General features: G+C 43.8%; 3 protein-coding genes across 6 annotated transcripts in view; all 3 read left to right on the top strand.

Moving 5' to 3' along the window:
- The first annotated feature begins 81922 nt into the window (after positions 1-81922).
- Positions 81923-211235, top strand: POU2F3 (POU class 2 homeobox 3). Of its 2 annotated transcripts, none has more exons than XM_088458716.1 (13): positions 81923-81998; positions 96653-96721; positions 154311-154345; positions 170057-170158; positions 174050-174152; positions 180134-180210; positions 180765-180941; positions 193813-193954; positions 195642-195778; positions 195879-196040; positions 203346-203406; positions 205992-206124; positions 210535-211235. In XM_088458716.1, exons 1-13 carry the CDS (start codon positions 81932-81934, stop codon positions 210572-210574), a joined length of 1305 nt encoding a protein of 434 aa, XP_088314842.1. In that variant the 5' UTR covers positions 81923-81931; the 3' UTR covers positions 210575-211235. The 2 variants fall into 2 exon arrangements, with proteins under 2 accessions (XP_088314842.1, XP_088314843.1); XM_088458717.1 differs by lacking the exon at positions 81923-81998 and adding an exon at positions 95788-95864.
- Positions 211236-232026: 20791 nt separating this feature from the next.
- ARHGEF12 (Rho guanine nucleotide exchange factor 12) lies at positions 232027-479126 on the top strand. Of its 3 annotated transcripts, none has more exons than XM_088458720.1 (41): positions 232027-232369; positions 263165-263188; positions 267496-267602; positions 283495-283551; positions 308353-308451; positions 311681-311730; positions 320282-320339; positions 324940-325097; positions 339879-339956; positions 342892-343008; positions 345518-345607; positions 349578-349649; positions 350641-350733; positions 351672-351782; positions 352486-352584; positions 353079-353121; positions 355153-355258; positions 355366-355503; positions 361674-361706; positions 379014-379128; positions 404262-404364; positions 404836-405036; positions 405122-405254; positions 407494-407529; positions 415970-416124; positions 416949-417095; positions 418420-418505; positions 418600-418725; positions 427183-427297; positions 433083-433183; positions 433877-433954; positions 437635-437710; positions 440113-440277; positions 441791-441878; positions 446055-446120; positions 448013-448095; positions 459297-459461; positions 460672-461043; positions 461124-461365; positions 463358-463427; positions 477433-479126. In XM_088458720.1, the coding sequence occupies exons 1-41, from the start codon at positions 232338-232340 to the stop codon at positions 477462-477464; spliced, it is 4320 nt and encodes a 1439-aa protein (XP_088314846.1). In that variant the 5' UTR covers positions 232027-232337; the 3' UTR covers positions 477465-479126. The 3 variants fall into 3 exon arrangements, with proteins under 3 accessions (XP_088314846.1, XP_088314845.1, XP_088314847.1); XM_088458719.1 differs by having other exon boundaries at positions 232028-232369; positions 351669-351782; XM_088458721.1 differs by lacking the exon at positions 283495-283551 and having other exon boundaries at positions 232028-232369; positions 351669-351782.
- Positions 479127-505326: 26200 nt separating this feature from the next.
- The window catches only part of GRIK4 (glutamate ionotropic receptor kainate type subunit 4), a 314460-nt gene continuing 268369 nt past the window's right edge, over positions 505327-551417 (top strand). Inside the window, exon 1 of the mRNA XM_088458742.1 lies at positions 505327-505688. The gene's annotated coding sequence lies outside the window, so the exon portion shown is untranslated. The remainder of the gene's footprint in view (positions 505689-551417) is intronic.

Genomic DNA, 551417 nt, shown 5'->3' with positions numbered 1-551417 from the left:
CCGGTCGTTAGCGCCGATGCGCCCGGACCGGGTCGATGGCCCCCCACAGAGCATGCGCACGACGGCGCCGGCACCGTCGTGCGCATGCGTGAGACCCGCTACAACCGACAGCGCCAGTCGTAGCGGGTCTCGATCCAAAGGGGGCGAGCTGTCGATGTTGATTGACAGCTCGCCCCATTTGGAAGTCGGGCCGGGGGGGTGGCAGCCCAAACGGAGGCGTTCCCATGGGAACGCCTACCGTTTGGGGGCGGCCCCACTGACATCACTAGTGATGTCAGTGGAGAGCTTCCGGCTCTGACTGAGCCAGAAGCTCTCCGGGGCTTACGACAAGGGAGACCCTACCCTAGGGTCTCGTCGTAAGCCCCGATGGTCGCGATGGTCTTGACCATCGCGACCATCACCTTAGGCGGTCGTAAGGCTGTGGGTGTTAACCCACAGCCTTACCACCGCAAAGGAGGACGTCTTGAAAATTCAAGACATCCTCCCCTCATTCAGATCGACCGCACGCTCTGTGCAACCGGCTCTGAATGAGGTCCAGAATCCTCTGGCACCTGTCTGGTGCACTAAGCAGGCTAAAATAGGAATGGGGGCAGACCTGTTCGTACAGTTGACACCATGTTACCGAGGTCCTAAATGTTGGTTGCGATCAGGTTTAGCAGCCTTTATAATATGGATAACGACTACAAGGAAGCTGGGTGCCATCAAGGAGCCAACACACAGAAGAAGTGCCAAAGGGAGACAGTTTGTGGTTGGATTGGTTTATAAAACGCAACATTTATAATCATTTTAAATGAAAAAAAAAAAGACTAATACAATCTGTTAACAAAGAAAAATAAGGGGGAATCACCTCTTATACACAATTCAAAAAGTGCCTGTGGTGGGGTGCGGCTGCCGGCGCTGATGACAGAGCGCTGGGCCCCAATAAATGCACCTTGAAACTCCTAACTCGTTCTAACTTTATATTTGTCCTAATAGACAAAACTTGTGCAAATTTCAAGTTTAAGGTAATAAATTCTTTTCTCTATATGGGATACTCCACATCCGCAAGATATTATTCTAATTTATCAGGCACAGCTGCCTGGAACTATAGAGGCAGGAAAAGGTGAGACCGAGGCCCGCAAAAAGGAGCAGCGTTAAGGAGGCGTAAAGGCACAAAGAGGCGTTGCCAGACTGATGTACCAGAGCAGAGAGAGAGATGCCATTGAGAGCAAATAAGGGTATTCAATATGGGTGCGATAACATCGTTTTTTGCGTTAATATCGCACTTTTTAGCTTTTTTGCATTAATATCACTGGTTTTAGTTTTACACCGTATTCAATTTCAAAGACTTATCGCAGTTTTGAAAAGTCTTTGATAAAAAACGGTGATAACTTTTCACCATTGAATAGGTGTCGAAAAAAAGTGCAGAATTGGGGTTTAGGGGTGCAGGCTTAAAAAAAATAGCCTGCACCCCTGAGATTGACATTTAAAAAAGAACTGTTTCAAAAAAAGTTTTTAAAAAAAAATAGGGACACCCCAAAAAATTCATTTAAAAATTGGGGTGCAAAAAAAAAAAATGGGAAAAAATTGTTTAACAATAGAGAAATAGGTTCACGGCTATTCTGCAAGTATGCGGCAGGTGTTTTCTAGAATAGAATTATAGCGGCAGGTGCACAATTGCAGAATTTTTAAAAACTGACTTTAGGGACTTAAAAATATGCTAGTACCCATTTTCATGTACCCCAAATTTGATGGGACCACTTAAAAAAACAAAAAAAATAACCTAAGTGCTCTTCTGCATCACTTCTTCAATGTCGGAAAAAAACACCTGCTGCAGCTATTTAAATCCCCGACTTTCAATTAAAGGCTAAAACGGGGGTACCCATAGTGTTCCCCCATGTTTTTACAACTTTAGGGGGTCTTACAATTATTTTAAGGAAAAATTCGTAACTTTACGCAATCCAACTTTGGAGTTTCCCGTTTTTGTTAATTTTATTTTGAATACGGGGATAAGCGGGAGCGCGCACCATACTTTAACGCAGAAAAAAACTCCGATATGAAACGTTAACTTCGCCAGGGACGTTAACCTTTCATATTGAATACCCCTCAAAGAGTGTGTTTGACCACTAAAGATACTCTGTGAGCAGAACGTCTTGTAACAGTTTAGTACCCAGGGAGAAGACAGAGTGAGATTCCATTACCACAGGGGAGTCAGCAAGATGCAGTGAGCAGTTGGTATTGATTCAGGTTCTCGGAGACAGATTACCTGTGAGTCATTGCAGATGAGCCATCAGCCAGAGAAAGAGAGAGACAGACAGACTGCAGAATAATTCAGTGTGCTACACGTCTACAAGCACAGTAGTGTTGGGACCATTGGTGCTACATTGCAAGTGAGTTGGGAGTCCTAGTCAAACATGAGCAATGCCTATCTTGTGGAGGGGAAGCTGTATTCGGTACTTGGGTAAGATAATTTTGTTTGCATACAAGCATCTATCTGTAGAGAGACATTGCTAGCATAAAATTTCACATGCATAACAGCGCTGCAACAGATGCACCAAATTTGCACACTCAAATTTGCTCGCTCTGAATCAGGGCCCTCCTCCATTAAAATGGAGCATCCTCCTGGATGCTCGTATAGCTGTGGGTCACCACCCACAGCATATACGAGCGTACCTCCAGATGGTCGCGATGGTCTTGACCATCGCGACCATCGGACTTGCGAGTGAAACCCTGTGGTCGGGTTTCTCAACCACAAGCCCTGGAGTGATTTTGGCTCTATCAGAGCCAAAATCACTCCCACTGACATCACTAGTGATGTCAGTGGGGCCGGCTTCAGACGGTAGGCGTTCCCATGGGAACGCCTCCATCTGGCCGCCACGCCCCCGGCACGCCCACCAAAGGAGGCGTGCTGGCAATCAACATCGACAGCACGCCCCCTTTGGTGCAAGACCCGGAGCGATGGAAAGTCCATCGCTTGCCGGGTCTCGTGCATGCGCACGACGGAGCTCGCGAGTGGGTCTGAATGACCCCCAGAGACCACAAATGCAACCTGGGTTTGCCAACGTTCAAGTCATTAAGTAGAACAGAGTTATTATGTTATCATACAGTGTCCTGGACATTCCTAGTTAGAGTCAAGGTATCTCTATTTGATATTGAACAAACCTATAATATATATATTACTGTTTATTAGTATTTTAATTAGTCCAGTAACTGTTCATGTAAGATAATTGTATTAGGTCCGGAGGATTTAACAAGCTATATTCTAGTTAGAATTCTACTTTAAGCTTGTGAAAGTAACCAGTACCATGTGATAGACATTTAAATTAGAATTGTATATATTTGTCATTCAAACCTATATTTTTTTCCTTATCGCATACACTTATCCATTTACCCATTTAGGTAAAGTGGTACTGGTGGAGTCCTTAGCAATGATACAAAATCCTTATTACAGTATACAACTCTGGTCTGATTTAATGTCTGTATCTTGGTGAATAACCCTTGCCTCTCTGCTGTAGAGTGAAAGAAGGGGAAAGCAAAAGTGCTATAGGGGAGGAGAGCCGGAGCAGAAATGCAATCCTTGCTGACACACTACAAGAAAGTAACATCAGGGCCTGTGAGAATCCATCAAATAAGAGCATAGAGGTAAAACACCTGTACAACAACTCTTTATCCTTCACACATGTAGTCTGTTGCAGGCCACCTGGGCTACAGACAGCACAATCTCTTAATTAGTGATAATAATAGATTATATTCCTATTGTTAGCATTATAGTAAATTGATAGGCCATAAAAAGAAATAACAGTTAAAAAAACAGCTGTAGCTCAACAATAAAACAGTGTAACCACATGCCAGGGTCTAATGGTGAAAATATACAAGGTTGTTATGAATAAGATTTGATGCTTCTAAGTGGAGCATTAATGAGAATGAGGTTCCCTTTGGAGTAATTTGTTATTAAGAGGAAGCATTTGCATTTATTAATTACCACTCCATCTGGTGTCTCTTCCTTTGTTGGATACGATTGCAGACATTTATTACTAGCATGGTTTAGTATACATACATTTATTGATCAACACTAATTTGTATCTTTATGACATACAGGGTTGTATTGTGTGAGCTGGAAAATAGACGAGAGAGAGCAATGTTTCTGCAAATGAATATGACAAAAGTCATTTGAATGTGCAGCTATAATGGCTATCTACAAAGGATTTCAAGGCACAAATTTTCTGAATTGCAAATAGGATAAATGCAAGAGGAGAGAGAACAGAGCTCAATATAAGCAACCAGATATTAATGTGCAATCTGCAAGACAAAGGGGTTATAGTGCCATGAAAGCTTGCAGTGGTCCCAGTATTGGAGTTACACGTGTTCCTTATCAGCGTACCCTACAGTTGTCTTAACCATGGCCTATATAGGAAAGTCTGATGTGCCTGGAAAGTCATCCTGCCTCTTTGTGGCTTTGTAGGATATAAAATATGTAATTTTACGCATACGAGTCTGATTCAGAGATGGACGGAACTGCAGAGCCGCGCACAAGCGGCTCTGCTATTCCATCCATCTAAAATGCGAATGCAGCTAGAGGTACCTGTAGGTGGTTTATGCGATTCCAGCGCAGCGACCAAGGTCACCGCCTGGGATCACCATCGCAACTGCCATGGTTGCTCCTTTGGCCAGGTTGCGGAAGCTGAAGTTCTCCGCAGTCTGACCGGCTCCTTGTCACTTGCGAGTCCAGGAAATCTGTGTCGACCGATGTAGACCCTGTCTTCGTCATTCCCGTTTTCCAGGAATGGTGGGCAGGGCATGCCCCTGCTCTGACCCCCAAATGCTGCAGCGTGTCAATCGGAGGACCCGTTCTGTACATGCGCAGATGCCAATACATCGGAGATGTGCGCTAACCATAAGGCCCACACTAAGTAAATATCTGTGTTTAGATTTGTGTTTTTACAATATTATTCTGTAGGTACAGGGATTCCGCTATGTAAGTAATGTATTTAAAGAACCACATCCTTATTGTATTATGCTTACACAAAACTCACTTGACCTGTCAGCACAAGAGACTGCAAATGTCAGATACATGATAATGTCACAAGTTGCAACAATGATTGTGAGATACATAGTTACTTTACACAAATACACTTAAGGAAGAACCGAGGTACTTTCCACACAAACCGGGAAACTGTTATATAATTGCTCATCATACACCTTCCCTATTCACAATGCACTACTAGGAACACAATGCACCATATTCACAATGCACTACTAGGAACACAATGCACCATATTCACAATGCACTACTAGGAACACGATGCACCCTATTCACAATGCACTACTAGGAACACGATGCACCCTATTCACAATGCACTACTAGGAACACAATGTACCCTATTCACAATGCACTACTAGGAACACAATGCAGCCTATTCACAATGCACTACTAGGAACACGATGCACCCTATTCACAATGCACTACTAGGAACACAATGCACCCTATTCACAATGCACTATTAGGAACACAATGTACTCTATTCACAATGCACTACTAGGAACACAATGCACCATATTCACAATGCACTACTAGGAACACAATGCACCATATTCACAATGCACTACTAGGAACACGATGCACCCTATTCACAATGCACTACTAGGAACACGATGCACCCTATTCACAATGCACTACTAGGAACACGATGCACCCTATTCACAATGCACTACTAGGAACACGATGCACCCTATTCACAATACACTACTAGGAACACAATGCACCCTATTCACAATGCACTTCTAGGAACACAATGCACCCTATTCACAATGCACTACTAGGAACACGATGCACCCTATTCACAATGCACTACTAGGAACACAATGCACCCTATTCACAATGCACTACTAGGAACACAATGCACCTTATTCACAATGCACTACTAGGAACACGATGCACCCTATTCACAATACACTACTAGGAACTGTCATGGCCAAAACACTCTAGGGGGTATATTCACTAAAGTGCAGTTATTTTATAAGTGCAGATGTTGCCCACAGCAACTAATCAGATTCTTATCTTCTAGAAGGTGCTAGATAAACGTTAAATAGAATCTGATTGGTTGCTATGGGCAACATCTCCACTTCTAAAAACCCGCATTTTAGTAAATACACCACTGTGTCAATACTAGATGGTATTGTAAGATCCACTTGATATTTCATCACCTCCTATTGTCCAGGTACAGGTTTAGCAAAAGTACTCCAAACAGTATCCTCACATCCAGGTATCACTAGTCAAGAGCTACCTCATACTGACTGTGGGTAACAGGATTTCCCAGTTCTGCTACACATAGATACTCATACTGTTATTCGGAAACACACTTCTGACATACACTAATCTCTCTAGCAATAAAATGGTTACTCTTCTCTATTCATAATAATGGGGGCGGATTTGCCATAGCAAGGCTGGATTGAGGGCCACATCGGCCTGAAATTGATCAAGAGCCTATTGTGAGAAAGAGGCGTGACCGGTGCTGTGTGGGTGTGGTCAGCGCCATGTGGGCGTATACACTGCCTACACTATCAGCCCCAATGTCTCTGTGTAAAAGTAGAATATGTGCATAATTCTGTGAGGAAAATAGAAATGCAATTTTAATATTTATGTTTTATGGGCAACTGTGTGGCAGCTAGTGGCCGGTCATCATCCTGCTGTCATAATGATGGGCCTATCTTTATGTGGAAGTTACAATTTATTTGCTTTAAATATATATTTGTATCTACTCTGCATGCTCATCGGGGGCCAGCTCAGGATCGTGCATTCAGTATGGTCACTGGCAGCCGTAAGTATGCTTCCTGAGCCATGAACCAGTCCAAGGCAGCCCCCACTAAGGCAGCCATAAGTATGCTTCCTGAGCCATGAACCAGTCCAAGGCAGCCCCCACTAAGGCAGCCATAAGTATGCATTCTGAGCCGTGAATCAGTCCAGGGCAGCCCCCACTAAGGCAGCCATAAGTATGCTTCCTGAGCCGTGAATCAGTCCAGGCCAGCCCCCACTAAGGCAGCCATAAGTATGCTTCCTGAGCCATGAATCAGTCCAGGGCAGCCCCCACTAAGGCAGCCATAAGTATGCTTCCTGAGCCATGAATCAGTCCAGGGCAACCCCCACTAAGGCAGCCATAAGTATGCTTCCTGAGCCATGAATCAGTCCAGGGCAGCCCCCACTAAGGCAGCCATAAGTATGCTTCCTGAGCCATGAATCAGTCCAGGCCAGCCCCCACTAAGGCAGCCATAAGTATGCTTCCTGAGCCATGAATCAGTCCAGGCCAGCCCCCACTAAGGTAGCCGTAAGTATGCTTCCTGAGCCATGAATCAGTCCAGGGCAGCCACCACTTCCTCCTAATTGCTTCTCCCTTCTCTCCCCAAGATGAATGGAAGAGCTAAAAAATAAAATAAGAATTAGTATTATTATCACATTAGACTCTTGTCAAAACAAAACAAAACTGGTATGATAATTAGTATGATTATTAGTTGTCTTCACACTGTCACTGACATCATTGGTTATAACCTTGTACACTCATTTGTGTAATTAGGCTTCTGTAGTGTTGCAGAGTGGGACAAAAAAAGCTCCGTTCCCCCAATCAGCATTTGAAAGAAGACAAAGATAGTTTGGGATAAATTTAAAACTATTGTGAACTATTGTATTTGTAAAAAAACACTGGTATTTTTAAGCGATAGACAACAGGTAAATAAACCCTACAAATAAATTTGTTTTTCAACTTTATTATTTATATCAATGTTTTTTACTGCACATTTGAATTGTGCAACTACTGTATCAGAGCAGGAACTGCCATTTAGGTTACTCTGCCAATTTGTGATATAAAAATATAAAATATTCTCAGTCAATATAACCTCCTAGTGACCAAATGTAATGAGTATTAGGCTTGCTTTGCATTACCTAATTAAGGTCTTTATTTTTGCACATAATGTAATATATATAGGTTGTACTGGCCCACGGGGACACAGGGGAAATCCCCAGTAGACCCTACTGCATGAGGGTGGTACCCCTTCCTCTAATGTCAGGTTCCAGAACATGCATTAGAATTATACAGTGTTGCTCTACCAGTTCCCTGGTAGAATAGGAACATGGATGAACATGTGTTTGATTTGTTTCTATAGGGACTACATCAAGGTTTGTCCTCCTGCCAATCAAAATTAGCTATTGATTTAATGGATCTAATGTTTTATTGTGTGAAAATGATATTTAAAATATAGCATAGTGCAAACTACAATGTAGCTGTAAAAAAATAATAGCAAATTAACCAACGCTTAAGTCATCTCAGTGGTAATAACCAGTGGTGGTTGCAAAGCTGGGGCTACAGCACAGTCCAAAACTAAAAGAGGGGAGCCACACCAACTGCACCCCCAAACGCTGCCCGGCCACCCCAACATCAGGTCTTCAGCCTTTTGATAAAACCCCTGTGAGAGGGGAGAAACGCGTGATTCACAATGCACTACTAGGAACACGATGCACCCTATTCACAATGCACTATTAGGAACACAATGTACCCTATTCACAATGCACTACTAGGAACACAATGCACCATATTCACAATGCACTACTAGGAACACAATGCACCATATTCACAATGCACTACTAGGAACACGATGCACCCTATTCAGCACCGGCACCGGCAGCTGTGTGTTTGTTTTGATCAGCAGCCAATGAGAGTCTGTCAGACTCTCATTAGCTGCTGCTGCGCCCACTGCAGGAGCCGCTCCATCTTCCGGCTCCCGCAGTGGGCAATGGGAGAGGCGTCATAACGTCATATGACGTCTCTCCCATAATGCACAGCAGCCCGGCCCGGGAAGGACAGATGGAGGAGCAGATGGCGACGGCGGGAGCGGGGATTCAGGTAAGTGTTTTTTTTTTTTTTTTTACTATGTGTGTCTACTGGGGGGGAGGCTGGCACTACAAGGGGGAGACCACTACTGGGGGCACCACAAGGGGGGAACCACTACTGGAGGCACTGCAAGGCGGGGATTACTACTAATGGGGGCAATACAAGGGGGGGACTACTACTACTGGGGACACTACAAGGGGGGGACTACTGGGGGCACTACAATGGGGGAACCACTGCTGGGGGCACTACAAGAGGGAGGGACTACTACTGGGGGCACTACAAGAGGGAGACCACTACTGGGGGTACTACAGCGGGGAGATCACTACTGGGGGCACTACAAGGGGGGACCACTACTGGGGATTATAACTGGGGGCAATTCAAGGGGGGGACTACAACTGGGGGGACTACTACTGGGGGCACTACAAGGGGGGGACTACTACTACAAGGGGGGACTACTACTACTATGGGCACTACAAGGGGAGGGGACAACTACTAGGGGCACTGCATAAGGGCGAGGGGACTACTACTAGGGGCACTACATAGGGGGGAGGGGACTACCACTGGGGGCACTGAATCGAGGGACCACTGCTGGGGGCTCTATAAAAAGGGCAATACTGGGGGTACTGCATAGGGGGGAGATTACAACTGGGGCCACTATTTAAGGGGCACTGCATAAGGGTTACCACTATTGGGGGCACTGCATGGGGTGTGGACTGCTACTGGGGGCTCTATATAAGGAGCACTGCATAGGGGGTACCACTACTGGGGGCACTGTATAAGGGGCTTACTTCTGGGGGCACAAGGGTCACTGCACAGGGGGGACCACTACTGGGCGCACTGTATAAGGGGCACTGCATAGGGGGATCACTACTGGGGGCACTACTGGAGGCCTGCATAAGGGGGTCCTCTCCTGGGACATAGGGGGGCACTGCATATGGACACCATGACGGGGATGTCCCTAATCTTTATTTTTACTTTACATTAATCCCATATGGCCAGCCTCCTCCCTGGAACACTTGAGGGGGGGGCGCCGTAGCACGCACGTTCTTCGGGCACCCTGGCTACACGCTACTCCTCTGCCAGGGCCGCCTGCATGCATTTGCCCCCCAGGCTAAAAGTTGCCAGCCAGCCCCTGACTGGGGGGAGGCTACTATTGTGGGCTCTATTACTACTGGGGGCATTGCTGGGGGGAGGCTACTGGGGACACAACTACTACTGGGGGCACTTCTGGGGGGGCTACTACTGGGGGCACTGCACAGGGGGGGACTAGTACTGGGGGCACTATATAAGGGGCACTGAACAGGGGGGGACTACTACTGGGGGTATTATATAAGGGGCACTGCATAGGGGGACCATACCTGGGGCAATGCGTAGGTGGGACTACTACTGGGGGCATTATATAAGGGGCACTGCATAGGGGGACCACTACTGGGAGCACTGCATAGAGGGCCACTACTGGGGGCACTGTATAAGGGCTTGTGTAGCTATCCAAGGGTGGGGGGGCGCAAGGCTGAAGAAATGCCTAGGGTGCCAAGAAACCTTGCACCGGCCCTGACACTGAACCTGCAGTATAATTACTTTGAGGTGGTGATAAGAAATAACTTTACAAGGGGAATACATAAAGAGTGCAATACTAAATATTGAACAGAAAAACAAGATGTTATCACCTTTGATTTCTGATAAGATACTGAAGGACAAGATACCACTTAACAACTGCATGCTGGAACATTGAACTCTTTAATTCTGCTCCTGACTACTAATTATTAACAGTAACACAGATTTATCCTTCTACTAAACAAGACTTAAAATTCAGTATTACTGTAAATCAGCAAATTTATACTGTAAGCTCCAATGGGGCATAGCTGACTTCAAAGCAAAGGGACTAGGGAAGTAGGCATCCAGATGGGCAGTATGGGCCACAGCACCATGATCTACATTGTCTTCTGCTATACAATGGTGCCACTAAAGTAATTTACAGCGGTGGCAGAGCAGCAAAGAAGAGATTCAACGCGAATCCCTTCATCAAGTTCCCGGACTGCCCACTAATCAGGGAAACGGGGTGCATCCGGGGGACTAGCCCACTCTTTGGGAGTCTGGTGGACCACCAGGATCTGGGGTCTCCCAGACATTTTGTAAGAGTAGGTAAGTACGGCACAGACTGATGTAAATGATTACTTAGAAGAACAGCAACTGAGTGTGCCCAAGATGGGCTTCCTTACCCTCTGCAATAATATGAAAGGTGCTACTGTATATAAATAAATAATAAATAAAAATTATTTTTACATACCTATTTTTTTATCAATATAGGGTTTATCTGTATTGTATGTATATTTATTCACTTATACACCATTCCTATTCTTAGACTTTACAGTGACAATTTTAGCCATTACTTACACTGATTGGACATTACATTTGTACAATATATATTCCCATCTTCTCATGTTACACAAATTTGTGCATTGTAGTTTTGTATTCTATTTGTCCTTATCAAGAGCAATCCTATGGCATCCATAGTGCTTTGCTGCCATCTGCTGGTGAACTACTATTCAGTGATAGGATATTATTTCACCATAACCTGTCCCTGGCATTCAGGCCACTTCCTGCATGTTGCCATCCAAAAGTAAAGCTATGCATTTTTCATTTATTGAGTTGGCTGTCCATAAAGGGAGATGGAAAACTTGCTTTGACAGCACTGACCTCCTGCATATATTAGGAATTTTCTGGGCCTATGGGGACACAAAGGCTGATGAGGGCAGTCTGTAAAGGTAATGCTTTGTACGAGGATATGAATCATACTGGTTCCACAAAACAGATACCCAAAAAAGATTCATACACATAACTATGAATCAATTAAAAATCGGAGTAAGACAGACAGGACCAGTTCTGGGCATATGTTTGTCCTTGTAGGACCTAGCTCCAGAGGGGGCGCCATCCATCCAGGATTACACCGCACAGTCTGAAAATCTGCTAGGTTGTCTGGATGGATGGAGAGATGTGTGTGGCCGGTGCTGGGACGGGGCATCGAATCCCAGCTCCAAGGGAGGGATGCTTCTCAAATTTGGTGCCAACCAGGAATTTATCGCAGCTCGGAGACTCGCAGCCAATCAGGAATGGCTGCAGTGAGCCAGTCAAGACCCACCACTTCATCACTCCACCCACTCACTCCGGGTTTAGTAGCCGTCCTCAGGACCTGATTAAGGTCTGTGGGGGCCCCTGGGCAACAAACTTGACAGGGTGCCCTATCAGTGATCTGTATTTGCATCCTGAAGAAGGGGCGTGATGTTCTTACAATAAATGATTGCTATTTTTCTAACTTGATTGGAAGTCTTCTGAGTGCCGCCTCTGTGATCTATATATATGGTGGGGACGCTGTTCCCTGTGAAGAGGGCACCTAAGCAAGCATTTACACCTTAGCAATTGAGTGAGTACCGGATCACTGTTGCCTTTTATATACTGTATATATATATGTATATATATATATATATTAGGGATGTGTGCCGGACCATTTTTGCCGGATTTGGATTTGGTTCTAATTCGTCGTCCGGCTTTGGATTTGCCAAACTGCGGTGACTGGCTTTAGCTTTGGCTTTGGATTTGGATTTTTTGCCAAAATTGGCAAAAAAAGCTAAAATTACATAAATTGGGCTTTTTTTTTATTCCTAGAGTGTTATTTACCTCAATAACATTAATTTCCAGTCAATTTAGACCACCTCACAGCTTAAATTATTGTTTTCACCATTTTTGGCCAAAGGTTGCAGTGAGCTGACTGGTGACCAAGCGTCAGAGCAGCCGCGCAGTGGCACAGACACCACAGTTTAAAGCACATCTATGAAACTATGCCACACAGCAGTGGCAGAAATGAAAGGTAGTGCTAGATGGAATTGTCCTTGGGCCCTCCCACCCACCCTTTATGTTGGATCTTAAAAAGGTCATGCACACTTTAACAAACAAAGCATTTCAGCGACAGGTACTGCCACTTTGTGGCTGAAGTGCTTGGTTTGTTTGGGCCCCCACAAAAAAATCTTCCAATCTACTAAAGGCAACAGGTCTACAGTGGCATGATGTCACCATCATTGCCATCCTCACCCTCATCAGTGTTTACATCATCCGATTCTTCACACAATATCAGTTCATCCCCGCTGGAATCCACCATTACAGAAGTATCTGTACTGTGATGAGATGGGTGGGAAAGGTTTTCCTCGTGAAATTTCCAGTTCATTTTAATGAACATCATTTTTTCTACATTTTGTGGAAGTAGCCTCCTTCGTCGTTCGCTCACAAGGTTCCCGGCTGTACTGAAAACTCTCTCCGAGTACACACTGGAGGGTGGGCAGCTTAAATAATGCAAAGCCAGTTTATACAAGGGTCTCCAAATTGCCTTTTTTTTCTTCCAATATTCGAAGGGACTCTGTGACATGTCTACGTGTACGGTGTCCTGAAAATAATCCTCCACCATTCTTTGGATGGTAATCGTATTAGATGGAGTTGCGGTAGAGGTGTCACTGGTGTTGGGCAAATCTTTTAGACCCGACCAGATGTCAAAATGTTGACTTGACTTATCTGCATCACCACTGGGTCTTTTGGAAAAGGTGCATTTTTTTCTGGCTGCTGCTGGAGAAGCCGAAGGAGGAGACGTCATCGTAGTGCCATGTGTCACTTCAGCTGCCAACTTGCTCACCAGGAGCGCTTTGGTTCTTTTAAGGTCTGGGTCAGTTGTAAAGAAAGACACAGCATATGACTTGAACCTAGGATCAAGAATGGTTGCTAAAATATAATGATCAGATTTCAAGATCTTGGCCACCCGTGGATCCTGGCGAAGCGAACAAAGGACTTGATCTATCAGTCCAGCATACTTTGCGGAATCACTTTGTTTAATCTCATCCTTCAATTTCTCCAGCTGCTTTTCCAAAAGCGAAATCAGGGGAATCACCTTACTCAAGCTAGCAGTGTCAGCACTCACTTCACAAGTGGCAACTTCAAATGGTTTGAGCACCTTGCACAAGACAGAAAGTACTCTCCACTGTGCTGGGGTAAGGTACATTCCCCCTCCTCTCCCAATGTCATGGCTTGTCGTATAGCTATGGATGGCTTTTTGCTGCTCCTCCATCCGCTGAAGCATATACAGGGTTGAGTTCCACCTCGTTACCACTTCTTGCTTCAGTTGATGGCAGGGCAAATTAAACTGCTCTTGCAGGTGCTGCAATCTCCTGCACGCTGTTGCTGAATGCCGAAAATGTCCCGAAATTTTTCGGGCCACAGACAGCATCTCCTGCACGCCCCTGTCGTTTTTTAAAAAACCCTGCACCACTAAGTTTATTGTGTGAGCAAAACAGGGGATGTGTTGGAATTCACCCAGCTGTAATGCTTTCACTATATTTGTAGCATTGTCAGAAATCACAAATCCTGAGGAGAGTCCAAGTGGGTAAGCCATGTTTCTATGACAAGAGGTTGTCAGTGGTATGCCTCTTATTGAATCCGGTGATGCACAGAGTTGCCTGCCTCTGAATGAGCTGGTGTTGTTTGTTAGATACTGCTGCTGCTGAAGGCGATTCACCCACCCAGTGGGCTGTCACAGTCATGTAATCTTTAGTTTGTCCACTACCGCTTGTCCACATATCTGTGGTTAAGTGGACAGTGGGTACAATAGCATTTTGCAGACCAATAATTAGGTTCTGTTTAACGTCCTGGTACAGCCGAGGAATGGCTTTTCGGGTAAAATGAAACCGAGATGGAATTTGGTACCGGGGACACATGACCTCAATAAGCTGTGTAAATCCCACTGCATTAATTGAGGATATTGGACGCAGATCTAATATTAGCATAGCTGTCATGGCGTCAGTGATCCGCTGTGCGACAGGGTGAGAGCTGTCATACTTGCTTCCCCTTGCAAGAGATTCTTTAACAGTCAATTGTTTTTTTGGTATACTACTAGTAGTCTTCTTAGTCCACTTCTGGGATGAAGATCCAGCAGCAGCAGCAGCAGCAGCAGCAGCAGCAGGCCTAGCGCTCAAAGATTCAGTTTCTTCTGAGGTGTCCTGGAAATTGGTGGAGTCACCGTGACTTAGCACTAACAAATTCGATGTTGTACTACCACTGATCATTCCTGAGGATATTGAGGAGGAAGGTGTTGTCGGCGGAGATTGCAGGTGCTGGGATTTAGTAGAGAGAAGGCATCTAGCTAATGCTGGACTGCTTGTTGTTATTTTTTTCTGTTATCAAACACCTGTCATGAGCTCGCTGCAGATGACGTAATAGCGTAGAGGTTCCTAGATGCTTAACGTCCCTGCCTCTACTAACTGTGGTCTCACAGAGGCTACAAATGGCTTGACAAACGTTGTCAGGGTTTGGGTAAAAGTAATTCCACACCAAAGATGTGGATTTGTTGGTTCTATGCCCAGGCATGGCAATGGCCTTCTTATCTTGGCCAAGAGCTGCTTCCACTGGTGCCTGACTTATACAAATAATATCCTCATCCTCAACATCCTCATTAGTGCCAGCGTCAGCTGCACATATATTCCTCTCATCCTCTTGCAATTCCACGGTGGCATCCTCAATTTCTATGTCCTCGGCAATACTGCTCATCCCCACAACTACAGATGGAAAAGAAACTGTGGAGGGCGGCTTCTCTGAAAGGTCAGGCTTACACATAGAAATGCCACTCGAGGACCCACTTAGACTCTCCTCAGGGATTTCTGACATTTGTGTTTCAAAAAACACAGTTTGTTCTACTGCCTTATTGGTTTTAAATTTTTTCACACTTCTATAGTCTGATTGAAAAGGTCTTTTATCATCACGAGAGGCACAAGATGCCTCACTGACAGTTGCAGAACCACCACTCAGAAATAAAGGGCAAAGCCTGAGTCTTTCCTTGCCGCTACGTGTGGTGAATGGTATGTTGCCAATTTTTTGTTTCTCTGCAATAGTAGTAGTCTTTAGAGGATTTTTTTTGTCTTTACCCCTGTGAAATCTAAATTTTTTGATTTCAGGTTCCCTAAGTTTTTAAAGCCTCTATGCCCTTGAGCATCAGCTTTAGATGAAAGTGATGGACTTCCAGCTGCTGCAATGCTAGCATTTACATGTTGTTTCTGCTCTCCTCTCGGTTCATTCTCATGATCCATATTACTTTATCACTATGAACTGGAGTCACGGAGCTTGTATACACAAAGTGGGCTATGCCCTTTCACGGAGCTTGTATAATAGACACAGTGGGCTTATGCCCTGTCACGGAGCTTGTATAATAGACACAGTGGGCTATGCCCTGTCACGGAGCTTGTATAATAGACACAGTGGGCTTATGCCCTGTCACGGAGCTTGTATACACTCAGTGGGCTATGCCCTGTCACGGAGCTTGTATAATAGACACAGTGGGCTATGCCCTGTCACGGAGCTTGTATAATAGACACAGTGGGCTATGCCTGTCACGGAGCTTGTATAATAGACTCAGTAGGCTTATGCCCTGTCACGGAGCTTGTATAACAGACAGAGTGGGCTTATGCCCTGTCACGGAGCTTGTATAATAGACACAGTGGGCTATGCCCTGTCACGGAGCTTGTATAATAGACACAGTGGGCTTATGCCCTGTCACGGAGCTTGTATAATAGACACAGTGGGCTTATGCCCTGTCACGGAGCTTGTATACACTCAGTGGGCTATGCCCTGTCACGGAGCTTGTATAATAGACACAGTGGGCTTATGCCCTGTCACGGAGCTTGTATACACTCAGCGGGCTATGCCCTGTCACTGAGCTTGTATAATAGACACAGTGGGCTATGCCCTGTCACGGAGCTTGTATGATAGACACAGTGGGCTATGCCCTGTCACAGAGCTTGTATAATAGACTCAGTGGGCTTATGCCCTGTCACGGAGCTTGTATAATAGACACAGTGGGCTTATGCCCTGTCACGGAGCTTGTATACACTCAGTGGGCTATGCCCTGTCACGGAGCTTGTATAATAGACACAGTGGGCTATGCCCTGTCACGGAGCTTGTATAATAGACTCAGTGGGCTTATGCCCTGTCACGGAGCTTGTATAATAGACACAGTGGGCTTATGCCCTGTCACGGAGCTTGTATACACTCAGTGGGCTATGCCCTGTCACAGAGCTTGTATAATACACTCAGTGGGCTATGCCCTGTCACAGAGCTTGTATAATAGACACAGTGGGCTATGCCCTGTCACGGAGCTTGTATAATAGACACAGTGGGCTATGCCCTGTCACGGAGCTTGTATAATACTCAGTGGGCTTATGCCCTGTCACGGAGCTTGTATAATAGACACAGTGGGATTATGCCCTGTCACGGAGCTTGTATACACTCAGTGGGCTATGCCCTGTCATGGAGCTTGTATAATAGACACAGTGGGCTATGCCCTGTCACGGAGCTTGTATAATACTCAGTGGGCTTATGCCCTGTCACAGAGCTTGTATAATAGACACAGGGGGCTTATGCCCTGTCACGGAGCTTGTATAATACTCAGTGGGCTTATGCCCTGTCACAGAGCTTGTATAATAGACACAGTGGGCTTATGCCCTGTCACGGAGCTTGTGTAATACTCAGTGGGCTTATGCCCTGTCACGGAGCTTGTATAATACACTCAGTGGGCTATGCCCTGTCACGGAGCTTGTATAATAGACACAGTGGGCTATGCCCTGTCACGGAGCTTGTATAATACTCAGTGGGCTTATGCCCTGTCACGGAGCTTGTATAATACACTCAGTGGGCTATGCCCTGTCACGGAGCTTGTATAATAGACACAGTGGGCTATGCCCTGTCACGGAGCTTGTATAATACTCAGTGGGCTTATGCCCTGTCACGGAGCTTGTATAATAGACACAGTGGGCTTATGCCCTGTCACGGAGCTTGTATACACTCAGTGGGCTTATGCCCTGTCACGGAGCTTGTATAATAGACACAGTGGGCTATGCCCTGTCACGGAGCTTGTGTAATACTCAGTGGGCTTATGCCCTGTCACGGAGCTTGTACAATACACTCAGTGGGCTATGCCCTGTCACGGAGCTTGTATACACTCAGTGGGCTAAGCCCAGTCACGGAGCTTGTATAATAATACACTCAGTGGGCTATGCCCTGTCAGTTGTCACAGAGCTTGTATAATACAGTGAGTACACTACACATACACACAGTGGGCTTATTATGCCCAGTCACGGAGCACACACAAAGGGCTTATGCCCAGTAAAGTCACAGTGGCAAGAACACTGCCTACTCTAATCTATCTAACACTAGCACAGACAGCGCACTACCTAACTACCTAACTATGCGGCGTCACACGCGAAATGGCGCCGACTGCCGGGCGCCGCGCCTTTTTATAGAGGCCGAACGTCACCTGGCTCTCGCGAGAATCCGACGCCGGACGGGTGACGTTCGGCCTCGAGGTGGAATCCGAGTCAGGCGGGAACACCCGAACTTGCATTCGGGTGGACTCGGATTCCACCTGTTCGGAGCGGTTCGGATTCCTCAGAATCCGAACCGCTCATCACTAATATATATATATATGAGTGCCGTCTTTACATATCTGTATGTTGAATTCTTTGGAAAGGCACCGGAGTAGTTGCAGTTTATTTAGGAGTGCCGGTATTTTGGATCTATATATATATATATATATATATATATATATATATATACACACAACACATACACAGTGTGCGTATATATATATATATATATATATATATTTATATAAATATTTCATTTAATATTGTGCCCCCAACCCCACAACCAGCAGCACCACACATATAAAAAATAAAAAACATTAATTGACCCTCCAGGCTCCAGACCAAGGCAATCACACAGCAGCAGAACCGGGGCTGCTGCTGCAGCTCCTGTATTCTTTTCACCTCTGCGGTCTTCAGATGCGGCTGTTGAAGAAGTGGGCTGGCTTAAGGCTGCACAGCGTGACCTTTGATGTCACGCCTGCATTGCTGTACAGCCCCACCGCTCAGCCTGCTCGCTGGCCGGCGCAGCGCTGCGCTCTCAGCTCAAGTGCTCAGCGAGAAACTATGGTGACTGCCGAGGAAGACCACAGTGGAGACAGCTAAATGCTGTACTCCACCGGTCTTAGTAGGGGAAGGGCAGTAGTGGCAGGGGTCAAGGTGTGGGGGCCCCTGGATGACCGTCCCTGTCGCCCTGCTTATAAACCGGCCGTGGCCATCCTGAGCGGTGTGAAATAGTGTATGACTGCATAGAGTATGCACAGAAGAGCTCTTGAAGAGGCATGGAAGACGCACTCCGAAAGACAGAAGACTGGAATAGGCGGCAGAAGGATGATAGAAGACACCTGGTCAAGCCAAAAGACTCCAGGACACCTAAGCCCTGGCATCAAGTTGGCTGTTGCAAAAGAACTTATACTGGTGCCCTTGCTGTCCAGTTGAAGTCCGGCAAGAGTCAAAAAGCCAGCGGTGTCAAACCAGTGCCAAGAGGCAATGGAGGATCCAGAGCTTGGAATGTTGAAGAGCAGCACTAAACCCTGTGGGGAAGGGCCGACGCTTAGTTTACCTCTCCGTTCCTAGGAAGGTCAGCAGAGCGGGTAAGGTCCCAGTTTAAACACCCTTACTCATTACCACCCTAGACCACCAGGGTGTCAAGCGTTAAGTCCATGGCACGCAGTCAGGCTGTGGGCCCACGGGCATGGTAGGGGGGCACCCTTACAAAATCTTGCCTAGAGCATCAAATAGGGCAGGACCAGCCCTGAATACAGAATGTAGCACACTTAACAGGAAGCATACTAATGTAGTTTCCTCTTAACCCTGAGCAGCTGTGAGATATAAATATCTGTAACAGCAGGTTTTAGTTTACATTTTTAAGGGTTGGGTATGGGATGCGGGTGCTCAGGATCCCGACACTTAACCCTGACCCTCCCTTTAACCCCAATACTTACCATATCAGCGGTTGGGTTGCTGGCGCTGGGATGTCAACTACATCCTGTTTTTACCCCTATGTTTTACAATGTATGGCAAAGAGTAGGGGGTGCCACCACAGACTGGTTAGGTTTAATTCTGAGCAAGAGGAGAAAAGAGTCTGTATAGGGTGCACTGTAAAGAAATAAATTATAAGTTTTATTTTTGATGCAATAAAAAGATAATTGGATCATTATATTTCAAAACCACAGCAAAATAATGGATAAATAATGTGAGAGTGTCTGTAGCAGGAAACAATGTCAATAAAATAATATGCCAACTGTGTGTCACAAAATGTCTTCATAATTTATTATTGTATGTAGTGTGCTCGTTATTAGCCTAGTCATAAAGTGAATGTATACGGAGGATAGTCAGATAGAGATGTCACTCAATAGGGTTTCTCCCTTAATATACACACTTTTAATTGTAAAATAACAGTATCAGGTTGTTATGATAACAAAGTTATTCTTATATGTGAGCCAATTAGCCAACAAAAATTATGTCTCTCTGTTATAATTAGGTTGTTATTAACTCCACAGATTAATAGTAATACCAATATAGAGATTCCATGTGATTGAATTCAAAGGTGGAAAGATATAATATTATGGGGCCTATTCATCAACACTAAAATAACATTTTTAAGGACATTTTCCTTAAATAACGTTATTTTGGTATTAATGAACAGACTTAGCACAGGAGATATCACAGATATCTCCTTGCTAAGTTCCCCTGCGTTAGTTTCCACACTCCCCATACATTAGTATGGGGATGTGGAAATTGTGGTATTCATCAAACTCCAAAAATTATCAATTTTCGGAATTTGATGCAGTTACTATTTGCCACTGTGAGGTGGCGAATAGCAGAATCCACTTACCTGTATCAGCGTGTGCAGGTCCCCCGACGAGTCCCTCCGGTGCTCTGCTCCGTCCTCAGGCTCCGGAGGCTGGTCTGTCATGTGGTTCCCCAGCAGAGCACAAGAAAGTTTAGAAAAAGAAAAAATTTTTTTTTTTTTTCTAATCTGTCATGTGGTCTGCTGGGAAACCACATGACAGACCAGCAGGACGGAGCCGGAGGCTGCTGCGCGGACAGGTAAGTCGGGGGGGGGGATCGGGGGGGTACGAAACTTATCGCATCTGTAGGCAGTGCTGCGCATGCGCTGGTTTTACAGATGTAACAACGCATGCGCAGCACTATTTCCAGATGCGATAAGGTAGTGTAGGCAGGGAAAGTATCTATTTCCCGAAAAGCTGTCATCGCAAAAATGACAGCTTTTCGGAATAGATACTTATGGAGAGGTGGAATGATGAATTCCACCTATAATTAGCTAGAACTCCATGAGAGTTCTAGCTAATTATCTCCAGATAATTTTAATGTTTAATTAATAGGCCCCTATGGCTTTTACTCACTGGGAATATTCCCTCTATTAGAGGTCTATTCATTATTACTTAATTTCTAGAAAAGCAGGTGAAAATGAACATTAGTATTGGGGCCAATCATCATAAAGGTAATGTAGGAGATATCACGTATATGACTTCCTTACTTTTCTCTCCCGATCAGGCCCGCTGTCCCCATACACTAGTATGGGGACCTAAATTTATCACGCTCGGAAAATACAATATTTTCGGAACATGCCTTGGGAGCATTCGACAGGTTCAGATGGCGTTTGCTGCCGCACACCCGCTCTTTGGTAAGGAGCAGGGTTGGACTGGCCCACAGGGGTACAGGGGAAATCCCCGGGGGGCCCCACTGCCTGAGGTTCCCACCCCCTCATCTAAGCGTCATGTTCCAGACTGTGCACTGAATTGTACATTGTTTCTCTATTAGAGGGTCACTTACCTTGTAGAGCAGGACCACTGAAAAACATCAGTTCATAGTTTTCTTCTATAGAGACTACACCAATATTTGCCAAATGGTTAGCCAAGCAATTGTGGTGTCTGGCTACACCCCCTCTGGTGGATGACCACACCCCTTAGGCATGGGTCCCTACTACTGCATTCCCCCGATGGGCCCTTTACGCTCCAGTCCGTCACTGGTAAGGAGTCCCGGTTTGCGAAGAGGGATCATATCGGATCTATCCACCCCTGTCCGGCTCCTTCTGTCGGACACCGGGGCTTTGTGCACCTGCGTGAACTCTAGTTCATGCAGGTGCACTACCACTGCTGAGTCAGACTCGGCAGAACTAAGTTTCACTGTTAGTGAAAGTAGCAGTGAAAACATCGGAGAGACAGCTGATTTTCGGATCTATGATGAATTGCATCCGCGCTCGCCGCGAGTTAGAATGTTAATTATCGGGGTCCGGGGTGGCTTAGTGTGTCTTTAATCAATTTTATCCAAAATATTTGGCACAAATAGCGCTCACTGCTCACCAGTGTATGTCAGGAACTTGGGAAATTGTCCTCTATTAAAGTGTCTTTAATGGGTTGTTCATTAAGTGTGTATTGTCAAGTCGTTTATTACAGATCCTTGCTATATGGGTTTATTGGCTGAGCAGTAGGGTTCTCATTAAATATAAAAGAGTTGGGTAATAACAATCCTTTATTGCTTTCTGTTTATTATTATATTTCTAGACATGGAAGAATTCTCTCACTATTTATGTCTGTAAGGGTCGTATTTGTAACTCTTAATAATTGTGTGGTAGATTTATATAGTTTGCATAAAATAACTGTTGGTGTATACAACTTTAATTACTACAAGATCTGTGTTAATATATAACCTTAATCATTCACGGCATTCCTTTAATTTATTCACTTCATTGACAATATGAATATTTCACTCTGCTCTCATTCAAAGTAGGGGTGTGCACCGGCCACTTTTCGTGTTTTGTGTTTTGGTTTTGGATCTGGATCTTTCTTCGTGTTTTGGATCTGGATTGGTTTTGCCAAAACCACCCTTCCGTGTTTTGGGTTCTGGGTTTTGTGTTTTGGATCTGTATTTTTTTGAAAAAAAGCATAAAAACAGCTAAAATCACAGAATTTGTAGGTTTTTCTGCTCCTATGCTATTATTAACCTCAATAACCTTAATTTCCACTCATTTCCAGTCTATTCTGAACACCTCACAATAGTGTTTTTATGTCCAAAAGGTTGCACCGAGGTAGCTGGACTATGCTAAGCGACACGAGTGGGCGGCACAAACACGTGACCCATCTAGGCGTGATACTGCAGTGGCAGACAGGATGGCAGTTTGAAAAACTAGGCCCCAAACTGTACATAATGCAAAGAAAAAAAAGAGGTGCAAGATGGAATTGTCTTTGGGCCCTCCCACCCACCCTTATGTTGTATAAACAGGACATGCACACTTTAACAAACCAATCATTTCAGTGCCAGGGTCTGCCACACAACTGTGGCTGAAATGATTGGTTCGTTTGGGCCCTCACAAAACAAGCTGGCAATTAATGTGTCCCTGCACAAACTGGCTCTACGGAGGCAAGATGTCATCCTCATCCTCCTCATCCACCGATTCCTCACCCTCTTCAGTGTGTACATCCTCATCCTCACAAAGTATTAACTCGTCCCCACTTGAATCCACCACCACAGGTCCCTCTGTACGTTCTGGAGGCTGGTCTCCCTGGAAGAGCTGATAATTAATTTTGATGAACATCATCTTCTCCACATTCTGTGGAAGCAACCTCCTACGCCTTTCGCTGACAAGGTTCCCGGCTGCACTAAACACTCTTTCGGAGTACACACTGGAGGGGGGGCAACTCAGGTAAAATAGAGCCAGTTTGTACAGGGGCCTCCAAATTGCCTCTTTTTCCTGCCAGTACAGGTATGGACTGTCTGACATGCCTACTTGGATGCTGTCACCGATGTAATCCTCCACCATTCTGTCAATGGTGACAGTATCATACGCAGTGACAGTAGACATGTCAGAAATTGTTGCCAGGTCCTTCAGTCCGGACCAGATGTCCAAACTTGGTCCTGCCTTCCCTGCATCACCGCCAGCGGGTTGCTTAGGATACCTAAGTTTATTCCTGGCAGCCCCAGTTGCGGGAGAAAATGAAGAAGGAGCTGTTGACGTGTCACGTTCCGCTTCAGCTGACAGTGTGTTCACCAGCAGGTCTTTGCACCTCTGCAGGCTTGTGTCGGCCGGAAAGAGAGACACCACATAGGCTTTAAACCTAGGATCGAGCACGGTGGCCAAAATGTAGTGGTCTGATTTCAACAGATTGACCACCCTGGAATCCTGGCAAAGCGAATGAAGGGCTTCATCCACAAGTCCCACATGCCGAGCGGAATCGCTCCGTCTTAGCTCCTCCTTCACTTTCTCCAGCTGCTTCTGCAAAAGCCTGATGAGGGGAATGACCTGACTCAAGCTGGCAGTGTCTGAACTGACGTCACGTGTGGCAAGTTCGAAGGGCTGGAGAACCTTGCACAACACGGAAATCATTCTCCACTGTGCTTGAGTCAGGTGCATACCCCCCTCCTTTGCCTATGTCATAGGTGGATGTATAGGCTTGAATGGCCTTTTGCTGCTCCTCCATCCTCTGAAGCATATAGAGGGTTGAGTTCCACCGCGTCACAACCTCTTGCTTCAGGTGATGGCGGGGCAGGTTCAAGAGTGTTTGCTGGTGCTCCAGTCTTTGGCACGCAGTCGCTGAATGGCGAAAGTGGCCTGAAATTTTTTGGGCCACCCAAAGCGTCTCCTGCACGCCCCTGTCGCTTTTCAGAAAATTCTGCACCACCAAGTTTATTGTGTGAGCAAAACATGGGACGTGCTGGAATTTGCCCAGATGTAATGCCCGCACAATATTGGTGGCGTTGTCAGATATCACAAATTCCCAGGAGAGTCTAAGTGGGGTAAGCCACTAGGCGATGATTTCCCTCAGTTTCTCTAAGAGGTTGTCGGCGGTGTGCCTCTTACTGAAACCGGTGATACACAGCGTAGCCTGCCTTGGAACGAGCTGGCATTTCTGAGATGCTGCGACTGGTGACGCTGCTGCTGTTGCTGCGTAAGGTGATACATCTACCCAGTGGGCTGTCACAGTCATATAGTCCTTAGTCTGCCCTGTTCCACTTGTCCACATGTCCGTGGTTAAGTGGACATTGGGTACAACGGCATTTTTCAGGACACTGAGGACACTTTTTCTGACGTTTCTGTACAGTCTCGGTATCGCCTGCCTAGTGAAGTGGAATCTAGACGGGATTTGGAACCGGGGACACACTACCTCCAGCAATTGTCTAAATCCCACTGCACTAATGGCGGATACCGGATGCACGTCTAACACCAACATAGCAGTCAAGGCCTCAGTTATACGTTTTGCTTCAGGATGACTGCTGTCGTACTTCATCCTCCTCGCTAAGGACTGTTGGAGGGTCAATTGTTTAGTAAAAGTAGTGGTGTTCCTACTTCCTCTCTGGGATGATGAACGACTCCCAGCAGCAGCAACAGCAGCAGCGGCAGCAGGAGGCGTAGCAATGCAGGATCCTCCGGAGGAATCCGGGATAGGAGAGTCAGTCATGCCAGTGACATGGCCTGCAGGACTACTTCCGATCCTGACTAAGGAGGAAATTGACGAGGAGGGAGTTGACGGTGTGGTTTGCAGGCGCTTGGATACAACAGGACAACGGGATTTAGGTGTCCCTGGACTGCTTACGGTCTTAGCCAAAGTTTCTGAACTTGACAGTAACTTATTATGAACGCGCTGCAGGTGCCATATAAGGGAAGATGTTCCTAGGTGGTTAACGTCCCTACCCCTACTTATTCCACCTTTACATAAGGTACATATGGCAAGACAGTTGTTGTCCGCATTTGGATAGAAATATTGCCAGACCAAAGAGGTGGAATGTTTGGTCTTCTGCCCTGGCATGACCGTGATGGGCTTTTTCATCCCACGGACAACAACTGTCTCCCCCGTAGCCTGATTTAAACAAACCACATCACCATCAGAATCCTCCTCGCCAACTTCCTCCTCAGCGCCAGCTACACCAGTATCCTCATCCTGTTGTACTTCAACAGTGACATCTTCAATTTGCATATCAGCAAGTGGACTGTGGGTGCTCCTTTCAGCACTTGCAGGGGGCGTGCAAATGGTGGAAAGAGCCACCTCTTCCCGTCCAGTGCTGGGAAGGTCAGGCATCGCAACCACCACCACACTTGGACTCTCCTTGGGGATTTGTGATATCTTCTTAGAAAGCACAGTTCTTCGCTGTGCTTTTGCCAGCTTAACTCTTTTGATTTTTTTAGTGGGAGGAGGGCTTCCATCGTCATGTGAAGCTGAACCACTAGTCATGAACATACTAGGGATCGACCTTAGCCGTTCCTTGCCACTCCGTGTCGTAAATGGCATATTGGCAAGTTTACGTTTCTCTTCAGCTGATTTAAATGTTTTTTCAAGGTCATTTTCCTGAACATTGGGCATCGGCCTTGGCAAACGACGTTGATGGCATGTTATCGTCTATGTCATGACTAGTGGCAGCAGCTTCAGCACTAGGAGGAAGTGGTTCTTGATCTTTCTCTATTTTATTTTTATCGGAGAAAGTTTGGTCCTCCATTTATGTTATATCGATTTGATATATACGTGCGGCTAAACACAGAAAATATTTTTTTATTTTTGCTGGAGAGTAGTGCACTTTGTGGGTTACACCAGCCTTTAAGAAATGAGCCAGCCGGCTCTTTACTTATGGGACATAGGCGCACACTTGGCGCTGCTCCTTTGTTGATGCACGTGCGGCTACTGCGCACACAATTCACAAACACAGAAAATAATTTTTTTTTTGGTTTGGACTGGAGTGTACTTTCGGGGGTTACAGCACCCTTTAACGGTCAAGCCAGCCGGCCCTTTACTTATGGGACATAGGCGCACGCTTGGCGCTGCTCCTTTGTTGATGCACGTGCGGCTACTGCGCACACAATTCACAAACACAGAAAATAATTTTTTTTTTGGTTTGGACTGGAGTGTACTTTGGGGGTTACAGCACCCTTTAACGGTCAAGCCAGCCGGCCCTTTACTTATGACACAGGCGCACGCTTGGCACTACTTTGTTGATGCACGTGCGGCTACTGCGCACACAATTCACAAACACAGAAAATAATTTTTTTTTTGGTTTGGACTGGAGTGTACTTTGGGGTTTACAGCACCCTTTAACGGTCAAGCCAGCCGGCCCTTTACTTATGACACAGGCGCACGCTTGGCACTACTTTGTTGATGCACGTGCGGCTACTGCGCACACAATTCACAAACACAGAAAATATTTTTTTTTTGGTTTGGACTGGAGTGTACTTTGGGGGTTACAGCACCCTTTAACGGTCAAGCCAGCCGGCCCTTTACTTATGACACAGGCGCAGGTTTGGCACTACTTTGTTGATGCACGTGCGGCTACTGCGCACACAATTCACAAACACAGAAAATAATTTTTTTTTTGGTTTGGGCTGGAGTGTACTTTGGGGGTTACAGCACCCTTTAACGGTCAAGCCAGCTGGCCCTTTACTTATGACACAGGCGCACGCTTGGCACTACTTTGTTGATGCACGTGCGGCTACTGCGCACACAATTCACAAACACAGAAAATAATTTTTTTTTTGGTTTGGACTGGAGTGTACTTTCGGGGGTTACAGCACCCTTAAACGGTCAAGCCAGCCGGCCCTTTACTTATGACACAGGCGCACGCTTGGCACTACTTTGTTGATGCACGTGCGGCTACTGCGCACACAATTCACAAACACAGAAAATAATTTTTTTTTTAGTTTGGACTGGAGTGTACTTTGGGGGTTACAGCACCCTTTAACGGTCAAGCCAGCCGGCCCTTTACTTATGACACAGGCGCACGCTTGGCACTACTTTGTTGATGCACGTGCGGCTACTGCGCACACAATTCACAAACACAGAAAATATATTATTTTTTTAGCACTTGGGGGGAGCACCCCTGATGGACAGAGCACCCCCTGGACAACACTACAGCACCCCTTTAGGACTGGGACACTGCACAGGACTTTGGAGTGGACACAGCCCCTATGGAGAACTGACTGCACAACACAGTCCAGCCAGCCCCTATGGACTTTGAAGTAGTGGACACAGCCCCTATTAACAACAGCAGCACAGCACAACACAGCCAGCCCCTATGGACTTTGAAGTAGTGGACAACAGCAGCACTACACTACACTACACAGCCCAGCCAGCCCTAACTCCCACCCTCCCTCTTCACTGTCCACAGCCGAGTGAGAAAATGGCGCCGACGCGGGTACCTTATATAGGATCCAAAACCCGCGAGACTCGGAAGGCGGGATGATGACGTTTTGCCTCGATTTCAGATCCGAGTCAGGCGGGAAAAGTCGAGCCTGACTCGGATCGGACTCGGATCGGGGGGGCTCGGGGGGGTTCGGGTTTCAGAAATCCGAACCCGCTCACCCCTAATTCAAAGTAGTAAATATTTGCTATCCCTATCTATTACTTAAAAACTAGCACTTGTAAATGTGTAATGGGCCCATTAGTGATGATGAATAGGTCCCTTACCAGGGGTGTAACTAGACCTAGGGGGGCTCCATAGTAAAATTGTCACAGGCCCCCCTCCCCCTCAGCACACCCCCCCCCACACACACACACACACACACACACTCCCCCCTTCTCCCTCCCCAACTTACTTCCATGGTCGCATCCTCCTTCAGCAGTGTGCTGCGCAGGGCAGACATATTCTCCTGGTCGGTTCCATCTCTCCTCACTTACTGATGCTAGGAGAAGCCATGCTGAGCTTGCTGGGACATCCCTGGATCACGACCATACCTCCTCCCAGTATCAGTTAGTGAGGAGAGACGGAGGCGAAGCCGACCGGGAGGGCAGATGTGCCTGCCCTGAGCAACGCAGCACACTGCTGAAGGAGGACACGACCACGTCTGGCCTGGCACCGTAGGTTTAGGGGCAGGCCTCGGAGGTGGCCCGGGCCCCATAGAAACCGCACCCCCTGCACCTACGGTAGTTACGCCAGTGCCTCTTACTATTGTAATGTTTGTTAGGGGTATTAATAGAATATGTCTGTATGGTGAGGTATTAACTGTAATGTGTTTGGAGGGGAATTGTTGTAATGCATGGGGGGGGTATTAATGTTATGTTTGCCTGGTGGAAAATATGGATTTAATGTGAGGGCTATTAATATATGTGTAGTAGAGTATTAATGTAATGTGTGGAGGATGGTAATGTCCGTGGGGCTTGTGGAAACTATTGATTTAATGTGGGGACTAATGATGTATTATATGTGGAGGAGAGTATTGCATGACGGTTTATTAATATTATGTATATATTATGTATAAAGGCCATTAATGTAAAGCGTGTGGGGGTTAGTCATTCAAAGTTTTCATAATGTAATGTGTGAGGGATTAATGTAATATGGTTGCTGGTGAGGACTACTTATGTAATATGGAGGCTGATGGGGGCAATTAATAGAGTGTGTGAGGAATATTCATGTAATGTATCAGCAATTGGGGCTTTTATCACAAAATTGAAGGTAATCAATTATCTTACTGTGGCTACAAATGACATGATTAGGTCAAAAGAGGGAAAATCCTGCACACACTGTGATGTACATGACTTGTTTAAATTAATTGTCATAGCATATTAGCATATTAAAACATTGCATCAATGAGGGTGTGTAGCAAAACTATAGTAAAAAATAACCGAAAGGTGTCACAATCCTCTTTTCTAGCATAATGTTATTAGGTTTAATTTCATATTTTTTTAGTCTATTCCCTTCTTTATTCTCACGTGCTGACCAATTTTCATACTTCTTTTCATAACTTTTTTCTTTTAAGACTATTAGTGCTTTTTTAGTAGCATAGTGAAACATTTCTTTATTTTATATGCATTCTATAGTAATAAGGAAAAAAAATTATCATTCTGCTTTCAATAATTTTCACACTTTTACATAGTGGCGGATTGGCCATAGGGAGCACCGGGAAGATTCCTGGTGGGCCAACGTTCCTATGGGGGAAGTAGCTTCTTTTTTTTTTTTGACATGTGGCTCTGCCCCCACTTCTTGCGTGACAGGCATCCCGTCGGCACCTACAGAGCGATGAGGGGACAGGAGCCAGGAGTTAGTGATGCTGGAGAGGGACGGGGGAGCTGCTGCTGATCTCGGTGCTGCTGAAATGATGGAACTTATTATACCACACATCCTAATTTCCCGGACACATGACCATCATTATTAGCACTCATGTTTCATTAGCGCAGTCCAAAATTCAAATAGGGGAACCACACCAACTGCCACTGAGGGCCTAATTCAGACCCGCTCGCGAGTGCTGAGCGCTCGCAAGCGGGTCGATGGTGCCCTAATGCGCATGACGGAGGGAACTCCATCGTGCGCATGCGCGAGACCCGCATAGCGACAGCCAAGCTGTCGCTATGGGTCTCGCATCAAAGGGGGCGTGCTGTCGATGGTGAGTGACAGCACGCCCCCATTGGTGGGCGTGCCGGGGGCATTGATGCCCAGACGGAGGCGTTCCCATGGGAATGCCTACCGTCTGGGTCCGGCCCCACTGACATCACTGGTGTTGTCAGTGGGAGTGCTTTTGGCTCTGATAGAGCCAAAAGCACTCCTGGGCTTGCGGCAGCGAGACCCTACCGCAGGGTCTCGTCGCAAGCCCGATGGTCGTGATGGTCTTGACCATCGCGACCATCTTTTCGGCCGCTCGCATAAGCTGTGGGTGGTCACACACAGCTATGCGAGCGGCCAGGAGGCCGCTCCATTTTTAGGTAGGAGGGCCCTGATTCAGAGCGAGCTCTCTGGTCAGAGCATCCGGCTCTGAATCAGGCCCTGAGTCCCGTACGGCGATGTTTGGCAGCGTTCAGAAGGACAGTTGGTGTGGTTCCCCTATTTGAATTTTGGACTATGCCTCAGCCTCACCTCTGGAGCCGCCACTGGTCGTGACCTTAAACAGAACAGTGTAAGTCTGACGAGCATTAAAGGGTCTTTTTAGTTTTTTATTCAGTTGAAAGAACAGATAAAAGGTAAGACAACATGTTCCATTATATGCCTGGCAGAGAGAAGACCCATTAATATGTATGACTGTTGCAATGCCCAGGTGGATATGAGGTGGCTGAGCTCTTGCCAGCATGAATCTTCTCGTTCCTATCAAGAAAATCTTAATGGCAGAGAGGCAAGGACCCCACACCCACCTCTTTCTTCAGACTGTGGATGGGATGCTAACGCCGTATGCATGAAGATTTAGGCAAGTGACAGCTCTCCTGATAAGAGCTGTCCTTTGTGGTGAGGGGGCTTCCAGGTTTATGTATCCTCCTGCACATGCGACCCTGGGAGGTATTCTATTCAGGGGTCTATCTATAATGGGTGCAGGGTGTGCATTGTACACGGGCCCCCAGGTCTAGGGGGGGCCTGCACCGCACACCCTGCACTCATATTATCTAAGACTTACCTCTCCGAGGTCCCGCGTCGGGTCTCTCAGGGCTGCTCAAAACACTGAAAAATGGCCGCCGTGGCCATTTTTCCCGCGTTTTGCGCATGCGCTGTCAGTAAGTTGCCTAGAAAATGTCGGCCACACCATTTCCCCGGTGATGTGCGCATGCGCAGTAGACTGTGGGCGCACTCTAGTGCCCATAGTCTACTGATTCTGCGGTGGCTGGCCAACGGCATCAGTCGGCTGCCGGCCGCCAGGGTGAGAGGAGGGGGCCCGGGACGCCAGGGTGAGAGGCTGCCGGCCCGCCAGGGTGAGAGGAGGGGTTGCACACAAGCCCCCTCCTCTGTATAGATGCTCTTGATTCTATTGAATCCCTCTCGGGGGAAAACTCCAATGAGAGACTCACAGGCTTCTGTTAGGCATCTATAGATGGTGTTGGCTAACAGAAACAAGAAGCTTTCCGGAGCTTGGTGATTGCGGTCAAAGCTTCGAAAACCGCATTTTCGTAGGTTTAACCACATTTTTAGTGTTGATGCATTTTACGCTCAATAACCGACACGGACTAGTTTTACAGAGTTTATTTTACCGGAACTTTTTTCCTGAAAACCTAAGTAACCTGATTCTTTACTTAACCCAGCTGTACATGCATAACACAAATATTTAACATACTCGCCTTAATTACTTAAGTTCCACATAGTTATTACAAGAAAAGCAACACACAATAAATTAGGCAATTTAAACTAATAATTTCCGCTTACTCAGGTGTGAGTTATGTATTAGTGTTCAGGAATATTACCTTATGCAAAGAATTGTTCTATGCTGAACCACAACCCAATACCAATATCTGCGGAAACCTACTGAGTTTTTGGTGAAATATTATTTTTCGTACTTCAATTATACAAAATAAACTATGGTTATTCACAAATTCATGCACAAACATTTTGTTTATATTATACAGCTGTATAATATATGACACATATATCCTAACTTAGCAAAACACTTTAGCATATTTGAATAGGGTCATGGAATTAGTAGTTAACAGAAGTTTCTGTCTCTCTCCATTCCCAAGGTTATGGTCCGCTAGCTAAAAAATCTTGGCCTGACTCAGAGCCGGACGCTCTGACAGAGCGCTCGCTCTGAATCAGGGCCGGCCTTCTTGTTTTTTAGAGCGGCCTCCTGGCCGCTCGCATAGCTGTGAGCGGCCAGGAAGATGGTCGCGATGGTCAAGACCATCGCGACCATCGGGCTTGCGACGAGACCCTTGTGGTAGGGTCTCGTTGCTGCAAGCCCCATAGAGATTTCGGCTCTAACAGAGCCGAAATCTCTCCTACTGACATCACTTGTGATATCAGTGGGGCCGGCCCCAGACGGTAGGCGTTCCCATGGAAACGCCTCTGTCTGGGCAGCCACGCCCCCAGCCCACCCACCAAAGGGGGCGTGCTGTCACTCAACATCGACAGTACGCCCCCTTTGGTACGAGACCCGGAGCGACGGAGTGCCCGTCGCTATCCGGTTCTCGCGCATGCGCACGATGGAGCCGGCTCCGTCGTGTGCATGCGCAGTGGCCTACTATTGACCCGGTTGCGAGCACACAGCATTTGTAGAGGAAGATTTATGTGTGTGAACCAGTAGTGCAGGGGTGGGGAACCTTTTTTCTGCCGAGGGCCACAATGGTGCAGACCACGCCCCTCTCCATATGATGTCACAAGGGCGGGCCACAATCACCGGTGATTACAGCAATGCCCGGAGCATCCTGAGGATGATCCGGGGAGCTGTAAGGGCAGCAGTGTGACCATCTGAAGCATCCTAAGGACGCTATTAATGGCACTGCTGCATAGATTCTGGCTGCAGGGTGCCATTCAAAGCACCCTGCTAGCCAGATGAGGCTATCAGAAAAAAGCTCAGAGGGCCATACAAAATGATTCCAAGGCCCTTATACGGCCCCCGGGCCTGAGGTTCACCATCCCTGCATTAATGTATGACAAAAGGGCACCGAGCAGTGACAATTTTAGTGAAGCAAGTCAATGAAAAAAACGTCCGAGTGCTTTTTTGGCTTACGCTGCCTAAACCATTAAAGATGTATCACAACATTGGACTTTATTTTATACCATATAGAGATTAATACATATTATCCTGTTTCTCCAGAAAATAGATGTAAGCCCTGTTTATTGCTAAAAAAAAAATTAAGTTTTTCCTTTTAATACTGTTTGTTCCTATTTCATTTTTAGGATAACGATTCGTTAATTTCAAACGAGTTCAATTCCAGGTAAGCGTCTGCTTTGGCATGACGATAAATACAGCACAGGGACAGACACATAACGTGGCTGGAGTTGACCTAAGTGGAGACTGTTTATCTCATTGACAACTTTACGTGGCCCTTGTGCGTGTCACATCACAACTAAATCTTTTCGTGTTGACGTCAGGAGGAAAAACGACTAATGTCGCCTACAAGGCAATCTCACAGGACCTCAGTTAAAAGAAGACTATCGCCGTAGAGAAGACTATCGCCGTAAATTCAAAATTGCTCCAGTAACTGCTGATACCCAGTAGTAGCAAAACCAAGGGCAGAGGGGCATGAAAAAATTATTTACAAGTAGAAACAAAATACAGGGGACTAAAGTATAATGAGCTTGTGCGAAAGCTGGCAAAATGACTCCATAGTCGAAAACACAGAGGCAACCGAGATAGCTCTGGAAAGTTTGGGAGAACAACTAATAGACAAGAAAGCTTGCTCTTATCTCATGTGATCCCAACTTGCCATAAGCATAATTGTAAATTAATTTAGAGATCTGCTGTAAACCAGTCTTCCAACAGTGCAAAATATTACTAATAATAGGGTGGCAAGAGTTAAACACCATATAACAGCTTATACTGTAGAGGTAAACATTTCCTTGCAGGTAAAAACGGAAATGACAAAATTCTGAGAAGCGGATCCCAGGAAGAGATACTATAAACTAGCAGGTGTCCCTCCTAGCATGCAAATAGCCAACAAGCAGATGTAGAGAAGTCAGTGTGCAGCCAGACAATGATGTAGGATGTGCAGGGTAGAGAAGCCTCTCCTGTACCAAACAGTCAAACTCAAACTCCGTCCTCAGGACACCAAATAGTGCATGTTTTCCAGGTCACCTGTGGATCTTTAAAATGTGACAATTGGTAATATACCTGTGCCCCTGCTAGATGGTCTGTAAAATGTGAACAGTTAGGTGTCCTCAGGATTGGGATTAAGAAGCATTGTTCTAATCAGGGGCGTAGAGAGCGCTGCCGGGCCCCGGTAAAGAGGGGGCATGGCCTAATCACTGGAGGCATGGCCACGCCCCCGTGAAAAAAACAAAACAAAAAAAACATAATTTTGCAGCGCCGTGCGCCTGGGAAGGGGCGCTGTGAGCCCCTCAACCCGGCGCAAAGCCAGGGGGGGGTGCAATCAGTGTGATCGCTCTACCCCACAGGAATAGGAGACTGTTGTGTCACGAGTAATCTCCCACTGCATCCCAGCACACGCTGTGTGCTGGGCTGCTGCGAGGGAGGGAGGGAGGAAGGGGGGGCGGCGCCGGACCCGGCGCCCCCGCTAGGCCCCTCTGGAAGACCGGGCCCGGTTGAATTGTACCCGCTCCCCCCCTCTCGGCACCCCTGGTTCTAATTCCTGGGCATGGCAGTACCAGCTGGTGTCCGCTCCGCAGCTGTTCTGCCAATTGGTGTGGATATCCCAAATATTCGATAAGACACCTAGACAAGTTTCCATAAAACAGCAATGAGACTTTTATTATAATAACAACATTAAACTCACAAACATTGGCCAGATAACTTAAATAATAGGTATTATAGGCCCCATTTATTAACAAACCTAAACACCAGAGGCATATTTCGTTTAATATCATAGTGATACTATCGAATATGCCACTGGTATTCATCATTACCTACCTCTCCGACGAGGTCCAGCGATGTCCTCCTCGTTGATGGGGGTCTTCTGCTCAGCTACTGTCAGCCTATCACTGCAGTCATAGATTTCTATGAAATGCGCAATGATTAATCTGAGCATGTGCATGCGGGGACCTGGCAGTGCCTGAAAGATGGGAAGGTTGCCCATTGCCGGGACCGTATCGCTCTCGCCGTCTAAAGATGGCGAGAGTGATGCAGTGACATACAAGGGTAATCTTAGATTACAGCAGTTTGTTAACTATTAAAAAGATGACATAGCCCCTCTAGAGAGTGCTAAAGGGATTATGTATCGTTGTTAAATGGGGCCCTGAGGAAACAAAAAAACATTTGTAGAGTAAAATAATGAATGTGGCTTCTTCAATCTGCTTTCAAGTAAATTCTTGCTTTCTCTCCTACAGCTGGCACAGCAGCACCAGTGGTCCATGGTACCCACCAAGAAACAACTGCCACTCAGCAACTCTCCTCCCAACTGTTGATCTCCCCCTGCTGCCCAGTCAGGCCAGTACTGTCTGATATCTAACCCACCATCCCCCACATGAGTTTTCAGCAATAGATTATTGTAGTCACTAAATTCTATTGACACACATGGCTGTGCGGAAGAGGTACTGTACTCGGAAGTGCCACCAGCGGTCTTCCCTAAGATAGAGGAGAGTCCTCTGGACAACCTTTTATGATTTGTACCGAAGACCTGCGTCTCGTCACAGTGGCCAAGGGGAGTACAGGAAGTGGAGATAAGGGGATAAGAGGAGAAAAAAGACTGCAGGCAACAGGATCATTCTGGACTGAGGCTCAGGACAGAGCAAGACAACAACGCATTTCGCATCTTTCACCAATGATGGAGAAATTAGATGGGAGCTTCCGACGACCTGGCCATAGTAATCGGCTGCAAATATAATTCTCAGGCAGGGAAAAGATGCCAGGGGACAAAGAAATAAAGTTTTGCGGAGCAATCACTGTACATGAAGCATGACTGCATTCTACTGCCCTATAAATGAGAATACCTGCACTCTAAGTTGTGATAGGCGCTACACCAGGGGCGTAACTAGGTATTTGAAGGCCCTATTGCAGAGGTTCCCAAACTCCATCCTCAAGGCACCCCAACAGTTCAGATTTTAGAGATATCCATGGTTGAGCACAGGTGATTTAATTAGTACCTCAGTAAATTTGGTTTAACCACTTGTGCTCAACCATAAATATCTCATAAATTTTGGGGAGCCTTGAGGACCGCATTTGGGAACCTCTGCCCTATAGCATAAGTTTGTAAGAGCCCCTATGTACCACCCAATGGTGAAAAATGCACTACAGAAAAATGTTTCTACTCTAAGGGGTCAGTACAAATAGGTGCGAATTGGCTTGTGGAAGATGTTTTCACGTCGAACTCGCACTGTGAATTGCAGTTGCAATCCAATTTCAAACTCACATTGCTATTCTAGAGAAAATTAGCATTTGTGCGCACCCCCTGAGGGAAATGGCTGTGCAATACCGTCCAATTAAAATACAATTGCAGCAGGAGGTGTCTGTAGAAAATAGACACCATCCACATGAATCTGTGTTCCGAGTGTAGCTTCTATAGTGTCACAGTGCGCCGGATCCCAGCTACCACTTACCGGGTCCGGCAGCACTGGAATCTGTGGCGGGCAGCAGGCGGGGAGTTCCCGGTGCCCGCTGCCATGACGTCTGCTCCGGGTCCCCTGCCTGCCGGCTGGAAGTGCAAGCAGCCACGGCTCTCCTAGGAGCGCGTGTGCCGTCCTGCAAAGTAATTTAAAGGGACAGGCACGCCAAACGATGTCTTCACGTTTGGCGCGAGATTTGAACCTCCTCTATAAGAGGAAGTCTCTGGCACCAGACAGGTGCCAGAGTATAGGCTCCATTCCATACTCCAGCATTCCTAGTACTTACCTGTTGTCCTGATCTTGACCTGGGCTTGTTTGTGACTCCGATTTCGTCTGACCCCTTGTACTGCTCCTGATATCTGGTTCTGACCTCGGCTGCTTCCTGTGACCCGTTTACGTCTGCTCCCTGGTACCATCTCGTCTGTTTGGTTCTGACCCTTCCTGTCGACTACGTTTATTCTTCTGCACCTGATCCAGTGTCCACCAGTACCTGTATAGGGGAACCTAACCTGAGGGCCGCAACCTGTGTGTCGGACGCAGCCAAGTCCATACCTTCTTGCGAGGGTCCCTGGTGAATACCACCGGCACATTAGACTTTGCGCCTCAGGCATAGGTCTAGCCAATTCCCTAAATACGGGCCGCATCCGCAATCTGTCTGAGAGTTGTGACACATAGGTCATGATAGTTGCTGCTTTGGCCAAACCTACTCAGACTGGCTGTCGGAACTGGACAGCCGGGTCCAGGTAGTCTGCGTCAGGACGACGCAGACCCAGGGCTGGGCCCACCTCCAAAATGGGGGTAACAGCCCCATTTTTTGGAACAGTCATTTAGTCCACCTCCCAAATGCCGCAGCATGTCAATCAGTGGCGGTTCTACATTTTTATGTGGCCCCTTTGCAACCAGCAACAATAGGGCAACATCCAACAAGGTCCAAAGGGCCTTGCTGTCCTTCCAAGGAACTATAGGCCTAAATGGCGGAGATGTAGAAACCCCCCAGAAAGTGAGACACTGTAGATAGATAGATAGATAGATAGATAGATAGATAGATAGATAGATGTAGAAACCCCCTAGAGAGTGAGAGACTGTAGATAGAGAGATAGCTCTAGAAACCCCCAGAGAGTGAGGCACAGATAGATAGATAGATAGATAGATAGATAGATAGATAGATAGATAGATAGATAGATAGATAGATAGATATGGAAACCCCCCCAGAGAGTGAGAGACTGTAAATAGATAAAAAGATGTAGAAACCCCCAGAGAGAGAGAGATAGAGAGACTGTAGATAGACTCTGATAGCTAATGCCAAAATGCAAAGAGGGGTCTCACCAGATCTCTTTGCTCCCTCCGGCACTTTAGTGCACAGGCATAATTTAAGGTCACACATGGACAGAAACACTGCCGGGACAGAACCCAGCAATGTACACTTCTGCCACTGCCATCAGTGGCGACAATATTGCTTTTAACATTCGCTGGGTTCAGATGTTTATGGGAGTAGCTGTCCCTAGGTGAGCCCATTAATAAATATCCCTGAGAGAAAATAAATTTTTGATGTTAATTTTCAGGGCCAAAATTTTATTATTAATAAATTCCCATATTCTGCGGAGACACATATTTTATTTTGGTTTCCAAACCCTGTAGCTGCAGATACCATTATATGCTCTATTATAGATATCTGCCAATGCTTATTTTATTGTTTATTTACATTTACATTTTTATGCGTGGTATGAAATTAATTATATTAGTACTTACCACCTCTGCTTGGCATTGGCTTCCCGGAACACAAACTTCCTGTACATTCTTTATTTTCCTCTTGTTGCTCAAGTTGGGCAAATACAACCTTTGCAGAAGAACATTTTTCTCTACAATATATGTTTAGGAACTGGATATTGTGCACTTTCAGGGTCATTAAGGAACAAATATTTAAAGAAAAACTGTAGCTGTAAGGAAGACTTATTGGCACAAAGTTCTAGTGATTAATATTTATATTAAACTAGAAAAGATACTTTTTGTGTGTAAGTTGCTTAATGAGATTTTATAATTGTGCATTATTAATCACCCTTTCCTCATTCTGAAGGACATTTTAGCTTTGTACATGGTTCCACATTCTTATCTTATGGGGTTCCATAGCTAAAAGTTTAACTTAGGGAAACATTAATATGAGCTTGTGCTCCAGATAAGTTTAATACTGGCATTGGGGCTGGAATGCAGACAAAAAGGAGGAAAGGAGTACACTTAGGTGAGTGAAATAAACTCTGTTATATTAAATTAAAATTGAGCCTGTATTTCCCAAGAGTACTCTTTAATACAGAAACAGTATATAACAACTAGAGATGTGCACCGACCCCGTGTTTTGGTTTTGGATCTGGATTTGGTTTTGCCAAAACTGCCCCTTGCATGTTTTGGTTTGGGTCTGTAGTTTTTTTTAAAAATGTATAAAATCTGCTAAAAATCACATATTTTTTTTTCTTCCTACTGTATTATTAACCTCAATAACATTAATATCCACTAGTTTACAGTCAATTTTGATCACCTCACAGCTCACAATATTGTTTTCATCCAGTTTAGGCCCAAAATTTGCACCAAGCTAGCTGGCTGACTAAGCTAAGCAGCAGCATTGGGCGGCACAAATACCTGGCAGTTCAACTTCCAAAATGGCACATCAGGAAACAAATGTATTTATTATTAAAGAGGCCTGAGGGAGTTGGAGTATGTATGTAGTTGAAGGCAGGGACATGAAGGGTTGATTGGTAGTAAATTTAATTTAATTTTTTGATTCCAAAGCAAATTTATGAAGGAGGAGGGGAGGCATATACAAAAAATATTTTACTCATTCACATCAGTCCTTGCCCCAGAAGAATCCTTGAGTGCTATGCCTGCTGCTGTTGGGAGTGGAGTTTCATCCCAGAAGGGGACCAGGAAGACTACTAGTAGTGCTTTCAAAAACAATTGACTGTTAAACAATCCTTTGCAAAGAATCCACTTCACTAGAAAAGCATTTCCCAATCTGTACAGTGACATTAAAAAAAATCTTAATTAGTGGCCTCCAAACTGCCGTTGTATCCACTGTCTACTTAACCACAGATATGTGGACAAGCCGAACAGAGCAAATGCAAAATTTAAGATTTAAGGTTTAAGTCTTACGTTGTGTCTTCTTGAGAATCCTTGAGCGCTTTGCCTTCTGCTGCTGGGAGTGGATTTTCATCCCAGAAGGGATGAAGGTGTAGTGTCTTTCTTCCCAACAGACACAGATCTGAAGAGATGCAAAGAGCTGTTGGTAAGCAAATTGTCAGCTCAAGTGGCACATGATGCAGCGGTGGCTTCTCCTTCAGTTTCTCTAGCAAGTGCATCTGCCGAGAAAAAAACTAAACTTTCCCCCAAAAAAACTGGTGATGCAGATGCGTCTACACAGTCAAGTTTTTTTGTCTTGTGCCCAGACATGACAATGGGCTTTTCCTTATCATGGGCAACAACTGTTTCATCCACTGGTGCTTAATTTACACAAACAACTTCCTCATCAACAACATCCACATCATCAACATCCTTATCATTAACATCCTCATTAGCGTCAGCTACACAAATATCCTGCTCATCCTGGTGCACTTCCACAGAAGCATCTTCGATTTCTGTGTCAGAATGTTCACTTGTGCTTACATCATCATAAGTGGCAGAACCACCTGTCATAAATAAAGGCTTTAGCCTTACCTTGCCACTTCATGTGGTGAAACTGGCATATTGCCAATTTTGCCTTTCTGCAGCTAACTTTCCCTTTGATGTTTTCTTCTTTACCACTGTAAAAGATTATTTCTTGATTTTAGATGTCCTGACTTAAGCCTTGTATGCCCCTGGGCATCGGCTTTAGTAGATGATGTACCTGTAGATGGACTAGTATCATCATGACTGGTGGCACTGGCAGCAGCAAGTATGTGGTTCCTGCTTTCCTCTCAATTCTCAACTAATCATTCTCCATATCAACAAACACGAATTAAGTCATTTTGTACCAATTTTAAATATTACACTGCGGTATCAATAACCTACGGTGTCACATGATTTTTTATTAATAAGAAAAGAATAACACACTGTGCTGCCACTTACAGTGTCACAAGATTATTTATGAATAAGAATAAGACACTGCCCTACCACTTAGTGTCACAAGATTAATTAGTTATGAATAAGTTTAAACACACTGCGCTAACACTTATGGTGCATACACATGGTCAATTTTTTCTTCAGATCTGAACGATAACGATTTAAAAAATCATTCAATCGTTCATATCTGAAGGAAAATCTGACATATCTGACATGCCTGAACGATGAACGATGCGCGTTCCCGATGGTCAGATAACAATATCTGACATCTGATGTGTTTGCAGTCAAATTTGCATGATTCCATTCATGCAGTCAAAAATCGTTCATAGTTCAAATCGTTGGTCAAATCGTTCATCAAATCGTTCAAATCGTTCAATCATTCACCTGACAAATCTGACCGTGTGTATGCTCCATTTGTCGAAGCTGGATAATTGGCTGAGACAAGATCAGCTCAAAATAAGATTGAAATGACGCCATCTTGCGAATGGCCGCAAGACACCATTTTGGAAACGAGATCGGCAAGACGCCATTTTGCGAATGGCCGCTCAGCGCCATTTTAGCTAAACTCACACTTAAGTACATATGGCGATGCTATTATTAGCATTAAGCGATCGCGTCTTTTTCCATACCTCATACACACATTAATGCACATAGTTGCGCTGTTAACATGTTGCATAGTAGCGAATGCATAAGGCCCAGTATGAAAATGCTATTCATTAGCTTAGTGCGCACGCATCTGCCCGAAGTTAACTAGCATCTTTTCCCATATCCCTAATACTTACATAATGCACACTAACACAAAAGGTTCCATAGCTATAAAGTAAAAGATCCAAGTTTTATACATTTATTACAAATGCTGTGAAATAAAGACTATTTTGGTATCTAAGGTTTAATACGTGATAAGTAAGCCATGTTTGGTATTATACTGATCTGCACTTCCTCAACAGCTTTCCGGTATCATCGGTGAGAAGATCACAACATGCATTCACAACTTATGGACCGTAGAGACTTAAAGCACCAGAATGTACATTGTAAAACCAACAGCCAAGATTTGCATGAGGTGGGGAAATGGAGGCAGCAAGCTGTTAGAGGCTGTCTGTGTCCATTTGAATCAACCTGTTAAATGGCCTGTAACAAACGCACCACGATGGGGAACCAATGGGATCAGCAACAAACTTCTCTATTGTGTTGTCTATTTCTGTAAGGGTATAAATGTGTGTGTTGTGACCCCAGTCTGGAGTCTTCTTGCTGATTGCTGATTGACGGAGGTTTCTTGCTGATGCCGGTATCTGGTCCAGAGCGTGTGCGTATGTATGACTGTATCTTGGGTCTGTATAATTCTTTGCGCTAAATTGTACTTAGGTCACAGCGTGTAACTGACTGTACTTTACTTGAATAATACTTTGTGCTTTGGAAACACATGTTCAAGGTCTAAAGTCTTTATTTTACTGTATGGCTGCGTACGCAAATAGCGTAAATTTTAGAGGTTTATAGGCAGGTTTTAGAAGGTATAGGTAGGTGCGTATAGAGGTAGAAATCCACTATCCTTACATTAGTGTCACAAGATTAATTATTTATGAATAAGAATAACAAACTGCACTAATGGGGGGCATCCACTAGACGATTTTAGTAGGCGATTGAACGATAACGATATCGTTATCATTCAATTGTTTAAAAATCGTTTAATATCGTGCAGAAATTGTTTCTAACGATGTACAATGCGCGCTCCTGCTGATCATTTGATCATATCCTCCATCTCCATCGCTTGGAGATCGCTTACAAATCGTTTACACATCGTTTACACATCGTTCACATTGAACGATCAAACGATGAACCACTCCCTGACACTCCCAAACATCCATTTTGTTGATTCTGCCTTGACGGAGCGTGTGAAGCAGCAGTATTTGGAGGACCACGTGGATCACATTGAACCATCGGTAAGTATTTAATTGAAAACCACTGACCACCAATGTAGCACTCCCTGGGGACTGGCACGGTGAAGGGGTACAAGATGGGGCACACAATCGGGGTGTGGCACTTGGAGGGTGCAGAATCAAGGGACTTGGGGGGGGTGCAGCTTTAAAGAGCTCCTGGGGGTGCTGCATAAAGGGCATATTGTGTGGGTGCTGAATCAAGGCCATACTGAGGGGGTGCTGAATAATAGCATACTGTGGGGGTGCTGCATACAGGGCATAATGTGGGGTGCTGCATGGCCATATTGTGTGGGTGCTGCATAAGGCCCATACTGTGAGGGTGCTGCATGGCCATACTGTGTGGGTGCTGCATAAGGCCCATACTGTGTGGGTGCTGCATAAGGCCCATACTGTGTGGGTGCTGCATAAGGCCCATACTGTGGGGGTGCTGCATAAGGGCCATACTGTGTGGGTGTCGCATAGGGGCCATACTGTGTGGGTGCCGCATAAGGGCATACTGTGTGGGTGCCGTATAAGGGCCATACTGTGTGGGTGCCGCATAGGGGCCATACTGTGTGGGTGCCGCATACGGGCCATACTGTGTGGGTGCCGCATAAGGCCCATACAGTGGGGGTGCCGCATAAGGCCCATACTGTGTGGGTGCCGCATAAGGGCATACTGTGTGGGTGCCGCATAAGGGCCATACTGTGTGGGTGCCGCATAGGGGCCATACTGTGGGTGCCACATAAGGGCATACTGTGGGGGTGCTGCATAAGGCCCATACTGTGGGGGTGCTGCATAAGGGCATACTGTGGGGGTGCTGCATAAGGCCCATACTGTGTGGGTGCTGCATAAGGGCCATACTGTGTGGGTGCTGCATAAGGGCCATACTGTGTGGGTGCTGCATAAAGGGCATACTGTGTGGGTGCTGCATAAGGCCCATACTGTGTGGGTGCTGCATAAGGGCATACTGTGTGGGTGCTGCATAAGGGCCATACTGTGTGGGTGCTGGATAAGGGCCATACTGTGTGGGTGCTGCATAAGGCCCATACTGTGTGGGTGCTGCACAAGGGCATACTGTGTGGGTGCTGCATAAGGGCCATACTGTGTGGGTGCTGCATAAGGCCCATACTGTGGGGGTGCTGCATAAGGGGCCATACTGTGTGGGTGCTGCATAAGGGCCATACTGTGTGGGTGCTGCAAAAGGCCCATACTGTGTGGGTGCTGCACAAGGGCATACTGTGTGGGTGCTGCATAAAGGGCCATACTGTGTGGGTGCTGCATAAGGGGCCATACTGTGTGGGTGCCGCATAAGGGCATACTGTGTGGGTGCCGCATAAGGCCCATACTGTGTGGGTGCCGCATAAAGGGCATACTGTGTGGGTGCCGCATAAGGCCCATACTGTGTGGGTGCCGCATAAGGGCCATACTGTGTGGGTGCCGCATAAGGCCCATACTGTGTGGGTTTCGCATAAGGGCTATACTGTGTGGGTGCTGCATAAGGCCCATACTGTGTGGGTGCCGCATAGGGGCCATACTGTGGGTGCCGCATAAGGGCATACTGTGGGGGTGCTGCATAAGGCCCATACTGTGTGGGTGCCGCATAAAGGGCATACTGTGTGGGTGCCGCATAAGGCCCATACTGTGTGGGTGCCGCATAAGGGCCATACTGTGTGGGTGCCGCATAAGGCCCATACTGTGTGGGTTTCGCATAAGGGCTATACTGTGTGGGTGCCGCATAAGGGCCATACTGTGTGGGTGCCGCATAGGGGCCATACTGTGGGTGCCGCATAAGGGCATACTGTGGGGGTGCTGCATAAGGCCCATACTGTGTGGGTGCTGCATAAGGGCCATACTGTGTGGGTGCTGCATAAGGCCCATACTGTGGGGGTGCTGCATAAGGCCCATACGGTGGGGGTGTCGCATAGGGGCCATACTGTGTGGGTGCCGCATAAGGGCATACTGTGTGGGTGCCGCATAAGGGCCATACTGTGTGGGTGCTGCATAATGGCATACTGTGGGGGTGCTGCATAAGGCCCATACTGTGGGGGTGCTGCATAAGGCCCATACTGTGGGGGTGCTGCATAAGGGCATACTGTGTGGGTGCTGCATAAAGGGCATACTGTGGGGGTGCTGCATAAAGGGCATAATGTGGGGTGCTGCATGCCCATACTGTGGGGGTGCCGCATAAGGCCCATACTGTGGGGGTGCTGCATAAAGGGCATAATGTGGGTGCTGCATAAGGCCCATACTGTGGGGGTGCTGCATAAGGCCCATACTGTGTGGGTGCTGCATAAGGCCCATACTGTGGGAGTGTCGCATAGGGGCCATACTGTGTGGGTGCCGCATAAGGGCATACTGTGTGGGTGCCGCATAAGGCCCATACTGTGTGGGTGCCGCATAAAGGGCCATACTGTGTGGGTGCCGCATAAGGGGCCATACTGTGTGGGTGCCGCATAAGGGCATACTGTGTGGGTGCCGCATAAGGGCATACTGTGTGGGAGCCGCATAAAGGGCATACTGTGTGGGTGCCGCATAAGGCCCATACTGTGTGGGTGCCGCATAAGGCCCATACTGTGTGGGTGCCGCATAAGGGCCATACTGTGTGTGGGTGCCGCATAGGGCCATACTGTGGGTGCCACATAAGGGCATACTGTGGGGGTGCTGCATAAGGGGCCATACTGTGTGGGTGCTGCATAAGGGGCCATACCGTGGGAGTGCTGCATAAGGCCCATACTGTGGGGGTGCTGCATAAGAGCCATACTGTGTGGGTGCTGCATAAAGGGCATACTGTGTGGGTGCTGCATAAGGGCATACTGTGGGGGTGCTGCATAAGGCCCATACTGTGGGGGTGCTGCATAAGGCCCATACTGTGGGGGTGCTGCATAAGGGCATACTGTGTGGGTGCAGCATAAAGGGCATACTGTGGGGGTGCTGCATAAAGGGCATAATGTGGGGTGCTGCATGGCCATATTGTGTGGGTGCTGCATAAGGCCCATACTGTGGGGGTGCTGCATGGCCATACTGTGTGAGTGCTGCATAAGGCCCATACTGTGTGGGTGCTGCATAAGGCCCATACGGTGGGGGTGTCGCATAGGGGCCATACTGTGTGGGTGCCGCATAAGGGCATACTGTGTGGGTGCCGCATAAGGGCCATACTGTGTGGGTGCTGCATAAGGGCATACTGTGTGGGTGCTGCATAAGGCCCATACTGTGTGGGTGCTGCTTAAGGGCATACTGTGTGGGTGCTGCATAAGGGCATACTGTGTGGGTGCCGCATAAGGCCCATACTGTGTGGGTGCCGCATAAGGGCATACTGTGTGGGTGCCGCATAAGGGCATACTGTGGGGGTGCCGCATAAGGCCCATACTGTGGGGGTGCCGCATAAGGGCATAATGTGGGGGTGCCGCATAAGGGCATACTGTGTGGGTGCCGCATAAGGGCCATACTGTGTGGGTGCCGCATAAGGGCATACTGTGTGGGTGCCGCATAAGGCCCATACTGTGTGGGTGCCACATAAAGGGCATACTGTGTGGGTGCCGCATAAGGCCCATACTGTGTGGGTGCCGCATAAGGCCCATACTTGGGGGTGCCGCATAAGGGGCCATACTGTGTGGGTGCCGCATAAGGGCCATACTGTGTGGGTGCCGCATAAGGGCTTACTGTGTGGGTGCCGCATAAGGGCATACTGTGTGGGTGCCGCATAAGGGCATACTGTGTGGGTGCCGCATAAAGGGCCATGCTGTGTGGGTGCCGCATAAGGGCCATGCTGTGTGGGTGCCGCATAAGGGCATACTGTGTGGGTGCCGCATAAGGCCCATACTGTGTGGGTGCTGCATAAGGGGCCATACTGTGTGGGTGCCGCATAAGGGCATACTGTGGGGGTGCCGCATAAGGGCCATACTGTGGGGGTGCCGCATAAAGGACATACTGTGTGGGTGCCGCATAAGGCCCATACTGTGTGGGTGCCGCATAAGGGCATACTGTGTGGATGCTGCATAAGGCCCATACTGTGTGGGTGCCGCATAAGGGGCCATACTGTGTGGGTGCCGCATAAGGGCATACTGTGGGGGTGCCGCATAAGGGCCATACTGTGGGGTGCCGCATAAAGGCCCATACTGTGTGGGTGCCGCATAAGGGCATACTGTGTGGGTGCCGCATAAGGCCCATACTGTGTGGGTGCCGCATAAGGGCATACTGTGTGGGTGCCGCATAACGGCCATACTGTGTGGGTGCCGCACAAGGGCCATACTGTGTGGGTGCCGCATAAGGGCATACTGTGTGGGTGCCGCATAAGGCCCATACTGTGTGGGTGCCGCATAAGGGCCATACTGTGTGGGTGCCGCATAAGGCCCATACTGTGTCGGTTTCGCATAAGGGCTATACTGTGTGGGTGCCGCATAAGGCCCATACTGTGTGGGTGCCGCATAAGGGCCATACTGTGTGGGTGCCGCATAGGGGCCATACTGTGGGTGCCGCATAAGGGCATACTGTGGGGGTGCTGCATAAGGCCCATACTGTGTGGGTGCTGCATAAGAGCCATACTGTGTGGGTGCTGCATAAAGGGCATACTGTGTGGGTGCTGCATAATGGCATACTGTGGGGGTGCTGCATAAGGCCCATACTGTGGGGGTGCTGCATAAGGCCCATACTGTGGGGGTGCTGCATAAGGGCATACTGTGGGGGTGCTGCATAAAGGGCATACTGTGGGGGTGCTGCATAAAGGGCATAATGTGGGGTGCTGCATGGCCATATTGTGTGGGTGCTGCATAAGGCCCATACTGTGGGGGTGCTGCATAAGGCCCATACTGTGGGGGTGCTGCATAAGGCCCATACGGTGGGGGTGTCGCATAGGGGCCATACTGTGTGGGTGCCGCATAAGGGCATACTGTGTGGGTGCCGCATAAGGGCCATACTGTGTGGGTGCCGCATAGGGCCCATACTGTGGGGGTGTCTCATAAGGCCCATACTGTGGGGGTGCCGCATAAGGCCCATACTGTGGGGGTGCCGCATAAGGCCCATACTGTGTGGGTGCCGCATAAGGCCCATACTGTGTGGGTGCCGCATAAGGCCCATACTGTGTGGGTGCCGCATAAGGGCATACTGTGTGGGTGCCGCATAAGGGCATACTGTGGGGGTGCCGCATAAGGCCCATACTGTGGGGGTGCCGCATAAGGGCATAATGTGGGAGTGCCGCATAAGGGCATACTGTGTGGGTGCCGCATAAGGGCCATACTGTGTGGGTGCTGCATAAGGGCATACTGTGTGGGTGCCGCATTAGGCCCATACTGTGTGGGTGCCACATAAAGGGCATACTGTGTGGGTGCCGCATAAGGCCCATACTGTGTGGGTGCCGCATAAGGCCCATACTGTGTGGGTGCCGCATAAGGCCCATACTGTGGGGGTGCCGCATAAGGGGCCATACTGTGTGGGTGCCGCATAAGGGCCATACTGTGTGGGTGCCGCATAAGGGCATACTGTGTGGGTGCCGCATAAGGCCCATACTGTGTGGGTGCCGCATAAAGGGCCATGCTGTGTGGGTGCCGCATAAGGAGCCATACTGTGTGGGTGCCGCATAAGGGCCATACTGTGTGGGTGCCGTATAAGGGCATACTGTGTGGGTGCCGCATAAGGCCCATACTGTGTGGGTGCTGCATAAGGGGCCATACTGTGTGGGTGCTGCATAAGGGCATACTGTGGGGGTGCTGCATAAGGGCCATACTTTGTGGGTGCTGCATAAAGGGCATACTGTGTGGGTGCTGCATAAGGCCCATGCTGTGTGGGTGCCGCATAAGGGCATACTGTGTGGGTGCCGCATAAAGGGCCATACTGTGTGGGTGCCGCACAAGGGGCCATACTGTGTGGGTGCCGCATAAGGGCATACTGTGTGGGTGCCGCATAAGGGCATACTGTGTGGGTGCCGCATAAGGCCCATACTGTGTGGGTGCCGCATAAGGGCCATACTGTGTGGGTGCCGCATAGGGGCCATACTGTGGGGGTGCTGCATAAGGCCCATACTGTGGGGGTGCTGCATAAGGGCATAGTGTGGGGGTGCTGCATAAGGCCCATACTGTGTGGGTGCTGCACAAGGGCATACTGTGTGGGTGCTGCATAAAGGGCCATACTGTGTGGGTGCTGCATAAGGGGCCATACTGTGTGGGTGCCGCATAAGGGCATACTGTGTGGGTGCCGCATAAGGCCCATACTGTGTGGGTGCCGCATAAAGGGCATACTGTGTGGGTGCCGCATAAGGCCCATACTGTGTGGGTGCCGCATAAGGGCCATACTGTGTGGGTGCCGCATAAGGCCCATACTGTGTGGGTTTCGCATAAGGGCTATACTGTGTGGGTGCTGCATAAGGCCCATACTGTGTGGGTGCCGCATAGGGGCCATACTGTGGGTGCCGCATAAGGGCATACTGTGGGGGTGCTGCATAAGGCCCATACTGTGTGGGTGCCGCATAAAGGGCATACTGTGTGGGTGCCGCATAAGGCCCATACTGTGTGGGTGCCGCATAAGGGCCATACTGTGTGGGTGCCGCATAAGGCCCATACTGTGTGGGTTTCGCATAAGGGCTATACTGTGTGGGTGCCGCATAAGGGCCATACTGTGTGGGTGCCGCATAGGGGCCATACTGTGGGTGCCGCATAAGGGCATACTGTGGGGGTGCTGCATAAGGCCCATACTGTGTGGGTGCTGCATAAGGGCCATACTGTGTGGGTGCTGCATAAGGCCCATACTGTGGGGGTGCTGCATAAGGCCCATACGGTGGGGGTGTCGCATAGGGGCCATACTGTGTGGGTGCCGCATAAGGGCATACTGTGTGGGTGCCGCATAAGGGCCATACTGTGTGGGTGCTGCATAATGGCATACTGTGGGGGTGCTGCATAAGGCCCATACTGTGGGGGTGCTGCATAAGGCCCATACTGTGGGGGTGCTGCATAAGGGCATACTGTGTGGGTGCTGCATAAAGGGCATACTGTGGGGGTGCTGCATAAAGGGCATAATGTGGGGTGCTGCATGCCCATACTGTGGGGGTGCCGCATAAGGCCCATACTGTGGGGGTGCTGCATAAAGGGCATAATGTGGGTGCTGCATAAGGCCCATACTGTGGGGGTGCTGCATAAGGCCCATACTGTGTGGGTGCTGCATAAGGCCCATACTGTGGGAGTGTCGCATAGGGGCCATACTGTGTGGGTGCCGCATAAGGGCATACTGTGTGGGTGCCGCATAAGGCCCATACTGTGTGGGTGCCGCATAAAGGGCCATACTGTGTGGGTGCCGCATAAGGGGCCATACTGTGTGGGTGCCGCATAAGGGCATACTGTGTGGGTGCCGCATAAGGGCATACTGTGTGGGAGCCGCATAAAGGGCATACTGTGTGGGTGCCGCATAAGGCCCATACTGTGTGGGTGCCGCATAAGGCCCATACTGTGTGGGTGCCGCATAAGGGCCATACTGTGTGTGGGTGCCGCATAGGGCCATACTGTGGGTGCCACATAAGGGCATACTGTGGGGGTGCTGCATAAGGGGCCATACTGTGTGGGTGCTGCATAAGGGGCCATACCGTGGGAGTGCTGCATAAGGCCCATACTGTGGGGGTGCTGCATAAGAGCCATACTGTGTGGGTGCTGCATAAAGGGCATACTGTGTGGGTGCTGCATAAGGGCATACTGTGGGGGTGCTGCATAAGGCCCATACTGTGGGGGTGCTGCATAAGGCCCATACTGTGGGGGTGCTGCATAAGGGCATACTGTGTGGGTGCAGCATAAAGGGCATACTGTGGGGGTGCTGCATAAAGGGCATAATGTGGGGTGCTGCATGGCCATATTGTGTGGGTGCTGCATAAGGCCCATACTGTGGGGGTGCTGCATGGCCATACTGTGTGAGTGCTGCATAAGGCCCATACTGTGTGGGTGCTGCATAAGGCCCATACGGTGGGGGTGTCGCATAGGGGCCATACTGTGTGGGTGCCGCATAAGGGCATACTGTGTGGGTGCCGCATAAGGGCCATACTGTGTGGGTGCTGCATAAGGGCATACTGTGTGGGTGCTGCATAAGGCCCATACTGTGTGGGTGCTGCTTAAGGGCATACTGTGTGGGTGCTGCATAAGGGCATACTGTGTGGGTGCCGCATAAGGCCCATACTGTGTGGGTGCCGCATAAGGGCATACTGTGTGGGTGCCGCATAAGGGCATACTGTGGGGGTGCCGCATAAGGCCCATACTGTGGGGGTGCCGCATAAGGGCATAATGTGGGGGTGCCGCATAAGGGCATACTGTGTGGGTGCCGCATAAGGGCCATACTGTGTGGGTGCCGCATAAGGGCATACTGTGTGGGTGCCGCATAAGGCCCATACTGTGTGGGTGCCACATAAAGGGCATACTGTGTGGGTGCCGCATAAGGCCCATACTGTGTGGGTGCCGCATAAGGCCCATACTTGGGGGTGCCGCATAAGGGGCCATACTGTGTGGGTGCCGCATAAGGGCCATACTGTGTGGGTGCCGCATAAGGGCTTACTGTGTGGGTGCCGCATAAGGGCATACTGTGTGGGTGCCGCATAAGGGCATACTGTGTGGGTGCCGCATAAAGGGCCATGCTGTGTGGGTGCCGCATAAGGGCCATGCTGTGTGGGTGCCGCATAAGGGCATACTGTGTGGGTGCCGCATAAGGCCCATACTGTGTGGGTGCTGCATAAGGGGCCATACTGTGTGGGTGCCGCATAAGGGCATACTGTGGGGGTGCCGCATAAGGGCCATACTGTGGGGGTGCCGCATAAAGGACATACTGTGTGGGTGCCGCATAAGGCCCATACTGTGTGGGTGCCGCATAAGGGCATACTGTGTGGATGCTGCATAAGGCCCATACTGTGTGGGTGCCGCATAAGGGGCCATACTGTGTGGGTGCCGCATAAGGGCATACTGTGGGGGTGCCGCATAAGGGCCATACTGTGGGGTGCCGCATAAAGGCCCATACTGTGTGGGTGCCGCATAAGGGCATACTGTGTGGGTGCCGCATAAGGCCCATACTGTGTGGGTGCCGCATAAGGGCATACTGTGTGGGTGCCGCATAACGGCCATACTGTGTGGGTGCCGCACAAGGGCCATACTGTGTGGGTGCCGCATAAGGGCATACTGTGTGGGTGCCGCATAAGGCCCATACTGTGTGGGTGCCGCATAAGGGCCATACTGTGTGGGTGCCGCATAAGGCCCATACTGTGTCGGTTTCGCATAAGGGCTATACTGTGTGGGTGCCGCATAAGGCCCATACTGTGTGGGTGCCGCATAAGGGCCATACTGTGTGGGTGCCGCATAGGGGCCATACTGTGGGTGCCGCATAAGGGCATACTGTGGGGGTGCTGCATAAGGCCCATACTGTGTGGGTGCTGCATAAGAGCCATACTGTGTGGGTGCTGCATAAAGGGCATACTGTGTGGGTGCTGCATAATGGCATACTGTGGGGGTGCTGCATAAGGCCCATACTGTGGGGGTGCTGCATAAGGCCCATACTGTGGGGGTGCTGCATAAGGGCATACTGTGGGGGTGCTGCATAAAGGGCATACTGTGGGGGTGCTGCATAAAGGGCATAATGTGGGGTGCTGCATGGCCATATTGTGTGGGTGCTGCATAAGGCCCATACTGTGGGGGTGCTGCATAAGGCCCATACTGTGGGGGTGCTGCATAAGGCCCATACGGTGGGGGTGTCGCATAGGGGCCATACTGTGTGGGTGCCGCATAAGGGCATACTGTGTGGGTGCCGCATAAGGGCCATACTGTGTGGGTGCCGCATAGGGCCCATACTGTGGGGGTGTCTCATAAGGCCCATACTGTGGGGGTGCCGCATAAGGCCCATACTGTGGGGGTGCCGCATAAGGCCCATACTGTGTGGGTGCCGCATAAGGCCCATACTGTGTGGGTGCCGCATAAGGCCCATACTGTGTGGGTGCCGCATAAGGGCATACTGTGTGGGTGCCGCATAAGGGCATACTGTGGGGGTGCCGCATAAGGCCCATACTGTGGGGGTGCCGCATAAGGGCATAATGTGGGAGTGCCGCATAAGGGCATACTGTGTGGGTGCCGCATAAGGGCCATACTGTGTGGGTGCTGCATAAGGGCATACTGTGTGGGTGCCGCATTAGGCCCATACTGTGTGGGTGCCACATAAAGGGCATACTGTGTGGGTGCCGCATAAGGCCCATACTGTGTGGGTGCCGCATAAGGCCCATACTGTGTGGGTGCCGCATAAGGCCCATACTGTGGGGGTGCCGCATAAGGGGCCATACTGTGTGGGTGCCGCATAAGGGCCATACTGTGTGGGTGCCGCATAAGGGCATACTGTGTGGGTGCCGCATAAGGCCCATACTGTGTGGGTGCCGCATAAAGGGCCATGCTGTGTGGGTGCCGCATAAGGAGCCATACTGTGTGGGTGCCGCATAAGGGCCATACTGTGTGGGTGCCGTATAAGGGCATACTGTGTGGGTGCCGCATAAGGCCCATACTGTGTGGGTGCTGCATAAGGGGCCATACTGTGTGGGTGCTGCATAAGGGCATACTGTGGGGGTGCTGCATAAGGGCCATACTTTGTGGGTGCTGCATAAAGGGCATACTGTGTGGGTGCTGCATAAGGCCCATGCTGTGTGGGTGCCGCATAAGGGCATACTGTGTGGGTGCCGCATAAAGGGCCATACTGTGTGGGTGCCGCACAAGGGGCCATACTGTGTGGGTGCCGCATAAGGGCATACTGTGTGGGTGCCGCATAAGGGCATACTGTGTGGGTGCCGCATAAGGCCCATACTGTGTGGGTGCCGCATAAGGGCCATACTGTGTGGGTGCCGCATAGGGGCCATACTGTGGGGGTGCTGCATAAGGCCCATACTGTGGGGGTGCTGCATAAGGGCATAGTGTGGGGGTGCTGCATAAGGCCCATACTGTGTGGGTGCTGCATAAGGGCATACTGTGTGGGTGCTGCATAAAGGGCATACTGTGGGGGTGCTGCATAAAGGGCATAATGTGGGTGCTGCATAAGGCCCATACTGTGGGGGTGCTGCATAAGGCCCATACTGTGTGGGTGCTGCATAAGGCCCATACTGTGGGGGTGTCGCATAGGGGCCATACTGTGGGGGTGCCGCATAAGGGCATACTGTGTGGGTGCCGCATAAGGCCCATACTGTGTGGGTGCCGCATAAAGGGCCATACTGTGTGGGTGCCGCATAAAGGGCCATACTGTGTGGGTGCCGCATAAGGGCATACTGTGTGGGTGCCGCATAAGGGCATACTGTGTGGGAGCCGCATAAAGGGCATACTGTGTGGGTGCCGCATAAGGCCCATACTGTGTGGGTGCCGCATAAGGCCCATACTGTGTGGGTGCCGCATAAGGGCCATACTGTGTGTGGGTGCCGCATAGGGCCATACTGTGGGTGCCACATAAGGGCATACTGTGGGGGTGCTGCATAAAGCCCATACTGTGGGGGTGCTGCATAAGGGCATACTGTGGGGGTGCTGCATAAGGCCCATACTGTGTGGGTGCTGCATAAGGGCATACTGTGTGGGTGCTGCATAAGGCCCATACTGTGTGGGTGCTGCATAAGGGCCATACTGTGTGGGTGCTGCATAAGGCCCATACTGTGTGGGTGCTGCACAAGGGCATACTGTGTGGGTGCTGCATAAGGCCCATACTGTGGGGGTTCCGCATAAGGGGCATTCTTTGTGGGTGCCGCATAAGGGCCATACTGTGTGGGTGCCGCATAAAGCCCATACTGTGTGGGTGCCGCATAAAGGGCCATACTGTGTGGGTGCCGCATAAGGGGCCATACTGTGTGGGTGCCCCATAAGGGCATACTGTGTGGGTGCCGCATAAGGGCATACTGTGTGGGTGCCGCATAAGGCCCATACTGTGTGGGTGCCGCATAAAGGGCATACTGTGTGGGTGCCGCATAAGGCCCATACTGTGTGGGTGCCGCATAAGGCCCATACTGTGTGGGTGCCGCATAAGGGCCATACTGTGTGTGGGTGCCGCATAGGGGCCATACTGTGGGTGCCACATAAGGGCATACTGTGGGGGTGCTGCATAAGGCCCATACTGTGTGGGTGCTGCATAAGGGCATACTGTGGGGGTGCTGCATAAGGCCCATACTGTGTGGGTGCTGCATAAGGGCATACTGTGTGGGTGCTGCATAAGGCCCATACTGTGTGGGTGCTGCTTAAGGGCATACTGTGTGGGTGCTGCATAAGGGCCATACTGTGTGGGTGCTGCATAAGGGCCATACTGTGTGGGTGCTGCAAAAGGCCCATACTGTGTGGGTGCTGCACAAGGGCATACTGTGTGGGTGCCGCATAAAGGGCCATGCTGTGTGGGTGCCGCATAAGGGCCATGCTGTGTGGGTGCTGCATAAGGGCATACTGTGTGGGTGCCGCATAAGGCCCATACTGTGTGGGTGCTGCATAAGGGGCCATACTGTGTGGGTGCTGCATAAGGGCATACTGTGGGGGTGCCGCATAAGGGCCATACTGTGGGGGTGCCGCATAAAGGACATACTGTGTGGGTGCCGCATAAGGCCCATACTGTGTGGGTGCCGCATAAGGGCATACTGTGTGGGTGCCGCATAAGGCCCATACTGTGTGGGTGCCGCATAACGGCCATACTGTGTGGGTGCCGCACAAGGGCCATACTGTGTGGGTGCCGCACAAGGGCCATACTGTGTGGGTGCCGCATAAGGGCATACTGTGTGGGTGCCGCATAAGGCCCATACTGTGTGGGTGCCGCATAAGGGCCATACTGTGTGGGTGCCGCATAAGGCCCATACTGTGTCGGTTTCGCATAAGGGCTATACTGTGTGGGTGCCGCATAAGGCCCATACTGTGTGGGTGCCGCATAAGGGCCATACTGTGTGGGTGCCGCATAGGGGCCATACTGTGGGTGCCGCATAAGGGCATACTGTGGGGGTGCTGCATAAGGCCCATACTGTGTGGGTGCTGCATAAGAGCCATACTGTGTGGGTGCTGCATAAAGGGCATACTGTGTGGGTGCTGCATAATGGCATACTGTGGGGGTGCTGCATAAGGCCCATACTGTGGGGGTGCTGCATAAGGCCCATACTGTGGGGGTGCTGCATAAGGGCATACTGTGGGGGTGCTGCATAAAGGGCATACTGTGGGGGTGCTGCATAAAGGGCATAATGTGGGGTGCTGCATGGCCATATTGTGTGGGTGCTGCATAAGGCCCATAATGTGGGGGTGCTGCATAAGGCCCATACTGTGTGGGTGCTGCATAAGGCCCATACGGTGGGGGTGTCGCATAGGGGCCATACTGTGTGGGTGCCGCATAAGGGCATACTGTGTGGGTGCCGCATAAGGGCCATACTGTGTGGGTGCCGCATAGGGCCCATACTGTGGGGGTGTCTCATAAGGCCCATACTGTGGGGGTGCCGCATAAGGCCCATACTGTGGGGGTGCCGCATAAGGCCCATACTGTGTGGGTGCCGCATAAGGCCCATACTGTGTGGGTGCCGCATAAGGCCCATACTGTGTGGGTGCCGCATAAGGGCATACTGTGTGGGTGCCGCATAAGGGCATACTGTGGGGGTGCCGCATAAGGCCCATACTGTGGGGGGTGCCGCATAAGGGCATAATGTGGGAGTGCCGCATAAGGGCATACTGTGTGGGTGCCGCATAAGGGCCATACTGTGTGGGTGCTGCATAAGGGCATACTGTGTGGGTGCCGCATTAGGCCCATACTGTGTGGGTGCCACATAAAGGGCATACTGTGTGGGTGCCGCATAAGGCCCATACTGTGTGGGTGCCGCATAAGGCCCATACTGTGTGGGTGCCGCATAAGGCCCATACTGTGGGGGTGCCGCATAAGGGGCCATACTGTGTGGGTGCCGCATAAGGGCCATACTGTGTGGGTGCCGCATAAGGGCATACTGTGTGGGTGCCGCATAAGGCCCATACTGTGTGGGTGCCGCATAAAGGGCCATGCTGTGTGGGTGCCGCATAAGGAGCCATACTGTGTGGGTGCCGCATAAGGGCCATACTGTGTGGGTGCCGTATAAGGGCATACTGTGTGGGTGCCGCATAAGGCCCATACTGTGTGGGTGCTGCATAAGGGGCCATACTGTGTGGGTGCTGCATAAGGGCATACTGTGGGGGTGCTGCATAAGGGCCATACTTTGTGGGTGCTGCATAAAGGGCATACTGTGTGGGTGCTGCATAAGGCCCATGCTGTGTGGGTGCCGCATAAGGGCATACTGTGTGGGTGCCGCATAAAGGGCCATACTGTGTGGGTGCCGCACAAGGGGCCATACTGTGTGGGTGCCGCATAAGGGCATACTGTGTGGGTGCCGCATAAGGGCATACTGTGTGGGTGCCGCATAAGGCCCATACTGTGTGGGTGCCGCATAAGGGCCATACTGTGTGGGTGCCGCATAGGGGCCATACTGTGGGGGTGCTGCATAAGGCCCATACTGTGGGGGTGCTGCATAAGGGCATAGTGTGGGGGTGCTGCATAAGGCCCATACTGTGTGGGTGCTGCATAAGGGCATACTGTGTGGGTGCTGCATAAAGGGCATACTGTGGGGGTGCTGCATAAAGGGCATAATGTGGGTGCTGCATAAGGCCCATACTGTGGGGGTGCTGCATAAGGCCCATACTGTGTGGGTGCTGCATAAGGCCCATACTGTGGGGGTGTCGCATAGGGGCCATACTGTGTGGGTGCCGCATAAGGGCATACTGTGTGGGTGCCGCATAAGGCCCATACTGTGTGGGTGCCGCATAAAGGGCCATACTGTGTGGGTGCCGCATAAAGGGCCATACTGTGTGGGTGCCGCATAAGGGCATACTGTGTGGGTGCCGCATAAGGGCATACTGTGTGGGAGCCGCATAAAGGGCATACTGTGTGGGTGCCGCATAAGGCCCATACTGTGTGGGTGCCGCATAAGGCCCATACTGTGTGGGTGCCGCATAAGGGCCATACTGTGTGTGGGTGCCGCATAGGGCCATACTGTGGGTGCCACATAAGGGCATACTGTGGGGGTGCTGCATAAGGCCCATACTGTGGGGGTGCTGCATAAGGGCATACTGTGGGGGTGCTGCATAAGGCCCATACTGTGTGGGTGCTGCATAAGGGCATACTGTGTGGGTGCTGCATAAGGCCCATACTGTGTGGGTGCTGCATAAGGGCCATACTGTGTGGGTGCTGCATAAGGCCCATACTGTGTGGGTGCTGCACAAGGGCATACTGTGTGGGTGCTGCATAAGGCCCATACTGTGGGGGTTCCGCATAAGGGGCCATTCTTTGTGGGTGCCGCATAAGGGCCATACTGTGTGGGTGCCGCATAAAGCCCATACTGTGTGGGTGCCGCATAAAGGGCCATACTGTGTGGGTGCCGCATAAGGGGCCATACTGTGTGGGTGCCCCATAAGGGCATACTGTGTGGGTGCCGCATAAGGGCATACTGTGTGGGTGCCGCATAAGGCCCATACTGTGTGGGTGCCGCATAAAGGGCATACTGTGTGGGTGCCGCATAAGGCCCATACTGTGTGGGTGCCGCATAAGGCCCATACTGTGTGGGTGCCGCATAAGGGCCATACTGTGTGTGGGTGCCGCATAGGGGCCATACTGTGGGTGCCACATAAGGGCATACTGTGGGGGTGCTGCATAAGGCCCATACTGTGTGGGTGCTGCATAAGGGCATACTGTGGGGGTGCTGCATAAGGCCCATACTGTGTGGGTGCTGCATAAGGGCATACTGTGTAGGTGCTGCATAAGGCCCATACTGTGTGGGTGCTGCTTAAGGGCATACTGTGTGGGTGCTGCATAAGGGCCATACTGTGTGGGTGCTGCATAAGGGCCATACTGTGTGGGTGCTGCATAAGGGCTATACTGTGTGGGTGCTGCATAAGGGCCATACTGTGTGGGTGCTGCATAAGGGCCATACTGTGTGGGTGCTGCATAAGGCCCATACTGTGTGGGTGCTGCATAAGGGCATACTGTGTGGGTGCTGCATAGGGCCCATACTGTGTGGGTGCTGCATAAGGGCATACTGTGTGGGTGCTGCATAAGGCCCATACTGTGTGGGTGCTGCATAAGGGCATACTGTGTGGGTGCTGCATAAGGGCCATACTGTGTGGGTGCTGCATAAGGGCCATACTGTGTGGGTGCTGCATAAGGGCCATACTGTGTGGGTGCTGCATAAGGGCCATACTGTGTGGGTGCTGCATAAGGCCCATACTGTGTGGGTGCTGCATAAGGGCATACTGTGTGGGTGCTGCATAAGGGCCATACTGTGTGGGTGCTGCATAAGGCCCATACTGTGTGGGTGCTGCATAAAGGGCATACTGTGGGGTGCTGCATAAGGGGCCATACTGTGTGGGTGCTGCATAAGGCCCATACTGTGGGGGTGCTGCATAAGGGGCCATACTGTGTGGGTGCTGCATAAGGGGCCATACTGTGTGGGTGCTGCATAAGGGCATACTGTGTGGGAGCTGCATAAGGGCATACTGTGGGGGTGCTGCATAAGGCCCATATTGTGGGGGTGCTGCATAAGGCCCATACTGTGGGGGTGCTGCATAAGGGCATACTGTGGGGGTGCTGCATAAGGGCATACTGTGGGGGTGCTGCATAAGGGCCATACTGTGGGGGTGCTGCATAAAAGGCATACTGTGTGGGTGCTGCATAAGGGCCATACTGTGTGGGTGCTGCATAAGGGCCATACTGTGTGGGTGCTGCATAAGGGCTATACTGTGTGGGTGCTGCATAAGGGCCATACTGTGTGGGTGCTGCATAAGGGCATACTGTGTGGGTGCTGCATAATGGCCATACTGTGTGGGTGCTGCATAAAGGGCATACTGTGGGGGTGCTGCATAAGGGGCCATACTGTGTGGGTGCTGCATACGGCCCATACTGTGGGGGTGCTGCATAAGGGGCCATACTGTGGGGGTGCTGCATAAGGGGCCATACTGTGTGGGTGCTGCATAAGGGCATACTGTGTGGGTGCTGCATAAGGCCCATACTGTGTGGGTGCTGCATAAAGGGCATACTGTGGGGGTGCTGCATAAGGGGCCATACTGTGTGGGTGCTGCATAAGGCCCATACTGTGGGGGTGCTGCATAAGGGCCATACTGTGTGGGTGCTGCATAAGGGGCCATACTGTGTGGGTGCTGCATAAGGGCATACTGTGTGGGTGCTGCATAAGGGCATACTGTGTGGGTGCTGCATAAGGCCCATACTGTGTGGGTGCTGCATAAAGGGCATACTGTGGGGGTGCTGCATAAGGGCCATACCGTGTGGGTGCTGCATAAAGGGCATACTGTGTGGGTGCTGCATAAGGGCATACTGTGTGGGTGCTGCATAAGGCCCATACTGTGGGGGTGCTGCATAAGGCCCATACTGTGGGGGTGCTGCATAAGGGGCATACTGTGTGGGTGCTGCATAAGGGCCATACTGTGTGGGTGCTGCATAAGGCCCATACTGTGGGGGTGCTGCATAAGGGCATACTGTGGGGGTGCTGCATGGCCATACTGTGTGGGTGCTGCATAAGGGCATACTGTGGGGGTGTTGCATGGCCATACTGTGTGGGTGCTGTATAAGGCCCATACTGTGTGGGTGCTGCATAGGGGCCATACTGTGTGGGTGCTGCATAAAGGGCATACTGTGTGGGTGCTGTATAAGGGGCATAGGGGGGTGCTGCATAAGGGCAATACTGTGGGGGTGCTGCATGAAAGAGGACTACTGGGGTTGTTATATAAGGGAAACTTGGGGGGTAATTCATCTGTTTGTGAGTTTTTTTGATTGTTTATATTTATTTTGCACTTGTAGATATGACTGGAACTCAATCCAGAGCTTTTGTTTCCGGGTTCATTGAGATGTACCAGGCCAATGAGGGCCTCTGGAAGCACATAGATAGGGACTACTCTAACCATGATGTGAAGCTTAAGGCACTGAAGCAATTGTTGATATTCAGTCGGGAGTACGACAGTGATGTTGGCATAGACTGGGTGAAGACCAAGATCCAGGGTTTGAGAACAGTGTTCCTGAAGGAGCACAAGAAGTGTGAAGATTCGAAACGTTCGGGAACAGGTGCAGATGAAGTCATAAAGCCAAAGTTATGGTACTATGACCTGCTCAAATTTGTCCTTGACCAAGAGCCAAAGAAACGGGCGCGGTCTTCGCTGGTACTCGAGGTAGAAGAGACCCTTGTGGAGGGGCAGGACCAGGTATGCAATTAAACTATTGTATTTTTTATTGGACATAGTGTATTATTTTACTCTTGGATGGACAGGATGGTGATGCTCCAAATGCTGTACTTTTTTTAAAAAAAAAAGCACTTGTAAGCCATTATATGTATGTTTATTTTGTTAAAATCTAAATACTTTTAATTTTTGTTTCTCATTTTTCCAAGGAGGAAGTCCTGGATGTGAAACCCTGTCCCTTCAACCAGCGAGACCACAGAGGCTATGGAGTCGAGAATAGAGAGGCCATCAGTTGCAGCACCCGCCAAGAAGCAGAGGACGGCTTCCAAGACTCCATCTTCTGGCCCGTCAAGAAGTGACAGATTTTTGAGTCACGCGGAGGAGACTTTACATGCACCCCCCGGTCCAAATCAAACTTTTGTTGCTCACATCGGCAATAAAATGGACAGCATGGCTAAAGACCAGCTGGGACATTTCAAGCGCATAATATATAGCGCTATGACACTAGCTCAAGAAGGTAAACTTCAAGAGCATAGTAATATAGGGTGATATATTATGTCGCAGCCCATCCCATTGTCTTCTGACAATTTCCCTATTCCACCTCATAGATCGGCGTCCCAACTAATGCCAATTCCTCCTCAGTCACATCCCTCACCTATAATGCGTTGGACAGCCCACAGACACCAGTTCCCATTCCCAGCACATCCAGCAGTGACGTACGCTCATCATGGATGAGTGCACATGCCACGCTGGAGGCCGATGATGATGAGTATTGGAATTATTAGGTTTTTTTCATTAACGTTTTTTTTTCAGTGGTTCAAAAATTTGTCACTTCTTTTTCTTTGGCTCTTTGTCAAGGCTGAACTTGAGCATGTACATAGTGCCTTAACTTTGGCCAATGTACTTCATTTGCACCTGTTTTCCGAACGTTTTGACTTCTGCATACTTCTTGTGCTCCCATGGACACTGTTTTTGAACCCTATTTCCTGGTCTTTACCCTGCTTATGTTGACATCACTGTTTAGCTCCCGACTGTATATTACAATTTATTTCAGTGTCAGAAGCTTCACATTTTTGAGTAGTCCCTACTGAGGAGGCACTCATTGGTCTGGTAATATTCAATGAATCCGGAACACATATTCTTTTTACTTTTTTATATTTATAAATTTTACAAAGTTCAATACTCTGGTCTTGTGTCTTTCTTTATTGATGGTGCTTTCATGTAGAATAAACGGTGGGTTGTGGGAGTGTTTTTCATTAACCAATGTATGTGTCAGCAGGGCACAGTTCTCCGCTAAAACAACCTAGCAGGAACGCTACTGATCTCTGCCCGGACTGGCAGTCCCAGGATGAGGAAAGACCTCCCCCTGGGGCTGGCTGTCTTCACCATAAGTTGCATAGTGTTTATATATATAGAGAGAAATACATAAATTATATCTAGATCTAACAAAAATGTTAGTACATAAGTTTGAGGTGAGCGTAAGGAGTCCGTGGGGACCCCAGCTAGGACTGCATGGAGTGCAAAGTGATTAGGAAGAAATCATGTGCCCTCCATTCATCCTATATATACTGAACCTGAATCATTTGTGAACACAATTTTCACTCATAATCATAACTTAATACCCATATTATTTCCAGATGTTGGTCTAAAACCACCAAAAAACCGTTAAAAAAAAAAAACACTTTTAAAACAACAAACACTTTATAATATTTACCCCCCCCCCCAAAAAAAAGGAATAATTCAAAATGAATTTATCTAAAAGCATAACCAACTTTTAATTAAGAACATTTTTGTAAATAATCTAATGTCATTTTAGAAATTTTATTTCAAATAAGTATCCAACACTATTATCATTATTTTTACTAAAACAAAGTGAAAAAGGGTGTTTTCACACCCTTTTCACATTATTTTAGTTTCACCTAAAGATACTGAAGGGCAATTGGAGTAGAATTCGTAAAATTCTACTCCAACCCCTAATTATCACTTATTTTTAGTAATCAGATCGCATTTCCCATAATTGTAATGGAAAATGCGATCTGCCTGCAAGTTACTAAACATAAATTGTGAAATAAATACCGGGGGAAGCCCTTTGTTAATAACGCCACCTGGAGGTGGCGTTATCCAGGGTCTCCCCCGGTTACCAGACTCCTACTCGCTCTAACAGGCAGAGCAGAGCCCAGAGCCGGCCCCAGTGAGCAGCTGTGTGGTCTAAACAGACCGCACGCTGATACACTGCAAAAATAAATAAAAAAATAGTAAAAAAACAAATAACTTACCTGAGTCCAGGGACCGAAGATCGGTGCTCCAGTGATCTCCTCCCTCCGGTCAGTTGGCTTCCCATTCTGCACTATGACCCGGTCATCAGGCGAGGACATCACCAGAGCCCAATCACTGGAGGTGAGTGCAATTAAGTGAGAGGGGGTTGCGGGGGAAGTCACGATCGCGAGGGACGGGGCTTAGTGGCAGGGGACGGAGCTGAGCAGCGGCCAGTAGGCGCATGCGCAGGCACTTGTCACGGTATTTTTTTGCAAAAATATTTATTTATTTATTTATTTATTAACAGTTTCTTATATAGCGCAGCATATTCCGTTGCGCTTTACAATTGGAAACATTGATAGAACAAAACAGGGTAATAACAGACAGACATAGAGGTAAGAGGGCCCTGCTTGCAAGCTTACAATCTATAGGGAAACAGGCATTGATACACAAGGATAGGTGCTATATATATTGCAATTTGGTCTGGCCAGAATGCAGAGTTTCTTGGTGGGCTGCATGATCCAGTCACATAGGAATGTCGGCAAAATGTCAGGAGTATGTGAAAGAAAGACAATATGTGAGGTTATGTGTGGACTGTGAGAGGGGATGTGATAAGACATGGAAGCTATGAAGGTTATGTGGTCGGTTCTGGAATCTGATAAGCTTGTCTGAAGAGGTGAGTTTTCAGGGAACGCTTGAAGGATTGAAGAGTAGAGGTAAGTCTTATTGTGTGTGGTAAGGCATTCCATAGAGTGGGTGCAGCCCGAAGAAAGTCCTGTAACCGTAAATGGGAGCAAGTAATGCGTGGGGATGAGAGACGCAGTTCTTGTGCTGAGCGGAGAGGTCGGGTTGGGAGATATTTTGAGATGAGTGAAGAGATGTATGTTGGTGTAATTCGGTTAATGGCCTTATGTGTAAGTAACAGTATTTTGTATTGAATACGGTAGAAAACTGGCAACCAATGGAGGGACTGACAGAGCGGGGCAGCAGACGATGAACGTTTGGCAAGTAAGATAAGCCTCGCAGCTGCATTCATAATGGATTGTAATGGCGATAGCCTGTTTTTGGGAAGACCAGTAAGGAGACTATTGCAATAGTCAATGCGGGAAATAATGAGTGCATGGATTAGAGTTTTTGCAGTGTCTTGTGTGAGATATGGTCGAATTTTGTATATGTTTTTTAGATGTATGTAACATGATTTTGAGACAGATTGAATGTGGGGAACAAAGGACAATTCAGAATCAAGGATGACACCAAGGCAGCGAGCTTGTGGGGTGGGGTGGATTGTTGAGTTATCAACAGTGATAAAGAGATCAGATTGGTAACTGTTATTGGCCGGTGGAAATATAATTAATTCTGTTTTAAAAATATTAAGTTTCAGGTAGCGAGATGACATCCAAGATGAAATGGCAGAAATACATTCAGTGACACGGACCAATACAGATGGTGATAAATCTGGAGAGGATAGGTAGATTTGAGTATCATCCGCATACAGATGGTACTGAAATCCAAAAGAGCGGATTAGTTTGCCAAGAGAGGTAGTATAGATTGAGAATAGCAAAGGACCTAAGACAGAGCCTTGCGGTACTCCAACTGATAGAGGTAGCGAAGAGGAGGCAGAATCAGAAAAACGAACAGAAAAAGAGCGATCAGATAGGTAGGAAGAGAACCAAGAAAGGGCTGTGTCCTTAAGACCTAGGGATTGTAATGTTTGTACGAGAAGAGAGTGGTCAACAGTGTCAAAAGCAGCAGAGAGATCTAGAAGAATTAGAAGTGAGTAATGGCCTTTAGCCTTGGCAGTGACCAAATCATTTACTACCTTAGTCAGTGCTGTCTCTGTGGAGTGCTGGGAACGGAAGCCAGACTGAAGTGGGTCCAATAAGTTGTGGGTGTTAAGAAAGTGTGTGAGGCGGGTGTAGACAAGTCTCTCCAGTAGCTTGGAGGGGCATGGGAGCTGGGAGATAGGACGGTAATTAGAGAGAGTGTTAGGGTCAGAATTTTTTTTTTTCAGAATGGGAGTAATCACTGCATGCTTGAACAGTGATGGAAAGATGCCAGTAGAAAGAGAGAGATTACAGATTTTAGTTAGGGTTGGGATGAGCACAGGAGACAGAGCTTTACTAATTTGTGAGGGTATAGGATCTAGAGGAGAGGTAATAGAGTAGGAGGATGAGAAGAGTGTAGATACTTCATCTTCATTTGTGGGGTCAAATGAAGAGAATGTGCCAGAGGGTTCAGGTAGGGAATTGAGTAGGTCACTAGCTGAGGAAGAGAATAACATTTCATTTCGGATATTATCAATCTTGTCCTTGAAATAGGAAGCAAGATCTTGTGCACAGATAGTAGCAGGTGGCTTGGGTGAGGGAGGGGTAAGAAGCAGTTTAAATGTATTAAAAAGTCGCTTGGGGTTAGAGGCTTGAGCAGAGATTAGAGATTGGAAATATATTTGCTTGGCAGTGTCCAGAGCAGTACGATAAGAGTTGTAGATAGACTTATATGTGAGGAAGTCACTTGGAGTGCGAGACTTTCGCCACTGACGTTCTACTTTACGTGAGAGTTTTTGTAGATGCCTTGTTAAGTGAGAATGCCACGGTTGACGTCTGAGTCTACGCGGAGTGTGATGGGTAGCTGGAGCTACTTCATCGAGGGCTTTTACTAAAATCTGGTTTAGCTGTGATGCAGCAGTCTCAGGAGAAGTGAGTGCAGAAATTGGTGAGAGTTGTTGTTGTAGAGAGGTAGATAGTTGTTGAAAGTTAATCACATTAATATTTCTGCGGGTTTTAGGAGGTTTGGTTGATTTCACTGACATTAAGGTTGATGTAATGGAGGAAAGTGTGCAGGTGATAAGATTGTGATCTGAGAGAGGGAAAGGAGCATTAGTGAAATCAGAAACTGAGCATAGTCTGGTAAATACAAGATCAAGGCAGTGGCCCTCCTTATGAGTAGAGGAGTCAGTCCATTGGGAGAGGCCAAGAGAGGAGGTTAGAGAGAATAGTTTGGTGGCATGAGGAGATTGTGGACTGTCAATGGGGATATTGAAATCACCCATAATGATGGTGGAGATGTCTGAGGATAGGAAGTGAGGGAGCCAGGCTGAAAAATGTTCCAGAAATTGGTGCGGTGGCCCAGGCGGGCGATAGATAACAGCAATTCGCAGAGAGAAAGGGGTGAAAGTCCTGATAGAATGTACTTCAAATGATGTAAATGTGAGTGAAGGTACCTGTGGGAGAACTGTGAATGTGAAAGATTGGGAGAGTAATATTCCTACCCCACCGTGATAAGTGTGTGGAGGGGATTCACAGGGACAGAGCTTTATCGCAAGCTCTGTCCCTGCAAGGGATTTTTAGTAAATCCCTGTGATATTGGCTGAATTCGGTAATATCACACTACAATCTGCATTCAATATGCAGATTGTAGTAAATAGAGCCCTAAGTGTCACATGATTAATTATTTATGAATACCACTTACAGTGATGTCATTATGTTTTATATATAACGCATGTTATTTAGCATTTTGTTGTGGGCTTGTAGTCGGCGTGTAGAGTAATCATTTATTCACAATTGAGGAAAGAAGTGAAAAGTTGAATATTAGACTGTGCTACCACTTACAGTATCACAAGCTTAATTATTTATGAATAAGAATAACACACTGCGCTACAACTTATAGTGTCACAATACATGGACGATAAACTGCGGTCTGGCCGGCAGTGTCACCAAACAATAATAGCGTAGCTAACGCGCACACAAAAAAATATCCTTTTTTTTGTGGATTGATAAAGATATTATTCATTTCATTTCACTGGGGAAGAGCACCCCTGACTGAGGCAGCAGCCCCATGATGAACAACACAGACAGCACCCCTTTTTTGATGGACAACAAAGCACCCCTGCCGAGTGCAGACAGACCACCTGCAGAGTCACAAATACGTGGACAATAAACTGCGGCAGTGTCACGTACAATAATAGCGCAGCTAAGTTGCTAATGCACACACACAAAAAAAAAGAACTTTCCCCAGTTTTTTTTTAAACTGGGGAAGAGCACCCCTAATTGACAGAGCACCCAGTCTTATTTACATTACACCTCACATAGTGCCCCTGATTCACAGTACACCACATAGTAGTGTCACTTATTCATGTTGACACACAGTAATGCCCTTTTTACACAATGCCCACATTAGTGCTCCTTATACACAATGCCCACAGTAGTGGTGCCCCTAATACACCTAATGCCCACAGTAGTAGCACCCCTTATACAATGCCCACAGCAGTGGGGCCCCTTATGCAATGGCCCCTGTAGTGGTGTCCCTTATTCAATGCCAACAGTAGTGGTGCCCCTTATGCTCAGCCCACAGTAGTGGTGCCCCTTATGCAGTGCCCACAGTAGTGGTGCCCTTATGCAGTGCCCCCATTAGTAGTGTCCCTTATGCAGAGCCCACAGCAGTGGTGCCCCTTATGCAGAGCCATTTGCAGCTGTAAGGATGCATCTGGGCTATAACAGGGCATTTGCTAAGTTTAGTGTGGGTGTGTCAAGGCCATGTTGGCAGAATCGTATGAGTTGAGCATATGCCTATTATAAGACGCATCTTTTACACCTGACAGCAATGAAATCAATCATACGGATAGAGGAGGTCTGATTGCAGAGATACATACACACGGATATAGACATTTATTTCCATGCATATGTGTGCAATTGTGGCCAAATTGTGTTCCACTCCGATAGTTGCCCCAAAATGATATATTATTAATGGAATGTGCACCTTTTCTTTTCTCCCTGGTAAATAGCAAAACTTTTTTATTTTAAATCTGCCATTAGAAAGGGGCGTGGCCTGATTAGAACTCCTTGTACCCCTTTTCCACTGGTCAATATACCCAGGTTTTTGCTGTGTCCACCCGGGAAGTGGTTCAGTGGAAAAGGCTCCTAGGAAAAAATCCTGGATATCGAGCAGGGTCTTTAGCAGGTAAAACCCTGGTCAAGCTCAGTGGAAATGGGTTATCCGGGTCTTCTGACCCAAGACCCGTTTTCAGAATGGTGATTGGCTGGTATTCGGAAGCTGTCTGTGTGACAGCTGTCACTAGGGAGGGAGAGATTACAGCTTCCCCGTATGGTCCGGACCATTCCATTTTTTACCCCATCCCCGTTTCATATGGGGAGGCTGTAATCTCTCCGTGTCTGTCTCCCTGGTGACAGCTGTGACATCATAGCTCCGAAAGGACCCCCTCCCCGGTCGCTGGCGTTCAGGGGAGAGCTGGAGTTTTCTGCGCTTGGTGATGACATCATCTCCAAGCACCGGCACTGCACCTGTGTGCAGTGTGAACGGCGCTGTCCCGGGATATTCCCAGGTTGGTGCTGCAGTGGAAATGGGGTAAATTCCCGGTCTGACCCGGCTTGGAACCAGGTTCCAAATACCGGGTCAGTCCCGGGATTTTGGTGGAAAACGGGTATAAGTGACAAGTTTGTGACATAATAAAAATATTATGCAGTTTATAAGCACCCACCTAGTGGCTTGGAGCATCTGAAGTGCTCCGAGGAGCAAATGCCAATATTAATTTATATTTGATTTGATTAGATTTTTTGCCTCCTCTCCCCAAATGTGCATGAATCATCAGACTCCTCATCAGGGCCAAAACTAGGGGTGTGCAAACGATGCCCTTATCTGGCATCACTGCCCCTTCAAGCGCACCAGTATTGCTGCTGCAGTGCCACCCAGAGCGGTACTAACCCTGCAGCCTGTACAGTTGCTCAGAGCATCCTGAGGACACTCCAGGTAGTGCAGTACTTTCCAGGCGATGGTGGTCCGGCCCACCTACCCCCTTGGCACGACTTCATGATGTCAAGCGCTCACGAGGTGAGGGAACACTACCAACCTGTTACAGGACTGGCAGTCATCACTATCAGCTGTACACTTACACCAGGGTCAGAGCTGACGCAGTACAGACCCTTACAGAAGGCTGCATTTGAGATTTTATGGTGGCCATGCTAGTCTCAACTTCCGAGTAAGTGCCCACTGCAGTCGCCTTCACACCTGTTTCCCATGATTCCATGCCCATTCCAGTCTTTCTAGTCCCCGAGAGCCTCAAGTCAGAACGAGAAGCGTATGTAGTCAGGAAGCCGGCTTCCCGACTGTCAAATCCCTGCATGGGATTAATGATAGGCATCGAAATCCCGACGCCTATCATTATCCACCCGCCGAAATCCCGACACCCGGCATACCATGGTTAGCCATGCGGCAGGTGCGAACAGCCGCGGGGGGGGAGGGTTAGGTTAGGGACTCCCGGGGGGGACTTAGGGTTAGGCACCCCCCCGGAAGGGTTAGGGTCAGGCTAGGGGAAGGGGGTTTTGGGTTAGGGTTAGGCACCCCCGGGGAGGTTAGGGTTAGGCACACCCAACCTCCCCCCCCTCCCCCTGGAGGGTTAGGTTTAGGATGCGGGGAGGGCGGTTAGGTTTAGGCACTTACGGGGGGGTTAGGGTTAGCCACCCCTAAAGGAGGGTTAGGGGGGGAGAGGGTTAGGGATAGTGAAAAAACTTACTTGTCGGGATCTGCTGTTGCCGGTCTTTCAACGTCGGGATTTGGGTCACACATACTGATTCCCAGAAAAAGCCGCGGGCCGCGAAAGTACGCACACGTGCAGTTAATAAAATAAAAGTCTCATCTTACACTTGTGACTGACTGAATAGAGCCCAAAGCGAGAAGAAGTCGTCTGACATTTCTATAAATGTTATCTAGGGGGAAAGAACACATTTCTAAAATTAAAAAGAATAAAATATTCACAATTTCTTCACCAGCTTTTATTAAATGTCTCCCTTAGAAAATGTCACATCTGTGAAAGCCATGTGTTATTCTCACAGGTTGCTCTAATTCCAGCATTTGTGCATAAGAATATCCATCATTGTAATGGCATTGCTATTACAGCCTGTGCTAGACAGTGGTGCAGGAGACCTGACAACACAGGTGGGCAGGGGCAGAGCTGGCACGGACAGGTGTCGCCCTTACAGATGGGCTGCTGTCAGGGTGCCCCAACTGCCAGCTGCTCCCACCCACCCTCCTTCCTCCTCTCCTGGCACAGCCCTGACATGCAAATAGCTGATTTGCATTGGCACCTGGCCAAGGGCGCAGGATGTTGGCTGGTATGGGAGAGGTGTGGTGGCTTCTCCAAACTCTCCTAGTGCAAGCATCTGCTCCCTCTACAGCGGGAGCAGGGCACACAGTGGGCACTCGGCGGGCACACAGCGGCTGGTCGCTGACTGCAGCAGGATGGTTAATGTGGAGTACAGCCAGCCAGGTACGCACACTGCTTACACCCTGAGCACTAGTGGGCTAGGACTGTACCACCAGTCAGCCACGCTCCTTCTGATATATCAGGTTATTCTGACTAATGGGAAGTCGCTCACTAATCGCTGCGTCTAGCAGAAGACACACAGGCCATCTCCATTCTTCTCACTCCGTAATAAAAAGCGCAGGGCTGGCTTAACTATAAGGTTTTCTTAAGAAGTTTTATAAAGTGCTATAATGAGGTGATGGACGGTGATGGTATGATAAAAATACAGTACTATTACTACTAATAACAATGAGAATAGAGGGATAACACTGTGTGATAAGAAATTGAATTGAGTACATTTACAAGCAAGCACAGAACAATAAACATTCCAGTTTCTTCCGTCTACAATGTGCTTTGCCCACCAACATTACTACCAACTACTGTACTACTAGTTATATCCTACTGTGCTTATTACTGTATGGTACCACTTCCACGTGTGATAATTAGATGTGAATGTGTATATATATATATATATATATATATATATATATATATATACAGTATGTGAGTGTGTTCATATATATATATATATTTTTTATATATATATATATATATATATATATATATACAGTATGTGAGTGTGTTCATATATATATATATATATATATATATATATAAACACACACACACACACACACACACACACATATATATATATATATATATATATATATATATACACACACACACACACAGAGACTCACAGGACTTGTGAATACAACAGTGCCAGCCTACTGTATATATATATATATATATATATATATATATATATATATATGTTTGTGCATATGTCTATACCTATATTTTCACATACACAGTATGTAGATGGATTGATTGATTGATATGAGAGATCTGAAATTGAATGACTGACTGATATGATAGATAGATAGATAGATAGATAGATAGATAGATAGATAGATAGATAGATAGATAGATAGATAGATAGGAGACAGATTGATGGATAGATAGATAGATAGATAGATAGATAGATAGAAAAATAGACAGATAGATAGATATGAGATAGATAGATATGAGACAGATTGATAGATAGATAGATTAGATAGATAATAGATAGATAGAAAAATAGACAGCTAGATAGATATGAGATAGATAGATAGATAGATAGATAGATATTAGATTGATAGACAGACAGACAGCTAGATAGATTGATAGACAGACAGCTAGATAGATATATTAGATAGATAGATAGATAGATAGATAGATAGATAGATAGATAGATAGATAGATAGATAGATAGATAGATAGATAGATAGATAGATAGATCAGAGACTGTATGACAGGCCTCATAGTTGCAAAAATGCATGAGGCTAATTAGTAATGAACCAGTGATGTGCATGTTTGTGTGAGTGGCGGGGGAGTAATAAATGATTACATACAGTACAAGCAGCACAGCATTGGATAGACAGATCACATTTTATCCACGTACAGACAGATTTGTTTATTTGTTATGCTGGTCCATGAAAAGAAGTGCACAGCCTTCAATAGAAGATATGAAATAATTAGTAAAATAAAATCCCTTCAATTAGAAATCTTAGTATATTAGAAATCTTAGTATATTAGAAATCTTAGTATGAAAATTCTATGTCAGCACCAGCTAATCCTGACCACACAAAGACATATCTGCCTGGTTGACCTGTGTACCAAAACTCTGGTTCTATGTCCAATATTGCCACATGCAGCAGTTAGGCCTCTGGTGGGATTATGTGCGGTACTATTATACCCCTTTTCCACCTAAATTCAGGGTCTGACCCGGAGTTGGAACAAAGTCAGCGCCGTTCACACAGCAGTCGGGTCTGCATAGACCCAGCTTTTGCGGAGTGAAAGTGGTCGCTTGGAGATGACGTCATCTCCAAGCGCCACTGAAGCCGGACCAATCGGCCGGCTAGCAGCGCACTCCAGGTCATCGTGACCCGGAGTGCGCTGTTCTCACAGCGGGGTTTCACGGGCTACGCCCGTGTTAAACCCTGCTAGTTACCTGGGTTGGATTGCTGGGTCACTTGACCCGGCGATCCAACTCTCTCCCCTTTTACACCAGGGAGCTGCCCGGGTTAACCCTTCAAAAAAACAGGTTTTAGCTTCGGTGTAAAAGGGGTATTAGTGTGTCTAGATGATGGCCAACAGCTGCAGTCACCACCCTACCAGAGTTTCTCCCCCATCCTTGGACATCTTAATGATTTCATATAAGATCATCAGAGAATAACTTCTATGATCCACATCATATGACAGAGAGGACTCCTTCTTTACCTTTTGGTCTGTGGGTGCTAGGTTTGGGGAGAGAGCACTGGCATTTTACATTTGACTGCAATGTTTTTGGTGTGAGGAGTCAATGCCTAATGCATACTAATTTACTCTCCTAGAATATCCAGGAGACTCCCGATACTCGGGAGGCTCTCCTGGATGCCCAGAAAAATAGGTAAGTCTTCCGCAGGCCCCTTGCCTCCTCCCAATTCCTCAACAAAGTGGGTGGACCAGGCGCCTTGGTCATCATGGTCTCATCCCTCTGCTTTGCTTCACAATGCCAGGAATCACAGCTTGGATAGTGCCACCATGCCCCCAAATCACCCACCTGGATGCACTGTGCCTACTGCACCTATGACTTGGCTGCCCCTGTCTGGAGGGTACAGCGGGGATGTCGCCAAGTATGGCTTAATGATATAATTGCAGCCTCAGTGGTAGATAGCAGCCGTTGGGAGCCTCATACTTAAGGGTATATTTACTAAAGTGAGAGTTTTTGCAAATGGAGATGTTGCCCATAGCAACCAATCATGTAGAAGCACAATTTCTGTCTTTGTAGATTTCCGCCAATGCACATGGCTTTGCAGAGCAATATGGCAGCTTTTGCAGAGGATCTTACTTTTGTATTGGCTCAAGGGAGAAGTTAGGTAGAATGAAGACCTCTATTGACATGTCAGTGCAGGTAGTTATGAAGAGCAGAAATATGCTTGTGGCTGACTGACTAGGGCCCAAAGCGAGAAGTCATCTGACATTTCTATAAATGTTATCTAGGGATAAAGAACATCTTTCTAAAATTAATTTGTGGGTTTCTAAGTCCCAGCTTGATTCTGGGAGACTTGCAGAGCCGGCCCTAGGCATAGACAATCTAAGCAAATGCCTAGGGAATTTGGAATGCCTAGGGGCACCCAAGGCTGCATAGGGCCAGCAGAGGTTTGGGGCAGGCACACCCGGGGCACCTGCTGCTGGCTGGGCAGAGACTATGGCAGATGCTACTGTCACTGTGTAGTGTCCATGATCGGAGCTCAGTTGATAGCTCTGAGTAGGCCTGGCAGCAGCAAACAGTGAGCAGGCAGCGGCGGAACAGCCAGCGGTGGTTTGCAGGGACAGGGCTCCTGGATGGCTAGTGGTTAGCTTGGGTGCTGTGCTGGGAGAGGGGTGAAGGGTGCTGTGCTGGTAGAGGGGTGCTTTGTTGGGTGAGGGTTGCTGTGCTTACGTGAAGGGTGCTGTGCTCTGTGCTGTGCTGGGACAGGGTTGCTGGGTGAGGGGTACTGTGCTGGGAGAAGGTTACTGTGATGGGTGCTGTAATATCATCTGTGCTGGGTGAGGGGTGCTGGGAGCGCAGCACAATGGGGAAAGGGGCCACAGCACACCCCTTCTGTGAGGCCACATGTTTTTTTAGGATCCCATGGGGGGCACCACCCAAAATCTTGCCATGGGCACTAATTTGGTTAAGGTCGGCTCTGGAGTCTTGTTTCAAGTCAATTTGGCCAAGTATTTTGGAATAGCTGTGAGTTCAGACAGCAATACCTGGATGGGGAATGGTTGAAAGAAATGTAGGAGTTTCATAACAGTGATCCTGCCCAGGTATGAAAAAGTTAGGTAATGCCAGATAAATAGGCCTGATTTAATTTTGGCGAATATGCCTGGTTAGTTCTGCTGGTATAGGAAGTCAGAGGAGCTAGTAATGTATATACCAATGTATTTTGAGGTGAAACTTTGACCTTCATGGGGGAGAGGTTAAGCAGAACTTGAAATGCAAATTTTGTAACCTGAGAGGCTACCGTAGTGATCCATCATTGTAAACATTGGGGAGGGAAATCTTTGACTGCTGGAGACTAAAAGAATAACATCTGTATACAGATGTGTCCTCTTGTATCTTTGCTGCTGATGCGGCAAATCGCGCCATGTATGGAGCCAGACGCGGGTCCGCGACCCGGTGCGCTTTCGCATCCACGATACATAGGATTGCATGGTGCAAACGTTGCTGCGGCCTAGAGTTCCATGGTGCATGTGTGCGCGGTAAGTCACATGGTGCGATACGTGCGCACATTTGCTGTCAAAGAGGCAAAGATGGAAGAGAATGTATAGAGATAATTTGATTTCCAGGTCTTCCATATCCATGCTTTGTATATCCATAGAGGTCCTGATGATAGCCACGAGTGATCCTATAATAAGTCCAAAGAGGGGAGAAAGGGCAATCTTAGTGTGTATCATTTTTGTTAGGTAAAGTGTCAGAACTAGACCCATTGAGACCATCACCTTTGCCAAAGTATGGGAGTAAAGAGCTTAGATGCCCATGATATAGCTTCCGGACAGGCCAAAATGCTTTGAGGTTTGAAACACAAATTGCTAGGAGATCGTGTTGAAATCCTTCTCTGCATCCTGAGACAGAACAATTGAGTATTTTTTTCTAGTATTCTTTAGGGATAATGGTAAACCTGGTCTCCAGGGATTCACTAGACCAGGAATTGTCTTTGAGTATAGAATTAAAGAGACTACAAAGATCGGGATGAGACTGTCAGCAAAATTTATATTATAAGCAGCCAAGAAGCCATCAAGTACAAGGGTCTTCACAACCTGTTCAATCAAATTTTTAGAATATGCAGCCGAGAAGCCATCTTTATGGCTCTTCACCTGTTCAATCTCATCCATGGTTATATCAGCGCTGAGTTGGTTGGCAGATTGTGAAATTAGTTTGGGTAGTTCGGCTACTGCTAGGATGTCTTCTATTATCCTCTCCTGCCTCGACTTGTCCAAAGGGGTATATTTACTAAATTTCGGGTTTATAGAAGTGGAGATGTTGCCCATAGCAACCAATTTAAATTCTACTTATTCATTTATCTAGCACCTTCTAGAAGACAATAGATAGAATTGGTTGCTATAGGCACACTTTAGTAAATATTCCACAAAATGTCTAAAGTCTGGAAGATTTTGTAAAGCTTTAATTAGTACTGCTAAAATGTATAGATGTTTTGAGAGTTGTATGTAACAGTCCCACTGGAGTCTAAGGGGTAAATTTACTAAGATGGGAGTTCTATTAAGAAGTGATGTTGCCCATAGCAACCAATCAGATTCTAGGTATTAACTTCTAAAAGGTGCTAGATAAATGAGAAGCAGAATCTGATTGGTTGCTACGGGCAACATCACTTCTTAAATAAAACTCCCATTTTAGTACATTTACCCCTAATAGTGAGGAGATTAGAGACCGATATTTTAGTACAGAGTTTGGTGGCCAATAATATGTCAGCTTGATCACATATTTGATAATAACACTTATTCAGAATTGTCAACTTATTAGCCATTTGGTATGAATAAAAGTTTGCCCTGAACTGATTTTATTTTCTGGAGAAAAGTAGGATTAGAGCCAGGGTTGGACTGGCCCATAGGATACAGGGGAAATCCCCGGTGGGCCCCACTGCCTGTGAGCTCACACCCCTCCTCTAGGTTCCATACCTCAAATTATAGATTGTTACTCTATTAGATGGTCATTTACCTGGTGGAGCAGGACCACTGATGAGCATGGGGGCTTAGTTTCCTTCTATAGAAACTACACCAAGATTTGCCTAAAGGTTAGCCAAGCATCTGTGGTGGCTGGCCATACCCCTCTGGTGGAAGACCACTTCCCTTAAGCATTGGCCCCTACCACTGCATTCCCCCAGTGGGCCCTTCATGTCCGAGTTTGACACTGATCTGAGCTACAGCACATTTATGTTGTAGTTCTAGCTGTTGTAGTGAATTAGTCAGTCATATTGTTTTGGCAAGTCTCTCTTAATTGAATTTGGAGGCCAATACAATGTGGCGGCCTTTGATAACTGCTGTATGGACATACCAGAGTGTCACTGGAGATATGTTGGGAGTATTGTTTGTCTCAAAATATTTAAACAGGAGAGACTTGGGAGGTGTGGCAGTCTTGTTGTCTTGATTTAGGGACTCATTGATTCTCAAATTTGCCTTAAGAAGTCAGAGGGCTAAAGAAGAAAGGTCAGTGGGGATTGGGATGTGATCTGACCACATTATGGGATGAAGTTATTTTAGTGTAAGATCGTTGCTGAGCTAAATAGGTGTTGTGGGCACAAGAGTAGAATGTATCATCTCTGCCAAGTAAGTCAAAGACCCTCCAAAGAGTCATAAAGGGTAAGAACTAAATTAGAGATTACTATTTTTTATTTTTAAGAGATATTTTGATTTTTAATAATTTATTTTAATGAACAGTCATCATACATATTGCATTAAGACCTTGGTGAATGTGTTTGATTTGATACCACAGTACCTTCATTAGATTGTCCGCTAGGATCGATGCCTCAAATCCTGCATATCTCCTGCAGCTGTGAACGTTCCAATGCTCTGGTGAGCAGATGGTTGTTCCACCAGAGCAGTAAAGTACAAGTATAGGTAATAAAGTACTGGAGAGTGCATATACTGTAGCAAGCAATAGATGATAGCGATGCAACATTTCTTTTGTCTTACATGACATGTTCATGTGATAGAGTTGTAAGACTTTTTAATACCCCACTAAAGAAGTACATTTTAATCCTTACCTTTCACTTTATTTGAGTAATATGCAATTCATTCTTCCCTCTTCAAACCACCAGCCCTTTATTCCTAGCTAAACAGCCAGAGGATTAGCATGTGTTTAGCTGTTGTTGTGTGTGTATAACATGGCAGGGGCAGCTTGGGGCATTAGGGTATAGTTTTCCCAGGGCTGCAGGGTTACACATCAGTTGCTGGTTTTGCCAAATTCAACTGGATAATAATATTAGGCAGCTGAATATGTCTTCCACAGGTAAATGTGATTTGTGGTCTAATAGGAAGACGGTTACGGTGTCACACCACCCTTAGTTGTGCACACGACATCAGCAAAATCCCCCTGGCAGAAATAATGTTTTTAATCCATCCCTAATGCAAGGGGCATGATTACTGTGACATTCAATTCTGTAATAGATGATGTGATTTAATGATGTCACTCCATCAGGCGATCACAGGTTTTTAACACTGGTAGAATAGTGAGTGGGTGGTTATTCATACCTGATTAACTTGAGTGGGCTTACTCCACCACTCCTAGGGATTCCCTCTAACCATCAGTAACTCACTGCCACCACATGGCTCCTACACCAGCACCAGGAACTGCTCATTCCACACAGGCTCCTACCACCAGTGCCTGTAACTGCCTACTTCTGGGTATGCATGGACAAGTTGTGACACCTCCTGGGTAGTGTCTTCTAATTCCTACTGGTCCCTCACTATCTACCAGTCTGCACTGGGTAGCCGTCCAGGGGTTTCAGCATGGAAATACTGGGCTCAATCCAGAACAGCCGGAGAACGGAGTAGAGTTTGGCGCGACTCTGGTAGTCACAGGATACAAGCAGATGCAGGCATCTTAAGGCAAGATGTTCATTGCTCAGTGTCTTCAATGTCCCTTGCTAAAGGTGCTTGGGACAATCACAGCACACAGATGTCACAGAAGTACAATATTTTTTGTATGGTCAGAGGATACACACTCTCAGGGGTCACAGGCCCTCTTTTTTGTAGCAACAGGACACTATACAGCTAATTGTAATCCTGCCCATATACCTCTAAGACTTGTACACAAATCAGGAAACTGTATCCAAGCATATATAAATACAACTCACATTTTACAGGAACTTGTCAACTGCGTTCCTTCTTTGATATATCTATGACCCAAACCAGTTTGCCTTAAACAGAACTTGACTTGGCACATACCTGTCTCTATTCTTAGCACCTTCTTAGAAAACTCCACAAATCAGGTATACACCCTGGAGTTTATTGAATCTAAACAAAGGTTTGGTCAGTTAGCATTAAACATTTTGCTAGAGCCAGGATAATAACCATGTAATTTCTTATGTCAGAAAATAAGGTGAATCCCAAAAAAATGGCAATTCCTTATAAAATAAAATGCGAAATAAATCATATAAGTGTACAGTCTATACATTTAAACATACATTCTGAAAACAGCGTACTGTGCTAACACAGTGCTACAGTCCTGTCTGCAGAGCTGCACAATATTTTAAATGCATCAGTTTATATTGTAATACATAACACACACATTACTTCACTTTTTAAATACATCAGCCCCAGCTACCAGCACTGGTACTTGCCTTTGCCGTATCCCAGCACCATGCAATGGATAGTCTTACACTGCAGCACAAGTGATTCACCCCCTCAGTGCCATGAGCAGATATTATATAACAGTGGTATTTAATACAATACAATATGAAAAAAAAAGTGACATGGTAGATGCTGGGCCGAGTAGGTTAAGGTTAGGCACTAGGGGGAGGGTTATGTTAGGCTACAGGGAGATGAGAGCTAGGCACTAGAGGGAGTGTTGAGGTTAGGCACTAGAGCGAGGGTTAGGGTTAGGCACTAGAGGGAGGGTTAGGGTTAGGCTATGTGAAGGTTAGGGTTAGGCACTTGAAGGAGGGTTAGGGTTAGGCTATGGGGAGGTTAGGGTTAGGCACTAGAGGGAGGGCTAGGGTTAGGCACTAGAGGGAGGGTTAGGGTTAGGCACTAGGGGAGGGTTAGGCTATGGGGAGGTTAGGGTTAGGCACTAGAAGGAGGGTTAGGCTACAGGGAGGTGAGAGTCAGGCACTAGAGGGAGGGTTAGGGTTAGGCACTAGAGCAAGGGTTAGGGTTAGGCACTAGAGGGAGGGTTAGGGTTATGCTATGGGGAGCTTAGGGTTAGGCACTAGAAGGAGGGTTAGGCAATGGGGAGCTTAGGGTTAGGCACTAGAGGGAGGGTTAGGGTTAGGCTATGGGGAGGTTAGGGTTAGGCACTAGAGGGAGGGTTAGGCTACTGAGAGGTTAGGGTTAGGCACTAGAGGGAGGGTTAGGGTTAGGCACTAGAGCAAGGGTTAGGGTTAGGCACTAGAGGGAGGGTTAGGGTTATGCTATGGGGAGGTTAGGGTTAGGCACTAGAAGGAGGGTTAGGCAATGGGGAGCTTAGGGTTAGGCACTAGAAGGAGGGTTAGGCTACAGGGAGGTGAGAGTTAGGCACTAAAGGTTAGGGTTAGGCATTAGAGCGAGGGTTATGGTTAGGCACTAGAGGGAGGGTTAGGCTACTGAGAGGTTAGGGTTAGGCATTAGTGGGAAGGTAAGGGTTAGGCACTTGATGGAGGGTAAGGGTTAGGAATCAGCGTTAGAGATAGGGACAGTGTACTTCCCGGAACACCTCTCCCTCATATGACCATCAAAACTAAAAGTCACATGACCACTGGGACCCAGAAGAAACAGCTGGAGCCATTCCAGCCATCAGGAGCAGGTAACAATAGCATAATGTGCTCCTTTTGGACAGAGTTAGCCAACCCTGGGAACTTAGGGCCTGATTCAGACCCGCTTGCGAGCGCTGTGCGCCCGCAAGCGGGTCGATGTTCCCCCACTGCGCATGCGCCAACGAGCGATGGCAGCTCCGTCGCTCCGGGGCTCACTATAAGACGGGGTGGCTGTCGATGTTCAATGACAGCTCGCCCCGTTTTGTAGGCGGGGAGGGGGGGTGGCCCTACTGACATCACTCGTGATGCCAGTAGTGGACTTCCTTCTCTATTAGAGCAGGAAGTCCACTCGGGCTTGCGGGAGCCGAGACCCTCCCGCAGGGTCTCATCGCAAGCCCGATGATCGCGATAATCGTGACCATCGCCAGGCCACTCGCACTAGCTGTGGGTGGTCACCCACAGCTTTGCGAGCGGCCTGGAGGCTGAAACAAACAAACAAAAAAATGCCCTGATTCAGAGCGAGCACTCACAAATTAGCGAGCACCTCTGAATCAGGCCCTTATGCCACAAGTTTGGACTTGAGGATATTTGGTTAGAGTGGCATCCAATGGGTCAGCCCCTCTCCTGCTAAGCGTGGTGTTCCCCTCATATACCAACTCCTCTCTCACAGAGGAGACTATTTTGACACACTATTTTGACTACCCCTGCCTTAGGGTAAGTTTTAGGGGCTTTCATTCCTGGAGTCACATTCTGTCCGTTAGCTAGGCACAATTTTCAAAAACATTTCTGAAGCTCTTCAGGACCTGTAATGAAGCAAGTAGCACTACACAGCACAAGTCAATATGTCCTCTACACAACTGGAATCGGTATGCCGGCTGTCGGGAATCCGACAGGCGGCTTCCCGATTGTATACCAGTTTTAATATACCAGGTCTAGACAGCTACACACATTTGTATCAGTCTGGCGTCATCTACAGTGTTAATTTAGTGGCATGTAATTATATGCAAAATGTGTCTTTTTTGATTGGCTGATTGCAAATTCCCCTGTCTTCTTTGGTAATGCCTGAAGTATGTCAAATTGTGGGAATATTTGATAATGAGTTTTTGCTACTTTTATTCATACTCGAGAAGAAGATTATAGTTGTTGTATTATGGAGGCTATTTTATGTAAATCAAACTAATGACAAAGGCATTTTTTGCTATCAGAACGAACTTTAAAAACTTTTCTTGAGTTTATGACCTGGCTGAAAGTGTCTGGCATAAATCTGGCACATATGCAACCGGTGCAGGAAGAACTTATTTTTTGATGGATATGTGCCCAACTTCGCATGAGCTCCTGGATGTTTTCAGTCGAGACGTTACCAGCAAACAATAAATCCAAGCGCATTGTGCCAGCATTTATCTGGGAGAAATGTTTAAATATGGTTGATCTCAGTCTGAAAAGGAGGTAGAGAGCAGTGTGCTTGACCACAAGGAAAGAGACCGGTTTGACCCAAGAGAGAATTGAATGGTAAGTAGAGACCTAAAAACCTTACGAGTTATAATGAGAACACTAAACCAGTATTAAAGCATGAAGCCTAAATGTATTATTAGCTTCTTCAGATGTGGGGATGGGGGAGGGAGTCTGAGCAGAAGGAGAGGGGAACACCTATCTACAGGAGCTATGAGGTACTTTTAATGCCTTGCCATAAGGATATGAGAGCTGGACAGTCCCATCAGATATGCAGAAATGCGACTGTTGTAGGGAAAACTCTATCTGTCAGAGGGTTCTTCTATGTACTAAGCCTAGTAGTTAGATAAAGTGAGAAAGATAAAGTACCAACCAATCAGCTCCTAACTGTCAATTTTCAAACACAGACTGTAAAGTGAAAATGAGAATTGGTTGGTAATTTATCTCTCTGCACTTTATTAAAAGACCCCAGAGACATCCAGATAAGTCTTATTCAATCTCAGCAGAACCTAGTGCCACCTTTTCTACTTTACAGATGCAGAATGCTGTAGTGTTTTCTTGACTCTCATCCTAGTGATGAATATATGGCGTCTCCCCAGATCTGCCTCTCACACCAGCTTATGAGGATCATTTGGGGAGGGCCCCGATCTGGTAGGTTCTGCATATAGCATGGACAATAAAACCTTTGTTGAAGCCTTGGCAAACTCAGTTTGTGAATGGTCTGCAGCTATATGGGCTTTCATTGTACCGTGGAAGTATGTTATTTGTAAAAATCAGTAAAAGTTTCTATTTGTGATGCTGAATTGTGACAGGAGAGAAGGGAAGAAATGTGCAGGTTGTCATATGTTTCATAAACCTTATACCAGCTGCTACATTCAGAGGGTCTACATTTAATGAAGACAGACCAATATATGTCTCCCAAATGCCCCAATATAGACAGGATAGTCTGAAATCTAGAAGACTGTCCCACCAGCCTGACAGTCATGATTTTTGTTCAGGCTGCCAGGACCAGTTGTATGTGTCGTACACACCGGTAACTGGTGTGCATGGTTCCGGTAAGGGTAATTTTATGATACTGTAGGAGTGAGAGAGATTGTGGGGTCTATCGCTTTAGAAGTGCTGCACATTCACTTCCCCAATTCCCCATCTTTTAATGATGGGAGTCATTACTCTATTCATAATTCTACAGAATATATATTAGTATTAAGGGTAAGTATTGCAGAATCTGAGCAGCTACTAACGTGCGGATAATTGTTATTAGCTGGAATCTGTGTTGTTGCGCTCCATATGTTTAGCTATGTGGCTGCACATTTCAACATTATCAGTATAAATGAATAGTTGTCAATAATTAAAATAGGGAATCCAGGTAGACTTTGCTGCCAGGCAGGTGCATCTTAGTACATTGCACTCAGCAAGTTGAAGGTCAAATATTGTTCTCTATAGTTGCCATCATTATAAAAATAAGTAAGAATCTGCGCTAATAAAATTGGAAATGGCAGAAAATATATCATTCAGGAGACGGTGTAATGGTTAGCGTTACTGCCTCACAGTACTGAGGTCATGGGTTCGAATCCCACCACAGCCCTACTTGAGTGGAGTTTGTATATTCTCCCTGTGCTTGCGTGGGTTTCCTCTGGTTGCTCCGGTTTCCTCCCACACTCCAAAAATATACTGGCAGGTTAATTGGCTCCCAACTCAAATTAACTCTAGTGTGTATGTGTGTGTTCATGTGATAGGAATATAGATTGTAAGCTCCACTGGGGCAGGGACTGATGGCCAAATATTCTCTGTAAAGTGCTGCGGAATATGTGTGCGCTATATAAATAACTGGTAATAATAATAATAATAATATTTAATCTTTACAGTAGACATAATATTATAATAGAATAAAAAAAATACACAATTCAATAAGAAATATAAAACTACATCACATCTTAGTAACACGTGACAGAATGGCTACATTGGGCACATAATCTCTCTAATTTGGTGTTCTACACACAGAATATATTCAGGGACGGATTACCAATGGGGCGGGTGGAACTGAAGCTCCAGGCCTCTTATTTAAAATAGGCCCACTGCATTTGTTTATACAAGATTTTTTTTTTCCTCCCACCCCACTGACATCGGGCGCTGTCTGAAGCCCCGCCTACTGAAACCCTTGTGGGCCGCTCATCCCCTCTCCGGCCACCCGCAGCCAGTTCAGAAAACAGCATACAAATGGCAGCTTGCGCCACGGAAGGCTTCACTAGTCCTCCCTGTCTGCAGTGATGCGCCGAATAGTGTTGCTTCGGCGCCTCCTCCGCGCCGTGTAATGATGATGTCACATACGTCCTACCCCACAAGCTGCTGCAGGAGCTCAGCTCCGTGAAGGCTGGTTGGCTCGCCTGGCGAGTTGTGACTCTATCAGTGCTGCTGATGTTGTGCTGGCTGCTGCTCATGATCACTGAGACTCAGGTAGCGCTCCTGTATAATGTATTGTCTGCAAGCACCGTCAGAAATGATATTTATTTTAGCTATATTTGTTATTATTGTGGTTTGTAAAAGCAGTGTATAGAGAGAGAGAGAGAGAGACAGACACATGTTTATGATGTATGTATGTGTGTGTTATATATATATATATATATATATATATATATGAGTAATACTAGCTTAACCAGCAAGCTAGCTCAGTTTCCGCCTGGATCTGCCCCTTCTCTGGCTGCCCCCATTCTTTCAGCTGTCCTACCCCCATCTTGGCTCCGCCCTGCCCCCCTCCCCATCCCATCGCGGCTCTGCTCCCATACTTACTCCGGCGGCCAGTCCTCTCCTCCGAAGGCTATCCTGTCTCCCTTGCCAATCTGGACTTATGCATTAAGGAGACGTGACAGCCTTACACAAAATTTTATTATGTGAATAATATATGTGCATATGTGTGTGTGTTTATAAATAAATATATATATATATATATATATATATATATATACACACACATCAGGGTTTGCACATACGTGCCATAGCATGTATTTCATGCTATATAGGCAGGTTGAGACTTAGTTTTTCAAAATGAGCAGGTCTCATAGTAAGCGCTGCAGCCAATAAGATCTGGCTGTATCAGTCACCCCAAACCTTGGCTGTCTCCTCCCAGCTTCAGCCCTGTTTTACCATCACCCAGCTTCCGACGCCCACAACAGTAATCGCAAGGTGCAAGCGCTCCCAGAAAGGACGGTGCTGTGCCAGCAGGGTGACTCCCAATAAGCCCCACTGCCACAGAGCAGGAGTCGGCCTGTTGGACGAATAGTTGCCTATCCCTGCCATATTCAGTAGGGGTGGAAGACTCTCAAATCCCCGCCGCTTGCCCTAGACAGGGCTGATTTGTCCCCCTTTTTGCTCCTCACTTGCTCCCCAGTGGTAAACGTTCTTGAGCACTCTAAGTAAGTACAAGGAGTGTAGTACCCTCAGGGGCACATACTTGTGCAAGCTTTTAAATTTGTATCCTCCATAACCCCCCCTGTCTCCCCACACAAATACACACAGCTGTCAGTGACTGAGATGTGTTCCACATGCTAGAGGTTCTAACTTGGACTGATAAAGCAAATACCCTGATAAAGTGGCAGTGCGTATCACAGGCACTACAAAGTGGCATAATGTGTATTGAGGGCACTATAATGTGGCCTAATGTGTATTGGGGTACTAAAATGGGGCATAATGTGTATTGGCGTCACTACAATGTGGCATAATCTGTATCGGGGGACTATAATGTGGCATAATGTGTCAGGGAGCACTACAATGTGGTATAGTGTGTACCCTGGGCACAACAATATGGCAAACTGTGTTCAGGGGCACTACAAAGTGGCATAATGTGATTGGGGAACTACAAAATGGCATAGTGTGCGTCTATTAGCAGTCGCCAATATGGGACTTTATGCAAATGCCGCATCAAACATCTTCCCATGTGTATCGGTGCGGCCAAAAGTGCAAGGACTGAGACGCCCACTTTCAGCATCCATACACACTGTTATACCGAAAGGTGCATTTTTTATACGCCACCATCGGTCGCACCATAAAAACTTGCCAGCTCTATAGCAGGTACAGTGTCTCATTCTGGCTATGGCCTCCCTATGTCTGCAGCTGTGCGTCTCTGTATGTACTGGCTTTCATTGACAGGCCCCCAGCACTCCCATAACATGCCTGCTTAACAGACCATTTTTGCATGCATTTTAGCCACCTCCCTATCACCACCCAGGAATGTCCATCACTACATGAACATTGGCATTGCCTGTGGCTCTAATTCAGGTCCATGATGTGTACTGGGGGCACTATGATGTGGCACAGTGTGTATTGGGGGCACATAATATGCATCAGAACTATTATTTAAAAAAAACTGATGGTGATCATTCAGTGTGCTGTGAGTTGAATGGGGAAAAGTGAGTTTTGGTGGAGGCCGGACGGTTGTATGTACTGTGTATAGATTTGGTGCTTCTGTTTTGCCTTTAGAAGATTATATAGACAGAAATTTAAGCGCGGGTGTCTTAACTCTCAGTCAGGGCCATTTAATCTCCCCCCCCCCCCTAACTGTCCTATGCCCTCCAACTCTGATGCAGGCGGTCTGTGTATATAATTTTCTGCTCCCCTTGTGTCCTAAGCTGGAGTACACTGCAAACATTTAGGGAAAAGCTCCGGAATGTTTGTATAAAGTTTGTGTACTAATTAAATAAAGCTTAAGCTTTGTGCCCTACAGAAACATTGGTTACACTGTTGTTTCGTTATTTCTCTCAAACTGTTTTTAATTATTATGGAACCCTGAAACCGTGAGGTTTGGCCTCAAATTGTATACATTATGGGTCCCTGGGACTCACATACTGTAATGTTTGTGGAAGATCGATCACTGTCTGGAAAGAATGAATGAATGTGTTATAATTGTGACTAACCATTAATGTTAATAATATATCTTTTATATAAAATTATGTATATTACTTTAATTAAAAATGAGATATTGAGGTGGTAGATGGTAGGCATAGCTATGCCCTCAATGGTGCTAGCCACAACTCACTGCACAGACCACAACCCCTGTGTAGCCCAAACCTCCCACAACAGTAGCCAGACCCCTGCCGTGCTGGTCACACCCCCTGCGCAGGCCCACAATAGGCCCTTCATAAATTTCAGCTCCAGGCCCTTGTGGACCTTAATCTGACACTTAATATATTATATTACCTTTAGTCCAAATGTTATCAGCGTAAACCAGTATATGAGTCCACTCACAGAATGGCTACAGGCATAGTTGTTAATGCCTATATGTAAAAGGAATTTTGCTTATATTGTGGATACAATTTTCAGATAATTACCCAGCCTTGAGCTGACAATCAGCTGCCAATGCCGATCCTGCTGCAGCTGGGACCCAGCTGCTTTGTAGTGAGGTCTCCTCAGACTGCAATAATGAGAGTTGCTGCTGGCGCAGCAGTCAGTATCAGTGGAGACCACCTGGGATGAAGTGCCATCCATGCAGACAAGATGGCAATGTCCACAAATCTTTCTGTCCAATAGCCTAGTCATTTTACGTGTGGGGAACAACTGCTGGATGTCCGCTGATATGTTTCCCCCCTACAATATGTGGGACTTTCTCCACATAATGTAGGGGCGAAATGCGTCAGTGGCATCCAGCAGATCGGCAAAGGTCATACAATGTATTCTGTTTGCAGAACACCAAATTACAGAGACTACGTGCCCGATGTAGCCATTCTGTCACAAGTGTTACTAAGATGTGATGCAGTTTTATATTTCTTATTGAATTGTGTATTTTGTAGTTTTATATTTCTTATTGAATTGTGTATTTTGTAGTTTTATATTTCTTATTGAATTTTGTATTTTGGAGTTTTATATTTCTTATTATTGAATTGTGTAATTTTAGTTTTATATTTCTTATTGAATTGTGTAATTTTAGTTTTATATTTCTTATTGAATTGTGTATTTTGTAATTTTATATTTCTTATTGAATTGTGTATTTTGTAGTTTTATATTTCTTATTGAATTTGGTATTTTGGAGTTTTATATTTCTTATTGAATTGTGTATTTTGGAGTTTTATATTTCTTATTGAATTGTGTATTTTTTTATTCTATTAAGATAGTTATTTTTATAATGCTATGTGTACCGTAAAGATTAAATATTAATTTAAAATGTTTCCCGACTGATATATTTTTTACCATTTCCAATTTTTATTAGCGCAGCTTCTTACCTATTTACATGTCTGGGTTGCTAAGTGTTGTCTGTCTGTCCTATCTACTTTGCCTTTGTGTAGGAGGTTACATGTTAGTGTTTGTGTATATTGTACCTGCTCATCTGTTCCATTTCAGTGTGTGTCCCTGTTGCTGTTTTTGCTGTTTGTTTTCCTAGATCTACATACATTTTAATAATTTGTTTATTAGTTCTTAGTTTCAGATTTTGTAACAGATTTTGTCTTTTGCTTTGTTTTTTAATATGTTTGCAAAAAAAAAGATCTTAGACAGCAAACATGAAAAACAAATCATAGTTTGCATTTCATATACTTAAAATGTATTTGGCAAACTAACTATATAACAATGTAACAAATTGCAAAGCAAAGAACAAAAGTTTCCAAGCATCCCTAAAGACAGTTTCCTGGTTTGTTGTACCTATATATTTTCCAATGGACATTACCGCGGCTAGTGGTGCCACCTCTGAAAGCCAAGAGTCAGCATGATTGCTACCCCAGTGGCACCTGTGCCAAGCTTATGAGATGTCTGGAGAAGTGCCCGACTGCTTGTAGAAGATGTGCGTGGCACCCAGATCCCTGCTTTTGGCCTCCTTTTCTTTACAGCGCACATGGCATTATGTACACTAGAGTGGACGGCTAGCGCCTGCCCAAAGTACTAAAGTACCTTGGTACTGCACCGATTCTCCAATATCTCATCATGCCCATGCCATTCTGTGTGATTGATTATACTTTTGTTTTGTTTTGCAGCTTAGTACACTGTTGACGCTTTACATCCTGGAAGTGTGTCATCTGACTGCTGTAAGCAGCAAAGTTAGGCCATGTCACATGAATATGTTCCCACAATAAAGAACACACTGGGGCTGATGCACAGTGAGTCCTAATGTAAGCCAGTAAATGCTTAAAATGACTCTACACAAGCCGGGAGTACTGACCACACGCACATGTGACCTTGCAGATTTGCATAAGGAGTAGTCTCTAATGTTGGACGAGAGCAGTTAAAGCCTGATGCAGCAGAGAATGGGATTGCAAAGCTGCACACAAGCAGCTTTGCAATTCTGTCCTTGCTAAATTGCAAATGCAGACAGGTGGTGTTCTGTTGTATCTGCTATCCCAGTGCTGCAACTATCGGTCGCGATGTCAGAAGGTACCGGCTAGCTGAGTGAGCCTCAGCATATGCAGGCTGACCCAGCATGCAAGGTCAAGAATCTGCATCTATTTATGCAGATCCTGGCCTTGCCACTCCCAAAAAACGGGGGGGGCGACACCCCCCATTTCTGGGAATGCAGGCTGTCCCTGCTCCCGCACCGCCCAGTAAACGCCTATGCCTGTCAATCAAGCAGAGGCATGTGGGGGCCTGTGTGTGATTACGCAGGACCCGTTCCGCCCGCACAGATTTCGTTAATTGCAAATCTGCCATTAGCAGTGAACTTACATGCATTGCTGAATCATGCCCGTATAGCGTAGTGCAGGAAAACACAGAGATGCCTTTACACCTGCCCGAGCTATATTGTCTGCTGGTGCTGGGGGACAAGTGCAAACATACAATAATGATAATGACTTTGCTAGCTCTAGCGCACCTACTTGTGATTGGCTGGTTGAGAATACACCACTGAAGCTATTTTTTTTGTTTGTGCATATATTATGTTGTTGTGTGCATGTTTTAGCATGGTTTCAGACACATGATGGAGTGTTGTACCTAGTGTATTAGAGGGTCTCCAACTTTTATTAAAGCCTATTAGTGATGTGTATTTTGAAAGCAATACAAGTAGTTAAAAACATGGGTGTAAATGCATATGACGTATAGCTATCACAAACGTGGCGGATATGCTACTTGAGCCAATCGGCATGCATCTTGAACGTGATGCGTATTTTCAAAAATGACTGCATTTATTTATTAAACAATTTTATGCTTGCATTGTGCGATGTATTTACAGTCAATACATCATTAAGCTAACTCCATATTTATATTCATTATTATGTATCAGTGGTTTAGCAACTCAGCATTGTGTTTAAAAGCCTGCATTTGTGAATATTAATATCTCAGGACTTTTATGAATGTTGTGATGTTGTTTGTAGCAACAGATACATTTGTTGTTGTCATTTTGGAAGTGCAGTTTTGAAAATGAAACGTGTATAGTTGCTATTGGCAACACCACAGCTTCCCTGTGCACTGGTTTTCAAAGGTCTCCAGTTTTAATGCTAATTATTTTCCCAATCCAAGAATCTGATGTTAAAAATTCTTTGAGCATATATAAATAAATACATGGTACATACTACACTAGTGCATCTGTTTCAGAGATTAAGGGGGAGATGTATCAAAGCTTGGAGAGAGATAAAGTACCAACCAATCAGCTTCTGTCATTTTATAGGCTGTGGTTTGAAAAATTACAGGAGCTGATTGGATGGTACTTTATGTCTCTCCACTTTATCTCTCTTCAAGCTTTGATACACCTCCCCTAGGGGCCTAATGCAGTGGTTCCCAAACTGGGTGCCTCAGGTTGGGGGTCCAGTACCAAATAAAATTATTTTTAGTCAGTGTGATAGGCAAAACCAGTCCTAATGGCTGCCAATCCAAAAATATGTGGTCAAAATGAATCACAGCCCTGTCAACCACCACATAACTGCACCTAAGGATGATATATAAGCACAATTTACTTCATTTAATTTTTTCTGAAATTCTTAATAACAAACTTTTGGCCCAGGGGTGTCGTGGAAAAAATGCTGATACTCTGGGCGCCGTGATTTGAAAAAGTTTGGGAGCCACTCAGGGCCGGATTGAGTGCCACATGGGCCTGGAGCTGAAAATGACCAAGGGCCTATTATGAGAAGCAGAGGCGGCGTGACCAGTGCTGTGTGGGTGTGGCCAGTGCCATGTGGGCGTGTACCCCCTATACTCTCTGCTCCAATGTCTCCCTAAATATGTAAAAGAAAAAAATGCTTAATTTTGTGAGGTAAATAGAAATACAATTTTACTACTTATGATTTATGGCTGACCGTGTGGAGAGCAGATGGCCAGTCAAAATCATGTTGTCATGACAATGGGCCTATTTTTATGTGGAGGCCTGGAGCTGTAGCTCCATCCGCCCCATTGTTAATCTGGCCCTGGAGCCACTGGCCTAATGTAATAGCCCAGCAAGATAGTCACTAGATTTAAAACAGCAATTAGTTCTAAGGTAAAAAAATCTTCCTGTTTTTGTTTTTAAACTAATTGCAGCTTTAAATCTAGTGACTATATTGCCGGATTCGCGCCAGGTCCCACAAATGTGTAATTATCTGATTCTGTCTGAATATGTCCCATTAGAATGGCAGTAAACAAATGCTGATAATGATGACATATAATAATGTATTGGAAGCTCATGAAGGAAGCTTGAGACCACAAATAGTCCTGGAAGGTATTAACCAGCCCATGCTCTAGTCATGATCAGTATTATGAAGAAAAGCAGTATGGGAGTCCGTTTGAGCTAAACGCATTTTACATCAAAATCGCAGCTGCAAAATGCGTCAGTAAGATGCAATTCTCTGTGTATGTATGTACATCTCATGATGCGTCCAGCTCAGCGAAATTAGCCAGGATTACACCAGGAGAATACCGTATCATATGTTGTTGGTTTCCACCAGGACATGTGGCTAGTTTTTGTACACAATACTGTAATGTAGTGTCATATATGTAAAATAGTACATTGTAGGGACATTGTTACTAAATAGATGTGAAAGTTGCATTTACCATATACAGTAAAATACAATTAAATGCAGGCACAAATGCAAAATAAAAGTACAAATTAAATATACAGTAGTTATATACAGTACAAACACCCATTGTATTCCCTTTTAAAACCAACTTGGAATCTTATAACCTACTATGGTCTGCAGGCAAATATAAATGAAGTAATACACTAGATGGCCACAATTTCATATAATATAGCAAGCATGCTAATGCTTTATATACTGGGAGGTTTCCAGAACCCATCTGCCAATTAGAAGTGTATGGGTATTGTCATCATCATTACCACATTTCTGCATCAGGGGTTAAGCACCTGCTAGAAATACTCCTGCTGACAGGTGCATAGCTGCCTGTGTCCAGGTCTACCTCAGTTATATTATGTGAGTGCACATTCACAGTACTTGGCCTATGCTTGAACGCCCCTTCCTCCACCTGATTTGCCTATCTAAGGTGTCATAATAGTAAGATGCTAAGTAATCTGCATATGGACATATGAGTCAGCCTTTTTGCATGAATTCATGTTACAGAATTGCATATCTTATGCAAAAATTATTACCTACATCCAGCACTGCCAACCCAGCAATTTCTGACCAGTTTTGCCGGAAGAAATCGTCAGTTAAGCGTTTAATCCTAGGCTGGTAGCGGATAAGATCGGGGGACATAGGACTTGGTTGACATTGTATTGGAGCTTAGTAAATCAATGGTGTGCAATCTTGCCAGGAAAATGCCACAATATTGCCGCGGTTTCAACCCCGCTGCTTGGTAAATTTCCCTGTTTGTGTTAATGTATTTGATTTGCAGCGGTTGTGTTGGAAAAATGTACATTATATTTTATAGATTTTAATTCTGCAATATTTTTTGTGGGCTAAAACGGGCGCTTATGAGGGAGGGCAAAATTTTGCATTGTCTGATGGAAGGACTTTGGCAAGTCATAGGAGATTCTTGCTGACTGTGGATTAGGGAACATGAGTGCAACAATTTGTTTTCAACAACATGTAAAGAAAAATTTGAATGGGCTGAGTTAGGGGGTTAGTTCCCTCCTTTGGTGAAGGGCGCCCAGCCTTTTTCTCTCCTCAAGTCAAAATAATTTGATATTTCCACACTGCTGACCTGTCATATATAGGTCCTTACATTTGCCCATCTGCAGAAAAGCGCATTTCTGTGCCTACTTCAACTTATGTAATAAAAGCATTCAAACGTGCAAAAGTGCCCCATGTAACAAGAACGGTTCCAATGACCCCTCTCTTTCATCATTCATTTATGATATAAATGAAGCTAAACGAGGGAATGTTTTAGGAGACAAACTGAAAAATGTAAATTCATGAATCCAGTAGGGCTAGTACTTTGGATATTGTAGTGATGCATCATACTTTCCTCAATGAGGAGGTCAGAAGTAGTATCCACAAAGCTGTAAAAGCTAAAGTGCATCCGGAAAGTATTCACAACGCTTCACTTTTTCCACATTTTGTTATGTTACAGCCTTATTCCAAAATGGAATAAATTCATTTTTGTCCTCAAAATTCTACACACAATACCCCATAATGACAACGTGTAAAAAGTTTTTTTGAGATTTTTGTTAATTTAATAAATAAAAAAACACTAAGAAATCACATGTACATAAGTATTCACTGCCTTTACCATGAAGCTCAAAAATGAGCTCAGGTGCATCTTGTTTCCACTGATCATCCTTGAGATGTTCCTACAGCTTAATTGGAGTTCACCTGTGGTAAATTCAGTTGATTGGACATGATTTTGAAAGGCATACACCTGTCTATATATATATCTATATAAGGTCCCACACTTGACAGTGTATGTCAGAGCACAAACCAAGCATGAAGTCCAAGGAATTGTCTCTAGACAATTGTCTGTAGACCTCCGAGACAGGATTGTCTCGAGGCACAAATCTGGGGAAGGGTACAGAAAAATATCTGCTGCTTTGAAGCTCCCGACGAGCACAGTGGCCTCCATCATCCGTAAATGGAAGGAGTTCGGAACCAGCAGGACTCTTCCTAGAGTTGGCCGGCCGTCTAAACTGAGGGATCGTGGCAGAAGGGCCCTAGTCAGGGAGGTGACTAAGAACCCGATGATCACTCTGTCAGAGCTACAGCATTCCTCTGTGGAGAGAGGAAAACCTTCCAGAAGGACAACCATCTCTGCAGCAATCCACCAATCAGGCCTGTATGGTAGAGTGGCTAGACGGAAGCCACTCCTTAGTAAAAAGCACATGGCAGCCCACCTGGAGTTTGCCAAAATGCACCTGAAGAACTCTCAGACCATGAGAGACAAAGATTGAACTCTTTGGCGTGAATGTCAGGTGTTATGTTTGGAGGAAACCAGGCACCACTCATCACCAGGCCAATACCATCCCTACAGTGAAGCATGGTGGTGGCAGCATCATGCTGTGGGGATGTTTTTCAGTGGCAGGAACTGGGAGACTAGTCAGGGTAGAGGGAAAGATGAATGCAGCAATGTACAGAGACATCCTCGATGAAAACGTGCTCCAGAGCGCTCTTGACATCAGACTGGGGCGACGGTTCATCTTTCAGCAGGACAACGACCCTAAGCACACAGCCAAGATATCAAAGAAGCGGCTTCAGGACAACTCTGTGAATGTCCTTGAGTGGCCCAGCCAGAGCCCAGACTTGAATCCAACTGAACATCTCTGGAGAGATCTGAAAATGGCTGTGCACCAATGCTTCCCATCCAACCTTCGGGAGCTTGAGAGGTTCTGCAAAGAGGAATGGGCTAAACTGCCCAAAGATAGGTGTGCCAAGCTTGTGGCATCATATTCAAAAAGACTTGAGGCTATAATTGCTGCCAAAGGTGCATCAACAAAGTATTGAGCAAAGGGGGTGAATACTTATGTACATGTGATTTCTTAGTTTTTTGGGTTTTTTTAAATAAAATTTGCAAAAATTGCAAAAAAACTTTTTACACATTGTCATTATGGGGCATTGTGTGTAGAATTTTGAGGACAAAAATGAATTTATTCCATTTTGGAATAAGGCTGTAACATAACAAAATGTGAAAAAAGTGAAGCGTTGTGAATACTTTCCGGATGCACTGTAGCTGCAGATGGGATTTCCAGATCAGCTCCAAGTATTTTTAGTTAGAGAGCACCTCGAAATGCAATAAACGCACAGCAGAGCTTTTCAAAGTTAAAAAAATAGGGGTCAGAGTATAGTCCCCATTGATAATAATGGGGTCTCCGATCTGCATTGCTAATTAGCCATCTGCAAGAAATTTTTGTAATCTCCTATATTAGGCTATTAGTAGAACAACAATTCATAAAATTATGCAGAAAAAAAAGCTTGATAAATAGGACCCTAAGGGGCCTATTCATCAACACTAAAATAACGTTTTTAAGGACATTTTCCTTAAATAACGTTATTTTGGTATTCATATAGCCACTTAGCACAGGAAATATCACAGATATCTCCTTGCTAAGTTCCCCTGCGTTAATTTTCACACTCCCCATACATTAGTATGGGGATGTGGAAATTGTGGTATTCATCAAATTCCGAAAATTATAAATTTTCGGAATTTGATGCAGTTACTATTCGCCACTGTGAGGTGGCGAATAGCAGAATTGACTTACCTGTATCCGCGTGTGCAGGTCCCCCGACGAGTCCCCCCGGCGCTCTGCTCCGTCCTCAGGCCCCGGAGGCTGGTCGGACATGTGTGCTCCGCAGCAGAGCACAAGAAAGTTTAGAGAAAAAAAAAAGTTTTTTTTTTCTAATCTGTCATGTGGTCTGCTGGGAAACCACATGACAGACCAGCAGGACGGAGCCGGAGGCTGCTGCGCGGACAGGTAAGTCGGGGGGGGGGGGGTGGAGGTGAGCGGAGGGGGTCGGGGGGGTACACAAACTTAACGCATCTGTAGGCAGTGCTGCGCATGCGCTGGTTTTACAGATGTAACAGCGCATGCGCAGCACTGTTTCCAGATGCGATAAGGTAGTGTAGGCAGGGAAAAGTATCTATTTCCCGAAAAGCTGTCATCGCAAAAATGACAGCTTTTCGGAATAGATACTTATGGAGAGGTGGAATGATGAATTCCACCTATAATTAGCTAGAACTACATGCGAGTTCTAAAGCTAATTATCTCCAGAGAATTTTTAGGTTTAATGAACAGGCCCCTAAGTGACGATTTGGTGGACTGAGTCCTGGGCAGGAGAACCCGTATAGTACTGTACCCATAGATTTGTGATAAGTATCCTTTGAGATATATTACACTAATTTCATGTCTTTTCATTACGTTGTGTTTTCATTTTTGCTCCAGAGAAGTTTAAATGCCCTGACACTAGCACATTGTTATCTTATGCAAATTCTCACTGACTGCTGCAATGTGACTGGTTGCCTCAGGCCTATGCAAACTCTCTGCTTTATCTGTTTGGTTTACCTGTGTTCTAAGGGTTAAAGGGCTCATACAGGAGGGAGGGGGGTCAGTGTCATTTGTATAAAATATTCCATTTCTCCAACTGCCTTCTGCATCACCTGGAAAAGAGGAATAGTGCCCTGACAGAAGACGCAGCCACAGATCGCATCTGGAGCTGCTAACTTAGAGTAAAAGATTGTAAAGGATAAATTCAGGTGAGGAGAACAATCTTTACCCCAGGGGAACTGTGTGATAGAGAAGGGGAGCGAGAAGCAGCTTTATGCGGATAGGTGAGGAGCTGTCAAAGTGGATGAAATTGGTGTGTTCCCTTTAAGGGTAATCACCAACACAAAATGTCACCTGTGAGGACTGTATACATATAGTATTTTATCGTGACGACAAAACACTTTAATAAAAAGCAATCCAATTAATCTTAGAGGTCAGAGATTCCAAACAGGTTCTTTTGTTGTTTACTGAAAATATTTAAATAAAAAAATTGGCTGCTAAAATTTGCATAATAGCATGAAATCATGTAAAAATACAAATAACTAAAAAAATTAACAAATAGGTAATCAAGGGTGCTTATCCCAAATGTTATGACGACTCGCATACTGCTCAGCAATATGTCCATATTTGTAGTGACAGATGAGTATTTGCCATACACACGCAGTGCTGGCCATACTTAGTATAAAGTAGAGATGGTTTGAAGGAGAGAGTCCTCTCTCAAGAGCTGACATTCCAATTCCCTCCTGCTTGTGCGTTCATGTGCGGGCAATGTGGGCTCACCAGGCAGTGAGTGGTCTCTGCAGAGAGGTGCATACAACCTAGTACAGATGTAAAGAAATGCTGGTGGTTCTGACACTCCCCAACTGATGAATATTATAATACGATGTGTGCTCTGGAATTTGAAAGTCGAATTAAATTTATTGTAATACAATGATTTGTTTAGATAAACCATAAACATTATTGAAATCAGTTTTTTTTTCCTTCTAACTTCTCACAGGTATTAACATGAGCCGCGAAGCAGATTCCACTGAGGAGCAGCGAAACGGCGTTGGACATCTGCACAATGGTAAGAGGCCATATACAGTGTATATTACAGGTGATGAGCGAGCTAAACAGCGCTCTTTATCTAATAATGGATCTGCATCCTGCTGTCACTTTCTAATATCGCAAAGTATAGTCACAGAGTGACAGGGCGTTGTATGTTCACAAAATATTTATACGGAAATAAATTATATATCTACTGCTTTTATTATTTACTTGTGTTCTTTGTCCCATAAGGTTATGACTAGGAGTTTGTAATAGATATTTTGCAATCCTGGTCAATATTGTTTATTAAATACATATATATTACTTGTAAGGTGGCATTTAGTTTGCTCTGTGATTTTGTTTAAAGACGACATGTACATAGTGTGTGGCTGTCTACTAAATTATAATTTACATTTTTAAATTCAAGCGTCCCAGTGAAATATTGTAGAGACAAATGTATACTATATATATATATATATATATATATATATATATGTGTACAATGTATCATTATAAACTATTAATACATTGTTTTATATATATATATATTTCTTTTTATATAATATTTATATATACACATATATGTATGTGTGTATACACGCACACATATATATATACAAAATAAAAATCCTTATGCTCTTTGATCATTCTATACTTTAATATTATAAGGACATGACTGCAAACTGGAACATACTGTAGTTTGTAAATACAATGTTTACATTGAGGGTTCCCCTGCAGATGAGTGGGGTGTCAGTGGGCAGGAATTGCTAAACCCCCTCTCTAGATAGATAGATATAGATAAAACATACATGTATAACATACATATACATATATATATTATATTATACTATGTTACACAAACAGCACACATATTTATATAGATATTTTATATTACATTCGATGTTCCACTTTGCAATCATGTTCTCGTAATATAAAGGTATAGAATGATTAAAAGCACATAAGTATATTCCCTATTAAAGTTTACAATCTGTATAATAGTCTTATTTTATGATCCTTATGTAATTATTGTGTACCTTTTATATGTCCTTTACTCTTACATTTAAAATTGCCATCTACTTATTTCAGTCTAATTTAACATCATTTATTATTTAGTTACTAGATTTTAGTTTTACCATTAAACAATTATTATCATTTTACTATATATATATATTTAATTTTTTCTTTTTTTCAACTAATACCCAAATGTCTGCACTGCCCTTCCATAGATTGTATTGTTTCCACTTGTGATACTTATTATATAGATCTGAAAGCTTGTATCTCCAGTAGGGTCCTCTCTTTACTGCTGTTATTTTGTTATTGCCAACATTATTTTATTACTTATATTTGTATCTCTTATAAAACAGAGGTTTTGATATATTTTACATATCTTTTAGAATTTTCTTCAGTGTCTCATAAGTTTATGTTTGTGACCCAGCTGATAGTTATCCCCTACGATACCACCCATCTTCTCCCTAAAACACTACCACATAACACACTGTTCTAAGTTACAATGTTTTATATAGGAAAGTGCCTTGATATAAATGTAGCACTGAAATATATGCAATGAGAATCAAGACTTAATATATGACAACAACATTCTACAAAACTGTTTTATATTCTAGTATATGTAATAGCATTCCTGGAAGCATGACACTATGTAAAGTTGTCAGTAACTACGTCATATAGGCCCGCATTTACTAACGAGTTTTATCACCAAAACGAGTGATAAATGTCACTGTGTATGATAAATGGTGCTCCAGCCAATCAGCTCCCAACTGTCAACTGTATGATAAATGATGCTCCAGCCAATCAGCTCCCAACTGTCATTTTTCTAACAGTTGACAGTTGGGAGCTGATTGGTTGGAACACCATTTATCATACACAGTGACATTTATCACTCGTTTTGTTGATGAAACTCGTTAGTAAATTAGGCCCATAGTACCAGGAGCTTGAAGAACAGTAATTGTTGGAAGTTTGATTGTAAGGAGTCATGTGAATAAACATTGTCTATGATGGCGTATATCTGATAGACATTTCCTTTAGACAATCAAATGCAGGATTTCTAGAGGAGGATTTCTATCAGCAAATATAATATTATGGCAATGAATCTATAAAGTGTTACTTATTCCAATAGTGTAAAAACGGTAACTAACATTAACACGATTAAGACTGGCTATATATTTTTCTGTGAGCTATTGATTCAGACAATTCCAACCCATAATCGGTTGCACCCATAGGTTGGGTGAGGTGTCAGGGGACCTATGACACACCCCTGCGGCTATCACTATAACTGTCATTGTGTCCCACCAGCATTCAATCATGTTCACCTGAAAAACTCTGATGCCGGTCATGTGATGAAGCGAGATGGACACTGTACCACCCCTCCGCCGATACTCTGCCACTTAATTTAAGTGGAGATGCACTAAGCCTTGGAGGGTGATAAAGTGGAGAGAGATAGAGTACCAACCAATCAGCTCCTAACTTTCATTTTTCAAACACAGGGGTCTATTTACTAAGCAGTGTTAGGAGACAGAGTGAAAAGTGATAAGAAAGTGATAAAGTGCCAGCCAATCAACTACCTACTGTCATCTCACAGGCTGTGTTTGAAAAATGACAGTTGGGAGCTGATTGGCTGGCACCTTATCACTTTCTTATCCCTTTTCACTCTGTCTACTAACACTCCTTAGTATATAGACCCCTGTGTTTGAAAAATAATAGTTAGGAGCTGATTGGTTGGTACTTTTTCTCTCTCCAGTTTATCTCTTTCTCAGCTTTAATAAATCTCCCCCTATAAATTTGTATTTTACAGTAAATGTTACAGTATCAGCTAAAGTCTACAGCTGACCTTCTGACCTCCAGTAACTGGGGATACGCAGGATTTCCCATTTTATATATTCTGTCATTTATTTGCATTATTCACCCCAGAACATAATACAGTCATTAAATGACTAAGTAACATTTTTCAAATTCATTTCTCAAGGAGTTGAGTCCAAGATAAACATGTGCTGTGAGTCCCATAATCGTTATGAGTATATAGACGTTTATAGAGCTAGAGAAAGATACAGTAATATACATTGATGGTTTACTACCGATGGCTGATGGTTTTGCCATTGATGGCAGAGTGCCAATGGTTTTCCGCCATCGATGGCAAAGTGGAACCAATGGATTTATTTTCTGCTCCCGACACGGAGCTTAACCCCCCACTGGTGACCTGCTAAGCTCTGTCCCCATTTTTGATTGGCCCGTGGCCTGCCGTGCACCCGGCATTGGTGGCCAGTGACTATGGTTCACCATAGACTGTTATTGTACCATTGATGGTTATCACCTATGGCGCCATCATTGGTGACCATAGATGGAACACCACCAATGGCCATCCCTAAAGAGGGATGCTCTGCACGCACAGATGATGCGCTCTTGAAAAGGGGATGTGGTATTGGGGCGTGGCTTAGTGGTACAGTGGAGTAACTGTGTGGCACCAGCAATATGCATCTACTCACTGCTATGTTGTCTTCTGTTCTGTTCTCAGGAGTTTGTGCAGGTACCAGCAGCAAGTTCTAACGCACTGGAAATAAAGAGTTCATACAAGGTTCTCCTGCTCATGATCAGGGGTCTCCAGAGCCTGTAGGCAGGAATTGCTAGCAGAGCCTTAACTAGCTTTTTGGTGCCCTGTGCCAGGAGAGCATTGGTGCCTTTCCCCCCCCCCCAATTTTATAAATAGGGACACCTGTAAAAGGACCATGGCCTCTGGCCAGGGAAGAGATAGGGGAGGTCAGGAAATGCTGGGGATAAAAGAACAGGAAGCTACAAGTGAGAATGATAATAAACAGGAAAAAAACAGGCCCAAACAGCGCCCCCTGCCCCGCGGTGCCCTGTGACATGGCACTGGTGGCACCACCCTAGTTACGGCCCTGATTGCTAGGCCCCCTCTCTGCTTGGCTGTAGATAGAAAGATAAATAGATAGATAGATAGATAGATAGATAGTTAATAGAACAATTGACAGACTGACAGTGACAGATATGCATTACATGGGGGAATGGAGAGGGAACTTTCGGATCCCTCTCCCCAGGAATTCCTTCAAAAAGAAACCCATAAGATTCTATAAGCAACACCAACTACAGATGGTGTTGCCTATCGGGCACAAGCTCTGGAAACTTTTGCTGCAACATAATTTTCCCAATGTAATTACAATAGAAAGTCTCAGTGACAATTACAGTTACATTATGATGTAGCTGTGAGCCTGGTGTGGTTAATTTCAATTTAAATTATATCTAATTATTATATTACTGTTTTTGTTCAATTCCTCAATAAACAACACTTATCTTCGTGCAGCAGTGCGGAACACCACATCGCCTAGCCCCATAGCAGTATTTGCAAATTTTGCATAAATGTGGGTCGTTTTGTTATAATGCAGCCATTGTATTACTAAGAAATATAATGCATTTCGTTCTGCCTTGAAGACTATTACATGTACTCTATTTAATAACAATATTTGATTTCAGAAACCACATGCTTCCAATGTGTATTTTGGCTGCAGAATCCCAGAGTCACCTGCTTCCCGCTGCTTATGTTTCCCTGAAGGATGGCACTAATATAGCTATCTCATCCAGTCATTCTTATAACTGCTGGTTTAGAGTATGTTAATGTCACAAAATAGATGTAAAGGCTATAAGTATCTGTATGTGCTGCAGCTTAGAGTCATGTGACCAGCATATATATATCACATGACTGTCTCCTCTTATCTCATTTTGTGGCTGTTGCAAAGTTAAATTCAAGTAATTTTTTCTGATGTATCGTTCGTGTATTCGCACTGCGCGTGCTGTGGAGACTGGCGTAAGCTACTGGCAGGATTGTCCAGACATACTGCAGGCCCTGGTGATACTGAGGGGTTGTGGCCAAATTCAGGAGGGGTCGACACACACCCTCCGAAAAAATGAATGAAAACTGCTATGTGCTCCGCTGCAAAGGGGGACAATTGTCCTCCACAACAGGTGGCCTGGGCCCCCAAACAAGCCTGGGCCAGGGTAATTAGTACCTGGCCCAACTCTCTGCGCCCCTGACAGTGAGTCACACACAACCCAGTTGCATCTCCACTTTAGACTGAACGTACGACCTGGCAATCTTGCCGATGGTTGGGGAGAATTACATTTACCCTGGACCATGCAAGATTGCCGGTACACATTACCCGATGTAATGAACGACATAACAATACCTCGTTCTGGGGTCTATTTACTAAGCTCCCAACTGTCATCTCAAAGGCTGTGTTTGACAAATGACATTTGGGAGCTGATTGGCTGGTACCTTATCACTTTCTTATCACTTTTCACTCTGTCTCCTAACACTGCTTAGTAAATAGACCCCTCTGTCTTTCATCACCCTGCACAGCCCCGCATACGATATTGTGTGATTGGCCATGCAGCACGGTCAGTCACACAATTTTGCATGCAACCCAGGGGAGCGCGCAATCACGTTACACATTAGACGATGTGCCCGATATATCGTCCCGATCCGACTCAAATCGATATATCGGATGATAATGTGTACCCAGCCTAAGTTTTGAGGGGTAGAGCTGATGCCTTTCGGCGGAATTGCTATGCATAGATAGTTACATGTTATCAAACTGATTTATTGCGTGCTCTGAAAAGCTAAGCTTTCTGCTATCTGCAGGCGGCACTAGCTGCTCTAGACCAATGGGGGGAGCACTGCTGGAGGGGGATCTTATGAGCCCTCCCATGTACACTTCATTCACCTACCATCTACTGTATCGCACAATGACGGGGTGAAGAATGCGCAGTGTCAGAGCCGGCAATAAAGCGATAGCTATTACTTTACTGCTTACATTTCTCTGAGACAGGCTCCTATCAGAGCTGCTCTGCCAGCAAAGATTATTTGCTGAATGTAGAATAATTTCTAATTGCCATAATATGCGGCAACAATAAATTATACTTTTGGGGACTCACTGCCAGCAATGGGCTGGTCATATTCCATTACAATGACCAAGGGCCTATTGTAAGAAGAGGAGGAGGTGTGACCAGTGCTGTGTGGGTGTGGCCAGTGCCGTGTGGGCGTGTACACACCCTACGCTACCAGCCCCGATGTCTACCTTAATATGTGAAAATCAAACAATTGCATCAATTTGTGTGGAAAATAGAAATTACATTTTAATACTTGTGATTTATGGCTGTACGTCTGGCTAGCTGGGCCTATTTTTATGTGGGGGCCTGGGTCTGTTGTCCCATCCTCCCCATTGTTTATATGGCCTTGTGCAAAAGATGGATTCTACACCTGGATTTTCATTATACAGTCTGCATTTGCAATTTTTTTGGGGGGACAAACGAATTTACACAGATTAGAATGAAATGCATAAGATGTGTATGAAGAATAATATGGTAGCCCTACAATACTTGTCTGGAAAAAAAGACATCTTAAAGCTGCATACACACACAACGATTTTTTTAATGATTATCGTTAAACGATATCGTTTAACGATAATTGATGGCAAAAATCGTTCACTTTCTGAGTCAAACAATGAACGATTATCGTTCATGCGCGTTCACGTTTGTAGATTGTCGTTTGTAGTTTGTCGTTCAGGCAGACTTGTCAACTCAACGATTTTCATTAAGGGAATATGCAAAAATCGTTTGTAGTTCATAAAAATCGTTCATGACATTTAGTAAATGAACAACTTTAGTAAATGATTTTAGTAAATTTTTTCAAGGGAAAAAATCGTTTACTCAAATCGTTCATTAAAAAAATCGTTGTGTGTGTATGCAGCTTAACACATTAAATCAGAGTACCCTAAAATGTATTGAAGGCAAGATGGGGGGAATATTGGAATTATAAACCTCATACAACCCTCAACTCTTGACTTCCTAACGCTGTCTGTAGTACCTTTTGTGGTACAGTACTATGCAGGACGAATCCCTCTCCTTAGCACTGAAGGAGTTAATAAAAGGAGAGGAAGGTTGGCCTTTGTTTGATGTTTTTACTATTTCCGATATGCGTATTTATTTACCAAAGTGCCGCACACCTTTACACACTCTTGGAGGATAATTCGTTGCAAAAAGGGAAGCAGCACAGGTCCTCATTTTTCATGGTATAGTAAAATACCCCTTTTTGTTTTTTTGTTAAATGGTCTGTGTTAATAATAGTTCTATACTAGTGTTGTTTAACTTGTGGCTAAACATTACAATGTACATTGCTTGTATAGTCTTTGTTGCTTTGAATGTTTCAGAATTCACTGCATCCATAAACCTTTAAGCAACCCCTTCCCACATGTTACATTTTGTTGAAAAGTTATACTTATAGGGAAATCCAATTAGCCATGAGGGGTGCATTTTGCTGGCATTTGAATGCCGTGGCAACGGCAAAACGCACCCTATTCGCAGTCCTTGCGGCTAATTAGGTTGCCCCCTTTACGTGTATGCTACTGTTTATCTATGTGAATTTCAACACCAGTTCGCATTATTCTAGGCAATCTAGATTCAAGATCCATGTATCCTTCTTAAGCCGCATACAGTACACACTAGACGATGTGTGTATGTGGTGACATCGTCATCGGCGGGCCCGGTGGGGGTGCCGGCATCGGCAAGTGTGTATAGCGACCAGTGATGGACAACGGCGGGGGGTGAGCAGGGCCATGCTGAATTCAGCAGCATGGCATCGCTCGCGGTATCCCCAGATTGGGCTACTTGTACAGCCGACTGGGGATATCGTAAATGACCAGCGGGAACGCGCATCACTGGATGCTTTTAGCATACACACTTGCCGATATTGTGAACTATTGAACGATGACGATATCATTATCATTCAATTGTTCAAAATATCGGCACGTGTGTACGCGGTTTAAGTCTGTCGATTTTCTGGGAAGAGGATTCCCTTAATCTAGTTTTAGTTACGTTTTTTGCTTATATTTTCCTCAGTATACTTTTTCTATCCAACCGATCATAGCACTACAGTCTGTGTTGTTGTTGTTGTTTTTGTTTGTTTTTAGTTGTTGTTTTGTGTGTGTATGTGTGTGTGACTGACTAATAAACTAACCCATAATCAGCTAGAGCCTCAAGGGCGTAACTTCCCTGAGAGCAGTTGCTACAGGGCCTGCACCACCTCTAGGGCCCGTATTCCCCCCTGCACGAAGGTTTACATCAGACTGTGGCCACCGCTGCCCACACTCCGTCCTCCACCAAGCCACTCTGCAGCTTGCAAGAAGGCGACCCAGCTTGCCCAGCTCCCGGCCTCCTCCCAACCACCATCCAATCACGCAGCATAGTCCATCGCAGCTGCCTGCCCTGCTGGGATGGACTGACTGTGTAATCTCATAGCAGCTGGAGCCAGATTCGGCTAGAAAGCGAGCTCTGCTTTGGAGTTGCCGTGTGCTCTCTCAAGCAACAGTGGCTTTGAAAATTCAGGACTTTAGGGGTACTTTAACAATTTTTTGTGGGGCCCACTGGGTTCTAGTCACACCGCTGCCCAACGGGTCATGTTTTGAGGATTTCTGTCTGCTGAGGCAGGTGGGATAATTACTGACGAAGCAAAAAAGATTAATTCACCTGTGCATGCTTAAATAAATCCATAAAACCTGGCCTGATGGTGATGGGGTGGAGTTGAGAAACCTAAGTTAAATCATCTGCTGTTAGATCAACACCTACAGTAATTTAGGATTCTATAACATTAATTCTCAAACTGAAAATGTTTAAAAAAAAAAAAAAGTCAAATCAGTTGAGCTATGAATATTTGATTTATCATTTTCATCTGTTAACGCCAACACTGATGATACTAATAGAAGAGGTATATTGGCTGTACATATAGATCCGTGATCCTTGTTATATAGACCAGCAGTGTAACAGGGCTGCAGTGTGCCCTGTGCCAGCCCTGCCCCCTGAGTGCATGACATCATACAGTGGGGGCGGGGCTGCCAACCCAGAGCGTCCTAAGGACACACCGAGCAGCTGCACAGACTGCAGGATGCATGCCCGAAGCGATAGCTGCAGGGTGCCATTCCAGGCACCCAGCTAGACAGAAGGAAGGGCAGTAGAGCACCGACGGTGACACCCACAGGACCCTGAGCTCTTTGCGACGGCACCACTCGCACCCCCCTAGTTATGGCCCTACAATAGACTTCCATAGTGCCATCGCAGAAGTACCCTTTTAGTTTATTGGACAAAGTGAAAAAAATCCCTATCATCTACAGATACACCCATTTCCCCAGGCAATAAGGCTGTTCTCCATTTATCACAAAACAACACATGATTAATATGCTCCTCCTCCTCCTTCCTCCACTTCCCTCCCCATTGGCCGGGATGGCGACTTGCTCTGCAGCTTTCCTCTTCTGGGTCAGTTCTCATAGCTGCCTATTGCTGATCGCAGCTCTGCCTCTCCTCCAGCAGTGAGCCTAGTACAAACACACTTTCCTGCCCTTACACTATCACTGACATCACTGGTTATGTCCCTGTAAGTGATTACACTCATTTGTACAGAACATTTCTGATGACTATTAGGCTTCTGTAGTGTTGCAGAGTGGTACAAAACAGAAAAGCTCTAATTTCTAGCGTTATAAAGAAGACAAAGACGGTGTGGGATAAATTTGTAACTGTTGTAGGACAATCAGATTTATTTTTAAATGACTCTAGTAATTATAAACAACACACAATAGATATATACATCCTTCGAATAAATTTGTTTTTCCTATTTATTTTTTATGAACATTTTTTACTGCTCAGTGTAGATGACTCATTTACATAGTGGAATTTTCGGAGAGGGAGCTGACGTTTAGAGACGCTGCCACTAAGGTTTGCTTTTCATTTGCCATTTTGGGGTCTATTTCCTGCTATCTCCCACTTTCACAACCCATTGTACTGTTCTCACTATGATGCTCACTATACTGTATAGCGATCACTGGGAAACTCTTTGTACGGCGGTCATTAGGTTGCTATCTGTATTGTACTGTGGTCACTGGAATGCTTCTTGTATTGAGATCTGTTAGAATAGTAGACTGAGTGATTGTGATCTATGTTATTTTTTACACTACAAGGAAAAATACGAAGCCGGTGGGTGTTTAGCAAGTCCTCAGTTGGAATGATCTATTGATGGTGACCAGGCTTCATCCAACAGTCAGGACTTTTTCTATTAATACTCCAATGTTAATCTTTGGAACACTGTTGCTGCTGCCAGGTTAAGTGATAAACCTTACTTTATTAATGCATGTATACCTCCCCTTCAGACACCACTATTTCCCCTTCAGACACCACTTCCCCGCTGCACTCTTCTCTGGTGGCCTAACATTCTCTCTCACACCCCTGCACTGAGGTGCTGGCATGGTGGTCATGTAAGGTCCTTCTATCCTCCTGCTGCTCCTATCAACTATCAATTCATACCCTCATAACAGCCCCTTTCATTCCCTACATTTGAGGTTCATGCTATTTGCCTCTTCCAACCTGTTCACTTTCGAGTAGCTGTCATCTATCGTACCCCTGGCTCTATCTCCAAATTTCTTGACCCCTTTGTCGTCTGGCTCCTACACTTTCTCTCTTCAGATCTTCCGTCCTTCATCTTAGGTGACTTCAATATCCCTATCGATGTACCAACTGACCCCCTCTTTCCCACACGTCATCATTTGGTCTCTCTCAGTGGACTTCCTCACCCGCCTATGTGAGTGGACACTCACTTGATCTGGTCTTCACTTGCCGTTGTGATAGCTCTGATTTTACCAGTTCCATATACCCTCTCTGACTGTCATCTACTTTCTTTTAACTTATCCCTTATTCCTTCTCCACCTGTTCTTCCCAAGGCCACCATCACCAAGACCTGCGCATGTGCAGTAGTCCCTGGCACAGTGCCAGCGTCAGGACCTGTGCCAATGAAAGGGGAGCCCGCATGTAGTCTGCACATGGGCCGTCTCCTCCTCTTAATAGGCCCCTGCAGGAACAGCAGCCGTAAGAAGAACTTATCCAAAAACTAGCTATTAAAATGGCAAAAGTCTAAAAAATAAAAAAGTACATTCTTAAAGTGCAGGGATTGTAAAACAATCACATATGTTATGTGGATCTCCTGAATCCATATGTTTTGTTTTGTTGGAACATAGCACATTAACACAAATTACACAATGCTAAGTACTTCGTCATGTGGATTATGGCAAACCATATTTCTAAATTACAGGTGACTCAATATTCAAGCTGCCACTTGTACGTAATTTACATAATATTTAGTATCCAGTTTTATTAATTGTGACAGGTGTTGTTTTCAAAAGCAGAGCCGTCATAAAGGCTGTTTTATCTGCCCCTATGCCAGTATTGTGGAACCCTGTATTTCAACTGAAGACACTGGAAGGGAAAGTTAAATGACAGCTACCGTTTCGGCATAGAAGGTTTAATATGTGGAGTAAAAGTGAAAATGTAAATTGTGCAATATATTTCACTAACAATAGCAGAATAAGACTTGATGTAAGATACAGTAGGAAAATAATAATTGTACAGTGTAGTTCTGCAGCTCACTTATTAGATTAATGTATGCACTGTGGCCCTGATTCTGCAAGGATCGTAATTGCAAAGCTGCACGCAGGCTATAGATATATTAGGTATGCACGCAGGCTATAGTTATATGATGTATGCATGCAGGCTATAGATATATTAGGTATGCACGCAGGCTATAGTTATATGATGTATGCACGCAGGCTATAGATATATGATGTATGCACGCAGGCTATAGATATGATGTATGCACGCAGGCTATAGATATATGATGTATACTGTACATGCAGGCTATAGTTATATGATGTATGCACACAGGCTATAGATATATGATGTATGCACACAGGCTATAGATATATGATGTATGCACGCAGGCAGCTTTGCAATTGCGAACCTTGTATATATGGTAATGCAGCAGGAGGCATCACGCCCCCTGTGCATTACTTATCCCAGCTGCGTCGTCCAACGCAGCATCGGATAATCTGCGTACCATCGGCTGGCTGCAGGAACCATTAGGTCCCGCAGCCAGGCTGACGCAGTTTAGAGGAAGAGGCCAGGAAATCTCTGTCAGCGACGGAGATCCTGGCTTCTTCCCTCCCTCGCAACGGTGGTGACACACCTCCATTTCGGGAAACGGAGGGCATCGCTGCCCCTACCCTGCCCACAAACGGCAGCAGACTGTCAATCACTGCCAGTCTGCTGCCAGTCTATGAGCGAAGTTAGCAGGGCCCATTCTGCACACTCGCAGAATGGGTCCTGCGCCTGGGCAGATTCCCAAACATTGGGAATCTGCATTAAGCAGTGCACTAGCATGTACTGCTGAATCAGGCCTTGTGTGTGTTAGATGTGCTGTGATAATAATATTATATGATCTTGTAACACTCTCCACTCGGGGCACAATTAGGGGTTTTTCCTAGTGCCCAGAGACCCCCTTCTGGGTACGGAAAACAATCGTACAATTTGTCTGTCACTGGGTGCTGAAAACATGTGTACAGTTTATCTGTGCAGCACTTGGCTACTAGTAGAGGGAAGCAGTGGGACTAGTTCATGAGGTAACAGAACAGGCCAAGCAATATGCTGAATGTCTCATGTGACCCATCAGGAGGTGTGGATTGAAAGATCTACAGTAAAAAGGTAGACAATGTCTAGATAGACACCTCTTGTTAGACAGTCAATAGGTCGACAAGGACAAATGTCGACATGTAAGAAGGTCGACAGGTACAAATGGCGACAGGGTCAAAATGTTGAAAAGAAAATGGTCGAAACAAAAAAAATGGTCGACACAGTGTTGTTTTTTTCTAACCCTAACCCTCCCCTTGCTGCCTAACTCTAACCCTCTCTCCTGGTGCCCAAACCTAACCGTCGGGGTAGGTGCCTGACCCTAACTGTCCCTTCTAGTGCCTAACCCTAAACCTCCGGTAAGTGCCTAACCCTCCCTCCTGGTGCCTAACCATCGGGGTAAGTACCTAACCATAACCGTTGGTGTAAGTGCCTAACCCTAAAAAAACTAAATAATCATGTATCGACCATTTTTTGTGTCGACCATTCTCATGTCGACATTTTGACACTGTTGACCATTTGTACATGTCGACCTTCTTACATGTCGACCATTTGTCCCTGTCGCCTATTTACTGTCTAACATCTGGTGTCTATCTAGACACTGTCTATGTTTTAACTGTAGGGGCAAAATTTACTAAGCGTTGGGTTCTAAACCCCGGCGGTTTGGTGGCGGTTTGACGGCGGGTTCTAAACCACGAGTTTTAGTGGCGGTTTGGCGGAAGTTTCTAAATGACAGCCCTGTTCTATTCTATTCTAAAATTTGTTTTGACGGTGGTTTTGCAGGGGTTTTGGTCTTAGTAAATCTGAGGATAGCAAAACCGCCACCAAACCGCCGGGGTTTAGAACCCGCCGCTTACTATATTTTGCCCTAGATCTTTAGACCGGATCCTGTCATCAGGAGGCTCCCAGCACACAACTTAGGGAGGAGGAGAATCTGTAGCTGCTTGATCCACATGGGAAAGTGGGTGAAAACTGTTTATGTGTCTGTTAATCTGTCTCCCAACAGTCAGTATATCTGTCAGTCTGTCCTTTGAGCCTATTTCCCAGCACTGTCAGTGTATCTGTCAGTCTGTTCCCTGACCCTGTCGCCAAACACTGTCAGTGTGTCTGTGAGTCTGTCCTGTGAGCCTGTATTACAGCACTGTCAGTGTCTGTGAGTCTGTCCTGTGAGCCTGTATTACAGCACTGTCAGTGTGTCTGTGAGTCTGTCCTGTGAGCCTGTATTCCAGCACTGTCAGTGTGTCTGTGAGTCTGTCCTGTGAGCCTGTATTCCAGCACTGTCAGTGTGTCTGTGAGTCTGTCCTGTGAGCCTGCACTCCAGCAATGTCAGTGTGTCTGTTTGTCCTGTGAGCCTGTCTCCCAGTATAGTGTCAATGTATCTCTCTTTCTGACCTATGAGCCTGTCTTCCAGCACTGTCCATTTGTCTGTGCCTCAGTCCTGCTTGTGTACCAGTCTGTTCTTGTCCTTGAGTCTATGTCCTAGCCCTGTCTTTTTGCGATGCCAAGTGACAGCCTGTGTACAGGGGCGCCGAGAAGGGGGGAGCGGGTACTAATTACCCGGGCCCGGGCTTCACGAGAGGGGCCCATCGCCGCTCCCACCCTTCCCTCTTTCATTACAGCAGCCCAGCACGTGCTGGGCTTTACTGAGAGACTGCTCGCGGATGCTAGGTAGCAACTGCTGCAGTCTCCTATGTCTGTTAGGGGGAGCGATCACACTGATCGCACCCCCACTGGCTATGTGTCGGCTCTCAGGGGGCTCATAGCGCCCCCTCCCCAGCATGTAAAAATATAGTTTTTTGTATTTTTTTCCCCTAAGGGGGTGTGACCACACCTCCCGCGATTAGGCCACTCCCCCTTCCCCCGCACCCGGTGTCGCTCTTGGTGCACCTGCCTGTTGTAATACTGACTGTTTTTGTACATTTGTAAGTTTACAGTACTTGTTCTAAGGGTGAAACAATCTAGGTTACCATGACAGTGTAAAACCATAGCATATTAGTTGCAGTCCAGTAATTGGGTTTGACCACATGATGGACACGAACCACCGTCTCTATGATAAATGTGATTTGCTGCATGCTTACTGCAGTGCTGAAATGCACACTACATGGCAGGTGCAGCTAGCTTCACAGCATGTTAAATGTTATTTTATAATGTGTAAAAAAAAAATATTTTAGTTTTTCAAATATACTAGCAATTTTACTAGATAATCATTTGTGAATCAACAGTTTGGAACTAAACCGTACTTGTTATGTATTTACAACAATTTAACTACAAAACATTGTGTTTTAGGCTTATTGTAGCAGTTTTACTTTACTTTGTTCCGAAATCAAGCATTTGGAAACTCCCCTTGTATATCCCTGTGTCTCTATTCTACTTGTTGTTTCTACCTGGTTAAATAAACCTAAGACCTGGGTAAGCTGTACCAGGTGTGGACTAACCGCCACCAGCACCAACATACTTCGCAACGCACTTAACACCATAATACACTCTGGCCAGGTGCATTGTTTTCCAACTAGACAAATATAATAACACCCAAGGGTAAATTTAATAAGATGGGACTTTTATTTAAGAAGTGATGTTGCCCATAGCAACCAATCAGATTCTACTTTTTATTTATCTAGCACCTAGAACAGATGTGGGGAACCTTTTTTCTGCCGAGGGCCATTTTGATATACCGTATATACTCAAGTATAAGCCAAGTTTTTCAGCACAAAAAATGTGCTGAAAAAGTACCCCCTCGGCTTATACTCGAGTGAAGTGTAGCGCTGACCGGACGGAGCCGGCAGCTGTGTGTTTGCTGTAATCAGCGGCTGCTGCTGCTCCCACTGCGGGAGCCATCTTCCGGCTCCCGCAGTGGGTGATGAGAGACACGTCGTCATGACGACGTCTCTCCCATGCAAAGCGGCTGGAGGAGCGGACAGCGGCGGGACCAGGAGCGGGAGTTTCAGGTAAGTGTTTTGTTTTTTTTTATTCTTACCATGTCTCTCTCTACTAGGGGGGGGACGGACTACAGGGGGCACTACCAGGGGGCGATTACTACAGGGGGCACTACCAGGGGGCAATTACTACAGGGGGCATTATCAGGGGCGATTACTACAGGGGGCACTAAAAGGGGGGATTACCACTGGGGGAACTACCAGGGGGGGATTACTACAGGGGGCATTACCAGGGGGGGATTACTACAGGGGGGGATTACTACAGGGGGCACTAAAAGGGGGGATTACCACTGGGGGAACTACCAGGGGAGGATTACTACAGGGGGCACTACCAGTGGGGGATTACTACAGGGGGCACTAAAAGGGGGGATTACCACTGGGGGTACTACCAGGGGGGGATTACTACTGGAGGCACTGAAAGGGGGGATTACCACTGGGGGCACTACCAGGAGGGATTACTACTGGGGGCACAACCAGGGGGAATTACTACTGGGCGCACTACCAGCTGCTGCCATTTCCCACACTAGGCTTATACTCGAGTCAATAAGTTTTCCCAGTTTTTTGGGGTAAAAGTAGGTACCTCGGTTTATATTCGGGTCGGCTTATACTCGAGTATATACGGTATATAACATTATTTGCGGTCCCAGTACAGGTCACGCCCCCTCTGCATGATGTCACACAGGGGGTGGGGCCACAATCTCCAGTGATTACAGCAATGCCCAGAGAATCCTGAGGATGCTCCGGGGAGCTGTAAGGGCAGCGGTGTGACCGTCTGAAGCATCCTAAGGGCATTCCAAGCGGCATTGCTGCATAGATTCTAGCTGCAGAGTGCCGTTCTAGGCACCCTGCTAGCCAGATGAGGCTTGCAGAAAAAAGCTCAGAAGGCCAGACCAAATGATTCCAAGGGCCTCACACGGCCCCCGGGCAGGAGGTTCCCCTTCCCCAACCTAGAATCTGATTAGTTGCTATAGGCAACATCACTTCTTAATAGAACTCCCATCTTAGTAACCCCCCCCCCCCCAGTGTGCTGAACCTAAACACATCTTTTGCTGTGACAGACTGCTAACAGACTACAGACGCAGTCAAGTTAATAGGTTGCGGACAAGGCTGTTTCTAGACTATGTGGGGCTCAGGGCGTAAGTTTCGTTTGGCAATCAACCCCTGCCACCCACACCCACCCCTGTTTATACATTGTGTATTATATATTTTACTTCACAATAATAAAACTGTACAATATTATGTACATGAAATTATATCAAATTATTGTAAATTCATTTTGATTGTTCTTTCAGTAGTAAAAATGCTGCTTTATTCTTTTGTGTATATTAAATTAAAAGACAGGAATGCAGTTTGTATTTCTTTATTTACTTTATTCACAAAAAGGAGTGACGTAACAGTAAGTACAACATTGAAATCAATCAATACTTTAAAAAAAAAATAAGTATGATCTAATATTGGCCTATATCCAATATCTAATAGTTTTACACATACAGAATGGACCATGGTCATGCTGCAAAGCCAGCAAAGGCCAAGTTTGTCTACAAAACAGCACATCTAGCAAATGTGTCACCCAGTAATGCAAAAAACATCACATATATTACATCTACATACAATATCCAATTGTTTTACATATATAATGTACTGATTGGAACATTGCCAATCTGCAAAGTGAACAAAGGCCAAGTCTGTCTACAAAACACCACATCAGCAAATGTGTCATCCAGTAATGCATAAAACACAGTTATACATCATATAGCCAATATACACATACAGTATGGGGAATTTCTTGTACGACAGGTAAATGGTTTTTTCAGAATTCCTCATCGCTGCAATACCACCGTGACCACCTGTCCCCTGTATATTCTGCATGTGTATTTACTAAAACAACAAACGCACCATGCACTGTAAATGGCTTTCATTGTCCCCTCCCTTCTCTACTGCAGGAGTGACATAGGCCCTCATTCAGAGGCGGTCAGAGGATGCAAGCGGTCGCTCAGAAACTGGGCGGCCACGTGCACCCTGACCACCCGCCTCCTCTGTTTCGGTCGTTAGGCTGTGGGTTAACACCCACAGCTCTAACGACCGCTAGGGTGATGGTCGCGATGGTCAAGGACCATCGCGACCATCGGGGCTTACGACGAGACCCTAGGGTAGGGTCTCACTTGTCGTAAGCCCCGGAGAGCTTCCGGCTCTGTCAGAGCCGGAAGCTCTCCACTGACATCACTAGTGATGTCAGTGGGGCCTCCCCCAAACGGCAGGTGTTCCCATGGGAATGCCCCCGTTTGGGCTCCCACCCCCCCGGCCCGCCTTCCAAACGGGGCGAGCTGTCAATCAACATCGACAGCTCGCCCCCTTTGGAAAGAGACCCGCTACGACCGGCGCTGTCGGTCGTAGCGGGTCTCACGCATGCGCACGAAGGAGCCGGCTCCCTCGTGCGCATGCGCACCAGACAAACATTGAGGCGGTCGTAGACCGTACGGCCGCCTCTGAATAAAGCCCCTAGTGTACTGTGGGCCTGATTCATCGCGGATCGCAATTGCAGCAGCGTAAGCAGATTGGACGATGGTGCATACTGCCCATGTGTATGCACCGCAGTGCGCGTGTGCAAGCCAGGCTTGAGATAGCACTGCGATCATGCCCGCAGACAGAAAGCCATCGCACAGTGAGTGACGGGACGTCAGTGTTTGGGGGTGGTGACAAGAGAGTGGTCATAGAAATGCAGTCATGCCCGTCCTTTTCAACGCCTTTTCCTTGGCGTGCATAAATTAGCCACTGCGACGGCATACGCAGCTGGAGCACTCACTGCGTGCGACGAGAGACTTGCAATTTCGGAGACAGGTCAGACCTGCTGTAATTCTTACTAAGGGTCTGATGTTACTGGATGTTACCATTGTATACGCAGGACTGCGAGGCCTTACGGATATGAGATAGGGGTAGTGGGCATCTCTATGCTGGCTGAGCAGTTGCAATCATTAGCATATTTTCAACGCAAAACTGCGTGCGTACTCGCCGCTGTGATCGCAATAGCGATCCGTAATGAATCAGGCCCTGTATCCTTCAGGAACTCATTTTTTTTGTCCTCTTCCCCCCCCCACAGACACACCTGCACATTATCCCCTTAGATATCCATTATTAAAACAAACACACTGAAAATGAAGAAGAGCAAAACAATAAGATGAATGTTTATAGATGAATATAGGCTGGAAGCCCCTTGTCCTAATACTGCTCTCTTATCTGTCACTAAGCATCAAAATGAATAATACCAAGGGTGTCACTTTCTGCAGCTATGTATTATTCATTGTTCTGCTAAATGGCAGCTATAGACTGTGCGGCTACAGGCTCTTGATTAATTTTTATTACAAAAAACTCAGGCTCAGGCTGCATGGCACGGGTGTTTGAGTGCATGTAGTACCATGCCAACACCTGGATGCGCTGCTGGGGCCGGGGGCTGTCACAACAGGGAGGATGACTGTTTTCTAGACTCCTTCTCAGGCAAGAGCTCAGTCAGGGACAAGCAGGCTGACTGCAGCGCATGGGTGTTTGAGGGCCGGGCGAGTGCGTGTAGTACCACGCGTCGCGCTCAATGACCAAGATGCACTGCTTCTGCTCCTCTGTCCCCTCTCGGTTGCTGCTAGATCTTAGTTGGACAAGGGACCTCTCGGACGTTGCAACCACGTGACAGTTGCAGAAGGGTCGGTCTGCTCCAGTGTTACCATCCACGTGGGCATAGAAGGGGAATATATTTTTGTGGCGAGCGTAGAGAGCCACCGCACCCAAAGCGTGGCAGGCAAAGCGAGCATGCAAGGGGACACCTTTGGCTCCCCGTTCGGTACCTTGCCCCTCCCCCTTTGGTTGCGGGTCACATGGGTGTGACGGCAGAAGTCCCTTGCAGCACCCAAGTCTAGATCTAACCGTCCTCTCTCTCCTGCAGCCGCTCCCAGAATGCCATGCGCGACCGCATCACGCGGCGTGACATCGTCAAGCCTAGCACCGGCATTCTGGGAGACTGGGAGGGAACAACAACCGCACAGTTTGGAAATATGGCACCGCCGCAGCTTATAACTATAATGGTGGCTGGCAAGAGCGGACGGGCGCCGTCAAGTTAGACGGCGCCAGCAGGGTGACTGCAGCCACAGCCCTGCTTCCCCTCACCCTGGAACCGCCACTGGTTGCGGAAACCAGCATCTTACTCTGCTAGTCCATAAAACCCCACTAGATGCTACCATCAGTAACCCTACACTGCCCACTATTGCAAGAAATGTGACGGTCCATGGATCACTCTGTACTTATATCATATTATTTAGCATTACAGGGTCAAACAAAAGAGAGTATTTGGGGGATTGCAGTGATTAACGTGGTGGGATCCATTGTGCCCGATTGAGGCGACATGTGCTGTAGCTTCTTACTACACCTCTAGCATGTCCATTTAGTTTGATTTGGGTAATTAGTTTTTCAGATTAATCAGAAATTCAATTCCTTTGGGGCTCTCCAGCTATTGTAAAGAGAATCGGTATGAATTACCGCCGGACGCAAGTTCAAATCCCGACAGCGGATGCCCGACATGGGTGAAAATCCTGATCGTCCCCAGGTAAGTATTTACTAACCTAACCTCCCCCCCCCCCACTGTCCCTAACCCTCCTTAGGGGTGCCTATCCCTAACCTTCCCCCCCAGTGCCCAACCCTAATCCGCCCTCTAAGTGCCTAAACCTAACCCCCCCTTCGCCGCCGCCTAAACCTAAGTCCCCTGGGGGGGGTGCCTATCCCTAAGTCACCCCCCGGGGGTGCCTAACCCTAACCCTCCCTTCCCCTAGCCTAACTCTAAACTCCCAGGGAGGTGCCTAACTCTGTCCACCCCGGGGGTGCCTAACCCTAACCCTCCCTCCCCCTAGCCTAACCCTAACCTCCCGGGGGGTGCCTAACCCTAAGTCCCCCCCGGTAGCCCTAAACCTAACCCTCCCCCCCAGCTGTCTGCGCTCGGCGTCTGGCATCCCTTCCATCAGGATGGCGGGCGCCGGTCTCCCGTCGTCGGCAAAATGACAGGCGTCTAGATTTAGACACCTGTCATTTAACCCTCACCGGGATAAAGCAGTCGGGAAGTCGGCCGTCGGGATTACGTCCACCGGTTTCCCGACTGCATACTATTGTAAGGATACGAGTTCCAGGGTACTCTGGCTGTAAGAAATAACAGATTTGGTGTATTTTATTCATAAACCCATTATCCAGTAAGTTATAAATCCCAGGAAATAATTGCTGCTGCTCAGTAATATTGTAAGACCTGTTCCCCAACTGCCTCCTCCCAAGTGGTCAAAATAATAAATTCCATAACTGGATTGGTTTGTAAATATTATAGTAAGTAAAACATGGAAGACAATTATTTTATCACCTTTTACTATTCGCTGCTATACAGTGAGGGCATGGTGACACAAGGAAAAAACATATTGAGACATAAAGCAGAAGGTAAATATGACCGTGCCCAAATAAGCTTACAACCTAAGAGATCTGGGAAAAAAATATACATAAGGTGTTAATAACAACTATAGCTGTTTGCTCGGAATACTAGTTCATGGATACAGCCACTGTTCTTGTTCCTGGCTCATGCTTAGATGGTGGATACAGCTGCTGTGCTAGTGCCTGGCTCAGGGCAGTTGGTGGATACATGGACTGTGCTAGTTCCTGTCTCTGGGCAGTTTGTGGATACAACCACTGCACTAGTTCCTAGCTGTGGTCAGTTGGTGAATACATGGACTGTGCTAGTTCATGGCTCAGGGCAGTTGGTGGATACATGGACTGTGCTAGTTCCTGTCTCTGGGCAGTTTGTGGATACAACCACTGCACTAGTTCCTAGCTGTGGTCAGTTGGTGAATACATGGACTGTGCTAGTTCCTGGCTCTGGGCAGTTGATGGATACAGGTCCTGTGCTAGTTCCTGGCTCTGGTCAGTTGGTGGATATATAGGTCCTGTACTAGTTCATGGCTCTGGGCAGTTGGTTAGTACAGGTCCTGTACTAGTTCATGGCTATGGGCAGTTGGTTGGTACAGGTCCTGTACTAGTTCATGGCTCTGGGCAGTCAGTGGGTAAAGGTTCTGTACTAGTCCATGGGTCTGAGCAGTTGGTGGGTACAGGTCGTGTACTCGTTCATGGCTCTGGGCAGTTGGTGGATATTCCTTGCTCTGGGCAGTCAGTGGGTAAAGGTCCTGTACTAGTTCATGGCTCTGGGCAGTTGATGGATATAAGTACTGTACTAGTTAATGTCTCTGGGCAGTTGGTGGATATTGGTCCTGTGCTAGTTCCTGGCTCTGGGCAGTTGGTGGATATAGGTCCTATACTAGTTCCTTGCTCTGGGTAGTCAGCAGGTAAAGGTCCTGTACTAGTTCATGGCTCTGGGCAGTTGATGGATATAAGTACTGTACTAGTTAATGTCTCTAGGCAGTTGATGAGTTGATGGATATAGGTCCTGTGCTAGTTCTTGGCTCTGGGCAGGAGGTGAATATAGGGCCTGTGCTAGTTACTTGCTCTGGGCAGTTGGTGGATAGAGGTCCTGTAACAGTTCCTGGCTCTGAGCAGTTGATGGATATTGGTTATGTGCTAGTTCCTGGCCCTGGGCAGTTGGTGGATATAGGTCCTGTACAAGTTCCTGGCTCTGGGCAGTTGGTGGATATACAGTAGGTCATGTCCCAGTTCCTGGCTTGGGCAGCTGGTAACTGCAGATACAGTTAGATTGCCAGGATTAGTTTTTTGTATGACTTTTACATAAAAAAAAATATAGGCCCTCATTCAGAGCCACTCGCAAACAGCAGTACGCTCGTTGCGTTCCGATGTTGAATAACCGCGCATGCGTCGGTGTAACACTGCGCATGTGCGTACGGCAGATTGCGAGCTTTTTTGGTCTCGTTCATCAAATAGCGTACAGGAAGTGACATGTCAAATGTGATTGACAGAACAGGGCGTTTTTGGGTGTTGACGGGGGTGGAGATGGAAAAACGCAGGCGTGGCGAGGCGTTTTTGGGGCGTACATACATTAGCAGATGCGAGCGTAAAATGTGTTCGGACCGACTCATACGTCACTGGATGATCCTCTTTCCCTTCAAAATGCTCGCACAGCTTAGGGTCTGGATTACTCGACCACATTGGCGATGGCCTTCTCCTCCGTCCCGGGACTCCACGATGTTGTTGCGATTAATCGCGGGAGGGCTGAAAAGCAATTAGTGTTGGATTGAAAACCGGCTTGGTATGTGTTTTGAAATCAGTTTTTTGGGATAGCACAAAACCGTACGCAGGTGGAAATCAGAGCTGCTAATGTCAGGATGACACAATCAATTTGCGTACATTTGTGGGGGTTTATTTTGCCCTCAATTTGGTGGTTAGGGCCTATTGTAACAATAATGTCATCATATTTTAATTTTCTCACCATTTTATTTTTGCCTCTTGAATTTGCCTCGTTATATGAATTTTTAAACGTCCCTTAAAGAGCCCATTTTTTTTTTTTTTTTTGGCAAGTTTTTGCCTTTTGGTCCAGGATTAAATGTAACCCATTTGTACAATAATTTCACAATCCAATGTCAGATTTTTGGTGTCAATTTATTGGTCAAACAAAAAATAAATTAATAAAAAATTTGGGGACATCTTTTTTTGGCAAAGATCTGTCCCAAAATCAAACAAATTGGCCCAACATAACTGTTGACATAAACATACAACAAAAAATTAAAAACATTTCACAAGAAAGGAGAGGGAAGTTTTGACCAGAAAGGAATATGAGCCAAGCACAGAAGGATTGTGGGAAAAGTCGCCATTGCTGTCACCGTTTCTTCACCCGTTTGGATGGGGGAGGGAGGGCGCCAGACCGGGTCCGGGATGTCATCGGGCTGGCCTGTCCAGAGGCAGATGTTGTGGTCTCTGGACTAGGCACAGGGCTAGGCACATTTGGAGGATTGGCTGATGTTGTGCCAGAGGTGGAGGATCCTGATGTTCCGGCAGGAAGGAAGGTCGGCTCCACCATGTGCTGGCGAACGAGCTGCTCCAGGGCATTGGCGATGCGGATGTTGGCCCTGGTATTTTCCGCCAGGGCCTGACCAATGGTCACGTTGGCCACAGCATTTTGCTCCAGGGCCTCAGCCACCCGTAGCAGACTGGCGTCCATCCTCTGCAGAACCTCCGTATGGAAATCCGATTTGAAATTGAGTTCTGTGAGGAGGGACACTGCCTGCGAGGGGGATTGCCCTGGACTGGCTTCTGCAGGGTCCTCAGCCGGATGTACTGGTTCCTCCCCTGCCGAGCCAGCAGAAATTCGGCGGCCAAGGCTCCCCTCTGGAGCAGACTCATCCGCCTGTGTCTCTGTTAGGAAAAAAGAGAAAAGACTCACATTATAATCTACATATTGGCACAATAACATTTCAGAGTTGGTGACATCAAAAGATTTACCTGGGACAACATGAGGAGCCGCAAAGTCTGGCATGTCCGTATCCATGTTGGACACGCCAAACACCTCCACAGGCTGCACACACCCCTGTGCCAGCTCTTCTAAATCCGTCAACTCCAATGACACAGGGGTGGGACCCCCACCTGTCCCCCTTGCATGCCTAGCCCTGTCCGCGAGTTTTTGCTTTAGGCGATATTTGAAGTCGCCCCATCTGTGGGAAAAAATGGAAGCCATTATCCTTTTGTTTAAAATGGTGTTTGTTTTTAGGGGGGGCAAGTGTTTACTTACCGCCGTTTGACATCCCGGGCTAGACGGACATAATCACCCACCCTATTGACAGCAACGGCTACCTCTTCCCACATTCTCCCCTTCTGGCTTAGACTCATATTCCTGTCTGCCTGTGGCAGGATGTCCACACACTTCTGTATCAAAACCTCCATCTCCTTTCTTGTGAAATGTGGCTGCCTTTTTTTTTTTGGCAGCTTTGGCCGGAATACTGGGCCCAGCAGCCTCTTCCATGTCATCCTCCTCACCTATTTGTGTAAATATTCATATTTCACAAAATCACAACTTGCCCAATCTTATGTTTCAAATTAATCATTGATACAAAATGCATGAAAGACTTACCGCCTGACTCTTGGGCATTGTTTCCCTGGTCTGTCGCCATGTCTGAGGTCCAAACAAGAAATACACCAGAATTTTAATGTGTTTTCGTGACGTATTTATACATGCGTCCTTATTTTGCGGCCGCATCATTGATTGTGCGTTCCTATGATCCCTCCTTAATTTGTGCGGGAAACGAAACACTATTTATGGCTTGGTGTGTCTCGAGTCGAGGTGGCGTTTTTGGATTGTTGGAGGTTACCTTGGCTGGAGTTTCTTGTTTGCGGATAAAGGAGTTGGCGGTTGGAGTTTATTTTGTTTGGTAGATTTGCGTTTTTATTTTCCGTTCTCTTTTTTTGTTTTTTGTTTTTTGGCCTCGTTTCTTGATTTGGTAAGTTTTGTGAAGTCTAACTTTTGATCAATTGTTGTCTCATTGTGTTTCTTCTTGTTTTTAATTTTTGGATCCATAATTTCATATATTTTAGCTTTTTATTAATTTCGGACCCAAAGACCTTTTGATTTAGACTCTTATATATTTGCTCTTGGTAAGTTCATTTTTTATCTTGTATTTGTGAACTAATTAGCGCATTTTTCTCAGTTTGTATAGTGACTTGTATTTGCGAACTAATTAGCGCATTTTTACTACTTACTATTGTGACTTGTATTTGCGAACTAATTAGCGCATTATTACTACTTACTATTGTGACTTGTATTTGCGAACTAATTAGCGCATTTTTACTACTTACTATTGTGACTTGTATTTGCGAACTAATTAGCGCATTTTTACTACTTACTATTGTGACTTGTATTTGCGAACTAATTAGCGCATTTTTACTACTTACTATTGTGACATGTATTTGCGAACTAATTAGCGCATTTTTACTACTTACTATTGTGACTTGTATTTGCGAACTAATTAGCGCATTTTTAAATGCTTATTAATCCTGTAAAATTTTTTGTGGTTGCCCTTTTGCTTTTTTGGCAAACATTTCAACCCATTTTGATGTACTGTGTGCAATGTCGTTTTGCTCTTTTGCCAAATGTGTGTTTCGCATATTTTAAGTTTTGTCTACCACAAAATTTAGAAACAAAAATGCATAGAGTGAAATTTGGCAAATTATTTTTGTGATTAATTTCAGTTTGGACGTATCATGACAATACCCCGGCATGTAAGCAGCAATGGATGGTATCATCAAGCTAAGTTGTTTTTAATTTTCTTTTGGGTGGGTCCAAAGCCTTACATTCCAATCTTGCCATTTCAGGTTGATCTTGGGCGGATTGTTCTGGCCATGCTCCCGGAAGCCGACCAACCTCAATCTCGTCCCAGGCGTAGGCATCGTAGGCGTGCAAGGCCCCAGATATTTCGAACACGTGTCACCCTTTTTGGAATGCCCGATGATGAGGTTTTAAGATGCTACCGTCTTCCTCCCAAAATCATCATAGACACTCTCTCATTAATAGAGAGTGATCTTGAGCGGCTAATTGACAGTCCTACAGCAATACCACCACTTACGCAATTTATGGCGGTGTTACATTTCTGTGCCTCAGGATCGTTTCAAACAACGGTGGGAATAGTGGTGGGCATCTCACAATCCTCCTTTTCCCGGATCCTGAGGGCAGTGATGGAGGCACTTTTCAAGCACCTCCATCATTTTATTCAAATGCCTTTGGATATGGGTGCCCTTAGTGTGGCCAAGGCCAATTTTTACCAAATAGCTGGCTTCCCACACATCATAGGGGTTGTGGATGGTACTCACATACCACTTCAGCCTCCAGCACGGCTGGAGGCCATATTTCGAAACAGGAAACACTATCACTCCCTGAATGTAATGGTGGTATGTGATGCCTCCCTCCAGATCCTGTCCCTGAATGCAAAATTACCAGGAAGTGCACATGACTCCTTCGTCATCCGGCAATCAGGGATATGGCACAAATTAACCAACCTACAAGCTGGTGATGCGTGGCTTCTGGGTAAGTGGAGACCTTTAGTACATAACAATGTTAAGCTTGATACACAGTGATCCTGATGTTGTCTATTCTTTTTCACAGGAGACAGTGGATACCCTTGCATGCCCTGGCTGCTCACTCCTTATTTGGCTCCCACACCAGGTCCACAAAGTGAGTTTAATACCGCACTTACAGCCACCAGGCAAGTGGTGGAGTGCTGTATCGGCCTTTTAAAAGGCCGATTCAGATGCCTCCACCGCTCTGGTGGCGAGCTCATGTATTTGCCGGATATGGTTTCGAAAATTGTGGTCCTGTGTGGGATCTTTCACAACATCGCCATAAGGAGTGGTGTTCCAATGCAGCCAGAAGATACCTTACCTGAGGATGGCCCCCCCCAAGGTTGGTCGGAGGTCAGTATGTGGGGGGGCCATACGCGATGATGTGGTGGCCCGATATTTTAGGTAATTATTGATCAAACAACAGTGTGTATACCCAATGTGTTACGGTTTTTAACGTTCATCTTTTTTGATATTAATTCTTGTACCATCTTCTGTTTGTTTGCATAATCTTTGGCACTCCCACGATGACTACTTCCTGCTACCCTTCAAAAACCTTTCTGTTGAAACTTCGGGAATATATTCTGACACCAATATTGCAACGCCATATTTTTGAAATCATGTGGGCATGGACCTTCGTCAACCAGTTCTTGATTTGTTGTGTGTTTGTTTAGTGTTTTTGGTATGTGGTGTTTTTCTGATTATCACTGTGTGTTTTGTTTGTGAGTGACCACTTTGTATTTTGATTTCTGTTGTGAATAAATATTTGGAGAGTGTAATTTGTTTCCTTTTTGGGCACGTTAGAAGCAAGTGTAAACAAACTCCCAAACGTTAATTTTACCAAAGGGGTAACCCAGTAATGAAGCAAGTGGAGCTAAAATGTAATATGTTTTTGGGGTACTAACCAACACAACAAGGAATCGTGTACAATCAGTTGCCTTCGTAAGATTGTCCTAAGCAGTTTGGCCACCAAATAGGAACCTGAAAAATGGTGTAAACTATCATGTTGACCACCACAAAAAAGGAAAATGACATTGGTACTGGGAGGTGTTTCTTGTGCCTGTTTGCATTCAAAATACAACACACAATCTGTAGTGAGATTCTGTGGCAAACCTTGCTTGAAGAGTCTACTTATGTCAGTGTAAAGAATCTTGGATTTACTCCAAACGCATGAGACAGAGCTTGATTTAAAACAGATTTATTAAGAAACAATTTGTAAAAAAATAAAAAAATAAACTAATTCCTAAGGAAGACCAACAGATGGTCAAGGCCCTGCATAAGCCTGGTGACCTGCTCCCGCATACGGCCCACACAATTCACGATCTCTTCCCGACGCCTCTGTTCCTCTGTGGGTGACAAAAGTTTGGGGATTAATAAATCGATAATGAAGCAACATTGTAAAAAAACACAAAACAAGCAAACCAAAACTTACAAGCTTGTGGGCCAAAAAAACATTACACGGATAAAACCCAGCACCCCAAAATGTCTAAGGGCAAAAATACAAGGGCCCTAAAAAAAGGCACACAGGTGTGATATGTGTATGGTGACATCAGCAGGAACAGGTAAAGACAACCCCCAAAAATACCCTAAGGCGACAAAAAGACAAAAAAAATGGGGACGACACATGATTACATACAAACAGTTTGTGGTGTCCAAAATAAACTTTAAAAACATACCGTTCTCCAAAATGACAGAGCCAGAAGCCACTCCCTGGACCACCTCGGAGGTGGCTACATTCCCCAACCCGAGGGGCAAGGTGTTTTCGGGATCCTGGGAGGGGGTATTTGGAGGAGGGACGGATGGAGGAGAGGGGGAATTGGGCTGGAGGGGAAGTAGGCCTGAAATTTCGGCCACAGGGTCTGGGGAGGAGGGGGTAATAGAGGAATTGGGGGTTGGAGAGAGGGGCCGGGACCGGCGTCTTGTGTGGCGATGCCGCCGTAGTGTTTGCTGTGCCCCTAAAAAATGACAAAAATATTGTGGTTAGTTTCAACAGGAAACCAAAAAAAAACAAAAAAAAAAACACAATAGGACAGACATGAAAACATGCACATGCAGATATGACTACAATGACTCAATAGGACAGACATGAAAACATGCACATGCAGATATGACTACAATGACTCAATAGGACAGACATGAAAACATGCACATGCAGATATGACTACAATGACTCACTAGGACAGACATGAAAACATGCACATGCAGATATGACTACAATGACTCAATAGGACAGACATGAAAACATGCACACGCAGTTAGGGCCCACAAGATAAACTTGAAAACCACAGTCCAGAACACTTACTTTCCGCAATCTGCATGCGAAAGCATGCCAGCAAGCGGGGCGTCCGCCGGTGCAGGTCCGACCACCTGCGCTCCAGCTGGCCAATATGTCGGCGTGAGCCGAAGGAGCGCAGGCGTCGACGTACCTCCGCATATGCGGAACGCTTTCGCCTATTGGAGATGGGTGGAGGCTGACTGGTGATCCTCCTGTCCATCACCTCCGTCAGCACCAACAGTTCGCGCCTGGTGAATGCGGCGGATCTCATGATGGCAATGGTGTTTTTTTGACAAAATATTTTTAATAAAGCACCCCAAACAAATTTGATTGGCTAATGTATTTGGGAAATTAACAGGACAAATTCTATTGGTTAGTGTATGAGTCATGTGTTCGACAGGGCCAGAAATCTCTTGAGAGTTATGATAGGCTTGATGCAGTGACATGCGTAAGCAAATTTAAATAAAGAAATGAACCACAGAAAAATTGTGGGGAGACAAACAAATAGAACAATTGTTTAATTGGGGCTAACATGTCTTTTGAACAATAAAAGCGAAGGTTTCAGCCGTACGTATTCTGCGAGCAAATACAAACACGGACAAGATTAAAGTTTATTGCATTGTGTTGAAAAAAAACAAACAATTAAGCTAATTGATACATTGATTGGCATGATACGATTGAGGGAGGTAGGCCGAAAAAACGAGCAGGTAATCGGAATCTGACAGTCCCACTTCCGGTTTGTACTTGTGCGTGCGTTCCCTTCAAGCCATTTCGGGGATGTACGCTCGCTATTTGGCACGCTCGTTAGTCAGAGGAGGGGTCGCCTGAGTTTGGGGCGGATTTTTAGCTGCGTAGGAAAATACGAGCGAGTGCTTGAATTTAAATATTTTTTTACGTACGCCGAACGTGCGTACGCCCACTTACGAGTGGGTCTGAATCAGGGCCATAGTTTCTTAATATAGATGACTGAATGGGGTATTTGTGTTGCTATCCAGGACTATGCCATCTGGAATCATTAGCTTAGTGAATCGCAATGTGTGAGTGGAACATGAGGGCTGAAAAGGTCTTCAAGTGTTTTACTAGGCGATGTGTGACGGGCTACGTAAGTTATGTCAGTGAGGTTTTGTTTGCAGCAATAGTTAGTGATTGTCTTCGTATTATATATTTTTTTCTGTGTATCTTCTCTGGGTTTATATTTTCAGGAAATACCTTTTTTTGAATTTAATACAGTGATTCTAAAGCACAGTGAGGCTGTCACAGAGGATGTAATGTTTTTAGAGTACTCATTTTACTTGTGTTGGTTGTCACCTAGTTGACATTTTTTACTGCCTTTGTATTAGAACTTTTTTTGTGGAGGTTTGAGGTCAGTAAAAGAATGATGTTTCCTGCTAGTGCAGCGCTTGGAGTAATGTAAGAAATGAAACATTGTTTTATATATATACATATACACATTAATGTGCAGTCAGGTGGAGCCTTTCCTGTCATACTTAGGTATACTCCAGAGTTTTGACTATAAAAATTATAAGAAAAATGTAAAGAAAATACTATAAATATCTTCTTTATTATTATAATAATTTTTATAGTCAAAACTCTGGAGTAAAAAGTGTAAGGTAGGTGAGGCACTGCCTCCCCTGTCTACCTGTTCTGTACATCCCTGATCAAAACACACCAGATTTCCAGCACTATGGACCTCATTCAGAGGCGGTCGTTAGATGCAAGCGGTCGCACAGAATCAGAGCGGCCGCTTGCATCCTGAACGTCTGCCTCCTTGTCGATCGTTAAGTTGTGGGTTACCACCCACAGCTTAACGACCGACCAGGTTGATGGTCGCGATGGTGATCACCATCGCGACCATCGGGGCTTACGACCAGACCCTAGGGTAGGGTCTGGGCACTCGTAAGCCCCAGGGAGCTTTCTGCTCTGATGGAGCAGGAAGCTCCCCACTGACATCACTGATGATGTCAGTGCGGCCGCCCACAAAATGGCAAGCGTTCGGAAAGGAACGCCTCCATTTTGAAACCACGCCCCCCGGCCTACCTACCAAACGGGGGCAGCTTTCGATCAACATCGACAGCCGCCCCTTTGGTAACGAGCTCCGGAGCGACAGAGTTTCTCTGTCGCTCTGGGGCTTGCGCATGCGCAGTGCGGCCGCTGGCCGTGCGCAGGCCAAACCATTGAGTCGGTTACAAGCGCATCGGCGCTCACGACCGACTCTGAATGAGGTCCTATATACTGCTTCACCTTTGTATAATGCCCACATGAACCCTCGGGTTCATATATGTATCTGTAAATCTGGATCTTACCTTAAATGCAGTGAAGACAGCTCGCCAGCAGCACCCTTAGATCATCCGATTATGCCCCAATAGCAATCATAGTAATACGTAAACAAATCATTGCCAAGACAAAACACAATGTTATAAATTATACCACAACACTTATAAGAAGGAAAAAAACACAGAAGTAATTAATTTACATAAACCACAGAGGTTCTACAAATACAGATTGCGTGTTCACGAGGCTAGTGAAATGCTAAAAAAGAAATGTTGGATCATTGAATTGGTCAGTATTTCCTCGGGCATTCTTTATACATCACACTAAAGGGTACCAGGGCAAGGAGTATCAGTCTCTGTGGAGTGCAAGTTGCAATGGATATATTGTATGTATGTATGTTGCACCGGACAGTACTAAATTGAACAAGGCCAACCTCCGTCTTATTGAAATACGCTTTTAGGCTGTTGCTTTTAATTTACATTTATATGTTATTTTTTTTCAAGCAGGGGATGGGAGATTAAAATGAAGGAGTCTAATAAAAAGACCCCTGTGTCTGAAGACCGTTTAAGATGTCATGTCTGTGTTCCTCGAATCTCATCTTAAAGGAACGAGCTGTTCTCCCCACAACCGAATCCGCTCACCCCTAATTGTAACCCACAGTGGCTCCTTAGTACATAGGTCACATTGTATTTCAATTTATTAAATCATGTGTGGGTAATTCTTAAACATGCATCATAGAAACACTTGGATCCTTCTAGCTGGTTGCTATTACTAACACTTATCATTCATGTGTAATATCTGTACATATTAAGTTGCCACTGGGTTTTTTAGGTAAGATAGCTACAGACGTACAGCTCTGTCCTAATTTAATATACACATATTAAAACTCTTAAACACTACTGATATATCAACAAGGTGAATGCCATTAATTTATGCATTTGCACCAAAAAATTATTATTATTTTTTTAAAATTAAATGTACATGTCTTACTTGGAGTCCAAAATTTGGGCTTTAGGGCCTGATTCAGACCCACTCGTGAGCGCTGAGCGCTCGCAAGCGGGTCGATGTTGCCCAAGTGCGCATGCAAGAGGCGGCTCCGTCGTGCGTATGCGCGAGACCCGAATAACGACGGCCAAGCCGTCGTTATGGGTCTCGCACCAAAGGGGGCATGCTGTCAATGGTGATTGATAGAGGTAGGAAGTGGAGTTATGAATTCTGAAATTCAGTTACAATTTGTTTTAGGGACTAGGTTTAGGCAAAAAGAAATGGGGATGGGGATTTGCAAGTGGAATTAATGACCTTAGCTAAGCGGTTGGACTGAGGAATGCGTACAGAATTCATGGTGCCATGGGACCGCGATCGCAGTGACTGCGCAGACCCATTGCAGAGTGACTGACAGGCAGTGCCATTTGTGGGTGATGATGGGTGGTGGTCGGCGAACGCAGGCGTGCCAGTGCATTTGAACGCCATTGCAGGGGCGTGTATAAATTATCCACTGCAATGCCCTACGCAGCTCGAGTGCTCAGTGCTTGCGTTGAGGTGATCAATTCCTGAGTAAGGTCAGAGCTTGTGCAAGTGTGCGTGAGGCTGTGATGGTACTCGATTGTACCGATGGTTTCGCAGTCTTGCTAAGCATTACGGATGTGTGTAAGGTAAGGTGGGCGTCCTTATGTAGTGCTGCGATGGCATAGTGATTGCAATAGATTAGCATTCTGACTGCGTGTGTAATCACAGCCGCGATCGCAGTTGCGATCCATAGTGAATCAGGCCCAGGGCTCGCAGTGGATGTATCTGTCTTCAGGTCCATGATGTCAGTTGAGTCTCTATTTAATCCACTTTACCATTTTGACTAGTGTCTGAGTAACAGGTTTTCTACCTTGTTGTCTACACTTCTTGACTATGGGCCTGATTCAGAGCCGCTCGTAAGCGGCCGCTCGTTCGTTCCTACCGATGTTCGCACAACTGCGCATGCGTACGGATTTTAATACGCATGCGCGAACCAGTCAGTGCGGCCGAAAATCGTGTGCTCGCTAAATAACGAATGCCTGCTATTTTGAGTGACAGAATGAGGCCTTTGTGGGTGGTAACAGGGGAAGGTGCTTGAAAACGGGGAGTGGAGATCCGAACGCAGGCGTGCTTAAAGGTCAAAACGGGCGTTTTAAGGGTGTGCATAATTAACAAAGCAGCGTCATTGACCATGTCACTTGGTTGTTTTATAGTCAGAACTGCTCGCATGATTGTGGTAGGAAAAACCAACCACAAGAAGAGCGAGCAGTTCAGACGCCTTTCGATGTACTCGATTAATCTAATAAATAGCGGACATGACGTATGATGCGAGCGGCCAGGGGGCGTTTTTTTCAAAATTACGTTCGCATGTTTTGTTCGCTTGTTCAGACATAGAGGCGTGAACAGACCGCAAATAGCGTCCGGCTCTGAATCAGGCCCTATGTTACTGTCAACCGACCATGTTTCTTTGCTTGTGACACTGACCTTCAGTTTAGTTATCCATTTCTGTATTTGTGCGGCCTGCCCAGACCTTAGGCTAGTATTTTGGTTCTGTAGCTGTGCTGAAGACCCTGATCTCCTTCTTACCAGTCATCAGTTTTACTACAGCTACTTAGAGAGACTAATACTACCCAGAATGTTTCCACTTTAAGGCAGGGGCGTCTTAAGAGAGGAGGGGGGCCATGTGCATTCCCCGTCCAAAGCTCCCTCTTCTCTCCCTTGACTGACGCGGCTAGCTGGGCACCACAGCATCAGTAGACTCTGGGCACTGGGGTGCGTGGCCGCCATTTTCCCAGTGATTTCCTTACAGTGCATTCACAAAACGCCAGAAAAATGGCCGCAGCGGCCATTTTCCAGCGTTTTGTGCAGCACTGAGACAACCCAACGTGGGACCTTCGGAGAGAGAAGTTTTAGATAATATGGGTGCAGGGTGTGCGATGTGGGCCCCCCTGGACCCAGGGGCCTGTGTGCACCACACACCCTGCACCCATTATAGATACACCCCTGCATTCAGGCCAAGATATATGATTTGTGTAATATTTAATAAAGGGGACGGTTGCAATAATGCAGAATTCTGTGTTAATACTAAGATAGGCGATGATAATTCTGTACCCCGGTGTAATAGTGATAACGTAATCAGTATTTAATGTTGGACCATGAAATTGTATAAAAAATAAGTGCTAATGCTGAAATAATTTGCGATGCATTTGAAAACTGCAGTAATGTAAAAGTGTATGACAGTGCTGAAGCATCTTATATTTTGAGCAATGCTTGGAGGAGGATGCATATGAGAGTGAGAGAGTCATCTGTAACACTTCTGTGTCCTGCAATGTACTCTGTACTCGCTACTGATGTGGATCGTGTGCTAGTTAAACATGGTGAAGATTGCACAGCACTAGAATCCAATGTACAGATAATTCCTCTTTGTTTGATGGATTCACTCCACCACCCAATGCGTTTCGTCCGTTAGGACTTCATCAGGGGTATACAATTTTGAAGAAAAGATTCCAAAATAGAGACCTGGTAAATTGATGTATGTAGATAATTAAAACACTGGCAAATTGGGGTCACTATGGACAACTATTTGCTAGATACACCTCCCAAAACGTGCTGTGCTCTGTCAGAATCAGCTTGATTCTGACAGAGCACAGCACGTTTTGGGAAGTGTATATAGCAATTTGCCCCATATATACATGCACACAAACACATACTATATATACAATAACACACATATATACACAAACACATACATACACAGTATACACACACAAACACATACTGTATATACAATAACACATACACACACAAATATATGCACACACAGTATACAGACACATACTGTATAAACAATAACACATACACACACAAATATATGCACACACAGTATACAAACACATACTGTATAAACAATAACACACACATATATACACAAACACATACATACACATATATACACATAAACACACACATATATACACATAAACACACACATATATACACATATATACATACATACACATATATAAACAATAAAACAGTACACATACACTTACATTTTATACAGCTGCAGTTCCCTTCATTAGGCTCCGCACTCTCGCGCCGAAATCCAGCGGTCATACGGGGCGGGGCTTGTCGTATTGGCTTCGCCCCCACATCGGCCACGCTGCCTAGCAGAGGAAATTGTTCTGTCACTGTCAGCGTGCCGTGCTCTAGTGGTGGAGGCCCCTCTGTGTGTGAGGGCCCCGGGACGACCGCCCCTGTCACCCCCCCCCTTAATCCGGCCCTGATGGTCCGTATGGCAGAGGCATTGAAGGGGCTCCGTCTGATCACGTAGGACCCATTCTGCACACTTGCAAAATGGGTCCTGCGCACGTACAGATTCCCGATAATCAGCAATCTGAGTTCAGCATTGCACGCTGAGTCAGCCCCATAATGCCCTTTGACATGAAGAATTCCCCTGAAACTTTTCAGCGTTTAATGCAATCACTGCTCAGAGCAATGGAAGAATTTGCTGTAGCAGATCTGGATGACTTTACTTTGTTTAGCCAAACCTGGGAGGAACACATAGGTCACCTGAGTCAGGATCCAAACAGCTGGTCTGACCATTAAGCCAGGAAAATGTCAGGTAGGCATGGCCGAAGTGCAACACATGGGACACAGAGTGGTTGGGGGGACCCTAAAGTGAGAGCCAGGGAAGGTGGAGGTCATTTCTATGTGGCCCACTCCAAAAAAAACTAAGAAACAGGTGATGTCTTTCTTGGGCATGGCAGGGTACTATTGGAAGTTTGCACCTCCCTATAGTGCTTTTTCAAAGCCTCTGATAGACGATAAGAAAAATGGCCTCAAATAGTGAACTGGACCGCAGACTGTGAGAGGTACAAGGCAGCTCTGAAAGCTGCGAAGGCCAGCCCATTTGCAAACACCAGATTTTAAAAGGAAATTTGTGGTACAGACAGATGTCAGTACCTACGGCCTGGGCACTGTTCTCAGCCAGGTAAAGAAAAGGGGGGAGGAAAACCTAGTTATTTATTTTAGCAAGAAACTTCTACCAAGAGATGTGGCTTATGACACAGTGGAGAAGGAATGTCTGGACTTAGCAGAAATTGTAGCCATACCTCTATGGATGTCAGTTCACAGTCGTAACTGACCACAATTGCCTCAGATGATGCTACACAGGGTGGCAGGTGTCAACGGAAAGTTGCTAAGGTGGCGTTTAGCATTACAAGAATATGAATTCACTCTGTAGCATAAAACGGGCAGCGAACATGGAAATGTTGATGGGTTATCTCGCCAGGGAGGTGCTGGAGAGACACCTGGGGAATGACCTGTTGGGTTACCCTCCTAGTCTTCTAATAAGAGGGAGGTGTAGAGATTATGGGTATATTGTGGCATATTGCATATTGTGTTCTTTTGATATGCTGTGATAATTCTTCCCACGCAGATCAACAGAGGTTTAATCACTCAGGAAGTCTCAGATGGGACTGGTATAGTTTTATTAGTATGTAAATTCCAACATGGTATGAGCAGGAAAAAGCAACTACCTGGAGAAGGCTATGGGTAAACATAAGGCCTTTGTGTATGCATAATGAGTACTTGAAGATGCTCAGCTGCCACCTAAACGAGTAGATGATATTCAAACAGCCGTGTGTGACTAAACATAAGGATCAAAGGCATTAACATCTGTTTTTGACTCAAAATTGATACGTCTACCACAGCTAGATGTTTCCAAAATTATAGAAATATACCTGTAGTCTGTACGCAGGCCTTGAGTTATCTAATTAATCACATATTCCAAAACAGTCTAGCTTACAATAATTTTATATCTTACATAATAGAGATTAATGTGAACATACCATAATTTCATGTGGCTACTACACAGGGGAAATTATGTACAGTTATTTGTAGTTAGGTTAAAAGTTATGTGAGTGGTCCTGGCATATACCCTGAGTTAGTAACCAGCTAGCCAGTCATCAATGACTTGGTCAAGACATTACTATGGGGGAGGGAGCAGAAGAAAGGTATGGGAGCATTTTGAGTGTAATTCTGTTTAAGTTTTTCCTTTTTATTTTTAAATTGCAACACACTTTTATCCATGTCATCTGTAACCATTTTTATTCATATCATTTCTGTAAGCATTGTACTTCCTTTTTTAAATAAAGTGTTCCTTCATTAGTCTATTTTCATATATCCTCAACAACCCAGATTTTGAAGAAGCTATTAGATCGCTATAGTTACGATATAACTAATATTTAATTAATTATTGCTAGAAGCAGGGGGAGACCAACTGAGTGCTACTTTGTGTCATCAAGCCTGTGCAATTGTGATAGAGTTATAGGGGACCTGTGGTTGCTTTGTCTTTTCCTTGGGTTGTGGCATTAAGGAGAAGTGTATGGTATTGCAGGCAGAGTGATAGAATATTAATTGTGAGTATTATATTAGGCTCTGCCCTCACCACAACAGGACTTGTGCAGTCCTGACCCTAGTGTAGTACACAGGGTGATACATTGATTGGCTGGGACCTAGTCTGAGTCAAATCTGGGATACCTATTGGAGTCCTTGACATAAATTCAGTTTTGAATTACTAATAAATTATTTTTTTATTAATTTTCTGTTGGCTATAACTTACATTTTTTTTATTATCATTAACAGTTAGGAGATAAGATGTGAGTATAAAAAGCTATTAAAGTACAAGTAAACAACTCATAGTACACAATATATTTGGAAGAAAAATAAATGTCTGAGGAACTTTATAGATAGAAACACATGCTTAAAGAAAATAATATATTAATATTAATATAAAGGGTATACAGATTTGATTAAAAATATAATTAATACATGTTTGATATTTATGGTTTTTAGATATCTGGTGTTTGCTGTTCCCTTTATGCAGTTACTGTACTTGCCCATTTGGGTCATCTGTGGGCATGACTAACATCACAAAGAAAGTGAATTTAGGTTAATCTGCCTCTAATAAATAAATGTGACTGTAAATAAATTCATTGTGTAATTTTTAAAAATACATTATTTTTTTAGACTTTTAAGTTCAACTTACTTTTAGGATTAACGGGCATATTTATCAATTATTGGTTTTTGGTCTCGATAATTATAATTTCTCATCACAGTGTTTCACAGCAATAATAAATAACGTATCATGGTATTTAACAAAAACACTTGTGCGGTCATCATTCTTTACATGTGTGAACAGCCACTGCCGGAGATGGATCCTACAGATCCCTCTACCACTGCCGGGGATGGTTCCTACAAATCCTACACCCACTTCCAGGGATGGTTCCTACAGATCCCTCTACCACTGCCGGAGATGGATCCTACAGATCCCTCTACCACTGCCGGGGATGGTTCCTACAGATCCTACACCCACTGCCAGGGATGGTTCCTACAGATCCTTCTCCCACTGCCGGGGATGGTTCCTACAGATCCCTCTCCCACTGCCAGCGATGGATCCTACAGATCCTTCTCCCAATAAATGCTGTGAATTGTGGCCCATAAGCTATACCAATGCCATCATGTTAGCATCTCAGTGCTTGCTTAAGCCACTCAATTAATCCTCTGCATTCCCGAGCTTGGTAAACTCTGCATATTAGCAGCCCCCATAGAAATCTATGGGGGGTGTTTTTGCGAGTCAAAATGGGGAACCGCAGCAGATATCTCCAATACATACATCCATGGGATCCTTAGTACTTGTGGTCGTTTTTTAAGTCAAACACCTGGATATGACTGTGAGTGCGAACAGGTGGTTGTCATGATTACAGGTTTAACAGACAACTCTTCTTTATGATAACTTTGTCGGAGTGGACATAATGGACCTTATTTGAATTTCAAACACTTGTATGTTTAGTCATAAAAACTTTGAGGCTCGTATAGGGAAATCAGTCTTTCAGACCAAGCAGCAGTATGGAAATGAGCAGGTTATGCAAATATATTGAGCACAGTTGTCTTAGTAGGGGACAATACACCCACATTATACACTCCTAGAATTTATGTTATATACAGTATATTTATATATAAACACGTAAATCCTTCTCACATTGTTACACAGAAGTTCGTTACCACTTTTCCCATGTTTGTTCCAGTAGAAAAAAAAAAACCTTGGTGGAATGATATAAAATAGTGTTAGAAAATAAAATAAAATTCTATTATTCCACAGATGTGCCAAATGTAATAATCCCATTAAAACAAATAAAGAGGCATTCTAAAAGCCTATTAGCAGCATATCTGAAGCATCAGGTGCTATAGCCAGACCATCAACTATTTATGCCCACTCAAGTTTTTACAGTTGAAAAGCACAAAACCAAAGCTGGTTATTAAGAGCTCTTTTAGAGAAGAATGACAGAAATGTATTATATGAGAAACTCAGAATTTTCTTATGACCAGGGCTATTTTTCTAGACAAATAGATTCAAGAAATGTGGGTGGAGCTACTGGGGGTGGAGCTATAGAAAAACAATTATATATACACTATATGTACTTATATATTTTATTTATAAAATACATATATATATATATATATATATATATATACAGTATTTAGAAAAGAAGGCACTCACAAGGGCCTGTAAAATAAAACTTATGTTATGAACTGAGGGCCTGATTCAGACCCGCTCGCGAGCGCTCGCAAGCAGGTCGATGGTGGCCCAGTGCGCATGGGCACGACGGAGCCGGCTTCGTCGTGCGCATGCACGAGACCCGGATAGCGATGGGCAAACCGTCGCTCCGGGTCTCGTACCAAAGGGGGTGTGCTGTCGATGTTGAGTTGGTGGGCGTACCGGGGGTGTGGCTGCCCAGACGGAGGCGTTCCCATGGGAACGCCTACCGTCTGGGGCCGGCCCCACTGACATCACAAGTGATGTCAGTGGGAGTGCTTTCGGCTCTGTTTGAGCCGAAATCACTCCAGGACTTGCGGCAACGAGACCCTACCACAAGGGTCTCGTCGCAAGCCCGATGGTCGCGATGGTCTTGACCATCGCGACCATCTTCCTGGCCGCTCGCTATAGCTGTGGGTGGTCACCCACAGCTATACGAGCGGCCAGGACGCCGCTCTAAAAATCAAGAAGGACGGCCCTGATTCAGAGCGAGCGCTCTGTCAGAGCGTCTGGCTCTGAATCAGGGCCTGAGTACCTGCTTGTTCCTGCTGAAACATGGCACTGCTTATAACGTGTTACAAACAGAATGCAACATGAGCAACCTACTCTGAGAATAGTGCATGGCTTGGCATAATTGATCCTGGGATGCAATCATCATGCCTACATTCAAAATGTCGACAGTCATATTGTCGACACTAGAACAGTGGGGGGATGATCAGTGTGATGCCCCCATACACAGACGCTTCCCACTGGTCGCTATATAGCAGTGCAGCAGCACATCGGGCAGGGGGAGAGAGGAGAAAGTTTATTAAGAACCAACTGTTAATGTAATAAATGTATAGCGTTCCAAAAATGTAAACAGATACTTTGGTATCTGCCAAGAGTTGAATATGAAGTACTCCAAGGGGGGATTGCATAGAAGCAAAAAAATAAAAACTTTTGTTGGGGCACACTTATATTGAAGCAAAAAAATAAAAACTTTTGTTGGGGCACACTTATATACAAATTAAATGGTCAGGAAATATGATTATAATTCTAAAACTTAACTTTTAATATTCATCCTTAATATATTGAGTAGGCATAAACAGGGCAACAAAAACAATAAATTGTGACCCTGTAATATGTATATATATAGAGAGAGAGAGAGAGAGAGAGAGAGAGAGAGAGAGAGAGAGAGAGAGAGAGAGAGTGTAATGAACACATTAGTCAATATAAAAAATGGCTGTGAAAATAGAGCAAAAATAATTCTACGTAAATTCAGTCACTAATATTTGATCTAGTACATATGATGAATAGACATGTATAAATATATGTGCACAAAAGTAAATTATAGGTTGATCTAGCTTAAAGCATTGGGGTACAAGTGTAAACACAAATATTTGAAAATCGAAGACTGCTAAATTGCTAATTTCTATAATATAAAGATTGATCAGCCAGAGTCAAAGCAAAACTTTAAAAAAGCAATGTCAAAATTAACCAGTGTTGAAAAGTATTTATAAAAAGCATGTATATATACCTAAGTGATTCAAATATCATTCAGTTGGCTGCAAAACATAAATAGATGTTTATGGATTCATAGTATCAATTCAGTTCTGTGGTTACAGATATTCTTTTTTTAAAATATATATTTGCATATCATAAACCAAAAATTATTTTTCTTATTTGATCCGTAAATTTAGGAAGTAAACTGATATTCTTCACAGGTATTGAACTAAAGATTTCGTACAGTGATGTTCAGCTACAGTATTACTCAGTTGTTGATTTTTTTTGTTATCAGATATATTGGTAACAGAACTTCTGTACTACTGGGTTATATTTGGTTTATGATGTGTAAAAAGGCAACAGCATGTTATCTGCAAGCACAGAAAAGTTATGTTTTAGAATTATAATCATATTTTTTTACCATTTTTTGTCCCCCCAAAAAAAGAAATCTTTTTTTGCTTCTATACAATCCTGCCTCAGAGACATTTCACTCATTTCATCAGTGGCAACATGCTAATGTTGACATGGTCAATGTTGACTTGTCAGCATCTGGAAATTGGATCACTACATTTTGTCGACCGTGTTTGATGTTAGGTTTAAGTTCTACGTCATGTCTTTCTTTCCAACTGACACAGACCTTAAGAGATGCAAAGAGCTCCTGGTGAGCAAGTTGTCAGCTCAAGTGACACATGACACAAACAACGTCTCCTCCTTCAATTTCTCTGGTAACTGTGGCTACCAAGAAAAAACAGCTTTCCCAAGAGACCCACTGGTGATGCGGATAAGTCAACACAACATTTTGACATCTGGTCAGGTCTAAAGGAGTTGCTCAAAATTAGTGACACCTCTACTGTAACGGAATCTGATTTGGTAACCATCCATAGAATGGTGGAGGATTATCTTACGGACAGAGTACAAATAGACATGTGAGACAGTCCCTTTGACTACTGGGAGGAAAAAAAGGCAATTTGGACACCCTTGTACAAACTCACTTTGCATTACTTAAGCTGCCCACCCTCCAGTGTGTACTTGGAAAGAGTTTTCAGCACAGCCGGGATCCTTGTCAGTGATCAGTGTAGGGAGCTACTTCCTCAATATGTGGAAAAGATGATGTTCAGCAAAATGAACTATAAATACCATGAGAAAGACCTTTACTGCCAAATACCTCAAAGTACACAGATTTTCGTAATGATAGATTTCAACTGGGATGAGTTAATATTGTGTGAAGATGATGCTTACACTGATGAGGGTGAGGAGGAGGATGACAATGACAACATCTTGCTACTGTAGAGAAGAGATCATTGACAGCACTGCTAGGTGCCTTAAGCTGATCATTAACAACGTTGTTAGTTACCTTAACCCATTGCTATCTTGTTTTGTGGAGGCCTAAACAAACCAACCACATCAGCTACAAAAGTGTCAGTCCCTGTTGCTGAAGTGATTGGTTTGTTAAACTGTGCATATCCAGTTTAATATACAACATAAGGTGGGTGGGGGGAGCAAGTTCAATTCCATCTTGCACCCTTCTTTTTGCATTATGCGCTGTTTGGTGCATTGGTTTCTTTTTGCAAACGCGACTAACATTTTGTTTTATAGTTTGTTAAACTGCCATCCTGTCTGCCACTGCTGTTTGGCAATGTTTCCTAGATGTCCTATATAATTTTAAACTGCCATGCATTTGTGTCAATGCTCTGTCGCTTAGCTTAGCCAGCCAACTCGCTGCAGCGTTTGACCTATATTGATGAAAAGTTAAAACAGTATTGTACAGGAGCTCTGTGATGGTCAAAATTTACTGGAAATGACTGGAAATTAATGTTATTGAGGTTAATATTACAAAAATAAGCCCAAATTATGTGATTTGGGCTGTTTTGATAATTTAAAAAAAAATACAGATCCAAAACCAAAACAAGTGAGGGTGGTTTTGGCAAAACCAAAATATGGTGATGAATTAGAACCAAAACCAAAACACTGGGTTCGGCGCACATCTCTAATAAATAGTCATCCTGTAGAGTATTAGGTCAATATGCTAGCTCCTACATCTACACAGGAAAAGAAATTGCAGATGTACTATGCGATCATTACTGTTCAAATTTAAATCAATATTGTAATTATATTTCATATCAGAGGTAGTTAGCATATCGTTGGTCAATGATATGGGCCTGCCCACCAACGTCAAGGTCACCTTGTCGAGCAGGTCCCTATCACTCTGGGGTTTGCATCTGAGGTGCAGGGCACCCAAAAAAGACAGCCCAGCCAAAGACCTCCCCAAGGCATCATACAAAAAAAAGAGTGACATGGGAGTGTTCTAAAGTATCAGGTGTGTACACCTTTCAGTGGTTCCTCATATCATACAGTGAATCACTAAAATCATTCATTTCCATGGCTGGCCCAGTAACATATACGAGATCTTTAACACTGTAGGGGGTATATTTACGAAAATGCAGGTTTTTAGAAGTGGAGTTGTTGCCCATAGCAACCAATCAGATTCTACTTATCATTTATCTAGCACCTTCTAGAAGATCATAGCTAGTATCTGATTGGTTGCTGTGGGCAACATCTCCACTTCTAAAAACGCGCATTTTAGTAAATATATCCCTAGGTCTAAGGTTACTAATTCTAAGTCTGTTTTCAAATCTCAATTGGCAAGTGAGACATAATTGCTTTCTCTGACCCTCCACACATTTTCTAGTGTGGCTTCCTTCTGATAAAGGGCTCTATTTACTACAATCCGCATATTGAATGCGGATTGTAGTGTGATATTACCGAGTGAATTCGCATTGCGAAATCAGGCAATATCACAGGGATTTACTATAAATCCCTTGCAGGGACAGAGCTTGCGATAAAGCTCTGTCCCTGCGGATCCCATCCGCACTCTAGTCATGGTATTTTCGGAAAAAATACCGCGACTTAGAGCCCGCGCATGCGCGGACTCACCATCGCTGCTACCCCTCACCGACGCTAAGCCTCGCCCCCCGCGATCGCGGACCCCTGCGACCCCCCCCCTCCCTTCATTACACTTACCTGCATCCTACTGGCCTCCGGTGATCTTCTCCGGGCTTCCCGATCAGGTGATCTCCCATACTGCACTGGGGCCTGATCACCTGATGACCAGGCAGCAGTGCACTGTGGGAGACCAGCTGACCGGAGAGGAGCCATAACCGGAGGCCCGATCACCGGCCCCTGGAGTCAGGTAAGTAATTTTTTTTTTTACTATTTTTTTTTTTCTTTTTTTTACAGCAATCAGCTTGCGGTCTGTTTAGACCACACAGCTGATTACTGGTACTGGCTCCCGGCTCTGCTCTCCATGTTAGAGCAGAGTGGGAGCCCGGTAACCGGGGGAGACCCTGGATACCGCCACCTCCAGGTGGCGTTATTATCACAGGGCTTCCCCCGGTATTTTTTTTACAATTTATTTTTAGTAACTCTGGTCGGATCACATTTCCCATTACATTTATGGGAAATGCAATCTGCTTTACTAAAAATAAGTGATACTTAGGGGTTGGAGTAGAATTTTACTAATTCTACTCCAATTGCCCTGTAATCACTACAGGTGAAACAAATAATGTGAAAAGGGTGTGAAGAAAACACCCCTTTTCACTTTATTTTAGTAAAAATTATGTTAATAAATAGAGCCCATGGTGAGAGCTATGATTGCTTGATTGTAGTCACTCGTCCCTCTACAGGGACAAACGCAAGAGTTCTACAAGGGGAGAGGGGGTTTCCAACTGTTAAGAACAAAGCAAATAAAAATTGCCACAATAAGCCCTAGGGGTCTATTTACTAAGCAGTGTTAGGAGACAGAGTGAAAAGTCATAAGTCTGTGATAAGGTGCCAGCCAATCAGCTCCCAACTGCCATCTCAAAGGCTGTGTTTGAAAAATGACAGTTGGTAGCCGATTGGCTGGCACCTTATCACTTTTCACTCTGTCTCCTAACACTGCTTAGTAAATAGACCCTGTAAGCTGGGTACACACTAGACCATATGGATCGGATGACATATCATCCACATCGGCCAGTGTTTACTCGCTATGTCACTGACAAAGCGTGCTCCCATGCGTCGTTAGCGACATTGCCCCTTGGACCTGCACGCAGGTCCGACGGGTGATATCATTAGCGGGGGTCATGCTGTCGTTCTGTCAATGCCGGTATCGGCAAGTGTGTATGCACTTACCAATGCCATCACCCCTGCGGAGTCTCACTGCGAACTACATCGTGCTGGGTACACAGCATAGGAGACTTTTGTGTTGTTAAATTGTTTTACATAATTAACAAGTATGTTGGAGTCCCAAAGAATTGGCTATTCACACAGAATTATCTGATAAGATTGACAATAATATTATATTTAATAGATTCACACGTTTTCTTATTACACACTATAAAATCTAATTTTAACTAATGTGAAGTTAGCTGCATCCACCACACAGTGGGACTGATTCAGCGTTGTACGTAGGGGCGCATTTAGAGAGTTGTGAGCCCATGTTCACTCACCATCCAGGGGCCTCCTCCTCTCTCTCCAGCGGCTTCGGCGTACTGACAGGTTTAGTAGACACCGGGCACTAGTCTGTGCGCAGGACACCGGGAAAATGGCTCGGCAGCCATTTTCCCGGCGATTTCCCTACTGCGCATGCGCAGAACGCCAGGAAAGTGGCCTCTGCAGTTGTATGCTATTCCAAGGTTCACGGCATTGATGCAATTATCCTGGTCAGCACATGTGTCCCAGCCGCAATGCGCTTGTGCGCCAATTGAATTGCGATTACGGTTGCAGTAAGGATTCGATTGCAAAGTGAGTGACAGGAAGCAAATGCTTTGTAGCGGGTAACGGTAATGATGGCTAAAACACATGAATAGATGAATAGATCCCACAGTGTGTTTAAGCCCATAAAGCAAGTACTGTTAATTTACAAATTTACAATCACAGTTAGTATTGCACATACCCATGGTTGGTGGTGGATTGCACATAAAAACAACATTGTTTGTGCAGGTGCTACCAGTGGGAGAGGTGGACACATAAGGGCCTATTCATCATCACTTAGGACCCATTTACTAACGAGTTTTATCACCAAAACGAGTGATAAATGTCACTGTGTATGATAAATGATGCTCCAGCCAATCAGCTCCCAACTGTCATTTTTCTAACAGGCGACAGTTGGGAGCTGATTGGCTGGAGCACCGTTTATCATACACAGTGATATTTATCACTCGTTTTGGTTATACAACTCCTTAGCAAATGAGGCCCTTCATTTCTACAAAAGCAGGTAAAAATGAACATTTTCACCTGCAATTGTAGAAATTAAGGGCCTGAATCAAACCATCACGACCATCATCCTGGCCGCTCGCTATAGCTGTGGGTGGTCACCCACAGCTATGCGAGCGGCCGAGAGGCCGCTCCAAAAATAAAAAAGCCCGGCCCTGATTCAGAGCGAGCGCCTCTGAATTAGGCCTAGTTATCGGGCCATTCATTATGAAGGTAAAGCAGGAGATATCACAGATATCTCCTACTTACCTTCCTCTAGTGGAATGGCTCGTTGTTCCCATGCACTAGTATGGGGGCAGTATCTGGCGGGACTCTTGTGAGCATGCATGACCTGTAGTTCACGCATGCGCACTTGTGTCACTGCTCTTGCTCTGAAAGGAGCTGTGAAAAGTTCCCGTGGAGACAGCTGATTTTCGGATCAGCTGTCTCCGCGCCGGAGCAATGATTAATTGTTAATCATTGATTAACATAATGAATATACCCCATAAACAGAACTGGGACCCAGATTCACTGACAGGACAGAAATGCAAACAGAACTGAGTGATAGATACACAAACAGTGCTAGGAGACAGGCTCCCAGATTATACAGACAGACTGGCAGTGTTCACCCTTTTTCTCCTGTTGATCAGTCAGCTAAGGAAACCCTTTAAAAAAGTGTTAATAGTTTAATTTTATCAATTAACAAAATGCATAGTGAATGAACAGAAAATAAATCTAAATCAAATCGATATTTGATGTTAACACCCTTTGTCTTCAAAACAGCATCAATTCTTCTAGGTACACTTGCACAAGGTCAGACATTTTGTAGGATTATAGGGCCTGATTCAGAGCCGGACGCAATTAGCGCTCGCTCGTCCAGAAAATAGGGGTGGCTATTCAAATGAACCGTTCGCTCTTTGCGGTCTGTTCACGCCTCTAGGTCTGAACGAGCGAACAAAACTTGTGGTCGTTTTTTTAAAAAATACGCCCCCTGGCCGCTCGCCTCCTACGTCATGTCCGCTATTTATTAGATTAATCGAGTACATTGACGAGGGTAGGAACTGCTCGCTATTCTTGTGGTTGGTTTTTGCTACCACAATTTTGCGAGCAGTTCTGGCTATAAAATAACCCAGTGATGTGGTCAATGACGCTGCTGTTTTAATTATGCACACCCTTAAAACGCCCGTTTTGACCTTTAAGCACGCCTGCGTTCGGATCTCCACTCCCCGTTTTCAAGCACCTTCCCCCGTTACCACCCACATACGCCTCCTCCTGTCACTCAAATTATCAGGCATTCGCAATTTTGCGAGCACATGAATTTCGACCGCACTGACTGGTTCGCGCATGCGTATAATGATCCGTACGCATGCGCAGTTGGGCAAACATCGCTCGGAGTGAACGAGTGGCCGTCGGACAGAAGGGACTGACCTTCAGTCCCCCTGTGCTACAGCTGATCTCTGCAGAGATCACCATATCTGTGCTCGTAACAGGAAATGTGATCTGCTCTGATTTACTAAAAATGAATTGAAAAAAAAAACATCAGGGAAAGCACCGTGATCATAAAGCCACCTTCAGATGGTGTTATGCAGGCTTTCCCCCGTTTCACCGACTTCTGCTCTGCTGTAACAGGAGCTGGCCCCGTGATCAGCTGATCACTTGTTAAAAAAAAATTGTTAAAATAAACCCCAACATCCCTGCATCCAGGGACCAGTGATTGATGCTCTGGTGAGGTCCTCTGAGACTCCGGTCAGCTGGGCTATGGGCTCCTGCACTGTGACCCCAGTCAGCTGATCTATGCTGGCTTTTCAGTTTACAACATAGAGCTGCTGACCAGGGTCACAGTGCAGGACCCTGGAGACCAACTGACCAGGGTCCCAGAGGACCTCACCGGAGCACCGATCACCAGGAATGTAAGTGTAAGCTGAGCGGGGTTGGTGGGGGGTTGTGGGGTAGACAGGGGGTGGCAGTGGGTAACAGGGTGGGGGGGAGAGCCGACGGGACATGCATGGTCACACTGATAGGGTATTTTTCACAAAAATAGTGTAGAGATGAATTGCAGGGACAGAGCTTTCTCGCAAGCTCTGTCCCTGCATGCAATCATTGATACATTCTTGTGATGTATTCTAATATCGCAGTGTGAATTTGGGCGATATCATCCCATCAGCATCTGAGATACTCTGTTTACTACAATCCGCATTTTGAATGCAGATTGTAGTGTGATATTACAGGGATTTACTAAAACTCCCTCGCAGGGACAGAGCCTGCGATAAAGCTCTGTCCCTGCGAATCCCCTCCGCACACTTATAACGGTATTTTCGCAAAAAATGCGCTTACCGGCCACCGCTAAGCCCCACCCCCACTGCTAAGCCCCGCTCCCCATGATCGCGACCTCCCCCCCACGACTCCCCTCGCGACCCCCCCTCACTTAATTTCACTTACCTCCAGTGATCGGGCTCCGGTGATGTACTCCATGGCTCCAGTCAGCTGACATGCCATCCTGCACTGGGACCCGGTCACCTGATGACCGGGTCCCAGTGCAGGATGGGAGACCAGCTGACCTGAGGGAGGAGATTACCGGAGCCCCGATCTCCGGTCCTTGGTCTCAGGTAAGTTATTCTTTTTTTTACTCATTTTCTTTTTTTTTTTACAGTGTATCAGCATGTGGTCTGTTTAGACCACACAGCTGATCACTGGGGCCAGCTCCGGGCTCTGCTCTGCCTGTTAGAGCGGAGCAGGAGTCCGGTAACCGGGGAGACCCTGGATAACGCCACCTCCAGGTGGCGTTATTATCACAGGGCTTCCCCTGTTATTTTTTTCACAATTTATTTTTAGTGACTACCAGGCAGATCGCATTTCCCATCACAATTATGGGAAATGCTATCTCGTTACTAAAAATAAGTGATAATTAGGGGTTGGAGTTGAATTTTACGAATTCTACTCCAATTGCCCTTTAGTAACTTTAGGTGAAACTAAAATAATGTGAAAAGGGTGTGAAAACACCCTTTTTCACTTTATTTTAGTAAAAATAATGATAATAAATAGAGCTCTTAAAGAGAATTTGTGGCCAGTCTATGAAATGTAAAATATTTTGTAAGTCAAAAATATCTCTTAAAAGGACTTGTCCACCTGCAGATGGTGATGTGATGTTACTGTGCAGCGCCCAGCTCCCTAACACTGATTAGGAGCCAGCAGTGCGAGGAGAGTCTCTGGGGGCAGCCCAGCTTCACCGGAACCATAGAGCCAAAAGCACTCCAGGGCTTGCGGCAGACGAGACCCTACCACAAGGGTCTCGTCGCAAGCCCGATGGTCGCGATGGTCTTGACCATCGCGACCATCTTTTTGGCCGCTCGCTATAGCTGTGGGTGGTCACCCACAGCTATGCGAGCGGCCAGGAGGCCGCTCTAAAAAAAGAGAGGGAGGGCAGTGATTCAGAGCGAGCGCTCTGAAAGAGCGTCCGGCTCTGAATCAGGCCCTCAGTGTTATAGAGTTCCTGACCATAAAAGCAGTGAATGTGACAGGATTTATGCATAATTGCTGCTTGCTAGATTTCAAGAATTGCACATACAGACAGTATGTATGTATGTCCTGTAACTAAATGCACAGTACAATTCCTGCCATTCTGTACACTAAATGTAACTCACACTGTGGGCAAAATGTAATAGGTAACGGGTTTTTGAAAGTGCCAAGATTTTAGCGAGTTAGCAGTCAGATTTAAAGCGGCACTGTTTATTAAAAATTGCCATTTTAAATCTGAAAGCTAAATTGACAAAAACTCTGAACTTTCAAAAACCAGCTACAGCAATTATTACATCGTTTGACCCTATCTATTCATTTTCTCTGGGCTTTTAAAGTAACATTTTTTTGAGTTGAGTATTTAAAAGTAAAGACAAGTACACTATAACCGTATTCCATAAACATTGTAGTGCAGCAAGCTCCATATAGACCATGCATGGACAGCCTGATATAGTTAAAGGGCCACATGTGCAACCCTGCAACCTACAAAATGGCTGCACAATAACCTTTATTTTTAATAATGAAAACACAGCCCCAAAAAGACTCTTGCACATCCAGTTATTTATCCCAAAATGCCCCGCATGACCCTCACTTGCTCAAAAATCCTTAGGGGGAGATTTAATGAAGCTTGGAGAGAGAAAAAATTGGAGATAATAGCACCAACCAATCATGACAGCTCTCAGAATGTCAGGAGAGCCGCTGCCTTTGAGACAGGTCAGACTTAGTCAGAGGCTAGGTGGCTGCCCGATCTATGTTGAAGGTCCCAATGTTTATGCTGTTATACATCATCGGACAGATATGAGTAGTCAGCAGTGGGCGTCCCTATGCTAGGGTAAGCTTTGGAGACCTTAGCAATATCATATATTCCCTATTACGATCCGTGAGAGTTAGCAGATGTGATGGCATTAGCATGTGGATCAAAATCAGGCCCAGTGTACTGAAGTAATTGAGAAACTGTATTTTTCATTTTATAGCTTAAGAGGTGCTGCAGCAGTTAGGATAAAGAAGCCTATTGACTATTTACTACCATATTGCTAACTACTGTCTTATATTTGTATTTTTATTTGTGCTGAATTGACTGTCATTTGTATGGTGATCATTGTTTTCTCTGTCGTGACCACCTCTGGACTCACTTCTTCTTACACACCCTTCAATAAAATCTACAAAATGATTCTATTTATCAAGACTTTCCCATTATATAATTTTACTGTGTGTATGGGGCTAGCCTCTCTAGGCCTGCTGACAGCTCTGTGAGGGGGTGTGACCAACTCGGAGAGGTGTGGCCAGACCCCCTCCTTCGCGGCCGCATGTCCAGCACAGGGGGATGCCGGTGTCTGGGGAGAGGGTTCCGGTGTCCAGTAGGGGTGCCAGGGTCTAGGTGGGGGCACTGATGTCCACTGAGGTGAGTATGATTGCTCCCCCCCCCACTGACACCAGTCATATGTTGCTAAATGGATATAAACCCCAGCCATAGATGTCTAAGTTAAAATGATATATGCGGTATACATTGAGACTAATTGCTATTGCCTACGATTATTGAAAGCTATGATAAATATATGAGGCCTATGCGCCTGCTACTGATGTATAAAATGATACATATGCTATACGCAGTGCTGGGAAAGATTGCAATTTCCTAAAGGTTCAGCTGCATACCCAGAGCTGCAAAGGTTAACATTTTTACCGATAAAATCTTTTTTTTATGGTATGTGATTAACACACATGATATAATGGGAACTACTAATATATATCACATGTTGTGGAGACCCATTAATACTAGGGGGTAAATTTACTAAGCTGAGAGTTTGGGAGAGTTTGCAAACTCTGGAGAGTTTGGGCATTTTTTCCCACTCTCAAATTTACTAATGTCAAACTTGGGAGAGAGATCTCCATTGCTGCGGGAAAATACTGGAGAGTTAGCAAACTCTTCAATTCACCATCGGCAAAACTCGAGAACCTTTTCACTGGTGAAAATAGGATTCTGGAATTTACCAAGCAGAGAGTTTCTAAACTCTCATGGGATGGGAAAACTCTCCTGTAAAAACTTGTGAAAAAAATACACCTGCCCGTGATCTGAGAGTCTGGCAGAAACATACACCGATCGCTGTGATCCATGTATGTTTCTGCCTGTAAATATAGAAAATAAATTTAAATATCTGAAAAAAAATGACATAGGGTCCCCCCCCAAAAGCCTAACCAGCACCAGGCTTGCCAGTATGTCCTGGTTTCTAAAATTATGGGGAACAAAATGTGTAGGGTTCCACCGTAATTTAGAAACCAACACCAAAAAAAAAAATTGCGTAGGGTCCCAAAAAGGCCGGGCTGTAACGCCACAGCCCGGAGACCCTTTCACCAGGGCTCAGGGGCCAAAGCATTATCAGCCCAATCCGGTCAGGCCAAGCCGGGGATCTCAGGGGAGGTGAGGACCCCCAAAAAAGGGGTCCCCCCTCTCCCTTAACCCCAGGCTTGGTCTGAAGCCGGGGGCTCTTCCCCGCACTCCTGGAGTGTTGGGTACAGGGGTAATAAAGTGGGGAAATTTAAGTAAACTATTGTATTTTACAGTGGGACTACAGGTGCTGGCATGCCTGCCCTTTGGCACTTGTGGAACTACAAGTGCCAGCAGATGGGCGGCACCTGTACCCCCATTGTAAAATAAATAGTTCAATAAAGACAAAACACACACACCGTGATTAGTAAAACTTTATTACACACACCTACCCATTCACACATACTTACCTATACAAGATTGCATACTTAACTATATCCTGGTGCTGGTCTCCGCAGCATCCCCGGGACTTGGCAAAACAAAAAAACTACCCAGCCAAACGGACCCACTATCTGTATGTGTGTTGCCACACATACAGATAGCACATGAATACCTTATGACGGGACTGCACAGGGTTTGCACGTCCCTCCAGCCAATCAGCGGCCGCTAACTGTAGAGCAGCCGCTGATTATCTCCGGCTACTGACAGTTCCCACGTGTTTTGTCTTTATTTAATTATTTATTTTACAGTGGGGGTACAGGTGCCGCCCGTCTGCTGGCACTTGTAGTTCCACAAGTACCAAAGGGCAGGCATACCAACACCTGTAGTTCCACTGTAAAATACAATAGTTTACTTAAATTTCCCCACTTTATTACCCCCGTACCCAACGTTCAAGGGGTGCGGGGAAGAGCCCCCGGCTTCAGACCAAGCCTGGGGTTAAGGGAGAAGGGGGACCCCTTTTTTGGGGGGTCCCCACCTCCCTTGAGATCCCTGGCTTGGCCTGACCGGCTTGGGTTGATAATGCTTTGGCCACAGAGCCCCGGTGAAAGAGTCTCTGGGCTGTGGCGTTTTGGGTCTGGTGCTGGTTTTAAATATAGGGGGGACTCTACGCAAATGACAGGAGATGATTGGTTGGTACTTTATCTCTCTACGCTTTCTCTCTCTCCAAGACTTGATACATCCACCCCTCAATGTTTTACCGTCAGTGTCACATACTGAAGAACTATCCTGTCGTCTACTCAGCGGCAAATGAAAATCATGCCACAAAGTCTTCTTCCAGTCTCCAGTAGCCCGATTTGCATCACCATGATACTGCGTCCACATCTTCACGGCCAATTGCTGTAGTTAGCAGACATTGCACACGTATCACACATCAAGCAGCCATAATGAGACGGGTCTGAGAGCTTGGGAAGACTCCATGCATTTCTGGAACCTCCCAGATATTCAGAGAGTAGACAAGTACAGATGTGTCCTTATACATCTTTGCTGAAGTCGTGGTAAAAAGCCACTCGTGGTGCGCCAGGTCCTGTGAGACTCTATTAGTGCTGCACGTCTTCTTTGCGTCTTGCCAAAAGTGTCTCTATGTCGTGATGCGATGAGACTAGGACACACCAGCAGGAGGCTGGTTAATTTGATATGTGACACTTGCATACCTGTGTGCAACTGAGTCTCTGAATCTGTATAAAGTATATACAGGCCTGCTGAGAGCCGCGGCGGGCCCGGGTAATAGGGGGCGTGGCCTAATCGTGGGAGGCATGGCCACGCCTCCTTCCCGGCAAAAAAATAAATAAAAAGTTTTGCGCTGGGGAGGGAGAGTGCTCTGAGCCCCCTCAGCTCTGCTCAAAGCCAGGGGGGCGCGATCAATGTGATCGCTCCCCCCCACAGGCATAGGAGGCTGTCACCACTGCAGCTCAGCACACGCTTCCAGGCCCCTCAGGAAGCGGGTAATCTGTACCCGCCCCCCCCTTCTCGGCGCCCCTGAGTATATAGTGGGACCCTGAGTATATAGTGCTACAATGTAGCAGCCGCAGCTTTTTTCATTCCAAGTTCCATTGTGGTTCATATACAGACTCAGTCACACACAGATATACAAGTGTCACATATCACATTACTCAGCACAGTCTCCTGGTGCATCCTAGTCACATCGCATTGCCATTAAGACAAAGACGCCCAATGCTAGTAGAGTACCATGGGACCTGGTGTCAATTTGCGCTGCATGTAGAATTGATACTAGATGTATGAGGACACATCTGTATGCCTAAAATGCATTAATAGTCTTATATCGTCCTAATGCTAATAGCTTTGTTTTGTTTATTCCATGGAGTGGTTATATTAAAATGATATTTGATTGAACATGGCATGGTTGATAAATACTTTCTGTGAGTTTATGAACGTGTGCAGAACTGTAATGAATCGGTAATGAGTGCCATGAATCTGTAATGTGTGTTATGAGTCAGGTGTATATAGCAATGTGATGTTCCATTTGTATATTCTGGTGCTCCATACAAACAGATTCTAAAAGCTAATGATGCACAAAATATGATAGGCTTACGTGCATAGGACAATCGTTAACTGTTCCATGGCTGTTAGCTTAGTTTCTCAGCCAGGTTGTCCTGTCCTGCACAGTGGGCTGCTCATGTAATGAACTTCAGAAAATGAATAGAAGTATAAAATGTTATTTTTTTGTAGCATTGTTCAACATGTACAGTCAGCAAACTCAGGTCTTTGTGAACCACACCTGACTATCTGATATTGCCATTTGCAATTCATTTAGCCAAACTACAGTACAGAACATTTTTATTCTTCAAACTTTTTGGGTCTATATATGGTTCTTTCATGAACAGGAGTAACAACTCCCTCAAGTGCTGTTATTATGCCATGAGATCTATTTGTGGGATGTGTGCTTGTTTATCTGGAACTGCACACAGTTGTGGAAAAATTCGATCCCAAAATTGCAAAGCTATGAAATAGTTTTGCAGGATTATGTCCAGGCTTGGGTGGATTATCAACGTTTCTCTCTGCTGTGCTTTGATAGGGACAAAACATGTGCCTATGGGTCTGATTCGGGAACAGCAGCAGCAATATCGGATACAGTGGAGCCATGTTTTCTTGTCTGTGCATGCATCTGAATTGTACTGTGCATATTGCTCAATTTTGTGTGTACAGAGTCACAGTACTGATTTGGATGCACAACCCTCTCTTACAGGGCATGACCCTTTTACAGGGCATGACCCTCTCTCACAGGATACGACCCTCTCTCACAGGGTACGATCCCCACTCACAGGGCACGACCCCCTCTCACAGGACACAACCCCCTCTCACAGGCTACCACCCTCTTTCACAGGCTACCACCCTCACTCACAGGGCACGACCCTCTCTCACAGGGCACGACCCTCTCTCACAGGGCACTACCTTCTCTAACAGGTCACGACCCCCTCTCAAAGCGTATAATTTCAATCCTTTATAATCTGTAGGTGACCATGAAGCAATCTGCTAACCCAAAATATGGGCTCAGCAGGGAGGCATATTTGGGCATGTCTACCAGAGGAAGGCGCATGGTCTACAATAAGCAACAGGGTGCCAAAATAATCTCTCTACTCCCATCACAGAGAACTCCTATAAAATATATTACAGGTGGTACCAGGTTCCCCCAGGCTTGGGTGGATTATCAATGTTTCTCTCTGCTGTGCTTTGATAGGGACAAAACATGTGCCTATGGGTCTGATTCGGGAACAGCAGCAGCAATATCGGATACAGTGGAGCCATGTTTTCTTGTCTGTGCATGCATCTGAATTGTACTGTGCATATTGCTCGATTTTGTGTGTACAGAGTCACAGTACTGATTTGGATGCACAACCCTCTCTTACAGGGCATGACCCTTTTACAGGGCATGACCCTCTCTCACAGGATACGACCCTCTCTCACAGGGTACGATCCTCTCTCACAGGGCACGACCCCCTCTCACAGGGCACAACCCCCTCTCACAGGCTATCACCCTCTCTCACAGGCTACGACCCTCACTCACAGGGCACGACCCTCTCTCAAAGGGAACGACCCTCTCTCACAGGGCACGACCCTCTCTAACAGGTCACGACCCCCTCTCAAAGCGTATAATTTCAATCCTTTATAATCTGTAGGTGACCATGAAGCAATCTGCTAACCCAAAATATGGGCTCAGCAGGGAGGCATATTTGGGCATGTCTACCAGAGGAAGGCGCATGGTCTACAATAAGCAACAGGGTGCCAAAATAATCTCTCTACTCCCATCACAGAGAACTCCTATAAAATATATTACAGGTGGTACCAGGTTCCCCCAGGCTCTGGAGCATCTCTGACATAGCTTACTGGCAGCGATGGTTGAGGAGGATGCCAGGAGATAGGCTCTATTTGGTGGAATTCTTCTTGTTTTGTTCTACTTAACCTGAATAGACAACCTTTACCCACTTCTGTAGGTCTCTCCAAGGGGGGTCGGGTAATAAAAAAAAAAGACAGATTTAGGATAGGCGATACTTACAAATATATATATATATATATATATATATATATATATATATATATATTATTGACAATACAGTCATATAAAGTAAATTCATAAATTAAAAGTTCATCGTGGATTTATGATGTATCAGATTATTACTGATTTGGGGGTTTTGCGTCAACCTTCAAACTGATTCAGAGATGGAGGTTTTTCTGATGTTCTCGCAGCTGAGGGACGTTTTGCTAGTGCGCATGCGCAGAAAGTCCAGGAATCCCTTACCCAAGTGTCCTATTGCGTACGGCATGGCTAACACTTGATAAGGGGTTTGCGATTCCTGGGCGTATCAGGGTGCAGACTGGGAGGAGACCTAAGGTGGTGGCAATAAGTGGCCGTATCATGGGCTTGTTATCGGAGTGTCAGGGATGTGTCTAGGAACGCTGCTGCGTTCCCAATCACAGATCCAATGCATCAGAGGCCATGTTTAGTTAGATTAGAGAAGAGTAGCTAGAGCAGACCCTAAGCTGCCGCAAATGTTGATGGTGCGATCGATGTTGCATCGATGTTGGCGTGGTAACAATCGCCATCACAAATGCACAGCCTGAAAGTGGGCGTCTCACCGCATGTACACTTCATCGCGCCGTCTACCACAAAGGGAAGGCTGAGACTAGCATCTGTATATTCCCATAAGCGCTATTGCGAGAACGGCTGCGCCCATCACTACGTTACCAGCCATCTCTGGAATCAGGCCCTGAAGCGCCAGAAATACACATTTTCATTAAAATTCCTTTTCCGCTGTAATACAGGATTTGCAGATAATTTGTCAAGAGGAAAAAACTGTTGCTCTAATATCGAAAATCATTTGAGGAACTGAACTGGGATAGATGTGCTAATTGCTAGTACTCATTTAAACAGTGATCTACAATAGAATATCATTTAACACTGAGATGGGCAATTACAGCAAGATTATTCATTGAGAATTGAGTTTCTTTTCTGAGGTAACTTTTATTAATCTTTTGTCTGTATATTGATTTTAGGTGGCGAGAGAGACTCCCTGGACTTCAGCAGACAGGTAAATAGACACCTAATCTAATCAGCAAATCTGGGTCAGTTGTACATCTATCTATTATAGATACTGAGGGAATGGGTATGTGATTCCGGCTGTCGGGATGCCTACTGTCAGAATACCAACAGTGGCATCCCGATGGTTGGAATCCCGATAGGGGTCGGGTAAGTATACTTACCCTCCCCCTTCTCCCCTAACCATAACCCTAAATTATTGTAGCCAAACCATAACCCTCCCCACCCCGCACTCCCTAACCCTCCCCGTTAGTGCTTATACCTAAGTCTCCCCCCTTCGTGCCTAAACCTAACCCCCCACCCCAGTGGTGCCTAACCACAACCCTCCCCCGTAGGTGTACCTAACCCTAACCCCTTCAAAAACCTAACCCTAACCACGCTACGCTCCCTAAACCTAACCCTCCCCCACCACAGCTAACACTAAGGGCGCCCCGAAATTACCTCGTTCGGCTTTTCGTCCTTCTGCGTTCCGGCTTTGGGATTAAGATAGGCGTCGGCATTTTGACGCCTATTTTAAGTCCCTTGTCAGGATTCACCTGTTGGTATTGAGACCGGCAGCATCATAACTACATCCCATACTGAGACCGGCAGCAGTATATATTTGTGCTCCCAAGACACAACGTGGGCAGGTCACAGTAATAAATCAGAGGGCGCTTCCATAACAAAATCTAAATGAATGTAGTTACTTAGGTCAAGCAGAAGTTTGTTCCTAGTTTGTTCCAGGCTCTTACTTATATATGTTATCTATAATAAATAATCTACCAGAGATGAAGGTGCTCTCCAAATAATTGGGAATGAATCATGGAATAATAAGACCCTGATTTATATAGCACAGATACTTGTGATACAAGAGAAAATATATTCTATAAATCACATATAACTATCTAATTAATTTACTTCTATTCTTTTTAAATAAACAGTATACATTTTATATTTTGCCCTTGTCTTTTATGTTCAAAGTTTATGTATAACATTTTAGATTTTAATGCATTGTTAATAGAACACATCCAGTCACTTACCGTATCTTTAGTACTAATAGAATTATTCCATTCTCTTATATACAAGGAGATTATCTGATTTTAGAATCATTTATTGAAGAGAGAGGATTTGATATAGTTCTCTTATTTCTAGTATAGAGGGTTTTTCCCTTTCAGATAACACAGCCCAACAAAAAGAAAAATTATTTGTTTGCCAGGGATATTAGAACAAATTTAGGGTATTTGGGAGTTGCTGAATTCAAAGATGAAAGTCTTTTTTTCTTATTGGCTCTAGTTCTTGAGATAATGGAAACCCTCAAGTAATAGCGAACTTAGGACCTGATTCAGACCCGCTCGCTAGCAAGCGGCCACTCGTTGCAGATGATATTCGCTAATGCGCGCATGCGTGTAGTTTGCAGTGCGCATGCGCAAACTAGTACGAGCGGTCGGATTTTGCTCGCTCACCCTGCAAAGACAGCCCAGTGGAATGAGTGACAGGAGAGGCCGTTTGTGGGTGGTAACAGGGGCAGGCCAGTAGTAACGGGGGAGTGGAGTTGCGGACGCAGGAGTGTCAGAGTGTTTTCACGCCATTTCTGGGGCGTGCATAATTAACAGGCAGTGTCATAGTACACGTCACCTGGTTGAATTATACACTGAAGTGCTCGCAGTGCTTGTGGTAGGGTACAGTCAACCGTGAGCACTGCGTTCAGATTCGATGGAACAAGATGTACCGATGGTTGTATATACTTCCCGGAGATGACGTACGCTAGTGGGCGGCTAAAGACAGGATGGTGGGCGTCTATAAACACAAAGTGATCGCTCGCCAAGACATAGTGGGCGCCTGCCTTGACGTCACTTAGCTGAATTTCCATATATGCTGGGAGCGATCTTCCACATCTAGCGAGCGGGTCTGAATCAGGTCCTTAGCCATAACGCCATAACGCGTGCGTATGGGAATCATCAGAACATTCTATAAGGTCAGACACGCAACTATTTTACAGTAGGTATTCACTCCATCATCATTCTAGAGTATTCCCCCTCCGTATACAAGTGATTGGCCACCTAACCAGCAGTCATTTAAGAGCTGTCTACTGTGTTTTCCTTGTTTCTTGTCCATGCATCTCAAATATCTAGCAAAACCGATGTCATATTTGGAATCAGCACTACAAAGTTACCCCAAAATCACTCTGATATGATTGGCAATAAAATTAGTGTTGATCAGCGTTTTTTCCTTTCCTGTCATTATGTTTCTGTTTATTAAATGACAATAATAGATATACATCAAGAAACATAACTCATCGATTTAACTAATCACAGCTAGGAACGTACTATAAAGTCTTATTTTGGAAGGATGTGGGGTGGCAGGTAATGGGGGTGAAGCATGATCGGTGCAGGAGGCCATTTATTTTGTGTCGAATTATAGTTAAAGTAGGTTGTGGTATGTAAGGAAGGTTTGGTTTAGAGTATTCTAGATGGGGATGAAACTGAAAGAATACACATTTTCATCAGATTTTAATAAGGAAAGGACTGCTCCATCCTTCTCAGAAGAACCATGAGTGGAGAGATCTGGACTGTCATGGAGAAGTGATCTCTGCCATGCATGCAATATGACGGGCATGGTTCCCATTGAAGTAGGGTCTGCTCGTATCCAGAGATCTTTAATAACATAAGTTGTCTCTGCCAGTAAATGCAAGATCCATCTTATAGTGTTCAGATAAACTTCTGGGGAGGCAGGGGGAGGTGGTAGTGTAAGAAAGTAAAAAGGGCCAATGATCTTTTGGTATTGGGGCATCAAACAAGGAGGTTGAAAGCCTTCGGATCTTGTTCCAAAGTATAGATGTCCTTGAGCAGGCACACAATGTGTGGTGATTACAATTTCATCTTCAGGACAGGTCCAATGCTAAGCTCATTGGGGGCATAGAAGAATGCATCTGTAATATGACTTGCATTCTGCCTCCCTGAAGTGTATGATATTCTGTCCCTGATCTCCACCCAAAATCTCACCTCTGGTGGGGGTTCATGATAAGATGTCCATTTACGTTCGTGTCTCCACTGACATCCAACAGTGAGTCCAGTGTGCAAAGGGTCCCAAGGAGGAAGTCAGAGTGGACAACATCTTTACAAAAATAGAGAATTATAGTTCACTAATTACAATATTAAATAACTTTGTTGCTATCAGTAACCAATATGAACCAATGCAAAATACAAATTTCCTTTCAGGTATATAAGTTCTCTTTCATGTAATTTTTACAGTTATTATATTTATGTTGCCGATGTAGGGGTCTATTTACTAAGCAGTGTTAGGAGACAGAGTGAAAAGTGATAAGGTGCCAGCCAATCAGCTCCCAACTGTCATCTCACAGGCTGTGTTTGAAAAATGACAGTTGGGAGCTGATTGGCTGGCACCTTATCACTTTTCTCTCTGTCTCCTAACACTGCTTAGTAAATAGACCCCATAGTTACAAGTCGCTTTTACTACGGATCTGTGATAGTTATCTGTGATAGCAAATTGTGTTCCATTGTGGCTGCTTTTATGGACAAATATACAAATCACTGCATGTAGTCGTGTAGTACAACTTGCTGCACAGCACAATCAGTGTAGCTGGCCAGAGAGGGGAGAATTGAGGAGTGTACTATCAGCAATAATGTCCCTGATTTTACACACAAACACATAAAACTGGTAATGTATGTTATGAGTTGCATGGGGTGGATATCGCATGCATTTGGAGTCCACAGAGCATTTTTACAAGTTCACAATGGCCAGAATCGCCAATGCTAAGAAATTGGAGATAAATTCTCCCCAGCCAGTATAAGGGGTATATTTACTGAAGTGCGGGTTTTTAGAAGTGGAGTTGTTGCCCATAGCAACCAATCGGATTCTACTTATCATTTACCTAGCACCTTCTAGAAGATAATAGCTAGAATCTGATTGGTTGCTATGGGCAACATCTCCACTTCTAAAAACCCTGCACTTTAGTAAGTATACCCCTAAAGACTTTTGTCTTGGTGCATTTTAACCTGTAACCCCTGCCTGTCTGTGTATAGTGTGGTAGCAGGTCTTCCATGACACTACTGGTATCGCCCTTAAGTGGTCAACCTGTCTGTAGCTCAGTCTCTTTCTCCTCAGGAGAGGGTGGGTTAGAAGAGGAAAGCAGGGTCCCCACACATACAGGTATAGCTAGTAGCAGTATGAGGCAGGTGAATTGGGGCACACACACAGACGATAGGAATAATAGGCGCCATCAGAGATTCGTTGGACTCAATAATTAAGGGGGTGGTCTTAATATAAACGATACCCGATAATTATGTTTTTATTTTTGCCAGCATTTACATATCAGCCAAAGTCTAAAATCAGCAAAATTAAATATTCAGTTTCATACTAGCAAGTGTTGGCATTGCTGGTCTTCAGGAAATGTTACCATGGAATTTGAAGAGGGTATTTTTTTAAGGTTAATATATTTGTTTCCAACCCCACAAGCCAGTTTTTGTCTTTGTAAATCCCGCCACAGAATTCTCCAAAATCTGTGATATTTGACAAATTGCAAAGTAGGGGCAAACTGCAATGGGCAGGATTCTAGCTTGTAGTTAAATAAAGAAAATAAAAAAAAACTAAATATTACTAATACTGATTGGATAAGCAAAGGTTCATTGTGACAAGAAACATCTGAGAATATGATTTTCCGCCCTTGTTGAGACATATTTTCCTCCTTTAAAGCACTTTTCTATAGTCCTTTTCTATAGTCCATTTCTATAGTCCTTTTTCTGTAACCTATTCTTTCAGGGTTCTATTTCCTTTGTCATCTCTTGCCATGTGTATCACCTTTAGTACAGAGCACGCCCTGTTTACATGTTTTTGGATTGGTATTTATGTAGATCGATCACTGCCTTTGAATATGTACTTCATTTTTCTGGGAAAGTCATGGCAAGCATGAACATGTCAGGTGTACATTCACTTTCTATTGTCTTATAACTGAGACTGGTATAAGAGTATAACAGCAGACTAGTAGTATGTATATTGTATTTGATATTGACACCGGTTTGCAATTTACTTGTTTTGTTGCCATTGTGTTTTATACACAGAGTTATTAATGCTCATTTACCTCTGTGCAAAAGTGCAGATGGTATTATGTGATGTCTGACGTCAGTTTCCGAGAGAGGCCGTCTGTCCTGTTTTCTCACCATGGAAGGACTTGATATTTTTCACCATCTGAGAAGTTTGATATTGTGCATTATCTTTTACATTCAATGAGACGCATTTCGCAACCTTCCAATTTTAGAGAATATAATTTCGAGCAGTATATTTTGACCAGTGTAATAAAAACATACAAACACAAGAAAGTGACACATAACAACGACAGACCTGATGTTCCTTCAGTCTCATAATGAATTTAAGACAGCTAAGGAAGAGATTCAAATTTGATATTAATTCAGCTGTTGTTTCTAAAGCGGTAGTTGATTAGACTTTGAAGTGATATGTCACAGGCCCCCATTTATCGACGATGGTAAACACCAGAGCAATTTTTTCGTTTAGTATCACTGTGATACAAACAAAAAGTTTACTGGTATTTACCAATACTTACCCCTCCGGTGAGGTCCAAAGAAGTCCTTGTCCTCTGCGAGGTCCTCTGCTGGGCTGCTGGCAGCCTAATGCCAGTACAGTACAGTGTTGTCTGTAGTCTGGACATTATACTATATAGAGAAAGTACTAGAAAATATGTTCATATTATTCAGTCTAAAGCTGGGTATACACCTATATATACAGTGGCGTAAGTTCATCCCAGACGTCCGGAGGAAAGTTATCATTTGATGCCCTCCCCCCGAATATGTGATTATGGGCCTGACTCACTACCTATCGCAACTGCGATTGCAATAGCGATTACGCAAGCAGTTCAACTGCGATAGTATGCTAATCCATTGTGATCGCTATGCCGTAGCAGCACTACATATGGACGCTCACCTTACCTTACACACATCCGTAATGTTTAGCAAGACTACAAAAGCATCGGTACAATGGAGTACCATCGCAGCCTCACGCACACTTGCACAGGCTCTGACCTTACTCGGGAATTGCTAACTTCAGCTCATGCTATGAGTCCTCAATCTGCGTACGGCATCGCAGCGGATAATTTATGCACACCCATGCAACGGCATTCAAACGCAGTGGCACACTTGCGTTTCTCCACCCACCTCCCCCCATCACCACCCACAAATGGCACTATCTGTCAATCACTCTGCGATGGGTCTGCGTAGTCACTGCGATCACAGTCCCGATCGCAGTAGGCGGTTTGCGAATGGGCAATGCGATGCATACGCCTGCGCAGTACGCAAAAATCTGCCAGTTGCGATCAGTAGTGAATCAGGCCCTATGTTTCTGTTAGGCTTATTTACTAAAGTAAAGTTGCAGATATCTCCCAAAACACCCTTTTTTGGGAGATATCTGCAGATTTTTAGAATCCCTCGAATGCACTGTATCTGCATTCCGGAGACTGGCCCCAGTAGCTAATACTATAGAAAACCACCTAATGTGGGGGCTTTGAGGATTGAGTTTTAGTTAAGATACTATAAAACTGTCACTGTGGTGAGACTACAAATCACAAAATGCCCAGTCTATTGCCTATTGCTTCACATGCCGGAAAGTTGCTCCACTAAAGATCTTCCCCCATACTCAGTCGCTGGTGCACCAGTCCCCCCGCCCTTACCTGCAGCTCTGCCTGGTGCATCCTTGATGACATCCAGCTCCTGGAAGATCTGCAGTCATGCTTATGCTCGGGCCTGCCGCACAGGTCTGCAGCTAGAGCTTTTGCCAGGGAGTAGTGGGAAGGGGAGTTGTGGGTGAGGGGGGGCAAAGGGACTGCTGCATGGGTCCACGGCTAGGGCGCTGCCATAGAGTAGTGGGACGTGGAGTTGCGGGTGAGGGGGGGGGTGCCAGATGTGTCTCAATGGTAGAAGAAGCTGCTGAGGAGCAACGATACCAATGAGCAGGGACAGGCCTATATAGATAGATGGAAACGGCAGCCAATGGTCTGACATAGAGCCCTTCACTAGTATATGGTTGTGGTAGCTTCTCAGGTGCCTGGAAGAGGTGCCATGCATTCAGCGGCTGTGCCGGTACACTCCGGGTACATAATTACAGCCATAAGTGAGGTGAATATATTGTGGGTGATGGAGGAGGTGCCCCATCAGTGCTGGCACCCAGCGGCGGGTGCCTCTATTGTCTCCCATAGTTCTGCCCCTGTATCGATATGTCGTTTGTTCGATGAACTGTATATCACGAGTGCATCAGCGGATGTATACACATGATATGTCTATTAGCGATGTCGTTCACAGACATATCAGGTCGTCCCTGTGTACGGGCGCCCTACTAAATGTCCGTACACTTGCTGCAGGAACCGGACATCTCAACTGGGCAGCCAGTTATGATGTCAGGGCAGACATATTGAGCGGCCAATTGGTAAGTGTGAAAGTGTGAATAACAATCTGTTGACTGCAGGGCCGGCTCTAGGGTGTTCGACCAGTGCGGTTGAGCAGGGGCGCCACCCATAGAGGGCGCACCCCTCCCCAACATCCCGATTTTAGCGGGACAGTACTGTCACACTGTTCCACCCGTGGGCCGAAGTGGCCCGTGGGTGGTGAAATCGGGAGGTTGGGGACCCCCAGTGCCACAGCTGTGTGGCGGTGCCGGACCCCCGGAGTGTGAATGGATGCCGTGCGCATGCGCGCGGCATCCATTCCCAGATGAGAGAGGGCTGTGGGAAGCCCAGCCAAGGACGGAGGGCTGGGCTTTACCCACAGCCTGATGTTACTTGGAGGCGTGCCATGCGGGCACACCTCCAAATAACGTCATATAGGGGGCATGGCCTATGGTAATGAGGCCACGCCCCCCAATTTCACGCACGATTGCAGGGCACAGTGTACTGGGCCGGCACAGGGTGCTCAGACCCCTGGGGCCGGCCCTGGTTGACCGATCTGTTGTTAACGTGTGGACCCATTATATTGTGGCTGGTTCAATGGCATGGTCTAATGAGGCTTATTTGTGGGCAGCGTCAGAATTTTGGAACTGTTTCAGTGTGGGTTTGGCTGCCTCGGCTGAATTCATTGAGCCAGTTAATGTCAGTTCTTAATTAAACTTATTACTTATCCTGAAAACATATTGTTTGTATTAACACTACATCATTTCAGACGACCGCGTATAACTTCAGTATTTGCTTCTCTTGGCCCCAATTCTTTCCTGAATGTTCTAATACAAGGAAACGTAGTGGGCGAGGAGCTGTCCCTGGAGGGAATTCAGATCACCAAGCTGGGTCATGTCCTGTTTCCTTGGGGAAATGGGAGGGGACAGCTATTAAATTATCTATTTTGTTATATTGTAACTGTGTTCAGAAACCAGACTTAACGTCTTCAGTGCCAGGAGAAGCTATAGGCATTACTCCCACCAATGGTGAGTCACAAACATTATTATTTGGCTGTCATATAGTTACACGTACACTCTCCATAGACCACCTGTTTAGAACAAAATCCAAGGTTTGTTTAATAAAAGTGAGGTAAAAACACGATGTGAACGCATTAATTCCAACTACCGGTAAACATTTATATAGCAGTTTTGCAAACATTTGATATTATTATTTAATATATAATATATTAAGTGTAAGCGGTGTCAATCAGATTCCATTTAACTATAAAATTTATTTTCTCCAATAATACACAATATTTGGCCTCGGTACCAGGCATGCAGTCAATAATGGAAGATGTCGTTTTCTATAACTAAAATTGCATACAGAGGTCACCACAGGTTGCTCTACACCAGTGATTCCCAACCTCGGTCCTCAAGGCACACTAACAGTCCCTGTTTTAGTGATATCCATGCTTAAGCACAGATGGTTAAATCAAAATAACTATGGTACTAATTAAGTCACCTTTGCTCAGCTATGGTTATCCTTAAAACCTGGACTGTTAGTGTGCCTTGAGGACCGTGGTTGGGAACCCCTGCTCTACACCCTCTAGACCTGCACTCTAAAGCTGCATACACACATAAAGATTTTCTGTCCAACCATCCAACTAGTTGATTGGTTGGAATGAAAATCTGGTAAGGAATGGGAGTAACTGATGATCAGCAATTTGCTCCTAAATGCCAGAAAACAGATGAAAATGGTCGTCAGACAAGTTTGTTAAATGTTTGATCTAAACAATTTGTTCAAACAACAGTTTTTGTCCATTTTCCGGCATTTGGGAGCAAATTGCTGATTGTGATTTGCTTTCAAATCTTACCAGATTTTCATTCCAACCAATCAACTAGTTGGATGGTTGGACAGAAAATCTTTACGTGTGTACCCAGCTTTAGATTCAATATACTGTATATACAATGATGCAGTTCACCACAAATCTTGGAAAGTTGGTTGAAATGGGTATCTGGTGTCTGTCTCAGGAATCCAAGAGAGCTTCCCAAAATTTGTGAGGCTCCCAGATAATTCTGGATAGTAGGTAGTTATGCTATAAATTAGTATTTGCTGAGTGTAGGGCTACTGCACCCAATGCCCACAATTGGCAGAGCTAAAATCCAATGGCTCTCATTTAAAACTAGGAGCAAATTAATATAAAGGGTGCAAATTTGCACCTGGACAAGCTGTGTTGCAAGGCCAGGGGTACAAATGCATTACTTTTAACGCTGGCTGAGTGCTGCCTGATTTTGCAAGTCACACACAATCACTGGGTAACTTTATTTTCTGCTGTCATGTTGCTACGCGGTAGAATGCCGCAGTCTCACAACTCTAAATCTGCCCACATATTGGATCTGCCAAGAAAGAAATTTGTACCTTACACCTAGGGGTAAATTTACTAAAGGTCGATATTAGCCAATTAAATTGATCAACATCGATGTTGTGCTTCAGGGGCTAAAGTGCACATTTGCTAACACTTAAATATTAAAAAAAATATATGTTTTGGTTTTGGTTTTGGATTTGTATCTCCTCGTGTTTTGGATCTGGATTGGTTATGCCAAAACCGGCCTTGCGCGCTTTGTTTTTGGTTTTGGATCTGTATTTTTTTTTTTTTTAAATTTATAAAATCTGCTACAATTACTATTTTTTTTTTGTTCCTACAGTATTAACCTCAATAACGTTAATTTCCACTCATTTCCAGTCAATTTTGACCACCTCACAATATTGATTTCATCCAGTTTGCACCAAGCTAGCTGGCTGACCAAGCGGCAGCAGTGGGCGGCACAAACACGTGGCAGTTCAACTTCCAACATGGCACATCAGGAAACAAATGTTTTTATTATTCAAGAGGCCTGAGAGAGTTGGAGTATGTATGTTGAAGGCAGGGACAGGAAGGGTTGATTGGTAGTAAATTTAATTAAAGTTTTTTATTCCGAAGTAAATTTCTGAGGGAGGGGAGGAGGGGAGGCATTTACAAAAAATATTTTACTCATTCACATCAGTCCTTGCCCCAGAAGAGTCTTTGAGTGCCATGCCTGCTACTGCTGGGAGTGGATTTTCATCGCAGAAGGGGACCAGGAAGACTTCTAGTAGTGCTTTCCAAAACAATTGACGGTTAAATAATCCATTGCAAAGATTCCACTTGAAAAGCATTTCTTAACCTGTACAGGGACATTAAAAAAAACATAGTTAGTTAGTGGCCTCTAAACTGCCATTGTATCCACTGTCCATGTAACCAGCACAGATATTTGGACAAGCGTAACAGAGCAAATGCAAGATTTAAGATTTAAGGTTTGTCTTATGTTGTGTCTTTCTTGAGAATCATTGAGCACCATGCCTGCTTCTGCTGCTGGGAGTGGAAAATTTTTCATACCAAAGGGGGACCAGGAAGAGCGCTTTACAAAACAATTGACTGTTAAATAATCCTTTTGCAAAGATTCCACCTGAAACATTTCCAAACCTGTGCAGGGACATAGTTAGTGGCCTCCAAACTGCCGTTGTACCCACTGTCCACTTAACCAGCACAGATATGTGGACAAGCGGAACAGAGCAAATGCAAAATTTAAGATCTAAGGTTTATGTCTTACGTGCTGCTGGGAGTGGTTTTCATCCCAGAAGGGATGAAGACGTTGTTTCTTTCTTCCCAACGGACACAGATCTGAAGAGATGTAAAGAGCTGTTGATAAGCAAATTGTCAGCTCAAGTGGCACGTGATGCAGCGATAAGTTTCTCCAGAAAGTGCATCTGCCGAGAAAAAACTAAACTTTCAAAACACCCACTGGTGATGCAGATGAGTCAACACAATCAAGTTTTGACATCTGGTCGGGTCAGAGAATTGTCTACAATTAATGGTACCGTGACTCCATCTGATACGGTCACCATATAAAGAATGGTTGAGGACTATTTAAAACATTTTAATGATAGCATCCAAATAGGCATGTCAGACAGTCCGTTTGACTACTGGCAGGAAAAAAAAGGTAATTTGGAGGCCCTTGCACAAACTGGCTTTGCTTTACTTGAGCTGCCAACTCTCCAGTGTGTACTCAGAAAGAGTTTTCAGCACAGCCGGGAACCTTGTCAGTGATTGGCCTATGAGGCTACTTCCCCAAAATGTGGAAAAGATGATGTCCATCAAATTGAACTACAAATTCTACAAGAAAGACCTTCCCCAAGAATTACATGCAAAAATTACAGAGGCACCTGTAATGGTAGATTCCAGCGGGGACAAATTAATATTGTGTGCAGAATACGTATACACTGATAAGGGTGAGGAATCAGATGATGATGATGGTGACAACATCTTGCCTCTGTAAAGCCAGTTTGTGCACATAGAGATCATTGCCAGAAATGCAAGCTGCCCATTGGTAGCTTGTTTTGTGTGGGCCCAAACAAACCAAACGCTTCATGATTGAGGATATTGTTGATGAAGGTGTTGGTGGTGAAGATGGCAGGTGCTTGGATCTAGCAGAGAGAAGAGAGCTGGCTGACGCTGGACTGCTTGTTGTTACTTTTTTAGCCAAAGTTTCTGAATTTTGCAAAAACGTTTTTGATGGATGCGCTGCAGATGACGTAACAGGGTGGAGGTTACTAGATGGTTAAGGTCCCTATCTCTACTAATTTTGGCTTTACAAATGGTACAGATGCCTTCACAACTGTTGTCAGGATTTGGATTAAAATAATTCCACACCCAGATGTGGCTTTTCTGGTCTTATGCCCAGATGTCACCCCAGCCTATAACCCCAGTTTATATCATTACCCCAGCCTATGCCATCTCCCCAGATTATACCATCACCCAAGCCTATATCATCATCCCATCCTGTGTTGTTTATAAATTACAGCTGTGCTGTTAGATTGGGGATTCATTGTCCATTTTAGTGGATGTGAGCTCCATTTTAGTCCATATCATCACCACACCCCCTACACATCTTCTGACCTGGGTTACAGGAGTAGCAGCTGCACTCTGGAATACGGTTGCATGGAGTTGCACTACCACTTACAGTGTCACAAGATTTGTTATGAATAACGAAAGAATAAGTTAATAACACTGCGCTACCACTTAGTGTCACAAGATTTTTTTATGAATAAGAAAAGAATAACACACTGCGTTTTCCATTAACAGTGTCACAATATTTTTTACGAATACAATGCGTTTTCCATTAACAGTGTCATAATATTTTTTACGAATACAATGCGTTTTCCATTAACAGTGTCATAATATTTTTTACGAATACAATGCGTTTTCCACTAACAGTGTAAATATTTTTTACGAATACACTGCGTTTTCCACTTACAGTGTCACAATATTTATTATACACTGCGCTACCACTTACAGCGTCACAAACAATACGTGTATGAATATTACACTGTGGTCTGACAAGCAGCGTCACAGTAAAAAAAAAAATAATAATAATATACACTGGGGTACAGCACAAAAAAAAATATATTATTTTTTTATTAATTATATTTATTATTAGCTTTTATTTTTTTATACACTGGGCATCATTGGATAGACAGAGCACCTCTGGATGGACACAGCAGCCCCTGTCCTAGATGGACACAGCAACCACTGGATGGACACAGCAGCCCTTGTCCTAGATGGACACAACAACCCCTGGATGGACACAGCAGCCCCCGGATGGACACAGCAGCCCCTGGATGGGCACAGCCAGTGGCGGAACTCTCGGAGACAATGGAGTAATTCGCCGCCAGGCGTCAGCCCTGAAGGGGGCACCTGGCTCCATTGTCCCCGGGAGCTGCATGGAGAAGGAGCGCCGCTGATCGGCGCTCCACCTCCATTGGCGTAACTACGGAGGGTGCAAGGGGTGCGGTCGCATCCCCTGCACCCTCCATTTGCCGGGCGCCCGCTGAGTGTGTTACCAGCGGGCGCCCGGCTCCTATTCTCCTGGCGGTAGCCGGAGGACGGAGCTCCCTCGGTCTTCCGGGTCCCGCAGTGTACTATGGGAGTGACGTCATAACGTCACTCCCATAGTGCCGAGGAGCGGACGCCGGGGATGGAGCTCAGGAGTGAGCTCCGTCTTCCGGGTCCCGCAGTGCACTATGGGAGTGGCGTAATGACATCACTCCCATAGTGCCGAGGAGCGGACGCCGGGGATGGACGGCAACAGCACTGGAGCGGGGATAAAGGTAAGTGTTTGTTTTTTTTATGTGTGCGCGCGTGGTTGGGGCCATCACTACTGGGGGCAACTACAGGGGCCTACTACTGGGGGCAACTACAGGGGCTCACTACTGGGGGCAACTACTGGGGGCAACTACAGGGGCTCACTACTGGGGGCAACTACAGGGGCCTACTACTGGGGGCAACTACAGGGGCTCAATACTGGGGGCAACTACAGGGGCCTACTACTGGGGGCAACTACAGGGGCTCACTACTGGGGGTAACTACAGGGGCCTACTACTCTGGGCAACTACAGAGGCTCACTACTGGGGGCAACTACAGGGGCCTCACTACTGGGGGCAACTACAGGGGCCTACTACTGGGGGCAACTACAGGGGTTCACTACTGGGGGCAACTACAGGGGCCTCGCTACTGGGGGCAACTACAGGGGACTCACTACTGGGGGCAACTACAAGGTGCCTCACTACTGGGGGTAACTACCTGGGGCTCACTACTGGATGTACTGCATAGGGGGACCATTACTGGGGAGCACTACATAGGCGGACCACTACTGGGGGCATTATATAAAAGGAACTGCATAAGGGGGGCGGCGGCAGCTGGGGCTGGCATAGGTGCTGGGGGGTGGTACATTTTAGTTTGGGGGGGGCATCAACATTTATCTTGCCTCCGGGCACCTGGGATGAAGTTACGCCACTGGGCACAGCAGACCCTGGATAGACACAGAAGCCCATGCCCCTGGATGGACACAGAAACCCCTGGATGGACACAGCAACCCCTGCCCTAGATGGACACAACAGCCCCTGCCCTGGTTGGACACAGCAGCCCCTGGATGGACACAGCAGCCCCTGGATATACACAGCAGCCCCTCTTGGATGAAGCACAGCCCTGACAGCCCGAGACTCAGCAAGCAAATGGCGCCGATCACCTTGGGGAGGGACTTTTATGCAATCCAAAACCCGTGAGAATCCGACAGCGGGTTGATGATGTTTTGCCTCGCTTTGAGATCCGAGTCAGGCGCAAAAAACCCGAGCCGGACTCGGATCCCGCACATCTCTAGTTAAAATCGACCTTTAGTATATTTACCCCCTAGATTTAACCCTAACTAGGCCCAATAAATTCAGCTCTACACTGAAGTCACACATCATGTAGCATATACATAGGCCGCATAGATTGATAGATAGATAAATAGATAGATAGATAGATAGATAGATAGATAGATAGATAGATAGATAGATAGATATGAGATAGATAGATTGATAGATAGATAGATAGATAGATAGATATGAGATAGATAGATAGATAAATAGATAGATACATAGATAGATATGAGATAGATAGATATGAGATAGATAGATAGATAGATAGATAGATAGATATGAGATAGATAGATAGATAGATAGATAGATAGATAGATAGATAGATACATAGATACATAGATACATAGATAGATATGAGATAGATACATAGATAGATACATAGATAGATAGATAGATATGAGATAGATAGATAGATAGATAGATAGATAGATAGATAGATAGATAGATAGATAGATAGATAGTGATTGTCTCTCATAACAGCTGATTGCAAGGGGAATCCCCCAAAAATTCAGATCTATTAATTTGTAAATGACGTTATTGATTGCAATTTTTTTCTTTTCTTTAATAAAAAAACAGAAGTGCTAAACAAAAATAGCTTAATAATTTTGTGCATATGGTGTCTGCATAGTGTAATAATAACACTGACCTGGTGTCTGAAATATGAATTTTCCCTTTGTTTAGTACACAGAACAAGGGCACTGTGTTGCTTTGGGTTACAGCTACAAAGCGTTTTTTTCTCAGTATGAACTGCAAAAGCATTTTACTATTACTAAACAGCAGACTATTACAGTATCACCTATTATAACAGAGGGTAAAGTCACTATAGACCAGTCTCTGAGCAGAGATTGAGAAAACTTACACGTACTGTATGTATTTATTTATAAAGTACAAGCATGATTTGCAGCACTGTGCAAGTAGAGAAAGTGCAAATATATTCCAATCATAATTATGAATGTGCAACAAAAGGTATTGCTGTAACTGTGCTTAGGAGCTTACATTCATGAAGCTTACCACAGTTAGACTTTTGCAGCTTCTAACCCACATTTCCTTATGTTATAGATTAAAACTGAAGATTTCAGCGAGACTCTGCAGTCTGGAATACCTCATCGGCCATGTCATCTGCCCCAAGGGTCTCTAATGAGTGGAGGGCAAATGCCTGGGGTAAGACATTCTTGTATAGATAATCATTATATAATATGACGCAGCACTGGATCATCTGCGTGAACATCGGTCATCTGAGTAACCCTCAGCAATGGGTCCAGGGGGGCTCACACCGCACACACCCTGCACCCCAGCCCGGCGACAGGGGCGGACTAGGGACACAACCGTACCGGGCCCCGAGATTCTAGGCTCAGAGACAAACCAAGATGTAACTGATGCCTGTTTTGCATGTATGGGCCCCGTTACACTGCCGCGGGTCATAACAGAGCAGGAGGTGGCGGTCCGACCCTTCTCCTCCCCTTCCCTCCAGTCTCCTCCCCTTCTTTCCCTTCCCATCTCCTCCTCTCCCCTTCGGGCCTCTTACCTTCTCCTCTGTGACGCCGGTGTTGCCAGGGGCCTGACATCACAATCTAGTGACCGGCCCCAGCGCAAAATGCTGTTGAAAGGAGCCTGTGTTCCTAGGTTCACCATCCTGGCTAGATGAGACCTACAGTCAGTCATGCGAGTCCTGCGTCCTCCGTTACTCACAGGACTCTGGCTTTGCCTTGTCCTGCTGTGTCGGCCTGGGGAAGATGCCTGCTTGGTGACAGGTCAGTTCTTTCCTGATATATATATATATATATATATATATCTTCCTCTCCCTGTTTTTCACCCTCATCCTCTATCTGTTACCCTCTCCCTGTCACCTTCTGCTTTTTATATATATATTTGTCTCTCACTCTCCCTCTCCCTCTATCTCTCCCTCTATCTCTCCCTCTTCCTCTCCCTCTTCCTCTCCCTCTCCCTCTCCCTCTATCTCTCCCTCTATCTCTCCCTCTCTCGCTCTCTCTCTCTCTCTCCCTGTTTTTCATCCTCTTCCTCTACCTGTTACCCTCTCCCTGTCACCTTCTGGGCTTTATATATATATTTTTTTCTCTCTCTCTCGCTCTCTCTCTCTTTCTCTCCCTCTCTCTCTCCCTCTCCCTCTGTTTTTCACCCTCTCCCTCTACCTGTCACCCTCTCCCTGTCACCAGAGCCAGCCCTAGGCATAGACAAACTAAGCAAATGCCTAGGGCATTTGGAATGCCTAAGGGCACCCAAGCCTATCTAGGGCCAGCAGCGCTTTGGGGCATGAACAGCAGGGGCAACAGTTGTTGGCTGGGCAGAGACCTTGTAAAGCTGGGTACACACTGAGCGATGTGTACCCAGCCTGATATGTCAGCACGACGGGCCTGGTTACACATCTGAACAAGGTAATGAATGACGGAATAATACCTTGTTCCGTACTTCATTATCTGCAAGTGGGAGCGCGCATATTGGCCGTACACACTGAGCGATGCGTGCCAGTGAACATGATGCACGCTGATTCGTTGGCACTTTGGGGTCTTTATACTATGCTTTGGATGGAGATAAAGTGAACGTAGATAAAGTACCAGCCAATCAGCTCCTAACTGCCATGTCACAGGAGCTGATTGGTTGGTACTTTATCTATCTCCACTTTATCTCTCTCCAAGATTTGATACATCTCCCCCCATTTTAACACCCCCATGTGGAGCGACAGCTGCTGACATAAAGGAGAAGCAGCCAGTAGCTTCATACATAGCTCTTTGTCTGCTGCTGTTCCCATGTCAGAGCTGGGAACATGGCACTTGGCTATAATGGCGCTTGGCAGAGGCTCATACTGGACTATAGAAACCGGTAAGTGTAAGAATAGCTACTACCCCGGTTCACCTAAAACTTGATATATACTATAAGTTATAGTTCTACATATAACATAACAGATACCTATGTTATATCCTTGTAAGTTCTACTTTCTACTCACATATTCTGCGACTTTGTTTTGACCCTATATAAGTATATGTTACATTACTATCAACATTTATCCTTGTGTAATATGTGATTATACCTAGGAATCACCACAGTAATAATCCCTACAGTACGTCTCATCTAGCACACATGAAACACACTAATTTTTCTATTCCACATTTTCATTTGTATTTAATTATGTGTTATTATATTTGTATAGGCAGATTGCCTGACAGTACTTCCTTTAGTTTGTTTTCATTACTTATTCTTATCCTGGATGTGGATATTTATTGAAGATGAATATTTAAAATCCAATATAGATGCATTGTGATCATTTCCAGTGACCATATATTGACGGACAGTTGTAGGTTTTAATTACTTTCTTCCTTATTTGAATTCCCAGACTCCTCTTCCCCCACCACAACCATGACACTCGTGATCAAGCCCTGGAACTTTAGTTAGCGTCACTCATTCTGATTGGATTTAGTTAAAGCTGTTGCATATGATGGTGGATCAAACGACAGGGGGGGGGGGGCACCAATATGGCATCTGATGCAGTCATAGAAAATAGATTTTGCTATTCTGTACATGCAGGACTGTAACTGGTGATGTGAAACTGTTGCCATTGTTCAGAGTGCAGGGCCCTGGGGGTGGCATCGTCGCTGCCTCACAGCACCTGGATTTGGCTTCCGAGGTGCCTGGAGTCCTTGAACACTTCGAGTATGTACCCTGCAGCCTGTAGAGTGCAATAAGGACGCCCGGGGCAGTGATCTACGTCCTAGTGCCGGTGGCCCCGCACCTTTGGCATGACATCACATGTTTGGGGCTGAGGGTGGCACAGAGCCCCGCTATGGCACTGTGCACATGTGCTATATCAGGGGTTGAACTATTAGCCCTGCAGTTGACTTTGAGCCGTAATTATGGGGCCCACAGCCGGTGGCATTATCAGCAGTACTAATATTAAGTCAGACTGACTCATTATATCACGCTGTGGCCAACTGCAGAATGTACGAAGAAGGAAGAAGTACTCTGGCTGGAGGAAAGTAGGGGATAGTTAGGAGCTGATTGGTTGGTACTTTATCTCTCCACTTTATCTCTCCCCAAGGCTTAGTACATCTACCCTTTGGGTGCGGATTAACAGATAGACAGTAAAAAGGTAGACAATGTCTAGATAGACACCAGATGTTAGACAGTCAGTAGGTCGACTGTGACAAAAGATCGACAGGTACAAATGGTTGACAGTGTCAAAAGGTTGACATGAAAATGGACGACACATGATTATTTGTTTTTTTGTCCTAACCTTCACCCTTACATTATCCCTCCCCTTAAAAATCCTTAAAAAAAAAAAGTCGACCATTTTTTCGTGTCGACCATTTTTGTGTCAACCTTTTGACACTGTCAACCTTTTGTCCCAGTCGACCTATTGACTGTCTAACATCTGGTGTCTATCTAGACATTGTGCCTAAACCTAACCCTAAAACAAACAAAAAAATTAACGAGTCGACCATTTTTGTGTCGAACTTTTTTTATTGTCGACCATTTGTACATGTCGACCTTATTATATGTCGACCTTTAGTGTGTCGACCTTTTGTCCCGTCGACCTATTGACTGTCTAACATCTGGTGTCTATGTAGACATTGTCGACCTTTTTACTGTTTATCTATAGTCTGTCACCCCTGCCCTTTAGGTGCAAATGTATCAAACCTTCTAAAGAATGGAGAATTGAACAAGCTTATTTGTATTATATTAGAAGGTAGCTGATAAAATGCCAGATAGAAGCTGTTTGGTTGCTACGGGAACTGTGCTCTTTAAAAGGATTGATACATCTCCCCTTAAGACTTGGAAGCAATATTATTAAGATCACAATGCAGAGGCCTCCTTCTGTTATTGAAAATAAAAAAACCACTGCTCATATAACAGATAAAAAGAAATAAAAGAAAATGATGTAAAAAAAAATCTGTCAGTGAGGCAGTGATATGAGGTAGTCTGTGGGTTTACTGGTGGCTTGTATTGTTAGTGGTGCATATATACGTTTTGTAGAAATGAGACACCAAATTATAAAACTAAATGATGCTGATAGTGTCTGGTATTTTTATCGTCCTATAGGATATGTCATCTCTACATTCTCTCCAGCAACTAGTCCTGGTTCCCAGTCACTTGCAGTCTGCTTCCCAGTTCCTGCTCTCTCAGTCACAACCGGTCCAGCAAGGTAATATACAAGACTGGTTCTTCTTGGTGTACTATTTACTATCATTTCTTTCCTTGAATAATTATATTTGCTCTTTCCAGAGCCATAACTAGACTTTTTGGTGCCCTGTGCCAGAGCAGGCATTGGCGCCCCCCAACCCCATTTTTTAATTAGGGCCAGGGAAGAGATAGGGGAGGCCAGGAGATGCTGGGGATGAAATAAGAGGAAGCTACAAGTGACAATTATAATAAACAGAAAAACTGACAGGCCCAAAAAGCGCCCCCTGATCTGCGGTGCCCTGTGCCATGGCACTGGTCACACCACCCTAGTTACGGCTCTTTCTATACTGTGTGTTTTTAGATTTGCCAAGACACACAAAAAAAATGGAATTTACAGAAAAAAACACTGAAACTTATAGCTTTTGATACAAGAAATGTCATCTACAGTATAGGGCTCAATCCTATTAGGTGCTAGTTGGGTCCTGAGAGCCGTTCTCACAGTGCGAATTACAGGACTGGCAGTAAGTGAGCGTTTGGGGGTGTTGACGAAGGGTGGTCAGCAAAACGCAGACATGCCTGTCCGTTTGAACGCCGTTACAGGAGCGGGCATAAATTAGCCACTCCGACGGCATACGCAGATTGTGTAGTCACTGCGCAAGGTCAGATCTGTTGTAATTGCACGTGATGGGACGATGTTATTGATGTTTAAGAAGGTTTGCAAGGTATTACGGATGTGAGATAGCAGTATTGGAAGGCAGTGGATGTTTCTGTGCTGGCAGAGCGATGGCATTGCGATAGTATTTATTAGCGTATTTTCTCAGCAGATCTGTGAGCGATTACGGAGCTGCGATTGCAGTACCAACCCTTAATTAATCAGGCCCTACATTTGCAATCCAATTCCAAACTCGCTTTGATTTTCCAGAGGAAGTATATGTTTAATTTGTGCACACCTCCCTGAGCAGATGAAAAGGTAGGGACACAGGGCCTAAATCACTATGGATCGCTATTGCGATCGCAGTTGCGATTACGCACGCAGGTCTGTTGCAAAATATGCTAATGACTGCAATCGCAAAGCTATTATAGAGACACCGAAAGCCAGCACAGAGACGCCCACACACGCACATCCGTAATACATTGCAATCCTGTCTATACATCGGGAACATCGAGTAACATCGGCCCCTCACGCACAATTACAACTCGTCTGACCTTACTCAGAAATCGCTAACCTCGTCAAACGCAGTGATTACTCAGGCTGCGTATGCCATCGCAGTGGCTAATTTATGCACGCCCCTGTAATAGCATTCAAACGGCCAGGCACACCTGCTTTTCACTGATCCCCCTCCCCCCCCCCACGTCAACAAACACAAACGCTCACTTTCTGTCAATCACTCTGTGATGGGTCTGCGATGGGTCTGCATAGTACTCGCAGTGCCATCGCAGTGGTGCCTTCACGCACACGCACTGCGATGCATGCGCATGCGAGTACACAACAATCGGCCGTCTGTGCGCGTAATCACAATAGCGATCCGTAATGAATCAGGCCCACAGTGCAGAACCTCTGGCACACCCTTTCCAATGAATAACCATACACCTGGATGGGTGTAAATAACAATTTGCCCAATAACAACATGTCAGTTTTCTGGGGAATTTCTTTAAAAAGCTCAATAATCAGTTAAATAATGTAGGACAGGTATGTGGAGGTGTAAATGATGTGGGGACAGGTATGTGGAGGTGTAAATGATGTGGGACAGGTATGTGGAGGTGTAATGATGTGGGACAGGTATGTTGATGTGTAAATAATGTGGGACAGATATGTGGAGGTGTAAATTATGTGGGACAGGTATGTGGAGGTGTAAATGATGTGGGACAGGTATGTTGAGGTGTAAATAATGTAGGACAGGTATGTGGAGGTGAAAATGATGTGGGTACAGGTATGTGGAGGTGTAAAAGATGTGGGGCAGGTATGTGGAGGTGTAAATGATGTAGGACAGGTATGTGGAGGTGTAAATGATGTAGGACAGGTATGTGGAGGTGTAAGTGATGTGGGACAAGTAGGTGGAGATGGAAATGATGTGGGACAGGTATGTGGAGGTGTAAATGATGTGGGACAGGTATGTGTAGTTGTAAATGATGTGGGACAGGTATGTGGAGGTGTAAATGATGTGGGACAGGTATGTGGAGGTATAAATGATGTGGGACAGGTATGTGGAGTTGTAAATTATGTGGGACAGGTATGTGGAGGAGTAAATGATGTAGGGCAGGTATGTGGAGGTGTAAGTGATGTGGCACAGGTAGGTGGAGATGTAAATGATGTAGGGCAGGTATGTGGAGGTGTAAATGTGGGACAGGTATGTGGATGTGTAAATGATGTAGGACAAGTATGTGGAGTTGTAAATTATGTGGGACAGGTATGTGGAGGAGTAAATGATGTAGGGCAGGTATGTGGAGGTGTAAGTGATGTGGGACAAGTAGGTGGAGGTGTAAATGATGTGGGACAGGTATGTGGAGGTGTAAATGATGTGGGACAGGTATGTGTAGGTGTAAATGATCTGGGACAGGTATGTGGAGGTGTAAATGATGTGGGACAGGTATGTGGAGTTGTAAATTATGTGGGACAGGTATGTGGAGGAGTAAATGATGTAGGGCAGGTATGTGGAGGTGTAAGTAATGTGGCACAGGTAGGTGGAGATGTAAATGATGTAGGGCAGGTAGGTGGAGGTGTAAATGTGGGACAGGTATGTGGAGGTGTAAATGATGTGGGACAAGTAGGTGGATGTGTAAATGATGTAGGACAGGTATGTGGAGGTGTAAATGATGTGGGACAGGTATGTGGAGGTGTAAATGACGTAGGACAGGTATGTGGAGGTGTAAATGATGTGAGACAGGTATGTGGAGGTGTAAATGATGTGGGACAGGTATCTGGAGGTGTTAGTGAAGTGGGACAGGTATGTGGAGGTGTAAATTATGTGGTACAGGTATGTGGAGGTGTAAATGATGTGGACAGGTATGTGGAGGTGTAAATGATGTGGACAGGTATGTGGAGGTGTAAATGATGTGGGACAGGTATGTGGAGGTTTAAATGATGTGGGACAGGTAAGTGGAGGTGTAAATGATGTGGGACAGGTATGTGGAGGTGTAAATGATGTGGGGCAGGTATGTGGAGGTGTAAATGATGTGGACAGGTATGAGGAGGTGTAAATGAAGTGGACAGGTATGTGGAGGTGTAAAGATGTGGGACAGGTATGTGGAGGTGTAAATGATGTGGGACAGGTATGTGGAGGTGTAAATGATGTGGAGAGGTATGTGGAGGTGTAAATGATGTGGGACAGGTATGTGGAGGTGTAAATGATGTTGACAGGTATGTGGAGGTGTTTTATTGCTTGGAGGGGGGTTTTGAACTTGCAGATCAGAGGTAAAAGTATTTATTTCAACTTTTTACAAACTTGAATAAAACACTGCAAAATTACTATACATAAATTTTTTCTGTGCTCCAAAATCTGGAACGACTTTAATTAGAAGAAAAACATTTGCTTGCTATCAATTTCCAACCATTAAAGTGCAGCCATTATAAGGACATCCAGCGCTCTCCTTATTGCCTCTATCAGCCTTCTATATGGTCCTGCTACAGTACCTCATTTGTCACTTTTTTGGGGTCCAGGATGGTTTCCCCACTTTTTCATGCACTTCTCCCAGGTTAAATTCTGTAGAAAAGTCGCACACCCTCGCTGCGACTGCCACAAATTGCCATTTCTTGTTGGATCTCACATGTCTTGGATGTGCGCATTCGGGCAATGTATGTGAGTTTCATAAAACAAATTTGCATGAACAAACTTGTACCTAATATCATTGAGCCTCTAGTGTTTCATAGTGTACATCACATCCATCACAGTCCAATAAAAGGCTAAGCCTCCATTAGTAACCTAATAATATTAAGGAAAATGCTAAATTATCAGCCATACAAATGCCTTGGGTTTTATTAAGTCCTATGTGGTTTTTGTATTTATCATAAATAAATAATGGGCAGTATTAGAATAACATTTTTATTACTGTTTTTATGGTAGATGGTTAAAAGTTGATTATTTGATAATAGAACATGATCCAAGAAAACACCCAGTTAAGAATAATCTGTGATTGACAGAAAGTAACAAAGTGCACATTTTATAATACGGTTGCGTAAACAATGTACACACTCTCATTAAATATTTATTTAAACTATACAAACATTTCCAAGAATATGTTTATTTTTTGTTTCATCAAGGAAGCACAATGTGGTAGGGAAGACGCATGTCAGTTCCCAGTCACTATTTAAACATTAAACTAAAAAAAAGGGTGACAATAATTTAAGAAAATCTAAACTGTAATCTCAGAAAACTGCAGTAATTATAAATTATTGTACATTTGTGGAATAATAGAACGATATGTAATAAAAAAAAGAAGACATATGCAATTTAGTATTTTTATTGTAGTAAACAGGACAATTAGCATAAGGTACTCAAACGAAAGAAAAAGTCTCGAGTAAATCAGCAGCTAAATTATTGTACCATCTGAAAGAATTCTGCAGTAAAATATTAAACTGATTAAACACTAGGGGGAGCTCTGCTTTCAATGATGCTAGAGTAAATTCCTCACTAAAAAACTCATCCACCAGTAAATTGTATATATGTATAGTGTATGTATTTATGTGATTTGATACAAACTGCCACAGATAAACAACAAATAAAAAAAATAACACAAACAAAAGTATAATATAATGATAAAGAGCTCACCACTATAACAATGTATAATCGCATCCTAAATTATTGTCCAAAATATATTCTATTCTATTTTTATACCTGTTTATTTTATTTAAATCTTGCAATCTATTACTGTGTGTCTGTTTTTCTTTTCATCTGAAGCATTTGGATTACTTCATGTCATATTAAACACCCCTTAATAAATTCTGTTGTTTTATTTTTTTAACCATAAGTCACGCACTAGGCAACACTTGTGTATATTGTAACCCTACATTTTAAGGTAGATTTTGTCAGGATAACAGTAAATTTGATTAAAGACATTTGAGATAAGTGTGGGCGAACCGAAAACCGCCCGGGCAGGCATTTGCTTTGGGACAACCCATCTTAGTGGTCACACAATAGATTACGTATGGGTGAGTGTGAGTTATTATTATATTGACGACATTCATTATGTCGATAATAATGTCAAATGGTTCTGCATGTCAACGTTTATAATGTCAACATGTGGACATATTCAAAATGTTGATATTGTGCATGTATGTCTACATTACGAACATATCGGCATTAGGGTTAGGGTCGGGCTGCGGTTAAGGTTACTGTAGATAATGTAGTCAACATTCTCACCATCGACATGCATAATGTCAACACGTTGAACATAGTATACGTCGGCATGTCAAGTATTGACTTTTAGACCCTGACGACATTTGCAGTGTCGACATTCAGACCATGACGATATTCTCATGCTGACATTAGTTGTGACAGTCTATTGACTTAATTTGGTTTGGACCACAACGCCTGTTCTGCTCATGGATCTGAGCAATTATCCTTCAGTGGTCAGGATACTAACTGATAAAGGTGACACTGTTACTGACTAAATATTATTCTGTTGAGCAAATGAAAGCACATAAAAGAGATAATCTAATGTAGTAACTGGCCCTGTAGCCTAAGCTTCTGATTGGGGGAGTTGGAGAGACAGATTGCACAAGCATTTAATTTATGGTCTATTTCATTCGTATAATAAAAGAAATATGTTTCCATGATTTGGAGATTTATGAGGATTACGTCTGTCAGTGGTGCTGGTGCTGCACTAACTTGTCTCGTCATGTGATGTCTGTAATACTTTCTATTCTTCATCTAAGCATTGTCATTCTTAGGCTTATATACTAACCTCCGGGTATTCCACATCCTTGAGTGACGTCAGCCATGTGGAATGTACTGGGTAAGACTGTACGCTGAGCTATGATAAAGTGACTTCCCTTCACTCTTCTAGGTCTTCTGCAACCAAATCTCATTGCTCTGCCTCATCAGCAGGGTGGAGCTCAGTCAGCAATGGGACTGGCTTCCCAGGTAAGAAATCACACAACTATTCCATGCTACGGAATGAGTGTGTTAGTAGAAGACAGTGACTATATCTCATCAGGAGCACTAGTCACATCTAGGGCCTGATTCAGAGGTGGACGCATTGGCGATGTCGCTCGCAGTTGGGCGATGTTGAAGTCTGCGCATGTGTCCGAGTCAAACTGCACATGCGATGGGTACCACAGGGGAACGCAGAATGAATTTGGACAGAAGAGATATGGATCTCAGTGGGTATTCGTGGGAGGTAACAGGTGGGTGGCTAGGCAGACGAGACCGCACTGGGGCGAGTCACTGGCAGTGACTAGGTCCAAAGACACAGTAGCGCTGACACTAGGCACCATGTTCAGACAGAGAAACTGTGCCTACCATTAGCTCCGTTGCAAGTGGGCATTCAGTTCAGTATGATTATAATCAGCCATGACATTTGCATAAAGATGCCAGCAGCAGCCACCTCTGTATCAGCCCCCTAATACCATACAATAGATGTAGAAGAAGATTGGAGCTAGCAGTACACAAGCTATTTCACCTTTTTCTTTACACAGGCCGTGGGACGTCCCGGTCTCCCGGGTTCCTCTCTAGAAAGTCATCTGGAAATGGCACAACACATACATGGACCCAAACACTTAGCTGTGGCCCCGGATGAACCCAGTGATTTGGAAGAACTGGAAAAGTTTGCCAAAACATTCAAGCAGAGACGGATAAAGCTTGGATTTACCCAGGTGAGATGACATTCCTGCATCAACTGGCTGGTGTTCCAGACATATCAGGGGGGGGGGGGGAATTCAATCAGAAACAAGGGGATATAGTTCCAGGGATGAGCGTACGGAGCGACTCAATTGCCTCCACTGTATTCCTGCGACTAGTGGATTTAAGCTCACACTCCCCTGAGGTGCAAGCAGAAATCCATACTAGTGCCTCAGGACTGGTCGCGGTGTTGCCGTATGCTTTACCGGCGGGATGTAGTTGGTATCCTGGTGCACACAATGCCGGCAGTCGCAATACCTATGCTGGAATCCCAATAAGAGTCACAATCCCGGCTCGGCAATCCCAGCGGCTGCGATCCCAAAGGTAAGTAGTAGGGTTAGAGGTTAGGCACTAGGGGAATGGTTAGGATTAGGCTGCATGAGTGGAGGGTTAGGGTTAGGCTGCCGGAAAGGTGGGTTAGGGGAAGGTTTAGTTTATTTACCTGCAGGCGTTGGCATTTCAATTGACGGCATTCCGGCATCAATATTGCGCCCGCCGGCATTGTGTGCCCGGTGATCGCATACCCAACCCCACTTAAGTCGGAAAAAGTTGTTTACCGCGACTAAGCCCCGGGCATTAGTCATGGTAAACAGCATCTCCCGACTGAAGTGGGTTTACAATTGAATTGCTCTGGGCGCTCATCTTGGGAGCTACATTCCCTCACTGCTAACTGAATCTGAATTTAGTTGAAATTGTAACATATTGCAACACAGCCATGTTTTTATACCCTATACCGATAACCATTGGGTTGAACAAAGCAATACCTTTAATTTAGTAATTTGGTGTCTTTATTAATATTTGTCTGAATTTGGGTAGTTAGCTAGCTTTAGGGGTACACTGTAAAGTTTGTCCTATAGGGACTAATAGGATTGGAGAGAATATTGCGAAATAAATCTTTTGCGAAAAATAAAATGTATATTACTGGAGATAGCTAATTGATAAGCAACGTTGCGTTCATCCAGTGATCATGCTAATAGTTAATGGCACAGACATATCATTATTATTTTTACCAAACCAAAGGAATAACAATTACTAAGACAGTCACAGAGGATGTGAGGAAGAGTTAGAGTAGTGTTAAATTGGAGCCATTCTTGATGTACAGTAGGTTATAATACCAATGTATCTTTTTAATGGTAAAAACAGACTTTTTGCCCTCATTAAAAAAATAATAATAATAATGAAAAATACTTTTTTTTCGGATAAGTAATCCTAAAATATCCTATGTAATCCTACACTGACAAACATCATGGGAAATCAGTTGTGTACCTAGGATGTAAGAGTTCTGATGCTGAACATATATACTAGTTCTCCAAATAACATCCATAAACCGAAGTAATGCATATTACCAGCCATTAATGCTGGAACTATTGTACTTCAATGTTTCATTGCTAGATGCAGCGTCACGATGTCAAGTCAAGAAGGGGATGAAATTCTCTTTGCACAGTGAGCAGTCTTTAGTCTGTAATTGGACTCTAGGGGTAAACATATACAGCTCATTATCATGTCCGAATGATGATATTGTTCAGCACCAAAACGCTGATGTATAGTAAATTACTTTTGCATTGAACCCTGGAGGTGCAGCTTGCCTTTGTCATACACTTCTGCAGTGTTACCAGTCATATTTTATGCATTTATTTTCTACACATTTTTATTCCCAGATTTCAAATGGTGAATGTGCAAGACAATTTTAATAAGTAATTGTTTAGGTACAGGAATCCTGGTCCTTTCATCTTCATTACAGCTGTAAATCTGTTTTTTTGTTATACGTTACTGTAATTATTGACTAGAAAGTGAAAATATATAATAAAATACATATAACATTTCTCATTAATGTTCTCAAAAGGAAAGCCATAAGAATCCTACATCTAACTGATCTATTCTAGTTTTTCATTTGATTTATTAATACATTTATTCAACCCTACAAAACTATAAATGTTAATTTCCTTCCTTGTTACCTCTAGGCATGATTGAGCATGGTGTATTTTCTGGTGGGACTGTTGAAGACACTTCTGATGTACTATTCTCTTTCCATTTTGTTTTCATTTTTTTTACATATAGTTTCTATTTTGTTTTCTTTTTTTAACCTATAGTTTCTATTTTGTTTTCATTTTTTTACATATAGTTTCTATTTTGTTTTCATTTTTTTTACATATAGTTTATATTTTGTTTTCTTTTTTTTACATACAATCTTCTTGAATAAAAACTGCTTGCATTAGTCCTGCCAGATTAATAATTTTTTTTTTAAAAACCTTGATGATCCGGGTTATAGTTAAATTAATTGTGATTTACCTATGATCCAGATCATCTACTAAACTTTGGGAAAATGTATTTAAAAACTAGTTTTTCCCATCAGTTTTATATTGCCGCACATCTGTCAAGAGATGACAAAGAGCACAGCTGATTGGCTGTTCATCTATTACATATTATTAAATAATTTTGTTTTGTGAGCTCTGTTGAGCTGTCCATCATGTTAAGCATTTATCACACATCATTGTTTTTTTTTCTCCCAATGGATTACATTGGATCAAGACAAAAGGAAGAGTGTAGGTAAGTAATTGAGAAATAAATATAGAAAATAGAGGCGCTGATTGTCCAAACAAATTTATTTAAAACACAATTTTTAGATTGCAGCTATTAAAATATCATTGCCGGCCGGCACAAATCAGATCATATAATCCACATAAAATGACAAACATTATACAGTTACATAAATAATGCACATTTTATATTTTGAGTATAACACTAAGCCTCAATATATCATTTAATGAATCTCTGTTCATAAAACAGTTTAACAACACTATTGAAAACCTGATATCACTTATCAAACAGGTTCAGCCCTATATATGGCACTGGTGTTTTTTAGAATATAACTATATTATTGAGTATCACTTAGTAAATAGGCAGTTTGATCTCTACTTGGTATACTTTTTCATCAAGTTGTAATACTGACAGTAATGCATTTAATAGTAGAACTATTCAATTATGTATCCATTTGAAGAAATGCCTTTTCCCGTATGCCACAAACACTATTGCTCCGGCTGGTCAGTTCCTAATTCGGTTGTAACAAGAAATAGCAGAATTCCACAGTGTTACAGTTTAAATGTTATTTTGCAAGTTTGTAGCAAACAGTAGCAGAAAGATAATCCACAGTCCTGTATTTAGATGTTAATATGCATCCATATATAAGGTGATTTCCACATTTATCTATCAGCACTTATCTCCCAGTAATTCAGTCTTTTAACTGGAATGTACATAGAAAAAGACAATGATAAAGTTCCACTCTATTATATTCAATTGAGGTTAATCAGTATCCCAGCAACTTACTGCCCTTTAGTAATCTGTCCTCAGCATGTGGGTTCCAATGATCCAGTCCTCTATGTGTCTCTAAGTTATCGCAAATCCTTATCCTCCCAGCTGCTGGCAGTGTCCCCAGTATGCAGCTATATCCAGAGGGTCTCCTGACAGGTACAAACAGACCCCCACGATATAGGACAGTGTCCCGGCTCACGGCACTTGTGGTTTTGAGCTGGTATCCTTAACGCGTTTCCCCGCCTACTATCACGTCAGCGGCTTCCTCAGAAGGTATCAGCCTCTTTCCAATGCTGCCCTTTTAGCCTTCTCATTTATAGGACACACCTGACTAATACATTTCTAATCAATGTCTCTGTTTCTTTAGTGGACATACACATCATACATAGTGATTTTTATTCCCAAGGGATTATTTTCATATATATCTCCATCACAAACCTACATTCACATAGTTACTTTTAAAATATGTTTAGAAGCTATATGTTATATATATATATCAGTGTTTTATTTATTTTCTATTTTTATACACTGACCCTTTTTTCAAAGCTATACAGTCAGGCGCATAAATATTGGGACATTGACAGAATTTTCATATTTTGGCCTCTATTCACCACCACAATGGCTTTGAAATGAAACAAACAAGATGTGCTTTAACTGCAGACTTTCAGATTTAATTTGAGGGTAATTACATCCAAATCAGGTGAACGGTGTAGGAAATGGTTTCTATATGTGCCTCCCACTTTTTAAGAGGCCAAAAGTAATGGGACTATCAATTCAAAAGCTATTTCATGGACAGGTGTGGGCTATTCCCTCGTTATTTAATTATCAATTAAGCAGGTAAAAGGTCTGGAGTTGATTCTAGGAGTGACATTTGCATTTGGAATCAGTTGCTGTCGACTCTCAATATGAGATCCAAAGAGCTGTCACTATCAGTGAAGCAAGCCATCATTAGCCTGAAAAATCAAAACAAACCCATCAGAGAGATAGCAAAAACATTAGGTGTGGCCAAATCAACTGTTTGGAACATTCTTAAAAAGAAAGAACACAACGGAGAGCTCAGCAACACCAAAAGACCCGGAAGACCACGGAAAACAACTGTGGTGGATGACAGAAGAATTATTTCCCTGGTGAAGAAAAACCCCTTCACAACAGTTGGCCAAATCAAGAACACTCTAAAGGAGTTAGGTGCATATGTGTCAAAGTCAACAATCAAGAGAAGACTTCACAAGAGTGAATATAGAGGGTTCACCACAAGATGTAACCCATTGGTGATCCACAAAAACAGGAAGACCAGATTAGAGTTTGCCAAACAACATCTAAAAAAGCCATTACAGTTCTGGAACAACATCCTATGGACACATGAGACAAAGATCAACTTGTACCAGAGTGATGGGAAGAGAGAGTATGGAGAAGGAAAGGAACTGCTCATGATCCAAAACATACCACCTCATCAGTGAAGCATGGTGGTGGTAGTGTCATGGCGTGGGCATGTATGGCTGCCAATGGAACTGGTTCCCTTGTATTTATTGATGATGTGACTGCTGACAAAAGCAGCAGAATGAATTCTGAAGTGTTTCGGGAAATATTATATACTCATATTCAGTCAAATGCTTCAGAACTCATTGGACGGCGCTTCACAGTGCAGATGGACAATGACCCGAAGCATACTGCAAAAGCAACAAAAGAGTTTTTAAAGCTAAAAAGTGGAATGTTATGAAATGGCCAAGTCAATCCCCTGACCTGAATCCGATTGAGCATGCATTTCACTTGATGAAGACAAAACTGAAGGGAAAATGCCCCAAGAACAAGCAGGAATTGAAGACATTTGCAAGAGAGGCCTGGCAGAGCATCACCAGGGATGAAACCCAGCGTCTGGTGATGTCTATGCATTCCAGACTTCAGGCTGTTATTGCCTGCAAAGGATTTGCAACAAAGTATTAAAAAGTGAAAGTTAGATTTAGGATTGTTTAGTTTGTCCCATTACTTTTGGCCCCTTAAAAAGTGGGAGGCACATATAGAAACCGTTGTAATTCTTACACCGTTCACCTGATTTGGATGTAATTACCCTCAAATTAAATCTGAAAGTCTACAGTTAAAGCACATCTTGCTTGTTTAATTTCAAAGCCATTGTGGTGGTGAATAGAGGCCAAAATATGAAAATTCTGTGAATGTCCCAATATTTATGCACCTGACTGTATATATCCAATCTATTTATTCCACAAAAACATACACATATAAAATAACCGTATATAAAATTATTAGAATCTTTTATACTTTTTTGTACTGTCATCATCCAAATGCAATAAATATATTCAAGGTCAACATAGCATAAATCCTGCACATGTTTCTCTACATATATATATATATCTCACCCGCTTCCTTAAAGGTACAGTACATAATTTCCGGAGCTCAAATGGATATGTGCATATATTTCTACATTCATGTAACACACATATTCTCTATATATAGCACCATCTTCCTTAAAGGTACATTACACAATCTCCGGAATTTAGGTGAAAATATGTATACACATATTCATAGTACATAACAGCATAGGTTCCCTTATATATAACACACACGCAGCCCAATACATTTCCACTGTTGGTCTCTACTTCCACATCTCATATCAGATAACATAACTTATAATATTAATTGTTTCTAAATACTATGCCTATGCCTTTACCAGCTCTGTTCCATTTTATATATTATTTAGTTCAATTGTGTCATTAAGCCCATATGGTAGCATAGTATTTAGACAGTATATCCAATAGGCCTCCCTATGGCACAGCCTGCTAAATCTATCCCCCCCACGTATGGTAGATTTTATATGTTCAACCCCTTTAACTGAGACGTTAAGCATACAGACAGCTTAATAACATCGAATTCTATATGAAATTGGATGCCAATCCCTCCGCCCTGTTCCAGCAGAAATTGAAGGTCATGGTGGAGCTGGCGCTAGCCAAGGGTGCTAGAAACAAGGATATTGCTCACGTTTTATTTTATGCACACCCGGTTATTTCCACATTTTATTATTTACCTAAGATACACAAATCTCTCACGTCTCCACCGGGTAAACCTATTATTACGGGTATTGTGTCACTTGCAAATAATTTATACTTTTTTGTTGATTCACATTTACAAAATCACGTCAAAACACTTAAATCCTATGTACAGGACACAAAACACTTTTTAAATAAGATTGAACAGGTCAAACGACAAGAAGGATATTATTTGATTACATGCGATGTCGAATCCTTATATTCAAACATCCCACATGACCTGGGGGTTCAAACAGTGAATATTACCTGTTACAAGATATGAATATGTCGGATGCATTGAGGGATTTTGTGTTACGGTCAATCAAATTTATTTTACATCACAATCACTTTTATTTACAGACACAGGGGACTGCTATGGGGACCAGGTTTGCCCAGAGCTTCACCAACCTATACATGGGGAGATTTGGGAAGGAGCATGTGTGTGGGGTGGGGCTCAGGGGAGAACCTGGTCCTCTATGGCAGATTTATAGATGATTTGTGTTTTATTTGGAATGGGGATCTCACTTTGGTTATCGATTTCACAAATAGTTTAAATATTAATTCAAATGGTTTGAAATTTATGTGTAGACCAAAATAGATATCTCAATTATAAAAACTCGCATGCTAAAGGCTGGAAAGAAAACATTCCAGAAGGCCAACTTACTAGGATCAGGCAAAACTGCTCTAATGAAGAAGCACTTCAGAGACAATCACAATTATTGGTAGAGTAATTTACAGTACAGGGATATCCCAAAGACCAACTAGAGAAAACAATCATAGAGGTTAGTGGTATGGATAGGGGTCACTTATTAAAGAGGGAGAAGAGGGAAATTGAGGAAAAAGAAGATAGAACAGTAATATTTACTACCCAATATAATAGCTGTGCATATATGATAAAGAAAATCATATCCAAAAACTCCTCACGCGTTAAGGATACCAGCTGTGTATGTCCACTAAAGAAACAGATACATTGATAAGAAATGTATTAGACAGGTGTGTCCTATAAACGAGAAGGCTAAAAGGGCAGCATTGGAAAGAGGCTGATACCTTCTGAGGAAGCCGCTGACGTGATAGTAGGCGGGGAAACGCGTTAAGGATACCAGCTCAAAACCACAAGTGCCGTGAGCCGGGACACTGTCCTATATCGTGGGGGTCTGTTTGTACCTGTCAGGAGACCCTCTGGAGGAGGACTGGATGATTGGAACCCACATGCTGAGGACGGATTACTAAAGGGCAGTAAGTTGCTGGGATACTGATTAACCTCAATTGAATAGAGTGGAACTTTATCATTGTCTTTTTCTATGTATATTCCAGTTAAAAGACTGAATTACTGGGAGATATGTGCTGATAGATAAATGTGGAAATCGCCTGATATATGGATGCTTATTAACATCTAAATACAGGACTGTGGATTCTTTTCCTGCTACTGTTTGCTACAAACTTGCAAAATAACATTTAAACTGCAACACTGTGGAATTTTTTTCTGCTATTTCTTGTTACGACCGAATTAAGAACTGACCAGCTTGGGCAATAGTGTTTGTGGCATACAGGAAAAGGCATTTCTTCAAATGGATACATAATTGAATACTTCTGCTATTAAATGCATTACTGTCAGTATTACAACTTGATGAAAAAATATACCAAGTAGAGATCAAACTGCCTATTTTCTAAGTCATAGTCAATAATATAGTTATATTATACAGTTCTAAAAAACACCAGTGCCATATATAGGGCTGAACCTGTTTGATAAGTGATGTCAGGTTTTCAATAGTGTTGTTAAACTGTTTTATGAACAGAGATTAAATAAATGATATATTGAGGTTTAGTGTTATACTCAAAATATAAAATGTGCTTTATTTATGTAACCGTATAATGTTTGTAATTTTATGTGGATTATATGATCTGATTTGTGGCAGCCGGCAATGATATTTTAATAGCCACAATCTAAAAATTGTGTTTTAAATAAATTTGTTTGGACAATCAGCGCCTCTATTGTCTATATTTATTTGGTTCCTTTCTGGGGATTGGTAATTACCCCATTATAGAGGCTGCAGATTACCAAGGTAGATAATTAGTCCAACGCCAGCTGTTTACCTATTCTTGTTAAGTAATTGAGAATACTAGAACACTAACAGTACAGAAACATAGGAGCAATCAGTGCAACCAACAAAATAACAAAAAATTAAGACATTATTAATATTGTAAAAGAAAAAAGGTGGAAAAGAAAAAGAGATGGGTGTCCATGATAGTTGCAAAAGTATAGAGGACCATTATAACTATGAAAACAGTATGGGGACACTATAATTATTAATAATTTATAGGGGGATAATATTATTATATTTTTATAATAATGAGCCACACATTTTATTTTAATACAGTATTTTTTTTTACAAAGGCAAGATCATTTCAAACTAACTGTGGTTTCAGCTATTTAACCTCTCACACCACCATTATTATTAGCCTTTTTTATCAAGCAATTGTGCAAATTGCAGATTGACAAATTTAGCAATTTGCATTTTATAAAAAAATTATAATAAATAAAGAAAACTTGGGGCAGCAATTTTTAAAACAGCTCTTTGTAAAACAGTATTTTTTTCTGTGGCTTTTCCAGAAGTTTGGCCAAAAAAACCACTTACTTTTAAATGCAGGTAAAAAATAAATAATTGATTTAATTTATCATATTTGCTAAATGAATCCAAATCCAGGGAAATAGGGGTGATGGAAGCATCACTATTAGTATGAGGGAACTATTGTTCTAAAAAACACAGACAACGATACAAAGTCTGTGGTAGAGCTGGGGTAGATATGATATGCATATATATATATATATATATATATAATATATATATATATAAAAAGATTGCGGCAAATTAAAAAATATATTGTGCATATCTATATTCACCGTGGAACACTTATACAAATACAGCATTGGACCTACCTGATATTTTTTGGGTGTTTAGGGACTGATTCAAAGTGAATACAACACCTATCTGCATAGCGTGTCAAGTGTAAATTCACGCTATGCATACCTAGAACATGCATATGCTCCCATGCAGATTTGCATGATTTTGCCATTTACTGTATGTCTGGATCACACAGACCATGTACACAAGCGTATGTTAACACAATAGTTGTGACCAGATACTGACTGTGGGAAAGTTTCATATTTTCGCTTTAGAAAGAGTGTTATTTGCAGGTGGTCATGACCAGGTGTACTTAGCAGATAACGGTCGTAGCCGATAGAGAACCGCTTGTGATTGGTTATTAGTGAACACTCCAGTGACACTGATTGGTTCTATCTTCATTGTGCGGGCCTGAATTATCTAAGCATTTTTGAGAAGCATATTTTTATTGTGCACATAGAGAGTTGTTTATGCTGTATTACAGAATCTTTTGCAGTGCTCTTGATGCCTAACAGCAAATGTATTTGTTGCACCTAAAATGTTTTAAGTAGGACGTAAGTATCCAGTGTAAGTATCCTCTGCACCGCCCTGTGCCGGCCCCGCTCCCCCAAACACGTGATGTCATGATGTCACGCGGGGCAGAACTGGCAGCACCAGGAAGTAGAACACCATCCAGAACATCCTTAGGATGATCCAGGTGTCTCTATATACTGCAGGGTGAGCACCCAAAGCATCCGAAATTCTCTCTGCAGCAGCACTACAGCACCACTGGCTGCAGGATTTCGTTCCGGACGCCCTGCATGCCAAAGGCAGGTGCCATGAGGCAGTGACAGAGCTGCTCCAGGGCCCTGCACCCTGGGCAATGGCACTGCTCGCAAACCCCTACTTATGACCCTGTAAGTATATGTGACGTGTTCCTGGCATAAACCAGATGCCACTGTTGCCTACCACACTGTATCTTGAGCTCAGCATATGGGCAGAAATACACCAACTCTCCCCTAAGGAACCAATAAAGGCCAAATGAACAAGTAAAAGGTAATTTCTCACAAAATGCTGTATTCTGAGTGATACTTGTGCCAACCAGGTCCATCCTCTTTCTGCAGCTCCAGCAAGCTCAGCATTGACCTTGCTGACTGATGCCATTCCACTCTGCTGTAGGGGAGAGCGGAACTTCCCTGGCTTTATTTCTGAGGTCATGTGATCACTGTCGGCACAGCTGCAGGCTGTTCACATTGGGATTCCTTATTAAAGCACCACTGTCTGCAGTTGGCCTCCAGAGTATTAGGCTTACTACCTAGCTCCAACATCTTGTGATCACTGTTGTGTGTGCTCCTGTGTATGTCATGGCTAGTACATGACTCCTCCCTGCAATATCCCTGTGACTTACCCATGACCTCTCAGTGTTCTGACCTTGGCTTTGTACGTGACACCTCTCAGCATTATCCAAGTGACTTATGCGTGACCTCCCAGCATGCTGACCTTGGCTTTGTACGTGACTCTCCTTTGCCTAGTCCCTGTGGTCTATACAAGATCTCCACTGTATCAGATGCCGGCCTGCTGACCTCTCTTAGGGGAGATATATCAAACCGTAGAGACAGATAAAGAGGATAATTTGCCCATAGCAACCAATCAGCTTATACCTATCATTACAGAAGCTGTTTGGTTGTTATGGGCAACTTCTCCACTTTATCTCTCTCTATGGTTTGATACATCTTCCCCTAAGAGCTATCTGTCACCTAACTATCATGCTAGTAACCAGTACAAAGGGCCGTGATCTGCTTACTGGGCGCAGCAAAGCCCAAAGCTCCTTGCAGGGTCATCTGCCGAATACCAGCGGTGCATTAGACTCCGCACCCTTGATACTGAGAGTGGAAATACTGGCTGCTGGTTCTGGATACATCATTTCCTGTAGAACTGTGGAGGCAGGTGATCATTTCCTGTTGGACACTAAACGAACTGTAGCATATTACCAGTAGAAAAATGTAATGGGGAGGGGATGTCTAACTTTGCTGGGGGGTGAGGTTTATCTTTGGATCCTGTATTAATCTAGAGGACTATTACATACCTCAGAACTTAGTCCCGTTTTTCTGGGACTGTCCCGCTGTCCCACCCGCGGGTTGCAGTGTCCCACGGTGGGGGGAAGTTGGGAGAAGCATGCAGAGCATGCAGACAGCATCTATTCACAGTACAGGGGGAAGCGTGGGTGCAGCCCAGCATCTCGGAGATGCTGGGCACGCCCCTTAGTGATGTAAATGGGGGCGTGCCATTTGACCACGCCCCCTTTACCAACCGACCACGCCCCCTTTTTCGGGCACACACGCCTCCGGCTTGCGGAAGTCCCGAATGTCCTAGGCCAGAATAAGAGTTACATCATAACTGTATGTAATTTAGGAGGGAATTCAATTAGCTGTGGTAACCTGTTTTCCTGTGTAAAAGTGAATTTTAGGTGAAAATAAATGTTTTGCCCTATTCAATTAGCCGCCCAGTTAACGTGCGCTAATTCTGCATAGGGGTTAATGTCTCCTCTTTATCAGGACCCCCTCCTGAGCAGGTGAAAAATTTAGGAAAATCCCTATTTTAAGTTATAAATGTGGGGACTTGGATTAGAACCAATGGAACACCCTCCCTAATGATGAATTAGGCACTTAGAAGTTTTTAATTAGCTTAATTTGTCCAATAATATGTCATGTTTGGGGTGAAATTCTGCAAAGTGGGGGCTAAAAGATGTGGGACAGGTATTTGGGGGTGTTGAACGGTTGGGGCAGGTGTTTTAAACCTTGCAGGTACACAGACCCAAAAATAAGCTGACAGGCATTTTTATGCCCCCCTAATTATACTACAGCATTCAATTTGCTGAAAAACACTTGCTTTCTGTGATTGTTTTCCACTGTTATTGAACAATGCTTATAACAGACACTGGACACACTTTTAGAACCCCAAATAGTTTGCTTTGGGCCACTAACAGACTTCTATGCTGTTATCCTGTATTAGTTTGCATTTTGGGGGTACAGGCTGATCTCCCCATTTTCACCTATACTTCACCGCGTGTAACACTTGCAAGAATTATCGTCCGAACGCCGGAAGACAGCTTTTCGAATTGAACTGGGGCGTAATACGGGAGCTCGTATACAGGCGATAAGTGACATTTACGGGCGACAGGTGCGTTAAGTTAACACACGTTAACTTAAGGTTTTATCGTAGCTAATTGAGTTTCCCCTTCTTCTGCAATGTACTTTAGGTGTAAAACTTTGAGATTTTGTGGCTGATGAGTATACCGTCACTGTTTTAATACAAATTATAATTAATAACTAGAAAGGTACCAGTGAAGGATTGAGTTACTGGAGCTAAACTGGGGGTGTTACTGTATTTTTATCACAAATATGGTCTAATGTCTGAGAAAAGCTCAACTGGGCATTATTACGTTGCCACCTCCACTGATTACACAATATTCAATGAAATATTAATTAAAAATAGAATGTGAGATATAACATGGATAAGAATCGTGGCCTAATGTATAAGAAAACATGTTTTATGGAACATTAATAAAATGTCATGGGCACAAAATTGATGCTGGTGCTGTGTGTGTTTTTTCTCAGGGTGATGTCGGTCTGGCTATGGGGAAACTGTATGGGAATGATTTCAGCCAAACAACCATATCACGATTTGAAGCTCTTAACTTAAGCTTCAAAAACATGTGCAAGCTGAAACCCCTACTGGAGAAGTGGCTCAGTGATGCAGGTGAGGGTCATGCGGTGCAGATAAAATAAATGTACTGTAAGGGATATGTTCATCTTCTTGTCACCTACATAATAACATCATTCCTCTGCAGAACTTAAGAATCTCAAATGCAATGCAGTAAAAGAAAAGAGTAAGCAAAGAAAATATATATGTACTGTACTTGCCAGTGTCAAACACAGAATGTCTAGAGGGGGGTTCCAAATGCTTGATTTTAGAGGGCGTGTGGCCAGTCCATGAAGAGGGCATAATTAGTACTTATTCGGCTTTAATATGCGTCATACAAAGTGTATTGTGTCATAATTCCAGCACATACAGGACCAGCGATCACAATAAGCCATTAAATGCGGCAGTAGGGCCATCCTGCCTGAGCTGAATGTTTTTATTTCAGATGTGGGCACCATTCCTGAGCATTGGAGCTAGTCCGGGAGTCTGGAGGAGCAGCAGAGGAACCTTGCACTGCCCTGGGCATATATGTACATATCGGTCTCCTTATGTACTGGATAGTGTAGTCTTATACGGTATTAATAATTAACCCTATTGATGGTCTATAGCAGTGCACCCTTAACAGAACATGTCTTCCAGATCGCCTAGTTGGCGCACAGGTGTAGTGAAGTTGTATGGCTACAGTCACCGTGTGGTTACAATTCATGCACACATATGCCATACCCCCGCAAACAAAAACAAAAACATTGGCATTCTATTTCTGCAGGCCCTAAGGATAGAACGCCAGAACGTGCTTGTTTCTTGTTGGGTTACTGTGGAGCGCACCTCCATAGGAATCCCAATATCGGTGCAGCCTTGATAGGCTGCGATAGAGTCTGTTGGAGACAGCAGCATTGGTGACAAGTGGATTTTCTTTATGTCAATTGCCCCAGGCTGACTAAATAAAAAAATAATAATAATTTGGGGTAGAGTTCTATATAACTAACTAGAGAACTTGTAATTGCTAATTTCATAAATTCCTCAAATGGAATACTCCTACAATAATTAATATGTAAATGGTACTGTACATACAGACTCACTAATTTTTGTTTCATTTTGTATTTACTGTAAATATTGTTACATGAATGTGTAAACATTTTTAGATTGCAGTGGTTTATGGTTATTATTACATATCTACAAAAGGGTTTTTAGATGTTTCCATTAACTCAAGGCCTCTTTCCTGTAATGCCCTCATCTCTTACCAGCTACAGGTTGAGTCTCCCATATCCAAAATGCTTGGGACCAGGGGTATTTTGGATATCGGAATATTCCGTATTTTGGAATAATTGCATACCATATTGAAATGTCTTAGGTATAGGGCCCAAATCTAAACACAGAAAGCATTTATGATTTATATACACCTTATGCACACAGCCTGAAGGTCATTTTATACAATATTTTCAATAATTTTGTGCCTCAAACAAAGTGTGTGTACATACATGAAATTCATTTATGTGTCATATACACCTTATACACACAGCCTATAGGTCATTTTATACTTTAGTTTTAATACTTTTGTGCCTTAAACAAAGTTTGTGTGCGTTGAACCATCAAAAATCAAAGTTTTCACTATCTCAGTCATGCTAAAAATATTCCGTATTTCGGAATATTCCGTATTTCGGAATATTTGGATATGGGAGACTCAACCTGTATATGTTTTAGGACATGTAGATAGAGTAACACGTCTTGTTCTTACACTTTTTAGAGACTACCCCATCAGATTCTGCCCTAACACCCAATACTACTTATCCACAATTAAGCGAGTTGTTTGGGCGTAAAAGGAAGAAAAGGACAAGTATTGAAACTAACATACGTCTGACTTTGGAGAAGCGGTTCCAAGACGTAAGAGTGATGTTTTGTTCTGTCCCTATGACTGTGTATGTCATTGCTTGTTACTGAGTCTGGCTTCCACATACTGTACACGGTGTGTTACCTCTCACAGAACCCCAAGCCCAGCTCCGAGGAGATCAGCATGATAGCGGAGCAGCTCGCCATGGAAAAAGAAGTGGTGCGAGTGTGGTTTTGTAATAGACGCCAGAAAGAGAAACGAATTAACTGCCCAATTAACTTACCACTGAAGTCTCCAATCTACAACTCAAGAATGGTGAGAATCTATTTAGTCTAATCAGATACACTTGGAGCATGATGTTGAAAAAAAAGTAAAAAATAGTGTAAAAAATAAATAAAAAATAAATAAATAAATAAAAATAAATAAATAAAAAAAGATCTGTATGAATCAGCATATATACATAAAGTATATATGTACGCGTAATTAGGCATATATTCATGCTGTCGATATGCCAATCATTATGGTTTTAATTGTAATTTGAGAAAATAATAAAATGACATAAAAATGGAATGCCTACACAAGGATGTATCAAGGGGTCCGAGCGCCCCTGGCTAGGTAAGGGACTGCCTCCCCTCCCCCTCCTCATTTTTTTTTAGTCTCCCTAACCTAAATGATATATGATATAAAGTGGTATATAAGAAGGCTATGCTTTGTTAATAAGTATCAGAAGCTCCTTAGGACGGAGCTTCTGTTAGTGGGGAGAAATAGCAGAACAACCCACGTGCATACTGGACGCCCATTCCGGTGCCCAAAGGATGCCGCAATGGAAATGATATCAGCACCCTCCCCTGTTACCATAGTGACACATTACACAAAAAATTGCCGTAAAAAAAAAGGCATAATACATAAACAGTAAAGATCCCAATACAAAACACACTCAATACATACATCAGATGATAAAGTGCATAGAACAGCTGATATACTAAAACATGCTATACATATATACGTGTATGCCCATGCTGGCTTAATAAAAGGCACTGAAACGTTGCACCTTAAAGCTATGTGATTGCGCAGTTATTATTTATCCAGAGTGCCACCTGTGGATGAATATATTGCGGTGGGCCTCTTATTGTGGATGGCACCCGGTCCAGTCCCCTTCATGTACCACTTGAGTGCCGGATCGTGGAAGTGTATGTATTACTGAGTGATAGGCTATGTAAACTGTGGGACATGTTTCACTAGTCACTCGTTTTTTTTATCAAGGCACCTTGGACTGTTTAAGAACAAGCCATTTGCACGGCAGAGCGCCGTTGGTTACTATTTGACTATGAACTAAGCTGAATCCATTGAATGCTGCTTGTGTCTGCATTTCTATCGGAGGACTTTGTTTTGGTTGTGGCCATTTTGTTGCCTAGATACCAGTATTTGTGACACTAGCCGGATTATTTGCATTGCCTAGATGACAGCACATAATGTTGAAGGTTTACACCAACAGATTACCTTGGAGCAAGGTGCGGTGTTCAGTTTTTCTGAATCTGAGGCAGAGGCAATATTGTTAATGGAAGCTTTAACTGTTAATGTTTCGTTGCCTTCAACACAAGAATTATATAATGACCTATTACGGCTTAAGAAAAGAGAAAGATTTATTTTATCATGGACTGACTTTGTCCAATTACTATAAAGACAAAACAAAACTCTGTGGTTTCAGAATAAAGAACGTCCCCACGATCGGATGATATAATGTGGAATTCTGTAAGAAATTGACCTCTGTGCTCAACACATGTTCATTTGACCTCTTATTACTGGTAATAGAGGAGTCTTAAGGTGCGTACACACGTGTCGATTTTTTGGATGACTGAACGATAACGATGTCGTTCAGTCGTCCAAAAAAATCGTCCAGTTTCTGCCCCAAAACAATGAACGATAACTACCAATGCGTGCTCCCGTTTTCAGTTGGTGGTTGCCGTTCATCGCCCGAACCTCCTGTCCAACCTGATGATATTGTCAGGTTGGACATGTTCGGGGATGAGCGAGGGAGCCCGGTACTGAACGAAATTGTTATTGATTTTGTTCAGTGTTTGTGCTCAGTGTCGTTAACAACACTGAGCACACCCCTGCTGGGGACACACAGGACGATTTCGTTTGGGGAGAAAATCGTCCCGTGTGTACGCACCTTAAGAGAGAAATTAATACCACTAAAGATAAGGTCAAATCCTTCGAAGCTAGCCATCTCCCGACATTAACCGCTGACAAACAGTGTGATTGGAGTTCTAAATTAAACACACAGCTTGAAACATACAAAGCTGAATTGATTAGATTCAAGGGTGAGAAAAGAAAAAAGTGGACTTAGACTACGAACAACAACGTGTTTATAGCTGGTTAACGGGGGCTCATTCTAAAACGGATAGGCACCCTTTGTTTAGACACATCTTGAAAAAACCCTGATTTGATACCTCTGAGGATACAGGCACAACTGAAAGTAACACAGACTCGCTTACCAGACATAAACACAAAGGTCAGGGACAATCTCCAGTCGGGAATCGTACAAGGGCATGTTTTTTTAGATCTGGGCCCAAACGCACCCGCAGAGGTCAACAGACCCAGAGGCAGAAGAAGACCTCCCAGGGGACGCAGGGCTTAGTTATTAACCTTTCAGACAGCGTTCTGTCTGATACTGAGCCAGCTGTCTTAAGAAAGGGACTGTCTTTTGTTCCAACTGTGCCGTTTGACAATATGCAGTGGAAACTAGAGTCATATATGTTGAACAAAAGTATTACAATTAAACAGTTCTTCTTGGATAAAACTTCCTTGTCCTCTGATGTACCCCCACAGTTTCTTAAATTGCAACAGAGATTGGCTTTCGATCCTAGTAGTAGTAATGCATCCATCAAAACCTTTTCCTGGCTATTAGATAAGGCCATTTGTGAAGACCCCTTTATTAAAAAACCTAACTATTGGAATTTGAGTAAGGATGAACAAGTAGCTCTAAAAAATCTAACCACATATGAAGATGTAGTATTCAGACAGACCGATAAGTGGGGGAGCCATCGTGGTTTCAAACCTCCATGAGTATAAGAAGGAAGCTGAGAAACAACTTAAAGGGGTCTATTTACTAAGCAGTGTTAGGAGACAGAGTGAAAAGTGATATAGTGCCAGCCAATCAGCTCCTAACTGCAATCTCACAGGCTGTGTTTGAAAAATGACAGTTGGGAGCTGATTGGCTGGTACCTTATCACTCTTCACTCTGTCTCCTAACACTGCTTAGTAAATAGACCCCTTGCAGTGTTAGGAGACAGAGTGAAAAGTGATAAGAAAGTGATAAGGTGCCAGCCAATCAGCTCCCAACTGTCATTTCACAAGCTGTGTTTGAAAAATGACAGTTAGGAGCTGATTGGCTGGCACCTTATCATTTTCTTATCACTTTTCACTCTGTCTCCTAACACTGCTTACTAAATAGACCCCTTAGTGATTTATCCATCTATAAAAAACTATCGCAAGATCCGACTGTGGGTTTCAGAAAATAATTGGATTCTTTGATATCCATCGCTTGTAGTCAGGGGTTAATTTCTCCAGCTATTAATGTTATATTTGATCCCTAAGATCAATAAGGACCCCGTGAAGCCTGCTGGTAGGCCTATAATAGCTGCTCCTGGGTCTTTATACCAGCCTATTTCCACATACTTGGATGCTCTGTTACAACCGTGAGTACAGGCTCGCCCCACCTTTTTAAAGGACTCTAATGACTTACTATTGTCATTGTCTAAATTGCCTGATTTATCTTCTGATTGTGTGCTATGTTCAGTCGATGCTTGTAGCTTGTACACCTGCATACCACATACAGAGGGTATGCATGCTACAACATTGCTTATCACCAACAATCCATTGTACAAAGGACCATGTGTTGAATTGTTTTTGCAATTGCTTGAGTTGGTTCTAACGCGTAACTACTTTATGTACGATGGGTCATTCTATTTACAAATGTCAGGCTGTGCGATGGGGTCGAATGTGGCCCCATCGTACGCGGATGCCTACATGTTCAGCATTGAGCATGATGTATTTTTTTCAGATCTTAATATTGCTAAAGATGTGATTGCGTTTTATTGCTACATTGATGACTTGCTGATCATTTGGGGTGGTACGCCTCAATCCTTTGTTAATATTATTGATTCCTATAACGATCTAGGTAGACCGGTGACTTACACAGTGTCAATATTTTTAGATGTGACGCTTACCAAAGACAAGGGTAAGCTAATTCCTTCCTTATTCTCTGAAGCTACAGACAGGAACAATGTTCTGTTAGCCAGTAGCGCACATCCACCCCCCTTGAAACCTGCATTACCTTACAGTTGGATGTGATGTACGCTCATTTCATGCAGAGAGGATATAATAAGGTAATTTTAGAACAAGCTAAATCTGAAGCATTGGCTGAAGCACTGCCCCTGACAGATTGATATGTCCTATAATAAAAAGGAAAAGAGTATGAGGAACAAACACATCTGGGCTAACAAATACAATCATATGAGTTCCACCATCAATCGCCAAGCTAAGTCATCATTATGGCCCATCACCACCACTGACAAGGATTTAAAACCTCTTCATAATTCCACATTGATGTCCTGTTACCGCAGAGGCAAAAATCTGAGGGATTATCTTGTTCGCAATGATATTTCCCAGATGTGCAAAATTAAAAATACAAAATTTTTAGGTACACCTAAAGTAGGTTGTTTCAAGTGCCCTAACTGCACTACGTGCAGATTCTTACAGAACTGTATTCAGTCACCGATTTTCAGGTGTCATATACAATATACGTCATCATTTGACATGTACCAGTAAATTTATTGTATATACCATCACTTGCCCTTGCTCTAAGATGTACATTGGTAAAACTGAGTGCACTGAACGCATGGCCCAACACCGCTCAGCTATTCGGGCGGCCCTAGCCATGGGGAGTAGCGAACAGCCAGTAGCTAGGCATTTTGCCATGGCCAAACACAACATTTCGTCCCTTAGGTAAAGGATCATCGACCATGTACCCCACCTCATAACTAAGGAGAGGTGATAGTGTGGCACCCCACCAACACCCTGTGTTCCTACCCACACTGATGTGCCTCTATGTAAATGTAAAATATTAATGTGACTCCTGCCATTGTCTAATATAGGGCATGATTTAACTGGTTTCATTAAGGTTCAGGGACTATTTGCACTGCCTCCTCAGTGGTGGTGGACGTTAGGGGACCAGTGAGTACTGTAGCAGGCTCAAGGATTTGACCTAGAGAAAAATGGCAGTTGCTGTGTGCAGTTGGTGAGGTAGCTGGACAGGAGAAGGGGCTGCGCTGCCTTGATGCTTACCTGAGGTCTGCGGCCGTACTCCGGGACGAGCAGCGGAGGTCTCTGAGGCGGGGAACATCCAATGGGACTAAGCAGTGTTATCCGGGGAGGTTCTGAGAACAATCAGCATAAGAGAGGTGTGACAGATGACCCCTAAGGGAGTGCCTCAGGCGGAGCTGCGGAAATATAGAGAGACTGAGCTTGTAAAGGAGCCGGAGGTTGAGAGTTGATACCAGAGGGGTAAGAAGCTGCTGCAACCTCCCAAATAGACACTCAGTGACATTAGCGCTTATTAACTGGAGGCCTACAGCTGTCCACCATTACATATGCACAGCAGTCCCTGCAGAGATCAGCGTGGGGTCTATAGACTGCATTCATAATAGTAAGAGTAACCCCCTGATACCGCATATTGGAGGTTAGGTACAACAGGTACCAGCAGTGTTAGGGCGACACTTCAGTGCCAGCACCTGTAATACTATGAGTATGAACTAAGGTTGCTAAGCAGAGAAGAAACTGACTGTAATACCAACACCATCGCAGCAGGATCATTTACAGAGGATTACAGTATTGCATTAAATACAGACAAGTACTGTAGCTAGTTTAAGAACTATTCTTCATATCCCGGGCAACGAAGGGTGCACCCTATTAACTATTTCAGCGCTGAACTAGCAGTGTATGAGACATGTAAAGTGCAGTAGTGTGAGTGTATTCTTGATGTAAACTTATCCGTTTATCATACTCATGTGAGGTTTTTGTATATATTTTAGAGATATTAAGGGAATTGCAAAATCAGTCATTTGATAATTGCCACTAGAGAATACTTACCCATTTATAGTTTGCAGGTTCGAAGTCCAGAGTTCGCTAGTGATCTGCAGGTTCCTGAAAAATAAAATAAACAAGAGTGTTAATGTGTGTGTTACTGTCTACTGAAATGCATTGTTGATATATGCCAAGTGTTTCTTTGTTCTTGCAAAGTATAATAAACATAAGAAAGGATTCACTATTGCCATCTTTACTGCTATACTATATTGTATGATTACATTGTGAATAAATCCATAGTATAGGGTATCACAATAGATTGCGCAAGTTGTTGCAATGTGAAACTAATTGGATCATTAGGTTGGATACTTTGTCGCCCCGGGATTTGAATGAGTCATTAGGACTCCACTGCTTTATTTAGCCCTTTTGACGATGTTCTATGAGCCACCGATCAGGTAGGGTTAGAGTAACACATGTCTATTTACTTATTAAGGGGTCTATTTACTAAGCAGTGTTAGGAGACAGAGTGAAAAGTGATAAGGTGCCAGCCAATCAGCTCCCAACTGCCATCTCACAGGCTGTGATTGAAAAATGACAGTTGGGAGCTGATTGGCTGGCACCTTATAACTTTCTTATCACTTTTCACTCTGTCTCCTAACACTGTTTAGTAAATAGACCCCTCTGTCTCCTAACACTGCTTAGTAAATAGACCCCTAAGTGCCTATGTCACAGTACTAGCTGTTTAGGTAATTTGAGCACAGGGATCCCTTATTACTGCATCTGGTTTAGATCTCTGCTGCATCTTCATCTAGCCATGTATTCTGTTAATGGTCCGCAGATCAGCCATTGTCCTATTTTAGGTAATTTAAGCCTTGTCACATTGTTTGTTGGTTTATCTAGCATTCTGATGTTTCTGCATTTATATATGTTTGTAATTGTTAACTGTTATGTGTTTAACACTGGATTGCACGATATCCAGTGTTAGCCAGTTTGTTATTGGTGCCCCCGGGGATATTCGGCACGGGCATACATGTATATATGTAAAGCTTGTTTTTGTATATCAGCTGTTCTATGCAATTTATCATCTGATGTATGTATTGAGTTTGTTTTGTCTTATATGTATTGGGATCTTTACTGTTTATGTATTATGTATTTTTTTGTTTTGACTGTCATTTTTTGTGTAATGTGTCACTATGGTAATGGGGGAGGGTGCTGATGTCATTTCTGGTGCGGCACCCTTTGGGCGCCGGACAGCGGGATGGGCATTCAGTATGCACGTGGGCTGTTCTGCTATTTAATGTGGTGAGTTATGTACCATTTTTATATATTCTGGCTTGACAAAAGCGCTAATAAAAGGCGCTGAAACGTTGCACCTTAAGCTATGTGATTGTGCAGTCATTATTTATCCGGATTGCCGCCTGTGGATGAATATATATATATATATATATATATATATATATTTCCCATCTTGATAATTGCAGCCTTTTAAATAGAACACGCCGTTAACAGTTATCACTTTCCGTTCTATAAAAGGTGTCAACATCCAGTTCTTTGGGGTCTTTGGCTATTACTCCAGTGCACAGTACGATGACAGGTAATAAGTCTTAATCTTTTGTATTTTTCATGTGAACAATGGTTTGCTATCAGTCTTTCATCTTTCATGCTTTTTTTAATTAATGTTTTTAAAAGTATTCATGCATATGATGGTATTTGCCTACATTTCTTTTAATTGATGTAAAATGGCTCAGATGACTACATGAATATATATACTGTATCTAATATCCTTATTTTATTTTGTTTATATTAAATACTGTTACATACACAATCCATTCCATTGTTATAATTATTATTATTTAAATGTCACTATAGCGCTGTTTATTTTCTCATATATGTGTATTCATCTGCTTAAGGTTGACCAGCCTTAATTTTAACAGCTTCTTCGGAATTATGACCCCTCGCAGCGCCTGAGTAGAACCTTTCGGTTGTTCTCCTTTTTGCATGAAAATACTTACCCTTTGATGGGCAGCCTCAGAAGAGTGGCCGCACTGTCCTTTGCTAGTCAGGAAGTCAGTGTCCCTGGGGTGCACCGGCAGCTACAGTCTGTGTGTGCATCGAGTAACATCGGCCCCTCACGCACAATTACAACAGGTCTGACCTTGGGGCCTGATTCAGAGCCGCTCATAAGCGGCCGCTCGTTTGCTCCGAGCGATGTTTGCCCAACTGCGCATGCGTACGGATCGTAATACGCATGCGCGAACCAGTCAGTGCGGACGAAAATCGTTTGTTCGCTACATAGCGAATGCCTGCTATTTTGAGTGACAGGAGGAGGCATATGTGGGTGGTAACAGGGGAAGGTGCTTGAAAATGGGGAGTGGAGATCCGAACGCAGGCGTGCTTAAAGGTCAAAACGGGCGTTTTAAGGGTGTGCATAATTAATACAGCAGCGTCATTGACCACGTCACTGGGTTATTTTATAGCCAGAACTGCTCGCAAAATTGTGGTAGCAAAAACCAACCACAAGAATAGCGAGCAGTTCATACCCTGGTCGATGTACTCGATTAATCTAATAAATAGCGGACATGACGTAGGATGCGAGCGGCCAGGGGGCGTATTTTTTCAAAAAACGACCGCAAGTTTTGTTCGCTCGTTCAGACCGCAAAGAGCGAACGGTTCATTTGAATAGCCACCCCTATTTTCTGAACGAGCGAGCGCAAATAGCGTCCGGCTCTGAATGAGGCCCTTACTCAGGAATTGCTAACCTCGTCGCACGCAGTGGGCACACAGGCTGCGTATGCCGTCGTAGTGGCTAATTTATGCACGGCCATGCAACGGCGTTCAAACGGACAGGCACACTTGCGTTTCTCTGACCACTCCCCCGTCACCACCCCCAAACAATGAAATCCCGTCCCTCTGACTCCGATGGCTTTTTATCTGTGTAGGTGATCGCAGAGTGATCGCAATGCTAATTCGCGCACATGCACTGCGATGCTTACGCACCATCGACCGAATCTGCCAACGTGTTTGCTATTGCGATCCGTGATGAATCAGGCCCTATATCTCTAGATTAGTTTTAGACATTGTCATGGGACATAACTTTGCATCACCATCCTCCTTTATATAGTAGATTGCAGATGTTGAGGTTTGTAATATTTAGAAATGTGACAACTTCATGAGAAGGTCCATGATAGGCTCCAAATACTAGTGTTCTGCAAATGTGCCAGGAAAATCCTTTTTTGTAGTAACACACATGACATTACACTCTTTAAAACGGGGATATTCAACATTCAGCCCTCCAGCTGTAGTAGAACTACACATCCCAGCATGCCCTGCCACAATGTTAGATGCCCCCGATAGACTGCTTTAGAGGTTCCAAACAAACAAAATCAAATCCAAATTATAGGGTAAATTTACAGGGTGTGTTTTGCTTTGAGTAGTATTCCAAATGTCCTGCTTAAACCCATCAAGAAACTTCAGCTTGTACATAAACATACAATATACCTGTGTGTGTTATTTTATTAGCTTATGTTTGAGTTGAGTGTTTAGATGTGGTTTGTAATATTTACCTTCTGGTAATAGGACAGATGCACAGTGTAGAGGAACCAGCCATGGCAGTTTATTGCACTGTAGTGACCACATTTTTATTTTTCCTAAAGGAGCGCTGGCAAATTTTAATTCCCAGTTTCCGCCAAATGCAGAATGAAGGTGTGACAACTTACGTAATGCAGTACATTAATGTACTCATTATTATGTTGTGCTGCTATTTATATCTATTAATTATGTGCTGCATATATTTATTTATCGGCACCGATTAGGAACTTATCAGAAGCCGGAAATTCCTGTTCCATAATTGCTGGTGGAGAGTGTCCCAGAGTTCAAAAGCACAGACACAAGTGTACAGAAAGCCCTTATCAATGCTACTAGCATTAATCGCATTATGATTCATTCATAGAAAGGAAATCCTAATACACAACATCTAACCAGATTACCAGGTGTCTGATCATCACTAAGAGCAGCAGATGGGAACGTTGGTGGATGTTAGGAGACCTATTACAAAAGAGAGTTAATAGACTCTGAATAGTGTAATATATACAGTAACAGCCTACGGAAACTATGTTGGATTATGGTAGAATGGAAATTGTATGGATAGAATGTATGCATTAATTAGTTCTTTTGTTACAGTAACTTCCTCGTGCTCACCTGGGAGCTCCAGCAGACCAACCTCCCCGAGCTCGGGTCTCCACTCCAGCAGTCCTGGAATCTCCCTAAACAGTTCCAAGCCCAATGTCAATACCTCCAGCTACAGTTCATCTGGGTGAGTTTGTTTTCTCTTCTGTGGCTCATAAGTGGATAAGAGCCCACCCAGCATGTTCTTCAAAATGTAGTTAAGCACAGTTCTTCCTTAGCAAACCCTTATCAGATATGTGCATATGACTAGAGCGGCCAGTACACTGCAGAGAGAGCAGTGGTTGTGAGGATGGAGTCATATTTATTGTATGGTGGGCTAATGAACACTCACAGCCATGACTACTTTCTCTGAGCTGGTTCCATGATAGGGCTCACACTAGACATGATGGGGCTTATGCTGAGTTGGATGTATGCGTGATTGCTTAGCGACAAATATGCAAATTTGTACCGTGCACGCCCAGAAATTAACATATGCCTAGATCTGTATTCGGACCCTGTACTTGTGCCTCACTATGCATGGAGAGGAGGAACAGGGGAGGGAGAGGTTTTTGGAATGCTGGCTGAGTACAGTAAGGGGGTGTTTGCGTAATTGTAAACTGAGGCTGAGCTACACAGGGACATGTATGCACCACATCAATTGCATTTGGTACAAGAAGTGTGATAGAAATACGCACTGACGATGACAGTCACCTGCACTCAGTGTCAGACCCGGGGCATTAAGGGCCCACCAGGGAAATGCAGCAGCAGGGGCCCGCTGAAGGGGTGTGTCCAACCACTGGTAGGTGTGGTCACACTTCTTTAATCTAATGATAATATGTACACTGTGCCACTCACACACACTGACGCACACTCTGTGCCTCTCACACACACTGACACACACTCTGTGCCTCTCACACACACTGATACACATGCTGTGCCTCTCACCCACACTGACGCACACTCTGTGCCTCTCACACACACTGATACACATGCTGTGCCTCTCACACACACTGACGCACACTCTGTGCCTCTCACAAACACACTGACACACACTATGTGTCTCTCACACACACTGATGCACACTCTGTGCCTCTCACATACACTGACGCACACACACTCTGTGCCTCTCACACATACTGACGCAAACTCTGTGCCTCTCACACACAGTGACACACACACTGTGCCTCTCACATACACTAAAGCACACTCTGTGCCTCTCACATACACTGATGCACACACTCTGTGCCTCTCACACACACTGACGCATACTCAGGGAGTACATGCTGATGCACGCCCTGTGCCTCTCACATACACTGACGCACGCCTGGTGCCTCACACACACACTGACGAACTCTCTGTGCCTCTCACACATGCTGACACACCACTTGTGTCTCTCAAATACACTTACGCACATTCTGGTCCTCTCACATATGTGTCTCTCTCACACCCACCCTTGATACAAATGAATATCATTTATATTCAAAACTACAAAACACTCACATACTAGATAAAATATCCAGAAATATTGTGAAATACAGATTCCCCTTATGTTGCTACATTTCACATTTACATAGCTTTAGCTAATCAGATTATGTACATTTAACATCGACATTATGTACATCACAGAGTAGAAATGCTATTCTAGTTGTGTCACACCGAGGATCGTATTAACCACCTACTGTAATGACAGACAAAATTACACCGATAGGTATCATAAATCTAATGGATTGCAGGTTAAGCATTGTCAATAAAATTGTCAATGCTTTAAATCACCAAGAAGCATATTTATCACAATCCACATTTTTAATGTGGATGTGATAAATATATTTCACCCAAATTCATAATGTGAAAATTAATATGTTCTGTAAATATACTAAAATTCTCTTGCCAGGGATGGGTTCCAATAATAGCCCCTCCCTGCATAAAAGCTGGAAGAGGTGTCATAGTGTGACGCTATCACAGCGCTTCCTGCTCCGGGTCCCCGGCAGCTAATGTCTATGCGCGTCCATTTCCTGGTGCATGCCTCACCGGAGGCTGACTGAGAGGAGAAATGTGTGCATTAGTAGCCCGTAGGCTTCTATAGGGTAGCACCATCTGGAGATGGCGTTATCCTGTTGCGGCCAAGCACGGCGCTTGGTAATTCAGGCAGCACACCAGACCCCATAGAAACCTAAATGGAGGAACATCTGGAGGATACTATATATTTGCGGGTACTACCCGATAACATCTTTTTTCAGGAAATATCCTGCAAATATTTAATGCTAAATAGGTCCCCAAATATCTGTATATGCGATGTTATTCCACTACTTTGCTGATATTACTCCCCAGCTAGCTGTAAATCTGACTTTAACAAATAATCTTACTAGCACTACTGTGGCCATAGCATAATATACAATACATATGTGGGACTACAAATCCCAGCATGCCTTCTGGCATGGCAAACAGTGCCTAGTAGCTGCACAACATTGAGGAGCTAAATACAGTTACAAAAGTAAAAATGCCAGTCCTATTTATCTTGCTTACAGCTTGCCAGCTTGTAGGGTGTCTTGTATGGTGTGTACTGCAATGTGCCGCCCACAAGGTACGGGAGCTGCCTGGAGACAAATGTGACAGTTCGCCCATTGATGGGAGGATGCAGAAATTTAACACCAGAGAAGAGGACTGGAGAGATGCCACAGGTCATTGGTGGGCGTGGGCCAATCAAAATCAGGAAGTGACTGTATAGCTAGCAATCCCTGGGGCTGGAGAAATCAGAGACAGCCACAACCACACTCTGGACCTCATTCAGAGTCGGTCGAAGCGGCCGCACGGTCGTACGGGAAAAGGGGCCGGATATGCAAATGATTCCCTCGCAAGTTGCGTCCCTAAGTTCGGATCGGTAACTGGCCGACCAAGGGGAGGAAGCGGCTGGAATTCAAAAATATACGCCTCCTTCTCGTACGCATTGCACATCATCTCCGGGCATATAAGGATTAATCGAGACCATCGGGAACCATCGGAACTGGTCGTAGGGCTTAAGGTTGACCATACCCTCTCTTAAGCTCTACGATCATGTCAGTGTAAAAACCTCCCATGTCACATGTGCCATGACGCTACTTTGTTAATTATGCACTCCCATAAAACGCCGTTCGCATAATTAGGCACGCCTGCGTTCGGATCTCCACTCCCCCGTTTTCAAGCACCTTCCCCTGTTACCACCCACAAACGCCTCAATCTGTCACTCAAACTACCGACCTGGCTGTGTTCAAGGAGAGAGATATTTCTGATCGTAGCAGCTAGTTTGCGCACGCGCATTGCGAACTTTACGTATGCGCAGTATAGCGAACATCGGTGGCGTACGACCGTGCGGTCGCTTTGACCGACTCTGAATGAGGTCCTCTGTGCCCAGACTGCTACTGTCATGTTCTGACAGTGAGCCAGAACATGCTGAGCAGCATCCCCCCACCCCCACCAATCATGGCCTGCTAAGCCCCACCCCCCTCACCAAAAGGGCATGGCCTTGAAGCAGTGGGGCCCATCGAGGAATTACCCGGAACCCCGCTGGCCCAGTCCGAGCCTGCCTGCCCTACAACTAACCTCTTTTGATTAGGTGAAAGCGAATTTACTTCTGAAACTGATAGGTGCTTACTTCATTGTTCATGTTTATATTATTTGATATTTGCAAGTGTATTTTTTAAAATAATTATTTTCCTGGAAGGAATATTATATCTGCTTTATTATAGATGTTTTTTTCTACTTAAAGCTGACCTAAGAGCAATGCGTTTCTCACTATCAAAACGACCTAAGAGCAACGCGTTTCTCACTATCAAAACGACCTAAGAGCAACGCGTTTCTCACTATCAAAATGACATAAGAGCAACGCGTTTCTCACTATCAAAACAAATGTTGAAACACTTTACCTGTGCTTATAGCCAGTTTGGGTGAAAGTGTAAAGGCCCCCATACATCAGTGACAGATTGTCGCAATTCCCTGTTTCCCAGACACCAGGGTCGGGGCATTGGTGAAATACAACATGTTGGATTTCCTTGATATGTCAATCTCGACCAAAATATGATCGTGATCAGCAAATTAGAGATTTTTAAAATGAAGAATTTCACTGATTCCTAATCGGATCAGGGATCATCCATGGCCACCAATCTGCATTTCCGACCAGTCAGGGAATCGGGGAAATGGCCACCTGATGTATGGGGCTATATTTATGTGCTGTTATTTTGAATTTTTTATTATTGCATAAACAATTCAGGGGTAAACGTAATAGCCTGAGACTTGCAGGCATCGGTGTGTTCATGGTCAGTTTTAAAGGGGCAATAATTTAAAGGGCAAAACCAAGTCGGAATTTCCATTTAAAAGATTGCTCCTTTAAATAACATTGGGCAGACTCGCCTGGAATTTGCCATTGCATGTGTCGCAGGCTATTACATTTACCCCTCATTTCCAATGTGATTGTGTCAGTGCTATCTTAGAAAGTGCTCTGTTTGGGAGGGAAGAAAACATCTATATAATTAAAATGGTTTTTTTTTTTCTTTTCCTGAATTGTTTTTTGGCTTTCTGTGCCCAGACCATGGTATCGATGGAATCACCCAACATACCTGCACTGAGGAGTCCCTTCCAACTCAACTAGGATGATGGTTTGTTTAACCAGGTACTTAAAGAGCATTCCTTGACACAATGTCACTGCCACCAGTAGTTTGACATACTCCGAGGACTGAAAGCTACAGACTTTTGCTGCAAAACAATCAGTTGGGGGATATTTAAGCCCGTGAACACTAAAGCCCTACAGTTGATGAGCATCCTTCAAAAGGAGTGTCCATCTCAAGGTCCTTAATCCATCTCAAGTACCCGAAACTTTGATCTATATTTCATCCTTTGTGTTTTGAGACAACGTAGTACCACCACTCTAGTACCACCACTGCAAAATATTTTTCTGATGTTTAAAAAGTGAAATTTACATTATATGTTCTCATCCCAACATAGCAACTACCCATCCTCTTGACCATAGTCCAATATGTCTGTAGGAGCAGTTTTGCCCACTAAATTATTGAAACTTGTAAATAGTCTCATTGTTATTTTTACATGACCGTGTGATTTTTACCTTTTGCTTTGTAATTCAGAACACGAGTTCTGGACTTTTCTGAATGATGTGTTCAAACTATGTTAAAATATACATTATAAATGCTGCATTTGATTATGTAGATGCATCTTACAACATTGTACACACTGTGTTTGCCATTACTGTTGTGGAAGTGACGATGTCACATTACAGAGCCGATTTTGCCTTAATAAAGAAAATTGCTGATATGTGAAATTAGTGTTCCAAGTTCATAGGGAAATATGGAGATACAGGTTTTTAGGTCTTCACATGATTATAGTGATTTCGGTGATGCTCTTTGTGGATGCAGTTATACTCCTCTTGTTGGATGGAAATTTTTGTATACTTACTTTTCCCTATACTGTCTTTGTCTAACTGATGACTTGAATGCGCTACAATTTACATAGTCAACCACCTAACATGAAGACAACAAATAACCATCTCCATAAACCGATCAACCTGGCAATAATACCAGGACGGGGAACAGATATAAACTACAGTAAATAATAACTATTTCTCAGTGATTATATCATAATTATAGGCATGATTAGCAAGTGTCTCTCCCTACAGGTACTAGTAGGAGCACTTGCTATATAATTATAAAGTTTATAATTATTGCTATATAATTATAAAGTTTTGGAAATGCTAAAGGCAACATGGGGAAAGACAGGAGAAATGGTTTCATTTTATTCAGGTATTTTAAGCATTTTGCTCCAAATTACAAAAAAAAACAAAAACATTTTTTTTCCAGAAAAAAACCCCAGGCTGGAGCTTTTTATATAGTAGATCTAACACACCACCAATTGCCAAGAAATGTTGGTCCATTCACAATTTTCAGATGGTAAATGAATATTCCGATTCTTTAAATGAGCCAGAGGCAACTATGACCGTGATGTACTCTCACATACCTGGATATAGGGCCTGATTAAGAGATGGGCGCGAATGCCACCGCTACTGCGAATTTGTACACAGTTGCTATGCAAAAATATGCAAGTGTCGCAGCAGTCCGGGATTTGTATCGAGACGCCCAAAGATGGCATTGCAAATCCAAGCTACTGTGTGTACAAGGCCGCAGCAATGGTTGCAGATCAGTCAATTATTGGTGTTCTGAGTATCCATAGTAACCGCCAGAACGGAAACGCCTTAGCCATTTTATATATGCTCGCAGGATCGCAGTTGCAGGCGGAGTCACGCTTGCATTTGAATCACCATCCCCCCCCCAATACCATCCACAAATGGTCCATGCTTGTCAAACACTTTGCCAATAAATTCTTACTGCGAGCAACAAAGGTATTGAAACTTGACATATGCGCAGATCACGGATCATCGCTCGCCTGCATAAACATCAGCACTGCGTCCATACTCTCAATCAGGCCCATAGTGCATGACACACATAGAACCAGGATTAGATTATATAGACAGTTTTGCAACATAATAATGACCAATATTTATTTGCTATATTTTAAATGATGTTGCTTCTATATAATTGCCACACTCACGCAGAAAGAAAGCCCCCTCCTGTGGTCAGTATTTGTGCATTTCTTTCTGGTTACTGAACAATAAATGCTTTCTTTAAATTTCTGCAATATATATATATAATGTATATAGATATAGATGAACCAAGTCTCTTCTTACCATGAAGATCTGAATGCGGTAACAGATTTAAATAAATATAATATAATGAATATGAATATAAGGGATGTAGTTAAAATACCGACGCCCGGGAAGCCGTCTGATGGAATCCCGGTGTCGAAATCCTGATTTTGGACTAAAGAGAGGTATCTAAATCCCGACGCCTATCTTTAGCTTGATGACGAATTCCCGAACAAAGGAAAGCGGGGACAGAGATAGCCCCTCGGGGGGACTTAGGGTTAGGCACCCCTCGAGAAGGGTTAGGATAGGGGAAGGGGGGATTAGGGTTAGGCGCCACCAGGTGGAGGTTAGGGTTAGGCACCCCGCTGGGAGGGTTAGGTTTGGGTGCAAGAAGAGGGGTTTAGGATTAGGCACCCCTGGGGGGACTTATGGTTAGACACCCTTAAGGGAGGGTTATGATTAGGCATTAGGGGGGGGAGAGGAGTAGGGATAGGGTACTTACCTTAGCCATCAGGATTCTGCTTGTTCTGGCTTCCGGCGTTGGCATTTCAACCAGCGGCAATTCAGCTGCCGGGATTTCAAACCCATCCAGAATATAAATGTCCTTAATTGTGTGCTGTTTGTAGCTGCCACTGCTGTCAGACAAATATTTGCATTATTGATGAGCACATTAAAAAAAATCCATCTAGGCTAGTGTTGTATTTTCGCGCATACCTAGTGAGGTAAGACTCGTTACTACTAGATATGAGCGGTTCGGTTCTACTCTGGTATTTTCGGCAAATTAGGGCAAGTTTGGATTTATCTTATTGGCTATCCAAAACATGTAAGAGCCAGATAGCCAATAACATATTTTTCAGATCAGAACGTAATTGGGTAGAACCGAACCGCTCATCTCTAGTTACTACAGGTTCTCTTACCTCCAGCCTCTTCTTTATTTCATGTATGGGGAAGATCATTTTATGTTATTTTTCAATACAGGTTATAAGAAAACTAAGGGGTGTCTGCCACTTATTCTTAGCCTGCTCCATGTCAGCTGTTTTTCTCCCCGCTGTTTAGACCTGACCTCATCCCTTGCCGCTAGACCACGTCACCAAGCTGTTGTAGTGTTAGATGATTATTATTTTCTATTTGTATAGTGCAAATATATTTATAGATGTTTAATGATCCACAACAGTCCCTGCCTCATTAGAGCTTATGGAGCATGCACACGGTCAGATTTGTCAGATGTGCCAGATGAACGATTGAATGATCTGAATGATTTGATGAATGATTTGACCAACAATTTGAATGATTTGAACGATTTGAACTATGAACGATTTTTGACTGCATTAAAATGAATGGATTCGTCCAAATCTGACTGCAAACACATCAGATGTCAGATATCATTATCTGACCATCGGGAACGCGCATCGTTCATCATTGATCATTCAGACATGTCAGATATGTCAGATTTTACTTCAGATATGAACGATTGAATGATTTTTTAAATCATTATCGTTCAGATCTGAAGAAAAATCTGACCGTGTGTATGCACCATTAGAGTCTAATTTCTATGCACATATAGGGTCCATTTGTCAACAGCCAATTAGCCTACCAGTATGTGATACGGAACCCATGCCTAAACATACTTAAAAGATATAGGACCTCATTCAGAGTCGGTCGAAGCGACCGCACGGTCGTACGGGAAAAGGGGCCGGATATGCAAATGATTCCCTCGCAAATTGCATCCCTAAGTTCGGATTGGTAGCTGACCGACCAAGGGGAGGAAGCAGTCGGAAGACAAAAAAATACACCCCCTTCTCGTACGCATTACACGTCATCTCCGGGCATATAGGGATTAATCAAGACCATCGGGAACCATTGGAACTGGTCGTAGAGCTTAAGGTTGGCCATACCCTATCTTAAGCTCTATGATCATGTCAGTGTAAAAACCTCCCATGTCACATGTGCCATGACGCTACTTTGTTAATTATGCACTCCCATAATCCATATGCACTCCCATAAAACGCCATTCGCATAATGAGGCACGCCTGTGTTCGGATCTCCACTCCCCCGTTTTCAAGCACCTTCTCCTGTTACCACCCACAAACGCCTCCATCTGTCACTCAAACTACCGACCTGGCTGTGTTCAAGGAGAGAGAAATTTCTGATCGTATCGGCTAGTTTGCGCACGCGCATTGTGAACTTTACGCATGCGCAGTATAGCGAACATCGGTGGCGTACGACCATGCGGCCGCTTCGACAGACTCTGAATGAGGTCCATAGTGCCCTGGTTGGAATCAAACTCATTGACACATGTTCATTACACATGTACAGGGCCATAATTAGAAGTGTGTGAGTGGTACTACTGCCCAGGACACAGGGCCTAGGGGGTGCAATAGTTGCTCCCTCAAAGTGCCACCAGCACTTTGTTTGCACGGTGCCTGGAAAGCTACCCTGCAGCCTAGAGAACAGCTGGAGCATCCTTAGGATGCTCTGGTCACTGCTGCAGAGCTAGCAGGAGATGCTTCGGGCTTAGAATGCTCCAGGAGACCTGCTTCTTACTGGCCCTGCCCCAAACTTGTGACATCATGAAGTTATGGGGGAATATCAGCCTGATATGGTCCTGCACATAAATAAGGCACAAAAAGAAAATGGTGCCTATATATTATATCCATATTGGGAAGTATTGTATGCAGTTTTCATACATATCTAAAAAAATAACTTTATTCTTCCCAGGTGGAGGTTGGCATATATGGGGGCACACTTGGTCTCCATTGCCGTACCCCTTATCTGCAAGCATAACTAGGCTAGGGGAAGGCAAAATAGTCCTTCTTTAAAATAAATCTGAGCAAGTCCAAAACTACACCAGTAACATGATGCTAGTGTAGAGTGACATACATGTCACAAACCATACATCTTTGCTGACAGATATTCCATCAAGTCTCTTAAGGGCATCCAATGTGTTCTTTGTGATGGTAATGGAGTTATGTGTTTTATTCAGATGATTATGTATAAAGCTATTAGCCTTTTCAGTTAGAGTAATGATTCCTGATGGGAGTGGTCTCCACGGTGGTTGGTGGTAATTTTTATAGGGAGTAAATGGGAGGTGGCTATTTTTGGATATTCTGCCATTTGATGATAGTCCCGATTATATAGATAAAAATAAAAACTCCTTGGCGCAGGTGAACCAAGAAAAATAAAAAAAAATTTGTGTACACCTTATATAATATTGAATTTATAAATAAATGTCAATCAAGGGATGCGGTCTATACCCTGACCGCAGGATTCCTGCGCTCAGACTTCTGTCGCAGGAATCCCAACACTTGTCAGAATCCCAGCACCGGCATCCCGACCGCCGGAATCCCGAAAGTAATTAGCAGGGTTAAGGGAAGGGTTAGCATTTGGGTTAGGTACTAGGGGGAGGGTTACGGTTAGGCACTAAGGGAGGCAGGTTAGGTTTATGGTGCTTGGAGGGGGAGGTTAGGTTTTCTAGGTGTCAGTATTCTAACCCTGTCAGGATGCCGGCATCAGGATTCTGACCACCGGGATCCCGAGCGTAGGCATCCCGTACCCATCCCATCAATCAAATACTACTCACCTACATTGGTGAGAGTTTGAATTCTTTTCTTCTAGTGTAAATTCCTATTAATGAAAGCCAGCTGGGGTGTGAAAAAAATTTCTTCCAGCTTAGATGAATTGTTGATGTGTAGAAATGATCCTGTGCAGGAACTAAACTCAATGTAATCCTTCTGGTACAGTTGTGAAACACTTGTCTGGCACATTCCTACAAGACTCATAGTGGTCACCAATTTTATATGTTCTATACTCTAAAATTATTCTTATTGATCTGAGTATGTGTCTATCACACTTATCCATGTATGAGGATTCATTCTACCAGCTAAGATTGATGCAATCATACTGGCGGTAATCACCAGGTACCCCCACCACAATCGGTATGTAATGCCACCGGAATTAATGCCCTGAGAACTAAATACTGATGGTGGAAGCCAGAACCGCCAGGATCATGACTGGGGCTGGTAAGTACCCTAACCCTCCCCTCTCCTCCCCCCCTAACCCTCCCTTAGTGGTGCCTAACCCTAACCTCCCCCCATTGGTGCCTAACCTTACCCTAAAACCTAAGCCTCCCGGGGGCTGCCTAACCCTAACCTCCCCCCAGTGGCACCTAACTCTAACCCCCCTTCCCCTAGCCTAACCGTTAGTCCCCCCCGGTGGTGCCTAAAACTAACCCACCCCCCAGCGTCTAACCGCTAACAGTCCCCGCTTACCTTTGTTTGGATGCCGAGCATCAGGATTTCAGCATATGGCTAAAGATAGGTGTCTGTATTTACACGCCTATCTTTAGTAAAGAGTCGGGCTCCCAGCGTCAGGATTCCGATGTCCGCCATTCCAGATGCCGGTAAATAAACTGCTTCCCCCCCACCTGGAGGTATGAACTTAGCTGTAACCGCAGGTCGCAGCCCCCTGAGTTGGTTCTTAGCATGGCAAGCTGGAGACTGGTCAGATAACAGTATTTGGTACAGGGAACGGAGTACCAAGAGGATAAAGGAAAGTGAAGTGGTTTACAAGCCAAGGTCATACACAGGATTACAGCAGGAGTCATACACATGATGAGGAAGCAGCAGTAGTATCTGGACTTGGAGCAGTTAAAAGCGATTGTATGATGTTGCATAACCTAATTTTGGGCTGCCTCCTGATTACCTGTCCCAAGTGATAAGATAATGGAGCACATCTTTTGGTGATGAGTTACTAGCCAAATCCATTTTACTGGCCAGAGTATACTGATCGTTGGATTTTGAGCTATTAAATAGGATTTGCACTGCCTGGGACAAAGATTAACACACCAATGGTTTTCATCAGGGACCCCCTCAAAAAGGTTTAGACTTCGCTGTGCCTGGTACACAGGTCACAGTCCCCTGCCCAGGCTCCCAGTCCAATAGGCTGATGCACAAAGAATAGTCTGGGTACTGTAGTGGATCAGACAAAGGAATATTCATGAGTGTATTCAGGAAGCCACATGTCAAAACCAGCAGGTACTAGTATGGTACAGAATCAACAGGACAAGCCAGGTTACTCACAGAAGAGGCAGGGAACACACAGGAATGCTGGACTCAGGAAGACCTGACAGCGATTATTACTGTCCCATGACCGCAGCTACAAACTCTGGAGAGAGACACATGCCTGACCCTACAGTACAGAGCAGAAACGCCAGCTGAGCAGACAAAGAGACAACAACAACAAAATGGGGTACTTACATTGAAACTTGGGTGTTTCCACTCAATCCACTATTATGAAACTGTTTGAAACAACACCTTGGTATATTTATATACAACTCACATGATAGATGGGCTATTATGTACCATATAAACTCCCTAATATGTAGGGCGGGGGAGTCACCGAAGAATGGCACCCTAATCTCTAGAGCACTTCATTCTATGCTTATGATAAATTAGGAGAGCACCATATTTTGCTTTGTTTTATATTTCTCTTTAGTCTATGATATTTTATTTTATATTATTATTTTTTGTTTGCATTGTGAACCATGTAGCATATGATATTTTTACACCTTTCTATTTTTCCAGACTATCTGTGTTGATATTGTCTACCATTTCCCAATGACCTATTCTTCTCTATGCAATTACTTTGTATCTACTCAATATCTGTGGTTCATTACTTCATGCACTCCTAGAGCACATTGTTGTATGATTTTGCTTTTTACTATTTTAATAAAGGGAAAAAAACATTTAAATAAAAAAATATATATAGATGACATTGCTGAATAAACTATTGTACTGGTTCTGTTTAATTTTTATTTCATGGCAACAGAAATAAAACAAACTCTCAATGCCTCCTTCTTACCAGTCCATCCTCAATGCCTTGTGCTTCTCTTCTACCACCTGTCACTTCCCAGTGCTTACAGGGGCCATAACCTGACTGGTGTCAGCAGCGAAGCCCATACCTCCTTGGGGAATACCGGTGCCAACTTGGACATCACATCTCAGTAGTGAGTAGCGCCAGACTGGGCTGACTGTATTGGATCCGTTATACCATCGTGAGTTCATGATAGGTAGTTAGTGAATTTTCCTTGACTGAAATGTTTTCATTCAATAGCAATTGTAACAAAAATATAGATTTTTTTTTTTAATTCAAAATTAATTTCGAAGTGTCTACAATATAATTTCTACTACAAGTTATGAATTTATACAATCAGATACTATATTTTGGTGATCCAAGGATGTCATCTGCACTAAACTGAATGACAAATGGTAATCTTGGGAGCAGGTTAATAAACTTTATAATAGAGGACTGATGGGCAAAAGAAAAATGGATTAGGAATACAGATTTATGCATCCAAATTTCGAGGGAGCCTTCAGTCAAGCTTCTAAAAATGGTAAAAAATGGTTTAAAGGATATGTATAAAAAATATATATATATTTTATTTCTATTGCATTGAACAATGTCAATATGCAATCGGAACTAAAAGTACATAAAAAGTGGAAACAAGAAAAAAGCTAATATATAATTCTCTTCTCCAATATTGCTACGTTTCCAGAACACACTATTCTCTTTCTCGGACGCAAGTCAGTTAGGAAAGTTATTACCCTGACATAAAATATCAAGATAAATATTTGTATTTACTGGCTGGTATACTTCCATATTAATATATTTCAAAAGTACAGCCATACTGTAGAAGGAAGATTACTAAAAGGATAATGTCAATGCTATATAACTACTAAATAAATAATACTACTAATAATAACACTTATGGCAATATATATACCATGCCCAAAATGGGAAACTCTTCTTCATGACAATCTGGAAAATGAAAATTGGCAAGGTATTATACAAACACAACTTTTTTTTTTCTGATGGAGCAAGCTCTTACAGGCCTATTTATCAAACTCACTCTCCGGTGAAAACAGCAGTTTTAAACAAAGAAAGGATCATTTTAAGATCAGGGTTAAATATTAAACCCCTAACGTTAGAGAACTTATTGATTTCTCAGACGTCTTATCTCTATGGGGATGGCAAAATTACCCAATTTATCAAGATCAGAAAAGTTTAGCCTTTCAGAGCTTGGCCCAGGCAGCTAAAGCCATTGTCAGATGGCATCAGGTACCAGGTGCTCCAGCAATGGTCAGCTTTACCATTTGCAAATATAGAGCATGTGCAGGAGTGTCCGTCAGAAAGTGAAATCAAGTATTGTTAAAAACCTCTGATAAATTGGAGCTAAACAATGCAACATTATTTTTTTTTGAAATGATAACTTAAAGATAGGTCAATCAGAATGTTTCATTTGTAATATAGATCCTATGCTAATCTGAGTAGATGTACAGATACAGTATGTCTCAGATACTTGTTCCGAGTTTGCCCAGATGGTAGAGGTATGAACCACATTGTGCGGTCGTCTGCCAGAGGTAAAAACATTTGTGATCAGGTGATCAAAATGTTAAAGGTTATTCTTTATGTCTTTATTTAGATTATTAGACTAATTTTGATCGATTAAGATTAGTTTTATAAATTTAAAATGATATCGACGCCTTGGGAAATGAATGGTTTTGGTTCACACAAATTTGACCACAGAAGACAATCTCGCTTCTTCCTATTTCCGGTGACTTATACAAGATAGAGTATTAGAGTATTGTTGAAATATTGTTCTACGTATTATCTTCTGTTGGTAATTGTATTAGAAAAAAAAATAAATAAAAGGGACAGTCAGTTCCATATGGTGACTTATTAATTTCAATGACTTTTCTCTCTAACACATATCTGGTCCATATTTATTATACTCCTCTCATTTCGTTTTGTATATGTCTTCCAGTTTTGAATTATGTAGCTGGTATATGTTATATATTTACTGAGATTATTACATTTAGTTACAACCACTGTCTTGCCAATCTTGCAGAAGCATGTGTTTGTAAGTTTACAGTTTATTAAATAAGATAGGTATACACTGTGCCGATTGATCTGCCGACGGGCGGATCCACTGACACAGTGGCCAATGAGGTAAAATATACAGACTTATCGATCGGCCGCTTGATGTGTGTTCCCTGACATCACATTTGAATTTGCCCACCCAGTTGAGCTGTCAGTCACCGGTGGTCCCTGCAGCAAGTGTATGGGTTGGTCGGCTGACCTCCTGTACCCACAGCCAGATGCGCCAATATATCTGCAGATATAGCGGCCATCTACTGTGCTGCAGAGCAAATGTGATATGTCTGTGAACGACGTTGTTCACAGACATATCGTGGTACACACCCGCCAACGCACTCACAATATATTGGCTGTTCGACTGAACGGCCGATATATATCGCCCAGTGTGTGCCCAGCTTTAGGCATAGCACTGTCTAAATTTAAATATATTTTTGGGGTAAATTTTTATTTTTTAAATTGAGTAAATTTTTTATTTTAGTTTAAAAACATACCATACAAGCATAAAATTACATACATATTAAAATGTACATAACATGCATACATATCAAATAATATCAGTAGTAACAGGCATATACAAATAGTTAGAGTAGATATCTCATCCTACTGACTTGAGTGATTACAAAAAAGGAACAGAGTATAGATATGCATATAAACAGATATAATTTTCTTACACATACATACTAACTAATAACAGTTTACAACTGTGATGTACTTAGCACACTTAAAAAAAAAAAATAAAATAAACAGTGTTAATGTTGTTATTATTGATACTGACATTGCCGCATAATAGAAAACTTCCCAATAGAGCATTAGTTTTTGGGGTAAATTTACTAAAGGGAGAATTTTTAGAAGTGGAAATGTTGCCCATAGCAACCAAACAGATTCCATTATCCTCTAGAACAGAGATGGGGAACCTCAGGCCCGAGGGTCGTACAAGGCCCACGGGATCATTTGGTCTGGCCCTCGGAGCTTTTTTCTGCTAGCCTCATCTGGCTAGCAGGGTCCTAGAATTGCACCCTGTAGCCAGAATCTATGCAGCAGTGCCACCTTGAGTGTCCTTAGGACGCTTCAGACGGTCACACCACTGTCCTTACAGCTCCCCGGAGCATCCTCAGGATGCTCTGGGCATTGCTGTAATCAATGGCGATTGTGGCCCCGCCCCCTGTGTGACATCACATGCAGGGGGCGTGGCCTACAACTAATGTTATATATATCAAAATGGCCCTCAGCAGAAAAAAGGTTCCCCACCCCTGTTCTAGAAGGTGCTAGTTAAATGTTAAGTAGAATCTGATTGGTTGCTATGGGTAACATCTCCACTTCTAAAAACTCTCACTATAGTAAATGTTCCCCGTGGACTGTATGAGCAGAATTAGTAACCTTTAAAAATGACAGCTGCTTCAATTTGCACATTTTATTTAAATAATTTCTTACCCCATTTATTATTAGTGCCTGTATTTTATTGTTTTTTTTTTCTGCTTCAAAACCAAGTACAGCTAATGATGCAATCTTCTACAGACTGAATAGGGTTTCACATACCAAAGCCTGAAAATAACAGCATATATCAATCCTTAATATTTAGGCAGATTCAATTAGCCGCCGGTTGAGTCATGAGGTCTGTTCTCCCAGGAAAACTGCCTGAAGCTGGTCTATTACAGATTCACGATCAACCTGTAAGCAGCCCTGAGACAGCAGTTGACGCTCCTTTCCATGGGTTGATTGTGGGTCTGTAAGTGAATGTGTCTAACAATATGCCCCATATCAATAATAGGCAAATAAATAAAAAAAAGTGGGGAGAAATAGTGATTTATTCAGCAGTAATCTGGATGTATAGCCGCGCTCACAGTTACGCATGAAACAAAGAGCCTATGTTGGGCCCATGTTGGCCCAGCGGGTCGATGTTGGTCTAGTGTGCATGAGCACAAGGGTATGTGTCTCACTACAAAGGGGGCGTGCTGTTGATGGTGAGTGACAGCACGCCCCCTTTGGTGGGCATGCCGGAGGCGTGGCTGCCCAGACGGAGGCGTTCCCATGGGAACGCCTACCATCTGGGGCCGGCCCCACTGACATCACTAGTGATGTCAGTGGGAGTGCTCTCGGCTTTGATAGAGCCGAAAGCACTCCAGGGCTTGCGGCCACGAGACCCTACCACAAGGGCCTCGTCGCAAGCCCAATGGTCGCAATGGTCTTGACCATCGCGACCATCTTTTTGGCCGCTCGCTATAGCTGTGGGTGGTCACCCACAGCTATACGAGCGGCCAGGAGGCCGCTCTAAAAACTAAGAGGGACGGCCCTGATTCAGAGCGAGCACTCTGTCAGAGCGTCCGGCTCTGAATCAGGGCCAGACTCTCAGCATAGATCGGAGCTTGAGTGGAGCGAACAGACCACCAGCCTGTGACTGTATATTGGTAGCAGTGCAGGAACCTAGCGGTATCAGCAGTGTGGGGCAAGCGGTAAATTCCGGATCTCACACAGCTAAGTGGCACACGTCTGTGTTGCACTGTGGCGCTCTAACACATTGATAAGATGGCGCTGCACATGAGCAGAAGTACAGATAGTGGCCATCTTGGTTAGGGATTGAAGCCTTGCTAAAGGAACCAGTATGGAGACTGTGTAGTAGCGCTCTCATAATTTCAACAACAATTGCTCTGGTATACTTTTTGTATCAGCACCTTAAACAAATGACTAGCGAAGAAAAACTTTCAGGGTCAGGGCAAGTGGGTCAACTGCGTTCAAGAATAAGCCAAGGTTCTACCCAGAGAGTCCATTCAGATACCAAGATCAGAGATCATTAAGCAGGAACAAAGCTAAAAAAGGAAACTGAGGGTATAAAAACAGTGGCATGTTTTATGGCCAATGTCAGCCTAATGCTGTGACATAATGCCCCCAATCTGTCACCACAGCAATGTAAGCATGTACACTAGTATGACTGTAAACTGGGAGTAATGAGCGATTCACATTCCTCTAAGTCTGCACTGTTACTACCGGAGCAGACATTGATGCTTAAACATACCTCGCAAAGGGCAAAGACTAGGGTCATTCAATGAATGCCATCCAATACCTCTAATGCAATTTTGGGTTGAGGTAATTATGTTTTGCTAACCTACAGAGCTTTATTTACCTGTGTCTGGTGATGGCCCAATGTTTTAAGGCCCCAAATGCCTCTATCAGTCCAGCGCTGTTCTCGTCTATACGCCTAAGGTCTGGCCTGTTATAGATAAGCACAGATGCTGTAACTGCCCCTCTCCTGACAACTTTCATCTTGCATGAATGGAAAGTTAATGGGGATGTTCTCTTACAACACCACTTTAACATAATATAATGTTATGGTGCATACATGCGGTCAGATTTTTCTTCAGATCTGAACGATCACAATTTTAAAAATCGTTCAATCGTTCATATCTGAAAGAAAAATCTGACATGTGTGCAACAATGAACGATGAAAGATGCGCGGTCCCGTTTGTCAGATAACGATATCTGACATCTGATGTGTTTGCAGTAGGTTTTTTACGATTCCATCCATTTTAATGCAGGCTGAAATCGTTCAATCGTTTGCAAATCGTTCAATCATCCAATCGTTCATCTGACATATCTGATCATGTGTATGCACCATTAATATTAATCTATACAGCCTTGAATAAGACTAAAAGAGGCAATTTATAAGGAAAGGGTTCCAAGGGGATTTATATCTTAAGGTGCATACACACACAACGATGTTAGTAATGAACGATTTTCATGAACGATTTGCGTTCAGTTTTTCCCTTGAAAAAGTGAACGAAAATCATTTTACAAAGTAGTTGGTTTTACTTTACTTAATAAACGATTTTCTGTGTGTTGAAGGAAAAATGTTGCAACTTCTATTGAAAATTGTTCAGTTGGTCAGTCTGACTGAACTACAATCGACAAACGTGAACGCGCATGAACGATAATCGTTCATCGTTTTACACTGAACGATAACGACGTTGTTATAGTTAAATAATTCAAAAAATCGTTGTGTGTGTACGCACCTTAATATATAGACTATATGTGACTAATATGACACGATCATATTTGTGTTTTATCTTAAATACTCATATGTACTAAACCTCAACATATATATGTTAGAACAGGTATAGGCAACCCTCAGCACTAGTGCTACAAGGTGGCACTCTAGGATGTTTTACATAGCATGCATGGGAGTCAGTCCCTCTCAGACTACATGCACCTCTCCCCCTCCAACCCATACAGATGAGACCTTCTGTTGGCACGCTAAACATTCTCCAAACCCAAGCATAGCCTGTGTATTGGGCGAAGTCTGGGACTCTGGTGACTAGAGTTACTTTGCCCATACACTGCACTGATCGGACAGGAGGAGACAATGGCACAATAGTTGGAGTGCCTACATACACTATATGATGTATGGGGGTGATCTCCATTTACAGTCTGAAGTTGGCTGTACAACAGTTGGGGGTAGATCGGACAGATTTGCAACCCAAAGTGAAGATTCTACAGTTTTTCAGACATTTTCAGGCTGTTGACGATCACTGCTCAGGACCAGACACTGAACAATTTTCTAGATAGATACAATTGTATAAATATGTTGCAAGTTAATAACTTCTGATTGTTTGTTGACTGTTTACAGAACATTTCGAATTGACACATTTAATACAACCTGCTGCAGTATAAATACCATTTGTCACCTATATTTACAGCAGGGATGGGGAACATTTTTTCTGCCAAGGGCCATTTTGATATTTATAACATTATTCGCGGTCCGGTGCAGGCCACACCCCTTCCATGTGATGTCACACAGGGTGGGGCCACAAATCGCTGGTGATTACAGCAATGCCCGGAGCATCCTGAGGATGCTCCGGGGAGCTGTAAGGGCAGCGGTGTGACCATCTGAAGCATTGTTAGTACGCACCAGGCGGCACTGCTGAATAGATTCTGGCTGCAGTGTACCATTCTAGGCACCCTGCTAGCCAGATGAGGCTAGCAGAAAAATGCTCCGAGGGCCAGACAAAATTATTCCGGGGGCCTTATACGGCCCCCGGGCCTGAGGTTCCCCATCCCTGATTTACAGGTCTGAGATTATACCACTTTCAGACAGAAAATGGCAAAAAACCTGGCTTTTACTTGGTATTTGCATGCCAGGTTTTTTGCCATTTTCTGTCTGATACCCCTTTCAAACTGAAAATTAAATTACTGGGTTATACCTGTTTTCTGCCAAAAACCCAGGTCCGACCTGGGTTTTTGGACATGGTTCCAACACAGGTCAGACCCCGTTTACCCTACACCTTTGATCTGGATTACTCACAGGTCAGCCCTGTTCACACTGAACGCAGGTCTGCCCTGCTAAACTTGTGAGGTCATAAAAAGTGGGAGGTGACTGCTACACAACCACCAATCAGCTCATTTTAGGCATGACCCAAGTCGGATAACCTGGGTCACGCCATTTACACTGCACCATTACCCGGGTCCATCCCGGGTTCCGACCCTGGTAGTTACCTGGGTTGGATTCTTGGTTCACTTGACACGGGTTATTTTTCAGGGACCCTTTTACACTGAGCTGCGACCCAGAAAAAACCCAGATTTTTGCTCTGGTGTACAAGGGATATTATTCACCTTTACCCGGTAATTTGCAACTTTTACCTGGTAATTTCACGTGGGGAGGTGCTGGTAATAAAAGTGATTTTATTTGTATCCTGAAGATGGAGAATTAAATCTCCGAAATGTTGATTATACGTACCTGTCTCTTGGTGATTTCTTATTGACCTGAGTGCCGCCTCATCTGCTTGTGTATATATATATATATATACAGTATATATAAGCTGAAAAAAATCATGCTGTCGAATATTGGAAAATGGAGGTTTTTAATAAAAACACTGTATAGAGGAAATACCCCTAGTGTTTAATAGCACATGGACCCCTTAATTTTAAAGTAGTTTTGCATGAGGATTTATTTTTACTGATAGGAAATATATGGGCTTTTATAACCACCTAATTTAAGCAAATATCTCGTGTATATTGATACGAGGGTTGTTCAAAAAGTAATGCCTAAATGCTCACGAGTAAAATTTTATTATAGATACAGATTTGAAAATTTGCAGTAAAATACTTTGAAGTCTTAATAACAGAATTACTCTACTCAAAATATTCACCATCTGTCCTCAAACATTGTCTCCACCTCTCAACCCAAGCTGTGAATCCACTTTGGAAAAATTCCACTGGTTGGTGTTTGACCCAGGAACATATGACGATTTTAACAACCTCTATGTCTTCAAAATGTTAACCCGGAGACAGTATTTGAGAGGGCCAAACAGATGAAAGTCAGAAGGGGCCAAATCAGGACTCTATGGTGGATGTGGCATTATAGCCCACCCCATTTTGGCAATGGCCGCAGATGTTGCCATCGAAGTGTGAGGTCTGGCATTGTTGTGGTGTAAGATCACATTTGTCAGTGGAATTGTTGACCTTTTTTTGCGGATGGCTTCTTTCAGCTTAAGTGTAATAATGTATTGATCACTGTTGATTGATTGGTTTGGTTCCAAGTAATCAATGAGAATAACACCTCGGCAATCCCAGATGAAAAAGCCATAACTTTGTTTACGGATCGCTGTGATTTAAACTTTTTTGGCTTAGGTGAACTTGGGTGTTTCCATTGTTTTGATTGGGCCTTTGTTTCTGGGTCATAAAGGAATACCTAGGTCTCATCTCCTGTAATGATATTTTTCAAAAACATCTCAGGGTTGGCTTCAAAGTTGGTCAAAAGGTCATTGCACACTTCCTCCCTCTGGGCCTTATGATCCCTGGTTAATTGCTTTGGAACCCATTCAGCACACACTTTACGATATCCCAAATCATTGATTAGTGTCTCTACAGTGCCATGGCTACATTCAAGTTCATCACTGATATCTCTGATGGTCACACAATGGTCTTTCTGAATCATGGCATCGACTTTATGTTGGTTCTCTGCTGTCACTGCAGTTGATGGTCTGCCACCACGAGGTTTGTCGCACATGGACGATTCTCCCGATTGAAAAAACTTCATCCACTGCTATAGTCAATTGTACGCTCATCTTAAATTTTTTTCAGTCTTATGTGGATTTCTGTAGCACTGCAGACTTTTTTTCCAGAAATTCAATGATGGCTCTTTGTTTCATCTTGGATTCCATTGTATTTCTTGGACTACCTAAACAAAAATACATATATAGCTAGCAGACATATTAAACTACAAACTGACAAAGTTTCAAGTAAATGTTGCATTTTATTTTAGAGTTATGAGCATTTAGGTATTACTTTTTGGACAACCCTCGTATCTATTGATTAGTAGATCATGTCTGAGGTAGCTCTGCTCTTCATTATATTGGTCAGTTGAATCACAACAATATCAGGACATAATTATTCTATTACAAACATATAAAACATTGAAAAAGAAGGCACGAGACAGGCACACAGTTTACAAATATTTTGTCACCAATTTTTTTTCTACACACTTTCAATATTAATACAAATATTCTGCAGCTTATTTTTAAACATATAACACACATATTCAACTATTTTGATTTGTAATTTAATAAAAGTCATATTTGATTTGTTAGTGCACCATTTACAGACATTTTTTCTTTGTACATAATCTGAACGATCAATTTGAACATATAAATTCACAATATATTACTGATAAGAAAATTTATTCTGTACACACCCGCAAATGCGATATGTAATTTATTGGATGTACAACTAAAATATTGCATAGTGTGTACTCAGAATAACCAGAGAGACAGGGAAGCCAATAACATTTCTACTACCCATGTTGTATAGTGGTGGAGGCACTCTGAAATCTTTTTGGCTTATAATGTGAATGCCTGGATCTCAGAGGGAAAAAACATTACTTACTCCTGCATTAGAAGTCTAGAAGCCAAAACAAATACATTCTGTAACCACAACTAGTACTAAATAGTTTGTTAATGTTATGCAGTCAGGACATTGCTAGGGATAAAAACACATAGGCCCTGATTCAAAGCCTCTTGCAAAAAGCAAGCGCTCGCTCTGCATCAGGGCGGCCACTTTAAAAAAAAAAAAAACGGCCTCCTGGCCGCTCGCTAAGCTTTGGTTGACCACCCACAGCCAGGTGATGGTCACGACCATCAGGCTCGCGACGAGACCCTTGTGGTAGGGTCTCATCTGCCGCAAGCCCCAGTGAGCTTCCGACTCTAATAGAGCCGGAAGCTCACTACTGACATCACGTCTGATGTCAGTAGGGCTGCCCTCAAACGGCAGGTGTTCCTTCGGGAACGCCTGTTTGGCCAGCCACCCCCCCGACCCGCCTACAAAATGGGGCGAGCTGTCCATCAATATTGACAGCCGCCCCGTTTGTAGCGAGCCCCGGAGCGAGTGAATTTCTCACTCGCTCCGGGGCTCACGCACGCACATTGCGCACGCAGTGCCCCACCATCAACCCGCTTGTGAGCGCATAGCACTTGCGAACGGGTCTGAATGAGGCCCATAGTCCAGACCTGTCTATTATTAACATACACTGTATGGTGTAAACTTACAGGAATATAGCTACATGAACTAAGGAACTTCCGACTCATTTTTCCTAAACAGAACTAATATTAAATAAAAGATAACGCTGTGCAGTTTATACTATATAGCATAACAAAATATGGGATCAATTGAGCGAGGTGAGGTGCTGGAGATTTAGAACATTATTCAGAGTCGGTCGCGAGCGCTGAGCGCTCGCAACCGACTCGATGTTGGTCCACATGGCATGCGCATGACGGAGACTGCTCCGTCGTGTGCATGCACGAGCCCCCGCTAACGACGGATCACCCATCGTTAGCGGACTCGAAGCAGACTGAGCGAGCTGTCGATGTTGATTGACAGCTCGCTCCGTTTGCTGGGCGGGCAGGGGCGTGCCCGGCTAAACGGAGGCGTTCCCTTCGGTACGCTTGTCGTTTTGTGGGCGTCCCCACTGACATCATCAGTTGACAATGGTTGACAAGACCCTACCCTAGGGTCTCGTCGTAAGCCCCGATGGTCTTGACATCGCAACCATCTCCCTTAGCGGTCGTTAGAGCTGTGGGTGTTAACCCACAGCCTAACGACCGACATGGAGGCGGCCGTTCAGGATGCAAGCGGCCGCCCTGTTTCTGAGCGACCGCTTGCATCCTACAACCGCCTCTGAATGAGGACCTTAGAGCGCTCCTAAGCCGCATACAGCAGCCCATAAATCATGCATTTTAAAATGCACCCCTATAGGAGGGAGATTTAAAATGCACAATTTAGGGGAGAAATCAGGGCGAAATCTGCATGATTTAGGGTGCCGTTACCTACTTTCCACCGGTGCATCACCTGCCGTGCATCCCTGGATGAATTGACACCTATGTCTTTCAGATGAGTCCCACTTCCATTCATATTACAAACAGCCCCGTTTAGCACACCATGGACTCTGCTGCGCCAAGCTTCCCACCAGACTTTTTCCTCAAAACAGGGCCGGTACTAGGCTACTCGGCACCCAGCACCGTCCCATGCTGCCGTCGCCACTTCCCTCCCTTTGAGCTTATACTAATAACTTCGCCAGTTGGGTGGAGTGCAAGGTTCTTCCGGGGCCGGGCCCTGGTGCGGCCGCACGCTGGGAATAATCGAACTGGCCCTGCCTCAAAATATGCATCTTATTTGTATCACTAATGCGACAAAAGTACAATGATTACTCTTGCCTGCTTTTGACGTAGCTTCTGTGTATGATACGGGTAAAGAACAAGCAAATGACAGAGGTCCCATTACGAGTGACCGCGCCATGCCTCCTGATGTTATGCTTGCTATGAGACTTTGCACTAATTCCTTTGCGACAAAAAAAGTGATCCATGGCCTGATTCAGCAAGGAACGCAAGTGCGATTACGCACGCAGACGGACGATTGTTGCGTTCTGTACACATCACAGTGGCTACATAGACCCATCGCAGTGATTGACAGGAAGTACTGTTTGGGGGTGGTTGTCAGCGAAAGGCAGGTGTCCCAGTGCGTTTGAACGTTGTTGCAAAGGCGTCCATAAATTAGCCACTGCGATGCCATATGCAGCCTGCCCTCTCACTGCGTACTGGAAGGTGAGCAATTTCTGAGTAAGGTCTGAACCATGAACGATACCGACATCGTTCAACAATCCCGCATGAACGATATTGTCAACTTTGGGCCTGATTCAGACCCACTCGCAAGCGGCTGTCCGCTCGCAAGTGGGTCGATGTTGTGCTCTGCGAATGCGCACGACGGCGGGAGCTCCGTCGTGCGCATGCGCCAGACGCGACGAGCGAAGGACTTTCCTTCGCTCGTTGTGTCTGATCAAAGGAGGCGTGCTGTCGATGTTGATTGACAGCACGCCCTTTGGTGGGCGTGCCTCCCTGACGGGGGCGTTCCCACGGGAACGCCTCCCGTCAGAAGCCGGCCCACTGACATCACTAGTGATGTCAGTGGGAGTGATTTTGGCTCTTATAGAGCCAAAATCACTCCTGGGCTTGCGGTTGAAAACCTCAACCGCAGGCTCCGGCTCGCAGTTTCGATGGTCGCGATGGTCACGACCATCAAACTGCACGCTCGTATAGGCTGTGGGTGGTGACCCACAGCTATACGAGCGTCCATGAGGACGCTCCATTTTTATGGAGGGCGGTCCTCAGAGCGTGCGCTCTGCTCAGAGCGTACGGCTCTGAATGAGGGCCTTTGTCTGTTCAGAGATGTGGCAGGATGACTTCACTGAAAGATATCTTTCAAGTCATTGGTGGTACAGATCGTACCGTGTGTATGCAGCTTATGGATTACGGATGTGTGTAAGATAAGGCGGGCGTCTTTACGTTGTGCCGCTACAGCATAGCAATCGCAGTGGATTAGCATATCATCGCAGTGAGACTGCGTGCGTAATCGCAGTGTTGACCCGTACTGAATCAGGCCCAAATCGCTACCTGTGGCGGAGCGTCTGGCATATGACTGAAAAATGATAGGCGAACAATAACACATCTGTAATACAGATTATCTTTTTTTCCCTACCCTACCCCACCCCACACTCCATTCCTTGACTTCTATATTCTTCATTATAAGCTTTAAGTTGCTTTCCCAGCCTGTGCACCGTGAGGCAGCAGCAGCCCCAGCAGGACGACATAACATGCAGCAGACCTGCCCTGTTGCTCACTGTGCAGTACATGGGCCTGGAACAAGCCAGCACACAGGTCTCCTCTCTGCCATCGCAGACTTTTAATTATTATCATCATGAATGACTTTTTTTTTGTAACGCGAGACTTCGCCTGTAACTGCAGTAACAACCCTGGCTAGGAAACTCCACTATTGTAGCCGCTGGTGGTGGTGACCTGCCACCGGCCTGCGCATGCGCAGTCCACCCCCACAGCCCGGGAGCATTGCCACTTCCCATGAGCGCACGGCGCATGTGCCTGCCAAGTCTCGCGTTGCGATTCCAACGGGGACTGGCGACGTGAGTTCCGTGCGCCTGCGCGGTGGGCAGGATGCGTCCCGGAGAGGTGCTGGCACGGAGAGCCCCAGCAGCAGCAGCGGAGTGCCGGCAGGAGAAGGGAAGGAGCCTTGTTTTGCTGACCTGGAAAGTTTCGGTGCGCGGCCGCTGCGTGTGGCGGAGCCTATGAGCTGCTGTTTGGGGTGCAGACTTCCCTGGCGGGACGGGCAGCTTCCCTGTGAGGCTGCGGGACATCTAGCAGGAGTTACACTAACATGGTAGTTAGCTGAGGTGAGGACTATCCCGGAGGAGCCCAATGAGTGGCACACAGCCTGCGGCCTCGGACAGGTGAGTGTCAGCTCTGCAGCCCGGGTCTTTCCTAGTTATAAGGTCCTCTCCCTGCAGTGGCTGGGGTATGTCACAAGTTATGATATAATGGATGATGGGAGTAGTTGATCTCTCTCTTTCTGCAATGCTGCATGTCTCTGGCTGCTGTGGGATCACTGCTGATATAGGTCATTTCTCACATTTATTCCTGTAACCCTATTCCTGGCTATTGCAGGACAGGCCTGTCCCTTCTCACTAGTTGCTGCTCTGCACCCAAACTTTCTGCTGTAGTATGGGCTCAGGCTTCATGTATTGTGTCTTCTAGTTCCTACCAACCAGTACTTACAGTATAATTTGCTGCAGAAATGCAAACAAGTATCCCTGGCTGCTTACTGTGCCGCCCCTTACCTGGCACACAGTACTTACATAGCACCGCTGCTTACTGTGCCGCCCCTTACCTGGCACATGGTGCTTACATAGCACCGCTGCTTACTGTGCCGCCACTTACCTGGCACACAGTGCTTACATAGCACCGCTGCTTACTCTGCCACCCCTTACCTGGCACACAATGCTTACATAGCGCCGCTGCTTACTGTGCCGCCCCTTACCTGGCACACAGTGCTTACATAGCGCCGCTGCTTACTCTGCCGCCCCTTACCTGGCACACAGTGCTTACATAGCGCCGCTGCTTACTCTGCCGCCCCTTACCTGGCACATGGTGCTTACATAGCGCCGCTACTTACTCTGCCTACCCTTACCTGGCACACAGTACATACATAGCACCGTAGCACCGCTGCTTACTCTGCCGTTCCTTACCTGGCACACAGCGCTTACATAGCGCCGCTGCTTACTCTGCCGCCCCTTACCTGGCACACAGTGCTTACATAGCGCCGCTGCTTACTCTGCCGCCCCTTACCTGGCACACAGTGCTTACATAGCGCCGCTGCTTACTCTGCCGCCCCTTACCCTGCCGCCCCTTACCTGGCACACAGTGCTTACATAGCGCCGCTGCTTACTCTGCCGCCTCTTACCTGGCACACAGTGCTTACATAGCACCGCTGCTTACTCTGCCACCCCTTACTTGGCACACAGTGCTTACATAGCGCCGCTGCTTACTCTGCCACCCCTTACTTGGCACACAGTGCTTACATAGCGCCGCTGCTTACTCTGCCGCCCCTTACCTGGCACAAAGTGCTTACATAGCGCCGCTGCTTACTCTGCCGCCCCTTACCTGGCACACAGTGCTTACATAGCGTCGCTGCTTACTCTGCCGCCCCTTACCTGGCACACAGTGCTTACATAGCGCCGCTGCTTACTCTGCCGCCCCTTACCTGGCACACAGTGCTTACATAGCGCCGCTGCTTACTCTGCCACCCCTTACCTGGCACACAGTGCTTACATAGCGCCGCTGCTTACTCTGTCACCCCTTACCTGGCACACAGTGCTTACATAGCGCCGCTGCTTACTCTGCCACCCCTTACCTGGCACACAGTGCTTACATAGCGCCACTGCTTACTCTGCCGCCCCTTACCTGGCACACAGTACATACATAGCGCCGCTGCTTACTCTGCCGCCCCTTACCTGGCAGACAGTGCTTACATAGTGCCAGTGCTTACTCTGCCGCCCCTTACCTGGCAGACAGTGCTTACATAGTGCCAGTGCTTACTCTGCTGTCCCTTACCTGGCAGATGGTGCTTACATAGCGCCGCTGCTTACTCTGCTGCCCCTTACCTGGCAGACAGTGCTTTTATTCTGCTTATCTAGCATTGCTGCTTACACTGCCATCCCTTACCCGCACACACTGCTTGCATAGCAGCCCTGCTCTCTGTACCTCTTAGTGTTGCTGTGTACTCTGCACCTTACCTAGTCACCATGGCTACGTAGCGCCCCTGCTTGCAGCTACAGTGTGTCACATTTGGGTTTAATATATATGTAATATTTAGTTAGAAGCGTGTTTGTTTGTGTCATGAAGCTCACATACTTTGCATGAATGAGTGCACCCGAGCAAAGGGGGATTCAAATACAGTTGACAATTTGTGATACTCGCACAACTATTTTCCAAAATGTGACCTGGGAGAAGTGCATGATAATATAGGGAAACCATCCTGGACTTCAAAATAGTGACAACTGATGTAGCGGGACCATATAGAGGGCTGTTAGTGGCCCTAAGGAAAGTACTAGAGGTTCTTAAAAAGTGTCAAATGGCTGATGTTTGCACTTTTTAGTAATGGTTGAAAAATTATAGCAAGAAAGTGTTTTTCAGCAAATTAAAGTCTTTCCAGCATATTGATGTACAAAAATGGTCCCACATCATTTACTCCTCCACGTCCCGGTCCCACATCATTTACTCCTCCACGTCCCGGTCCCACATCATTTACTCCTCCACATCCAGGTCCCACATCATTTACTCCTCCACGTCCCGGTCCCACATCATTTACTCCTCCACGTCCCGGTCCCACATCATTTACTCCTCCACGTCCCGGTCCCACATCATTTACTCCTCCACGTCCCGGTCCCACATCATTTACACCTCCACGTAGCTGTCCCACATCATTTACACCTCCACGTAGCTGTCCCACATTATTTACTCCTCCACGTCCCTGCCCCACATTTACTCCTCCACGTCCCACATCATTTACACCTCCACGTAGCTGTCCCGCATCATTTACACCTCCACGTAGCTGTCCCGCATCATTTACACCTCCACGTCCCTGTCCCAAATCATTTACACCTCCACGTACCTGTCCCACATAATTTCCTCCTCCTCCTCCTTGTCCCACAGCATTTACACCTCCATGTCCCTGTCCCACATCATTTACACCTCCACGTCCCTGTCCCACATCAATTACTCCTCCACGTCCCTGTCCCACATCATTTAACCAATTATTAAGCTTTTTAGAGAAATTCACCTGAAAACTGGCATTGCTTTATTGGCCAAAATATACTATTTAAACCCCTCCAAGTGCATAATTATTCATAGGGAGGGGTGTACCAGAGGTTCTGTACTATGGGCCTGATTCAGACCCACTCGCGAGCGGCTGTCCGCTCGCAAGTGGGTCGATGTTCTGCACTGAGCATGCGCACGACGGAGGGAGCTCCGTCGTGCGCATGCGCCAGACGCGACGAGCGAAGGAAAGTCCTTCGCTCGTTGTGTCTGATCAAAGGGGGCGTGCTGTCGATGTTGATTGACAGCACGCCCCCTTTGGTAGGCGTGCCGGGGGCATGCCTCCCTGACGGGGGCGTTCACACGGGAACGCCCCCCGTCAGAAGCCGGCCTACTGACATCACTAGTGATGTCAGTGGGAGTGATTTTGGCTCTGATAGAGCCAAAATCACTCCGGAGCTTGCGGTTGAAAACCTCAACCGCAGGCTCCGGCTCGCAGTTTCGATGGTCGCGATGGTCACGGCCATCAAACTGCACGCTCGTGTAGGCTGTGTGACCCACAGCTATACGAGCGTCCAGTAGGACGCTCCATTTTCATGGAGGGCGGCCCCTCATACAGAGCGTGCGCTCTGCTCAGAGCCTATGTCTTGACATTTTTACCTTACTATAAAGATTTTTCCTCCATTTTCACCTGCTCCTGGGGGGGGGGGTACGCATAATAAAATGCGAATATCTTCTGAAAAAAATCACTGTGAGGTTGGAATTGGATTGCAAATGTAATTTTCATTGTGAGTTCGCCTTGTGAACAGCTTGCGGGATCTAATTGAATTGAGGGCCTGATTCAGAGCCGGACGCTCTGACCAGAGCGCTCGCTCTGAATCAGTGCCCTCCTACCTTAAAATGGAGCGGCCTCCTGGCCGCTAGCATAGCTGTGGGTGACCACCCACAGCATATGCGAGCGGCCAAAAAGATGGTCGCGATGGTCAAGACCATCGCGACCATCGGGCTTGCGACGAGACCCTTGTGGTAGGGTGTCGTTGCCGCAAGCCCTGGATTGATTTTGGCTCTATCAAAGCCAAAATCACTCCCACTGACATCATTACTGATGTCAGTGGGGCCGGACTCAGACGGTAGGCGTTCCCATGGGAACGCCTCCCGTCTGGCAGCCACGCCCCCGGCACGCCCACTAAAGGGGACGTGCTGTTAGTCACCATCGACCGCACGCCCCCTTTAGTGCGAGACCCATAACGACGGCTTGGCCGTCGTTATTCGGGTCTCGCGCATGCGCAAGACGGAGCTCCCTCAGTCGTGCGCATGCGCATTGGGGGAACATCAACCCGCTTGCGAGCGGGTCTGAATGAGCCCGTTGATACATGTTTCATTCACTGCATATCCTTTGGTCTCTGGGCTTAATTCAGACCCGCTCGCAAGCGCTGAGCGTTCGCAAGTGGGTCGATGTTGGCCCAGTGCGCATGCGCACGAGGGAGCGGCTCCATCGTGCGCATGCGCGAAACCCGGATAGCGACGGCCAAGCCGTCGCTCCGGGTCTCGCTACAAAGGGGGCGTGCTGTTGATGGTGAGTGACATGGGAACGCCTACCATCTGGGGCCGGTCCCACTGACCTCACAAGTGACGTCAGTGGGAGTGCTCTCGGCTCTGATAGAGCCGAAAGCACTCCAGGGCTTGTGGCAGATGAGACCCTACCACAAGGGTCTCGTCGCAAGCCCGATGGTCTTGACCATCGCGACCATCTTTTTGGCCGCTCGCTATAGCTGTGGGTGGGACAGAGGGAAGGCCCTGATTCAGAGCGAGCGCTCTGTCAGAGCGTCTGGCTCTGAATCAGGGCCTCTGGGCCTGATTCAGACCTGCTCGCGAGCGCAGGACGCTCACAAGCGGGTCGATGGTGCCCTACTGCGCATGCGCACGACGGAGGGCGCTCCGTCGTGTGCATGCGCGAGACCCGGCTAGCGACGGGATAGCCGTCGCTCCTGGTCTCGCACCAAAGGGGGCGTGCTGTCGATGTTGATTAACAGCACGCCCCCTTTGGTGGGCGTGCCAGGGGCGTGGCTGCCAAACGGAGGCGTTCCCATGGGAACACCTACCGTCTGAAGCCGGCCCCACTGACATCAGTAGTGATGTCAGTGGGAGTGATTTTGGCTCTCATAGAGGCAAAATCACTCCAGGGCTTGCGGCAGCGAGACCCTACCGCAGGGTCTTGACCATCGCGACCATCATCATGGACGCTCGCTATAGCTGTGGGTGGTCACCCACAGCTATGCGAGCGTCCAAGAGGCCGCTCCATTTTCATGTAGGAGGGCCCTGATTCAGAGCGAGCGCTCTGTCAGAGGGTCCGGCTCTGAATCAGGCCCTCTGTTTTCTCGGGAAGTCATTTAGAAGTTTCTGATTAGATACTGCCATATTTTGCAAACTCCTTTGGTCTCTAGCTTGGAAGGACTCACACCATTGTGCTTCTATTTAAAACATCTCAGTCTCGCATTTAGGGCCTCATTCAGAGATGTTCACAAACCCGATGGTTTGAGTACAACTCCAGTGTTAGAAGATCGGCGTGTGCACAGGATTCGTACTGCTCATGCGGCCGGTCTTCTACTGTGAGATCTCTCGCAGTTCCGCAAAGCTGCAACCTGGCCGTTTGGGGCCGGAGCGTGGGTGGAGCCAATCTGCTTTCCTGGAAATGGGGGCGTGTCGCCATACTCACAACAGCAATGCTAACTGTGGGCCTGAATTCAGAGCCTGACGCTCTGACCAGAGCGCTTGCTCTGAATCAGTGCCCTCCTACCTTAAAATGGAGCGGCCTCCTGGCCGCTCGCATAGCTGTGGGTGACCACCCACAGCATATGCGAGCGGCCAAAAAGATGGTCGCGATGGTCAAGACCATCGCGACCATCGGGCTTGCGGCGAGACCCTTGTGGTAGGGTCTCGTTGCCGCAAGCCCTGGAGTGATTTTGGCTCTATCAGAGCCAGAATCACTCCCACTGACATCACTAGTGATGTCAGTGGGGCCGGACTCAGGCGGTAGGCGTTCCCATGGAAACGCCTCCGTCTGGCAGCCACGCCCCCGGCACGCCTGCTAAAGGGGACGTGCTGTCACTCACCATCGACAGCACGCCCCCTTTAGTGCGAGACCCATAACGACTTGGCCGTCGTTATTCGGGTCTCGCGCATGCGCACGACGGAGCTCCCTCCGTCGTGCGCATGCGCATTGGGGGAACATCGACCCGCTTGCGAGCGTCCTGCATGACCCCCTGTGTCCATCTGTCAATTGGGCCCTTACTTGCTGTAGGAAGTAAGTGACCCTACTGAATTAGTGGACATATGAAGACAGACATACATAATATTTTTGACACATTTACTATGCATTGTCAGTTGAGAGAACTTCTAAATACAGTCCTGTAGCGAATACTGTAGGCTGCGTTGTTTATTTTAATGTATGTTTCACGTTTATTTGTCTCTGGTTTATTACATTTTATAAATATTTAATTTTCTGTTTTGGTCATGCTGAAATAAACGTGGGTATTCTTATGTCTGAGAGAAATAACAATATTATTGCATGCCAAAGCCAAACAATTATCTCAACATTTTCCATGTTAGTTTGAACACTTGAGCTCTGTTTCGTTGGAGTCTATGGATTATATTTTTTTGTGACTGCTGGAATGAGATATATATTGCTGAAATACATATTAAGTGAAAGTAAACCACTGTTAAAAATAGGGCATTATCCTTTTTTAAAAATGTTATGTGTTGAAAAACATAGGAAAGTTTCTGAAGCAGATTTGGAGAAATGGGAGTAAATTTAGTAAGCGTTTTCTTGCTTCTTGGCGAGTTTGACCCTGAAACTTAAAACTGCAATGATATCACAAGCAAAACGCGGCATGTTTCCCTTTTAATACCATTGCCACTTTAAATTTCAGGGTCAAACCCATTGTGAAGCAAGCCAACGCTTATTAAATCACTTACTCCGTAGTGTGGATTTCAATTCTAGGTGATGTGTGCAAAGAGCCATCTAACGGCGGCATCTTGACATCGCTGGTTTTCTCTCACACTCCGTAGAGGTGTGTAGGATAATTATAATTCTTTGGGATGTGCCCAGAAATTACATTTTCCCCCAAGAATTTGAATAATTTAACATTGCTAATTTCCCTCTAAGGGATGTGCAAGGGAAAATTGTTAGTTTTGGCACTTCAACCTTCCTGATGGAAATTATCCTTGAGCACCCAATCCAGAACTCCTAAGGGGCCTATTCAAATAGCCAAATTCGCTTCCGCGACCTTATATAATTAAAAACCCACGTTAAGTTGGGTCTCAATGGGATTTAACGTTGATTTTAGGGCACGATTCAGAGGTGTATGTTCATCAGATGATGAGTCTGCATGTCCAGAACAGGCCCTGCAGTCTTGCTTGCTTGCTCCTGCATAAGCCGCAGCATGATTAACATTTGGGGGGCGAAGCGGGGGCGTGTCTCCCCCCATTTTCTGGGATGGACGAGGCAAGGGTCTACATTGATAGATGCAGATTCCTGGCCTCTTATGTGACCAGCACCCGGTCAGGCTGTGGGAAGCTTCAGCTCCTGCAACCTGACCAAAGGCGCAACAGACGGTCGCAGTGCTGGGATCGCAAATGCAGCAAGGAGATGTCTGACACCTCCTCCTGCATGTGCATCAGAGACGGACGGATTTGCACAGCCATCTCTGAATTCAGGCCCTTAGTTTGCAGCTCTAGACTAGGTGACAAGTAGGGAAAACCCTTATTTTATTTTATTTTTTAAAGGAAAAAATGTTGGGACACTGTGTAGTACTCTTGCCATACCTTTATTGTCCATATGTTCTTGTTTATAAACCTCTAATGTATTTAGAGGTCTTTAAATAGGAAACAATGGGCAATAAAGTTGTAATTTTTTTAGAATTTCCTCTCTAAAAAGCAAAAAAGTGCGTTACATGATGTTGAACATGTATGTTGAGGTGTTGTAATGATGGGGAAGGGGTTACATGATGTGAGACATGTATGTTGTTAGTGTTCACTCTAGCTCCAGCGGCAGGCAGGGCGCTAGAGCTAGAGAGGGCACCTTAGTGTGCGCGCGTCCGAAAAGGGGGCGTGTCTATAAGACGCGTCCCCTTTTCTTCACTCTTAGGGCGTGGCCGGCACTTGCGGACACGCCGGGCCGCTCCCAAGCACGGCAGACAGGGAGAATAGATGCTAGGCGCATGACACTGCGACCCATGGGTGAACACGGCACCCGCAGGCTGAGAGAGCAGGGTGCTTTTTGCCCTCCAGAAGGAGGGCAGGGTGCCGCGCCCCGCTAACACAGCCTAGCGGGAACGCTATGTTGTAATGATGGGAAGGGGGTTACATGATGTGGGACATGAATGGTGTAATGATGGGAAAGGGGTTACATGATCTGGTACATGTATGTTGTAATGATGGGGAAGGTGCTGTAATGATAGGGAAGGAGTTACATGATGTGGGACATGTATGTTGAGGTGCTGTAAAGATGGGAAAGGGATTTTTGAACTTGCACATGAGAGTTGCAAGTGTTTTTTTCCAACTTTTTACAAGCTTGTATGTGTACAATTAAAAAAAAAAATCAATATAGAGACACTTTAATGTACTCCACATTTTTTTTATATTGCTGCAATACACTCGCTGACTATCCTGTTCCTATCATTTATAAAAGTTGCAAAACTCAACTATTTGACACCATGTAACTACCCCCAGTACTTTGCTTATGGTTGCTAACTACCTTCTACACTGTCCTGCTATTTTATTTTCCCCTCTTCTGGGGATACAGGATGATTCCCCCTCTCTTTCATGTACTTCACATGAGTTGCACATTGCAGCATTAGCCTTCTGCAACCGTGACTTGGGAGTGCAGTTAAAGAAAATATCCTGTAAAAAATGCGTAATGGTAACCCCCGAGCACAGGGCACAGAACCTGCGCATAATTGAATTGGCCGTCAAGACTCCCTGCAGACTATTCTACATAAAGTACCAAACCGCTAAATACATCTTCCTCTACTTCTTGTACTTTTACCTTTTATTATTATTGTACGAGTATTTAATGTGAGGCTTGATAATAGCAGACTGGTGCATGTAGTGTAGTCTGCACCTTTACCGTATTAATGTTTTAGACTCCGTGCGGATACATATCTGTTTATCTGAAACATACTTAAATTCCTTTTCTGATGTTTTCACTACTACACCTAGTGGGAGTTTTTTCCAAGCATATGCTACTTTTTCCTATGTCAGCATCTTACAAAACAAGTAGGCAAGTGTACCATAAACATTTACTATAGCATGAGTAAACGATTTGTAATGTATTTTATTTATTTATTTTTTTCATTTTATTATGAAGGGTACTGTGCTTTGCTGAATTTACAATCTAGAGAAAAACATCATAAACCGTTACGTTCCAAACATTTGCTATACAGTAAACATAATGCAGATTATTACAAATATATTGTACAATAGTGATATCCAGTACAATATATCTAGCATCACATTTATTGTTTGTATTTTCTAAATGATTTATTTGTCTTACATTATATTTGCAGAAAGTGATTGACACCAATAATTTGTGTGTTGTATTACACTTATGCCTTCTATTAACTTTGTGTTTGAAAACAAGCCGTTTATGGGTTCTCTGAAGCTGGTACTTTTAAATAATGTTAAATATTGTTTACAATATGCTTTATGATTGTGGGAGTTTGCAGCTGAGCTTTGTATTGTCAGCCACCAAGAGCAAATATTGTGAATTTTCCATTTAGTTTTATAAGGAGTCAGATCTGAAAGACCTGTGTAGCCTTGTTGAGAGGTGCTTAGTTCAACAATTATATCTTTGTAAAGGTGCGTACACACGGAGCAATTTAAATGCACAATCTGAACTATAAAGATATTAATCATATCGTTCATATCGTGCATTTTCCAGTGGCCAACGATTGCGATGCACGGGTACGCATGGACGATGGCAATATCGTCCATTGCCCGTGCATTTAGGCCAACCTGGTCGATATCGACCAGGTTGCTATAGGGATCGTTGATCACGGGTCGCTATAGTCATTGGTGGTGTGGTGGATTATCGATCATCCAGCACACCAGGATTGTGCAGGACGATCACACAGCGATGTCGGTATATCGCTGTCTGATCTCTCCGCGTGTATGCACCATAACGCCATACAGTTATGTACCATTGATTGTGGGGCGGCCACATGAAGTATTATTCCTTTAGGAGTATATGGGTGGTAGTTCTTAATTGTAGCCTCCACTTCCGTTGGTAAATAAAACTCTGCAGAGAACTATAAAGCTTCTATGGAGAATAAGTTAAGCACATTATTATATTTCATTGTCAAGATGACAGAAAAGTTCTGCAGCACTGTTCAAAGGGGATAAAGCTGACTAGAAGAAACAGAAGTCCAGAGAGTATATCAAATTCACATAGATATAAAATTAAAGTGCAGTTAGCATAATTATGTAGAGAAGATGTGTTGGGTACGGGATGCCGGCGTTTGGGATCCCAGCGGTTAGAATCCCGACGCCGGCATCTTGTCTGTCAGTATCCTAACCCTTCCTCTCTCCCTAACCCTCTCTCCCCGGGGCCTAAACTTAACCTCCCCCCCTCCCTCTCAGTGCCTAATCCTGACCCTCCCCCCTAACCCCGGTATTCACTGTCAGGTTGACGGCACCGGCATTAAGACAGGTGTCGGGATTCTGGCGCCGGTATTCTAAGCTCCGGCATCCTGATAGTCTGTACATTGATCGCATCCCGAGAAGTTAAAGGGTAGAGGGCCCTGCTCATTGGAACTTACAATCTACAGAACCATGGTTTGATGGGATTGAGGGGGTCATTCAGACCCGCTTGCGAGCGCTGGACGCTCGCAAGCGGGTTGATGGTGCCCTACTGCGCATGCGCACGACGGAGGGAGCTCCGTCGTGCGCATGCGCGAGACCCAGCTAGCGACGGGATAGCCGTCGCTCCGGGTCTCGCACCAAAGGGTGATTGACAGCATGCCCCCTTTGGTGGGCGTGCCGGGGGCGTGGCTGCCAGACGGAGGCATTCCCATGGGAATGCCTACCGTCTGAAGCCGGCCCCACTGACATCAGTAGTGATGTCAGTGGGAGTGATTTTGGCTCTATCCAGGGCTTGCGGCAGCAAGACCCTACCGCAGGGTCTTCGTCGCAAGCCCGATGGTCATGGACGCTCGCTATAGCTGTGAGTGGTCACCCACAGCTATGCGAGCGTCCAAGAGGCCGCTCCATTTTCATGTAGGAGGGCCCTGATTCAGAGCGAGCGGTCTGGTCAGAGCGTCCGGCTCTGAATCAGGCCCTGAATCCTCTCATTGGCTTCTGATTTAAAAAGGTTTATATGTACAAATATCTGGCAATGCTACCTCCTGATTATCAGTAAATTAAATTCATAATGTAGATGCTTACATTTTCACAGTATGTAGTCTTCATATTAGACTCCTAACATTTAAAACCATTATCTGTGCGTTCCCGACACTGCCATATCATCAGCTTTAGACTGAGTACATTTTAATTCACCCTACTGATGATGTGACCCAGAAATGTTTTTTTAGGTAGTAATAGACCCTTACCGTGACCCTGATTTGCACATTTAACCCTTTAGAAAGTAGGTTTGCTGACTTTTTCATGTATGGCACAGTGTTCTCGACCTCAACCTGAAGTACCCCCAACAGGTCATGTTTTCCATATTTCTTTCTGTGGAAGAAGCTGGGATAATGCTGACCCATCAAAATAGATTTATACATCTGTGTGTGATTTAAGCTGCATACACACACAACGATTTTTTGTACGACTATCGTTTAAAAAAATCGTTCACTTTCTAAGTCAAACGATGAACGATAATCGTTTATGCGCGTTCACGTTTGTAGTTCAGGCAGACTTGTCAACTCAACGATTTTCATTAAGGGAATATGCAAAAATCGTTTGTACATCAAAAAAATCGTTCATTACATTTTAAAAAATCTGACCGATGATCTGACAGATAATCTGTCAGAAAATCGTTAAAAAAATCGTTGTGTGTGTGTATGCAGCTTTAAAGTTATCCACAAAACATGCGCTGCTGGTGGTACTTGAGGACTGGAGTTGGGAACCACTGGTATAGTAAATTAAAAGGCTCCCCAAAACTTTTTTAACACTGGTTTATTAGGAGAGCCCGGGAAACCTTAACAGCTATGAAATCTCAAAACTTAATTTTTTTGATCCTTACTTATGCCTTGCTGAATATACTGCAGCTAGTCTTAGGTCATCTGTTTATAGGTTGTGTACAAGATCTGAGAACAGCCCCTCACTGTCTGCTCTGTCACATTTTCCTGACCTCCATCCGGGTCTGCCCCAATTGATGTCGTGCCTTGTGCACAAGCCAGGGTATTGTGGGAGGATGATCATACTTGAATTTGATTGACTGAGTGACTTTAAGGAGGGATAAAGCAATTGTATGGTCAGAGGCAAATCAGTGATGTACTATGTTAGTTTTTGCCACCAGTTTTAGTAACACATTGATCAAAATAGATAATCTATAACATGATTATTATACATATCAGTTTCTTGATATTTGCAGTACAGAGAAACAAAGGGTAAATATTATGATTAAAGTGCAAGAAATGGGTAAACACTATGGTCTTTCTAATTGTTACAGATAATTCTTATTACAGTGTGAAATGGCTGTTATTATTTCACTGTTGTAGAAAAGTGCATATGACAGAAAGCAAGGTCTTTTGGCCAAAATAAATGCTGTATATAAATTTGGAGGACGTTTCTTTTAATTAAATTTGCAAAAATCGGAAAAAAAAATAAAAAATCTTTTTTTTCACGTTGTCATTATGGGGTATTGTGTGTAGAATTTTGAGGACAAAAATCAATTTATTCCATTTTGGAATAAGGTTGAAACATAACAAAGTGTGGAAAAAGTGAAGCGCTGTGAATACTTTCCGGATGCACTGTAATTTATCTAATAGTGCACCTTACTGTCGGGACCGTTCCTGGTCAGTACGTGGTCACATCCTGTTGTAAATACCAGGACTCTCTTTACATGCTAAAGGGGGGGGTGTCCATGCCATCTTTTGGGGTATAGCTACATATTCCCTTAAAAATCCAAGTATCCGTGGTGGATGAAAAAAACCCTGGTCAGTCCCGGGGCTGGCCTCATGCAGCTTACTTTCCTGATGGCAGTCCTGCTAACATTGACTGTAGGATTATTAGTTTATTTGAGCTTGGAGCATATTTTGTCTAGCTGCAGAATTTGCATCAGAACAAACCAGGTTTTACTACAACAATGTTTTCCAAACCTGGACCTCATAGCCTGCTCACAGTCCAGGTACTATGGATATCCATTCATGAGCACATTGGATTAATTATTGCTACAGTCGGTTTGATTTACCCACCTGTGCTAAAGCAAGGATGTCCCTAATGTCTGGACTGTGAATTGGTCACTAGGACCAAGTTTGGGAGGCACTGTACTAGGAGTGCAAGGCAAATAGTGCACGTTGTTAGATGTTGCATGCCAGTGAGGACCAAGTCATATTTACATTGCATTTTAGAATCAAAACTCCAGTTGTGCACTTTGTATCCCTTCTAACTCTGTAACAGCCATTAATGTTATTCATAGGGGGTTTTCCTATTAACTACGATAACCCGTTTTTCCCCAAAAAGTTTTCACCGGTGAACACTTTTTCTGCAAAAAATGGTTATCTGGCTATCCTCTTAGCCGGGATTTTCACAGGTGCGAATTCTTGTATTGCAGTTATCGCAATTCTTTTTTCGGGACCCTGGAGCAGGTGATCAGTTGTCCAAAACCCCTATTTTTGGCTAAAAATGTCGGAGCTTGATGCAGAACCACTGGGACACCCTCCTCAATGACTAATTGGGCAAAATAAATAATTTTTTAATTCGCTTCATTTGGCCAATAATGACTAAATTTTTGCGGGTAAAAAGTGAATGAAAAGGTTTTAAAGTGTGGGACAGGTTTATTTGGGGGTGCTGTATTGCAAGTATTGTAAATTATGCAGGAGGCAGTGACGGGTGTATTTTTTTTTAAAGTGCCCTAAAATGACAAAAAAATATACTTCCACCCATTATAGCGTCGTCCTAATTTATATACAGCATTTATTTTGGCCAAAAAAGCTTGCTTTCTGTTATATGCATTTTTCTAAAACAGTGAAATAATAACAGCCATTTCACACAATTTAAGAACCCTAAACCCTGATTATGACCGCTAACAGACTTCTATACTATTACCCAATATTAGTTTACCATTTTTTTGGGGTACAGGCTCATTTCCCCATTTTCACCTGTACTTATTGTCTGTTATCCTATCAGAATTATCGTGCATATTAATTATCGTCGGTTTTGTAAGCCCAATAAACTGGCACACCCATAGCTACGATAAGTAACCCATTTGGGTGAAAGGTGCAAAAAGTTTTCAACAGCGAAAAACTTTTAGTTTTTTGCATCTAATTGGATATCCTTCATTAGCATTCCCGCTAGGCTGTATTAGCGGGGCGCTGCGCCCTGCCCGATTTCAAAATGACAGAATGCACCCTGTCCCTTTCGTGGTACCCCACTAAAACAACATGGTGGGTGCCGTCCCCAACCGCAGGCCGCAGTATCCTGTGGGTAGGAAAAATATTGGTGCAGCGATTACCGCTGTGAATAGATGCCATACGCATGGCATCTATTCATAGAGAGAGGAAAGCTTAAGGGCAGCCCGGCATGTCCGTAAATTCCGGGCACGCCTCCAAGAGGGATGAAAAGGGGGCGTGTTTTAAAAACATGCCTCCTTTTCCCCTGGGCACGTCCCCCTTTTCGGGCAACCCGCTGGCCGCTTGCACACTTGCTTCAGGAGCTGCTGGCAGTGACATCTGAACTAGGCAGGGAAATTTTAAATGCCCGCATAGTTGTGATGTCAGCCTAGGCATATAGAGCGGCCGAGTGGTAAGGGTGTGTATAGCTTACCCATCTGCTGTTCTGAAGACGGATCGGTCTGCTGACCGACAGTGGTTTCGGAGTATGTTAAGGTGGGTACACACTGAGACGACTGTTCGGTTCACATAATCTATGGGGACAGCTAGCATATAATTTAGGGCAGATATATATTTTAAAATCATGTTGATTTAACACCTTTGATGTGTACCCCCACAAAATGAACCACTCACACATAACTTGCCAGCACGGTCTACACTGATGGTTGTCTAGTCATGTGCCAAAGTGCATAATGCAGCAGCCTGTGCCCACAAAATTCCGTTATTGTTTTCCTACACCAAACTCCACTGCAATCTCCAACAGTATATGCACTAAAATGTGTCTTTTTAAAAAAAAAAACCCTCCACATTCACCATAGCAGTGGTCAGAGCCATTTGGAACAGGTTCCTGACCGTTATACCTCATGGGGAGTTGGGTACACGATCCTGGCGCTGATGATGTCGGAGGTCTGAATCCCGGCGCCGTAATTTTGACGTTGCAAATCCCGACGCATCCAGGTAAGTATTCTAACCCTTCCCCTAACCCACCTTTCCCACAGCCAAACCCCTTAACCCAACCCTAATACTCACCGTCGGGATCGCAACCGTTGGGCTTCTAGAACCAGGATTCTGATTGCGGTCGGGATTCCGGCGCCGGCATTGTGTGCGCCAGGATGCCAACTACGTCCCCGCATGGGTACCGCTTATTATAGTGCTGCACAGTTACAGTGCCAAGTACTACACAATGATGCTGGCAAATTATAGTTGTGCAGTTTTATTTCAGTGTAGCTCAAACTATTTTAAAGTGTGTTGTACATGTTGTCAAATAATCTTGTCAGAAGCCTTATTTTATTGCAATACTAATACGTACAGTGTTATTTTCTCTGCATGATGTAGAACATTATGCAACATCCTGATCTTATCCACTGTTTGTGTTGTGTGGACAAAACCTGTCTGGTGTGGTGTTGGTTTCTATGATCTCAAAACTATTAGGTTAACCCCAGGTGTTATAAATATGTCATCAGGAGTGACCGGAATTTTACACAAGATTTAGAACCTCATTGAGTTTTGATACATACCGTTTTAGAACACCTCCTTTTTTCCAGTTTATATTGAAATTTAAGCTATTCAAATAACCTGAATAACCTGAAATGGTACAAAGGTAAGTGGTAAATGGCTTAATTCCGAATTCAATTATTCTTGATATGTTGCTATGTGAGGAATAGGGTTGTAGCCTCGAGCTTTCTCGCCCGGAAGCTACTCAGAAGCCCTTTTCCTCGTGTGGTAAATCTGCGGTTGACGCATAAATTCAGTAGCACCCAGAGCTATGGGTTAACGCGATAAGGGCAGAAAGACCAACTTAACGTGGAATTTTGTTTTAGCAGGAGGAGGTGAACAGAAACCTGCGTTAAGTGCAGCCTGCGGGATGTAATTGAATAGCCCCAGGCACAGCATTGCGCCTAATCCTCACTTCGCGGATAGTTGAATTTAAAATTTTAAAACTTTGGGCCATCCAGCCGGGTTTTTTTTTTTTACGCCATCGAAAAGATGGCTCCTCAGTGTGACATCCCAACTGTCAAACATGGAGGATGAAGCATGCTGTTTTCCAATTTGGCGACTTCCACAGAGTGACTGGCACTTTGAACCAAAAGAGTTACAACAGGATTTTACGGCACCATGCAGTACCTAACCTAAGCCTAGTTGATCAAGGGTTCACCCTACTACAAGATATTGACCCAAAACTTACCTCCAGGGTATGTCAAAAATTCCTTTTAGGCAAAGAAAACTGTAATCTTCAAACCATGTCCTGGTTAGCACAGTCTTCAGACTTAAACCCCATCGAGCTGGTTTGGGATGAACTTGGACACAAGGATGAAAGTCAAAGCAACCTACAAGTGCAAAACATTTGGGGGAACCTCTGCAACAGTGTTCTGAGCTTTCCAAATAATATTTGTTTTCCATTGTAGAAAAAATGCCTCAACGTGGCCACTTTTGTGTAGAAATTTAGATTACATTGTTAAACAAAACAATTATATGGTTTCTTTATTTTTTTATCTCTGCGGTCGGAGAGTAGGCCACATGGTCAAGATTGCGGCCCCGGCAATGAGGGGTTAATCCCGTGTGCGGCAGCGTTATTTTCATATGAACTATTGGCGCTAGGCGCCATGCGCTGTAAATGTAATGTATGTAACACGTTTAATGCCCTGTGCGCAGTTTTAGAATTGTAGGAATGCATGTTTAAATGTATGTACTATGCACTTATAGGAAGGTTTCAAAACCAGTTGTTCATAGGACATTCTCATGTAGTAATGAGTGAAATGGCTAAACCTTTGTTTACAGCAAAGGCCCTCCAGGGAGTAGTGTGGAACTTCCTAAGAAGGTGTGAAGATTGTGATTAAGCAAAACTGGCTTAAGTCATAGATCTAGGACAGGAGGAATGCAATTGAAATGTGAGTTCAATTTGAGAGACGATTACAGTGCATCCGGAAAGTATTCACAACGCTTCACTTTTTCCACATTTTGTTATGTTACAGCCTTATTCCAAATGGAATAAATTAATTTTTGTCCTCCAAAATTCTACACCCAATACCCCATAATGACAACGTGTACAAAGTTTTTTTTTTTCAAATGTAATTAAAAATACAAACAAACAAAAAACTAAGATATCACATGTACATAAGTATTCACGGCCTTTCCTAAATACTTTGTTGATGCACCTTTGGCAGCAATTACAGCCTGAAGTCTTTTTGAATATGATGTCACAAGCTTGTTACACCTATCTTCAGGCAGTTTCGCCCATTCCTCTTTGCAGCAACTCTCAAGCTCCATCATGGGAAGTGTCAGTGCACATCCATTTTCAGATCTCTCCGGAGATGTTCAATCGGATTCAAGTCTGGGCTCTGGCTGGGCCACTCAAGGACATTCACAGAGTTGTCCTGAACCACTCCTTTGATATCTTGGCTGTGTACTTAGGGTCGTTGTCCTGCTGAAAGATGAACTGTCGCCCCAGTCTGAGGTCAAGAGCACTCTCGAGCAGGTTTTCATCCAGGATGTCTCTGTACATTGCTGCATTCATCTTTCCCTCTATCCTGACTAGTCTCCCAGTTCCTGCCGCTGAAAAACATCCCCACAGCATGATGCTGCCACCACCATGCTTTACTGTAGGGATGGTATTGGCCTGGTGATGAGCGGTGCCTGGTTTGCTTCAAACATAACGCCTGGCATTCACGCTAGAGTTCAATCTTTGTCTCATCAGACCAGAGAGTCTTTCAGGTGCATTTTGGCAAACTTCAGGTGAGCTGCAATGTGCTTTTTACTAAGGAGTGGCTTCCGTCTGACCACTCTAATATACAGGCCTGATTGGTGGATTCCTGCAGAGATGGTTGTCCTTCTGGAAGGTTCTCCTCTCTCCACAGAGGAATGCTGTAGCTCTGACAGAGTGACCATGGGGTTCTTGGTCACCTCCCTGACTAGGGCCCTTCTCCTCCGATTGCTCAGTTTAGACGGCGGGCCAACTCTAGGAAGTCCTGGTGGTTCCGAACTTGATGATGTAGGCCACTGTGCTCGTTGGGACCTTCATAGCAACAGATACATTTTCTGTACCCATCACCAGATTTGTGCCTCGAGACAATCCTGTCTCGGGGGTCTACGGACAATTCCTTTGACTTCATGCTTGGTTTGTGCTCTGACATGCACTGTCAAGTGTGGGACCTTATATAGATATATAGATATATATATTGACAGGTGTATGCCTTTCGAAATAATGTCCAATCAACTGAATTTACCACAGATGGACTCCAATTAAGCTGTAGGAACATCTCAAGGATGATCAGTGGAAAAAGGATGCACATGAGCTCAATAGTTCCAAAGCTTACCTGAGCATAGGGACACCCACCGCTGCCTTCTCATCTGCCTCTGACGTTGGGTACCAGCGTAAATATCGATAAAATAGACGCACGTCGACCAGCCACGCAGCCCTTGTGGTGGGTCTGACCTGTCAGAGAGAGAGCAGCTCTCCTGACACGCAGAGATCTCTCATGCGGTGTATGAGATTGCAATAACTCATTTATGCACGTCCATTTAGCGCCGTTTAAAGGGTAAGACACGCCTGCATTTTTCTAACCACCACCCCATTACCTCCCCCAAATGCTGACTACCTGTTACTTACTTTGCAAATTAATTCTCTGTGCCTGCGGGATGGCAAGACAGTCTATGCGCATACGCAAGACCAAATTCACAATAGCTAAAAGTCATTCGGTCTGTGATAAATGACCATTGCGTACATCTCTGAATCAGACCCTTAGTTTTTTAAAGACTATTGAGCAGTAAATATTTTGTTCTGGTTAAGCCTCCTTTTTTCAGCCATTAAAAAGTGATGCAAGTATGGTTGACTGCTTTCTGTCCATTGTATGATTTTACTAATAATTTTGCTGTAAACGAAAATGTTCCTTCTATACTGTATGGGGTCAATCTAATAATTTGCTAGTTTGCTTTATGAAATTCGCAAACATTACACAAATGTGTGCTCCCAAGAAATGCAAGATCCAATTAGAAATGATTATTCGCGCTCCTCACGGCGCGAGTGTGTGAATTTTCAATAGCATGCAACATGGGAGAAGGGCATGAAAAAGTGGGGAGACAGACTGTTAGTGGCCATAGGAAACGTACAGGAGGTTTTTAAACTGTGTGAAATGGCTGATTTATGCATAGTTTTAGAAGCTATTTAAAAAAATTATAAAAAGCAAACTTTTTTTATTTTCATTTAATCTCAATGGAATTAAACACAAAAAACGCAAAAAAAGTAGAAAAAAAGGTGATTGTGTTAATTTGAGGCCACTTTACATTTTTTAAATAAAATGCAAAAAACTATAAAAAGCTATTTTTTTTTTTTTTCATTTAAAAAATACATTTATTATATTTGGAGGTCTAAACTAACAAAAAAGCTAATTTTGGGGTAATTTGAGGCCATTTTGTTTTTAACACAAAAATGACATGTAATTATTGGGGCAATTAAGCTAATTGAAAACTTGTAAATGCCTAATTAGTCATTAGGGGTGTGCCCAAGGGGTTCTGCACTATGCCCTGACATTTTTACCTTACAATAAAGATTTTTCTCTACCTTATTCACATCCCCTGGAGGGGTGCGCACAAAATACTGTGATTTTCTTCGAAATAAAAAATAATGCGAGTTTGGAATTGGATTGCAAATGTAACTTGCAGTGCGAGTTCCCCCTGAGAGCGGCTCACAGGATTCAACTCGTACCTAATTTGATTGTCCCCTATATTTGCAAACCATGGGGTCAATCCAATTATTTGAGAAAGGTGCGAGTTGCCGTTTGCATGGCTTCAAAACGCCAACATTGGCAACGCATCTCGCACCCCTCACTGCCCGCTCCGAGCCTGAATTTGCACAATTTTGCTCGGAACCCAATGGCTGTGACACACGACGGATTTGTGGCAAAATAACAGACTCTCTTTTTTTCCGTTGTTTAATTTCAGTGGAAGTTACAAATACGTTAGGGTTTTCAACAGTGCACTAACACGGCACGGACGCCGTGTTACAGCCACTCACTAGGACGGCTGCCGTCCACGGTGTTCAGTTTTAAAGCTTGAAAAAAGATTGCAAACACAGCATTAACATTACACGTAGCACAAAACCGTTTGCTTGTGAACGTGACTGATCCACAGAAAAAATCCTGACCGTTTTTTTTCCAGATGGACAAAACCGTTCTGTGCTTGTGAGTACTTTTGTGAGAGTTCGGGCTGCCGTCAAGTGCAGCAGTTGTCGCGATGATTCGCACCCGCGAGATTGTCACAGGCAATTGGATTGAGCCCCATGTCTCTCTTTTTGTGGTACTTTGTGTTTATTATTTGTTTATGTAACAATGGGCACGATTCAATTCAGCGCGATAAATAGCGCCGGGAGATAGCTCTCGGAGCTATTCAATTCATCGCGCTGTTAGGTCAGGGAAGGCTCGTTATTGCGCCTTAAACAGGGTGTTTAGGCGTGATAACGGGCATTCCCCGACCTAACTTCCCAGCGCGAGGCTGTTTTCCCGGCGCTAAGGGCAGAAAACAGCCTCGCGCCGGGACTTTTGTCGGATTTCTTCTCTCATCCCCGGAGGGATGAGAGAAGAAATCATTAGTCGGACTTGTCAGCGCGGTGTATTGAATAGCTCCGGGAGCTAACTCCCGGAGCTATTTACATCGCGCTGAATAGAATCGAGCCCAATATGATGTATCTAATGTGTATTTGCAATGATGGATGCTTCAATAAAAATACTTTGTAAAGAAAAAAGTGAGATAAGATAATCAACGTGTGGACCAAAAATTTAGCACAAACTTTGTTGGGAACAAAGGTCCCAATGCCCTACCATCTCCCAGTCCTGAGAGATTTTTTATTTGTGCCATGATTTAAAGATGGATGGCATCTCTACAAGATAACGAGTAAAAGATAAATATTTGTGGTTTTGAATTATAGATATGTAGGAACTGACAAAAAAATTACTTAAAAAAAAAATAAAAATGGCCAAGCAACCACAAAATTCAAATATGGACATGTGATGAATTGACCCTTTACCATAATATAATAATCTCTTGACGGATATCCTTTCTAAATTGATAGATTGACAAAACAGATTGCTTCATAAGGTTTAATAAAAAGATTAAGGGGAAGATTTATCAAAACTTGGAGACCGATAAAATGGAAAGAGATAAATCACCAACCAATCATCTCCTCACTGTCCTTTTTCTAGCACAGCCTGTAATATTACAAAAGCTGATTGGTTGGTACTTTCTCTCTCTCTCCAAGGCTTGGTAAAGCTCTCCCTAAAACATGAAAAGAAAATACATAAAAATACAAGAGTACATAAAGCATATACACCTACAGATGTGTCCTTATACATATTTGTCGCAGTCACGCTTAAAAGTGCCTCCAGACGCGCCAGGTCCCCTGCGACACCGCTGGCGCCGGGCGTCTTTTATTGCTGAAAATGCCTGTAACTCGCAATGCGACTAGGACACACCAGCAAACTCTGCTGATACATTTTATATGCATCACTTGTATATCTGAGTGTGACTGAGGGGTCTATTTACTAAGCTGTGTTAGGATGAAGTGAAAAGCGATAAGGTGCCAGCCAATCAGCTCCCAACTGCCATCCAGGCTGTGTTTGAAAAATGACAGTTGGCTGGCACCTTATCACTTTTCACATCTCCTAACACTGCTTAGTAAATAGACCTCTGAGTCTCTGAATCTGTATACGAAGTGCTACAATGTAGCAGGCGCAGCTTTTTTTAATTCCAAGTCCCATTGTGCTTCATATACAGACTCAGTCGCACACAGATATACAAGTGTCACATATCACATTAATCAGCACTTTCTGCTTCTGCTGCCTAGTCGCATCGCATTGCCACTTAAACACATTTTCGGGAAAAAAAAAAAAAAGACACCCAACGCTAGCACTGGACCTGGCGGCTCCCTCACGCCAGGCAAATAGCGCTGGGTGACGCATTGAGGCTAGATGTATGAGGACACATCTGTATTAACATGTCTTAAGGGGTATTCGGTAAGAAGCATCAGTATTCACAGAATTGTATTTAAGATAAAACAATATATATCATATGTCAAAACTATGACTCTACCTAAGCAGCTATAATGGCCTAAAACCTCATTCAGATCCCTTAGCCATAACTGGTCTGATTCAGAGTTGGAGCAAATCGGCCACATTACTTGCACAGAAATAAATGGTGATTTTTGCAGAGTTGGACTCCTCTATGCACCTGCACTGCCCCTATCCATCTGATTGTGAAGGTAGCTGCCATGACTATTGGTGCGCTCTTACACCAACCCTGTACTTGGCTAGATCTCCGAGTACACTCAACACTCTGTATCCGGTAAATCTGTCTACAAGCCCACAACATGGCCTAAGAACACCAAACCCTGTTGCCACCTAGTTACCTATCCATCTGCAAGTGAATATGCCACTGAGATGTCCATGATCCTGAATTGTTTTGGGCGCCTATGGTTGTGTATGCCCAGCACAGGTGCGTGTGCAGTGTAAAATATCTGTCCGCAAAGCCGCTGTAAATTTATTTATTTATTACCAGTTATTTATATAGTGCAAACATATTCCGCAGCGCTGTACAGAGAGTTTCTTACCATTCATATCTGTCCCTGCCCCAGTGGAGCTTACATCTATATTCCCTACCACATGCTCACAAACATACACACTGGTCAATTTTTGTGGGGAGCCAATTAAACCGGAGTACCCGGTGGAAACCCACGCAAGCATAGGGAGACTATACAAACTCCACACAGTTAGGTCCATAGTGGGAACTGAACCCATGACCTCAGTGCTGTGAGGCAGTAACGCTAATCATTACACCGTCTGTACTGTCCTAAATGTGTCCAGTTTGAATAGCCAAATACACTTTTTTTTTTCTTAAATCCATCTTCACCCCAATAATTAATATTCCTTCTGCATTTCCATCACTGGTTTGGTAGAAATATGTTGAGACGACGTGGGCCAAATGTAATATCTTGCGGGATTTGGAAAGAGCTGAGATTTCAGTAATAAAACAGTGCGTTTTAACGTAGCAAATTTTTTTTCTTTTGGCAAGACCAAGTTGAAAAAGAAGGTGGCATCATTTTCGGAGGCTTAGTCAGTGTAGCCCCTTTTGTTTAAAATTCTGCAGCATACAGTATTTTCTGTCTCCTTCCTAACATAATTCTACTTAACACCATTCCACATAACCCTGCTTTTCTGGTTCCTTGGTATATGGTTAATCCGCGGTTGGGACTGTCCGCTAGTAAAGTAAAACTAATTATTTGCATACACAGGCTTGTTATGGTTAGATGAGACAAGTTTTCCATCATACACGGTTACTGTTATCCCCATGAAATTAACCGTATTAAAAGTATGACTAAATATTAATTTAAAGGTGTCGGTGTTAAGATAAGTGAGACGTTCTTGTGCTAGATCAAAACCCTCTCCAAATAATAACTAAACCATTTATGTACTGGCTATAGAGGATCAGGTTACCTCTGTGAGCCACTCCAAATGAGTTGATCATTAAAACAGCCCATGTTGAGGTTCCAAAACCTGGTCCCAAGAGCCAGTAAATAAAAAATAGATAAAAAATTGTTGGGGGTGCATGAGGATCGGATTTGGGAAATACTGGTCTAAGAGCCTCATCTGTGTAATGTACTCTATTCTGAATCACTACCCCACCAGTCTCTTGTGGGTTGGCTTGATAATTAGGGTCAGGTCATCATTTAGTTTGAGACATTATCTCTGATTTCATAATTTTGCCTACCACTACAAAGATTGGAATTCCTTCACAGTTGTTTCAAATCCTCTAAAGTTTTATTATAGAAGGCTGTTATTGCTGAACTATTCTAACGGCAAAAGTATAGACTTGTTCTTGAATAAAAACAATTAGTTTTGCTGCCTAAATGTTTCACCCTAATAACATCACACAATGGACATAACTCATTCCTCAGATGATCATGCACTATCTAGAACTAGCAAGTTTCGTATCCATATTTTCCATTAGGGTTGGTGCCACTGAGTTATTCTCACCATTTAATGCTTTAGATGCAGAGAATCCCCGACCACACAAGCAGCGCAGGTATTTACTAAGCTCCAGAAAGGGAGAAAATCATTGCGGTTCTCTATTTGAAGCAGAGCGGAGGCCATTTAGTTATATAAGTTGCATTAAAACCAGTTATAGAAATAATTAATATTGAAACATTTTAAAGTCCGTCGAGCACATTTTTTGCAATCCGTAATATCTGAAAAGGGAATCTCACCTATTGTCACTTTTAATGGGATGACCCTGCTTACATAACCGGCAGAGGTTCCCAAACACGGTCCTCAAGGCTCTCCAACAGGTCAGGTTTTAGAGAGATCCATGGTTGAACACAGGTGGTTACATCAAATTCACTCGGGTACTAATTAAGTCACCAGTGTTCAACCATGGATATCTCTGAAACCTGAACTGTTGGGGAGCCTTGAGGACCGTGTTTTTGGGAACCTCTGATATAGGGTATAAATAACAGCATGTCTTGCTGTTCTTTTTTGCATTATTAGACTAATGACGGTCTAATGATAATCCTCCTTGCACCTTTTTGGTACTGTATTTAAGGCTAGCTTTCTTTTTTTTATTTCATAACTTCCAGAATTGATGGTTTATTTCTGAGCCTACAATGTTGTTACCTTGTCAGCAGTGTGTTCTGGTCACTAGAGCATCTGAGCCCCACACAAGAACACTGATAGAAATAACTTTTATATCGATGACCTTTCCTTACATTGGAATGTTAAGCCTCTGGCGTAGTTAGGATCTTGGGAGATGTGGATGGTCGGGAAATATTGTGTAAGAGCAGATAATCCATAGTTTCCAGAAAGCTACAGGTACAGCAAAATAGGCTTAGTGGTCCTCCAGTTGTACATATTTTCTCTATTGCATTTGTCGCAGTATTGCACGTGAGGATAGCACACCGCCTCACTTTTTATATACATTAGTTATGGTCTTTTCACACATGACCTCTGCAGTGAGATTTACAGGCTATAAGGAGATACTACACAACCTACTCCTTTTTTTTCTATACTAACATTTGTATGAAGCAAGTAGCTTACGTTATCTGGCTCCTTCAGATAAATAAAATTGGGCGGATTCCAAGACGGGGGCACACCCTGCCAGCTCTGACTCTCCAGGAGCTGTTCTGTTGACATTACACTTCTGCAGTGATGTCTATTACGGCAAGCACACGTGGTCTAATCCTCCCATGCTAGAGCCGCAGAAACATTGTCTAGTTTGGAGTTTAGCCACACACCACTTTGTTTACCAGATCGGACAAGGTCTGGCCTAGGTGTGGTGCCAAGCATGCAGCTCTGTTGGGGTTGGGGGTTTACTGCACACTGGGGCTTAGGACCTCATTCAGACCCGCTCGCTAGATGCGATCGCTCGCATCCAGCGTATGCAAATTTGTCAAAGTGACGGCACGGGAAGCGATCGCTCGCCAAGGCATAAGCACACCCACTTTGGCTGTGCGAGCGATCGCTCTGTGTATGCGGACACCCACTAGCGTATGTAGAAACGCCCACTAGCGCACGTCATTAAAACATTGGGACATCGAGCACCATCGGAAGCGATCGCAGCGCTTGTGTTGCCTTACCCTGCCGCAAGCACTGCGAGGACTTCAGTGTAAAAATCAGGCATGTGATGTGTACTATGACGCTGCCTGTTAATTATGCACGCCTTAAAAACGGTGTTGAAACACCCAGGCACGCCTGCGTTCGCACCTCCACTCCCCCGTTACTAGTGTCCTGCCCGTTACCACCCATAAACGGCCTCTCCTATCACTCATTACCCTGGGCTGTCGTTGCTGGGCGAGCGAGCGGGCTGCGATCGCACAGAGTAGTTCACGCACCTGCAGAACGAAGCGTTCGCAAAGCATCGGGCCGCTTGCGAGCTGGTCTGAATGAAGTCCTTATTGTGGTGCTCTTGGCACTGCATTTACCAATATGCCCTAAAATCGGCTGAACGGGTGTCAGTTGATTATTGTCATCGTTGGCGTTGTGATATAGTGCAGTATCTCAGTATGTGCTGCAGTTTTGGGATAAGATCAGGTTACTGTGATGTACCTGCCTGTCCTCAGTCTTCCCCATTAATGTATGGATTTCAGAAATCCTTAGTGTGGCATACTGTGCCCTCCTCCCTCCATGCCCAGGTGAGATCTACTTTTCTAACTTTGTTTCTATGCCACAGTCACACCAAAACTCAGCAGCTAAGATCGCCTCTTCCTACAGAATTTCTACTGGCGTAAACTTTATTTAGGCCTATTTCACTTCTTCCCAATTTGCCATTGTACCTGAGAAGTCTGTATAGAGCACATTCCATAGCTGCACCTTCCTCCTTCTGTCTCTTAAATCATCATATACTCTACTTCAAGGCACTTCCTTTTCTGCAACACCCATTCTCCTACCTCTTTTACGTCCTGGCTGCCTGTTACGGCTTCATTCCGCTGAAACTCCATTTGTTTTGTTCTACATCCAACTCCTGTCACCGCATGTTTTCAAATCTAAACTGGATCACTGGAAGGGTCGCAAAGATTAACATTACTGCAAGGTTGCATGTTTTACGCTTTGACTTTTGTCTTTATCTGTGTTATGTCTTCATCTACCTAAATGCCTTTGTTTAGGCATATACAAATATCATATCTTGCTTTTTCATACAGGTGCAGTACTGGATTGTGCTGTAATCAGTCGCCACCACCACATGTATTTGGAATCTGGGAGTCGGACCTGAAAGTTGGGAACCAACAATTTTGTATTTTAAAATATGCAGAAAAGAATCTGTAATGAAAAGAGAGTAGTGATAGGGTGTAAAAATATAATTAGAGGGCACAAATGAACTGCACGGTCTGTTTTTGGCACGAAGCCAGCACAAGCATAGTGTCTGTGCCCTCCATATTAGGCTCTGCAGTATAGCATTCTGTACTCCAACATGCTAGCTAATGCTCTTGGAGTATACCTGGGATCCGGTCAAAATCCTGACAGTTGGGATGCCTATGCCGGTATCCCAACACCTGTCAGAATCCCGGTGACGGCATCCAGACGGTAAGTTATGGAGTTAGGGGGGAGGGTAAGGGTTAGGCACTAGGGGGAGGGTTAGGCACTAAGGAGGGTGGGTTAGGTTTAGGGTGCGAGGAGTGGTAGATTAGGTTTAGGCACAAGGGGGGAGATTAGGTTTAGGCACCAGAGAGGGAGTGTTAGGGAGGGTTAGGATACTGACCGACAAGTGTCTGTATCCTGACCCTGTCGGGATGCTGGCGTCGAGATTCTGACTGCCGGGATCTTGAGCGCTGACATCCCGTACCCAACCCGTATACATGTGCTCGCACATACCAACCAGTTCATATATTGCTGGTAACTTCATATACAATCCTGTGCCAGAGTAGCCTAACCATTGTCCTACAATCCATCCTATTCTCAAAGAGTATACCAGCACCAACCTGTTCTATCACAGTCTACTTGTGCTTCCATGGTGTAGTAACCAGTACTACAGCTGCGATTGCATTAGTGGACATTTCTGAATCAGGCCCCATGTCTTCCCCATGCTATATGCAAATGCAAAACGTTGGCTGGCAGATGGACTCTTTCTCCTACCTGACCTCTCTTCTGCCTTGTGGTCAAATTGGAGGCTGTCTGGGAGCAAGTAAAAAAAAATATATGGTGGTGAGATGTTACTTTGTGTGTATAAGTTGTAACTATCAAACATCATATAAGACCACTAGATACAGATGTGTTCTCATACATCTAGCCTCAATATGCCACACAGGGTGACTTGCCTGGCGCTGCCAGATCCCATGCTACTCTATCTAGCGTTGGGTGTCCTTTTGCTTTTGCCTAAAATGCATCTACAGTAAGTCACAATGCGATACGAATAGGATGCACCAGCAGACTGTGCTGATTAATGTGCTATGTGACACTGGTATATCTGAGTACACCTGAGTCTGTATATGACCCACAACGGAACTTGGAATGAAAAAAGCTGCGGCCGCTACAGTGTAGCACTTCGTATACAGATTCATAAACTCAGTTCAATTATTCAATTAGAGGCGAAAAGTCAGAAAAGTTTCGCCTGTCCGACTTTCCGCCTCCTTCACCTGCGAAAACAGAAAGCGGCAAATGTGGAACAGCGGAGAGTACTGTCAGAAGTGGGGAAATCAATCTGTATCCCCAAAAAAGATGCACTAACATAGGGAATCAATATAGATGTGTACTAATAGCACTAATAAGTGTTTGGGGTACTTAAGTAGTTTAAATTGCTTCTTATTAGTGTCTTTGCAAAAGTGGTGAAGAATGGCATAAAGCTGTATTTTTTGGTGAAAATAAGTAGTCCAGTCAATTTTGGGGTACTTGTAAATGGGTGATGGCATATTTTTATGTCTCTAAAGTGAACTTTTAAAATTTTTTGAAAACCATGCACCTGCAATCTCAAAAACACCTGACCCATGCTTACAGCACCCCAAGAAGTCTATTTTGCTAGTTTTTATAGCTCCCCCCCACTTTTTACTTTTTCGCCCCCAAAACGAAAGTTCTTTTTTTGGGGTGTTCTGAGGTAATTTATTTACATTTTTTTGGTTGATTTGTCCTTTTGGGGGCTGTCCCACGGGTTCTGAGTCATATCCCCATGTTTGCACCCCAAACTAATGATTTTGCACTTTTTGTCTCCTGCTATTCTTAGGAGATACTTTCCTCCTATTACAATGCATTGACTTCCTGCTTAGGTGAAATCGTCCTGTAATAGAATATGGAAAAACTTTGAGGCGGAAAGTCCGAATCCGCGGAAACTTTTCTCCAAACGGCACTTTTGGTTGCCTGGTTATTATTATAAAATACAGATGATATCTGATTATATCCTGGATGAAACCTATTTTTCATACAAAAATAATTATTTTATTTTACCAAACCTCTACTCCTCCATTAACTTTTCAACGCATGATATTGGGATGGTACACAAGCTTGCAAGACCAGCATAATAGTCAGAAGGTGTATTAGAGCCACAAAATGACTTTAGAATAGCAGAGCAATCTTTTTACACATCCATTGCAAATGTTTTTACGATACTAAATGCTGGTTAAAATGACCTAATACTGGGCATCTGAGTCAAAGGGTTCTTCCTTTTTGATATCCTTACAGGGCTCTTCTCTTATGGTGCTTACACATGTAGCGATTTAAATGATTGATTTGAACAATAACTATATCGTTCAAAACGGTCATTAAATGATCCCTACCAATTTACCATCGACCAGCGATGCGCGACCACATATGGACGATAGCGATATCGTCCATCGGCCGTGCTTGCCGGTCAACTTGCTCGATATCAAGCAGGTTACCATGGGGACCTGCGGTCGTTGATTGGGGATCGCTATAGTCGTCAGTAAGTAGGTGGTGTGCTGGATGATCGATATCTATCATCCAGCACACCAGGGAGGGTGCATGACGACCAGCCAGCGATATTTTGTTTCGCTGGCTGATCGCTATGTGTATATACACCATTAGTTTTCCTGTAAGGATCTCCCAGTTATATCTGATTACATTGCTGTTTACCTTGGAGAGCACCACCAACAATAGTTATTGTGCATTTGGGACCTTTGTCCGTACACTTAATTAATAGTTGGTTCTTTAAATTCTGACTACCTAGATATATATTTTTCGATGATAAATAATCTTTTCCTGTGCAGGATAACCTTTGTTTTCTTTGTCATCTGAGTCACATACCTGGTGCGCCAGGATGGAGCCTACATGGAAATCCATAGGCTTGTCTAGATTTCTTGGTGTAATGCTGGGAGGTACCCATCAATAGGTACCCAAATGTAGTAATGGTTGCAGCTCCTGTCGTCAGACTATACCCCAAGATGTATTGTGTGATAAAAACGACAGAAGGCCTTTGGATGATAAAAGTATATTATCAAATAGAGACTATAACCATGGCTTTCTAAGCACGCAAATAATACAAACAAACTTATAGAATCTAAATAAAGTTCTGTGCAGGAATATATTTTGTATTGTGCTATCAGTGTTTATTGGCAGTGACAAATATACAGACGCAATAAAATAATCAACAAGTACAATAATATTGTGAGTATTTTTCAACATAACAAGAGTAACAAATACTCACAAACAAGGAAAGGTATTAAGGAAAGAACACTTGGGGATAATTTTATACAATTGTATCATTTCTGGTTAAATAAATGCAAGAGGAAAATGAAGTGGCTGTAATCTTGTTTTGCGCCTGTAAGATTTATCTCGGTGACCAATTTTATGTAATATTATTGCAAATTGCTGGATTATACAGTTGCATGTGGGGCAAATAATTATAATGCTCTTTACCTCTTTATAAATGCTAACGTTACTGCACATTTATGTTTTTCAGGTTTCATTCAAGAAAACCAACCAGGTAATTAAAAAAAAAAAAAAAAAAATCAGTTTATTTGGTTGTTTCTAACTTTACCATTAACGTGTGTGCTAATCTTGACTATGCTATATGTAGACTAAAGCTAGCTACACACTATACAATTATTGGGCCGATTTGCCAATAATCGGGTGATCGGCCGGATTTATTGTATAGTGTGTGTATGAACGATAGTTTTAACGTTTTGTACACAAATGCATTTTTTAGATTATTTGATCGATCGGCCAAGAACGAATATCTCTGCCTCAACTTCCCGATATCAATCGGTGTGTGTGCATTTTCGATAATCTGATATTTCCTATGTTCCCCTGTCACTGTCATTCTCCTCGTGGGCGTATATACAAAATGAGTGCGGTGTGGTGGAAAATCGGTACCTTCTAATAAAAAATTGCATATTATGTAGCAAAGATATTGGGGCTTGCAATTTGCCGAAAAATCTGACGGTATGTAGCTAGCTTTAAGATGGTAACATTATCTGTCCAATCTGGCTGGTTGGAACGAAAATCTGGTAATGTATGGGAGTAAATGACAATCGACCATTTGTTCCCAAATGCAGGAAAATGGCCAAAAACTGCTGTTGGGACAAATTGGTTAAATCAAATGGATTTAATGAATTTGTCTGAACAACCATTTTTGTCTATTTTCCAGTGTTTGGGAACAAATGGGTGATACCATACATTACCAGATTTTCGTTGCAATCAGCCAGATTGGACAGATAATCTTATAGTGCGCACCTATTTACTAATTTTTTTTATAATGTGGGTGTTTGCATTGTTTTTTTTTTTTTTAAGTCGCTAATGCTAGAAACAAACGTATATGTTTAGTGTGTATAAGGAATGTGATTAATGTCCTGATTCAGCAAGGATCGCACTTGTTAATACGCACGCAATCGGCCGATTGTTTAGCACTGCACATGCATCGCAGTGCACGAACCAGCCGCTGCAATCACAGTGGCAACACAGACCCATCGCAGAGTGATTGACAGGAAGTGTCATTTGTGGGTGTGGTAACGGGGGTGTGGTCAGGGGCAAACGCAGGCGTGCCAGTGCGTTTCAACGGCATTGCAGGGTCGTACATAAATTAGTCGCTGCGATACCATACGCAGCCTGAGTCCTCATAGCGTGCGCTGAAGTTAGCAGTTCCTGAAGTCTGACCTGCCTTAACTGTGCGTATGGGTCCGATGTTACTCGATGTTACCAATTATTTTGCTATATTGTTAAAGTATACGGATGTAAGGGGGAGTGGGCGTCCTTATGTTAGGCTGCGATCGCAATGCGAATGCAATTATTTGCATATCACCGTTGATATTCGCAACTGCGTTTCGTGCGTATGAGCAGAATAGCGATCCTTGCTGATTCAGGCCCTAAGGCAGAATTGTTCTGCATTCTGGTTATGTGCAACACGCATCTTCTGTCCGCCATTTATTGTAGCCTCCAGCCTCCTCCTAAACCTTCATGCCATGTGTAGCAGAACGATGCCCAGATAGTTATAACAAAATGTGGCATCCAAATAAGAACCTTGAACAGCAGGTAGAGAATGATTTAGAAGAATTAAGCACAAAATCCCATTGTAATGTGTACACCCAGACTGGTTGAGCTAGAACTGTACGCCCTGGTTTTACAATTGATGTTTCCATTCTTCTATAGGCAATTCCAGTGCATGAGATATTGCTTTTTAGCACACTACAAAATCTGAAATGCAATTATTCAATGTGAAATAGTTACTAATAAGATTCATAGTTTAAAGGGGTTAAAAGACAAACAGAAGTCTATACGGTTCAGCATTTTCTAAATGATGTATTGACCCAGAGAAAGGCAGATATCAATGTAACCGTGTAAGTAGGAATACATTTCTTTCCTGGCTGCATTAGGTGTATGCACAGAAACTCCTTTTGACCATCTATATTTGCAAGGTTTTGTTCGTTCATTTTATATCAGCCCGATTGTCTATAATGGACAAAACATGGAAAATAAGTTTACCCTAAATAGTCAAAAATCTTAACTCTCCATCCGTACATTGGTTTCTTTTGTTTCTAGACAATCAAATGAACTTGCCGCACTGATTAATTGCAACACGCGTGCACATGTCGCTCTGGCTTGGAACGATTGCTTCCAAATGTTTTCATCACTGTTACATTTTCAGAATGACTTGGTCATAGCCAGATTTGGTCGTTGGTTATCGGTATAACCCAGATCATGGGGTAAATTTACTAAAGTGAGAGTTTTTTAGAAGTGAGTTTTAGAAGAGATGTTGCCCATAGCAACCAATCAGATTCTAGCCATTATCTTCTAGAAGGTGCTAGTTAAATGTTAAGTAGAATCTGATTGGTTGCTATGGGCAACATCACTTTTAAAACTCACTTCTAAAAACTCTCACTTTAGTAAATTTACCCCCTATGTCTCCACACAGGAGATGGAATGGACAGAATAATATAAACCTACAGTCAGGTGCATAAATATTGGGACATTGACAGAATTTTCATATTTTGGCCTCTATTCACCACTACATTGGCTTTGAAATGAAACAAACAAGATGGGCTTTAACTGCAGACTTTCAGATTTAATTTGAGGGTAATTACATCCAATTCAGGTGAACGGTGTAGGAATTACAACGGTTTCTATATGTGCCTCCCACTTTTTAAGGGGCCAAAAGTAATGGGACTATCAACTCAAAAGCTATTTGATGGACAGGTGTGGGCTATTCCCTCATTATTTCATTATCAATTAAGCAGGTAAAAGGTCTGGAGATGATTCTAAGTGTGACATTTGCATTTGGAATCAGTTGCTATCGACTCTCAATATGAGATCCAAAGAACTGTCACTATCAGTGAAGCAAGCCATCATTAGGTTGAAAAATCAAAACAAACCCATCAGAGATATAGCAAAAACATTAGGTGTGGCCAAATCAACTGTTTGGAACATTCTTAAAAAGAACGCACTTGAGAGCTCAGCAACACCAAAAGACCCGGAAGACCACGGAAAACAACTGTGGTGGATGACAGAAGAATTATTTCCCTGGTGAAGAAAAACCCCTTCACAACAGTTGGCCAAATCAAGAACACTCTCCAGGAGGTAGGTGTTGTATGTGTGTCAAAATCAACAATCAAGAGAAGACTTCACAAGAGTGGATATAAAGGGTTCACCACAAGATGTACACCATTGGTGAACCTCAAAAACAGAAAGACCAGATTAGAGTTTGCCAAGCAACATCTAAAAAAGCCATTACAGTTCTGGAACAACATCCTATGGACAGATGAGACAAAGATCAACTTGTACGAGAGAGATGGGAAGAGAAGAGTATGGAGAAGGAAAGGAACTGCTCATGATCCAAAACATATCACCTCATCAGTGAAGCATGGTGGTGGTAGTGTCATGGCGTGGGCATGTATGGCTGCCAATGGAACTGGTTCCCTTGTATTTATTGATGATGTGACTGCTGACAAAGGCAGCAGAATTAATTCTGAAGTGTTTCGGCCAATATTATATGCTCATATTCAGTCAAATGCTTCAGAACTCAATGGACGGCGCTTCACAGTGCAGATGGACAATGATCCGAAGCATACTGCAAAAGCAACCAAAGAGTTTTTAAGGCTAAAAAGTGGAATGTTATGCAATGGCCAAGTCAATCCCCTGACCTGAATCCGATTGAGCATGTATTTCACTTGATGAAGACAAAACTGAAGGGAAAATGCCCCAAGAACAAGCAGGAACTGAAGACATTTGCAGTAGAGGCCTGGCAGAGCATCGTCAGGGATGAAACCCAGCGTCTGGTGATGTCTATGCGTTCCAGACTTCAGGCTGTTATTGCCTGCAAAGGATTTGCAACAAAGTGTTAAAAAGTGAAAGTTAGATTTAGGATTGTTTAGTTTGTCCCATTACTTTTGGCCCCTTAAAAAGTGGGAGGCACATATAGAAACCGTTGTAATTCCTACACCGTTCACCTGATTTGGATGTAATTACCCTCAAATTAAATCTGAAAGTCTGCAGTTAAAGCACATCTTGTTTGTTTCATGTCAAAGCCATTGTGGTGGTGAATAGAGGCCAAAATATGAAAATTCTGTCAATGTCCCAATATTTATGCACCTGACTGTATTTCTCTCCCCCTCTCCCGCAAGATAGGATTTTCATTTCAGAAGTCCAAAACCTTGTGTAAACCAAGGCTGCAAATGGCATGTTTTATCATCGATAGCTGTACCCGTATAATAGAGGCAGTTGGGTGGAAAATGATTAGTATTGGCTTATTGCACCTTATTCTGCTTTTCCAGTGTGTTTATATGTAGTGGTCATTTTCAGGCACGGAAGTATTCTCACCGGTGACACATCTACAGACAAGAAGCAGAAAGTCGAGCAGAGCATCAGCTCATCCCATGACGTGTCGTCCCATGAGTTTGATCCTACAGGTAGGCCACTCTAAAGTTGCACAGTACCATAATATTTGTCTAATAAGAAAGTCTATGGATATTGTCCAAGCTGCCCCAAATCTAGAGCCAAGCACAATACCAGTCTCCGGTAACAAAACAAAACATGACAGGATGACACAGTAAAACTATTTCAAGCCTGTAAAGCTGAACGCATTCTCTAATCTAAAATCCCACATGTAATGCCGCATGCAGTTACTTTCAGTAGCATTTACTACCAGGTTTCATGTTAAGTTGTTTTGTATTACTGTATATGATATACTTGGGTCTATCATCGTGCTGTGTTTATTTTACACTCCAGTTCTATACATGCAGTATCCTTGTCTGTAACGATACAGTTGTCACGAGGCGGCTTACAGAAAGCTTGGCTCTTACAAGTCCCAAGGGGCTTATGTGATAGGTTGCGAGCTGCAGCCGCTGCAGGGATTTCGGCGAGTTTTCCCGTATTTTTAAAATGGCAGTCATTGCAGAGCTGGTTTTGCCTTTAAAATGATTGCCGCCTCAAAAATACGGGAAGCAGGGCCCAGATTAATGCTTGTGGGGGCCCCAGGGCAACTTAGTCGTGGGGACCCCCCTACAAGCCACACAGAGCCGAGCGCACCACTCGCCCCCCTGCTCAGGCTACATGAAGACAGGGGCAAACACTCACACATACACATAACAGTATACACACACTAACACATATATACACACTATCACATACATGCATACACACACACACAGTGGAGGGGGGGTGCGGGTTTATGCGCTATTGTAAAGCTGGCCCATCCCCCTTTAGAAAGCTGATGCAGCGGCACTGACTGTGCCGTTGTAATGCAATCTGTCGTACAGCCGCGGCTCCAGTGCCTCTACCTAGGTGCTCGGCAGGGTCACATCGACCCTGTGTGGGGGCCCGGGGAAGAACGCTCCTGTCGCTCCCCCCAATCCGGCCCTGACAGGAAGACTCGCATAAGTTCTGGCAGCCCATTTACATAAGCCCCCAAGAAGTCGTCATGTCTGGACTGTCTAAAGAGTAAGTACAAGTAACATCTAAACTGCTGTAAGAGCTTCCAGGTATTTTCTTCTGTTTTGTATATTTTTTTTTTATGTATTCTTATAGGTAAGGGAGGGGGTTTGATTATATTAAATATTCATATGGCAAACACATTGCTTACTAATTCCTGTAGTTTCAGTATGCAATAAAGAAAGTGGAGAGAGGCTGGAGCTCCTATTAGTGTGCAGATGACCGTAGTGTCCCAATATCCCATTGCTGCCACCTCCAAAGTGGTGTAAACCAGTGCAATTTTACATGGTTAAACAGGATCTGTGGACTACAGAGACATTGAGAACTTGGAAAAATCTGCACTCTCTGCCCTTTGAACTTCATTATATTGAATTTTACATTAGTGCGCGGCATTAGCTGCATCATCTGCTTCCATGTTTTAATTTCCTCATCATAAACACACATGTGCTTCTCTTTTACTTGATGCCATTTTTGTTGGGTAACCCTTCCTAGTGCCACTGAACGTCTCGGTCATCCTGGTCATCCCTGTTAGGCTGCAGTATTTACTTAGCACAACAATTGTTAGTGTCCTGGACAATGGGCCTCATTCAGAGACGGACGCTAATGCCACTGCAGCTGTGAATTCGTAGTCGGCGGTTTTGCGGAAATATGAAAATGCTGCAGCCACCTGGATTTGTATTGAGACGCCCACCGATGGCCTCGCAAATCCTAGCAACCGCGTAGAAAGAAGCAGCATCGGTCGCAGCACAGTCGATAATCCGCCTTCTGCGTATACCCTATGGTTGGTCAAAATGGGCATCAGAACAGAGACGCCGTAGCGTTTGTAACTGCATACGGGAACGCAGTCACAGGCTGAGACGCCCCGAAAAGGGCAACGACGCGCCTTTGTTTGAGTCACCAACCCCCCTTTTGCCGACCTTAAACAGACCCTGCCTGTCAATCACTTTGCGAATAAAGCCTCACTACGAGCGACATCGGTAATGAAACTTGAGGTATGCGCAGTACGACTCGGCAGCATGCGCGGATCACCGATAATCGCTCATCTGCACAACGCATTGCGTCCATACTCTGAATCTGGTCCAGTGTGTCCAAGCAATGGACGGTGCCAATATCCCAGCCAGAGGTTAGCAATGGAACCTTTACTGCTGTACTGCCCCAATCTACTGTAATTAGATCAATTGGCCTTTCTGTCAGTGCACCTACACCTCTCCTTACTATCTGCCATGTATCTATACAATTTAGCTTTTCTTTTCTCCTTCTTCACAGTGCTTCTCTCTCCTGTATCCTATTTGTCCCCCTCCCATCGCTATGTTCCCTCCTAACTTGTCTGCACCCATGGAATGTTTTGCTCTGTACGCTCGCTTCACTCACTGAAATGCACAAGCAGAATCAGACCACACACACACACACACACACACACACACACACCATGGAATCAGTACGATTTACCACCGGCCGCATTGGCCAACGGTTCAAATCCCGACAGCGGCAGCCCGACAAGGGTGAAAATCCTGATCGTAAATTAAGGTAAGTATCGCTAACCTTTCTAACCCCTCTAACCCTCCCTTAGGAGTGCCTAAACCTAACCCCCCCTTCCCCGCAGCCTAGCCCTAATCCTCCCGGGGGGTTGCCTAATCCTATTTCCCCCCTCGGGAGCCCCTAACCTAAACCTCCCCCACCCCTCATCCCCGCGGCTGTACGCGCCCGGCTTTCCTTCGATCGGGATGCCGGGCTCCCTGGTAGGTAAAATGACAGACTTCGGGATTTCGACGCCTGTCATTAGATCCTTGCCGGAAATTAGACAGTCAACATTGCCCTACTCTCTCTCATGGTCTCTGGCAACATCTCCCCCAAAAGCAAAAGTATAAGGTCGCACTAAAGTAGAAACATTAGCACAAGCCTATGCAATGTACCCCATATTAATGCATATACTCCTCAAAATTGTCTGTCCTATAAAAGTATTGCTTTGGGGTGCTGCTCCAGGATTTATAGCAATAATCTTCACAAACACAGAAATAGTAGTCCTTTATAATAGAGTGCACTTGTATTTGCATAAGCACAAACATATTATAAAACGTAACCTTTATTTGGTATTTCTTTAATAAACAGTTATGTTAAAATCAGCAAAATAAAATTATAGCTCAGTGGTGAAAGTTTAAAATAGAGGCTATGATTAGTGTCTGTGTCCCACTTTATTGTTACTGTGCTGCACTCATAGAACGTCTAATATTCAATGTAATATTCCTATTCACATACGACAGCTATCAGCAGGTAACAGCTATTAACGGCAATATGGGGATTATATATTTCCACAACATATTGATGAGGCAGTAGAGTGAATATTTAGTTGAGCTGAAGCATCTAAATCTACTTGAATATTTCATGGATTATATGCTGTCACTCTATACATCCAATTATCCTCCCAGATTCATCAATTCTTAGTGTGTACTTCAGCAGCGGTCCTATTGCTACACTATATATCTTATATTCAGCTCCACAGGAAGACTGCGGCACCGTTATAACAAGCAGGCAGATCCAGTGTGACACAGAGCCACTGATTAGGGTGAACGCATTGGCACCACCAGAATCACTAGGCAGAAGCGATGTTATACGGAGCTGGTGTCCATAAATAGCGGCATTGACATTTTTAAGTTCTACAGTTGGACTAATACAGAGTTATAACATTGGTCCCGATATTCAGTGGGAGACTTGTGTGAATAGTTGTTATATGATAACAACATAAGCACTACCAATATAAAGGAAGTGATACATTTTAGTCCCTAATCAATACTTATACACATTACATGTGTAGTGGGGATTACATGCTAAGTGAACACTGGAAGAAATCCATCTGACTCCAAAATTCAGTGAACATAGATTGAAGATCTATCTCATAACTGAATCACGATAATCCAGTGCACAGACAGGACATTAAGTACACTGTGCTTATTTGATTAAGAATGTGATAGTAGTTACTAAGAATAATTTGATCCCTGTAATGGACGCTGATTCCTATTTAGTGAAAAGATACATTTATTTCAGTCTTCCTGTGGAGCTGAATAAAAGATATTGTGTAGCAATAGGACCGCTTCTGAAGTACACACTAACAATTGATGAATCTGGGAGGATAATTGGATGTATAGAGTGACAGCATATAATCCCTGAAATATTCAGGTAGATTAAGGGGCATATTCAATTAGATGCGAAAAGTCGGAAAGGTTTCGCCTGCCGTAGTTTTAGCAGACTTCGCGTGTTTTGGAATCGAAAACTGTTTGCGCGCGGTCCTGCTATTCGCCTTATTCAATTCCAAAGGACGTGAAAACAGAATCCGGCGAAACTCAAACAGGCGAAAAGTGCTGTCAGATTTGGGGAAATCCGCGTGACAACCCCCAAAAGATAGACTAACATTGGGGATCATTGTAGATGCCCGCGAATAGCCCTTCTGAAGCTATTTTGGGTACTTAAATGCTCTCATTAGCTGCTAATTTGCGTATTTGCACAAGTGGTGAAGAATAGCATTTAGCGATTTTTTTCCGAGAAAATAACTAGTCCCAGCAAATTTGGGTTACATGAAAATGGGTGCAAGCATGGTTAAAAATCGCAAAAGTGGTGTTTTAAAAAACGGTAAAAATGCACCTGCAATCAAAAAACACCACTCCCATACCTGCAGACCCCCCAAAAGTCTCTTTTGCTACTTTTTAAGTTTATACCCTAACTTTTTTTTTTAGGATTTTTTTTAATGAAGTTAACCTTTGGGGGGCGGTCCAAAGGGTGCACAGTGGTTTTCTCACTTTTGCACCACAAAACCACAAATCTGCACTTTTTTCCGCCTACTTTCATTGGCAAATCTTTTTCGCCTATTCCATTGCATTGACTTTCTGCGTACGAGAAAAGTCTTTTGGAATTGAATACGGGAATAAGTTTTTGCCTAGCGAAGTGACGTCATCCGCGGATAACTGCTTTTCGCGTCTAATTGAATATGCCCCTTAGATGCTTCAGTTCAACTAAAATGTTCACTCTACTGCCTCAATATGTTATGGAAATATATAATATATAAATAATATAATCCCCATATTGCCTTTAATAGCTATTACCTGCTGATAGCTGTCATATGTGAATAGGAATATTAAATTGAATATTAGACGTTCTGTGACTGCAGCATAGTAACAATAAAGTGGGACACAGAGACTAATCATAGCCTTTATTTTAAACTTTCACCACTGATCTATAATTTTATTTTGCTGATTTTAACATAACTGTTAATTAACGAATGCCAAATAAAGGTTAAGTTTTTTAATATTTTTGTGCTTATGTAAATACAGGTGCACTGCATTATAAGGACTGCTATTTCTGTGTTTGTGAAGAACCTCTCCCAACCCTGGGCCCCGAGCATTCCACACTTTTTGCTCATGCTCCTTGTTCAACCCCAAAACTTCCCATCCATCGTCATTCTATCGTCTAATCTCATCCACATCTCTCCCCTACCCTCTGCCCCCTTTTCCCTTGGACTCTGGAATATGAGCTCTGTCTGTTACAAGCTTGTTTACATACATGAGCTATATTTCTGTAAATTCCGCAAATTCCTTGTCACTGCAATAACCTGACTTACCTAGTGATACTATGTCCCGGAATCTCACTGTGCCTTCTGAGTTCTATCACCAGAGCCATCCCACTCCAAACTCTTCCATAGAAATCTATTCCTTTTGTCTATTGTCTCCTCTCCACCTACTGTATGTGTTACTGTCAATTATCTCCACACCAGCTCCTGTCTCCCGGGTCCACGACAACTTTGCTTCCTATCCATATTTATTCTACTTCAACTTACCCCACTGTTTCTGCTGCCTCAAAATGTATTTTGCTTTCTTCTTCCTTTGGTCTCTCCAATGGACTTCATCTTCCTATGAGATTGACACACCTGGACTCCCCTTCTTTTGCTACTGCTACATCTCCAGGTTCTCCAGCTCTGCTTTCCCATTCCTACATCTCCTCCTTCCAGTCTCACCATAACGGGCCCCTCCCCCAGCGTGCAAATCAACACGCAGACAGAACCACTGACCTACACTCTACCTGATCCGCTTCTACACTGCACTGAGGGGTCTATTTACTAAGCAGTGTCGACAGAGTGAAAGGAGATAAGGTACCAGCCAATCCGCTCCTAACACTGCTTAGTAAATAGACCTCTTAAGCTGCTACCTGTCCTGTCGTTATCTGACATCTACAACAGTGCACCCACTGCTGAGCGCCTCTTCTAGGAAATCTTGGCCTAACTGGATTCCTTCAATCTCCATGCATTCTGTAATCCTACAACTCTACCCTTTCGCTTGTCAAGCAAACCACTTCTCTAATAATCACCCAGTCTTCCTACCCGGGCGATATGTTGCCTCTATTAAATTGCTTTTCTGCCCACCTGCTCCTCTTCCCCCTTCCTCTTGATAGAGCCGGCTCTCCTCTGCTGCTCCCATTAGGACACCCTCACTACAGTACTGTTCCTCTCTTGGACAGACATTTGATCCTCTTATTTTAGCTCCCCATTTTTATTTTACATCTACATTATTTGGTCTACCTAGTATGGCCCTCTTCTATGTATGCACAGTTATCCCTGTAGTCCAGTGCTGTTCCGCTTTTCAGATCAATGTCAATAATACTATTTGTTGATCCCCCAGAGTTTACTGCTAGAGAGCGAGGTTTTGGGTAGTGAGGCCGAGATACTCTCTTCACACAATGCTGTTAGTCTTTTAGCATTTGTTTTACATGTCTAACACAAGCCTTAGGTGTCCATGACATATGCGTACATTAAAATAAAACTGGGAAACAAACACATTTTGAATTTCCATAGAGAACGTATATTTGTGTCCCTGTAAGCGATAGAGGTAATAGAATAAATGACATGTAAGGTTGGCTGCTATGCTAGGAATCTTGAAAGATTAGTTTTTTGTTTGTTTGTTTTGTTAGATACCCAAAATGTAATATGTGGTTCATTATTTAGGAAGTTATTATCTTTCATTTATGAAGCCCTGTCCTATTATGCAGTGCTTTATACTGAGGGGATCTTAACACAAACATATGGCCTACAATGACTTGAAACTGAAGGTAAAGATGGCCCCATCCGAAAGAGCTTACAATCTAAGAGGTGCGAGATCTGTAGCCATTGTGTTGTAAATTTATTACCATTTTTAATTTTGTTTTAAACTCTGGAAAGCTGTAAAACAACTCATAATATCATATTAGTCTTAAGGGGCCCACATACATAGCGATGTGCACACGATCAGCTGATGTGTACGATTTGTGTACGATTTCCCTTGAAACTCTCCCCAGCAGCTCTGCACACGATCTCCACACGATCTGCACACGATTTGGTGTCCAATCTTCATATGATCTCTCCTGCAATCAGACTTTTTACAGTGCATCGCCTCCTAGATTGTCAGATCTGCCCTACTGCACAGCAGATCTGAAGATGCGATGTGCGACCAGCGGGGGACGCGCATCGCATCGTGATCGTGAGTGGGGACTCACGATTTAGTCACAATTTTGGCATATTTTACACGATCTGTTGTTCCAATGCGTCGGAATCGCCAGATCGGGTAAAATATCGCTATGTGTGTGGGCAGCTTCAGGCCTAGAAAAAGAGAAATGGACAGCGCCCATATTGTGAAGTATTGCTCACATTCATCACACCCATCACATTAAAACCGCCTGCCTAATATTGTGTAGGTTTCCCCCTCGTGCCGCCAAGAACAGCTCTGACCCATCAAGGCATGGACTGTACAAGACCTCTGACGGCGTCCTGTGGTGTCTGGCACCAAGACGTAAGCAGCAGATACAATAAGTCCTGTAAGTTGCTAGGTGGGGCCTCCATGGCTCGGACTTGTTTTTCCAGCGCATCCCAATCGGATCAGATCTAGGGAATTTGTCATGGTACCCAAACCATTCCTGAGCCATTTCTGCAGTGTGGCTGGGACGCATTATCCTGCTGAGATGCCACTGTCATCAGGAAATACCGTTGCCATGAATGGGTGCACTTGTTTATTTTGCTCTCTGCTTTTTTTTTTTCTTTTAAAATAGATTAGAGTGTATTAAGCTATTTTAGCTTAACCAAACTATGATTAAAAATATCTTTTTAGGCTGTTTAGCAGTTATTTAATGTTATACTTTACTATTATGACTAGCGTTAGGTAATTTTATATAAGTGGCACTAGAAGGCATTGAAGTGCTGCCTTATTGTGCGGATACCCTAGGTCTGAACCTGACCAGGGGTTTTATATGTGTGCAGTTTGTATGTTCTCTCTATATTGGCGTGCATTTTTGCAGTGTGTTCTGGTCCCTCCCCCCCCCTCCCCCACGGTCCAAAGCATACTGGTAGATTAATTGGCTTCTGACCTATTGTGTTGAGAAGGAATTCATCAGTATTCTCTGGGAATTGCTGTGTAATATTGTGATGCTATACAAATAAATGATCATGTACAATAAAACTTGATATGTTAATGAAATCAAGTATTAGCATTGGTAAACAAATCACAGAAGATCCATCCGCTTGCTGAAACATAGGTGTTATCAGGAGTAGAGCTGCTCAGTGCAATGGTCTGTAGAGTAGATAGGCCCATGTACTCTGCAGGAGAGTGCTGTATGCTCTGGAGAACATAATCTCTCCTCTGCGGTCCACTCTGCTAATATTCAAACTTCACAACTCAGAGCACAATCAGCTGTAAGGATGCAGACAGACATTTTGAACCAATAACCAATTCTTACCAATAACCAATTCTTACCAACCAGGTTTTGGAAGAAATTGCAGCGAAGACCGTTGTGTACCCAGCAATTATTTTTAGCAAACATATTATGAAAAGGGCCATTATTGGGAAGGTGGGTTTGCTATCCGAATTGTATTGTCTTAATTAGATAATTTAATATATATTATTAAATGTATTCTATAAGAAACAGTGTTTCATTGCTCCGATATCATGGCATGTGATATGTTAGCAAGTAAAGAGCACACACATGGTAACTCCATTCATAGCAGAAGTGCTTTCCCCGTTGTTCGCTATTCCTCCCAGTGGCTTATTTTGTGTGTGGACCATGTACTGCAGAAGCTAAATAATTGTGAATAAAACGTACAATTGTCACTAGTGGTTGTGACTTTTTTTTTTTTTGTCTTGGTCTTCATTACACCTATACACCTCCCACAGTATCTCATTGTACTTCCAAAAACTGTCATCAGTCATCGCTCAACTTGTCCGGTGCAGATTGCTGCCACTACCCACCTTTCTCTGTGCCATTATTCTACCACTAAGGGCCGTACTCAATTAGACGCAAAAAGCCATTATCTGCGGAAAAATATCGCCGATTTCGGCCTTTTGCACGATCGGAACCTATTTCCGGTTTCAATTCCAGCCGGGTTTTGCGTACGCGGAAAGTCAATACAATATAATAGGCGAAAAAGATTCGCTGGTGAAAAGAAGTGCAACATTTTTATTTTGGGGTGCAAAGGTGGGGTGCTTCTGCCTTCAAATCCCCAAGGACCCAGCCAAACCAGCTACGGTTCATGGTTGATGCTAAGGCGAGCTCAGGCAGGACAGAAACCTCCCGTGGAGCACTCAGAACCCTTGGGACAGCCCCCCCAAAGGACAACTGCCAAAAAATCCCTGGAAAAAACTTAACACCCCAAAAAAGTACTTTCATTTTGGGGGCTAAATAGCACAAAGTGGGTGGACAACTTAAAAAACTAGCGAAATAAGGTTCTGGGGGTGCTCTAAGAAGGGGCCAAGCGTTTTTGGGGATTGCAGGTGCTTTTATGCAGGAGGAAATTCACTTTTACTAAAACTACACTTTAGAGACATTAAAATATGCTAGCACCCATTTTCAGGTACCCCAAATTTGACTGGACTACTTATTCTCTCCAAAAAATACAGCTTAATGCCATTCTTCACCACTTGTGCAAATATGCTAATTAGAAGCTATTGAAACAACTTAAGTACCCCAAAAAGTATTATTAGGGCTACATTGATCCCCAATGTTTCTGCATCTGTTGGGGAGTTCAGGCTGATTTCCCCTATTCTGACACCACTTTCCGCCTCTTCTGACTTCCCAGCTTGCCATTTTGGAATTGAATATGGCGAATAGTGGGAATGCGCACGATAAGTTTCCGCATCCATAACAAGCGATGTAGGCGAAAAGTCCGGCAGGTAGAACTTTATTCCAGACGCAAAACTAATTGAATACGGCCCTATGATGTAATACCCTCAGCACTCGGGTGGGTTGTCTTGGTCCCATTTTTCAGCACTTGTATACAAGCTTGGAGTATGCTTTAGTTATAACACATTATAATAAACCATAATATAATGTGCACATATGGTATATTATTATTATTATCATCATTATTTTAAATGGAAGTGCTGTCCAATGCTGGAAGTCTACAATATTACGTTCAGAACCTCTGGAGGTGAATCTTGTGTTCAGAGGCAATTGTAAGGTCAGTGATAGACAGCAGAAGTAAATATAGGTGTTACCTGGTGAAACCAAGTTACTTGGGGGGTAAAAAGGGATGGAGTAGGTAAAATAAATAAATAAAAGAAAAAAAATTAAATGATTCTTTTTTAAGTGCACTTTAAAAAAAAAAATTTACCCAAATTTTACTGAGGTGCTGATTCCGATTGTTAGACCTCTCCATACAATATGCAGTTATATGTTGAAGGCAAGACTATTTCTTTCCCCTAAACAGGGGCTGATGGGTGGGTCGTAAGCAAGAGGGACCAATCAAAAGCCGCAGTCTCTTGTTTTCAGCTTCTTATTGGTCTTCCATCATTGACCCTGCCTTTGCAGTGTTGCACAGCTCTGGTTTTCTGCCAAGACTAAAGGTGCCCCAGGACTCCGCAGGATAGGAAACTGTAGGTGATGTGTGGTATTGTGACACCAGTATTTTAGTCTGATTTTACCTTCCACTGTGGTCATTGCTGGGATGTAAGCTTTGTTTTTTAGACAAACGAATGGGCTCTGATAGTGCCAGCACTTTAAGTGAAGCCAGTTACTTGTAGAGAATACACTATTTATCATACATATTGTGAATGACAGTCAATGTCAGCTTGCCCCCGGCCCATTTGCTGCTGACCATCTTTAGAGTGTTGTGCATCATCAACACAAGAAACCTTCTGTAATTGCAGTGGATGAGGAACGACACTTATGTTGCTACCGTATTAGATGAGAGAAGATCTTTCACACCAACAAATTGTGAGCATAGCATGCAGCAGTATATCTTCTGTCATCGGCTACTGTAGATCCTCGAACCTACCGAGCATCTCTGTGACGGGAAGAATATTCTCTGCTTGAGAGTCAGTGCCCAGACTATCATTGAGCTGAGAGGGTCTGTGGGATCGAAGAGATGCTGGCAGCACATTCACGTCCTGCCTGTTAAGCTGGGTACACACTATGCGATCCATCCAACGATATATCCTTTCAGACGCGGATATATCAGGCAGATCATATAGTGTGCACGCCCGATCGTGTGTCGCGGACGATGCGATGAATGACGCCATGCTGCTAAACGCAGCATGCAATGTCCCATGGTGCCCCTTCGCGTGCAGTGTGTACAGATGGCCCAATGTATCGTTACATTGCGTCTTCCCTTCGGCTGGGTACACAATCATATACTGTGTACCCAGGGCCGGATTAAGGCTTGTGGGGGCCCCAGGGCAACTAAGTTGCGGGGGGCCCCTTCAAGCCACACAGAGTCGAGCCCAGCCGTGCCCCCAGCAGCAGTCTACCCCAGCAGTGTCCCCAGTAGCAGTCCCCCCTCAACAGTAGTCCCCCCCCCCCCAGGAGTACACCTAGTAGTAATCCCCCTCTTTGCTGTGTCCCCCCAGAAATGGTCCCACCAGTGTGTAGTGCCCCCAGTAGTAGTCCTCCCAGCAGTGCCCCTAGTAGTCCCCCCAGTAATCCCCCCCCTGCAGTGCCCCTTGTAGTACCCCCTGCAGTGCCCGTAGTAGTGCTCCTAGTAGTAGTAGTACCCCCTGCAGTGCCCCTAGTAGTAGTACCCCCCCAGCAGTGCCCCTTGTAGTACCCCCTGCAGTGCCCCTAGTAACCCCCCCCCCCCTCCTCAGACACACGCACACAAAATAACCCAACTTCCACTTACCTCAATCCCCGCTCTGTCGTCTGCTCCTCCGTCCAGCGTCCTCCCTGGCCGGCCCTCTCTGCATGATGGAAGAGATGTCAAGGCGTCTCTCCCATCAGACACTGCGGGAGCCGGAAGACGGAGGCTCTGGCGGTGGGAGCAGCAACCGATGAGAGTCTGACTGACTCTCATCGGCTGCTAAAACAAACACATTGCTGCCAGCATCGGCGGCTGTGTGTTTGTGCTGTGTAGTGCGGATGGCATTTATGTGCCGTCCACACTACCACCCTGCCCCAAGCTGATGCAGCAGCACTGACTGTGCTGCTGCATGCAGTAGAATGGCCGCAGGTGCAGAGCGCCCTCCTCCTTTAACAGGTGCCGCCGGCACCTGTTCTCGGCAGGGTCACACCAACCCTGTGTGGGGGCCCTCTGTGTGTGGGGGCCCACAGACGACCGCCCCTGTCGCCCCCCCTTAATCCGGCCCTGTGTGTACCCAACTTTACATTGTATGAAATGTGAAGTCCGCTATTGTAGGAATCTTCCTCGCTGGTTATTTTTCTGGTAGCAGCCCCTGGTTCCTCCCATGATATATTGAAGACTAGGACTACTCCATAGAAATCTTATTGATGAGGAAGGATAGAGGTCCTGTGGGACTAAGGACCTGATTCAGGTTGGATCGCAAGGCTGCGGACGCACGTAACCGGTCGATGTTACCGTTCTGCATATGCATCGCAGTGTGCAAGCCGGGCACTGCGATCGGATATACACGCAGCGGCACAAATAATTTTACAGGAAGCGCAGTTTAGGGATGGAGAGGGGGGGTGGTGGAAGTTACACAGGCGCGCCTGTGCATTTGACCGCCATTACAGGGGCGTGCATAATTAAGCCCCTGCGATGGCATACGCAGCCCGAGGTCTAGAAGGCGACGGGAAGTTTTGCAGTCTGAGTGTCGGGGTCAGCTCAACCACAACTGCGTATGGGTCCGACGTTACCGATGTTTTCGCTGACTTGCGGATGTATGTAATGGGAAGTGAGCGGCTTTATAAGCTTTTGGGTGTCTGGGTATAGTGCTGCGATCGCATTCATTAGCATATTTTCGCGAGCGGGTGCGTGCGATTGCAGATTTGCGACTTGCAGATTTGCGATCCGTGCTGACAGCTTCCGTCATTTAATGGTGGTCATCGCCTGCTCTTCAGTACTTTATGGATTCTGTGGGAACAGGCACCATCAGAAGCTTTTTCCAAGAACTTCTAAAAAGTCTCCAGAGAATTCTGGATATTGCTGGTTATATTTAAGGATCTCCGGGCCAGTAGTTGCCCGTTAACTAGGCTTCGTAAGTTCATTGTTTGTCTCTGTTATAAGGACAGTGTTATAGTATGTATTTAGGGGGCTTGAGACGTGACTGTTGGAACCACAAGGCCGCTGCACATTACATTTGCTAACACACATCAGATCGCATTTGGAGTACAGAGCACCGACATGGACGGGTAGATACAGAGCTGCCCGTAAGTCTATGTGGACGGTTATTGCCATTTTTAGCACAGTACATGTTCTGTAGCCAAACTTACACCACTATGAGCTACTAATAGGGGCGCTTCAGAGTCTTACGCAAATCAGTCGCATCTCCACTAAAGAAGTGTAACTTGACGGCAACTGGGCTATCGCACATAGGCTTAGCTGAGAGAGCGCATGTTGGCGGAATTGCAGGCAATGCAGGACTGTGTGTGTGCTAGTATTGTCTGATTTCACACTGATCTCTTGCACCAGGCGTAGGGTTGGGACAATTGTGTGCGTACTGATAATAATGGCTGCTATTCCCACAAGCCTATAGCTCGGTGCGGTGCAGTCATGTAGATTAATACAATTTGGTTTACAGGCGAATATCTATATTTAGGTCCATGCAGGCATGGTGATAGTGGTCAACGTGCAGGCAACATGGAACCAGCCCCTAAGTATTCACTCCAAGGCCCAAGATGACAACCTATGGGTTAAATAGTCAAGCTGTTGAGAGCGCCTCACCATTGCAGAGTATTCCATTGGTACGCCTGCTACATAGGCACTGGCCTTACTCTGCGACGTCAGAATCAATAGAAGGAAATGGCTTAATGCAAATGGACTGTGTTTCCCATTTGTGTAACCATTGCATAGGCAGACCTAGAGGGCTTTTTGTTCGTGCACATTGATTTAGTCAGTCAATCATGATGCCCTAAGTATTTTTTAGTTAAAAAGAAATGAAAAGCCAATGTGGACACATATATAGGTAATGGGTAATTGACACATGGGGAAGTTGATTTGCTAATCATTCTTGTAATTTTGTCTTGTGGTAGGAAAAAAACGTGTTCCCCTAATTTACGGTCATCGCTGTTAGGGACGGATATTTGTTTGACCATGGGACACCAACACAGGTGAAATTGCTCAAAAACAGAGGATTCCTTGCCATAGATTCTTACCTTTGTACCAAAGGCACAATGTAAAAAAGGGATTTTATAAAAGGTCACGTGTTTTCCTAATGGCAATTTTAAAATTAACAAATCTGCTAGCACACTGATATGTAGATGGAATATTGTGCTCTTCCTTGCCACACTGCAGTGAGGATCCACTGGCACGTTTTTAAAGCTCTGGGTCTCTAACCCTAATTGAAAATATCCATTTGATATGGAGAGGATGTCAAATGAATGCTCCACAGCAGTGGTTTGGACGCGTATTCAAAGTACTCAATGAAAAGGGTCTCCTATTGAAATCCATGGACTATTAGCAGGCCCTGTCACTGAAAACGTGTAAAGCGTTCCTTATTACGCACGGGAGCTTTAAGGGCACCAGTTTCCAATGTATATAAAATTGTTTTTATAAACAACAGACCTCTACCGCCAAGTCCAGTTGTAAATATGAAAAGGAAAAGCCCAGGCTAGTGTGTGTTTAAACACTGCATACATTCTTTTGCAGACAAGTAGGTATGTTAAAATAATTGGAATATCTGTTTTAGTTTGTACAAAGCACATTAATAACAAATGCTTTGCAAACCCATCTGATCAGGTAGATTAGATATGACTCCAACTACATGCCAAAATTAAATAGAATTCTATTTATATAGGAAATACTTTCCCTATACATTTTTTTCTTTTCCAGCCGATTGTGTACTGTTTATAGTATTGTGAACGGTAATGAATTGAAGGTCTTTACAATAGTACCAGGCTCCAGGGCAGTCACTCTTTTTCTCAGGGGACAAAAAAATACGGGACCCCTCACATAGTGATAGAGTGTTGTCAGCTGTGGGTTTGGCACTATAATAGTGAGAACACCAGTAATTACATCTTGAGCCATAAACAGGGTCATTACCAGCATCACACGCGGGGAAACATCAGTTTGTTTGGTCTTTTCCTCCATTGCTTGTATAATTAAAACTTTAGGTTCAAAAACTCTTGTACTGCTTGAGATATTATTGTACTTCAGCTTTTTGGTATTGATAGTTTGATCTCAAAACCTCACTCAACATTTGTTGGTAATCTTATTAAAACAGTGTAAAGTTACAATTCTAAAAAATAATAAAGCTGTATTTCTATTTCGGATGTGTGTTTGACTTGGGTAGCTTTGAACGCACAGTCGTTAGTGGGAAGTTAGTAGCAATTTTTTTCCCAGTAGTGACACGTTTGTCGATTTGTGCCTAATATATGTTGAGCTTGCAGTCGTCTGTTTATTTATATTTTCGCTGTGAAGTTACCAATGTTGTCCCTGCAACTTCATTTCTCCTTCTCTCTCCCGCTATTGTGCAGAGAGTTCGTCCAGGAAGACAAAGTCTACTTGGGATGAGAGTAGACAGGAGACCTATGGTAAGACCAATCTGCCAGCGTGGCTCCCTGCCCACCATCGCTGTGTGTCTAACTCTCTGCTTTGCATGGCATTCTTTGCCTATGGGGCAGAGGCTGGGTGACTTTGTGTCCTGCAGCGTAAAGCTTTAAGCATGCACATCTTAATCTCCTTTGTGTGTGTGTGTGTGTGTCTGTGTCTGTGTTGGTTATAAGTTTCACTTTGCAGAGTACCCGCTGGTACAGTATTAAACCTTCTTCTTGTTTTTCTTGGGTTGTACAAGTCATGGGTAATGCATTTAATCTGGTGAAAATATATTTTCGATATTTCTGTCAATTTGAGAGCTATATATATTTTGTGTCAAGCTTGTGCTTTACTAAGTTGCACACTTTGTGGTATTAATTTTATTTATTAACAGTTTCTTATATAGCGCAGCATATTCTTTTGCGCTTTACAATTGGAACATTAATAGAACAAAACTGGGTGGTAACAGATAGATATATAGGTAGGAAGGCCCAGTTTGCAAGCTTACAATCTATAGGGAAATAGGCATTGATACACAAGGATAGGTGCTATATATTGCAATTTGGTCCAGCCAGACTGCAGAGTTGGTTTGGTTAATGGCCTTATGTGTAAGTAAAAGTATTTTGTATTGAATACGGTAGAAGACCGGCAACCAATGGAGGGACTGACGGAGCGGGGCAGCAGACGATGAACATTTGGCAAGGAAGATAAGCCTTGCAGCTGCATTCATAATGGATTGTAATGGCGATAGCCTGTTTTTGGGAAGACCAATAAGGAGACTATTGCAATAGTCAATGCGGGAAATAATATGGAAATATACATAGATTTAAGATGCTTCTTACTTATGCAGCACTTGGCAGGCAACCTGCTGCTGTGAGTGACTCCGGCTGTCCAATTTGGTCATCATTCAATATTTAGTTCAATTTATTTGATTAAATGTCGTTCTTTATTCATCCCTGTTTAAATATAGCTTAATGACATGTCTTGTTTTGTTTTGTAGTTTTTTGATGTCTGCTCTTTATCCATTCTTGTTTTTTACATGTCAATTACATTTAATCTGATTATATGTTTCGTCGGTCACGCCGGCAGCCGGTTATCACAGCTGCTGACAGTTTTTGATCTCTCCTATTTCATAGACGTATGAGGATTGGCAGAAGGTGGGTGGCAGAGATTTGTACTATATGTAACTGTAGGGATCTTGATTTGTACAACTGGTGTAGTCGAAGGGTGGTCGGGGGCTTGTCAGTGGTACTTCTAGGCCCACCTACACATTTCTGCCACAGTTTTAAAGTGGAGCCTTGGGGGAAAAAAAGTTAATGCGAGGGGACAAGAGAAACAAACAAAAACATTTATTTTGCTTTTAAGTATGCAAACTATCTACGTAAAAAATATTAATATATCAAAGGGTTAGATAGAGTTTAATAAAGCCTTGGAGACTACATCTGGCCTTCAAACTCTCCGATTTAGGTTTCCTTTATTATAATGTAGAATTCTGCCATTTGACATTACTCTCTTTGGGCTATATTAACAAAATGGTAGAAATAATTCTAAAAGCAATGGTCTAGCATTTAATATTGTTGCCGTGGGCAAAATCGCCTAGACTCTGCAGTTTTTTTTTTTTATAAACCTGCCCCATAGTGAATATAGGGCCTGATTCAGACCCGGTCGCTAAGCTGCGCTCGCTCGCTGCCAAAAGGGGCTTTGTATGCAAATCCCGCAATCGCACTGTCTGTCTTAAGGACACCCTCTATGTCTTAGAGGGCGACGGCAGCGAGCGTACGCAGGAGTATAAAGCCGCCCACCCCTCTTAGCACACGTCATCTCCAGGAAGTGTGTGATTAATCGGAAACATCAAGAGCCACCGGAGCTGCACGCAGCATTTGGTAGACCCTACCCCACCGCAAGCACTGCGATCAGTTCAGGCTAAAAGTCAACCACAACCAAGTGACATGTTCAATGACGCTACTTTGCTAATTATGCACACCCATTAAACTCCATTTTGACGCTCAGGCACGCCGGCTTTCGCACTTTCACTCCCCCGTTCACAAGCACCTTCCCCTGTCACCACCCACAAACTGCGCTATCTGTCACTCAAAGTAGCGTCCAGTCTGTGTACTCCGAGCGCACGATTCCCGGCCGCAGTGACTGGTTCGCGCACGCATACTTTGATGCCTGCCCAGATGTGCGATAATCTCCCCTAGCGAGCGTTCGCAGCTTAGCGACCGGGTCTGAATCAGGCCCATAGCCCCTTGTCGTTGCTTTGGTCTGTTAGCGTGGTTAGAAGCTGAATGCAGAATTATGTCTTTTTTTACATTGTTTTCCAACATACCTATAATATTCTGAGTTTGATTGGAAGATTACCTTGCTGATTATGGGGCAAATGGCCCAGTGTTCTCCTCTAATGTCGCATGTGGTCAGCTTAAGCTGAAACAAATGTCAGTATTTACAAATCTGCTGTTGGTAGGCTTGCAATTTGATTTTGTTTTTTTTTAATCCCTCCTCCTTCTCCAAGAACCCTTGTGAAATTGCCTGTTGGTTGGTATAAAGGATTAGAAACTGCTACAAGTAAAATAAAACCCGCACATCTCAAAACAGGTTTCTCCTTGTGCAGGTGATGAAGTTTGTGTGCAGACTAAATGTCAGGTGATGAAAGCAAGCCACGGCACTCTACGGATAAACGCTGGCTCTGGCTTTTGTCCAAAGGAAATCCCTAAATAAACAGGCATAAAGCAAGACTAAATCACAGCATTAAGCGCTAATAGTTCAGTCAATTGGTGCACAAAAGACTGTAATACTAAGTGCAAGATTCATATGTATAATTCTCTTATCGATCATTGTTGAATTGCAAACTCAAGGGAGTCGCGTTTGTCTAATGTGAATAGAGTAATGCTCAGCTGGTATCCCCCTGCGCTGTTTCCTGGTAAAGACCATACACCAACGCGCAGAGGCCACTTGTGTATAGTGATTACTTTTAATGGACAAAAAAAATAAAAAATCAAACCTTAAAAACTTGTTCATATATAATGTATTCAGTTACCTGATAGCTATTTATCTTTGCGCTTATATGTTTGTTAAAAGAGATTATTTATACACTATATGCTGCTAATTCAATTAGCCAGTACCAGCTGGCTTGATTTAACTACAAATAAAAAAAATACTCAAAAAAATGGGTTGCGTCTATACGTGGATTCTATGCATAAAATAGTATACTGTATTATGTTTCACGTGACTCAAATTCAATTCAACAAGGCTTCTCTCAAAAAACAAAAAAAAACAAAACATATGTTAAGTGTCTGTCTATGAAATATCTAAAACACACATCATATAGCAAGTATGCAAGTGTATTATAATATATATATATTTTTTTTTACATGAAAATAACTTGAAATAATACCACTTTGGCTGCAATATGCAATTTAGTAGTATTAGTAACTAGTTACCCATAAAAGTCCAATAGGGGTATTCAATATGGGAGCGAAAACATCGTTTTTTAATTAATATCGCACTTTTGACGTCATTATCGCAGGTTTGACTTTTACACCGTATTCAATTTCAAAGACTTATCGCAGGTTCGAAAAGTCTTTGATAAAAAACGGGGATAACTTTTCACCATTGAAAAGGTGTCAAAAAAAAGTGCAGAATTGGGGTTTAGGGGTGCAGGCTTAAAAAAAAATAGCCTGCACCCCTGGGAATGACATTTAAAAAAGAACTGTGTCAAAAAAAAGTTTAAAAAAAAATTGGGACACCCCAAAAAATTAATTTAAAAATTGGGGTGAAAAAAAAAAAATGGAAAAAAATTGTTTAACAATAGGGAAATAGGTTCAGGGCTATTCTACAAGTATACGGCAGGTGTTTTCTAGAATACAATTATAGCGGCAGGTGCACAATTGCAGAATTTTTAAAAACTTACTTTAGGGACATCAAAATATGCTAGTACCCATTTTCATGTACCCCAAATTTGATGGGACCACTTAAAAAAACGAAAAAAAAAACCCTAAGTGCTCTTCTGCATCACTTCTTCAATGTCGGGCTTCAATGTCGGGAAAAAACACCTTCTGCGGCTATTTAAATCCCCGACTTTCAATTGCAGGCTAAAACGGGGGTACCCATAGTGATCCCTCATGTTTTTACAACTTTAGGGGGGTCCTACAATTTTTTTAAGGTAAAATTCGTAACTTTACGCAAATCCAACTTCGGAGTCTCCCGTTTTCGTTAATTTCATATTGAATACGGGGATAAGCGGGCGCGCCCCCGATACTTTAACGCAGGTAAAAACTCCGATATGAAACGTAAACTTCGACAGCGAAGTTTACGTTTCATATTGAATACCCCTGAGTGTCTGTCGTCTCACAAATCAGTGAGGCTAATTACAGTCTCCTGCGTGTTTAAGAGATGGATACAATGTGCTCACCGGCAAGTTGAGCTAGTTACTTTGTTTCCTTAATCAGTCTGTATACATGGGTTCAGGTCACAAAGTTCCTAATGCGGTGTGTTAACTCAAGGTGCCTCCACAAACAGAGATGTGCTCACAATCCTCCGATGTGTATGATTTCCCCTGAACTCTCAACCGGCAGCTCCCCGGCAATCCTACACACGATTTGTAGTAAAAAAAATGTCCAATCTGACTTGAGATCTATAAATACATATAGTGCATTGTGTCCCAGATTGGCAAATCTTCCCTACAGCATGGCATCTCTGAAGATGAGATGTACGACGAGCGGGGACGCGCATTGGCTTCGGATTTGGCCATATTTTACACGATTTGTCGTCACGATTCATCGAAATCGGCCAAGTCGGGTAAAAAATCGCTATGTGTGTAGGCACCTTCAGTTTTTATATACAGACCGCGCTGGTACACCTGCTTGGTGTCTTTCCCCTGACTTTAGGAGAGACCACGGCATGTGTATTCCCAGCGGCCGTTGTGGTGTAGAACGCACCAATTATCACAGGGTCTTTCCTTCCTTGTCACATGCTTTAGGTGGTGGTATTCTCTCAGTTCAATGTTACAGGCTGATAATATGCTGCGGCAGGACAGGTATATCAGGACTTCCAGGAGCAGCCTTTAGGTATTATTAACCCTTCTGTTTGCTAGTTTTGCTCTGTACTTGGAGGTTTTTCAAGACATGGATGTTGTGCTCAAGACTCTCCTCAAGCTGCCCATACATCTGCGACGGATCATCGCGATGAAGCAATGCGAGGGAATAGCCCACACCTGTCCATGAAATAGCTTTTGAGTTGATAGTCCCATTACTTTTGGCCCCTTAAAAAGTGGGAGGCTCATATAGAAACCGTTGTAATTCCTACACCGTTCACCTGGTCTGGTTGTAATTACCCTCAAATTAAATCTGAAAGTCTGCAGTTAAAGCACATCTTGTTTGTTTCATTTCAAAGCCATTGTGGTGGTGAATAGAGGCCAAAATATGAAAATTCTGTCAATGTCCCAATATTTATGCACCTGACTGTATGTATGTATATGTGTGTGTGTGTGTATATATATATATGTATATATATATATATATATATATAATATATATATATATACACACACACGCATTTAGAACCTTGTGATCTGAACCCATGTGTACAGGCTGATCAAGGAAACAACTATCTAAAACTTGCCGGTCAGCACATTGTATCTATCTCTCAAAGACGTAGGAGACTGTAATTGGCCTCACTGATTTGTGGGATGACATATTGGACTTTTATGGGTAACTATTTACTAATACTACTAAATTGAATATTGCAGCCAAAGTGGTATTATTTCAAACTATTTTCATGTAAAAAAAATGTTTATTATATTACGTTTGCATACTTGCTACATGATGTGTGTTTAGATATGTTAACTGTCTGTGTCTATTACATTTATTTTTATTGAGAGAAGCCTTGTTGAATTGAATTTTGAGTCAAGTGAAACAATAGAGTATACTATTTTATACATAAATCCACATATAGGCGGGATCCATTTTTTTTTTTTTTTTTAGGTTTTTCATATATAGGGCCAAATTCAATTAGGCTGCGAAAAGCCGTTATCGCCGATGATGTCATTTTCGCCATTTTCACTTTCCCCATATTCAATTTCAAGGACTTTTCGCAGTTGCGAAAAGTCTTTGTCAAAAAACGGGGATAACTTTCACCATAGAATGGGTGGCGAAAAAAAAGTGCAGAGTTGGGGTTTTTGGGGTACAGACTTTATAAAAGTACCCTGCAGCCCTTGGAATGTCCCCTCAAAGTTATGTGTCAAAAAAAATTCTAAAAAGTAGCATAGGACACCCCAAAAAATGTGGTTTGTTTTGGAGCAGAAAAATAATAATTGGGTGACAAACTTAAAAACTAGTGAAATAGACTCGGGGGGGGGGGGGGGGGGGGGACTGTCCCCCGAGTATGCGGCAGGTGTTTTTTAGAATGCTGTTGGTTGCGGCAGGTGGATTTTTGAAGAATTTTTAAAGTTCACTTTAGGGATTTAGGGACTTCAAAATATGCTTACACCCATTTTCATGTACCCCAAATTTGATGGGATTAGCTTTCCCAAAAAGTTGCTATATGCTATTCTTCAGCACTTATTCAAAGACGCATAAAAGCACCTGCCAACACTGTTTAAAACCCCCAAATACCTTTAGCAGGCCAATTCAGGGGTAACCATAGTGATCCCCCATGTCAGATCATCTTTTGGAGGTTGACAGGTTGGTTTCCCCAAAGTGACAGGACTTTTCGATACTTGCCTTTTCGCCGGGTCCCATTTTCGCCGATTCCTAATTGAATACGCGGGCATGCGCCCGATACTTTATCCCCTGAAAACCTGTGATGATGGCGTAAAGTCCGACCTCTGACTTTTTGCCTCTGATTGAATAATATGCAACAAAAATGTAATAGTTTACCCTGCAGTTCCACAATTGAGTTGTGAACTGTTGCTAAGGTATCCTTATGGAAGATCTACAGTCAATGTCGACACCAGATGGTCGACATGGTCAAAAGGATGACGGGGACAAGGTCAACTGACAAATGGTCGACACAAAAGTGGTCAACGCATGTTTTTCGATGGTTTTTGAACATGTTTAAGGTGAGGGCTAGGGTTAGGCACGGGAGAGGATTAAGGTTAGGCTGCCGGAGGGGACAATTAGGGTTAGGCACTAGGGGGAGGGTTGGGTTTAGGTACTAGGGGGAGGGTTGGGTTTAGGTACTAGGGGGAGGGTTTGGATTAGGGTTCTATTTAAAAAAAAAAAAAAAAAAAAAAAGTTGACCATTTGAATCCTGTTGACCTTGTGTCCATGTCGACATCTGGTGACAACCTATTGACTGTCAATCTATTATACCACACCCGTAGAACCACACACAGTAGAACTCTGCCTAACACGAAGACCAACTGTCTAATTTTCATTCTATTTCATTGACAGTATTTGTATGATCACTAAACAAATTTACTCCAGGGAAACTAACAAATGGAGAAGGATGTCAATCATTTCTCTAAGCAGTGAGTATTACTGGGAAGTTTGGCATTTCCGTTCATCTCTCTCATGTCCTTGATGTTTTTGGTCAAAGGGTGTCCGTTAAAAAAAGAACTGGGTTTCCTTGTTTAGCTGCCAGTTGTATTCAGTCTCGCCAAGTATGTTACTGTTAATATCAACACTGACATAATGTCGACATTGTAAATGGCAACCGTTAGACTGACGAAACTGGGATTGTAAATGTAAACCTAATGCTGGGTACACACTAGACTATATGTCATCTGAGCCCGCGGCTCGGAGCCACATATCCGGTACATCTTCTTGTGTGCACCCATGACATGCGCGCTTCTGCGGGTCTCTAGCGACATTCCCCGTCAGCCCTACTGCAGGGCCGACGGGGGATGTCGCAAACGGTGCCATGCTGCAGAATGACACGGTCCTCTCCCCGGGATGCACTTGCCACACGCTGGGTACCGTCGCCGGCGATGTTGTGCTGGGTACTCATTGTGTAGTGTGTACCCAGCATCATTATTACCTTTACCCTAATTGTAGCCTAACCCGAAAAACCCTGTGTCGACGGAATATCGACATATTGACTGTCGACATTGTGCCGACGATATGATGACCGCATACCACACAGTATATACAATTGATGGACATGGTTTGTACCCATCATTGTACCTTTTTATTTAAGAAAAATGCAGTCACCAACAATTTTAAATAATTGAAGTGATTTGAATGATCTGTTTTGTTGTTTTAAAGAGTAAATACATTTAACTTACAAGAACAGCTCTTAATTACACCCTTCTTATTTCCTAGCTGATTGATTCCATGTAAATTAAGTTGTATTATGTAATCTAATCTATTATAGGAATAAAGAGGAGCTGGAATTAAAATCCTAGATTTTGTTTTTGTTAGTGGCACATAATATATTTACCTTCATTAAAGGCACCTTGATATTATGAAAATTAAACCTTTTCCTTCAACATTATTGTGAATAACAAAATGCAGGTTATGCAAATATAATTTAAATACATAAAATAAACACTGTTCACCCTGAGAGCTACCAAGTAAAATTCTACTAAAAAAAGGCTCCTGACAGCTTCATCAGAAGGAATGCCAAAAAGAAACAAAAAAAGAGCACTGCAGCAAGTTAGCTGTGTCATGCTCAATCAAGATCCTTATGGGGGGCATCCACTAGACGATTTTATCCCTGTCCAACCTCTTAACGATTTTCCCTTGTAGTTTCCCTTGAAATATGATCTTCCACTCTGAACAATTTGCAAAAGATCTAACAATAAACTGTTGTTTTAATCTGTGATTGAGAGCTTTCAGCTACAGTGGGCAGATAGTGGTTCATCGTTTGATCGTTTGATCGTTCAGCGTGAACGATGTGTAAACGATGTGTAAACGATTTGTAAGCAATCAAGTGAAATTGACCTGCATGTTCAGTCGATGGAGGAGACGATCAAACGACCAGCGGGAGCGCGCATCGTACATCGTTAGAAACAATTACTGCACGATTTGCAAACGATGTTTGAACGATTATCGAACGATTTTATCATTATCGTTCAATCGTTCAACTTTATCGTCTAGTGGATACCCCCCTATATAACGGAGACATAAGGGCAGGGCATCTGGCCGAGGTGGGGGAGGCGCTGGGATGTCTATAAAACAGTTAAATATATATATATATATATATATATATATATATATATATTTCTATTTTTTTTTTTTTAATGTCCAGTCTCCGCTCCACTGGTGGGTAGGGGATGGGCACTGTGGCTGGGCGCTGCAGCATCGGTTAAAGCGGGCAGGGCCGCTAGAGCTTTGAACATATTCAGAGAGCGACAGGGGTGGTTCCTGCAGCTCAGCCTCTCACCCACTACCTCTCAGTCAAACCTGTAAGAGAGTGTCCATACACCCTAGCCCTAAAGGGGCCTGGACCCTCCCTGCCCTGCGTCATTCCTTGCAGCCCTCATGTTGATATGATTTGTGTTGGCTTGTCCCTCCTGATCTGCCCATCTTCCCTCCCCGCAACCCGGCCACAGGACATGCCCCTTCATCTCCACCTGGTCAACGGCCTGACATGGCTCCCGCTCTTCGGCCACAGATTTAGCTCCATCACATACCAGGTCAGGAAGAGTACAGGGCAGAGGATAAGATCGGCTGCTTCTTGGCACTGCCCAGTCCTTATGTGCAGACCACAAATCCAGGTGAGAAGGGTGCAGAGGGATACAGGCACGGGAAGAGGACTGGAGTGTTCCTCACACTGACCTGTGGCAGCGCTGCATGACTGGGCGGAGGAGACATGCTTTAGTAAAATGTCAGGAAATTATTTGTTTCGGTCTGTCCCCTCTCCATCGAAGTGAGAGCTATTCAGCAGAGAGTAGGGGGTGCTGGGTGCTCCTCAAATGCATGCACACCCATGTTTATAATGCACATAGACCATTTCAGGGCATGCCAATCTCGAATATTACATAAAAAACATTATCTCTCTGGTTGGTGAAAAAAGGTTTTTTTTTCCCCACTTCTCCAGAAGGTATGAAAAGACAGACTATGGAGAGACCTTCAGTGGTGCCTTTGTCTTCTATTAGTAAGAATTATGGGCACTTACTAAGCATTGAAAAAGTTTGTTGCTTGCCCAGTAACACATATGAGGATAGTGCTATGTGTTACTTACCAGTCCCGCTGCCACCTCTCAATGTCTTTGCCCGTGTGCCATCGGTCTTGAGTGAGATCTTCAAAGAACTAGCACATGAGCAGTTTTCAAGAGTTGCCATTTTTTTAATTTGCCATGTTTGCCATCAACCCTAGTTACACATCTGTACATACGTAATAGATACAAAATATATAAAATACTCCAAACCAATTCTTAGATGTAAACTTACTAAAGCATATATATAATAGTCACATAAAAAACATACACTATAGTAAAATAAGATAAATTACAAACACATTCAGGGGTATTCAATATGGGTGCGATAACATCGGTTTTGCGTTAATATCGGAGGTATGACGTCATTATCGCAGGTTTTAATTTTACACCGTATTCAAGGACTTATCGCAGTTTTGAATAGTCTTTGACAAAAAACGGGGATAACTTTTCACCATTGAATAGGTGTCGAAAAAAAGTGCAGAATTGGGGTTTAGGAGTGCAGGCTTAAAAAAAATAGCCTGCACCCCTGGGAATGACATTTAAAAAAGAACTGTGTCAAAAAAAGTTTTTTTTTTAAAAATAGGGATACCTTAAAAATTGGGGTGAAAAAAAAATGGGAAAAAATTGTTTAACAATAGGGAAATAGGTTCAGGGCTATTCTGCAAGTATACGGCAGGTGTTTTCTAGAATAGAATTATAGCGGCAGGTGCACAAATGCAGAATTTTTAAAAACTTACTTTAGGGACTTAAAAATATGCTAGCACCCATTTTCATGTACCCCAAATTTGATGGGACCACTTAGAAAAACGAAAAAAATAACCTAAGTGCTCTTCTGCATCACTTCTTCAATGTCGGGAAAAAAACACCTGCTGTGGCTATTTAAATCCCCGACTTTCAATTAAAGGCTAAAAAGGGGGTACCTATAGTGTTCCCCCATGTTTTTACAACTTTAGGGGGGTCTTACAATTATTTTAAGGAAAAATTCGTAACTTTACGCAAATCCAACTTCGGAGTTTCCCGTTTTCTTTAATTTATATTGAATACGGGGATAAGCGGGAGCGGGCCCGATACTTTAACGCAGGAAAAAACTCCGATATGAAACGTTAACTTCGACAGTGAAGTTAACGTTTCATATTAAATACCCCTCATTGTGGACAATATTAATACTCTCTTTGAGGACAGCAAACATTAACAATCTGCAACATGTTGTACTACAGAATCATGAGTCCCGATATGCAGCAAAATTCTATGCATACTGATAGTAAATGAACCTAATGAATGGGAATGAGTACCGTGCCAGTTAGTGCAACGTAAAAGGCGTGCTGTCGTTCTGTGCATGCCTAGCAAAGTAGGCGCAGTAATACGCACACATGCAGATTTGTAGGCGGGATGGGAGCGTTCTAATTTAGGTGGAGCACAGTTTGCGCAAATGCAAACTGGAATAAAGATGCTTGTGCACCTTAGAAAACTGAATTTTTTGCGGATTGTTGGGGTCAGCAGCAAATAGCGGATGATTACATTCCCCAGCACTAGTGAGTCGCTGTTCTTTGGCTGTTTGCTGGCCCTGATTTTTTATTTCTTCATCATCTGGGCCTATATTTATGTGTTTGTTTTTTGTTTTTAAATATAATAACGCAACAAAATGTATTTATATATAATATATATTGGTTTTTTTTTTTTCAAACATTTTTATTTAGTCTTCCGCAATGTTGTCTAGTGGCTGGAATTCATGGAGAAAGGGCTGGAAATAATATTAATAAAGAAAATGTAAAGGGACAAAGAGTAAGGAAAGGAAGGGAATTGATTATAAGGGTACTTGAGACAATGTGGATTATCAGAACATGAAATAACAAATGATTCTTAGTTTTGTGGGCTCTCAATGTATGACAATAAGATTTTCAAAGTATATTGTGTGAGAAAAGTAATTTCATTGTACTAAATGAGAAGTATAGGAAAGTGTTTCCTTAAATTCTAATGGCGGTATCCAATTAGGGTATGCAGTCGGGATGATGATGGTCTAAATGCCAGCCGTCGGCATCCCGACTAATCCCGGTAAGGGTCTAAGGACAGGCGTCGAAATCTCGACGCCTGTCATTTTACCTACGGCGGAAGCCCGACGTCCGGCATCGCGATCGAAGATAAGCCGGGTGCGGACAGCCGTTGGGGGGGGGGGGACTTAGGGTTAGGCACCCCCCGGAGGGTTAGGGTTAGACTAGGGGAAGGGGGGGTTAGGTTTAGGCACTTACGGGGGGGGGGGGGGTTAAGGTTAGGCACCCCTAAGGGGAGGGTTAGGGGAGGGGGGGGGGTTAGGTTAGTGAATAGGAAAATGCTTGCCTGGCAGGATTAGACCTGCCAGTCTTCCAGCGTCGGGATCATACGGGTCCTCCAATTAGCCCCAAAGTGCCGCCCAATGCCGACACTTATCGTGGGGTTAATTTGGGACCTGATGTGTCCCAAGAAAAAAATCCACGAAAAGTGCAGTTCTTTTCACCGTCTCAAAGGCAAAAACACACAGGTCCGTAAACTTATCCGTTTGCAGCTAATTGGATACCCCCCTAACTATGGGAATTGGACAGGTGCAAATTCTTAGGATAAATTCTAACACGGTAGTTTTATCTATTACTGGGGAAAAAAATATCTGCGTTTGAACTAGGGATGTGCAGGCTCGGATAGGTTCGAGTTTGCACGTGGAGTTCGGATTTTTCCCTCCAAAAAAAACGGAACTCAGAAAGAGGCAAAACGTCATCTTGCACGGACGAACATCATCATTCCTGGACTTTTGTCCAGGAATAATGATGATCGTCCGTGCAAGATGACGTTTTGCCTCTTTCTGAGTTCCGTTTTTTTTGGAGGGAAAAATCCGAACTCCACGTGCAAACTCGAACCTATCCGAGCATGCACATCCCTAGTTTGAACCAATGTCTCAGCATTGGAACGAGTCGTTGATGGTAGGAGGAGAGTGGAGTCACCAGCGAGCTGGGATTAGAGATTAGTCGGGATTGTTTAAGGATGGATTTTTTTCATGTTTAGAAACCAAAATACTAGAGAATAGGAGAGAAGTCAGAAATTGGCATCACTGCATATGTCCTTATTTACTACCTCTTTTGAAAGGGTTATAGGTGTTTGCCAGAGTAAAGTACATTTTGGGCTTTCCTACAAGATGTGCATAATAATGTCTAACATGCCAGGTTGTCACCAGGGACCCCCGTAAGGGCATCTGGGCTTCGCTGCGCCCGACACGCAGATTGCGGTTCTTTGAGTGGGTACCTAGTGTGCCAGGTTAGTAACCAGAACCATTACATGAGAATAGTCAAGAAAACAGTGTGTCAGAACTGGAACTGTAGGAGCAAGTACCAGGGTAATGTCCAGGAGAGTCGTCAAATACTGGAATCTACAGGAGGGATCTAAAGATATCCACGCCACTTCTGACAGCTTAGGAAAATTACAATAGAAAAGAGATTTACATTTCCTCTGTAGCCTATACTGAATTTCTTACTGAGAAAATGATTTGGAGATATTATATAATTTGATTGCAAGACCTCTAAATCACCTTCTCAAGGTGTGGGGTGGGGTCTTACCATTCACATCCTTGAGGGAATAAATATCAGCATTCTTGGAGAAATCGCTAACCTCTTAAACTTTTTTTTTTTTGTTTTTTTTGTTTTGTTTTTTACAGAAGTTTTTGTTTTTATTTTTTAGGGGCAAAACGCTAGTTTTAATTTATCCTTCAATAGTTGAACAGGGCTCCCCATGTCTTTACCATGACGCAGTATCTTTGACTCGTTTCAAATGTTAAAATCTTCAAAACCAGGGCTTCGCTTTTGAGCTGATTTTTTGACTTTCGAGGAAGGCACCTAGCAGGATGAGTTTCCCCTTTGTCCTGCCTTTGTGTGCTTCTCATACAATGATGGTGACACTCCATTAACATTAAGCACAATAAAGACCGTAGGAGCCTCCTCCAGCTAGGTTTTTCAGTAATAATCAATAGTAATCTTGTAGCAGGAGTTCATTTGCAACGTCCAGTCTCTACCATAGGGATTAGTTATTGATAAAGTCCAATAAGGTCTTACCATGTAATTTTTAACGCTTTTTTGATCGATTTTGGCATCCTTAAGGCATCTATAAATAAACTGTTCTAGAGTGAGAATGGTAGAAAAAGTGTTATCGTTAACGTGATGTAAAAGCTGGTTGGTGGTTGCGTCACATGGTGGAGATCTGACTGTCCCCTGTTAAATATCCTGTAGTTCATTAAGAACCCAATTTAAATCTCCACCCATAAGTGCAATACGTTCCAGGTGTGAATTTTATTTCTTCCAGTGCTAAGAAATATATAGGAGTTGTACTTGGGTTTCAACGTTTGAACATCTGATTGTAAAAATTCCCCTTCCATCCCCCAAAGGGACAGTAGTCACAGAAGTGATGGGTAGATGTTTCATATATAGAATTAACAGCCCCTTTTGATTCTCTTAAGGAGTTATTGTTAGGGGCAATGGCGATGACCTAGGGCAGGGGCTACTGACTTTTAAAAGTGCATCTCTAACACAATATCTAAAGTCTAGATTTTTCCGGGATGTTTGACCTCTTTGCATTGGTTTGCAATAATAATGTGTTTGCTGCAAATAATATAAATGGTAAAACATGGGCAGAAGTGTTAGATGTAAGTGTATGTGATGTATCTATGACAGAGGTTCCGAAACGCGGCCCTCAAGGCTCCCGAACAGTTCAGTTGTTAGTGATATCCATGGTTGAGCACAGGTGACTCAATTAGTACCTAGATTAATTTGATTTAACCACCTGTGCGCTCAGCCATGGATATCTCTAAAATATGAACTGTTGGGGAGCCTTGAGTACCGCGGTTGGGAACCTTTGATCTATGAAATAAACTCTATGCATAGGTTACTGTTGCCAACCGGCATGCATCTTAAGATGGCAAGCCCATCAGCCTGCCAAACTCTTCTGCCTTTGCTACCACTTCTCCCTAATTAGTGCCCACAGTGTTTGTGCCTGCCCCTTCTCTCTTTTCCATAGCCCTAATAGGCATGGCCCACATTCCTTCCTTTACACTGTACCCTCCCAAGCACTGGCCTACCTCACGCAGCTGCTACTTATTATTGCTGCTTACTGTCCCGTCAGCTGAATCTGAATGATATGTTCTGTTGTTTGGCCATCGTCTAATATTGCATTATGGTATTATGTATTATTTGATGTGGTCTATGCAGTTGTGGTGCCTTAGAAATAAAAGATAATCATCATCATAATTGCACATTTATTTTTAATTAATGCAAATAGAGCCTGTAATTTGAAGCACAATTGTAGGCAGCTCTGCAAAAGCCAGAAAGCCTCAGTGGAGGACTTAATAATCCCCAGGTGAGAAACAATAACACCGTTCTTGGACTTAATGGCACTTCATTTAACCGCTATGTACAATAGTTCCAAAGATTCTTGCTGCTGATTAAAAAGAAACAAACCTCCATATTAGAAGCTTCAATGATATTTAAAGCTGTGCGGACTTTTAGCCAGATTTTAAGCAAGAGTAAGCAAACGTGCTTTGATTACACAAGCAGCCATAGTTCCAACAAAAGCAATCCTACCCACAAAAAGTGAACCGCCACTGTAGCCTTTGATCTCTGTGCGGTTGATGTACTTAGTCAGTACATTTATAGAGTGAGCAGGAAACCTTTCCCCCAATAGCAACACCTTGTATTTGTAGATGATGCGAGGGGCAAGTGACCACTTCAACAGAGAGATTAAACCACTGCCTATGATTTAGTGGAATGGTGGTTGTCAGCCTAAAGGTGGGTACACACCTGACCAATATATCTGCAAATTGACTGATCTGCAGATATATTGGGCATCGGCTGTGCAGCACAGAAATTAGCGGGGCGACACTGCCCGATTTCAAAAGGGCAGAATGCGCCCTGCCCCTTTTTGGCTGCGCACCACTAAAATAGCCTGAAGTGTCCCATGGGTGGGGAATACTAAGGTGTAGCAATCACCGGACATCTATTCACAGAGAAGGGAGAGCTTGGGGGCAGCCCTACATGTTGGTGAGTGCCGGACACGCCCACAAGAGTGATGAGAAGGGGCCCCCTTTTCTCGTGGTCACTCCCCCTTATCAGGTCGCGCCGTAGTGCCCTTTCTATAGGTCTGGCATCAGACCTGGAGTGAACACTAGACATATCGTCAGCACACACTGGCCGATGCGCACACGATATATCGGCCGTAACATTGAATGGCCGATATGTCGTCCAGTGTGTGCCCAGCACACACTGAATGAAGTCCCGGCGGCTAAATAGCCAGCGGTTCATATCCCGACGTCGGAAGCCCGAAGGATGAAGATGCCGACAGGGGCGTTAAGTATGCTAAAACCTACTCCACTCCCCCCTCTAAGTCTAACCCTCCCTTAGTGGTGCCTAACCCTAACTTCCCCCCAGGGGTGCCTAAACCTAACCTTCTCCATATGCCTATGTGTATGGTTGACCTACCGACGGACCCATCACGCACTGGTCCATAAACGCAGTAAAGAGGGAAATCAACATAGAAATAAAAGCTTCTCTTTTACAAAGGTGCTTAGAGGCCCATTTATAAACAAGTTTTATCATACACAATGAGTTTTAAAACTCGTTGCGTATGATAAATGGTGCTCCAGCCAATCAGCTCCTAAATGTCATTTTTCAAACAGATGACAGGAGCTGATTGGCTGGAGCGCCATTATCATACGCAACGAGTTTTAAAACTCATTGCGTATGATAAAACTTGTTGATAAATGGGCCCATTAGTAACAGGAAGATATTTCAGATTTATAATATTGAACAGGTTTCCATCATTGGTGGGGATTCAGGACCTCATTCAGAGTCGGTCGCACGGTCGTACGGGAAAAGGGGCCAGATATTCAGATGATTCCCTCGCAAGTTGCGTCCCTAAGTTCGGATCGGTAGCTGGCCGACCAAGGGGAGGAAGCGGTCGGAATTAAAAAAAAATACGCCCCCCTTCTTGTACGCATTGCACGTCATCTTCGGGCAGATAAGGATTAATCGAGACCATCGAAACTGGTCGTAGAGCTTAAGGTTGACCATACCCTCTCTTAAGCTCTACGATCATGTCAGTGTAAAAACCTCCCATGTCACATGTGCCATGACGCTACTTTGTTAATTATGCACTCCCATAAACCGTATGCACTCCCATAAACCGTATGCACTCCCATAAAACGCCGTTTGCATAATTAGGCACGCCTGCGTTCGGATCTCCACTCCCCTGTTTTCAAGCACCTTCCCCTGTTACCACCCACAAACGCCTCATTCTGTCACTCAAACTACCAACCTGGCTGTGCTCAAGGAAAGAGAAATTTCTGATCGTAGCGGCTAGTTTGCGCACGCGCATTGCGAACTTTACGCATGCGCAATATAGCGAACATCGGTGGCGTATGACCGTGCGGCCGCAACGACTGACTCTGAATGAGGTCCTCAGTTAGAAGTGAGGTGATGTAGGTCCCGGAATGATTGGCCGGTGCTATTCAATTACCCACACTGTAATCCTGTGACTAGTGGATTTTTGCTCGCACCCACCATAGTGAGCTTGGCAACAAAATATACCATACCCATCTTGTGTATTCATCTATTGTGTATACTTCGGTTTAATAGGTCTAATTCTTAAACCTTCTGCATAAAATCCTCAGGATATGCCCCTTGGGTATATTATTATTTTCATGACTTTAAATGAATGCTATGCTTTTTACAATCTGCTGCTTTTGTAAATGTCTCCGTAATAATTCTATCGTCACTGTCGGAATGCGTGATTTTCGGAAGTAGATTAGTGAAAAAGCGACAGTTGATCGTAAAGTTCAAATTAAGGCCATATTCAATTCGGAAAAGTTTTGCCTGTCCGACTTTCCGCTTCCTTCGCCTGCTTTAGAGGCGGAAACTTTACGCGCACGTCCCTGTTTTTCTCCCTATTCAATTCCTAAACAGGAGAAAACGGAAAGTACTGTCAGAATTGGGGAAATCAGTCTGTACCCCAAAAAAATGCACTTACATAGGGAATCAATGTAGATGTGTACTAATAGCCCTAATACAATTATTTGGGGTACTTAAGTAGTTTAAATTGCTTCTTATTAGCGTCTTTGCTTTATGCCATTCTTCACCACTTTTGCAGTTTTTTTGTGAAAATAAGTAGTCCAGTCAAATTTGGGGTACTTGAAAATGGGTGCTAGCATATTTTTATGTTTCTAAAGTGAACTTTTAAAAAAATTCAAAAATGTGGCATGCACCTGCAATCCTAACACACCTGACCCATCCTTGCAGATCCCCAAGAAGTCTATTTCGCTAGTTTTTATGCTTGTCCCCCCACTTTTTACTTTTTCGCCCCCAAAATGAAAGTACATTTTTGGGGTGTTCTGAGGTAATTATTTTGCTGATTTGTCCTTTGGGGGCTGTACCAAGGGTTCTGAGTCATTTCACCACGTTTGCACCCCAAAATAACGATTTTGCACTTTTTTTTTTCACCTGCTATTCATAGGAGATACTTTTCCGCCTATTACATTGCATTGAGTTACCGCTTAGGCAAAATCGTCCTGGAATTGAATTTGGAGATAATGTTCACTCTAGCTCCAGCGGCAGGCAGGGTGCCGGAGCTAGAGAGGGCACTTCCGTGCGTGCGCCCAAAAAGGGGGCGTGGCCATTGAAAAGGCGGCATGTCTATAAGATGAGTCCCCTTTTCGTCACTCTTGGGGGCGTGCCCGGCACTTAACAGACATGTCAGGCAGCCCCCAAGCGCTGCCGACAAGGAGAATAAATGCCGTGCGCATGCGCCCGACGTCTATTCTCCGGCGGTGACCGGGTCACCGCACATTTGCCCACCCACGGGACAGGTTGTGAGGGCAGGGTGCTTTTTGCCCTCCAGAAGGAGGGCAGGGCGCCGCGCCCCGCTAAAACAACCTAGCCGGAATGCTATGGAGATATTTTGAAAACAGGTGGAAAGTCCGAATCCGCGGAAACTTATCTCCAAATGGCAGTTTTCGCCTCTAGTTGAATCCGGCCCTTAATGTGATGCGACGAGGGTGAGCAACAAAAGAAGATATAGAAGGTCTCCTCCCAAACACAAAATAAATTGTAATTTGTATCAGCCAGTGCTAGATTTGTTCCAAATGTGCTATTCCAAATATAGTATATTACTACTCCATATATTTATATCTCAACATTAAATTATACAGTACCTTAAAAATAAATCATGATTGTCCCAGGACCAACTTGTGAGTTTTCTTCCCATACTTGTACGTAAAGATTCAGCAAATGTTTGTGGCGTGGTTAGACTTAGAGATTGGTTTTATACTGCACCTAAAGAGTAGCCATGTAAAATCCCTTCCCAGCCATAGGTGAATATGGTATAATTGAATCGTTCCTTACTGTCAATCCAAGCAGTGGCTTGTTTCGTTCTAATCACATCCTGTGTCACAGGGAGAATTATGTGAGAAATGTGGTATTTGTATTGGAAACATGAATGGCTGTAAGCCTCTGTAGCATTTTTGCATAGTTCACATTTGATCTTTTTGTAGCCTATGCTGACTTCTAAAATCCTGCTCTCTCATCAACGTTACAATTTAGTTTGTCCAGGAGGTTCCTTACCTGTCTGTAAAGTAGCAAACGCTATTAGTTTGCAGCAGTATCATGCTTTTACAATGTATGTAGAAGTGCAGTACATCGCAATGGACTACATACATTTTTGGATATGAAGAATGTTCCATCACATTCAGACCTCGTTGAGATCATTATCAGAGTTATTAAAGGTAATGTGCTTTAATCTTCGCCTTCACGTGTAAAAGATATAAAAGAAAATGACAATTGGTTGTTCCTGTAATTTGTTGTTTAACCATTCAAGGAAACACACATGATTGATCTATCATTCAGCCCATACGGCTTTTTTGGGGGAATAACTCAATTACAAAACCTGTAATATTGTGATAAATACAGTCAAGACAACATGAGTGATAAAGGTGCTGCATAGAGGTGTGTGGGTGGTAACCCACAGCTATTCGAGCGGCCAAGAGGCCGCAACTTAAAAACCAAGTGCCCGCCCTGATTCAGAGCGAGCGCTCGCTTTTTGCGAGCGCCTCTGTATCAGGCTCTCAATATCCAAATCACCAATGAAAATAGTATACTGTAGGCACAGTGCCTGCTCTATTGCTTCAGACTTGATGAATATTTTCATTGATGCCAGAAGTTCTGACTCTTAACATCACCTATAATGAAGTATTGCATCTGTAAAGACGTTCTGCTATAGATAAAATTATTCTCATTTGAGATGATTTTGATAAGATGAATAAATTCATTGATGTTCCCATTGTCACTATATCAGTGTTCGTACCCTGGTATATTAAGGAGGGAATTCAATTATTGATGCCCTGGAGCTATTTAAATAGCCCTGGAGTGCAGCACTTATCGGGGATTTTTTTCACCACTACGCAGGCAGTGAAAAAAAATCCCCAATAACTAGGTGGTTAACGGGTGCCGCGACCGTGTTAACGCCCGCTGAATTGATGGGTTAACCCATCAATTTAACAAGCATTAACAAAGGTATGTGGTAAAAAAGGGCATCTAATTGAATAGCCTCTGACAATAAAGCTCTAGGCTATGTCCTGTTTTCACCCTCTAAGTTATCGGGGGTAATTGAAGAGTGAAATGCTAAAAAGAGAACAGGCGATGATGAGAAAAACCAGCATAAGGGTGTCCGATTCCATTTATACTGGGTATTTTCTACACTGTGTATGAAAATGACTGGGGATAATCTATACTGAAGTTCTTGTTGTTGCTATACAGATAATATGCACAATATAATCTGGATCGTCAAAATGGATTACTGAGCAGTACACCGATTTATATCCAGCAATTCAGCTATAAACATGTGCTGACAGGACTGCTGTATACACTAGCGCAGATTGTACCACACAGTCTGTAATATCCGATCCCCTCGTTAAAACGCTTCCACATGTTTAAGGTTGAATCTATATTCATATACTTAATTATTGGTTCCTTTGATACCCTGGATTTAGGTGGCCCAGCTGATCTTCCACACTATTCTGACATGTGCAAACTTTGTAAGGGACGTTGATTGTTTATAAGAGTGATGGAAACTCCAAAGATACTTGATAATAAAGTCACAAAAGAAGAGATTTGTCAATCGCTATTTTTTTATTCCTCATTTTAATCACTTTGTGTTCTCACTTTTTATTATATTGCATTTTTTTTTTAATCATGCTAGTATGTGATCAATGATGACCCCTACATTTTAATGCATACCATTAAAACACAAATGTAATTTTAGAATGATCAGTGCACCTTGAAGAAAGTAACTCCTTGCCTTTTCCCAGAGCAGCAGGAGTTTCAGAGAATAGGCATACAACTATGTGGGCCTATTTATTGATGAATAGGCAACTAAATGTGGGCCTATTTATTGATGAATGCAGCGTGTTTGGGATAATTAACAATCCGTATCGCATTTTGTAAATTAATGTTAATATTTAATTTACCACATGAAAACACACGCTGTCCAGCCAAAGATTTACCTTGTGTTGTCCCTGTCTAATGCATACATATGAAGTAGGGATGTGCAGGCTCTGATAGGTTCGAATTTTCCAATCATCTTTCATGGACAAACATCATCTTCCATGGACTTTTGTCCAGGAATGATGATGATTGTCAATGAAAGATGACGCTTTGCCTCTTTCTGAGACCCGATTTTTGGCGGGAAAATGTAATTTAAACTCCATTTAATGTGCTTTATTGCACTTCTGAGGGAAAGGGGATGCCCTCAGTCTGGATTAGCACCTTTCCTTATTGGTTTAAAAGCATGGAGTCTGGTAATGTATATGCACACTGGTATTAGGCACAATTCTAGGTAAGTCCTACAAGTTATATACTGTAGTGCAACTTTGGTTCATTTTTGAGGCGTGGGTCCCCCTGGATTGCATTGGTTGATCTGTTTCAGGGCACCGCATTATAACACATTTTAACCCTTCACTGTGTTTAAAAATATGTACTTCACTTTTTTATTTTCATTCTTTATATGCAGCTGTAGCTGCTCTTAACTATCTCTTTTACACTGCACTTTTCTTAGTATGGTAGTGCCCTGGGGCAGCTTGGCTGGGCCAGTTTTGGAGTTGTGCACCTGATATTTTTTTCATTTGTCAAATAAATAAGAAAAACTATATGGTGAATAACAGCAAACGGTGTTGTACAGGGTCATCAGGAATGCAAGCATGGGCAGCCAGCCAAATCATGAGGCAAAGACTGTCCTTTGGCAATCTCTACAGTTATCCCTCTAAAACCCAATCTGCCACAACGAGGTTAGTTTTCTGCAGCGAAGGAAAGGAGACGATGAGCATTAGCCTCAGCGGGAACAGATCACAGCCCCACAGCGTCTCAGGATGATCAGGGCTGATAATACCATCCTGAGATGGAGCTTTTTACACAAACACATTTTGAAAACTTGGTGGTGTTTAAGAATGATAAAAGGGATATTTACAACGTCCCCATACACCGTAGGAGGAGGAAGTCGTTCATCAATTCATAAATGAGTGCAGGAATTAGTGGAGCGGTAACTCATTCATGAATAGTAACAATATTTTAAAATTGTGATAATCGTGCAGAATCTGTTTCCTCAGGCCCGAAGACCTTGATAAATCGTCTCCATGCTCTTTTTTGCCCTCTTAACCTTTAAAATGTTCCCCATTTCCAGAAGTGGGGGAAGATAGTCTCTATTAAATCACACATTAAGGGTAAAACATCCAGTCATCAGTGGTAAACCATTAACCATACTGCTACTCATTGTCAATGCATTTTGGAGATCGTGATACTAGGCCCATCCCATTCTTCCTGCTGCTTATATATGGACTAAGATGTGATGGGGTGGGCACATGGAAACTAATAATTGGAGGAGATTTTTGGTTGCAAGAGAAATTAATTACCAAGCATAGGTACCAGTGTTGGGAAAAGTAGTACAGATTAGGGTGGTTGGACAGGGGGTGGTATTGGGGTTAAGTTACGGTCCGTGGTGGCTCCAGCGCAGTCCAAAATTCAAATAGGGGAGCCACACCAACTGCCACCCCAAACACTGCCAAACATCGCCGTCCGGAACACAGTGGCAGTTGGTGTGGCTCCCCTATTTGAATTTTACTGGTTACGGTGTATATACATATGTTAATTTAAATGCTCATTTTCTATTTTATCTCTATATCTATCCATCTATCTATCTCCCTATCCCTTATTATGAACCAAATGTAATCTTGCCTGATACAACTGTGAGGCCGCCACGATACAGGAAGCATAAATAAGAAGCAGTATCTAAGCGTTTACTTTCAAATGCTAGGCTGAATTTTACATCTGTTGAATTAGATTACAGGAATTGTAATGTAATTAGCAAAATACAGCGCATTACTCCAATCCACACGCATAACAGACTTGCAGAATTTGACGTGTGAGACCAGATCATACTTTCCAGACTCCTTGACCAGCACAAGCGTGTGGTATTCCTCTCCCCAACAAAGGGGCATATAGTTGTGAAGAAATATATTTTATTCCCTAATGAATGTTTGTACGTGCAACTTGGCAGTGATTTAGTTTCTTGTACGTACAGTAGCTTTTACAATAAATGTAAATACGTTTACAATACATTGCACCAGATACGACTTTAAAGATTCCTCAATGTATGTATGTATGTATGTTTAGTCTTTCACAATTAAGTGACATGTATTTATTTTTTTTTGTGTGTGTGGGGGTTTGTTGTTTTTATTGTAATTTTACAATGTTCTTTTTTACCTTCAAATCACAGTTGTTTCCCTGTAAATCATATTTTGTATATTAGGTGTTTACTGAAATTATGTGCTAGTTTGACAAGTCAAAAATCAATGTTAGCAGCCCAAGATGCATATTTATTAAACTTAACTTTTTATCTCCCTTTAAATAAACTAAAGGGGGGGGGGGATGTTCTATTAGCGGTAATGGATCCCCCGGAGCTCTTCAATTAACCCCGAAGTGCAGCATTTATCAGGAAGTTTTTCCACCACTGCACAAGCAGTGAAAAAAAAAATCACTGATCTCTAGGGGTCAACGGGAGCCGCGACCCTGTTAACGCACCCTGTTGCCTATAGCAACCTGTCAGATTCTAGCTATTATCTTCTAGAAGGTGCTAGTTAAATGTTAAGCAGAATGTGATTGGTTGCTATGGGCAACATCTGCACTTCTAAAAACTCTCTCACTTTAGTAAATATACCCCAGTGTGTGTTAACGCCCATTTACACGTCAATTTAATGGGCGTTAAAGGTATTGGGTGAAAGAGGGAGCCTAATTGAATAGCCCGAGGCTACCTGCCTATTTCACCCCCGTTAAGTTATTGAAGCTAATTGAATAACGCCCTAAATATAAAAAAATAAAAATGCCTCTATAAATCCTGAGACAAAACTGACGGAAAACTGCAAAAATCGCTGATTTGTAAAAACGCTGTTTAGTAACTCTACAGTACCCCAAGAATCTGAAGCTCTGCCACAGAAAAACCTTATTTTCCAAACCATGAGGTACAGTTACGTTTTCATAATTTTGAAATGAATGTACCACTTTCTCTTTCATCTGGCTTCCTTTACATCTCTTGCTATGTTAATGTTTTATCTCCACCCTCTGTCTCCTGACTTCTGGATTCTCTTCTCGCTTCAGGTTTAGTTCAGCGCTGTGTGATAATTCAACGAGATGACAATGGCTTCGGGCTGACCGTCAGCGGGGATAACCCAGTCTTTGTTCAGTCTGTTAAAGAAGGTAATTCTGCATGTTTATTGGCTTCACTAAATTGGAGGCACAGCTAAAGTTACGCTCCAATATTTTTTTTTTAAACCCACTGCAGGCTTTCTGATTTGTCGAGTTATTGATGCATTATCTTTAAAGAGCACAGTTTTACTTACTTGTTTTTTGTTACTATAATTTTTTTTTTTGTGTATCTAGATATATAGCTTAAGGCGTATTCTAATACAGAGGTCATCAACCCCCAGAAATGGAACGCAGAACAGAGCAATATTTATTTACATGTAGCACAAAATACCAAGGGTAAACCGACCACCACCATCTGTCTGTTGGGCTCGTCGGTTGCCACTAACTATTTGATCCTACAGCTCTCACTAGTTCCCCCACTTCACAGTTGTGTGATTTGAAGTGTATTGCATTTATATATAGATATACATTTCACTCTATATATTAGTCTGAATCTAAAATGTAATCGAATGGGCGGAAGTTCTCTCTGCCCCCGTTGTGTCCTAGAGATGAGGGGGGAGGGTCGGTACTTCCTGTCAATCACTCTGCGATGGGTCTGCGTAGTCACTGCGATAGCAGTAATGATCGCAGTGGAGTGTTCGCAATGCATGCGCAGAACGCAATAATCGGCCGTCTGCGCGTGTAATCGCACTAGCGATCCTTGCTGAATCAGGCCCTAAGACATCAATGAAAAAAAAAAAAAACGGCTGGTTTTCCGCCCCCCCCCCCCCCTTTTTTTTATAGAAGCAAAGCAAGCTACCTATCAATAGTATATTACCAAGCACTGACCGCTGCAATGGGTTTAGTAAATTTAGTTATCACAAATCAGAATTGTTAATTGGGTATCATTATGCAGCATTATGCATTTCTGGATCTTAATTGCACATGGTAAAAATTCTGCAGGTGTAATATGTATATTTGCCATTTAAAATATTAACCTTCTGATCTGATTTCCATTATATCATGGCAGGTTGCATTAGTAGCTCATAGATTAGTGCTGACAGAAAGGAAAGCCCTATGCAGGAAGTGTTTTTATGGGAAGCCAAATCGTGCAAGCCACGGTGCGGACGTTCATAATGTATTCACACAGTGCTTGTTTTTTTGCTTCATATTTATTTTTTTAATGTAGATTCTCACCTTGCGCACCCCTGAGCTCTTACCTCCTCTATAAACTGTAATTAGTTTGAAAGATTGAGCAAGCTGGTGTTTTAACTAATCAAACCGGCAGAGATTTGGACTGACCATGGCTTTGCGTTGAGTGTTTTGAGCTCAGCACAAGCTTGGATAAGAGCAGTCGCGGAATATTGTGCGCCCACTCAGTAGTAGCTTCCCCCAGCAATGGTAGTGTGTGCAGTTAGCACTATCCAAAACTTCAATGAAATCTTGAAATGAATATGTTTGAGTTGTAATCTCTGGCAAAATGTGTAGATACTATGGGGCGTAATTAATTTGGAGCGAAAAGTCCGTTGCCGGACTTCTCGCCGTCATCGGAGGTTTAGCCGTCGAAAAGTTATCGTGCTCGTCCCTGCTTATCCCCATATTCAATTCCGAATCGGTGAAAAGTCCCGTCATTTTTGGGGAAATCAGCCTGACACCCCCAAAAGATGCTCTGACATGGGGGTTCAATGTTGGTACCCTGAATAGCCTTCAAAAGGTATTTGGGGTCTTTGGTCTCAATAGGTGCTATTTAGCATCTTTGGGGCAGTGGTGGAGAATAGCATTTAGTCACTTTTTTGGGGGGCGGAAAAGTCCCATCAAATTTGGGGTACTTGAAAATGGGTGGAAAAATCCACCTGCAATTTAACAAACACCTGGGGCATACTTGGGAACCCCACCTGAGTCTATTTTGCTAGTTTAGAAGTTTGTCTCCCAACTTTTGTTTTTTCGCCCCCAAACCGGAAATACTTGTTTGGGGTGTCCGAATGTACTTTTTTTTTTTTACACAGAATACATTTGGGGGCCTGCCCAAGGGGTGCAGGGTGGTTTTTGAAAATCTGCACCCCAAAACCCCAATTCTGCACTTTTTCTCGCCCACCTATTCATAGGTGATACTTTTTTGCTGGTCCCAATGCATAGATTATTCGCTTCGGCGAAGTGTTAGAAAAATTGAATACGGGAATAACTGAAATCGGCTAAAAAGTTTTGCGGAGAACAGCTTTTCGCAACCTAAGTGAATATGACCCTATATGCTAATATCGTGGGCCATCCCATATTGGGGTAAATGGGTAAGCTACCTAGAATCTCTACAACTGTTACAAATTCTAGGACAGTTCGTGTTTAAGGAAGGTTATACTACCAGTCGCACCTGCAATCGTGCCATTCGGCGATATCTCTTGTGAAGTGTTAGCATTTATTTATTTTTTTAATCACCGGTCCCCTATGTGACAGCCGGTGGTCAGTCATACTGATTCCCCTAGGTGACCAGCTGCACTCGTCTGATTGTCAGATGATTCTCTGACAGAATTGCAGCATTGTAACACAGGAGGATCAGTTGTGCCGTCATAGACTTATTTAAATATCTGCAAGTATAGCACTCTGTCCTTTCAAAGCTGTCAGTATCTGTGCTGGTTCACTTTGGTTAATATCATGAAGATGCTATCAGCATACAGTGATTTTAGCTATTGGTAGTGGACACTGTAGTACATTGGAACCCATGAATTTCTTCACCATTACCTTGCTGTAGATTGAACATCATACTTTTTTCAGTCTCTAATGTATATAGACAGAACAGAGGTCAGCTCAATTGAGGGGTGTGGGTTGTTGAAGATTATTAGAACTTGATGACTATCTCGTGCACTAATGCGCAACATAATGTTGGTAAAGGCCCTTGTTTGCTCAAGCAGGCTGCACTTTATGGTAAATCCCTGGGTGCTGTGCTACAGTTTAAATTCTCATCTCCTGCTACACTTCTATCCCATTTTGATTGCCAAGTTTCAGATCATCATCAGCAGGGTGATGAATGACTGGTATTACTGGTCAGTAAGAAAGCGCCACCGTCCAGCCGGTGTGAATTCACTATGCTGGCACTTCTGGTCTTTCTGTGTATTACCCACCACGGGTCTATAGTTCATATAAAGCTGGCTGAAAAGCAGTGTTACTATCCTTCAACTAACAAGCTTACAAAAAGGCTGATTCAGTAAAATCAAGCTGCATACTTGTGCAATGATTCAGAAGCAGCACTAGGATTGTGTGTTTGTAGGGATTTTTGTTTTCATTGTCTACTGATGTTTCTTTACTATAGATGGAGCTGCCATGCGAGCTGGTGTGCAGACCGGAGATCGGATCATCAAGGTAGAGAAGATTTTATCTGTATATAAGCAGCATAGGTGTTTTCTAGGGCATCCTATAGAATACGAATTTATTGGTGGTCATTCGTGTACAAACAAATACATTGAAATGCAAAAACTTTTGTTGTGATGACGTTCATGCACGGCTTTGCACGGCAAGGTGGTGGTGTTTGCGAAGATAGTTATTAAGAAATTTGCTCTAGGTGATGGATACCTCCACATGCTTTGTTATCACAACTGGCCAGACATCGTTAATCATTTTCATACTCAGTAGTATAATTATTGGGCTTGGTGGAGCACACTAATGGGCTGGACTGAAGATACGGAGGTTATCCAATTCAGCTGTCCACCTCCGTTGCGAAGCAACAATAATAATCCAAGGCACTGTGTGTGTGTCACGTAATGTACACAGGGGCAAGAGCACAAAAGAAGCTGTCCTCATATGGTGCAGATTGAGTATTCACTTTAAAGGCCCCCATACACGGTACGATTTGCAAACGTTCCAATCTCATTTGCGATTTCCCTTGAATTCCTGAACTCTCCCATTCAAACGATTGTACAAACGACCGAACGATATAGATGAGTCGTTAACGAATGCTGATCGTTAAGGATATATGGTTTGCAGCAAACAACCTCACGGTGTATCTGCTGGAACTTTTTAAAAATAGTGGAGGGGAGGGGCCAGGATCAGTGACGACATATCGCCCATCGCATCGTTCATCGTGGACAAACACATGACGACGTGTGTCAAATCGTGAATGATAGGTCGAAATCTTTCCGCAGGTTCAATTGAGCAGAGATGATGATGTACGACGTTGGGGGGCGCGCATCGGTATTGTGATCGTTCCCACGCACGGCACTTTTTACACGATTGGTCGTTCCAATCGATCGAAAATGGCCAAATCGAGTAAAAAAAAATCGCACTGTGTATGGGAGCCTTAAGGGGGAATTCAATTAGCCGCGATAAGCCGCTTTTCCGTGTAAAATGGCTTTTCTACTTCAGGGTCCATAGGGTATCCACAGGATACCTTGGGTATAGGTGTGACGTCAGTCGCAGGGCACCAAAGAGTTAAGCTTTCAGCCTCCCAGGATGCACTAGGTCCCCCTCCTATACCCCGCCCCCGGGCCAAGGCACCTCAGTTTAGTTTGGTGCCCGGCCGGAGTCGGGTGCACCTGTTGGAGTGGGGGCTAGAAGAGCCCCTGAAGCTTATTCTTCATGCAGCTGTGGCTGCACATCTGGATGAACAGCATGGACAGTCAGTCCTGACGTCCATGCTGTCTTCCCTACACCCCGCCGGTACCAGAACGCCGGTACTGATCCGGGGATGCTGGTGGGCGTCTGGGGTCACAGCTAGCGGTGACCCCAGATGCTCCGGACCATGGCCGGATTCAAGGGGGACAGAGGTAAGCAGCGGGGTCCCGCGGTGGGTCCCCGCTGATCACATGGTCCTAAGTCCCCAGGCAGGGGGCTCCCTGGGGACTGGCTGCAGCGTGGAGCCAGGCGACCAACCTGCGCTTCCACTACCCCCTGGGACAGCGGACCGCAGCAGAGCGGTAGCGCTGCGGCGTCCCAGGGGTTAAATGCATGCCAGGGGAGCGCGCCTTCCCTGTCTCACAGCCGGCGCCTCCCCCGCTGCACACAGCCCTCTCTGCATGCTGCCGACTGGTCCTGTGGCAGCGCTCCTCCCCCAGGCCAGCCTCCTCTCTGCTCCTCGGCGGCCATCTTCTCCAGAACGCATGGTGAACGCTGCTGGAAGCGCTGGACGGAAGCATCGTGGTCTGGGTCCCCCCGCATACCTCTCCTCCGCAGTGGTCAGGTCTGTGTATGCAGCGCTGTGTCTTACCAGGCCCTGTGTCTGTGTAGTTGAGTGATCAGCGCTGTTAGTGCAGGAATTGTTATTTCTCTGCATTGTATGTGACTGTGCTAGCGCTGCTGCCTGTAACTTTTCTTCTCTAAACTGTCAGCTTTATTACTGTCCCTGTTCTTTCTGCTAAAGCCCTTGCGGTGCGGTGCTGCAGGGTGGTCTCTCGCCTATTTAATACTTAATTGGTGAGAGAGGTCACATACGTGGTGCCATCATGTCTGAAAGTGATTTTCCCCTCCGGCTACAGTGTACCACGTGCAAAGTACCGTTAGCGGAGGGGGAGGGTAGCGCGGAGTTCCTTTGCCGGCAGTGTTTGTCCATGGCGCGGCCTATTACGGTTACAGCACCGGTACAGGAGCCGCCCTGGGCTTGTTTCGCTCAGGCGTTAACAGCTTTAGTGGGCCAGTTAGCTCCGCAGCCCGCGTTTACTCCGATGGGTTTGTCCCAGCAGTCTGTGGTGTCGTCACCCATACAGGGGTTCCCACGACAATTGGTGGTACCCCATAGTCTCCCTATTTCCCCGCTCCCGGGTTCTCAGGAGCCAGTGTGGGTTAACTCCCTGACGAGTTCTGTACAGCACTTGTCGGATGTGTTGCAAGGGGAGTCTGTGATGCGGTCTCATAAAAGGCCGGTGGCGTCTCTGTCCGCTCCTTATGAGGATGACGAAGGGACGTCTGATGATGGGGAGATTCTAGATCCTTACGATCAGGAACCTCTCCATACTAAGGACGCTGATGCTAAGTCCAAAGTATATATTCCTGGACTTATTCGGGCGGTCCGCACAGCCTTGGTGATTGAGGACGAAGTTCCCCCAGCGGCTAAATCTAAGTATGCCTTTTTCAAAGATGTGAAGGGCGATGCCACAGTCTTTCCTCTTTCGGGTCAGTTGGTGGACCATTTAGAGGAGGCGTGGAAACAACCTGGCAAAAGATACCAGCCGCAGAGACGCCTGGCGGTGGCTTATCCGTTCGCGGATAATTATTTTGCTAAGTGGGAATCCCCTCCACAGGTGGATTCTCACGTGACCCGTCTTGTCCGTAGTGCCACATTGCCGATGCCAACCATGTCCTCCCTTAAGGATGCTACGGACCGCAAGGTAGAAATCTGCCTGAAGTCCGCTTATTCCCTTGCAGGGGGGGCAGCACGGCCGGCTATGGCCATTTGCTGGGTTGCCAGAGCGATGGAGCGCTGGGCGGATTCATTAGAGGCTTCTTTTGAATCCGACTGTCCGGCCGATCAGGCGGAGTTGATTGGCAATCTCCGTGATTCGGCCACCTACATCAACGAGGCGGCTCTAGACATTAGTACTCTGGTGTCTAGAATTTCTTCAGCAGCGGTAGCTGCTCGTCGCACCTTGTGGCTGCGATCCTGGAAGGCGGACGCAGATTCCAAGAAAGGTCTGGAAGCGTTGCCGTTTACCGGAGAAGTTCTCTTCGGTCCGGATCTTGATAAGATTGTGGCCACGCTGGCGGCAGCCAAATCTGCCTGTCTCCCGTCGGCCGCTGCTCCTTCTGGTTCGGGACCATCGTCCTTTCGGTCATCTAGGGCCCAGGGCAGGCCCAAACCACAGTCGTTTCCTCGACAGGCTGGCCCTAAGAAATCGGTCAAGCCCCGGAAGCAGGCATGGAGTACCAGACGTCCGGCCCCCAAGCCAGATGACAAGCCTGCGGCCTGACGGTCCGGGCCTCCCTTTGGGGGATCCCAGGGTGGGAGGCCGCCTGCTACAGTTCGCCCAGTGTTGGTCGACCACTACGACAGACACTTGGGTTCTGGAGGTGGTTTCCCACGGATACGCCCTCTCCTTCCGGCACAGACCCCCGGCTCGCTTCTTCACCACGGGTCTCCCATCAGACCGGAACAAGGCTACGGAGCTGCGGAAGGTATTGCACACTATGCTCCAGGCTGGAGTTATAGTGGCGGTTCCATTCTCCCAGAGGGGCCAGGGTTTCTATTCAAATCTATTTTTGGTACAGAAACCCAATGGGTCATATCGTCCGATTCTCAACCTCAAAGCACTCAACAAGTCTTTGCAGGTCCCGAAGTTTCGGATGGAGACCCTACGGTCCATCATTCTGGCGCTGGAACCTGGGGACTACTTGGTGTCATTGGACATACAGGACGCTTACCTGCATGTCCCTATTCTTTGGCGCCATCAACAGTTCCTCAGGTTTGCAATCAGCAGCGACCACTTCCAGTTTCGGGCGTTACCTTTTGGCCTGGCAACAGCACCACGTGTTTTCACCAAGGTGATGGCGGTCATGGCGGCTTCTCTGCGGCTGCAGGGAGTCCGCATGTTGCCGTATTTGGACGACCTGTTATTGGTGGCAGGATCTCCAGGATCCAGAGCTCCTGTTACGCCACTTGGACCTGACCATTGCACTGCTGCAATGGCACGGCTGGCTAATCAACTGGCAGAAGTCCACTCTAATCCCGTCTCAGAGGATTCTGCATCTTGGAGCCTTATTGGACTCGGGACAGCAAAGGATCTTCGTGACGGAGGACAAGATCTCTGCTTTACAGTCAAGGGTGCGCAGTTGTCTGCACAGCCGCCGGGTGTCCTTACACTCGGCGATGAGGTTACTGGGCTCCATGGTGTCGGTGTTCGACATGGTGGAATACGCCCAGTTTCACTCCAGACCTCTGCAGCACCTGATCCTGTCCAAGTGGAACGGGCTGACAGTCTCTGAAGTCCCAGACGATTGTGCTCACCCAGGAGGTTCGCCTGTCCCTTACGTGGTGGTTACAGACGACCCACCTCAACAAGGGACGTCCGTTCTGGGTTCCAAATTGGGTCCTGTTGACAACGGACGCCAGTCTTCGGGGCTGGGGAGCAGTTTCGGGTCCACACTTGTTCCAGGGCAGGTGGACGCCGACAGAAGCGGAGCTTCCAATAAATATCTTGGAACTCCGTGCGGTCTTCAATGCTCTCCAGCAGGCACAGCGGTTTCTCCAGGGTCGCCCGGTGCAGGTCCAGTCGGACAACGCTACCACCGTGGCCTACATAAACAGGCAAGGAGGAACTCGCAGTCGGGCGGCTCTCGTAGAGGTCTCTCGGATCCTGGTTTGGGCGGAGCGCAATCTTCCGGCCATATCAGCGGTCTTCATCCCGGGAGTGCTCAATTGGGAGGCGGACTTTCTAAGTCGCCAGGACGTTCATCCGGGGGAATGGTCCCTGCACCCGGACGTTTTTCAACTACTGGTGGACAGGTGGGGTCTTCCAGAAATCGACCTCATGGCGTCCCGGCACAACAACAAGTTGCCGGTGTACGGGTCTCGCACAAGAGACGAAGGGGCGTCTCTGGTGGATGCTCTGTCCGTCCGGTGGACGTTCCGGTTCGCATACCTGTTCCCTCCGGTCTCCCTTCTTCCACGGGTAATCCGGAAATTCAAACAGGAAGGAGGGACGCTCCTGTTGATAGCTCCCGCGTGGCCCAGACGGCACTGGTTCTCAGACCTTCAGGGTCTGTCCGTGGACATTCCTCTGCGGTTGCCGCTACGACCGGACCTTCTGTCTCAGGGTCCTTGCCTTCACCCGGACCTGACTCGGCTGTCTTTGACGGCGTGGCTGTTGAGACGGCCATGCTGAGGTCCCGGGGGTTTTCCAGCTCTGTGGTGCGTACCATGTTACGAGCTCGGAAACAGTCTTCCGCGAGGATATACCATCGCGTGTGGCATACGTTCTTCCAGTGGTGTCGACCGAGAGGTTATGCACCGCGGGAGTTTCGTCTGTCTCGGATTCTCGCCTTCCTGCAAGCGGGACTAGATCATGGGCTTCGCCTTGCTTCTTTGAAGGTACAGGTTTCGGCCCTATCTGTCTGGTTTCACCGTAGAATTGCTACAATCCCGGATGTGCGCACCTTTATGCAGGGTGTTCTCCGCATTCAGCCGCCCTTTGTTCCACCTGTGGCGCCTTGGGATTTGGCTGTGGTCCTGAGGGCTCTCCAAGGACCGCCGTTTGAACCACTGGGCTCAGTGGATCTTAAATGGCTAACAGCTAAGACTGTTTTCCTTCTGGCCATTGCTTCGGCCAGACGTGTTTCTGAGTTAGGGGCTCTTTCTTGTAGACCCCCTTTCTTGGTTTTTTATGGGAACAGGGCAGTGCTCCGCACTCGGCCCGAGTTTCTTCCCAAAGTTGTTTCCCAGTTTCATATTAACGAGGAATTAGTTGTTCCGGCCTTTAACTCACCGGGTCTTTCCGTGGGTGAGGCCTCTTTGGATGTTGTGCGGGCCTTAAGGACTTATGTTGACCGCACTTCTTCGTTTAGGAAGTCGGACGCTTTGTTTGTCCTCTTTGGCTTCCGTAAAAAGGGTTGGCCTGCTTCAAAGCAAACTTTGGCAGCCTGGATCCGTATGGCTATTTCTGAAGCTTATCTTCATGAAGGCCTACCGGTCCCTCCTTCTCTGAAGGCTCATTCCACTAGGTCTGTGGGTCCTTCGTGGGCAGCTCGACGTGGTGCCTCGGCAGTTCAGATCTGCAAGGCTGCTACGTGGTCTTCTGTCCATACCTTCGTGAGGTATTACAGGTTTGACACCTTCGCCTCTCAGGATGCTTCCTTCGGGCGGCGGATTCTCCTTTCTGCACAGGAGCGTCCCCACCCTTAAAGGATACTGCTTTGGGACATCCCCAAGGTATCCTGTGGATACCCTATGGACCCTGAAGTAGAAAATATGAGATATGGTAAGAACTTACCCTTGTTATCTCTATTTCTACGAAGTCCATAGGGTTCCACAGGACTCCCGCCCTGTCGCACCTGTGCTGCAGATGGGCTTTGCTCTGGTCACCGGTTTTCCGTCTCCCTCTGGTGAGAATGTGATTCTTGTATGTGTCCAGATCTTTGTTCTCTCTCTTCCTTCTCCTCCTCCGGCCTATGGCTTGGTAACTAACTGAGGTGCCTTGGCCCGGGGGCGGGGTATAGGAGGGGGACCTAGTGCATCCTGGGAGGCTGAAAGCTTAACTCTTTGGTGCCCTGCGACTGACGTCACACCTATACCCAAGGTATCCTGTGGAACCCTATGGACTTCGTAGAAATAGAGATAACAAGGGTAAGTTCTTACCATATCTCATATTATTGTGCGAATTTGTACAGATGCATTCCTTTTTATGTAGTCCAATGGCACTGACCGAAAGGGAATTACATTTTTCCTATGCACTGTACTATCCCCACCAAATGTGCTGTATCCCTCTAAGGAGGGTATCTAATTAGCGGCGAATAGTGAAAAAACGGGGATTTTTCACCAATTATCCCTATCTTTCGCTGATGTTTTTTTTTCTCCCTATCCTATTATTTCATCCGAACAATGCAGCTAATTGGATACTGCTCTCAGGGCCGTATTCAATTAGTTTCGCACCCGCGATAAAGTTCCGCCTGCCAGACTTTTCACCTACATCGCGTCTTTTGGCTGCGGAAACTTATCATGCGAGCCCCCGCTATTCGCTATATTCATTCCAAAATATGCGAAAACTGCGAAACGCAAATTCAGAACAGGCGGAAAGTGGTGTCAGAGACAGGGAAATCAGCCTGAACCCCCCAAAAAGATGCAGAAACATTGGGGATCAGTGTAGTAGTGCCCGATTTAGTCCTCATAAAACTGATTGGTACAATTGCCTCTAATTAGCGTCTTTGCACAAGTGGTGAAGAATGGCATTAAGCAGTATTTTTTGGAGAAAATAAGTAGTCCTGCCAAATTTGGGGTACCTGAAAATGGGTGCTAGCATCTTTTAATGTCTCTAAAGTGAAGTTTTAATAAAAGTGAAATTCCTCCGTCATAAAAGCACATACAACCCCAAAAAAACTTGACCCCTTCTTAGAGCACCTCCAGAACCTTATTTCGCTAGTTTGCGAAGTTGTCCCCCTACTTAGTGCTTTTTCGCTCCCAAAATGAAAGTACTTTTTTGGGGTGTTAAGTTTTGGGTTTTTTTTAGGATTTTTTTGACACAGTTGTCCATTGGGGGGCTGTCCCAAGGGTTCTGACTGGTTTCCCCACCTTTGCACCCAAATATTTAAAAAAAATCGCTCTTCTCCTGCTATTCAGAGGCAAATTTTTTTCGCCTATTACATTGCATTGAGTTTCCGCGTACGCGAAAAGTATATGGAATTGAATATGGAGATAAGTTTCTGACTTGCAAAAAGTTGTAATCGGCGATACTTTTCCGCGGATCTCGGCTTTTTGATCTAATTGAATACGGCCCTCAATCGGGGAGTCATGTGACAGATGCTTCATCACGCCATTGGTCTAAAATCAATGCGCTCATTCTTTATTACCTATCCGAACATGAGAATTAATTACACGCCAGCACAACTGCACGGAACACCTCCAAAGTGCCCTGCTAATGGTATATAGAATCCATTGTGTATTTTTACTTGCTCAGTGCCCTAATTAATTACGGTTACATTACGGTATTAAGCACGCTGTATGAATCACGGTACACGTTGGGCCTCATTTCCAGTTTTGCGTTAAATATGTGAACAAAATTAGAGCTCATCTGTAGTTTGCACTTTCTACATAAAACCTTCCATTATGTGTATGCGTCATGCTAAAGTAGGCACTGCTTTTCCTTGTATGCATAAAAATTCAATTTACATTACCCCTTAGCTGGATTTGCTTTTAAATCTAAATGTGGCCCTCAGTGTGCGCATCTGCATTTATTTCTACATACAACTTATATTTCGCTGCTTCATTCTATTTCAGGTTAATGGAACGCTGGTCACACACTCCAATCACCTGGAAGTGGTAAAGCTTATTAAGTGTGAGTGTCTCCCATTTCCTAATTACTTTGCACGTTATAATTAAGGATTGAGTAGAAATAAGCTCACAGATATACTTTGGAAGTGAGATCTCTGGAAGCTAATACTGCACAGGTGGGAAATGTTATCCGAAGTGCTTGGGACGAAAAATGTACTAAATTACATTTATAACTTAATTGAAACTTTCTCCATCCTTGCCATGGCACCCTCTTGCCATTTACCTGTTCTCAGGTATCTATACAGGTATGGTGGCAGACACTTTTTTGGTGTGTTTAAGTAACGAGTGTTCGTCTAATATGATGGTTATAGCTCGTGAACCATATACCAGCAAGCTGTTGTCAGTGACAGCCTCGGGTTCCATTGATGTACCCAGAAATTGATTTTTTGAGTTCCTTGCTATCTGATCACGGTACACAGCGTTCCAACTGAACATTCGGTAAATCTTGTTGTGGAATCTTGTGCTTCCACATCATAAAGGGAAACCCTGATAAGTTCAAATCTTCAAGGCTTAGACAGTCTGTATACTGACATGTCAGCTGTCTGTTAGACTCAGGTTACACTGAATCTATCAATGCTGAGGAACAGTGACCGTGGTGTAAACACAAAATCTAGCTTTGCCTTTAGGTCTCATAATTGCATCCTACTGTATCTTACATGTTCTACATTTGATATTCCTGTGCTGGAGACAACTATTCCGTTTTCTGTATGGAGTACTGTATGCACTAATGTTAATAAAGATATTTATTACCATCAGTCACAGCCCCTCTCAACATTTCCCAACACCAAAAAAAAAAACAATAACAAAAGAAATAAAAAAAACAATGAATGCAATGTAGAAAAACAATAAATTTTTAAGCAATACCTACACATGAGCCGTTATACATCTATCCTCAATATGTCACGCCTGGCATGAGTGAGCCACCAGCTCCCGTGCAACTCTGCTAGAGCCTGGTGTCTTTTTTTTTGCCAAAAATGCGTATACAATGCTACTAGGACGCACCTGCAGACTGTGTTGATTAATTTGACATGTGACACCTGTTTGGCGCTACTGTAGCAAAGATATGCAAAGACACGTGCAGCAAAACTGTGAAATGTCTGGAGGGGGTATTTGGTCCTCCTGTGAACTTATATGATCACTCATTTCTAGTATTTACGGGAACACGAACTTCGGGGAAAATGAATGGAGCAGGCTTATTGGTGGAATAATGCCTTCTCATGGAACTACATTATCCTGTATTTACTGCTGCTAAATTAAGAATGGTACATTATGGAATGGAGCATCATAATGCAACATGCAAGCACGTCACATCACGGAGAATGTTGGGAGAACTGCCGAAATAGGTTTCTATATCGGCAGGAAGGCCAATAGTTGGCTGGCAGCTCAGTGTGTGTTACTCTATCAGTGATCGCAGTGGAGTCTTCAGAGGTGGCATTCTACAGCAGGCTCACTTGGACGATCTGCAACCTGAACATTGGTGGGGGAGAAATTGTACCCAAGAAGGACAGATTAAGCCCCAGGCAGCTTAGTATAGTGAATTGTTTTGGGTTAAGTTTCTGTTCGGTATTGCTGTATTTATTAATTGTGAGGCTAAAGAAAGGACTCACCTGAGATGACTGAAAGGTCTATTAAGAAGTTAAAAACCTTGAATCGTGCAGTTAGTGACCCGAAACTGCCTGAAGGATTGTGATGTAAGATCAGATTTGCAATAATTGTAGTTCCAATGAGCAGCGGCAGCCATCCACTCACATGGCTTCATTCATTTATTAAATGGATGAAGATGACATTTGCTGATAGTTTTGTTACCGATAGAGATTTGTATCCATTAAAATCCAGATACCTGAGAAAGTAATTAGTCAGTGTGGACGACTTTGAGGAATGTCAGTTAGCTGTGCAGCAGGTTAAATCTGATGCATCTGAATTGTTTGGTGACTTCTATGTTTCACCCTCAATTTCATTGTGTATTTAATAGACAATGTGCTAAAAACCTATTCAGACAGCATGTACAATATAAGGTAATGGCTATCGGAGAGTCTAGTGGAAGAAGCACTGTTTCAGGAGTCAAAGACGACCTGGCAATTTAACTTTAACAGAATTATTTACGGGACCGTTGCAGTAGAGTGGAAGCACCCAAATGACACTTTAGCAGGAACCAGCTTTCTATTCTGAGGAGAGACTGACAAAAGTGGACTCATCAATAGCCAGCATATCCAGGAGAGCAATGATTCTCCTTGAAGATTTGATACCTTTACCGATAGGAGTGAACTAAGGGGTGACAAGTTCAACAGATACAAGACGAGATTAAAAGGAATGATCTGAGTCAATTTGCTCACCTTGCACAATTTTGGGAAGGATACATTTGTAAAGCCTCTGTGGATGAGACTAGACGGTCTCCGACAATTATGGCATCTTCCATGGTAGTCAGAAGGACATTGTGAATATGTCCCTGGACTGCAGATACCCGGCCTAAGAATCCACTTGTCATTTCTCTTTGAGTTACAAGTTCTTTAGTCCGAGGTTGGATGCTTTAATTTCTAAGCTCTCAGGTGGCAGTTTCATATTGTTTTAATTAGGTAAACAATCTTCAGAGGTGAGCATGTGATGGAAGCCCACACAAAAAATGCCAGGGAGGTAAAGAGAGATATAGATATATATAGATATGTGCGTGTGCTTATACATATATGCATATATATGTATTCATATTCTGCATATTGTAGCCCCACAACCAGTTTCTGTTCACCTTTATTTAAACGTCTATATGAAGTTAACCATCTATTGGGCAGCTATGAATATTCATGAATACTAATAGGAGAATAATCTGCCGATGTACAGGGCAATATCTACCACTGATTGGGCTTCCGCTATGGGTGATGTGTGATGGTTCACATGCTGGGCAAAATTTGCTAAGCTGTTGGTTCTAAAACCTGGCGGTTTGGCGGCGGGTTCTAAACCCCGGTGGTCTGATGTCTGTTTGGCGGCGGGTTCTAAATGACACCAAAACCGCTGCTTAGTAATTTTAGCTCTAGCCCAGTTCAACCTTATTCTAAAATGTGTTTTGATGGCAGTCTTGGCCTTAGTAAATCGGTGGATAGCAAAACTGCCACCAAACCGTCGGGGTTTAGAACCAACAGCTTAGTAAATTTTGCCCGCTGACAGAGTAATAAAAATGAATACAGTATAATCATTACTGAAATTCTCACTACAGCCATGGCCAAAAGTTTTGAGAATGACACAAGTATTGGTTTTCACAAAGTTTGCTGCTTCAGTGTTTTTAGACCTTTTTGTCAGATGTTACTATGGTATATTGAAGAAAAATTACAAGCATTTCATTAGTGTCAAAGGCTTTTATTGACAATTACATTAAGTTTATGCAGAGAGTCAATATTTGCAGTTTTGACCCTTCTTTTTCAACACCTCTGAAATTCGCCCTGGCATGCTGTCAATCAACTTTTGGGCCACATACTGACTGACTGACTGACTGGCTGCCCATTATTGCCTAATCAATGCTTGGAGTTTGTCAGAATTTGTGGGTTTTTGTTTGTCCAACCGCCTCTTGAGGATTGACCACAAGTTCTCAATGGGATTAAGGTCTGGGGCGTTTCCTGGCATTGGATCACTTTTGCCTTATGGCAAGGTGCTCCATCATGCTGGAAAAGGAATTGTACGTCACCAAACTGTTCTTGGATGGTTGGGAGAAGTTGCTCTTGGAGGATGTTTTGGTTCCATTCTTTATTCATGGATGTGTTCTTAGGCAAAATTGTGAGGGAGCCTACTCCCTTGGCTGAGGAGCAACCCCACACATGAATGGTCTCTGGATGCTTTACTATTTTACATATGGCAGAACTGATGGTAGCGCTCACCTTTCCTTCTCCGGACAAGCGTTTTTCCAGATGCCCCAAACAATCTGAAAGGGGATTCATCAGAGAAAATAACTTTACCCCATTCCTTAGCAGTCCAATCCCTGTACCTTTTGCAGAATTATCAATCTGTCCATGCTGGACATTCTTGGGCTCCCTGAAGCCTTCTTCACAACTATTGAACCTCTCTCCTTGAATTTCTTGATTATTCGATTAATGGTTGCTTTAGGTGCAATCTTACTAGCATCAATATCCTTGCCTGTGAAACCCTTTTTGTGCAAAGCAATGATGACTGCACGTGTTTTCTTGCAGGTAATCATGGTTAACAGAGGAAGAACAATGATTTCATGCTCCACCGTCCTTTTAAAGCTTCCAGTCTGTTATTCTAACTCTATCAGCATGACAGAGTGATCTCCAGCCTTGTCCTCGTCAACACTCACCTGTGTTAACGAGAGAATCACTGATCAGCTGGTCTTTTGTGGCAGGGCTGAAATGCAGTGGAAATGTTGTTTTTTGCGATTAAGTTCATTGTCATGGCAAAGAGGGACTTTGCAATTAATTGCAAATCATCTGATCACTCTTCATGACATTCTGGAGTATATGCAAATTGCCTTTATAAAAACTGAAGCAGCAGACTTTGTGAAAACCAAAACTTGTGTCATTCTCAAAACTTTTGGCCATGGCTGTACTGGAAATCATTGAGGTGTTGTGACATTGTTCATGTGTGGTTTTATGTTCTTCATACAGCTGGCTCCTATGTTGCTCTCACAGTCCAAGGTCGGCCCCCTGGATCTCCCCACATCCCTCTATCTGAAGGAGATCCATTCTCTCCTGTGCACATACCGCCGTACTCCTCCGTAAACCATGGACACCTAGACAGAATAACGAGCCCTGTACTAATAGGCGTAAGTACTTTTTGATTCTTTTCGTTCAGTATCAGAGTTGGGAAAAAAAAGTTTTTTTTTTTTTTTTTTTTATAAACCAGGTTTTTTGTGCATTATTGTTTTAATGAAAAAAAAAAAATGGAATACTGCTAATTAATACTGTGAAACATTGTTATGTATTAGAAATCTTGATCAACCATGTTTTAATGCTTTCTAACATTAACAATCCAAAATTATTAGGATTATTTATCTCATCAAAAGGGAGCCAGACTAGGGTGTCTATGTATTAATAATCACGGAACAGCCGAGATTATTATGAAATCCATATATTGGGGGATATTTTAATTTTTAATTAAAATATCCCCGCTATGTACAAAGGGCAACTCCCAGGGACAGGTTGCTGTAACCACTATCCCGGCAAGTTATATCCCTGGCAAATTGTAGAAGTCATACCAGACTGGGCTTTACCTGACATGGTCGTATCTGATACGACCAGTCAAAAATGCCCACTGGGCGGCTGCGTGAAGCTAATCTTCATGCGGCTGCCAACATCAGAGAGGCCTGCTGGTCCCTCTGCACCCGCAGCTGCCCCTCCAGTGTGTTCCGATCAATGCTGGTTACAGTGATCGGGCATCCGGCATCACTCCCCTCTCACGTGGCTACAGGCTCCAGTGTCTCCCGATCACTGTGGCCAGCAGTGATCAGGCAGCCTGCGTGACATTTCCCCCTGGCAGTTGGCACCACTTTATCTACTCCCGGCGTGGCTGGGTCCCTTTCCCCCGGTGCTTCAGTGTCCCCCGGCCGGGCCACCCTCTTCTTCCGGCGCTGCACTGAGTCCACGAACCAGCCCATCCTCTCCTCTCCTCCCTGCGTGGCTGGGTCCAATTCCCCCAGCGCTGTAGTGTCCCCGGGCCTGCCCACCCTCTTCTTTTGGCGCTGAAGGGACTCCCCGATCCAGCCCACCGTCCACCCCCTCCTCCAGGCACGGCAGCTGCTGAAGTTAACTTGCCTCCTCTTCCCGTCCCGTCGGCAGCTACTGGGTGACCGGCGACAGCTGCCACTCTGTGTCCATCTCCTCCGGGCCAGGCGGCTGCTGCTGCTGATGTCTGCCCACCTTCTCTTTCCGGCCCAGCGGCGGATGCTGCTTTGAGCCCAGCGACCTCTCCCTTCTCCTCTCGGCGCAGCTGTCAGTGAGTGGGTGAGTGCTCCATGTCTCCCCCTCGGAACAATGATCGGGCAGTGGTAGTATATGTGTGTGTGTGTGTGCGCATGTATACAGTATGTGCATAGATTGTGTGCAGCCCCCCCAACCGATGTTAAGGAAACATCGGTGGCTGCGGTCTCAATCGATTGTTTATTGATTGTTGAACCCATCGGCCATCGATGGTACAGCTGTCAATGGCCATCACTACAGTATACCATGAAAAAAATTATTTTTATGATATATGGTGTTTTAAAAAAAAAAAAAAAAAAAAAAATTGCGTTGGAATAGTTTTAGATGTTCTTGACCTAATTCAATCATAAAAAAAAAATAAGATTTTCGGAGCGGGTTTTGGAAAAAAAAATTTGTCAGTTAAGTGGTTAAAGCAGTTTACACTATCTGGAGCCAAACTACGAAAAGCTTAACTTTTTGGAGTCTGATACAGATGTGGCCACATATATCTATCCTCCGTGTGCTACACAATGTGGGAGCTCCGTGTGACTCAGTAGCACCGAGCGTCTTTTGGTGCGACTTTTTATTTTCAAATACGTCTTATTCACAAAGAGATGCGAATATTTAACACAAGCAGCTTCTGATTAAAATGATATGCAGCATGCTTATGTTTTCTGTCCGAATGTGGGTGAATCTGCATACGAAATGCTACGTTACAGTGTAACAGCCGCTGACACTGTAACATAGCATTTCGTATGCAGATTCACCCCCACAGTCACTCAAAGAATATAGGCTGGCGCATTTGAAGGTAAAAGTCACACGAAAAGACACTCTGCGCTAACGAGTCACGCCACAGCATGGCACGACTAGAAGGGCTCTTTAGTGCGCAAGGAGGCTAGATGTATGAGGCCACATCTGTATATAGGGATCAGATCTAAGGATACTGGCTATATACCTTCCTACCTATACCTTCTAAAACCTGCCTATAACCTCTAAGATTTACGCTATTTGCGTGCCCAGTCATACAGTAAAATAAAGACCTTAGACCTTGAACATGTGTTTCCAAACCACAAAGTATTATTCAACCAAAGTACAGATAATACACGCTGTGATCTAAGTACAATTTAGCGCAAAGAAATTATACAGACCCAAGATACAGTCATACATACGCAAGCGCTCTGGGACCAGATTCCGGCATCAGCAAGAGACCTCCGTCAATCAGCAATCAGCAGAATAGACTAGAAACCCAGGGTCAGAGCACACATATTTATACCCCCCCAGAAATAAGCTGAACAAAAGAGAGGTCTTGTTGCGATTTGTTACAAGGCACTTAACAGGTTGATTCAAATGGCCACAGTCCAGCCTCCAACAGCTGGTTGCCTTCGTTTTCCCACCTCATGCAAATCTAGACTGTGGGTTTTACAAAGTACATTTTGGTTCTTTATGTCTTTACAGTCCATAAGTTGCGAACGCATGTTCCGATCTTCACACCGATGATACCAGAAAGCTGTGGATAAAGTGCAGATCAGTATAATACCAAACACGGTTTATTTATCATGTATTAAACCTTAGATACCAAATAGTCTTTATTCCACAGCATTTGTAATAAATGAATAAAACTTGGATCTTTTACTTTATAGCTATGGAACCTTTTGTGTAAGTGTGCATTATGTAAGCATTAGGGATATGAGAAAAGACGCTAGTTAGGTTTATCTGATTTGGGGCAGATGTGCACGCATGCAGCTAATAAACAGCGTTCGCATGCAGGATATTGTGCATTCGCTACTGTGCGTCATGTTAGCAGCGCAACTGTGCGTAATGTGCGGTGTTTATGCATGAGATTCTATTTATGATGGATTTAACATATATATATATATATATATATATATATATATATATATATATATATATACACACATATCTCATTCCTTACTAACAGTTTCAAACTGCAATGCAAATGTGTTCTGGGCAGTGAGCTTCACTTCTCAAACAAGGTGGAGACCCCCAGCTGTGAAGCTGAGGCCATTCTATCTGGGAGTGAGACTAAAACCTGTTTAGGATTCAGACAAATTCAATTGTGTAGATCAATGTCTGGGTTATATTATAATTACCACAACTATACTTGTCTATATGCAGGGATTCCCAATTTGTATGTAAAACACTCACAGTATTCTGGTGTATTGTCTATTCTATTTACTTTTCTCAGGAGGATGTTTTTCTAGTTGTTTTGGTATTTCTCTATGCAAGGTTGTCCCCAGAATGGGCCTGTCATGGCTTCTAAAAAGATTATCAAAAACATTGCCATCTGTACTCGTGAGTTGTAACTTAAAATGGCGCTGGTCGCAAAATGGCGTCTTGCAGATTCATGTTTCTAAAATGGAGTCTAGCTGCCATTCGCAAGATGGCGTCGCTCACGCTAATTTTTATGCTGATTCCGTCTCAGCCACTAATCCAGCTTCGACAGATCTCCTGTATTGTGCCATTAGTAAATAGCTACAATACATGAAACAGCAGTTTCTTCATAGTTTTTATATCATTTTAGTGTTCACTCTAGCTCCGGCGGCAGGCAGGGCACCGGAGCTAGAGAGGGCAACTTTGTGCGCGTGCCGAAGGCGCGCACCCGAAAAGGGGGCGTGGTCAAGAAAAGGGGCATGTCCTACAAGACGCGTCCCCTTTTCGTCATATTTAGGGGCGTGCCCGCACATACGGACACGCCGGGCAGCCCCCAAGCGCTGCAGACAGTGAGAATAGATGCCGGGCGTATGCGCCCGGCGTCTATTCTCCGGCGGTGACCGGGTCACCGCACATTTCTCCACCCGCTGGACACTGTGACCCGCGGGTGAAGATGGCACCCGCAAGCTGTGGGGGCAGGGCGCTTTTTGCCCTCCAGAAGGAGGGCAGGGCACCGCGCCCCGCTAAAACAGCCTAGCGGGAACACTATCATTTTATGTAAAAAAGACAGCTTGATACATAGGCCTCTAATGGTGCATACACACGGTCAGATGAACGATTTTTATAAAGATTTGAAGGGTTAGGATACTGACCAACAGGTGTCGGTATCCTAATCCTGTCGGGATGTGTGTGTGTGTGATTTATTACTCATGTAAAATATACTGTTACAGCTATCTGAACATATATACTCACACTAACTACTATGTGTGCCAACCTGGGCATGAGAAGCCCCCGGGAGGAAATGCAGTTTTAGGGGCCCATACCTAAGGGGTGTGGCCAGCCATCACAGAGGCTTGGCCAACCATTAGAGAAGGGGGAGGGGCATGTTAGTGTAGGAAAGAGGGTAAATCTCTGGCACTGGAATGTAAACCCACAAATAAAGACAGTGCCGGACTGGGGCATGAAGGAACCATCGGAGGACTGCAGTGGTAGGAGCCCATGGCTTGGCCAACCATTAGAGAGGTCATAGCCTACAGACAGTGTATGGTCTGGGTGCCCTTTATAATTATATATAGTAAGTAGTGATAGTTCCTGCAGTATAATCCCCCAGATCATGCACTGTGAGGAATGCACCATTGTCCTGGGAATGCAGTACAATATATGTATATATATCTATATATACAGTCAGGTGCATAAATATTGGGACTTTGACAGAATATTCATATTTTGGCCTCTATTCACCACCACAATGGCTTTGAAATGAAACAAACAAGATGTGCTGTAACTGCGGATTTTCAGATTTCATTTGAGGGTAATTACATCCAAATCAGGTGAACGGTGTAGGAATTACAACAGTTTCTATATGTGCCTCCCACTTTTTAAGGGGCCAAAAGTAATGGGACAAACTAAACAATCCTAAATCTAACTTTCACTTTTTAATACTTTGTTGCAAATCATTTGCAGGCAATTACAGCCTGAAGTCTGGAACGCATAGACATCACCAGACGCTGGGTTCCATCCCTGGTGATGCTCTGCCGGGCCTCTACTGCAAATGTCTTCAGTTCCTGCTTGTTCTTGGGGAATTTTCCCTTCAGTTTTGTCTTCATCAAGTGAAATGCATGCTCAATCGGATTCAGGTCAGGGGATTGACTTGGCCATTGCATAACATTCCACTTTTTAGCCTTAAAAACCTCTTTGGTTGCTTTTGCAGTATGCTTCGGGTCATTGTCCATCTGCATCTTTTTCTTTCTCTTTCTTTTTCTTTCTCTTTCTTTCTTTTTCTTTCTTTCTTTCTCTTTCTCTTTCTTTCTTTCTTTCTCTTTCTTTCTTTCACTTTCTTTCTCTTTCACTTTCTTTCTTTCTCTTTCACTTTCTTTCTTTCACTTTCTTTCTTTCTCTTTCTTTCTTTCTTTCTTTCTCTTTCTCTCTCTTTTTCTCTTTCTTTCTCTTTCTCTTTCTCTGTGCCTGTGGGAGGCACATATAGAAACCGTTGTAATTCCTACACCATTCACCTGATTTGGATGTAATTACCCTCAAATTAAATCTGAAAGTCTGCAGTTAAAGCACATCTTGTTTGTTTCATTTCAAAGCCTTTGTGGTGGTCAATAGAGGCCAAAATATGAAAATTCTGTCAATGTCCCAATATTTATGCAACTGACTGTATGTATAATAATAAAAACACATGTAGGTGATCTTGTCTATCTATCTATCTATCTATTCTCCTGATGAAAATGGTGATTCAGTGAAACGTTGACCACAGGAGTTAGTACATCGTGTATATTGAAACCTCTGAGTGCTGCAGTTGTTTCTCTCTTTCTCTCTCTCTTTCTTTCCTTCTTTCTTTCTTTCTCTTTCTCTTTCTCTTTCTTTCTTTTTCTTTCTCTTTCTTTCTCTTTCTTTCTCTTTCTCTCTTTCTCTTTCTTTCTCTTTCTTTCTCTCTTTCTTTCTCTTTCTTTCTCTTTCTTTCTTTCTCTTTCTTTCTCTTTCTTTTTCTTTCTCTTTCTCTTTCTTTCTCTTTCTCTTTCTCTTTCTTTCTCTTTCTCTCTCTCTCTCTCTCTCTCTGTGTGTGTGTGTGTATGTGTGTGTATATATATATATATATATATATATATATATATATATAAAATATATATATATATATATATATTTTTTTTATTATTATTATTTATTTCGATTATATTACAATACCTATATTGGGCTATTTATCTTAAAATGCAAATATAATAAACATATAGAGTACGATTCATTAAAAATTATTTTTAGTAGAATCTGCTTCCCCAAGTGTCTCTTGCCAGTATGGATTAGAAGGGTTCTTGGAATGGTGATCTTGGGGAGCGCCAAACTCCAATTTTGCAGGTTAACATTGATATTTTCTATTTTAGGGGATGAAGACGAAGAAGGGATCCACTTTTCAGTTTCTACAATGATACCTTCAAACAGAGTACACCCAATGGCAATCAGTTTCTATCTGCTTCGTTAACATTGGTTTTATTTAAAACAAATACATTTAAAATTAATAAAAAAAACTATATCACAAATATATATCGTGGCCATTGTGGGTTAGATGTTGTTAATAACTCGCTGTCACCCCTTAATGGGGCGAGCTCATTGACAGCTCGTTGAGCCCACTTTTTGGTCACAGAAACAAAATCAAATAATATGGGTCTCTCAATATACAATATAAAATTATTTTCAAAATGTATATAATTAACTAGTGTTGACAGGCATATACATATATCCCTAGTATCATTCCTGCCAAAATAGGATCCAAAAGCATTTGACCATATGCATATATCCCTGGTATAGAGGTTCATATTACTGGTATCATTAGACCAAAATGGGACTGCATAAAAACAATGTTGAAAATCATTAGTGTTAGTCTACTATAGGACTCCTATATAATAAATCAAACAGTTGAATAACTTAATTCAAAGTGTATGAACTTCCAGCCCAAACTTTAATCCTCAATCAGGATGGCACATAGTACGTCCTTTAAAAGGCACCTGTTATTAACATCATTAACCTTATTAGTTCACCATATTGTAGTTTATTTTTAAATCATACTTTTAGGTGAGTGATACTTACTTAAATTAAGGTAACTGGCCACTCCTATCACAATATATATTCAGTTTTCAGGTCAAATGATGAATGACCTATCCAGCCTAATGTTTATTATTGTCCCTATTTAAACAATGGCACCCTTAGTAAATTATCATCTTATCAATTTAATTCAAAACAATATAAGTAAGTTCAACCAATCAGTGTAACTGACCAAAATTGGCAATTTACCACTAACTCATTCGAGTATAGTGAATATTAAATGACTTATATTCGAGTTATGACACTCCAAGTAGTGTCTAGGAATGCTATGTGTCTTAACTTTTTTCTTAATATTTCTTAGGTGTTCTTGTATGCATAATTTTAGACTTTTTAGTATTTCCTACATAATGATGTCCACAGCCACAAGTTATTCTGTAGTTTACATAGTTGGAATTGCAGGATAACGCATCTATAAGTTTGAAATCTTTCTTATTTTCCTCATTTTGTACTACTTGTAACTTTTCCATGTGTTTGCAACAAATACACTTGTTGCTTGGATAGCAACCTGTTTTTTTAGTTAGAAAATTACCATACCATTGTTTTTGACTAGCTCCTACAGGACGTAGCATAGTAGGGACTAAAATATTCTACAGATTCATAACCTTTCTATAAGTTACCTTGGGTTTTTCTCGGAGGTGGGGGCCCAACAGTGGATCTCTAAGCAAAATGTTCCAATGTTTTTCTAAGGTGCTTTTTATCTTTTTATTCTTGTTATTAAATTGAGCTATGAAAGGTCTTCCTGTGTGTTTGTTTTCAGACACTGCTAAAGGTTTGATCTCCAACAGCTCAGTCCTATCTTTTGAGAAAGCTCGCTGTCTGGCATTTTCTATTTTCTTTTCTCGTAGCCCCCTTTCTAAAACCCTTTAAACCAATATTTGAGACTGAATCCAAAATTGATTTTCATCGCTACAATTTTTTATCATTCTGAGGAACTTGAGCGTACGGGACATTATTCTTCCAACTTGGCAGATTAACAACTTTTTGCAGGAATATAACTGTTGGCACCTGTTTCCTTAAAAAATTTAGAAGTGCCAATAATTCCTGAATCTTGTCCTAATTGAAGGTCTAAATAGTCTATGCAACTTTTCGTGATATTTATATGTAAACTTTAAATTATATTCATTCTTGTTAATATGAGATATAAAATGTTCTATGCTTGAGATATCCCCTGTCCATATAAGAATCAAGTTATCCATGTATCTACGATAACATTTTGCATTGTTGGTTTCAAACATTGTTCCATAGATGAATTCTTCTTCCCATTCACCCATTAGTAAGTTTGCGTAAGGTAGGGCAAACTTGGTGCCCATGGCAGTTCCCTAGCTCAGCAGGTCATTCACTATTTGACCTGTGAGCTGTACACTGTTGCAGGGAAGTTGCCCTCCATTGGATATCTCAAGCTGAGTAAATACTACTAATACCTCTTTCAGACAAATCGAGAATCCCGGGAATTTGGCCTGCCTAAGCCAAATTCCCGGGTTGCCGCGTATGTCTGAAAGGTACCTACCCGGGAACACATTCCCGGGTAGCCGACCCTTCAATCGACCAGGGAATTTCCCGGGACTTAAGTCCTGAGAAATTACCCTGCTTATGTCTGAATGGCACCAAGCAGCTTTTACATGGAGTTGGTGGCGCAGAGCGTCCTATAGGATGCTCAGCCCTGCCGCTCACCACCCCCCGCGCCGGTGGCTGTGTCGCTGTAGATCGTGACACAAAGAACCCCAGCCGGATGCCAGGGACACCCGCCAGCGCTGGAGACCGCCGATAGGTCTCTCGCACAGCGGGCCACCCCGCACTCCCGCTGGACCACCAGGGCAGTACATTAACGGAAGGGGTTCTATCTCTTCCCCATTGGGGGGGGGTTCTATCTCTTCCCCATTGGGGGGGACGGCAAATAGGGGATATTCAATAATATCTTATTAATAAAATAAAAAATGGCTGGACTGGGATTGCCTGTTGCATTTTGATGACCTCATCAGCGGCAGCCAGAGAGGGGATAAGCTAGGAGGGGCAGACAGCAGAGGAGAGGCAGGTAATCTAAAAAAAACCTGCTCTTGTCTGAAAGAGGTCTACCTGGGAGTTTCCCGGGTAGATGCTGTAGTGTAAAAGGGGGGTCTCAACCAAATACCCGGGATTTTGCACAGGAGAAATTCCCGGGTCTGAGCAGGACATTTCCCGGGTCGTATGTCTGAAAGTGGTGTAAGAGTATGTAGTACAATAATTGTTGTTAGTGGTAAATTGCTACATTTGGTTAGTTATGCTGATTGGTTGAATTGACTTAAATTGTTTTGAATTAAATTGATAATATGTTAGTTTACTAAGGGTGCCATTGTTTAAATAGGGACAATAAGAAACATTAGGTTGGATAGGTCATTCATCATTTGACCTGAAAACTGAATATATATTGTGATTGGCGTAGCCAGTTACCTTAGTCTAAGTATTACACACCTAAAAGTATGATTTAAAAATAAACCACAATATGGTGAACTAATAAGGTTAATGATGTTAATAACAGGTGCCTTTTAAAGGACCTACTATTGCCATCCTGATTGAGGATTAAAGTTTAGGCTGGAATTTTGAATGAAGTTACTCAATTGTTTGATTTATTATATAGGAGTCCTAATGGACTAATACTAATGATTTTCAATATTGTTTTTATGTGGTCCCATTTTGGTCTAATGATACCAGTAATATATACGGATATACCTTCCTATATTGTTAAATACATTATGACTCTATTCTGGTCTATGACCATACCTGGGATATATGCATATGGTCAAGTGCTTTTGGATCCTTTTTTGGTCTAAATGATACTAGGGATATATGTATATGCCTTTCAATACTCGTTTTATATATATATATATATATATATATATATATATATATACAGTATATTGAGAGACCCATTTTATTTTAATTTATTTAACACATTGGTTGACTTGTTTCTGTGACCAAAAAGTGGGCTCAACGAGCTGTCATTGAGTTCGCCCCATTAGGGGGTGACAGGGAGTTATTAACAACATCTGCCACAATGGCCACGATATATGTGTGATATAAGGTTTTTATTAATTTTAAATAAAACCAAATGTTAACGAAGCAGACAAACTGATTGTCATTGGGTGTACTCTGGTTGAGGGTATTATTGCAGAAACAGAAAGTGGATCCCTTCTTCATCTTCTTCATCCCCTTAAAAGGACATTGAAACAGAAAATATCAAGGGAAATTTTTAACCTGCATAATTGGAGTTTGGTGCTCCTCAAGATCACCAAAATAAAAAAAAATATATAATATAATTACACATTAATAACTTACACTAGTTTGTATTATAGTGGCACACCGTACACACCGGCCAGTGTGTAATTCTCATTGAGAACTGCATGACATCTAGTAAAAACCAAACATATGCCATAATAAACAAGAAAGTTTAGTTATCCAAGTTATTACCACTGGGATGATTTAAGTGTTGGTTACTGTTTTATTTTTTTACAACTACATTCTTAACTTTTAAAATATAGAATATTGACAACTATTTTGAAACGAGAAAATATTAGCTATGTTAAACCAACTGCTTATGTTTGGCCTAAGGGCAATAGTTTCTATAGAAACAAACCAAGCACCGACATTCATCAGTGTTCCTGCTCTACTAGTAAACTACTGTAAATTACCTTGCTACACCTCAAAGCTTCAAACACAGATCAAATTCAGCAATTTTTATTTTTTTCAAATACATTTATTAAGTGTTTTTACCAAAGGGAAAATTAAACTTTTTTTCAAACTACATTACAAAACTAAGAAATTATTGACCAAGATTGTCCGGCAGCTCTTACAAGCTTGTTCTATAAGAGGACCAAATAGGGGAACCCTCATGACTCACAAAGAGTCATCCTTCAGCACTCAGGAGAGGAAAAACACCCTTTGAGGAAACCTCTGGGGGGCCCATGGCTTCAAGGACTGCATGTCCCTCTGGGCACTAGGAGGCTATGCAGAGTTACATTTATTAAACTTAATCAAATATGAACATGTGAGATTGAAATATAGGGCCTGATTCAGAGCCGAACGCTCTGACCAGAGCGCTCGCTCTGAATCAGGGCCCTCCTCCTTGAAAATGGAGCGTCCTCCTGGACGCTCGCATAGCTGTGGGTGACCACCCACAGCTATAGTGAGCGTCCATGATGATGGTCGCGATGGTCAAGACCATCACGACCATCGGGCTTGCGACGGAGACCCTGCGGTAGGGTCTCGCTGCCGCAAGCCCTGGAGTGATTTTGGCTCTATCAGAGCCAAAATCACTCCCACTGACATCACTAGTGATGTCAGTGGGGCCGGCTTCAGACGGTAGGCGTTCCCATGGGAATGCCTCCGTCTGGCTGCCACGCCCCCGGCATGCCCACCAAAGGGGGCGTGCTGTCAATCAACATCGACAGCACGCCCCCTTTGGTGCGAGACCCGGAGCGACGGAGGGCCCGTCGCTGTCCGGGTCTCGCGCATGCGCACGACGGAACTCCCTCCGCCGTGCGCATGCGCAGTGGGGCAACATCGACCCGCTTGCGAGCGTCCTGTGCTCGCGAGCGGGTCTGAATGACCCCCATAGAACACACCATACTAATAGCTTACATTGGCTGATGTAATTTAATATAGCTTCTGTCCACATCTCCTGACAGTTCCTAATTTACATTCCCTAACCACATTTCTAACCACATTTGTTTTATTGTATAATTTGCATTCCCTGCAAAGCTGCGCAGTTTGCTGAAGAGGATGCCCATCCCCTTTTAAGAACCAGGGAGTTTACCCGAGTGGCTAAGATATAGCGACAGCTGCCCTTCTAGAACCTCAGATGATAGATGGAAACAAGCTCAAGGTCATATTTTAGAATAGTCAAGCTCCAAGTCTGCAGGCACATCCAAGTGAGGCGCCCTTGTCTATGACGAAATACTTACCTCATGTGGGAGTCTTTCCCTCAGTGGGCTGTGTATATGAAGAATATATTGGGGTGCAAAAGATGTATATGGAGTATGTTAATGACAGCAATGATAATGCTATGTCAGTGTCCAGGGTGTGTGCAAGGCAGCAACACCAACGCATTGCTATAGACTCTTACCATTATGACATCACAGCATGACCCCACGTGTGTTCAACATTCCATAAAGGATACGCATACAAGATCATCTCTAGTGATGTGTGATGTTTTATATTCCTCCATCATCACCACTTCCCATTATACATGCGCCATTTATTATACATCTGTCCCTTTACTGTCGCCAAAGTTCTTTTCTTTAACTGCATTCAAGCAATCAGCTCCTATCACCTATTATTTATGTATTTCATTTTTCTGTTGCTTATGACTACTTTCCATTCTTCAAGACTGCTACTTGGGTAGGAAACAAACAAAAGACCTGGAATAATACCGAAAACCACTATGAAAATAAAAATAGTTTTATGATGTTTATACATTGCATTGACATTAATAGCGAGGCTAAGAGTAGTTATTTCTTCATCTCTATGGGGTGTGAGCAAAACCGAGCAATGTTTTTTCCTGTGGGATAACCAACGTTACATCAGTGTGCGAGGTTCTGATGGAAACTTCCTGCTATTTGAATCTCCCCCATCATTGTTGTGCCCAGTATACAATATGGTTGGCCATGCTGAAGATACAGTAGAGACCTCATCATGCCAGTATTCAGTGGACCTTAATGATTGATATTCACTTTAGCCCTATGCAACTTGACCAGTATACAATATATTCCTGTGATGCTTGGCCAGTATACAGAATAGACCCACTGTGCGAAGTATGCTCTTTGGGGCCCTTTTTAGAGTGTAAAATGTGCTTTTTTAGACCGCTCATTGTGTATCATTACGTCCCTTTAACATATTTTTTGTATCCCTGACTTGCGCATCCTCGAGTCTGGAGAGGCAGAATGGGGGGGGGAACGGGCATGTAAGTGTAAGAAAGGGTACATCTCTGGCACTGGAATGTAAACCCACAAATAAAGACTGGGGCATGAAGGAACCAACGGAGGACTTGCAGTGGTAGAAGCCCATGGCTTGGCCAACCATTAGAGAGGACATAGCATGCAGACAACATGGATACTACAGTGTCTGGGCCCCTTTATAACAATATATAGTTAATAGTGGTAGTTCCTGTAGTATAATCTACCAGATTATGCACAGTGGTGGTTATACCATAGTCCTGGGAATGCAGCAGTATAATGCAATGTGTATACTAATAAAGCACAGGTTGGTGATCCTGTCTATATTTAGCACCTTAATGCATTGTACATGTGATAGAGGAACCCGGTACACACCAGCCAGTGTCTAAAATTCAATGAGAACTGTATTACATCTAGTAAATACCAAATACATGCCATGACTAGTCCATTATCTAAATTATTACCACTGGGATGATTTAATTGTTTTTTTTTTTAATTTGTTTTACAGCAATGTTCTGAGTTTGCAATATGCTATATTAAAAATGTTATTTTGAAACTAAAAAACATCTAGGGGTTTATTTACTAATTGTCTGGTTGTAAAACCTGACACTTCTGTTCGTGTTTATGCAAAGGGCAATGCTTTTACCATCAATGCACGACTTACCTTTTAAATATTGGACATAAACACTAACAGAGGTGTTCCCCATAAACCCCTAGATTTGCTTTTGATTGGCAGAAGGGCCGATTTGCTTTTGATTGGCAGTAGGGCAAATCTTGGTGTAGTTTCTATAGAAACAAACTAAACCCATGTTCATCCTTGTTCCTGCTCTACTAGGTAACTAACCCTCTAATAGAGTAACCATTTGTAAATCCAGTACATGGCCTGGAACCTAATATTAGAGGACAATGTGTGGTCCTCAGGCATAAGGGGGTCACCAGGGATTTCCCATGTACCCCAGTGACTCAGTCCATATCTGATGCCAAGACTGCTCCTGGTGACCTTGGAGAAGTCACTTAATTTTTCCTATATTGCTTATGGAAAAAGGTACTGGAAATCTGGATGCGCTGGTGTCAAAACGATAATGTTATAAATGTAAAAAATGTATCAAACTAAGTACTTTCCTTAATACAGTAGTTACAGATTCCTTATTCAGTAGACCTTTCTTGAATGATGGTGATCCGTCACATGTAAGACATAATGTATTCCCAACACATTATGTAATATTGTAACTTCAAGATTTATTTTCATAAAAATAGTGTGTGACACACTATACACACTTCAATAAACAATCAATATGGAAAGCGACACTGATAAAAATGGCAAATTACCGCGAGTCCGTCTAATAAGGGCCCGTAGAACTTAAAGGTGGAGGTGTCCGGACACTCTCTCCTTGGTTCCTTATCAGGGGGTTGCTCAGGTATTTCCAGAAATACAAAATCCTGTCACACTTCACCTACGCGTTTCGAGAGTGGCCTCTCCCTTCCTCAAGGCTGTCCTATATTGCTTGTCTAATAGCGAAAATGTCTGACACCATATGGGGGTCTGCTACCAGCTGTGCACATATCAGTAATTTATGGTACTGCCGGCATCGCAAGTTTTCCTGTGCACCTCAATGATTTGATGGACACGATTTGCCTTTCCATACAGACAAATCGCATTGAATTAAATTACCCCCTGTAAGTTATTTCCCAGTCCAGCCATTTATTTTGTTATCTGCTTTCCTCTATTAGGAGGAGAACAATTTTGTACATAACCAGAAATTAGAAATCCTAAAGAAAATGCTTCAGAAGGAAAAAGAGCAGTTGCAGGTTAGTATCAGTTTGGAAAATCTTAACAATAAACAAAACATTTTTTTGTAAATTTTGAACAATTGTGGACATGAGTTTTTATGTGGCATTCACGTACAATATTTTCCCACATCAATTCCCGAAACTGTATTGATTTTGTTTAACGATTTCTGTTAGGAGAAAATATACTTGTGAATATTTTAATAAAGTTGATAGTTTTTGCTTGGAAGCACTTAATTTAGATTTTAACATTAATTTTATATTCAGAAACAAGGTGCAAGTATGGGGACTAATTTGGCTCCATGTTATGCAAATATAATTTTTTTGTCAGATGGAGAAGTTATTTTTCTATAAGATTTAAGATGTGCTGAATATTTTGCTTACTGGCTGAGGTGAGGGGTTGATATATTCTTTACATGGAAATTTGAGGAAAAAAAGCCTAAGAAGAAATGGAGATTGTGAATAAGGCCCAGGAGATCATTCAATTTACGATGGAGAAGGATATTCCCATTTCAGTGGACTGTTGTTCATAGCAGCTAAGAAAATATTGACAGGTTTACACCATAAACCCACAGATAAGGACAATATCTTACCCTTAATCCACCTGGAGTCACAAGAGGATTACAGAGCAGTCCATTTATTAAAGCCTGAGGATTATATCAGATGACAGTTTGAGAGAGAGGCTGAATATATGGTAGATACATTTATACAAAAAAGATACGAGAGAGATATAATTACTAGTTAATTTAAAAGGTTTGTACAACACCTAGAAATGTTTTGTTGAAATCTCTATCGTTTGTAAGTAATTTATGATAGGAAATCAAAAAGTTCCTAAATAGATTTTAGCCAATTGTGAAAGGAGCTATACAGTGTATAAATATCTATTGTCGGAGGCACCCATAATCTTTTATAATAGAGGTCCTAATATTATGGATATCAAGGCAGATATTAAAGAACCAACAATACATACCAGACAGTATTCTACACCACAGTATAGGATTTCTCCATGTGCAATCTGTGGACAGTGTACCGGTATAATAAAAGGTATATTTGTCTCACCGGTATTACAATGTAATATTTATATAATTATATAAACTATCAAAGCTGATAATAGAAGAAAGTAACCATTTTTTTAAAATAATTGACATAATCTTTGTCATTTGTCCTGGCAGGATTCTATTACAGGAGGTTAAATTGCCACCCTAGGAGGGGCAGCTTAATTACAATGTTATATAAAAGAGAGTATTTTTAGGTAAGATAGACTGGGTTTATTATCTCCAAGATGCTTAAATTATTATTTTAATCTAAGAGAAAAAAAATATTTGTTATGCCAACCTGGTTTTTAATACATATTGCTGTTATTAAATAACTATTCTATAATGAATGTTTTGTGCTCATTTGTGTAACTGTTTGATGTTTTGATACCGGTTTCATGCTCATTAATAGTTTAATGTAGTGGTTCCCAAACTTTCTTTAATCACATCACACTAGAGGAACAGTATTGGCACCCCTAGGCCAAAAGTTTCCTATTGGTAAATTCTGCAAAAATGATTCAATTTAGTAAATTGTGCTTACCTGTCATTTTTAGGGTCCGTTACGTGGTGGTGCTTCTGTTTGTCCACCTATTTTATGAGTGGCAGCCACCAGCATTGGTTTTGCCTATAGCATTGATCATAAAATTATTTTGATTTGGTAATGGACCACCTGGGATTGGTACGGGATGCCGGTGCTCAGGATTCCGGCGGTCAGAAACCTGATGCCGGTATCCCGACAGGGTTACGAAACCGACACCTGTCGGTCAGTATCCTAACCCTCCCCCTGTTCCTACTGTAACCCTCCCTCCCTGGTGCCTGAACTTGACCTCTCCCCCTCCCCGCACCCTAAACATAACCCTCCCACCTTAGTGTTGAACCCTAACCCTCCCCTTTAGTGCTTAACGCTAACCCACCCCCAAACCTCGCTACTTACCTTCGGAATCCCTGCGGTTGGGATATTGACCGTGTCCCTTAGCCACCCACCTGTGGCACCCGGTTTGGAAACCACTGGATTAATGTATTACGGTAGAGACTCAAATTCACTTAAGTTGAAAGTTGAGTTACTGCCAAAGTGAATGTATAATTCTGTCTGGCCTCAGTTGTTTAAGCAGAGAAAAAGGGCTGAAAATATATAGGGGATAAAGCTCTCTTTCTATATTAAACAATATTTTAATGTAGTATTCAATGTAAATGTAAAAATGGATTTTATATGATCAACTGGCAAACCACAAGTTAATGTTGTTCTCTCTCAGGGAGGGGTGAGTCTAAACTCAAATCTAAATTGTAGTGTACATAGAAAGCTGTCCAGCATTTGTGGGCTGCATGTAAAAAGCAGCCAGTATTTACACTGCATTGAGACAGCGACGGGGACATGTCGGGGAGCAGTGGCTACACCCTCTCTGATAAAAAAAAACAATGAGGGAAAATACAGTACAATGCGCTCCGCTGGAAAGCTTCTCTGCATGCTGCAAAAGGGGACCATGTAATGTGTACACGCTTCCCCATAATAAATGTATTTAACCCCCTTGCATTGAAGCATCGTTTTTCCAGGTGTTTTTTAAATTTATTTTTTTTTGCTTTGCTCCCATCTCCGACTCCGCTCTATTCTTAGTGGTAAACTGGCTTTATACTGTTTTGTAAACACTGTATATCTTGAAATGTGTTCTATTTCTTTCTGCGTTTCAATAAAAAAAGACGCAACTTTTTGTGAGTCTGGAATCCTGACTGTGCTGCTATTCTTTAAGCAAATGTACAAAGTTTGGTGGACTCGGTGTTGAGGCGTTTGAAACAGCTGGCAGCCACGTGGGGACGCTGGCGTGGTCCTGCATTGTGGTGTGTTCTAGTATCGGTGGGGGTTAGTGAGAGTGGTGAAACTTACTTTTTCCTCTTACATCAGTCCAATATTGCCTTTTGATTTGTAGTCTTCACAGGAGGAATACAACATCTCACCATCCACACAGCTCCGCAAGGAAATTCAAGATACCCATAAACATATACATCAGCTTCAGGAATTATTGAAAACCAAACACCTAACACAGGTATGTATTGCTGGCCATCCTTGTAGTCCACACACTGAAAAAAAATTGGCATACCTAAGATATCTGTAATGTTTTTGTTCTGTCATAGATTTTTTTTTTTTTTTTTGTGATGTTATGTGTACATCTCCTAAGCTCCTCACTTACTCCTAATCGTATGTAGTGCATACGAGACCATTGGCTATGTCCATCCATCAATTCATGATGCTCATACAGATGTGCCCTCAATCATACACCTAGCCACAAAATGCCATGGGGAATGAGATAGCGATGCGACTAAGACGCACCAGGAGACTGCACCGAATAATTTGATGTGCAACACTTGTATAGCGGGTGTGCGACTGAGTCTGCATATGGAGCACAGTGGAACTGTGCTTGGACAAAAGCCGCGGCCGCTGCCTCGTAGCACTTCCTTTAGAGATTCGGACTCTGTGGCACAAGTGTTGCATATCAAATGAATCCGTGCAGTCTCATGGTGCGTCTTAGTCACATTGCAACTATGATGCATTTTCAGGCTAGAAAGATGTTCGGCTCTAGCAGAGTCGCACAGGACCTGGCGCGCCGAGAGTAACTGTTTGGCGCGACTGCAGGGACCGTGCATGAGGACACAGCTGTATGTGCTAGAAAATTATTATTCAAAGGCATTTCAACCCTTGCTGCTGGCCAACGTGTGTGTGTTTGTGTGGTATTCCCATGCATCGAAATGCTATTGATCAGTTCAAACTGTGTACATTAGTAACTGTTATATACAGTTACTAATGTATACAGTACATATTTCAGCTGTCCTATTTGTTGTAAAATGAAAACGTTTTTCCTCAATTCAAAATGAAAGAGCACAAATGGTTGGAGTTATTAAGATACAAGTAACCTCTGGTTATTGGGAGATTATAGATAAAGGGGATTATGTAATAGGGTGCAAGCTTGTGCCGCTGCGGTAATTCATGCGAGTGTTCCCTTATTTTTCAAAAGGCAGTCATTTTAAAGGCAAAACCAGCTGGGCAACACCTCCACTTCTATAAACCCACACTTTAGTACATATACCCCTAAGACCGCACTGCTGGGAACAATGAGATGCTTCAGATATAAAGACTGAAATATTTGTATAATAATCATCAGTGCATTCTTATGGAAATGAGGGTGGGGGGGTCATTTTTTAAAGCCATTGAGCCTTTTTTTTTGTATTTAAGAAATAAAAAGTGATTTATGTATCATGCCCCCTTACTGCACAGGAAGTAAGCGAGTTTAAGCTCTACTAAGCAGACTGAGACCCTCGCCCTCTCCCATTTCTTAACCTTTGTGCTGGTAGAGGTTTTGTGGGACCACTTGCACCTCAGGTGATGGAGCCGTTTCTGCATGAATCAGTCAATAAAGCACATTACAGATTCCATCCTTCATTGCAGCCTCTGATCTCTCCGGTCATACATTGCTGACCGCAAATGTCTACCAGAACCCCAAATTAATATCTACATCTCTGAACGTTCCACCTATGTTTCTTTAATGTTTTATCACAAATACATTTTGAATAAAACTACAGATTGGCGGCTGTTTGCTGCAAAATATGCTATGCAACGCAGGGTGTAGCACACACAATGTTTACTCTGTGCAAATGTGTCTTAAATTGATAAAATGAAACTAAATCATGACTTGGTAATTTACTGTTGTCGCACAATTATATTTCTACTGGTATTATACCCCTAAATTAGTAATTTGTGCAATAAAGTGGTTTGTAGTGGAGGGGGGGGGGGTCGGGGGGGAGGCTTGTCCTGCTTAACCCAGATCATGTGATCTCCTCTTTTTTATTAAGTGTATTTTTCCCCCCCTGTTTTTATGACTTGCCACAAACTCAATTCACTCTGGGTTCTCCTGGTCACCAGTGGACAAGTTCTACATCCACAAATGTGACACTGACACATCATCGATTGACTAATTCTGGGCATACGCTATACAATTATCAGGGGATCCGCCCGATATCAGCGGATTGCCCCGATAATTGTACTGTGTGCGCGGTTGACCGAGGGTAAAATATTGATCGGTTGGGCAGCATTCTGTCTGAAGCGATATTCTGTAAGTTAAATGTCTGACGAATTGGGCAGACATATCCCCTGTTCCTTCGCTGGGACGGAACGGGGAAATGTCTCCTCCCCGGGGGCAGAGCGCAGGTATCGGGACCAAAACACTATGAGATATATCACAGTATATGCCCGCGATATCTGCTGGATGTCAGGCTGCCAGATAAAATGTCTGTCGGTCTGACAGGCATTTTATCTGCCAGTTTATGCCCAGCATAAGGGAGGGATACTTCCAGAGAGGCGCCACCTTACTTCCAGAAGGTCAACTACCTCCTACCTGGGCCAGTAGCCGAGATCACAAAGTTACCAAACAGCGAATAGAAATGTGTTGCCATTCTTCCAGGTTGACTAACTCATACCAGGAGAGGTATCCTGTCACCCCTGCAAGAGTGTATGAGCTGATACATAACGCTGCCTTTAAGCATGATTCTGACTCTCTGCAGATAAATGAGCTTGATGCAGACTCGTGTGACCAAGAACGTACAGATTACATTATTGGAGATGGATCACGTCCTAGTAGTAATGTTACAGATGTGAGTACTGTGCCCTGTATTGTCGATGTAACCTTTACATTGATTGGACTGTATTTTGTTTCCTGTTCATTACCATCTCTGCTTTAGCTTATTGTCCCACTCCACCCAGTGCTTTCAGCGTGCCTACAGACCCACTTGCAGTAATGTTCCTCCATTCCCTTGCTGGTAGATAAGCCATTCAGCTGGTGATGTAGCTCCCTTTCTTTTGAACGAAGTAAAGCACGGAATTCTATTTTCTTGGGCTTTTCCATAGGCGTATTTATAATGGGTGAATGGTGTCTGATGCATATGGGGGGGGGGGGTGTATTGGGGCCTGCACTGCACACCCTGCACCAATAGTATACTTCTATATCATTACTGCGCTAGTTGGAAAATATTTATTTGAAAGATGGCAGAAATATCAGTCGGCACTTACTATAGAAAAAAATTGTATTTAATCACATATTAAATAATATCTTAACAATATATATAAGACCAAGACAATTACAATGGTAATAAGACCTTATACAGTGCCTTGTAAAAGTATTAACCCCCCCTTGGCTTTTTACCTTTATTGTTACATTACAACCTGTAATTTTTTATTTTATTTTTTTTTATCTGAAATTTATGTGATGGATCTGCACAAAATAGTCTAATTTGGTGAAGTGAAATGAGAAAATATATATAAAAAAGAATCTTTATAAATAAAATTCTGAAAATTGGCATGTGCATATGTAATCACCCCCTTTGCCATGAAGCCCCTCAAAAGTTCTGGTGCAACCAATTACCTTCAGAATTCACATAATTAGTGAAATTAAGTCCACCTGTGTGAAATCAAAGTGTCACATGATCTGTCAGTATAAACACATCTTTTCTGAAAGGCTCCAGAGGCTGCAACATCACTAAGCAAGAGGCATCACACCATGAAGACCAAGGAGCTCTCCAAACAAGTCACAGATAAAGTTGTTGAGAAGTACAATTCTGGGTTGGGTTATAAAAAAAAATATACAAATCTTTGATGATCCCCGGAGCACCATCAAATTTATCATCATCAAAAGGAAAGAACATGGTGCCACAACAAACCTGCCAAGAGAGGGCCGCCCACCAAAACTCAGACCGGGCAAGGAAGGCATTAATCAAAGAGGCAGCACAGAGACCAAAGATAATCCTGAAGGAGCTGCAGAGTTCCACAGCAGAGACTGGTGTATCTGTGCATGTGACCACTATAAGCCATACACTCCATAGAGCTGGGCTTTATGGAAGAGTGGCCAGAAAAAAGCCATTACTTAGTGATAAAAATAAGAAGACATGATTTGAGTTTGCCAAAAGTCATGTGAGCGACTCCCCAAATGTATGGAGGAAGGTGCTCTGGTCAGATGAGACTAAAATTGAACTTTTTGGCCACCAAGGAAAACGCTGTGTTTGGCGCAAACCCAACACATCCCATCACCCCAAGAACACCATCCCCACAGTGAAACATGGTGGTGGCAGCATCATGCTGTGGGGATGTTTTTCAGCAGCAGGGACTGGGAAACTGATTCTAGTCGAGGGAAAGATGGATGGTGCTAAATACAGGGATATTCCTAAACAAAACCTGTTTCAGTCTGATTTGAGACTGGGACGGATGTTCACCTTCCAGCAGGACAATGACCGGAAGCATACTGCTAAAGCAACACTCGAGTGGTTTTAGGGGAAACATTTAAATGTGTTGGAATGGCCTAGTCAAAGCCCAGATCTCAATCCAATTGAGAATCTGTGGTCAGACTTGAAGATTGCTGTACACAAGCGGCAACCATCCAACATGAAGGAGCTGGAGCAGTTTTGCCTTGAGGAATGGGCAAAAATGCCAGGGGCAATATGTGGCAAGCTCATAGAGACTTATCCAAAGCGACTTTTAAACCATTTAAAGGAGTACATTTAAACATTGCTGAGCTGTTTGTAGGTTATTATTAGACTTTCATTATTTTCCATAGACCATGGTGCTCGCAGTGACGAAACCTAATGGTAGAGTAATTTTACAATAGCATATATATTCTGTGCACAGCATTACTGCTTTTTACGAGGTGTGGCTGTTACACAACGAGACTGTACTTGTAAATAATAAACCATACTGTGCGAGTTAAAAGGGAGTTGGGGGAATATTGATCTTGGACTATCCTAATATGGTTTTCCAAGTTTCACCCCTCTCCCACAGATAGTTTGCTGTCACACAGAGGGCCTGATTCAGACCCGCTCGCAAGCGGGTCGATGGTGGCCCAGTGCGCACGCGCGGCGTGAGCGCAAAAAGCGCTTGCTCCGGGACTCACAACAAAAGGGGCGGCTGTCGATGATGATCGACAGCTCAACCCGTTTTGTAAGCGTGGTGGGGGGGTGGCTTCACTAACGAAGGCGTTTCCAAGCGAACTCCTACCGTTTGTGGGCGGCCCCACTGACATCACTATTACAGCCAGAAGCTCTCTGGGGCTTGCGGCCACGAGACCCTACCACAAGGGTGTCGTCGCAAGCCCGATGGCTGCTTGCTATAGCTGTGGGTGGTCACCCACAGCTATGCGAGCGGCCAGGAGGCCGCACATAAAAAAAAAACAGCGCCCACCCTGATTCAGAGCGAGCGCTCGCTTTTTGCGAGTGCCTCTGAATCAGGCCCAGAGTTTGAATATGTTGTGTTTTTCCTGTGCTTTGTAAAAATGCTTAGTTCAAAGGTAGAGCAACTTTTTAACAAACAAAATTTTCGGTAAATTGAACAAAACGCCCACTGAATCTTTCCATATGCTATGCGAGGCTTATGGGGCAGATCGTATGTCACGAGTACTTGTGTTTGTGTTTCACTAAAGATCTAGTGATGGTCTCGCACATCAAAAACAAATTAAAATGTGGAAAAAGACATAAAAAATTGTTCAAATTGACCGTCTACTCGGCATCCGAATGATGGCAGAAATGGTAAACATCGACACAGAAACTGTTAGGCAAATTTTGCATCAAGATCTTAACATGAAAAAAGTTTGTGCTAAGATGTTTCCAAGGGTGCTCAATGCCAAACAGAAAGGAAATCGAAAGCTAAATTGTACAGACATTTTGGAACTGTTAGCGGTTTTGCATTTTTTTAGCTCTAAGTTATTACCTGTAATGAAACATCGATCTTCCAGTACGATCCTGAGACAAAAAAAACAGTCCATACACTGGAAAACACCATCGTAACCGAAAAATGAAGAAAGCACGTCAAAGAAAATTCATAGCCATGTTAATTGTTTTCTTTTGATATTAAGGGAGTTATTTTCGGAAGACTGAGTACCAGAAGGGGCAACAGCGAATCAACATTACTAGAAAAATGTTCCAGCAACTTTACGGGAAAGAATCAGAAGAAAGTGTGGAAAAATGGTTTCATCCTCCATCAGGACAGTGCACCAGCCCACACATCTCTCTGTGTGAAGCAGTTTATGGCCGAGAAACAGATTGCAGTGCTAGAACACCGTCCATACTCGCCAGACCTAGCACTGTGTGACTTCTTTATTTTCCCTAAAGTTAAATCTGTACTCAAGGGAACCCTTTTTGCATCAGTTACTGAGGTAAAGAAGAAAATTACGGAGTTGTTGAGACAGCCGAGAGATAATGAGCTATAGCACGGCTTTGACCAATGGAAAATAAGAATGCAGCGGTGTATGGATGCAGAAGGGGAGCACATAGAAGGGTTACGGATGTTAAAATGTACTTGATGTAATTTAACAAATTATAGCATCAGTCTCCTTATATAATAGCCACACCTCGTATGTTAGTTTTGATCATCACAAGCAACATAATATTATGAGAAATGTTTTTGAAGAAGATCCCTTTAATAGAGGATAAATGTTCTTAATTGTATTGAGTGGACAATTTCAACTAATAAGTGCAGACTTTTCTCCATCCTACTCATGCTGTCCGTATTTTCTGATGTTTTCCTCTAGTAAGGTTTGGTATTTATGTACCTAACGAGTTCGTCCCACATCTGTCTCCATAGACTCAAGGTAGCGGACAGCGGGAAAAGAGTTTATCGGAAGAAAGCCCAGAAAAGAGCGAGTGTCAGGATACAGTATGTGTACAATGTTTATCCTCCCGATCTGTAATTCTAACTGTACATGTTTGGAAAGACGCTTTATAAAAGTAATTGTCAGTCACATTGTGTATCTAATAACACGGCAAATCACAAGTACACTTGGTGGAAGGGCTTCAAGATGCTCTGATTTTGCTAATTTAAATTATACTGTAGACCTTATGTTACAAATCTAATAATAATTTTATTTCTATAACTCTTTTCACCGGTAGGAATCGGTTACTTTACAGACATCAAAAAACATGGTACCTTGTACAAGGATTTGGCATTGCAGAAAATAGGAAAACCACACAAGGATAAATAAAATCAACCGAAACCTAGAGAGCACAATAAGCATGTTGCAGGGTTAGTGCAGACTTCTACGGGTTATATATTCCACCCACGAAAGGTACCAGCTGAGGCAGCCATCTTGGGTGCACTACGTAGGATTACCCTGGGTGGAATAGGTTACGCCTGGAAGAGAGGACACAAAATGGGTGGTTGCAGCGTCCTATCTCTAGGAGTAAGGTCCGACCATAATCGTCTAGTCAATGTATTTTTCGTCCCATCCACAAGTGTACCAAGGGAGGCAGCCATGTTGGGCACTCTACGAAGGTTACACTGTGGTAGATAAGCCGTACAAGACATATATGGGAAAACTGACGTGTGTGGCAGTATCCTATACCCTGTATGAATAGATCCACGTGAAGTACATCCTGCCCATGGTGTATGCACTTCAGTGGAAGTATAGCATGTGCCCGCGCTGATGCTTACTTGGTTGTTGTGCAGTAAGGTGCCATCCATAGAGTTCAGCAGTGCCAACAGTGCCCACTTTGTAAATAATTGGATAATACTTGTACTCTACATACATATTGTGTACTTACAAAACTGGTGCACACTGGTAAATACAGAGCCTGGTTTCATGACAGATATTACATATTCATTTATTTATTCTCTGTGTATTTTCTTACATTTTGTCATATTTTCGCAGGACTCTCAGTCCAGCATGGGAAGTCCATCCACCCGCTTTGCACAGATTATTATTGGTGCAGAGGACGAGGACTTTGATGCTGAACCAGAGCAGGTAATTATTAAATGCAGATCAAGATAGATAACAGTACTCCTATATAGTACTGTTTTTGTAGATCTGTGCCAGACGTATCGGGTGTATCAAGGTTTTTGTTTTTCTCCATCCACTTCCCCAAAATAGATTTTAAAAAAATGTATAATTCACAATAAATATTACTACAATGAGCTTATCAGATAACAATCATTTCACATAAAATGTAGAACCGCATGTCTGTACAGGATTTGTACAGTTGGGCGTTGCATACAAACTGGAAGCTAAGTAAAGAGATGACTTATATTATTTAGATTAGTATAGTTGACAACCAATTGTTTGTCTGAAGATGCAAATGGCTGCTCAAGAAAAAAACAATGATTAAAAGGCAGAAGGAATTGTAATCCTTCTATTTATTCTTTTGTTTTCCCCACACTGTCCCCCACAGGAAAAAAAAACACACACATTGTCCCCCATAGGAATACAAAAACACACACATTGTTCCCCACAGGAATACAAAAACACACACATTGTTCCCCACAGGAATAAAAAAACACACACATTGTTCCCCCACAGGAATAAAAAAACACACACATTGTCCCTCACAGGAATAAGAAACACACACATTGTCCCCTCACAGGAATAAAAAAAACCACACATTGTCCCCCCACAGGAATAAAAAAACACACACATTGTACCCCCACAGGAATAAAAAAACACATTAATTATTGCCCCAGTCCTGCATAGACTTACCTGAGCTCCTGCTGCCACAGCAGCAGACGACACCGGCTTCCCTATGGGGTTGCGCCTTTGAGCAGCCGCTCAGCTGGATTAAAGGCCACAAATTTGTGTGTAATATTTCTGTTGGTAACCAGAAGATAACAGAAGTGATAGGAAATTGCATTATTATTGCAGGCATATTGCAGGGGGTTTAGAAACTGTTTCCTTTTGTCTTCCAGCAGGTGACTGATCAGTGCAGCTGCTTCCAGAGTATGGATCTATTAAAGTGTCACCCTGCTCACCTTGCCGTCTTCATATTCCATGTGGTCTCCCAGTTTGACCCAGCACCCTTGGTGGGTAAAGAAACACATGATGCTCCTCTGTGCTCATTTAGAGACATGGGCCAGAGAGCTATGTTGTGCTGAAGTCCATGGCAATCAGATATTGGTTTTTATTGGGGGATCAGACTCTATCACACTCACTCTTTCTTTCTGGGCTCTGGAAGTTACAAAACACATCAGCGCAGGGGCATAACTATGGGTTTCACATCGCGGGGGTATGGGGCTGCAGTTATGTTGTTCACAGCGAATCACGTTGCCGTGTTTTCGCCCCGACCCCCCATCACTGGGGAATTGGGCTGTATGCAGGTGGGTTGTCCTCTCTCCCAGGTGCACATGAGAACTCCCCCCAATTTTTATTTACTCTTTGCAACATTTTATCGAATACATTTATTTTTCCCATTACAACATTCTTACGCCAGGTACACATTATCCGAACCACCAATCCGTTGCCCGTCCGGTACACACTGCCTGATTCGGGTACGACCGACCGCCTGATACATTGTTCACTCGCACCTTCCTGGCGATGGCAGTTGGGTCCCTCCATCTGCCGTGCATGCACGGCCGATGAAGCGACCCCGATGTCGCCTCGCGGGACACACTAGATGATCCGGACGATATCTGATCAATTCACCATGTCGTTTTAGGAATCGTCTAGTATGTACCCAGCTTTCTCTGGTCCTAGACTGACGCCATCCTCTCTGTTCTTTCTCCTCAGCTTTGCTACTTGTCTGGTGACCTCTATCAGCAAACTAACCCAAAGGAGACACGCAGAGTATTTCTAGAATTCTACCAGTTCTTCCTTGAACGAACAGCGGTGAGTGCGAGACCCAAGTTAAATGCATCTATTACGAAGTTGTTTTTTTTGTTGGGTTCTCTGTTATAATCACATATTAATTAGGCCAGTTCCAATACCTATTATTATTTTACTTCTAACCAAGGCTATATAATATCACGTGAGTGTGGCCTGAAAATTATTTTCCAGTCTGGTCAAAACTTCAAACATCTTAAAAAAAAAAAAAAAAAATCTGGCGCTACACCCCCCAGGTGAATTAGATAAACAGAATCATTCTGACCGCTGCCTAATAAACAGGCAAAACTTTATCAGTAGAGGCAAAAAGTCAACTATCTACTACTATTATGACCCCCAGTGATGCAGAACTACCAGCCTGTGTGCTCAGATTGGCCACAGATATAGCCATGCAGCAGTTGGGCCTAAGTGCCACACTAGAGATAGGCCTGACTTTCTCAGAACGGTGTATGGATTATGCAGAGCTTTGTGTAGTGAGACTGTGAATCTGTTTGTTGCAGCACTTTCGTGTGGCTGTCCCGGAAGAGCTTGCACAGGAGCTGGGTAAGTTGGTCTGTGAAAAACATGCAAAGTTAAACATTTAAAGGGGTCTATGTACTAAGCATTGTTAGGTGACAGAGTGAAAAGTGATAAGGCTGTGATAAGGTGCCAGCCAATCAGCTCCCAACTGTCATTTTTCAAACACAGCCTGTGAGATGACAGTTGGGAGCTGATTGGCTGGCACCTTATCACTTATCAATCAGCTCCCAACTGCCATCTCACAGGCTGTGTTTGAAAAATGACAGTTGGGAGCTGATTGGCTGGCACCTTATCACAGACTTATCACTTTTCACTCTGTCTCTTATCACTGCTTAGTAAATATACCCCAAAGTGTTTTAAGTTTATGGAAATCTTGATGAGTTACTCTGAGCCTCTTTGGCTTACTTTTTTTTAAAAATGTCATCCTTGTTATTTTTGGAGGCTTATTTTATTTTTTTTTTCATATATCATCCTTCTTGTGGCCATGTTAAACAAATATTAATTATTGCAGATAGTTTGCAGTGGCTCTTTTTTTTTTATACATTTAAGGCAAATGGCTGGCTACACATGTGTCCACATACATCTATCCTACGTGCGCTATAAATGGCGTTAAACATAAGGCGTGACAGCCGTGTGACTCGGTAGTGCAGAGCGTCTTTTCATGCAGCTTTAGTTCCTTCAAATGCGTCTTAGATGTGCAAGCAGCTTCTGCTGATTAAAATGATATGCGGCATGTATGTGTTCTGTGTGTGACTGCGCGTGTATCTGCATGTGAAATGCTACGTTCGTGTCAGCCGCTGTGACACCGTCTCCTAGCATTTCGCATGCAGATGCAGTTGCGTACAGAATGTAGGCATGCCGCATATCATTTTAATCCGCAGAAGCTGCTTGTGCGTCCTATGTGCTTCACTGTGCGAATAAGACACATTTGAAGGGAAAACTTGCACAAAAAGATGCTCAGCGCTACCGAGTCACACCACTGGCATGGCGCGACTTGATGGGCTGTTGAACGTGCAAGGAGGCTAGTATGAGGACACATCTGTAGGTGTGTACAGTATGTAGTATTGCGTTTAGGGTTATGGAGGTATGAGTGTTCATTTCTACTTTCTTCAATACAAAGTCAAATCTAGATATGCGTAATACATTTTAAATTGCAACATAACTGTATCATGCACCATTTTTCTGGTGGCTGCTAAAGGGAGAGTAATTGATGAATTTTGTTCTTATCCTCCTAATGCCACCTTGTGACGCTGAGAGTGACGGTGCTGAGCACTTTTTGCATTAATTGCCTGATAATTTGGGGGAAATTGGGTGACATTGCAATGTCGTCACCTGAGATTACCTTTCTGGCAGGGACCTTAGTAAAGCTGCATACACACACAACGATTTAGTAAATAAACGATTTTAATAAACGGTTTTCAAGGGAAAAATGAACGAAAATCGTTTACTAAAATCGTTCATTTACTAAATATAATGAACGATTTTTGCATATTCCCTTACTGAAAATCGTTGAGTTGGTTAGTTTGACTGAACTACAAACGTGAACGAGCATGAACGATAATCGTTCATTGTTTTAACTCGGAAAGTGAACTATATCATTATCGATAATCATTCAAAAAATCGTTGTGTGTGTATGCACCTTAAGAGCGCAGATCAGCTTTCCTCCATCACTTTTACTAATAGATCCATTGTTGGAGCTTGGACCTAAAATAAGTTTAGAACTCTGGTGATGTCATCTCTTGTATAAAACATTAGATATTCCTTTGATCAGCAGAACTAGCTGATGTAATTTTGGGATAAATACCCGTTATATTTGTGTGCAAATAAATGTAAAAAAAATACCCATAGCTCAAAAAATAAATAAAGGTTTATCTATTATAAGATCAGCATAGAATTGACCTAGAATTAACATAAAATAACATAAGTAACTTTATTACAAAAATGTAGTTACTTTTTAATTCCTATTTACAGATGTAGAATTATGATACTGGCTAGAGAAGCGTTCTCATTGGCTTTGATCTTTCCTACCATGTTTGTCACTTGATTTTACTATAGAAAAAAGGCGGCCTGAATTAATACCTGAGGATTTGCTTCGACAGTATGTCCACATCATGCTGAACAAAATGTATCCAGATGTACAGAAACTTTTAGAGGACTTTAGGTAAACTTGTGTATGTCTACAGTATTTATTGACCTCAAATGAAAAAAAAAAAAAAAATCTAAATAAAAGAAAAACATTTTCTGTCCTAAATATCCTTTGCCTCCCAGGCAGAAGCGCAACATGGGTTTGACCCTAGCGGAAAGCGAGCTAGCCAAATTGGACGCAGAACGTTCCCGGGAACGCAGCACACTTGAAAAAGAGAGGACCTGTGCCGAGTCCATCTTACAGAAGATTGAAGAGGTTTTGTAAGTAAAGCTGTGCAATGTGTTTGATCGTGCCATTGATTGGCTGCTGCATGTCTCACACCATAAATCGCATGTATACCTGTAGAATACTAGTACTAAGCAGGTGCGACAGGCAGAAAAGGTAGCGCGAAGTCCTCTTATCAACTAAAAACATAATAAAGCAGATCAGAAACCACATGCTATAAAGTGAGTTATTAACCATCTGCTTTCCACAGTAATTATAACAATTAAACCTGCTCGTGAGCTAGTAAAATCTAGAGATGTGCACGGAACCCCCGTGTTTTGGTTTGAATTCATCATTGTGTTTCGGTTTTGACATTCCTTTATAATAGATAACATGCAATCTAAAACCCGATTTCTGTTTTTAAATCAGAGTTCGAACTTACAGCAGGACCGAGCCGGGACTCTGTTTCACTCAGAACTCCAAAGTGATTCCAAACTAGGACTCTATTTCACTCTGAGGGGTCTATTTACTAAGCTGCGTTAGGAGATAAAGTGAACGGTGATAAGGTACCAGCCAATCAGCTCCCAACTGCCATTTTTCAAACACAGCCTGTGAGATGGCAGTTAGGAGCTGATTGGCTGGTACCTTATCAACGTTCACTTTATCTCCGAACACAGCTTAGTAAATAGATCCCTGCATCCCTAAGCACATCTCTAGTAAAATCTTTTTAACTGATGAATTAATCAAGTTACATTACCACATATGTAGTGCTGTCAAATTATTATGGTGGATAAAAAAAAGCAGTATTGATCAATAATTAAATGTAATTCACAAAGCATGGCTATAGCAATATTACCTCGAATTGTCCCATATATTAGCTCTAAAGCAAGATATCTATAACTAACCTAAATGTCAGTCTAGCAGTTGTGCTCCAGAGATGAGGGGAGCCCACCCCCCACAGAGCGCTTAGTAGATGCTAGGGCTAACGTACAGTGCAACACACCACCCCCTACCCCTGCTCGAAGCCACTAAATGCGAACAGTGAGAGCCGAATGGAAGCATGCATACGCACCTCCTTCCCCCCTGCGGCTATCACTACCAGCTGCGTGCAAGCTCTTCACAGCCAGCACACCCACCCACCTACTACTTCAGCTGGCGTAGGCTCCTACTAGTCTCAGCCACCAATGTTCCTAAGAAGGCACCACACTTGCATCATCGCGTCACTGCTGTTTGATGCTGGGGCCTTGGATACGCCTGTCTGCGTTCGGCTTTCCTCTCGGAGCCACACAGTACTGCTCCACGATCTCAATCAGAATTGCAGCATTTCTTCTTCAGGGTCCATAGGGATCCACAGGGATACCATGGGGATATTATGGTTGGAAGACCAGGCACCAAACAGTTAAAGCTTTGGCTCCCAGAATGTTCTGGGTCCTCTTCCATTTATGCCCCGCCCCTAGCCATAGGACTAATTTTATGGTTTGGTGCGGCAGGATTCAGGCGCACTGTTGTAACAGGGGACTGCTCAGGCAGTCTTGAGCTTTTTTTTTTAATTTTACATTTTTTGATTTGGCAGTACCAAGCGTCTGAATTAAGACGCATATACTGCGACTCCATCTACCTCTGCCGGGCCGCAACATCAGTAATTGTTTTGGTGATTTCGGCGGGTAGTGGCTGAGCTTAGCCAGCAGCGATGCTGCGACCTGGACTGCACCGGATGCTCGGAGATGTCAGGGAAGGCGATTCCTCGCTTACGGGGAATCGTGCACTGAAGTCCTTGCTTCTGTCGTCAGACACGCACCAGAAGCTGCTGCTGTAAGGACAGGGATTGTCCGCATCCTCACTACACCAGCCGGGAACACTATCGTCTGACGCCTGGGATCGGCAGCACACGAATATCTGCTGTCATGAGGCCAGCGCACCCAGCTTAGGGGAGGTAGGCGCTCCCCCGGCAGCTTCTCCCCCGACCCATACGCAGTCCCTACGAAGGGTTTTGCGCGTCTGGGTTTCTCAGTCTAACCTCCACGTGTATGAGACACTCACGGTCCATGCTCTGCACCTGGTAGCTGTTGGTCTCGGGAGAGTCTGGGTCAGTCTCCCTGTATATCTCTCCCTTGGTTAAGGTATACGGTACTCTATGTTCTACCATTCCTTTGCGTTGCTGTAGCTGATTTAGAGCCAACTGTAATTATATTACATGTGCATTGTATGTGACTGTTTGCTAGCTGCTGACTGATACTGTTTTTTTATTTCTATCTGTCAATTATAACTATCACTGTTATTTCCCTGTGCCGGTAGTTCAGCTGACTCCTCCTCTCCCTCCTTTTTCCCTTCTTTTCTACTCTTGATTCTCCTTTTTGATTCTAAAAGTTATTCTTTTGTTTTCTATTCTTGTTTTCTATTGCTAGATTTTAATAAAAAATTGTTTGAGAGTGAAGAATTATGGATACTAATTTTATGGTTTGTCAAAACATGTATCTGACAATTTTTTGATTTTCCTTTTATCCTTAATATATAATTTAATTTTTTTTGGACCTCTATGTAGGTCATCTGTGTATTGCATCTCAAAAAAGAAAATGTAGGAGGACAAGATGTGAGAGAATTATAGGGGGACACAGTGGGAGAGAGAAAATGTAGGGGGACACGATGGGAAAGAGGGAATATAGGGGAACACAATAGGAGAGAGAATATAGGGTGTCACAGTGGGAAAGAGAATAATATATGGAATACAGTGGGAGAGAGAGAATATAGGGGGTCACAGTGGGAGGGGGGAAATATAGGGGGGCATGATGGGAGAGGGAGAATGTAGGGGAACATAGGGAGGCATGATTGGAGAGAGTATATGGAACATAATGGGAGAGGGACAGAATATCGGTAGACCCGATGGAAGAGAGAGAATATAGGGAGACAGGAGAGGGAGTATAGGGAGAACTGATGGGGATGAGAGAATATAAGGGTACATAATGGGGGAGAGAGAATATATAAAAGGGACAAGAGAGGAGTGTGAGAATATAAGAGACACGGGAGAGAAAAATATATAAGGAGAGAAAAGGGAGAGAGAAGGAATAGGGTAAGCGGGAATAGAGGAGAATAATGAGGAATGGAAAAAAAATAGCAGCTCACGATAGGTCTAAAATGCAAGTGTATCATGAGGGTCTCAAAATAAAACATGAATGACTACAGATTTGTCCTCATCCATCCTCAATACGGCATGCAGTGCAAAACTCAGTAGCACCGAGCGTCTTTTTGTGCATAGATTTACCTTCAAAAGTGTCTTATTCGCGATGCAAATAGATAGCACAAGCAGCTTCTGCTGATTAAAATGATATGCAGCATACCTATGTTCTCTGTGCGTCTGCGGGTGTACCTGCATGCTAAACACTACATTACACTGTTACAAACGCTGACACTGTAACGTAGCATTTCACATGCAGATACACCCGCAGACGTACAGAGAACATAGGTATGCTGCAAATCATTTTAATCAGCAGAAGCTGCTTGTGCTATCTATTTGCATCGTTGTGCGAATAAGACACATCTGAAGGTAAAAAGACAATCGGCACTTCCGAGTCACACGGAGCTCCCGTGTTAACTCAGCAGAGTTAATAAACCAGCCAGTTTTAATCAGATATATAGTATAAAGAAAAAAAAAAAAACCCCACAACCATAATAGATACTTTGGGCCGATATTTACGCAGTTTGAGTGATTGGCAGCAATTGCGCGTGCATGAAAGCCGCACTGCGATTGTTTTGCAATCACGCACACAAAGAGGATTCATTCGCAAAGTGAGTGACATGTAGTCATCGTTTAGGGGAGGTAACGGGTGGTTATAAAAACTCAGGCATGTCGGACTGGTTTAAACACTGTTTTCTGGGTGTGCATAAATTAGCCACCGCGTCCTTGATCGCAGCAGGAGAGTCGTCTGTGTCTGGAGACCCGCTATGCGACAGCTAAGACTTACTCAGAAGGCTTATGGCCGCATTATCTGTGTGTGATGTTTCCGGTTTTGTACGTGAGCGGTGGATGCGAGATGCTTTCAGTGGGCGTCTCTTAGCCCTGGACAGCCAGTGGGTCGTTAGCATATTTTCGCAATTGTGTTCCGTTAGAAATCACAGCTGCGATGGCGTTTGCATGCGTTTCTGAATCAGCCCTTAAGTGCACAAATAATAAAAAAATATATAAAATATAAAGTTGTTTTCTATGTTATTAATTTATATTATAATTAATATTTTCTGCATGTTATGAATTTATATAAATTATGTATTATATATATTTTGTATATAACTTTTTGTATTATATATGTTAACAAGAGATTTATGAGATGTGAACCAGTTTTTTTTTTGTTTTTTTTTAACATTTCTTTAATCAAACATACTCCAGTTTTATAAAAAGAATGTTATTATTGTAAAACAAAGTTTCCAATTTTTATATGTAATCTAAAACCTAACACCGCTAGCACTGATAGTTAATCCCTTTTCAAATCGGAGGAGACAGAACTATATAACACTGGAGTATAAAGCAGCACATTTCTTATTAATTTTAAGGACACGGTTATTAGATACAGAATAAAATATAACCACAAAACAAAATTTAAATACGTCAAATTTCAAGTCTAGACGGTACTGTCCCTGTGCAAACAGGTTGCGTTTCCATAGTGCATAAATGTTACACTAAATATGAATGTGGGTCAGAGAGTACATAAAAACTGGATGATGTGGCTTGAGGCTTCTATACAGACGTGGACACATTTGTTAGTACACTTCCACAAAAAAAAAAGAACTTGTATTCTTGGCAATAACTTGAAAATGACAAACGTTATTGGCATCTGTCATTGTTTATTCCATATTTAATATAAATCAGACTTTGCATTGATTTTTGATTTAACCTAATATTTAAAATAATAACAAATGAAAATGGCATGGACAAGTGTGATGGGGGACCCTTTATCTAGTATTTTGCTGCACAACCTTTAGAGACAATCACTGCAATCAAGTGATTTCTGCAGCTCTCAATGAGACTTCTGCACCTGTCAACAGGTAGTTTGGTTCACTCTTCCCCATCAAGCTGCTCCAGCTGTCTCAGGTTTGATGGCTGCCTTCTCTAGACCCCATGTTTCAGCTCTTTCCGTAGATGTTCAATAGGAATGAGATCAGGGCTCATAGGAGGCCACTTCATAATAGTCCAATGTTTTGTTCTTATCCATTCTTGGGTGCTATTAGCTGTGTGTTTGAGGTCACTATCCTGTTGGAGGACCCATGACCTGCGACTGAGACACAGCTTTCTGACACTGGGCAGTATGTTTCGCTCCAGAATGCCTTAACAGTCTTGAGGTTTGATTGTGCCCTGCACAGATTCAAGGCACCCCGTGCCAGACTTGGCAAAGCAGCCCCAAAACATAAGCAAGTCTCCCCCATGTGTCACAGTGGGTATGGTGGTCTTATCTTTGAAAGCTTCATTTTTTCATCTGTGATCATAGAGCTGATATGACTTGCCAAAAAGCTCCCGTTCTGACTCATCTGTACAAAGGACATCCTCCAAGTAAACATTGTGGCTTTAAAAGCACATTCCAATCTGGCTTTATGTTGGTTTTTCAAAGTGGAGTCTTCCTGGTGGGTCTTCTTCCATGATCCCCACTGTCACTCAAAAAACGTCGGATGGTGCAATCGGACACTGACTTACTGTACCTTGACCTTGGAATTCAGCTTGTATCTCTTTGGAGGTTTTCCTTGGCTCTTCTTCTACCATTCTCTATTTCTGTTTAATCTGGGGACCATTTTCTTCTTGTTGCCGCTTCATTTGTAGGATAAAATATCTTTAGTACGGTTTTGAACACTGTATTTTAGGTGGCTTCCTCAAAGTAATATAGTCTAAGGATTCTTCTGTTATATTTTTACTTTTATAAGTGACTGATTTAATTATTTGTTTTCTCTACTACTCGATTTACATATATTTAATAGTTTTATACAATTGTACACGAAAAACACACTTTCAGAATGTTGTTGTGCATAGTGTACCCTTCATACTGTAGTACTATTGCAGTTGAATGCATTATGGTAATTATATGTCCATCAATGGAGAGAACTGTTTTTGTTTATTTTTCTAGTGTAAAATAGTCTGAAATCTGTATTTGTCTCTGAGTGCAGAAGTGCATTAGTTTGGAGATCTTAGTGTTGTGTACAAGTTAAATTAACAAAACTACATACACTTTCGTTCTTACTTTTCTTACAGACTGTCATCACAGCCGCCGGAGGAAGAGAAGTGGTAAGATTATTGTCCTCATCTGCGCCTAACAAATGACAAAGAATTTGTGATCATTTTGCTGACTGCTAGTAAGGAAAAAAAGTGTTCTCAATTATTTTCCCAGAAAGTGTCAAACATGAAAAGCTGCTGTTCAAAGACAAAATTGGCGTTTTGCTGATTGCCACTAAAATAAAGTGTCCCCAATTATTTTTTATAGTTGTCCATAAAAGTTAGTTTTCTTTCGCATTTTAAAATTGTTATGCTTTGTTGGCTTTTGCATCTCATGCCGATGAACAAAGAGCTCACCCGCTTTGCTGTGTTGTTTGAGTTTGAGTCGCTGTCTGTTCCTGTCTGCTTTCAAGCTAAAGAGAATTTTTGGGCCCTCACCTTATTCTTGTTTTAGCCTCCCCACCTACAGCCTTTGGGTGTAAGTAGCTGTTGGCTTATCATTCTAGATTCCATTCCTAGGGGCATCTCTGTGTAAAGGCTATTCCAACCCATCTACTTCCCTTTCAGTGACCTACAGTAATTCTCCATATTTCCCTACACTCCAGTGTAGTGTATGTCGCCTCGTCCTAACATTTTCCTTGTAGAATGCAGTCTTCTTATATTCACACTTCTCCATCCAACTAAATTATTTACAGGTACTTTAGTCCTTAATGTTGTGATGAAGACTAGTTTCCATTCTAATAGCCCTTTTTTTGGCTCAATATCTAATTATGGATGTTATCTAGGGATATGGTCTGCAGAACTGAACACATGGATTCTAGAGGTGGATTCCGTTAGTGGCATCACCACATATTTCTCTGTGTAGTTCCACAGCAGCTAGAATGTCAAAGGATGCCTACCCTTGATCTGCGACAGGGATGGGGAACCTCAGGCCCTGGGGCTGTATAAGGCCCCCGGAATCATTTGGTCTGGCCCTCTGAGATTTTTTCTGCTAGCCTCATCTGGAATGCATGATGCCTATAATGGCACCCTGCAGCCAGAATCTATGCAGCAGTGCCACTTGGAGCATCCTTAGGTCGCTTCAGACGGTCACACCGCTGCCCTTACAGCTCCCCGGAGCATCCTCGGGATGCTCCAGGCTTTGCTGTAATCACTGGCGATTGTGGCCCGTCCTCGTGTGACATCACATGCACCGGGCCCGCTCATAATGTTATATATATCAAAATGGCCCTCGCCAGAAAAAAGGTTCCCCACCCCTGCTCTACAACAAGGTGTCCTATTGGTTAGCATTGCTGCCCCTCAGAGCTGGGGCCATGAGTTAGATACGGACCAGGGCAGTTTGTATGTACTCCCAGTGTGTGCGTAGGTTTCCTGTGGTTGCTTTAGTTCCATTGTGTAGTCCATAAACATACTGATATATTAATTTGCTCCTGACCGAATAAACCCTAATGTGTGTTTCTCTGCGATTCTTAAATGTATTATTATTGTTTAATTGTATAGTGACACTAATTACAGAACGCTGTACAGAGAATGTATTCAGTTTACCAAAATGTTCTGATATCAACTAATGTCGTATCCAGGCAACCAGTTTTGAATTTAAAGCATTTGTTTAATGCTTTAATTTATTGTTTACTCTGCAACAGTACAGTGTGAAAGGTCTTACTCCATGAGTTACATCTATGGCTCCACTTTGTTCTATTACTTTTGTGAATGAGTAAAATAAATAAACAAAACAAATATTTGTAGGCTAGAACACGAACTCCCAGTAAACCCGCAGTTGGGTTATAACGTATAATTACTCAGATTCCAGGCCATTTTTGTTATTAAAGTTATAAGGGCAGAAAAATCAGATTCCATCCACCTGCCACTTTGTATACCAACAGAGCCCCCCACATGACCTCTTATATGCCATCAGAGCTCCCTCGTACCTCTATATAAGCTAGGGAGAGCCCCCTCATACTCATCCAGACAACATCAGGCCAGAGGCCGAGCCCCATCATATATGTTAGAAAGAACCCCCTAATGTTCCTTCATATCGCATCAGACAAGCTGAATATGCTAGAGCCTCCTCAAGCATCTTTATAAAGCAGCAGAGCCCAGTCGTGCCCCTGTATGTAGCATCAGACCACCTCATACTATTTAATATGCCAGAGGCAGAGCCCCGTCATGCCCCTTTATGCGCCATGATCAGAGCCCCCTCATGATCCCTCTGTATATGTCAGAGACTGAGGGCCTGATTCAGACCTGGTCGCAAGCGCTGAGCGCTCGCAACTGGGCGATGGTGGCCCAGAGCGCATGCGCACGACGTAGCCGGCTCTGTCGTGCGCATGTGCGAGACCCGGATAGCTACGGACAATCCGTCGCTCCGGGTCTCGCACCAAAGGGGGCGTGCTGTCGATGTTAGTGACAGCACGCCCCCTTTGGTGGGCGGGGCGGTGGCTGCCCAGACGGAGGTGTTCCCATGAGAGCGCCTACCGTCTGGGGGCGCCCCACTGACATCACAAGTGATGTCAGTGGAAGAGCTTTCGGCTCTGTTTGAGCCGAAAGCTCTCTGGGGCTTGCGGCCACGAGACCCTATCACAAGGGTCTCGTCGCAAGCCCGATGGTCGCAATGGTTTTGACCATCTAAAAAAACCATCGCGACCATCATCCTGGCCGCTCGCATTAGCTGTGTGTGGCAACCCACAGCAATGCGAGCGGCCAGGAAGCTGCTCTAAAAAAACAGAGGGCCGGCCCTGATTCAGAACGAGCGCTCTGTCAGAGCATCCGGCTGTGAATCAGGGCCTGAGTCCCCTAATTGCCAGTGTTTAGATGTCACCAGAGATCTGGCTCCCTCGCCCTTGGTTTGGCCTTGTTAACTTGTCTGCAGCGCTTGTGTGATTGCACACATGAATGTGGATTTCTGGATACTGCCTGTCAGGGATTTCCGCATTTTTCGGAGTAATCCCGGATGGTTGGTAACCCTAGTTTGTATTTTAGAGAGGGTTTTTTTGGTTTTTTTTTTAGCTACTTTCATTTGTAAATGAGAGGGAAGGCCATGTCTGCTTTATTATGAATCAAACTTTTTTTTCTACCAAAACATATATTAACAATAGTTTCTTATGCTTATGATTGTGTTAGTCTTAAATTGGGTACACACAATAGAATATATCGTATATATCGTATAGCATGTACGCCAGATCTGTAGTTCACAAATGTTTTTCATTGCATCATCCCATCTGCTGTTCTGCGTGGCTGATGGCACTGCGTCAATCTTTGCACTATCCCGTTATATACACTCATCCATACTTAATCTGTTACTTTGTCACCACTCGTGAGTATTAAATGGCCTTTTTGAAAGTGGGCTCCCCCTTCAAACTTTTAGGCGCTAGTTATCCTACAGCAGCTGGTGCACTGCCTGAGGTCCCGTTCACCTCAGGACCAAAGATAAATGTGCAAAATAAAAGGGAGTGAGACAGGTAGCTCTTAGCGCTGGGATAAAGGTCAGAGGGAAATATATATGTATATACAAAGTGATCATTTTAATGATGATATCCAAAATGTATAAAATCAATAGACAATAGGTGTGTGGACCACTTAAGAAAACTCCCCTGGACGTTTGTAAGCTTTGGGACCCTGTGTGTATGACCCCCTAGAAATATCCGGAATTTCAAGGGAACCGGTGACCTGGGGGTCCCATTGCACACTTCTTGTGTAAGTTTTAATCATCTATTTTATGTGCTCCCTTTTCATGGGGTAGAGCTACTTTTATGCTTTCATTAGATCTTATCTGGATTTTATCATTGTTGGTACATTATTTACTGCATATTGTCTATTGATTTTATACATTTTGGATATCATCATTAAAATTATCACTTTGTATATACATATTTATTTCCCTCTGTCTTTTATCCCAGCGGTAAGAGCTTTACCTGCCTCACTCCCCCTTCAAATGACTTACACCTGCAGCAGTTCCACCCTAGTCCACATCAGACATATTACAGTCTCTCATACTTGTTTATTTTTGTTTCCTATGTTAGAATTCTGTTCAATTCCTCATATGTCCAATTCTTCTTGTGCTGGGGGTTTTCCAGGATTACCAAGAATGCCTCCGTTTTATCTCATATCCTCTACGAAAATAACTTTTTTTTTTTTGTGAAAAGTGCCTTTCACTATCTTGTATTTTTACTTTGACTTTCCCAATAAGCTATAATCTGGTATAGATATGTCCCAGTCATGATTTTGGTTATACTGTACCATGACTCTATAAAAGCCGCAGTATCTAGATCACCCTTTGTCATTATAGCCATTAATTTCGGACTCTTATTTCCTAGGCTGAGAGCAATTGTATAGCCTGACAATTGTTTTATTAATCTCCCTTTCTGTTTTCTTTTTAATTGACCTTAGTTATATGTGTTCTGTGTGTCCCTGGATATGTTACCTGATAATGCCCTTATGTATTGGGGACTCCTAATGTACCATGACCAAGTTGTAAATACAGGGGTAAGACTAGATGAACAATTAACAAAAACCAGATCCCCCTGCTGTCATCCTAAAACTTGATGCTGAATGTTAGTTGGTTCTCCCTTGAATGTAGTACATACCAGTAAGGACACCAGGCAGGGATGCCCATTGGTTTTTGCCTTAGTGGCGTTGCTGGCTGACTTAGTTAGAGCCTCATAATGGCAGGGCAGCGTACCAGATTTTAAGGGGTGTAAATTCCACACACCCAAGTTCGCATACACCTTGAAAAAGACTGCTATAGGAGTTGAAACTCGTTAGTGGATAAAAAGGCGGTCAAGTACCAGAAGTCACATTTGGGGAAATCTCTTCCATGTTACCAAAACGACTTCAGGTCCGTTCCTGGGAGGTTCCTGGACTTTGCTGCTAATGCGAACTCGGGTTTGTGGAATTTACACCCCCTAAAATCTGGTACGCTGCCTTGCCTTTATGAATAGTGGATGCATTTATCGTTATATATCTTATTTGTGTGTATTTAATAAACGGTATTTCACTGTGAGATCCCTTTCTCTCCGTTATGCCAATGACAAATATGGAGTGATTGAGAGTAAAAGGAGATTTGAAATCGAGGAAGTGAAATTACAAGGAGTACTTCATTCCTTTGACTGGGATTGTACTTCCTTGGAATATTATTACATTACAGTTTGGACCTATTAAAAGTTTTTTTTTTATCTTTATAGCATAGGACATTTAACTATTGTGAATATATATTTTTGGGATTGTATGTACTTTTTTTTACAGAGGTTAATTTATTTGAGTAAAAAAGGTGCGCATTATTATACGTTGTCTTTTTTTTTAGTATTGTATTTTGGGAGGTGTGAGGACCGCCGCAGTACATGATTGCCTCACTTAAGGTTGAAGCGCTGGTTTTCAAATTTCTCTTTAATATATAATGGGACTCTTGCCTACCTAAATAGTCTCTCTTGAGCCACTTTACCTCTGTTACAAAACAGCTTTTATGTAGTTGTGTCCCTGAGCACTTTGAATCCTTATGTGGACCATCTATCTATGGGCCCCATTCCCCGTTCTAACTACGCCAGCCTGATCCGCCGGTCGGCGATCATCGGTGATTGACGATCAGTCGGGGAATCGGGCAAATTCAACATGTTAATTCCCGACTCGCTGATTCTGACCATTCTCAGCAAAATGTATGCTAAAAACCGCCTCCACCTCATGGAGGAATTATGACCACAAGGGAGCCTTTTTATCATATGTGATGGGCAAAAAAGAAAGTGTATAAACTCCTCAAATTCCTTTTTGAAGCTCCTATATCAAAATATCCTTGGATCTTCTTCCTCTCCTTCCCAAAATTCTCTATAAAAGTATCCTCCAATATTTTTAAACCAGCAGACGCTGGAATGGATGGATAAAAAAATGACATAACATTACCAAGACAGACATGGAGCGGTATTCAATTAGTTTCGCACCCGCGATAAAGTTCCGCCTGCCGGACTTTTCACTTGCATCGCGTCTTTAGGCTGCGGAAACTTATCGTGTGCGTCCCCGCTAATCGCTGTATTCAATTCCAAAAGATGCCAAAACGGTGACACGCAAAGTCAGAACAGGCGGAAAGTGGTGTCAGAATCGGGGAAATCCGCCTGAACCCTCCAAAAAGATGCAGAAACATTGGGGATCAGTGTAGTAGTGCCCGATTAGTCCTAATTAAACTGTTTGGGGTACTTAAGTTGGTACAATTGCCTTTTAATTAGCATCTTTACACAAGTGGTGAAGAATGGCATAAAGCTGTATTTTTTGGAGAAGATAAGTAGTCCTGTCAAATTTGTGGTACTTGAAAATGGGTGCAAGAATCTTTTAAAGTCGCTAAAGTGAACTTTTAAAAATTTTTAAAAACGCACCTGTTGCAAACACCTACAATCCCAAAAACGCCTTACCCACACTTGCAGACCCCCAAGAAGTCTATATTGCTACTTTTTATGCTTGTACCCCCATTTAGTACCTTTTTGGGGTATTCCTCACTTTTTTTTTAGGTATTTTTTTAACACAGTTATCCTTTGGGGGCTGTCCCAAGGGTTCTTGGAAGGGTTAGGTTTAGGCACCCTCCCGGGGAGGTTAAGGTTAGGAACCCCCCCACCCGGGAGGGTTAGGATCAGGGTGCGGGAAGGGGGGGGGGTTAGGTTTAGGCACCACCAAGGTAGGGTTAGGGGGGGGGGGGGGGCAGGGTTAGCATACTTACGACACGCTGTCGGGAAGTCCTCCCTTTGGACTTCCGGCATCGGTATGAGAACGAACGGCTATACAGCCATCGGTATTTCATACTGATTCCTATTTTAACAATTCAGTTTTATTGCTCTATTCTTTTACCTTATCATATTCATTTATTTATCTGCTCATGCACATTATTTCCACTGCATACATTTGTGACATTGCAGATCTCATTCAATTTTCATTTTCTTACCTTACATTTTACACTACAGTCAAGCGCTTTCATTTTCAGGTTTTGTCATTACAATTTTCTTTGGAAAATATTGAAAGCAGCTCAGAAAAGTGTCTGGGGAGCGCTGGAAAACTTTTCTATATATCAACACTCAGGCATTGTTTAATTACTTCAGAATCACTTTGTTCTCTTGTATACAATACACACACACACACACACACACACTTTTTTAAAGACTTTTTCCTGACACCCCCCCATTCAGTACTGATATCCTTTAAGTGTACATCACAAATATTAATAAATCTTAATCCGTTGGTCTAATTTCCCTATGATTGCCTCTTGTACTGTGATGGTAAACAAATAAGCAGATTAGGTAGACTGATAACAATTTGCACTATTTAAGATATAGAGGGTAAAATAAGTATTGAACACCTCAACATTTTTCTCAGCAAATATATTTGTAATGGGGCTATTGTAATGAAACTTTCTCCGTATGTCAGCAACAACCCATGCAATCCACACATGCAAAGAAATCAAACCGTAGATGTCCATAAATTAAGTTATGTGTAATAATGTGAAATGACACAAGGAAAAAGTATTTAACACATGAAGAAAGGGAGGTGCAAAAAGGCATGGAAAGCCAAGTCACCAGCTGAAATCTATCAGTAATTAGAAAGCAATCCTGCCCCCCTTGTCAGTGCAAATTAATTATATGCTGGTTCAGTCCCAACTGATGGCCTATGAAAAGGTGTCTCATTACCAAGGTGCCACACAAGAAACATCTCATGATGCTACTTTTTTGCTACTTGTCATCAGTATCCTCACCAGGGCGCGCTTACTCCATCCTATACACCTGGAAACTGGAGTAACCATGCTTTTGTCCAGCTCTGCAAAGCCACACACCGTCTACAGTCGCAAATGGAGATGCGATAAAAATGCGTATAACTCTCTATTGCCCATATTTGGTTATGCACAGTTCCAGCGCTTCTCCGCACACAGGCAGACGTTCAGCGTAGCATCAGGCCTGGTGTCTCCAATAATTGAGTTCCGCGGCAAGCAGAAAACAAGTTTGGTTCTAATATGGAATATTTGTTCACTGTGTAAAGGTATTTACCACAACAACCATTGTGGCAAAATTCTCTTTACACGCATGGTAGTTTTGTAGCATCTTATTCTCCAGTGTTCCAGACTCCTGCAGCTTCATTCACGCAATAGAAGATGGATTTGGAGATGGATATTTTTCCTTACCATGCCAACGTATGTTGAATTGCTTGTCGTTTTTATAGGTATTCAGAAACATTTCAGTCTTTAGTCCAGAAAACCTATATAGGTGTTTATGATTGCAATCTGTTTGTTTCATGTTAGAACATTGTTTTTCAACCACTGTGCCGTTTGCCACGAGCGGTTGTCAATTGTGCCGTGGCGGTCAACTCAGCGCATTTGTACTGTAGTGTATTTTATTCCTGTGGAGGCCAATGTATGTGTGTTTTATTCCTGTGGAGGCCAATGTAGTGTGTTTTAGTCCTGTGGAGGCCAATGTAGTGTGTTTTATTCCTGTGGAGGCCAATGTAGTGTGTTTTATTCCTGTGGAGGCCAATGTAGTGTGTTTTATTCCTGTGGAGGCCAATGTAGTGTGTTTTATTCCTGTGGAGGCCAATGTAGTGTGTTTTATTCCTGTGGAGGCCAATGTAGTGTGTTTTATTCCTGTGGAGGCCAATGTAGTGTGTTTTATTCCTATGGAGGCCAATGTAGTGTGTTTTATTCCTATGGAGGCCAATGTAGTGTGTTTTATTCCTGTGGAGGCCAATGTAGTGTGTTTTATTCCTGTGGAGGCCAATGTAGTGTGTTTTATTCCTGTGAAGGCCAATGTATGTGTGTTTTATTCCTGTGGAGGCCAATGTATGTGTGTTTTATTCCTGTGGATGCCAATGTAGTGTGTTTTATTCCTGTGGAGGCCAATGTAGTGTGTTTTATTCCTGTGGACGCCAATGTAGTGTGTCTTATTCATGTGGACGCTAATGTAGTGTGTTTTATTCCTGTGGAGGCCAATGTAGTGTGTTTTATTCCTGTGGAGGCCAATGTAGTGTGTTTTATTCCTGTGGAGGCCAATAAGTGTGTATATTTTTATGTGGGAGCCAATGTGTACATTTTTCCATTGGTCACATAGCCGGATAGTGTGCCTTGGCAATTTTAAAATCTTGTGTAGTGTGCCTCGAGTTAAAAAGGTTGAAATCACTGTATTAGAGGTTAAAAAAAAATAAATCCTGTCTTCTAATTGTGTGTAGAGATGAGCTAGGTTAAAATACCTAATTATTCTCAATAGATTGGCAGACACAAACAGGCTCTGTTTAGTAAATGAACATTCATCAATTATTCAAGACGTTAAGCGCTTGTTGAAATGGGATGGCCATAAACAAATATGAATTAATAGAACCTTTCAGACTGGGAAGGCTTTCCGGGAGAAGACGTTGTTTTTATTCATTCAGAAATCATTTCATCTGCACTGTCCAAAGTCCTCTAGTGGTAGATGATATAAAATGGATTTTTCAGTTAGAAGATTGGTCTTGTTCAAGAAAGCTTTGCATTGTGCTCTCAAGATCTAGGGGTCTATGTACTAAGCATTGGAGAGAAAGTGGATGGGGATAAAGTACCAACCATTCGGCTCTTAACTGTCATTTTTCAAACATAGGGCACGATTCTATTCAACGTGATGTAAATAGTGCCGGGAGATAGCTCCCGGGAACTATTCAATTCATCGCGATGTTAGGTAAGGGAAGGCTCGTTCTCGCGCCTTAAACAGGGTTTTTAGGCGCGATAACGGGCATTCCCCCACCTAACTTCCCGGCGCGAGGCTGTTTTCCAGGCGCGAAGGGCAGAAAACAGCCTCACGCCGGGACTTTTGTCGGATTTCTTCTCTCATCCCTGGAGGGATGAGAGAAGAAATCATTAGTCGGACTTGGCAGTGCGGTGTATTGAATAGCTCCGGGAGCTCACTCCCGGAGCTATTTACATCGCGTTGAATAGAATCGTGCCCATAGCCTGTAAAGAGGGGTCTATTTACTAAGCCTTGGATGGAGATAAGTACCAGCCAATCGGCTTCTAACTGCCATGACACAGGCTGTGTTTGAAAAATTAGAGATAGGAGCTGATTGGCTGATACATTATCTCTGTTCACTTTATCTCCATCCAAGGCTTGGTACATAGATCGCCTAGTTTGTTATATGTTGTTCTTGCACTGCTGTAAGTTTATCATATGTGATATGACCATTCATATATTGTGGTTCGTTTAAACTATGGAACCCATACAGTGATTGGATGCTATCCCATTTCACTGTTTCATTTGGAGGCTTTTTGTTGTTATGAATAGAAAAACCGGGAGACCTAAGACCCATGACCAAATTATTCATTAGTACCATGGGCATAACTATCATAGGTGTAAGGGGTGCAGCTGCTATGGGGTCCCGAGCTGAGGGTGGGGCCCATCTTCCTTGTCAGAGTTACATGTGTGTTATACATTTGTCACCATTGGGTTGGTACATAGGGGCCTTTACAAACATTTGCTATGGGGCCTTTAAATACCTAGTTGCGCCCCTGATTACTACCTTATTGCAGCTCCTGTTAAAGGTTTCAAGCAACGCGGCAAACTATTTTGAGTTTTTCGGTTCCCCAGAATGGTAACGCTCACTATGATCACCCAGCTCTGAAAAAATGTCTCGTTGGTGGAAACATGTGTTGGTCGATGCATTTGTTAAGAAGTAAAGTCCCAATTCAGTAATTCAGTACCAAACAGTGACAAGTAAACTGTACACATTCCAGATAACACAAATATACTGACCTCTGGTGACGACAGGCTGACTTAATATCCTGAATAATCTGTGTTGCTTTTCCTCTGCTTTGAGCAATTTCTAGAAACATCTGATAGTGCTGAGAAACGGGATGTAGTCAGGATCCCGCCGGTCACAATACCGACAGCGGTGTCCCGACGGTCACAATCCCAACAGATTCTGACCGTTCGTATTAATGTTAGGTTTAGGATTAGGCACTAGGGGGAGGGTTAGGGTTAGGCTGCGGGAGGGGATGTAGGGGTTAGGCTGCAGGAGGGGAGGTTAGGATTGGGGTTAGAATACTTACAAAATCTGTCGGGATGCCATTGTCTGTATTTTGACCATCTGCATTGTGACTGTCTGCATCTCGTACCCAAACCCTGACAAACATCTGCTACACTGATAATCATGTGAAGCAAGGTATAACAAACAAACAATTACAAGGAAAGCAGTGTCTCTAAATATAACAAATAAACATGATAAGGACTAGTGAAAGGGGTGTGATTATATTTTGTCGACACTCACAAGGCTCAATTCATTTAGGTAGTCACACCCACGAGTAAGTGTGGCTATACAGTTTATGTTCAGTATTCTGCGCTGTGTGTGTGTTTTAAAATTGGTGAGAGCAGCTCAGTATATAGATTATATAAAAAACAAAGTGTACGAGCGCTAATAAAATAAAATGTAAGAGAAAATATAAAACATGCAGATAAAATAATAGAATAAAACAATGTTTACAGCCCTTTTGGGCAAAGTTGGGAGCTTGGTGGTTAATTGATGTTAACTCCGTTAAACAGTGGTTGCACGCTATAGTCCAGGAGGTGTGGGCTGGTTGCTAATACTAGCCCTATTAAACCCTACCTCTAAGGACTTGCACCACCGTAGATCACCGTCAAAACACCAGCTGGGGATTAGGTTGTTACGTCACCCGCCAGTGATGTTCAGCGTCCGAGCAGTGTATAGGCAACACGATTGACTTGGTGCAGGATTCTGCTCCGATTATCGCCAACGCGTTTCATGCCACTGCGGGCAATTTTTCAAGGATGTGGTGAGTTTTCAAAGATTGTCCTTATATAGGGAAACTTTATTGAAATCTTCTTAAAAACGGAAGTGCATAACCATATAGGATATCACCAAAAGGTGGCAGAAAAGTGATCTTTTCTTATAATACTTTCTCTTATGTATAAAAAAATAAATAAAAATGTATAAATAGGTAAATGAAAAGTTGTGTATAGAATAATAGAATTTTAGGCAGATTAAAAATCCTTTTAGTAAAAAAAATTTTAAGAATAATTTTAAGACAATTTAAAAATTATAAAAAAAAGATTTAAGCTCTATATCTATGTTGAGTCCATACAGTTCCAAGGTCTGTAGTTGATTAATTTGGTTTTGTTTTCTTTAGTTTCTTGACCAGATCTTCACCTCTCCAGTGTGGTGTGATCTTCTGGATTCCAAGGAATTTATGTCTTTGGGATTACTATTATGAAATTTAAAAAAATGTGCAGAAAGACTGTGGGTAGTCAGGCCTTTTTATATATTAATTAAGAAGATTGTAGGTGCGCTCTAATTAGCCCTTTAATGATGAATGCTAGACGATAAGTCACAATTTGATATCCACACATGTACTACTACCATTGTGAAAAGAAATCAGTGTGTTAATAGACTAATGGGTATAGTCCAATAGATGAATCGTGAACTGGTAGATGTCTATAAATAAGCTGTGCACAGAAATAGCTCATTCATGAATGTGAGAGTATGTGACCAGGATTGTAGGAGCATGTGAGCTCAGTTAATGCAAAGTCTTAAGTATTGACTGCGACGTCCCGCTAGACAATACAATGTCCTGGGTAGTCCATGACTAAAACTGTCGGTGCCCGGGGTGCGGAATTCTCTAGGTAGGTGATGCGGGATCCGGAGGTGGCAGGGACAGGGGTCTCGCAGCTACAACAGTCCGGTGCGCGCGCACGCCAGCGACGCCCGTCTGACTGATCGGACGGGCACCGCTGGTGCAACGCAAACGGGCTATGCGAGCCTGGGGAGGAGGCTTGCGGTTGTGGCTTGTGAGCCAGACGCCGCACTCCTCCTCCGATCAGAGACTTACTCTACCGGCACCTCAACGGAAAACCGTTCTTACCCTGGCCGGGAGATGTTGATTGTAGTTCTCTCTTCTGCGGCTGTGACTTCTGGGTCTCGTGATGCTGCGGCGGCCGGTGTGGATGGGTGCTGCGAATAGGTATGATCACGCAGTGTGATTGATCCTGGTCACTACTTCACTGACAAGTGGTGATAAAGCACAATAAGTCTTTGGTGATATTATACAAATGCTCGGATATTCTAGATTTGATTTTTCTTTTGGTTTGGCCTACATATTAAATCCCACAGGGGCATTTAGTGAAATAAATGGCCCCTTCAGTTTTACATGTGATCTTATCTTTTATTTTAAATTTCTTCTTTTTTCTTGTTGAATGAAAGTCTGGAGTAGGTTTTGTTGATGTTATCGTTGAGTAAGTGTGGCTATATGCCAGACTTGTGGATTTCAGTTTGTAGCCCCATAGGACTGTGTACAAAAATCCATGAGCCCGTGGCAAGATTGGGCCGTGAGAGGGGTGAGTTCCGCTGCTTCTACGCCGTTGCAGCTGTTACTTGCTCCCTTAATACTAACTGAATTGACCCTACAATGTCTACATGAGTCTGTCAACATGGTTGTAATGTTGACATGTTCATATTGTAAGCAATGCCCTTTCTAGCAAGGTCCCCCAATTGAAAAGTCAGTAGTACTTTGTAAAAAGCCAGTAATTTATTAAGGGTTTTTCATATGTCATTAATTGTCACACCTGTGTCTCAAAGGCGACCATCAACATAAACTTGCTATGCGTTTCACCGGACCGCTGACCACTTCAGACAGTTTATGCCTATTTTTAAATAATAATAATATGCAATGTGTAAGATGGCTGCTAGAATGATTGAAACCAATATAAAGAAATACATTTATTTTCACTTTTAGTACTTGTATGTCAAATTATTGCTGTTATTCTTTATTTTTGATGGTGCCACAAGGGTTTCGCAGCTCCTTACAAATTAGCGAAACAAGAAAACCGTGACTTGCAGTACAAAACAAATCAGGACAAGTACATGGTTTATACACATTGCTGCGTCCGTGATCGTAACACTGAAATAAGCAGCACGGCGGCAGCAACCAAAGTTTAGATGCCGTTGCAGGGAGTATAAGATAGTGTAGGTAAGGGAAAGGAGAAGCATTTGAGGGAAGAGGGCCCTGCTCGTGTGAGCATACAGTCTAAAGGGGAAGGGCAGACACCCAGGGGTGACACAGGTGGTGTAGACAGTGAGGAAGGAGCAATGGTTTAGGATGAGAGCTGGATGGCTCTGATGAAGAAGTGAGTTTTGAGAGCCATTTTGAAGTTTAGTAGAGGGGTCGGAGATTGTGATAGAGAGAGGGAGAGATTTCCAGAGGTAGGGTGCAGCACAGGAAAAATCTTGGAGGTGGGAGGAAGTAATCCGTTGGAGGTGTGCATTTGAGGAGCGAAGTGGGTGGGTGGGAGTGTGAAGGGAGGTAAAGTCAGAGATGTAAATGAGAGAGGATTGGGTAAGAGCTTTGTAAGTGAGTGTGAGAAGCTTGAATTGGGTTCTGAAAGGGGATGGGGAGGCAGATGCACGTTTGGAGAGGAGGATGAGCCGTACAGCAGCACTGAGGACTGATTGGAGTGGAGAGAGGTTGGAGTGAGGGGGGACAGATAGGAGAAGGTAATGGTAGTCCAACCTCGAGATGACTAGTAAATGGATGAGGGTCTTAGTTGCCGCCAGGGTGAGAAAGTTCTTCTCCTAGAAATAGCTCTGAGGTGGAAACGGCAGGACTGTGAGAGGTACTGAATGTGTAGTTTGAAGAAGAGGGTGGAGTCAAAGATAACTCCAAGTCAGTGCACTTTGGGGCTAGAGGAGATGTTTGTGCTGCCAATAGATAATAACATTGTGGGAAGTGAGGTTATGCAGGAGGGTGGGAAGATGATCAGCTCAGTCTTAGACATGTTCATTTTAAGAAAGCGCTAGGAAATCAGCAGAAAGATAATATAAGAGGCCTAAAGAGCAGATGAGCTCACTTAGAGAGTACGTATAGAGGGAGAATAAGAGTGGTTCCAGAACTGAACCTTGGGGGACACCTTTTGTTAGTGGAAGTGGAGTCATGAGAGGAGACCGAGAAAGAGTGGTCAGTGAGGTAGGAGGACAGCCAGGAGAGGGCAGTATCCCGCAGATCGTGGGAGTGAAGGATTTGCAGGAGGAGATGGTGGTCCACAGTGCCAAAAGCAGCAGAGAGGTCGAGAAGAATAAGTAGAGATTAGTGGCTCTTGGATTTGGTAGTAAGAAGATCATTGCTGAGTTTAGTGAGGGCAGTTTTAGTAGAGTGGGGAGGATGGAAGCCAGTCTGAAATGGGTCGATCAGGGAGTGGGAGGAAAGAAACTCAGTAAGACGGATATAAACAATACGTTCAAAGAGTTTGGAGGCAAATGGGAGGATAGAGATGGGGCTCTCATTGTAATAATATTGAGAGCTGCCAGGTATGTGTAGGTCTCTTGTAAACATTACAGATAAAACTAATCCAGCAGGATACATTTATTTGTGTAGACTAGCAAACTGAAAATAGTCAAAAACTTATAAAAAAAAAAATAAAAAATCCTATATAAAAATTTAGAATTGTATATACAACGCTAGCAGTATACAAAGGCTTCCAGTGGCGAAAATTGCATAACAATTCATAATAGCATATAAAACGCCGTAATAATTATTGAAATTCATTCTTGGCAACATATAAAACATCCTTCTAAAATACCAAATGCAGATAAATATAGACCACTTTACAAATTCATTAATATCAAATCATCCAATAAAATACAATAGAATTAAGTAAAATGTTATTTATTTTACATTATTTATTTCTATTACTATCACATGTGGTGTTAATTATTTCACTTGTAGTTCTTTGAGGAGACCTGGAAAACATGCACTGTTAGCGTTCCCTGAGGAGTGGAGTGGTGGAAACACTGCCCTAGATTCCGTACACAGCCAGCTTAGATCTAATATCATATAACAATGATTTGTTTTGTTGTTCAACAGCAAATTCAGTTGTAAAGTGTATTGAGCTTGCTAAGGTTAATTTGATGGGCTTTACCATAAGCTACAACCTTATGTCTGTAATTGACTCTAGCATCTGTTGTGTGATGCGCCTCCTGCCATGGGAAATAGTTCGATATAGAGCAGGCAGAGTTTGGAATACAATTTGGGTACATCTGGAATACAGTCAGAGCATCTTATATGTGGTTATTGATGTTGGATAAATTAGGTTGCTCTATTCTGCAGACTTAGGTATATTGCACTTTGCAAGTTTGGACTCTGCCATGTAACATGAATGTCATCAGGAGACGGCATGCTTTCGGTTTCCTGCATGTTCCACCTGAGAGAAATGGGACTGCTGCACCTTTTATGGTGTGTGTGGATCCGTGCTTATACAAGAAAATAAACACCCCCCACCCCCGCCACACACACACACAAAATATATGTGGAATCAGTATGTAATACCCCGCTAACCTTACTCCCCCCCCCCCCCCCCATACCCGCTCCTAACCCTCCCTTAGCGGTGCCTAAGACTTACCCCCCGCCCCCTTTCCCGCAACATAACCCTAAGTCTCACGGGGGGTGCCTAACCCTAACCTCCCCCTGGGGGTGCCTTACACTAACCCCCCCTAGCCTAACCCTAACCCTCCCTGCATAGGTCTAATGACAGGTGTCGGGATTTCGACACCTGTCATTAGACAGTCGGGGAGCCGGCGGACGGCAATTGACCGTCGTTTTCCTGACTGCATCCCTTAAATGCAGTGGTGGGTAGGATAGGTTATTCACTTACATCTGAATGTTTTACCATTATCAGTGGACTAAAGTTTTAGAAATCTTTAAGCCTTTTTTTGATTGAGGTATAAGCAGAGTATTAGATTTTTATTTATTTTTTTGCTTCTTCCGTATTATATTCTTTTCCAGTTCCAGCAACAAGATACCCGCTTATCTGTTTTATGTTCTGGTTCACTTAGCCTGAAACTACATGTCTGGAGATCAGAAGGGAAGTAATGGCTTCTCCTTGGTTGTTGCAAAGTGTAATTGGCACCTTTTTTGACTTTGGAACAGGGAAACAACTACCTTGGTATATCAGAAAATACATGATTTCTTCTCCTTTGCGACAGACAATAAATTTTGGTTTTTCAGTGATCACATTGTACAAAAAAAATAGATAAAAAAAAAACCTTATTGATTTTCTCATCAAAATGCTCTAGGAACGTTTTCTCCACTGGCCTCTAATTGAGATATTTGAGCTTGAACTTTCTTGAACCCTCTCTGTAACAGAAAACCATTTTATAAAATAATTTGCAGCCGCCGTACCTTCCTGAAATGTAAATCAATGCCGCTCAGAGTTGTACTTTTTAGCCACTCACTTGCAGCTGTTTATATGTGTTTTACTAGTAACTTGCGCTGCTCTTTTACGGGCAGATCTGATTGGTCCCCTCACCTTCCCAGGAGTGACTGTGTGCATTGTAATGTTGGCTGTACATTTATGCTTTTTCCTTTTTTTTTTTTTTTTTTTAATAACCTCCTTACAGTAACATCATACAGTATGTCATCTTGACTTATATGAAACATCTGGGTGTGAAAGTTAAAGAACCACGTATTCTGGAACATAGACGCGGACGCATTGGATTCCTACCCAAAATTAAGGTACAAACCAATCTAAAAAAAAAAAAAACTGTGTTGGCTGGAAAATAAACTATAGGGCTTTTCCATGTATACTGGTTATAACGTCTTAAGATGTCTTAAACACGTCTACTTTTGACACCAAGGGAGCCTCTGCTAGTATTCTACTGTATAGCGGTGTAGTGCGACTTTCAGTTGTCTTTAATAGTTTACTTAAAACCTGATTCACTACGGATTGCTACTGCGATCACGCATGCAGGTCTGCTACGAAAATATGCTAATGAATGCAATCGCAAAGCCGTCGCACAGCCAGCACAGAGACGCCCACTACCGCTATCTCACATCCGTAAGAACTGCGTATACATCGGGAACATCGAGTAACATCGCCCCCTCACGCACAATTACAGCAGCTCTGACCTTACTCAGAAATTGTTAACATCGTCGTACGCAGTGAGTACTCAAGCTGCGTATGCCGTCGCAGTGGCTAATTTATGCACGCCCAAGTAACGCTATTCAAACGAACAGACACGCCTGTGTTTCTCCGACCACTCCCCCCAAACGCTGACCTCCCGTAACTCACTCTGTAATTGCTTTGTATCTGCGTATGTGATCGCAGTGCTAACGCACGCGCGGTGCATACGCAGGCGCCATCGGCCAATCTGCGTGCGCTGTTGCAGTTGCGATCCGTGATGAATCGGGCCCTCACTGCTGAGACGGGAGCATAAAGTCACAGGGAAATACCCAATCTAAGTGGCACTTTTAGCTGTAACTGTCTCCCAGGAAAATCGACTAACAATAATGTGGTTACTGATACTATTGCAAGCCATGCTTTTCCACTTCTAAGTTCAGAAATTGTTACTTAGTTAAGTGTATATCAATTTACCTACAGAGATCTCAACAATGCCTGTAACAACAAAACATCTCTGAAAAACGTCTCATGCGTATTGATCTGTGGGCGAAGCCTGGTCTAGGTGGACCTTTAATGGTGGCATATTCCAAATTGTTGTGTTTACTTTTATTTTGTTAGAGTGTGGGATGTGGAGGAGGCTTTTATATATTTGGATAAAGTATTATAACATGTCAATCGATCGCCTAAAGATATAGATGTCTGCGCACTGAGATGGAGTAGCCAAGCCTAGGTGGATTAACCACTGTTACGTGGATTGTTTCACTACCATCTCTGCAGACTATAGATCTATCCACTGTTGAACATTAATAATTGCATTATAATTTGGCACCAGTGAAGGTCCACTTGTATGTTACACACCATTTCCCTGGAGGATGTTACAATACTGGCCACACTGACTTACTATGGAGCCGGGCACATTGGCCTTTGTATTATATCACTGTTTATACTTAATTTTTAATACCATAGGTGACAGGTTACGTACCCAATACTAGTAAAAGCGATTCATGTTATTTGACACATAGGGCGGTATCCAATTAGCTGCGATAAAGATACTTTTTCACCGGCGGAAACTTTTCAGACCCATCGCACGAACTTGTTGCTTATTGCATGTATGCGAGCTCCCGTTTATCGTGCAGTTCAATGACAACACCGGCGATAGCACATTTGCACGATAATTCTTGTAGGGATGACAGGTGAAAATGGGGAAATCAGCCTGTACCCCAAAAAATTGTACACTTATGTTGGGTAACTGTATAGAAGTCTTTTATTGGCCATAATCAAAGGGTTTTGAGTTATTACATAGTGTCAGAAGGCTGCCATATGCATTTTTCTAGGGGTACATAAAATGGGGGTAAGTATATATTTTAGGGCAGTTTAAATTTTTTTTAAAAATACACCTGTTGCAGTGCAATGTTTAAAATGCCTGCCCCTTCCATACAGCCCCCCAAAATACCTAACCCACTACTGTGAATCCATTTTCCTGCATTTTTTACTTTTTCACCCCAAAAATTACATTATTGTTCCAAATCATCTAATAAAAAAATATTTTTGACTAATTAGTCGTTAAGGGGGGTGTCCCAGGGGTTCTGCACCAAGTCCCGGCATTTTAGACCAACTTTTCACCTACTCGGTGACGGTGAAAACTCATTTGCGATAATTGCTTTGGCAGACTTCGGACCTATGGTAATTGGATAAACACTGTAACCATTTTTGGAGAAAAGTTTTCACAAGTGAAACCGGTTATTCTGGCTAATTGGATTCTCCCCATAATGTGCTCAGATTATTTCCTTATAACACACCTGAGCTCAATCTATCACATAATATATACAACTATAGCAATACAAAAATGTAGCAGCACACCCAGAAAAGCAGGGTCCATACTGAATATATAGGACAAGTACATAGTATGGATCTGTCTTTTTCAATATATTTAGCTAGTATCTGGCTATTCCAGCTTTTATCCTCTTCCTGTGAAGTATTGCATTTAGTCCAGTTATTCTACAGAGCATGCAGGAAATACGTTAACATAGCCGGAAATGGGAATCTATCTAGAAATGTCTAAACCAGAGTTTCCCAAACTCCGCCATTACAGTCCAGATTTTAAGGATATCGATACTTGAGTCCAGATGGGTAAATCAAATTGACTGAGGTACTAATTAAGTCACCTGTGGTCAAGCATAGATATCCTTAAGTCATGCACTGTAATGACGGAGTTTGGGTAAAGGAGCATACACACGGAGCGATATATCGTTACAATACGAACGATAAGGATATCGTTCAGCGATATATCGTTCATATGTATGCAACCAACGACCAATAATGCGCGCTTCCGCTGGACGATAACGATATCGCCCATGCAGACAGGCCAATCTGGACGCTATCGTTCTATTTCCTGTAGGGAGCCACGATCGTTAGTCGTTGGTAATATCGTTGGTGTGTGGATGAACAATATCGTTCATCCAGCACAGCTGGAATTTCAAGGGAGATCGTTGAGCGATATCGTTCGCTGAACAGATCGTCCTGTGTGTACCCAGTATAACTGTAAAACGGGTCGTATGTGGGATTTAAAAAAAAAAAACCTACATTAGAGGACAATTTAGCAGGGAATGATAGAAAACGAAAAATGAAACATCTAGGTGGATAATTTACAATTTTTATGGCTGCCTCTGATTAAAGGCACCTAGTAAGTGGGGCTGGCAGAGGGGCTCAGATAAATCGATATTAAAGCAGGCCAGCTTAGTGGATAATTTATGTTTTTTGAATTCTACCTGTGTTTAAAGAGACCAATTGAGTTGGGGCTGTCAGAGAGTCTGATGATAAATTGCTGGTAATACAGCTTGGTAGAGATAATTTAGTTTTTTTGAAAGCTGACTATAATTAGAAGCCAGAGTGTCTGATTAATTGCGTGATTGGTAGCTTTTTACCGCTTTCTAAGCTGCCTGATGTGTTTAAAAGAAAGGAGACCATTCCCCTGCATTGACCTTCAAAACACAGACTTATCAGGACTCACTCAGGAGGACCTGATAGTCGCCTGCTCTTTGCAGGCACACTTCAGAGCAGGACATCTGGTGGGAGGAGCGCCCGTCCCGGCTGACACTGTACTAGACTCCAAGCAGTGACGAGCACCAACAGACTCCTCAAGGTGAGCGCTGCTAGCCCACTGCAGTCTACAGGGAATAGCTACTGGCGTCTGCAGAATGACGGGTCATTAGCATTTCGTGTCACTTGCTCTGCGCACTCTGCACTGGCCTTAGGTTACCAATTCACCCTCACTAACATTTTTCAGGTGGTTCCGGAATGTCGTCCATGATGACATAATTTTTTTTTTAAGACCTTCAGGTAGACCTTTCCAGTGCGTTCCATCTGAAAAATAGCCCTGAATGCCAGTGTTGGTATCATTATTACACCCGCCGCATCCTGTCCTCGGATCAATCATAATTATATTGTTGATATTATTGGTGACCATAGATTGTATTTTATAGATTATTTTTGGCTGCATCCTCACCTGTGATCAGTAATAAGTATTATAATAACAACATTAGGTGCATTTTGTGCTATGATTAATAATATCTGAATCCTCCCCTGTGAAAAGCAATAATCGCAGTAATACTAGCCGCATCTCCAGTTATCAGTAATAATCATAATATTGACTACATCTCCTAATCTTTCAAATATATTTTAGATGTTACATTGCTGGATTGACTCCACAGTTTTACTGTGTTTTTAGGACAGTTCTGCTTTCTAGGGAAATCATTTGCAGGATGTACCGCAAGGGATGGCAATCGGTGGTTACGATGGTTTGCCACCAATGGTTGATGGTTTGCCACCAATGGTTGATTTTTTGCCACCAATGGTTGATTTTTTGCCACCAATGGTTGATGGTTTGCCACCAATGGTTGATGGTTTGCCACCAATGGTTGATGGTTTGCCACCAATGGTTGATGGTTTGCCACCAATGGTTGATGGTTTGCCACCAATGGTTGATGGTTTGCCACCAATGGTTGATGGTTTTGCTATCAATGGTGAAGATCTGATGGTTCTCTGCCGTTGATGGCTGTTAGGCAGCATTGTGGGGGGTTTTTTCCCTCAGCTCCGGGGCACAAAGCTTAGCCTTTCCTCTGGTGGCCGACTAAGCCTCACCCTTACCTGATTGGCCTCCCACAAGCCGTTCCTCACAGCAGGGTTGTCAATCAGTGGGTGCAAGCCATCAATGGTTTCATACCATCAATGGTAACCACCGATGTTTGACCCACCAATGGCCATTTCGATGTATTCTCTTTCTCACTGCATTTATTCATGTGCAAAGGAAAGCCTTTCGCATTGATCAGGATGTAGGAGGGGAATCTGATGGACATGGGGGGCAGTAGTCTGATGGGATTGTAGGGAGAGTGTTAATGACGTGGGGCGATCTGATGGGCATATGCGGGGCCTAATGGGATAGAGATTGTCCGTAGAGCTCATGTTCGGTGCCAATATTGCACAGGGGCAGTTATACTCTAGAAAAATGAAATGCACAGACTGAGCCTGTACTATTCTTCAGTATGCAAATAAGATCTCATTGACATTTCATTTACGAATCAAAATCCTGTTAATCTAGTTCAACTAAAGTTAACTGTTCTTGGCCATTACTGCCCATGACATGGTCTGACTGACATTCTTCTTGATATATATATCACCTGTACTGATACAAATTCATGCATAGAGCGTGTGAATAAACATATTTTGCATCTAACATTTGAAGATAATGCCGGTTTTGTTGATGGGTGATGATGATTAGTGGAAACTACAAGTAAAATGTTATATGCTGGCTATGTATATCTCTCGTTTGCTCCTTGTTCATCACGTTGTACACAGAATACAGTGAATAATTTATGTTGTCTTAGTTGCTGTATGACTGGTGCATTCTACCTGGAATAATGACAACACGGTGTTCTATATCCCAGCTCAGTCTCGCTTGTTACACAGAGTAACAATTTGCCAAGTGTTATAATGCAAAGGTCAGGCTTCATGTTCTGTATATTGGGACATGTCCATTGCATTGGCTCACAGCTCAGGCTGGCTCATGGCTACTATAGATTTGTGCAGTATTAAAGGTCTGCACCGTTCTGATAGACAGTAAAACCCACACAGTTTATTTTTATTGCATTGGCATTGTGTTTACATATGTTTTATTTCCTATACACCCATTCTGTGACTGTTAATGTGCAGCAGTAGTATATTGTGTAAAGTGAAATTATTGGGAATTTAATTCTTCCCATTTTTGTGTGGCGATTAACACATTTGGTTGTAAAATATTCGTCTGCACACAGGACCTCAATTATTTGCACTTACTGATATGATTACTATGCAAGTGTCAGCAACTCTGGTCCATCATCCAAGCTTCCTATACTATAGAAACAATCATTCCATAGCTGGAATTCTGTGTTTCTGGGTCTAGTTGTGAAGAGTTTGATGTAATGTACTCATTATCCCCCCCCCCCCCATATTTTATTTTCCCTATCACCCTTTTTTTGTTCTTCAAGTTGTGGTTGTCTTTAAAATAATGTAAAAATAATAGGCTTAAAAAAAACAACGTAATTTTGCTATACAAATATTAATATAAGCAATCAAACCTTCATTATGTTTTAAGGTAGAACCACGCTGCATTTCCTTTCTTGACGGTACAGTTATTTATTTAGATGCATAATAAATGTAAACTTAGCAAATCACTACAATTGGTATGTATCAAAAAAGTGAACACATATTTCAACTCAAAACATTTGTCTGGTACTTTTCCTTGGACACCCGCTGCCTCCTATTTTATGTTTAATTATCTCTGTAAATTAGTGTTTGTGTTACAGCGAGTAGACAGACATTTACATTTTGAATACTCCTAATTTTAAAGAGAAATCTTTTCTTTTAATTTGCCATTAACCCTTTCACTTCCACTCCCTTTGTGCAATTCCCCTGCAGCCCAGGCAGATAAATTATGGCCGTTTTAACTCTCATGATCAATAAACTTTTTATGCATTTTTATTACCCATTATATCCCAAGAACATTTAAAAGCAAATATAATTCTATAGTAAATGTAAAAGAATTGAAAGCTATATATCATTTCCGAATCCAGTGTTGAAAATCGCACTGCTAGGTTCCAAGAGTCTTTCAGAATTTATGTTCCCCTATTAATTAAACTTGCCTTGGCATTATCAGGGATAAAGATGGAACACACCTTACTTATGGTGTGCTGGTCACCCCCTGCCTGCCAGCAGAACATCTAAAGCCATTAACGTTACCGCTCTGATTGCAGATGGCTCGAACTGATGCAAAATGCAATTTCATCCCAGATAATTCTATTTCTGCAGTTGTATGCTATAAATTGTAAATTGGCTTTAAGTATGCTAAACCTTGCTCTCAAGGTGATTGTGACCTTAAATATTTCTGACGGCCTATAGGATATATCCCAAATAACTTCCTGACCAATCCATAAGTAACCAGCTATAGGGCCCATACAGCACAAATGAAAATAATCCTTTCGTTAAGGGTTTACCTAGTGCATCAGACTCAATTCAATTTATGGGTATAGTTCTGTTACAAAGTGTAGCATTATATTTAATTCTTATGGAGATGTTACAGTTACTATGGGGGAGATGTTCTAAGCCTCTACATTCCTGTGGAGGCCACTGTAGTGTGTTTTATTCCTGAGGAGGCCAATGTAGTGTGTTTTATTCCTGTGGAGGCCAATGTAGTGTGTTTTATTCCTGTGGAGGCCAATGTAGTGTGTTTTATTCCTGTGGAGGCCAATGTAGTGTGTTTTATTCCTGTGGAGGCCAATGTAGTGTGTTTTATTCCTGTGGAGGCCAATGTAGTGTGTTTTATTCCTGTGGAGGCCAATGTAGTGTGTTTTATTCCTGTGGAGGCCAATGTAGTGTGTTTTATTCCTGTGGAGGCCAATGTAGTGTGTTTTATTCCTGTGGAGGCCAATGTAGTGTGTTTTATTCCTGTGGAGGCCAATGTAGTGTGTTTTATTCCTGTGGAGGCCAATGTAGTGTGTTTTATTCCTGTGGAGGCCAATGTAGTGTGTTTTATTCCTGTGGAGGCCAATGTAGTGTGTTTTATTCCTGTGGAGGCCAATGTAGTGTGTTTTATTCCTGTGGAGGCCAATGTAGTGTGTTTTATTCCTGTGGAGGCCAATGTAGTGTGTTTTATTCCTGTGGAGGCCAATGTAGTGTGTTTTATTCCCGTGGAGGCCAATGTAGTGTGTTCTATTCCCGTGGAGGCCAATGTAGTGTGTTTTATTCCCGTGGAGGCCAATATGTGTGTATATTTTTATGTGGGAGTCCATGTTTGTTTATTGTCATTGGTCTCGCACACCGCATAGCCGGATAGTGTGCCTTTGCAATTTTAAAATCTTGTGTAGTGTGCCTTGAGTTGAAAAGGTTGAAAATCAATGCTGTAAAGTGACAATCAGCAGCTGATTGGTTGGTACTTTATCTCTCTCCAAGGCTTAGTACATCTACCCCTATGTCCCATTAAGCATGTCTGTACTGTCATAACAAATTAAACCAATGGCAGAAGTATCTAACTGAAGCTATCTTGCGTCCGTAAAGGTTCTGAATATAATCAAGCACCTCTTAAAAAGTATCCTAATAAAATGAGGTACAATATATATAATATTATTTATTTTTTTTTGCCTCTACTTGTTATGTTCCTGTCCTTACAAATGGCCAATTTGTCTTCCTTGAAAAAGGTGACAATAGTCTGTTGTTGTTATAAAAATAAAAAATAAACTGCATAATATTGGTGTGCCTCCTTCAAAGTGATCCTGGGGCACGAACCCAAATACAGTGTTTTATTTAGTTACATTTTTAAGGTAAAGTGAAACTTACTGTCCTTGAAGCTATTTAGAGCTTTATGATTGTACAGTATGCATTTTAAACTCTTCTTTAATGCAGATGAAAGACTTCCAGCATGTGTGGTTCAAGTAAGAGTCTGTTTATGGGTTCCCTGCAGTGGCTAGAGGAGAGTGAGCAAGCCTCTCTCCATGAGTGCTAGTGCTGGTCTCTCCCAGCAGGCTCATTAACAACTGTAACCAAAAGGCTTAAATATAAAGGGTGCAACAGACTGCTGTGTCTTTCACTACCTGAGGAATGAGGCAGGGCACAAAGACAGACATCTGGTGAGACCAACCTGCCTCCAGCTATTGTCTGTGGGTTGGAAATTTAGGTTCCACACAAATAGAGGCTATTTGTTAGTAAAAGCTGGACAGGCCACAATTTATTTTGATATTTACTTTCTTGCCTAATAAAAGCTGCTGCTAGTTGCCTGAGATTACTGGTCTCTGATGTTGTTTACTGCCTGCTCTTTTGCAAAGTGCCTCTAACTAATGCTGGGTACACACTAGCTCAATGGCCGACCTGCCAACCTATCTGCATATACACTTACCAATCGTCCGTCTGATGTGTCAGGCCTGACATCACAACTGGGAGGGCTCTTAAATTTGCCTGCCCAGTTGAGCTGTCACTCACTCTAAGGGGTAAATTTACTAAGATGGGAGTTCTATTTAAGAAGTGATGTTGCCCATAGCAACCAATCAGATTCTACTTCCCTGATTTATCTAGCACCTTCTAGAAGATAATACCTGGAATCTGATTGGTTGCTCTGGGCAACATCACTTCTTAACAGAGCTCCTATCTTAGTATATTTACCCCTAAGTCTCTGCAGCATGTATACGGGCAATTGGCAGGTCGGCCGTACCAGAGGATACACCAATATATCTGCGACATTGGTAACGGACACATTGGGGGTACACATCTGCCAATGTGTTCACCCAGTGTGTACCCTGCTTAATCCAGGAAATTACATTTGCTACCTGTTTCCATGACACCTTTGGAAGGGCAAATACTGTGCAGAAGCAAGCCAGCCCCCTAGTGCACAAACTGGTACTCCGATCAAAATTTTTTCATGCTTTAGCTACAGAAGACATTTCTCAATATTACTTTTTAAAGTTATGCATCGACCTAGGAATTATCCCTCTGTAGAGTGGTCAGGAGAACTCTATGATCCTATCTATCTCTGCTCTAGAACACTGTTTTCTGCAATTTGATGCAGGTCCTAACCCCAAACTCTGTGGAGTGACACGGTTGATCAGGTTCCTGGACAACTGAGTAAAAAGACTTGATACATTTTTATTAGTGGCTTGCAATAGTCCAGAACATGTTCATCTGCCAGTTGCAGGCAAAGGAAGTGGTGGGAAAAGATGGTAAACTCAAAGGTTATTCCATTAATATTTATTTGGTATCCATTGCAGTCTTCTTGATAGTCAAAGATCAAACAGAATATATTTGTGTATGTATCTTTACAACTATTGTTATTTGTTATTGTTTAGGTTTTTTTTATACTTTACAGAAAAAAAAACCCAATAGACCATTTTAGTGCTTCACAGTCTGTTCCTAAACAGTTGTGACCATAATCCAAATAAGTCTTTCAGTAGTGTGCTTACCATGCGAGTACTTTCAGATCTTAGAGCATATGGTAACCAGTCCGAATATGTGTTATATGGGGAAAAGAAAGCTCACAACTGTGTCATACAGTATGGATATATGAGAGTGAAGAACTAGATATATAAAAAGTCTTCCCTAAGCTGTACATCCTCTCTGGGTACATCGAGTATGTGATATAAAGGGGAAAAAAAAAATCACAATATAGTAAATATATATATGGGTTGAGAAACAAATGTCTAACTTTGTTTGTGTGTAATTGTGTATGTGGGAAAAAAAACATAAGAAACATCAACCACATTTGACTCCAAAAGAGAGAGCAGCAATTATGTCATTGAAAGAGAATAGGAGAGATAATTATTAAACCTGCTGATAATAGGGGAAGGGGGTGGGGATTGTAATCATGAACCTTGATTACAGCTAAGAGGTATATAGATAATTGGATGGGCCTACTTATGAGTCCACTAAAAGCAATAACACAAAAAATATCTAGTGAAAAATTGCTGATATTAAAAAAAAAAAAAAAAAAATAGTATTTGCAGTCCAGGTTTGTGGACTACAAATACTGGGCTTGATTCAGAAATGTACGTTAACTCGATGGATAGCGCACATCTCCGATGGCAAGTGGTCTGTGCTTACGTAGGACCTGTTCTGCGCATGTGGAAGAGAGGTCCTGCGATACCGCATGGAATTCCCCCAAGCCTCTGCCTCATAGACGGCCTGCGTTCCCGTAAACTGGGGCACATCGCCCCCGTTTTCTGGGGGTGCTGAGGCCAGGGTCTGCGTCCATGAATACAGAATTCCTGGCATCGTAAGCCGCCAAGACACAGTCAGGCTGCTGTAAATTTACTCTACCGCAGCCTGGCCAAAGGGTCAACCATCACAACGTTCCAATGCTGATCCTAGGTTGTAGCTCTGGGATAGCAGATAGATGCAGCAAGGAGGCGTCTGTTTCCTAAAGACACCACCTGCTGCATTTGCATTTGAGATGGACAGAATTTCACAGCCGCTTGTGCGGGGCTCTGCAATTCCATCCATCTGTGAATCAGGCGCACTGTCTGCAATGCTGAAGACAGTCATTCGGGTTGCGGACACTTTTCTCTTTAATCACATAGACTGTGAAACGCTTATAGGGTATATTGTGTATTTTCTTCACTGTATTTCATTGGAGGGTGTTTCCTCCTTTCTTTCTGGTTTGGCTTCATCACATTGTGTACCCTGTATTGCTATTATTAAACATTGTTACATTTTTACTTTATAAATACTACATAAGATCAAAACTGGTGCTTGCCCTGGATGACTGTTGTGCTGTATAAGCATATACCCAGGGTTGCATAAAATTTAATTTTTTTTTTAGAAAATCAAAAAATGATTTATTTGATTTAAATAGTTTTTTTTTTTTTTTATAAAAAAAAAACAAATTTCAATAAACTTAACCATTTAAAACATTTACTTAAAAAACAATTAAAATAAAATATCCTATTTAAATAAAAAAAAATCTGATTTAAATCTGTTTTTGATTTTTTTTTTTTTTTAAATGCAATTTTATGCAACCCTGCATATACCTATGCATAACTCTTTGAATGCTTCTGTTTTGATCATTTACAATAATAATGTCTGCTTTGGCCCCTAACCCATCTTTAATACATGCTAAAAAATTTATTAAAGAAATGGCACAACAGGTTTACAAGCTGCAAAATATGTAGTCTTAGGGCAGGGCTGTATAATCTCTTGCATTTTCTGAGGCTTGGTAATATTGCAGGTCTACATAGCAGTCTGATGCATTCCCAGCATGTATAATCATATCGATAATTTCAAGGACAAATAAAACTGAAATGTAAAATATATATTTAGTATTTTTGCAGAGTAAAGTAAAACACGGTTACTAATTCAACGATGTTGCAGATCTAAAAATATGCCTAGCTTTCACACGTCGCCATGGATGACATGCTACAGACCTACCTGAACAAAAGCTGTCGCTACAATGTAAGACAGAATCCCACTACAAAGCTGTTTAATGGACACAAAGACTAGAACAGGTTGTCCTCCTAATATATTCAGTTACATATTTACACACAAAGTCTGATCCGTCAGGATATACGTATCTTCGACTTGACATTATCTGTCACAGTGCCTTATAATTATCGTTACCATTTTATTTCATATGGCGCCACTAAATGTCCGTAGAACTGTATATAAGGAGAATTGTAATAGAATAAACAGAAAATACAATCTAAAAAGGCTACAACAGACTACATGTGCATAAATCAAATTGTGTGTTAATGAAAACAACTAAAGACGTGGCCAGGGAAGGGCGTACATAAAGGATCATAGTCGCTGACTGAGTGGATGTGCGCTGGAGACAGGGATAGTGCAGGGTGAGAACCAAGAGAAGGGTAGGGCTTACAGCTCCTAATATCAAGCACAATTATACTTTTATATGTGTCATTTCACTTTGGGGGTGAGTTAAATATGATGTAGGGTCGGTGGATTCGATGTGTCGCCGGAATAGGGCAGGGGTTCCCATACACGGTACTTAAGTCTCCTGTGCTTAAGCATGTATATCCTTAAAACCTGGACTGTTAGGGTGCCTTGAGGACCATGTTTTCCCGTACATTTTACATTGCACTGCCATAGCAGGTCAGAGATAATGATGATATGCTCCCGTATGTACGGGTTATGTTCTCACTGCACATCGACTGACCATTGTACCAGAACATCCAGTCTTACGTTACGTTTAATTACCATAAACTCATTAATTGCAACATTTTTCTATTATATTGCTATCTTACATGTTTTTTGTGTTGATGCATTTTAGGCAAAGATAAAACCAGATTGCATTGTAACAGATTACTGTCAGATACTGTACGGAATAACAAAGGGGATTATACAACATGTGACACGCGTCACGCCACACATCATGTATAAAGGCAAAATGCCACTTTCATTACACAAACAAGAATCAATAAAGAATGCAACCATTTGTGTTTTTAAAGTATATTTTTAGCAAAATGAAGGATACACCATTTTTAGATATAGGTTACGGATAAAAAGATAAAAGCAGTAAAAAACCCTAATACTTAGCACTGGTTGCCACTGTAATATATTCCGCAGTGCTTGATACTAGATTACGCTCAGATACAGCAACACTGATCGAAGATTCTAAAGTCACTTTAAAAGATTCCGTTCAACATAGCAGCCGATACAGTTTCATCAGTTATTAGAAAGAAAGAAAGAATATCCATTGTCTGCATGGGAAAATGTGTTTAATAGGGTTAAAGCTAGGTACACACCGGTGCGACGGCGTGATGTGATTATACATTGCGCACGCCGAGCACACTGCACGATCCGGTTTACACTGGCGTCACATGCTGCCTGTAACAGCATGGTGGCGTTCATTGCATTGTCCCAACTGTCGGGCAAAACAGCAGATTGGACGAAGCGATGAACGACGGATCGGGCGTACACACTATATGAAATTTACGATACATCGTTCCAATCCACGTAAGAACGATATTTCGTACGATGCACTGTATAGTGTGTTGTGTGCTGCATTTTAAACGATGTGTAATCTTGTGTCAAACTCACAGAAAACTCCACCATCTATTTTGACTTGGGGAAAAACCAGTAATAATTCCTAAAAAAAAAAAAGAGTTCAAGGAGACAGTTGACCTTCCACCTCCACCTCCCCTCCCCCTCTGTTGTAAACCTAAAACGCACTGCATTTTGCCAATCTGGGTCCTGCTGCAACAAATGCAGAAATGTACTTTTTATTTTGCTTTACCCAGAGTACGTTTCTCTAAATCAAAGAAAACCTATTTACCATTTCTATTATAATCTAAATGGGCATAGATACAGGCTGCAGGAGATCACTCACCGTGTAACAGGTTGGTTAGCTAGAGAAGGAAAATTAGAAATTTCCAACATATATTTAGAATCTCATTAACATGCATCTCATATCAGCTTCACAGTAAATGGCTTTAAGTAAACGTATGCAGCATTGCTGCGTGGTGCACACACATCTGTGATTTAATATTTATTCCACTTAATCTGACTCCTCTTTAGAAAAAAATAAATAAAAAATACAAAGAACTCCTCTAACTCTCATGGGGTCTGCTGGAACCTTCCACATAATAGCTTATGATGCGATTTGCTATATACGTATATACATGAGCCATAACATTTTAATTCTCTTTGTAATACATATGTTTCCCCAGAAGTCTCACAGTTTTGTAAAATCAGTTGTCCTGCAATTTACAGCAGAACTCAAGATATACATAGCACAGACGGTGTAATGGTTAGCATTACTGCCTCACAGCACTGAGGTCGTGGGTTTGATTCCCACTACAGCCTTAAATGTGTGGAGTTTGTATATTCTCCCTGTGATTGCGTGGGTTTCCTCCAGGTACTCTGGTTTCCTCCAATACTACAGAAATATACTGCTAGGTTAATTGGTAGGGAATATACAGTGCAACAGGAAAGTATTCACAATGCTTCACTTTTTCCACATTTTGTTATGTTACAGGCTTATTCCAAAATGGAAAAAATTCATTTTTGTCCTCAAAATTCTACAAATTTCTTGCAAATTTAATAAAATAAAAAAAAAACCTAAGAAATAACATGTATGTAATTATTCACAGCCTTTGCTCAAAATTTTGTTGATGCAGCTTTGGCAGCAATTACAGCCTGAAGTCTTTTTGAATATGATGCCACAAGCTTGGCACACCTATCTTCAGGCAGTTTCGCCCATTCCTCTTTACAGCACCTCTCAAGCTCCATCAGGTTGGATGGGAAGCGTCGCTGCACAGCCATTTTCAGATCTCTCCAGAGATGTTCAATCGGATTCAAGTCTGGGCTCTGGCTGGGCCACTCAAGGACATTTACAGAGTTGTCCTGAAGCCACTCCTTTGATATTTTGGCTGTGTGCTTAGGGTCGTTGTCCTGCTGAAAGATGAACCGTCGACCCAGTGTGAGGTCAAGAGCGCTCTGGAGCAGGTTTTCATCCAGGATGTCTCTGTACATTGCTGCATTCATCTTTCCCTCTATTCTGACTAGTCTCCCAGTTCCTGCCACTGAAAAACATCCCTACAGCATGATGCTGCCACCACCATGCTTCACTGTAGGCCTGGTGATGAGAGTTGCCTAGTTTCCTCCAAACATAATGCAAGGCATTCATGCCAAAGAGTATAATCTTTGTGTCCCATGGTCTGAGAGTCCTTCAGGTGCATTTTGGCAAACTCCAGGCGGGCTGACATGTGCATTTTGCTAAGGAGTGGCTTCCATCTGGCCACTCTACCATACAGGCTGATTGGTGGTTTGCTGCAGAGATGGTTGTCCTTCTGGAAGATTCTCCTCTCTCCACAGAGGAATGCTGTAGCTCTGACAGTGAACATCGGGTTCTTGGTCACCTCCCTGACTAGGGCCCTTCTCCCCTGATTGCTCAGTTTAGACAACCCGCCAACTCTTGGAAGAGTCCTGGTGGTTCTGAACTTCTTCCATTTACGGATGATGGAGGCCACTGTGCTCGTTGGGACCTTCAAAACAGCAGATTATTTTCTGTACCCTTCCCCAGATGTGTGCCTCGAGACAATCCTGTCTCAGAGGTCTACAGACAATTCCTTGGACTTCATGCTTGGTTTGTACTCTGACATGCTCTTGTCAAGTGTGGGACCTTATATAGACAGGTGTATGCCTTTCAAAATTATGTCCAATCAACTGAATTTACCACAGGTGTACTCTAATTAAGCTGTAGGAACATCTCAAGGATGATCAGTGGAAACAGGATGCACCTGAGCTCAATTTTGAGCTTCATGGCAAAGGCTGTGAATACTTACAATATGTACATGTGATTTCTTAGTTTTGTTTTTTTTTTATTATTATTACATTTGCAAATATCTAAAAAAAAAAAACTTATTGCTCGTTATCATTATGGGGTATTGTGTGTAGAATTTTGAGGACAAAAATGAATTTATTCCATTTTGGAATAAGGCTGTAACATAGCAAAATGTGGAAAAAGTGAAGCATTGTGAATACTTTCCGAATGCACTGTAGATTGTAAGCTCCGCTGGGGTAGGGACTGATGTGTAAGGCTAAATATTCTCAGTAAAGCGCTGCGGAATAGGTGTGTACTATATAGATAACTGGTAATAAATAAAAAATACATTAGTACAGGTTACGGGGCCCATCTAGGGCCTGATTCAGAGTTGTGTTTTACTTATGTGCATGCACCTCGTTGGTTTCCGTCATCTGACACAGATCGGATCTGCCTGGAGATCCATGCCGTTCTCATGGGCAGTGCAAGGGAGGTGGCCCGAGTCGGAGGACATGCCCGTGTCAGTGTGTCGGAAACATGCAGCTCTAACTACACTGGCAGCCAAATACCGTCTGACTTTCTGAGCAACCATAGGGTTGCTTAGAAGTAAGAAGGTGTGGCCGATATTCGCTTGATGGCGCGTCTTTGTGCGCGCAACGGCGGACTAGAGCTGCAGCCAGCAGGCGTCTCGATAGACAGCCCCTCGACTGCATAGAAACCATAGAATTTGGCGGCAGATAAGAACCACTTGGCCCATCTAGACTGCAGCATTAGCAATAGTTGCCACTTGCTCTGTTTCAGGCCCTTGGGGAGAGACACTGTAGCATTTGTAACAGACATATGTCAGGTGTAGCCAGTTCATATACGTAGGCCTCTTAGAAAGCGCAGAGAAAGCTTTGAGATATGACTGTAATGAAGTGTCATATTCTCCAGAGAATAGTGTCCTGAATTATTTATAAATGTGAAAGTATTTACAGTATAAAATGTAATTAAATGCAAATTAAGTATAAACAAGTAAATGTCAATCAAGTAATGACAAGTGAAAATAATAAAAGATGGTTGTGAATTCATATTATACAGCTACGATGCAAATGTTTTAAGGACCCTTCAGCTGGAGGGGGTAACACCAATTTGGCCAATCACAAGCTGCTAGAAAGTGCTGCTGAAGGTCATTGTCCTTGTGAAAAGTTTCATCAGTCCTCCAGCAAGAGAAAACACATCTTTACAGTTGTATCGGCATATGCGTTTGTGTCTTATTGTCACAGTATTGTTACATTTACTCTGCCAAGCCCTGGTCTGCCTTCTAGGCGTAAAGAGATGCAAGTCATCAATATGCAAAATGTATACTGACGTATGTACGGGCGTGTTTAGGTGCACCTGTGCCGCTTGGAAATGTATATTTTACTTAAAAAATGTTTTATGATGATTTATTTTTTTTTAATCTCTAGATTTACATAGCATGTATTTCTAGTGGCTTACTTGTTCTCACACAACTCTGCATATGCACATTTTCCAGTTAGAGTATTGATGGGGGTCTTGTTAGTCTCAATTTGCAGCGACACACACACAAGAAGACTTATTTACAAAGGATTTTGCTTCCCAAGAAAAGAAAAGGCTGTCCAGTAAGTTAGCCAGGCTGTCATCTGTTAAGTTTTCCTCCATTAATTCTGGCTTTAGATGAGTTTGAAGAATTTTATATCTCTGCGTCTAATTCATAGAATTACGTTTACGGCAATAATTGTATTTATATTAAATTTTATTAAAGCGAACAAATTCTAGCATGTTCAACTGGTGGTTGTGTAACCGGTGGTGAGCAAACAAAGCACTTACTACAGGTCAGAAGATCAGCTATAAACTATAGCTGGTTCTGTAACTCTTACTGTAATGTACAGCACAGATTTATAGGAACTATGACAAGTAGCGGGACTTTATATTGGTGATGCAGTGATCCAAAGCGTCACGTGACCATGCAGTCCTTACCCATGGGACATCGGCAGTATGTTTGTGTTACAAGATTACAGTAATAAGAGTGGGTCCTGCCATAGGTCTTCCATTTATATGCCCCCTGTCTCTGCCTATGGGTAGTACTACATGTGCCCATACACACACACACACACACACACACACACACACACACACACACCCCCCAATGGATGCTATGGGGTCTATGTACTAAGCAGTGATAAGTGACAGAGTGAAAAGTGATAAGTCTGTGATAAGGTGCCAGCCAATCAGCTCCCAACTGTCATTTTTCAAACACAGCCTGTGAGATGACAGTTGGGAGCTGATTGGCTGGCACCTTATCACAGACTTATCACTTTTCACTCTGTCACTTATCACTGCTTAGTACATAGACCCCTTAATCTTTTACCACCACCCGTAGACTCTGCAATTCTATCATTTCTTATTAACCAGCATGACCTTTCTAGTATGGTGTTTTTTTATCTATCTATACAGCATATTAATACACACAGATACAATAACAATAAAATGTAGTTAATCCTTATGTGCTCCAGTTGCAGTTTGATCCAGTACAAGCACTTGCTAACTGAGCTCTTGGTACAACGTACTCCTTGATAGAACTTTATTGGATGCTCGCCATGGTGCATTCCTTAGCAACCAATCAGATTCTAGCTCTCAGTAATATTGCGCAACATGGAAATAAAAGCAAGCATCTAATGGGGTTGGGCATGGGTTGCCGGCAGTTGGAATCCTGGCGGTCAGAATCCTGATGCCGGGATCCCAACAGAGTTAACATATCGACAATTGTTGGTCGGTATGCTAGCCCCCACCCTCCCCCCTTAGTGCCTAAATCTAACCCCCCGATACTTACCTTTGGGATGCCGACGGTCGGTATTCTGGAGCCGGGATTCCGGCGTCACTATTTAGACCGTCAGCTGGCATGCTGACTACATCCCAACTAATGCATTGATGTGACATACAGTGTTTCTGTACACTGGGTGGGAGAGTGGGACACATCACTCATATCAGAACTATACCGAAGACTTCAACACAGTTGGGTGTAACTCTTTAAACGCAATATTTCCTGCTGTAAGAGGTTTAAACATGTACAGATGTGTCCACATACACCTATCCTCAGCAGCAAATAGCCCTGTTTGGCGCACCACGGACTTTGCGACTTACTTTATTCCATTTCTTTTGATCCTAAATACTATAGGTAATCTTGGTGTAAAGGCAGAAGACAGAGATCCTCTACGAGTGACTTTCTCCACATATCTTTATGCTTAAGCTGCTGGCTTATACCAATTACTCTTTGACAAAAAAACTACTACTCCTAAATACTTAGTACACTATTAGGGGATAAAGAGGCAAAATTCGGGAAAAAGTACTCAAGCGCGGAATCGTTACCCGTGGTAGAGTGTTTAAGTCGCACCAGGCCTCTCCATATGGCTCAAAAAGTATAGGTGTGTGAGGACGCAGTAAAAGTTACTACAGGTTAAACTGAATACATATTTAGGGGGGGTATCCAATTAGCGTTAAAGTAGCGCTGCTAATTGATTGCTGCAAGGCTATCCAGTTAGCCCCGAAGTGCCGCCCGACGCCGGCACTTATCATGGATATTTTTTTTCGGGACACATCATAATTCACGATAAGTGCCGCTTTTTTCACCACCTCAATGGTGAAAGCACATACTGTAGGTCCACAAGCTTATCGCAGTTCCTATGTGTTTTCGGGAGAACTATCCTATTATTCCAACCAAAATAATAGGATAGGATGAAAAAAAAAAAAAAAACCATCGGGGATAATCGGCGAAAAATCCCCGTTTTTCGCCAATCGCGACTATCCATTGGCGCCTGAACAATGTTCGGGTCTAATTGGAAACCCCCCTTAACCTCTCTGCTGCAAATGTGTCGCCTCATTTACATTAAGAAAAAGTTTTAATTATGTGATAAGTTTTACACTAGTAATCCAAGTCAACATCCCAAAATGGCAACATCTGTATACTTCTACAGATGTATAGTATGGATAAGCCGAATCAACATTCCAGTTCATCAGCCCCCCTGCCTGTATAAATATACAAAAGCTGGCATTTTCAGCTGCCGACTGATAATGTCAAACAGTGAGCTTTGTCTTGTGTCTGAAATTAAAAATCTGCTCTGAGATCCCCACATGTCTGTTGAATGTTTATACTACTTTGGTGCTTTGTTCTAGCAAGGGCCGAATGGCAGCCGGGGGCCCTGTTATTGGCAATGATCTTTCTTCGCACAACTCTCCTGTTTCCATACACTGTCAGTAGCAGGGGTGTTGTGATTTGTGGTAATCAATCTGATTATATAATTTCTAGTGCAAATTACATAATGACAGCAAATATTTGTTGCCATGGAATTAGTATGAAATACTGCCGTCAGCGGCAGCCCGACAGGAGCAGAGTGCGACGCAGCGGAAGCCCGACAGCGCTGGAAATCCCGATCATGGATAGGTAAGTATCCACTAACCTAACCCCCCTAACCCTCCTTAGGGGTGCCTAACCCTAACCACCCCCTTCCCCGCTGCCTAACCCTAAGTTTCCCACAGGAGCCCTAAACCTAACCCTCCCCCCCCCGCGGCTGTCCGCTCGCGGCGCCCGGCATCACTACGATCGTGATGCCGGGCGTCGGGGAAATGCGGGCGTCTACATCTAGACACCCGGCATTTCTCCCTTGCCGGGATAAGACAGTCGGGAAGCCGGCTGCCGGTATTTAGGCAGTCTGCTTCCTGATTGCCTCCCGTTGCCAAAGGTTATTGCACATTTCTCTTGTTCTCGAGTTGGGAGGGGAAAAAAACAAAGCCTAAAGGATTATTATTATTATTATTACTATTGTTGTTTATATGGCACCACAGTGCTCCGCATAACCGCTCAGGGTGGAAGCAAGGCATACATGACACGGGCGTACGAGACGTACCAAACACAGATCTGGAAATACAAATCCTATATGTGAAAGTATTTGAATTTATTTTTTTTTAAAGCAAATGCAAATTTTGTATATAACCTTAAATGGCTTTTATTTGTAGAAATGTAAAACCTCAATATATTTTACCAGGTAAAAAGTGTTAGAGGAGCCAGGAAGGTGCCCAAACCTGCTCAGACATACAATTTCTAATCATGATGTCATTACATCTATATAGCTGACCTTGTATGTATGTATGTATGTATGTATATGTATATATATATATATATATATATATATGTGTGTGTGTATATATATATATATATATATATATATATATATATATATACATACATACATACAGGGGCGGGCTGGGCCGGGGGCAGGGTGCCAACTGCCCCCCGGGCCGGTACAATTTTAGTACTTCAGGGCCGCCAGGCTGCGCAGGCAGAGGATGCTCCTGCTCCCCGGCCGCTGCCGAGCTTGAGAGAGAGATCAGATTCATGGAGTAGGGGCTAAGAGAAAATGGCTGCCCCCGTATCAGGCTACAAAATTATGGCCGCTGTCGACCAATGGGGAGCAAGGTTTCCCTACCCAGAAATCCAAGAGGCTAGAGAAAATGGGAAAAGGGGGCGTGGCTTATCGGAGGAGTGAGAAGAGCTGAAATGGCACCGCACCCTTGGAGGAGAGAGAGAGAGGGCAGCGTGTGATGGGGGGTGCCTCAGAGTGGAGGAGATCCTGCTTCCTTCCTTTCTTCTCCACCCATACCAGGTAAGTGGAATGTGGAGTGGGGCATATATATATATATATATATATATATGTCACAATGGCATAAACTTTGCAGGGGGGGGGGCGTTGTTTTGTTATTTCAAATATGTGTGTGCTGACTAAGTGTGTCTGTGTTTGTGTGTGTCTATATGTGTGTGTCTGTCTGTCTGTAGGCATGTGTCTGTCTTTCTATGTATGTATGCATGTGTCTGTGTGTCTGTCTGTCTGTCTGTCTGTCTATCTATCTATATATACAGACACACACACAATATCACTATACACTGTATCACCAAGAGGATACCATGGCCACGTAGCTATAATACAGCTAGCTTTAAAGCCTGCATAGCCATTAAGAATTATTGGCCACTAATTACTAGTGATAAGGATTTGTCTGTACTTCATGATAAATGTATTCTTACGTGCTATTCTCGGGGCAGAAATATATGCGATTTCTTAGTGCATACAGACGTGACACATCTAGGTAAAACGGTATAAAAAAATGTCTTGGGTCCACTTAAAAAAGGATGTTTCATATGTCCGGGGTGTGTTACCTGTGGGTATATGCTCACTGGCAGCATGATTAACATCCATACTCTGCTAAACTTTTTAAAATCTCCCACCATGTGTGTTGTTTTAGTAAGTTCGTGGTATATGCACTTATATGTCCTGCGGTAAATACTATATTGGGAAGACCGATAGTCAGTTCAAAGAGAGGATGGCGATGCACAGGTCTTCGATCCGTGCCGCCATCCTCTCAGGAACGGGAGAACAACCTGTGGCGAAACATTTTGCCAGTGCAGGACATTCTTTCACGACAATGAGACATATGGTCATTGATCATATTCCCCCTTTGGTGAGGGGTGGTAATAGATCTAGAATCCTCCTGCAAAAAGAAGCCAAGTGGATTTTTATTTTGGATACCTTAAGCCCAAAGTGACTTAATGAAACGATGGGGCTGCATTGTTTTTTATAAACTTACTATGTATTTGACATAGCTTTAAATACAGATTATTTTACACCTGTGGTATCTTGCTTGCATGGATGTGGCATTTTCATCTAAAGTTATTAATAACAACATTAGAATCGTATAGTTTTGTATTAGGTTGCCACAATCCTGCCAGTGAGTTATTACTACAATAATTATTCATCTTACTCAGTTTTCTTGTTTTATATACACAGTGTGCTGGTTGCTGGGATGTTTTAATCATCTGTTATCATGTTTGTATATCCTGGTTGTACCATTGAATATTTTATTCGCTGTATGTTTACTGGTGGCTGCATTGCTGTGTACTAACTGTTACCATTGTGACGAGTGCACGTTGGTGATGGCGTCATGATGCGCGCATTGACGGGATTCCGTTCAGAAGCTGGGAGGATGCACACGGAATCATTCTGAGGGGGAGAACTTATTTAAGTTTAGTCTTGCTTGTATTCTTTGTGTCCTGATGAAAATACTGGTACATTGAAACGTCGACTAGATTGTATCTACGTGTGTGCTGTATTTTTTCAAATCCCCAATTGCCGCCGACATTGGTGTGTTTATTTATATATATATATATAAAAATAATGTATGTATATATATATATGTATATGTATGTATGTATATATATATATGTGTGTGTGTGTGTGTGTATATATATATATATATATATATATATATATATATATATATGTGTGTGTGTGTTCCCACTGTCCATTTTGTTAATCGTGAAATGCACCCTTCCTGTTTTGTAATAAATGATTCCGCCTTTTCCACAGCAATCACACACAATGCAAAAAGGGGAGGTATAACAAAGGACCGGGCGCAGCTGCTCAACCCAGCCCCTGGGAGGCACACGCAGTAGAAGGTGGAACCCAGGGCTCCCACTACATGCCTCCAGCAGCCTAATCCACACAAGCTGGAGAGGGACACCCAGACATACAGCTTCCCCCTGTGACTGCGAGACACCAGAGTCAGGACAGCACATGATTTTACCAGAAGGATATGGAGCAGACTGAGGACCTCATTCAGAGTCGGTCGTTGCGGCCGCACGGTCGTACGGGAAAAGGGGCCGGATATGCAAATGATGCACTCGCAAGTTGCGTCCCTAAGATCGGATCGGTAGCTGGCCGACCAAGGGGAGGAAGCGGCCGGAAGACAAAAAAATACACCCCCTTCTCGTACGCATTACACGTCATCTCCGGGCATATAAGGATTAATCGAGACCATCGGAACTGGTCGTAGAGCTTAAGGTTGACCATACCCTCTCTTAAGCTCTACGATCATGTCAGTGTAAAAAACTCCCATGTCACATGTGCCATGACACTACTTTGTTAATTATGCACTCCCATAAAACGCCGTTCGCATAATTAGGCACGCCTGCGTTCGGATCTCCACTCCCCCGTTTTCAAGCACCTTCCCCTGTTACCACCCACAAACGCCTCATCCTGTCACTCAAACTACCGACCTGGCAGTGTTCAAGAAGAGAGAAATTTCTGATCGTAGCAGCTAGTTTGCGCACGCGCATTGCAAACTTTACGCATGCGCAGTTTAGCGAACATCGGTGGCGTACGACCGTGCGGCCTCTACGACCGACTCTGAATGAGGTCCTGAATGCTTTGGGCCAGTATCGGCTTCAAAGCATTTAGATATATCGGCATCAGCTGTGCTGCAGGGCAGATGCGATATGTCTGTGAATGACACAGTTAATAGACATATAATTTTTACACACTCACCGATCATGCTCTACAAATATATTGCCTGTTCAATAGAACAGGCAATATATCTGTCAGTGTGCACCCAGCATTAGTCATATGGGGCTGGTACATGATATATTTCTTTGTAGCTCTTTGTCATAACAATTTCATTTGCTATTTAAACCATACCCACATTACGCAAACCACACCTCCAACATTATTGTCACGCCCATTTTTAAAATTCTATTCGCTGGTAGAAAAACTTGTCCACTTGCTCTTGTTTGCCCCCTAGGCTGGAAGTTGCCAGCCAGCCACTGTATGTGTATATATATATATATATATATATATATATAACACATACATACTGCTATATTTCCTATTATATCTTAATGGCCATCCCATAGACCCCTACTTTGGTTTGTGACTTGGGTGGATAGATACTAAATCTTCTAAATTGCACAGGTGGATAAGTTTTCCATGGCAACCAATCCGCTTCTTGCTATCATTTATCAAGTACTTGCTACAGAATAATAGCTAGCAGCTGTTTGGCTGCTATGGTCAATCTCTTCACTTGCTGCGTCTCCCCATTGGGCTTTTACAAACTAAATATTAACTTGGTGGATCAGTAGACATGAGATTTGCAGATGCTGTTTGATGAGGAATAAATACAGTGTTAGCACAGTGCTGAGGAGGTTCATGCATAATTTACATCTGCAGATATTAATTGGAGCTAAAATATTTAGGGTTTTTTTGAGCTTTCTGTGCCAATAATGCTTTTGTGGCTGGCACAGTGGTTATCCTTGCTGTCTGGCAGGGCTTAGAATAGAGGGCTTCATCCTGACCAATGTACGATCTAGGCAGAATTTGTGTACGTTCTCCCAGCATTTGCTTCGGTTCCATCCATGTACTTTGTATTCTCTCTCGACTCAGAAATGAATTTGCCTCTGATTAAGAATTGTTCCTTCCCGCTTTAGGAAAATGTGATTGTAATCTTGGTTGGAGGCAGGGACTGATGTGCCCGAATAAAGCTCCACTTCTAAAAACTCTCACTTTAGTAAATATACAATATATAAATATAGTCTTGAACTACGTCGTCCTGAATTAATTCTCATATTGCCTTCATCAGAGCATAAAAAAGGAGAAGGAGGGAGAGGAAAAATGGAAGCGCAGGGGTTTTTCCAGTATCTTGGGTCCACCGCGGCGACCCAGCCGGCAAGACAGTAATGCAAGTATGTATGACCATATGCAGCTGCTTTCCTATGGATAATCACACTGTGGCTAACACTGCAAGTATTGAGTTAGTGTAGTGCCCTCTGGTTGCAGAAAGAATTTATTACTACAGATGTGTCCACATACATCTTACTTCCTTGTGCGTTAAACAGCTTTTCTAGTCGGACAATGCCGTGCCGCGAATCTGTAGCGCAGAGCGTCACTTCGTGCGACTTTCTGCCCTTAAATGTGTCTTATTCACAAATAGGATGCACAAGCGACTTCTGCTGATTAAAATGATATGCGGCATGACTATATTCTGTGCGCGACTGCAGGTGCATCTGCATGCGAAATGCTACGTTACATTGCATTGTCACACTTCGCTGTGACACTGTAGCGTAGCATTTCTTCGCATGCAGATGTATGTGGTCACATCTGTATGTTGTGATCATTTATTGTTAAGTGTGCCTGCAATCTGTCATCTCTTACAGTTTCTAGGGCCTTGCAAATGCAGAAACACCCCAAGCACTTATCAGCGTCCTTGTCCAGCAGTCCTGAGCCGGCAGAGAGCAGACTGCGTTCCAGCGGGGCCTCCATGGACAGTCCTGATGCTTCTTTCAACCTGTTTTCTTCACCACCCAATGCTGGCTCAGCGTACACCTCGCCAGATGGTAGCAGGGAGCTGGAGGGAGGTGAGTGGGTACCCTGATAGTGTGTATTAGTTGTACTAACTGAGGCCTGTTCAGGCAGTTACATAGTTGCTTTTCCTTTCCCTAGCTATGAAGTCTTCTTTGGATGGATTTCATTCCACTGACTCTTCTGATGGAAGTTCTCGAACTTCAGGTTCCCTCTTTGATTTTCCATCACCTACACTGGAAAATTTGCTGGAAGATGTTAAAGACACTGATCGGTAAGAAGGGCCGTAGGTGATCTATCTCTGTGGGCTACAGTAGTGCTTCTAAGGGCAAAATAAGCCTGTGGTCAGAGATGAACTTTCATGGGCATATAGTCAATGTAAAGATGCAGTACTCAGATCTCAAGAACAAATATGTTGTTATATACAGCAGCTTGCTGGACGTTTTGGGCCTCTCCTTGATAAGTGAGTCAGTCTGCGTTCACAATAAATAGACATCGAGGATTAATCAGGAAGAGGCAATCTGCATTCCCTCCTCTGTTCCCTACAGTAGTTCTGCGCAGGGCTCTGAGAAGGAGGTAGCGGGCTCAGCCATGCCCCCAAGATGATGTGACCACGCCCACTCCCGCAATACGCTGCAATGGCAGCATCAATATTTACAGCGGGATGTGCCCACATTCTCACACGCTTGGCCACATGCTCTTCAAACGCAGAGGTCTCCATAGCATTCATTTGTAACGCCATTTATAGCATTCATTTGTAACGCCATTTATAGCATTCATTTGTAATGCCATTATTGCTTTTGCAGTTTACAAAGATGTATATCAAGTTCAATGCTTTAGTTAAATACGATAGACACACTTTTGAAAGCTAATATTTATGATCCTCGGTGTAGTGGGGGCCTAACAAGATATCTGATTTTTTTTGGGGAAACCTCACAACCATCATGATTTCAGCGGGTCTGTCCCAGTTTGTGGGGACCATTTAATTGTCCAGCAATCATGGCATTGGTCTCCAGCAATCATGGCATTGGTCTCCATTTCCGCAGAGATGTTGGGAGGTATTCCCCAGAGATGAGCTTGTTTTAAAAATTATTTAAAAAAAAAAAACCAAAGACGCAGACTATGGCTTGTGGTCTTGCCCACCTGAGGATTATGCCCACTATGCTGCAGACACGCCACAATATAATGGGACAAAGTGCCTAATTCAGAGACGGTCGCTAATGCGATCGCAGCTGCGATTTCGTGCGCATCGCAGCTGCAAAAATTATGCGACGCTTACCCGAGCATAAGGACGCCCTCTGCTGCCTTCTCATATGCCTACGATGTAGCTTGCATGCGAAAATATCGGTAACATTGACACACAACGAGCAGCCATCTTACCTTTTGCGACAAGTCTGACCTACTGCAACATTGGGAGCTCTCCTGACACACAGCACTGTGTAGTAGATCGCAGCGGCTAATTTATGCACTCCCATGAAACGGCGTTCTAACGGACAGACGAGCAGGCGTTTTTCAGACCGCCCGCCGTCACCACCCCCAAGCGCTGACTGCCGGTCACAGACTTTGCCATTAATTCCTCTGTGCGCCTGTAGTCACAATCGCTGTGTACGCACAATGTGGCTTATACGCATGAGCGATGGCAAACCATCGTTCCTACTGAATCCGTAATCGCCATTGCGTCCAGCTGGGAATCAGGCCCAAAGTCCCCTATACCAATTCTCGGAGTCCCAAATGCTTTGCAGATTTAATTAACAAAAGTTTAAATCTGCACCACAGAAGGCCTGTATTTATCCATTTTGTACAGCTGTGATATTGTAATGCTATTGTGGTTGGCTTGTTAGTCCCCTAGGGTAATATAGATTGTTAGCAGCGGTTGGTGAGTTTATACACCAGAATATTAAATTGTGATTGCTGGATCTTTTCATCTGTTTGTTCTAGATCAGCAGCACAATCTCAGTAGTGTGACTAGTATAGCGGTCTGCAGTGAAAATGGGGTTAGGGGGTACATATTTGTGCAGTGATCTTTAAGGGAAGGGCAGCATAATATCTTACCCTAACGCTTATTTATGAAATATAAAAATGTTGAGCTCAGTTCTCTTTTTAACTTGCTTATCTTCCTGGGCTTTGTTATCAGTCCTGCAACTTCTATAGTCCTGTGTGTTCCTCATCTGACGGATTTATTTATGTACAGAACCTTCCTTCTGCCACCGTTAATAAACTCTCCTTTGCCGTTATCTACCTCCTGGCGCATCCTATTCCTTATCCCACGGCAGCAGATGTTGTTTTATTTCGTGTCCATGACAAGGTCATTATCTAATAAGCACTAATTCTGAGCAAATATTTCTACCCTGGATGTATATTTTATTTAAGAATAACTAATGTCCTCTTCAAAGAACCGCTTGTCGTATGGCATAACCTGCTTGAGTAACAGCTGGCATTTTTATAGGACTTAATTGTTTGTAAAAAGAAAAAATTGTACTCGCCCCATGTTTTTCTCTTCTTTTCATCACCAGGTTTAGTGACCAAGGCACACCAAAACCCTCCCGAAAGTAAGTCTACTATATGTGTTCTATACATTTGTTACAATCTGTATCTGCACATGGTGTAGAGTTTCTATCGTCTTGTTGTAAGAGACCTAAGAATGATAAACTGTAATGTCTGCTAAAGATAAATCATGCTAGTACGTGGAATATGCTTATTTCTATACATGTTTCTAACACACATGGATAGAGGGATTTCTTCACACAAAACCAATATATCAGTGCGATATAGGCGGTCATTTACCAAGGCTAATTGATCCCCCGGGGGCTATTCAATTCGCCCTGAAGCCGGCAGTCATCTGGGATTTTTTTTTTCTCACTTGCCTGAGGCAGGCATACAATAATCTCCGATAATCAGCCCCATTATCGCGACGGCGAAAACACACAGGTCTGTGACCTTTTCACGGATTCTGTGTGTCTTTGTGCGAAAATAGATCTTTTTTCTGGCGCAGAAAAAACGGGGGCTAATTGAATAGCACAAAAAAAAATATCAGGTCTAATTGAATTCCCCCTATAAAGCTGGCCACACAATAGACCAACTTTCATCCAACCAGCCAACGAGTTGATTGGTTGGAATGAAAATCTGGTAACGTATGAGAATAACTGATTATCAGCAATTTGCTTCTGAATGCCAGAAAACAGATGAAAATGGTCGGTCAGACAAGTTTGTTAAATGTTTGATCTAAACATTTTGTTCAAACAACGTTTTTTCTGTCCATTTTCCGGTGTTTGGGAGCAAATTGCTGATGGTCATTTGCTTTCATCCCTTACCAGATTTTCATTCCAACCAATCAACTAGCTGGATGTAAGTTGGTCTAGTTTGTGGCCAGCTTTAGTCTCCATTCCCCCCACACTGCTGCAATAAGTCTTGTGTTATGTAATGTGCCCATTGAATTTTATTGATTACTGGCGTTGTGCTCCTTGTACTTAAGAATGTGCGTTAATGTTCATTAAATCAGTAGTTTCTGACGGTTACTTTGGTGTTCTGGCAGGCGCGGGTCACCGCAGCAGCATTTGACTAGCCACCACGCTTCAGCTCCAGCTAGTAGCCACAGAGCACCAGAACTGGAGGGGGTTATTATGGCCTCCTCTGGATTCAAATGTATCAAGCTGTCAGACCATCTGGACTATCCAGCGAGATCTTCACCTCTTGAGAAACCATGCTTCCTAGCAACGCATGCGGTGTGGTTTCCAGTCAGTCCCTGGTCACGTGGGGTTGCCCAGTTAGGCTTCTGTTTCTTGTAGAAAACCAGCTCCACTGGCAGGAATGATGACCACCAATATCTCCCTATGACTAACCCTATCCTAAAGAACGCTGCTACCCTAAAGTAGACCTCCGATTCTAGTTACTTTATTCCATTGATGGGGTGGGGGGGGTTTTATGAGTTGGCTGGAGATAAGTATATATCCACCATTAACTCGGGTAAGGGGTCCACAGAGGCTCAAAAATTGCCAGTGCCCATTTGGTCTGTGCCAATTCTACGTCCTACCATTTGGGAAAAAGAAGGTGGTAATGGAGGATGCTAATCTGTGCGCATAAACTGCCGGATTGTGAAAAAAGGTCTCAATAGGGCTTCACTTTACCCACAACAATGACTGACAATAAACAAAACTAGAGACCCTTCCTACACAGATGGCGCTATGTTGGCATATAATACAAATTAAGTATACAATACGTCCCTTTTGGGGTATCCTCAAATGATTCTACTTTTTCTATTATTCGGAGAGTTTCTCCAACCCCACCTGGAATGGAGGAACTCTCAGAATAATAGAGAGAGAAGAATCATTTGAGGATACCCCAAAAGGGACGTATTGTATACTTAATTTGTATTATATGCCAACATAGCGCCATCGGTGTAGGAAGGGTCTTTAGTTTTGTTTATTTGAGATAAAGAACCCGCCGCTCTCTTCCAGTGCCTTGTCAGCCATTAGCTGGGATAGTTTGGATACTTTTCTCAGATGAAGTCCTTGACCTTGTCATACCTACAACCGCTGTACTCCTGTTGTGACCAGCAGATAACAATTAGTGCCCTCATTCCTTCTCTGGCTGTCCTGTGTTGAACCCAGTATCCTGCAACCTAGCAGTCCTGCCCCAATATAAGTGGTCAGAAGAATCCACCCACAGTATACACCAAAGGGGTGCTGCAGCAGCTACATTCAATAACTAAAAGCTAAGGGGGGTCCAAGTGCCGGAGAAGGAGCCTGATGGTGACTATACACCTACAACTGGGACTCTGGGACTAGTGCACCGTTGGCACTTGCAGTCTGTAAGTGTCTTGTGTCTAAGTAGGAGAGGTCAGTAAGGACAGTTCACACCAAAACAAATATGTAAAACAAAAAGTGAGCCCCCATCCCCCTTGCATCAATCAGTAGAAGTGGCTGCCATCATGATTATTTGCCACGAGTGTAACAGACTGTCGTCATTTGTAGATTTCAAAATAATAGCGTCAACTAGTAGCCAGGTCATTAAGCGTTTTGCATTGCAATACCACTAACGTTCTTACTTTGAAGTAGCCTTCTCTACTATGCAGAACAAGCAGAAGCCGTATGAATGTTACACTGTTATCAACATAAGTAACTTTCTACTTCAGGGTCCATAGGGTATCCACAGGATACCTTGGGTATAGGTGTGACGTCAGTCGCAGGGCACCAAAGAGTTAAGCTTTCAGCCTCCCAGGATGCACTAGGTCCCCCTCCTATACCCCGCCCCCGGGCCAAGGCACCTCAGTTTAGTTTGGTGCCCGGCCGGAGTCGGGTGCACCTGTTGGAGTGGGGGCTAGAAGAGCCCCTGAAGCTTTTTCTTCATGCAGCTGTGGCTGCACATCTGGATGAACAGCATGGACAGTCAGTCCTGACGTCCATGCTGTCTTCCCTACACCCCGCCGGTACCAGAACGCCGGTACTAATCCGGGGATGCTGGTGGGCGTCTGGGGTCACAGCTAGCGGTGACCCCAGATGCTCCGGACCATGGCCGGATTCAAGGGGGACAGAGGTAAGCAGCGGGGTCCCGCGGTGGGTCCCCGCTGATCACATGGTCCTAAGTCCCCAGGCAGGGGGCTCCCTGGGGACTGGCTGCAGCGTGGAGCCAGGCGACCAACCTGCGCTTCCACTACCCCCTGGGACAGCGGACCGCAGCAGAGCGGTAGCGCTGCGGCGTCCCAGGGGTTAAATGCATGCCAGGGGAGCGCGCCTTCCCTGTCTCACAGCCGGCGCCTCCCCCGCTGCACACAGCCCTCTCTGCACTGTGCTGACTGGTCCTGTGTCAGCGCTCCTCCCCCAGGCCAGCTTCTCTCTGCTCCTCGGCGGCCATCTTCTCTGCAACGCATGGTGAACGCTGCTGGAAGTCTGGAAGGAAGCATCGTGGTCTGGGTCCCCCCGCATACCTCTCCTCCGCTGTGGCTCAGGTCTGTGTATGCAGCGCTGTGTCCTACCAGGCCCTGTGTCTGTGTAGTTGAGTGATCAGCGCTGTTAGTGCAGGAATTGTTATTTCTCTGCATTGTATGTGACTGTGCTAGCGCTGCCTGTAACTTTTCTTCTCTAAACTGTCAGCTTTATTACTGTCCCTGTTCTTTCTGCTAAAGCTCTTGCGGTGCGGTGCTGCAGGGTGGTCTCTCGCCTATTTAATACTTAATTGGTGAGAGAGGTCACATACGTGGTGCCATCATGTCTGAAAGTGATTTTCCCCTCCGGCTACAGTGTACCACGTGCAAAGTACCGTTAGCGGAGGGGGAGGGTAGCGCGGAGGGCCTTTGCCGGCAGTGTTTGTCCATGGCGCGGCCTATTACGGTTACAGCACCGGTACAGGAGCCGCCCTGGGCTTGTTTCGCTCAGGCGTTAACAGCTTTAGTGGGCCAGTTAGCTCCGCAGCCCGCGTTTACTCCGATGGGTTTGTCCCAGCAGTCTGTGGTGTCGTCACCCATGCAGGGGTTCCCACGACAATTGGTGGTACCCCACAGTCTCCCTATTTCCCCACTCCCGGGTTCTCAGGAGCCAGCGTGGGTTAACTCCCTGACGAGTTCTGTACAGCACTTGTCGGATGTGTTGCAAGGGGAGTCTGTGATGCGGCCTCATGAAAGGCCGGTGGCGTCTCTGTCCGCTCCTTATGAGGATGACGAAGGGACGTCTGATGATGGGGAGATTCTGGATCCTTACGATCAGGAACCTCTCCATACTAAGGACGCTAATGCTAAGTCCAAAGTATATATTCCTGGACTTATTCGGGCGGTCCGCACAGCCTTGGTGATTGAGGACGAAGTTCCCCCAGCGGCTAAATCTAAGTATGCCTTTTTCAAAGATGTGAAGGGCGATGCCACAGTCTTTCCTCTTTCGGGTCAGTTGGTGGACCATTTAGAGGAGGCGTGGAAACAACCTGGCAAAAGATACCAGCCGCAGAGACGCCTGGTGGTGGCTTATCTGTTCGCGGATAATTATTTTGCTAAGTGGGAATCCCCTCCACAGGTGGATTCTCACGTGACCCGTCTTGTCCGTAGTGCCACATTGCCGATGCCATCCATGTCCTCCCTTAAGGATGCTACGGACCGCAAGGTAGAAATCTGCCTGAAGTCCGCTTATTCCCTTGCAGGGGGGGCAGCACGGCCGGCTATGGCCATTTGCTGGGTTGCCAGAGCGATGGAGCGCTGGGCGGATTCATTAGAGGCTTCTTTTGAATCCGACTGTCCGGCCGAACAGGCGGAGTTGATTGGCAATCTCCGTGATTCGGCCACCTACATCAACGAGGCGGCTCTAGACATTAGTACTCTGGTGTCTAGAATTTCTTCAGCAGCGGTAGCTGCTCGTCGCACCTTGTGGCTGCGATCCTGGAAGGCGGACGCAGATCCAAGAAAGGTCTGGAAGCGTTGCCGTTTACCGGAGAAGTTCTCTTCGGTCCGGATCTGGATAAGATTGTGGCCACGCTGGCGGCAGCCAAATCTGCTTGTCTCCCGTCGGCCGCTGCTCCTTCTGGTTCTGGACCATCGTCCTTTCGGTCATCTAGGGCCCAGGGCAGGCCCAAACCACAGTCGTTTCCTCGACAGGCTGGCCCTAAGAAATCGGTCAAGCCCCGGAAACAGGCATGGAGTACCAGACGTCCGGCCCCCAAGCCAGATGACAAGCCTGCGGCCTGACGGTCCGGGTCTCCCCTTGGGGGATCCCAGGGTGGGAGGCCGCCTGCTGCAGTTCTCCCGGTGTTGGTCGTTCACTACGACAGACACTTGGGTTCTGGAGGTGGTCTCTCACGGGTACGCCCTCTCCTTCCGGCACAGACCCCCGGCTCGATTCTTCACCACGGGTCTACCATCAGACCGGAACAAGGCTACGGAGCTGCGGAAGGTATTGCACACTATGCTCCAGGCTGGAGTTATAGTGCCTGTTCCATTCTCCCAGAGGGGCCAGGGTTTCTATTCAAATCTATTTTTGGTACAGAAACCCAATGGGTCATATCGTCCGATTCTCAACCTCAAAGCACTCAACAAGTCTTTGCGGGTCCCGAAGTTTCGGATGGAGACCCTACGGTCCATCATTCTGGCGCTGGAACCTGGGGACTACATGGTGTCATTGGACATACAGGACGCTATGGCGGTCATGGCGGCTTCTCTGCGGCTGCAAGGAGTCCGCATGTTGCCGTACTTGGACGACCTGTTATTGGTGGCAGGATCTCCAGAGCTCCTGTTACACCACTTGGACCTGACCATTGCACTGCTGCAACGGCACGGCTGGCTAATCAACTGGCAGAAGTCCACTCTAATCCCGTCTCGGAGGATTCTGCATCTTGGAGCCTTATTGGACTCGGGACAGCAAAGGATCTTCGTGACGGAGGACAAGATCTCTGCTTTACAGTCAAGGGTGCGCAGTTGTCTGCACAGCCGCCGGGTGTCCTTACACTCGGCGATGAGGTTACTGGGCTCCATGGTGTCGGTGTTCGACATGGTGGAATACGCCCAGTTTCACTCCAGACCTCTGCAGCACCTGATCCTGTCCAAGTGGAACGGGCTGCCTCAGTCTCTGAAGTTCCAGACGATTGTGCTCACCCCGGAGGTTCGCCTGTCCCTTGCGTGGTGGTTAAAGACGACCCACCTCAACAAGGGACGTCCGTTCTGGGTTCCAAATTGGGTCCTGTTGACAACGGACGCCAGTCTTCGGGGCTGGGGAGCAGTTTCGGGTCCACACTTGTTCCAGGGCAGGTGGACACCGACAGAAGCGGAGCTTCCAATAAATATCTTGGAACTCCGTGCGGTCTTCAATGCTCTCCTGCAGGCACAGCGGTTTCTCCAGGGTCACCCGGTGCAGGTCCAGTCGGACAATGCTACCACCGTGGCCTACATAAACAGGCAAGGAGGAACTCGCAGTCTGGCGGCTCTCGTAGAGGTCTCTCGGATCCTGGTTTGGGCGGAGCGCAATCTTCCGGCCATATCAGAGGTCTTCATCCCGGGAGTGCTAAATTGGGAGGCGGACTTTCTAAGTCGCCAGGACGTTCATCCAGGGGAATGGTCCCTGCACCCGGACGTTTTTCAACTACTGGTGGACAGGTGGGGTCTTCCAGAAATCGACCTCATGGCGTCCCGGCACAACAACAAGTTGCCGGTGTACGGGTCTCGCACAAGAGACGAAGGGGCGTCTCTGGTGGATGCTCTGTCCGTCCGGTGGACGTTCAGGTTCGCATACCTGTTCCCTCCGGTCTCCCTTCTTCCACGGGTAATCCGGAAATTCAAACAGGAAGGAGGAACGCTCCTGTTGATAGCTCCCGCGTGGCCCAGACGGCACTGGTTCTCAGACCTTCAGGGTCTGTCCGTGGACAGTCCTCTGCGGTTGCCGCTACGACCGGACCTTCTGTCTCAGGGTCCTTGTCTTCACCCGGACCTGACTCGGCTGTCTTTGGCGGCGTGGCTGTTGAGACGGCCATGCTGAGGTCCTGGGGGTTTTCCAGCTCTGTGGTGCGTACCATGTTACGAGCTCGGAAACCGTCTTCCGCGAGGATATACCATCGCGTGTGGCATACGTTCTTCCAGTGGTGTCGACCGAGAGGTTATGCACCGCGGGAGTTTCGTCTGTCTCGGATTCTCGCCTTCCTGCAAGCGGGACTAGATCATGGGCTTCGCCTTGCTTCTTTGAAGGTACAGGTTTCGGCCCTATCTGTCTGGTTTCACCGTAGGATTGCTACAATCCCGGATGTGCGCACCTTTATGCAAGGTGTTCTCCGTATTCAGCCGCCCTTTGTTCCACCTGTGGCGCCTTGGGATTTGGCTGTGGTCCTGAGGGCTCTCCAAGGACCGCCGTTTGAACCACTGGGCTCAGTGGATATTAAATGGCTAACAGCTAAGACTGTTTTCCTTCTGGCCGTTGCTTCAGCCAGACGTGTTTCTGAGTTAGGGGCTCTTTCTTGTAGACCCCCTTTCTTGGTTTTTCATGGGAACAGGGCAGTGCTCCGCACTCGGCCCGAGTTTCTTCCCAAAGTTGTTTCCCAGTTTCATGTTAACGAGGAAATAGTTGTTCCGGCCTTTAACTCACCGGGTCTTTCCGTGGGTGAGGCCTCTTTGGATGTTGTGCGGGCCTTAAGGACTTATGTTGACCGCACTTCTTTGTTTAGGAAGTCGGACGCTTTGTTGTCCTCTATGGCTTCTGTAAAAAGGGTTGGCCTGCTTCAAAGCAAACTTTGGCAGCCTGGATCCGTATGGCTATTTCTGAAGCTTATCTTCATGAAGGCCTACCGGTCCCTCCTTCTCTGAAGGCTCATTCCACTAGGTCTGTGGGTCCTTCGTGGGCAGCTCGACGTGGTGCCTCGGCAGTTCAGATCTGCAAGGCTGCTACGTGGTCTTCTGTCCATACCTTCGTGAGGTATTACAGGTTTGACACCTTCGCCTCTCAGGATGCTTCCTTCGGGCGGCGGATTCTCCTTTCTGCACAGGAGCGTCCCCACCCTTAAAGAATACTGCTTTGGGACATCCCCAAGGTATCCTGTGGATACCCTATGGACCCTGAAGTAGAAAATATGAGATATGGTAAGAACTTACCCTTGTTATCTCTATTTCTACGAAGTCCATAGGGTTCCACAGGACTCCCGCCCTGTCGCACCTGTGCTGCAGATGGGCTTTGCTCTGGTCACCGGTTTTCCGTCTCCCTCTGGTGAGAATGTGATTCTTGTATGTGTCCAGATCTTTGTTCTCTCTCTTCCTTCTCCTCCTCCGGCCTATGGCTTGGTAATTAACTGAGGTGCCTTGGCCCGGGGGCGGGGTATAGGAGGGGGACCTAGTGCATCCTGGGAGGCTGAAAGCTTAACTCTTTGGTGCCCTGCGACTGACGTCACACCTATACCCAAGGTATCCTGTGGAACCCTATGGACTTCGTAGAAATAGAGATAACAAGGGTAAGTTCTTACCATATCTCATATTATCTGTTATGCTGGTATCATACACACCAAGTTCGGGAAATCATTCCACTGCCGATCCCTTTGCAGGCTGGACAGCATGGGTCTCGGGGAAACGCAGAGCGAAGACGAACTATATGATCCAGACCTAGAAATGGATCCTCCCAACTGGCAGCAGCTGGTGAGCAGAGATATTCTGCAGGGACTGAAACCGCACGAGATCAAACAGCAGGAAGTCATACATGGTGAGCCAATAGCAATTATTGCTATGAGCAAAGATCGTACATTACCATGCTAACATTTAATGCACTGACCATCAGCAAACACACTTGTTTAGAGTGTAAAGTCCTTCTTAATTTATGCAGCATTAAACAGTCTTTTTGTTTTCGGTAAGTAAAACCGAATAGGGAATAAGCCAGGTAAAATTCCCTGCATAATACTTTCCCAGAGCAGATTACAGGCAGTTTTATGATTCAAAAGCAGCCAAAATGATTTCACCGCAGCTGGGTTCACGTCTAATTGTGAAGCTGCCTGCAAATGGCTCTAGCCTCTGGAGAATGCAGAGTGAGGGCATCAATCCCAGGAGCAGCAGCTCTCAAATATGTTCTGATGAGCTGGGAAGATGTGTGAATGCTTTTACATGTGTAATTCACACATCCTGCCCTGTATAATGAGAAATGTGTGAAAGTGTGTAGGTTTCAAGAGATCAATGTAATGTCTGTGATGTGTTCTTGAAATAGAGACAGATCAGATCAAAAGGAAGATTTAATATTACGAAGACATTAGTCCATCCCATTTCCAGTGCAACTTAAAATTCTTTCTACACATAATGTTTTTGTTGCTGAAAGGCGATGGTCTGTCATTTGTGTGCGTCTATTCTTTCCTGTGCAGTCTATCTCTATCTAAGCGCTTTTCATGTGTAGCATGGCTTATCACAGGCTCTTCTCTAAGATGATTGCTTCACCTGTTAGGGAATGTTGGGTCTCGTTATGGGACAAGCTTGGAAGTCTTTGTGTTCATAAGATGCTGAAATATTTAGTAATATTGTCTCGTGTGCGTTTTGTTACAGAACTGTTCTATACAGAGCGAGCACATGTCCGAACACTAAATGTCCTCAATCAGGTGTTTCACCAGCGAGTGATACGAGAAAACATCTTGACACCCGCTGAAACACGAAGTGTGTTTTCCAATCTGGAGGAGATTGTGCTGCTTCATGGTTAGTCACTAGGGGAAAGATATGGCTTATAGCTTTACGTGATAAAAACTTGTATATTGCAGAAATATGCTGTAACTTCTAACAAGCAACGAGCTGCTCGCTCCCTACAGTCTAATGGGCATTATACTTATTGTTGCTATAATCTGATTGGTTGATAGGAGAAATTTGCGCAGTTGCAATATTTGCATCCTCGTTCTAAATAAGCGATGTAGTCTTATCTCTAGTATAATATAATGTACAATGAGATAGTGATAATGAGACTTCAAATCCACACACTGCATCTTTTTTTGTCCCTGAAATGACAGCACAAATTTTTGAGTGTATATTTATATACTGTTATTATAGAGGCATAGTTTGGTAAAGTTATGGCGCATACACACCTAGTGATCAGTCAGCGATGCGATATCACTGGCTGATCATCATGCACCATCCCTGGTGTGCTGGATGATGGATATCGATCATCCAGCACACCACCTACTCACCGACGACTGTAGCGACCCGCGATAAACGATCGTGGGTCCCTATAGTATCCTGCTCGATATCAAGCAAGTTGACCGGCATGCACGGCCAATGGACGATATCGCTATCGTCCATACATGGCCGCGCATTGCTGGTCGATGGTGAGTTGGTAGGGACCATTTAAATGACCGATTTGAACGATAATGGTAATGATAACGATATCGTTCAAATCGATCATTTAAATCGCTATGTGTGTACACACCATTAGATTTAGATACATCTATGTATGCCTATCTAAAGCGGGGTATTCAACATGCAGCCTTCCAACTGCTGTGTAACTACACATCCCAGCGTACCCTGTGACAGGGCATGCTGGGATGTGCAGTTCTGCAACAACTAGAGAGCCGCATGTTGAATACCCCTCATCTAAAGTATCCCTTATTTTAAAATCCAAATGGACTGTTTCTTGCACCAACTTTGGGATCAATTGCTTTATAATATATTCTTAGGACTTTTCTGTCGTGACTTAGATCTACAGCAGAACCTGCCTAATCGCCAGCTGTGAAGTACAGGAAGCCAGTGATTGCTGAACAATATCAATGGGGGGGAACATTTTGATTGTATTTATTTTGTTATGGGAAAGGTGATACTACAAAACGAGGCTGGTACCTTAGCAGTAATTGGCAGCATAGAATAAGTAAATAATAGATTACTCATTAGAAGTTCTTTGGAAAAAAAATAACTCTTCTATGTTGGATACAGTAAAAGCCTTCATGTCAGTTGGAGTAAAATAGCAGACAGTGTGTGTTTATGTTTGTTTGCTTTATAGTACATCTGTTCATCGGCTCATTCTGTTCTCTTCCAGTTGGCCTTAAAGAGCAGATGAAAGCCGTCAGAAATCGTTACGAAAACTCCGTTATTAAACAGATTGCAGATGACGTTCTAAGCTGGGTACAGTATCTTTTCCACAGCACCTTGATACTCTCTCTCACATTCCACTATGTTTTATGGAAAATTGTCTGACAGAGTCTTTCCGTGTCTGTAGTTCTGTGGGCCTGAGGAGGAGAAGCTCAGACAAGCAACAGCCACTTTCTGTAGCAACCAGCCCTTTGCTTTGGAGATGATAAAGTCACGGCAGAAAAAAGACTCCAAGTTCTTACTCTTTGTTCAGGTATGTTCAGTTTCTATTGGACATGTTATTTTCTCCATCACAGTATAGCTAGTACAGGCTGTCTAAGCTTCATCCTTTCCTCTTGTGTTTAATTGTGTCATAGACTGCAGGTTAGTAGCCATGCACTTGTGCTTTCCATTCATGTTCTTTTTGTTGTTTTTTGTAAATCACTTTGTTTGGGACTTTCCAAAGCAGCTGAGTGATTATGGGGTCTGTGTACTAAGCCGTGGATGGGGATAAAGTACCAACCAATCAGCTCCTAACTGTCACTTTGCAGGCTGTGTTTGAAAAATGACAGGAGCTGGTTGGTTGGTACTTTATCTTCCACTTTCTCTCTTTCCAAGGCTTAGTACATAGACCCCTATATTCTGCATGCCCACGTAAAGTGAATGACTTGTTATTCTTTTGCATTGGGTTATGGGGCTGGGAGAATAAACTGTTAGGATACAGGTCGTGGATACCACTAACGTAGGAGTTTTCTTTTATGGCTTATCTGATTGACCACCTTGATATTCGTGCACAAATATTATCCCAGGTTTCCTCTCCCAAAGTCACTGCCATGGCTGTTTTCCAAGCTGATTCATGGGTTTGTAATGACAGTGATTCCGGTGCTAGGATTGTGTGATAGAAAGATTCTGCCTTGTACTCTCTATATGAGAGAGCGAGTACTTGACCTTGTTTTCTTTGCGGCTGATGTAATTGAAGAGGCAGACTCGGAAGTATTGATTGAATTCAGGAAGGGGGGGATAGTGATAGATCTGTATAGATGATCATACTAAAGGGCAGTCTTTATAGGCAAAGACTTTTCCTGAAGCTTTCCCTAGCCGCTATGGTAAGGAGCTCTCCGGGGGTGACCGAGAACAGGTTTTGGTATGAGCCAGGGAATACATTCCAGTGGGCTCTCTCCATTGATGTTGTTTTCTATATCTACCCCACAATTGATTTGTAGTTTACTATGCCAAACCAGGGGCTGGCGTTAAACATGTTGCCTTGTGGTATATATAATATAGAACGAGACCCAGCCTTGGCTGAAAATGCACCTTTTGGGTTTTTTGTGGTTGCCTTTGAACATGTTGCAAGTTGCTTGGAGGTTATTGATTAGTGGCTTCGGCACACAAGCCGGCAACGTCCGGAACACGTAGAGGGTTTTTGTAAGGACCTTCACTTTTACTGTGTTTTACCTATCCAGGTACTGTATAGAGTAGTTTCTCCAGAGCGCTACATCGTGGCCAATCTTGTGGAGTAACACTCTGCTTGAACTCCATATACAGAATGGTCAAAGCTTTGGCACTCTGATAGGGATAAAGGGCGCTGTTCTAACCCCACAATTTGGGATTTTTATTGCCAGAAAAGAATAGGCATAAACTGTGTGTGGAGCTGCGGGCAGTGGTCCCATGACACGCGTTACATGTTTATGCAGGTTTGATGTATGCTGTATTTCATGGTCGCCTTTAAGACACGGCTGCGATTGGATAAATGACCTATGGCTAATACTTTTTTTTTTTTCAAGAAGTATTATTGACTCTTCAATTGGGGGAACCTGTACCAGAAAGGACTTTGCTTACATAAAGGTGTAATTTGCCTTATTTAAATGATGATAGGATTTCATGGTGATAACACCAAAGTACTTCATTGAATCTGTATTCCACTGGGAATCCTAATAAGGGGAGATGTATCAAGGCTCCTAAAGTGCGGAATGTGGAGCATTTGACTATTGCAACCAATCAGCTTATAGCTAACATTTATCAAGTGCATTCTATGAAATAACTAGAAGCTGATTGGATTTATGGGTGACTTTTCTACTTGTCTATTTCACCACTCATTAGAAGACTTGATACATCTCCCCATAAGTACGCAAGGTTTTTCAGGTGTTGTAGAAGGTAAAAGTGGTGAACCTGTGACTTGTGATTCTTCATATACTATCCAAATGTGGCCCAGACTAATGCTGGGTACACACTGAGACGATGTCTGTATGATATGTCATTTCCGGCCGAATCGAACCGACAGATCGGCCGCATCGCTCAGTGTGTACGGCTAATATGTGAGCTCCCGCGGTCGCATGCACTATTGTCCAGTCGGCGCGCTGCACGTCCCACGGGACAATGTCGCATGCGGCCCCGTTGCAGGTAATGAAGGAAAGAACGAGGGATCGTTCTGATGTTCACTACCTAGTTCTAATGCGTAGCCAAGGTACAATATGTTGGACTGTCAGGATAGCCTATCATACTGGTACACATCGCTCAGTGTGTACCTGGCATTAGGGGTATATTTACTAAAGTGCCTTTTTTTTTTTTTTTTTTTTTAAGAAGTGGAGCTGTTGCCCATAGCAACAAATCAGATTCTACTTATGGTCTCAAAACATGTGAAATTAAGGGAAAGGGAAGCAGTAGGATTTGTCATCATAAGCAAAGTCCTTCAATTCAAAACTGTGTATTTACTGTACATACTAAGCTAGAATCCATGCGTGCCCTGATTTGAGTCATATGATATACTGCTACTGCCCATTACATGCTGTAATCATCCGTCTCTCCTGGTGGGCACAATTTAATTTACACTCTAGCTAATGCTTTATGCTTGGAAAGAAAATGCTGCGTCTTAAGGGACAAGCTGTTCTAGTCTGATGTCTGTTTATATCACAGAGAGTAGGTTTCGTTGTGAGTTTTAGCTGCTCATGGTACATGGGCAGGCTTCTGTCTGTTTTGCTTCTAACAAATGTTTTGAGAGGAACAGATGAGTCCCTGCCAGACAACATGGGCAGCACTCCTGAAAGTTTGTGAACATAAATTTGTATGTAGGAAAAAATAGTCTTTCAATAACATATGAGGGATGTTATACCAGAACAACAGATTATCACCGGGTATATATATAGATAGCATTGTAAAGCGCAAGTAAATGCTCAGATTTTTACTCTTCTGAAGTACAGTAGTTCCAAAAAGAGACAATTCGAATACAGCAAACACTGCTACCGAACAAACCTTTATACTAGAGACATGCGGCTCTGGATTTCTGAAGTCCGAACATACCCGAATTTCCGAATAGAACCGGGTTAAGGTTCAGATTCACTTTTGTGTCCTGGTTCGAACGGAGTCCTGGTTCGGATCTGTTGCCAGTTCGGAACTGGGATTTAAAAACCGAACTCGGGTTTTGGATTTGGACATTTTAGCTGTTTTATCTAATTGTTTTATCCTAATCCAAAACCAAAACACTTGAAGGGTGGTTTTGCAAAACCAAAACATGAAGATGAATCCAGATCCAAAACGCGGAGGTCCATGCACATCTACTTTATACCCATATGGACAGCCACTTTCACAACATAGAGGACCATGTAAGGAATTAGAACAGGGGGAAGGCATTGAAGAAACTTGCCAACAAGCAAAGTCACCGAGTTGGTCAGATTAAAGAATACACCAGTTCAAATTTCTTTTTGATATTCTAGGAAAGCAATTCAATCACCAGGGATGTACGGGCGAGATGGTCGGCTATGTGGATCCCCAGTGGCTTATGGCAGGCCAATATCACACATTTTCCTGCGCGGCTCTGTGAGGTGTGTGGTAAAATGTACGATGATGGCTGCCACCAAGGTGCCCGCTTGCAGAACGTTTCACAAGCGCTGTTTAAGTTGGTCTTTAGCAGTGTCAATCACGGCAAAGCCAACAAAAACAATCAGAGTACCAACTTAACCTCAGTAGAGTGTTGATGATTTCCTGGCTCAATCTCCCCAACTGTGTAATTGACTCATTCTAACTACAAGTACCAGACCTTTTAAGAAATGCATCCAATCCATTTTTAAATCCAATTAGTACATTTAGCACTGCCACCTCCTTTGTTAGGAAGGTCAGAGCCTGGTAATCCTTATAGTCTAAATCAGTGGTTCTCAAACTGGGTCCTCAGGACCCCACACAGGTTACGTTTTCCAGGTCACACAGCAGGTGCACAGGTGTAGTCATTACTCACTGACACATTTTAAAACATCCACAGGTGGAGCTAATTATTTCACTTGCAATACTGAGAGGAGACCTGGAAAACATGCACTGTTTGGGGTCCTGAGGACAGAGGGCCTGATTCAGAGCCGGGCGCTATTTGCGGACGGTCGTTATGAAAAAGGGGCCGGATATTTAAATAGAGCGCTCGCTCTTTGCGGTCTGTTGACGCCTCTATGTCTGAACGAGCGAACTAAACATGCGCTCGCTATTTTGGAAAAAATGCCCCCTGGCTGCTCGCATCATACATCATCTCCGCTATTTATTAGATTAATCGAGTACATCGAAAGGCGTATGAACTGCTCGCTATTCTTGTGGTAGCATTTTCCTACCGCAATCATGCGAGCAGTTCAGGCTAAAAGACACCCAACTGACGTGATCAATGACGCTGTTTTGTTAATTATGCACACCCTTAATACGCCCGTTTTGACCGTTTGGCACGCCTGCGTTCGGATCTCCACTCCCCGTTTTCAAGCACCTTCCCCTGTTACCACCCACAAACGCCTCATTCTGTCACTCAAATTAGCAGGCATTCGATATTTTGCGAGCACACGATTTCTGACCGCAATGACTGGTTGGCACATGCGCATTACAACCCATACGCATGCGCAGATGTGCGAACATCGCTCGGAGCGAACGAGCGGCCGCTTACGAGCGGCTCTGAATCAGGCCCTGAGTTTGAGAACCTGTGGTCTAAAACAACTTGAAAATGCCTTTTCTCCAATCTTGATAGATGGCCTTCTACATGGTTCTTTGCTCTGCAGAGTTACTGCCCACACCTTTTGTGTTGACTTTAAGGGGCCCATTTATCATTAACTATTTGCGGCATATTCCCCAAAAACACCAGTTTTCGGGGGATAGCCGCAAATGTTAAGTATCCCGCAGATGTATTATGGAGGAACAGCAATACATATCTCCGATATCTGCTGCTCTCCTCCCATTTCTAACAGCAGCCGCATAGGTTTCTATAGGGGGATGCGATGCTGTCAGATTTACGTCGCATTCCGGAGCTTGGCTACTGCAGCTAATGCCATCTAAAGATGGCGTTGTGCCACTGCAGCCTAGCCTATGGGCTACACATTGCAAAACTAGCCGGGAGAGGGTTCCCGGAGGAGCACTCCCCCAGCAATGGCTGCCGCGCAGGCCTGATCTGTAGTCCCCGACATTCACAGGACTGAAGAGACCTTTGACGCCATCACTTCACTCCCAGCATATCGCAGGGACAGGCTCATTTCGGAACCCCTGTCCCTGTTGGTGCTCTTTAATACATCCAGGGGGGTATGATCGCATTCTGCAATGAAATCATGGGCACTAATATCGTGCCCCGATCACAATGGGTATGCCATCATTGATAAATGGACCCCTAAATGTTCATATTCATTCATTTAGCTGACTCTAACACAAACATATGAATGCAGAAAAGAGCTAGTACTATATTAACAAACATTTAATAAATAAGTACCCTGAAGGATGGTTTGATACTGCCATATACATAAAGGATAATAATACTGATAACCACTAATGCTACAGTAGCCGTGCCCTCCCATCCCAGCATTTTATCCCTCTGGGAAATTATGCATTTAATCTAGTTTTATTCTTACAATTCCATTAAATTGTTGGGCCATCACATACAATGTGCTTTATATAAATGTACAATACATTCTTACTAATATTTAACATCCAATCAAATAGATGCACCGTTTGTTTTTTTTTTGTCTATTTATGGGCACATGAGGTGTATTAAGCTTGAGGTGGTGAGGCACATAAGTAGTAATAATTCTAGTTGGCCATAAGGCTATCCGTGCATCACATGGGAGTCTGCAGTGCTGCTAATGGATCGGGCTGCGGTCTGTCGTTCATAATAAAATGGTTTCATTCACCAACATTATTATGCAGTCTATACACAGAGGCATACCTCTCCAGCTGCTTCTCCAGCACAGTAGTTTTGCCTATGGTCATAATACCATTGAACAGAGTACATTATCTTGACTTTAATATAATAGTTAATCTTTTTTCCATAGGAAGTGGCATTTATAGGATCTGATCTTATTTTCTTCTAAAGATCACATCTGAGACACTTAAGAAAAGCAATTTTGCCCTTATCCCTGAGATGAAAAGGAGAAACTGAATTACCTGTATAACCAGTATCAAGATTTGTAATATTTACGTACAGCGGTAAAGTGTGACTTCTACTCTAATAATAATAATCCAAGAGAAACGACTCGCTACTGCGGGAAACTTGCGTTCTATATTAGAAAACTGCATAATGTACAAGAAAGACCAACATCCCAGTACAGCTGAAGTTGTGAATATTTATGGAACGTTTTCACTTTCATGCATAGTAAATAGTTTATGCGCTGACAGTCTGAGTCAATATTTTACTAAGTATCACTGGGAGTTTTATTCAAGTCCGCCGGTTTTAGGCCCGCGGCGATAAGTGGCAGTGGGATTTTGGGCTACCCTTGATAATAAAACCTATAAATTGAATGAAATGGAATTTACGTATGTGTAGATGTTTTCCGCCCTTTATAGAGGGGAGATGGTTGTGCAGACATTGCTGTAAGTCTGCTGTGTAACTGTATGGGCACCTTGCCATCTAAGGGCCCTGATGCAGGGCCGGATGGAAATTGGGTGCATTTTGCTCCTGCGCTGCATGCCCAGAAAAAAATGGGTATATTCCCCTGTATGAAGAATACGCATCTTCCCCCTATGTGTACGCTTGGTTTTCTACTAGTTACCTGCCCTATACCATGTGCAAAAGATGCCTTCAAAGAGGCATAGGAGCACAGTTTTGCACAGTCTGTAGTTTAGCTGATAATCCCACCTTGATGTTTGCCTATGTAAGAACACCCATGTACACTTTAGTCATGAGTATAGATGCGTTGAAATGCAGATGACTCTGTATCGCTCTTACCCACGTACACGAAAACACGCAACATGTACTCTGGCAACGGTCGTACATTCATCTATACATCTACCCTGTTATCCGTAAATGGATGGAATTAGAAAGTCTCTTTACATTTAGATACCTTGGCTAGTCCTTGTGTTCGTCGCAGGTTAGCGCTTCTGGGTCAATTGCGGTTTCCCTACTTGAACCCCCCTGACCACGAGTACTCTGATTACCACAGAATGTAAGACATGATCACATCTGATGTGTGTTGTTAATGGTGTGTAGGGCAGTTCCAGTGGTGGGAGGGGGGGTAATCAGCCTAAAATGGTTTGCCAACTAAAGAATTCAGTTTGCCGCACAGAGAAGAAGCTCCAGCTATCATGTCCGGAGCTAGGTAATTAAACTTAATATTCCCTGCGCGGTAAACCATGGGTTAACGTGTGGTAAACCATACATTTCATGCAATGTGCTGGAGTCTATGGGTTTTCCGGTGTGTTAAAATGCAGAGTCTGCGTGGAAAAACTAAATCGGGCAGCGCCGACATTTAGCTGCGAGGTAAGCTGCTCATACAGGCGCTTAGTAGAGATGTGGGGTACGGTTGTCCAGAAATCCGAATCCACTCGAATTTCGTGAATCCTGATAGATCGGAGTCGCGGTTCTAATCTCCTGAAGAGATCCGGATAAATTGAGTTGCGGGTGTGATCTTCCAGCGGTTCTGAATTCGAATTATAAATCCAACTTTCAAGTTTTGGATTGCAAAAAGTACATGATATTAGCTGTGTTTAATTTTTTATTTTTATTTTTCATTTAAAATAAATAAATAACTAAATCCAGATCCAAAACACTTGAAGGTGGTTTTGCAAAACCAAAACACAAAATTCAGATCCAAAACCGAGGTCAGCGCTCATCTGTAGTGCTTAGTAAGCGGATACTAAATAAATTGGCTTCTAAACTCCATTATAGCGTTAATGTGAGCTCTGTAGGCACTAATTAAATGGACATGACGCTTTCATTATGTGTTGGGGGGGCTGTTTGAGTCACAACAAGCTTTATACACTTTAAAAATATAATTAAACTCTTTAAAATTTAGCTTTTGTGTGCGGAGCTTAAGAAAAACTAGTCAGTACCTGCTGCTGTCAGAATGTAACCGTTGGGACTGATCGAGATGTTTTCATTAGATAAGGATAGTTTTTACTTCTTGAAAAGTTCCTTTCTCTATCGGCGCTACTTACTATTATGGTGTCTGACTTATTGCCTATAAATTATACATGTTTTTTCTTTCCCTATTTTAAATTAAAAGCAATGTAAGTTTGGTAGCGGGATGTAGATTCAAGAGCGAAAGAAATGAATAAATCTAATTTAGTGGTCAGCCAGCTGTGTGGTGATGCCCATTAAGCGTGGGGGGGGGGTGAAATAATTGATTCTGTCGCCTCTAACTTGGGTGATATACGCTGCATGGAGGGAAGTTGCAGTAACATGAGTTGTTCTTGCCACGTAATTGGTAATGAAGTTCAGGACTTGATGTTTGAGATAAATTGATGGTGCATGTAATCAGTCTTGTTAACAATGATGAATGCATTCTTGCAGGATGCAGAGAGTAATCCTCTGTGCAGACGTCTGCAGCTGAAGGACATTATCCCGACTGAGATGCAAAGGCTTACCAAGTATCCCCTTCTCCTGGACAATATTGCCAAGTACTCAGGTACGTCTGCTCAGAGTGGGAGACGTACAGATGTGTGCTCATACACCTAGCCTCAAAACGCAACGCGGTAGGGGACTCCTCCAGGTCCCGTGCGACCATACTTGTGCCGAGAGTCTTATTCACCATAAAATGCGTTATAGCAGCAATGATCTGCAACAAAGACACACCAGGAGACTGCACTGATTAATTTAACATGCAACACTTTTTTATATCTGTGTGCGATTGTGGCTGTATACAAAGCACAACAGAACTTGGCGTGGAAAAAAAATCCGCGGCCGCCGCGTTGTAGCACTTTGTATACATTCAAACTCAGTCACACACAGATATACAAGTGTCAGATATCAAATGAATCAGTGCAGTCTGCTGGTGCGTTTTTAAGCTGGGCACATACTGGAGCGACCGGCAATCGTGCAGACTTACCCGATGATTTCCCTTGAGCGGGGATTGAGAGTACACACTGGAAGGATAGAACGATATATCGTTCCGTCCTCCATTAACATACATTAGGCCGCATGCGATATCGTCAGGTTTGATGTGCAGCACGTCAAACCTGACGACGTCGCCAGCAACCGCATATTGAGCATACGCACTGAGCGATGTAGGCGATTTATCGGTACGAAACTGCAAAATGGCCCAACATCACTCCAGTGTGTATCCAGCTTTAGTCACATCGCATTGTGCGTGCGGAGAGGGGCTGTTTGGCGTGATTGCAGCAATAATGTATAAGGATACATCTGTATAATTAGAAGTTTAAGTGTTATGTGTATACAGAAGAAAATAATCTGAGGTTCATGAAATTAAATCCTTACCATATATTCCAATGGGCCAGTGGCTATTTATTGATTACACTGTACAACAAATTAATACTTTTAATTTGTTTCTTTTCTAAAAGTAGTCATACATTACTAATAGTCATACATTACTAATTTGAGGTCAAGAAAAACTAAAATGATTTCAGAATGTTTTTACTAGCTCTATTTTTTGAGCTACACTACTTGCACTATACTTTATGTACATTAGTAATATAGTCATAGTGAAAAGCAATTTTAAAATAATTTATATTTTCTTGATAGAAAATAAATAAGTTGTTTTAATTCGATCAACCACAAATAAGAACACAAAACGAAACAAACATACAGCATACGAAACAAACATACAGCATAGGAAAGTACTATGTAATATAGTGGCCTATTCATGGGGGTGCTTTCTCTTTGCTTGTCGCTTGTACTCCTCTTCTGGGGCATCTCTTGTCACTGTCCAACAGTAGTGATCACCTACCCTGATATCTTTGTTCCATTGCTGAAATGTCTTGGTGGAATGCTCACTATGCTGTCAATCAGTGCACCACAGTTGTGTGGGTAATCCCGTAAAACGCATATATTTGAATAGGGGACAAATAACTGATTCATTGAATTGGGTCATTAGGCCCCGCCCCCTCTGTGCAGAACGCAGATTGCTGGTAAGATTCTCTCCATTCTGCCAACTTCACTAGGAATACCCCTACATCGTCATAAATGGGCTATATCTCGGAACTCAGAGCTAGCTGAGAGTTTTACATGTCATATTCATTCTTTGCATGCTGAAATCAATTAGAAGTAACTATTTTCACATCGGAAACATTTTCATTGTTGTGCAGTGTTATAAAATGGCTGTATGTTTGTATGTTATGTTTCGACACTGCCTTACTACAACAAAATATTTCTCAGTCATGAGCGTCCTTCTCTGAGAAATGAGCCACACAATACATATATATTTTCAGATTAAGATTTTCAACACCAAATATTTGCAATGTTCCTTTTTTCTAGAGTCCTTTTTAAAGTGCAACAGAACCCATATTGTAAAACCACTTCTAATAATTGTTTGACAGTTGATTGCTCCAATTCCACTGTCTCAGGCTTTGGATGAGAGCTGCTATGGAGATCTATCTCTGTGCAGTTCTGTATATGATGAGAAGAAAGAATGTTCTATCATAAGGCAAATGCTGGACTCAGATTGTTTATTGCAGTTGAAGAGGCAAAGAAGTGTTTTGCAGCATGTGCTGGCAGTTTAATTATTGACTCAAGTCTAAGTTTGTGATTTGGATTGTGGAACAAGATTTTCAGATACGTGGCAGTGTTCAGTGCATTCAGGGAAAATCAATACAGCTCATTGTCCAACATAACAAAATGTTTTTTAGAATCTAAGGTTTGTCTCGAATGGCAGTCAATAGATAGTCGATGAAAAGATCGACAATGTCTAGGCAGAAACCAACTGGTAGACGGGCAATAGGTCGACATGTACAAAAGGTCGACCCACAGAAAGCCGTCATGGATAGGGTTTGGCACTAGGAGGGACAGTTAGGGTTTGGCACTAGGAGGGACAGTTAGGGTTTGGCACTAGGAGGGACAGTTAGGGTTTGGCACTAGGAGGGACAGTTAGGGTTTGGCACTAGGAGGGACACTTAGGGTTTGGCACCAGGAGGGACACTTAGGGTTAGGCACCAGGAGGGACACTTAGGGTTAGGCACCAGGAGGGACACTTAGGGTTAGGCACCAGGAGGGACAGTTAGGGTTAGGCACCAGGAGGGATGGTTAGAGTTAGGCACTAGGAGGGACAGTTAGGGTTTGGCACTAGGAGGGACAGTTAGGGTTTGGCACTAGACGGGACGGTCAGGGTTTGGCACTTATCGGGACAGTTAGGGTTTGGCATTAGGATGGAAAGTTAGGGTTTGGCACTAGGAGGGACATTTAGGGTTTGGCACTAGGAGTGACAGTTGGGGTTTGGCACTAGGAGGGACAGTTAGGGTTTGGCACTAGGAGGGACACTTCGGGTTTGGCACCAGGAGGGACACTTAGGGTTAGGCACCAGGAGGGACAGTTAGGGTTAGGCACCAGGAGGGACGGTTAGGGTTAGGCACTAGGAGGGACAGTTGGGGTTAGGCAGTAGGAGGGACAGTTGGGGTTAGGCGCTAGGAGGGACAGTTGGAGTTAGGCACTAGGAGGGACAGTTGGGGTTAGGCACTAGGAGGGACAGTTGGGGTTAGGCACTAGGGGGGACAGTTGGGGTTAGGCACTAGGAGGGACCGTTGGGGTTAGGCACTAGGAGGGACAGTTGGGGTCAGGCACTAGGAGGGACAGTTGGGGTCAGGCGCTAGGAGGGACAGTTGGGGTTAGGCGCTAGGAGGGACAGTTGGGGTTTGGCACTAGGTGGGACAGTTGGGGTTTGGCACTAGGAGGAACAGCTAGGGTTAGGCATCAGGAGGGAGGCATAGGGTTAGGCACCAAAGAGAGGATTTTGTGTGTCGACCTTATGAACATGTTGACCTATTGCCTGTTTACCAGTTGGTTTTGATATTTTGACTATTTAAATAGTGTAGATTTGAATCCACACCCATTGCCACTTTATTTTAACACAACAGTTTAAGGGTAGTCAGATCTCTCAAATAGAAATAAAAGCTGTACCAGATCAAGGGGCTGGTGCAGATGTGCAAGCAAGTTGGTCTTGAGGTTCTTGCAGTATTTAGCACTGTGCTTGCTCTGGATCTGAGCATACGTATCTAGGGGTGTTGCCGAGTCGTGTGCCTCTCCGTTGCCTCTGCTGGTAACTAAAAGGACATGACTGGATGGTAATGGAGCATTCGCAGTGGGCTAGGTTTGGTGAGGGTGTGTAGTTCGAATTGCAGGCTATGCTTTGCTGTACATAAGCAGAAACTGATCTCTTGCACCAAGGATAGGACTGGTGCAAGTGCACACAAAAGGTAGAATAAACCAGCGCTGAAAAAACAGCTATATATTATATTATATTATAGCCTTGAATTTTTGGGATCTCTCCTAGTTCTGAACATGTACTGTATGTGTCAGGAGTCTTGGAGGAAAAGTGGAAAACCGAGACTTGCATAATCATTCTGTCTCGAATACACATCAAGGTTTCTTTTTCTTCCAATAGACACAAGCGCAAAAAAAACACAGTCCTCCTTGGTTCAGCAAATTAAAAGATGGCTTCAACGCGTTTTGAGGAGTTTTCTCCTCTTTATCAAGAAAGCCAGAGATTTAAGCCGGCCTCCTACAGATGATGGCACGTCTTGATAAAGACGAGAAGACTCTTCGAAATGCGTTGAAGCCGTCTTTTAATTTGTTGAAGCAAAGGGGACTGTGTTTTTTGCTCTCGGAAGTGGATTACGGGTACACAGTAGAACGGAATACATGGACATTTTTTCTTGCTCCCGATGACCGCAGCATAGAGACGCAGGGGACGTGTCTTCAACTGTGAACCTAGAACTCTTCACCTGCCCCTTGGGTTTTCATCAATGCCATTTTTGCGGAATCTGATTTTATTGGCTGATCGTTTAAGGACTGTGTGAATAAATATATTTTCTGCTCCCATCCGGGATCAGTGTATGTGACCTCCGCCCTGTGGATCCAGATTAAAGATACCTTTATGTGAATGCGAGGCAGAATACAGATGTAAGTGCTATATTTGTACCTAAACTGTTATCTTGTGACCATTTGGGGATCCAGACTAAAGATACTTTTACGTGAATGCGGGGCAGAATATACATGGAAGTGTTGCCATTTATACATAAGTTGTTACCTTGTGTCTATTAGAAGAAAAAGAAACCTTGATGTACATTCGAGACAGAATGATTATGCACTTTTCCTCCAAGACTCCTGAAACACATGTTCAGAACTAGGAGAGATCCTGAAAATTCAAGGCTATAATATAATAATATATAGCTGTTTGTTCAGCGCTGGTTTATTCTACCTTTTGTTTGCTTGTATATGATATTCACTGGGATAATTAAGGGTGTGTCCATCTTTTTGAGATTAACTACAGTAGCTGCTATATGTGGAGGCACAGGGTGGTCTATTTTTTCTGTTATTTTATATTTAGTGCAAGTGCACGCTTATAGTGATGATGGTTATGTAACCAAGCGAGTAGATAAATAGGCAGTGGACTAAATGTAATGGCTTGCGATCTTCAGCCACTGCGGGGATTTATGCTAGTCTCCCCCGTATTTTTAAATTGGCAATCATTGTAAAGGCTTGACCAGCTTGGTTCAGCCTTTAAATTTATTGCTGCTTTAAAAATACGGGGGGGACTCGCATAAATCCCCGCAGTGGCTGAAGATCACAAGCTGTTACATTTAGTCCAGTGTGTTCTCATGGATACGTGTACAACTCGGCCTAGGAATAAAATCTGCACAAAGTTCTGTGCACGCAGTGATAGCTTAATTGCGGTCACTATGCACGCAACATTGAATCGGACTCCAAGTGTCTCAAATGTACCCAAACAATAAATTACAGAGCCACAAAGAGTATAAGCATATAGTGGGTTTAACCCTCTTGGCGTCGTCCTGCTATGTGTATCGGAGAAAGACTCCTGCCACTGGCAATTGGAGAATGCTCCATAGTGGCCCAGTGATACACGGGTGATTTAAAGAAGGTACACACAAGTGTTCCAATCACGCATGTAATTAAACACACGTGCTAGAAGCCTCTCTTATATTAACGCAATGATATTGTTGTTTGATTGCATTGTATAGGTAACGATGGTGCACTCTGCTCACTGAAGACTAGTGTGGGATTATGCACTATGTAAATATTTCTGTTTGTGTTAGAATGTCACTCCCAGCTTGATGTATCCCTAGAATGAGACGGTTTATTGTTATCAGAGTGGGGCAATTACACTGTACAACAGTTGCAGTTAAAACTTTAGGACGCATTGCAGCTGTATCAGTGTTCAACTGTTTCACGTGAGTTAATGTACATTAGCCGTAATAGCCTCATTATGTCATCATTCCCAATAGACCAACCGGAGGAGAGGGAAAAAGTAAAGAAGGCTGCGGATCACTGCCGGCGGATCCTAAACCATGTAAATCAGGCGGTTAAAGAAGCAGAGAATAAGCAGGTCAGGTTTATTTGGGACTTGTGACTGTACTTGGTCATTTATATTATTACAGTTATGATATAATGCAGCAGACCACCATTGTTTACTGTGTAGATGACTGCTGCAAGCTAGCTAGGCATTGCATCTACTTGTGATGTTATACATGGATAAATCATTGCATCTACTTGTGATGTTATACATGGATAAATCATTGCATCTACTTGTGATGTTATACATGGATAAATCATTTCATCTACTTGTGATGTTATACATGGATAAATCATTGCATCTACTTGTGATGTTATACATGGATAAATCATTGCATCTACTTGTGATGTTATACATGGATAAATCATTGCATCTACTTGTGATGTTATACATGGATAAATCATTTCATCTACTTGTGATGTTATACATGGATAAATCATTTCATCTACTTGTGATGTTATACATGGATAAATCATTGCATCTACTTGTGATGTTATACATGGATAAATCATTGCATCTACTTGTGATGTTATACATGGATAAATCATTGCATCTACTTGTGATGTTATACATGGATAAATCATAGAAGCATGAAACATAACTTTCAGACTCATTTGCTTTTTACACCTAATATGGTTAAATGTCTAAAAGAAACACTTTAAAGTTATGATACAGCCACGGGGTCATCTGTTATCTTCAAAGCAAATATTTATTTTCCATTTTCAGAGGCTGGAAGATTACCAACGAAGACTTGACCTGTCCTACCTAAAACTAGGGGAGTATCCAATGATTGACGAGCTGAGAGTAAGTGGAAGTTTTTGCAAAGTCTAACCTACAGTACAGCATTTATCACTGACTCCGCTTCTCACATCTGTCCGGCTTTAATCTGAAGACCTGATAATAGGCAATTGGTCATTACCTCTACTGAATGGGCATTGAGAGGGAAGGGGTATTGAAACGTGCATTAGTAGATAAAGTCTTCACAAATCATATACCACCTAAGCAGCTTTAGAATTATATCCACTTGCATCAAAGGAATAGGACAGATTTAGTGAAGTGTAAATGTATTTGCTTCTGCTAATGTTGTTTAAAATGTTAAACTATATGCTTTGGTTTATTTCAATTTGTTTATTTTATAGAGTGCTTTTACATATGGATATAGATTGCAAAAAAGTTTCAATTTTTGCTTTTCTTTCTTCGTCTGCCATACCATGACCAAATTTCTCAGTGTTTAGCCTCTCAGTGTAATTGTGTAACCAGTGCTAACCATAGGGATTAGTGATCCTTAGGAATAAACTATCCACAAATGATCTTAAGTTTAACACTGCATAAGACAGGGACGGGGAACGTCTGGCCCGCGGGCCATATAAGGCCCTCGAAATCATTTGGTCTGGCAACCGCAGGTGGTACTCGAAAATCAATAAAGCTAGGAGCTTATTTTCTGCTAGCTTCGTCTGGCTAGCAGGGTGCCTAGAATGGCATGACATTACCTGGAGGGGGCGTGGCCTGCACCGGACCCGCAAATTATTTTATAAATGCCCAAATGGCCCTTGTCAGAAAAAAATGTTTCCCCACCCCTGGCATAAGACCATGCAAAATGTTCAATAAAAATATTGATTTAAAAGAAAACAATACAATAAGGCCCTCTGTAAAGGCAGTGTTACAAAAACGATAACAAACCTCGAGCTCTGCCTGCTATATATCATACTTACCTACTCTCCTGGAACCTGCGAGTTCTCCTCCCACTTCCCGCCCACATCATAGTGAAGAGGGCATAATGGGGAGAATATTAACTGGAAGAGGGGCACGGGCCCTAGTGATGTGCTTCTATGCTGATTGCGTCATTTTGGCCACTTTTGTGGCATTTTGCCCTAAAGGGGTGGGGTTAGTAATGCGAATAGTCCAGCACCGCCCCCGATCACCCTCCAGCTGTATTTCCTCTTCAGGCTTCTCCCGGAGAGAAGATTATTAAATTGTACAAGTATGCCATATAATGCATGCATGGTCCATCATCCTTTTAGAGAAAATAAAAATTGCTTTCTTAGACTTTAACAGCAATCAGGCTTCTGATGGACACCTGTGTTCTGTAAGGCTGTCGTGGCAATGCCTTCCATGCTACTGGTATAGGATTAAAGTCCCAGTCATGCTGAAACAGAGTTTCATATTTTAATTGAGTAATTTAAAAATAAGCTGCAGAAGGGGTGTATAGATCTAATGCATTTGTAAGTGGATGTAGAATAATTGTCTGCCTTGTTCATGTAATGATGATGCCAGCTTCCGATGACGTTTTGCTACTGAAACCGTTGTCTTGGTATCTGATTTCCCCTGGGCACTCTGTTTTCAGTGTGAAACTTGGAATGGCGATGCTGCCGAAGGTAGTAGGAAGTCTACATTTGGCGTTCAAGTTAAACAATCTGAGCAAACTTCATGTCACATTGGCTTAATGTTTTTGGTTTAAAGATTAGAAATTGGCCGTTTGGGTTGATATATGAACATTAATGTAACTCAATTCTGAATCCTTTTAGCAAGTGGTGGACTGAGAATATATATAATCGACCATGGAATGACCAAGAATGATATCGAATTGTAGTTTTTTATAAAGTACTGTATGCAAGGATCTACTTTAAGTTATTAAGGGAATAGGAATCTTTATTGTGTGCAGCCATATATCATTGTTTTTTTTTGTGTGTGTATTGTATGTATTCATTCAATGGCTCTGTAATGTACCTTTTCTTATAATATCTAAATATTTGTAGAAAGTTGGTGTTTGCTCAGCATATTGCAGTATGTATTATGCTGTACACGTCTTGATTCCGGATTAATCTTCCGTTTATCACAGTATAATACTATCTCGTTTCGATAAAATCTAATGTAGGATGGTTTTGTTACCCTGGCACGTTTGTTGGATAATACCGAATTTTCTAAAGGGCACATTCTGTAAAATATTACTATTAGAATTGAATACATTTATTTATATGGACCCAGCAAAGGCCAGGTCACCTCAGCCTGACTCTCTCCTCCCCTCCACCTCCCCCTCCCCCTCTCCTCCCCCTCTCCTCCCCCTCTCCTCCCCCTCTCCTCCCCCTCTCCTCCCCCTCTCCTCCCCCTCTCCTCCCCCTCACCTCCCCCTCTCCTCCCCCTCACCTCCCCCTCACCTCCCCCTCACCTCTCCTCTCCTCTTGGTCTATCCCCTCTGTCATGGCAGTGAAAGCCGTTGGTGGGAGAGGGGGTCTTAGGGCTCTCAGGACTTGGCATACTCCGTTATTATGTAGATATGATAATTGAACCAGAGAATCCCCAGCCTAACTTCCATCACTACGTAAGGGAAAGAAATCCGTGCCCCTCCACTTTAGGAACTTAGGTGTATATTTACTAAAGTGAGAGGTTTTAGAAATGGAGATGTTGCCCTTAGCAGCCAATTAGATTCACTAGCACCTTCTAGAATACAATAAAACTCTCACTTTAGTAAATATACCCCATAGTAATGATAGTGTGTGCCGCTGTTAGGAGAAGAGGAGGAATTCAGAGACCTCACTTAGTATATCCAGAAGAGAAGTTCTCTCTTTAGTGCAGGTTCTACCGAATAACAGTCCAATGATATGAAGCAAATTTAAATATATTGTAAGTGCATCAAATACATACGAAAGGTCCTGATATCCATGTAGTGTAATAATGTACATATTCTTAAATCTGCCATGTAGAGGAGTGGCATAAAGAAATGTCAAAATCAAATATTTGTGCATTATTGTACTACATGGATATCAAGACCATCTGTATGTCTTTGAGAAGTCGCAATCAATTTAAATTTGCTTCATATTATTGGACGTACTGTTAAATGGTAGAACCTGCGCCAGAGGTGTACAGTTTCCCCATGGATTTACTGCTATCACTACAGTACCTTGAAAATTAATTTTAACCTTTTAGGGGGGGGGGGGGGAATGTCAAATTTGGTTAAGCATTTATAATTACCCAATATCATCATAAATAAATTATCAATTAATTCTTCAATGCAATAAATGTCATCTCATTTTAAATTCATGCAGTTATAAGCGTTTCTACTCTGGTCAGCAAATTGAATGCCATTCCTATTAATAAGCAAAGCATTTTATTGGGAACAAAAACCCATTGAAATTTATTATTGCCCTTAAAAATGACTGGGAAAAGCTGACTGCTGGTGATTAGCTGAGCAGTGCCTGACCCCCAGCCCTGTTGAATGACAGGTTAGTGGGGAACTCCCAGGGTGCCCTGGCTGACGGGGACATGTGAGCAGTAGATTAGGTGAGCTGCTAATTGCCATATAAATCACTAAAATCAAAATACGACAGTTTCTCAAAATTGACCTTTTACCAGATCCTTCTCTCTTTTATCTGTAGCATATGTGTGACGTTGTGCACTCATTCCCAACACTAATGCTGGGCTTCAGGATGGTCATTTTGTTGGGTAGAAAGACCTGTTAAATGTACATTTTCTCAATTGTTGCGCAGAATCTGGACTTGACAAAACGGAAGATGTTTCATGAGGGGCCATTGGCATGGAAGGTGAACAGAGATAAGATAATAGGTGAGTGAAATAAAGATCTACTTGACATAATTTACCATTTTAACATCTATTGCATCATCTATAATAAAGAATCAATGCTTGTACATTGAAGGGGTCATTCCAAAATATAAACTACACAAGCGATCTTTGCTCACCATCATTCGCACGTGTAAAGTGGCCGGAATCACTTGATAAGCTGTCCCCCCCCCTATGGAGGTAGCTGTACCGGTTACTGTCTCTGCAGCTGTTGGTGGTCAATGCAGAGGTTGGGGGACCCTATGATACAAGTTGCTTGTCTTGCCTGTCTAGCTGTCACAGTGTAATAGATTGATCTTGTGTGACTTTGGCCGTGCTAGTGCTTGTGAGTACTTTGCTGTATCGCTCAGTCCTTGACAACTTTATCCATTATGGGAAGATGAAACTAATATCAAGATTTCCAAACAAATTGACCAGAGCTTATGTCTGAGTGCCTCCTTCTATTTTGTTCTATGAGGTCAGTAGAGCTAGTCTTGTGATTGCCAGGCCTACAGTATTTGTGATTCACCGCCATGTAACTAATTCTTCTCTAACTATACAGGCTTCTGACTTGCATCTTCCTGACTACATTTTTGATTTTCTTCTTTTATTTATTGGTTAAATTATCAGTGTTTCTCAAACCTGGTCCTCATGTAACCCTAACATTGCATGTTTTCCAGATCATCTATATGTAGCACAGGTGTGTTAATTGGCTAACAGTTGATCGACAGGTGGTACTGATTATTCTGGAGGATAAAAACAAGCACGGTTAGGGGTTCCGTGAGGACCAAGTTTGAGAAACACTGAATTATGTTATTTGTTTGAGATTAAACTTGTACCGGTGTCTGAGTGGACATTGCGCAGTTTGCGAAGTGGGCATGGAATGGCGGCAGGTGCGACTCCGAAAAATTGGATGTTCCCTTTAACTCAGAGGTTACCCACTGTCTCATGCCCGATGACCTTCATGAGACTTCCATCCGTGATTATGTCTAATAGAAATGTTTTTAGTTAGGATTTTCTAGTGCGGTACCTTGGCTGACTGCATGTGTACTACAGTATATCCATAATGCTGAGTGTCTCTGGGATCACTATAAATACAGATGTGTCCTCATACATCTAGCCTCAATAGGCCACGCAGCGCAACTTGCCTGGTATAAGTGAGCTGCCAGGTCCGGTGCAACTCTGCTAGCGTCAGACACCTTAGCTTGATATGTGACTATTGCATATCTGTGTTCCAAACTCGACGCCAGCAGACCGGCAGCAGTGAAAATCCTGACAATGAATTTAGGTAAGTATAACTAACCCTACCCCCCCCCCTCCACCTAACCCTCCCCCTCCCTTAGGGGTGCCTAACCCGAACCTTGTCCCCTTTGTGCCTAACCCCCCCTAAGTGCCTAAACCTAACCCCCGTCCCCACAGCCTAAGTCTCCGGGGGGGGGGGGGTGGTGCCTAACCCTTACCCCCCACTTCCCATACCCTAACCCTCCTGGGGGGGCGCCTAACCCTAAGTCCCCCCCCGGGAGCCCCTAACTTAACCCACCTCCCCCGCGGCTGCCCGCGCACGCCGCCCGACTTACCTTCGTTCAGTATGCCAGGCGTTGGGCTCCCGGCGTAGGTATAATGACAGACGTCGGGATTTCGACACCTGTCATTAGTACCCTGCCAGGATTTGACAGTCAGCAAGCCGGCGGTCAGCATTTCGACCATCTGCTTCCTGACTGCATCCCCTGTGTGCACCTGAGTCTGTATATGAAGCACAACAGCACTGGAATGAAAAAAGCTGCGGCCGCTACATTGTAGCACACAGATATCTAAGTGTCGCATATCAGATGAATCGGCACAGTCTGTCTGTGCGTCCTAGTTGCATCACATTGTGACTTAGATGCATTTTCAGCAAAAAAATGCGGCCAACGCTAGCAGAGTCTCACGGGACCTGGCGCGCCGAAAGGGTTTTTTTTAGCGCAACTGCGGCAAAGATACAGTATGTAAGGACACATCTGTATACGAAAGCAAATCACTGATATGTTGATTACAAATCCGTGACCAATGCTAGTAAGTACTTTGCTGCCAGATAAATAAATGCTAAAGTATATGACAGAAAGTACATCTGTAGCCTTTATAACCCTCACTTACATTGCATCGTGGTGGTTCAGCCTTTGATGTTTTGTCTCAGCTGAGTTGTGTTGTCTGCTGTCTTTTAGCATTTTATCACGGTTAATCATTTTGCCGGAGTCGGCTCGGGTAGACCAGAACAGGCTTTCCTGTAAACGTGGGGACTTTAGGATTTCAAAATGAGCAGGAATGCAAAATAACGTTGCCTTATCTTTCTGATGCGTATGTGAGGCCATATTATGGCTATCTGATAACATTATGAAGGCAGCAAGTCGCATAAAGTTTGCTCTTCACAGATCTTTACACACTGCTGCTGGAGGACATCCTGGTTTTGCTCCAGAGACAGGATGACAAATTGATCCTTAGATGTCACAGCAACATCCTGGCCTCCACTGCAGACAGCAAGCACTTCAGTCCCGTCATCAAGCTCAACACCGTGCTAGTTCGGCAAGTGGCAACAGGTCAGTCACATCATTCACTAGGACTGGTAAATCAGTCCAAAATAACACATCTCTGTTATACTGAAAGGAATTTTCCACCTTTTTTGCTTCATGTCTTCATGCAAATTTTTATTATTTACCAGTTTGTCAATATGATATAAAGGTTTTGCTCAAAGCTGCAGTCAGAAGGCAAAAACCTAAAGTTCTGTATTTAACAACCGTTGCAAAGGGGCTAATGTAATGTTTGGCAGGGGCGATTTTGCATTCAGTGGAGGAAATCCTGCAATGTCCTTTCAGCCAGGATACTCTTGTAGTGTCTCCAAGAATGTGTGTACCCCTGATATGTCTGCGAACGGCGTCGTTCAGAGCTATCGCATCTGCTCTGCAGCACAGCAGATGGCCAGTATACCTGCAGATACATCGGCGCATCTGGCTGTGTACGCGGGCAGTCAGTCCGACCGTATGCCCCCCCCCCCCCCCCCCCCCTGTACATTTGCTGCAGGGATCGCCGGTGACTGAATTTACCCACCCAGTTGAGCTGTCAAATGCCCGCCCAGCTGTGATGTCAGGGAACACGCATCGAGCGGCCGATCGGTAAGTCTGCATAGCTTACCTGATCGCCCACTGTGTCGGCAGATCCGTCGCAACAGTGTGTAGTGTACCCAGCTTAAGATTGGCTGATAAGTCTTGTACTTTTAGGTCTACATTGCACACAGTCTATTCGTGGTGGAGAGCCTACTGAGTCTCTTGTGACTGATTGAGATCTTAAATTGAATATTAAATCCACATTTTTGTTCCTAGTATGACATAAACATGTTTGTTACACCCTTATTTTCGGCATCTATGCAGTTGAATTCTTAGTTTACTTGTTGGTGTTGAACTAGATGTACAAAATTAGCTATGTAAGGAACAAAATAATGTTTTGCTAGTCTTGCCTGTTTTTTTAGTAGTTTTTTATTTTTTATTCTTCCTGTGGGATTTTTGTGGTTGTTTGGTTTTTGCAAGCAAAGATCAATGTATTCCTGCGTTCTGTTGTATAGTTTATTTTCTTCTTCCCCCACTCACACAATATACAAAGGTGATCTGATAGAACGAGAAGTACAAATGATGAGGAAATGCCTGATGATTATGCTTGCTGTGATATCCCTTGCAATACCCAAGTGTTTACATCCATTAGTCTGCGCAGAGAATTTATGATCACATATACACGCCAGTCGCTCAGGTTCTGGAGATGCACCGCCACGATGTGTTGCAACAAGCAGAGCGACGAAATATCAGCGATGTCTGAAAAATACAACCGCCACAGTGGCCTGCATAACAGATGTTTATTATTTAATGAAGCAATACACAGACTCTGATATATGTATTAATATACAAAAGCGTTTTCTCTTGAACCTTAAGTGGTTAAACATAGAAGTATCCCTGTCTTAGGATACGCCGTACAGCTCAGCTATGTATAGAGCACATGCTCAACAAATCTATTTGCCTTCACCCACCGTTTTACATCCTCTTTGTGTTTGCGCCTCTTTTGCAGATAACAAGGCATTCTTCGTAATATCCATGTCAGAGAACGGGCCACAAATTTATGAACTGATTGCGAACACTGTGTCTGAGAAGAATGTGTAAGTTTTTACCACTTTCCGTTACCTTATGAATTTGACGTTTTGTTTCAGCTGTGACACTGACGTTCAATCTTAGTTCTGTCTTAAATAAATTTTACATTTTCAAACAATGTTTTCTGCATAGAAAAACACCAGTGAAGCCAGTGATCGCACTGAGTGAAAAGAAATGTGGGTCCCAGGGACCCCTCACTTTCATAAATTGGGGTCCTACTGCACTTTCTGGGTTTCATCACAATTTATGCTTTTGAGCTCCCCACATGCCATTAGACCACCCCACATGCCCTACACATACTGTACACTATAGCAAGTCACACTCATATTTTCAGTACAGATAATGCTTATAAATATATTGCCTTAGTCTCTTATAGCTAACAGCTGCAGTGCTGGGGGGAGAGAGGGGGCTAAGTGTAGGCAGCAGTTGGGACAGGTGGCAGTGTTGGGGACTGCAATTGGGTTAAAGCAGGGAGAAGTTGGGGTAGAGGGGGTAAGAGCAGGCCGTGCTGGGGGTAGGAAGGGGGTAAGTGCTGACAGCAGTTGGAACAGTGCTGAGGGCAAGGAGGGTGCTAGGACAGGCTGTATGGGGGTAGGTAGGGGGTAAGGGTAGATAGTAGCTTGGGTAGTACTGGGGGGTAGAAAGGAGTTAAGGGTAGATAGCAGCTGGGGGCCATACCTGGCACAAGGAGGGGCTTAGGGGTATAGAGGGGGTAAAGGTAGTTAGCAACTAGGACAGTACTGGGGGGCAAGGAGGGGGTTAGGGGCAGGCAATACTGGGGGCAGTGCTGGGGGTAGGATAGCAGCTGGGGCAGTGGTTACCTCCTTCCCCCTGCTGGGACCCCGGGCCACCTCACTGTTGTCCACCTTTAGCTTGAGTTGCAGCCCTAGCTTGTCCCTCAGCAATCTGGTGTAGATCTCCAGCTCCCTCCTCTCCTGGGCAGTGTCCACCTGCCCGGCCTCCTGCGTGCAGAGAGCTGGCTGGTGGAGGGGCACAGCACCACCAACAGCGATGCTGGAAGATGCCCTATGCAGAGTCTGGAGTGCGTGCTAACTAAATTTATATTGCAGACAGGCACGCTGGTAGGCAGGGAGGAAAGGACGGAGGTCACAGGTCATTGGATGAGGAGACTCTGCCGGTGCCGGTTGGTTGGGTAGACACTGAGGATGTTATTGGCTGCTGTGGCAGACAGACAGCAGTACCTGCTGTAGCATGTGAAGACACGTTATAGCGCGTATTTTGTAATCACTAGAACCTACTGAGTTGAACAGTATCTGGAAAGGTCAGACTGTTATTTTCTTACTTTTGTACTGGTAATCTAAAGCAAGAGGTTTCTGAATTGTACGGCCCGTATGCAGTTCCTGGGGATGAGCGGGCAGTATGTTCAGTTACCCCAATAGCTGAGAATAACGCTACAGCATCATTGCAGAGTGTCTTGTGGAACTCTACGGGGTGCAGAGAAATATTTCCGATGTTGGTTGCTGTGCGGTGCCTGAAAAACGGTTGAAGCACGATTACCTCGCAGCCATCCCCACTAATTGAATTGGCCTCTTACATTACGTCAGCAGGTTATGTTTTGAGGGACTTGTTTATGATGAGCAGAGGAATGAATCTGTTTCATTAGGCCAAGGTATGATTTTTGTCAAACAACCATCCCAATCCCCTAAGTAACAAATGTTGAACCAGATATCTCACGCTCCATAAGAAGTGTTTGGCTAAGCACTTATTTATCATTTATATGTACTGTATTGTGTGTGCAATATTGCAACATTTCAACATATATTTCCCTATTGCCTAAAAAGAGTAGCTGTAAATACTGCTGTTTTTAAGTAATTTGTTTTGATGCTAAATATATGTTTGCCAGAAAGTCTAAAAGAGACTTTGTACAAAATTTTTTGTTTTTCTTCGTGAAACCAAGTGAGCATTAACCCTTTACCTGCTGTGGCCGTTTTTTCACCTTTGCACTTGTTACATTCCAACATCAATATCAGTGATTTTGTTTTTATGCAGTAACAAAATACAAAATATACCTTTTTTTTTTCCAGAAGATGTTTTAAGATACCAAAAAAACCAAATAGCCAGAAAATAAAAAAGTTGACTAAAAGCAAACGTGTTTTTTTTTTTTTTTTTTTTTTCTTGTCCACCTTTCCAAAATAGTGAATAGTAGGATTTTGTGTACGTTTTGCTAAAAAAAAATAAAAAAATTTGTCCTTGACATGAAAATGCATTTTTTTGTTCCCAATTTTTCACTGTGTCGATTTAAACTTTTCCTGTGTGTAGGAAAAATATGGTAGCCCAACAATGCCAAACCATTTTATAAACTAGACAACCTACAACATTACAGGAGGGATCACTTTTATTTTATTTTATAACTACTAATGGTGCACATTGTTTGAAAGAGGAGACTCCCCTCGTACAAGGGAGGGCGTCTCCATGTTTGTACAGGCCAGTATGGGGGTGGAATGGGGCACAATGTGGGGACTCCCTGCTTTCATATGAGTACCCACTAGGTCGCAGCTGTCATTATGGGGGTGAAAGGTCACAGTGCCCTTCCACACATATGCAATATCAAAAGACAATAAGTACTAAGGAGCGACAACATATAAGGAGGGGACCTCCCCCTTTCAAAATTGGGTGCCCCTTAATTGTGGCCAGGTTAGGGGAGATCTTCCCCCATGCCTGGACTACATTATATTCCTGTAGTGCAGGGGATTAATGTCTGGTGATCAGTGTGATTACCAGATATTTGCTTTTATGTGGGCACACCATTTGAAAGTGAGGAATCCCCTCTTTTTTATGAATGTACTCCCATATTCCTACGTTATATGGTGTGGGAGATAGACGGAAATTTCATCCCCCACCAATTTTTTTTTTCTTCTGTCTTGCATCGTCGGCACTTCCGATGATTTTTAAAGAACGCATTGCCCGCTGCTGCAGAGGACAAGTGGGACTCGTTTTCAGCGATCTAGATGTTTATGTGAAGGACAAGCCCCACTTGTCATTAGCAGCAAAGGTCTTAAAGCATAACTTGCATTTATAAGTGTTTACATGCACTTCTTCAACTGTTAGTAATTCATTTTCATTATCTTGTTGGTTTCCTTTAGAGTTTTTCCACCAGGGCCTGCTGTCTTGCGTATTAAAACAGCAGGCAGAAGATCAAATCGACTCTCTTCTCTTGGGAGCGGCTGTCAATGACAGCTGGTGTCCCAGTGCGGGTGCAGGTTTAATAAATTTAATATCTGTTGTATACTCCTTTTTGTTAAATACTTCAGGTATTGGTGAAATGAGCCACATTAAGTGGAGGTGTGAGGCCAACCTTGGTCTTCTCCAGAATGACAATTGGGATATGATGCTTCTGAGCTCCTACAATTCTGCTCTTTTGTTGAAATTCCAGCAGGTTCAAGGTTTTATTCTCCATAGGGTGCACTTGTCATCTGCTGGTACAGCGAAATTCTGTTGGTGGTCGGGCCTCCTACTGTCCAAAATGTGGCGGTGCCTCAGCGCTTTTTTTTGCTACTTCTGACATTCATAGCTTCTGGGATACAGTCCTTTTATTGTGTCAGTAGAACTGGAGTTCAGGCACAATGGTTAGCTCCTGCTGTATGTGTATTTGGGTTTCAATTTGCCAATATGAAGAACACAACATTACGTTCAGAATTTTTTTATGCGAGTGAAGGTCTGTATTGCTAGATCATGGATGGCTGATGGGGCCAGGGATTGGATTAAACTAGTCAATAATAATGTTTAGTTGAGAGATTTATTTTCACAGGTAGAAACTCTGTTGAAAATTTGAGAATACAGTATTTGGTAGAAGTGGATGGACAGTTGGGTTTTGGTTGTTCGAGTCCCACGAGCACCCATCTTACATCTTCTTGTTTATACTACTCAACCTCTGACACTTAGTTATTAACATGATTAGTAATTGCTCTTTGTAATCTTTTTTTCTTCTTTAACTGCACCAGCAAATGCCAAATACTGGATAACATTTGTATATGTATCCTATTTAGAGATTTACATAGTTTTTTTTCCTTTGCACTTCTACGACATTGGCTTCATTCTATGTAAAATGGAAAGTGAATGTTTTGTGAATTCTCATTTTATGTTTATTTTAATAGAAATAATAAAACTTTGAAAACCCTGTATGTATGTATGTATGTGTGGATAACATGTTTGCTCTTCTACAGGTGGCAGGATCTGATAACACGTATGGCCAAACCCAGGCCAGCAGTTTCGCCAGGGATTGCCAATGAGTAAGTATGGGGCGGGGAAAGGTTCTGTGAAAAAGTTCCTTTGTAAATAGATTTGATTTAGTTTCCAGAATAGTGATAGGAAGTAATAATAATAGCTAGAAGGAGACGTGGACATGTGTGAATAAAACCTAATGTAGAAATGGACCGAATGTGTTTGTTTTGTAAATGGTGGGAAATAAACCAGTATAATCATGAGGCAATGCTTAGCTAGGTGCACTAAATAATCATGAGGCAATGCTTAGCTAGGTGCACTAAATAATCACGAGGCAATGCTTAGCTAGGTGCACTAAATCATGAGGCAATGCTTGGATAGGTGCACTAAATAATCATGAGGCAATGCTTAGCTAGGTGCACTAAATAATCATGAGGCCATGCTTAGCTAGGTGCACTAAATAATCATGAGGCCATGCTTAGCTAGGTGCACTAAATAATCATGAGGCCATGCTTAGCTAGGTGCACTAAATAATCACGAGGCAATGCTTAGCTAGGTGCACTAAATCATGAGGCAATGCTTAGCTAGGTGCACTAAATCATGAGGCAATGCTTAGCTAGGTGCACTAAATAATCATGAGGCCATGCTTAGCTAGGTGCACTAAATAATCATGAGGCCATGCTTAGCTAGGTGCACTAAATCATGAGGCAATGCTTAGCTAGGTACACTAAATAATCATGAGGCAATGCTTTAATAGGTGCACTAAATAATCATGAGGCAATGCTTGGATCGGTGCACTAAATAATCATGAGGCAATGCTTGGATTGGTGCACTAAATAATCATGAGGCAATGATTGGATAGGTGCACTAAATAATCATGAGGCAATGCTTAGCTAGGTGCACTAAATAATCATGAGGCAATGCTTAGCTAGGTGCACTAAATAATCATGAGGCCATGCTTAGCTAGGTGCACTAAATAATCACGAGGCAATGCTTAGCTAGGTGCACTAAATCATGAGGCAATGCTTAGCTAGGTGCACTAAATCATGAGGCAATGCTTGGATAGGTGCACTAAATAATCATGAGGCAATGCTTAGCTAGGTGCACTAAATAATCATGAGGCCATGCTTAGCTAGGTGCACTAAATAATCATGAGGCCATGCTTAGCTAGGTGCACTAAATCATGAGGCAATGCTTAGCTAGGTGCACTAAATCATGAGGCAATGCTTGGATAGGTGCACTAAATAATCATGAGGCAATGCTTAGCTAGGTGCACTAAATAATCATGAGGCCATGCTTAGCTAGGTGCACTAAATAATCATGAGGCCATGCTTAGCTAGGTGCACTAAATAATCATGAGGCCATGCTTAGCTAGGTGCACTAAATAATCATGAGGCAATGCTTAGCTAGGTGCACTAAATAATCATGAGGCCATGCTTAGCTAGGTGCACTAAATAATCATGAGGCCTTGCTTAGCTAGGTGCACTAAATAATCACGAGGCAATGCTTAGCTAGGTGCACTAAATCATGAGGCAATGCTTAGCTAGGTGCACTAAATCATGAGGCAATGCTTAGCTAGGTGCACTAAATAATCATGAGGCAATGCTTGGATAGGTGCACTAAATAATCATGAGGCAATGCTTAGCTAGGTGCACTAAATAATCATGAGGCAATGCTTGGATAGGTGCACTAAATAATCATGAGGCAATGCTTGGATAGGTGCACTAAATAATCATGAGGCAATGCTTGGATAGGTGCACTAAATAATCATGAGGCCATGCTTGGATAGGTGCACTAAATGCAATATAAGGAAAAACCTGGTTCTTGAAGGACAAAATGGCATTTTGGACAGTGGTGAGTTAGTAACATGACTGTGTTGTAGCGCAGAGGGGTATGTAGTCCTTAGGGCTAAGGACTGAGGAGAGGAAGAAAATATTGATTTTGTTCTACTGTATTTCAGGGAGGAACATGAAGATGGGGAAAAACAGAAGGTGAATCATCATCAGCAGCAAGAAGGAGGAGTTATCACTACGCCCAGCTCAGGTGAGGAAAACTCGTAAGACTGCGGGTCAGAGAGTTGGGGAGACTTCGGGGGTGTGGCCACTCTGTATACAGAACTATGGTGCATGGCAGGGGGCTTGGTCGTAGTATCACAGTGACATGGTCATGCCTCCCCTACACTGCCAGGTCCTTATAATTTGTACCCTCCCCATCCTTGCCCCTTTCTCTCTGCGCCCTTGGTCAGGAACAGGAGACCTGTGTATATTTATGGGCTTTTCTTAGTGTAGTTTTGCAGGTCTTGCGTCTCGTCTTCGGTTGGTCAGTATGATTTGGGTTGTTAAAGCGTCACTCCTCATCTTCTACATAGAAAGGGTTGGGCTTCCTTCCAGCGTTTGTCTTGTCTTTCCCTCAGGAATCTTCAGGAACTCCTGCAGTGTCACAGTGTCGTCTTTGCTGGCAGCTGTCTGTTTGGCCATGGCTTGACGTATGACAGTTCTGTTTGGTGCAAGTGATAGCATTTCTAGCCTGGTCATTTGTTACACAGTCAGCACTGAGTCTTTCTCCAACCAAGAAGAAACAAAAAAGAGGAGGCGCTATACTTAAATGTATAATGATCTGTGCTGTCACTGTCTACCACTGAGGAGCTGACCCTCTGTATATACAATGATAAAAGGAGAACTAGTCTGGTGTGGAGCGCAGCTATAGGTTTAAGAAATGCAATCAACATATAGGGGTCTATTTACTAAGCAGTTTTAGGAGAAGTGATAAGGTGCCAGCCAATCGGCTCCTAACTGTCATCTCACAGGCTGTGTTTGAAAAATGACAGTTGGGAGCTGATTGGCTGGCACCTTATCACTTTTCACTCTTCACTTTCACTTCTCCTAACACTGCTTAGTAAATAGACCCATTAGTGATAAACCTAATGGTGTAAATTTAATAGAACATACACATAGATAAAAATGATTAACAATATGTATCAACTTAAAATAAATATTGACCATAGAATAAGAAAATAGTAATAAAAACACAATTAAGCATACATAAAAAAGACATAAAGATGGGGGCCCCAAACTCTAGTTTTCACATGGAAATAATACAACAAAGTATCTCTTATGTTGTAACACAAGTGTAGGATAAAAGCAATATTGTTTCTGTCTGTGGTTACAATAGTAAGCTAATTCCCCACAGTATTAAGATGAAACTCTTTGGTGAGCCTATGCACGATATTATACTGGTGATTGTTTCCAACAAATGGACATTTTTATAGAACTGTGCCTTGGCCACGAGATAGTTTCTCATAAATTATTGGGTAAATGTCTCTGGTAATCTGGATACATCCATACACATGTAATTACTGCTGTTAGCATCTCTCCGTGTATTTACCTCCAGCAAAAATATATAAGGTATAATGTGTCCTACCGTTGTTCTGATGGTTATCGGCGCAGAGTTGATCAGGCTCTGCTGACTGGTAGGGATGACAAATAGGTCTGTGGGAGACAGTGTGAATTCCCGATCCCACACGTAGGTATGTGTGGGCGGCTGTAATCACAATTCTCTCCCCCCGGTCTTGTCTCTGTATCATGAGCCGGAATCTGTGTGGTCCGTGGTGCACTTGTAACCACCACAGGCAGGAGCAGTTTCTCGACTGGTTGCCGTTTCTTCAAAATGCTTCCTTTTGAAGAAACGGCAACTAGCCGAGAAACGCGTCAGCCACATCCCTTGACACTGACGTAGTTGGGATTCCCCGTCCACTGCATTTCAGCGTCCCGTGTTCTCCCGCCCGTGGTGGATACACCTGCTCCTGCCCGTGGTGGTCACAAGTGCACCGCGGACCACACAGATTCCGGCTCATGATACAGAGACAAGACCGGGGGGATCTGTGCTGTGATTACAGCAGCCCACACATACCTACGTGTGGCATCGGGAATTCACACCGTCTCCCACGGACCATCCCTACCAGTCAGCAGAGCCTGACCAACTCTGCGACGCTTACCATCAGAACAACGGTAGGACACATTTTACCTTATTTATTTTTGCTGGAGGTAAATACACGGGGAGACGCCAATAGCAGTGATTACATGTGTATGGATGTATCCAGATTACCAGAGACATGTACCCAATAATTTATGAGAAACTATCTCGTGGCCAAGGCACGTGGCCAAGGCCAAATGTCCATTTGTTGGAAACAATCATCAGTATATCGTGCATAGGCTCACCAAAGAGTTTCATCTTAATACTGTGGGGAATTAGGTTACTATTGTAACCACAGATAGAAACAATATTGCTTTTATCCTACACTTGTGTTACAACATAAGAGATACTTTGTTGTATTATTTCCATGTGAAAACTAGAGTTTGGGGCCCCCATCTTTGTCTTTTTTATGTATGCTTAATTGTATTTTTATTATTATTTTCTTATTCTATGGTCAATATTTATTTTAAGTTGATACATATTGTTAGTAATTTTTATCTATCTATGTGTATGTTCTATTAAATTTATACCATTAGCTTTATCACTATGGGGTCTATTTACTAAGCAGTGTTAGAAGACAGAGTGAAAAGTGATAAGGTGCCAGCCAATCAGCTCCCAACTGCCATCTCACAGGCTGTGTTTGAAATATGACAGTTGGGAGCTGATTGGCTGGCACCTTATCACTTTTCACTCTGTCTCCTAACACTGCTTAGTAAATAGACCCCTATATGTTGATTGCATTTCTTAAACCTATAGCAGCGCTCCACACCAGACTAGTTCTCCTTTCTCCAACCACAAGCTGTGCGATTCTTATTAGGCAATAACCAATTTTAGAGCCAATAATTGGTGTTCCCTATTTGTTTCTAGATGCTTCAAAACCATACACTTTCTTTAGACCGGCAACCATGTAAGCGAATCTGTCTCAGTGCTGTGGTCTAACTCATTGACTGCGAAAGTAAATTGTGCTAGTTCTTTCAGCTGCTCGGCTGTCTAGAAATCCTATCATGACCATGTGTCATGTACAGCATAAATCTAAATGTATGCATACTGGGATCATTTCTAAGAAGCCGGCATACTGTATACAGTCTTAATGCATTTTGTTGGCATTTTTTTTTTAGGCCCTGTACTTTCAGCTGTCAATAGGAGAAGCTTGGTGCATGCTGACTGATCTTCAGGTCTCTTTTTGGACCTGTTTTTCTGACTTAATTTTACTGTTTGCTTCTGGCAGTAAGCACAGAAGTATCTTTTGTCCCATTTGTGTTTTGCTTCAGTGGTCTTGCTACATTTTTTCACTGTCGCTCTTTTGGAACTTAATCGTACACTGAGCCAGAAAGGTTTGTGCTATGCGCATGTGTGTACTGCAAGGTTTTTGTTTTTTTGTTGTTGTTGTTTTTGCTTGGATTTTTTATTTTTTTTGCACTTCTATGTGTCATTAAGAAACGGAGCTAAAACTGATCACACAGTTTCACACAAATACTACACTCTTTATGCTACAGATGTTTTCACATACATTACACTTAATGCGTAATCGCTGTGCAACTCTATAGCAGCGTGCATGTTTTCGTACTTTTTCCCTCCAAATGCGTTGTATTCGCAAAGCGATGTGAATGGGACGCACAATTATATGCGGCATGCCTATATTCTGTGTGCAACTTCAGGTACATCTACATACAAAAGTTAGTGTCACAGCCGCTGACGCAGTAACGTTGCATGTAGGGATGTGCAGGCTCGGATAGGTTCGAGTTTGCACGTGGAGTTCGGATTTTTCCCTCCAAAAAAACGGAACTCAGAACGAGGCAAAACGTCATCTTACATGGACGAACATCATCATTCCTGGTCTTTTGTCCAGGAATGATGATGTTCGTCCATGTAAGATGACGTTTTGCCTCGTTCTGAGTTCCGTTTTTTTGGAGGGAAAAATCCGAACTCCACGTGCAAACTCGAACCTATCCGAGCCTGCACATCCCTAGTTGCATGTAGCACGCATTTCGCTGGTGGACAGTATCAGACAGATATGAGAGGACAGCAGCAGGCGTCCCTATGATAGGGGTAAGCTTTGGAAACTGCATATTTTCTCAGTTGCGAAATCACAGCTATGATTGCAGTAGTGTAAATCTCTCAATCAGGCCCTAATGCTGGGTACACAGTTAGCAATGTGTACCCAGCGCAATCTATCGTGCGGCTGGTTCCGGTGTGGGTGCCGGGATCGGCAAGTTCATACACACTTGGCGATGGGCAAGTGCATACACACTTGCCGGTGCAGGTCCGACGGGCGATGTCGCTTTTTGTCTTTTCCCACGCTGATGTGTGCAGCCGCACAGCAGTTAGCTGACTACAGATTGTGATAATGAAGGTTGAATTTGATGGATGTGTGTGTTTGTTTTTTTGCTTATTTCTAATTGATTCTATACTAGCAAAATTCACCCAACAAATGGGAAATTGTTATTGAAAGTTTTTAATAGTGTTAATACAGTATTAAGGACAATTTTCATCTTTGAGTGTTTGTTTGCCAAAGTAGCTTTTCTAACGTGTTTGTACATTTTTTGTTTGTTAATGTTAAACTGTATAAAGTACAGTGCATCCAGAAAGTATTCACAGCACTTCTCTTTTTCCACATTTTGTTATGTTAGAGCCTTATTCCAAAATGGAATAAATTCATTTTTGTCCTCAAAATTCTACACACAATATCCCATAATGACAACGTATAAAAAGTTGTTTTTTTTTAGATTTTTGCAAATTTTATAAAAAAAAAAACTAAGAAATCACATGTACATAAGTATTCACAGCCTTTCCTCAATACTTTGTTGATGCACCTTTGGCAGCAATTACAGCCTCAAGTATTTTTGAATATGATGCCACAAGCTTGGCACACCTATCTTTGGGCAGTTTCGCCCATTCCTCTTTGCAGCACCTCTCAAGCTCCATCAGGTTGGATGGGAAGCGTCGCTGCACAGCCATTGTCAGATCTCTCCAGAGATGTTCAATCAGATTCAAGTCTGGCTCTGGCTGGGCCACTCAATGACATTCACAGAGTTGTCCTGAAGCCACTCCTTTGATATCCTGGCTGTGTGCTTAGGGTCGTTGTCCTGCTGAAAGATGAACCGTCGCCCCAGTGTGAGATGAAGAGCGCTCTGGAGCAGGTTTTCATCCAGGATGTCTCTGTGCTTGCTGCATTCATCTTTCCCTCTATCCTGACTAGTCTCCCAGTTCCTGCCGCTGAAAACATCCCCACAGCATGATGCTGCCACTACAATGCTTCACTGTAGGGATGGCATTGGCCTGGTGATGAGCGGTGTCTGCTTTCCTTGAAACATAACGCCTGGCATTCACGCTAAAGAGTTCAATCTTTGTCTCATCAGACCAGAGAATTTTGTTTCTCATGGTCCGAGAGTCCTTCAGGTGCATTTTGGCAAACTCCAGGCAGGCTGCCATGTGCTTTTTACTAAGGAATGGCTTCCATCTGGACATGCTACCATACAGACCTGATTGGTGGATTGCTTTAGAGATGGTTGTCCTTCTGGAAGGTTCTCCTCTCTCCACAAGGGAATGCTGTAGCTCTGACAGAGTAACCATCAGGTTCTTGGTCACTTCCATGACTAGGGCCTTTCTCCCCCGATCGCTCCGTTTAGATGGCTGGCCAACTTTAGGTAGAGTCCGGGTGGTTCTGAACTTCTTCCATTTACGGATGATGGAGGCCACTGTGCTCATTGGGACCTTCAAAGCAGCAGATATTTTTCAGTACCCTTCCCCAGATGTGTGCCTCGAGACAATCCTGTCGTTGGACTTCATGCTTGGTTTGTGCTCTGACATGCACTGTCAAGTGTTGGGACCTTATATAGACAGGTGTATGCCTTTCAAAATCATGTCCAATTAACTGATTTTACCACAGGTGGACTCCAATTAAGCTGTAGGAACATCTCAAGGATGAACAGTGGAAACAGGATGCACCTGAGCTCAATTTTGAGCTTCATGGCAAAGGCTGTGGAAAGTTATGTACATGTGATTTGTTAAGGTGCATACACACGTAACGATTTTTTGAACGATAACGACGTCGTTATCGTTCAGTCGTTCAGTTTCTGAGTTATAACGATGAACGATAATCGTTCATGTGTGTTCCCGTTTGTAGTTCGTTCATTGCTGACTGACCAACTTAACGATTTTCATTATGGGAAGGAACATTTTTCTTTCATCGTTGAAAAAATCGTTCATTGCACTTCTAAAAATAATTCACTTTTTCAAAGGAAAAACTGAATGAAAATCATTCACTAACAAAATCGTTACGTGTGTATGCAGCATTAGTTTTTTTTGTTTTTTTTTTATTAAATTTGCAAAAATCTAAAAAAAATACCTTTTTACACGTCATTATGGGGTATTGTGTGTAGAATTTTGAGAACAAAAATTTATTCCATTTTGAAATAAGGCTGTAACATAACAAAATGTGGAAAAAGTGAAGCGCTGTGAATGCCTTCCAGATGCGCTGTATATGTGTGCCATATCTTATTAAAACCGTATTTGGAAAAGCATTGAAGTATGTATTATTGTGTCTCTGCGGTAATCTCAGGTCCGCATTTTACTCGTGGCCCTTATTAAAGGGGCAAACCTCAGAGAGTCAGTAAGTACGCTTTAGTAAAGCAGCTCACTTTTAAGCACACGTTGCCCATTGTGAAAGAAATAATAACCTTATACGAGGTGTGGCTATTAAATAACGAGACTGATGCTATAATTTGTTGAATTATATTAAGTATATTTTAACTCTGTTCCCCTTCTATGTACTCCCCTTCTGCATCCACACCTCTGCATTCTTATTTTCCATTGATCAAAGCCGCGCTGTAGTTCATTATCTGTCGGCTGTCTTAACTGCAATGTTTTCTTCTTTACCTCAGGAACTGATGCAAATCGGGATCCTTTGAGTACAGATTTAACTTTAGGGAAAATAAAGAAGTCACACGGTGCTAGGTCTGGCGAGTATGGAGGGTGTTCTAGCACTGCAATATGTTTCTCTGCCAAAAACTGCTTCACAGAGAGAGATGTGTGGGCTGGTGCATTGTCCTGATGGAGGACAGGGTCGGACTGGCCAACAGGGGTACAGGGGAAATCCACAGTGAACCCCACTGCCTGAGGGCCCACCCCCTCCTCTAGGGATCAGGTTCCAGACAGTGCACTTGAATTATACTGCACAGTATTATTGTGTATTTTCTTCAGTGCACTGCTGCTATTAATCTGGTACATTAGCATGCATTCACTAGCAGTATTTACTAAGTATGGGCCCCTATCACTGCATTCCCCCAGTGGGCCCTTCATGCCCCAGTCCGACACTGATGGAGGCTGAAACCATTTCTCCACAACTCCGGGCCTCTTTCTACCGATTCTTTCCCACAAAGTTGTTAGAACATTTTTCTAGTAATGTTGATTCTTTATATTCGGATGCTGAGTCGATGGGTAATTTGAACAGTGTTCTCAATTTTTTTCCACATTTTAATTTTTTTCTGATGTGCAAGGCCTCCCAGGACGTTCATCATCTTCAACATCCTCACGACCGTCACTAAATCTTTTGTGCCACTGAAACACACATTCATGTGACATACAATCCGCCCCTTAAGCCTCGGTTAGCATACGGAAAGATTTGGTGAGCGTTTTGTTCAATTACACTAAATCTTTTAAGTTAACACGTTGCTCTACTTTCGAACTAAACATCTTCAAACACTGGGCGAGCGGGGTGAAACTTGCAAAACTATTTTGAGATAGTCCAAGGTCAATGTCCCGTCCCCCCCCACACTCGCTTTTAACTCGCGCAGTATGGTCTATTTTTTACAAGTAGAGTCTCGTTATTTAATGCTCACACCTCTTATACACAAAAGTGTGAATTATAGTGAATGTCCCTATGATCCTCCACTGTCATGAATAATTTAGTTCATGAAGCTAATCCAAAAGGTATTTTACTAGAAAAGCTGTCACATTTAATGTAATGAGCAGGGTGGTTGTAAAGTGATAGGAGTTTGGACTTTGATGTGGTATTTACACTTTTAGGGGTCAGTTAAATTCTCAGGGGGATGTGCGGTCACAATATTCATTTACATCCGTCATCTGTCTGATTGAAAATTTCTGAGAGCTTTACCGCCCAACTGCACCTAAAGTAAAAAAAAAATAATATATATATATATATATATACACACACACACACACACACACACACACACACACACACACACCTGTGTAGTTTTACAGTCTGATTTTTTTTCACAAGCTTCCTGTTAAAAATTAAATCTCTCATGTCGGTCTGACACCTGCACGCTTATTTCCCTCAGATATCTGATAAACCAGGACGGGAGGCCTCACATAAATTAGTCATACGCTGCCGTGGCTTCACGTGTCTGATTCTGACAAATTTGTTAAAAAGAGTTCCCTGAACACAGCAATGTTCTGAATCATTAGCCAACATAATTCACAACCTCCATGTAATAAATGTGTCGCATAAATCACCACAAACGCGGGGAAAAAAGCCGTTCATTTGGTGACTGTACAGATGACCTTTCACTGAGAGAGCCTTAAGGTTTGAATAGTTAGTCTTATGACAATGTCTATTGTGTGCATTTATTTATATTATAGGTGTTTGTTGTATTGTACACAGTATTTTGTACAGGATTACATATCAATCTATTTTATTACTAGAGGATGGAGTGGGCTGTTTTACCTTTTAATCACAACTAAGTATGTTTTAAGTACGGGTATAACCATTATATATTTTATTTATTATGATTATTATTATATAAATTGCTTTGCAGATAATACTAATGGTACATAAACACGGTCCTGCTTAAAAAAATGATATAAATGATATAATTTGATTGTTTATATTCTTTTTTTCAACCCCTCTAACAACCAAACAATGGTCGATATTGATATCAACCATCGCCCGTGCATGCAGGCCAACCTGGTTGATATCAACCAGGTTAGCCTGTTTACTATAGATCACGGGTCGTTATAGTAGTTTGGTGGTTGGTGCATGTGCTGGATGTTTGATATCGAACATCCAGCACATGCAGGACGACCAGACAATGATATCTTCTCGTTGTCTGATCGACCCATGTGTACGGGCCATTAGGCATTCACATCAGTCCAAGTCCTAGTGTAGCTTAGTTATATTCCCTACCACATGAATCATGCATGTGGTTGACATTTAATACTGTCAATAGTCAATATATCGAAAGCATTATGCCGATGGGAGAATGCCAAAACAGTTATAGTGTTAGTTAATAACTGTGTTGCCGTTATTATTTTAAACTTGATCTTCAAAGTTCTAATGCCAAAACGGCCCTGGTGAAATATGTTTATGCAGGAATCCCCACCAGATCCTTAAAAATGTACACTCGCATAAAATAGATTCATTAAAATGTCATTTGCTTTGCACATTGCTTATTGGAACAGCAAATGTTTGTACCGGAGAGAAAGGGGTATAACCGCGTGCAATTCCAATGTTAGTGGAAACAGGAATGAAGCGTCACCACAAGCTGATAGCGTGGTCACACATCTCATGGATTTGCTGTGTTTACAGGTAAGGTCAACGCATTTCTGCCTTCAGAAAAGTCCCATGAGGACAGAAACGCGTTGAGCTTACCTGTACATAGCTCCGCACAGATAGAACCCTGGTTGGATTCAGACTCGTGTCTCCCAGTGCTGTGATTCAGCAATGCTAATCACTCTGCAACCTTGCTGTTCAATCCAGACTCAAAGGTGTAGGGGTAGTGTAAGAACACCATGGAAGATATTAGAACATAGGGTTTTTAAATACAGACTTTAGGAATTACCAATACAGTATGCAAATCGCATGCAATCCATCCATGGCTACTGTATTTTGTTCTATTCTTCACTATTGCCCATCAAAACAGCTGATATAGGTCTGGCATTTTTAATGGTGGTAACTTAACATGCTCATTTATAGATGTATGAAATAGGGCACTAAGCAACTAAATTCTCCACCTAACCCTCGGCAATGGTTTTGGGCCTGCCACACTTGGTAGTGGAGAACTTGTTGGCTGTCTCACTGATTCCAAGTCACTCCTGATTCGTATTCCTGGCTGAGCGAAGGTGAATGCCACGTTAGTGCACTTCTGTGTTCAGGCTGTACCTGGAATTCAGTAACGAAGGTTTTCTAAAAAGTTGTGCTGTGTATGTGTGTATGTGTGTGTGTGTGTGTATATATATATATTATGTATGTATGTATATATATATATATATGTATATATATATATTGTATATGTACAGTGCATCCGGAAAGTATTCAAAACGCTTCACTTTTTCCACATTTTGTTTTGTTACAGCCTTATTCCAAAATGGAATAATTTAATTTTTGTCCTCAAAATTCTACACACAATACTCTATAATGACAACGTGTAAAAAGTTTTTTTTGAGATTTTTGAAAATATAATTAAAAAAAAACACACCAAGAAAGCACATGTACATAAGTATTCGCGGCCTTTGCCGTAAAGCTCAAAATTGAGCTCAGGTGCATCCTGTTTCCACCTACCGAAAGTGGCACAAGGAAAGACAACTGGTGGACCGGCAACAGGGTCATGGGTACTCACGGCTCATTGATATGCATGTGGAGCGAGGGCTAGCCCATCTGGTCCTATCCCACAGAAGAGCTATTGTAGCACAAATTAAGTTGATACTGGCTATTATGGAAAGGTGTCAGAATACACACGAGGGAGACCTCTCTCTCTATCTATATATATATATATATATATATATATATATATATATATATAATTCTGCTACCTAATATGCCGGATTTATAGATTTGTGCAGAATATGCTATATATTTCTTGTGTTATTTATTATCGCTTTCATGCATTTGCTTAAATAGTTTTGTTTAATGTGTGTGATTTGTTTAGCTTCTGTCTGCTGCAGAGGTTAGGACTGGTAGTTACATTCTGATACATCACTCTCGTGTGTATTATAAATCTATGTGGCACATACGGAATGCTATGATATTGTACTAACAGATGTGGAAGTGTTGCCTCATGTATTATGTACAGCATAATAGTTTTGTCATCCCATATGTATTGTTCCCATCCATTATTTACATCTAGATTTTGTCTCACTCTCCATGTGCACGTATATATTTTGAGGTTATTATGGTTTCTAGTTTGAGTTTTAGGACTGCAGACATGTATAATACTTGTTATTATATTGCTGTAACCAGCAGTATCATTAACCACTGTGCTGCCAGGATGCAGTGACATTGTAATAATGTTCTTTTTGTTTGTTCATAGGCAAAATTGAAAGTGAAGATCCAGCCCAGCTAAACACTGCTGAGAGCACCATTCTACAGCCTCAAATGCAAAGTGTACCTCCACCAGTACCAGCTGTCAGCCCCAGTCATATTCCCAGTAAGACATCCCTGGAGCACACGTGGGCCATGGACGCACTCAGAAACTGTGAGTAAGAATGGAAAATAATCTAATTCCGTGGTTTCCAGACTTTCTTGAATCACAGCGCCCTTAATTATCAAGTTTTTTTTTTTTTCATGGCAACCCCTAGTTCAAAAGTTTCTTATTGACAAATTCAGCAAATATTAATTCAATTAGGCTTTTTTGACATCCTTAGGTTCAGTTGTGTGGTGGTGGACAGGGTTGCGCTTATATTTGCCCACATATATTGTGATTGACGGCCACATTTGCCTATCACATGACCATAATTAGTTTGATTTGTTCCTGGACAACCAGCCTCTGGCATCCAGTTTGGGACCCACTGATCTAAATCACTCTTGGTAAAGAAGGAAAATGAATGCTTTACAGCAGGGATGGGGAACCTCAGGCCCGGGGGCCGTATAAGGCCCCTGGAGATTTTATCTGCTAGCCTCATCTAGCTAGCAGGGGGCCTAGAATGGCACCCTGTAGCCAGAATCTATGCATCAGTGCCACCTGGAGCATCCTTAGGATGCTTCAGACAGTCATACCGCTGCCCTTACAGCTCCCCGGAGCATCCTCAGGATGCTCCAGGCATTGCAGTAATCACTGACAATTGTTGCCCCACCCCTAGGTGACATCACACGGAGGGGGGGGGTGGCCTGCACCGGACCCACGAATAGTGTTATATATATCAAAATGGCCCTCGGCAGAAGAGCGGTTCCCCACCCCTGCTTTACAGTCACCAGGTTTCTGATAGCAATTTCAGTATTAAAATAATTTGAGCATCCTGTGTTCAGCTATAACTTATGTGTGATATGCAGGACCCTGTTTGCTTTGTGCTTTAATTGTTGTCATTTTCAGAAATGTGTCACTGAGCTGGTGCTAGCATTGAGGTGTGAGGCTTGCTCTGCTTTTATGATTTTTGGTTTTAAAACCGTAATCTAGTCGGCATCCCAGCCGACGGTCTAAATATCGGCGCCGGAATCCCGACAGCGTCCGGATCCCGGCACCAGTATTCCGACCGCCAGCATAGGGAGGGGTTATGCACTAAGGGGGGAGGTTTAGGTTGCGGGGAGGGGGAGGTTAGGTTTAGGCACCGTGACGGTTAGGTTAGGGTTAGATGTAGTTTACTTACCTACCACTGTCAGGATGCCGCCGTCTGTATTCTGACCAACGGCATCCCGACCTCCGGTATCTCATTCCCAACCCTTTAAAACCTAATGTCTGTTTTCTGCAGTGGAACTACTCAGAAGGCTACTAATGCAGCAGGTCATGCTTCTCCAGAAAGAGGAATCTGAAAACTACCATCGTTTCTGCAGTCGGAACACCCAGGAACAAATGGCACAGACTGACCGACAGCCACGTCCTTTAGGCCTCAACCACCAGCGGAAGAAGAGCAGGGAGACCTGTTTAAGTAGACCGCCCACTTTGCAGCACCAAACTGACAGCCAATACTCGGAACATGGCTGTACAGGCTCTGCAGTGACAGAAGAGGTCCCAGAAGAGAGCGGAGAACAGTTTTTTTACGCTCGGGAGCCTCAAAGCAATGAACACTCAAAGGAAAACACTAAAGAGAAACACTTGGAGGAAATGCAATTTCGGATATCAGGTTAATATCTACTTTGTGCTCTGGAGAGCGATATTGTCTGTCTTGGCTTTTAATCTCCATCTGCGCCTCTCTCATTGCAGGGAAATACCTGATTCTGGATGGTTATGAGAACATGCAGGAAAGTTCCACAGATGAAGATTATAGTTGCTCAGAAACTTCTATGCAATGCACATTCTCTGACCAACAAGCAGGTCCCTCATGCGCAGCAGATCGGCTGAGTCCTCCTATCACTGGGCTCCTCGAGCCTGCAGCATCGTCAGAGATGTTTAAACAGATGTTACATTACATTGCAAAGATTGAAACTGACCTACAACAGCTGAAGGTAAGCAGTGGGCTGAAGCCGCTTGATTCAATATCGACTGCTAATAGAAGTCACGTAGAACATTTCCCATGGTGTATATTCTATTACATCAACGTCATTTTTATGTCGCCTGTCAGCTACCATTTATAGTGACTGTTTCAAGTTAGATATATCTATTTTTTGGAAGGCAGTGGGGGAACTTTTGCACTATGAGGGGGTATATTTACTAAAGTGCGGGTATTTAGATGTGGAGATATGTTGCCCATGGCAACCAATCAGATTGTAGCTATTATTTTCTGGAAGGTGCTAGATAGATAAGTAGAATCTGATTGGTTGCTATGGGCAATATCTCTACTTCTTAAAACACACACTTTAGTAAATATACCCCTGAGATTCTGTTTTGGAAGACATGACCGAGCCACCTCCTGTATAGGTTTTGGTTTTATTCCTGTTGTTGATGAATTTTTTGGGACATTTTAAACTTGCAGCTGAGTCCTTGAATACTGTATTTTAGGGCTATCTGCTTGTACTTTGCCCCAAGCTGGAAATGAGAGGCGAGGCTGAATGTTGATAGAACAGTTTAACTTTGATATAAAACTAGGCGCACGCCTTTGTGTCGGTCTGCACGACAGGAGTGATTGCCAAATAACGTAGCTCTGCGAGGAAGGCAGGGAAAAATATTTCCTTTGTCTAAAAACTTCAGGCTACTTCTGGTGGGTTTTCAAAAAGTTGGAATACTTTTTTCTTTTTTCTTCATCCATTAGTGGTCTGTATATGGCACAAGTAAAAAATGCTGACTTCTGTTTTTATCTTCGTATATTTTTAATTATATTTTTTTTTTTCCCTGGATGTTGTGTCTGTACTAGTAGGCATGAGTGCTCGAGGGTCTGGTGGACAGGAATCTTTCAGTTCCAGGTTTCTCTTTTTCTGCAGAGTTTAAACTGAATGCTGTGACTGAGTGATGCAGAAGGACTAGGTCTGAAGCTGGGTACACATTAGACGATCCTCGATCGTGCCCGGCGGAATGACCGATGTAACGATACATTGGTCGCCCAGACATACAGAATAACATACCGCGCGATATATCGTTCAGTGTCGGCATCCAGAAGCATGCTGTCAGCCGCCAGATCGTCACATCTACTGTGCAGATGAGCCGATGTGAGGACGTCGCTGACTACCCGCGGGTGCGCGCAATTGCGGGAACACATTAGACGATGTGCCCCGATATATTGCTCCGATCCACGTCAAGATGATATATCGGACGATAAATTGTCTGTGTATCCAGCTTTAGGCAGCAGAACAGGAAGCCTTGGGATGGCCTTTGGTGGGGGGTCTTTTAGTGTGGTCGGAGGATTGACTGCACGTATAGACAAATAGGGGCAATCCTCTGACATACCCCAATAATGATTCTATCTATTTCACTGGTAGAACAGTTACAAAGCATCAGGTCCATGGAAGTGCTTGGGAAAATGAGACTGACATTGCATACTGTATTAACCGTTAATGTGCCAAGCAGGTCATGGCGGTGATATCTGGTGGCACATCGCTCTGAATTGATTCTGATTTGCTTATGTGTACATAGCTCAGCTGGTTTGTGACGGTGCTAGACTGTTAATTCTATATGCCATTAGAGAAACAGTCCCAATGGTCACTGTATCCATGCCTGTTAGTGGTGCTAAATTTCTCATGGCTTACACTTTTTTGGTGTAGAAAATGGGAGTGGTTTATATATTTATGGTTCTAAATTAGGATGCGGTTTGGTCAGATTGGGTGGAATGTATAAGAGCATCGCCTGTTTGCCTTGGAATGTAATACGTTCCAGACTGTTAATTCTCATTCCTCGCTCATCAGTATTGTCCCCCTCGTCTGTGCACGTGACGGCTCTGTTTCTGCAGAACTTTTTTTTTTAATATGATTTATTATTGTTATACCAAACGTGCAGTTTTTAATTACATTATGATGGGCTCATTATTGCTCAGCGTAATCTGTTTGCTCTGCTTTACCCTATTCCAGGGACTTGAAAATCATTATCATGCACTCCGAAATAAGCTGCCTGCATCAGGTTTCTTGGAAGAAGATCCAGGTATATTAAGAAATGTAACTCTAGAATTTAACAATTAACTTCCAGTCTGTGATCTCTCATTTGTAGCAGAGTGTATGATTTTACTGGTTCAGCTTTATAATACAATAACACACATCAGATAAAGGTAAGCTGCTGAAATCCACTTATAGTGAGGTGCTCATGATGTGAGACAAATCATTGCCAGATGAACAGGAATAAGTCTCCCGGGAACGCGCTGACCATTAGAAAAACCGGAGATAGTATTTGAAATAGGAATTATACGTTTATCGCTTTACACTAACCCATTAAACGCCCCCCTGAGAGTAAAACATTAATACGTCACTATTAAAGTGCTCCTTCTAATTATATTTAGCATCCATAAAGGAAGATATAATGACATACTTGCATCATATGAAGCACTATTATTCACCCAGTACGCAATTCAATCCCTCCCCGGTGTTAGCGGCACTTAGAGGGAATGTTCCTTTCTTCACTTGCAGATTTACCTTATTGCAGTAACCGCTCTTTGCACCTCTGGGTGGTTTACTCTGTAACAAGCTGTAGCCAGGAGTGCCTATCAAACCAAACACATACTGCAGAAAGCACTAGACAAAACAATAAATAGCAAATAACTGTCCTTTTGTTTCTATCATTAAAACAATTACTTAATAGTAAGGAATGGAAAGGTATATAGCCAAAGTAATTCAGGAAAAACTTAGATACACATAGTTTTGGGATGGAAAATAACTCCTACGAAACTGCAATATTGATCACTACATTGTTTCATTAATGTACCGTTACAGCCAGGATGAAGTACAGATATGTCCACATACATGTTACCTCCGTGCGCTACAAGTCGCGTTAAACAATAACGACTCGGAAGTGCTGATCGTCTTTGTGTGGCTTTTTACCTTCAAATGCGTCTTATTCGCAAAGTGATGCACAAGCAGCTTCTGCTGATTAAAATGATATGCTGCATGCCTATATTCTGTGTGCGACTGCCGGTGCATGTACAGGCAAAATGCTACGTTAAAGTGTCAGAGGCTCTGACAATGTAACGTAGCATTTCGCATGCAGATACACCCACAGTCGCACACAGAATATAGGCATGCCGCATATCATTTTAATCAGCAGAAGCTGCTTGTGTCTCCTATTCGCATCACTTTGCAAATAAGACTCATTTGAAGGTGAAACAATGCTTGGTGCTACTGAGTCGCACAACGGCATGGCGTGACTAGAAGGGCTGTTTAACGCGCAAGTAAAATGTATGTGGACACAACTGTAGTGAGGCTGGACTAGCCAGCACAGATTTTAAAAAGTTAATTTTAAAAAGTCAAAAAAAAAAAGAGAAGAAAAGATTATCCGGAATATTTAGCATTATCAAAAGACAACTTCAAATGATCAATATGCCCAAAGTATACACTTAATCGCTTACTTGTCTGCTCATGAATGAATCAACGGTTTTATTTAGAAAGTATAGAAATATTTAGCAGCAGTATAAATTTTACTCAAATATGTGTTACCCACGGCCCCAGTGCTCAAGATCTTTACCTGGTTTTTGTAAAGCAAACAGAATGTTACGGGCTGTGAAGAAGTAACTAAACATTAGTATTCATTCGAGCACCCTGCACCTGTCACAACCTGTGCAGTTCCTCTATCCTGCCAGGGGTGTCGCTGTCTCCTGGGGTGTTTCTAGTGCACGATGGAACAATCTGCTGATATAAAGACCAGGCAGGAAAGAGGTACTGCACCTGTTGTGGCAGGTGCAGGGTGCTAGTTGAACACTACTAAATATTTATTAGCTTATTCTTTAACCAAGGTGTACAGTATATCAATTTAATTGTATGTGTCTGGTATCTATTTTCTATATTTCTGGAGGATAATCGAAAGTGTAAACTTACAGTAGCTAATAACAGTTTTGAAAATTGCATGTGTTTAAATATGTCTACTTGTCACTTTCTGTAATGGAAGCTCACAGATGTGTCCTCACTCGTCTTTTCTGCAGTCGTGTCAAATAGCCCCTCTTGGCACATCTGGTCCCGTGAGACTTACTAGCACAGTGCTTCTTTTTTTCTTTTTCCGAAAATGTGATTAAGGGCCGTATTCAATTAGAGGGGAAAAGCCGTTTTTGGGGAAAAAGTTTCGCTGATGACGTCATTTCACCAGGCGGGAAAGTATCGCCGTATTCATTTCCAAATAGTTTTCGCTGACGCAAAAACGCAATGCAAAGTACTAGGCAAAAAAGATTTGGTGAGAAAAAGAATAGGTGGTGAAAAAAAGTGCAGAATTGCCGTTTTGGGGTGCAAGCGTGGGGGAAACCACTCAGCACCCTAGGGACAACCCCCCCCAAAGCATAACTTTGAAAAAAAAAAAAATCCCCCCCAAAAAAATGAATACCCCAAAAAATGACTTTGAAAAGGGGATGAAAAAAAAAAAAAAAATCAAATTCGGGGTACAAACTTAAAAACTAGTGAAATGAGCTTTTGGGGGGGGTCTGCAAGTATGGGGGAGGTGTTTTTTTGTTTGCATGCGCTTGCTGAAGGTGCGTTTTTGACGTTATTTAAAACTTCACTTTTGCGATTTTTAACCATGCTAGCACCTATTTTCATGTACCCCAAATTTGCTGGGACAAGTTATTGTCTCCTTAAAAAACTACTAAATGCTATTCTTCACCACTTGTGCAAAGACTCTAATTAGCAGCTATTGAGGGCATTTAAGTACCCCAAATACCTTCAGCAGGCCTATTCGGGGGCATCTAGATTGATCCCCAATGTCAGTGCATCTTTTGGGGAGTGTCCGGCTGATTTCCCCAAATCTGGCAGCTCTTTTCGCCCGGTCCTGCTTTCGCGTCCTTTGGAATTGAATAGGATGAAAAGCGGGGCCGCGCCCAAAGTTTTCGCATTCAAAACAGGCGAAGTCAGCGAAAAATACATTCCGCCGACGGTTGCAAAATTATCGCAGCTAATTGAATAACAGCCCTAAGTCGCAATGCAATTCGTCTAGGACACACCAGGAGATGGTGCTGATTAATTTGATATGTGACACTTGTATATCTGTGTGCACCTGAGAATCTGTATACGATGCAGCGGCCACGGCCTTTTTCCACGCCAAGTTCCGTTAACAGACTCAATCGCACACAGATATACCCCCTTTTTTAGGTGTATTGTTTTACCTAGTATACGGCCGTTAAACACTGATAACTAGTAGCAAAGCAGACGCACATGTTACAGATGTGTCCTTGTTCATTTAGCCTCAATACGCCACGCAGCGCGACTTGCCTGGCATGAGTGAGCCGTCAGGTCGCAATGCGATGCGACTAGGACGCACCAGCAGACTGTGCTGAGTAATTGGATGTGAGACCCCTGTATATCTGTGTGCAGCGGAGTCTGTACAGGAACCACGGAACTTGGAATAAAAAAAAAGTCTGCCGTCGCTACATTGTAGCACTTTGTATACAAATATACAAGTGTTGCATATTATATTAATCAGCACAGTCTGCTGGTGGGTGCTAGACGCATCACTTTGTGACTTAGACACATTTTCGGCAACAAAAGAAGCCCGGCGCTAGCAGAGCTGCACAGGACCTGGCGGCTTACTCACGCTAGGCATATGGGGCTGCATTGAGGCTCGATGAGCAAGGACACATCTGTAATAACAGCATCAGTAAGGTTAGTATAGCACCCGCTTATCTTATACATGTGTCATCCTCAATAATGAATTAGAACTACCCAATGAACTAGGGCTAGTGTCACTTAGAACTAAGTGTCCTTAAAATTACACTTTTGTAAAGAAAAAGCCTCTCATAAACAGGGAATCTGCCTGGATGTATAAATGGTATACAGTTAGTTCTGGCTGGCAAATTTTGGCCCTGGGGGTGGCAAACATCACGCACTGACCCATTCTTATGAGTTGGTTTTCGGTATACAACTTGGGCTGACTAACAAAAGGGCTTTTCACCCTTTGAAAAGAGAGAGTTGTTTTTTTGTCTCCTCACCTCCTACATAGTAATGGGATTATATCTGCAGGCTAGGCAGTAAGGAAGTCGACGGTCGCAATGCCGGCTTCCCGACTGTCATGTCCCAGCAAGGAACTAATGATAGGCGTTGAATTCTCGACGCCTATCATTAGCCTTACGCTGTGAGACCAATGCCCAGCATACTGAACGAAGGTAAGCCGGGCAGCGGATAACCCTGGGAGGGTCAGGGTTAGGCACCCCCGGAGGGGGGTTAGGTTCAGGCTCCCTCCCGGAAGCGTTGGGTTTAGGGTGCGGGGAGGGTGGGTTAGGTTTAGGCACCCCTGGGGGGAGGTTAGGGTTAGGCACTTGGGGGGGTGTAGGTTAGGGTTAGGGGGGGGAAGGTTAGGGATAGCTTAGATACGTACAATGTCGGGATCTGGTCCTTTCCGGCATCAGTATTACATCCGGCGGGCTGACGTCCGCCGGGATATAATACCGATTCCATCTGCAGTAATAACCCCTGTAGGAGAGCCTATTCCATTCAGGAAGCATTGAGTCGATACTCCCTGTACTGGTAACATCATCTACAATAGCTGTCTGTGCCTGAGGCACTGTCACTCTTCGTCCTAATATATTGCACTATATGCCCATTTTGTTTATTAAATTGACAAACTCTCTTTTATCATTCCCAAACCTCCATAAATAAACTTACATCTGTATCACCTGAAACACTACAGCGTTCGTCTTGCACAATCAGCGAGAGCCGTCCAGACGGCCCTGTTACAGTATGTAATGCATCATTAATGGCTTTGCTGTTATACGGTCTCCCTCCCACCTTCATCTATGCATCTAAAACGGTTCTGTTCCAGGCTTTGTCTGCAGCACCCTTTGCTAGTGTAACTAATATAATACAGTTGGTGAATATAAAATGAGAATACATAAATATTACCTTGATTTATGTCTCTGCTGCGTGTTTACTTTAACACGATTTGTGGATTACAATCCTCTTGTGCAAAGCATGTGTTTGACAAGGCTCTTTAAATATACATTGTAATGTCATGTTTATTTTATTTGCATTTGTCTATAAAGTGATGCCTTGCAAATATAATCTTGTTATAGGACTAGTTTCTCTTATTGTCTGTACAAGTCACCATTATTAGCGTGAGGTCACGGGGTACATGATTGCGGATAAAACGTCAGCCACAGCTAGATTTGGTGCATATAAAGATGAAACCTCTTTCCCAATGCAAGTGAAACATTTGTTAGCAGCAGTTAAATTTCAAGTTCTACCAAACGAGGCATTTTTACGTTCTTATGTGCATTTAATTTGTTCTGCTTTTTATTTTTCTATATATTTTTTTAATGATCGTTCCATTTCAGTGCAGGATGCATCGTAAACCCATTGAGATGCTATTAATTAGCACTCGCACATGTGTTTGGCTTGAAAAAAAGATAATGAGGTCTTTATTTTATTTATTTTTTTATCACACATCTATGTTTTAAAAGAAGGATTAAAATTGTTTGCAAAAGCGTGAAAATGTATATTGTTCAACATATACATAAATGTAATAGTTTCTATGTATTTTTACGTTCATAAATAAAATAAAAATAATACCTTGTGAATGTTCGCGCATACATAGTGCTCGGTTTCTTATAGGTTGTACTGAGGATAAAACGTAGCCCAACAGCAGAGCACAGGTCAGCAGGGAATGTTTTGTTTCCTCATTTTCATCTCATTAGTAACACAAAAAGTCCCACTTTGCTCACAAATTCAGCATAATACAACGTCATGAGACATTACACTCCTAGAACATTAATTGGTAGATTCTATTCATACTGTACATGTTCTATTTTGTTCAATTACGAGCAATAAATGACTAGCAGTGACAACAGCTGGCCCTCCGTGGGTGACTTCTCTGTTCTAACCTATACTTAGTCCTTCAAAAGAGGTTGAAATCTGAAAGGACTCCCAGCCAGTGTGAGTTTTCTCCAGCCGTTGGGCTCTACGAGCAGCTCGTAAGCCTCAGCTAATTCTAATCTCTAAAGGGGTTCTCTCATTTTGGAAAACCTCCAAAAGCATTTCCCTTCTGTATGGGAAACTTCAGGGATTGGGGCATCATGACAGGAACCCGTCTTGTCACCTGGAGCCAAATTCCAGACCATATGTAACACATTACACGCTATCCAATCTCTTTCAAGCCAAGCTGTGCGGAAGGTGTCGTCATGGGTTTTGTTTTTTTAAAAAGAGGTTGTCTTAATTTGGACGGCTTAAATAAGATTATTTATTTTTTTTAAATATAGTGCATATGTGATGATGCAAACAGCACAAGGGTCTAATGTGTGTTGCTCTTCCTTTTGCTATCTGTTTGGGCTGAACGTATTTAATGACAGCACAAGGTCACTTGTCTGCAGGTTTCTCTAGTGTTGTGTACGTGTATAAGTGTATGCTTCATATGCCGCTCTTTACAATAGTCAGGGCAACGGTTACATAAGTAGAGTGGATGGGAAAAAAAAACCCTTAGTAAAGTTGACTGTACAGATCTGAATGGGTGATGGACTACAGTCAGACACCAAGGTCAAGCTGTTCACATGAAACACCCGGCTGTAAGTGCAGCCTGGGCCACTGAGGCTGCTGCAGTGTCTGAGCATTGGATTCAGCGTGGATTTGTGGTTTTATATTGACATGTTGTGATGTAGTTGGGTTGGTTATGTCCCATGTGGATGCGTAATGGGGTAAGCTAGCAGTGCTAGAGAAGACTACAGAAGCAGGCACCTTGAGGGATGAGTACATCTTGGTTCATATTCAGAAATGAGGTGTAAGGAGTGTATTACTAAGAAGGGGACGTATCATTACATACATTAGATGTTGCAGTGAATGATAGCCAGCCGCAGGAGTTCTCTCAGAACTCTGTAAGCAGGAGGAAATCGGTGGGAGTGGAACAATCCTAGCAGAGGAATGGAACTGAAGTACACTGGGGAGGAAATGTGAGGAGGCCAGTTAGCAGGAGATTGCAATAGTCCAAACAAGATTAGAATAAGGGCGATGGCTGAGTTTTAGTTGTGGCAAGCTGCAGCGACCGTTACCCATGATCGCAGCTTTCTCAGCCAGATTGTCTTGGCTGTAATGTGTTTCAGGAAGTTCCCTATTTCCTGCTTTATTACCCTCTCCTGCCAAATTATTTACATGATATGGTGTTATGACAGGATATTATCGTATATCATAATGTACAATCACAGATGAGAGCTAAAGAGCTAGGTAGAGCTATCAGTTGTAGCAGTCGGTACTGGCCAGTAGTTACAAGGTAAAAGGATAAGGGTGTTCTATGCCTTGGAGAGAGTTAGTACCAACTAATCAGCTCCTAGCTGTCATTGGTTGCTACCTTATCGCTCTCCAAAGGCTTAGTACATCTCCCCCTTAGTGTCTAATAGTATAATTAGGGAACTTTAGGAGTGATTGAACCAATCAGTGGAAACAGAGTTTGCAATCTGTCTAATTTTGTTTCTTTAGTATTAATGCAAAATTGCACCTTTTTGAGCAGTGTTGATAAATAACCATCCTTAGGGTTTTGGCATACAACTACATTTCATGGTACATTCTTGAACCGGTTGGTGCATTCGTTGATACATTATGGCTGATAGGTGCAGAATCAGACAATTTTGTTACTTGTTTTTTTAAATTTGTGGCGAATTTAATTTGACCAGTGGAACCAGTCTCATTTTTTGTTTTTTATTATAATATTTATTTCCTAGGGATTAGTTACAGCTGGTGTACAATGAAACACAAAACTAGAAACATGAGCTGTTCATTTTCTTTCCTTATTTATTTTTTCCAGTAATAGTCGTTAATGTTTTTCTCATTAAGCGGCCAGTATTACCAAGCAACAGTTGATCTGGCAGTGAAGCAGATATACCCAGGGTGACTATTCCGGGTCTCCTACTCACCATAACAAATATAGGTTTCTTTTCAGTCTGTGAAATCATGATGAACAAATCTTGCTGGAGCAAATCTAATTGGGAACAGTCCTAATTGATATGCAAATTACTGCTACTTTATTAATGATTAGATCTAATGCTAGCCTTCAAAGCCGCGCTTCTGACAGTGGCGAGAGGCTATATTTATGTAAATACATTTCTCCATGTTAATCTACAGTGAAACTTTGTTCCCTAATTTAAGCTTCCTTATATGGGATTACCCACGGTCCCAAGATATTGGCCTCTGAGATCTTGGAGAATACGAGGAATCATTAACCTTTAGCGCAGTCAAACATATTGGGGCTGTTTCAGAATTGAATGTACTCTTGTTTGTGTAACATAACTTGCTTGATTTTGTTCTGCGCATGGCAGCACTGAGGTACGGCAGTGCAGAGCTTTACACGTTTTGATTGCACTTACACTTGCAACCAAAGAGACAGAGCTGGGTTGTTACGAGGTGTTTTTGTATAGGCAAAATTCAAGGAGCACAGTTGTGGGCCAAGCATACCTGGCTATGTGCAAAAAAAACCTTTTTTTAAGTGTATTTTTTTACCTAGCATATGGCAGTTACACACTGATAACTAGTAGCAAGCCAGGCGCACATGCTACAGATGTGTTCTTTCTCATCTAGCCTCAATATGCCACGCAGCGCGACTTGCCTGACATGAGTGAGCCATCAGGTCCCGTGCTCCTCTGATAGCGTTGGGCATCTTTTTTTTTTTTTTGCACAAAATGCATTTAAGTTGCTATGTGATGTGACTAGGACGCACCAGCAGTCTGTGCTGATTAATGTGATATGTGACATCTAAGTTGCTATGCGATGTGACTAGGGACGCACCAGCAGACTGCGCTGATTAATGTGATATGTGACATCTAAGTTGCTATGTGATGTGACTAGGGACGCACCAGCAGTCTGTGCTGATTAATGTAATATGTGACATCTAAGTCGCTATGCGATGTGACTAGGGACGCACCAGCAGACTGTGCTGATTAATGTGATATGTGACATCTAAGTTGCTATGTGATGTGACTAGGGAAGCACCAGCAGTCTGTGCTGATTAATGTGATATGTGACATCTAAGTTGCTATGTGATGTGACTAGGACACACCAGCAGACTGCGTTGATTAATGTGACATCTAAGTTGCTATGTGATGTGACTAGGGGCGCACCAGCAGACTGTGCTGATTAATGTGATATGTGACATCTAAGTTGCTATGTGATGTGACTAGGACGCACCAGCAGTCTGTGCTGATTAATGTGATATGTGACATCTAAGTTGCTATGTGATGTGACTAGGGACGCACCAGCAGTCTGTGCTGATTAATGTAATATGTGACATCTAAGTCGCTATGCGATGTGACTAGGGACGCACCAGCAGACTGCGCTGATTAATGTGATATGTGACATCTAAGTTGCTATGTGATGTGACTAGGGACGCACCAGCAGACTGTGCTGAGTAATGTGATATGTGACATCTAAGTTGCTATGTGATGTGACTAGGGACGCACCAGCAGTCTGTGCTGATTAATGTGACATCTAAGTTGCTATGTGACGTGACTAGGACGCACCAGCAGTCTGTGCTGATTAATGTGATATGTGACATGTAAGTTGCTATGCGATGTGACTAGGGACGCACCAGCAGTCTGTGCTGATTAATGTGATATGTGACATCTAAGTTGCTATGTGATGTGACTAGGGACGCACCAGCAGTCTGTGCTGATTAATGTGATATGTGACACCTAAGTTGCTATGTGATGTGACTAGGACGCACCAGCAGTCTGTGCTGATTAATGTGATATGTGACATGTAAGTTGCTATGCGATGTGACTAGGGACGCACCAGGAGACTGTGCTGATTAATGTGATATGTGACATCTAAGTTGCTATGTGATGTGACTAGGGGCGCACCAGCAGTCTGTGCTGATTAATGTGATATGTGACATGTAAGTTGCTATGTGATGTGACTAGGACGCACCAGCAGTCTGTACTGATTAATGTAATATGTGACATCTAAGTTGCTATGCGATGTGACTAGGGACGCACCAGCAGACTGCGCTGATTAATGTGATATGTGACATCTAAGTTGCTATGTGATGTGACTAGGACGCACCAGCAGTCTGTGCTGATTAATGTAATATGTAACATCTAAGTTGCTATGCGATGTGACTAGGGACGCACCAGCAGACTGTGCTGAGTAATGTGATATGTGACATCTAAGTTGCTATGCGATGTGACTAGGGACGCACCAGGAGACTGTGCTGATTAATGTGATATGTGACATCTAAGTTGCTATGTGATGTGACTAGGACACACCAGCAGACTGCGTTGATTAATGTGACATCTAAGTTGCTATGTGATGTGACTAGGGACGCACCAGCAGTCTGTGCTGATTAATGTGATATGTGATATGTGACATGTAAGTTGCTATGTGATGTGACTAGGACGCACCAGCAGTCTGTGCTGATTAATGTGATATTTGACATCTAAGTTGCTATGTGATGTGACTAGGGACGCACCAGGAGACTGTGCTGATTAATGTGATATGTGACATCTAAGTTGCTATGCGATGTGACTAGGGACGCACCAGGAGACTGTGCTGATTAATGTGATATGTGACATCTAAGTTGCTATGCGATGTGACTAGGGACGCACCAGCAGACTGTGCTGAGTAATGTGATATGTGACATCTAAGTTGCTATGTGATGTGACTAGGGACGCACCAGGAGACTGTGCTGATGAATGTGATATGTGACATCTAAGTTGCTATGTGATGTGACTAGGGAAGCACCAGCAGTCTGTGCTGATTAATGTGATATGTGACATCTAAGTTGCTATGTGATGTGACTAGGACACACCAGCAGACTGCGTTGATTAATGTGACATCTAAGTTGCTATGTGATGTGACTAGGGACGCACCAGCAGTCTGTGCTGATTAATGTGATATGTGACATGTAAGTTGCTATGTGATGTGACTAGGACGCACCAGCAGTCTCTGCTGATTAATGTGATATTTGACATCTAAGTTGCTATGTGATGTGACTAGGACGCACCAGGAGACTGTGCTGATTAATGTGATATGTGACATCTAAGTTGCTATGCGATGTGACTAGGGACGCACCAGCAGACTGTGCTGAGTAATGTGATATGTGACATCTAAGTTGCTATGTGTTGTGACTAGGGACGCACCAGCAGACTGTGCTGAGTAATGTGATATGTGACATCTAAGTTGCTATGTGATGTGACTAGGGACGCACCAGCAGTCTGTGCTGATTAATGTGATATGTGACATCTAAGTTGCTATGTGATGTGACTAGGGACGCACCAGCAGTCTGTGCTGATTAATGTGATATGTGACATCTAAGTTGCTATGTGATGTGACTAGGGACCAGCAGTCTGTGCTGATTAATGTGATATGTGACATCTAAGTTGCTATGCGATGTGACTAGGGACGCACCAGCAGTCTGTGCTGATTAATGTGACATCTAAGTTGCTATGTGATGTGACTAGGGACCAGCAGTCTGTGCTGATTAATGTGATATGTGACATCTAAGTTGCTATGTGATGTGACTAGGACGCACCAGCAGACTGTGCTGATTAATGTGATATGTGACATGTAAGTTGCTAAGCGATGTGACTAGGGACGCACCAGCAGTCTGTGCTGAGTAATGTGATATATTGACATCTAAGTTGCTATGCGATGTGACTAGGGACGCACCAGCAGACTGTGCTGTGTAATGTGATATGTGACATCTAAGTTGCTATGTGATGTGACTAGGACGCACCAGCAGTCTCTGCTGATTAATGTGACTTGTGACATCTAAGTTGCTATGTGATGTGACTAGGGACGCACCAGCAGACTGTGCTGATTAATGTGATATATTGACATCTAAGTTGCTATGTGATGTGACTAGGACGCACCAGCAGACTGTGCTGATTAATGTGATATGTGACATCTAAGTTGCTATGCGATGTGACTAGGGACGCACCAGCAGACTGTGCTGAGTAATGTGATATGTGACATCTAAGTTGCTATGTGATGTGACTAGGACGTACCAGCAGTCTCTGCTGAGTAATGTGATATGTGACATCTAAGTTGCTATGCGATGTGACTAGGGACGCACCAGCAGACTGTGCTGAGTAATGTGATATGTGACATCTAAGTTGCTATGTGATGTGACTAGGGACGCACCAGCAGACTGTGCTGATTAATGTGATATGTGACATCTAAGTTGCTATGTGATGTGACTAGGGACGCACCAGCAGTCTGTGCTGATTAATGTGATATGTGACATCTAAGTTGCTATGTGATGTGACTAGGGACCAGCAGTCTGTGCTGATTAATGTGATATTTGACATCTAAGTTGCTATGTGATGTGACTAGGACGCACTAGCAGTATGTGCTGATTAATGTGATATATTGACATCTAGGTTGCTATGTGATGTGACTAGGACGCACCGGCAGACTGTGCTGATTAATGTGATATATTGACATCTAAGTTGCTATGCGATGTGACTAGGACGCACCAGCAGACTGTGCTGATTAATGTGATATGTGACATCTAAGTTGCTATGTGATGTGACTAGGACGCACCAGGAGACTGTGCTGATTAATGTGATATGTGACATCTAAGTTGCTATGTGATGTGACTAGGGACGCACCAGCAGACTGTGCTGATTAATGTGATATGTGACATCTAAGTTGCTATGTGATGTGACTAGGACGCACTAGCAGTATGTGCTGATTAATGTGATATGTGACATCTAAGTTGCTATGTGATGTGACTAGGACGCACTAGCAGTATGTGCTGATTAATGTGATATGTGACATCTAAGTTGCTATGCGATGTGACTAGGACGCACCAGGAGACTGTGCTGATTAATGTGATATGTGACATCTAAGTTGCTATGTGATGTGACTAGGACGCACTAGCAGTATGTGTTGATTAATGTGATATGTGACATCTAAGTTGCTATGCGATGTGACTAGGCCGCATCAGCAGTCTCTGCTGATTAATGTGATATGTGACTTCTAAGTTGCTATGCGATGTGACCACAACGGAACTTGGAATGGAAAAAAAGCTGCGGCTGCTACACTGTAACACTTTGTATACAGATGTACAAGTGTCACATATCAAATTAATCAGCACAGTCTACTGGTGCATCCTAGTTGCATTGTATTGCACATTGGACCCATTTTTGGCAACAAAAAGATGCCCAGCGTTAGAGTCTCACGGGCCCTGGTGTGCCAAGAGGGGCATTTTTAGCGTGACTGCAGCAAAGATGTATAAGGACTCAACTGTACACGCATATGTCAAGATGCATACTACTCTGCATATGGGGAATGTACAGTACAGAATGTACAGTACAATTATTTTGCCATGCATACTTCCTTCAGCAAGGTATACCTAATAGCTTCCAGGTCTACATCGGCCCAATAAACGTTGCTCACCAGTCTTCATCAGCAGATTAATTTATGATCTTGCCAATAATTACAGTATTGATGTTTAGGTCCCCCATGAGACCTGGGTTAAGATATCCACCACATACTGTACATGTTGTGGATAAATAGGACTGTTGTTTGCCCAGAACTTGTGGTGGATATCTTGACACGGGTCCCAGCTGGGGCCGAATCATCCATACTGTAATTATTGGTAAGACAAATTAATACATGGATTTGGTGATGAAGACTGGTTTATCCCATACTAATCAATATATTATTAGTATTATTATCCTTTATTTATATGGTGCCACAAGGGTTCCGCAGCGCCTTACAAAATACATAAACGCGCACACAAAAGACAAGTACATAGACAAATGAGCACACAAAAAAAACAGTTATTAACAGTACAACCCACACAGGACAAATACATGATTTATACTTTGCAGCATAACACTTAAATAAGTCGCATGGTGTCAGCAACCGAGGGTTAGGTGCTGTTGTAAATTAAAGTAGGAATAAGTGAGGGAGAAGCACATGAGGGAAGAGGGCCCTGCTTGTGAGAGCTTACATTGTAATATATATTAATATTACAATTCTATGCACATTTGTATATAATTTAAAGATAGTTGACTTATTTTGTTTCTCTTCTTCATTCTCAGATATCACAATGCTTCCTACAGACAAAGGGTGAAACTGAAGCTGCCTAAACTCTGGCCCATGAGGTTCCAGCTAGTCGGAGGGATCTTCCTGCAGGCTGCTAAACATCTTAATCCATACAAACTGTGCAGACAAAAATCACTCCAGTCTTCCCTGTCCCATGATCCACAACAACTCATCATTATCATGTGTGGGTATCGGGCGGACACAATTATTTGGCTATAGAAAGAGAACGGAAAAAGAAGTGATATCTTTTCATAAAGCAAATCATGATCACTTGATTATAGCGTCACTTTGCCTGAAAGATTTTCACCCATCGCCATAAATAAATGATAAACATACACCAGATAGTGTTTAGATGCTTGTTCTCCAAAAAAAAGACGTTAAGTGCAGGTTGCCAAAAACACTACTGAGCTTTCAATGCATCCTTGAGGCAGGCACCAGGAAAACACAGAATATTTAGGGCCAGTAATAAGGTTACTTGTGTGCCTGCCTCTGTATTTGCACTGACAGTGCTAAGATCTTTATATTCCGAGTGTCCCCCCCTCTTCTTCCTTCTCCACTCCCCCCCCCCCCCTGCTCGTCTTTCCGACCTGAGCCTGAAAACCAGGACCAGAGCTTCACAACCTCAACAGCTTTCCGATGATGCCTGCCACATTTTCCCCCCGGCTACACTCCTGCCTCAGTGACACTGCCAGAACGCGCTGCCTGAAAGCTTCCCCAAATCTTCCTGCATGACCAAAGTGTTGGAGAACGGGAGGATTGCATCCAGCCTGCAGGGGAATATGCTCCCTGCTGGTCATTGTTCTGTGCCAATTTACCGACAGATTGTTGCTGCTCCGCTCAAGGTGTCCCTGCAGAGATAATCTGGTCACCATACATGATACCATGTGGACTCTTTATATGTTACGTAGACAATCTCTCCATTCTCCTGCCCTGATAAAGATGCCACATGTTCAGACCGTAAACGCGAGCCTGCAATCATGACTTCATATATTGTTTTTGGGGTTTTTTTTTTTGTTTTTTGGACTCCTTTAATCGGATTAGCACCAGCTGAAATGAACAAAGTTTCAATATGTGTTATTTTCTAGGCACTGAGACCCTACCAGCTTCCTGTTTGCTCTGCATTACCGGCAAATGCTGTATTTACTAACAATGGTCTAAGTACCATTCCCCTCCTGTGTCCGTTCTCTTTAGTAAGCTTACGCTGCTGGGTGTGTTGCTTCCCCTCGCTGTCGCATTATTTTGCTGGGTTAGGAAGCAGGCTAGGGATGCGCCTTTGCACTTTTAGGACAGGTTATACACAGCTCTTTTAAGCTGCGTTTCCCATTAAAGGGAGTTTTCTGCATCCTTTCTGTATGTATTTGTACTTTAAAAAAAAAAAAAATCTTCCAGATATATTCCTATTGTACATGATTGATGTACTCTTACCATTGGCTTAAGACAAGATTTGGGAGTATTATTTTCAAGTAACGCCGTATTAACATTCATATTCTGTGTTTTTAATTATTGTGGATGGGTGTCTAAACTATATAATTATCCAAATGTATGTTTGTGATATAGTTATTTTATGAATTATAGCTGACAAAGTTGTATGGTTATGGAACGGACTATCTCTTGGAGATAACGCATTGATATGTGGGGCAGTAAAATGGGAAGTATGGTAATATTCTGATATTAAACAAGTTTAAGGAAAGATGAGTATTTTTATTTCTTGATTTTTGGAAGCGAAACTGAAGCAAAGGGAAAAAAAAAAAGTTTTTTGTAATGGCCATTTTTGAACATGCTGTGTTGATCGGGGCCTTGTTTACTGACATCTCTTTGGGGTCAATCCAATTAACTGCAAGTTGGGTCCTGCTGACCGTTCACACGAAGAACTCGCTCCGTGAATTTTGGTTGCAGTCCGATTCCGAACTCGCGTTGATTTTTCAGAGGAAATTCATGGTTTTTTGTGAAAAAGGGAAAAGGTAGGGAAAATATTTTTATTTTAAGGTAAAAATGTTGGGACACCGGGCCTGATTCAGTACGGGTAACTATTGCGATTACGTACGCAATCTCACTGCTAAAATAAGCTAATGATTGCAATGCCGTTGCAGCCTAACATAAGGACGCCCACTGTACCTTATACACTTCCGCAAGACTGCAAAACCATCGGTAACATCGAGTACCATCGCAGCCTCAGGCACACTTGCACAAGGTCTGACCATACTCAGAAATTGCTAACGCAGTGAAAGCCCAAGCTGCCTATGGCATCACAGTGGATAATTTATGCACGCCCCTCAAATGAACACACTGACACGCTTGCGTTTCGCCGACCACCCACCCGTCACCACCCCCAAACAGTCGCTTCCTTTCAACCACTCTGCGATGGGTCTGTGTCATGTGATCGCGGTCCGATTGCAGTGAAGTCTTTGTGCACTTGTGACGCATGCGCAGAATGCAACAATCGTCCGATTGCTTGCATAATCGCAGGTACGATCAGTAATGATTCAGGCCCACGGTGCAGAATGTCTGCTACACCCCTCCTAATGAATAATCATGCACTTGAAGAGGTTTAACTAGCATAATTTGGCCAATAAAGACATATCAGTTTTCAGATTAATTTCTTTAAAAAGCTCATTAAAGGGTTAAATGATGTGGGACAGATATGTGGAGGTGTAAATGATGTGGGACAGGAATGGGTATGAAATGCGGCAGGCGGTTCGATTCCCGTCAGCGGCAGCCCGACAAAAGCAGAGTTAGAAGCAGCGGAAGCCCGACAGCGCTGGAAACCCGATCGTGGATAGGTGAGTATATACTAACCTAACCCTCCTTAGGGGTGCCTAACCCTAACTTCCCCCCCAAGTGCCTAACCCTAATCCCCCCTCTAAGTGCGTCTCCCAGCGTCAGGGAAATGCAGGCGTCTACATCTAGACGCCCGGCATTTCACCCTTGCCGGGAAATGACAGTCGGAAACCCGGCTGCCAGTATTTAGGCAGTCAGCTTCCCCATTGCTTCCCGTGGGACAGGTATGTGGGAGGTGTAAATGATGTGGGACAGGTATGTGGGAGGTGTAAATGATGTGGAACAGGTATGTGGGAGGTGTAATTGATGTGGGACAGGTATGTGGGAGGTGTAAGTGATGTGGGACAGGTATGTGGGAGGTGTAAGTGATGTGGGACAGGTATATGGAGGTGTAAATTATGTGGGACAGGTATGTGGGAGGTGTAATTGATGTGGGACAGGTATGTGGGAGGTGTAAGTGATGTGGGACAGGTATATGGAGGTGTAAATTATGTGGGACAGATGTGGGAGGTGTAATTGATGTGGGACAGGTATGTGGGAGGTGTAAGTGATGTGGGACAGGTATGTGGAGGTGTAAGTGATGTGGGACAGGTATATGGAGGTGTAAATTATGTGGGACAGGTATGTGGGAGGTGTAATTGATGTGGGACAGGTATGTGGGAGGTGTAAGTGATGTGGGACAGGTATGTGGAGGTGTAAATTATGTGGGACAGGTATGTGGGAGGTGTAAGTGATGTGGGACAGGTATGTGGGAGGTGTAAGTGATGTGGGACAGGTATGTGTGAGGTGTAAGTGATGTGGGACAGGTATGTGTGAGGTGTAAGTGATGTGGGACAGGTATGTGGGAGGTGTAAATTATGTGGGACAGGTATGTGGGAGGTGTAATTGATGTGGGACAGGTATGTGGGAGGTGTAAATGATGTGGGACAGGTATGTGGGAGGTGTAATTGATGTGGGACAGGTATGTGGGAGGTGTAAGTGATGTGGGACAGGTATGTGGGAGGTGTAAGTGATGTGGGACAGGTATGTGGGAGGTGTAAGTGATGTGGGACAGGTATGTGGGAGGTGTAAATGATGTGGGACAGGTATGTGGAGGTGTAAATGATGTGGGACAGGTATGTGGAGGTGTAAATGATGTGGGACAGGTATGTGGAGGTGTAAATGATGTGGGACAGGTATGTGGAGGTGTAAGTGATGTGGGACAGGTATGTGGTGTAAATGATGTGGGGCAGGTATGTGGTGTAAATGATGTGGGACAGGTATGTGGGAGGTGTAAATGATGTTGGACAGGTATGTGAGAGGTGTAAATGATGTGGGATAGGTACAGTATGTGGGAAGTGTAAATTATTTGGGACTGGTGTGTGGCGGTGTAAGTGATGTGGGACTGGTGTGTGGCGGTGTAAGTGATGTGGGACAGGTGTGTGGGAGCTGTAAATGATGTGGGACAGGTGTGTGGAGGTGTAAGTGATGTGGGACAGGTATGTGGAGGTGTAAGTGATGTGGGACAGGTATGTGGAGGTGTAAATGATGTGGGACAGGTATGTGGAGGTGTAAATGATGTGGGACAGATAGGTGGGAGGTGTAAATGATGTGGGACACGTAGATGGAGGTGTAAATGATGTGGGACACGTAGATGGAGGTGTAAATGATGTGATTGCAATGATGTAAACCACAATGGTTGGTAGCCGGTGTCGTAGAAGTCACTGATCTGCCACTTACAGTACATGTGGGGAGCTGCTGAACAGGGACCCACAGAACAGAGTAGCATCGTGAGGTCCCTTCAAAATTGTGATGGTAAGTGCTCTTCTGCGGAATGGGTATGAAGTCTATTCAGCTGCCAGTTCATATCCCAACGCCGGCAGCTTGAAGGTAGAAGATTCCAACCGCTCCCCCCCCACCCCCCTCCTTTAGTGGTGCCTAACCTCCCCCAAGGGGTGCCTAACCCTAACCTCCCCCCAAATCCTAACCCCGCTATGCTCCCTAAGCCTAACACACCCCTCCCCATCCCCTGCGGCTAACGCTAAGGGTGCCCCGGACTTACCTCGTTCGGGCTGGCATCCTTCGGCGTTCCGGCATCGGGTTTAAGATAGGCGTCAGTATTTCAATGCCTATCTTAAGTCCCTTGTTGGGATTCGGATGTCGGTATTGAGACCAGCGGCCACTACATCCCCTCTACTACATGACATGATCACGCATGTATTTTTTCATGTGTGAAGTTGTTTGGTAGGGGATTGAGAGGTGTGCAGATACATTAATATAATTGAATTCCACTTCTACCAGTAGAAAACAGACAACTAGCTGGTCATTTGCTACCCCTAATGCTGGGCATACACTATACCAGAGGTTCCCAAACGCGGTCCTCAAGGCTCCCCAACAGCTCAGGTTTTAGAGAGATCCATGGATGAGCACAGATGACTTAATTAGTACCTCAATCAATTTGATTTAACCACCTGTGCTCAGCCATAGATATCTCTAACACCTCAAAAAAACAGCAAAAAAATCCCAGCTTGGCGCTTATGAAAACTAATAAAAATATATATAGATAGCTGCAAACACCAAAGGGTCTCTGTAAACCCCAGAGAGATTACCAAGGCAATCAAAAAACAAACAAAAGATATAGGTGTTGCGCTAATAAATAATTAATTCATAATGTCTGGACATGGCAAAAATCAAGATACCAGATGTATAGCTAGAAATAGTTCTTTATATAATATGCATAAAAAGTAACAATGTACAACTATTAAAACTACTTAATAAGAAATCTATGCAGACTAGTCTGATTATATTGTAAAAAGAAATCTGCTACAATAGCTAGTACGTGAATTCCCTGCTGTGGGGACCATATATATAATATATATATATCTGTCCAGAAAATATGACAATCTCACCGGACATTCATACACGTAGTTAAAGTCTAAGTTCACCTTCTCTGACCACCAGGTCCAGTAATGTTGAGGCATTTAAACAACTCTGTGTATTGGAGAACTGAGCCACCCATTTTGTAACCTCCAGGTCTGATGATAATCGGTCACTTACTGGGCTCAGTAGATAGTGCTGCTGGTATAGTGTCTCCCGTTTGAAGACCGCTGGCAGGTGATCCAAGGACAAGTGTGTCCGGGGGCTATAATGAAGTCAACTCGTGACCGCCTTCACCTTACTCCGCACACAGAGACAATCCTTAGGCAATGTCCAGCAGGTTTAAAAGCAAAATAGTAGAAGTATCAATCCAGGAAAGCGTAGTCTTTTTTGCGATGAGCAGTGAGTGACCTAATCTTCCTCTCCCTTCAACAGACACAGGAGATCGGAACCCAAAGCTGTTACGTTTTACTACCACCGGAGACAAAAGTATTGATCAGTAATAGCACAACCATACTACCTAGCGCTTTACAGAGAATGTGTAACTCTTCTCATTAAAGGGGAGATGTACCACCACTTGGAAAGAGAGAAAGTACTTAACCAATCAGCTTCTAGTAATTGACATGTTACAGGCTGTGTGTTTTTGAAAAATTAGTTAGCAGCTGACTGGTTGGTACTTTATCCCTCTCCACTTTGACTCTCCAAGCTTTGATACACCTCTCCCTTAGGGGCCTATTTATGAGTTTTATCATATGCAACGAGTTTTAAAACTATGATAAATGGTGCCCCAGCCAATCCGCTCCCAACTGCCATTACCATACGCAATGAGTTTTAAAAGTCGTTGCGTATGATAAAACTCGTTGATAAATGGGCCCCTCAATCATTTCCCACTCAAATAAATCTGAACCTATCAATACTTGTGTGGACTGTGGAAGAAATGTAAGAGCACCTGATGGAAACCTCCTAAACCACAGAGTGAACATAAAGAGAACCTAAAACCTCCATATTGGTAGCAGAACAGAAGCAATTGCCCAGTGGCATAATAAGTGTAAGCAATAACTCATAATATATGCTCTACTGATTAATTTGCTACCAATACTTTGCTTTGGATTCATCCTAGACACATACTGCTTTTTGGTTTTGAGATCTTGTATTTGCTACCTACGGGGATGACAGACCTGCCTTCACCTTACTTTCATCAGTTCTTTGTTTCAGCTCCGTGAATAACACAGGAAAGCCGACGTCATCGGTGTCTTTGTTTTGTTCCCCTTGATTCAGTCAGCTTTAACAAAAGGGACATGAGGAACAAAGAATTATTTGACGTGAGTAAGGAAAACATCCCGACATGCAGCATTTCTTTAATTAAGGTCTATATGTTACAACGGAACATTCCATGAGTAGTTTTACTGGCGCCAGTACTGGAATTGCTCCTGCACCAGGAAAAGCAGCGGAACTCAGTGCTCTCCATGCTTCCGGTCAGCTCACCTGGTCGGGTTCCGGATGAAAGGTTGACCAGCAATATGTCTCAACACCAGATGGTTGACTGTTACAATAGGTTGGCCCGTACAAAAGGTCGACACAGGTTTAGGTTAACTGGTACAAAAGGTTGACATGGCAATGGCCAACACAAAAATGGTCAACACATGTTTTGTTTTGTTTTTGTTAGTTACTTACCGGAGGGTTAGGTACAAGGAGGGACAGTTAGGGTTAAGCACTAGGAGAGACGGTTAGGGTTAGGTTATAGGAGGGACGGTCAGTGTTGAGCACCAAGGGGAGAGTTGGGGGTTAAAAAAAAATAATGTCCATTTTTGTGATGACCATACCCATGTGGAACTTTTTGACCCTATCAACCTTTTGTATCTGTCGACCTACATCCATGTCTACCTTATGTGTGTCAACCTTTTTCTACCTGTCGACTTAGGGCATGATTCACTACGGATCGCAATAGCTATTATGCACGAAGTCTCACTGTTATAGTATGCTAATCCATTGGGATCGCTATGCCGCCGCAGCACAACTTAAGGACGCCCACCTTACAGACATCCGTAATCCTAAGCAAGACTGCAAAACCATTGAGTACCATCGCAGCCTCACGCGCTCTGACCTTACTCAAAAATGGCTAACTTCAGCGAACTGCGTAAGGCATCGCAGTGGATAATTTATGCACGCCCATGTAACGGCGTTCGAACACACTGACACACCTGCGTTTCGCCGACCACCTCCCTGTCACCACCCACCGACGGCACTTCCTGTCAATCACTCTGCGATGGGTCTGCGTAGTCACTGCGATCACAGTCGCAGTGGCCAGTTCGCACACTGCATACGCAGTACGCAACAATCCGATTGCGTGCGTATTAGCAGTTGAGATCTTTTCTGAATCAAGCCCTTCTACACTGTTGACCTTTTTATTGTACATCTAATGAACCACACCCACGTGGTCAAGGTTATGTCCAGTCAGATATTTATCTCCCAGCAGAGGTCCCTTGACAACTGTTTTAATAGAACAGCACTACTGCCCTACTTTACTGTCTTGTGATTGGTTATCTCAGACATTGATCAGTTAAACCACCCAACTGAAATACATGGGTGCAGCGGACAACAGGACCACAGAACCCGTTGCCAAAGCTCATCTCAGTTTAGCTAGTAGTGAAAGTTACATCTTCAGTATTAATGCTTTATATATTAGGGGCTATAGTGGGAGCTTCCCTGGAGAAGGGGTCAGGACAATATGGACTATAAATACAGGCTTGGGCATGACCATGCAGCAAGATATCTGGATTTGTCAATGCAAGACAAAATGGGAAAACTAGCTCATAGGATGCATCATCGCGGCTGTGGTGGTTTATTAAGTCACATACATTAATGCTTTATTTTGCTTTAGTACAGTTGAAGTGGCGTATACACTAGGGAGAATTGTGCCTTTACAGCAGGGTGTCTCAAACCCGGACCTCCGTGAAACCTAGCAGTACATATTTCTCATCATCTGGCAAGTGTGGTAATTGACACAATAGATCTACAGGTGGCACTAATTATTTCTGAGGATACCTTGAAAACATGCCCTGTTAGGGTTCCATGAGGACCGAGCTTGAAAAACATTGCATTACAGTATTATTAATGTGAAGGTTGGAATTTCCATATAACATCCGTACAATCCATACTCCCACATGTCTTTTACTGCTTTATTATAATAATAATTTTATTTCTATATAGCGTTATTATCCAATAGCACTTAGGGAGCTTATAAATCCAATTGGAAAATTAATAATCAATATAGATAGCTGCAACTTGAATATTTAGACGTGATTCACTTCTAGAATTGGCCCTCTGTGATATGAAAATCAGAAGCAAATTATTTGTACATTGATGCCTACAGGAATTCCTCCTCGTTTCCTGTCCACACCCTGTCATCGAATAAGTACTGTATTAGGTGTGTGTGTATATAATATCTTGAATTACATTCATTTCCTTGAGTACTCCGGCAGCACTGGTTGTTCTGAATGTATTGATTTGCTGTCCTTTAAAAATGAGACCTTCATTATAATTTATGGTGGGCACCTCACTGGAACATTATATATAGCATATTAGGAAACTGCAGCTGCAGAGGAATTGGAAAGGTATTGCTCCAGCAAGCCTCAAACAAGAATTATTAGCTGGGAAATCTGGAAACCATACTCATAGAGGGTTAATCCTGAGGAAACGCACTTGGCCCAATGAATAAAACATATATACATTTATCAACACTGCCCATTTGCTCATTATTTTGCTTATTGGTTATGGCAGCGATATGTTATGTGGTTTTTGTAAAACAATATTGTTCATGTATCTGAGTGTTTTGTATTCAATACGCACCACACACACAGCTGTGTATTTATAATGAGACAGTTGTGACAGGCAAGAGTTTCAGGCGGACCGTGAAGTGTAGGGAATTTGTCACCTAATATAACCCATGGTCAAACCAATAATATGAGTGTGCACAAATCTACGACCTGCAAAATTGATTTGTTGTAGAGAAATAGGATTGGCCACCTAGCAACAGCTGGCGGGTTAGGTAGCGCGTCTCGTACTCGCTGCAGGCAGAGTGAAGTGAAAATAATTTTTCACTTGCTTGCGAACCACAGAGCGAGCACCACCCGCTTGCTAGCCCACACGCACGCCCTCGGCCTATCAGATTGTTTGGGAGATTACTGTTGGCATTCCATTCTTAGAGAAGGACAAACACCAAGGTAGAAAGAAAGGCAGTTATCCACTGAGCAGTGAAGAACACAAATTGTTTCATATCCACTACTTGGTGCTTAGTGTAATGTATGAAGATACAAGGTACACAATGACACAGCTAACTGCTAATTGTACACAATGACACATCTAACTGCTAATTGTACACAATGACACATCTAACTGCTAATGGTACACAATGACACAGCTAACTGCTAATGGTACACAATGACACATCTAACTGCTAATGGTACACAATGACACTGCTAACTGTTAATGGTACACAATGACACATCTAACTGCTAATGGTACACAATGACACAGCTAACTGTTAATGGTACACAATGACACAGCTAACTGTTAATGGTACACAATGACACAGCCAACTGCTAATGGTACACAATGACACAGCTAACTGCTAATGGTACACAATGACACATCTAACTGCTAATGGTACACAATGACACATCTAACTGCTAATGGTACACAATGACACATCTAACTGCTAATGGTACACAATGACACATCTAACTGCTAATGGTACACAATGACACAGCTAACTGTTAATGGTACACAATGACACAGCTAACTGCTAATGGTACACAATGACACAGCTAACTGCTAATGGTACACAATGACACAGCTAACTGCTAATGGTACACAATGACACAGCTAACTGTTAATGGTACACAATGACACAGCTAACTGCTAATGGTACACAATGACACAGCCAACTGCTAATGGTACACAATGACACAGCTAACTGCTAATGGTACACAATGACACATCTAACTGCTAATGGTACACAATGACACATCTAACTGCTAATGGTACACAATGACACATCTAACTGCTAATGGTACACAATGACACAGCTAACTGTTAATGGTACACAATGACACAGCTAACTGCTAATGGTACACAATGACACAGCTAACTGCTAATGGTACACAATGACACAGCTAACTGCTAATGGTACACAATGACACAGCTAACTGCTAATGGTACACAATGACACAGCTATCTGTTAATGGTACACAATGACACAGCTAACTGCTAATGGTACACAATGACACATCTAACTGCTAATGGTACACAATGACACAGCTAACTGTTAATGGTACACAATGACACAGCTAACTGTTAATGGTACACAATGACACAGCTAACTGTTAATGGTACACAATGACACAGCTAACTGCTAATGGTACACAATGACGCATCTAACTGTTAATGGTACACAATGACGCATCTAACTGCTAATGGTACACAATGACGCAGCTAACTGCTAATGGTACACAATGACGCAGCTAACTGCTAATGGTACACAATGACGCAGCTAACTGCTAATTGTACACAATGACGCAGCTAACTGCTAATTGTACACAATGACGCAGCTAACTGCTAATTGTACACAATGACGCAGCTAACTGTTAATGGTACAGAATGACGCAGCTAACTGCTAATGGTACACAATGACGCAGCTTACTGTTATGGTACACAATGACGCAGCTAACTGTTAATGGTACACAATGACGCAGCTAACTGCTAATGGTACACAATGACGCAGCTAACTGAAAATGGTGGCACTTGCAATCAAAATAGCTAAGCGCTTGTGTGTGTGTGTAAAATTGAGATGCGGTTATGTAGTGGAGGTTTTGCTCCTATTGTGTCCTGATAAGGTGACGATAAACACTGAAGAGGGTGGAGTCTTAAAACTATTTTAGAAAATGATCAGTAACATGCATAACTAAAGGTATTCAAGTCTGGACCTAATAGCTGTTAGTCCTGTAGCTGATAGTCCTGTAGCGGGTAGTCCTGTAGCTGGTAGTCCTGTAGCTGGTAGTCCTGTAGCTGGTAGTCCTGTAGCTCTTAGTCCTGTAGCTGTTAGTGCTTCTTGCTCAATCCTGCTGGAAAATCTTCCACTCAAAAAGTTTTTTGTTTTTAAAAGTGATTTAAGGACCAGACATTGAGGACTGGTCTGAAAAAAAAGAAATTGTGGGGCTGATTGTGAGTCGCTCACTTTAGCGTCTTTTGGCATAGTTGTGTTTGCGACTTTATGCTAATGCTAGTAAAGCCCTTCCTCTGGGGTGCAAGCCTGTATCTGAATGTGCAATGGCTGGGAAGACAACTTTGTGTGTCTTTAGACGCATCAAGCCTGCTTGTTGCGTCTTTAAACACTACCATAGGACGCACCCTGAAACTTGCACGAGCCCCATGCTAGGTGCAGAATCTCAGTCAGTGTATGGCCTCCTATGTAAGCAATTAAGCCCTTGAGTTTGCAGCCAGTTATCTGACATCCCAATAACACGTCCATATGGCGGTACCTCTATGTATCTGAATAGTCACCGCCCAGAAACGCCCAGCATATTTCTGAATCCGTGCGTCTCAATCACTGGATGTATTCAGCTGGCCGTCGGTCTAAATGCCGACGTTGATATCCCGACAAGGGAGTTAAGAAAGGCGTAGAAATACCGACTCCTATCTCAATCCCGACACCGAAAAGCAGACAGACGGATCCCCAAACGAGAAGTCCGGGGCCCCCGCCCTCTTAACCGTGGGGGAAAGGGGAGAGGGTTAGGGCAGTTAACGGAGTTGGCGTTAGGTTTTGGGGGGTTAGGGTTAGGCACCACTTAGGTTCAGGAACTAACGTGGAGGGTTAGGCTACCAGAATGGAGGGTTAGGGGTGGGGGGGGTTAGTATACTTACCCGACCCCTGTCGGGATACCAACCATCTGGATGCAGCTGTCGGTATTCTGACAGGAGGTATCCCGACAGCCGGCATATCATACCGATTCCCTCAATCACTACTGAGCCTGCAGGTCGACATGGATGAAGATAGACAGGTACAAATGGTTGACACGTTTTTGTTTTTTTTAACCTAATCTTCACCCTAACCCTCCCCTTGGTGCCTAATCCTAACCATCCCTTCTAGTGCCTGTCTGGGTAAGTGCCTAACCCTAACTCTCTGATAAGTGCCGAACCCTCAAAAAACAATGTGTTGACCATTTCAATGTTGACCTTTTGTACCTGTCTGTCTTTATCCATCTTGACTTTTTGTGCCTGTCTACCTATTGACTGTCTGCCATGTGGTGTCTATCTAGGCATTGTTGACCTTTTTAATATAGATTTATTGACTAGAACCCTGTAATTCTGCTGCCTGACAGAGAATCGCACCCACCCGAGACTTCTAACATGTACTTATGGCATCAGGCTGTACTGCCACTAATTGTGGTAATGACCCTCACTCACATCATCTGCTTGTGTGTAATGTATGAGCACTATTACCACCATTTTGTGTGCAACATACGAGTTTTCTCACTGTCAGACCACTTCTGCTTTATGACCCAGATCCAGGCATCCTGTAAGTGTGTGTTTCTCATAAGTTGTGCAATAATTAGCATTTATCCCAGATTTGTATCTAGTGTCTGGGGTGGATACAGAGCTGGGAGCAAAAAAATAAAAGGAGTAATCACAAACACCCTACAGCTCACATACTCTTAGAAGCCTGTTGCAAAAAGAGTGCAGGGGGGATGCGGTCTGGATCCCGCCCGCTGATATCCCGACATGGGACTAAAGATAGGCGCCAAAATCCCGACGCCTATCATTAGCCCCACTACTAAATCCCAACAACCGGCTTACCAAACGAAGGTAAGCCCGGGTGTCTTAGCATGTAGCCGCATGGGGGGGGGGGTTTAGCTTTAGGGAGCCCCCGGGCGTGTAGGGGAAAGGGGGTGTTAGGGTTAGGCACTACTAGGAGGGGGTTAGGCACCACTAAGGGAGGGTTAGGGGAGGGGAGGGTTAAAGTAATTACCTGCTGCGGTCGGGATTCTGACCCGTTGGGCTGCCGCTATTTGATCATTACATACCAATTCCATTCCGGGCACATATTAATTTGTGAAGCCCAGACACCATATAGTTACTGCCAGACACAGGTTCTAAATCCTCCCTCACCTGCTCATAATAAGTTCAGGAGGTTTGTGCGGTTCAGCTGCACCTCCTGATCTGGGAGGGGCTCCAGGCCTATACAAAACCTATAGGTTTGTCTGGCAAGTCCCCTAATGAGCCGCTGGATCTGGTGATCACATATGACAAATGCAAACTCGCATCATCTGACCACAAAATCTTATTTTACATTTTAGCTGGATCACACTGATGTGTTCAAGCAAACTCCAGACATGCTTTGATGGGGTGTTTCTTCGGTAATGGCTCCTTCCTAGCCACCCTCCCATACAGGCAGCTGCATGTGGTGCTCTCTTGCCATGGCGACTGGTGCACATTAACTCACCCCTGCAGCTCCTGCAAAGTGATAACTGGCCTCTCTGTGGCTCCCCTCACATGGCGCCTCCTTGCTCTGACGCAGAGCTTTGAGGTATGGCCTTGTCTAGGCAGTGTCTGGGTGATATGTTGCAGCATTCCCTCACAATTGATCCAACAGTATTCGCTGGGATATCCAGGCACTTGGATATTCTTTTGTAGCCTTTATCCTATCTTGTACAGGTCTATAACTTTATATTTAATGTTAGGGCAATATCTTATGTGTAAATCAGGGGTGGGGAACCTTTTTTCTGCCGAGGGCTATTTTGATATATATAACTTTATTTGCGGGCCCGGTGCAGGCCACGCCCACTCCGTGTGATGTCAGTCAGGGGAGGGGCCACAATTGCCGGTGATTACAGCAATGCCCGGAGCATCTTGAGGATGCTCCAGGAAGCTGTAAGGGCAACAGCATGACCATCTGAAGCATCCCAAGGATGCTCCAGGAGGCACTGCTGCATAGATTCTGGCTGCCGGGTGCCTTTCTAAGCATCCTGCTAGCCAGATGAGGCTAGCAGAAGAAAGCTCAGAGGGCCATACCAAATGATTCCAGGGGCCTTCTACAGCCCCCGGGCCTGAGGTTCCCCATCCCTGGTGTAAACATATAGATGTGCCACAGCACAGAGGTTGAATACTTCTTAATCAAGCAGAATTTTCCAGTTGTTGTTTAGAAAAAAAAATAAATCCTCAGACAAGTAATGAAAATGTGCATTAAGAGCCTGACCATAAAATCCCGTCTAGCACAATCTGTGTAACTGTCACTTGTAATACAGACAAGTTTACTTTTTTTAGGGGTTGAATACTTTTGCAAGCGACCGTATGTTTTAAAATGAATTTAAAAACTGTAAAACATAAAAATCCTCAAAGAATAATATTTCCCCCACCTAATTTCTTCCATTGGGTCATTTTGTTTCCCACAACAGGATCAAAATCATTACCCCCAAAAGTTTATTACCTAGTTTTGCTAAGTGTGTGGATGCAAATAATTGTCAGGTAGTTAGAGAGCCAGAAACAATAATATGGACATTTGTTTATTACTTTTGTTTCTGAATTACCGTATATACTCGAGTATAAGCCGAGTTTTTCAGCACATTTTTTGTGCTGAAAAAGCACCCCCTCGGCTTATACTCGAGTCATGCCCGCATGGTACGCTGCTGAGTAGCGTACCATGTGGGCCGCGGTGCAGACTGTGTCACTGTGACACAGCCTGCACCGCGTGTGTAGCGCTGACCGGACGGAGTTCGGTCAGCACTACACACTGCCAAACACACAGCCGCCGGAGCCGGCAGCTATGTGTTTGGTATAATCAGCAGCCGCTGAGAGTCTGTCAGACTGCGGGAGCCATCTTGCGGCTCCCGCAGTGGGTAATGGGAGAGACGTCGTCATGACGACGTCTCTCCCATTATGCAAAGCGGCGGAGGAGCCTGTAGCAGCGTCGGGACCAGGAGCGGGGTTACAGGTAAGTGTTTGGTTTTTTTACATTTCTTTCTACTGGGGGGGGTACTACCAGGGGGGGGGTATCGCTACTGGGGGCACTACCAGAGGGGGGGGATTAATAATGGGGGAACTACCAGGGGGGGATGTTGCTACTGGGGGCACTACCAGGGAGGGGGGGAATACTGAGGGCACTACCAGGGGGGATGTTGCTACTGGGGGCACTACCAGGGGCGGTTAATACTGGGGGCACTACCAGGGGGGGATATTGCTACTGGGGGCACTACCGGGGGGGGGGAGGATTAATACTGGGAGCACTACCAGGGGGGGGATTAATGCTGGGGGCACTACCAGGGGGGGGTATTACTACTGGGGGCACTACCAGGGGGGATATTACTACTGGGGGCACTACCAGAGGGGGATTACTACTGGGGGCACTACCAGGGGGGGATTACTACTGGGGACAGTACCAGGGGGGAATTACTACCAGTAGCTGCTGCATTTCCCACCCTAGGCTTATACTCGAGTCAATAAGTTTTCCCAGTTTTTCATGGTAAAATTAGGTACCTCTGCTTATATTCGGGTCGACTTATACTCGAGTATATACGGTAATTTCTTTTGTACCAGGAGAGAGCTTGAAGGCTCCAATAGGACGTCACTATTTTCAGCACTGGAAGATCCAAAACAAATAGGATCTAATAGCAGCTAGTAAAGCAATTTCTAGTTGCATTGGTTTGTACACTATGACCCACATGTTTCGCAGATGACTCTGCATGGAGATCCCAGTGATGTCACAAGTTGCTGTGCAGCCATGAGCACATGGTGGGTAAAATTACTAAAGGGTGTTGGACAACCCCACCTTTTTGTTTTTTTGCCGACTTTATGTGCGATTTGAAAGCGCACATAAAACTATTGGTTAAAAAAATGCCGGTTCTGAAAACGACATCCTGTTCATTTGTAACATTAAAAGAATGAATATAGATTGTTATATGTATCAAATGACAGTTTGCCGTCCTTTAGGAAAACAAAAACAAAATAGTTTAGAGGTGGCTCTGCTAGGGGAGACAGTGCCTTTCTGGAATTTACAAATTTAGCAAAGAAAGACACCAGCCACACTGGAAATTCTTCTGAATATAACGAAGGTAGTTTATGACGCCCTTCAATATGGTATTTTAATTTAATTCTCTTATCTTCTAATTAAGGTGGTTCTAGCTCACACACTCATACATTAAGGTTAAGCCATGTGGGTAAAGAATCCAGTGAAACAATAGCACAGCTTAGTCCTGTCTCATTAATGCTGTGACCTGGGATAATGGGGACTGTGGGCTCTATTTACTACAATCCGCATATTGAATGCAGATTGTAGTGTGATATTACTGACTGAATTCACATTGCGAATTCAGCCAATATCACAGGGATTTACTAAAAATCCCTTGCAGGGACAGAGCTTGTCGCTAAGCCCCACCATTAAGCCCCCACCCCGCGATGCCCCCTCTGTTAAATACACTTCCCTCTGGTGATCGGGACTCCGGTGATGTCCTCTGTGACTCCGGTCAGCTGATCTCCCATCCTGCACTGGGACCTGGTCAGCTGACCGGGTTTCTGTGTAGGATGGGAGACCAGCCGACCGGAGGGAGGACACCGGAACCCCGATCACCGGTCCCTGGACTCAGGTAAGTTTTTTTTATTTTTTGTTTCACTGGTTTTTTTTTTTGGTTTTTTTTTTAGCAGTGTATCAGCTTGGTCTGTTTAGACCACACAGCTGATCACTGGGGCTGGCTGGCTCTGCTCTACCTGTTAGAGTAGAGCAGGAGTCCGGTAACCAGGGGAGACCCCGGATGACGCCACCTCCAGGTGGCATTATTATCACAGGGCTTCCCCCGGTATTTTTTCACAATTTATTTTTAGTAACTTGCAGACAGATCGAATTTTCCATTACAATTATGGGAAATGCGATCTGATTACTAAAAATATGTGATAATTAGGGCTTGGAGTAGAATTTAATGAATTCTACTCCAATTGCCCTTTAGTAACTTTAGATGATACTGAAATAATGTGAAAAGGGTGTGAAAACCCTTTTCACACTCACAGGACAGGCATATCTGTGTTATGTTAATAAATAGAGCCCTCAGGGAGCAATAAATGTGACTGGTACAGTATATAGCTATCTTGCCTGTAATGGTATTAGATTAGACAACTTTAGCCTAGGAGTTTTGTAAAATATATATATATATATATATATATATATTTTTATATATATATATATAAAAAATCCAAAAGACATTTACTTCCTCTCCACAGCCATGTATACAGGACAGTGCAGTTGTTCATAGGCAAGATGTTACAGGCTGGTACACAGAACCTTCCAAACAGCAATACAGTTCTTTAGTGGACTTACAGGTCCAGGATCCCTAATAGTAGTCACCACCTGGCCTATAACCTGGGTGACTAATTCACCGTCAGGATCACTGTGGAACTACACTGACACAGCTTTAAAGACCGATAACAGGTGCAATTTAATTAATTAGATGACAACTGTTTGAGGCGACACCTGAACTGGACCCTTCAGTCCTACTGCTTTTGCTCTGCCAAACCTGAGATATCTGGACATTCCACATTCATGTGGAATTATGCTGACCCTGTCAGATATACAGTATATTATGTTGCGGAGTAGAAATTGTGGTTGGCAACTAGCACTCTTGGAGTTCACATATCAGGACGTTCATTACAGATAAAATGTTCTTACACAGAGAGGTGTGGTATTGTCCCTAGGCAGCAATTTATACACCAACCTCATACCCCTTTCAGACAGAAAACCAAATTACCAGGTCATACATTTCCACCTGGTAATTTGCTGATCAACACAGGGTTTTTTTCTGTCTGAAAGGGCCAACCCGGGTCGAAATTCCCAGTACTTCGACCCTAACATTTACCAGGGTCGGAGACCCGGGAATTTAGACCTGGGTTGAGCCTTTCAGACAGAAGAAATACATAGAAACATAGTATTTGACGGCAGATAAGAACCACTTGGCCCATCTAGTCTGCCCCATTTTTAAACATATTATTACCTCAACCCTTATTGAGCCTTACTTCTTCTGAAGGATATCCTTATGTCTATCCCATGCATGTTTAAATTGCTCTACTGTCTTAGCCTCTACCAACGCTGATGGGAAGCTATTCCCTACCCTTTCTGTGAAGTAATCTTTCCTCAAATTTCCCCTGAACCTACATCCAGTTTCAGAACATATCCTCTTGTTCTAATACTTCTCTTTCTTTGAAGAATTTTTCCTTCCTTTACCTTGTCAAAACCCTTTATATATATATATATATATATATATATATATATTTGAACGTTTCTATCATGTCCCCCCTTTCCCTTCTCTACTCCAAACTATACATATTAAGATCTTTTAGTCTTTCCTGATATGTTTTGTGGTGTAGACCTTGCACCGTTTTAGTTGCCCTTCTTTGTACAGTCTCTAATGTATTAATATCCTTCTGGAGATACCGGTGTTAATCAGCAAATTACCGGGTAGAAATGTTTGACCTGCTAATTTGCACTCCTGTCTGAAGGGGGGTACAGGCAGGCACCAGCAAAACAACCCGGCACGCAAATGCTGGGTAAAAGCCGGGATTTTTTTGCCATTTTCTGTCTGAAAATGGTATTAGGATAACTAATAAATACTGTGTCTGGCTATACAAATCATAGGCCCCTACAGGGCTACAGGGTATCGATATATAAACTGAATGAACTAATCGATGCAGAGTTTAAAGAAATTTACTGTAATAGAAACCAGAACAGGGACCAGGTGCTAAATGAAAAAAAATGTATACAGTATGTTTCTGGTGAAAAAATTGAATAACGATATATATGGGAAGAGAACTTTCATCTGTGAGGTTGCTCCTCAGCCAAGGGAGTGGGATCACAATTTTGCCTAATAACACAGCCATGAATAAAGAATGGTACCAAAGCAACGTTTCCCAACCATCCAAAAACATTTTGGTGACACACAATGCCTTTTCCAGCATTATGGAACTCCTTGCTGTAACGCAAAAGTGATAACTAAGTGGCTTGGGGAACAAAACATCGAAATTTTGGGTCCATGGGCAGGAAACTCCCCAGACCTTAATTCCATTGAAAACTTGTGATCAATCCTCAAGAAGCGGGTGGACAAACAAAAACCCACAAATTCTGACAAACTCCAAGCATTGATTAGGCAAGAATGGGCGGCCATCAGTCAGGATGTGGCCCAGAAGTTGATTGACAGCATGCCAGGGCGAATTTCAGAGGTTTTGCAAAATAAGGGTCAACACTGCAAATATTGACTCTTTGCATAAACTTCATGTAATTGTCAATAAAAGCCTTTGACACTTATGAAATGCTTATAATTTTACTTCAGTATACCATAGTGATATCTGACAAAAAGGTCTAAAAACACTGAAGCAGCAAACTTTGTGAAAACCATTCTCAAAACTTTTGGCCATGGCTATAGACAGTAAAAAGGTTGACAATGTCTATATAGACACCAGATGTTAGACAGTCAATATGTCGACAGGGACAATAGGTCGACGTGCCAAAGGTTGACATGTAAGAAGGTCGAAGGGTACAAATGGTCGACATGGACAAAAGATAGACACAATATTTTTTAAAAAATTTTTAGGGTTAGGCATTTACTGGAGGGTTAGGGTGAATATTAGGGCTAGAAAAAATAAATAAACACGTGGCAACCATTTTTGTGTCGACCATTTTTGTCAACCTTATGACTGTTTACCATTTGAACCCGTCGACCTTCTTTACATGTCGGCCAATGGCCCCTGTTGACCTTTTGTCCCTGCAGACCTATTGAATCTCTAACATCTGGTGTCTATCTAGACACTGTCGACCTTTTTACTATCTAGCTGTTAATCCACACCCTCACTACGGATCGCAGCTGCGATTATGCATGCATACCCGTTGCAAAAATATGCTAATGACTGCTATCGCAATGCTGTCGCACAGCCAGCATAGAGACGTCCACTACCACTATCTCACATCCGTAATACCTTACAGTCCTGCGTATACAGAACATCGAGTAACATCGCCCCCTCACGCAGAATTACAATAGGTCTGACCTTACTCAGAAATTGCTAACTTCATCGCACGCAGTGAGTACACAAGCTGCGTATCCCGTCGCAGTGCACGCCCATGCAACGGGGCCAAAAGGGACAGGCACCACTGTGTTTCTCCAGCCACTCCCCTGTCACCACCCCTAAACGCTGACCTGTGCATGCGCTATAGACTGTGGGCACACTCTACTGCCCAGAGTCTATAAGTGCGCTGCTGGGTTGACAAGAGGGGGCCCGCGTGTTGGAGACTGCAAACGCCCCTGAATACACAGCATGCTATAAAACATGTGTAGGCAACCTGTGGCACTCCAGATTCTGTGGGACTACACATCACAGCATGCTCTGTCACAGTTTTGCTGTTAGGGCATGCTAAAACTATGGTAGGGTATGCTGGGCTATACAGCTCTACAGCAGTTGGAGTGCCACAGGTTGTGTCCTGCTATATAAAATTATTTTGAACATTTTGTTAAGGCAAAATTTCGTTTTATATACTCTGAATTAAAGAAAAATAAAAGCTGGTTCTGGTTGGAATGTCAACACTAAAAAGGTTGACACTGTATAGCTTCGACACCATTGGGTCGACAGTCAATAGGTTGGATGGGACAAAATGTCAACGGGTACAAAAGGTCAACGTATGTTTAGGACCACAGGTACAAAAGCTCGACATAGGAGTGGTCGACAGTAAATGGTTGACACATTTTTAGAATTATTTTTTAAGGCTAGCCACCAAGGGAAGGGTTAGGGTGAAGATTAGGGTTAGAAAACAAAAGTGTCGACCATTTTTGTGTTGACCATTCCCATGGTGACCTGTTCACCTTTTGTACCTCTTGACCTACATCCCTGTCGACATTTTGTGGGTCGATCTTTTGTACCTGTTGACCTTTTATCCCTGTCAACCTATTGACTGTTGACCAATTGGTGTTGACATATACAGTGTCTACCTTTTTAGCGTCTATTATACCCAACCCAATAATAGCATCCAACATAATCGCAATACCTGCTCCTGAACATGCCAAATCACAAATTCATTCTCTTCTTACGTTTCTTTATTTTATTTAGCAAAACTTGTAATTTGTGTAGATGTTATAAAAAGTAATGTAATACGAGTGGGCTACAAGCCGACCATCTACTCTTTCTTCTTCTTGAACTTCAAGAACGTCAGAGGCGACCAGCATAATTATGGAGGCAATATTCATTTCTTTATTAAGGATGACAAATTAAATTAAAGTGGGAAATTTAATGTAGGATCATTTTCTTAAAGGGGGGGATATGAATCTACAAAATTTTCAATGGGGAAAGAATATTTGAATTATAAAGGGGCCTTCGTTATCCATTGGCCCTTTTAAAAGTTTGAAGAACTGATTGCATGTACCCTAGTTTAGCCAATTCTAAAATGTTTCTATGGACGCATCTGGAATCTTTGGACAGCAGCGGTCTTCTCACAGATCGGGTCCTCTGGTCGCGGAGTGCGTACTGTGGCTGCTCCACCCCCTTGGACGCATGACATCTAGCCACATGCTGGGGCAGTGAAGGCCCCGCCCAGAGGCGCCCTATACTTGCACACCCCTAGTTATGGCCCTGGAAGCAATAAATCAACAGAAATAATGTTCTCCTCTTTATAAGTAGCGGTATGAGTGACAGGTTCTGATTCGCTGGAACCGGTGTGACTTCTGCGATATGGCCTCTAAATTTAAAGTGTCAACTGGTTTAAAACAAAACAAACAATAATTAAAATCAATTGCCACTTTAAATGTAACTATACTCATTCTCTCCCAGCACCTCCATTTTTGTGTGGTGATTTGCAAACCCCTTCCCAAATAAATAAAAGCAGACAGACAAAATCCCCTAATAAGTATACCCCATGGTGTTTACTTCTAATGCTGTGTGTAATGATTGTGGGACTCGGAAGCAATTGGTGTAGTTTGCAGACCACCGCTGTCATTGATGAATTGGTCTGGTTTTGCCGGCAGTAATGGGTACTTACAGCCACCACTTTAATGTACCATTTATAAACAGCATTTATTTTAATTATGTATGCCCATTAGTGAGGAAGATCAATGTTCATTTAAATGATTGATATAATACCTTTCTCTTACATACAGTGTATAGGATGATTCTGAGGTTAGGATCATGGACCTCTGATGTAATAGAGAATGGGAGGTGGGGAACACAGAAAAATAAACAAAAGGTTTAAAGCAGCCGGGCCTTGGTGCACCTCATAAACTGACCTCCCCAATAATTTATCAAGTTTGATCTCCAGGTTGTGGAAAGTAAAACGAACACCTACAAATCCAGCATAATAACCAATTAAAAAGACATTGGGGCTTCATTGCTGATGGATAAGTAGAGAAACAAAAAGTTTACGCACATGTAAGTCACTTTCAATGGGCGGAATTCAATTGTTTACACAGTCCGGATCTCCCATCTAAAGTGACAGGAGATCTCAGGCCGCTACTCAATTGCTGCTGTTTTTCACGCTGATCAAGCCCAAAGTGGTCGGGTTTAGCCGTGTAAAGCAGCTACCCCCGACCAAAGTGCTGGGCGCGACCACAAAAAGTGATGTAAGGCCGCCCAAACAGGTCACTTTTCGCACATTTCAGCTCACACCCCGCTGGGGCTGCGAGCTGAAATGGAGCGCTGGCAGCTGATCGTGCCCGACAGGAGCAACAATTGAATAGCTCCGTCATGCGCGAAGGGGGTAGAAACAATTGAATTCCGACCAATGTGTGATAAGTAGAGCATTCTCTCTGACAGCTAGCAAGCTGCAGGGTGTGGCTGTAACAAGGCCTAGACAGGTTAAACAGGGCACCTGCCCTCACTACTGTACCTTCTAACCCTATATCGCTAGCTGTATCATATTTGCTGCATTAATTCCTGAGACAACATTGACGGGATAATTACTTTCCTGAAAACCTGCTGTGTACTTCATGCTACATGTCTTCTGCCCTCTGGTGGAATATCCAGGCACTGCAGCCAACAGAGATCTTTTGAATACGATATCCAAAATGACCACAATCAGTGACCCAAATTTTTTTGGCAGGGAAATCCTTGTTAATTTTGAAAAAGTTTAAAGTAATATTAACATTTATTTTGTTGCTAATATTTCAATATGAATACTTAAGCCACGTATCCACTTGCCAATTAAAATGAGCGATTGATAATGATATCGTTATCGTTCAATCGCTCATTAATCGTCCATGAATCGGGCATGAAACTGTCAAAAATGACCAGCGATGCACGCTCCTGCTGGTCAATTTCGACATCAATCATCGCCTGAACATGCTGGTCAATCTGCCGATAATGACAGATTGATTGACCATGTTCAGGGATGAGGGAGGGTACCTGCACTGAACGGCATATCGTTCAGTGTAGGCACTGCAGAGGAAGAGGAACGACTGTACGATTACAATGTTGTAATCGTACTGTCGTTCCACTATCTGCTAATGGATACACAGGTTTACAGGATTGAAGCAACCTAAATTGCTTAATGTTTTGTAACATATCACAAGGCAAAAAAAAAAAAAAGTTGTAGAACTCTGATTGGGGAAAAAAAATAAACCATAAAAACTGAAATGTTTCAAATGCAATAAAAAAATGATTTGTGTTAAAAAAAAAAATGTGATCAAACAAACTGCCTGATGCATCAAATATGATGCACAAAATGTATCATATATGCAAAGTATATATATTTTTTTTAATTGTGTCAAAAACCCCTATTTTTTTTTTTTTGGCTGTTATTTGATTTGTCAGGCTTTATAAGGTTAATTACCTTTAAGGTGTTGGAGAGACTCCATGCTGTGTAGAAAATGACAAAAACACTAATATTCTCGAATAAGTCCACATCACACTCAAAAGTGAATGTAGATGACTCAAAAGTCCCTTCTGCTTAGAGTGCCAAGATGGAGAGGTCTACACCAGGAAACCAAGGTGTGGATTACCCCTGGTACCCAGAAGCCCCAATTATTCCTGGTGACTGTAAAGGGGGATACAAAAGTAGTATACAAAAGTAGTACTGGCTTTAGTTGTTTCGGGAAGTCAACTTTCCCTAGTACTCAGTACTGTATTGCCCAATGCTTCAACCGAACAATTGCCCAAGGTGCAGGCTTTCTGGACTATGGACTAGTTCAGTGGATTTCAAACTCAACCCTTAAGTTCAGTGTTGGACTGGGGAATAATAAATGGCCACTGGAGAAATGCAGTGTTAGGGGCCCATGCTTCAGGGTTTTGGTCAGTTACCACAGAGGGTGTGGTCAGCCACCACACAGCCTTAGCCACCCATTAGAGACCATGTAATCCACTAATAGAGTAACATTGTATAATTTGAATGGACAGTCTAGAACCTGATCGCTAGAAGAGGGGATGGGGCCTCAAGCAGTGGAGCCCACCAGAAATTTTCCCTGTACCCCTGTGGGCCATTCCATGCCTGCTTATGTTTTTCCAACAGGTCATGTTTTGAGGATTTCTGTCTGTGGCAGCAGGTGGGACACCTGCATCACAAATGTGACCTGTTCTTGCTACTTGAGGACTAAATAAATGATAGATAGAAGCTGATTGCTATGGACAACTTCCCCATTGTCCTCTTTATAAGGTATGATACATCTCCCCAAGTTCCTCCTGCAGAACTCTGCTCAGAACCAAATCAATGACAGTACACTAATTACAGGTTGAGTCTCCCATGTCCTAAATGCTGGGGACCAGAAGTATTTTGGATATCGGATTTTTCAGTAATTTTAAATATTTGCATACCATAATGAGATATCTTGGGAATGGGACCTAAATCTAAACACAGAATGCATTTCTATTTCCTATACACCTTATACACACAGCCTGCAGGTCATTTTATAAAATATTTGTAATCATTTTGTGCATCAAACACAGTTTATATACATACACAAAATGTATGTTTTGTATATACCTTATACACACAGCCTGAAGATGATGTTATACAATGTTTTTATTAATTTTGTGCATTAAACAAACTTTACATTGATCCATCAATAATTAAAGATGTCACTATCTCAGTCACGCTCAAAAAAAAATTCAGTATTTCGGAATATTTGGACATGGGCGACTCAACCTGTGATGCATTCGAAGCTGTGTCTGAGGTTGATAGGGGTAGATAAATCTTCTCAACTGACTGGGTGTGCAGCTTACTTTGTGGTTACAATTGATCTGCTGTACAGAGTTTGTATACACCACGGAAGGGGGGGGGGGGGTTTGTAAAGCAGGTGTTTGTTCCACAAATACATATCCCAATGGTGATAATACCGGGCAATTCTAATATATGTGGAAGCCAACTTGAGGAATACAGAAGCAAACAGTTGATAGGGAGAATCTTATTACCAGGATATGAACCAGTCCACTGGAGACTGCAGCAGCTGGACATCAGTATATACTTATAGTGGTAGACCATGCCACCAACTCTCTAGTGCCTTTAAGAAATGGCCGCTCTAGTAGCTAAAGAGTTGGCAATCACATGCTTGGGAATTCCATAGGAGGTTGGTGATAGACCAGTTGTGAGTTGGTTAGACATCACCTTTATCATTACACACTGGAGAAGCATTTTAAGTACGATTATACCCAGATCAAGGTGAGCAAACTGAAGAGTTCATATATTCACTTACTAAAAATGTGGCTAAATTTAACTGTCTCCAATGTTATACCCTTATGGCAGCGAGTGTGTTTGGGGTTTCATCTACGATGCTACAGTATATTGGTACGATGTTACATGAGCTCTGCCCCTGTCAGGAAAAATCACGCTCCATGCGGACTCTAAGTTACTTCACTTAATTCCTCTGGGGAAGGTATGTGTGGCAAAGGCCTAGATTTAACATAATCCGCATTTATACAGTGGATGTGTTGAAACATTTTTGCCCAAATTTGCAGTGCAAAATTGTACATTTTAACGCAAATTTAGCATATCCCTCTTGTCAGGAGATGGGTTCTGATAAGAGCTCATCCCAGCAAAGAGTTGGATTGAGTCCTAGGCAGCTAATGCATATTCATCAACGGGGGCCAACACAGAGGTATCCGGAGGATCCGTCTCCAAAAAAAAATAGCATTATAGTAACCCATAACCTACTATAGCCTAATGGGGCCAAGCTCTAAAACACTTCACATTTCGGAGAGTGGTAAATATGACTGTTTAGCAGTCAGAGATATCTGCTGCAGTCCCTCCATATTAAATCCTGGGGATGATTAATTTTCATGGGTACCCCTGAAATGGGTATTTTTGTGGGATATCCTGCAAATTCCCCAAAGTGAGAGACTCACAAATGCACTTTTAGTAGTCTTCTCTATAAACTAGCAGGCAATAGGGTGTGACCTTGTACACAGGCCAATCAGAACAACTCTACTGTGATTGCCTTGGTCTAGGGCAAGCGTCAGACTCGGGAAGGAAAACATGGGTTTGACACCTGTCAATCAGGCTAAACCTGGGGAAGAGCTAAGAGAGTATATATAATAGGGTTGATGGTAGACCACTAAATAGATAGTTGAACTATGTTAGATTAGTACTAGTTATAGTTATTGCCAAGGGTGAACTAAATATTACCATCCTGGTAAATAAAAAGGAGACTATGTACCAGAGACATGTTGTGAGCGTCCTCTTGGAGGTGTCAGTGCCACATTAAAAAAGAAACAAAAAAACCCCCACTATACAATTGTTAGCTTAGTGTAGCTTTCTCTCACTGATCACTGGAGACTCTTGTTCTCTGCCTAGATGTGTGTCTATTTTGTAAGATCTTATGTTCTACTCATTGCAAATTAGGCAAATGCACAATAATCCATATACATAGGGAATGCTGTGATGATGTGTTATACATGTTTGTTTATTTATTTATCTGTTTGTTGCCACAATGGTCTTCCTGAATCTGCAGCCCTATCCTATCCTATCTGTATTCTGTCAGCAGGAATTTCTCCCATGTCATTTGTTCTAATCACTAATTAGCAGATAGTGTCTGTATTCATTTGCAGGTCACGTTGTACCTGTGGAGCTGTATTTTATTCCCAGATTTTCTCTGACGTCACGTTTCCCAGCCAATCGTCCTATGTCCATGAATTTTATTTCTTCCAATGTTCCCCTCTCACTCGCTCCCTAACTAGTCCTTACCCCTCCTTTTCCAATCCCTTCTTCCAGCTAATCCCCTCCTTCTCTCCATCCCTAGCCCCACAGTCTCCCTGCATGCCTCACACTCTCCTGCACCCCACAGCCTCTCTCTTGCTGGATGAGCTATAAGGAAGTCTCTTTCCCTGACTCTCTCTCCCTCTATCCCTCTCTGCACTCCCCGTCTGTCTGTCTGTCTCTCTCCCCTCTGCATCAGCACCAGATGTGGTGTGTGTGGTGCTGCATTTAGGAAGCATCTCCTGTGACATGATGACACCAGAGGCAGCAGAATGAAGCTATGGAGGAGAGGGAAAGACCAGGACTGTCTCACACACACCTCTCATTAGCGGAGTCTCCATAACACATCCTGGGGAGCAGTGAGAGCAGTGGCCGCCCTGGGAAGGAAGCATGCAATGAGCTAGCTGTGCACACATTTATTATCAGGTAACAGAAGAGTCAGTCATCTTACACCTTCATCTGTAACCCATGGTACATTTGCTCTGTGTTAAGTTCTCATTGCATTATTATGCAGCCCACCACCCCCCTTCTGTGCAAGCTGTATAATTGCTGCTACCCTCATACTGGCCAGTCAGTCTGGCAGAAAGGGGGTTAATATGATTGCAGCTTCCATGTGAAAGCAATGGTGTGTATGATGTGTATTATGCCAGCCAGCCTATATCTGTGCACAATGCAATGCTGCATCACTGCCTCCTCCCAGCCACTTACCTTGTGCCAATGTATGGATTCCAAAAATATCTTCTTCAAAGTGATTTATACATGCAGCGATGTCCTCTCTGTTATCAGAGTGCATTCATGCATTGCAATAAGCCACGCAGTGTTGGGGGTGGTCTGCTGGTGTAATAGGAAAGTTATTGCTCGCTGGTATCAGCAGCAGCAGCAGCGAGCTTGGGTAATGAGGATCACCCCCTGAGTCTGTCTGGCTATGAATGTGTGCCCTCTGCTGTGCCATGAGCGGCAGGTGTACAGGCCATGGGGAGAGCTGCACCAGCTGCAGAGGAGGCTGCTTATGGGATTTTTTAGAATGGCTGATACTGATATCACTAGTTACAACCCCCCCCCCCCCCCTTACACACACACACTCTCTGCAATCCTGTTCTGCTGGGGATTGCAGCTAACAAAAATATTCCATGAATGGGTCTTCTCCCAAAAATGTCAATCAGTTCAGAAGAATTCTAGGCGGCAGTCTGACTTTTTTTTTTGGTTCTAAAAACAAAATGATGATTATGCTATTGTGTTACCACAGACAGGGTGGGCCAAATATTCATCTTTCTGTAGCAGTTGATGATCAAAGTCAGACTATACTGTATTATACTGTATGGTGGCTGTTATGCATGATGATATATCAGAGGAGTCTTATACAGTATATGTTTTTGATTTTTTTTTTTTTTTTAAATTGTCATTTATACATGAATTTTCCCATTAGTTTGTACTGTGTTAACATTGTTCGGTAGCACTGAGTGCGCCAGGAGAGCGCCGTCTATGACAAGCTGAGATGGAGAATGACATGTGTTTCATCTATAATTTTCTCAACTCTGTGCCCCAGGGGAACCAGGGCGCAGACGAGCAGGTTAATGATGTTTTTTCATTTCTTCTCTCTTCGCATTCTAAGTGGGATGTTGACAGGGAGGGGGGTTGCTGTGAAAATGCTGCAGGGATAAGGATCTTGATCCTTATGCAGATATACGCGTCTGGTGTACACACTGACAGCAGTTAACACTATGGCATGGGCAAGAAACATGAGCAAATTGTTCCTGTAATATTTTCATTCAGCACAAGGAAGTCTTTAAAATAAACTGCTAACCCGCTCGCCTGCCTGAGCCCCAGTGTCAGTCTCTCAGAGCGTGGTGCCATTCGCCGACTGTACTGTCCTGTGTGCACAGAAGAGGCCTGTAGACGCACAGTCCAATGCTGTTGTATTTCCAAAGCTGTTTTCTAGTTTTGTGTTTCACTTTGAGTTCAAAACATATCAATATATTGGTCTGAAGAAGCGTTGATCTAGTCCAGGGTTCATTCATTTACACAATGATTCTATTATAGTCAAGCACATTGTAAATGGACATTCAGCAACTGCTTTGTACAATACCATAATACTTTATTAGATCAGTGCTTCACAGACCAGTCCCCTGTATCCCAAAAACGCATAATGTTTCCTGTTATTAGGTCTCCAATATATATTGGTCTGTCGAGTATTAATAATAATAATAATAATAATAATTTTATATATAGCGCTTTTCTCCTAAAGGACTCAAAGTGCTTTACATTTGCCTTTACAGTACAAAATAAGCTTAAACAAGGGACATTAGTGAGTATTGGTACCGTACCCACTTAAGTGCCTGTATTGGGCACCTTTCTACCCCCTCAGGTGGCAAAAAAAATGAACACTATGGGGTATATTTACTAAAGGGGATGTAGTCAGCATCCCAGGGTGCGGAGTGCCGACTGTCTAAATACCGGTGGCGGGAACCCAACAGCAACGGGATCCCGGCTCTAGAATCCCGACCGCTAGCATCCTAAAGGTAAGGATTAGGGGGAGGGTTCGGTTTAAGGGGAGGTTAGGTTTAGGCACTAGGGGGGAGGTTAGGTTCAGGCACTGAGGAGGGAGGGTTAGGGGAGGGGTAGAGGTTAGCGTTAGCAGTACTTACCTACGGGTGTTGGGATTTGCATCCTGACCGCCGAGATCCCATACCCAACCCTACTAAAGTTTTTTGGAGTAGAGATGTTGCCCATAGCAACCAACTAATCAGATTCAGTTTAACATTTATCTGGCACCTTCTAGAAGATAATAGCTAGAATCTGGTTGCTATGGGCAACATCTCCATTTCTAAAAATCCTCACTTTAGTAAATACACCCCTTAAACTCATTCAGAGATCATTGTTCTCTATGAAGAGTTGCTGGTACCGTCTACAGGGATGGGGGAATGTTAAACTCTCTCCCTGCGTGAATCCAGCGTTCTTCCCTTGCCTAGGACTCCCATAGGTCAGGAGATGGCTCCCATACTTGGATCAGTAGATATTCGACCCCCTCTGGCACCACAGCTGAATGTTACCAGGGAGGAGCGTTCGGGGTAGTTCTCCTTTAAATTCAAACTTTTCACCAGCAGAGCTGATTTAGATCGGTATCTAGCATATATTCACCTCCCTATCCTGCATCTGGGAACAATACTTCATTCATGTAGTGGTGTCTGGAGACTTCAACACAAGTTATGGCTATCCCAATCATTGATTTGTGGACCTGACACCGCTCTTTTATTTTGAAGCTCACTAGGAAAGGCCATCAGTATGCCTGACAACAGCAGTTTCATGTTTTGAGCCAGGGTGTCTGCTGAACCTTTGCTTAGAGCAATGTTTCTCTTCTGGCGCTGACAGTATACCAACAAAGGTCATGTCACCTTGTTTGAAATACTCTAGCAGTATGCTGAGATTGCAGCAGGCACTGGATGCTTGTTGGGTGCTGGACATCAGGTCTCACCATGCCATAGACAACCGCAGGGGGGGTTTCCATCTGCCTGGAAACTCCTCTCCCCAGCCCACACCATGACCACAATAGAAATAGTAATATAATATAATTTTACTAGTGCTGCATTTTATTCTCAGTATCACAAATTAAATAATTAGCACCACCTGTGGATCTTTTAACATGTATCAGCCAGTGATAAATAACCTGTGCACCAACTATGAGATCTGGAAAACATGTACTGTTAGGGATGCACTGCTGTAGAGCCCAATATGTACATATATGTCCAGGGCAGTGCTAGGTCCTTCTGCTGCTCCTCCAGGCTCCCGGACTTGCTCCAATAGTCAGGAATGGTGCACACATCTAAAATTAAAACAGCTCAGACAGGATGGCCTACTGCCGCATCTAATGGCTTACTGTGATCGCTGGTCCTGTATGTGCTGGAATTATGACACACACTACACTTTGTATGACACATATTAAAGCTGTTTAAATACTAATTCTGCCCTCTTCATGGACTGGCCACACTCACTCTAAAATCCAGCATTTGGAAACCCCCCTCTGGAATCCTGCATTTGCCACTGATGGCTTTCCAGGGTGTGTTTGCGGCTTGCTGGGTTGTGGGCGTGCTGCAATACAGCCAAAATAGTTGTACGAAATAGATTCATTTGAAGGAGTTAAACTAGAGCACAGTCTCCTATGTAGGCCAGGAAACAATGCAGAACCCCATAAGGTTCTCTGTAGTTGCTTCAGTGTACTGACATTGTGTTATTATCTACAGTATGCTGGTGCATATCAGAATAATGACCAAGGGTATTGTTCAACAGGTTACAGCCTCTGGCAAAATGGCACCTGGAACCTAAACCTGCAGACACTCTTTATCCATCTTCTGCTGCTCTGCGAACCATGTAGCAGGAATCAGCCTCAGAGCTTGTATTACGCAGGCAACCAGGGAAGATTCACAGGCAGCAGCAAATTTATCTTTCCATTTTAAAGGAGAACTCCACTCCGGGGTATGATTCTGCACCTGCTGTGGGCCACATAGTGTCTTTGTGGCAAATCATTACATCACGTTATAAAACTCTGAGCATCTACAGTATATGAAGTATTTTTAAAGTCCTATAGGTTTACCCAATCAAACCAGTGAGATGATAATATCATCCAATCATGTACTAACTGGCTGCTCTGTGACATCCAAACTGTGAGCAAAATTGCGGAAGTGAATTACACTTGTTGCTGCTGCTGGTCGACTCACAGTTGTAGTTGCATAATGTGTCCTAAACATGCGCCCTGTCTGTACCCAATATCCTTACAAATTGCATAAAATTAATATGTAAAAATGTATTTGCAGACGTATGTGTCTTTGGTTCACATGTGCAAAATGCGTATCTTATACAAATTCCCCAGTGCATGGAACGCTAGTCAATATAATAGACGAGGTTGCAGCAGGTCCAGAGGAAGCCAAAGGACATTGTGACGGCCCTTGTCAGGCTTTACGTAAATGATGCTCCTCCGGGATACCCTTAGGTTCCTCCTGCATTTTCTGGACCAGCTTGATGTCCCTCTGCTGATAAAGGTGCAGAGATCTGTTGGATGCCTTCCCCCTATGACATCCCCTCCTGTACTGTCCATGATACAGGAGTATATGACTGGTCCCTCACGTATTGTGGAGCAGGCACTCCAATCTCCTCCATAAGCCGGAAACTTCTACACCTGTAATGGATAGAACCCCAAAAACTAAGGGCCTGTTGCCACATACAGCTCCCTTCATCAAAGTCTGTCTTCAAATCCTGGGGCTCTATTTATTAAAATTATTTTGACTAAAATAAAGTGAAAAAGGGTGTTTTCACACCCTTTTCACATTATTTCAGTATCATCTATAGTTATTACAGGGCAATTGGAGTAGAATTTGTAAAATTCTGCTCCTCCCCTAAGTATCACTTATTTTTAGTAAGCAGATCGCATTTCCCATAATTGTAATGGGAAATGTGATCCGACCAGAGTTACTAAAAACAAAATGTGAAAAAATACCGGGGAAAGCCCTGTGATAATAACGCCACCTGGAGGTGGCGTTATCCAGGGTCTCCCCCGGTTACCGGACTCCTGCTCCGCTCTAACAGGGAGAGCAGAGCCGGGAGTCTGTCCCAGTAATCAGCTGTGTGGTCTAAACAGACCGCAAGCTGATTACTGTAAAAAAAAAAATTTACTTACCTGACTCCAGGGACCGGTGATCGGGCCTCCGGTCAGCTGGTCTCCCATAGTGCACTGTTGCCTGGTCATCAGGTGATCGGGTCCCAGTGCAGTATGGGAGATCACCTGACTGGAGGCATGGAGAACATCACCGGATGCCCGGATCATGCAGGTAAATGTAATTAAGGGAGAGGGGGGTCGCGGGGGGTCCACAATCGTGGGGGGCAGAGCTTAGTGCTAGGTGGGGTAGCAGCAGCGACTGGTTAGCGCGTGCATGGGCACTTAGTCATGGTATTTCTTACGAAAATACTGTGAAAAGGCTCCGAAGGGGATTCGCAAGCTCTGTCCCTGCAAGGGATTTGTAGTAAATCCCTGTGATATTGCCTGAATTCGCAATTCAAATTCAGTTGTTAATATCACACTACAATCTGCATTCAATATGCGGATTGTAGTAAATAGAGCCCCTGGTCACATAAACCCTTTTGTAACACCCTGATGTGATAACGGTGCAAATTATGTGATGTAGGTACAGGTAAGAGTTACCTTGGTAGGGTATTCCTTCCTGTGACAGCAGCTTTTCCCTATACCCTACCCCAGCAGAGAGGTAAGGATTCCCTAGACAGACTCAAAGAAAGGCAGACAGGGCTATGCATAAAAGCATAAAACAGTTTATTCCATATCCTGGAATAGGAATTGGTTATGGTAAGGAAGAGAGAGAATGGATTCAGATAATTTAAGCACACACAATGTAATGAAATCACAGACACTCTATACATCACACATATGGAAAATATATAACAACATTTTAGCTTAATACTACTTTACTAAAACAAACCAATACAGTATAATCAATCTATGCAGACACATTACTAAAGTCCAAGATAACTTTGGTGTGGCCAAGGATACTACAGGGGATCTTTGTGTGCACGTTGGGGCCCAATTATCTTGTTAAGCATTATCTTATTAAGCTGTGGGATTCAGGATGTAAAACTCCTTTTAGCAATGAACAAAATATTGCAGCAGTTGTATTAAAGATGGTTGTATCAAACAAACTGGAATGGCTTCCTGCGGAATCCGCTGTATAGGTATAACATCTATAGGATAATGTCCTGTGCAGTGGAGCAGATTTCTAAATATATATATATTTAAAAGATTTATCTCACCCAGTCCAATGGACGTTGCTGAGACAGTGTCCCCTCAGAGGTAGGCAAATCAGCAAAGATATAAAGTCATTCAACTCTCTTGTCTCTGACACTTGCTGTGTGCTCTCTTCACTGATGGTGGCAGCAGGATCATGATTTTGCACCATACAGTTCTTAATTTGACTCTTATACTTACGTTGCTCACCCACTGCCGTGTCTCTCCCTTCTGCTTACTCTCTGTCAGCTGCTCATCTCCGCTCCATGGTGTCATCGGCTCTCCCCTCACAACTGCTCCAACTGTCACTCCTCAAACTGCTGTTTTTGTTTTTAAACTTTATTCAAAATGCCCCTGACCTCTATGCCCTTTTCCAGAAGAGTCTTATTATGATGGGATCCTCACACTTGCCTGTTGCCTCAAAGGGCCTTAATGTGTGTTCAGGCTCCATCTAGTTAGGGCCTGGTCATCCTAGGTTTCTTACGTCTTGCCACTAATACTATGTCCTTTGCCAGTTTTATGATTTATTTATAACCAGTTATTTATATAGCACACACATATTCTGCAGCGCTTTACAGAGAATATTTGACCATTCACATCAGTCCCTGTCCCAGTGGAGCTTACAATCTATGTTCCCTATCATATGCACACACTAGGGTTAATTTTTTGCTGGGAGCAAATTAACCTAGCAGTATATTTTTGGCGTGTGGGAGGAAACCACAGTACCCTGAGGAAAACCACGCAAGCACGGGGAGAATATACAAACTCCACACAGTTAGGGCCATGATAGGAATCGAACCCACGTCCTCAGTGCTGTGAGGCAGTAATGCTAACTATTACACCATCTGTGCTGCGGGGAGGGGGGGATAGGTTTAGGCACCCTTGGGGGGAGGTTAGGGTTAGGCACAAAGGGGTAGGTTAGGGTTAGGGGTCTTACTCACCTCAGTCCTTATGTGCCGGCCTTCCAGCGTCTGTATTTCATCCGCCGGGCTTAGATCCGGCGGTAATTCATACCGATTCCAATGGCTAGAGGTGGATCTGGAACAGGGGGATAACATCTGATCACTTTGTGAGTTATATCCTGAGCTGCCTCCAATAGGCTCTACCCTACAATTAGGTAGCTGCTCTGGAGGTAACAAGCGGAATCCCAAGCCTTTACTCCTGTTGGCTATCATTGAGGGACCCATCGCCATAACCAGACCTTACCTAACCACTTTAAGTGCCTCCAGCCAGGAACAGGTTGGACAGGAGCCCTTGCAGTCCATTTACATGGATATCAGGACACATAATCTCCGGTGTTGCCTCACACCTAGCCTCTGATCCAGATACCATTAAGAAGATGCCCCTCCTGTACCTCCGCTGTTTCCAGTAGACTTTCATACACAGCATTAGTATCACACTTGCTCCTATTGCTTCTATGTTGCCGCCAGGACAGAACGGTACTACATAATGCTTGGCAGCTAGTAATGAAGCCATTCCTCCTGCTCTTCTAGCCAAGCCTGCAGGACTTGAATCCAATTACCATGCGATTTAGCTCAAATCTCTTATCCTTCCTTGTCCATCTCCGGCACCGCCAGACTTCCCCTGTGCAACCTGCTTTTATGGCTTTGAAATTGCTTTTACTTCGGCACCACAAAGATCAAAATGAGATGTCCCCGCAGGAAGCGCATGCCCTATTTGCAGCAGAAAGTTTAGCAGTAATTACAGCTTTCAGAAGCTACTCACAGGGTCGTAAGTCATTAATTACTCTTGTTGGGCTGAGAATGAAGTCTTTTGTTTGTGTTTGGTAGAAAACATTTTAAACTGATAATAAGCTGCAATAAGGGAGGTTGCAGACTTTAATTCAGGCTCACACTACTGCCGTGCTCATAGAGTCCAGGGTTCAGTGATGGAAAGGACTAGAGGCATTTTTAAATATTATTATTGGCACATATAGGGGGTCATTCAGAGTCGGTCGCAAGCGCTGAGCGCTCGCAACCATCTCGATGTTGCCCCACTGGGCATGTGCACGATGGAGACGGCTCCGTTGTGCGCATGCGCAAGACCCGGCTAGCGACGGACGCTCCGTCGCTAGGGGTCTCGCAGCAGACGGGGCGAGCTGTCGATGGTGAGTGACAGCTCGCCCCGTTTGGGAGGCGGGCAGGGGGCATGCCTGCCCAAACGGAGGCGTTACCGCCGGAACGCTTGCTGTTTGGGGGCGGCCCCAATGACATCATTGCTGATGTCAGTGGGGAGCTTCCTGCTCGATCAGAGCAGGAAGTCCCTGGGGCTTACGAGTGCCAGGACCCAACCTTAGGGTCTGGTCGTAAGCCCCGATGGTCGCGATGGTCTTGACCATCGCGACCATCACCCATGTTGGTCGCTAGAGCTGTGGGTGTTAACCCACAGCTTAGTGATCGACAAGGAGGCGGTCGTTCAGGATGCAAGCGGCCGCCCTGATTCAGAGCGACCGATTGCATCTAACGACCGCCTCTGAATGAGGTCCATAGTGCAGTGAGAATTTTGAATATATGTTAACTTGATTATACTGATCTGGATTATTATTTTAGTCATCTTTTGTACAGCACTGACATTTTACGCAGCCCTCTACATTCGTTCAGTGTATAATGAAACAAATAAATTATTGGCCTATATAATAACACGAGACAGTATGTTAACAAAAGTTACTCATGATGGAGAATGTGGGGCAGAACCACCATCAGCTGCCAGTATTACAGCAACCCTTGGTGACCACTTTGTGCAGTTGCCGGTAGTGTAGTACAGTTGTTACCCAGGGCTAATGGCCTGGTAATTTTAGAAATATCAGGACACTCAGCTGTAGGTAAGGTTTATTACCAGTATCGCTTTCATGTCTGTTCCTGGAGAAGGCTTTAATTTCCATGCTGCCCGGGCTAATCTTGTGGTTATTCACTGCTGTGCGCCCTTATTTATTGTTACCACCATGGTTGTTGCTGGAAACAGAGGCGTGACACTTGTTTAGTATGTTCAGTGGCAGCTGTTGCCACCGGAGAGACTCTGTACATCACTGACATAGGAACAAAAACAGTTACAGTTGAGTTCGTTAATTAGTTGAACGAAGATGGTTTTCAGTAAATCTTTTAAACCAGAGGCTCTCAACCCTCAAGTTTTTCCAACAGGTTGTGTTTTGAGGATCTCTGTCTGGAAGCAGATGGGACACTAGATGACCCAGCAAAATAGATTCTCACCTGTGGGTGATTAAAGAAATCCAGAAAACATGACCTGTTGGTGGTACTTGACCACTGGAGTTGAGAACCACTGTTCTAAACAACCTAGTGCTTGGTGTGATGACTACAGACAGAAGACACTGTTTTCCAGATCTCTCCACCCTCAGCCCCCTATTTTGCCGTTGAGCACATGAAGCTCTCTTCTGTCCCTTACGTCTGACGCCTCTGTGTCATCCTCAATTCCACTTCTCTAGCCACATTCAGGCCATCTCTGTCCTGTCGCTTCCACTTCTGAAACATAGAATTTTGCCTTTCCCCACCCTAGATGGCAATAAGACCCTTATCTGTGCACCCAGTATCTCCCACCTTGACTATTGTAACCTTCTACTTTCTTGCTCTATGTAGCCTCTCCTCACTCCAATGTGCTGTATCTTTGCCGTCTCATTTTCCTCTCTTCCTGCACCGAGCATCTGCCTCCCACTACTGCAACCACCTTCACTGGCTACCTATCAACTTTACAATACAATTCCAGCTCCTCACCCTTCATATAAAGCACTTAATCACCCCTCCCCCATGACAAAGGAATGATAGGAAAGAAACCAGGGACAGTCGTGACCGGGACACATAAGTGTACTCTTAGGGCCTGATCCAGACACTGACGCAATGGCGATATTTACACAGAACAAGCGTTTGTTTGCTAATGCATAAGCGTGAACGCCGCAATTGTTTTGTGATTAGGTTAGTGTAGAGCAGTGGTTCTCAAACTCGGTGCTCAGGACCCAACACAGGTGTACTCATTACTCTCTGATACATTTTAAAAGATCCACAGGTGGAGCTAATTATTTAACTTGTGATTCTGTGAGGAGACCTGGAAAACATGACCTGTTTGGGGTCCTGAGGACCGAGTTTGAAAACCTGTGCTATTAAAGATTGCGTGTTCCAGCACAAGGTACGGACGTTGCACAGTGTGCATATAACCCGTACATGCGGTAGCCTAACATTGTGCATTTTCCTGCGCACTCCTATGGGGTAGTAAGGTAAAATGCGTGATGTAAGGTTCCGTTGATTGCGTTTTACACTGTCCTAATGGCACATCACCTCCATCGCCCTACGTCACATTTAATTGAAACGCCCCAACCAAATGTCTATCACGTCTGTTATAAAACAGATTACTGTGCCTCAAGCCTCGTCCACAATCTGTGTGACCCCCCATCCTCATAAAACTATGGGGTCTATTTACTAAGCAGTGTTAGGAGACAGAGTGAAAAGAGATAAGGTACCAGCCAATCAGCTCCCAACTGTCATTTTTAAAACTCCTGTGACATGGCAGTTGGGAGCTGACTGGCTGGCACCTTATCACTGACTTATCACTTTTCACTCTGTCTCCTTAACACTGCTTAGTAAATAGACCCCTAGGTGTGCAGTTGAGTAAAAGCAGGTTCATGTATCACAAGAGCATTGATGCTATATAGTACATCTTTAAAATTGCATTCCAGACAGTAAAGACGTCAGTTAAGCACTGTTAAAATGCTGTAGGCTATGAAATCATTGAACCACATGTCCTAATGCTTGTTATCTTCACACAATTAAAAAAACATGAGAAAAACACACACTCGCATATTATGATCCTGTTAATATTAATATAATTTTTTTCGTGTGCAAATTTTCCCCTTGTAAATCTGTAAAATTAGCACTTGTGCGCAAAAAGAATCTAATGAACAAGCGTGGTCTTATAGGCTGTGTTTAACTGATAATAACGCTCTCAAGAGCCTTCCAAACTGACATATGCTCGCCATGGCTGCTTTGACTGGATCTGGAGTTGTTGGAATAACTGTATTTCTTCTAATCTTCCTGCTAATTAACAAGGCATTTTGTGAAATTGTGTGTGGGTGTATATGTTTCCCTTGCCAGAGTGTTTATAGAAAAGTGCAACATAAAACCATTGCAAACGTGTAAAAATAAAATAATAATAATGGCACTTTGCACCCTTTTTATTAATTGAAGTACTGTAGTTTAAAAAAAAAAAAAATGATGACTGTAAAGTGTAATTACTTCTAAGTAGATAGATTTTAATGATAGATTGCACAATAAGACAACTATTCACTTTATAACTATAGCAGTTTCCTCAAAAGCCCCTTAAGTAAAGGTGAAATGTATACCTAATGAATATTGAGATTTATCCGTAGATCAACCCGAAGTGTAGAAAATGAATCATTATAACCATGTAGAGTATGAACTACCCAGAAGGAGAACGGAGTCTTCTGTAGAATTTAATTTTAGGATGTTCATAAATGCATTATGTGTGTATATATATAGTACATATATATATATCTCAATCAAAACATGCTTGTAGTATTTTTGCTGCCTTTGGTGAACTGTGGCGCAGGATCCACCCCCCACGCCAACCACAACCGCCACTGACTTAATTATATTTAAAAAGTGAATACGTACTTAGACATGATAAAACATCTAAACTGCTCATTATTCCCTATAAATAAATGCCCGTTCCACATACATAAGTGTAACCTAAAAATAGAGAAACTTCAATTCTTACAAATTTTTTTTAGCTGATGTAATTTAAAAACATAATAATCTTCATCTAACTGGTTCTGAATGCAGCACCATTTATAGGATTATAGGAAGATATAGTGAAGAAAGGTACATACCCCTTTAACTGGCGGCTAGTTGACAATTGAAACCTCATTCACTGGTGGCTGGTAGACAATGGAGACCCGATATACACTTGTTGTTGGTGGACAATGGATATCCCACACACTGCTTTATAGTGGACAATGCAGAACGCAGCCACAAGTGGCTAGTGTACGATATAGATTCCAAGCCAGCCATGGCCAGCATGTGCAGACATCGCTCAGTTTACTGAACTCCTATTGGCTTGCCAAGGGTTAACATGATGTATGACAAAGGGCATTCAGCGTACATAGGTCCTGATTCGGCAAGGATTGTTATTGCGATCGCAATAGTGATTACGCACGCAGCCTCACTGCAAAGATATGCTAATGATTGCAATTGCAATGCCATACGCAGCCTAACATAAGGACGCCCACTTTGCCTTACACATCCCTAATACTTAGCAAGACTGTGAAACCATCGGTAACATCGAGTACAATCGCAGCCTCATGCACACTTGCACAAGGTCTGACCTCACTCAGGAATTGCTAACCTCATCGCACGCAGTGAAAGCCCATGCTGCGTATGGCTTTGCAGTGAATAATTTATGCACGCCCCCTGCAACGGCGTTCAAATGCACTGGCATGCCCGCGTTTCCCCGACCACCCTCTCATCACTACCCCCAAATGGTGATTCTTGCGATGGGTCTGTGTAGTCACTGCGATCGCAGTCCCGATCGCAGTGGGGTGTTGGCGCACTGCATACGTATGCGCAGAATGCAACAATTGGCCAATAGCGTGCGTAATGCAATAGCGATCCTTGATGAATCAGGTCCATGGTCATTTTAAGACCGGGTGTTACATATGCAGAAGATTTAAGTTGTTACGTTGAGGGTTTTCAATTCCGAGTCAGGACCTCTGGACTGGGTTGACGAGTCGTAGCAGAATAGTAGTGGTTGAATCAGAGATCTACCCATGGGTGAGACCCATGTGGTAAGTTCGAAGGCTCTCAGTCTGTCCCTGAAACCCATTGAGTGGAACTTAAGCCCTTACCATAAATAGAGGGATAAAGGGCTGGAACCAGTGTTTGAGAACTCAGGGAACAGTGCAGCGAGTAATACAGAACCCAATTCAAGCTTAAAAAGTACAGAATAAATAATATTTTCATTGACCATCTCAATCCCGGGAATCCTGGGATTAAGCGTTTTTCGATCCCATATCCCGGGACTGGATAAAACAACCCATAATTGGCTTCCCTATCTCTGACCACCCTTCACATTACCGCCTGCCCACTTCGCTCCACAAATGCCAACTGATTACTTCCTCCAACTATTGCCTCCAAGATTTTGCCTGTGCTGCTCCCTACCTCTGGAACTGGGCCTGATTTCAGAGGCGGACACTCTGACAAGAGCGCTCGCTCTGCATCAGGGCCGTCCTACCTATTATTGGAGCGGCCTCCTGGCCGCTCGCATAGCTGTGGGTGACCACCCACAGCTTATGCGAGCGGCCAAAAAGATGGTCGCGATGGTCAAGACCATTGCGACCATCGGGCTTGCGACGAGACCCTGCGGTAGGGTCTCGCTGCCGCAAGCCCAGGAGTGCTTTTGGCTCTATCAGAGCCGTGGGAACGCCTCAGTCTGGGCAGCCACGCCCCCGGCACGCCCACCAAAGGGGGCGTGCTGTCACTCACCATCGACAGCATGCCCCCTTTGGTGCAAGGCCCATAGCGACGGCTTGGCCGTCGCTATTCGGGTCTCGCGCATGCGCACGACTGAGCTCCCTCCGTCGTGCGCATGCGCACTAGGGTAACATCGCTGAGCGCTCGCAAGCGGGTCTGAATCAGGCCCTCTCTCCATATCAGACTCTCCACCTCTCTACTAAGCTTCAAACAGGCTCTCAAAACTTACTTTTTCATCATAGCCTTCCAGCTCTCATCCTAACCCACTGCTTCTTCTTCACTGTCTACCCCAACAGTGTCACCCCTATCTGTCTGCCCCTCCCCTTTAGACTATAAGCTCTCACGAGCAGGGCCCTCTTCCTCATGTTCTACTCCTCTCCCCTCTCCTTTATGATCACTATCTTATACTCCCTGCCTTTGGTTGCTGCCGCCCTGCTGCTTATTTGAGTGCTATGATCATGGTTGCAGCAATGTTTATAAACCATGTCCTTGTCCTGCATTGTTTTGTACTGTTTTCTTGTTTTGTTCATTTGTAAGGTGCTGTGGAACCTTTTGTGGCACCATAAAAATAAAGGATAATAATAATAAGACAGGTAATCGGTAGCCCACCTGGAATCTGCTAACAGGTGCTGCAAACCTAATACCAGAGTTGGTCACTAGATCCTAAACCCTTAAAGAGGCATCTAGAGTGAATGCTGGAGCCTGGGCCACCATCAGCGGGGGACTGCCGGGCTTGTAGTCCCGGGCCTGGAGAGAGCTGGGGCCCGGCCGGGGTGCAACGGTGCAGAGCCAGATATGCACCGATACCCAGGGAAACAGCGCCGCCGATGCAAGTGCACTAGTGCAGCCCTTCAAAAATGGCACCAGCCTCGAGCGCATCACAGCTCGCAGACCGGCAGCCAATCAGAAGTGGCTGCTCCTGATTGGCTGCCGGTCCGGGAGTTGTGATTGGCTCGCCGACGGTGCCACTGGCGCTTTCTAGCTGGCTGGCATGCCGGTGCATATTTGAACTGCTGCGGCGCTGCCACCCGGGCCCCCGCTCTCTCAGGACCAGCTGAAGTCTGGTAGATACATAGGCTAGCTGCATTAGGAGGACCTTTCACGGCGTGTCCGCCCCCCCCAAGTCCAGACAATCTTCCCTGCCCTGTGCCTCTCCCCTACTCCAGCCTCCCCCCCCCCAATAAGGTTCAGCCTTCCCTGCCCTATGCTCCCCCGCCCCCAGGGGGGGCCCTGCCTATTTTAATAGTACCGGGCCCAACAATTCCTGGTGGCAGCCCTGGCTGGAGCAAAGACTCAACGTGAACGCTAACATTAAGAGAGGACCCTCAGGGCTACAACCACCATCGATAGATGTTCCGATGGTATAGTGAGTAAAAAGTCCCAGCGTAGGTAAGGAGGTGCGTTGCTGAGTATCAGCAATATAATTGCAGAGCAGAAAAAATTATCTGAATTACAGTGAAGTACTATCCAACAAGCAGGAGAGTTTTTTACTCGGAGAGTAAACTCGAGTTTACTACTTGCTTGTAGTCAGGATCACTGTAGGCAGAAGACTTGGCACTTAGAAGCACTAGGAAAATCTATATGATGCCCAGGAGATTTCAGACCACTGTGCAGGTTGCAAACAGGGATAAGTCACAGGCTTGGACATTACTTGAACCGAATAGGAACCGAAGGTTGCAGACGTAGAACCGGAATGGAAATGAAGACTTGAACTGGAATGGAACCAGAGGTAGCAATAATAGAACTGGAATGGAACTGCAGACCTCAACTGGAATGGGACCGTAGAGAACTGCAGCTTGCCGGAGTAAAACCGCAGGTTTGAAATGGATTAGAACTCGGGAGAATAGCAGCTTAGCTGGAGTGGAACCTCAGGCTTGAACCAGAATGGGACAAGGGGGCAGAGGTTCCCAAACGTGGTCCTCAAGGCTCCCCAACAGCTCAGGTTTTAGAGATATCCATGGTTGAGCACAGGTGATGTAATTAGTACCTCAGTCAATTTGATTCAACCACCTGTGTTCAACCATGGATATCTCTAAAACCTGAACTGTTCGGGAGCCTTGAGGGCTGTGTTTGGGAACCTCTGGACTATGGAGAACATAGTAGCTTAGCTACAGTGGTACCTCATGCTTGAACCGGAATGGAACAGTAGAGAACAGCAGCTGAGCTTGGTTTTGTGACTTAAGCTGGGTACAAACTATACGATATATCGTTCCAACGCATTCACGAGGGTCGTTCATCGTATTTTCACATCTGCTGTTCTGCACGGCAGATGGGACGATGCAGAGAACAAACCAGTGCTGTTAAATGCAGCATGTAACGTAACATTACGCCGCTGTACACCAGATCGGAATGCCACAATGTATCAATACATCGTGTAGTTCCATCGTTGGGTACACACATCAAATAGTGTTTACCCAGCTTTAAATGTGTTGCCACGTCACCCTCCACAGTCACTGAGTCTAGTAAGAATATTTGTATCTTCTTCTCTGCCACCTGCCTTCTCCATACAAAGCCTGAGGAAAGAACAACTAATCAAGCCACTTTCTTTTCAGTTTTATAGGTCCGCTCACATAGGGGGCGATGTATCAAACCTTGGATAGAGATAAAGTGCCAACCAATCAGCTTCTGTCTGTGGTACCCTAAAAATTGGAGTATCACTGTTTATAAGTTGGAGCAGGCTGGCAGTTGGAGCAGGCTGGCTATTGGAGCAGCCCTGTTAATCATACAGGGCTGCTGAGAGCTTTGAGTGACCCCATCGGCCGGTCAGGTACAGAAACTGCTAGAAAAGGTGTAAATGGTGGTATTACAGGTTTCCCCGCTGATTGGGGGGCTCCTGTTGCTGGGTAGTGGTCTGGTGGAGTCCCCCTGAGCCAGTAGGACCAGGACCAATGAGAGGGGTATCTCTGTGTAGGCAGGGCTGAGCAGACAGTGTAAATGTGGCTGTGGTCAGGGAGCGTACGGACTGAGGCTGGTGCCTGTGAGGAGATCTGCATTGGGGGACGTCAGAGCGGCTGTCGGAGCCCGTGGTCACAAAGAGACAAGTGCTGCTGGAAATGGAGAGGAGCTGGACTAAGGAAAAGAGAGCTGAAGCAGCGGTGCAGATGTGTGCACCTCCCATGGTGCCCCAGCATGGAGTGTCAGCAGCGCCAAGGCAGCATTGAAAGTGCATGGGATGGAGCTTGGAGTCTCAGCAGAGCGGATGGAGCGGAGGCTCAGTGCAAGGAGGAAATTAGAACCTAAGGTGCAGACAAAGGAAGGTAAGAGCACATTACACGCTCCTATCACTGTCTCTGAGTGTTAGTGACCAGTACTAATACAAAGAGAGGGAGAGAGGCTTCCATCACTCAAAACCTTAGACATACCTCCCAACTGTCACGCATCCAGCAGGACAGTCCTGTTTTGCAGAGCAGCGGGTGTGCAGGAGGAGAACAAATGCCGTGCGCGTGCCTGGTGGGGCCCAGCATCTCTGAGAGTGCTGGACACGCCCCCATAGTGATGTAAACGGGTGAAGCAGCGAGGCTCTTCCCCAGGTTCCTGAGGCTCCTCCCCTTTCCCTGAAGCCGCACCCCTTTTTAGCCGCGCGCCTACGGCACGTGAACTGTCCCTCTTCGGGGGACCTAAAAGTTGGGAGGTATACTTCCATGTTCTTTACCTAAGCATAGGAAAGCCAGCTGTGACTGTAAATCACCTGGCAGAAACTTATGCTGGGTACACACTGGCAGATATATTGGCCGATCAATTGATCGGCCAATATATCGTGCCCCCGTCGGCCAGTGTGTACAGACGATATGTCTGTGAACGACATCGTTCACAGACATACTGCATTGGCTGTGCTGCACAGCAGATGAAAAGATATGTCTGCAGACATATCTGTCCATCGGTAAGTGTGTACGGGCGATCAGCCGATCGCCTGTACACAGGGGTGCCTAGAGGTTACTAATTACCCGGGTCCCCATCCCTCTTAGGTCACAGCACACAGCAGCCCAGCTCACACTGCTGTGTGCGGGGCTGCACTGGGAGACTGTCCTAGGCAGCAGCCGGAGAGTCTCCTATGCCAAAGGGGGGAGCGATCACCGGGGCGCCGAGAGGAGGGGTGCGGGTACTATTTACCCGGGCTTCCTGAGGAGCCCGGGTCTGGCGCCACCCCCCTCCCTCACAGCAACCCGGCATACAGCTGAGCAGCAGCCACGGCAGTCCCCTATGCCTGTAGGGAGGAGCAATTACACTGATTGCGACCCACCCGGCTTTGCGCCGGGCTGAGGGGCTCACAGCGCCCCCCTCCCCCCAACGCGCTGAAAATTTGTTTTTTTTCCTTTTGCTCAAGGGGGCATGGCCACGCCTCCTGCGATTAGGCCACGCCCCATCTTTATCTGGGCCCGGCAGGGCTCTCTACACCCCTGGCGATCACGCTGTTCACGCCCCCCATTGGCTGTGGGGCACACAGCTCCCCCCTCCGCAGCAGGCAGCGCAGCGTCATGAATGTTGTTTTTCTGTGTTTTTTTTTCTAAAGGGGCGTGGCCACGAGTTCCCCAATTAGACCACGCCCCCTACCCTGCCCCCAGGCCGGCCCGACCCGCTGCAGCATGCAGATGATGGCCGTTCAGTGTGTACGAACGACCTGCAGATGCATACCTCCCAACATGACCCTCTCCAGGAGGGACACAATGCTCTGGTCCTGGACTTCCCTGGTAATATATGATTGGTGGAGGCTCCAGAGGTGGGGATGCAGCACAGTCCAAAATTCAAATAGGGGAGTCACACCAACTGCCAGTGAGTACCAGCCAGTGATGTTGGGCAGCGTGTGAGATGACAGTTGGTGTGACTCCCCTATTTGAATTTTGGACTGTGCTGCAGCCCCGCCTCTTAGCAGGGAAGTCCAGGACCAGAGCATTGTGTCCCTCCTGGAGAGGGTCATGTTGGGAGGTATGCAGATGTATCGCTATAGTGTGTACCCACATTTACTCTGTGTGTCATGGAAACTGCTATATTCAGCCACAGACTCCCCAGCAGTCTCAGATTACACTATATCAGGTTCCGCTGAAAGAGAAAGTTTAAATGAGCTTAGAAAGACTGTTTGCTTTTCACTAATATTGAGCTGATCCGCTTAATGGTTATCAAAATGCATGCATTACAGAGAGACTATTCTGCTTCATCACTAATGTCATGCTGAAGTGTTCAACTAGTAATGTAATGTATGCATTTTAGAAAGACTATATTGCTTCATCACTAAGTCATGCTGAACCGTTGAACTGCTTATTGGTAACCAAATGTACACATTTACAGAAGACTGTAGGGCCGGACTGGCCAGCTGGCATTGATGGCCTGATGGGCCGGTCTAGACTGAAACCCTGGCCGAGCAGCTCTGCCCAGGGCCAGATTGATGGCCACATGGGCCTGGAGCTGAAAATGACCAAGGGCCTATTATGAGAAGCAGGAGGCGGCGTGACCAGTGCTGTGTGGGTGTGGCCAGTGCCATGTGGGCATGTACCCCCTATACTCTCAGCCCCAGTGTCTCCCTAAATATGTAAAGGAAAAAAAATCCTTCATTTTGTGAGGTAAATAGAAATACAATTTTACTACTTATGATTTATGGCTGACCATGTGGAGAGCAGATGGCCAGTCAACATCATGTCATGACAATGGGCCTATTTTTATGTGGAAGCCTGGAGCTGTAGCTCCATCCGCCCCATTGTTAATCTGGCCCTGGCTCTGCCCCCCATCACACTGCATGGCCATGATACTGAGAGGCAGAGGCGTGCGGCGAAACCACACACTTTGAGGCCATGCCCCTGTGTGACAAGGCCACATCCTGTCCTACAAGGCCATGCCCCCTTTTCGCGAGCATGCGCACCTACGGTGCACGCACAGGGATTCATGCCAGGGCTGGTCTGGAGCCCCAGACCATCCCAGGAAGACTGTGTTGCTTTTCCACTAAGATTGCGCCAGACTGTTTATTGGTGACCAAGCGCATGCAATTGCATCAGGTATAGTGTATTCCATCTCCAATGATATGTTTTGTATGAAAATACTATTCTGCACTATTACTAATGTTCTGGTCACTGTTGTAAGGGCTTTGCCCAAACGGTTACCCATTGCTTGGTGGATGAGTTGCTTAAGTTTATGGAATGTGTTTTCTTTCATTTGTTCTATGTTTGCAATGATGTAAAATGGTGCAATGGAAATACTGCATAGAGGAATCCTGGGCTACAGAGCGCTAGAGGGGTTTAATTAGTACAAGCAGTGAGAGATTGCAATTTGACAGAATTCTGTGGCAAAAAAAATTACTAAATTGCTGTTTAGGGCCCCTTACTGTTATAGTTTATGGCATTTTGGGTATCCTGATTGCTCTAACATGGTATACAGTAGAAGTTGTGTTATTGTTTGTTTAACTTTGGGACAAAATCTTCCCATAATAAGTGTAAATTGCAAATATCTGGTCATTCATGGTGTCTGTGGGGCTTGCCTCTCTGTCATACGGAGCAATTCAATTGTTGCTCCGTTAGCGTGCGAACAGTAGCCGGCGCCGGCATTTCTACTCGCCCCCTCCCGAGGAGTCGAGCAGAAATATGTGATAAATCTTAGTGTTGGTTGCCTAAACAGGAGTTTTGACACCCTAACCTAGACTTTAGTTGGGTTTAGCTAATTTTTATGTGGTAAACTAGGTCTAATTACCCACGAAGAATGTGATAAGGGGCACCTAAAACAATTCAATTGCAACATTGGACGACCATTAATTACCGCAACATAAAAAAACAATTGAAACGCCCCTATAGTGTGTTTAAATGAAGAGGTTGGGAAAACCATCGCTATGCGTCCAGCCGTGATCACACCTTGAACCTTGCTTATGTGAGAGCAATTATCTTAGTCACATGTTCTACGTCTAACAAAGGAACTGATCAGTTGTACTTGGGGTATTACAAGGACAGTGTACTATGGGCCTAATTCATTAAGGATCGCTATTGCAATCACAATAGAAATTACGCAGGCAGTCTCACTGCGAAGATATGGTAATGATTGCAATCACAATGCCGTTGCAGCCTAACATAAGGACGCCTCCTTTACCGTACACACATCCGTAATACTTAACAAGACTGCGAAACTGTCTGAGTACAATCGCAGCCTCATGCTGGCACAAGGTCTGACCTTACTCAGGAATTGCTAACCTCATAGCACACAGTGAAAGCCCAAGCTGCGTATGGCATCGCAGTGACTAATTTATGCACGCCCCTCTAGCAGCGTTGAAATGTCTGCGTTTCGCCGATCACCCCCCGTCACCAACCCCAAACAATACTTCCTGTCAATCACTCTGCTATGGGTCTGTGTAGTCATTGCGATTGCAGACCCGATCTTGATGAATATGCATGAAGTCTTCGCGCACTGTGATGCACAGAAAGCAACAATCGGCCAATCACGTGCGTAATCTCATTTGCGATCGGTAGTGAATCAGGCCCTATATTTGGTGACAGAAAATCATAAGTGTTACAGTATTAACAAAAGTAGGTATAAGCTATAACTGTGGGTACTTTTTAGTGTATTATGGTGACACTTAAGAGGTGGGGTTGTGGCATGTCGTTTTACAGGCTGTACTGGAAAAATGCCAGTTAGAAGCTGATTGGTTGGTACTTTATCTCTCTCCAAAGTTTAATACATCTCCCCCAGAGTCTGCTGCAGTAGGGGCACTCTTGAAGGCAGGGGCATATTCAGAACTTGTTGGGTCCCACAGTAACATGCTTCAATAGAATTGCCTCTCTCCATGTTGGTGCTCATTTTATGCCCTATAGTAGTGCCCTAGTTAATTTTGTGCCCCACAGTAGTGTCCTAGTTCATTTTGTGCCCCATAGTAGTGTCCTTGTTCATTTTGTGCCCCATAGTAGTGTCCTTGTTCATTTTGTGTACCCGGGCTTGAGAATATATAAAACAATATCTGCCAACAGTCAATAATAATCATTGCTGTTGTTTTTTGGTTTTTTTTAGTTAGAAAAAAAAACAAAAATATATATATATATAGATCTATAAACAATACAAACATTTAAAGAGAAATATACGAACAGAAAAATCTGAATATAAGTAACATTTTTGGGGGTTTACAGCATTTTTCCTGTTAGTACATCCCGGCCAGTATCCCATTGAGCTCACTTTCTTCACAAAGGCTGTAATCAAGGAGAAGCCTACTCTCCTACAGTACCTGGCTCACTGATTAGCTCAGCTGTGCCTGTGATGGTGAGACGACAGGAGCTCGGGCGATGGATCATATCAGTGTGGAGCTTTTCTCGGAGAGAGAAACCTCTAAGTGCTGTAGAGTCCACCTAATCAGGCCAGACAACGTGCCGAACCCAGTTTCTTAGCAGGCACTAATGTGAATGTAGTAGACAACTATATGACCTAAGTCCAGGGCCCCCAAACCCGCTGGGCCCCATAGCAGCTGCACCCACTGTAGCTGTGCCCATGCATGGAGGTCTACACAATGGGCGACTCTGTGGCAAATATTACTGTTTTTTTCAGTATTTTTACTCATTTTGCATTACTGGGACAAGTCTGTGCAAGGGCGGATTGACCATAGGCCTCACTGGGAGGTGGGAAGGGGTTACCTTACCACTGTGGTGAGTGGATCAGCCCAGAGAGCTTGTGGTTATTGCAAGCACGTTTGTTTTCTCCAGATTTGTATCCTGTAACTACAGTACACCAGAAGCCACTCCTGACGCCTCCGGGATAAGTGCTGGGCACTGTATCATCCGCTGGCCGTAAGCCGCCATAAACTGAGTAACTGTTTCATAGGCCTCTACAGCTGCCTAATAGTTGACAGCTGTGGGCGGAGGCTCTAGGCAGAAAAAGTCTGCGTACACATACAATCTTAAGGTGCCCATACACACAGCGATATTTTACATGATCTTGCAGATTCCGACGCATTGGAACAACAGATCGTGTAAAATATGGCCAAATCGTGAGTCCCCACTCACGATGCGCGTCCCCGCTGGTCGCACATCGCATCGTCAGATCTGCCGTGCAGTAGGGCAGATTTGACAATCTAGGAGGCGATGCACTGTAAAAAGTCTGACTGCAGGAGATATCGTTTGAAAATTGGACACAAATCGTGCACAAATCGTGTGTAGATCGTGTGCTGAGCTCCCGGGGAGAGTTTCAAGGGAAATCGTACACAATGGCTGATCGCGGGCAGATCGGTATGTATGTGGGCACCTTTACTCCCTACAGCGCTGCTACATGCTGCATACAGTTATATGGAGAAGTGTCTAATATATTTAGCTGTCCGGTGATCCATTTAATAGGAAGTGCAGCAGACTTGCCTACCCTCCGGATTTGTCTGGGAGCCTCCCGAAAATCAGGTGCCGCTCCCAGACCCCATCCACCCCCCCCCCCGGTAGCAATCTAAACCCCCGCAGCGGGCCCCACCCCCTGCTTCACAATGCTATGAAGAAGGGGCGGGGCCACAATGGGGCGATCGTGCGGTCACGCCACATGCTCTGCCCCCAGTGGGGCATCATTGAAGCCTGAATTTTGTATTATCATTGATAGTACATTGTAATGTTTTTACTTAGAATGCCTGCAATGCACTGCGTGCTCTACCCTGATATTATACTACGCTGTCACACCGAAATATCGTTTACAAATGTTGAGTTTATTAGCATTCTGTATTGAAGGAAATTATAGTGCATTGCAAACTAAACAGCACCTGGATTAAAACCACTTAACTTATCTTCAGTGTAAATTGCAGCTGTTGTATTATTAGCGGTCATTTGCTCATTACCACAAAATGTGACATATATACCTGGTATAATTACACTCTGGCAGAACATAAAAGCAAAGCAGTGTTTATACGTGGAAGAGGTACTTTGCATACTGTAATGGAGTTATCCTTAATTACTCAAGTAGTGAAAGCTGAAAGAACAGGGATGATAGAGACTGCCGAACGGTCTCGTTTGTGATGGGACTGTCACGTGCACTCTGGACTATTTCCCAGAGTATAGGTTTAGGAGGAAGGTCGGTCCCTCTTCACATAGCCAATTTTGGTGGGCATTCCTTGAAGATAACAGGGGGATGGGCACTCAGGCGCAGTGACGGATTAGGAACACCACCTGAAATCTAGATAATTTCTGACACAGCGCCTCCTAATGTCAGATCTGTGATATTGCACGTTAATACATGTTTCTCCAGTTTCTAGTAGAGATGAGCGGTTGCGTTCTGGCTCTGATCTTCCCGTCAAGTTTGGATCTCAGAACGAGGCAAAACATCAGCTTTCACAGACATCTCAGCACAGCTGTCCGAGAAAGATAACGTTTTGCCTCGTTCTGAGATGCGAACTTGGGAAGATCCGCGCCAAAACCAAACCGCTCATCTCTAGTTTCCAATTAACTCATATTAATAATGTGACACTGTAAAACAATACAATCATTACAGATAAACAATTAAAATGTACATCCCTCTTAGGACATAACATATCTTTACCAAATACTAATATGTATGTGGTCTACAGTTCTATTGTCAATTTTAAATCCTAAATTGTAGTCGGTGTGTATATATATATTATATGCTCTATGTATGTGTGTGTGTGTATATTTATATAATTCTATTCTTGCGTATATTTTTTTATTAATCTTATTCATAGCGCATTTACTGCTTTTATATGTAGCAGCACTGAAACATTTTATCTAGTAGTGATCATATTAATTACAAATCTATTGGTGTGCAAATGTTGCGGGTACAAATAATGCAAATGGACTGCCAGGGGGAACTCGGGTGGGAAGTGATTGAGAACCACTGTTTTAGGGAATGAGTGTCTCAGCGTGCCAAAGAAAGCTAGCGTCATATACTTTCAGCAACCACAAATTTAATTATAGTGTTTTACTGTTCACATTGTTTATAGTGTTTCTGCTGCTGCTGTTGTTGTTGTTGTTGTTGTTGATTCAGATAAAGATGAAAGTGACAATGAAGCACTTTCTCATGTCAACTCAAACAAACAGAAATCTCTCTTTAAAAGCACAATGCATATTAGATTTCACCCTCAGCTAGAATATTAAGTATTAAATCAAGTTAATTAAAGCAGCAATCCCACATAGAAGGTTTTTTTTCTTTAAATAGCAATGTAAGTGCCCTATAAGCATTAATCTGAAAGCCATTGTTCTTCGCTAGACTCCTACAGATCATTATTTGCATTTCAGTTCTTATTTGGGTGGAGAATAAGTATGTCTGCCGCGTCTCCTGGCGTGCCATGGGATGACCGAGAGGGGGAGGAAAGGGGGAGATCTCGTGCACAGACCAAATACAAAGCAATTAGAGCCAAATATAATCGGGTGCAATTTGGCAAAAGTGATGTTTTTGGGGGTTTTTTTGCCGATTTTGACACTGGATTAATAACTGTAATTTTCACACAAAACCAGTTTGGTTTTACCTAAAAAAAACAAAAAAAAAATTACTGGTTTAAATCCTTCAGCAAATCACTGTCAAACGCATCACTTTTGCCAACTTGAACTCTATCACATTTAGCCCATTGCCTGAATGCCGGCGTCGGAATCCCAACACTAGCTGGATACCGGTGCCAGTATCCCGACCGCCGGAATGCTAAAGGTAAGTAGCAAGGTTGGGGGGGAGGGTCAGGGTTGGGGGTTAGGCACTAGGGGAAGGGTTAGGCACTAAGGGGGGGATGGCTTGGTTTAGGGTGCAGGAATGGGGAGTTTAGGTTTAGGCACCTGGTAGGGAGAGGGGGAGGGTTAGCATACTGACCAACAAAGTGTCGGTATTCTAACCCTGTAGGGATGCCGGTGTCGGGATTCTGACTGCCGGGATCCCGAACACTGGCATCCCATACCCATCCCGTCTGCTACACAGGCTCCGATTGTCAGCATGTCACATGAGGGTAGAGGGAGGGGGAACATCTAACACTGCAAATTCCAACATAACTTATTGGGGCATTTCAAAATCTCTCTGTTCACTACATCAAGTGTCATGCGACTGTAGTTGCCATGGTAATCCAGATGGTCGACATTGTGACAGGTGGACATGTTCTATGTTGACAATTCAACAATGTTGACATCACAACTGTTGACATTGTTGTGTCGATATGGCCACCACCATTTTGAATATCAACATAATGACTGCCTCCCGTTTGGGAGACGTGAGAATAAAATGTATAATTCTATCTGATCTGGAATATCAAATACACTTGGTTAACTCACTCTGTTTCTGAGGATCTATTATGTGGTTTTCCTCATTTTCAGCACCTCTACTAACCAAGTATTGAAGTTTATCCCAATTAGTAATCTTTTTGAATCTTAGTGAATATAACTTAAAAGTTCAAAGAGGAGACGGCAGATAGGATTTTGCAATATTATGGTGTTGAGATGTTTGTTATGGGGTGCATGGGGTGACCCAGGTTTATGTAGTTGCATACCAATTTCTCGAATGTGCATGTTAGGCAATTGGGACCGAACAATTGCCCTGTCTAGCTTGATAGGGTGACATTCCATGTTCAGTGAGATGTGTGTGTAGTGGAAGTTACGATGGAAAGGGGGCACTGTAATGTGGCATAATCTGAACTGGTCACTGTAATGTGGCATACTCTGACCTCCTCATTGTAATGTGGTATAATAAAAACTGGGTGGCATTTGAACTGTAATGTAGTGCAATATGAATTGGAGGAACAATAGTGTGGCATAATATGAACAATGGGCACTGTAATGTGGCATTATTTAAACAATGGGCACTGTAACGTGGCATAATATGAACTGGGACATAATGTGAATTTGGGGGTACTGTGTGGCATCAGAGGTGTAGCGTGAAGCAACGTTGCCTGGAGCATGCCTATGGTATGGCGCCACCTCCCCCACCCCATTCGAAAGTTTGCTAAAGTGGGCATAGCCAGCATGTGACGCTAATTTAAATATATATATATATTTATTTATTTTTTATCATAAATGGTCTAAAGACCCTCTTTTGCTGAATAATAAATCCAAAATGTTATTGTGATGTGCCACCACTGCATGCAATTCTGTGTGATGTGCCACCACTGCATGCAATTCTGTGTGATGTGCCACCACTGCATGCAATTCTGTGTGATGTGCCACCACTGCATGCAATTCTATGTGATGTGCCACCACTGCATGCAATTCTATGTGATGTGCCACCACTGCACGCATACCCGGCACTTACAGTAGGGCCATTTCGACACAGAGCTCATCTGATCTTCGCGTTGCCTCCTCGTTCTGCTTAGGGCTCCTCGGCGCTGTTCCTTGGTCTTCTTCCCTGCCGGGCACTCTGATGTCTCCACAATAGGACACTGCTAATTTCGGAACTGTTGCTACATTTGCTATATCAGGCACTGTTACCGGGAAACACTCTTCTCACTCAGGGGGGTAAAAATTCAAGTCGTGAGGGAGAAGAGGCTTAGATGGTTTGCTGGTACCAGAGGCACAGGTTATAAGGTGGACAGAGGCACAAGTGGGGAGTAATGCAGAGGCACAGGTGAATCGCACTGGATACCGCCTCTATGGTAATAGGCAGTACAGTACATACTTGCCGACAATCGGCTCCCTCCTTCCGGGAGGGAGCTGACTGTCGGCTAACAGCGTGTCCGGACAGCTGTGACACGGTGGGGGCGGAGCAGCACGATCGCGTCATCATGGTCCCGCCCCCTCTTCACAATGCCGTTATTTTCCGCACTGTGAAGAAGGGGGCAGGACCACGATGACTCGATTCAGCGCGAATGCGTCACCTCCCTCCCCCACTGTGGGGATTCCTAGTGTGGGGGAGGTCGGGACGGTTGGGGAATGTCGGGAGGCTTGCCTGCCTTTCCAGGGGACTGGGAGCGGCACCCGAAAATTGGGAGGCTCCTGGCCAAATCGGGAGGGTAGGCAAGCCTGGTACAGTATATCAGACAGGCATCAACAGAATGTGAACTGGGGACACAGGGCCTGATTCAGCAAGGATCGCGAATCTGCTAATACACATGCTACGCAGTTGCTAATATCAGCGGTGAAATGTAAATGTTTGGAATTGCATTGCGATTACAGCCTAAAATAAGGATGCCCACCTCCCGTCTCTAACATCTGCATACTTGGGCAAAATATTCGGTAACATCGGACCCATACGCAGGGTTAAGGCAGGTCAGACCTCACTCAGGAATTGCTACCTTCAGCGCACGCTATGAGGCCTCAGGTTGCATATGGCCACGAAGTGGACAATTTATTCATGCCCATGCAACGGAGTTGAAATGCACTGGCACACCTGCATTCGCCCAACCACCCACCCACCCACAGACGGCACTTCCTGTCAATCACTGTGCTCTAGGTCTGCGTAGCCTCTGCAATCTCAGTTTGGATCGCAATTGCTAGTTTGCGCATGTGCAGTAGGTAACAATTCAGAAATAGTCAACCAATAGTATCATATGTCACTGTGTGTGTGAGGACAGGCACATCATAGGCAAGTTACTCTGTTGCACTAATACAGTGGTTCTCAAACTCGGTCCTCAGGACCCCACACAGATAACGTTTTCCAGGTCACCTAGCAGGTGCACAGGTGTATTCATTACTCACTGACACATTTTAAGAGAGCATCTGGTGGATATAATTATTTCACTTGTGATTCTGTGAGGAGACCTGCAAAACATGCACTGTTTGGGGTCCTGAGGACCAAGTTTGAGAACCTGTGCACTAGTGGTATGAAATGCTGAGTTCTCTTGTTGTCAGTACCTTCCCCTTGAGGCACAACAAGTCTGAGGGGCCTACCGGTATTTACTAAGCAGTGTTAGGAGACAAAGTGAAATGAGATAAGGTGCCAGCCAATCAGCTCCTAACTACCATCTCACAGGCTGTGTTTGAAAAATGACAGTTGGGAGCTGATAGGCTGGCACCTTATCTCCTTTCACTATGAGGGGTATTTAATATGAAACGTAAACTTCGCTGTCGAACTTTGCGTTTCATATCGGAGCTTTTACCTGGGATAAAGTATCGGGCGCACGCCCGCTTATCCCCGTATTCAATATGAAACTAACGAAAACGGGAGCCCGTGAAGTGGGATTTGCGTAAAGCTACGAAATATTCCTTAAAAAAATTGTAGAACCCCCCTAAAGTTGTAAAAACATGGGGGATCACTATGGGTACCCCCATTTTAGCCTGCAAATGAAAGTCGGGGATTTAAACAGCTGCTGCAGGTGTTTTTTTCCCGACATTGAAGAAGTGATGCAGAAGAGCACTTCGGTTATTTTTTTCGTTTTTTTAAGTGGTCCCATTAAATTTTGGGTACATGAAAATGGGTACTAGCATATTTTGATGTCCCTAAAGTAAGTTTTTAAAAATTCTGCATTTGTGCACCTGCCGCTATAATTGTATTCTAGAAAACACCTGCCGCATACTTGCAGAATAGCCCTCAACCTATTTCCCTATTGTTATACAATTTTTCCCAATTTTTTTTTTTTTCACCCCAATTTTTAAATTAATTTTTTGGGGTGTCCCTATTTTTTTTTTTAAACTTTTTTTGACACAGTTCTTTTTTAAATGTCATTCCCAGGGGTGCAGGCTATTTTTTTTAAGCCTGCACCCCTAAACCCCAATTCTGCACTTTTTTTCCCCGTTTTTTATCAAAGACTTTTCGAACCTGCGAAAAGTCTTTGAAATTGAATACGGTGTAAAACTAAAACTTGCGATAATGATGTCATAGGTGTGATATTAACGCAAAAACTGAGTTTTCGCTCCCATATTGAATACCCCTATTTGTCTCCTAACACTGCTTAGTAAATAGACCCCTGAGTCTACTTTCCAGCACTTAGTCTTAGGCATATAACTTCAGATACATAGTTAACAAAGAATGGGTTGATAACAGGAACATACGGAGGTAAGCGTGCGCTCTCTAGAGACAACCTTAAAGTGCGGTTCTAAGGAAGAAGTGAGGAATTTACCTCTTGGTGTTATCAAATTATTAACAGTGAGAACTGTGAGAGAAGAATCCCTCCATGCGCCCTGTAATATGAAGCTGTCAGGGCCTGGTAATTACATTCATGCAGGAGCTTAAACTCTTTTTTTTTTAAGGAATATTTCTCTGAGAGGTCCCAGGCTAGTTTTGGTAGTCTGAGATCACTAGTTCTGAGGATTGTATTAGATTCCGGGGAAAAGCAGATTGTACGATGCTTTATCTATTGAAGCATTTAGTGATACATGATAGTATGTAGTATATGTGGCTGTTTCTTGTCTTTCATTCCTATAAAGTGTATTAAAACAGTAGAGGGCAACCCTTCCAATAAGAGCTGTTCTTATCTTACGATAACAGCTGTCCTTTGCGGTGTGAGGACGTCTGGGTTTATGACACGAGCGTCTTCCTGCACAAGCGCGGCCGTCGGCTACCGCATGTGTGAGCGGCGGGGTACCCGGAGAAGTTGCAAATTTTCTGAGGTTCTGACAGCATATTAGTGTTAGTACAGCCCGTCTTATAGCTGAGAGGAGGATTTAATCCTTTGCCCTGTGTGAAAAGATGGCACGTGCTTCTCAGATCAATAATAATGGTTGGTTTCTGCTGTATAAAGTAATTGCCTTTCCTACATGTTGACCTAGCATCAAGTTGATGGATAGATAGGATAACACTATAGCGTAGGGGACGTTATTACCAGGAGTGTGGTATCACTTGTTGACCTTCAGAACGTCAACATACAGAATGTCAACAGGTTCTGAATGTCGGCAGTTAGCCAAAACTCGAGCCATGTCAAAATACATTAAGAAGTACTTAACGGGATTCATACATGAAATTAATCTTGGTGGATCTGGGTTTTGTTTATAAAGGAAAAAGCAAATTTGGAAACTCTGTATCAAATACACAGAAGATTAAATAATCGCATGAAAAAGAAAAAAAAAAATCAATATTCTCTATCTGTCATCTAGGAGCCCTCTGATTGCATTCTTGAATTCACAATCACTTCTCAGGGTAGCCTACGATCTAATCTGGTGCTTCTAAAGGAAGATCTGAATGGAAGACCACTTTATGCACACACTGTGATCACTATTTTATTATATATATATATATATATATATATATATATATATAATCCAGTGCCAGTCAAAAGTTTGGACACACCTGCTCTTTCAATGGTTTTTGTTTATTGAAATTATTTTCAACATAGTAGATTAATACTGAAGACGTCAAAACTGTGAAAGAACACACATGGAATTATGTTGTAAACAAAAAAGTGTTAAACAAATCAAAAAATGTTTTATATCTTAGATTCCTCAAAGTAGCCCCCTTTTGCTTGGATGACCGCTTTGCACACTCTTGGCATACTCTCAATCAGCTTCATGAGTCTCCTGGAATGGTTTTGAATTAACAGGTTTGCCTTGTCATGAGTCAATCTGTGGAATTACTTGCCTTCTTAATGTGTTTGAGACCACCATTTGTGTTGTGCAGAGGTAGGGTTAGTACACAGTGGACACAACTATTTGACTACTGTTGTAATCCATATAATGGCACCAACCACTCAACTCAGTAAAGAGAAACAACAGTCCATCATTACTTTAAGACATGAAGGTCAGTCGATACGGAAAATTTCAAGAACTTTGAATGTATCCTCAAGTGCAGTTGCAAAAACCATCAAACGCTATGATGAAACTGGCTCTCATGAGGACCGCCCCAGGAAAGGAAGACCAAGAGTTACCTCTGCTGCAGAAGATAAGTTCATTAGAGTTACCAGCCTCAGAAACTGCTACTTAACAGCACCTCAGATTAGAGACCACATAAAGTCTTCATAGAGTTCAAGTAGCAGACAAATCTCAATATCAACTGTTCAGAGGACACTGCGTAAATCAGGCCTTCAGGGTCGTATTGCTGCAAAGAAGCCACTACTGAGGATGAACAACAAGAAGAAGATAATTGTTTGGGCCAAGAAACCCAAGGAATGGACATTAGACCAGTGGAAATCTGTACCTTGGTCTGATAAGTCCAAATATGAGATTTTTGGTTCCAACCGCCGTGTCTTTGTGAGTCTCAGAGAAGGTGAGATGATGGTTTCCACTGTGAAGCATGGAGGAGGAGGTGTGATGGTGTGGGGTGCTGTGCTGGTGACACTGTTGGTGATTTATTCAAAATTCAAGGGACACTTAACCAGCATGGCTACCACTGCATTCTGCAGCGCCATGCCATCCCATCTGGTTTGCGCTTACTGGGACCATCATTTGTTTTTCAACAAGACAGTGAGGCCAAACACACCTCCAGGCTATGTAAGGGCTACTTGACCAAGAAGGAAAGTGATGGAGTGCTGCGTCAGATGACCTGGCCTCCACAATCATCCGACCTAAACCCAATTGAGCTGGTTTGGGATGAGTTGGACCGCAAAGTGAAGGAAAAGCAGCCAACATGTGCTCAGCACCTCTGGGAACTCCTCCAAGACTGTTGGAAAACCATTCCAGGAGACTACTTCATGAAGCTGATTGAGAGAATGCCAAGAGTGTGCAAAGCTGTCATCCAAGCAAAAGGGGGCTACTTTGAGGAATCTAAAATATAAAACATATTTTGATTTGTTTAACACTTTTTTGTTTACAGCATAATTCCATGTGTGTTCTTTCATAGTTTTTTCGTCTTCAGTATTAACCTACTATGTTGAAAATGATTTAAATGAGCCATTGAATGAGAAGGTGTCCAAACTTTTGACTGGTACTGTGTATATATAATATACAGTGCCTTGTAAATGTATTCACCCCCCTTGGCTTTTTTTTTAAACTTCTGAAAATTGGCATGTGCATATGTAATCACCCCCTTTACCATGAAGCCCCTCAAAAGTTCTGTTGCAACCAATTACCTTCAGAAGTCGCATAATTTGTGAAATTAAGTACACCTGTGTGAAATCTAAGTGTCACATGATCTGTCAGTATAAACACACCTTTTCTGAAAGGCCCCAGAGGCTGCAACACCACTAAGCAAGAGGCATCACACCATGAAGACCAAGGAGCTCTCCAAACAAGTCAGGGACAAAGTTGTTGAGAAGTACAATTCTGGGTTGGATTATAAAAAAGTATCCAAATCTTTGATGATCCCTCGGAGCACCATCAAATCCATCATCATCAAATGGAAAGAACATGGCAACAAACCTGCCAAGAGAGGGCCGCCCACCAAAACTCACAGAATGGGCAAGGAGGGCATTAATCAGAGAGGCAGCACAGAGACCAAAGGTAATCCTGAAGTAGCTGCAGAGTTCCACAGCAGAGACTGGTGTATCTGTGCATGTGACCACAATAAGCCATACACTCCATAGAGCTGGGCTTTATTGAAGAGTGGCCAGAAAAAAGCCATTACTTAGTGATAAAAATAAGAAGACACGTTTTGAGTTTGTCAAAAGGCATGTGGGCGACTCCCCAAATGTATGGAGGAAGGTGCTCTGGTCAGATGAGACTAAAATTTTACTTTTTGGCCACCAAGGAAAACGCTATGTCTGGTGCAAACCCAGCACATTCCATCACCCCGAGAACACCATTCCCACAGGGAAACATGCTGGTGGCAGCATCATGCTGTGGGGATGTTTTTCAGCAGCAGGGACTGGGAAACTGATTCAAGTCGAGGGAAGGATGGATGGTGCTAAATACAGGGATATTCTTGAGCAAAACCTGTTTCAGTCTGCCTGTGATTTGAGACTAGGATGGAAGTTCACCTTCCAGCAGGACAATGACCCGAAGCATACTGCTAAAGTAACCCTCGAGTGGTTTAAGGGGAAACATTTAAATGTGTTGGAATGGCCTAATCAAAGTCCAGATCTCAATCCTTTTAAGAGTCTGTGGTCAGACTTGAAGATTGCTGTTCACAAGCGGAAACCATCCAACATGAAGGCGCTGGAGCAGTTTTGCCTTGAGGAATGGGCAAAAATCCCAGGGGCAATATGTGGCAAGCTCATAGAGACTTATCCAAAGCGACTTGCAGCTTTAATTGCCGCAAAAGGTGGCTCGACAAAGTACTGACTTTAGGGGGGTGAATAGTTATGCACGCTGAAGTTTCTGTTATGTTGCCCTAAATGCTGTTTGATTCACAATATAAAAAACCCACAACTTCACAGTTGTAGACATGTTCTGTGAATGAAATGATGCACACCTTCACACAATCCATTTTATTTCCAGGTTGTGAGGCAACAAAACATGAAAAATGCAAAGGGGGTGAATACTTTTGCAAGGCTCTGTATGTATATATGTATGTATACATAATAATCGTCCTTGCCTTTTTGGCTATGTGATGCCTCATCAATTTTTCAATGTTCTGTAATTGGATTTCAGTTTGCTACTGTTGACCTGGACAGCGTCCTGATTTTCTCAACAGACAATAAGTGGAGGCATGAGGCACCGCATTCAGGAGGCGATGCATCCCGCCACTCTTCGCATGCAAGCTGTCGTTAGTTACGCCAGTATGCATGAACAAAACCACAAAGGACCGCTCTCTCGGTAAGAACTGTCCTTTGCGGATGAGGCACTTCTGGGTCTATGACCCAGAAGTCCCTCTGGTGTCATTCTGCGCATATGCAGAATGACACAGGCACCGCGGGGGGTGCTGGGAGGGATCAGATTGGATGCCTCTCGCAGCACTCTCCGAATAGAAAACCACTGGCTTTTATAGGGTAACGCCATCGGAAGATGGCGTTACCCACCGCATCCAAGCATTCCGGGGCTTGGCGCATATGAGAAATTTACGGCCAAACACGCATTTTCGGGGTTTGACTGCATTTCTTGCCTTGCTGCATCCTGCCCTGTGCATCATGTCGCTCTCACTTGAAATCTTCCATTCCCCTGTGAAAATAGATTGTGCACCAAACTTGAAGAGTGGCCTTTCACAGAGAAGCACTTTGCATTCTCGGGGTACCTTGTTTCTGCCTCTGGCCTTGCAGCAGACCTGGAGAAAGTATCTTCAGAGCTCATTGGGCTGAGAGCTAAGCAGGATTTTCTGCTGCAGGGCCGCTCATATTGACAATGTCTCTCCAAAAAGGGGGCAGATGTGTGAGTTTGGCTTCCAGGAAGCAGCACTGTACCTGCCTGAAATAAGTTCCTGTAGTAAGTTACCTAGATATCCTATTACCCTTTCTCTCTTGCATCAAACTCCCTCACTAGTTATATTAGGAACAGTCACATCCCCTTCTAGCACAATAAGGGGCTCATTCTGAGTTGGACGCACCTGCAGCCTGCTTTCCGTATGGCTGTGGCAGCCTGCTTACTAGTTTATGTTAATGCAAGAATTTTGTATACTAAAAATCCATGTGACTCCACATGGAAGCCTGTCCTGCCCACTGTTCTTATGTGTGCAGCTGTTATCATTACTATTAGTATGGGGAATTACCCCAGTCCCATGCTGGGTGCAAATGACCCGACTGAAACAGACACCTCCTCTCCGTCTGCATGCTACGATCCAGCAAGGAAGCCGGTCTACACAACATACACCCATGACACTCCCTCCAGGCAGAGTGTGGTCTGTTGAAAAGCCAATCAATCCGTACGCACTAGCGAACCCTGTCCATGTGCTGATACCTGATCTGCTGGTTCCTTTCTTTGCCGAGTGCGGAAATCCACCAGATCCGTGTGCACAGCGACTTGCGCGCAGCTCAGAATAAGCCCCTAAATCTGACAAATACCAGCTATGTTGATTATTTTCTAAGAAATACTCAGTTTACTCCATAGGAGACGGATAACATTTGGCTGTGATTATGGCCGTGGAGGAATGGAGACCAGAGCCGTAACTAGACTTTTTGGTGCCCTGTGCCAGAAAGAGCATTGGCGCCCCCCTCATTTTTCAAAGGGACATAATGCACCCAAAAAAGGGCCATGGCTTCATGGGGAAGGGCCAGGGAAGATATAGGAGAGGCCAGGAGATACTGGGGATGAAATAAGAGGAAGCTACAAGCAAGAATGATAATAAACAGAAATTTGACAGGCCCAAACAGCGCCCCCTGACCTGTGGTGCCCTGTGCGATGGCACCGGCCGCACTACCCAAGCTACGGCGCTGATGGAGACCCCTTCAGGAAAGGGCACTTCATCCCGTTACTGTGCTCACACATCATAGGTCCAGTATCCGGAGTCTGCACAGAAATGTGACTCTTGTCAGGCTAAGAGGTCACCTTTGTTTTCATAGTTTGAATTCACTGTGGTCTATTTCTCTGGGTTAGGATGTATTCTGTACTGACGCTCTCAGGTGAGTGAGCAAGTACCATCTGCTACAACACAGCCGGTCCACTCCCACAGCCTGCGACATTGCCTAAGTCCGTAACACCTGTTCCATCCAACTGTTCTACTGTAGTTAACATTTCTTTACAATTAGATTTACCTCTGACATCATTATGAGCATAGAGAATAAATTACCAAAGTAAAATAAAAATGAATGCTCTAGTGTGTATTTATGGTATGTGATGTTGACTTCTAGGCAAGCAAAATGTATCTGAAATACACAGGTGTTATGGTACTTCTTGCTTTCATTTTGGTATATTCTAAGTGATTTATTACGAAATAAAATGGTCACATTTGTATGGTAACCAGAATCTCCACAATTCATTTCATAGTGATACAATAAACCTTCATTAAAGCATGATATTTATCAAAGCTTGGAGAGAGATAAAACGGTGAGAGATAAAATATCAACTGATCAGTTCCTAACGGTCACATTACAATTTTATCTATCCCCAAGCTTTGATAAATAACCCTCTAAGAATAAAGGTGCGTACACACACAACGATGTTAGTAACCAACGATTTTAGTGAACGATTTTCGTTCAGATTTTCCCTTGAAAAAGTGAACGAAAATCGTTTGCTAAAAATCGTTGGTTACTAAAATAATGAACGATTTTCAAAAACGATGAACGATTTTTTAATCATGCATGCAGTGAATGAAAATCGTTCATCGTTTATCGTTCATTCTGCACAACATGAACGTTTGTTGGACAGTCAGAATGGACGATGAACTACAAACGTGAATGCGCATGAACGATTATCGTTCAGCTTAATAGATGAACAATTTTACAAAAGTTTAACAATAACGTTATAGTTAAATCGTTCAAAAATCGTTGTGTGTACGCACCTTTACAAGTATGTTTTTGAAATATCAAAGAGGAGCTAAATTTCAAAAACTAATGGTCACATTTCTGCAGAAGTCCAACATGCTTTCTGCTACGAACAACAATTAGGCCTTTTGTGCATTTCAGATACATTACTATTCTTACGCCTTTTTTTGTCCAATAAACAAAGGATACTAATCTGCATCAACATCACTGAGTAATAATAGTAAATGCAGGTCCCATATCTTATATAAAAAGGTAATAAAATCCAGGTGCAAATCCATTGTTTACCCCTTTAAAACTTAATTGGGAATCTCATTTGTCCAAATGGAAGTTACAAGTTAGGTGAACAGACGGCCATGACATGCTATAATATAGCCGGGTTGGTAATGGAGAAAGTACTTTCAGCTAGAGATGGACAACATGCAACCAGCCAATCAAAACCAGCTGGATTGAGCTACTGATGGTCATCATTAAGTATCTTTGCACCAACCCCCCCTTATTCATAAGTGACATTCTACCTAACAAGGCAACATCACCGGGCTGTGTGGTACACTTACATACCCAACTTACGATTCGCCGACCCGGTCCACCTCCCAATGCTTAAGGGGATGCAAGTCTATGACACCCAAATCTAGACTGTAATGCATTTTAGTACATGTGTGCTGTATGTACACATGCATTCATGTCACAAAAATTGGCATACACCCATCTCTACATGAGGTCCAGAATGACCTGATACTGAGAATTGCAAACCTCACCTGGATTTGTCTTTGCTGCTTTAAATCTCAAAATTGCACTTTCCAAATCTCTCAGGATATTACATTTGGCCTAAAGAAGAGATTGTACCCAGCATTTAGAACATGTTAGTTTTTCAGACACTGATATCACCACAATTTGTGATTAATGCGCTGTAGTGAATACACCATAATCCCAGGAATGCAGTATAATCAGGGCCAGACTGAGGTCTGTGGGGGCCCCTGGGCAACAAATGTGTGGGGCCTATATATAATATATATATATATATATATATATTACACATATACAACACTTACACATTACTTACTGCTTCAGAGGCATGGAAAGGCATATTGGCCAGCAGCAGCAAAAGGGGATGGACCCAAATATCGGGGGCAGGGCTTAATTGCGGGCCACGTCAGGCGGCTCAGATTAGAAGAAAACAAAAGAAACACAGTTAATCTTGGGGATTGGGGCTCGCACCCAGCGTATGCAAATCCGGCACACACCCAGCAAGGCATAAGCATGCCCACTATGTCTTGGCATGCGATCAGTTTGTGTATGCAGATGCCCACCAGCCTATCTTAAGATGCCCACTTGCGCACGTCATCTCGAGGAAGTGTATGCAACCATCGGCACATCAGGTACCATCGGATGCGATCGCAGCACTTGAGGCAGACCATACCCTACCGCAGGGGTGGGGAACCTTTTTTCTGCCGAGGGCCATTTTGATATATATAACTTTATTTGCGGGCCGGGTGCTATTCACGCCCCCTCCGTGTGATGTCACACAGGGGTGGGGCCATAATCACAGGTGATTACAGCAATGCTTGGGGTATCCTGAGGATGCTCCGGGAGCTGTAAGGGCAGAGGTGTGACCGTCTGAAGCGTCCTAAGGACACTCAAGGTGGCACTGCTGCATAGATTCTGGCTGCAGGGTGCCATTCTAGGCACGATGAGGCTAGCAGAAAAAAGCTCAGAGGACCAGACCAAATGATTCCGTGGGCCTAATACGGCCCATGGACCTGAGGTTCCCGACCCCTGCCCTACCGCAAGCACTGCGATCACTTCAGTGTGAAATTCAACCACGTGACGTGTACTATGACGCTGACTGCTATTTATGTACGCCTCTTAAACGGCGTTAAGACACTCAGGCACTCCTGTGTTCGCACCTCCACTCCGTTTATAATGTCCAGCCCCTGTCACCACCCACAAATGGCTTCTCCTGTCATTCACTCTGCTGGGCTGTCTATGCGCAGCGAGCGACCGCTTCCTGATCTCTTGCACTGGTTTGTGCAAGCGCATTGCGATGCATGCGCAGAATGCGAAAATAGGCCAGCTATAAGCGAACGCTTCTTAGCGACCGGATCTCAATCGAGCCCTAAGCCCCAACAGGCAAAATGCGTGTCCTTTCTTTAACTTCCAAGTGCCGCCAGCTTCACATGAGAACCTACACTGGGACACTCAGCTATATCTCCAGGTATCGCTTTTTCTATTCCTGTGCACTCTCTTAGTGCCAGCAATTTGCATCTCATGCAGCCTTCCAGTTGGCTGTTTTAGCAGGACACCGCACCCTGCTCAATTTCAAAAGGGCAGAATGTGCCCTGCCCCTTTTCGTGCCATACCTGCTAAAACAGCCTGCGGGTGTCCCGCGGGTGGGGAAAACTGCGGCGTAGCTTGGGAGCAGCCCGGCATGTGTGTAAGGGCCGGGCACGCCCCCAGGAGTGATGGAAAGGGGGCATGTCTTAAAGACACACCCATTTTCTCGTGGCCACACCTTCTTTTGGGACGCATGCGCCAGAGTGGCCTTCTTCTAGGTCCGGTGCCCTGCCCGGTGCTGGACCTAGAGTGAACACCACTCATGCCCTACCATGTCGGATGATATCAGGGCATGGAGCTGCATTTCCTTTGACAATAGAAGTTATCTTCTTTCCTCACACTGTAAACCAGTTGCCTCCTCCAGTCCTCTCATCCTCTGTCCTATACCATACTGTATGTTAGACAGCAGAGACAGGCACACCGGACTTTGCTCACCCTTACCTCTTTGCTATTACTGATAAAGGACGTCCTGCTTTATAAACGTATTAAGGGTCTGATTCAGAGAAGGATGCAATGGCGATTTTTACCCAGATCAACCAATTGTTTGCTAATGCCCAAACACCGCATTGCACATGCGCAGCGATTAAATTGTGATTACGCACACACAGAGTGCACACTCGCAAAGTGAGTGACATGTAGTCAGCGTTTGGGGGTGGTAACACGGGGGGGTTGGTTAGAAAAATGCTGGTGTGTCTGACCATATAAACGCTGTTACAGTACATGGGCATACATAAGTTAGCCATTGCTATCTCTTTAGCAGTACAAGAGCTCTGTGCATGTCAGGAGACCTGCCGCTGATAAAGCATAGCCTGCCTGCGCGGCGTCGATGTTACAGATGTTTACACTGTTGCACATCATCGTACTGATGTGAAAAGAAGAAATGGATAACAGCGCTAATGTGGGGCATATAGGTCTATAGTGGGGTTCAAGAATTCAACCTAATAATAGTGCAAACAGATATCAATGGTTAATACACATGTCTTGGTTAAAAAATATTTAATACACACATCGTGAATCTGCCACCTCCTATTGAGGGAATGGTGGCATAATCATACATTCAATTAATAAAACAACATAAAAGGCTACTGGTGGTCAACAGTCAATGGCTGAGATATGCAATTTTAAATAAGAGTGGATCTGTCGTGGTATAATGTCCAGCAATTCAAAATAGGAGATGTTACCAATCCTGGTTGTTTAGCAAGATGTCCTCGCATTAATGTCCTCTCGCAAGGAGGTCCCGTGGTGTCTCAGGATGGAAGTCCGGTTGGTCTGGATCTACTGGCAATGATCCAAAGAATCCCTTAGATGTCCTTAAGTGAATCCAAAGTGCAGAGAACCAGTAGCAATGAGCCATTGCTACTGGTTCTCTGCACTTTGGATTCACTGCGGGGACATCTTGCTAAACCTGTTCAGTGATACTGTTGCAATATTGCTGCTGTTTATGTGAGTGTCTACACTGCTGCATCAGAGAGCACTTTAGAAACATTGTTTCTATATTGTATTCAACTATATGCCCTCAGCACTATCTAGATGACCTAGTGGCCTCATTTGTGAATAATTCTGCATAATGATGGTCACTTTATGTAAATACCACAATATTACAATACTTGCTATTTTTGGGACCTGCAATATCATACAAGTAACTGGCTTGTGTTGTGTCTGTTTGAGGAGTTCATTATCCTCCATCTTTTGTATAAGGATCTCGTCCTAGGATATAATAATATGCAAAAGAAAGCGCTCATTGATGTCATTTTCTATGTTAAGGGAATCCTGCTGAGAAATTCCATTTACCACTATAGGTCCGATATATATGTGTCTGTATGCAGGGCCGTGTGTGCAGCCGGCATAAGGGCGCCAGGGCCCGGCTCCAGAAGAATCCCACCCTCCACTCACCCCGCTGGCGTTATTAGTATAAGCTCAGGGAAGGGAGCGGGGAGAGAGGGAGGTTAGGACGGCACTGGGTGCATCGGCCCTGAAAACACCATGAAAGATGATGTTTGTCCATGAAAGATGACGTTTTGCCTCTTTTTGAGACCCGATTTTTGGTGGGAAAAATTTGAATTTGGCGGGAAAATTTTTAACTCATTTGAGCCTGCACATCTCTAGTTACTTGTCAATACTAGTGAGAAATATTTTATCCTCAAAAATAAATAAAAGTTAAATGTAAAAAAATTACCCAGTTTATGTATAAACAATTCCCCTAACAGTCTTCTTTTTATCCCTAATGTTTCAGTTTATTATAAAGTAATAAACTGAAACAAAAATGTTTTCTTATCCCATAAACCTGTGTCAGTGTAAGTCATGTAAAGAGTTAATGCAGTGCACATCTAGTGTATACAGGATGTAATTAGCCAGTTTGGCAGAAATATACAGTTAGTGCTGACACACAAGTACAGAGTAAATTGCACAGCAATAAGCATTTAGTACAAGCCCTTCTTAATCCAAAGGTAGCAATAGTGGTAACCGAACAGATAGAGCAGAATACGCAGCAGCACATATATGCAGAGTGAGCCGGGCAGCAATAAATGACAGACAACAGATAACTCAAATTTAATGGGATTTTAAATTACTCTGTGAAGCCAAGTTCAATAAAGATACCTGTGAGTAAAATTAAAGAAAGAACATCATATTAATTACTTCATTTTAACCCTTCCAGTTGTGCATAATTAAGACGTTAAATCCAAACAATTTATTTTTCATGCAGCAATTTATTTTTGTCCTTCAGCTGACTTTGTGGCTTTAATTCTTCACTGACTTTCAGGCAACGTTAATGAAAGTGTTTGATCGTGATAACACGTGTATATGTAATTAAATGGGGTAGATGTATGATAGCATAATGCTTCCCGCTTCGCCTCTTTACCGAGGCGAAGCAGGAAACACTACCGATGAGATGTAAAAACATCTCATCGGCCGGAGAGGGGGAGCGTTAACTCCCCCCTCCGGCGCTACCCTGGAGCTGGCAGCTGCCGCAGCAGGGACAGCGCTGTCCCTGCTGTGGGGATAGGCTAGCGCCAGGCTGTAGCTGTCGATAACGACAGCTACAGCGGGCCGAACGGTCAGACGATCTGACCGTTTGTATATAGCCCAGGCTATCGGTGCTGCTATCTTGTAGATAGCAGCGCTGATAATGACTATGCGCCCCTGTCATTTACCGCCCAGACCCCCGATCATACACTCCCCATGTGTGCCTCTGCCCCCTTCTACCCCCATGTGTGTCTCTGCCTGACACTACACTCCCCATGTGTGCCTCTGCCCCCTTCTACCCCAAGTGTTTCTGTCTGACACTACACTCCCCATGTGTGCCTCTGCCCCCTTCTACCCCCATGTGTGTCTCTGCCTGACACTACACTGCCCATGTGTGTCTCTGCCCCCTTCTACCCCCATGTGTGTCTCTGCCTGACACTACACTCCCCATGTGTGCCTCTGCCCCCTACTACCCCTATGTGTCTCTGCCTGACACTACACTCCCCATGTGTGCCTCTGCCCCCTACGACCCCTATGTGTCTCTGCCTGACACTACACTCCCCATATGTGTCTCTGCCCCCTTCTTCCCCATGTGTGTCTCTGCCTGACACTACACTCCCCATGTGTGTCTCTGCCCCCTTCTACCCCCCATGTGTGTCTCTGCCTGACACTACACTCCCCATGTGTGTCTCTGCCTGACACTACACTCCCCATGTGTGTCTCTGCCCCGTCTACACCCCATGTGTGTCTCTGCCTGATACTACACTCCCCATGTGTGTCTCTGCCTGACTCTACACTCCCCATGTGTGTCTCTGCCCCCTTCTACCCCCCATGTGTGTCTCTGCCTGACACTACACTCCCCATGTGTGTCTCTTCCTGACACTACACTCCCCATGTGTACCTCTGCCCCCTTCTACTGAATCTAAGGATGGCAGGTAAATACATTTCTCACTCAGCACTCTACGCCACACCTTTTGCACCCTCCAGGCTTTGGGAAGGGGAGGGGGGACCCTGCATGATCCACTTGTACTGGGCCTCATGATTCCTGATGGCTGCCCTGGTGATGACTCCTGCGTGATAGATAGTGAGATGTAAACTTTGGCTCAAGACATTGTGTTCCCGTGTCAGTAAGCTGGGTTCCATCTGTCTTTTCATAGCTTTTTAAATTGTGTGTTATCCATATAGGGTCTATACACATCATCCAGTCTCAATTTAATACTGCAGGAGATCGGAGCATGAACCAATACACAGGAATAGGCTACACATAGTTCTCTTCGTACTGATGAGAGTCTCTGAATTAGGAGCCTTTTCTTGCAAATCTTCAAGGCCTCTTTCCTCCCAAAACTGCCTCCATATGAATCTGGACCTTTAAGTTCCATTCCATACCTGGGCCTGCAGATTCCTCAGGGATACTCCTGTTTACTCTTGATCTGGTTTGGCCACCTAATAACTGTGGTCAAAGGATTGTGTTCTTTCATAATTAGCACTCCCTTTTTGCTATATTTGTTCATTATTGCTGGTGGTACCCATAAAGACTCGGTCTTGCCCATTGGCTAACTGACATGATCAATTTTGCCTACTCTGGTATGTATAAGAGCATAGACTGTACTTTACCCTGGCTCTGTATAATTCTGCTTCTATGGAACTAATTTATAAAGCAGCTACATGGTCCATCCCGTTACTTGAGTCATACTGGAAGGTGATGGCAAATGAAATGATTAGGACTTTAAAGCTACAAGTGAAATGATCAGATAAAAAAAAACACGGCCATCAAATACTCCTATCCGTCTTTATCCAGCTGAAGCGTAGGATTAGTCACCTGACCTGGCCATTGTGTCTTACGCTTGTCCACTTTCTTTCACCATATGTATTTGTGCAGTCTGCCACTTGTTGGTTCCATCTCTGTATTTATTCCTCTGATCTCTTTATCACCATCTGTTTCTACTTGTTGTACTTAATATATCAATTTCATGCCTATGTATGTTTATCCACATTTAATAATTAGTTCATTTCAAATGACAAATTAGGAAGAAGTTATAAAGCCAGAAAATTCGTCAGTTGGATGTAAAACTATTTTTTTTTTAAAGCAGAGCTTTAGTTTTAATAATTGTGATGCTGTAACGAGAAGTAGATTGTCATGGAAACTAGATAATAGTCTCCAGCCTATTTAACCTTTTTCATCATTATATTTAATGCATGTCAGTATAAAAGTAACCAAAACAAATCAAACAATACATTATTTTTTTAATGCTTTAGTGTAGAATCCCTTTAAAAGGAGCACTATCACCCATAAATGACACTTTATTTAGTGCCCCCTACCAGCCGGAGCCCAGATTAAAAATGACTATACAATACCAGCCTGTCGGTTCTCTCACAGGACTCGGAAAAAGCCCGGTGGTGGGGAGGGGAGTGTACATTGCTGTTGAGGAGTTAATCTATATGTGATACTGATCCAATTTACAGTCACTCTCACCAATATGGCTAGCATTTGTTAGAAAAGTTAATGCAGACACGAAAATAAAGGGTAGGGAGGGCCCTGCTCACGAGGGTGCTTACATTCTAATTGCAAGGGGGCTGAAACAACATGAGATAGTATGGCTCCTAGGGCCTGATTCAGAGGTGCACACTAACTGCACGCAATTGGCGGATGTTGGAAGTACTGCGCATGCGTCCAAGTCACACTGAGCACGCGTTCCGATGGTTACTGCACAGAGATGCAGAACGAATTTGGATGCAAACATTTCTGTGAGATAACGGGGGGGGATCGGTATGATTTACTGGCGGACCCATGCCCGGCGGTTGGAATCCCGACAGTGGCATCCCGGCAGAGGAGGAAATCCCAATCGTCCAAGGTAAGTATTGTCTAACCTAATTCTACCCCTAACCCTAACCCTCCCTTAGGGGTGCCTAACCCTAACCTTCCTCCCCCAGTGCCTAACCCTAATCCCCCCTCTAAGTGCCTAAACCTTTCCCCTTCTTCCCCGCAGCCTAAACCTAAGTCTCCCAGGGGGGTGACTAACCCTAAGTCCCCCCGGGGGTTCCTAACGCTAACCCCCCCTTCCCCTAGCCTAAACCTAACCTCCCGAGGGGGAGTGCCTAACACTAACCCCCCCCTTACCCTAGCCTAAACCTAACCTCCCGGGGGGATACCTAACCCTAAGTCCCCCTCGGGAATGCTAAACCTAACCCACCCCCCGTAGCTATCCACGATCGGCACCCGGCGCCCCTTCTATCGGGATGCCGGGCGCTGGTCTCCCGGCATCGGTAAAATGATAGGCGTCTAGATTTAGACGCCTGTCATTTAACCCTCGCTGGGATTAAGCAGTCGGGAAGCCGGCTGTCGGGATTAGGTCCGCTGGCTTCCCGACTGCATAGCAAGGGACAATCTCTTCCCTTTACTCAATTTAAACTTTATATTGGTTTATGCGCATAGGAAGAGAAAACAGGTATTCTTATGTAGGGCACACACAGATTGTATTTTTGGTTATTATTATATTAATATATCTGAAATCTGGATAAGGTATTAAAACTTAGCTTTTATTAAATAATTTTAGAATCGGCAAAATATAACTAATGTGCAA

Source organism: Taudactylus pleione, unplaced genomic scaffold, assembly GCF_031769625.1.
Source record: "Taudactylus pleione unplaced genomic scaffold, aTauple2 ptg000848l, whole genome shotgun sequence".
Lineage (NCBI taxonomy): Eukaryota > Metazoa > Chordata > Amphibia > Anura > Myobatrachidae > Taudactylus > Taudactylus pleione.
This window is presented reverse-complemented; position numbering and strand designations above follow the sequence as displayed.

Excerpts from the sequence above, each read along its gene's own strand:
- POU2F3 (XM_088458716.1), top strand. The coding sequence starts at position 81,932 with ATGGCGTCTCCCCAGATCTGCCTCTCACACCAGCTTATGAGGATCATT. Across the intron at positions 180,942-193,812 it reads TAAAGCTTGGATTTACCCAG|GGTGATGTCGGTCTGGCTAT; the intron begins GTGAGATGACAT and ends GTTTTTTCTCAG. Across the intron at positions 193,955-195,641 it reads GAAGTGGCTCAGTGATGCAG|AGACTACCCCATCAGATTCT; the intron begins GTGAGGGTCATG and ends TACACTTTTTAG.
- ARHGEF12 (XM_088458719.1), top strand. The coding sequence starts at position 232,338 with ATGAGTGGCACACAGCCTGCGGCCTCGGACAG. Across the intron at positions 311,731-320,281 it reads CCGGAGATCGGATCATCAAG|GTTAATGGAACGCTGGTCAC; the intron begins GTAGAGAAGATT and ends ATTCTATTTCAG. Across the intron at positions 433,184-433,876 it reads AAGAAGCAGAGAATAAGCAG|AGGCTGGAAGATTACCAACG; the intron begins GTCAGGTTTATT and ends TTCCATTTTCAG.